Source organism: Cetorhinus maximus, chromosome 9 (genome assembly GCF_964194155.1).
Source record: "Cetorhinus maximus chromosome 9, sCetMax3.hap1.1, whole genome shotgun sequence".
NCBI lineage: Eukaryota > Metazoa > Chordata > Chondrichthyes > Lamniformes > Cetorhinidae > Cetorhinus > Cetorhinus maximus.
The window spans coordinates 115,650,999-116,227,714 of NC_135887.1; the positions used below are offsets into that span (position 1 = coordinate 115,650,999).

Here is a 576,716-nt window from a genome sequence, read left to right on the forward strand (position 1 = left end):
TAGTAAGGGAGAAAGTCATGAAGTCTAAATCAGCGTTAATGTGCATGTGTGTGAATGCACAGAATATAGTAAGTAAGATTGGGGAATTACAGAAGATTGCCATGTGGGGATATGATGTTGTAGAGATAAGAGAGACAGACCTGGCTCAAGGGAGGACAGGACTGGGTGTTAAATATTCCTGGGTACAAAGTGTTCAGAAACGACAGGAAAGGAAGAACAGGAGGAGGGGTGGCTGTATTGGTTAAGGAGAGCTCTGCAGTGCAGGTGAAAGAGAATGTCCCAGAGGGTTCAAAGACAAAATCAATTTGGCTAGAGCTAAGGAACAAACAAGGTGCAATTACATTGCTCGGTGTGGTCCACAGGCCGCCAACTAGTGGGAAGGATGTAAAGGAACAAATCTGCAGGTAAATTACAGAGAAATGCAAACATTATAGAGTAGTTATAATGGGAGACTTTAATTACCTGAATTTAGACTGGGAAGTTGGTAGCGTAAAGGGCGGAGAGGGGCAAGAGTTCCTAGATTGTGTTCAGGAGAATTTTCTACAATAGCATGTCTCCAGTCCAACAAGAAAGGGTGCACTGTTGGACCTGGTTCTTGGAAATGAGTTGGACCAAGTAGATCAAGTGTCAGTGGGGGGACATTTAGGAGACAGTGATCATTGTATCGTAAGGTTTAGGTTAACGGTAGAGAAGGACAATGTGCAATCCAGAGTAAGAATAATTAACTGGGGAAGAGCCGACTTGAATGGGGCAAAAACGGAGCTGGGCTGGATAGATGGGAACCAAAGGTTGGCGGGAAAAACTGTAGTTGAACAATGGGCTACCTTCAAAGAAGAAAGGGGTCGGGCACAGTCGAGATATGTTTCCTCAAAAGGGAAAAGTAGGGCAAACAAATCCAGAGTTCCCTGGATGAAAAAGGAGATAGAAATTAAGATAAAGAAGAAAAAGTGTGCTTATGACAGGTGTCAGATAGAAAATACAACTGAGACCAAGCAGAATAGAGAAGGTTCAGAGGGGGAATGAAAACACAAATAAGAGAAGCAAAGAGGGATTATGAGAAAAGACTGGCAGCCAACATAAAGGGGAATCCCAACGTCTTCTATCGATACATGAATAATAACAGGGTGGTAAAAGGAGGAGTAGGGCCAATTAAGGACCAAAAAGGGGATTTACACATGAAGGCAAAGGGCATGGCTGAGGTATTAAATGAATACTTTGCCAAGGAAGCTGATGCTACCGAGGCTACGGTGACAGAGGAGGAAACTCTGTCACGAGAAGGGTTCAAAATTGGCAAGGAGGAAGTGTTGGATAAACTGTCGGTACTTAAGGCTGACAAGGCACCGGAATTGGATGAGATGCATCCAAGGATATTGAAGGAAGCAAGAGTGGAAATGCAAAGGCATTGGCTATGAGGTTTCTCCAGAGAACTGGAGAACTGGAAACATTATGCCCTTGTACAAAAATGATTATAACGATAAGCCCAGCAATTACATACCAGTCAGTTTAACTTCAGTGGTGGGGAAGCTTCTAATGACAATTATTCAGGGTAGAATTAGTAGTCACATGGAAAACCGTGGGTCGTTAGAAAGAGCCAGGGTTTTTTTTGAAGAGGTAACAGAGAGGGTTGATGAGGGTAATGCTGTCGATGTGGTGTACATGGACTTTCAAAAGGCATTTGATATAATGCCACACAACAGACTTGTGATAAAAGTTATAGCTCATGTAATAAAAGGAACAGTAGCAACTTGGATACAAAATTGGCTCATTAATAGGAAACAGAGGGTAATGGGGTAATGGTCAATGGATATTTTTTGGGCTGGAGGAAAGTTTGTAGTGGAGTTCCCCAGGGGTCAGTAATGGGACCCTTGCTTTTCCTGATATATATTAATGATCTAGATCTTGGGGTGCAGGGGACAATTTCAAAGTTTGTGGATGATACGAAACTTGGATGAATTGTGAACTCTGAGGAGGACAGTATTGGAACTTCAAAAGGACATATGCAAGTTGGTGGGATGGGCAGATAGGTGGCAGATGAAGTTCAGTGCAGAGAAGTATGAGGTGATTTATTTTGGTAGGAAGAACATGGAGAGGCAATATAAAATAAAGGGTACAATTCTTAAGGGTGTGCAGGAGCAGAGGGACCTGGGTGTATTTGTGCACAGGTCATTGAAGGCGGCAAGACAGGTGGAGAGAGCAGTTAATAAAGCATACAGTATCCCAGGCTTTATTAATAGGGGCATAGAGTACTAGATCAAGGACATTATGCTGAGTTTATATAAGATATGAGTTAGACCTCAGCTGTGTACAGTTCTGGGTGCCACACTTTAGGAAGGATGTGATCGCATTGGAGAGAGTGCAGAAAAGATTTAAAGAATGGTTCCAAGGATGGGAAACTTGAGTTATGAAAGTAGATTGGAGAGATTGGGACTGTTCTCCTTGGAGAGGAGAAGGCTAAGAGGAGATTTGATAGAGGAATTCAAAATCATGAGGGGGCTGGATAGAGTTGATAGGGAGAAACTGTTCCCGCTCATAAAAGGATTGAGAACAAGAGGGCACATGACCAAAGTGATTTGCAAAAGAAGCAAATGTGATGTAAGAAAAAACTTTTCCACACAAGGAGTGGTTTGGGTCTGAAATGCACTGCCTGGAAGTGTGATGGAGACCAGTTCAATTGAGGCATCCAAGAGGGCATTAGATGATTATTTGAATAGAAACAGTGTGCAAGGGTATGGGTTAAAAGCAGGAGAATGGCACTAAGTCATGATGCTCATTTGGAGAGCAGGTGCAGACATGATGGGCCGAATGGCCTCCTCCTGTTAAAAGATAATTCCATGTTAAAAGATAAAAATTTGTAGAATCTATGCAACACAAAAATACAGACAATTTATGGGAAGACAGCATCACTGAAAAGCCAGCATTTGTTGCTCATCTATAATTGCCCTCAAGGTGATGGTGAGCCACCTTCTTAACTGCTACCGTCCATCTGGTGTTGGTACACCTATAGTGCTGTTAGGGAGTTCCAGGATTTTGACCCAATGACAGTAAAGAAACGGAGATATAGTTCCAAGTCAGGATGATGTGTAGCTTGGAAGAAAACTTACAGGTGATGGTGTCCCCATATGTCTGCTGTCCTTGTCCTTCTAGGTGGTTGCGGGTTTGGAAGATGCTATTGAAGGAGCCTTGGCGAGTTGCTGCAGTGCATCTTTTATATGGTGCACACTGCTGCCAGTGCGTCAGTGGCAGAGGGAGTGAATGTTTAAGGTTGTGGATGTGGTGTCATCCAAACAGGCTGCTTTGTCCTAGATTGTGTCAAACTTCTTGAGTGCGAATGTTACTTGCCATTATCAGCCCAAGCCCGAATATTGTCCGGGTCTTAACGTATAAATACACGGACCTCTTCAATATCTGAAGAGTGCAAATACTGAACCCTGTGCAATGTTGGGCAGTTCTTCATCTCCCAGAGAGTAGTGGGCGTCAGAAACACATTGCCGGTTGGTGTAGTTGGTGTCAATCATTGGACCTACGTTAATCAAGATTTCCAAATGGGGAGGAAAATTATGCAAAAGTGGGAATAGGATGGACATTGGGCAGTTCATTTCCTAGAAGGTAGTGAATTTCTGAAACACATTTGTGGTTGGTGTAGTGGGTGCTGACACTCTGCCTTCAAAAGGGAGCTGGACCAGTTCCTGACTACAGCAATCACATTAGAGAGAAGATAAATGTCTTTATGAGGAACACTTTGGTCCATGTGATCTCCAGCGCTGGGTTTCGATTGCCTAAGGGGGTTGGAGAGGAATTTTCCAGAGTTTCTTTTTCCCCTCTGATTGCCCAGGAGTTTATTGCCTCTCCTCAGAGGTGGAGGGGAGGGGGGCGGGGGTGCTGGGAAGTATCTATTTGCGATGCTTCAGGTATCGCGAGTGTGGGGCATACGAGATGGACCAACTGGTGTTTTCCTACCTCTTATATGTGTGTCTCTATGTTGCAATGCTCATAATGTGATTGAATTTCACATTCAGTTTGGGGGAGAGAGGAGTGGCAAAAATTTGGCAGATGGAGTATAACGTGGGAAAATGTGAACTTGTCCACTTTGGCAGAAAAAAAATAGAAAAGCAGCATATTATTTAAATGGAGAGACAATGTAAGAACTCTGAGGTACAGAGGGATCTGGGTGTCCTGGTACATGAATCACCAGAAGTTAGCATCTTTAGCACGTTAGCAGGTGATTAGGAAGACAAATGAAATGTTGTTATTTATTGCAAGGGGAATGGAATATAAAAAGTAGGAATATTTTGCTACAGCTACATAGGGCATTGATGAGGCCATATCTGGAGTACTGTGTACAGTTTTGGTCTCCTTATTTAAGAAATGATATGCAAGCATTAGAAGCAGTTCAGAGAGGATTCACTCGTCTGATGAAAGCAAAATACTGCGGATGCTGGAAACCTGAAATAAAAACAGAAAATACTGGAAAAACTCAGCAGGTCTGGCAGCATCTGTGGAGAGGGAAACAGAGTTAATGTTTCGAGTCTGTATAACTCCTCTTCAGAGCTAAAGAGATGTAGAAATGTGATGGATTTTAGACTGTTTAAGAGAGGGTGGAGCAGGTGAAGCAAGCTAGGAGGACAGGGATAGATGGGAGCTAAAGAGAGATTGACAAAGATATCATGGACACAAGACAAAGGGAGTATTGAATATTAGTGGACAAGAAATGTTCCACATATCCCACAAAATGATAGGCCGAACTGGAGCCCATGCGGGTACCCATAGCCAGGATATGTGGAACATTCCTTGTTCCAGTCCTAGTCAGGCCCCAGCCAAAACTCTTTTTTCGGTATGTCGTTGACTGTATTGGTGCTGCTTCATTCTCTCATCTGGGCATGGAAAATTTTATCAACTTTGCTTCCAATTTCCAACCCTCTCTCACCTTCACATGGTACATCTCTGACATTTCCCTTCCCTTCCTTGACCTCTCTGTCTCTATTTCTGGTGAAAGACTGTCCACCAATATTCATTACAAGCCCACCGACTCCCACAGCTACCTCGACTACAACTCCTCACATTAAGGAGACTAAATGCAGACTGGGTGACCACTTTGCGGAACACCTTCGTTCAGTCCACAAGCATGATCTGGACCTTCCTGTCACTTGCCATTTCAACACACCATGCTGCTCTCGTGCTCACAGGTCTGTCCTTGGCCTGCTGCAATGTTCCAGTGAAGCCCAACGCAAACTGGAGGAACAGCACCTCATCTTCTGCTTAGGCACTTTACAGCCTTCTGGACTTAACATTCAGACCATGAACTCTCTCCTCCATAACTAGTCCTTTTCTAATCCAACTTTTAAAAAAAAATTTCAATTCTTATTCATTTTCCTTTATTTATTCATTCAATTTTTAAAATCCTTTTTTCCCCAACCCTCCCCTCGTTCATCCACCCCACAAGGGCCATCTGTCACTTGGTTCTATGTTGTGCTTTCACAGAGCGCTCAGCCCTGTTCTGCTATTAACACATTTTGCCACTATCAGCACTACCATTAATACTCCCTTTGTTTGGTGTCCATGACATTTTTGTCAATCTCTTCTTAGCTCCCAACTATCCCTATCTTCTATGTTGCTTCACCTGCTTCATGCCCTCTTAAACAGTATAAAATCCATCACATTTCTACTTCTCTTTAGCTTTGAAGAGGAATCATATGTATTCAAAACGTTAACTCTGTTTCTCTCTCCACAGATGCTGCCAGACCTGCTGAGTTTTTCCAGTATTTTATGTTTTTATTTCACTTGACTGATACCTGGGATGGTTTTGGGGGGGGGGGGAGGTGGGGGATGCGATTATATTTGAGGAAATGTTGGACAGGTTGGAGCTGCATCCATTGGAGTTTGGAAGAATGAGAGGTGATCTTACTGAAACATACAAGGCCTGAGGGGATTTGACAGGCTGGATGCTGAAAGGATGTTTCCCCTTGTGGGGCAGACTAGAACTAGGGGACTCAGTTTAAAAATAAAGGGCTTCCCAGATAAGATGGAGATGAGGAGAAATTTTTTTCTCTCAGAGGGTTGTGAGTCTTTGGAACACTCTTCTCTGGAAACTAGTGGAGGCAGGATCATTGAATATTTTAAAGGCAGAGATAGATAGATTCTTGGCTAACAAGGAAGCCAGAGGGTAACGGGGCTAGACAGAATGTGAAGCCACAATCAGATCAGCCATGATCTTATTGAATGGCAAAGCAAGCTTGAAGGGCTGAATGGCCCTAATTCATGTGTACACTCTTATTTTTTCTTTATTCTTTCTTGGGATGTGGGCGTCACTGGCAAGAGCAACATTTGTTGCCTGTCCCTAATTACCCATGAACTGAGTGGCTTGTTAGGCCATTTCAGAGGATAGTTAAGAGTCAACCACATTGCTTACATATTTACATATGTGCAAAACAGGAAGGAAGAAAGAAAAATAGTCTGGAAATGACTGCTGGTGAAGTAATTGTTTGAACACTTAGCACAATGATATCCAATCCATTCTGCTATTTTAACACAGATGTTGGCTCATTTAATTTAAATGTGTTATGAACATACGAATTAGGAGCAGGAGTAGGCCCCTTGGCCCCTTGAGCCTGCTCTGCCATTCAATAAGATCATTGCTGATCTGAATGTAACCTCAAACCCACATTCCTGCCTACACTCCCGATAACCTTTCACCATCTTGTTAATCAAGAATTTATCTAGCTCTGTCTTTAAAATATTCAAAGACTCTGCTTCCACAGCCTTTTGAGGAAGAGCGTTCCAAAGGCTCTCAACACACAGGAGAAAAAAATTCTCATCTCTGTATTAAATGAGCGACCCCTTATTCTTAAACAGTAACCCCTAGTTCTAGATTCTCCCACAACAGGAAACATCCTCTTCACATCCATCCTGTCAAGACCCCTCAGGGTCTTAAAGGTTTCAATTAGGTTGCCTCTTACCCTTCTAAATTCCAGTGGATATAAGCTTAACCTGTCCAGCGTTTCCTCATAAAACAATCCACACATTCCTGGTATTAATCTAGTAAACCTTCTCTGAACTGCTTCTAATACATTTACATCATTCTTTAAATAAGGAGACCAGTACTGTACTCAGTATTCCAGATGTGGTCTCACCAGTGCCCTGTACAACTGAAGCATAACCTCCCTACTTTTGTATTCAATTCCCCTCACAATAAATTATAACATTCTATTAGCTTTCCTAATTACCTGCTGTACCTGCATACTAGCCTCTTGTGATTCATGCACTAGGATACCCAGATGCCTCTGAATTTTAGAGCTCTGTAAAATCTCACCATTTAGATAAGCTTCCTTTTTATCCTATCCTGCCAAAATGAACGATCTCATGTTTGCCCACATTATGCTCCATTTGCCAGATCTTTGCCCACTCACTTAACCTATCTATGTCACTTTGTAGCCTCCTTACATCTGCTTCACAATTTACTTTCCTACGTATCTTTGTGTCGTCAGAAAATTTAGCAACCATTCCTTTGGTCCCTTCATCCAAGTCATTTATATAAATTGTAAAAAGTTGAAGCCCCAGCACTGATCCCTGTGGTACACCACTTGCCACATCCTGCCAACCAGAAAAAGACCCATTTATGCCAACTCTTTGCTTCCTGTTAGCTAACCAATCTTCTAGCCATGCCAATATATTAGCCCCTGCACCATGAGCTTTTATTTTCTGCAAAAACCTTTGATGTGGCACTTTATCAAATGCCTTCTGGAAATCTCAGTTCATCCACCGGTTCCCCTTTATCCACAGCACATGTGGCTCCTTCAAAGAACTCCAATAAATTGGTTAAACATGATTTCCCTTTTACAAAGCTATGTTGACTCTGCCTGAATGCCTTGAATTTTTTTAAGTGCCCTGCATTTTTAACAATAGCTTCTAACATTTTCCCTATGACAGATGTTAGGCTAACTGGCCTGTAGTTTCCCGCTTTCGGTCTCCCTCCCTTGTTGAATAATGAAGTTATATTTGCCATTTTCCAAACTAATGGAACCTTCCCTAAATCTAGGGAATTTAGGAAAATTAAAACCACTGCAGCTCATCTAAAGATTGGGGAGAAATGAAGGTGTGAGTTGGAAAATTTCCAGGTAAAGTCACTATATATGGACAGGGTTGCCTTTAGCTCCGTCGACCCTAAGGTTTGGAATTTTCTCCCTAAACCTCTGTGCTTTGCTATTCCCTTCTTTATGATGCTCCTTAAAACCTAGCTCTTAGACCAAGCTTTTGGTCACCTCTCCTAATATCTCCATATGTGGCTCAGTGTCAAATTTTGTCTGGTAATACTCCAGTGAAGCATCTTGGGAATGGTTTGCTATGTTGAAGGTGCTATATAAATGCAAGTTGTTGTCTAGAGATTCAGTGGGATGGTCCATGGACACTAAGCCTCCTGGGTTACTGACCTCAGCTGTGATGCTGTGTGGAGATGCTGAGTGGAGACCAAACAGTTTCCCCACATAGTGAAAAAGGAACAGCAAGGGTTGGGGGGGAAGAGATTAGTGGGGAGGGTAGAGCTTACTTTCAAAAAGGCCAAGCGGCAATTAGCCACCACTGGCTGAAAGAGGGAAAGGGGTACTATGCAATCCAAAACAGATGAAGATTTTCCCCTTCAAATATCAAGTTTATAAACATGTTCTGCCTATTCAGCATCCACTGCACCAACCGGCAATGTGTTTCTGAAGCTCACTACTCTCTGGGAAATGAGGAACTACCCAACATTCAGTCTATTCCTATTTGCATGTAATGTTTCTCCTCATTTGAAAGCCTTGATTAATGTGGGCCCACTGATTGGGACTCACCTGGTACTGTGTACAGATCATCTCAGCCCCAGGACATCGCCGCAGGTGCTTCTCGGGGTAGTGTCCCAACCATCTTCACCTGTTTCATCAATGACCTTCCCTCCATCAAAGGTCAGAAGTCAGGATGTTTGCTGATGATTGCACAATATTCAGTATTCATGGCTCCTCAGCAGGAACTAAACTTTGAATCAGTTCACTGTCTGGAATTTTTCGGCCCCAACACTGGCAGGCATTGTTATTGGCAGGACAGGAAAATTTGGAGCGCCGCTGACTTTCATCAGCTCTCTAAATTTTCCCGGCTCACCTGCGACGATACCCGTCAGTTTCGGGGCCGGGAAATCCCACGCGCTGTCTATAAAGCAGAATATTCAGAGGAATTAGGGTCTTCTAGTACACAAATCACAGAAAGTTAACTTGGAATTACAGCATGCAATTTGGAATGTAAATGGTATGTAAGCCTTTATTACAAGGGTTTGGACTTGTAATTCTTGCTGCAATTATATTGGGCTTTAGTGAGACCACACCTGGAGTGCTGTGTACCTAAGGAAGGATATATTTGCCATGGAGGGGGTGCAATGAAGGTTCACGAGTTTGATTCCTATGGTGAGAGGGCCCTCCTATGAGGAAAGATTGACTAGAATGGGCCCATATTCTCTGGAGTTTATTGAAATAGATAAAGTTCATAGGAGGCTTTACAAGGTAGATGATGAGACTGTTTCTCCTGGCTGGAGAGTCTAGAACTAGTCTCAGGATAAAGGGTTAGTCATTTAGGACTGAGATAGGAGACATTCCTTCACTTAGAGGGTTGTAAATCTTTGGAATTCTCTATCCCAAAGGGCTGTGAATATTTAAGTCAATCAGTATATTCAAAACTGAGACTGACAAGATTTTTAGACGCAACGGCAATCCAGGTATGTGGGATAATTTAAAAAAGGAAAATCTGCAAATAAACAGCAGGTCAGTCAACAATGTAAAGGGGAAAGGTTAGGACATATTGGGTGCACACCCTTCATCTGAAGTTAGTTACTTATTAATTAATTCCACTTTTTTTGCACAAAACAGACCTGCTTGTAAACTGTTATTTAACATGTTTATATAGTGAACGAGGTGGATAATTCAAATTTTTGGAGCAAAAAATTGGAAGAAATTAACATTAGTCTGGATATAAATGCAATGCAACATGCATTTTTTAACAATGAATGCATTTCAAAGCAATTCATTGCACAGAAAACGCTTTGGGATGTCACAAGATGCGATAAAAGGTGCAGCATAAATGCAATATAAGTTTTGTCCTTTTATCCTCATAGGCAGGGGCAGAGCCACAATTACATACCTCAGTCAGCAAATGAAAAACCTTGGACACATACACACAGGGCAGCTTTGATCCATGGCACTAGAGCCTAAAAGAAAACTGAAACATAATAAACTGAGATGGCATCATGTAGAAAGTTAAGTGTCTTGATAAGACTTGGCCCATGTGATCTCCTAGACTGGCTTTCGATCACCCAGGGAGGTCAGAGAGGAATTTCCCATAGTACATTTTCCCTATGATTTTTCTGGGGCTTTTTGCCTCTCCTAGGAGATACATGGCTCTGGGGTGAGGGGGACGGTTATGGGGTGCAGAGAAAGGAAATGTTTAGCCCGATGCATGCATATAATTATATATTTATGTATGCAGATACATATGTTTTTATTTAAAATATCTACATACAGTTATACATCAAATCTTAAGGGGCTTTACAGGATTGACACTGGGAGAATATTTCTTCTGGTTGGGGAATCTACATCACCGTCACAGTTTCAGAATAAGGGGTCAGTTATATAGGACTGAGATAAGTAGAAATTTCTTCAGCTAAGGGCAGAATTTTATGGCCCTGTTTCAGTGGGGACAGGGCTGTAAAATGCGGCGAGACATTCTAAACCTCATTGGCTTCGGCGGGAACGTAAAATCCCGCTGCCGTAAAATTTCGCCCTAAGTGTCGTGAACCTTTGGAATTCTCTACCAGAGAGCTGTGGAGGCTCAATTGTTGAGCAAATTCAACACAGAGATCAACAGATTTTTGGATACAAAGGAAATAAATGGGATTTTGGGATAATACAGGAAGGCGCAGGTGAGGTAAAGATCAACCATCATCGTATTGAATGGCGGAGCAGGCTCAAGGGGCCAAATGGTCTACTCCAGCTCCTATTTCTCATGTTCTTCTGATGCTACAGCCATCATAGTGTGGGGCTGGCTTGGTGGAACAGCTGGTCATTTCCTCCCGTCATTTTTGTATGTGTGTACAAAATACCCACCACACTCATTTGCTGCAGCAATATATATTTTAATTCAAAGTGAATCTCGACAATAATACACCATAAACTCTTATTTTGACACTCACCAAAATAGTCACCTGGAAAACCCGCTTTATGTGACAAGGTACGAAGGCTTGGTCACATTTAAATCACTGAGAACTAGCGAGAAATACTATCGCAAACTGTAAGAGACATACATCCATAAAAATTTTCCCAGTCCTCATATTGTAAATATTGCACAGTGCAATTGCTACATGGCAAACTAGTGTAGCATTAAAATCAAAAGCAAAAAGCCACAAAAAATTCTACAATTTTTTAAACAGTAACAGTTCCAACTTAATAATCAAGTCTACGTTGTTGTGTAATTTAAACAACAGGTTTCTATAACTTGCAGTGTTGATTTAACTTTCACTGAACTACTGTCTACTTAAGGTTAAGGGGAAGTAGATATATAATGGAAAGGATGGGACTATGAAATGAAAAAGACTGATACCTCTCAATCACCCGTTCCCCCAAGTATCCATCTAATTCAGAGCCCCTACCTCCTCTAAAATTATTTGGTACAAAGTGATTAAAACCAAAATCTTTGAGACATTTTCATTTTTGAAATGACAAAAGCACTTTCAATCGTACAAGGACCCTGAATTTGATTTGTAAGCATGGTGAAAACTGAATTAAAACCCTATATGCATGTAAAATAAAACGCCACATTTAAAATAAGGTGGATGTTACATTACTTCCTCCCCCTCCCTCACCCATTCCTGTATTTCACAGTGTCTTATTTAAGAATGACTTTAAGGCATCAACCAGTGGATAGAACTCAAGAAAAAAACTGAATGCTACACTTTGTTGAAGTACTCAGCAGTCATGATTTTATCATTCCACAGTGCTACGGCCTATCCAGCTTGCACTAGCTGTTTCCCTTCAAGTTATCAGTCCCTGTATTTAGAGTTCTTTTGTTTTTTTTTTACAAACATATGGTGTCTGTTGATAAAAATAGAACTATGCTAGAAAGCACCAAATTTCTCAAGAGGTACTATATACTTTATAAATTTGAATTAACTGTACAACTGTTGTGATTTAAAAGCCTCTTGCACTTAGGCACATTGTCCTCCTTGGCTATGACTAAAGGTTAATATTGAATAAAACACTGCTTCATTTATTACAAGGATGTGCCAGCCCCCCACCCCCCAAAACTGGTTATACCCAAAGTTAGCTTATTGAAGTCAAACTGGTGCTGTTTATTAGTGGTGTGTTAGGATCTTTAATGTTTTTTTAAATGCCAGAAAATGTAAATAAAGTATACAGAAGTTTGGTTCTGCACACTGGCTGCTGGTTCCAGTGAATAAGTAAAAGATTCTGTATTGCAGCGGCAAACCGCGTTAGCAAAAAAAAAAAATTAAAACCAAGTTAAGTCAATCCTGCAAGCTACAGCAATTCAGATTCTCTAACACAATGCCAATAAGGAAACATAAAAATTAAGTTACATCAATACATCCATTTATATGCAGTGATGAGCTCGAAGTTACTTAAGGTAAAATACTGATGCAAAAACACACACCCAAAATAAAAACAAAAGCAATTAAAAGTTTCATCATTTACAATACAGTAGTTACAAAGACACTCCAAACAGTAACGCCAAAATTAATCAAAACCCACTTCTAGTTAATGTAATCAGACTTACAGAAATGAGAAGGCTAAGTAAGAACAGTTAATAATCACCTATTTCACAGCTAATTGAAGTGGCAATCATTATATAGCAGCTTATCTATGATACATTCAAGATAAATGTTACAATTTATTACTTGCCCGAAGAACTAAAACATAGCCTCAACCTTTTTTATTGAAATTGTGAAAAAAGTATTTTTTTTTTTTAAATTCACCTTTCCTTGCTACTCTGTTTTTTTGTGTTTTTTTTGAGGTCTATGCAAAGTTGCTAACCTTGCTTAGGAAATGGGATGACAGGAAAAGTCTTTGGTGCTGCGAAAAGCAACTTCATTTTCAAAAAAAAAAGTTTTGTTTTTTCTTTTGACGCACATTTCAGAAAAATGCACACAGCGTGTAATTCATTTTATCTCCCTGACGGAATGTATAAAATAAGCGAGTAGACACTGAACAAGCTAAAGATAAAACAGAAAAAAACAAAATGATAAAGAGGGTAAAATTTGTCACATGCATAAATGATAAAATTGCACACAAAAACTTGCACCTCGTCAAGCCTCAGGACTAAATATTATATTACTACGTATATCAAATACTGCATGGTCTGCTCAAGCTAAGGTGAAACCATATCATGAGTCATTGAGTATTATGAATTGCAATTTTTTTCAATTTTCTAAACAAAGCCATGCCACCACATATCTAATCATTTCACTAAATTCCATAAACAGCAAACTTCTTTTTAAAAAGAAACACACACACGCGCACACTTCTATTTCGATTGTATTGCAGATTATTATTATTTTTGACAGTATAAACACTGCTCATTATAGATGAGTTTAAAGTAGAAACCAGTGATCAAATTATCTCAGTCAATTCCTTAACACTTGCTCTACACCTATGGTATTTCTAGATCATTTTGAAAGGAGGAAAGCAGACTCGGCCCACAACCTGCAAAGTACAAAAAAAAAACAGCTTCTATTCCTTGAAGGATAGTTTAAGCATACCACACGCCAAACCCGAAAAACTAAAGCGCTATTATTCCCCACCCCCCCCACTCTTTCCCCATTCATTTATTTTTTTCAATCACTGGATTACATAAGAATTCAAGTGCTACAGTCCATAACATAGTAGTAACATTAACAACCTCAAAATATTTAAGGCACTATGTGTGTGAAAACCATTGTTACTAATGACACTGAAGAGTAAAAAACCTAATTTTAGGCAATTCTCGCCCATGCAAAACACATGCAGGTGTGGAGAGCAACAGCTCCCAACCCCTTTAGGTTAATGACTCAACACTGAAAAAAACACCAAAGACACAGGGGAAACCACAAGTATATTTGCTTGTACACCATACGGCAGACATAATATGCACCTGTCGCCCTCACAGGGTTAATAGCATGGCTTCACAAGTGTGTGTGTTACATGTGTCTTGCAGTGGATACAACAAGGCAATACAAAAAGTGGAGAGAGCTTTCTCTCTTGCTCTCGCCCCGTGCTCCTTGCGGCTTCAAATCGCCGCACAGATCCTTGGACCTAATGCAACGGTTGTAAAAGCTGTATCGTCGAATGTGCAAAGACACATTAAAACTGGGTTTGATTTAAAGCTCAGCTTTTTTTGTTTATGCACCTTTTATGTACCATGATTAACAAAAATGCAATGAAGAAATGGATTTCTTGTGCCACGGCTTGGAATTATTCTTTAATCGGTAACGTGTTCCTTCAATTCCAGATGCTTTACACATGACTGAGCCTTAGGCCAGTTTTTTTTTGTTTTCTTCTGTAATCTTCAAATATAAGGATACTGGCTGAGCTTTGTTGGACTTAATGGGAATCCAGTGTAGACGGGAGATGCTGCAATGTAGGAGTGAGGATGAAATATTGGCTTGTACTGGTTCTGATGAATGGTCGGAGAAGGCAGCAGGCGGGGATTGAGGCCAATGGGGATTTGGTGAAGCAGGCCATTGTGGTGAGAAATGCTATAGGCTGCGGGTTGCATGACAGGCCTTGAAGTGCATGGGGAGGCCAACAGATGGGCCATGGGGGCTGTGTTGCCCAGGGGTCCTGATGGGGGGTAGGATAAGATGGCGGGCTGGCCCCCGAGATGTGTGTTTCCGGTCAGGTGTCCGTGAGCTGTAGTGTGGTTGGGGCTCCCGTGAGCAAGAGAGAAAGGGTGGCTGGCGATTGTGGGCGTGATGAAGGCCTGCTTTCTCCAGTGTCCATAATTGCCGTTCCATTCCTGAGGCATCGATCCGTAGTGCTGAACCTGCAGAAACATATATCATCGTAATCAGTAGTTGTCCAAATGACTCAATATAAGACACCGAGAATAAATCACGAGTCTACAGGAAATTTGCAGGCCACACGAGCAATTGATCAGTTTATTTCGTGACAGGTGTAATATGTATAAGCAAAGGGATCAATTAACCATGGTAGAGTGGATGTTTAGATAAATAAGCTCTCAATAAAAATGTTCTTGAAAGGACCCGAGCACAAATAAACCATGAGGACTTACCTATGAAATGTTCCTTTGAAGAATGTGAAAGGGGTATGTAAAGGGGATGATTTCCCAGAGCTCGAGCAGACAGGGCATTGGTAAGGCCACACCTAGAGTACTATGTGGAGTTTTGGTCTCCTTACCTGAGGAAGGACATACTTGCCCTATAGGGAATGCAACGAAGACTCACTAGACTGGTTCCTTGGATGAGAGATTGTCTTATGAGGAACGATTTAGTTAACTAGGCCTATATACCCTGGAGTTTACAGGGATGAGAGGTAATCTAATTAAAACATATAAAATTTTTAAGGAGCCTGACAGGATAGATGCTGAGAAAATGTTTCTCCTGGATGGGGAAGCTATAACATAGGGTCACAGTCTCAGAATAAGGGGTGGGTCATTTAGGACTAAGGTGAGAAATTTTTTCACTCAAAGGGTTATGAATCTTTGAAATTATCTACCTCCAAGAGCTGTGGATTCTCAGTCACTGAGTATATTTAAGACAGGGACTGTTAAATTTTTGGATCCTAGGGGAATTAAGGGATATGGGGATAGTGTGGGAAAGTGGAGTTGAAGTAGAAGGTCAGTCATGAACTTGTTGAATCAGACTCAAAGGGCCAAATGGCCTACACCTGCTCCTATTTCTTGTGTTCTTATGAAAGAGAGGGCAACACAGCTACATCGTTGCACTGTTCAGAGTGATCGCCTATGTTGTATATGAATGAAGTTTGTTTCATAAACCCCAACATCAGCTGTTCTGTGCTTACTTGAAGGGAGCTGTTCTGAACCAGAGAAGGAGATCTGAAGAAGCTGACTTGGCACATACCTGACCAAAATTCATGTGTTGCTGTTGGAATGCTGATACAGACTTCTGCTGGCGAATACCTACAGCTGAAGGCTGGTTTATTCTTCCGGGAGCAGATCGGCCCTTCGTTAACGACTGACATGTCGTATCTGCAAGATGTAAATCAGATCAACACTTGAAAAGGTGTAATCTCTGGACTGCACTATCAGATTGTGTTTAGATATGGCGAGTTTCAAAATCTGCAACCTGTGCCAACAAAATGCTGTCCCCAAATGTAGGAAATTTCCATAGAAAACAACCATTGCTTCTCGCTATCTCACTTTTCCCTTCCATTAAGGAAGAGACATTTATACAGTCCCTTATAACATCTCTAAGGAATGTCATTAAGTGTACTGCACATGTCATTTACGCAAACCCAACTGCCAATTTGTACACAGCAAGGTCCAAAAGACAATAATGAGATGAGCGGCCAATTAATCATTTTTTAATGTAGTGGTCAGAATTCTGAAGGGTTTTGATTGAATAAATAAAGAGAAAGTTTTCCCTGGAAGAAGGGTCGCTAACCAGAGGACATAGATTTAGAATAATTGGCAAAAGAACCAGAGGGAGAAATGAGGACACGTTTTTTTAATACAACAATCTGGAATACACTGCCAGAAAGGGTGGTGGAAGCAAATTCAATAGCATCCTTTCAAAAAGATTACTAGATAAATACTTAGAAACTTACAGCACAGAAGGAAGCCATTCAGCCCAACGTGCTTATGCCCACTCTCTGTAAGAGCTACCAATCAGTCACAATCTCCTTCTCTTTTCCCATAGCCCTGTAAATTTTTCCTTTTTAAGTAGAGATCTAATTCCTTTCTGGAAGTTACTTTGAATCTGCTTCCACTATCCTTTCAGGTAGCACATTCCAGATCATAACAACTTGCCGAGTAAATAAATTACATCTCATAAAAAGGAAAAATTTGTAGGGCCTTGGGGAAAAGAGGAGGGGGAGTTTGAGTGGGGTCAGTACTAGAACCTTTGTTTTTCTTGATACATATTAATGACCTAAACTTGGATGTACTGGGACAATTTCAAAATTTGCAAATGACACAAAACTTGGAAGTGTTGTGACCTGTGAGGAGGATGGAGATTGGCTGGCTGGTGACAGTGGCTGAGAACAGAGTTGTCCCAGGTAAATTGGAATTAAAGATTGGCAAGCAAAATCGTAACGGAATAATTGGCTGTCTTTAAAGGGGAATTGGTTCAGATACAATCAAGGTACATTCCCACAAACAACCAAAGCCAGAGTTCCCTGGATAACAGAGAGATAGAAAATAACATGCAGTAGAAAAAGGGAAAATATGACAGATGTCAGGTTGATAATACAAGTGAGCAGCAAGCTAAATACAGAAAGTTCAGAGAAGAAGTGAAAAAGGAAATCAGAGAGGCAGAGAGAGGTTATGAGAGAGACTGACATAAATGAGAGAGCTAACATAAAAGGGAATCAAAAAGTCCTCAATAAACATATAAGCAGAAAGAGTTTAATAGGATGGGTGGAGCAGATTAGGAACCAAAAAGGGGATCCTACACATGGACGCAAGGGCCATGGCTTAGGTACTAAAAGGTACTTTGCATCTGTCTTTACCAAGAAAGAAGATGCTACCAAAGTCATAGTGGAAGAGGAAGTACTTGAGACACTAGATGGCCTAAAAACCTATGGTTAAAAAGAAAGTACTAAAAGCTGATAAGTCATCAGGACTGGATGGGTTGCATCTGAAGATGTTGAGGGAATTAAGGGTGGAAAATGCAGAAGTACTGGCGATAATCCTCCAATTCTCTGAGATATAGGACATAGATTTGGAATAATTGGCAAAAGATCCAGACGGAGAAATGAGAATTGTGAATGTTACACCAGAGGATGGAGAATTAAGAATGTTACACCCTTTTTCAAAAACGGCTGCAGGATAAAGCCAGCAACTACAGGACAGTCATTTTAACCTCGGTGGTGGGAAAGCTCTTAGACATGGTAATCTGGGACAAAATTAACAGTCGTTTGGGCAACTGAAGATTAATTAGGGAAAGCCAACATGGTTTTGTTAAGGGCAAATCATGCTTAACTAACTTGATTATTTTGATGAGATAACAGAGAGGGTTGCTGAGGGTAATGTGGATCATGTGATGTACATGGACTTCCAAACGTGCCAAATAATAAGCTTGTCAGCAAAGTTGAAGTCTGTGGAATGAAAGGGAAAGTAGCAGCATGGATACAGTTAGCTGAGTGACAGGAAACAGAGAGTAGTGGTAAATGACAGTTTTACGGACTGGAGAAAATCTGTACAGTGGGGTTCTTCAGAGATTGGTACTAGGACCATTCCTTTTCCTGATATATATTAATGACTTAGGCTTGGGTGCACAGTGCATAATTTCAAAATTTGAAGATGCCACCAGTATTGTGAACTGTGAAGAGAATATTGGTAACTTCAACAGAATATAGAAAAGCTGGTGGAATGGGTGGACAGGTGGCAAATGAAATTTAATGCAGAGAAGCATGAAGTGGTACATAGGAAGGAGGAGAAGGGTGCAATTCTAAAGGAGCAGAGACCAGGAATTGGGGGGGGGGAGAGAGAGAGAGAGAGAGAGAGTGTGTGAGTGGTATATGTGCACAGACCACTGAAGGTGGCAGGGCAGGTTGAGAAAGTGTTTTAAATAAAGGCATATGGGAACCTCAGCTTTAAAAATCGAGGAATAGGGTACAAAAGCAAAGAAAGTGATAATGAGATTTTCTAAACTTTGATTCAGCCTCAACTGTGGTATTGTGTCCAACTCTGGACACCGCACTTCAGGGAGAATGTGAAAGGTTTAGAGAAGGTGCAGAAAAGGTTTACAAGAATCGTTCCAGGGATCAGGAACTTCAGTTACATGAATTGAAAAAGCTGGGGTTGTTCTCCTTAGAAGAGAAGGTTGAGGGGAGATTTTGTAGAAATATTCAAAACCATGAGGGGTCTAGATAGAGTAGATAGAGAGAAACAGTTCCCATCAGAAGGGTCAAGAACGAGAGGACAATGATTTCAGATGATTGGCAAAAGAAGCAATGGTGACATGAGGACAGATCTTTTTATTCAGTGAGTGATTAGGATCTGGAATGCACTGCCCGAGAGAGTGGTGGAGGCAGATACTTTCATTCAGAGCTTTCAAAGGAGAGCTGGATAAGCACCTGAAGAGAAAAAGCTCGCAGGGCTATGGGAAAAGAGTAGGGAAGAGTGGAACTAGCTGAATTGCTCTTGCAGAAAGCCAGCACAGACATGACAGACCAAATTTCCTCTTTCTGTGCTGTCACTATTTTATGATTCTATAATTGCTTAGCTCTTTGAAAGGGCATAAGCACAATGGACAGGATGGCATGTGCAGTATGATTCTTTGGTGCAAGTTGAGAAAAAAAGTGCTAGCTGGGATATTGAGAGAAATCCCTCCTGGCTTTTGAATATTATCAAGGGGTTTGTAACATCCATCCAGACAGTTAACTTGTCATCAGGAGGATGGAGCTGGTAAAAGTTCTCCCATAGCCTTTTCTGGCTCTAGCTTCTTGTGTTCCTGTATCACATTTAACAATCTGATTATTGTTAATGAGTCAACCTCTCTGGTCCAGAAAGTAAACAGTTTCAAGTGTAGACTCTCATTTCATCAGATAGTAAATTTTTGTTGGAAATTTTAAACATGTCAAATTTCAAATGTTTACATTTTATTTCCATCTTTTCCTTTGTGTCTTTTTTTCTCTGTCAATTCAACCTTTCTTTCCCTCTTTTTTTTCTCTTCCTGAATCTGATTTGAGTCTAATTCAACATCCTTCACTGTCATTCCTCTGTTTCTTTCTTGTTGAGATTCTAGGTATCCTGTCGCCCTCACTGCACTGTTATGAGCTCACATTCCAGCATTTAGGACACAAGACATCTTTGAGCTGAACGATGCAGGGGAAAAATCTAATAAACAGGGAACACTGCAAGATGCCCCAGTCCAGCAAGTTCTGCGCTAATATCTCCCGGACTAGTCTTACTTGGTGATGTAACCTGGTAACAGGATAGTTTACTTATCTACCAGATTGGACTATGCAATCTTAGGAATGTGTTAGCTCAGTTCTGAAGCTCTGTGGTGACCGTGACAACTTATTTACAAGTTACACATTAGGTTCACATGCCATCTTGACGCAGGGAAACAGTACAAGTTTTGCTGGAGCTCCAAAGGAGATAGAAAGAAATATTTACTCAATTTACTTGTAGTGGGCTACTGTGGGAGTTTATTCTGTTAGTTGTTGAAGGATACAGATAGATACCATTAGCAGTATTGAATTTATCATGCAGTCGGAGAGGTTTTTTCTGCTTGCATTATATTAGATCAAAACAGTTACTGAAAATGGCACCACTGAGATGTTTTAAAAGGCAGCTGTGGGAAGTTACACCAGTAGAAAATTCAGTTGGATTATGAGAACATTTCTGTTATGTTCTCCAGCCTTCTGAGGTCTCTGTGCTCCTCTAATTCCTGGTCTCTTGCCATACCATGCCACCCAATGCAATGCCTTCAGCTACCCAGGCCCTGAAGCTCTGGAATTCCCTTTTACATCTCTCTCTTTCTCTCTCCTCCTTTCAGGTGCTCTATGAAACATGTCTCTTTGTGTCTTAATATCTCTTATGGCTCAGCATCAAATTTTGTTCGATAAGGCTCCTGTGAAGTGCCCAACGATACTTTTTTTACTACATTAAAGGGGCTATAAAAATGCAAGTTTTATACGCTCAATGCATTGAAGTGTGAAGTTGGATGTATAACGAGCTCAAAATCTTTTATAATTAGGTAGATACATATAAAGAAAGTTATAACAAGAAACCTATTGACCACCTGTAGCATCACTATCAACCCTGTTGCACAAAAGGTATTGAGCACTTAGTCAATTGTCCATCTGTAGTACAATCTATTCCCCCTGCTCAATAAAGAGATATGGCAGGAATCCTCATTAACCTAGCACAGGAATCCTCATTAAACTCGCACAAATAATGGGGAGTAGAGAAGGTGATGGTAGCTTCAGGTTTACCTCGTTTTTTTACATAAGGATGATTCTGGGTCAAATAAGAGTGTTTTAAAAGTAAGATGACATACACTTTAACCTCTCCAGTCCGGAAATCTATTGTTCGGAAACACTAGTTGTTGGGACATTTTTTCAGCAGACTTTGGGAGTGGAAACATGGAAGATACAGTGTTTGGATAAGTAAAACAATTTTTGTTACTGATTTATGTTTTATCACTGTTTTATGCTTCAGGTAAATAATTATACCTATGATGTTTTCCAGTTTACACGCTTGTGGTTAGACATACTAACATCATTCTATGATTCAGAAAATTCCAAAATCCAGAAATGACTTGGTCCCAAGCCTTCCGGACTTGAGGAGTTACAGTGTACATGTGAAAAAGTTCAACTGCTGTCAGAAGGGAAACAGATATGTATTTGGGAAACAAAACAACTGAAGGATATGGAGAAGGGTCAGTGAATCGGGACTGAGGAGCGAGCTGCCAGAAGAACTCAGTTCCCTTCAAATGTCCGTTTGATTAAATTGGTTGCACTCTAATTCTTCTTTTTTCTTCTCACCTCAACCTTCAATCCCAAGCATAGTAGCCCCTGTTGCTCTAGTCTGACTGTTTTCTGATAGCAGCCACCCTTTTGTCACTAGTCTTGAGCTCGGGTGTATTGGGTTGTAGGCCATTTTTGCACAGTGCTTCCTGTTCAGTTAAAGCTAGGCAGATGCCGTTTAAACTGTAGGAGCCTTATGGGATCATGGAATTGTACAGCACAGAAGGGGACCATTTGGCCCTCAGTGCCTGTGCCAGCTCTTTGAAAGAGCTATCTAATTTGGTCCCCCACCCCAGGTTATTCCTCATAACCCTGGAAATTCGTTCTTCAAGTCCAATTGCCTTTTGAAGTTCCTATGGAATTTGATTCCACCGCCCTCTCAAGAAGTGTGTTCCAAATCTTAACATCCCTGTGTGAAAACTTCCCTTCTAGTTCTGTTGCCAATTATTTTAATTCTTTTGTTGTCTGGTTACCAATCCAGTTGCCACAGGAAACAGTTTCTCCTAACTTACTCAAACAAATATTATATTTTTGAATAGCCGGTTGAGGTTAACTTTCTTAATCTTAACCTTCTCTGCCCCAAAGAGAACAATACCAGCGTGTCCAACCCCTCCTCTTAACTGAACTTCCTCATCCCTTGTATCATCCTGGTTTGAAACCTACTCCTAACATCCTTCCTAAAGTGTGGTGCCTAGAATTGTACACAATGCTACAGGAATGGTTTCACATCACTTTCCTGTTTTGTGTTCAATTGTCCCTATTTCCAAAGCCAAGTATCCCATAAACACTTTGGACTGCCTTATCAACTTGCCCTGCTACCTACAAGGATCTTTGACAAGCACCTCCAGGTCCCTCTGCTCTTGCACCTCCCCACCCCCCACCGGCCCCCTCAAAATACTATCATTCAGATTGTCTCTCCTTACAACAGGCAGGCAGAGAAGAACATACTGTCAGTTTTGAGGACTGGATTCTAATGCCCCTTAATTTCCATCCAACCCTGTTCACCCTAACACTCCTTGCACAATATGATCTTAAAACAATTCTCACACCACGTCTATGCAACTGATTGTTCACTGCAATTACAAATCCAACTCTCTGTGACCATGCAGAAAAAAGCAGATCCTTACCTGCATTTGAGACCTGCTCGCTCAAGTCTGTTACGGAGATTGAATTGCTGTTCTGCACCCTCATCGGTGGCACCACCATGGTGCGCACAGCGGGCTTAGTGCTGTCTGTTCCCTTGGAGTTCATGCTGCCTGAATTCTGGTTAGCCGCATCCTGAAGGAAGCGTTCTTCCAGGAAGGGACTTTCATTCTGCCCTGAAGACTCACTGGTTGGGGATCCATCTACAGTGTCGCAGCCGCTCTCCGGCTCATCCTCCGACATGCTGGAATGTCAATGATTATAACATGCTGGTTCAGATTCTGGTCAACATCAGTTATTCACACATTTAAGATCACACCGCCGTTGCATGACAAGTGCTTGCATTTATACAGCACCTTTCATGACCTTGAGATGCCCCCAGTGTGCTTCACAGCCAATGAAATATCTTTTCTTTGAAGTTTAGTCACTGCCACAATGTAAGGAAAAGCTGCAGCTAATCTTTGCACAGCAAGGACCCATAAACAGCAACCAGATAATTGTTTTTTAGTGATGTTGATTGAAGGATAAATATTGGTCTCAGGATACCAGGGAGAACTCACCTGTTCTTCTTCAAAAAAGTGTCTTGGGATCATTTAGATGCACCAGAAAGGGCAAACAGGGCCTCAGTTTTAAAACTTCACCCTAGGGCTGATGCAGCACTCCTTCATTATTGAACTAGGACTGGATCAGCCTGGATTGTGTTCTCAAGTCCTTGAAGCAGGACTTCAACCTACAACCTCCCAACTCAGAGGATGTAGCATTAACACAAGCGAAGTGGGAGCTACTTGGAGATGTGTCATTCGTCTCTCTTAACTCTTCCACCATCCATTGCCCACTTCCCAACTACAACACTCCTGGCAATGTTTTCCTATTTTAAAGGTGCAAAAAAGAACCATGTTGCCACATCAGTTCCGAGGAGGATTCTGCCCCGTTCCCCAATCCATAAATCTTTCCAGAGAGTTGTCAAACCAACAGCAGGACTTTGTGACTTCTGGCAGGGATCGTGTGCCTCAGCTCCCTATCAACTCCTTCCCCCACCCTGCAGTCCTGCATACAAGTTAACAATAGGTGTGAACTTGTTCATTAGCAGTGTTTCTAGCAGCATTTTAATACCAGGTCTAGTTGATTTGCTATCACCCAGTAATAGTACTGATAGGCTTTGTATTTCTGAAATAAGGCCATGTCTGGAGAGGAACACTGTATAACACATGGCTGAAGTAATGGTGCTTTGTAAGCCCATCACTGCTTGTAGCAATGTCAGGACCAAACAAGAGGCACATCATATTTTGCCATAGTGCAATTATTACTGCAGCTCATCAATATATGAAATAAATCTAGGATTCAAGCACATGACCCAAGGTTGACACTAGTTAAGTAAAGAGGTGGAGGGATATTTTGGGTGCGACATTAAACATATCCAATCTGTCTGTTTCACGATTCAGGTTAATGATCCCATTATTCGACAAAGGGCAGAAATTCACCCAGCTACAATTTAATCTTTGAAACTTGAATTATCACTCTCCAAATCTCATTTGTGTCAAACATCCACACAATATTAAATTTCACCCTCTGGTGGGTTCCATTTCCTACTGCGCTATGAATAGTATCTCTTTACGTTGGATATACAGCACAGAAACACGCCATTTGGCCTACCCAGTCCATGCCGGTGTTCATGCCCCACTAAAGCCTCCTCCCATCTTTTCTCATCTAAATCTACCATTGCAACCCTCTATTCCCTTCTCCCTCATATTCTTATCTAGTTTCCCCTTAAATGCATCTATACTATTTGCTTCAACCACTCTCAGTGGTAGTGAGTTACACATTCTTACCACTCCTTGGGTAAAGAAGTTTCTTCTGACTTCTGTATTAGATTTCTTGGTGACTATTTTATATTGATGGACTCTAGTTAAGCTCTTTACCACAACAGGAGATATTCTCTCTGTATCCACACTATCAAAACCTTTCATAATTTTTTCAAAGACTTCTATTAGGTCACCCCTCACCTTTCTTTTATCAAGGAAGAGACCCAACGTGTCAAATCTTTCCTGATATGGATACCCGTGCATTTCCTTTTAGACCAACTAGAATCTTACCAGGGATGAAGTACTTCAGTTATGTGAAGAGACTGGACAAGCTGGGATTATTCTCCTTAGAGCAAAAAAGGTTAAGGAGAGATTTAGTAGAGACTTAACCAGAGTTTCGATAGAGCAAATTAAGAGAAACTGTTTCTAGTGGCAGGAAGATTGGTAACCAGGGGACACAGATTTCAGGTAATTGTCAAAAGAACCAGAAAGGAGATGAGGAGAAATGTTTTTATGCAGTGAGTTGCTGAGATCTGGGATGTATTACCTGAAAAGATGAGAGAGGCAGTTTCAATAGCAAAGCAGAACTGCATATATACTGAAAGGAAAAAAGTTATATTGATAGGGTCAGAGGGTGGGGGAGTGGAACTAAACGGATAACTCTTTCAAAGAGTTGGCACAGGCACAATGGCCCTGCAGCATTATTTCCAGCTATGATTTCCAGTCCCCACTGTTTTGGTAAGTTATGAACCCATCCAATTTAAATGGCTTGTTGGCCATGTCAGAAGAGCTCAGACAGGGAATTTACTTGAAAATGTGAACTATGCATGAAACATGGTCTAAAGGAACTTAACCACTGCTCCCCCCAACCCCGCCTTCCTCCTCCCATCCAGCTCTGCCACTGTATTCAGAGAGCTAACACACTGAACTCAGCACAACATCATCTGTACCTGTTAGGCCTCTTGCAGGGAGATGGGCTGGACTGTGCCGAATTGGATGAACTGGTGCTCAGGGTGCTGTCAGGACTACTTAACGAACACACCCGGTCGATGTTGAGGGTGCTCTGGCATGCCTCGCAGCCCGGACTGCCTTTACATCTGATGGTGGGTGAGGTGGATAAAAAACAAACAATATAACCTCAGATAAAACAATCAGTCTGTGACGAAATTACTCTTTGCCTCCTTTTTTATGATTCCATCCCCATCTGCTATTCTGTTGGAACCATTTGCACACCTCTGGACCAGTCTTTACTTGTTCCATTACTGCACCCTTTGTCTTGCAATATCCTCCCTTTTATGAATGAATCACTCCTGCCATCCACCCTATCCATTTTGTTTTTCACTCCCCCCACTGCACCTCCTCCCTCTTTCCCTGGTTTTGAACTTGCTTAATAACTTTTAACATCTAAGATGCAACTTAAAAAGTACGATTTCAGCCAAGCTTATCGTCAGTTGGCCTAATGTGGCTCGGTGTAAAACTTTGCTTGATAATTTTACTGTGAGTGCCTTGGGATGTTTTACTACGTTAACATAAGAACTTAAAAAATAGGAGCAGGAGTGGACCACACAGCTCATGGAGCCTGCTCTTCCATTTAATATGATCATGGCTGATCTTGGGATTCAACTCCATTTTCCCGCCAGCTCCCCATATCTCTTAATTCCCTAAGACACCAAAAATCGATCCCAGCCCTAAGTGTATTCAATGATGGAATATCCACAACCCTCTGGTAGAGAATTCCAAAGATTCATAGCCTCTTGGGTGAAATAATTTCTCCTCATCTCAGTCCTAAATGATCGGCCCCTTTTCCTGAGAGTGTGCCCCTGCCTTTTAGATTCTCGATCAGTGGAAACAATCTCTCAGCGTCCACTCTATTAAGCCCCTTCAGAATCTTGTACGTTTCAATGAGATCACCTCTCATTCTTCTAAACTCCACAGAATATAAGCCCAATTTATTCAGCGTCTCATCATAGGACAACCCCCTCATCCCAGGTACCAATTTAGTGAACCTTTGCTGTACCTCCTCCAATGCAAATATATCCTTTCTTAAATGTGGAGACCAAAACTGCACAGTGCCCCAGATACGGTCTCACCAAAACTCTGTAAAGCTGAAGCAAGACTTCTTTATTCTTGTACTCTAATACCCTTGCAATAAAGGCCAACATGCCATTTGCCTTCCTAATTGCTTGCTTCACCTGCATGCTAATTTTCTACATTACTTGTATAAGCACACCCAAGTCTCTTTGAACATCAACATTTACAAGTTTCTCACCTTTTAAAAAATATTGGGCTTTTTCATTCTTATGACCAAAATGAATTACTTTATACTTCCCTATATTATACTCCATCTGCCATCTTGTAGCCCACTCCCCTAATCTGTCCATATCTCTTTGCAGCCTCCCGGTATCATCCCTGGGAGTTTCATCAGCAAACTTAGACACATTACTGTCTGTCTCTTCATCTAAGTCATTAATATAGATTGTAAATAGCTGAAATCCCAGCACTGATCATCGCGGCACTCCACTATTCACTGTCTGCCAACTTAAAAAGCCCAGTTTATGTACACTGTTTTGAACCGTTAACCAATCCTCTTTGCATGCTAATATATCATCCCCAACTCCATGAGCCCTTATTTTACCTATTAACCTTTTGTGCGGCACCTTATCAAATTAAGGGTGCTATATAAATGCAATGTGCTGTTGTTGAAACACTAACTCTGTTGCTCTCCCACAGGCGCTGCCTGACCTGAAGGTTTCCCAACATTTTCTGCTTTTAGGTCAGATTTCCAGCATCAGTAGTATTTTGCTTTGTATTTTCCTTGTCACCATGTCAGGGACAGGCTCCATCTCCCTGTGCTGTTCCATGTTTTCTGGTGCAGCACACAAACAGACCCTAACAGAAAATTGGTCGCGAGATATTCCAAGATGTTACTACATTGCATTTCATCTGTTAAAATTACCAAAGAAAGCTAAATCTTTAATTAATTTTCTAACTTCTCGTTTCAAGGTGAAGTGTTGTCAATGTTAGGGAAGTTTTATTTCTTTCCACATTCAACGCCCTGTTTCAGCATTAAGCACGCCCAAGCCAGGCATATTGCAAGCTCGATTTGAGTTTATGGACGGGAACTCCCAAGCCTCTTTAAGGCATCTGTTGTTACGGTTACGTTAAAAAAGAATTTGCCTTTATTTAGCGCCTTTTACCTCATGATGGTCGAATGAATTTTACACCCAACATAACATGGTAGATTCCTACAAACAGCAATGAGATAAATAAGCACATCATATCTTTTCTTGGTGATATTGGTTAAGGAATAAATAATGTACCCAAAATGCTAGGGAGGACTCACTGGAGCAGGAGGCTCTACATATATCCCCATCCTCAATGATGGAGGAGCCCAGCACATCAGTGCAAAAGATAAGGCTGAAACATTTGCAACAATCTTCAGCCAGAAGTGCCGAGTGGATGATCCATCTTGGCTTCCTCCAGAGGTCCCCAGCTTCACAGATGTCACTCTTCAGCCAATTCGATTCAGTCCACGTGATGTCAAGAAATGGCTGAAGGCACTGGATACTGCTAAGGCTATGGGCCCTGACAATATTCTGGCAATAGTACTGAAGATTGTGTCCCAGAACTAACTGCGCACCTAGCCAAGCTGTTCCAGTACAGCTACAATACTGGCATCTACCTGGCAATGTGGAAAACTGCCCAGCTATGTCCTGTACACAAAAGTCAAGACAAATCCAACATGTCCAATTACTGCTCCATCAGTCTACTCTCCATCATCAATCCACTCACCATCCTGACTTGGAAATATATCGCCGTTCCTTCACTGTCGCTGGGTCAAAATCCTATCACGCAGCACTTGCTTAGCAATAACCTGCTCACTGATGCTCACTTTGGGTTCCACCATGGGCAACAGCTTCTGACCTTATTACAGCCTTGATTCAAACATGGACAAAGGAGCTGAACTCCAGAGGTGAGGTGAGAGTGACTGCCCTTGACATCAAGGGCTGCATTTGACCAAGTGTGGCATCAAGGAGCTCTAGCAAAACTGGAGTCAATGGGAATCAGGGGGAAAAGTCTTTGGTGGTTGGAATCATACCTAGCACTAAGGAAGATGGTTGTGGTTGTGGAGGTCAATCATCTCAGCTCCAAGACATCATTGCAAGAGTTCTTTAGGGTAGTATCCTAGGCCCAACCATCTTCAGCTGCTTCATCAATGCCCTTCCTTCCATCATAAGGTCACAAGTGGGGATGTTCGCTGATGATTGCACAATGTTCAGCACCATTCACGGCTCCTCAGATACTGAAGCAGTCCATGTCCAAAGCAGCAGGGGCTGGACAATATCCAGGCTTAGGCTGACAAGTGGCAAGTAACATTTGCACCACACAAGTGCCAGTCAATGACCATCTCCAACAAGAGAGAATCTAACCATCGCCCCTTGACATTCAATGGCATTACCAGCGCTGAATCTCCCATTATCAACATCCTGGAGGTTACCATTGACTAGAAACTGAACTCAACTAGCCATATAAATACTGTGTACACCATCAACAAGGTGCACTGCAGAAGCTCACCAAGGCTCCTTAGGCAGCACCTTCAAAACCCACGACCACTATCATCTAGGAGGACAAGGGCAGCAGATACATGGGAACACCACCACCTGGAAGTTCCCCTCCAAGCCACTCACCATCCTGATATGAAAATATATTGCCATTCTTTCACTGTTGCAGGAACAAAATCCTGGAACTCCCTTCCCCTGTGGAATAGTTGAGTCTTGGGATGACACAAGATGAGAGTTTCAGCAGCAGATGAGCTGAGGCAGGGGCAGTGATAGGTAATGTTGGAGATGGAAGTAGGGGTAGGTAGTCTTAGTGATAGAGCTGCTATGGAGTTGGAAGTTTATGGCAGGGTCAAATAGCAAGAAAAACAACTTGTTCCTTCCTCCTCTATCACAAAATTTAAATAAGAGTGAGAAACATAAACGATAAAAGTGAGTTGGCTGGTGGGCAGGGCTGCAGGAACCCTTGAGCCGCAGGTTGCGGCTTTGAATTCTCCAAACCACAATCAGTAAAACAAAGGGCCATTCAGCAATAAAGACTTGGCAAATCTCTGTCCCTGATTTGCGATCTGGTCTCTGTTTAGCCTTTCATTGTTTGCAGAGGCTTTCTGTGTGCCTGTATATACTTGGGAAAGGAGATGGGTTAATTGTTGTAGCATTATATTTTTAAACCACAGGGTGGCATACAGTCTCACCATCTTCACAGCTGCTGAACAAATTTAACTCTCGAGGTCTGATAGAGTCTGCATTTTGACAGCCTTAGACAATTGTAGTTTCCGAATGAGTGAACAATTCGCAAATGACAACCATTTGTGAAAATCCGCCAACTTAAAATATTATTCATAATGGGTTTGAATATTATCCAAAATTTGAATAAAACTGAAACGTGGAATCTTACAAATGCGTAGGGCTATGGGGGAAAGAGCAAGGAGAGTGTTACTAATTGGATAGTTCTTTCAAATTGCCGGCACAGGAACAATGGGCCAAATGGCCTCCTTCTGTGCTCAATGATTGATTCTACAATCTAATCAAGGTGTATAAAATGTTAATGGAATTTGGTTCAGTAGATATGGAGAAACTAGTTACTTTGGTGGGGGAATCTAGAACAAGGGGAGATAACTTTAAAACCAGAACTTGGCCATTCAGGAGTAAAATCAGGAAGCATTTTCCCACACATAGGTTAGTGGAAATCTGGAAAACTCTTTCCCAAAAGGTTGTAGATTAATTGGAGCTTTCAAAACTGAGATTGTTAGATTTTTCTTAGGTAAGGGGGATCGAGGGATATACAGCAAAGGCGGGTAAATGGAGTTTAGATCTGTAATCTAACTGAATGGCATAAACATATTTGAGGAGCTGAATGGCCTCCATCTCCTGTTTCTAATGTTCCGACCACACAGTGAATCACTGGCACAGATTGTTTTTAAAAGACTCACTCTTCTGGTGAGTGGCTCTGGGAAGCCTCCTCATCGTCCGTGTCGCTGCTGATGGTGATGACACTGACGGCAGGGCTTGGGGAATCAGCAATGATGATGGTCTGGCGTTGCTTGTTGGCGATCAGGTTGCCGTCCAGGTGCTGCCCAACTGAGCCCTGGAGGCAACAGCCTCCACCATCCTTTCCGCTGTGATTGTCCTGTGCTGCTGGGCAGCCTTCTGGCTCGCCGGTCTTTGGACTGTTGGTGATCTTTGGAGACAGTGGCGCAGAGTCCTGCAGGTTGTTGTAGTGTGATGTATTGCTCCTGTTAAGAAACAATAAAAAAAAGCATAGGTGAGTACATGTTGAAGTGGCTGTATCCATGTGAGCACATTAACACACATCTATGCTCTTCACAAACACTGGGGGGCTTGCAGTGTCCTTTCATCTTTCATAACTTCCTAAAGGAGGAACTATTCCTAAAGGAGGTCCTGGACTTTATAAACAGACTACAAAAGCAAGGGAGTTATGTTTAACCTTTATGAATCATTGTTAGGCCCCAGCCGGGTTATTACATCCAATTCTGGGCACCACATTTCAGGAAGGACGCCAGGACCTTGGAGATGGTGCAAAGAAGATGGATCAGAATGGTACCAGGGATGAGGGACTTCAGTAATGTGGAGACATTAGAGACGCTGGGATTGTTCTACTTAGAGCAAAGAGGTTAAGGGGGGATGTTAAAATGATGAACCGTTTTGATAGGGTAACTAGGGAAAAGCTATTCCCACTGGCAGGAGGGTTAATAACCAGAGGACCTGGATTTAAGGTAACTGGCAAAATCACCAGTGTGGAGGTGAGTAGAATGTTTTTACACAGCGAGTTGTGTGGTATGCATTTCTCGAATAGTAAATTTCTAAAGGTGTTTGGACAAATATTTGGAAAGGAAACATTTGCAGGGCTATGGGGAAAAAAGCAAAGAAAGTGAGACTAATTAGATAGCTCATTCAAAGAGCCAGCACAGGCACAATGGGCTGAATAGTCTCCTCCTGTGCTGTATGATTCTGTGATTGAGTTCCAATAGATTTTAAGTGGGTACCAACACTCCAGTTTGAGCTGATCAGGCAAATTTGGTGTTCAGTATTCCAGACCATGCGGCACACTCCCCCGGGCTCAGCACTGTTCCTACTGAGGGATGTCAACGAAGGCATGTTGATTTACCGAACTGCTGTGAACTGTCCTTTAGAGAAAAGTACATACTGTCGATAAAGTCAGAAAAAATTACAGCACGGGAGGAGGCCATTTGGTCCATCACATCTGTGCCAGCTGAAAAATGTTCTTGGTCCATAGCTATATAGGTCACAGGACTTCAGGTACATATCTACATGCTTTTTAAATGCAATGAGAGTTTCTGCCTCTACCACCCTTTCAGGCAGTGAGTTCCAGGTCTCCACCACACTCTGGGTGAAAAAATATCTCAACTCCCCTCCTAATCCTTCTGCCAATTACTTTAAATCTATGACCCTTGGTTACAGTCCTCTCTGCTAAGGGAAATAGGTAAGTTCTTCCGCTCTATCTAGGTCCCTCATAATTTTATACACCTCAATTAAATTTTCCCTTGGCCTCCCCATCTGTTCCAAAGAAACCAACCCAAGCCAATCAAATCGTTCCTCATAGTTAAAATTCTCCGTTCCTGGCAACATCCTCATAAATCTCCTCTGTACCGTCTTCTATTGCGATCACATGCTTCCTGTAATGTAGTGGCCAGTACTATATGCATTACTTGAACTGTGGCCTAACTAATATGTTATCAGTGCTAGCATAATGTCCCTGCTCTCATAATCTATGCCTCAGCTAATAAAGGGAAGCAGCTTGTATGCCCTCATAACCACCTCAGTTATCTACCCTGCTGTCTAAGGGGAGGTGGTGGCGTAGTGGTCTTGTCACTGGACTGGTAATCCAGAGACCCAGGGTAATGCTCTGGGGGCCTGGGTTCGAATCGCACCACCCACTTGAATTCACACAGGGACTGCAGCGATTCAAGAAGGCAGCTCACCACCACTTTCTCATGGGCAATTAGGGATGGGCAATAAATGCTGGCCTAGCCAGCAATGCCCACTCCAGTGAATGGATAAAAAAAAATCTTCAGAAATCTGTTGGCATGCTCTCCAAGGTCCCTCTGGGTGTCTACACTTCTCAGTATCCTACCATTTACTGTGTATTCCTTTGCCTTGTTTGCCCTTCCCAAATGTATTACCTCAGACTTCTCCAGGTTGAATTCCATTTGCCACTTTCCCGTCCACCTTACTAGACCATTGATGTCATCCTGCAGTCTACAGCTTTCTCCCTATCAACCACCCAACCAACTTTTGTATCATCTGCTAACTTCTTAATCATGCCACCTACATTTAAGTCTAAATTCTTGATACATACCATGAAAAGTAAGGCACCTGGTATCGAGCCTTGTGGAACCCTATGGAATCAGTCTTCCAGTCACAAAAGCATTTGTCAATCATAACTCTTACTTCCTGCCACAGGGTCAGCTTTAGATCCATGGGCTTATACTTTTCTGACCAGTCTGCCATATTGGACCTTGTCAAAAGCCTTCCTAAAAATCCATATAAATTATATCAAATATGCTACTCTCATCGACTCTCTTTGTTACTCCTCCAAAAATTCAGTCAAATTAGTCAGAAACTAACAAATCCGTGCTGACTGTCCTTAATTAATCTTTGCCTTTCAGATGGTGATTAATACTGTCCCTCAGAATTTTTTCCAACAGGTTTAGGCTGACTGGCTTGTAATTACTCGGTCTATCCCTTCTTCCATTTTTAATCAATTGGGCAATGGTCGTGTCCTCCAGTACCATGCCTGCAGCCTGAGGGGATTGGAAAGTAATAGTCAGTGAATAGCTTTTGGACAAAATGGGTCATATTGTTTTGTGAGAATTAATTAAAGAGCAATGATTTAAAAAAAGGGCTAGAGCCATTTGTTTCTTCAGATCTTAAGACAGAAACAGGGGCCAACCAACGCATGGTATCTGCAAACTTTTGCAGGAACAGAAAATCCCCTCCAATCAGGGCCCTGTTAGCCTCAGGACCTGCTGGTGTGGCGATTAGATATTGGCCTGAATTTCATAGTCAGCGATAAAACATCAGTGCCCACCCATGAGCTCGAGGAAAGCTACCTGCAAAGTTCTAGTGATCTCTGTGCATGTATTTCCCCTTTCCCCATGTCAGTTTGACCTGGTGCCAAGTCAAGGGGATTGCCAAGTGTCCATCAACTGTGATGTCAACAAACAAGATAAGCAGCCAATAAATTGAAGTATCCTCATCGGCGGCAAACCAGGAAGTAAAATGCATGGGTTACCTTTACTTTTAATTAAAAGTTTTCAGATAGTGAAATAAATGATTGGGACATACATGTGGGATGAAGATAGAAGCTGAAATCGCGAACAAGCTTTGAAAAAAATATTTTAAACATATATTGAGTTTCCTTTTATAATGGAGAAATCTGGCATTCTACCAATATTAGTTTTTCCGATCAGTAAGGCCATTCAGCATTAATTATGAAGTTAGTGTGCTGTTTAAAAATTCAGTTCCACTTCAATCAATAAGGTGTGGCTTTTTCAAGGGTTTTAACAGCGAGACTAAAAGGGCAAGTTTTCATCAGCTAATTGATTGCAGACTGGGGACCACTTTAACTGTACACCTTATGGAGAAATCTAGAATTACTGACATCAACTCAGATCTCTGAGTTTAACTGCGCATGTGCAGACTCTAGGAGTTGCTGCCAGTTTCAGGGGAGTAATGACAGCCAATGATACCAGTTTTGCTATAATTACTACTGCAAAGTCCAAGCCCTTGAGCCCTGAAAGGGCAGCTTCATCAAAACAGTAGAATCAAACATCGTGCATTACACAGTGCAATCCTCATTCAACGAGTCTTTGTTCATATCATGAGCAAGGCTATGGAACCTCCACCTGTTTATATGTGTAACATTTCTAGCTGCCCTTAAACCAATACAAGACATTGACAGACTGCTTTCCAATAAATTCCACTATACTGCGCTCATCAGGACAGGTGCAAGAATACTACATTTTAAAGGGACTAAATTGTTGCTCCCATTGAAATTTGGCATGGTATCTGTCCTGATGACTGCAAGATGAAAAGCTTTGACATCATGTCTCTTTTATTAGCAATAAACAGATGGATATACTGATACAGTCTTTTAAAAAAAAACTGGCTTGCATTTGACAAAGCAGAACAGAAGGGAGAATTTTCAGCACAACACAGGCACATGCCAGAGTTTATGCTTCACACCAGCCACCTCCCACTTTAATTTATTTAACCCTATCACTATATCCTTCTACTCCTTTATGTACTTATCCAGCTTCTCTTTAAACGCCCTAATCACTCCTTGTGTTAGCAATTCCAACATTCTAACCATTGCCTGGGTAAAAGTTTCCACTGAATTCCCTGTTGGATTTATTGGCAACAGTCTTACATTGATGGCCTTTTGCTAAAGCCAGGAAACCTTGTTACCAACTGCTCTGAGGTGCTTCTCTGCCATTTGAAAGTCTGCCCATTACTGACCTCTTCTGACAGTGCTTATTTCTCTTCCGGTTAGCTGCAGAGGGCTGAGCCCAGACCACCTGGGCTATTCCCACACTGATGGGATTCGCGACTGATAGTGCCATTTGGTTGGTTAAAAGATGCTGCGGCAACATGGAACTGTAATGGCTGCTAGGGGCATGCACCTTCCTGTGGGGAAAGAAGGAAATGTATTGATCAAGCATAAGCAAAAGGAATAACACGCATTGGCTTAGCAAACCTAGATATTGAATGCTCAACACATTGGGCCGACAGTTCTCTATCTAAGAATGTGAATGGATTCAAATCTATGTTTAAACAGGGAAAGCAGTAATGTCAGTCATGCCAATGTTTAAATGCTCATCGAGTTATATTGGCAATGATTAAAGGACAATAACCAGAATATGAATGAATAGATAATATTCTATTTCTAGCCCTTCAACCTAAATTAGAAGCGCACAGCACAAAAAGGGAGAACAAGAGAGAGTAAAAGAGTCTTACACAGAAAGAGTTATTGAGAGAAAGAAAGCAAGAGTGAGAGAAAGTGGGAAGAGCAAATGAGGTAGAAAGTGAGGGAGAAATTGGAGAGTTTAAATGGGGAGAAAGGAATGTCACAAAAGTGTATAAAATGCTTACTTATATTGCTCAAGGTAAATGTTAGGCTATGTTAATTTAAGCAGACTGCTTTTATGAATTATGATAAAACTGCATTAAACAGGCAAGTTAATGCAAAAGGAAGAGAGCGGCTGGAATATTTGTACATTCCAAGAAGGAACCTCAAAGTCTGTCCAGGGGATGATCTGTAAATCAGTCTCGGGATGCTACCTTTTAACGATGTTAAGAATTTCAGGGCAATTAATGCCATGAGTTACTTTAATCCCATCAACCATATCAACGCCTAATTTTACACAATGGCCCCTTGGACAGTGAAGTGCAGCATGGTGCAACACAGTTATTCACTGCTACTAAACACTGTTTAGATTCCACGTGCTGCTGAGAGATGGGGTACCAAGTACTGATAACCCATTTCCACCAGACACTGCAGAGGGTGATAGGCCCTGTGCTGTTTGCGATTGTCGAGATCCGGAGGCAATGCCTGGTATTCTGTAATGCCCCCACCATAGCCAAGGGTGGAGCTGAATGCGCACTCACTAGCACTTTTTAGTTATTTACCAGTTGATCATCAATCGAGATCTCTGTCCTGGTGAGGCAATCAGCACCAAAACGCTGACCTTTTGCGTCCCTTGATTCACAGCCATTCCCTGGAATTTAGAAGATTAAGGGGTGATCTAATTGAGGCCTTTAGAAATTCAATAGGATATATGGAGAAAAACTATTCCCTCTGGTTGCTGACAGTCCAGAACAAGGGGACATCAACTGAAAACTAGAGCTAGGCCATTCAGGGAAAAGGAAACACTTGTTTACACAAAGGGCAGTGGAAATCTTGAACTCTCTCCCCCACAAAAGCTGCTGAGGCTGGGGTTGTCAATTGAAAATTTCAAAACTGGTAGTGATACATTTTCGTTGGGAAATGGTATTAAGGGTTACAGAACCAAGTTGGGTAGATGGAGTTAAGGTACATATCAGCCCTGATCGAACTGAATGGTGGAATAGGCTCAAAAGGCTCAATGACTTACTCCTGCTCCTACGTTCCTGTATTTTCAGAGCATAATGAGAATGTAAGACAAACCCCTTTGCTTCCCCACACTCCTCCTCCCTCGTTTCTTGCACTTGGCATCTTACGTACCCCCAGTCGCCCAGTCTCTGTGGACCAGCCACAGTATCGGATGGCAGTGATGTAGTGGAGGGCGCCATAGCTGTCACTTGCTGCCAGGTAGGGACCAGTAACTGCTGGCTTCGACTAGACCATGCCTACAACAACAAAAACAGGTTTTTACAGGTTCAAAACAACAGCAACTATAAATGGCATATGTAAATATAAATACACCTTAAACTAGCAAAACAGCCCAAGGCACTTCACAACAGCATTATTATTCAAAATTTGACACCAAACCATGTAAAGACATAATAGGGCAGGTGACTAAAATATTTGGTCAAGGAGGTAGATTATAAGGACCATCTTAAAACAGGAGAGAACGCTTTTTGAAAATTCTTTCACAGGATGTGGGCATCGCTAGTGAGGCCAGCAGTTATTGCCAATCCCTAATTGCCCTTGAGAAAGTGGTGGTGAGCTACCTTCTTGAACTGCTGCAGTCCATGTGGTGAAGGTACACCCACAGTGCTGCTTGGAAGGGAGTTTCAAGATTAAAGTGAAGGTCCAGTTCCAGGTCAGGATGGTGTGTGGCTTGGGGAGGAACTTGAATCTGGTGGTGTTCCCATGCATCTGCTACCCTTATCCTTCTAGGTGCTAAATGTCACAGGTTTGAAAGGTGCTGTCGAAGGAGCCTTGGTGAATTGCTGCGGTGCATCTTGTAGATGGTACATACTGCTACCACTGTGCATAGGGCTGCTTTGTTCAGGACGGTGTCGAGCTTCTTGAGTGTTGTCAGAGCTGCATTCATCCAGGCAAATGGAGAGTATTCCATCATACTCCTGACTTGTGCCTTGTAGATGGTGGACAGGTTTGGGGGAGTCAGGAGGTGAGTTGCTCTCCGCAGAATTGCCAGCCTCTGATCTGCTCTCATTGCCACAGTATTTATATGGCTAGTCCAGTTCAGTTTCTGATCAATGGTAACTCCTAACTCCCAGGATGCTGATAGTGGCAGCGGGGGGGGGTGGGGGGGGGGGGTGGAATTCAACGATGGTGATGCCATTGAATATCAAGGGGAGAAGGTTGGATTCTCTTTTGTTGGAGATGGTCATTGCCTGGCATTTGTGTAGCACGAATGCTACTTGTCACTTAACAGCCCAAGACTGAATGTTGTCCAGGTCGTGCTGCATATGGGCATGGACTGCTTCAGTATCTGAGGAGTCATGAATGGTGCTGAATACTGTGCAATCATCAGTGAACATTCCCAATTCTGACCTTATGATGGAGGGAAGGTCGTTGATGAAGCAGCTGAAGATGATTGGACCTAGGACACTACACTGAAGAGCTCTTACAGCGATGTCCTGGAACTGAGATGATTGACCTCCAACAACCACAACCATCTTCCTTTGTGCTAGATGTCTCGAAACAGCAGAGAGTTTTCTCCCTGGTTCCCATTGACTCCAGTTTTGTTAGGGCTCCTTGATGCCACACTCAGTCAAATGCTGCTTTGATGTCAAGGGCAGTCACTCTCACCTCACCTCTTGAGTTCAGCTCTTTTGTCCATGTTTGGAAAAAGGCTGTAATGTGGTCAGGAGCAGAATAGCTCTGGTGGAACCCAAACTGAGCATCAGTGAGCAGCTTATTGCTCAGTAAGTGCCACTTGAAAGCACAGTCGACCACCCCTTCCATCTGATAATTGAGAGTAGATTGACGGGACAGTAATTTGCCGAGTTGGATTTGTCCTGCTTTTTGTGTACAGGACATACCTCGAGAATTTTCCAAATTGCCAGGTAGATGCCAGTGTTGTAGCTGTACTGGAACAGCTTGGCTAAGGGCGTAGCTAGTTCTGGAGCACAAACCTTCAGTACTATTACCGGAATGTTGTCAGGGCCCATAGTCTTTGCAGTATCCTGTGCCTTCAGCCGTTTCTTGTTATCACAGAGGGTGAAGTGAATTGGCTGAAGACTGGTAGCTGTGATGCTGGGGAGCTCCGGAAGAGGTTGAGATGGATCATCCACTCGCTGGTGATATTTATGGACCCTCATTCTCCAATTAGTTGTTTAATTGTCCACCAGTATTTACTACCGGATATGGCAGGACTGCAGAGCCTATTTCTGATCCGTTGGTTGTGGGATCGCTTAGCTCTATCTATTGCATGCTGCTTTCACTGTTTGGCATTCCCGTGTTGTAGCTGCACAAGGTTGGCACTTAATTTTTAGGTATGCCTGGTGCTCCTCCTGGCATGCCATCCTGCAGCCTTCCTTGAGCAGGGTTAATCTCCCAGCTTTATAGTAATGGCAGAATGGAGGATATGCTGGGGCATGAGGTTAAAGATTGTAGTTGTATACAATTTTGCTGCAGCTGATAGCCCACAGCACCTCATGGATGCCCAATTTTGAACTGCAGTATTTGTTATTGGGCCAGTGATCCAGGAGTCTGGACTAATGATCCAGACACAAGGGCCAGAATTTTACAGAGCTTCAGTGGGAGCGCGCCCGACCCGAACTTGTGTGAAATCGCGTGAGAAGACATCATGACGTCCTTGTGTGATATTATGGTTGCCGGTTGGGGGGGTTGGAAGTGCACCCGACAATTAAAAGGGCAATTAAGCTCATTAAACATGTAATTCTCCCAAATTTTAAGTGGCACGTGCGCTTTTACGCTTGGGCATGGGCTAATCGACCAGGCAGCGTTCACATTTTTTCACCATTCTCAATCCAGGGCAGGATAAAAGGCCCAAATGTGTTTGAGGTTTTGATGATTCATGAATATTGCTGTCAGTTGTTTGTTGTGTCGTTATAGTTGGCTCAGGGCACTTTTTGTATGCTGATATCCCTCCAACAATTCTACAGCTCCCTGAGGCATCTTCACAGCAGTTGTCCGCCTTCAGGGAGCTCATGTGATATTGCCTGCCCGCACGCTCGCTTAAATCAGCGCCCGCCTTTCCCCCACACCCTCCACCTGAGCACTTTTCACGCTGGCCGGCAGTAAATTGGCCAGCCAAGAGTGAATTCACTGCCGGGAGTGGATGGAGAGCGGGAGTGGGTACCACCGATTGCCTGATTTCAAATCCCATCTAGACAATTAATCAAAAACTAATATCAGTAATGATGACCATGTAATAGCTGGATTATCATAATGTTCTTAAATCTGCTTTCCTTACTGAGCCTGGTCTATACGTGACTCCAAACCCACAGCAATGTGATTAACTCTTAAACTGCCCTTTGAAACACCCAGTTGATCACTCGTAAACAAAGCGATTCACTGCCACCTTTCAAGGGCAATTAGGGACCAGCCTCATCAGTGATGCCCACATCCCATGAATGTATTTAAAAAATGGTGGTGAGGAGGAGAGATTTAGGGAGGGAAACATAGATGTCAGTGATGAAAATCGGGTATGTGCATGATGCCAGGATTGAGAGCACAAAGACCTCCAAGGGTTGTAGGGGCGGGGAGATTACAGAGATAGGGAGGCCAAGGAGAAATTTGAAAATGAAGGCGAGAATTTTAAAACCACAAGCAAGACAAAAGCTTTAATGGTACTTGTTTAAAAAAAAAAATATTCTTGACATGTGGAAGTTGTTGGCAAGGCCAGTATTTATTGCCTATCTTCTGGTTGCCCTTGCAATAAGCCACCTTTGATTTTATACAAATGAGTGGGCTACTAAACCCACCACATTTGTGTGAGACTGGAGTTGCCTATAGGCTTAGACTGGGTAAGACCGTCCGATTTCCTTCCTTAAAGGACATTAGTAGACCAGTTAATTATAAACCTAAAATATGTACCTACGTTGTGGTGTGTGGCTTGAACCGAGATTTTTTGCTCAGAGATGGGAACGCTACCCACCTTGCCAAACCTACCACTTATGAAATGTGGATCTATTTTGAAAGGCAGGTGTGATTTTAGCACCAGAGGAAATTTGCTTCCAAATGACCTGAACAGAAAGCACGAACCTGCGTCAAAACTCCAGGCCTCAGCTGAAGCGGCTGCATGGTAGGTGCCTGTGTAACGAGAGGCACTGTGTTGTCCATTCGAACGGAGAATCCTGTGTGTTTACCTGGGTTAGTTGGGATGCCTGCAGGTAGAAGAACAGAGGAGTAAGGCTATCCCATCTAAAGACACAACAGCCTGACATTTCACTTGCTAAACCACTGTCCCTAGACCTGGACCGATCCCAGGCATGCATGTGCTAACATGGCAGGATCTTAAAGGACAGTGCTTAAAGGAGCAACCAGATAGGGTACACTGCTCTCTTTCAACTATGTGTATATAGTTGGCTTTATTTCTAAACACTTAGAATTAATGAATCATACAGTACAGAAGGAAGCTATTCGGCCCATTCAGCTCCCATTTCAAAAGAGCCATCTACTTAGTCCCACTCGCTTGCTCTTTCCACATAAACCTGCAAATCTTTTCTCTTCAACTATTTATTTAATTCCCTTTTGAAATCTACTATTGAATCTGCTTCTGCTGCTCTTTCAGCCAGAGCATTCCAACTCATAACAACTTGCTGTGTAAAAAAATTCTCATGACACCTTTGGTTCCTTTGCCAATTATCTTAAATATATGTCCTCTGGTTACTGGCCCTTCTGCTACTGGAAACAGTTTCTTCCTAGTTACTCTATCAAAACCCTTCAAGATTTTGAACACTTCTATCAAATCACTTCTTAACCTTCTGTGCTCTAAGAACAATCCCAAACTTCTCCAGTCTCTCCACATAACTGAAGTTCCTCATCTCTGGTACCATTCCAGTGAACCTCCTCTACACCCACTTCGAAGGCCTTGACATCCTTCTTAAAGCGTGGTGCCCAGAACTGGACATAATAATCCAGCTGAGACCTAACCAATGATTTATAAAGGTTCAACATGCTTTCTTGCTTTTGTACTCTATTCCTCTGTTTATAAAGTAACGGATTTGTATGCGTTTTTTTTAACAGACTTCTCAGCTTGTCTTGCCACCTCCAAAAGATTTTTGCATGTGAAGCCCAAGATCTGATTGTTCATGCACACTATTTAAAATTGTACTATTTATTTTATATTGCCTCGCCTCATTCTTTCTTTTAAAATAACTTCACATTTTTCTGCATTAAACTTCAACTGCTTGAGCTGAAGTGCTTTGTGAGTGGGAATGGCATATAACCCTCCAACCCTCTCTGTATTCCAATCTGGCATCTTGTGCATCCCTGATTTTCATACAGTTCCACATGTCAGCAACCACGCATTCCAATCCTAAGCCTCCCCTCCTTGCTACCATTTTTTTAATGCTTTCATGGCATGTGAGCATTGTTGACAAGGCCAGCAATTATTGCCCATTCCTAACTGCCTTTGAAAGGTGGTTTTGATAATAGTGATATCATTCTCCCAGGTAGCAGGCTGTGCAAGATGACTGCAAGGGCTTGGTGAAGCGCTGAGGAGATTGCAGGCTAAAGGCTTGCTTATCATTCCCAGGCAGTTATCCACCATCTGATATCCATCCTGCTTGACAAGCTGCTGTTTTGATAATGCTGTTTACATTCGACTCATGTGCCATTTGCACTCACGTAGTGCTCCTATTTGTCTAACATTCACACATCCTCCCCACTTGCCTATCCTTCCAACTCATAGCATTCCCAACCCATCATCATAGAATCATTAGGCACAGAGGAAGGCCAATTAGTCCATCATGTCTGTGCTGGCTCTTTCAAAGAGTTGGTCCCACACTCCCTGCACTTTCTCCAATAGCCCTGCACATTTGAAGTCTACGTCCAATTCACATTTGAAAGTTAATATTCAATCTGCTTCCACCGTGTATGACAGGATTACTGCTACTTTCTGAATAACCTTCAGTTGAGATTACTTGAGAGTTTTGATCTGGCACATAGTAACTGTTTCTCCCTCATACCTTGAAGTGTGGGTGGGCACAGGATGAGGGTCTGCTGGAAAGACTCGTTGCACCCAAACTGAGTAGTCCCCGGCTGCAGAGGTATCCCATGGTGCATCAGGGAAGGTCCAGTTGGTGGTATATGCTAAATGAACATAGTACAGCGTCAAGTGTCACAGTCTCAAAACTCTGCCGAAAAGTACACAGTACCTATGTTTTCATAAATGCTTTGTGGACGAGAGCTCAAAGTTTCATACGCAACAGGCAACTGTAGCAGAGATGCTCCTAACTGCAACTTAACACAAGTGTATCCTTAAACCTTTCAGCATGTACTAAACCTCTGTGGTGGGCTGTTCACAATGGCTGAGTGACTTGCAGCAGCCTCACACAGACAAACAGGTGGTGTATCTGTTCATACTTGCCCACTGCTTCGTAATAACCTTGTTACTCCTCCAGTACCCAAAACCACTCATCACTGGTAGAAAGCAAACTTGGTTCTCTGTCACTGTTTGAACCAGGCATTAAAATACAGCAACTTCATTGGTTATTTCATCAACAAACTGCCCAACCAGGTAGGACCAAGGGCCTGTCCGACTGGAGCCTTGAAAGGTTTTGTCACTGCTCCGTGAAGGTACAGGGGCTGTATTAACTGCCAGCTACCACAAGGTAGTGCTGTTGAGTAACGTACTGAACTCTGACCATTCTCATATTTAGTTTGTTTTATAGGAACCTCTTAAGTGATAGCCATCCCTTCTGCCACACATGACACTAAAGCTGTTTTTGTTTTTATTTTCAGTTGTAGGTTTCACTGTATCTGAAATAAGTGTCCTACAGCTAGTTTTAAAACCAAGCAACAATAAACTGCACCAATACAGCGTCTTTAATACAATAAAATGCCCCAAGGTGCTTCACACAAGAATGTTACCAAAGATTTGACCAAACCATGTTAGGAGATATTCGGACAGGTGAACAAAAGCTGTGTTTTAAGGCGAGTCTTAAAGGAGAAAAGAGAGAGAGGGAGAGGTTTAGGAAGAGAATTCCAGAGCTTAGGGCCAGGCAGCTGAAGGCATGGCTGCCAATGGTGGAGCATGTAAAATCGGGACTGCACTAGGGGTCCAAAGGGGAGGAGTGCAGAGATTGGTTGCAGGGCTGAGGGAGGTCACAGGGTTAGGGAGTAAACAAATTATTTACTGGATTTTCCTGGTTTGTTGGCCTGAGTGAATCCAGAAAATTGAGAAGTTGTTTCCCTGCTTCTGCCAGAATAGAAAAGTATGAAGCATCAGCAGTGATTCAATTCGGGCTTCATGGAGCTGTGGCTTCAGCCAGTTGCATTAAGCACTGTGAGAATTGAAACAGGCCTCCGGTTTCTGGTAAGGTGGAGAGTTCCCCTCCGTTCAACCCCAAGGACCTGCTGAGGAGAGTCATGCAAGCGAGGTTGATTGGTGGGGGGGGGTGGTGATCGATGTCTACCTTCAATTACAGCAAAAGAATACACCTGTTGAACTGGTGCAGCATTCCTCAGAGGGGATAAATGGTAATACAAAGCCACAAATATGAGAGAGAAAAAAGTAGGGCCATGCCTATCCGTATTCTGGAACCACCACAGCGCAGCAAGTGGCCACTTGGTCCAAAACTCAGCTGCAAGCTCTGAATCTGATTCTGTTTCAAACGATTTGCCAATTTTTCCTTAAAACTTCTCTCTGCCTCAACCATTCAACGGCACCATTGCGTAAAAATATTTCCACAGAAATGTTTCCCCCACTCTCTCGTAGTAGTCATTTTAAATCACTGTCCTCACCACCTCCTCGCAACCCATCCCCACCAACGCCCCACACCCCCAATACCTCTAAGTGGGAGGAGACAGACGTTCCCCTTACCTGGCTATGTACAGAGCCCATTTTATTGAAAGCCATGCTCAGATTTGTGGCATTGTTTGAGGCTACGGGTCTCATAAATGGCATCTTATTGCGGTTTATTACATCGTACATGTTCGGCCTCCATCTGCAAACATCCATTATGTGGAAACAAGATTTGACGCTGTGGGGAAGAAAATGAACAAACCAGGTATTATTTGCATGAACCACAAATGTCTGGACCCCCATTTCATCTTTTACATTGTAATTACAATCACAAGGATGTTTACTACGAAGAAGGGGAGGAGTGGGTTATGGAGGGGAGGAATAGGATATGGAGAGGAGGAATGGGTTACAGTAGGGAGGAGTGGGATAGGGAGGGGATGAGTGGGGTAGGAAGAGGAGAGGGAGAAAAGGGATATGGAGGAGAGGAGAGGCATAGGATGGATGGGAAGAGTGCAGGGCAGGGAGGGGAAGGGAGAAAAGAAGGGAGCAGAGAGAATTTGCTTAAATTTATCAAACATGGTATCTTATCTCAGAAACATCTCAAGGTGCTTTTCATACAATGAAATAATCTGAAGCGCAGTATTATATGAGTGAACACAACACCCATTTTGCAGTAAAAACAGAAAATGCTGGAATAACTCAGCAGGTCTGGTAGCATTTATGGAGAGAGAAACAGAGTTAACGTTTCCTGTCCAATAAAGAAAAGTCATACTGAACTCAAGACGTTAACTCTGTTTCTCTCTCCACAGATACTGCCAGACCTACTGAGTTTTTGCAGCATTTTGTTTTTATTTCAGATTTCCAGCATCTGCGTATTTTCCCTTACCCATTTTGCAGTGTAAGATTTACAAAAGGCAATAAAATGAACAATCAGTCAATCTGTTGCTAATGTTGAGTGAGGGAGCACTGAAATATCAGCCTCAACATTTGACAAAGTTGGGGGGGGTTGTACTCGGGGGCTAGAACAGTGTGGGGGAGGCTGGTAGTAGGTAGTTGGGGGGGCACAAATGGACAAGTCAAGCCTGTCCGATCTTAATGCCAAAGCTTAATTTAAATCAACTTCCTGCACAACATCTGACTAAATCTAGTTCCAAGTTGGCGGGCATGAGAATGTTTGGAGGGGTCTGAGATGAGGACATGTGAACAATTCCCAGCAATCAGTGGGAGGAGGGCATTTTGTGATCAGGGGTGTTTGAGTGGTTGGTGGGGGCAAGTAGAGAGGGGAAGGTTGGAACTTCAGAGGTCTAATGACTCTCTTGTGGGGCCACTTGACCCACAAGCCAGATACTCCAAAGACTTACTATGATCTCTTTTGGCCTGTCCATGCTAAGCAGCAAGGTTCAAACATTAAAATGATGGCCCTGGTCCTGGCAGACCATCCAGGATGAAACAGAATGTTACAGCCCACGCAAATGTGAGGTGAGAAAAAACTTTTTCACATGGTGAGTAGTTAGGGTTTAGAATGCATGCCTGGAACTATGGTAGAGGCAGGTTCAATTGAGGCATTCAAGAGGGCATTGGGTGATTATTTAAATAGAAACAATCTGCAGGGTTACAGGGAAATGGCAGGAGATTGGCACTAAGTTAAAATGCTCAAAGAGTCGGTGCAGACACGATGGGCTGCATGGCCTCCTTCTACACTGTAATGATTCTGCGATTCTATGTGTTGCGTGTTTAACATCCAGGAAAAAGCAGCCCACTTGATTCAGGATGTGGGGCACAAGATACACCAGGAGATAGAAAAGGTGTGTAAGAAAGGCAAGATTACAGTGATCATGGGGGATTTCAATATGCAGGTAGACTTGGAAAATCAGGTTGGTAGTGGATCCCAAGAAAAGGAATTTGTGGAATGTCTACGAGATGGCTTTTTGGAGCAGCTTGTGGTGGAGCCCACTAGGGAACAGGAAATTCTAGATTTAGTGGTGTTTAATGAGGCCGATTTGATAAGGGAGCTTAAGGTGAAGGAACCCTTAGGAGGAAGTGACTATAATATGATAGAATTTACCCTGCAATTTGAGAGGAAAAAGCTGGAATGAGATGTAACGGTTTTACAGTTGAATAAAGGCAACTACAGAGGCATGAGGGAGGAGCTGGCCAGAATTGACTGGGAGATGAGCCTAGCAGGAAAGACAGTGGAACAGCAATGGCAGGAGTTTCTGGGGGTAATTTGGGAGACACAGCAAAAATTCATCCCTAAGAAGAAGAAGCATACTAAAGGGAGCACGAGGCAACCATGGCTGACAAGGGAAGTCAGGGACAGCATAAAAGCTAAAGAGAAAGCATACAATGCGGCGAAGAGCAGTGGAAACCAGGGGATTGGGAAGCCTACAAAGACCAACAGAGGACAACTAAAAAAGTAATAAGGAGGGAGAAGATTAAATATGAGGGTAAACTAACCAGTAATATAAAAGAAGATTGCAAGAGTTTTTTTACATATATAAAGGGTAAGAGAGAGGCAAAAGTGGACATTGGGCCGCTGGAAAATGACGCTGGAGAAGTAGTAGTGGGGAACAAAGAAATGGCGGAGGAACTGAATAGGTACTTTGCGTCAGTCTTCACAGTGAAAGACATGAGTGACATCCCCAAAGTTCAAGAGAGTCGGGGGGCAGAGGTGAGTATGGTGGACATTACCAAGGGGAAGGTGCTAGGAAAACTGAAAGGTCTGAAGGTGGATAAATCACCTGGACCAGATGGATTACACCCCAGAGTTCTGAAGGAGATAGCTGAAGAGATAGTGGAGGCGTTAGTGGTGATCTTTCAGGAATCACTGGAGTCAGGGAGGGTCCCAGAGGACTGGAAAATAGCTAATGTAACCCCCTGTTTAAGAAGGGAGTGAGGCAAAAGACGGGAAATTACAGGCCGAATAGCCTGACGTCGGTCATTGGTAAGATTTTAGAGTCCATTATTAAGGATGAGATTTCAGAATACTTGGAAGTGCATGGTAAAATCGGGCAAAGTCAGCACGGTTTCATTAAGGGGAGGTCATGCCTGACAAATCTGTTAGAATTCTTTGAGGAGGTAACGAGTAGGTTAGACAAAGGAGAGCCAATGGATATTATCTACTTGGACTTCCAGAAGGCCTTTGACAAGGTGCCGCACAGGAGGCTGCTCAGTAAGATAAGAGCCCATGCTGTTAGAGGCAAGGTACTAGCATGGATAGAAGATTGGCTGTCTGGCAGGAGGCAGAGAGTGGGGATAAGGGGGTCCTTCTCAGGATGGTGGCCAGTGACTAGTGGAGTTCCGCAGGGGTCAGTGTTGGGACCACAACTTTTCACTTTATACATTAATGATCTAGATGAAGGAACTGAGGACATTCTGGCTAAGTTTGCAGATGATACAAAGATAGGTGGAGAGACAGGTGGTATTGAGGAGGCGGGGAGGCTGCAGAAGGATTTGGACAGGTTAGGAGAATGGGCAAAGAAGTGGCAGATAGAATACAACGTGGGGAAGTGTGAGGTCATGCACTTTGGTAGGAAGAATAGAGGCATAGACTATTTTCTAAATGGGGAGAGAATTCAGAAATCTGGAGTGCAAAGGGACTTGGGAGTCCTAGTCCAGGATTCTCTTAAGGTTAACTTGCAGGTTGACGCGGTAGTTAGGAAGGCAAATGCAATGTTGGCATTTATTTCGAGAGGACTAGAATATAAAAGCAGGGATGTACTGCTGAGGCCTTAAAAGGCTCTGGTCAGACCACATTTAGAATATTGTGAGCAATTTTGGGCCCTGTATCTCAGGAAGGATGTGCTGGCCCTGGAGAGGGTCCAGAGGAGGTTCACGAGAATGATCCCAGGAATTAAAGGCTTAACATATGAGGAACGGTTGAGGACTCTGGGTCTATACTCGATGGAGTTTAGAAGGGTGAGGGGGGATCTGATTGAAACTTACAGAATACTGAAAGGCCTGGATAGAGTGGACGTGGGGAAGATGTTTCCATTAGTAGGAGAGACTAGGACCCGAGGGCACAGCCTCAGAGTAAAGGGAAGACCTTTTAGAACAGAGATTAGGAGAAACTTCTTTAGTCAGAGAGTGGTGAATCTATGGAATTCATTGCCACAGAAGGCTGTGGAGGCGAGGTCATTGAGTGTATTTAAGACCGAGATAAATAGGTTCTTGATTGGTAAGGGGATCAAAGGTTACGGGGAGAAGGCGGGAGAATGGGGTTGAGAAACTTATCAGCCATGATTGAATGGCGGAGCAGACTCGATGGGCCGAATGGCCTAATTTCTGCTCCTATGTCTTATGGTCACCCCATCCATCACCTTAAATGTTCACTCCCTCCACCACCAATGCACAGTGGAAGCAGTGTGTACAATCTACAAGATGCACTGCAGCAACTCGTCAAGGCTCCTTCGGCAGCAAAACCCGTGACCTTTACCACCTCGAAGGACAAGAACAACAGACACATGAGGATACCATCACCTACAAGCCACACACAACTCTGATTTGGGGAAATACATCTTCGTTCCTTCACAGTCAATGGGACAAAATCCTCGAACTCTCTACCCTATTTACACCACATGGATTGCAGCAGTTCAAAGTGGCGGCGCACCACCACCTTCTAAAGGGCAATTAGGGGTAGGCAACAGCTGGTGATACCCCATCCTCAGAAAAAGTAATAAAAGCTTGCACTGACATAGATTTACAAGCTAAATAGCTCGCCTGCATAACAACAGTCATAGTTCTTCAAAAGCATTTCTTCAGACATGTTGACATGCTCTGACAACAGTAAGGTGCTATTTTAACGTAAATCATTAGCCTAACATCTGAATGCAGAGGGAATGCTTCAAGGGCTGAATGGCTAAGATGTTCCTGCAGGGCTCATTTCACCCGTGTAAAAGGAGGATGGGCGGTGTATGACTTGGATTCTGTTAACTCTTATTTACAGCGAGGACGTACTGGTTGCTGTGCGGAAAGTCCAGCAAGTGCTGCATGGTTACAAAGGGGTGGTTCATCGTCTCGACCGGAGTGATCCTCTTCTCTGCGTCAATCAGCAACATCTTCTTCAACAGACTGACAAATTCCATGCGATCAGCCTTCTCTGCCAGTAGATCATTTCCCTCCAAATCCATCACCATGTTCACCTGAGGCAAGAGCACATTGCAATTTAGCAGCAGGGTAGGACAGGAAACCTTACTGTTGTCACCTCACGCCCAACGAGGAGTCCCAAATTCACTTAAAATTAATTCCCAACCCCCTATTTCTTTTAACATTCGGAAGGACTTCTTTCTTCTTCATTTTTCAGCAATATCCCAGTTCTTGGCAGAGAGCTGACAGCTCCCAGCTCTTCAGCTGCGCCACTGTGGAGCTATACCAGGAGCTGCATGATTGCTGTACTATAAAGTACTCAGAGCACAGAAGCAGGTCTCTCGGCCTAACTAGTCCATGCCAGTGTTTATGGGCCCCCTCCCACTCTATTTCATCCAACCCGATTTACATATCTTTTTTTTCTCCCCTTGTATACTTATTGAGCTTCACCTTAAATGTATCCACGCTGTTCGTCTTCACTACACGCACATGAAAGATTTATGAGAATGGTTCCAGGGATGAGGGTCTTCAGTTAGGTGGATAGATTGGAGAATCTGGGATTGTGTTCAAAATCATGTGGGGTCTAGACATAGTAGTTAAAGAGAAATTGTTCCCATTGGTGGAAGGGTTGAGAACCAGAGGACAACAATTTAAGGTGATTGTAAAATAAATAAAACAAGTTGACATAAGGAAAAACCTTTTTATGCAGCGAGTGGTTAGGATCTGGAATGTACTGCCTGAAAGGGTGGTAGAGGCAGATTCAATCATGGGTTTTCAGAGAGAATTGGATAAACAACTGCGGGGCTACAGGAAAAGGGTGGGCAAGTGGAACTAGCTAAATTGCTGTTGCAGAGAGTCAGCACGGACTCAACAAGTTGAATAGCCTCCTTCTGTGCTGCAACCATTCTATGATTCTATGCAAGGTCCTGTTATCGGGAGTTTCAGTGTACTCCTGTCTCAAGCAACGCACAACCAAAATCTGCAGTGTAATCAAACAATATATTTACATGCACATATGTACATGGAATAGGAGAAAGACTTAAAGGGGAAAAATTTTCAGAGCTATGGGGAAAAGAGCAGGGAGAAGGGGACTAATTGGATGGCTCTTTCAAAATACTGTCACAGGCACGATGGGCCAAACAGCCTCCACTGCTGTATCATTGTATGAATCATTTCACGCTCATGAAATATACGTGTGAAGGTCCACTAAATGGTTACAACAAATTCAAAACACAAATATATGGAAAATTTTCACAAAATATACATATGAATGTACACCTAATTGTACAATTAACTTGCAATTATATAGTGTCTTTAATGTAGTAAAAACGTTCCAAGACGCTTCAAAGGAGCATATGGGGCCAAATATGATACTGAGCCACATAAAGAGATACCTCAAGGGATATGGGGATAGCGCGGGAAAGCTGAGGTAGAAAATCAACCAAGAAATTATTGGATGGCTGTGTGGCCTATTCCTGCTCCTTTTTCTGATGTTCTTATGTGACAATTTCAAGCTGTGTCTTCAAAGAGGAGAGAGGTAGAGGGGCAGAGAGTTTGAGGGAGTGAACTCCACAGCATAGTGTCTAGGCAGCTAAAGGCTTGGCCACCAGTGGAAAGATGATGGAAATCAGGGGTGCACACGTTCTTCAGAAAATAAATGTAAATGTACACTCATATGTACAATGATTTTATAAAATACGTTAATGTACCTTCTGGAGAATTAAAAACAAAAGTCTTTCAAATTGAATCACTGAAGTTGTGAGTGCAGTCTTTCCCCTAGCATCTATTCTGAAATGGGCAGTAGAGGAGGAATGTCCTCAATAATCCGGCTCTCTGTTCCTATTGCAGGAGGTTTCCAGCTGGAGGCTGCACTGTCAGCATGGTTACGAATTCTTGGCTGCTGATACTTACATGCGCTATATCATCCAAACAACCAAAGATATACTTTCTGGCTTCTTTTGACTTCATCCCTGTTTCTGCCTCATGCTCTTCCGGAGTCTAAAGCAAAAATAGAGGATTGAAAACAAAAATTAACAAAAAATACACGAGGGAAAGAAAATCCATCAAATTCACAGCTGACTTCCATTTGGCAGCCCTGGTTAGTTTATTCATGTTCTTATGCCAGCAGTTGATTTGTTTCAAAATGCACATCTCTCCTTAATAATGTTGGCTTAATCCAGCCTTTTCGCCCTTCCATTGATAACCACAGACCTCCTAACATCAGCTCTCTGAAGGCGCATGCTGCATCTTTAGTGCCAAGGAGCGGGAGTTGCATTAGAAAGAAACACCACGCTTAACAATACCTCAGGAGCAGTAATTCTACGATAGTAAACCAGAAACAGACATGCTGAGGGTATCTATGCTACTCAATCATGATTCAATCCTGGGTTGCATCTACATTGTGTGAGGCCCCCCCTTAACGCTTTACGTCATGGCAAAGTGCATTGAACAGGCATCAATGCAAAGTGCATTCAGCGGATATTAATGCAACGTATACTGGGTGAGTAAAACTGATGCTTTAGTTTGAATACACAAAGGTTTCAACCTCCAAGACACAAATTTCACCTCGCGATGAAAAGAAGTATTTGTATTTGGAAAGGTTGGATTTGTATTTGGAAAGATTGGATTTGTATTTGGAAAGGTTGGATTTGTATTTGGAAAGATTGGATTTGTATTTGGAAAGGTTAGCCAGGTTGGAGCTGAACCATTGGAGTTTAGAAGAATGAGAGGCAATCTTATTGGGACATACAAGGCCCTGAGGGGGTTTGACAGATGGATACTTAAAGGATGTTTCTGCTTGTGGGAGAGACCGAGATAGATAGATTCTTGACTAACAAGGGGGTCAAAGGGTATCAGGGTAGGCAGGAAAATGGAGTTGAGGCCATGAGGGCCACAATCAGATCAACCATGTTCTTGTCAATGATAGAGCAGGCTCAAGGGGCCGAATGGCCTAATCCTGCTCCTAATTTGAATGTATCAAATTTTGATCCCAGTTTGCAGCAAGTTCTGAAATTACCTTCATTTTCCACCCTGAATATAATGTGTTGGTCTCTGTCGAGAAGAACCGTGTTGTTTTTGTCCCCACATTTAATAGATGATCTCCTGGCAACCCTTGTGTTTGTGAAATATAACGTATCTGTGGAATAAAAGAAGAAATTAATTCTTCCTTGTATATCTAGTGAAGTGTGTGCAAAGCGTAAATATTGGACACAGTGCTTCATTGGAACAGTTAGTGGTTCACCATTTGCAACACTCATGCAAAACAGTACAAGACTTCCCTTTTGCTAAAAAAAACTTCTCTTAATGTTGGTTCACATACTAAACACCATTCAATGATGCTGCTCAAACTGCTAAACTCCACACCCTGAAAGTCTAGGAGGAAGACAGCTACAGCAGCCCAAGGTAACTTGTCCCCATTTACCCTATCCTCTCCCCAAGATATTATCTCACTGCTTATTACATTAAGGATATTCACAAATTGCCTGGATGAGTGCAGCTCCAACAGCACTCAAAAAGCGTGACACCAGGACAAAGCAGTCTGCTTGATCATCACTTCATCCACTGCCTTAAACATTCAGCACCTCCACCACCAACACACAGTGGCAGCAGTGAGCACCATCTACAAGATGTATTGCAGCAACTCACCAAAGCTTCTTTGGCAGCACCTTCCAAACCTGCGACCTCTACCATCCAGGAGGACAAGGGCAGTAGGTGCAAGGGAACACCACCATCTGCAAGTTCCCCTCCAAGTTACTCACCATCCAGGCTTGGTTGTTGCACCTTCACAGTTGCTAGGTCAAAATCCTCAAACTCCTCCCTAACAGCACTGTAGGTGCACCAACATCACATAAACTGCAACAGTTCAAGAAGGTGACTCACCACACCCTTCTCAAGGGTAGTTAGGGATGGGCAATAAATGCTGACCTTGCCAGTGACGCTCACATGCCATGAATGAATTAAAAAAATATATTCCTTCTACATATCCTTCTATTTGTCACCAACGCATACACTACCTTGAAGTTAAGTAATTCACTGTTTGAGATACCACCAGCTCAAATCAGGGTGAAACTGCAGACCACCTGCATACTACTGTATCTAACAAAATCTAACAATTCTCATGTTACACATGAAGAACCATTTCATTTACAAGGTTTCTTGCTATTAAGTAAACGTAGGTCCATCGGACGGTGGCTTGTGGGAAGTGGTAACGTCCCTACCTCTGAGCCAGAAGCTCCGGGTTCGGGTCCCAGTTCGTGACTTGATGGACATAGAAGGTGTGTTCATAACATGGCTGAACAGGTTGATTATCAACCAGAAAATCCTTCCAATGCTCCTATGGCAGGCGGTAAGAGCAGGAGAGTTTCCTGGTCAGCCATAACCTGCAGAAGTCATCGGCAAACTACTACAATATCTTGCCAAGCATAACCATGGACCAACAAATGGAAGCCCATGGTCGGCAATGCCCTCTTAGGGCATGGTACCTAGAGAGAGAGAGAGAAAGAGTTTGAGCTCTGTTGGGGGCCTCAAAGGCACCAAGACTGCCCTTGACATAGGTTTAACCCAGTGCCTCCAAACAAGCAGTGATTAGTGAAACGTCAGTCATTTTCAGTCTGACTGACAAAAGGCCCTATCTACCAAATGCCCTGATTTAGTCAAGACTTACTTTGAGGATCGATTTTCAACTGCAGAATACCATTTCTAAATTTTAAGATGCTACTCATGGTTCATTCCATAAAAACTCCTTGCTCCTGATTGAAATCACATTATCCTTTCACTGCAACGCTTTCTACTCTCCTGGGCTTCTCTGTCCCTGGTCTGCATGCAGCTTACCAGAAATGCTCTGAGGTTGAAAGATTAGAGATTGAAAGTAAAAAGAGCATTTGGAACTCTATTTGCCTACCGGGCACTTCTTTAAAAAAATAGAAGTTAGTATTTTTTAAAAATAGGCTTAAACTACTTTTCCATGTATTATGCATCGATGCCATGGGGAAATTTAGCAGTGCTGACGAGGCAGGCCCAGGAAGAGAGAATTTGAACACGTGATACACAGGTAATAAGATGGAATCTGTCTAACTGGAGCATTTTGAACTTGTGTTGCTAATTTCTGAGTTTGCAGGCTAGCAGGTATGGTCCCAATAAATAGTGACTTTGCACCAACTTTGCACTGACGGTGCAGACATGATAGGCATCTATGCAGAGTTGCTTTAAAATATGGTTCACTGTGGGGAAGAAAAGTAGCAGCACTAGAATCACACATTACTATCAGCGCAACAGCTCCATGACTGCATTGTAATCTTCTGCAATGATGTGGCATTGATACATGTTGCGCTAGGTGTACTATCATCCAAATTCAGATCAGATTCCTTTGGTTCACATGTAGTTAAGACCCTAGGCTGATATCAGGTGCAATGCTACTTATAATTAAGGCAATACAGGTCCTAATCAATGACCACATCCCCATATAGGACCTTTCAACAGTTATCTAAGTATCTGACCTAATGGAGACTATCAGCGCGCTTTTCCCTCAAACCACATCTTGCTTTGAAAAAAGCTTGTGGCACTTCTGGGCTGAAACGTTAAGCAGTAGCTTTGTATGTAGAGCCTGTGAACATTTTATGAACAGTAATGCCAGTGAACGTCTTGCTGCATTTTGAACTTGAATTGTATACACGAATGAACAAACAGCGCTCTACACAGGCAGGATTAAGGCGGCTTGACTTCAGAGGATCGAGAAATGAGGTAAGGCTTCCAAATTTGGCAACACTGCCATCTAACCAAGGGAGTGGACTTTCATTAATGACTTTCCACTGAACTAATCAGAATACGCTGAGTTAAATGAGTTGGCATTCATTTGCTGTGCCAAGGAGATTGTGTCATCCCACTTAACACTCCAGTTATGTGCAGAGTCATCGTGTTTATACATAGAAATCATAAATTTAGAAATACATCAAGATCCACTGGTCAGTGTTGAAGTGCTTTGCGACATAAATAGTGCAATTTGCCCAGATATATTTCTTCTTCTTACATATAATTTTACAGCACAAAAACAAGCCATTTGGCCCAACTGATCCATGCCAGTGTTTATGCTCCACACAAGCCTCTTCCCACACCCATTCATCTACGCTCCATCACTATATCCTTTCATCCTTTTCTCCCTCATGTATTTATCCAGTTTCCCCTTAAATAAATCTGAATTATTCACCTCAACCATTCTTTCTGCTAACGAGTTCCACATTCTCACCACTCTCTGGGTAAAGAAATTTCTCCTGAAATCCTTATTGGATTTATTAGTGACTATCTTAAATTTATGGCCCCTAGTTTTGAACTCGCCTGCAAGTGGGAGCATCCTATGTCTATCCTAACAAACCGTTTTGTAATCTTGAAGACCTCTATCAGTTAGTCTTACAAAAGCAAAATGTTGGAAAACTGAAAATGCTATTAACACAAAGCAGGTCTTGCAGCATCTGTGGAGAGAGAAACAGAGTTTAACGTTTCAGGTCGATGAGTTTTCTGTTTCTAATTTACCCCTCTGTTTCACTTTACTAGAAGAAAGAGCCTTAGTCTGTTTGAATTTTCCTGATTGTTATAACCTCCTCGTTCTGCTATCATCCAAATAAATCTGCTAAATTCAGCAGTCAGCAGCAAAGCAAGGGCCTTGTCACTGACCTCTAAGAAAGCTGTCCACAAAGATCTAGCTTTGTGTGCTAGACCTGGTTTGGTTTTCCTCTTTTCTAATGGCATTTTAAATCTCATGCCATGTCACGGGGATCTCTTGCTCTGTAGCAACAGTGATGCCAGAAAGCAGGTAACATTGAAATATTTACACATTGAAGTATTCACAAACAGCAAACCAAGAAGTTAAAAGCAATTAATATCACTTATGCTTAATTTAAGTTTTCAGAGATAGTGAAATAAATGTTTGTGACTGTATTTAGATAGAAGCTAAAATAACAATATTATCAAACATTACATTTATTTTTTTAAGACAGTGTGTGCTTTTTTAAATCATAATGGAAAAACATGGCATTCCACAAGGATAAAGTTAGGTTTACAGGGTCAGTGAGGGTGTTTAACAGTAACTCAGAAGTTAGTACATCTTTAAAAACCCAGTTATTTCTCATTCAAGAAAGCATAACTTTTTCAAGGGTTATTATAGCAAGGCTAACTGCACGAGGGTGGAGGTTCTCATCAATCCTATTGATTTCCATTGATTGCAGTGGGGGAGTACGAGTGATCTCAACAGCGCCAGTCTGGAGAAGTGTAGATTCATTGACAGCAACTTCTGGATTCTGCGTTATTCTGCACCAGGATTGCTCTCAGTTTCAGTGGAGCAATGATAGTGAATGCTGACAACTTCACCGTCAATACTCCTGCAAAATCCGGAAGTGTGCATATTACGCCAAGTATGATCTAACCAAGGTTCAATATAAGTTAAAAATAACTTTGGCTTTTCAATTCTGAACCTCCAGAAATGAACCCCAGTGCTGTTTGCTTTCCCTATGGCCTTATTAACCTCACCTTTAGCAATTGGTGTATCTGTACTCCCTCTGTCTCTCTACCCCAGTTAGACACTTCTTCCACCAGTTTATATTTGCAAAATAGCAGTGTCCTTATTACAATAAATATGGCAGAAAGATGCAGCAACTTGCCTCTTCCACGTCAAGTGAGTTGTGCTTTATGTGCAAGGTTTAGGGTGAAAACCTTCATTGGTGAACACAAGACTGGGAAAGGAGTCCATGGCTGGTGAGGCGGACTAAGGTATCCCTGACAAGTCAAGCTGATTATGGTCGTTCCTCTGTCAGCCATGATAAGGTAGAATAGTGGGTTGGCTCAGCTTCTGTAATGGCTGCACAGTATTTCGAAGTCTTTCAACATACCTTAATAAGAACATGCCAAACTTGTCAGCGCATAGAATACTGTGGATTTATGGTACAGTATCTTTAATAAACATTAATTCAATTGTATATAGTTTCTGAACAAAAAGTGCACTGGGCTTTTCCCAAGTCTTTTGGTCCTCTCAAGAACCATGCAAGTCTGGCCAATGAAGCAGGAATAGAATCCCAGAGACTGAAGCCCGTTTGTATCCAAAAATGATCTATTAGAAAACCTTCTTCAAACCATCAAGCATATCAAAATGTGAATTTGGATTCAGATGATAGCTCTCTTGCCTTTGACTCAGGTATTTATGGATTCAAGCCCTACTCCAGTGGCGAAGCACATAATCTAAGATGGCACTCCAGTTTAGCATTTATGAACTGGTGCATTGTCAGAAGTCATAAAATGGTTACAGCACAGAAGGAGGCTGTTTGGTCTGCCTTGTTTGTGCAAGCGCTCTGGAAGGCAATTCACCAAGTCCCACTCCCCTGCCTTTTCCCTCATAGTCTTAACAATTTTTTTCTCTTCAGATAATTATCTAATTTTCTTTTGAAAGCATGATTGAATCTGCCTCCACCACAGCCTCAAACAGTGTATCCCAGATTATTCCCTGTGTAAAAAAATGTTCCCTCATTCGCTGTTACTTCTTTTGCCAATCACCTTAAATCTGTGTCCTCTATTTCTCAATCCTTTCGCCAACGGGAGCAGTTTCTTCTTATCTACTCTGTCCAGACCTTTCATGATTTTGAACACCTCTATCAAAATTCCTCTTAATCTTCTCTTCTCCAAGGAGAAGAGCCTCAGCTTCTTCAATCTACCTACGTAACTGAAGTTCTTCATCCCTGTAACTATTCTCGTGAATCTTTTCTGCACACTATAATGCCTTCATGTCCTTCCTAAAGTACAGTGCCCAGAACTGGACATATTATTCCAATTCAGGCTGAACCAGCGTTCTATGGAGGTTTATCACAACATCCTTGCTTTTGTACTCTATGCCCCTATTTATAAAGCCCTGGGTCCTGTATGTTTTATTAACCACGTTCTCAAGCTGCCCAACATCCTTCAATGATTTGTGCACATATACCACCTCCCCCCACCCAGGTCCATTTGCTCCTGCACACCTTTAGAATATTATCCTTTAATTTTTATTGACACTTCTCCTTCTTCCTACCAAAATGAATCACTTCACACTTCTTGTGCATTAAATTTCATCTGCCACTTGTCCATCCTTTCTACCAGCCTATGTCTTCTTGAAACTTATAACTAAACATCTCATAGTTCATTATACTTCCAAAGTTTTGCGTCACCTGCAAATTTTGAAATTGTGCTCTGCGCACCCTAGTATAAGTCATTAATATAGATCAAGAAAAGCAGTGGTTCTATTGCCGACCCCTGGGGAAGTCCACCAAACACCTTCCTGCAGTCAGAAAAACCATCATTCACTCTACTCTCTGTTTCCTGTCACTTGGCTAAATTTGGACCATGCTGCCACTGTCCCTTTTATCTGTCGGGCTCTAAATTTGCTGATAAACCTTTTATCAAATTCCTTTTGGACATCCATGTACACAACCTACACCATGGACTGAATTTTCCACTCGGTGTGTGGGCACACCCCGACACGTTCGAGCGTTAAATAGCGCATGAGAACATCAGGCGAGCTTCCCAGCGTCATCAAGCACTCGCGCGAAATTTCAGTCGGTGGGCGCGCGCGAGAGTTGGCAGTGTGCTCACCGGCTATTAAGAGGCCTATTAAGGGCATTAAAGTATCAATAAACAGGGATTTTTCGCTGTCTATCCAACCTTACGGTTGGTGGGCGGGCGAATTGGCCAGACAGCCTTTGCATTTTTCAGGAAACCTCATTCAAGGGCGGGATGAGGTTTCCGTAATTAAATTAAAAAACAATAAAAATCTATGCACAGAATTTTTATAACGTCCACGCACAGGTGACTCATTCTGATGCATAGACAATTTTTAGGATTTTAATTTCTATCTTTATTGATTTTAAATTCGTCAGCTCCCTGAGGCAGCTCTCTGCCTTCAGGGAGCTTTCCTTTCGCGCTCCCCTACATGTGTGCTGCCTTCAGCACTCGCCCTCTTCCCGCCCCCACGCCGGCAGCGCTGAGCCTTTCAGCGCGCCTTTCACGCAGGTTGGCCGTCAATTGGACAGCCAGCATGAAATCATAGTCGGGGGCCAATTGCCTGCCGACCTGAAAATTCTGCCCCATGTTATCCTAATCAACCCTCTCTGTTATCTCATCAAAACACTCAAGCAAATCAGTTAAATTGTCCTTAACTAATCTGCGCTGGTTTTCCTTAATTAATCCACATTTGTCCAAGTGACTGTTAATTTTGTCCTGAATTATTATTTTTAAAAGCTTTCCCATCACCGTGGTTAAACTGACTAGCCCGTGGTTGCTCGGATTATCCTGACACACATTTTAGAATAGATAACACATTAAACTAAGCCCATATCTCCCTGTTCCAGTGGTTTATGGGCCACTACAGGCCCCAGGGCACTTTCTAAGAAAAGCAGGAAATTTTTCCAATGTCTTGGCCAACTTTCATTCCTGAACCAGCACAACACATTCCACTGCTGTTTGTGGGAGCTTGCTGTGTGCAAAATAACTGCTCTGCTTGTCTAAATAACAACAGTGGCTACATTTCAATGTATTCCTTTTATTGCATGTAAGTTGCTTTGGGACGTTTCTCAAAAATTGATGCACTATATAGACTCAGGGAATATTGACGCTGGGTGCACAAGATGGGGTAGGAGTTGATCTCATCTCCAACCCTTTGCCATATAAAATCACTGGATAATGGAGCAAAGCCCAAATCTCTCTGCTTCAAAAGCTTGGCTTATCAATTATTGAAAATGGCTTTTACACCCAAAGTTTCCATCCTCTCCACTGCCACCATCAAATAAAAATGTGAATAAAGAAACGATCCCATTAAAAAATAAAAAAAGACTTCCAGGTTCTGGAAATAAATCCAATTTGAATTATACCTGTCAACTCTAAATCACTTTAAACTAATCAGGCAGTAATTTCAGTCTCGGCAAGATAATTAGGGACAGAATTAGATTACTTCTGGGGAAGAAACAAACACTATTTTCAGAAACAGTACTTATAAAAATGGAAATAGGTAGAGGATTCAGAAGAAGTAAAGCTCAAATGGTTTGATTCAATTATTTTGATTTTCAACCTTTTTTCGCCAATCTCACTCAGTTTCTTGGACACTAATGTCAATTTGTCTGACTCCAACTTCATTTCCCTGTTCTGCTCCACTTCCATTCTTCACATGAGACGATGAATCAGGGTCCTGCCAGCCTGCCTGCTGTTCAGTGAACTGTCCAAAAGAATTCACCACCCCCATCCCCGTTAATCTGAGCCATTTTTCCTAACTTAACCTTGAAAGGTATTTGAGGGAGTGGGTGACTGAGATGTATTAAGCTTTTGAGGCCAACCAGAAATGGACTGCATAGTCTTTCCCATCCTGCACTTCCCTATATGACCAAGCACAGATTAGCCAGTTATTGATCCGATTGCTGTTTGTGGGATCTTCCTATGTGCACACATTGGCTGCTACATTTGGCAAAGTAACACATGCTGCGCTTCCAAAGTATTTTCACTAGATGTGAAGGATTTTGCAACATTTCTGAATGATGCAATAAGGCCCATGAAAAAAATGATGCAAACCTTTCTTTCCCCCATGACCAAGTTGCACCCCTCCAACTTCAAATGCAGCCATTTACCAGGATGTCCAGAGCTTCAAAGCTTTTACTGCAAAATAAGTACAATGTGTTCCAGTTGTACTTGCTTGGGATGGAGACAGTCATGCATACATGCATACCGTATTATATAATATGTGATAGTATGAATAGAAAGTTAAATGAAGGGCAGGAAACACAGTGTCTAATGAATTTTATTTAACTGGACTGCAGAGAGTAAAAATAAGTAGCTGGTGAACTATAAACAGGACCACATACAACTTCAGGGAGGCATAGACAGCAGATCAGACAATTAGACATCACCTGCACAAATTGTTGATTAGCCCATTGTTAGAACAAAATGCCAAGTTCTGGGTGTACTCCTTTAGGGAGGCTATAAAAGCCATGAATAGGATACAGAAAAGATTTACTGAAATTATGTCACGTTTGAGAAGCCCTGGTTTTGAAGGCAGACTAGGAACTCATTTTATAAGAAGAAATAAGGATAAAGTTAAGAGAAGATCTGATGAAGATGTTTAAAATTATGAAGGGCAGTGATCAGGTGAACAAGAAACACCTGGAAAATACTGCTGATGGGGCACAGGAAACAAATTCATCAGTAACTTTCAAAAGGGAGTTGGAAAAGTACGGAGAAAGAGCACAGGGGCTGGATAGCTCTTTTAAAGAGCCATCACAGTACAATGGGCTGAATGGTCTCCTTCTGTGCTGTATAATTCTATAAACTATTTCAATGAGTTGCTCACATCAGTCCTAAACTTGCTTTTTACTTCGCTCAAACCATGTGGCCTCTTGTCCCAGTGTCATGGGGAAGAATTGTCCCACCATCGGGGGGGAAGTTCAGGAGTGGGTGCACTGCCATTTTACGTGGGTGGGCCAATTAAGGCCCGCCCAGCGTGACGTCTGCCAGGAAGTGCTATGCGCTCCCTGTGCGGGCAGGTGGGGGGATTCATTAAGCCGAGAGTGCGCTCTTCACGCATGCGCACGAAAGAGCGCACTCATCTCCCTGAGGCTAAGTGCTGCCTCAGGGAGATCAACGCCAAATTCAAAAATGTGAAGTATAGAAAAATAAAATTTCCCTGACATGTCCCCTCATGTGACACTGTCACATGAGTTGGGACATGTCCATCACTTTTAATTAAACTTTTATTACATGTTTAAAAACCTACATGAAACCTCATCCCGCCCGTGGATGAGGTTTCATGCTTTTTCTGAAGCCCGCCAGGGCTCTCGGCCTGCCCGCCAACCTTTAAAAAAAAAAATTCTTTCGAGTTATCAACAGTCACAGATTGCAACTCTTTCAAGTACAATCACAGTTCTTGGTTTCCGGGAGTGGGACATGAACCCACAACCCTCTGATTCAAAGGCGAGGGTGCTATGAACTGAGCCACAGCTGACACCTCCCGCCAACCTTAAGGCGGGCAGGTCTTTTAACTATTTCAATTAATTTTTAAATGGCCTCAATTGGCTGTTGACAGGTCGGCGGGCACACAGCTGATTCGGCTGCACCCCCGCCGACCTGAAAATTGAAATGACGCAGAGTGATGTCGGGAGTTCCGCCTGACGTCATCCTGCGTCATTTTACTCGTTGGTGAGCCCCCCGCACTCAATATCCTGCCCGTGGTTTAGCTCTGAAATAGAGCTCTAGGTCTCTACTATCTTATACACCTCTCAGTTGCTCGTGGTGCGCTCGTAGATTCTCCAGTCTTGCTTCATAATGCAAGTCATCACTTGCAGCAAATCAATTTCTGTATCAAATTCAGTTTTAACAAGTGTGTCACATATTAGACACTTGGCATTTACAAGCTCACTTTTCTGTACAGTGTTGTGCAATGCATAGCATCAAAACACGATAAGTGAACTGTGAGAGCATGATCGAAATTCCCCACCTATATAGGACAAAGTCAAACGTCATCTCTTTTTGTTAAGATGCTTTTCTTTTACTCCATCCTAGTGAAAGTGGAGAGTGTCAGATGAGAACTTAGGCTCATTTAAAAATATCTTCTGCTGCTCTGAGGTAATGAGAGCTGGTATTGCCATGGGAAAGCGCGAGGTTAGTGGATGATAGCGGAGTGTAATTCAAGCACATTATACCAATGGGGAAGCTCCGTAATCAGACAGATATCACATGTCTTGTGATCGGATGCTTGGCTTTCAAGTACAGACCAGGTGATGTAGAATCATGGAATGTGTTTGGTCCATTTTTACATGAAAAGACATCCAAAACTTTATTCTTTTGCCATGTTTAAAAAATGGACTTTCTGCTGGGCCAAAGAAGATGGCTGCTACAAGTCACATGGCCACAGGACTGGCCCTTTGTTCTGGGAGCTACCACCAGAAGTTACAAGAACAAAATAATTCCTGTCACAGCCTGTGGAATCTCACACCTCATTACTCAGATCCCTTGTAATCAACAAAGGCAGAGCAAGTGCAGATGAACTGGCTCCCCAACCTGAACTATCACAAAAGAGAGAGATCAAAACTTATAATGCCTGCAGAGCTGTTAATAGACTCATCTCAAGCCTGAGACTGAAGAGGTCCATTTCAAAAGGGACCATTGAGGGAACAATGGAATTCTGACCAGAAGCACAGAAATTGATTGTTAAGCTGCAGTTAACCATTAATGATCCCAAACCTCTGGCCTTTTAGACAATTTTAACATTACATCTTTGGCCTCACAGGCAGACTGCTGTTTTAACATTAATTGGAAAGGACTCCAGTGCCCAGCTGAGCAAGCAGTCGGCTACCATATCTCAACTCCTTGAAACCTGCTTGACTTTTTAAAAGCCTCTGATCAACACCTGCCAAGCGGTCTAAGCACAGAAAGCCCATTGTGTTGCAGCGCAATTCGTTTCAAAGATTTTCATGTGGTCATCTCCAACCAGAAACCATCAGGACTGAACTCAGCCATGGAGGAAACACTCTCTGGACTTTGACTTCTTGGACTCTTTTGGAAATCACGTGGACTAATATTCATTTCTGTGGTTCTTGTAAAGTTACTATCCATAGTTGTAAAAACTCCTTCTTCCATCTCCAATTTACTGTTTGCGTGTGCAGTGGAATGGGAAGTTGCAAATACTCCTCCTCCAGGTTTTGAATGTGGAATAAACTAACCTTCTGAGCTAATCATAACAGGGGTTTGCTGCGAGTTATTAGTAAATTGGATCACACAAACCGAGGGCCACAGCATACTTTAAAAATAATTCAAAACACCTTCTGCTTACGGACAGTTGATGAGAGGAAATAAGTGCAGTTTGCCTCTCTCTCTCCTGTCTTAACAAATGGTACAGCACAAGAGGCAGCCATTTGGCCCATAGAATTTGCACTGGCTCTTTTGAAGAGCAATCTAGTCAATCCGCTCTTTTCTCACATCTCTGCAATTTAGTCTCCTTGAGGCATTTTTCCAATTCCCTTTTGAAGGTTATTATTAAATCCATACTCATCACTTGAATGGGAAGTGCATTCCAAATCAGGACATTGGAGCAGGAGTTCCTTAAGGTAGTGTTCTAGGCCCGACCATCTTCAGCTGCTTCAATGACTTTCCCTCCACCATAAGGTCAGAAATGGGGATGTTCACTGCTGATTGCACTATGTTCAGTACCATTTGTGACTCCTCAGACACTGAAGCAGTCTGTGCCCACATGCAGCAAGATCTGGGCTACATTCAGACATGGGCTGAATGTGGTACGAATGTTACTTGCCATTTAAATGCCAGACAATCACAATCTCCAACAAGAGAGAATCTAACCGTCTCCCCTCGACATTCAACAGCATTACCATCGCTGAATCACCCACCATCAAAATCTGTGATCACAATTGACCAGAGACTTAACTGGACCAGCCACAAGAGCAGATCAGAGGCTGGGAATTCTGTGGTGAATAACTCCACTCCTGACTCCCGAAAGCCTGTCCACCATCTACAAGGCCCAAGTCAGGAGTATGATTCAATACTTATCACTGGCCTGGATGAGTGCAGCTCCAACAGTCAAGAAGCTCAACACCATCCAGAACGATGCAGCCCACTTGATTGGCACCCCATTCAGCACCTTAAACATTCACCCATTCCACCATCAACTTGAGGTGGAAGTGGTGTATACCGTCTTTGAGGTGAACTACAGCAATTCGCCAAGGCTTCTCAGACAGCAACTTCCAAACCCTCAACCTCTACCATCAAGAAGAACAAGGGCAGCAGACGCAATGGAATACCACCACCTCCAAGTTCTATTCCAAGCCACAAACCATTTTGGAAATATATCAGCACTCTTTCACTGTCGCTGAGTCAAAACCCTGGAACTTTCTCCCTAACACCCTGTGGGTGTACCTACCTCACACAGACTGCAGTGGTTTGAGAAGGCAGCTCACCACCACATTCTCAAGGGCAATTAGGGAAGGGAAATTAATGCTGGCCTTATCAATGCCGTCTGCATTTAATGAGTAAAAAAAAATCCTAACCACTCGTTGCGTAAAGAAGCTTTTCCTCATGTCACCACTGCTTCTTTTGCCAATCACCTTAAATGTGTTTCTTGGTTACTGACCTTTCAGCCATTGGCAACAGTTCATCTTCATTTACTATACCTAAACGCTGCATGATTCTGAATACCCATCAAATCTCCTCTTAGCCTTCTGTGCTCTAAGGAGAACCCAGTTTCTCCAGGCTCTTCACACAGAAGCAGCGCAATGGTCATGAATGGACTCTTCTCAAAAATCAATAATGAAACAATGCATACAGCACCACCGAACTTCACAGTTAATAGTGAGCAGGCTTCATAATCCAACCACACCATTTCCAAGACTGGGCAGACTTATAAGGAGATATAAGGAGATCAACATCTGCTTCTGAGCAGCCTGCTGTGAAGCAAGCAGTCGTTCCACAGCTCTTGCACAATTCTCTCCAACAGGACTTTGAACACAGAATTTTGAGTGGTGGGGAAACGTTACTCAGAATCACCCAGGTCTTCCAAGAACTGGCTAGGCCATTTGACCTGGATCCATAGAGCAGAGGCTGCTATAGGTCACAAGTGAGAAATGACTACAGTGTCTTCTGAGCCTTCTGAGCACAGAATCAATACAGGAACAAATGCAATCAAAGGTGTGTGTCTGTGACTTGTGGGTGGGTGTGAGATATGTCTGTATGTACATGCGTCAGTGGGTGCCTGCACATGGGTGGTGTGTGGAGAGGGTGTGTGCATGCAGATGTGTGTGGGTTTGTGTGGGAATGTGTGTGTGGGGCTGCATGTGGGTGTGTGCTTGGGCTGTGTGGTGTGTGTGTCGAATGTGTGGGGTCTGTGTAGGGGGTGTGTGTGTGTCTGTGTGGGTGGGTGTGCTTTGGCTATTGTAGCTATATATTTGTGTGAGTGTTGGGATGCATGTGTGTGTGTGTGTGAGTGGGGTGGGGTGTGTGTGTATGTGGAAAGTATGGGGTGCATGTGTGTGTGGGGTGAGTGGGGGTTGTGTGTATGTGGAATGCGTGGGGTTGTGAATGGGGTGGGTGGGGCTGGGCGCATGTGTCAGGTGGAAATGTGGGGGGGGGGGCGTTGTGTGTGCCTTTTTTATTAAAACAAACAAACTTTTGGCTCCAACTGTGCCAAAAATCCAACATCTGGTTTAACAAGCAGTAGGCTTCAAACTTTCTGCTTCTGATCAGAAGAATGATTTAGCAGTCAGATTGGTTAGTCAATTGCTGCCTGTGTGAGCATTTTTGTTTCTTTTCCAGAGAAACAGGAGAGCAGACTGGCTGCAAATGAAAGGGATTCTAGGCAAAGGAAAACAGTATTTACAACATTAACATTAATAGCTAAGTCAAACAGGTACTTAGTTTTGGGGTTGTAATATTTGCAGACTGGTGCTATTACTCTAGAAGTTGAAAGCTGAATGAATTAACGGCCCAGTAGCCTTCAGCAGCAGTGATCCACAGAAAGCAAAAAGAATTTCATTTATATGCTATATTATGCCTTTAATGATCTTAGGATGCCCCAAAATGCTTTTCAGCCAACTAAACACTTTTGAAGTGAAAGTCACTGTTAGAATTTAGCAAACATGGCAGCAAATTTGTGCACAGCAAGCTTCCAGAAGCAGCAATGTGATAACAAGCAGATTTATTTTTAAGTGACGTTGTTTGAGGGATAAATGTTGGCTAGGACACCAGGGAGAGCTCCTCTGCTCTTCTTCAAAATAGTGCCAGGGGATCATTTACGTCTACCTGAGAGGGCCGACGGGACCTTGGTTTAATGTGTCACTGAAAGACAGCACTTCTGACAGTGCGGCACTCCCTCAGCACCGTACTGGAGTGTCAGCTTAGATTTTTGTACTCAAGTCTCTGGGGCATGACAACTAAATATAGAACAATCCAGCAATAAGGTAGTGTAATGCTCATGCTGTTGGACTAATAATCCAGAGGTTTAGAGTAATAATGTTGCAACGTGGGACATCAAGGATTTAGTATCAGTTTAAAAAGCTAGAAATTTTTTTAAAAAATTGGTCCCTGTAGAAGAACCACAAAGTTGTAGGATTGTCGTAAAAACCCAACAGATTCAATAACATCCCTTAGAGAAGGAAACTTGTAGACCTTACCCAGTCTGGGCCTAGATGTGACACTTAACTTCTTGAAATACAGATTTTTGATTAAATAATGAGCCAGCAAGTCACTCAGTCGTCAATCAGCATCAATTAGTGATGACAAATCAGAAAAAGCTAGTTTTGAGGAGATAACTAGATGATGTAAGGAAGCTGTGCACAGATGAAATGACACAGTATTGCTCAGATATCCCAGGTAAGGTCGATCGAGGTACTGCCTTTCGGATGAGATGTTAAACTGGGATAAAAAGAGAAGTGTTGCAAATACTCTGCAGTTCTGGCAGCATCTGAGGAGAAAGAAACGGAGTTAATGTTTTGAGTCAAAAATGACTCTTCTTCAGAACCTTCTGAACACCTAAGAGGAAGAGAAAAAGTTTTTTATTAAAACGTAGGATGAGATGAAGGATGAAGTGAAACTGTGGGCCAGGACAGTTTTGAGGTAAGTCGGTGCTGTTGGAGAGAGGTCGAAATTGTACATGTTGCGGCGCGTGGCACCTGAATGTGGATCTCAGGATATGTTAAGAACAGCAGTCCAAGGAATACTGTGTGTCTCGAAGATAGCTGTAATCCTGGAAGAGTAGTGGCAGTGAATTAAACAGTAAAATAAAAGCAAAATACTGTGGATGTTAGAAATCTGAAATAAAAACAAAGTGCTGCAAATACTCAGCATGTCTGGCGGAATCTGTGGAGAGAGAAATGGTGTTAATGTTTTGAGTCAAAAATGACAAGGAAGTATTCAATGAACGGCATGACATTAGGAAGTTCTGAGGAACAAAGGGACCTTGGCGTGTGTCCATAGATCTCTGAAGGCGGAAGGGCATGTTAGTGGGGAGGTGAAAAAGGCATATGGGACACATGCCTTTATCAATCGAGGCATAGATTACAAAAGTAGGGAGGTCATGTTGGAGTTGTATAGAACCTTGGTGAGGCCACAGCTGGAGTAGTGTGTGCAGTTCTGGTTGCCACATTATAGGAAGGATGTGATTGCACTGGAGGAGGTGCAGAGGAGATTCACCAGGATGTTGCCTGGGATGAAACATTTAAGTTATGAAGAGAGGTTGGATAGACTTGGGTTGTTTTCGTTGGAGCAGAGAAGACTGAGGGACGACCTGATCGAGGTGCAGAAGATTATGAGGGGCATGGACAGGGTGGATAGGGAGCAGCTGTTCCCCTTAGTTGAAGGGTCAGTCACAAGGGGACATAAGTTCAAGGTGAGGGGCAGGAGGTTTAGGGGGGATGTGAGGAAAAACTTTTTTACCCAGAGGGTGGTGACGGTCTGGAATGCACTGCCTGGGAGGGTGGTGGAGGCAGGTTGCCTCACATCCTTTAAAAAGTACCTGGATGAGCACTTGGCACATCATAACATTCAAGGCTATGGGCCAAGTGCTGGTAAATGGGATTAAGTAGGTACGTCAGGTGTTTCTCATGTATCGGTGTAGACTCGATGGGCCGAAGGGCCTCTTCTGCACTGTGTGATTCTGTGACTCTTCTTCATAAGAGTTTTTATTTCAGATTTCCAGCATCCTCCGTATTTTGCTTTTATTTTATTATTAAACCGAGGACCTGTTTGTCCCCTCAGGCAGACAATGGCACTATTTCGAAGAAGAGCAAGCGAATTAGCCATGATGCCCCGGCCAACATTGATCCCTCAATTAACGTCACTAAAAAAGATAATCTGGTCATTAGCACATGGCTGTTTGTGAGTTTGTTGTGTACAAATTGGCTGGCATGTTCACTACATTACAAGAGTCACTGCATTTCAAAAGGGCTTCATTGGTTGTGAAGCACGTTAGGAAATCCTGAAAGATGCTGCATAAATGCAAATTCTCACTTTATTTCTGCAATGATGTCCATCTCTCAGCAGGGATAGAACTTTCTGTGCAATAAAAACACATCAAGCTAGAAAACGCCTTAAAGGAATGCTTTTGCTTTTTTTTTGAACAATATGCTGAATTCTTCAAGGAACACAATGTGAAAAAACATCAAAGTCGCAAAATGAAAGAGACTGACCATTGCGCATTGGCATTTTCATCTGAAAGGAGCGAGTCTTTCAGAATTCACACTACTACCCTAAGCAGAGAGTTCGGTCTTTGTTGAAAATGTCAAGAAAAAGGAAATAAAGGTAAAAAAGATTGTAAATTTTCATTGGTTATCCACTTCCCTTCCCCACTCTCGACTCCAGCGTTAGTAAAACCAACTGCAGCAATCTACTCCAACTGAAATCAGCTAACTTGGTACAGTCAATGTGTCCATGGTGGCTCAATGGGTAACACTCTTGCTACTGAGTCAGAAGGTCATGAATTCATGTCCTACTCCTGAGGCTTGACCGCAAAAATCTAAGCCGACACTCCCAGTGTCCTCAAAATTACCTCTGAAATATCCTCTTGGTTTCTTTCTCTCCCTCCCTTAAAGAAATATCAAGGTTATCAAAGGCACCGACGAAGTTGCATAAAAGGTTTATGAGAATTATACCAGAACTTAGAGGCTATAGCTATTAATAAAGAATGAATAGATTGGGACTCTTTTTGGAAAAACGCTGTGGGGTGACCAAATAGAGTTCTTTAAAATTTTCAAGGGGTTTGATAGGGTAGATGTGAAAGTCGCCATAGTCCCAGAGGACCATAGGCTGCTCTCTCATCAGAGAGAGACGACTGATGGTGAGTTTAACCTGAGGGTCACCACACCTCAGGCGAGGGGGCAAGGTTGAGAAGGTGGGTCCTTCATGGATGACCTCAGCTGGTACAAGAATTGAACTCGCGCTGTTGGCCTCGCTCTGCATCACAAACCAGCCGTCCAGCCAACAGAGCTAAATATCTCAACACTGGTGTCACATTTTATCCTGATAGGTCAGCTTCTGACCTCATATTTGTGCCATCACTAAGATTATCTATTTCCTCCTTGGTAACATACCCGACTTTGCCCCTAACTCAGCACATCTGTTGCTGAGGCCTTCATCCGTGCCTTCATTACCTCTAGGCTCGACTATTCCAACACACTCCTAGCTGGTGTCCCACATTGTACCCTCCATAAACTTGAGGTTATCCAAAACTCTGTTGCCCATGCCTTAACTCGCAGCAAGTCTCATTTCCCTTTCACCCCTGTGCTCACTGACCTACATTGGCTCCTAGTCAAGCAAATGTCATGATTTTAAAATTCTCATCCTTGTTTGAAAATCCCTCCAAGCCCTCGCCTGCCCTCTCAGGTGGATGTAAAAGATTATATGGCACTATCCAAACAAGAACAGAAGAGTTCTCCCTGGTGTCCTGGCCAATATTTATCTTTCAACCAACATTACAAAAACAGATTACCTGGTAATTATCATATTACTGTTGTGGGATCTTGCTGTGCACAAGTTGGCTGCTGCATTTCCTACATTACAGCAGTGACTACACTTCAAAAACACTCATTAAGGGAAAATCGTGGTGTAGTGGTAATGTCACTGTACATGTCACTGGACTCATGATCCAGAGGCCCAGGCTAATGCTCTGGGGTCGTGGGTTCAAATTCCTACCACAGCAGTTGGTGGAATTTAAATTAAATTTATAAATCTGGAATATAAAGCTAGTCTCGGTAATGGGGACCAGAACAACTATCATTAATTGTTGTAAAAACCCATCTGGTTCACTAATGATCTTTAGGAAAGAAAATCTGCCATCATTATCCGACCTGGCCTACATGCGACTCCAGGCCCATAACATGTGGTTGACTCTTAACTGCCCTCTGAAAGGGCCCAGCAAGCCACTCAGTTCAGGAGTAATTAAGGGTGGGCAACAAATACTGGCCTTGCCAGCAATGCCCACATCTCATGAAAGAATATAAAAAAAATTAACTGAAAAGCTTTGGGATGTCCCGAGGTCCTGAAAGGTGCTTTCTAAATGGAAGTTCTTAATTTTTGAATCTGAGATTCTGTTCATCTTGGTGGCCTCGTGGAGACATTTTGTCAGACTGCTGCACAATAACCCCTTGGAAACTACATTTTTAGCATGGAAAATGCCCAGAAAGCAACATGAACTCAGCAAGAGCCTTTATTATTTAATGAGCGACGTTGTTTAATTCAGGGGATTTTTCTCAGTACTTCCCATATGTTGGCAATCACACTGATAGCTGTAACCTCATTTGACAATGTTAGGAACTTACCTTATGATCCGTGTGCCGTGAACATATTTGATTAATGATAACAAATGCTCCATTGTATGAATCAAATTGTAAAGCAAAAAGAAAAAAAAACAAGATCTAGCATTTCACATGATTATTACTGATTTTAAAAATAACCCTTCTGATTTGTCTCAAATCCAAACATGCCCCAAGCACAGGAATTCCTCGACTAAGCCTCTTCACCTCTCTACCTCCTTCTCCATTATTCGTAGAGGAGCAGGTTAGTTCTCCCCATCATCCTGGCTAATATTCATCCCCCAACCAACATCAAGAGAAAAGCAGATTATCTGGTCATTTTTTTCATTGCTTTTGGTGGGATCCACCTGTGCACAACCTGATTGCCACATTTTCTACATTACAGTGACTATTCTTTCAAATGAATTTCAGGAAATTGGATGGATACTAGAGGGAAATAAACTTACAGGAATATAGGGACAGGGCTGGGAAACGGGACTGACTATATTGCACCACAAAGAACTACATGGACTCGATGGGCCAAAATGGCCTCCTTGTGTGACGTAATGACTATGAAAGGAAAATAGAATCTTGCATTTATACAGCACTTTCACAACCACTGTATGGTGGTTTACAGATAATGAAGTATTTTTGAATGTAGTCATTGTTGTAATGGAGGAAATGCGGAAACCATTTTGCGCATAACAAGTTCCCGTGGCCACAAACAGCAATGTGATAAATAACCAGATAATCTATTTATCATGTTGGTTGTGGATAAATATTGGTCAGGTCACCAGAGAGAACTCCCCTGCTCTATTTTTAAATAGTGCCATAGCAACATACATCCACCTGAAATGGCAGAGGGGACCTCATTTTTGCGTCGCATCTGAAAGATGCCATCTCTGACAAAGTAGCACTCCCATCAGTACTACACTAGAAGGTCAGCCTAGATTGTTATTGGCACAGCCAATGGTAAATGCTGAGTTGTTCAAATCACAGAGGGAAACTTGAGACAACTGCCATAACTATTTTTGTAATTTGTATGTTTAGAGATGTGGGCTTTGAATTGAATAGTAATAACACCACCGAGCCTTATAGGTTTTTGCAAAACTAGATCAAACGTTTATTAATAAGAGAAATGATTTTAAGCACATACATATGTCTACAAATTACTACTATAATAATTTCTAAATCCCCTAATTAATCTGACTCCCAGTTACACCTCCATTAAGGCAACAGTAAGACACACAGATTTTAAAAGACTCAGGCAAAGAAACATGATACCCTGAACAAACCAATTCAACGTGAGTTTTCTTAACTTCAGTTCATTGTAGGCAGCAGCTTGAGGCGTAGATGCTGAAGGCCTTTCACACTTGTTAGATCTTAAAATGCCTTTTATACACAGCCTTCTCTCCTTTATACATATTTTCCAATTTGAATGCAAATTACCATTGTTTCACTATGTCTTTGGACTTTACCTCCCTGATCATAAAAATTATAGTACTAATTTCACCAGTAATCTTTGGGAGAAATAAACACACTGTTTCTGAACTTTACCTGGCTAGGTGACACATTTCACTCCTCTTTTGAAAACAATCTAGTCTGGTTTATATAAAAATGCAAATGTCCTTTTACACCTTACATTCTAAACCTCCCCCACATTTACCTACTTAACATTTCAAACCTAGCTTATCTTTTGTTACATAAGAGGCTCCAGACCAGCTGCCTTTAAATCCAAATAAGTCTCACATACACACACACACACATATAGACAGATACCACTATTTTCCAATAAATTCCAATAACTTTATTATATCTTCCCAACATCCCCCTCCTTATTGAAAAATGAACCGTCATAATTTAAAAAGACGGCTTCATTTTTACTAATCCATTTTGTACCATCTCCTATACCTATCTATATACTTATACTATTCACATTACCAGATGCATGCATTAACATAATATATATATACAAATCCTTTGTATCAACAGAAATCATTTCAGTTCAGTGTCCACGTTTTCAATGTCCAAATTTCCCTTTAAGCTTCAACTCTTGATAATGCATCTGCAATCAGATTTTCTCATCCCACTACATGTATAATCTGTAGATTAAATGGTTGCAGTAATAAACTCCATCTGAACAACCTTGCAATTCTGTCTGGAAATTTGTCCAAAAACTTTCAAGGATTGTGGTCTGTATGAACAATTGTTTCTGACTGTTTGCAACATAAATCTCAAAATGCTGTAACGCTAACACCAAACCCAAAGTCTCCTTTTCGATCGGTAAATATATTCTATATTGTTGTACATTCAACTTCCGTGAAAAATACCCCATCGGTTTTTCCATTCCAGTGTCATCTTCTTGTATCAGTATGGCTCCAATGTCTATTTGTTTGCGTCAACGGCCAACTTAAATTGCTTGGCATAACTGAGCACTGCCAAAACTGGTGTCGTTGTTAATACAGTTCTCAAACTGTCAAACGCCTTCTGTGTCCATTGAAACTTCTTGTTCTTTTTTATTTGTTCAGTCAGTGGAGCAACCACACTGCTAAAATTTGGTACAAATGTCCGATAAAACCCACTCATGCCCAGAAATCTCAAAACTTCTCATTTTCTTGTTGGCATGGGGAAATCCACAATAGCCTTGACTTTCACATCACTCGGAGCCACCTTACCACGTCCAATGGTATTGCCTAGATATGTAACTTGCGCTTTGGCAAATTCACTTTTTGCCAAGTTCACCAGCAAATTACCTTCTTGTAATCAAGTAAATAATTCTTCCAGATGTTGTAAATGCTCCTCCCAGGTCTGACTGAAAACTATCAAGTCATCTATATAAACAGCACAGTTGCTCAGACCTGCAATTACTTTGTTTATCAGTATTTGAAATGTTGCAGGTGCATTCTTCATACCAAACGGCATGACTTTAAACTGATATAGTCCATCTGGCATCACAAAAACCGATATCTCCTTTAATCTCTCCGATAATGGTACATGCAAATATTCTTTTAGCAAGTCAATTTTGTGATAAGTTTTGATTGTCCCACTTTCTCAATACAGTCTTCCAACCATGGTATAGGATATGAATCCGCTTTTGTCACTGCATTCACCTTTCGCTAGTCCACACACAGTCCTTGTGTTCCATCTGGTTTCAGTACCAGCACTATAGGCAAACTCCAGTTACTTCAACTAGACTCAATAATATCATTTTGAAGCATGAATTCGATTTCTTTCTGTACTTCTGATAACTTTGCCAGATTTAATCTATAAGGATGTTGCCTTGGCGAAGATGAAATTTGTAGCAGACACATCATGTCACATCATTTGTCCTCCCAAACTTATTTCCACAAATAGATTTGTGTGACCGCAATAACTTACTCAAATCACTTTGACACTTGTCAGGAAGGAAACTCAATATTACATTTAAATTTTCAAGTACCCCCTCATTATTCAATTTGATTAAAGGTAAATAAGTTTCAGAATCCTGCATTTTTACTTCTTTCTCATTATCTACCACCACTAACACCTCCTTTTGGTCCTCTTCCCTGTCAAAGTACTTTTTAAGCACATTTACATGACACACCCTCTGCTTCTTTCTTCTATCTGGAGTATTTTCTAAATAATCTACTTCACTCAGCTTCTTTACAACCCTATAAGGCCCAATAAACCTTGCCTTTAATGAGTCACCCAGTTCTGATAACAGAACTAATACATTCTCCCCAGCAACAAAACAACGAGCTGTAGCTTTGCTGTCTGCTTTCATTTTCATCACTTGCTGTGATATCTTTAAATGTTCCCTAGCCAAACTCACATGCTTTGTCCAATCTCTCTCTGACGTTTGATACATAATCCAAGAGAGTAGTTCTGAATTTTGACCCACTAATTTCTCATAAATCAATTTCAGTGGTCCTCCCACCTCATGACCATAAACTAGTTCAAAAGGACTAAAACTAGTCGATGCATTAGAAGCATCCCTGATAGCACATAATAAGAATCAAATTGCCCTATCCCAATCCTGACTATATGCTTTCATCATAGTTTTTAGAGTTTGATGCCATCTTTCCAAAGCCCCTTGTGACTCAGGATGGTAAGCTGTTGGCTTCAACTGTTTTATTCCTAAACTGTTCATTACTTCCTTAAACAGCTGTGAAATGAAATTTGAACCCTGATCTGATTGTATTTCTTTAGGTAAGCCATATCTTGTAAAAAATTTAGTTAAATCTTCCCCAATTTTCTTTGTTGTAATATTGCTCAAAGGTATTGCTTCAGGAAACCTGGTAGACACATCCATTATTGTCAGTAAGTACTGATTTCCACTTTTAGTCTTAGGGAAGGGCCCTACACAATCTATCATGACCCTAGTAAAAGGTTCTTCAAATGCTGGAATTGGAATTAAAGGCGGTGGCTTAATCACTGCTTGTAGATTCCCTATCACCTGACATGTGTGACATGTTCTACAGAACTATGCAATCCAGGCCAAAAAAAATGTTTTTATATCTTCACCAGTGTCTTTCTAATTCTTAAATGTCCCCCCATTGGACTTTAATGAGCAATTCCCAGAATCTCATTTCTATATCAAACTAGTAGTACAATCTGATGCACCTCCCTCCAGCTTTCATTTGCTGAGGCATGATAAGGCCTCTATTTTCTCATTAAAACATTACTCTTAAGGTAATAACATTCTGGAATACATTTTGCCTTTGTTTCTGAGTAAGCTGTCTGATAAAAATGTTTTATCTGCAAATCCTTTTTCTGTAACTGCACTAACCTCCTTGAGTTAAACACTTCAGCTGAATTGTCTTCCAGTCTTTCTTGCTGAACAACCTTATCAAACACGGTGTTAGCTAATTGGATTTCCACACCTTCTCCCTGCCTTTGAACTTCCTGTTCTTCTTGTTTCAACCTATGAGCCTGTGATCTCATTATCATACAATCTGGAAACAATCCAGGATGCTCTCTCTGCAACATTCTGTTGAAAACACTTTTACAGGCTCCTCAACTACCACAGGCAACACCCACATCTGTGATCCAGCTATATCATTACCCAGAATAAATTGAACCCCTGCAAGGGGCATTATTCCCACTACTCCAACAATCACCTCACCTGTTTTCCACTTACTCTTTAAATTTACCTTCCACAATGGGATAAACTTAGCATCTCCATGAACCCCACTTATTATCACCGGTTCCTGCAATACTCCCTCTGGACAACAAATGTCACTATCCCACAACATTAAGGATTGACTAGCCCCTGTGCTTCTTAAAATTTTAACTATCTTTACCTTCTCCACTCTGTACACATGGAAAGACTATACCTTCACACACAAAATCTTTGAACATTTCTGCAACCTACTCCTCCGAATTCTCTTGGGTAAATTGTGAACACATTCCCACTTCTTGACCTATCATTGATTCTCCCTGTTTTACCTGTACACAAACCACTGGTTTTTCCTGTGGCTGAACTTCAGGACCCACAGTACTTTTATTTCTAGAACTTTTCTGCGCCCCTATAATTCCAACGGATTTTCCCTACAATTTCCAGCACACAGGTTTTGTATGTCCAACTTCATTACAATGAAAACACCTCAATTTTTGAATGTCACTTCTACCCTCAGCATCTTCCTTTTTTATTCTGAGGAAAAACTTCCTACGAATTTCCACCTACTCCTCTTCCCTGACTACCCACCTTCCTTTCACCTTCCCACTTTCTATCCTTTTCTGATTTAAAAGGGTGATGAAAAAAATGTTTAGCTCTATGAACTAACTTATAATCATCAGCTATCCCTGCTGCTTGTCTTACCGTTTGAACCCTCTGTTCCTCCACATTGGTTCTCACTACCAAAGGAATTAAGTCTTTAAATTCTTCCAAAAGAGTTGCCTCTCTAAGAGCTGCATATGCTGTTGCTTTCTTTGATGCCCATATCCCACCGGTCAAAATTACTTCGTTTTACTCTTTCAAACTCAATATAAGTTTGCCCAGGCTGTTGCCTCATATTCCTAAATTTCTGCCTGTATGCCCCAAGAACCAACTCATATGCACTCAAAATAGTCTTTTTTTTTACCACATCATAGTTCACCGACATTTCTTCTGACAATGAAGCATAAACCTCGTGTGGTCTACCCACCAACCTGGATTGTAACAATAATGTCCAGTTTTCCTGTGGTCATTTCATTTGTTTCGCTATCTTCTCAAATGAAATAAAGAATGCTTCCACATCTCTTTTCTCAAGCACTGGAAGAGCTCGTACAAATTTAAACATCTCTCCACTGGGTTTTAGGTTAAAGGTTTTTCATCATCAGAACTTTCCTCAGCATCTGATGTCTCCTTTTTAAAATCCAGTTTTTTAAGCTGATACTCTCTTTCCCTTTCCTTCATTCTCTCTTCCATTGCTAACTTTTCCCTCTGGAGATCAAGTTTTCGCAATTCCATTTCTTTTTGAAATAATCTCTCTTTTTCCCTTTCTTTTTCGGCGGTCTCTTGTTCCAGTTTTTTCATTTCCAATTCTTTTTCCTTTTCGTTTGCCTCCAATTCAAGTTTTCTCAATTACTTTGTTTGTTCAAATTCAAGCCTCTTCATTTCTAACTGAAGTCTCACTACCTCAAGCTGTGACTCACTAGTGTTAGGCTGTGCTATACTTTCAATTATGTTTGCTTTCTTTGCCCCTGCAGGTAACCCCAATTGTAATTTATCCGCCAATTCCAATAACTTAACTTTAGTTACCTTTTGTAAACCAGCCAAAGTTATAACTTCAACTCCCAAGTCTGAACAACTGCCAAAGTCACATTGCAGTCTCACCGCTTCAAAAAAACCTCACATCAACTCCTGAATTCAAAGTGCTTCTCGTACTCGTAACCTTAAGATTCACCATCTCCACCCCAATCAAGAAATTTCAAATATATCCTGCAAAGAGTCCCCAACTATATTATGGCATGTGGTGGTAAATGCTGAGTTGTTCAAAGTGCAGAGGGGAACTTGAGACAACTACCACTATTTTTGCAATTTGTATGTTTCGAGATGTGGGCTTGGAATTGAGTAGTAATAAGACCACTGAGACTTATAGGTTTTTACAAAACTAGATGAAAAATTTATTAATAAGAGAAATGATTTTAAGCACATACATATGTCTACAAATTACTAGTATAATAACTTCTGAATCCCCTAATTAATCTGACTCCCAGTTACACCTCTGTTAAGGCAGCAGTAAGACATACAAATTTTAAAAGACCCAGGCAAAGAAACATGAACAAACCAATGCAACGTCAGTTCGTTGTCGGCAGCAGCTTGAGGGGTAGGTGCTGAAGGCCAGTCACACTTGTTAGAATACACACACGTGCACACACACCACTATTTTCCAATAAATTCCAATAACATTATTGTATCTTCCTGACAGTGTTCAAGTCCTAGGATGGGCCAACATTCACACAACCTTCTCGCTCAGGGGCAAAAGTGTTTAGTCACAGCTGCCACTTGACTAGCTGTAAAGTCCTCTGGGCCATCCTGAGATTGTGAAAGGTGCTATGTAAATGCAAGTTCTTTCTTTCTTACAGCAAGTTTCTTATTCACTAGTGCAGCTCATCCTGAACACCTACTGCTTTGATCTTAATAAATAAAAACAGCACTGTCAGCTCTGGATCAACTTTACTTCTGAATTAAGCTTGGCCTTAACTAACCCTCAATCAAGACATATTTCTCTTTCCTTTTAGAAAGGTGACATTTTAAAACAGATTAAAAAAGTAACAACATTCTCCCCATTTGAGGATAAACTTTAGAATAGAAAAACATTGCTTACTCCTTTAACCGTGAAACACGTAAAACATGATCATCCAACACCCAGCTAGCCTTGGTGAGCTGTTGGTTTCCCTTATGAGGCAACTGTGTGTGACAGTTAAAAATAGCTCCTTACCTGGTCGTATTCCAGTGCTCCTGGGTACAAAGGCCATCCAAGAAATAGCTCGGCAATCACACACCCCAATGACCACATGTCTATGGCTTCACAAAACGGCAAACCCAAAATAATCTCTGGCGCTCTGGGAGAAAACAGGAAAACATAGCGTTGTATTATAAGGGACTTGTCAGGAGAGCATAGAAATGTCATGCTAAATCACAGCTCAGAACATTTATGCATGGTTAGAGTGCACAGGAATCAAGAGAACAGCTCCTGTGAGATAGAAGGAGATTGGCCATCTTGCACTGCCCATTTATGCTGACAATTACTTTTGATGAATTGTTTTAGACACGTTGGTTAAACATAGAGTGGCTGTACAGTTACTGCTTCCCACAGGGCAGGATGCAGGTTCCTGTTTGCAATTCTCCTTGCATTTCAAGTTTACAGTCACAGTTGAGTTGATGAGGGTGGGGGTAAGTTGATGCCAGGTGATGCCTAGAAATGGTAGCTGGCAGGTGCTTAGAAGTCTGGCTGCAAAGGCCTGGCAGAAGGCCATTTGTTGATCTAGCCTTACAGAATAGCACTCAGAAGGAAGGAATAATTATTGATATAACTCATTCATTCCTGCCCCCAACACATTTTTGTCAGTCACCTCCCTTTGCCCAACCATGGATGGCCATGGCTTCTATCTCCAAGGCCCCACATTTGACAATTCTCACCATAAACCCCTCTCCAACTCACTTTCCTTGTTTAAAATCCTCCTCATATGAACACAAAAATTAGGTGCAAGAGTAGGCCATTCGGCCCCTCGAGCCTGCTCCACCTTTCAATAAGATAATGGCTGATTTGATCGTGGTCTCAAGTCTTCCCTCCATAACCCTCGACTCCCTTGTCGATCAAAAATCCAAGTGACAGGTACTAGAAAATGCAAGGTTTTATTGTGGTTGTCTTACGGTATTCTAATCTCATAAGGCACAGGGAATAAACAAAAGGAAATATTGCAATGGTCTGGATGAGGTTTGACATCAACTGAATTTTTTCTAATGGTTTTCTAAGTTAATTGCACTCTTCCCCTGGATTTGCCTGTAAAATACACCAACCCAGGTTGAGCTGGTGAATTTGCTAGACTGAGCATTCAAACATGATGTAAGTGGGGCTGCATTGTGCAGATGCAAAAGAGGCTACTCAGGCAAACGCATAGAGATCCATTTTGCATTTCTCTCTGGCAGGGTGGCCTCTTTTGTGTCAGTGGGATCAGTCTGTCCCAGGTTTGGTAACTGAATTATTGTAAATGACAGGTGGGCATCCTCAAAGCAAATGCTTACACTGTAGAGCTGGAATGGTTGTCAGCTTCCAGCCAGCCACTCACTCGCTACCTGAGCTGAAACTAGCCTTGCCTTTTGTTGGCTGCCTGACCACGGAACTCAAGTGTGTGGACGAGATTTGCATTCATGAACTTGTAATCCGCCTCTTCGTGTTTGACTTCCACTGCAAATGTGTCATTTCATGGGGACATATTATACATTTTTTGCTTTAATGCTGATGTTTCAATCATCTCAGCATTAGTGGTCGTGCCTTCAGCTGCCTGGCCCTTAAGCTCCAGAATTTTCTCCTTAAGCCTCCCCACCTTTAAGACACTCCTTAAAATCTTCCCCTTTGACTAAATTATCATTGTCAACCATCTGTCCTAATGTCTTCTTATGTGGCACATTGCTAAATTTTGTCTGATAAAGTGTTCCAATGTGCTTCACAGAACTTATGTGTGAAAGGTGCTATGTAAATACAAGTTGTTTTTGTCATTATTAATGCTCCACAGAAATGATGAGGGAAATCAGTCAGATATTTAAAATATGAGGCAGGGAGGCCCTCTCCTGCTGCAGATGGAGCCCAGGACAATGCTCCTAAACAGGCCCGCATCCTCCAGGCCATAAACAAAGAATCAGAAACATGTTGCATTGTAAACAAGAGAACCAAATGAATCAAATGTTGCTATTAATTTAGGCCTTGTGTTAGAAGGATTGAAACTTTTATATAATTTTTGTTAACCCACCTTGATTCTGTTGACCTTGCCGAACACACCACAAGCAATCCCACCAAATTCAATACCCTCAGCCTCTCCATACAGCATACCAACGAGACATCACACCGGATCCCATCCTTTTAACTCTACAACATAATCAGTATCCTCTCTCCACTCACCCCCACCCACCATTGGACAGCTCATTTCTCATAAAACATGGTCTCTTATCCTTATTTTAGCTTAACCAATACACTAAAGTCCTGGACAATTCTCCAGTGTCCATCCAGTGAGCGTATTATTATGTTTACGACCAAACATCAGGCTACCCTTGGTTTTCAGTTTGTGGCAAGTGCTGGGGTCTAAAAAATATACTTTAATCTAAAAGCTGAGAGGAGCCAAAATCAAGGTAAATAATGATGGCAGATAAGGACATATGAATTAGGAGCAGGACTAGGCCTTTCAACCCCTTGAGCTTGCTCTGCCATTCAATAAGATCATGGCTGATCTGATTGTGGCCTCCGCCTACCCACAATAACCTTTGACTCCCTTGTTAGTCAAGAATCTATCGACCTCCGCCTTAAAAACATTCAATGACCTTGCCTCCACCGCTCTCTGGGGAAGAGAGTTCCAAAGATTCTGCACCCTCCGAGAGGAAAAAAAATTCTTCTCATCGCCGTCTTAAATAGGAGGCTCCTTATTTTAAAATTGTGTCCCCTAGTTCTAGTCTCTCTCACAAAGGGAAACGTCCTTTTGGCATCCACCACATCAAGTCCCCTCAGGATCTTACATGTTTCAATATGTCACTTTTCAACCTTCTAAATTCCAGCCTGTCCAACCTTTCCTCATAAGATAAGGCCCCTCCCATCCCAGGTATCAGTCAAGTGAACCTTCCCTGAACTGCTTCTTACACATTTACATCCTTTCTTAAGGAGACCAAAACTGTACACAGTACTCTAGATGTGGTCTTACCAACACCCTGTGCAACTGTAGAAAAACATCCCTACTCTTATATTCCATTCCCCTTGCAATACACAATAACATTCCATTTGCCTTCCTAATCATTTGCTGCACCTACATACTAACTTTTCTTGATTCATGTACCAGGACACTCAAGCCCCCTCTGTATCTCAAGAGTTCTGCAATCTCTCTCCTTTTAAACGATATGCTGCTTTTCTATTCTTGCCAAATGGACAAGGTCACATTTTCCCACGTTATACTCCATCTGCCAAATTTTTGCCCATCACTTAACCTATCTATGTCCTTTTGCCGACTCCTGATGTACTCTTAACAACTTACTTTCCTACCTATCTTTGCGTCATCATCAAATTTAGCAACCATACATTCAGTCTCTTCATCAAGTCATTGATATAAATTGAAAATAGTTGAGGCCCCAGCACTGATACCTGTGGCACTCCACTCATCACTTGCCAACCCAAAAATGATCCATTTATGCCTACTCTCTGTCTGTTAGCTAAACAATTCTCTATCCATGCTAATATGTTACCCCTTACACCATGAGCTCTTATTTTGTGTAGTAACCTTTGATGTGGCACCTTGTCAAATGTCTTCTGAAAATCTAAGTGCAGCACATTCGCAGGGTCCCCTTTATCCACGTTGCTCGTTGCTTCCTCAAAGAGCTCCAATAAATTAGTCAAACATGATTTCCCTTGCACAAAACCATGTTGACTCTGCCTGATTGCACTGAGATTTTCTAAGTGCCCCGCTATAACCTCCTTAATAATAGATTCCAGCAATTTCCCTACGACAGATGTCAAGCTAAATGGACCTGTAGTTTCCTGCTTCCTTTCTTGAATAGAGGAGTCACATTTGCGATTTTCCATTGCGATGGGACCTTTCCAGAGTCTAGGGAACTTTGGAAAATTAAAACGAATACGTCTAATATCTCAGCAGCCACTTCTTTTAAAATCCTAGAATGAAGTCCATTTGGAGCTGGGGACTTGTCAGCTTTCAGTTCTAATAATTTTCTCAGTACCCTTTGCCTGGTGACTGCAATTGTTTTAAGCTCCTCCCTCCCTTTCACCTCCTGATTCACAATTATTTCTTGGGTGTTAATTGTATCCTCTACAGTAAAGACAGACACAAAACATCTGTTCAATTCATCCATCATTTCCTTGTTTTTCCGTTATTAATTCCCAATTCTTACTCTGGAAGACCAACGCTCACTTTACTTACTCTTTTCTTTTTTAGATATCTGTAGGAACTCCTATCTGTTTTTATATTTCTAGCGAGCTTTCCCTTGTACTCTAATTTCTCCCTCTTTATTAATCTTTTAGTCATTCTTTGTTGTTCTTTGTATCCTGTCCAATCTTCTGACCTGCCACTTAATGTGCAATTATATGCATTTTCTTTCAATTGGTACTACCTTTAACTTCTTCAGCTAGCCACAGATGGTGTGTCCTTCCCCTAGAGTCTTTCTTTCTCACTGAAATGTATCTTTTCGGAGTATTCTGAAATATCTCCTTAAATGTCTGCCACTGCATCTCTACTGACCTATCCCTTAACCTAATTCCCCTGTTCCCTTTAGCCAATTCTGTCTTTATGCCCTCGCAGCTGCCCTTATTTAAGTTTAAAACACTCATCTTAGATCCCCTCCTCTCTCCCTCAAACTGAATGTGAAATTCAACCATGAGTGATGCAGTAATGGAATGTCTAGCTCCCACATACGGAGGAGTTTCCCTTACAAGCTGTCACAATGCAGACATATTTCTGTTTTGCGCCAGTTCCCTCCCTCCACCTGAGTCCCAAGCAAGCAGCCCAGATCAACAAGAGAGTACAATCACTTAGGTAGATCAATCACTCAACAATCCATAATACCAAGCCAGCAATGGAATGAACTGATAGACGACGGCACTGGGAATCAGAGAGAAACAGGAAGTTTGAAACTTTCACTGGCTTTTTCCCACAGTCACAGGTCCAACTTTAACAGGACTGTTTAGTTACAGGCAGCACACAGAGGTCAGGTACTCAAACATTTCAATGGCAATAAACTCCACCTCCAGCTTCCCCACCACATGATCTCAATAGTGTCATCAAGTGATCTCCCCACTGGCTGCTACTAGCAAATGTAAGAAAACATACCAGTGAGTTCCACCAGCTCACACGAACTTTCCCTTCATTTCCCTCCCTCCCTTTGAGGAAGTCCTTTGCTATGACCAGTCCACTCAATCGCATAGAAAAGCACATGTGAATCTCAACATTCTGTAGTAGGTCAGATATAGAGTCAATTCTTTCAATTACTATTTACACCTTATGCAAGATTATTTTTACAAGATAAAATATGGATGAGGAAAGTTGTTAGTTTGTTCATCCAGGAAAATCCGATACTTCCTCCTCTCCCATTGCAGCACCAATCCTTCTTCATTGATTCCATGGGTCTTGCCTCTGCCTGGTAATCAATTCAAAATATTGATCATGAAAGATGAAGAATACCCTTTTGATATCTGTCCAAGGTTCCAATCTGTGTCCCCGCTTCCTACTCGTGCAGTTTTGTTTGGGAGTAATATTCCTGACTAATTTTTCCCATACTGTTTACTCACTTATATGCCTCTCAGTATTAAAACAAAAAGCTAAAAGCTACTGCGGATGCTGGAAATCCAAAACAAAAACAGAATTACCTGGAAAAAGTTGTAAAGTTGTTGAATTCAATATTCAGCCCGAAAGGCTGTAAAGTGCCTAGGCACTTTACAGCCTTCCGGGCTGAATATTGAATTCAACAACTTTAGATCTTAAACTCCCCCTCCCCCCATCCCCACCCCGTTTCTCCCCCCACCCCCCCTTTTTTTTTCAATAATTTATATAGATTCTTCTTTCCCCACCTATTTCCATTACTTTTAAATCTAAAACTAAAACCTTGTTAGTCTTTTCCGCCCCACCCCCACTAGAGCTGTACTTTGAGTATCCTGTCTTCCATTCTTAATTAGCACTTTTCTTAGACAAATATCACCACCTTCAACACCTCTTTGATCCTTTTGTCTGTGACATCTTTTGATTATCTGCTCCTATCACTGCTTATCTCCACAATCACCACACCCTCAACGTCTCTCTCCACCCCCCCCCCGCCATCTTAAACCAGCTTATATTTCACCCCTCTCCTAACTATGCTTCAGTTCTGCCGAAGGGCCGTGAAGGCTCGAAACGTTAACTGATTTCTTCTCCACCGATGCTGCCAGACCTGCTGAGTTTTTCCAGGTAATTCTGTTTTTGTTTTGCCTCTCAGTATTTTTCATTCACGGCTGCAGTTTTCCAAGTTTCTCAAGCATTTCCTCATAATTCAGGTGTTCTACACTGGGAATCAGCTTGTGAAACAGTCGCCAATACCTGAATGTCTCATTTGTGCCTTGGTGACCAGAACTGAAAGAGTGCTGCGTTTGCACCAAGACAAAAAGGAATATCTTCTCCTTAGCTCATTCGCCTCCAAGTCAAAAGTTGTGGGTTTCATTCCCACTCTAGGACTTGAACACAAAAGCTAAGCTGGCACTTCTAGTGCAGCACTGAGGGAGTCCTATATTGTTGAAGATACTATCTTTCAGATGAGACATTAAACCGATGCACTCTCTGCTCTTGAAGGTGAATGTAAAAGATTCCTAGCCAATATTTGAAGAAGAGCGGTAGAGTTCTGCCCAGTGTCCTGGCCAATATTTATCTCTCAACTAACAGTACTAAATAGACAGATTATTTGGTCATAATTGCAATTCTGTTTGTGGGACCTTGCAGTGCACAAATTAGCTGCCAGATTTTCTTCATTACAACTGTTACTACACTTGAAAAAGGTGCTTCACAGTCAAACGTTTAAGGACATTCTGAAGTAGTGAAATGCGCTTTATAAATACCTTTCTTTTCTTTCTCATTCATATGACCAAAATTATTGTTGCTAAAGGGCTCTCAGTTTGTGGGAATGTTGGTGGAATAGCAGATGATCAGGATTATGTCACTCAACTAAAACTGGTGCACTGAAAGCTTGAGTGTGAGGAGTTTTAAACAGAGAAAGCTAAGTTAGTAGTTTCAATTCTAAGGCAAAGTTTGAGGTTGAACTGTATATTTCAATTTAAATGATTTAGCCAAATAGATTTCACAATCACCATTAGTCAGATAGCCCGGAGCAATGTTAACTGTGGTGCTGTGGCATATTTAAGGCCCAACATTGTTCACCTAACAGGGGAAAGAGTATTGAGGAGGTTTCAAGTTACCAAAAGACTTTGGAGAATTACAAAGAAGGTATAGCGTTACAAAACCAATATGTGCAGGTGTTAATGAAAGAAGAGGATTACCACTGAACCTGTCAGAAAGATGACTACATATAACCAGTCCAGGAATACCCTAAAGGCTGGAAACACGGCTGAAGAGGACTGAAGGTTTTACAACATAGAAACATAGTAGGGAGAGGCGGTGGTGTGGTGGTAATGTTACTGGACGAGCATTCTAGAGACCCAGGGTAATGCTCTGGGGACTGGGTTCAAATCCCACCACAGGAGGTGGTGAAATTTGGATTAAAAATCTAATGATGACCACAAAATGGTTGCCGATTGTCAGAAAAACCCATCTGGTTTACTAAAGTCCTTTAGGGAAGGTAATCTGCCGTCCTTACCTGGTCTGGCCTACATGTGATTCCAGACCCATAGCAATGTGGCTGACTCTTAAATGCCCTCTGAACAAGGGCATTTAGGGATGGGTAATAAATGCTGGCCTAGCCATCCCATAAACGAATTTTTAAAAATTTGGCCCAAAAGGTCCATGTTGTTGTTCATGCTCCAATAAGCCTCCTTCTAAATTACTTCATCTAATCTTATCAGCCTATCCTTCTATTTGTTTCTCTCATGTTCTTATCTATTTTCCCTTCAATATACATCTATGTTATTCACCTCAACTACTACACGTGGTAACGGTAATGAATTACACATTCTCGCCACTTGGAACAAAGACATTTTTGCTGAATTCCTTATTGGAATTATCAGTAACCACCTTATATTCATGGCTTCTCGTTTTGGACTGGCCCAAAAGTGGAAACATTTTCTCTGTGTCTATCCTATTGAATCCCTTCATAATTTTAAAGATCTCCCTCAAGTCACTTCTCAGTTGGTGAGATGAGAGTGACTGCCCTTGACATCAAGACAGCATTTGACCGAGTGTGGCATCAAGGAGCGCCAGCAAAACCGGACTTAATGGGAATCAGGGGAAAACTCTCTTTTAGCACCAAAGAAGATGGTTGTAGTTGTTGGAGACCAATCATCTCAGCTCCAGGACAATGCTGCAGGAGTTCCTCAGGGTAGTGTCCCAGGCCCAACCATCTTCAGTTGCTTCAACAATGACCTTCCCTCCACCATAAGGTCAAAAATGGCGATGATCACTGCTGATTGCGCAGTGTTCGGGACCATTTGCAAATCCTCAGATACTGAAATAGTCTGTCCATCTGCAGCAACACCTGGACAACATTCAGGCTTGGGCTGATAAGTAGCAAGTAACATTTACCCCTCAGCCTTTTCTTTTTTGAAGGAAAGAGCTCCAGCATATTTGGTCTATCCTGATAATTACAATATATTAGAATATGCCTTCATTCGAAAAACCTCAAATATCCACAATTAGCTCTTCTATGCTAATGGCCATTCCATGCTCTATCTCTGGTTGCTAATGTAAATTATTATTTTGCTAGGTAGAAGTAGGGGAAATTTTAAGATCAGAAAAGATCATTTGGTTCAACAACCCGGTCACCACTTGGTTGGTCTAAACCCTACCTTCATGCCTCAGATTCGACAATAACTTTCAAAAGGAAATTGGATAAACACTTGAAAAGAAAAATTTGCAGGGCTATATTGAAAGAGAAAGGGGAGTTTGACTATTTGGAGCTGGCACAGGCATGATGGGTTGAATGGCATCCTCCTGTGCTTTAAGAATCTATGGGTTGTATTTTCAAAGCAGAGTTGAGAACCTGACACCTGAATGAATTTTGGACCAGACCCCATGCGTGAACTGTGTCGTTCTAGCAACACGATGTTCAAATGCTAATGCCCTAATTGGACAGGAGGCAAGTTTGGCGCACAATTAGAGGCAGTGAGCACCCTGAGGAGGCGGGAGATATCTGTCTGGTGCCAGCAGCAAAGGTAGGCGGCAGCCATTTTGGGGGCTGCTGCTGCCTCACTAAGGAGAGCAGGCAGCTTAGGAAAGGGCATAAAGTGGCTGTGGCCCCCAAGTCAAGGTACAGCACTCAGTCCGATGCTAGCTGATGCCTCAAATTTCATTTCAACACAAATGGAAACAAACTTTCTTTAGCTCCATGGCGATCTTGACAGCTATGTGCTAACGTGCACCAGACTGTTCGGGATCACCAAAATTAGATTTCAAAATTGTTTTCCAGACTGTGCAGATCCCTTAACAAGCTCTTTAAGGAGTTTAAGGAGCCATTAATTGGTGGCATGTGGGTATCCCATTCCCTAACCCCTACCAGCACTTTGAAAATTCGAAACTGATCCTGCAATTACTTCCGGGACAGCGGTTTTCAAAATGCACCTGCAGAGGGTCCAGACACCGTGGCTCTTTGAAAATCTGACTCTCATAGAGTCATAGAGGTCTACAGCACGGAAAAAGGTCCTTCGGTCCATCGAGTCTGCGCCGGTCAAACAAGTACCTAACTATTCTAATCCCATTTTCCACCACTAGGCCCATAGCCTTGTATGCCATGGCATTGCAAGTGCACATTCAAATATTTCTTAAATGATACGAGGGTTTCTGCCTCTAGTACCTTTTCAGGCAGTGAGTTCCAGATTCCCACAACCCCCTGGGTGAAAAAATTCTTCCTCACATCCCCTCACCTTAAATCTATGCCCCCCTGGTTATTGATCCCTCCACCAAGGGGAAAAGTTCCTTCCTGTCTACCCTATCTATTCCCCTCATAATTTTATACACCTCAATCATGTCCACCCTCAATCTCCTCTGCTCCAGGTAAAATAACCCCAGCCTATCCAATCTCTCCTCATAACTAAAACTCTCCAGCCCAGGCAACATCCTGGTAAATCTCCTCTGCATTCTCTCTAGTGCAATCACATCCTTCCTATAATGTGGATTCCAGAACTGTAAGCAATAGTCTAGCTGTGGCCTAACCAGCATTTTATACAGTTCCAGCATAACCTCCCTGCTCTTATATTCGATGCCTCGGCTAATAAAGGCGAGTAACCCATATGCCTTCTTAACCACCTTATCTACCTGTCCCGCAAGGGACTGGTGGACATGCATACCAAGGTCCTTCTGATCTTCGCTACTTCCCAGGGTCCTACTATTCATCATGTATTCCCGTGCCTTGTTTGTCCTGCCCAAGTGCATCACCTCACACTTATCTGGATTAAATTCCATTTGCCACTGATCAGCCCATCTGACCAGCCCGTCTATATCCTCCTGTAATCTAAGGCTATCTTCCTCACTAGTTACCACCCCACCAATTTTCGTGTCATCCACAAACTTGCCGATCAACCCTCCTACATATAGCCTGATTTACGGAAATAATTCCACCATTTTTGGAGTTTTCTGTTAAAAAATTCTCTCTCCCAAAAAGCTTGTCAAGGCTGGTTTTCGGGATGGGAGAGGGCGATTGCCAATTGAAAATTTCAAAACTGAGATTGATAAATTTTTATTAGGCAAGGACATTAAGGGTCACGGAATCAAGGCAGGTAGATGGGGGTAAGATTGAGATCAGTCATGATTAAATTGAATGGTGGCATCAGCATGATAAGCTGAAAAGGCCAGTGTGCTATAAGATTTTCTGATTTGTGTTGCATGTCAGTAAACATGAAGATGGAGGAAATGACACTGTTATGTTGCATTCATAAGAACATGAGAAATAGGAATAGGAGTAGACCATTCGGCCTCTACAGCCTGCTCCGCCATGCAATAAGATCGTGGCTGATCGTCTTGTTTCGATTTCCACATTCCCATCTACCCCACAATAACCTTTGATTCTTTTGCCTAACAAGAATCTATCTACCTCTGCTTTAAAAATATTCAATGACCCCGCCTCCACCGCCTTCTGAGGCAGAATGTTCCAAAGCCACACAACCCTCTGAGAGAAAAAATTCTCCTCATCTCTGTCCTAAAAGGGTGACCCCTAATTTTAAAACCATGCCATGAATTTTAAAATTCATGCTACAGTGTGGCTGGCTCTCCTGACTGGAATTGATTTAATGGAGGATACCTCAGAACCAATATGGGCATCACACATAAGCCTTAAACACGAATAAATTCTCCATCTGTTCTATTCATTCTCTGAGGACAGTATTTAAAAAAAAATAATCAGGGGAGTTCGGACACTATATACAGGTGAAAGGAGAGCAAGGGGTTAACAATCTGTAGCTTGTATGTGTGCACACAAGTGATATGTGTGTAATGTACACAATGGGTGCACACATGCATGCAGTGTGCAGGGCGTGTATCCATATGTGTACATATGCATGTGTATGTGAGTGTTTTTTAAAATATGCTTGAACCAGAAATCTCTCATGAATGTGTGTGGAGCACACAATGCCTAAGACGTTGCACCAGACCCAAAAATGATCTAAAATCATTTCTCCAATTCCTCTGCCAACTATGCAGTTTTTAAAAACTGTAAAGGGTGTACACAGGCTAGCAGTCAGGGGCAGAAACCTGACAACAAACGGGTCCTTTATCGCCCTCCTCTCCTACAGAAAGGAAGAGAGAAGTTATTAAAAAGTCTTGGCTCTACCGTCTTGGCTCTACCATATTGCCATTTTTAATAAGATCACATGCACACATATGAATACACACCCTGCATACTGCATGCAAGTGAGCACCCATTGTGTACATTACACACATATCACACATGCGTGCATACATACAAGTTAAAGATTGTTAGCCCCTTGCTCTCCTTTCATCTGCATAGAATCGTGTCCTAACTCCCCGATTAATTTTTTAAACATTGTCATTTTTAATATCACAATTATCAAATGACAAGTGCATGTCATCAAACCAACCAGGCACTGACACAGTGACCCAGCACAACAGCACAATGTAACACAATGTAAGTTGGTGCTTTGATCTTCAGTTGTGTTTCCATCTCTTTCCAGCACTGGTCATCATGGAAAGGCAAGGGGTAAATATGAGAGTCACAGTGCTTAGGCAATGAATCAATACTTTTCGAAATACCCTCAATAAAGTCAATCCCCAGCTGTGTATTTGTCTCTGACAAAAACAAGTAAACATTTGTCACGCTTCCTGCGCTTTGTCTGAAATCTGGTTGAATTTGGCCAGCAGTATGGCCCATACAGGTCCCACCCCATCCCCACACCACTTTCAAAACCTTGGCAACCTATGCAAACCAATCAGGCACTGACACGGTGACCCAGCATAACAGCACAATGTAACACTATCGTAAGTCCCGAGAACCATCCACTCTGCAAAGATCACGCATTACCACAAACTACAGGTGCATCAAGTGAATAGAATCAAGGAGGAAGAATGATAAACTTTACTTTTTAAAATGCATTTAAAAAAAAACCCTGAATTAAACCAGGCCATCACAACTTCTTTTCTTACTCAGTGATTCGCAAAGTTTTGAAAGGTTGCCATAAATAGATGGCATTTTGGTGTGGAGACGGTTAGTAAAGAAAGGTCACTTGCTCAGTCAAAGAGAAGGGAAAGTGCAAAACGGGAGCACAACGCACAGGATGTATTAGGAAATGCCAATGGGACGGGTATTAGCATGTTCCAAGGGATGCAGACATTTCTGAACTGTTTCATATCAACACACACAATATGTGCAGATACGCACAGCATACACACACAACACGTGTGTGCACGGCACATACAATGCTGAGAAACACAAATAAACAGCATACGTACAATTACACATGCACTTCAGTATTTTTGTATTGCTAGTCCCCGCCGAGTCAGCGATAACATCAAAGCAAGTACACCAGATTTATTGTTAGGAAGACCCAGCAAAACAGTCATCCTTGCCACTGGTAATACCAAATGAATTAAGAGTTCCCATTGTACACCGACTGTAGAAGATATATTGCACTACCAAATCAATGTTCACCTCTTTCAAACAAAGCACAACAAAAGCTATTTACACCATTAAAGTGGGATGCTTACAAAATGCACTCAATAACATGTATTCTACACCACTGCTGAACATACAGCAGACTTTAAATACTATATGTCCAACTGTTGTGGATTGAAGGAGAATTGCCAGGAATTTAGCACTTACCATTGGTGCCAAGGCCCAAAAGGTCTGGAATTCGCGCTCCCTTCTATTTAAGACACTCTTTGAAACCTACCTTCTTTACCAAGCTTTTCATCGCCTGTCCTAATATCTCTTTGCGTGACACGGTATCCAATTTTGCCTGATAACGCTCCTGTGAAGAGCCTTGGGACATTTTACTGAATTAAAGGTGCTATACAAATTCAAGTTGTTGTGGTACATCCAAATTAATTCTTGGCCTCATGCCCTTTTAAGAGCACAGGCATTTTGGGGGACAGCCAACACAATTCCATCCTTTCATAATTAGGCCCCTGGCTTACAGTGACTTAACTGGTCAAACTCTCTTCTTTCTGCGTTACAAGATTTTCAACGCTTCTTTTGCATCAGATTTACAGCACAGAAACAGGTCATTCACCCCACTGGCCCATGATGGCGTTATTGTTCCACACGAGCCTCACTTCACCCTACTTCTCATCTCACTCCATTTGCATAGCTTTCTAGATAAAAGCAAAAAACTGCAGATGCTGGAAATCCAAAATAAAAATACCTGGAAAAACTCAGCAAGTCTAGCAGCATCTGCGGAGAGGAACACAGTCAACGTTTCGAGTCCTTATGACTCTTCAAGTAAAGTAAAAATAGAAGAGTAAGTAAGACTAAGTGTAAGACTAAGTAAAAATAGAAGAGAGGTGAAATATAAGCTGGTTTAGTTGGGGGGGTGGGACAAGTAGAGCTGGATAGAGGGCCAGTGATAGGTGGAGATTGCCAAAAGATGTCATAAACAAAAAGTCAAAGAGGTGTTGCAGGTGGTGATATTATCTAAGGAATGTGCTAATTAAGGGTAGAAAGCAGGACAAGCAAGGTACAGATAGCCTTAGTGGGGGTGGGGTGGGGTGAAGGAATCGAAAAAGGCTAAAAGGTAGAGATAAAACAATGGATGGAAATACATTTAAAAATAATGGAAATAGGTGGGAAAAGAAAAATCTATATAAATTATTGGAAAAAAAGGGGGGGGGGGATCGGAAAGGGGGTGGGGATGGAGGAGAGAGTTCATGATCTAAAATTGTTGAACTCAATATTCAGTCCGGAAGGCTGTAAAGTGCCTAGTCGGAAGATGAGGTGCTGTTCCTCCAGTTTGTGTTGAGCTTCACTGGAGCAATGCAGCAGGCCAAGGACAGACATGTGGGCAAGAGAGCAGGGTGGAGTGTTGAAATGGCAAGCAACAGGGAGGTCTGGGTCATGCTTGCGGACAGACCGAAGGTGTTCTGCAAAGCGGTCATCCGGTCTGCGTTTGGTCTCTCCAATGTAGAGGAAACCGCATTGGGAGCAACGAATGGTGTAGATTAAATTGAGGGGAGTGCAAATGAAATGCTGCTTCACTTGAAAGGAGTGTTTGGGCCCTTGGACGGTGAGGAGAGGGGAAGTAAAGGGGCAGGTGTTGCACCTTCTGCGGTTGCATGGGAAGGTGCCGTGGGAGGGGGTTGAGGTGTATGGGGTGATGGAGGAGTGGACCAGGGTGTTCCAGAGGAATGTCGCCGGTTGGGGGGGGGGGGGTGAAGGGAAGATGTGTTTGGTGGTGGCATCATGCTGGAGTTGGCAGAAATGGCGGAGGATGATCCTTTGAATGCGGAGGCTGGTGGGGTGATAAGTGAGGACAAGGGGGACCCTTTCATGTTTCTGGGAGAGGAAGGTGTGAGGGCGGATGCGCGGGAGATGGGCCGGACATGGTTGAGGGCCTTGTCAACCACCATGGGTGGAAAACCAGCTTATATTTCACCTCTCTTCTATTTTTACTATAGTTCTGTTGAAGAGTCATATGGACTTGAAACGTTGACTGTGTTCCTCTCCGCAGATGCTGCCAGACATGCTGAGTTTTTCCAGGTATTTTTATTTTTGTTTTGCATATCTTTCTACTTCTGTCTCCATCATGTATTCACCTAGCTTCCACTTAAATACACCTATGCTATTTGCATCAACCACTCCATACGATAGTGAATTTCCACATTCTAACCACTCTCTGGGTAAAGAAATTCCTCCTGAATTTCCCAATGGATGTATTAGTGACTATCTTATATTTATGTGCCCTAGTTTTGCACTCTCCCCCCAAGTGGAAATATCTCTATGTTGACCCTGCAGAAGCCCCTCATTATTTTAAAAGATCTCTTATTTGGTCACCCCCTCAACCTTCATTTTTCTACAGAAAAGAGCCCAACCAGCTTAATCTTTTTTGACAAGTAGATCTGGTATCATCCTTGCAAATCTTTTTCACATCTTCTCCATATATTACAATGTTATGATCAGAACTATATACATTACTCAAAGTTGCGGTCAAACCAATGTTCAATACTATGTTTAACATAACTTTTCAAGGAAGGCTGTATTTGGTAAATATGTCTGTTTGTCAGTGGCTTTATTTACAGCCAATCACTGCTAAAGGCATAGTGTGGATGATCAACATGTAGGATCAAATTAAGATAAAAGCAAAATACTGCAGATGCTGGAAATCTGAAACAAAAACAAAAATAGCTGGAAAAACTTAGCAGGTCTGACAGCATCTGCGGAGAAGAATACAGTTAACGTTTCGAGTCTGTATGATTCTTCATCAGAACTGATGCAGGGTGTAGGTTGATGTAGGATCAAATGTTTGTTTGTTCATAGGATGAGCTAAGGTCAGCATAATGAGCCTGCAACTTGCAATGTTCTAGTGATGGTGAGGAAACCTTATTCTTCTGTAAGAAAGAATTGTAAAGTATGAGCTGTTTCTTGTGCGGTATAAGCCCCAACTGGGGAAGAGTGTCCTGCAGTCAGCATCGCTGTGAAGCAGTCTGGGAAGAGTGTCCTGCAGTCAGCACCACAGTGAAGCAGTCTGGGAAGAGTGTCCTGCAGTGACTTCTTGTTGAAAATAACAGGAGTGACATCACAAGACAGCACGAGAGAGCGGTGGAGAGATCAGAACCAGCGCGAGTACGGGGAAGCTTCAAAAAGTGATGGCAGCACAAAGGTGAGAGCTGATTGGTGAGTAGTGGGTAAGTGTTTTTCTCCAGTTTTTTTTCTCCTGTTTAAAATAGATTAAGCTAAGGAATGGTAAGGGTTCTAGCTTTTATTCAAGGTGCATAAATAATTTAACCTTTTTTTACTGCATTTAACTTACAGTAAGGGTTTTTTTCTTTTCAACTAGAGGCATGGCAGGGCAGCTCAGTCGCGTGTTATGTACCGCCTGCAACATGCGGGAAGTCCTAGATGCTCCTTGCGCTCTAACCAACCACATGTGCAGGAAGTGCCACCAGCTGCAGCTACTTGAGCTCCGGGTTTTGGAGCTTGAGCGGCAGATGGAGGCACTGAGGTGCATCCGCGAGGCTGAGAGTTTCGTGGATAGCACATTTTTAGACGTGGTCACCCCACAACTTACAGAAGTATAGACAAAGAGGGAATGGGTGACCATCAGTCAGAAGAAAGGTGTCAGGCAGGTATTCAGGAAATCCCCAGGGTGCATCTCGCTTGAGAACCATTTTTCTGTGTTGGAAAATGGTGAGAGTGACGGTTCCTCTGGGGAGTGCAGCTATGCTCATGGCACTGTGAGTAGCTCAGCAGCACAGGGTGGGGGGGCAGAAAAAGAGGGGAAAAGCAATAGTGGTAGGAGACTCGATAGTAAGGGGAACAGACAGGTGTTTCTGCGGCCGTAGACGTGACTCTAGGATGGTATGTTGCCTCCCTGGTGCCAGGGTCAAGGGTGTCACTGAACGGCTAAAAGGGGAGGGTAAACAGACAGAGATTGTGGTACATATTGGTACCAACGACACAGGTAGAAAGAGGGATGAGGTTCTGCAAGCAGAATTTAGGGAGTTGGAAACGGAATGAAAAACAGAACCTCAAAGGTAGTAATCCCGGGAGTACTTTCGGTACCACACGCTAGTGAGTGCAGAAATTGGAGGTTAGTCCAGATGAATGCATAGCTGGAGAGATGGTGCAGGAGGGAGGGCTTTAGATTTCTGGGACATTGGGACTGTTTCTGGGGACAGAGGGACCTGTACAAGGCGGACGGGTTGCACCTGAACCAGAATGGGACCAACATCTTTGCGGGGAGGTTTGCCAGTGCTGTTGGAGAGGGTTTAAACTAACCTGGCAGGGGAATGGGATCCTGAGAGACAGTTCAGTAGTGGGAGATGCACAGCCAAAATTAGAAGAGAGAGCAAGTAGAACGTAGAAATTATAGGCTAGTTAAGGCACAAAGGAGTTTGGTAAGGTTGGATGGTATTTATTTTAATGCAAGGAATCTGACAAATAAGGCAGATGAGTTGAGGGCATAAATTAACACATGGAGGTATGATACCATTGCTGTCACAGAGACATGGTTGAGAGAGGGGCAGGGTTGGCAGCTCAATATTCCAGGATATAGGGTCTTCAGGCGAGGCAGGGAAGGAGGTAAAAGAGGAGGGGGTATCGCAATATTGATCAAAGAATTAATTACAGCAGTAAGGAGGGATGACATCTTAGAAGGCTCCTCAAATGAAGCCATATGGGTAGAACTGAAAAACAAAAAAGGAGCAATCGCATTGCTGGGAGTGTACTATAGGTTACCAAACAGTCAATGAGAAATAGAAGAGCAGATATGTAGGCAAATTTCAGAGAAGTGTAAAAATAATAGGGTGGCAATAGTTGGGGATTTCAACTTCCCCCACATTAACTGCCTTAGTCATTGTGTGATAGGTTTAGAGGGAGCGGAATTCTTAAAATGCATCCAGAATAGCTTTTTAAGCCTGTACATAGAAGGTCCTACAAGAGAGGGGGTGGTCTTGGACTTAATTTTAGGGAATGAAGCCAGGCAAGTGGTAGATGTATCAATGAGGGAGCATTGTGCAGATAGTATTCATAACTCCGTTAGATTCAAGGTTATTATGATAAAAGGACAAGGATGGGCCAGAAATCAGAGTTCTAAATTGGGGGAAGGACGATTTTAATAAGATCAGATATGATTTGGCCAGAGTGGGCTGGGAGCAGCTACTTTTAGGTAAGTCTGCGTCAGAGCAGTGGGACTCATTCAAGAAGGAAATAGAGAGAGTACAGGGTCAACATATTCCAGTAAAGGGACCAACAAATCCAGGGACCCTGGATGTCGAGGGATATACAGAATTGGATAAAGAGAAAAAGGGAGGCTTATGTCAGATATCGAGGGCTCAAAACAGCGGAAGCCTTAGAGGAATATGGAATGTGTAGGGAGGAACTTAAAAAGGAAATTAGGAGAGCAAAAAGGGGGCATGAAAAAACATTGGCCCAGTGACAAGGAAGGAGTGGTGGGCGATATAATTCCAAGTTTTGGTGTTGTGTGAATTGAAGGCGAACTTGCAGGCCTTGGTGTTCCCATGCACCTGCTGCCTTTGTTCTTCTAGATGACAGGGATTGCAGGTTTGGAACGCACTGATGAAGGAGCTTTGGCAAGCTGCTGCTTTGCATCTTGTAGATGGTACATACTGGTGCCACTGTGCGTCAGTAGTGGAGGGAGTGAACATTTAAGGTGGTGGATGGGGTGCTGATCAAGTGGGCTGCTTTGTCCTCCATGGTGTCGAGCTTCATCGACCCGCTGTGATTTTGTAGCCGATAGCTCAGAAAAATTTATCAATCTCATTTTTGAAATTTTCAACTGACCCCTTTCTCTAGCTTCAACAGCTTTTTGAGGAAACGATTTCCAAATTCAATAGCTAAACAGCAAGCTGGATCATCACTATCCGTGTGTGCAAAACACCGAACAGTTATACATCTAAAGTTTCAAACCACAGTGAAGTAACTAGAGGGATGTTATTAGTCATTAGTGGAGCAAGCTCGAGGGACTGAATGGCCTACTCCTGGTCCTATGTTATTCAACTCTCTTGTCAGCCAGCTACCTTGTACTACAGCAGTATTAACTATGGTGTTCAGCACAGGACTGGTTTCAATACATTAAATGAAGACGGAGTTTTGAGGGCAACCCTAGAGCTCAGTGGGCAATATTTTTAGTCAATCAGTGGGTTGTGGGTTAAAACCCCACTCTGGAGACTTGAACAAATAATCCTGCTGATACTCCCAGTGCAATACTGGGAGACTGCTGCACTGTCTGAGGCGTCATCTTTCAAATGAGGCCTTAAATAGAGACCTTGTCTGCCCTCTCAGGTGGATGTGAAAAACCATTGTAATATTTTAAATAAGAGCAAGGAGTTCTCCCTGGTATCCTAGCCAATATTTATCTCTCAACCAACATCATAAAAACAGATCATCTGTTCATTATCACATTGATGTTTGTGGGACTTTGCTATGTGCAATTAGCTGCCACGTTTCCTACATTTGGACCATGACTACACTTCAAAGGAACTTCATTGGCTGTTAAGCACTTTGGGACATCCTGAGTTTGTGAAAAGCGCTACAGGGACGCATGTTCTTTTTTTCTTCAAATACCGAACACAGGGCTTTCAAATGGATGGTGACTGAGAGGGACAGAAATACTGACTGACAGGACATTCGATTCAGAGTCTGCAGAACAGAGGGTTCACAAAATGAACAGTCAAGTGAATAGAGCTTCCATATCAGGAATAAGGTCAAAGGGAGAGAACCATGTGCCTGTTATTTTTATGAAGCTCCAAATAATGCAGTGTCAGTGCTGTGGGTGCGGATGTAGGTTATTTGAACTAACTATTGTAATAGTTGGGTCAGCTGTTCCTGCCTCTCTCCAGGTGAACTTGAATTGCCTGGCTAGCCGTCTACTTAGTATTTCCATGACTTAGCACCACATCTTAGGAAGGATATACTGACATATGTGGGAAAGCAAAGTTGATTTACCAGAATGAAACCTGGATCCAAAAGGTTAAATTATGAGGAAAGATTACACAAACTAGGATTGTATTCCATGGAATTTAGAAGGAAAAAGGGTGATTTGATTGAAGATTTTAGGATATTAAGGGAAACTAATTGGGTAGATAGAGAGAAATTATTTCCGCTGATTGGAAGTCTAAGAGCAGAGGACATAGCGTAAGAATTAGAGCCAGGTGTTTCAGGAGTGAAGTTAGGAAATAAATCTACCCGAAAAGTGAACTCTCTGTCACAAATAGTAGTTGATACTAGGTCAACTATTAATTTAAATCTGAGATTAATTGATTTTTGTTAGCCCTGGTGGCTTGGCCAATATTTATCTCTTAACCAACATTACAAAAACAGATTGTCTGTTCATTATCACATTGCTGTTAGTGGAATTTTGCTGTGTGCAAATTGGCTGTCGCGTTTCCCTACATTACAACAATGACTACACTTCAGAATATTGTATTAGCTGTGTGTCACATGGACGACACACCCTTCCACCTTGCTGAATTTGCTTGAGTGAAGGCTACAAATGATGGCTATCATTCATTTGTTTTCACCATAGCCTTCGTGAAGCTGTTTGTATCGTCTTGCTTCTTCTCTGGCTTTTTTCAAGCCTCCCACAGTCCACGTCTCAACGTTATGCACACATCCAATTTTTTTCCTTTTTCTGTTTTTTCCCTCAATTTCTCCTTCAATTGTTGCTAGGACTAGGCTGTCGGGTCTTTGTTTCCAATGACCATATTTGGCTAGCTTTCCCTTTCTGACTGCATATAGCAACCCTTTTGATTCCTGAATTTCTACTCTTGATCCAACCCACTCATGATGGTTATAAACAGTGCTCAAAAAAAATCTGAACAACTGGGTTTCTGACACTTCACGGTTCATGAAAGGTAGCTTTGGGAAAAGAGTGACTTGGGTGCTCGTTTTGTTTTTGCTGCTTGCCCAAACCTACTTGTTGATCATTTAACTAATAGAATGTGTGATCAATAACAACAGTTAAGTAAGATTATTTCAGCCAATCGTATGTTTCCACTGTTATTGCTGGTCTCTTTGAGAATAAAATGCTCTGGAGCAGGCTACAGTTAAGAGATGTGACACCTTCTACATACAATGTACAGCACAACTACAGTACATTTGGCTCAATTGGTCAATGCTTCTTACAAATCTCTTCCCATCTTTGAAAGTTGAAAGTTCTAGAATAAAAACTTCTATTTCTTTAGTCTTAACCCTTATTCTATGTCATTTATGACTGGGATGAGGAGAAACTTCTTCATTCATAGGGTTATAAAACTTGGAATTTGCTGCCAAGAAAGTTGTGGATGCTTCATCCTTAAACATACTTAAGGCCAAGATAGACAGATTTTTGGTCTCTTAGAGAATTAAGGGATATGGGGAGAGGGTGGTAAAGTGGACTTGAGGCACGAGATCAGCCATGGTCGTACTGAATGGCGGAGCAGGCTCAAGAGGCCATATGATTTACTCCAGCTCCTATATCTTATGGCTGAAATGCACTTTGAGAGATCCCAAATTCATGATTTGCAGGAATGCATATATTTCATTCTTTAATTAAAGAGGTTTTATTTTGAAATTTATGTCATGTCATTTCCTTCAACTTGTGGGCATGGTTTTGCCTCATGTTGCTGTCATGATCAACATGCTTGTGACGCATGTCCAAGATGAGGTTCTTTAAGGTCAATTCCATATCAGTCCTTCTTTAACAGCTCCTGCAATAAGTATAGGATGATGTGTCCAATGAGTGCTCGATGCAGCATCAAAAGCCTTGAGCAAGATGGAGGTGGCAATATGCATAGAATCACCATGTTTCTGTTTACTTGGAAGGTGCTATCATGTGAAAAAATTCCTTTTGCCTTGTGTATCATTTCTTGCTGAAATCATTGCATATCGCAGCTGGTTTTGTTTTAGGCGTTTGAAAGCAGTGTTTTGAAAGACTGTGGTTCCCCAGATCAATACAGTCTGGAATCCTTCCAAGAAAATCACAATTTGGGTGGAATCTAGGAAGATTGCCAGTGATGCATATGATAAAAGGAAGCAGGCATTCCCCTATTGCTCCCCCATGTCCATTATTAATGTGTGGATGTTTTTTAAGCTGAAACACTAGGTGCAAGGAATAGTCACTTAGCCTGGCTAACAGACTCCTATTGGACAAAGACACAGGAACCCAATGACTCTGCTACATAAATTCCTGGAACATTTTCACAAAAGAATCACATGTATGATCAACATTGCGCAACAGGTGGAACGGCAAACTACTCAAGAAATGAACAAACAGACGAAAGAGAAAGGAAGAACAAATGAAAGAGAAAGACTTATATAGTACCTTTAATGGAATAAAACACCCCAAATGGCTTCACAGGAACATTATGAAGCAAAACTGGGCACCAAGAAATGAAAATGAATGAACAATCAAAAGAGAACAAAAAGGGAAAAAAATGTCTTGCTTATATGACACCTTTACCATCTTCAGAATGTCCCAAAGTGCTTTACAGTCAATGAAGTGTAGTCACAGTTATGATGCAGGAAATGCGGCAGCCGATTTGCACACATTGAACTCCCACAAGCAGTAATGAAACAATGACCAGATAATTTGTTTTTAGTGATGGTCGTTGAGGGATCGATATTGGCCTGGACACCAGGAATAACTCTCTCCGCTTTTCTTCGAAATGTTATCGGGGGATCTTTTACAGCTATGGGCTCCCAGTTTAACGTCTCATCTGAAAGAGAACAGACCAGCCTTTTCTATCTCTTAATTCAATTATTCAACTTTTTGCTGTTAACTAATTCAAGTGATTGGAAAGTTCGATTTTTTTTAGCACCAAGGCTAACTGAATTGTCAGGAGTAGACTATGTAGTTAATGTCATTAATTAAACACATGACTGTGGGCAGCTGTTAATGTACTGTTGTTGTTACATTAGATACATCCCGACCCTTTATGCTGCCAGCAATGAAGTATTGTTCAGAGAGGTTACAACTGCAGTTCTGAATGGCAATCTAATCCTGGCAAACTAACTTGAGGCTTGTTTGTTCTCGTGCCCCTGTCCCTATGTAACAGTTTATCTACAAAGTGTCAAATCATCACAATCCAGAGGTATGGCGATAGACGGAAAACCTAGTTATAACTCCTACTACTTACAGCACAAAGTCAGCATCAATATTGAGTATTCCAGGCTCAGCCTTGTCTCAGTGGGTATAGCACTCTCGCCTCTGAATCAGAAGAATGTGGATTCAACTCCTGCTTCAGAGGCATTAGCACAAAATCCAGGGTGGCACTCTCAATGCAATACTGAGTCCAGCGCTGCACTGTTGGAGATGCTGTAATTCTGATGATCCCTTCTGTCCAATACCCCTTCTGTCATCTCAGGACCCATGGCAATATTGGAAGAAGAGCGGGGGTAGTTTTCCTCATTGGCCTGGACATTACTAAATCTACATTACTAAAAACAGATGACCTGGTCATTATCACAGTGCCTTTTGTGGGACCTTGCCTTGTGCAAAAAAGCTGCTACATTACAACAGTGACTACACTTCATTGACTGCAAAGCGCTTTGGGACATCCTGGGGTTGTGAAGGGTGCTATATAAATGCAAGTCTTCCTCTCATACCGCAGAGGCCAGGATCAGAAGTATCAGCATGCACTACCTGTCCACTCATCAGCAGCACAGGATCACTGTCAAAGTTCAATTTAGCACACAATTAATCTCTCTGGGGTTGTTTCAATTCTTTGCCACAGAAACCCTGTGTCACATTTTTCCTTTTTTAAAAATATAAAACAGCCGTCGATTACCAGATTCAAAATGTTATGTTCCTTAATTCGCAATTCTGATTGCTACTGCTCATGCACCACCTGTTAGGCTTTTGGGAAATCTACATTGCATCAAAAGAGAGACATATGGATAGACCTCTCAAATACCCTTGCAAAACAGAACAGTGTTGGCACCCACACACAACCTCAGCAAATTAAGTCAATAAATAATTAGTTGGAAGGACTGTGCCCATGGAGACGCTCAAACCAAGCAAATTATTTCTTTATTCATTCACAACTGGGAGGTGTTTACATGACAACTGTCTTACAAGCGGAGGGGATTGTTGTGTTGGACTGGGTTTACACTGCATTCTTCAGTACACAACAATCTCTTTCACACTGCAAATGGGTTGTTCATTTTCATTTATCTCAGCTAAATACTCAAAACTAGAAGATCCCACCTTCCCCACCCCCTCCCACCACAGCCTGGTCTTGCAAAGTGTGTCGCTGGTGGAAGCGAAGGACTAAGGTAATGATGACACTCTAATTCAAACACTGCTGCAGTCAAACAACAATTAAACTGGTTGCCATATCCAGCAACTGGGGCTTTAGTGTATCAGTCATAACTCTGTGCATAAAAATTGGGGTTTTATATTAGTTAGGCAGACAGTGTTGTCTCTATGATCCTTTGTCAAGAGGTGCTTCCCAATGTCTGACCTCTCCCACTAGAAAACCTCTTTGCTGCCCTGCAGCCCTGGGTTCTTCAGAATTAGCAGATCCTCACATCCAATCCTAGGTTACACAGTTCAGTTGACTGCTGGACACTTGTTGAATGCTATCGTGGTCGCGCCTTCTTAATCAGACCCAAACTATGTTCATAACGTGTCATTTGGGTAATGAATAACTTTGTTTAAATTTTTTAAATCCTTTTCTTCTGAAGTCAAATGCACTATTCAGGCAAAAAAAAAATCCAAGATTCAGCTTGTAAGCTAGTCCCTGAGGAGGCTCAGGGTGCTGGCAGAGAGTAAAATTTGATTCAGGCACTTGGTATGTTTCTTAGTCCTTTAGCCAACCTTTCCATTTAGATGTGAGCAGCTCTCTTCTATATACTGATGCCTGTTTAGCCCACAAACTAACATGTTATCCCAGGAAATCTGCACAAAAATGATGCTTCCCCCTACCCTCCACAGGGTCAACTTCACTATAAAGTACTGTCTCTCCACTTTTAACGATAGGATCCGCTCTTGGAGACAGAAATGCCAAAAAAGCTATGACACACGGAGCTGTACTTCACTGTACCTGAGGATTTGTTTATCTGTTTGAACAAGCATCTCGCTAAGCATATGGGCCCTTTCGTTTAATCATTTCAGCTGTAAGGTAAAGTGGGGCCTCTCAAACTACAAAATGAAGGAACTGAAATATGCCTCTGCCAAAATACACACAATGCATCAGGACCTAAACTTCGAGCTGTCACTTTTATGCTACTCTTCCCAAAACCATGCTGCCTGTATGTATCATCCTGTTAGCATGACGCAAAGATCAAGGCTCCTGATGGATGAGTCACTTGAATGCCACAAAGACATGCATAGGATTTCTGGGGCTAAAGAACAAGCACGACCTTAAAAAAGTCATCCAACTGCTCAGGAGAAGGAACTGAGAAAGATTTACAAGCTTCCCTGAAGCGTGGCTGTCTTTCAGTTCCAGGGTAACTTGAATCTCGCAGTGACCTTCATATTTGTACTAATAATTCAAACTAGCACAGACAACTGAGTCAATGGAAGAGTAAAGTTACCAACAGATTGGCCAAAGAGGTAGGTTTTAGGGTGCATCTTAAAGGATGAGGCGGAGGAGTTTCAAAAGGAAGTTCCAGCTCTGAGGGCCGATAGGGCTGAAGGCACAGTCACCGAAAACTTAAATGCGTGTTTCTACATTAAAGGCTCTATATAAATGCAATTTGTTGAAGAGTTGGACTTCAGATAGGATCATGAATTAATGGATAATATGACAAACCAATGGGATAATCAATCAAATTGTCATATTTTCACCTGTCCGTCAAGGGTCTTAATGAACTTAATGGGCTAGTAGATCAGGTCAGCCACAGTGTCACTGGGGTCTTAAGTGGCTACATTTCAAAAGAATACCATTGGTTGTATTGAAGTGTCCAGATGTTGTGAAAAATGTTAATGGTATCTGGGAGGTGCTGAGGCAGAAATCCATGCTTTTCCATTGAAGTATGATTTTTGTTAAAGCTTTAGGTCTCAGCTGTGTTTCAGTGATTAACACTCTTGTCTCTTGAGGCAGAAGATCCTAGGCTCAAGTCCCATTCAAGAGGCTTGAGCTCAAAATCCAGGCTAACGCTGCCAATGCAGTACTGAGGGAGCACAACGTTCTCAGAGGTACAGTCTTTCGATAAGATATTAACCCGAGGCTCCATCTGACCTCAGTTGCACATAAAAGATCCTGCGGCGGTATTTTGAAGAAGAGAAGGGGAGGTTTTCTAACGTCTTTCTTGCACAGGATTTAGGATGCAGCACAATCCAGTCATTGGCCAAATTGACCAGTCAGCAAACGATTCAACCACACTGGGGAGGGAAGGGGGAAGACTTGAAATCAATCACAGTCAAGGCTGATCCCAACTGCTCTCAATATGCACAGACACTGGACTATCCAAGCTTTCTATCTTCCTGGTCATTTAGAGGACCTGCACAGTTCCACTCCTGACAATTAAGTCATTATTTTCCCCAGGAAAAGAATGATATTATCCAATAATTACCATTTGGCAACTGTGAACCAAGAAAAGCAGGATATATAATCAACAATAAAAACATCAAATTGCATTGATATAATATCCTTAACATAGTAAAATGCCCCAAGTCACTTCACAAGAACTTTATTTCTGAAAACCTGATTAAGGAGGAGATATTAGGACAGGTGATCAAAAGTTTGGTTAAAGAAATACATTTTAAGACGGGCCTTAAAGGAGGAGGAGGTAGAGAGATGGAGAAGTTTAGGGAGGGAATTCCAGAACTTGAGTCAGTCTGTGAAATAAATCCTCAACATCAAATTAAAACACACAGGCTCAGCCATCAAAATTTTAAATACATGGAGCTATTAATTTGCATATACATCTCAAGCTATGAGTAACAGATCTTTGTGCTCCAAGTTAGGGTTCATCCACCAAAGAGACAATTTAAGAACGACTTTTTCTGAATTTCCAAGTCCACATATTCTACAGAACCAGCCAATTAGTAAGAAATATAAACATGACCAGAATTGGTTGTGCATCATAGACCGGATTGCCAGGGTTCACAGGTGAGGTTAGGCTTTTGGGTCCCAGTTTGGACACCCATGGTTAACAGCAAGGTCAGGGATAGTGGCCACAATCAGCAACTCTGGCAAAACTTTGTTCCCAAGCCCATTTAAAAATGGGAGCATTGGTGTGCCCCTTACATACAGCCAGGGAAAATTATCCACCAATTCAGTACAGGTAAAGGATCAAATCAGTTACTTTCCTGGTTTTCATGGGTCAGTGCTGGCGGGATGAGGACTAGAGAATGTAGGCCTTGATTAGTCTTGTGTTGGCAGACTACCATTGATTGAGATATCAAGATACCAAAATATTGCTAAATACAGTCCACATTAACAGCAGCAACAAAAGCAGAGGCTGACGTCAGTCTGTGAAATAAATCCTCAACATCAAATTAAAACACACAGGGTTACAACATTCCTTAAGAAAATGATTCCACTTCTTATAAGCTGTTACAATAACCCTCCCACAAGATCCTAAGAGTACTTTTCAATCTCACATCTGCCTTTGTCTGTTTAGGGTGGTGTGGGGAAAGGGGAAGAGTTGAGAGAAAGAAAAAGTGCTAGGCAGAAAAGAGAAACTGTTCCACAGGAAAGCACTGCAGAATCAGTCTGCTATCCCAAGCCACTAAAGCACACCTAATGATTGTCAGCAGTGGAACAGGAAGCAAAGGGCTGGAATGGCATGACGAAAGCAACAACTCTGTCGCATTGCAAACTATAAAATTCCATTGTTATACTTTGTTTTCAGCACATTATTTTGTGGTTCAATGAATGGACTGCTAATTTTAAACAGAGATCAGCCAGTGGTAACTTTAGGGAGGAGGTGGTGGTGCCTATTGTTTGTGTAGGTTTGTCTGCGCCAAGTCAGGTTTATTTGAATTCCCATTAGCCATTCAATTCTAGCTAACCAAATTATGGACTTACTGAAGAACAATGGTTATTTGTAAATTCCAGTCCAGTATGAATGAATACAAGCTAACAAACAAAGTCATCATCGCTAGCGAATGAGCCATAAGATAGTCTTGTACTGCAGTGCACAGTTCAGGTCCTTTTAATTGCACATCGGTCAGGAAGGAGAGGGCTGATTCCATTATGCCTCCGAAAACTCAATAACTCGATGTACAAGGGCAGCATGAGGTATGAAATGTTGCTTGTCAAGCGTTCCCATATTCAACATGGCCCACCGTGGCTCTGAATGTGTTACCTTCAGAGGTCAGAGCTCAGAGGCCTTGTTGGATATATTCTGCACGTTGTTCTTCTCTATTAGTTATTCTTAAGTCAACATGGTGAGCTGGATCATACATTGTTCTAGGAACCAACTAACTTTGGAAATCTTGAAGTTTTGTTTTGCTTCTGGATAAATGTAGTTTTAACCTGAGAAATAGGAGCAGGAGTAGGTCATTCAGCCTCTTCAGCCTCCGCAATTCAACTAGATCATGGTTGATCTTCTACCTCAGCTACACCTTCCCACACTATCTATCCATTCCCTTAGTATCAAAAAATCTATCTGGCTTGAATATACACAATCTGAGTATCCACAGCTCTCCGGGATAGAGAATTCCAAAGGTTCACAGCCCTTTGAGTGAAGAAATTTCTCAGTTCTAAATGGCCATAAACACCTATTCTGAGACTGAGGCTCTGACAAATGGATCAGACTTGCCGTAATAACCTAAGCAATACTATCCAGAAATGTGGTATTGTTAACTGCCCACCGGAGAGGACAGGAATGCACTATAGAAAATACAAGTTAAACGGGTGTTTGAATCCTGAGGCACACTAGTCCCATTCATGGTCAGTCCAATATTTCCTCTTATGGAAATTCTGAGTACTGTGATCAAGAATGGAGAGAGTTGGATAAAAGATAAAGTTAAAATACTGCAGGTGCTGGAAATCTGAAGCGGAAACGAAAAATGCTGGAAACACTCTGCAGTTCAGGCTGTATCTGTGGAGAGAGGAAGGTAAGATTAACAGTTCAGATCAATTTTGGACTGTAACATTATAAATCCAAACGTCCCTTCTCCACAGAACTGAGAGCCTGAATCATAACACATGATATAGATTTAGGGGAGGCTATAAAGTAAATTACAAATCAACAGCTCACTGCAATTCAAAGAAGTTCTTTGTGGTGTTGATATTCTTCACAGAATCCAGACTGGACTATGAGCCTGTGTTGCTCTCAATTCCCATCTTGCGTCTTCAGTGCACCAACACAATAAATCTCAGCTAGGCTCTACAGTACCTTGTCATTTGGTGTCTTGGCTCACTGGCTAAAATTATGTTGTGACATTCACGTTTGGTTCTTGTGATACTGTGGAATAATACAGCTGAATTTTACTTCCACAAACTGCTTGGGTGTAACAATGTCAGTGAAGAAGCTAAATTCACTGGAAAACAAACAGACCCGGTGCTGGTCTATTGTAGGGTCGAGTATAAACATCCACTCTGCACGCACAATGCCATTGATATGCAAAACAAACTGTAACATAATCTAAAACTGCAGCAATTACATTAAAAATCTTTCAGTACAATCACTTAACAGTTGTGATTTGGGATGTGCTGCCTGAAAGGGCAGTGGGAGCAGACTCAACAGTAACATTAAAAAAAGAATTGGATAAATACTTGAAGGGAAAATAATCACAGAGGTACAGGGAAAGGGTAAAAGACTGGAATTAACTTGGCAGCTTTACTTAAAAGCTGGCACAGGGCTAATGCGCCAAATGGCCTCCTTTTGTGCAGTAAGGTTCTATGATAATCAGTGAAGTCCTGTTCCGAAACATAAAGCATTAAAGCTGATCAAATTCTGTCCAAATTCTTCATATTCTTTATTATCCACCATATCTTTTGCCAGCTGTAATTTGTGCTTTGACTATATTTGCTTTATGGACAGATCAGTAGTTCAGTGCAATTTGCCCACATGAGATTTGGGAAGGTAATTGATATGCATAAGCTCTCTCTCCTCCTTTTGACCTTTCCACGGGTCCGGTATTATTCCACTCACTTGTCCTGCTCTTGACCTCTTCTGCAATCCTGCACTTAGTCGACAAATATCACATGGAATGGCTATTGTGATTTAACACTTCCAACACCATGACAGAGCGAACAGGAATTCAGCAGCACAGTAAGCAACCAGAAAACCAAGAGCTGAGCCTCTCAGCTTTACGGTGCTCAATCATTGCCAAAGCGTATACTAGCCTTACGCAGATTTAAACAGAAACAGGCCATTTGGCCCATCTGATCTATGCAGGTGTTTATGCTCCATGTGAGCCTCCTCTCACCTCTTTGCATCTAGCCCTATCAACATTTCCTTCTATTCCTTTCTTTTTCATGGGGAGAATTTTCTCCCCGTTGGGCAGGCTGGGCGGGAGCGGGTGCACAGCCGATTGCCGCCCACGATCGGTTGCGTGCCGCCATTTTATGTGGGCAGGCCAATTAAGGCCTGCCCAGCGTGACACGCACCCGGAGGCGTGACGTGCATGTGCGCAAAAGAACGCAGAAATTTCCCTGAGGTACAGAGCTGCCTCAGGGAGATTAATTTGATGACAAAAACTTGAAATAAAGAATTTTAAAAATTCAGACGGTGTCACATGAGCTCTCAATGAATTTTAATAAGAATTTTTATTAACGTTATAAACCCTTCATGAAACCTCATCCCGCCAGTGGATGAGGTTCCATGAAAAATGAAGGCCGCCTGGGCTCTTCACCTGCCCACCAACCTTAAGGTTGGATGGGCAGCCCTGACAACTACTTCAATTAGGTGATTAATGGCCTTAATAGGCCTTTGACAGTTCGGCGGGCACACAGTCGACTTCGGTGTGCGCCCGCCAAACTGAAGATCAGAATGACATGGGGTGATGTCGAGACAATGCCTGACGTCACCACGTGTCATTTTACGCATCAGCGTGCAGGGCCTGCCCCTGCACGCCAACCAGAGAATTCTGCCCCATGACTTCATGTAGCATTCCTTAAAGACATCTAAACTATTCCTCTCAACTACTCATAGCAAGTTCCACATTCTAACCACCCTCTAGTTAACAAGATTTCTCCTGAATTCAATGTTGAATTTATTAGTGATTATTTTATACTCACGACCCCTAGTTTTGATTTTCATTGACAAGTGGAAACACCTTCTCAAAGTCAAGCAACCTCTTCGTGATTTTAAAGACTTCTATTAGGTCACTCCTCAGCTTTCTTTGTTCTAGAGAAGAGAGCCCCAGCCTGTTCAATCTTTTCTGACGGTTATTGCCTCTTGGTTCTGGTAGAAGACAAACGACCAGAAAGTTTTGTTTTCTGTGGTGCTAGCCGAGGGATAAATATTGGACAAGGCAAAGGAGCTCTTCTTCAAATCATGCCATGGAATCTTCTATATAAAAGACAGGAGCACTGAAAGTGCAGCACTCCCTCAGCGCTGTACTAAAGTGTCAGCCTAGATTATGTGCTTAAGTCTCTGGTTTGCACTCATGATCTTCTGAGAGGCGGCAGAAGGATCAGTGGGCTGACAACCTTTATTAGCTTTTCACACTGTGATTTATATTCCCTGTAAATTTAATCTCATTTTCCATTTTAGCAAATGACCTCCATAACCTTGTCTTCTAATTCAACTGTAGATTTATATTTGGGGAAACTTCTTGCACTTCAGTTGTAGTGAAAATGAGTTTATTTCTTCTCTGCTTCATTTAGTTACGTTAGATTCTCAGCAATATTTGCTTCAAACGTTTTCTGTACTGCTCCTTTCTAAGAAGGCGTTCTAGGCTAATTCGCAAGTACTTCCCACATCTCCTCAAAATTCGTCATCCAAAATTTAAGTTTCTGTTGTTTTGTTCTGACAATGCCTCAACTTTAAAATTCTCATCCTCGATTTCAAACCCCTCCATGGCCTCGCTTGCCCCTTCCTATCTCTGTCACCTCCTTCAGCCCTCTAACTCTCTGAGACCTCTGTGCTCCTCCAATTCTGGCCTCTTGCACATCAATAATTTACATTGCTCCACCACTGACGTCCATGCCTTCAGCTGCCTGGAACCCAAGCTCGGGAATTCCTTCCCTTAACCCGCCTCTCTTCTTCTCATTTAAGATGCTATCTAAAACCTACCTCTCTGACCTAGTTTTTGGCCTTTTAATATATCCTTATGTGATTTTGTGTTAAATATTGCTTGATGATGCTTCACTGTGTTATGGGTGCTATGTAAAGGCAAAATTATTGATGTTGTTGTTTTCTAACTATGGTGGTCACAACTTTGCTTTCAGCTGCATTCAGTTCACCGCCTGGGAGGAGGAAGGACATGACTCACAAATTGGAAGCTCTTTTGTTTAGATTAAAATTCCATCGCCAAGCGTCTGCATCAGCTTCAGTGCTAACATGAGCAAATGCACTATTATACACATAATTTTCTTGTGGAGATAGAGGCCAAGGTCCACACAATAGTGCTGACAATAATACTTGGGAAGAGCTGCACATCACTGATCTGTTCTGAGTGCATACAGCACAAAAAAATGTCAGATCAACTCCATATCAGGCAGGTACAGAATTATCCAAATTCAGTGTGACTATGTTTTTTCCAATTGCACACACCTGATGATACGTTTTATACAAATCTGAGAAAGAATCACTTCTTGTGATGAAATGTTGTTTGAGCTATTGTTTATTAATAAGCTAGTTCACATTCTCCAGGTCTGCTGAGGTCAATCTTGCTGGTCCCGCGGTTCAAATGTCTCTACATGTGCTGCTTCTTTCACAAAACAGAAATCCAACTTTCCCTAGGATGCTCAGGTGACAAGGCCGACTATAGTTACAGTTAGCAAAAAGATGACAATGGCCAGGAAAAGGGACCGGAAGTGAAGTTGCACAGGGCTTCACTGGTCCAAGTACAGAAAAATGTACAGCATCAATATGTAGCCAAATCCACTTTGCAGCAAAGTCAAGTGTATGTGGGATAAATCCATCATTAAGGTTCAAACCCACCGAGTCAAATGTTGAGGTTCCCTTTTCATTCTGTAGTCAGGTTGTCAGGTCTTGTGGCACAGTTGTAGCATCCCTACTTCTGGGCCAGAAGCTCTAGGTTCAAGTCCCACTTGAGGACTTGATGACCACGGAAGGTGTGCTCACAACATGGCCAAATAGGTTGATCATCAGCCTGCACATTCTTCCAATATGGCTGATGACAGGCAGTAAGAGTGGGAGTTTGCCTTCTGCAGTATGGCTGATCAGGAATGGCAAACCACTGTAGTACTTTGACAAACATAATCATGGATCAATCCAATGAAAGTCCATGATTGCCAAAGCCATCTTAGGGTGCGGTATCTGAAGGAGGAGGAGTCTGGTTGGGTTCTGATCCTGGATTTAGATCCTACCTCGTAGTGCAAAAGCACCCTAAATGCTCAAGAGCAAACCTTTTCTATCCCTTATAAATTCCGCATGAATTACTCATGCGTATGTTTATGTAATTTTTAAAATCAAAAAATAACTTCATATGTAAAAAGCTATTTGCAGTTAAAAAATGTCGGTCATGCCTAAGGGACTGCCCATGTCCTAATTCACATCATCACCGCTGTTCACTGATCTACACTAGCTGCCAGTTAAGTAGCGCCTTGATTTTAAAGTGCTTTAAAGTCCTATTTTCAAATCCCTCCTTGGCCTTGTGCCTCCCTACCTCTATAATCTCCTCCAGCCCCACAATTTTCCAAGATATCTGTGCTCCTTTAATTCTGGCCTCTTGAGCATTTCCAATTTTAATTACTCCTCCATCAGTGGCCGTGCCTTCAGCTGCCTGGGTCCTAAGCTTTGGAATTCCCTCCCTAAAGCTCTCCACAACTTTACCTCACTTTCCTCCTTTAAGATGCTCCTTAAAATCTATCACTTTGATCAAGCTTTTGGTCACCTGTCCTAATGTTAAAGGCACTACACAAATACAAGCTGCTGTTGCTTATCACCTCTCATGTCAATGAATTCATATTGTGCAATGAATTCATGTTGTGGAATTCATATTCCACAACAAGATATGTACTATAACAAAAACAAAAACTAGGAAATATAGAATGAGATTAAATAAAAATTATTTAATCTCATTTCTATATTTCTTAGTTCTGACGAAGGGTCATACGGTCTCGAAACGTCAATTGTATCCCTTTCCGCAGATGCTGTTAGATCTGCTGAGTTTTTCCAGGTATTTTTGCATTTGTTCTAGAATTCCAGCATCCACAGTATTTTAAGATATGTACTATCCTTGGTTGCAATCCTTGGGTTGGTTGACATATTTGCATTGCTGTCTATGCTCCCTTACATGAAATTCAAAAAACAGTTTACACTATGTTTATCCTTGATCCCAGGCATTAACATCACTTCTGGGAATGTGAGAATATCTCATCTGCTCTTAAGAGACAATACCCATGCCCTTAGCAATGCAGCTCAATGGACAGAGTGAAGGCAGGTGTGAGCCTGAAACCTGATAACAAAAAACTCAGAACAACAATACTGTAATGAAGTTGGGACCAGGGAGACGGGGAAGAGCATACAATGCTTCTGTCCAATATCTCATTCGAAATACACCATCTAGGACAGTGCAGTTGTACTGGAGAGTAGCCTAAACTATGTGTTCACATGTCCGAAATGGAGCTTGAACTCACAATCTTTTGACTCCAAGGTGACAGTGCTACCCACTGAACCAAAATTGACGAGAGATGGTCTCCATTTGCCGACAGATGTTTGCCCCTGGTAAACTGACAGGAAACATAAATAACATTAGAAATAGGAGCAGGAGTACAGCACATGACCCCTTGAGCCTGCTTCACATAGACTCAAGTCTTCAATTTGACAGTGGAAGGAAATGGCAATTGATACTCATTTAAAAACTATATGACAGACCCTCTTTAAGCCTTCCTAGTTATATGACCCTCCCTAAGCATTCAGGCAGAGATTAATAGATATTTGAATACTAAGGGAACTAAAGAATATGAGGATAGTGTGGGAAGGTGGGGTTGAGATAGAAGATCACCCTTGATCGTACTGAATGGCAGAGCAGGCTTGATGGGCCGAATGGCCTACTCCTGCATTTTATCATCTTATGTTAACATCTAGTCAACAGCAAATCTGAGGAGCCCCTCTCCACCCCCGTTACTAGATCACTGTACAGAACATTGGTGTCTTATTTGTAGAGCTACCCAAGATTGGGTGCTCAACTCGTAGTGTCCTCGGATTCTCTTCCTCAGAGCAGCAGTACGGCATATTCTGTACTTCACCTGAATAATAGATTGGTGGGAGGTGATTGCCGAGCAGAATCAACATTAAGCTGTTTATATGACATTCATACTGACCCTGCAACGTTACCTGAACCACAGGGTTTGATCCAGGTTATGGTATCGCAGACTTTCTAACTCCTTTCAACTTTTGAGGTGCCTTGCATCGTGGCTCTTGATCCTGCCGCTAGATTTCTCAATAGAAAGCATACACAGATCAGTAAGGGGCGAGCGAGAAGACAGGCAACTATGCCGGAATGCGATGGAGACTGAGTGAGTAGTGAATTAGGTTCACGTGGTAAGTTCTGTTAAGTCCTTTTCAGGTTTTAGCTATAGATTAAGAATCAAGATCTGACTTAGTACTAACCTTCAAATAAGTTGGGTTAGCTTGTTAAGTAGAGAACTGCCTGGAGTGGCAGTTATCAGTTACCTGAAAGCAGTTGGTTCAAGTGGTGTTAATTACTGCAGCAGGAAGCTAAACTAGCTAGTGACTCATCAGAGGCTCTATAAAAGAGACAGGCTTTTCAAACCGCACGATCAGTAAGGGTGCGTGAGAAACAGGCGACTACGCCACAGTTGAGACGGAGACGGAGAGAGTAGCGAAGTAATTTCACGTGGGAATTCGATGCACGGAAGAAAGAGGTGTGTTATTCTAAGTTAATCAAGTGAGTAACTAAGTTAACTAAATAACATAAGTAACAATGGCAAGGCAGGTGTTATGTTGCACCTGTGGAATGTGGGATCCAGGCAATCCAAGGCAATCCAGGACAAACACATCTGCAGAAAGCATAAGAAGCTAGAGGAATTCCGCATCAGGATTATTGATCTGGAAGCTGGACTGCAGGCACTATGCATCATAAGGAAGGGGGAGAAATACCTGGGCACTTTGTTCCAGAAGAGAGTTACACCTCTTAGAATAAGGTTGTCTGTTTTGGTCAGCAGTGAGCCAGAAGGGAGGATGTGACCATGAGTGAGGCAGGTTATGGGATGGAGCAGACGGTCGTGGGGAAACCTCAGGCTTTGCAATTGTCAAACAGGTTCGAGTTGCTCACATGTGTGAATAAAAGTGAGGTCTGCAAGGTGGATAAGCAGGTTGGCCATGGCACCATGGTACAGGAAACTATTCAAATGGGGGAGCAAACAGGAATGTAGTGGTAGTAGAGGACAGTATACTGAGGGGGATTGACACCGTTCTCTGCAGCAAAGACCAATAGTCCAGAAGGCTGTGTTGCCTGCCCAGTGCCAGGGTTTGGGACATATGCTCAGGAGCTTGCAGTGGGAGGGGGAGGATCCAGTTGTCATGGTCCATGTAGGTACCAATGACATAAGCAGGCCAAGGAAGGAGGTTCTTCATAGTCAGTATGAGAAGCTAGGTACCAAATTAAGAGGCAGAACCTCAAAGGTAATAATCTCTGGATAGTAAACACAGTTTAGGACAAAATATACAAGAAGAAATATTGGGTGCTTGGGATAAAGGGACAGCAATAATCATGGATGGTTTTAATCTACATATAAACTGGAAAAATCAGACTGGCAGTAGTAGCATAGATGAGGAGTTCACAGAAAGCTTTGGGATAGTTTCTTAGAGCAGCACGATCTGCAGCCAACCAGAGAGCAGGTTATATTAGACTTGGTATTGTGTAATGTGACATGATTAATTAATGACCTAAGAGTGAAGGCACTCCTAGGTAGCAGTGACCATGATGTGACTGAATTTTACATCCAGTTTGAAAGGGAGAAGAGTGGGCCTAAGAATAGCATTTTAAGCTTAAATAAGCGCAACTATGTGAGCTAACTGAGCTAGCTGAAGTGAACCGGGATACTAGGCTAGGGGATAGATCAATAGAAGAGCAGTGGGAAACATTATGGGGATATTTCAGAATACTCAGAAAAAGTATATTCCCTACTATAAAGAAAAACTCCAAAGGGAGGACCCACCATCCGTGGTTAACTAAAGAATTTAAGAAAAGCTTCAAACTTAAGGAAAAACCATATAACTGTGCAAAATTGAGTGGCAGGTCAGATGATTGGTCAGAATATAATGAATGGCAGAGAATGATTAAAAGGTTAATCCAGAGAAGGAAATTAAGAGTATGAGAGAAAGCTAGCTAGAAATGTAAAACAGATAGCAAGAGTTTCCACAGGTCTTTAAAAAGGAAAAGAGTAAGTAAGCTGAGTATTAGTCCTCTAGAGAGTGACAACGGGGAGTTAATAGTAGATAATAAGGAAGTAGCGGATAAAATGAATAAATATTTTGCTTCTGTCTTCACTATAGACGATACGAAAAACATTCCAGTAATAGCCGTAAATCAGGAGGCGGAAGGGAGAGGGGAACTTGGTGAAATTACAATCACTAGGGAAGCAGTACTGAGCAAACTGAAGATAAGCTGCACCATGATGAATTAGTTGAATCTGCAGATCAATTTTGGGAAAAAAGGGCTAAAATATTCTTTCACAGGAAGGAACTGGAGTATGTGACTATTAGTGTTTCTGTTTCAAACACCAATTTTTTCACTGTTCCATTGTTCTTGTGATATCCAAGAACAAATTCATGTGGCACATCTTATCATCTAATAAATTAAGCCTATATGTTCATTACTATATAAAATATGCACAATACGCACACAGATATATCACAATATATTCAACAATAGTGCCAGTTTGATAGCACTCTCATCTTTGAGTCAGAAGACTGCAGATTCACTATAAAAGCTGAATTTATAATCCAGGCAAACACTTCAGTTCAATACTGCTGGAATGCTGCACTGTCTTTTGGATGAGACTCTAAACCGAGTCCCTACCTGCCTGATCACATGGATGTAAAAGTAGTACCCATTTTTAAAAAGGGAAACAGAGATAATCCAAGTAATTATAGGTCAGAGATTTAGAACAGCGGGCAGGAGGGACTTCGCCACGCAGAATTGTGAGACTGTGGAATTCGCTTCCAGGGTTTGTGGTTGAGATGGAAATTTTGCCAACATACAAGATTATAGTGGAGACGTGGATGAAGTAAAAGACAATAAAGAGTTACGGAAACAGGGTGGTAAATGCGATTCAGATTATTTGCTGATTTATAGGATACACAGTAGCACGGCTGGTTGGCCCAAATGGCCTGTTTCCATGTTATGGTTTCTAAATAATTTGACATACAAAGTTCCCAGGGTACAGTTCAAGAAGAGTCTTTTCCCACATCCTGGGAAACATTACATCCTTAAATAACACTGGGGACACATCTACACAAAAAGGCTGCTGCCATAATAAGTGACTAAATTGTGGAAAAGCGATCAACCACTTGCAAAATATTTTGGGACATCCGGATGATATGATGAAGTGCTACATAAATGGAAAGTCTTTACTTTCTTCCTTTTTAATGTTACCAATACTGCTGGCCAATTTGACTTAACCAGATATAAACCTAACACTTATAAAGCCAATTGTGCAGGCTATTTTAGATCATGAAAACGCTTTAAGGCCTATCCTCCTGTTGCCCCAAATGCCAGCTAGCTCGATGACAGAATGTTGCACTAACACCTATACATACAGTTGCATAGAGTATAATTTACCAGAGCAACAGAAACATTAGACGACATTGGCTCATTCCCAAATCCAGATACCATAAAATGATTTAACCGTGACAACTTTTAAATGCAAAAATTGTTAGTGCAAAGTTTTTATGGCTTTTGTGAATTTCTAGGTCTTTGTGTTGCTCTGGTGAATGTTCAAAATGGTGCTAATCTATCTGGGTGCAGCTTATTGTGAATCCTGTTGGGTTGAGTAATTGGAAAAAAAAGTATTAATTAAATTAACATTTTTTATTTATATTACATGTTGCATCATTCTTCAGCCCTGTGGTGTTCATATGTGATGTTCTATTCATGTTTAATGCTGCAGTTACAACATCACAGTGAGCGTAATGTTCAGCTGAAAAACCCGAGTTATACTGTCAACTGTGCACCACAGTTGAATTTAAAGATGCTGAGTTTGACATGTGAATGCTTGAATTCATTCACTGCCAGCTAAATGCAGAATAATTGTTGCTCCCCAATCTCTTATCATTATGGGTATTTTTTGAAACACCCTTCCAGTGAAGCACTTAACAGCAATATTCTGCTAGCCAGCAATATCCTGTAAACCTATAAAAATACAATCTCTTCAGTTACAAGCCTATGAAGATACCAGGACATCAGGAAAATAAAGAAAAAACAACAAGACTGAACAAGGTAGTAATTTAATCTCAGGTTTCAGGTGTCTATCTGCCAGCAGTTCTCACAGTCCTTCATTGTTCATGGCCCTGTATGCCTCAATTAAATTACCATCTTGTTAGTTGATTCTAACCGCATATTATTCTAATATCAGGAAGTGAGAGGCAATACATTTTAGTGAAAAGAAAGACAACAGCACTAATTATACATGGACTGGAAGCAGGCTCGATGCTGTGGAAGAAGAGGGAATTTGGGGTTACAGGTTTACAGGAGGTTGAAGGCAATACTGCAGATTGATATAGTCATTTTAAAAAGTAATGGGATTCTCAGATCTTTCACAGGAGTTATAGAATAAAAAATTCGAGAGGTTATGATGAACCTATACAAGATCTTAATAGATAGTGAGAGGCTGTTTTCCTCTGGCAGAAGAGTCTAGAACTAAGGGATGTAGTCTCAGGATAATTTAGGACTGAGATGAGGAGAGATTTCTTTACTCAAAGGGTTATGAGCCTTTGGAATTCTCTACCCAAGGGAGCTCTGCATCTTCAGTCAATGAGCATATTCAAGGCTGAGATCAATGGATATTTAGGCAGTAAGGGAATCAAGGAATACGGAAATAGTGCGGGAAAGTGGAATCGACGTGGCCTCCTCCTCTTGTTCCTATTTCTTACTTTCATATGACCTCAGAGCAGTGTACATACTATTGGGCTCCACACTATAGGAAGGACATTGAAGCTTTTAGAGAGGGTACAACACAAATTCACAACAATATTGCATAGTATGAGGAAAAGGCAAATACAAAGGAAGACTTGAAAAATTGTGACTTTATTTATTAGACCAGTGCAGATAATGATAGAAGTGTATAAAAATAAGAAAATGATACAGGATAAATAAAAACAGATTGTTTATCTAGAAGCGGAAGGAGGTCTAGAACAACATGCCAGCCATAAGCACGAGATTAAATGGAGCAAGAGAAACTTCTTTACCCAGAGAGTTGAGTTATTCTAAAAATAATTATTCTCACAACCGAAACTAAAACCATGACCCATGCAATGAAATGGTATTGCTGAAAATGAACCCCACACCAAAGGTACTGTATTCTGTTAAGAAATATAATGGGAGCTGGAGATCAATGAACATCAGGATAGTGCACAAGCAGTCTCAATAAAAGAAAACAGCTGTTAAACATTCCAAACCATTCTCAATGAATTTCTCTTAAGACTGCTGCTTCTCAAACTGGATTTTTTTTAAAAAGTGGCTCAGAGCCTCCAAGGTTGCACACATTTGCATAGGTCATACAGCACAGAAACAGGCCATTCAGTCTAACTAGTCCAAGCTGGCATTTATGCTCCACATGAGCCTCCTCCCACAACTTCTTCATCTCATCCTATCAGCATTTCCTTCTTTTCCTTTTTACCCTCATGTGTTTATCTAGCTTCTCTTAAAATGCACCTGTGCTGTTTGCCTCCACCATGCCCTATGGTAGTGAATTCCACATTCCTACCACTCTTTGGATAAAGAAGTTTCTCCTGAGTTCATATTGAATTTATTAGTGAGTATCCTATTGTATTTTTAGACTCTAATTTTGTACTCGCCACAAGCGGAAACATCTTCTCCACATCTACACTATCAAACTCCTTCATAATGGCCCGAATAGCTCCCTTCTGTGGTGTAAATTTTCTATGTTTTTATCATTTTAAAGCCTGTCTGGACTTTCCTGCTAGTTAAAACCTCAGTTCTTGGATTATTCTTGTATATCTTTCTTTCACCTCCTTTCACTTTTGTAATATGAAGACCAGGACCACAAACAACAGTGAAAGTTAGAAGTCACTCTGATCTTTGGCATGAATAAAGATCATGTTCTCCTGAAAACTGCAGGCATCCTGGTTTGAAAGCTAACTTGAGTAAACCTCTGTTACATGGCAGCTTTCCATCTCGAGGTACAATTGTATTCAGCATCGCCTGGTGAGGCTCAGGAGCCCCACTCTGGCATGGCAGTCTCTGCCACATTTGTTGCAGAGAAAGACAGTGTGCTGAGAAGGTGCACAATTTACTGGCCTCTCTGTGTCTTCTTCTCAGCCAGCTGAACTTTTCATTTCTGCTTGCCTCTTCCAATGTCCCTCCAAACAGTCAGCCTCCAGAGGTCACAGTCATCTGTCTCACAGTTGCCAGTGTTAATGTCCACCATTTTCATATCTCACTTGCAGGTGCTATAGTGGAGGTATGGATACCCAAGAGGTTGTGACCCAGTGGCCAGTTCACTGTACAGAAGGTCTTGGGGTATAGAGTGTCATCCAACCAATGAACGTGGCCGAGCCAGCACAGATGTCACTGGCTCAGCAATGAGTGTATGCTGATGGAATTAGCATGCTCCAGGGCCTTTGAGTTGGTGTTCAGGCTACGTCTGAGACAGCAAAGGTGAAAACTGTTCAGCCTTTGCTCCTCCTAGCACATGCTGTCCAGATCTCACAGGCAGGCTTTCTATGGTGTCTTCAGCTTCCTCAGTGACAGTCTTCTCCCTAGAGTATAACTCAAGATAGTATTCCACCCATCTTTCCAACTGTTTACTGCAGTCAGTGATGTCCTCCCCTGCCCTTGTTTTCAATTGAGTTGTTTTCTTTGCTGATGGACCTGTTGCCTTTTTGATCCCTTCATACGAGGCCCTAATATTCCATGTGTTGAAGGATACCTGGTTAATCTAGCGAAGTTGTAACCAGTAGTCATTGGCACACTACCTAGCAATCTGTTGGACTTTACTTTGAGTGGTTCTTAGTATATTCAGAGTCTTCTTGCTCAATGGTTTGGTAATTAATGAAAATGGACAGCTTGGCTTCCATGACAGGTTTGATCACAGTGATGCAAGCCTCTGTAGGAATGCAAGAGGGTGCCTGCCCTATCAAGTTGAGGAATTGTTGGTTTTTATCTGGATATGCAGCATGACCGATGCTGATACGAGAAAAGCATTTCAGCTTTGAATGAAAAGAACTTCAAGGATTGCATCCTAATCCTGATGCACACCAGGGAGTGATCTGTATCACAGTCAGCACTGGAGCAGCTGTGTGTGTTGAGAATGCAGTTTAGTCATATATCTTATGGTGCCAATGCCCTGATCTTGAATGTCTCCAGCTCACCTTGTGGCATGGTTTGTTCTGAAAGGAGGTACCAGCTACACAAAGCTCATGGTAGCAGCAAAGCTCAAATAGTCTCTGTCCATTCTCATTTAGCTTCTCCAGGTCACGAGGTCCGAGGGAGGAGGGCCATGTCTCATGGTCTGCACCCACTCTTGTGTTGAAATTCCCCAGTGGGTGGAGATATTCTGACTTAAGCATTCTGCTGATAGCAGTGTCAAGCTCCTCATAGAACTGGTCTTTCGCCTTTGTAGTTGAGCACAGCGTTGGAGCATAGATAAGCATGAGGTTAACTATCCCTGTTTGAGCTGAGAGGCAGATAGAGAGAACATGTTCTGAGCCATCTGTGGGAAGTTCTATCATCGATAGTAGTGAGTTCCTTACAATGCGGTCTACACCTTGCTCACGTGTTTCCTCTGAACTCCTCCCCTGCTAGATAAACATATAATGTTTTTCTTTCAATGATCCGCTCTGGGCGAACCTGGCCTCTCGCAGGGAAGCTATGTCAATGTTCAGCCTATCAAGTTCCATGTTGATCGCAGCTGTCTTGTGCGCATTATCGACCAGCTGCAAGTCATCTGTCAATCCCGTGCACTTGGTCCTGACAGTCCAGCTTGCCAAACGAAAGTGTGGCATCTTCAATCTTTTCATTTGTTTTGTTTGTTTGCTTGGTGCGGTGGATTCTGTTCATTTGAGCAAAGACTCTAAGCTCCAAGCATCCAATGAAGCTGATGTCAGGTCAGCACCTTCTTGTAGGGGACTTTTTGTCGGATAAAGTTTTTAAAAATTAGTATTTCAAACTGAGTTTTGCTGAGAAGTGTTTATGCTATCGGGACCATTGTCGCAGTATATAACATCTGTGGAAAAATGCCCAACAGAGAGGCAGCTGATTTGTAAAATATCACAATAGAAAGGTAACAGCACACAAGGCAATTTCAGTGGAATTCTCTTTGCCCAGGATTGAAAATATGGAATTTGCATAATGCACAGCAGGGACACAAGGAAAACAATTGATGACTAGTGATCTGTTGCTTGTCTTATTCAGTACATTGTTACCAATACTCGGGCAAATCACATTTAATGCCATTGTGCCTCAGGTGTGATATTCCTAATTTATTGCATTAAATTGTTCCCTGCAACCTCCTGTGCAGAGCTGTTACCATCTCCGTTGTTGGCTCGCTCAATAAGCTCACTCCGCGCACAGCCCAAGTTTGAAAGGACCAAACTTATTGATTAGCATTGAGGGCATCTATCAGATCACAGGTGTCACACTTAAATATGTCAAAAGGATGAAGAAAGCAGAAAGTCAGTTACCATATTTGATTTTGCTCTGACTGGGAGCCAGAAATTTGTAAGTACCATCAGACTTTGCTCACCAAACCTCAATTAAACAGACTGATTTAGCCTCTTCCCCACAGCAAATGCACTAAAGCAGTATAGCCTCAAAGGGATAAACCAAGTTAGCAGTGAAGTATGGCAACTTTACTGCAGACCCCAGCCTACCTTTGAGTGACACCACAGCTGATCAGCTTGTAATTTAAAACAGACCGTTCCACTGAGATTTTTTTGGCTGTTCAATTAAATGCAACACAAAAATTTTAAGTACCTAACATTATGCTTCACTGAAATTCTGGTTCAGAAAATCATAGCTCCGTGTGGCAAAAATTAGACTGAAAACACTGGGTTTTGGTCACTAATTAGGCTGTAATTTAATCACAGGGTGCAGAGCTGTAAAACCACAATAGTAAACCTTTGACACCTTTTGGTCTAGGCAAGCTTAAATGGCAGCCTTTTTCCACACTATTTCTCATCTGGTTTAAATCCAAGACCATAAAGCAGATTACACAGTGACATTTCTTTTACTGACAGATACCAGTGATGCTCAAAAGACAATGAGTGTAGACTGGAATGCTGTCATTACAGAATCATACTGTCATCAGGGATTCACAGGAGGGTGGAATGACAGTCTCCAGGAGGATTATAAAAGTAGGCGTATCTACTTGTGCTGTGTCTGTGTGAAGATAATATTGCAATGAGTCTGAAGTATTGTTGAACAGTACATACAGCCATTGTGAGATCAAAGGCTTTATCAGATCTCCCTATTCATCCAAGCTAACGTTGTGACACCAACATCCAGTCAGGTAAAAATAAAAATTCAGTGGTTATGCTAGTTCACCACCCTATCACTGCCACTAATCCTCCACATCCAGACATATTTCTTCCCCGCCAAGCCCACAATGAAGGCTCCTGCATTGTTCCACTTCATCCTCCCCAAGCCTGTACATACTAGGTGCTTGCGCTCTGCATCACCTCCTCCCTCATTCCAGCAAGACTCATCCAGATGCTCTAGCTCCACTTTACACCCTTCCTGTTTCTCCCAGCACATTGTAGCTCCACTGCATTCGCTTTCTCCCTCTGCCAGTTCCAGCTCCAACTTTATTTCCTTCCCCTTAACAAGAACAGCCCGCAAGAACTTTGCTCCAACCTTTGCAGGAATTTAAGAAGCCACCCTCCTCCCCATCTCTTTCTGGGGCTCCATGCATCAATCCTGCTGCATTGCTCTACACCAGATGTCCCTCATGTCCGAGCCACCATTGTTCCTATCATTTTCCTCATGCTGCCATCTTCACCCTTCCCTCAAGCCTGTGAATTTTTTTGACTGAAACTGTGTCATCTTGCTCTCACACAGGGGTGTTTCAGTGGTTCCCAGAAATGTCAGTTGGGGTTATATGTCTCTTGACTCCACCAGCGAAATATGAAGATGACCCATCTGACACGGATACAAGGCTATGCTGGGAGATGGAGAAAGGGAACAGAGTGGATCTACTGTATTGTCCCAGCCCAAGCCCTGCCCAGATCAGACCCCAAATGTGCTCTATTTTGTGTCCCTTTCTAAATAGCAGGCACTATTTTAAACATGACCCAAAGTGGGCATTGGAGAGAAGCATGCTGGAAAACACAGTGACAAAAATTGACACCACAAGTCCAGGCCAGAATAGAGATGGCTGGATAATTTCCCCATCAATCACATCTGGAGACCACTGCTGTAAGTCACTGGAATTGATTTTACACACATCATTTATGTAACCATATTCACTGACATTCTGTTGCAATCGGGAAACTTGATTGTAGTTTTGGAAAGTCTGTAAATTAAAATCACAAGTCCCACCACCTCCAATACATTGGCTGACAAAGTGGACCTATATTTATTCTGGAAAAAATAAGTAAACCTGGGAGAGGACAACATGGTTTTGTCTGAGGGAAATCATGTTTGACCAATTTATTGGCGTTCTTTGAAGTGTTATGGCATGGCAGATGATGTGTGCCAGACGGGTCGAATCCACGAGGGAAACTTGATCCCGCTATCACAACGGTTTTGCAATTTATACTTTATTTTGAGATGTGTGCCCTGAACTCAGCAGTAAAAAGCCCACCAAGACTTAAGGGATTTTTAGAAAACTAAATTAAACATTTATTAACAAAAGAAAAGAGTTCAAGCACATACATAGGTCTACAAATTACTACTATAATAACTCCGAAAACCCCTAATTAATCTGGCTTCCATTTACACCCCTGTTAAGGCAACAGTAAAAACAAATAGATTTAAACAGATCCAGGCAAGTCAATACAATACCCTGGACAGTAGAATTCAAAGTGGCTTTTTCCAGCTTTGGTTTCTGTAGACAGCAGGCTTGATGCACAAATACTGGAGGCTTTTCATACTTCTGGTAATTCTTACAAACCTTTCCTGACATATAGCTTCAATCTCCTTTATACATATTTCTCCCTTCTAATGTAAATCTTATTGTTCCCATATGTCTTTGGAACTTTATCTTTTTCATAATATAAATAATTTTATGGTGCTAATATTATCAGTAACCTTTGGGAAAAATAAACACACTGCTTGGCTTAGCTTCTCTGGCTAGGTGTAACATCCTATCATCTCTTTGAAATTCAAACTACCCTGATTTATCTAAAAATGCAAATTCTCCTCACCTCACATTCTAAGACTTCAGCAATGTTTATGTACTTAGCATTTCAAACCTAGCTTCTTTTGATGAGTCAAAGCCTCCATACCAGCTGTCTCCAATTCAATTATATCCCCCCACCCATCACACACACACACACAGAGAAACGATCCATGCCCCACTATTCACCTACTTTCACAATAAATCACAATAACATTATGAGAATTATTACACTTTTGTGACAGAAGTAACATATGCTGTGGATAAAAGGGAACTTGTGGATGTATATAATTAGATATCAGAAGGCATTTGATAAAGTGCCACATCAAAGGTTGTTGCGGAAAATAAAAGCTCATGGTGTAGGGGGTAACATATTGGCATGGATAGAAGATTGGCTAGCTAACAGGAAACAGAGAGTAGGCATAAATGGGTCATTTTCTGGTTGGCAAGATGTAATGAGTGGTGTGCCACAGGGTTCAGTGCTGGGGCCTCAACTTTTTACAATTTATACAAATGACTTGGATGAAGGGACCAAAGGTATGTTTGCTAAATCTGCTGAAAGAAAGTTGTGAAGAGAACATAAGGAGGCTACAAAGGGTATAGATAGGTTAAGTGAGTGGGCAAAGATCTGGCAAATGGAGTACAATGTAGGAAAATGTGAAATTGTACATTTTGGTAGGAAGAATAAAAAAGAAGCATATTATCTAAATGGTGAGAGATTGCAGAGCTCTGAGATGCAGAGAGATCTGGTTGTCTTAGTGCATGAATTGAAAGGGTTAGTATGCAAGTACAGCAAGTAATTAGGAAAACAAATAGAATGTTATCGTTTATTGCAAGGGGAATTGAATAAAAAAGTAGAGAAGTTATGCTTCAGTTTTACAGGGCATTGGAGAGACCACATCTGGAGTACTGTGTACAGCATAGGTTTTCTTATTTAAGGAAGGATGTAAATGTGGTGGAATCAGTTCAGGGGAGGTTTATTAGGCTAATTCCTGGAATGGGAGAGTTGTCTTACGAAGGAAGGTTGGATAGGCTAGGCTTGTATATGCTGGAACAAAAACAGAAAATGCTGGAAAAACTCAGCAGGTCTAACAGCATCTGTGGAGAGAAAAAAACCCACAGTTGACCTTTCGAGTCCGTATGACTCTTCTTCTGGAACTAGGTAAGTTGCTCATTCAGAGAGCCAGTGCAGACACAATGGGCCAAATGGTCTCTTTCTGCACCATAACTATTCTGTGATTCTTTGACAGTAGTAGTTTAACATCCCTTTTTGTTGAAACCCATTCCAGTCAGATGGTGCAAGCATGGATGATCAAGAGGGGAAAGGCTCTAAGAGAGGAGTTCAGCGGGCAGCTGAATGCTTATCTGGGCGAACCAAAATGTCGGACACAAATGGACTCAGCAGGCTGTCTTCCTGTGAGATCATCCATTTTGGTGGTGGGTGGGTAGGGGTCAATGGTATGGCAAAAATTCAAACCTCAGGGAGCAGCAGCCTGGAATTAACTACAGGCACATCAGTAGTCGTTTCTAGAAACCATTCCATTTTCTTTTAAAGTTAGATCACACCACCCTCGCCATCCCAGGATCTTAACTCTAATGGTGTTCAGCTGTTGAGAGCTGCTGCGTCCCACTGATACAGAATGCGAAGCAACTGATTCACACAGCTGAAAATTCTGAAATCGAGCTCTAGGAGTCCAGCAAAATCACTGCAGCCAGGAATGAAGGGGAGATGGATTTTTTTGTACATGGGAGTCTGAGGGAAGATAAGGTTAATCCAATGTCAACTCTCTACCACTGAGTTTTCCTGCATACTGCCAGTATTGCACTGTTGTTCTGGCTCGTGAAGTCAAGTGACTGGGAACAGTACTACATATATGAATGGAATAAATGATGCTTGTGGAAACACATATTGCATTCAGATCCCACCCCCACTGGCCAAGAGTTAAACTGCCAGTTAATTATCATAAAGGAAGTCACTATTCTCTCGACAGTGTTAAAGCCCTTGGGCTGTCTACATTAATTTAAAACCTGTCAACCTGGACAGCCCAAAAAAAATAAGTTACTGGTTCCATCATGACTATCTGCTCAAGGCACCCAGCACAGGAGGATTAACACTACGGTCCATTCACAAATGTCACAAGACTTATTTAAGACACTGGTGGAAAAAATAGGAATTATGTGCCAATTTCTTCTGCTCCACCACAGGCAGCTGTGCCTTCAGCTGCACAGGCCCTAAGCTTTAGAATTTCCTCCATAAACCACTCCCTCTCTCCTTTAACACATAACTCTTCGCCCAAGTTACCGGTCCTAATATCTTATGTAGTTGAGTGCAAAATTTTGTCTGATGGCACTCCTGTGAAATGGCCTGGGACGTTTTACAACATTAAAGACATTATATAAATGCAAGTCGTTGTTGCACTGCACTTCAAATTACTCCCACTGTCAGTGCCAGATCTGTAACCATCAGTACTTTACCCGAGTGTCTCACAGTTCACTACTACTCACTCCAGTCTGAACCTGAGCCAGGGAGTGGAAGTCTAGCTGTGCTACTATAACAGGTTTCACTGGCCAAGGGAACTGAGCAGGAAAGTGTCATCCACCCACCATTGTGCTTCACGAGAAGCTTAGCAAACAATGCATCATTCTCCCTGTCCTGCCAAAAAAATAATTTAATAATATAATATTTTTCAATGCTAAAGAAATCTCTCAAAAAAATAAATTCAGGACCAATACTGTGGAGTCAAAAGCTAACCACCCTTTGAAAAACTGAGCCTGCTATAACTGTATCACAAAGCAAAATGAGGGGATAAAAAATTAGATCAAAAATAAATAGTGAAATAAATAAATGACTTTTTAATCACATTTTGGGTTGGAATTCCCAATAACGCAGACTTTTTTTCCTCTCAGCTCCAGAGTTTTCTCAGTGTTGCATCAAAACTGGCCACTCCAGCAAGCCAGAAATTATACAGAATACTTGCACTGTGAGCTAAAAATACAGAGATTCTAAATACACTGCGCATGCAACCCAGCAAGGGCATGCGAATGGTTTTGAGCATGCCTGGGAGAGCAGGACTAGTGTAAGCAGAGTCTGCAAAGAAAGCTGTCTGCTGAGCACAGCAGATTGAAGGAGGTCATGTGGAAAATGTGCACAGCACTGTGAATAAGCGTTCGCCACATTTTCCAACCACAGAATTTTCCTGAAAATCCAGCATATCATAGAATCATACAGCACAGAAGGATGCTTTTTTGAGAGATTTCTTTGGTAATGAAAAGTATTACATTGAATTTTGTGATGTATTCAAGGTTTTTTTTAGTGAGGTAGGGAAACAATGCATTGTTTGCTAGAATTCTAGTGAAGCATAATGATGGGTGAGTGACACTTTCCTGCTTTATTCCCTCTCTAAAAGAGCTGGCCCCACTTCCCTGCCTTTTCCCCCAAAGCCTTGCAAATGCTTCTTTTATAAGTAGAGATCCAATTCCCTTTTGAAAAATATTACTGAATCTGCTCCCATCCCCTTTCAGGTCGTGTAATGCAGATCGTAACAACTCGCTGAGTTTAAAAAAAAAATCTCATCTCTCCTCTGGTTTTTGGCCAATTATTTTAATCCTGTGACCTCTAGTTACTGCCCCTCCTGCTAACGGAGATTGAAATGTAGGTTGAAATGGAGTAATAGAGTTTTGGTACTGTGTACTGTGTGCAGTTTTGGTCTCCTTACCTATACTTCTCTAAGATGTGGTGCAACGAAAGTTCACCAGATTGATTCCTGGGATGAAAGGGCTGCCTTACAAACAGAATGGGCCCATATTCTCTGGAGTTTAGGAGAACACGAGGTGATCTCACTGAAACATATTGAATTCTGAGGGGGTTTGACAAGGTAGATGCTGAGAGGCTGTTATCCCTGACTGGAGAGCAGTGAATTAGGGGGCATGGATTGGTCATTTAGGACTGAAATGAGGAGAAATTTCAGACGATTGTGAACTTTTGGAATTTTCTACCCCAGAGGGTTGTGGATGCTCAGTCATTGAGCATATTCAAAAATTGGATTAATAGGTTTTTGGACACTAAGAGAATCAAGAGTCAAGGGGATCAGGCGAAAAAGTGAAGTTTATGTAGAAGATCAACCATCACGATCTTACTGAATGGCAGTGCAAGCTCTAGGAGCCATATTGCCTATTCCTGCTCCTATTTCTTATATTCGTATGTTCTTTCTTATGTCAAGGCTTACATACCACAGTGGTCTTAAAATTAATAGCAGAATATTTTTCTGAACATTGAATTTCTTTCTGAATGTATTTTTTTTTAAAAGCACTACCTAAGTGTGGCCGTTGGCCATCTGGTTGTCCACAAGGACCCCCCTGGTGATCTGCGGGCTGGTCCAAATTGCAAGTCACTAACACAAAATGCCACAGCCAAGGCCATACAAGAGAACAGGCCCTTATCCCCACCACATGCATGACGTCACCCAACCAGACTGGCGCAAATCATCATAAGCACAAGCAACACCAATGTAGTTTTATAAGCAGGATTTATGTTACTTCAAGATTAGATTGTTAACATTTATGGGGATGAAAACAAAGAACAGGAACTGGCTGAACAAGACACTAATATGAGACTGAAGTGCTCCAGCTTGGAAACAGACATTACTTCTTTGATGTCTTATCAAAAGCAGTATCATTCTCCCATTAATTCTGATGAGTTTTTTGTGGTGGCAAGTGAAGCGGGTGGGGTAGGACCAGATGGTGGTCCATGGGGTCTTTTGCCCCATCTAAGTGGTCCATGGCCAAATAAGTCTGAGAACCACAGACCAACACCAGTAGTCCCTGCGTCCTTGTCATTTTATTGGGTGGCAGTAGGTTGTAGAAACCTAGGATGAATAATTCCCCTTACTTGACCTGGGGATTCCGATGCCATCAGCCGCACTTTTCCACTTTAAATGAGATCCCAACACACAAAATGCACAAGCCAGTGGTTGAATCTGGGATCAGCCAGGTGAATACTACCCATAGCTGGTTTAAATCAATAAAAGAGAAGCTGGGATTCTTCACCTTAGAGCAGAGACAGTTAGTGGGAGATTTAAGAGATGTATTGAAAATTATCAAAGGTTTTGATAGGGTTTTGATAGGGACCTTCGGCCTGTCCGCAAGCATGACCCAGACCTCCCTGTCGCTTACCATTTCAACACTCCACCCTGCTCTCATGCCCGTCCTTAACCTGCTGCATTGTTCCAGTGAAGCTCAATGCAAACTGGAGGAACAGCACCTCATCTTCCGACTAGGCACTTTACAGCCTTCCAGACTGAATATTGAGTTCAACAATTTTAGATCATGAACTCTCTCCTCCATCCCCACCCCCTTTCTGATTCCCCCCCAACTTTTTTTCCCCAATAATTTATATAGATTTTTCTTTTCCCACCTATTTCCATTATTTTTAAATGTATTTCCATCCATTGTTTTATCTCTACTTTTTAGCCTTTTTCGATCCCTTCCCTTCACCCCACCCCGCCCCCACTAGGGCTATCTGTACCTTGCTTGTCCTGCTTTCTACCCTTAATTAGCACATTCCTTAGATAATATCACCATCTTCAACACCTTTTTGTCCTTTTGTCTATGACATCTTTTGGCTATCTCCACCTATCACTGGCCCCCAATACAGCTCTACCCCCCACCCCCGGTTAAACCAGCTTATATTTCACCTCTCTTCTATTTTTACTTAGTTCTGTTGAAGAGCCATACGGACTCGAAATGTTAACTGCGTTCCTCTCCGCAGATGCTGCCAGACCTGCTGAGTTTTTCCAGGTATTTTTATTTTTGTTTTGGATTTCCAGCATCCTCAGTTTTTTGCTTTTATTTCGATAGAGTTAATTGGGTGAAACTGTTTCCAATAACAGGAGGATCGGTAACCAAAGGTCACAAGTTTAAGGTAATTGGCAAATAGCTAGAGGTAGCCTGGGGAGTATTTTGTTATACAGTGAATAATTGCAATCTGGAATGCCCTGCCCGAAAGGGCAGTGGAAGCAGATTCAATAATAACTTCTGAAAGGAAACTGGATTAGTATAACTTGAGTTAAAAAAATTTATAGAACCATGGGGAAAGAAAAAGTGGGGTAGTGGGACTAATTTGGTTGCTCTTTCAAACTGGGATAGGCACAATGGATTGGACACTTTTTGTGCTGTGAGATTCTCATATAGGACTGCCAAATTCACAGAGAACTGAACGAACAAACATTCTGTTTCTGCTCAACTCCCAGCTGCCTCTGGCATTGGTTGGGGGGGTGCTTGGGGGGGGGGGGACGGAACCAAAACTATGGCACAGAGATTGGTGTCTCCCACATAGCCTTGAGTTGGCAGACATATTAGGAGGCCAAATTCACTCAGGTCCTGTCAAAAGCTTGCAATTTCTGAAAAAAACACAGATACAAGGACTTTTTAACCCATAAACACAAAAAATAGTCACTGGAGCTACTTTTTGTCTTGTATTTATTTTCAGAGGATGTTTATCTTAGGTCCCCGCACTGCTTGTTGCATTTGTTCAAGTGGATGTAAAATGCATTGGCACTGTTCAATGAGAAGGGAGTTTTTTCAATGATCAAGCCAATATTTCTCCTAACACCGCCAAAAAAAAATGGATCAACTAACTCACCATGCATCTAATTATGGGGTCTTGCCATATACAGTCACAGCACCTCAAAGTAGTTCATTGCCTGTGATGTTTCTCAGAGGTGTGATAATGTGTATTACATTCTTTTTGCGAGCATTGCACTAGTCTAGCCCTATTGTATTCATCAATAACTGGAATAAGTTGGAAAGGATTCCTCACCAGATTGAAATATCCTTGATCCTTTCTTCCTACTGTTAAACAGATGGTGATGGTAGTCTCATGTCATTGCCACCTGAGGGAAACCTATGAGTGGTGTTCTCTCAAATTAACTAAAAGTGTGCCACTGGACATTTTTGTGAAGCAGTGGCAAAGGGGCGATGCAGGGGCTAAGGGGCTGTGATAAACTGATCATTGTGCCCGCACAGCGCAATATCAAGAGTTTATCAAGGGGACATTAGGTGTCAGCCATGGCCCAGAGGTAGCACTCGCCTCTGAGTCAGAAGGTTGTGGGTTCAAGCTGCACTCCAAAGATTTGAGCAATAAGTCTCAGGACACAACTTGAAGCAGCATAGGGAGCTCTCTCCAGCTGAGTGCAAATTGTCTACAACAGTGATTACACTTCAAAAAAGTATTTCATTGGCTGTAAAGTACTTTGCAATGTCCTGAAGTTGTTAAAAGGTGCTGAAGAAATGAAAGTTCGTTTTTTATTTCTTGATGCCTAGATTGCACTACCCAGGGCCAATACGTTGACTAAGCACAGCTAGATAAGTGGTAGCAGTAAGAGAGGAAAAATGGGGCTTTTTGCCCTTCAACTGAATAAAATGTCATGCAGCTTTCTATTCAGCAAGCTGTTGATTGAGAGAGGCCTGGGCTAGGGAAGCCAACAGGCAAGAGCAAAGTAAAAATGTCAGCACTGCATAAACAAAACTGTTACATGGCTGTCACTTATTTTGTTTAGATGAAACAGGCACAATGTGTGTACCTGTTCTGTGTATTAATATATGTAGCTTTCAGTACATGTAAATGCGCGACACTGCGAGCCCAACTGATAATCTTAAATTGGTTGTCAGCGTAATTCTTAGCACAGAGGATTATTTAGCCAATGTTGTCAAATCGCGGAATTACATCTAATTATGGACACTGTGTTTTGAGTTTTGCAAGCCGTCTTTAGGACGTACGGCCTACATATCTAGTATCACACAGGCACTAAAATTAATTTACCACATCACTTATTTGTGTGATAGGCAGAATGTCTTTTTGGCTTGACGGCAGTATCCTGTTCTTGGCAAATACCACTCGTTGTGCTATGTCCCAAAGAGCATGTCCTAGCCACTGTTCGCAGCAGGCAAGGTACAGACTGTGCCCAATCAGCCAAAGCTAGCAAAACTCAAAACACAGTGTCCAACATTAGATGTAATTCTGTGATTGGACAGCATTGGCTAAGTAATCCTCAATGTGCTAAGAATTACGCTGACAACCAATTTAAGATTGTTAGTCGGGTTTGCAGTGTGACAGAAAGAACATGTACAAACATTGCACCTGTTTCAGCCAAACAAAATAAATGACAGCCATTCGCTGACTCATTCCCCAGGGCAATGTCTTGATTAATCAGAGTAAAGCTGCCTCATTTAAATTTCAAACAATGCGTGGCAGTTAACTGTCAGTCACCATCTATTGGTGCATTTTCCATGGCAAAACCTCTATCAATCCAAGTCCACCTGTCAACCTATCAGCACTCTCTTCTCATACAGCATATATTGTTAAATTCCCCTTATATTGGTATTCTTGTGAAGTGTCCTGATGAGTGCAAGACAAAAAGTTTCGGCATGTCTCTTTTTTCAGCAATAAACAAGACTCTTCTGGTCCCTTCTGGTCATCACTTCAGCCCGGGCAACAAGAATACAGATTTGTGACTCTGAGTATAACTGGGCTTGCGATCTTTCAAGTCAGGGAAAAATACTGTAGATCTTTAACCTAAATGCAAGCCTGACAAATACGTGTAAACAAACATGAAGCATACAGGTGGATAGTCTACTGCTCTTAATTCAGAATACAGGACAATTAACATACTTTTTAAACAAGTGATGAATAATTTTAAATTATCAGGACTGGACCATACCAAAGATGGTTCGCAAAACAGCCCGCACTAAGGAATCTTTTCATGGGACAACACAAGGTATTTTTAAGCACATATGAGCAAATGTTCCGCTCTACCAAAAATTAAAGTTTTAAAATAATCTTAAAGTTAGCTCCTTCCTCTGTGGTTAAATATTTCAGATGATTTTATTTTGTGTGGTCTGAAAATATTTAAAATAGACTGCAGCAAAACTCAACAATGCCAAATATGTCCATCGACCCTGTGGAATCCAATTGGGAGACAGATCCTTCGCCTTTAATTTTATTTTAATGTCATTCCTCGCCAGTGTGCAGATGGGCAGTTTTATTTATAGGACTTGACGTGCGCTAATTCAACTAGGCCGCTAACAGTCAGGTTTCATTAAGAAATGTATGAGGCTGGGAGAATGGAATGGAACTTGTATATGGCCAAGTGTTTGATAGGGGAAAGAAGAACATCTCAACAAACAAACCAGCCAGCTACGCAATAAATACAAAAAACTGAAGAGCAGCTCAGGCTTCGCATCTGTATACAGGTCTGCTCAAGGCTTTAACAAGGGGCCTCTCTTTCGCAAATTGGTCTTCTGATGGGGCAGACATTTTAAAGCAAGTAATTGCTCTAAACAACACAGCAAAGTAGTCCTGAGGAGGGAGCCTATTTTTCTTGGGTCCACATCTCAGCAGAATCACTAGTTTATTCACCTTTGCTCTGGTCTGTTAAATCAAACTCCAGAAGACAGGATCTGGATCCAGCATGTACAATGTTAAATCTAGCTTCTGTAGACAGGCACATGCAATACAAGGCCTTTCCATACTACCAGCTCGACTTTAGTGAGCTGAGCGGTCTCCCAAATGAAGGAGCATTTTTTGCTGCTGCTGCTGGGGCAGCCACTTTTAGTGCAGCTTAGCTTTTCAGCTGCCTGCCAGTGTGGCTCTGGGAGTCAAAGATCCATATAAAAGGGCTCATTGCAACAATCTGCAAATATATATAGCACCTTTAATGCAGCCTTAAGGCACTTAAAAGGGGCTACAGCATCTGTAAGTTAGTCACAGAGAGCTGGTTCATTGCCACTCACTGTCCTGAAGAATTAAGTGGATAGCGATGTAACAGGCCTTCTTTCCACTGAATTGGTATTGCAGAGTACTTGCTGTGAACAGCCCATTCTAGTTTTTAGATGGATATGTCAGTCACTTTAGAGACAAACTGATGTATTATATGTGTCCATATATCTGTCCAAATTAATAAAATTGCACCCTGTACCCTGGTGGAGGTAGTCTATACAGACGGCATGAATACATAACTCAGATGTAAAATTAAGGATAGAATTGGGGACTGAATTACAACTGTGTGACTTGATCTGGTTATCTAATTAGACGTTATGTGCTTTATCTCAAGATGTCACTAGGGGGAGGAGTGAAATTGATCTTCGTCCATTGCACAAAGTTTCTCAACGCAAAACGACAGCTCTTCTTACATACGCCCAGCTTCCATTTAATTCAATGAGAAAGAGAATCAGACATGGTGTAAATGGGCTTTTGATTGGCTACAGCCTACAGTCTACTGTAAAGGACAAATTTCAACTTCCTGAGTGCAACACCACAGGAAACTGATGGGTAGAAAGCCCAAACATTGAGGCAACATTGAAATTTATTTTTCACAAAGCCTCAGAAATTCCATTCATGTATCAAAGCTAAAAAGGAGGACTCATGTCAATAGAGTTTGGTGGGATAACTGGTACACTGCAAAAAATCTCAGTGGAAAGGGAGGAGAGTTAAGATGGAACTACCGTCCTTGCTGATTGCCAATTGTTGCCTGGGATGGGCTTCATTTAAACACCAGTAAGAACAGTATCAGTACTGCCAATGCCACTGTAAGGTGTGCTGTTTTCTAAAAAAACGTACGTGGGTCTCAAGGGACAAAAAGGGCCACAGGCAATCTACAGCTTTGAATCTTTCCAAACCAATGCAGTCTACACACACACCATTGGGTAAAAAAAAAGTGAAAACTGACCTTACCTGACCAAATAACTGCTGCAACACAATTCGGCACATGCAGTCTGCTTATGGTAATGTTACCACTACAGGGACCAGAGCACAAATATCTAGGCTAACACTTCAATGCAGTACTCAGAGAGTGCTGCACTGCTGGAGGTACCATCTTTCACATGAGATGTTAAACTGAGGGCCCCGTCTGGTGAACATTAAAGATCCCGTGACATTATCTTGAAACAAAGCAGGAGACTTCTTCCTGATGTACTGGGCCAATGTATTTATCCCACAAACCTTATCACCATAAGAGATTATCCAGTCATTAGGATATTGCTGTTTGTGGGAGCTTGTTGTGTACAAACTGGCTTCCACATTACCTACATTACAACAGTGACTGCTATTCAAAAGTACTAAACTGGTTGCAAAGCATTTTGGAACATCATGAATTCATGAGAAGCGCTGTAGAAATACAAGTCTTTATTTACAAGGCACTTGCTGTTCCAATAACACTGCCAAACTACTATATGAAATTTCCAAACTTTCTCCTTCTGAAGGAAAATTCTTCCATCAAGCCCCAAGCACAGAATCATTTAATTCCCTGAATATCTAAACTAGTGGGTTTCATATAGTTTTTAGGTGGGGATCTCCTTGCACGTATCAACATAGACTCCCTGAAAATAGCATCAAACTCCTGGGGTCCCTATAAAAATATTGACACAATCATAAGGACCAGCTGAAATTTTTGACTTGCTTCAGGAGGCCCTCAGCAAGCAATAAAGCACAGAAATAGACCATTCAGTCCAACTTGCTTTCAGATTTCCAACATCCACAGTAATTTGCTTTTATATTGCTTGTGCCGATGGTTATACTCCACATGAGCCTCCTCAGACCCTACTTCATCTAACTTCATCAACGTAATCTTCTAATCCTTTATCCCTCATATGTTCATCCATATTCCCTTAAATCCATCTATGCTAATTGTCTCAATTAATCCTTGGAAATCCACTTTCAAACCACTCTATGGGTAAAGAAGTTTCTCCTGAATACTTTACTGGAATTATTAGTGACTATCTTATATTTATGGCCCCAGTTATAGATCTTGAATGTTCTTCCAGGGGTCCCTCACCCTAAATATACTGAAAAACTCTAAAGCATCCCCTGCAGACATTAAAGGCTCCCTGGAACCTCTTGCAAATATCAACATGCTCCAACCGACAAATACTGACTTGCTCCTAAGCAGTGCCTGTCTTGACTTTCATAAAACAGTGCCTAATACCAAAGAAAAACTTGGTTATTGATAAAGAGCAACAGAGATGACAATTGTAATCAGATAAATTCAGAAATACACTTGGTTCAATAGAAATTTGAGGGCATCAGGGGTTCACATCAGGAATTCTCTACCCAGAGAGCTGCGGATACTCAGTCGTTGAGTATATTCAAGACAGACATCAATAAATTTTCAGATACTAAGGGAATTAGGAGATACAGAGATAATGTGGGAAAGTTGAGTTGGGGTGGAGTTGAGGTAGAAGATCAGCCATGATCTTGCTGAATGGCAGCACAGGTGCAATGGGCCAAATGGCCTTCTCCAGTTCTTATTTCTTATGTTCTTGGGTCTCCAGTTTGATAGGGTGCAGAGGAGATTTACTAATTGTACCAGGAATGATGAACTTCTGTTACGTGGAGATGTGAGAGAAGCGTGGACTGTTGGTTCTTCTTAGGGCAGAGAAAGTTAAGATGAGATTTAATGGAGGTGTTCAAAATTCATGAAGCGTAAATAAGGAGAAATGTTTCCAGTGGCAGCAGGGTCAGTAACCTGAGGACACAGATTTAATGTAATTGGCAAAAGAACTAGAGGGGAGAGGAGGACATTTTTTATGCAGAAAGTTATTTTGATCTGGAATGCATTGTCTGAAAGGGTGGTGGAAACAGATTTGTTGTGTCAATATGATATGAAAAGAAATCCAAAACTCTATGTATCAAAACTTTATTTGTTTTTCTATTTTTAGAATAGACTGCCTGGGCAATGGCTAGACATGAGCCTCAATATGGATGGTAACTCTTTCAAAAGCTAATGACTGGGACATTATCAATCCAGGAATCAAAGCTTGTTCCAGACACGAAATAAATACCCCATTTGAAATCATAGAGCAGAAGGATGATCACATGACTCGAGTGACCATTTTGAAATCTCTATATTCCTTTGCAAACTGAGAAATTTGCAGTCTGCTATTTGACATCCAACTGGTGAACATCAGGAAGTAGAATTCCAGGCTGAACAACAGCCTGTCCCTCAAAGCCCGTCTCTGCTGGAAAATTTTCTACCATCGCCTGCAGAACTGACCCAGTCTCTGTGTACCAACTTCATCTTGCGGTATCAGCATAAAGAGAACTGTACAATGAGGTGATTTACAAGAAAGCTCAGGGCTTGAAAATTGCAGTTATGAGAAAAGACTGGATAGGCCTAAAAGACTGGATAGAGGAATATAGAGATTTTAAAATGGTCACTCGAGTCATATGACCTTCTTTCTGCTCAATGATTTCAAAGGGGATGTTTAACTAGTGTCTGGAGCTGGCTTTGATTTCTGGACTGATAACATCCCTGCTATTAACTTTTGAAAGAATTACCATCTATATTGAGGCTCTTGTCTAGCCATTGTCTAGGCAGTCTATTTTAACAAATAGCAAAAAGAATAAACATAAGAATATAAGAAAGAGGAACAGGAGTACACTGTTCAGCCCCTCGAGCCTGCGCTGCCATTCAATAAGATCATGGCTGATCTTCTCGTGATTCGATTTCCACACTGCCATCTAACTCCGATAACCTTTGATTCCCTTACCTAACAAGAATCTATCTACCTCTGCCTTAAAAATATTCAATGACCTCGCTATGCTACATACAGTTTGGATTCCTTTTCATGTCATATTGACACAACAAATTTGTTTCCACCACCCTTTCAGTCAGTCTATTCCAGATCAAAACAATTTTCTGCATTAAAAAATTTGCATGTAGTGGAGTGGGACATTGCAAACATTACTCCCCAGGTTTGAACGTGAATAAACTAACCTTCTGAGTTAATTATTATGTGAATTTGCTGCAAGTTATTAGTAAATTAGATCACACAAACTGAGGGTTTGGGAAAACACACCACAGCCGACTTTAAAAATAATTCAAAACACCTTCTGCTTATGGACAGCTGGAGAGAGAACAGAAGTTCAATTTGCCTTTCTCTTCTGTCTGCAACAGATTCAATAGTAACCTTTGAAATGGAATTATATAAATAATAGAAAGGGGCAAAAAAATTGCAAGGCTACAGGGAAAGGAATGGAGAATGTTACTAAATAGATAGCTCTTTCAAAGAGCCTCCTCCTGTGCTGTAACATTCTATGGTCCTATAATCTTGGCCACTACTTCACATCAAATATTTTACCAGATTTCCTGCACTCCAATCTGCAAGGCTATTACATGAATAGAAACAGAAGACAGAAGCCTTTACCATTTCTGGCAATCACCTCAGTTGTCCTTGCAGCCCATGCATCTGCTCTTACCTCCACTAGGCCTGTCCTAACATCACAGAGCAGCATCCCGTGATACAGCAAAGTAGATTGTAGACTGGCAATCCACCTGGCCAAGTTTCATGCTCTCATCATGCCTTTTTCAAGGTTGAAGAATAACAGAAATTATGCAATGTATTTTCATTGTTTAAAAAGAAATACAAAGCTCTAGAATTGTAGGTCATCCCTGAGCTCTTTGTACCAAATCTGGTTAATATCCCAATAATACCTACTGAAAGAGTAGCAGAATGATAATAAATACATAATTTTTAGGACATTGTATGCAGCCTCGACAAGACGATACAGACAGTGTCTGCATTTCAAAAATCAAAATTCAAAAAATAACTCTTTGGCTGGGGAGTGTTTTGGAACACCTTGAAGGTACTCCAAGGAACTTCATAAAGGCAAGTTCTTGCATCAGCTGCATGACCCGTGTGCAGCGAAAGAAGGCCCCTTCCACTGTGCTGGCTTTGTACACCTGAGATGGGTATCCCTTTACCTGAAACTTTATACTGCTGAAATACAGGTTCTTGATTGGTATGGGGATCAAAGGTTACAGGGAGAAGGCGGGAGAATGGGGTTGAGAAACTTATCAGCCATGATTGAATGGCGGAGCAGACTCGATAGGCCGAATGGCCTAATTTCTGCTCCTATGTCTTATGGTCTTACATACACAGGAGGTAATCAGAAAAGAACTAGGATGGACATGAGGAAATACAATTTTATGCAGCAAATTGTTATGATCTGAAATACACTGCCTGAAAGGGTGGTGGAAGCAGATTCAATAGTAACTTTCAAAGGGAGTTGGAAAAATACTTGAAGCTAAATAATTTGCAGGGCTATGGGGAAAGAATGGTGGAGTGGGACTGAATGAAAAGCTCTTTCAAACAGCTGACACAGACATGACAGGCCAAATGGCTTTTTTTAGTGCTATGTTATTCTATAATTTCAGGGGTATCCCACTGTAGTACTTTTAATGTCATTTTACACACAACTGAGCCTCATCTAATTTTGCACCAGGGAGTGTGCGGCCATTCTTGTCCATGAACAGTTGCATCCAATTGCTTTGCTGTTGCGTGCATATAGGAAATAGGTGCTCTCTACAACATCGTTTGTGCATGAAGCTGCTTTTATTCCACCACTTCAGAGGCTTCCTCCGCTCTCCTGCCTCTTCACACAAGTGAGAGAGCACATCTGCTCTGTCACTTATAACAATTAAATAGTTTCATTGGAAAATTATAAAACTGAACTTGATAAAAATCAAACTAGAGTGGCAAAAGGCTGTACATCGAAATCCACTTTATTTAAAAAGGAATATAATTACATATTTTGTTTTGTTCATTCCCTTATCACACAGTATTTTACTGCAGAGAACATACAGGAAAAGGTATGCATCCTTTGCAGGTCGAGCAGTCTGACTGACCTGTTACCCTATCTGCTGGAAACCAGAAGCGGGAGAGGTCAATGCAGTAAGCACTGCAGAATCTGAATGAAATGGCCAATAACAAAGCCACATTTTCAAGCTGACAGAATGCTGCAGTCCCCAGCCATTTCTCCTCTACTCCATTCAAGATCAGCTTCCCCACTGTTCCCAAACAAGCTGACTCTTGGCATCACCTAGAAGGTGAGTACAGATTGCCTTTCCTCAGCCACTGCAGAATTCTGTCCAAAGGATGTTAAAGGGAGTGTTTCATCAAATGCAGGGCTTTTAAAAAAATCTTTCGCCATAAATCTTTCAATATTTACCCATTTTAAACAACAGGAAGCTGGTTTACATAATTTCAGTCCCTTTGAAAGAAGGTCTTGCATTTATATAGCACCTTTCATGATATCCAAAAGCACTTTATAGCCAAATTAGCACTTCTGAAATGTAATTGCTGCTGTAATGCAGCCAATTTGCACACACAACTCTCCCACAACAGCAGTGTGATAGTAACCAGATAATCCATTTTCAGTGATGCTCGCTGAAGAATAAATATTGGTCAAGACATCAAGGACAGTTAGTTCCCTGTTCTTCTTTGAAATAGTGCCTGAGAATTTTTTGCGTCCCGTAAAAGAGCAGATGTGGCCTCGGTTTAATGCGTCTTTCATAAAGCACGAAATTGGTGTTAATATTTATTTTAATTATTCACCCATGGGATAATGGCGTCCCAAGTAAGGCCACCATTTATTACCCATCCCTGGTCGCTCCTTGAGGTGGTGGTGGTGAACTGCCTTCTTGAGCCACTGCAGTCACCTGTGCTCACTAGCACTAATCCACTATGTTGTGGGCTTAAACTTGGAAGTATAAAACTGAAAACAGAGTGTCACAGTCCCCAGTACACTCTCACCTTCTAATTAGGCCTGTGCTGCTCCTGCTTATGTCTGACTGTGTGTGCATGGTAGCACTGATCAGTTGAGGAGTTTCTCTACACCCTAAGTCGCTTTTCTTTTTATTTCTGAATATGAACAGCATGGAGTAAAATTGATCAGCGAGTCAGCTCGTCCTGCTTCATCGTGATTAAAGCAGTGTCGAGTGATGCTGCTGTGTACAGTTAGTGCCAGAAAGAATTGTATAGAAAAGCAGCTGATTAACTTAATCCCGATGGAAATTCTTCAGAACCACAGTTTTGCAGCTATTGATAACTCCCACAGTGCTGTTAGGGATTCCAGGATTTTGGAATGACAAGAAGAAAGGTGACATGTTTCCAAGTCAGAATAGTGTGTGACTTGGAGGGGATCCACGTGGTCTTCCTATGCACCTACTCCCCTTGACCTGTTAGGGAGTAAAGGGCATGGGTTTGGAAGGTGCTGTCAAAGGAACCTTGGCTGCAACGCATCTTGGTGATGGTACACTCTGCTACAATTCTGACTTAAAATACCATTGTGTGCAGCACAAGTCACTTACCTGGGTGAGTGCGGCTCCAACAACACTCAAGAAGCTGGACACCATCCAGGACAAAGCTGCCCGCTTTATTGACACCCCATCCACCATCTTAAACATTCACTCCTTCCACCACCGGCACATAGTGGCTGCAGTGTGTACCATCTACAAGATGCACTGCAGCAGCTCACCAAGGTGTCTTCAACAGCGCCTTCCAAACCTGTGACTTCTACCACCTAGAAAGATGGAGAGCAGGAGGCAATGTGAACACTGCCATCTGCAAGTTCCCTTCCAAGCCACACATACCCTGAACTGGAACTATATCATGTTCCTTCACTGTTGCTGGGTCAAAATCCTGGAACTCCCTTCCTAACAGCACTGTGGGTGTACCTACACCACATGGACTGCAGTGGTTCAAGAAGGCAGCTCACCACCACCTTCTCAAGGGCAATTAGGGATGGGCACAAATGCTGGCCTTGCCAACAACATTCACATCCCAAGAATGAATTTTTAAAAAGAGATTGGTTTCATAAAATTTGCCATGTGAACTGCCCAGGGTTCAGTGGGTAATGGCTCTGCCTGGTGCAGTACAGGGCCATTCAGAGCAGGGAGGCTCCAAGTTTGATGACCTGGTCACAGCTCTGATAGCAAGAAAAGTCATGGAAAACTGGCTCCAGTGCCTCTGTGATAAATATTGGGGGAAGCAAACAGCCTGGGTTCCTGCTTCTGATCGTTACCGAGTGGACCTCTGCTGGAAAACGCAGAGTAGCATCACTTGACTGCTTTAGTCACAATGAAGAGGACAAGCTGACAGGCCGACTGATTTTGTTCTATTCTGTCCATATTCATAAATAAAAGAGAAAAGTGACTTGGGATGAAGAGCAAGCACTCAACTGATCAATGCTACCTTGTACACATAGTCAGACATAGGAAGGAACAGTGCAGGCCTAATCAGAATGCCAGGGTGTACTGGGGACTGTGACTTTTTAATGCTTTTTAATTCTGTGTATTAATCTAGGCTGATGGGATCTGAATCCAAATAGAAACTCGCGTTCCACTATTAAGCCAGTGGATCAGAAGTCCTATTATGCAGAAGATCTTACTAATCTGGTCACCACGATTCTCAAAGAACACGCTTCCAACCATTCTGTACACTGTTGGTTCCAATGGTCGTTTACTCTATAGTCGGGGATCTCTGGCTGGTTGCCCATCTCTTTCCCAGCAATTTTGCACTTCCAAGTTTAAATCCACAAGTGGATTAGTGCTAGTGAACAGAGAGACTGGTTTCTGAAGCTCTTGTTAGTGCTCTAGCTTGCATGTCTCTTCCTGTGTCACTCGTGGTCTCTGGATCAGTCTGTATGGTGGAAGTGATTCCCTCGCACACTTGCATTGCCTTAAGTGCCCTGTGTGCTCATTTCCCTCTAAAGATTCTTATATTTTTGTATTTAGGTATGAGGTAGTCCTTCAAAATCTGCAGTTTATTTACTCAGGTTACATGCCACCCTGATGAATACTGTGACAAGCAACCAGACAGCTTTTTAGTGCTTCAACCCTCAGTAGGTACGATTAGGTGGATTTTCCGCTTTACTGTGACTGAGAAATTGGAGATCTGCAGGTGCAACTGCATCAATCTCCAACCCCTTTTGCACCCTGGGATGTCCTGTGTGTAGTATAAGGTCCTGGCACATATAGGGTTAATGTGGGACTGAGTAGAGTACCGCTCACACTGTGATGTAAGAATGCACATGACCTGCACCCAGAGTCAGTCGAGTGTTAGACAGAGCCGTATGTACCAAAAAGCATGGAGACAACTCCTAGCTTGTACCCTTTACTGTATATTTGTAAATAGTTCTAAGAATCAATAAAGACTTGCAGTTAACCTACATATCCTATGAAGATTTCTTCAGGCCTACTGAACAGGTCTACAACACTGTCTCCCCCAAGGTTTGAGAACAGGCTTCCCACTTTTAGTAGGACTTTAATGGTAGGTTTGCGGTTATCCAGGTACCTGCCTCGCCTGCAGGCACTGGGTATCCCCCACAAGATCATGCCTGGAGAAACTTTGTGCAAGTGCCTGCGCCAGAACTTTTACAAACCAGAGAATCTGTCAGGATTTGGCAGGGGAGGGACCAAAGGCTGTGTGAAAGAATGACAGAATCTTATAGGAGCAGAAAGAGGCATTTCAGTCCGTTGTGCCAATACCAGCGCTTTGAAAGAGCAATCCAATTTAGTCCCAACACCCACACTGTTCCCTCATAACCGTGCAACTCAGTCTTCTCCAAGTACATTCCAATTGCCTTTTGAATGTCCCTATGGAATCTGATTCCACTATTCTTTCAGGTAGTAGTGTTCCAGGAATTAACAACCCTCTATGCGAAAAACATATCTCCTCATTTCATCTCTAGTTTTTATGATGATTGTTTCAAACATATGAGCGCTGGCTCACTGCCCACTTGCCAAAGGAAACAATTTCTCCCAGCTTTTTCCAGCAAAGCCCCTCGAATTTGAAAACCTCCTTTTGATAGTTAAGCAATCTCCTCTTGACTCTCAGCCTTGGAACATGCCAATGGCATCAGGCAGCGGTGCAGCTGCAGGCCTCCCAGGCCGACGGGTGTACTCTCGTTTCCTGCCCTGGTGCACTAGGGCAATGCAGCGTGCACCGAACATGCAAAACTGCAGGGTGTTACTTCCTGACAGGTCCAGCACACCTGGGGTAAACTGACCCCAATGTGTGCTTCTGCCACATGCATCTCTTGATCAGGCAGGCCCCAGTTAATTTATTTTTCTCTGTACAAAGGAAGCCTCATCAGAGATCAAGTGAAGCTGGGGAGAAGAATTCACAAGAACAAATTCTGACTCCTGAAAAGGCTGCCCAAAGTACATGAATTACAAACGTATTTTGGAGAATTCCTCCCCAAACCCTTCAGATCAAAATCAGTCCAGGAGATCACATGGATCGCATTATAGTATTTACAGAACAGAAACAGGCCCTACTGGTCTGCGATGGTGTTTAATGCTGTACACAAATGTCCTCGCATCCTACTTCATCTCACCCTATCAATACATCCTTTTTTTTCTCCCTCATGCATTTATCTAACTTCCTCTCATATGTATCTATGCTATTCGTCACAACTGCTCCTTGTAGTGGCAAGTTTCACATTCTCACCACTCTCTGGGAAAAAAAGCTTCTTCTGAATTCCCTATCGGTTTTTATTAGCAACTATCTTTATATTATGGCCCCTACTTTTGAACTTGCTCCACAAGTGGAAACAGCTTCTCTGCAAATCCCTTCATAATTCTCATGTACTTTATCAGGACACCTCTCAGCTTTCACTTTTCTAGGTAAAAGAGCGCCAGCTTATTCAAACTTTCCTCATAGTTGTAGCCTCTCAGTTCTTGTGTAATCCTTGTCAATGTTTTTTGCACCTTCTCCACTACCTCTGCATTAAGGAGACGAGAACTAAGCACAATACTCTCCGATAGCGGTCTAAGTAAGGTTATGCCAAATAAAATTTAAAAAGGCTATTCTAGACTATAAAACTGCAAGTGCAAGATTTTAAATAGCACCATAACTCAAAAAGAGAGTGCTTGTGCGCACACAAATGAATCATTTACAACTTTTTAAAAATCAAATTATTATATGGTAATTTTGCTATAAACTCTTCATCACGCAGACTTCATTCTGTCACATTTCCCTGGCAGAACATGCACTGTTTGCAAAGTCACAGTCTGGTGCAATTAGCTTTTTATACTGATAATCAATAGCATTCTGTTGACAAACACACCCTGTCATGCGAGTGTACCCGCTGAATAACACTATGGTTCTAAATTAATGTTTGTGCTGGGAAAGAGATAGGCAACCGGCCAGAGATTCCTGACTGCAGCGTAAACAACCATTGGAACCAACAGTGTACAGAATGGTTGGAAACATGTTCTTTGAGAGCTGTGGTGACCAGCTTAGTAAGATCTTTTGCATAATAGGACTTCTGATCCGCTGGCTTAATAGTGGGAGCGCGAGTTTTTATTTGGACTCGGATACCATCAGTCTAGGCTAGTACACAGAACTGAAAACTATCAGAAAGGAGGTGGTGAAATTTCCTTGGTGAGAAAATGTTCAAGTTGCTCAATCAATAAAAGCCTGCTCCTCTTGAGCTAATCTGAAGCATTCCAGGAAAATGGAGTTCAATCATGCGCTGTAATGCCGTTCTCATCAAGTCTTGGGGACACAGATGTGTAGTACAATATTAAGTGGCCACATGATTTGAGGAGCATTTCCAACAATAGCTTCCTTTGTAAAGTGGATGTTCTTTCAACAGTAGTGAAGCAGGGATGTTTGGTGGGGCGGAAGTATCTCAGAGTGCATCAATATTTGCACTGGACACCCAACACACAAAGTTGGAGAAACCTAAATTATTCACAGCTGCAGTTTTCAACAGCTCCGCCACTGGCACCATGTGAACTCCCGTAGACATCAGCCACACCAAGAGCCATCCTGAAGTAAATAGGGAACAAATTCATTCATACACACACACGCACATCGCACAGTCAGAAATAAATGGGAACCTCAAGTCCATTAGCATGTACTGAACAGGGGCCCTGGTTGTCTGTTTTCCTCTCCTCTTGCAGAAGGATGCCAGTTTTTAAAATAAAAAGAACCAGCTGCGTTGTGCGCAATCTGCAAGCGCTTCCAAGTTCACTACATTTTAAAGAGAAAAACCTCAACTGTTCAGCCCATAACAGAAACTGGTAGTGGTGCTTCTGACAGTGTTATGAGTTTTCAGATGGCTGGTTTTAAAAGTTGTAGGCCACAAACTTTTTTTGCTGATGTTAACCCATTCCCTTCCGTCTCCTCTCACCAACATTCTCCCCCCTGCCCCGCCCCCACAAAGGCACAACCTTATTGCTGAGTACTATTCCACAGGCCCAATTCACCAAGGTACAGAGACGCCACCAAGCCACACACCATATTCCTCTTCTCCTTTAGTTCTCTCCCCAAAGGCAGACTTTCCCCAGAGCACCACAGTCTCCACCACGGGTAGGGCAAGGAGGCAGATCCCAAATCCACCCTAGCCGGAATCACAGAATCTCTCACAGCAGAAGAGGCCCATCGAGTCTGCACCGACACGTGAGAAACACCCGATCTACCTACCTAATCCCAATTACCAGCACTTGGCCCATAGCCTTGAATTTTATGATGTGCCAAGTGCTCATCCAGGTACTTTTTAAAGGATGTGAGGCAACCCGCCTCCACCACCCTCCCAGGCAGCGCATTCCAGACCATCACCACCCTTTGGGTAAAAAAGGTTTTTCCTCACATCCCCCCCCTAAACCTCCTGCCCCTCACCTTGAACTTACGTCCCCGTGACTGACCCTTCAACTAAGGGGAACAGCTGCTCCCTATCCACCCTGTCCATGCCCCTCATAATCTTATACACCTCAATCAGGTCGTCCCTCAGTCTTTTCTGCTCCAATGAAAACAACCCAAGTCTATCCAACCTCTCTTCATAACTTAAATGTTTCATCCCAGGCAACATCCTAGTGAATCTCCTCTGCACCCCCTCCAGTGCAATCACATCCTTCCTATAATGTGGCAACCAGAACTGCACACAGTACTCCAGCTGTGGCCTCACCAAGGTTCTATACAACCCCAACATGATCTCCCTACTTTTGTAATCTATGCCTCGATTGATAAAAGCAAGTGTCCCATATGTCTTTTTCACCATCCCACTAACATGCCCCTCCGCCTTTAGAGATCTATGGACACACACGCCAAGGTCCCATTGTTCCTCAGAACTTCCTAGTGTCATGCTGTCCATTGAATACTTCCTTGTAAAATTACTCCTTCCAAAGTGTATCACCTCATACTTTTCAGGGTTAAATTCCATCTGCCTCTTATCTGCCCATTTGACCATCCCATCTATATCTTCCTGTAGCCCAAGACACTCAACCTCACTGTTAACCACCCGGCCAATCTTTATGTCATCCGCAAACTTACTATCCTAGCCCCCACATAGTCATCTATGTCGTTTATATAAATGACGAATAATAGGGGACCGAACACAGATCCCTGTGATACGCCACTGGACACTGGCTTCCAGTCACTAAAGCAGCCTTCTGTCATCACCCTCTGTCTCCTACAACTAAGCCAATTTTGAATCCACCTTATCAAATTACCCCATATCCCATGTGCATTTGCCTTCTTTATAAGTCTCCCATGTGGGACCTTGTCAAAGGCTTTGCTGAAATCCAGATAAACTACATTAACTACACTACCCTCATCTACACACCTGGTCACCTCCTCAAAAAATTCAATCAAATTTGTTAGGCATGACCTCCCTCTGACAAAGCCATGCTGACTATCCCTGATCAAACCTTGCTTCTCCAAGTGGAGATAGATTCTCTCCTTCTGAATTTTCTCCAATAGTTTCCCTACCACTGACGTGAGATTCACTGGCCTGTAGTTCCCCAGCTTATCTCTACAACCCTTCTTAAATAGCGGAACCACATTAGCTGTTCTCCAGTCCTCTGGCACCTCCCTCGTGGCCAGACAGGAATTAAAAATTTGGGTCAGAGCCCCTGCGATCTCATCCCTTGCCTCCCTCAGCAGTCTGGGACACAAATCATCCGGACCTGGAGATTTGTCCACTTTTAAGCCTGCCAACACCTCCAATACCTTGTCACTCCCTATATCAATTTGCTCAAGAACCTCATAGTCTCTCTTCCCGACTTCCATACCTTTATCCTCATTCTCTTGGGTGAAGACGGATGTGAAGTATTTGTTCAACACTCTAGCGATGTCCCCTGGCTCCACCCATAGATTACCCCCTTGGTCCCTAATGGGCCCTACTCTTTCCCTGGTTATCCTCTTCCCACTGATATACTTATAGAATATCTGGGGATTATCCCTACTTTTACCAGCCAGAGCTTTCTCATATCCCATCTTTGCTCTCCTAATTGCTTTCTTAAGCTTTCTTAAGGAGGAATGGGGATCGAACCCATGCTGTTGGCACCAATCTGATCCACACCGGCCATCCAGTCAACTGAGCCAACCGGCCCGAGGGAGTCCAAACTGCCCTGGCAACATGCACTTTTATATGCATGTTGTAGTCCAGAGCTATAAATAGTGATAGTAAAGACTCCAATTTTCTTTCCATCACATGGCTGACCAGGAATCTCTCCCACTCTTATTGGCAGTATGTTGGAAGGATTTACAAGTTGGTATTCAACCTGCTTGGCCACTTTATGAATGCACTTTTCTTGGCCAAGGACTTGAGCTCGGAGCTTCTGACTCAGAGGCAAGGACGCTACCGACTGAGCCACAAAACCTTCTCCCCACCATATACAAACATATAATTGAGGCAGGAGAGGGTAAACTGGGCTGCATGGTAAGTTTTAATTTATGACGGGTTCCTCAAAAAATGCTCCTAGTGTTCACCTTCAAGTTACTGCAAATGATGTGATGGAGAATATTTCAAATCTTTTCTTTCACTGCTCTCCTTTTGAATTGTCTACTACAAGCTGCCAGTACTTCACTGAACAGTCTTTAATTGCGCGAGTCTGGCTGGTGAGCATTAACAGGCTATCCATCATTGGACGAGGTGAGAAGCATCAATTAAATCTCTTTTCAGTCAAAACTATCAAATATGTACCACCCCTACAGGGTGAAATCGCACAACATCAGTGTTCAAGTGATCTCTTGGACTAGTTTTGATCGAACTTCCCAGATGTTTTCTCCATTAATTGGCCTGGGCTTTTAATCGGGGTCTTTAATTTTCAAAGATTACATGGCTGGGGTGGGAAGTGTATGTATTTGTGAGGCACAAGGCTTCACAACTGTGTGGAGCTGGCTGGCTGGACCATTCGATTTATTGTTTTTTGTCATATTTTCCATCGCCATCCCCGCACCCACTCTCTCCAGCAGTAAATGTTCGCAAAGAGGTGTGCTGACCCCTCCATTGTTAACACATCACGGATCAGAGTCTTATGCTGTTTTTGCATAACAGAAAAAAGAACACATTTCTTCATCTCTTGTGCTCACAGCAATAACAGCAGGAAATAATTAGATGAGCAGATTGATGATGTGGCTGAAAGTCTCAGATTTTTTAAACTTCAAAAACAAAATCAGGAATACCAACCACAAACTGTTATTAAAGCCTCCATGTTACGCTAAGTGACAGCTTCACCTACTCAACTCTGAACAGCGCCTGTCTATGGTTGCACGCATCACCCTCATTTCTTCAGAGTATGTAATTTAAATATTGGGAAGACCAAAATCTTCAGTCTCCAGCCATAGACTCCACCCCTCTCTCCCTGGTCACCCTCTTAGGCTGAACCAGACTTTTTTTTAAAACTTTGGCATCCTATCTAACCCTAAGCCCAGGTTCCAACCCTGTATCCTATCATCATCAAGACTGCCTATTTGCAACGTTGTACTTTTTGTCACTAAAACCCTCATCCATGTTTCTGCTACCTCTAGATAACAATTCCAATGCCCTACCAGATGGGCTTGTAACGTGGCTCATTTATACTTGCCAGAAGCAACATACATTCACATGCAGGGGCCCATTCTCTGCAAACAAAAGGAATATCTTCAAGCCTTTTGTCTATTTTGATTTACCCAGGAGGGGGAGTCTATAATTCCCCATTTCTTTCTTCATGGCAACACTTCGGTCAATCAGGTTCAACTTGCTAACCAATCAGCACTCTTTTCTCCTGCAGTATAAATTATTGTAATTGTTTGAAATTTGGCATTCTTGCGTTTGTCCTGATGAGAGCAAAATGAAAAGCTTCGGCAACATGTCTCTCTTTTCAGTAATATTAAAGACAAAGTTTGCCACAGAGTGAGCAGAATCATTTTTCCAATCTGAAAGCAATAGCATGAACAGATCTACAAGAGGCCAGTGACCTTGGTACAGTCTTTCTCTACAGGCTCATCATCTCATGCAGACATTAGAGGTTATCACCCAGTACTTGGAATGAGCAACCCATATCACAGCAACTTTGCACAGTTAGTGAACTATTTTAATCTTTAAGCCTACCTGAACCATGTTAATGCATATAAAATCCCACAATATTATTTGAAGGGGTTTCTCCCCAGTATCCTGGACCATTATTATTCCCCAACCTATACCAATAAAAAGTGACTATCTGGTCATTACGCACAGTTGCTGTGCGTAAACTAGCTGTTGTTTGTTTCCCTCCAACAGTCACTATGTTTCAAAAGTATTTCATTGGCTGTAAAACACTTTGGGATGTCCTAAGGTCATGAAAGGCTTCTTTTTTTCCCAAAGACATCTTCTCCAAGAAGTACTGCTTAACTCTAATCTGCTTAGGTATCGTCCGATTCAATTTGATTATTTTGTCACCAAGTGGCTGACAAATGATTGTGGTTGTCGGAGACCAATCACCTCAGGACAGGAGTTCCTCAGGCCAATGTCTTGGCCCAACCATCTTCAGCTGCTTCATCAGTGATCTTATCTCCATCATAAGGTCAGTGGGATGTTTGCTGATGATTTCCCTGTTCAGTTCTATTTGGAACTCTTCAGATAATGAAGCAGTCATTCCTGCATGTAGCAAGACCTGAACAACATTCAGGCTGGGGCTGATAAGTGGCAAGTAGTATTTACGCCACACAGGCGTCAGGCAGTTATCACCTCCAACCAAAGAGATCTATCCATCTCCCCTTGTCATTTATCTGCATTATCTGCCGAATCCCCCACCAACAACATCCTGGGATCACCGCTACCCAAAAACATAACTAGATCAGCCACATAAATACTGTGGTTACAAGAACAGGTCATAAGAACATAAGAAATAGGAGCAGGAATAGGCAAGTTGACCCCTCAAGCCTGCTCTGCTACTCAATAAAATTGTAGCTGATCTGATTGCTGCCTGAACTCAGCTTTCCTGCCTGCCCCCATAACCTTCACTCCTTTGCCAATCAAAAATATGTCTAACTCAGTCCTGAATATATTCAATGACCCAGCTTTCACTGCTCACTGGGGAAGAGAATTCCAAACACCAATGACCCTCTGAGAAAATAAATTTCTCCTCATCTCCGTCTTGAATGGGAGACCCCTTATTTTGAAATTGTGCCCCCTAGTTATAGATTCCCCCATGAGAGATAACATCCTCTCAGCATCTACCCAGTCAAACCCCCTCAAAGCCCTTTATATTTCAACAAAATTGCCTCTTATGCTCCTAAAAGTCAATGAGTATAGGTCCAACCTGCTCAAACTTTCCTCATAAGACAAACTCCTCATCCTAGGAATCAGCCTAGTGAACCTTCTCTGAACTGCTTCCAATGAAAGTATGTCCCTCCTTAAATAAGGTGACCAAAACTGTACACAGTACTCTAGGTGTGGTCTCCCCAATGTCCTGTACAGTTGTACTAAGACTTTCCTACTTTTATATTCCATCCCTTTTGCACTAAAGGCCAACATTCCGTTTACCTTCCTAATTACTTGATGTACTTACATGCTGACTTTTTGTGATTCATGTACAAGGAAACCCAGATCAATCTGCATGCAGCATTCTATAGTCTCTCTCCATTTAAATAACATTCTGATTTTCTGCTTTTCCTGCCAAATTGCACAACCTCATATTTTCCCACATTATATTTCATTTGCCAATTTTTTGACTACTCAGTTAACGTATCGATATCCCTTTGCAGAATTCTTGTATCTCCTCACAACTTATTTTTATATATTTTTTGTATTGCCAGCAAATTTGGCTATAATAGTCGGTCCCTTCATCCAATTCATTAATATAGATCATAAATAGTTGCGGCCCCAGCACTGATCCCTGTGGCATTCCACTAGTTAGTTTACCATCCTGGAAATGACCCATTTATCCCAACTCTTTGTTTCCCGTTAATTAACCAGTCCTCTATTCATATTAATATATCACCCCCAAGACTGTAAACTCTTATCTTCTGTAGTAACCTTTTATGTTGCACCTTATTGAATGCCTTTTGGAAATCCAAATAGACATTTACCAGTTCCCCTTTATCCACCTTGCTATTTACATCCTCAAAGAGCTCTAATAAATTTGTCAAACATGATTTCTCTTTCACAAAACTATGCCGACTCTGCCTGATATTATAACTTTTTATATGTCCTGCTACTACTCTTTAATAATGGATTCTATAATTTTCCCAATGACAGACATTAGGTGAACTGGCTGAGAGTTTCCTGCTTTCTGTCAAAAGCTGGTTATTTTATGGCAATTGACTCACATCCTGAGTCCTGAATGCCTTTCTACTGTCCACAAGTTAGGAGTGTAATGGAATACAATTCTAATTTGCTGCAACAACACTCAAGAAGCTCAACATCATCCAGGGCAAAGCAGCCCACTTGATGTGTTGCCAATTAATCATCTCAAGCATACATTCCCTCCACCACCAACGCACAGTGTACCATCTACAAGATGCACTGCAGCAACGCCTCAAGGCTTCTTCGATAGCATCTTCCAAACCCCTGACCTCTTCTACCTAGAAGAACAAAGGCAGCAGACACATGGAGACACCACCTTGAAGGTTCCCACCAAGCCGGACACATCTGACTTGGAAATATATCAGCCGATTATTCATTGTAGCATTTCCTAACCTAACAGCACTATGGATGTAGCTGCAGCACAACATTGCTGGGGTTCAAGAAGAATACCCACCACCATCCTCTCAAGGGGCAACAAATGCTTGCCAACGATGCCCAAATCCCACAAATGAATAAATAAAATTTTAAAAGTTTACAATGTGGAGGCATACTCTGTTTTCCATCTTGTGAATTACTCCTTACCTAATGTAGTTACGACAGCTACATTTCCTGTCCTTTTTTTCAGTGCATCTTCAAAGGAATTCAAACTGCACAGACAGTATTGTTGCAGTCTTATGTATGTTGACAGTGTTGGGGCAGGTCAGAGATACCATGATAGGAAACAGTCACAGTCGGAATAAGGAACTATACCCAAGGGTCAGCCCAGTACTTGGTATGGGAGAAAGTGCCTTTATTATTTTTGATATTCTGAGAATAATTTGAGATCAACCAGTTGCTGATTGATATTGTTCACTTAGCTGTTTACTGTTTAATAAATCTGACTAGTCGCTTATAGCCTAAATAAGAGGCAATTATGTGATATATCAGTCAACTAGAAGTCACAAGTTCGACTACAAGATATTGGGCAAGTGTGGAAGAAGTGTACTTCTTACCCTGTATTTAACTGCTCATTTGGATCTTTTATTACGTGCAACAGTGTGTACAGAAGTCTGAGGAAAGGTCATTGACCCAAATGTTAACTCTGTTTCTCTCTTCACAGATGCTTCTTAGCCTGCTGGGTTTTCCAGCTCTTTTTATTTCAGATTTCAAACATCTGAGTATTTTACTTTTGTATTACCAAGTTCATTATTGTGTCTGTTGCTTCAAGGTACAGAAATACTTTTTGTTTTGGCAGTAAGAAGCTGATTAATATACATCTCGAGTTTTGGTATCTGACAAACAATGGGTGATAAATATGCTAATATTGATTGAATGCGGAATCATCCATACCAATATGCTGACAACTGGCTTGTTAATAGCAAACATTCAACCTATATGCCAGCAACCCGTGCATCTTTTTAAAGCACTGAACGTTTACAAGAAATCGTGTGCTTGGATCTTTTATTCAGCTGCGTTTTCACACATCTTTAGAATCATACATGACAGGAAGAAGCCATTCGGCCCACTGCACCTGGGCTGGCTCTTCAAAAGAACTACCCAATTAGTTCCACTCCCCTTTCCCTGCAAACATTTGCCCTTCAAATATTTATGCAATTCCCTTCTGAAAGTCACTATTGAATTTGCTTCCACTTCCCTTTCAGGCAGTGCATTCCAGATCAGCACAACACTCCAGTTAAAAAATTAAAAGCCTTATTTTGTCTATGGTCTTTTTCCCAATTACCTTAAATCTGTCCCCTCTGATTACCGACCAGCCTGACAGTGGAACTAGTTTCTCACTATTTAGGCTATCAAAACCCCTCCTAATTTTGAATATCTCTATTAAATCTCCCCTTGACTTTCTCTGCCCCAAGAGAACAAATAAGAGCAGCTGGAGTTTCTTCAGGTAACAGAAGTATTGACACAATTGAATCCAAATATCTACTGCAAGAATCAAAAAACATCAGCAACAAGTAAAGGTGGACTCCATGTTGTGCAGAACAAGGGCTTGTTTACTGGAATGGTCTGTGATCTTGAATGTGAAGAAATTATTGCATAAATGTCTAACAACAACAACTTGTATTTAAAGGATGAGAATTTCAAAATCAAGGCACTGCTTAATCAGAAGCCAATGTGGGCCAGTGAGTACAAGCGTGATGGGTGAACAGGATAAGGTACGAGTTAAGACATGGGCAGCAAAGTTTTGAATGACTTCAAGTTTACCAAGGGTAGAATGTGGAAGGCCAGCCAGGAGTTTGCTGTACTAGTTAAGTCTGGAGGTTAACAATGGCATGAACGAGGGCTTCAGCAGCTGATCAGCTGGGCAGAGTTCAGGTGACGTTACGTAGATAGAAATAGGCTAAAACCTAACAGCATCACCAAGGATACAACACGTTTGTACTGAAAACTGAAATCCTCCAATGGTTTTTCTGACTGAAATCCCTCAAAAAAGTAAAAATTGTTTGTACAAATTTACTCCTGAACTCCACCCTATCCTTTCACTTTGTGACAGCTTCAGTCATTTTCAAACATTTCCACTCATCTTTAACTTTTTTTCAATATTTAGCAAATCAATGGTATCGTCCACACATGACTGAGGGAAGAAAACATCGACGAGTGGAAACACACACACACCCGCCCTGCAAGAAATCCAGGCAGAATGTGGTGTCTGATGACAGGGTACCAACTGGTAGGCAGTACGTCAGCTCCAAGACTCAGTGTGTGTATATTATTAATGGGCTAAGGCATCACATAAGAATCTCATTTTAGCACAAAGCTAGATTAATACAGTTCACACTTCACTACAGCTGATCTAGGAACAGATCCTTAAGGAAGAACATGACCGGAGTAATATTCTAAGCCTCCAGTCAGCTTGGAGTACTGAACAGAATAGTTATTAAGCCAGTTCCAGCGACTCGACGAGCTAGCATATCACAAATTGTCGATTGGAGAGCTTATCTGTGACTCCTCGTGTAGTGACAACAATAACGGAGCATTTTCTATCATGTTATTCTTTTTGTCATGCTATGTGCAGATTAAGAACCCGGTTTGTTCACAGGAAATAGCCTCAGAGCAAGTGTCAGGTCCAAACTGAGCATCAGAGAAAGGGGGAACAAGTCACAGAATTCAAATACCAGAATTCTGTGGAGTTTTCTTATCATATCTTCTTGATTGGTAGCTCTGTTTGAGGTCAGCGATATTTTTAAATTTCCTTTGTCCCAGTCCGATTCTGAAAAGGTATCTCAAGCTGCTTCGGAGTATTCTGTCCGAAGTCAGTGACAATGAAAATGCAGCAATGAAACACCATAGCAGCTGTTCCAGGGACTGTGTGTCAGGATAACTCACTCTCACTGTGTTATTTTCCACTGTTTCATGATAGAATGAAAATGCAGCAATGAAACACCATAGCAGGTGTTCCAGGGACTGTGTGTCAGGATAACTCACTCTCACTGTGTTATTTTCCACTGTTTCATGATAAAATAGTTGATTACTGTAAAGTTACGGTGGGTCATTGCTGCTATTTATTTGTCCGTTCATTTTATTTGGTAGTTTACAACTAAGCCAATTGTTTTGCAGATTGTTATTTTGTACTGGTCTTTAAAGTTAAAGGTGATCACATAGAGCATTAATTATCTTCCGATTAATGCTCTGTCATTAAAAATGTAAAAAAAAAAATTGGGGGAGGTTATTTTTTGCTTTTGAGTAAAAAGCAGCCTCTGTGGAAGTCAGTTCGGCAATTTGGTTAATGAGCAACCAGCAATTCATTTGCATTTTCAGTAAGCTGATTATCACACTGCAGGCGAAAAACATAGGACAGAAAATTTACAGTGCGGAAGGAGGTCATTCAGCCCATTATGTCCGTGCTGGCTGATAAAGAGCAATCCAGCCTTCGTCTATAGATCTTAAGGTTACGTGCATACCAAAATATTTTTTAAATGCAATGAGGGCTTCTGGCCCAGCCACTCTTTCAGGCAGTGAGTTCCAGACCCCCACCGCCCTCTGGGTGAAAGAAATTCTCCACAGCTCCGCTCTAATTCTTCTGTCGAATATTTTAATTCTATGCCTTTTCAACCACATTTCTCTCCTTCCCCAACTCACACCCAACTTAGAATGTACCAGCATCGTTGGCTTAAAAGGCAATCACTTTAAACATGCTTTAATAACCAACTAGAATACGCTATGCTTGAACTGCATAAGCTGTTGTTCTTTAAAAGTGTTGTTTACAGACCCTCCATATGTACTGCCAGAGCCTATCCTGTGAATATTTACAAAGCCTGTGTTTTAAGTCAGTGACTAATAAGGGGATTGAGACGATGAACAAAAGTCACTGATTTAGCAGCATCACCTCATTCCCTGAGCTATATGACTGACTTGGAACATGTCCCACAGTTTGCCAATGCATATGCTACATTCACACTTTGCAATGTTAAACAATTTTCACTTGGATGGCCAACTCCCACATACAGGTCACACAACTGGAATGGAATTGGCAGCGTGATGTATGATTCCAAGAACAGTAAAATTCCCCGCAATCTGCTTCCCCTCTGCACCAATGGCAATAACCAACCTTAGGCCAAGTAGCACCAGCAACATCAGCCCAATTGAGTTGTCACGCATCAGTTGGAGAGTAATAGACAGAGCACACAGTATGTCAGAGAGTTAAGCTCAGCAGATATCTCCGAAGTGTGAAACAGCGGATCAGTCATGGGCAATACAGTCTGCCAGCTTCGTTTAGCACTCTGATGGATGGTTTTCTCTTACCTACAAGTAAAAAAGGATGTTGTTGGGGAGGAAATGCCAAAATAAACATGTTTAAATTATAATTTTATTGGCATCAACAAATTATCCACAGTCTATTGCCTCACGCTGGAGAATATCCAGCATTTAAAAAAATACTTCATTTGTAGAGCATTTCATCAAATTGTTCACAAATATTTTAAGGCACTTTATATACAGTAAGTTACAATGCAATGAGGTTGTTATATAGATAAACAGCAAGGTAGCTTAGACAGCAGAGACATCAATGTTTGATTAGTTGAGGCAGACAGCAGGAGAATTTGCTGCTCTTGCTGAAATAGTATTTTTTTTTTATTTATTCACAGGATGTGGGCTTCACTGGCTAGGCCAGCATTTATTGCCCATCCCTAGTTGCCCTTGAGAAGGTGGTGGTGAGCTGCCTTCTTGAACCACTGCAGTCCATGTGGTTTAGGTACACCCACAGTGCTGTGAGGGAGGGAGTTCCAGGATTTTGACCCAGCGTCAGTAAAGGAATGGCGATATTTCCAAGGCAGGATGGTGAGTAATTTGGAGAGGAACTTCCAGGTGGTGATGTCCCCATCTATCTGCTGCCCTTGTCTTTCTAGGTGGTAGTGGTTGTGGGTTTGGAAGGTGCTGTCAAAGGAGCCTTGGTGAGTTCCTACAGTGCATCTTGTAGATGGTACACACTATTGTGCGTCGTTGAGGGAGGGAGTGAATGTTTGTGGATGTGGTGCCAATCAAGCGGGCTGCATTGTCCTGGATGGTGTCAAGCTACTTGAGTGTTGTTGGAGCTGCACTTATCCAGGCAAGTGGAGAGTATTCCATCACACTCCTGACTTGTGCCTTGTAGATGGTGGACAGGCTTTGGGGAGTCAGGAGATGAGTTATTTGCTGCAGGATTCCTAGCCTCTGATGGGCTCTTGGAGCCACAGTATTTATATGGCTAGTCCAGTTCAGTTTCTGGTCAATGTGTTGATAGTGGGTGATTCAGTGTTGGTAATGCCATTGAACACCAAGAGGCGATGGTTGGATTCTCTCTTGTTGGAGATGGTCATTGCCTGACACTTGTGTGGCGCAAATGTTACTCGCCACTTTTCAGCCCAAGCCTGGATATTGTCCAGGTCTTGCTGCATTTGGACATGGGCTACTTCAGTGTCTGAGGAGTCGTGAATGGTGAACATTGTGCAGTCATCAGCAAACATCCACACTTCTGACCTTATGATGGAAGGAAGGTCATTGATGAAGCAGCTGAAGATGGTTGGGCAGAGGACACTACCCTGAGGAACTCCTGCAGTGATGTCCTGGAGCTGAGATGACTGACCTCCAACAACCACAACCATCTTCCTTTGTGCTAGGTATGACTCCAACCAGTGGTGAGTTTTCCCCGATTCCCATTGACTCCAGTTTTGCTAGGGCTCCTTGATGCCACACTCGGTCAAATGCGGCCTTGATGTCAAGGGCAGTCACTCTCACCTCACCTCGGAAGTTTAGTTCTTTAGTCCATGTTTGAACCAAGGCGGTAATGAGGTCAGAAGCTGAGTGGCCCTGGCGGAACCCAAACTGGGTGTCCGCGAGCAGGCTATTGCTAAGCAAGTGCTGCTTGATAGCACAGTTGATGACCCCTTCCATTACTTTACTGGTGATCGAGAGTCAACTAATGGGACAGTAATTGGCTGGGTTGGATTTGTCCTGCTTTGTGTGTACAGGACTTACCTGGGTAATTTTCCACATAGCCGGGTAGGATATTTAACACCTACCTGAAGTGGCAGATGTTGCCTTTGCTCAACGTTTCATCCAAAGGATAACACCTTTGAAAATGAAATATTCTCTCATAGCTATGGCATCAATCTACATTATGTGCTCAGGCCCTAGAGCAAACCCATAAGTGAGAATATCATCAATGTAGCCAAACTGACACTCATTCTGCACTGGTATCCCTTACAGAAAGAGGAAGAGATGTATTTACATAACATTTTTCACAAACTCAGGGATGCCCCAATACATTTTACAGTTAAGGGAGTACTTTTAAATGTAGTCAATGTTGTGATGTAGGAAAGGTGGCAGCCTGTATGCACACAAGCTCACACAATCAGTAATGACATCAGATAATTTGTTTGTCATGTTGGTTAAGAGATAAATATTGTCCAGAACACTTGAGAACTCCCCTGCCTCTTCTTCGAAATACTGTAGTGCAGGCTTGTCCAACTTACGACCCCCGGGCCTCATCCCCTCAATGTGGGCCTGGGACCAGTTATCAAAATTCCAATCAAACAGGTGAATTTCAATGGAAAATTCTGCATGGAGATGCTCCTCCAATCACAGGCCATTTCTCTCCTGCGTTTGGCAAGAGAAACAGTCTCTGATTGGAGGAGCAGCAAACACTGGCCAAGGGAAGCGGAGATATGATGGGGTTGAAACCCGGGGAACCAAGCAAAGGCAGGGCTGGAGCCCGGAGAGACGAGCAACGGCGGGGCTGGAGCCCGGAGAGATGAGCAACGGCGGGGCTGGAGCCCGGAGAGACGAGCAACGGCGGGGCTGGAGCCCCAAGAGACGAGCAACGGCGGGGCTGGAGCCCCAAGAGACGAGCAACGGCGGGGCTGGAGCTCGGAGAGACGAGCGACAGCGGGGCTGGAGCCAGGAGAGACGAGCAACGGCGGGGCTGGAGCCCGGGGAGACGAGCAACGGCGGGGCTGGAGGCCGGAGAGATGAGCAACGGCGGGGCTGGAGCCCGGAGAGACGAGCAACGGCGGGGCTGGAGCCCGGAGAGACGAGCAACGGCGGGCATGGAGCCCAGGAAGTCGAGCAATGGTAGGGCTAGATCCCAGGAAGACAAGGAAAGGAGGGGCAGGAACCCAGGGAGCCAGGTACATCAGGCCTAGGGAGGGTGATATTTAGGCAGCCTGTTGGGGAGAGAAACCGCATCAGGCCTGTGGAGGCCAATGTTTTGATGGAGTGAGGGACTGAGCATGTGTGTGGGAGTGAGAGAGTGTGTCTTTGAGTTTGTGTGGGAGTGTGTGTGTGTCTGTGAAAGCGTGCATGCGTGTATGTGTGAGTGACTGAGTGTGTGTGTGGGAGTGAGTGTGTGAGTGAATGTGGGAGTGAGAGTGAGTGACTGTGTGTTCAATAGATTAATAAATGGCATAGGAGGCAAGCTGAACCTTAATTTCCGAAGCAAATAACTGATAAAGAAAGAAATAGCAATATGAAACAATGGAACAGTAACAATGGTGTGAATGCCTTCAAATGTTGAAGCTTCTGTGGTGACGGCTTCCCAGGGAGCTCCTTTGCTATCTATCCTTGTCCATTCTCTGTTTACTACCTGGACATTTCCATCCTAATTTTGCTATGTAACCAGGTCTATGTAACTTGAGTTTCCGTATCCATTCACGGGCGTGTTTTGGCTGGATCCCTCGCTTAAAACCCACCACTCTGAGCAAGCTTTTGGTCACCTGTCCTAATGTCTCCTTATGAAGACACAATGTCAAATTTTGTTTGATGATGTTCCTGTGAAATTCCTCGAGACATTTTACTACATTCAAGGCGCTATATCAAAAGGTGTTGCTATTTTAAAAAAAACACAAAAAAGGCAAGAGTGTTAATGCTGAGCCATGGCTGACACACACTGTCTTATGAACATATTGCTGAACGCAGATTGGAATGGAAGTTCCTGCATGGCCTGCCAACAGCTCCAAGCTAAGGTCCAGCTGATAAGATGCTTTCTTGCAATCCAACCATCATTATCAACTGCCCAATACATCTCTGCGGTGCTCTTGGAGATCTCCAGAAATTAATTAAAGTTTCTCAAGTTCTCTATAGAATACCTAACGGTCTTTATCACTCCTGTTTGCTTTTGCTGTGTCACATAGTTACTAGGAAATGGATTGAATTCTCCCTTAGTCCTTCTCAGAGAACACCAACCTAATGTTCTAGCTGGATCTATCTTGTGTATTGTTACCAGAATGCTAGGGGATTGAAAAGCATGATACACTTGAACATCGTGCCAAGACTTGTATTTTGGCACTCATCATTCCAAAGTGCTCCCAGTGCCTGTGATAGACCTGTGCCACTAGAATTTCACCCTCATGTCAAATAAGTCAACATGCTCGTTCCAGGGACACCTAATTGCACTGCTAGGCGTTTCGCATAACTTAGTGCACACAAGACCATTTCGCACACTAACCATTACATTTCACTTAAATCCTCATCAGCGCATCGTATCAGCCACGGCTCACCTCTAAATCACAACGTTCCAGATTCAAGTCCCACTCCAGAGATTGAGCACAAAAATCAAAGCTGAGACTCCATTGCACTACCGAGGCAGCAGTGCATTGTCAGAGGTGCCGGCTTTCAGATTAGACATTAAACTGAGGCAGCACTTGCCTGCTCAGATGGATGTAAAAGATCCCGTGCCACTATTTCAAAGAAGAGCGGATATCCCCGGTGTCCTGGTCAATAGTTATCCCCCAATCAACATCGCAAAAGAAAATGATTATCCAGTCGTTATCAAATTGATGTTTATGGGAGTTTGCCAAATTCAAATAGGTTACCGAGTTTCCTACATTACAACAATGACCTTACTTCAAAAAGTACTTAGTTGCCTACAAAGTACTTTGCAATGTCTGGTGGTTGGGAAAAGTGCTATTGAAATGCAAGTCTTTCTTTTTATTGCTCCGACACAGTATCATAAACTGAGGGCAGAATTTTGCCGTTGGCAAGCAGGGGGCGGGGCCTGCTCCCTGACATGTAAAATGACGCAGGATGACGTCGGGCAGAACCCCCGACGTCATCCCACCCCGTTTAGATTTTCAGGAAGGCGGGGGCGCAGCAAAATCAGCTGTGGGCCCGCCGACCTGTCAATAGCCAATTGAGGCCATTGACAGGATCATTTAACCAATTGAAGGACCTGCCCATCCAACCTTAAGGTTGGCAGGCAGGCCAGGAGCCCCGGCGGCAAATAAAGAAAACATGAAGCCTCATCCAGCGGTGGGATGATGTTTCATGCAGGGTTTTAAAAATTTTAATAAAGTTATTCTGTAAATTATGAACATGTCCTAACTCATGTGACATTGTCATACGAGGGGGACATGTAAGGGTTTTTTTTTCTATTTTTAATATTTTTCAAACTCCAGGCGATCTCCCTGAGGCTGCACTTAGCCTCAGGAAGATGTGCGTCCTTTCGTGCGCATGCGCGAAAGAGCGCACTCTCGCTTTTAGGGAATCCCCCGCCCGCACAGGGAGCGCATAGCGCTTCCCGCTGGACGTCACGCTGGGCGGGCCTTAATTGGCCCACCCACGTAAAATGGCGGTGAGGCCCGCTTCGCTGGCGGGGATTGACTCCCTGCCCGCCAGAGATTGGGTCGGGCCCGCCCGCCCAACAGGCAGAAAATTCTGCCCCGAATAAATCTGAATGATGGTAGTGGTCACTTTAAATCTATCATAAGGACCATGGTGCTTTATAAGTTACAACGCTGCACAAAGGCAAACACATCATTATAATGCTCTACACACAGTTCCTTAGGTCTGTCTACAAACAGCAGGGCAAAAGACGAAGTTTGTAACTGACAATAGCCAATATAAGCAGACAAGCACGTAACGGTTGGGGCACAAGTAGACAGAATCTTACATCAGGAAGCACATATTCACACAAAGGGCAGTAGAAATTTGGAACTTCAACCTCAAAAAGCTGTGGATGCCAGTGGTTAATTGGAGCTTTCAAGACTGCGATGGATAGGCTTTTGTTAGGTAATTGTTAAAGCAATTTCAATCAATTAAGGATTCTGGAGCTTTGGCAGGTAAAGGGAGTTGAGGTGCAGGTCAGCCGCGATCTAAATTAATTATGGGGCATATCTGAGGGGCTGAACAGCCTTCCCCAATTCCTAAGAAAGCCCGCAGCCTACTATTTTCATGAACGCATTAATCCATTTATTTTTTTGTTAACTTGACAGTGGAATGTCAGGGGAGCACACGAACACTCATCTGCTAATATTACACTATACAAAAGCAGTAAATTACTTGAGAAGGGGGACTTGGGTTTCACTTCAATGAGCTGGTAATCTGCGCTTTGGAGCTGGGAAGTGATGTTGAGGAAGCTCCAATGAGGGGAGGAAACTGCTTATTCAAAGAAATGCAAAGCTGCAACTTTGGGTTTATGGGAGCTGAAACAGAAACTCGGAACACCCTGAGGCACTTTACGTTCTTCCGCTCTGCTTGCAGGGAACACAACTCTCCTGACATTCTGCTGCGAGGTCAAACTAAGTCCAAAACAAATCAGTTTACAAACTGTTCTGGCCACGACTATGCTTTGGACTCATCTCTCTCTCTTTCACATAGGTACACTTGCTGACATGCTGACCTTGAGCATGTCAAAGATCCGATGCAGTATTTACTTCTGGCTTCTTTCACCTTTCCAACCAGCCAGTTTCACCATCTACAGCAGTCAAACAGCAATGCCCCCAACAACTCCCTGCCCTTTCTATTTTAAGCCAGCCTGTCATGTTTCACCAATTCAAACTTGAGCTCAAAGAGCTATTCCTGCAAGCATTAAAAATGAAATAGTTTGGAGCACTGGGAAAGCTGGCCAGAGGATGGAAATAGAACTCCTCTTCCTGTTTACATCCCTGAAAATCTAATGGACTTGGGCAGCAAGAAAAGGATAGTTCATTTTTCACCAGGAAAATAATGGAAAATTACAGCGTTGCACAAGAGGCCACAGAGAAGCGCTGCTAAAGAATCTGTTTCCTAAATTCTTCACATAGTTCAAAAATATCTGTACTTATTTGGTAAAACAAGAGGCATGGATTTGAGAGGAGGTGTTTTTGCCCTTGCAACAGTTTTAGTGAAAGAAAGAGAAGGCCACGTTTGCACTTGTACAAAGTGTACTTTCTCATTTTACTGTGCCTAATCCAGGGCGCTGGGAATTCATGCTGCATGACCCACAGAATGCAGATTTGTGTTAAATGCACAATTTCTACTCCAGAAACAAGACTGGTTGAATGAGCTGGTTTTAAATATTAGTTGCTGAAAGTTTTTTTTAAGAGGCTCAATTATTCATTGAGGCTAAATACCAATTGCTGCCCTCAGACTTTGCACTATCCCAGTTCCTAACTTCACACAAAAAACATTGGAGAGGTCAAACACCAAAAAAGCAAGGTTGCATGCTACCCTATCAGCAAACAATGCCTACCCTCCAAGTCAGTTTATTAACAGTCAGTCTTCTTTATTTCTTCACTCAGAGGGTTGCAAATTTTCAGAATTCTCCATCGCAGAAGGTTGTAGTTGCTGAGCTGTTGAGTATATTCAAGACTTAAATGGAAAGATTCTTGGACACTAAGGGAATTAAGGGATATGGGGATAACACACAAAAGTGGAGCTGAGGTAGAAGATCACCTGTGTTTTTACCCATGATGGATAGTGAAGCAGGCTTGATGGGCCAAATGTCTGACTTCTGCTTTGATTTCTTATGTTCCTATACTTGAAGGAGTGACCAAAATGTTGGTGAAGTTCATGGGTTTTAAGATAAGTCTTAAAAGAGTAGAACAAATTGGAGAGGCAGGCATTATCCAATTAAAAAGCACAGTCTAAATACAAATCAATCATGTATTATTTTGCAAGTTAAAATTTATTTCCCTTTTAGCTTCAGGCATTTTAATATCTGATAGGCATTACACAGGATTGGAAATAATAAGTAATAACTGTATACTCAAGCAGACAGAGGTGGTAAGAGGGACATAGGAATAATGGGAACAGGAGTAGGCCATTTAGCCCCTCAGGCCTGCTGTAGCATTCAATTAGATCCTGGCTGATCTGCTAATATAAATAAGGTTAAGTGTAGCTTGGCATGTTGTTAGAATTACAATCACTCAGCTAACTAATTCAAACCATAGTTTAAACGTTTTAATATGTAATTGAGAAACCAAGGTTAAGAGGCAAGGCCCAAAGTGCTGGATGAGGTTAAAAAGCAATGGAAAGCACCAGCAGTCAGGAAGTGATGATTAGACTAAACTTTCGATTTTAGCATAAATAGGAAGAGTGGAAGGGGAGGGTAAGGTGTACCACAGACAGAATTTTAGGAAAAAAAAGTCATAATAGGAGGCAATTTAATAATTTCAACAGAACACAGAATCATGGCAATTAGAGAACAGGAGGGGGCCACTGAACTATTTTCAACCCAGTTTCTCATTTTGTTTAATATACTTCCTTTTCAAATACATATCCAATTCGTTTTAAATGATAAAAATAATCTCAGCCTGAAGTAATGCTCATGACACAGCATTCCATGTTGCAATAATCCTTTGTGTGTATGGAACAGAATCTTCTAACCTCCTGAGTTACCTATCTGGTAATAACCCTAAGCTTGTGCCTCTGTGTTACCAATTTGCAAACTGATAGAGTCAGCCCATCACCATTTACCAGCCCAAACCTTTCATAATTCTATAAGCCTCCACCGCAACTCCCTTAATCCTCTCTTTTCCAATTTTTTAAGCCTTTCTTGGTTCAGTTACAGGGAACCTGCACTTCAGCCATTCTATGAAAATACAAGTTGTTGTTAGAAAGGAGCACGTGGTGAGACATACTTGCAGAAATACGAGAAACGTTGGGGTGGAGAAAGGTTGGAGGAACCGGCTAGCAGGCAACAAAAGTTCTTGCATGGTGCCCAGGTGTATGAGGGAAAAGACCTTTCTCAGATACGGAAGCAGAATAGAGTATTAAAGTCAATGTCACTTGAACGGGAAGAGGCCATTTGGCCCATCGAGTCCATACCGGTTCCAAGCAGAGCAAACCAGTCAGTCCTATTCCCACAGCCATGCAAGTTTATTTCCCTTATGTGCGGACCCAATTTCTTTTTGAAATCATTAATAGTTTCCACTTTCACCACCCTCATAAGCAGCAAGTTTCAGATCATTACATATGGCTGCATGAAAAGTTCTTCTTCACACCTCTCCCGCATCTCTTGCTCAAGCCCTAAATCTGTGTCCCCTAGTCCTTCTACCATCAGCTGATGGGAACAGATTTTCTTTGTCTACTTTATCCAAACCTGTCATAATCTTTTACACCTCCATCTAATCGCCCCTCAATTTTTTTTGTTCCAAGGAGAACAAACTTTGCTTCTCCAACCTAACCTTATAGCAGAAATCCCCCATCCCTGGTACCACTCTAGTAAATCTCCTCTGCGCCCTCTCAAGGACCCTTCATCCTTCCTAAATTGCGGTGACCGGAACTGGGCAATATATTTCAGTTTTGGCCTAACCCTAAGAGATCTGGGGTGTATGGGCAACAACTCAATGCTGAGCTAAAGGTTTTCATCAATAGATGAGGGAAGGGAAAAAGATATGCATTTATATAATACCTTTCACACCCTCAGGACCAAAGCACTTTACAGGCAAAGAAGTATCTTTTGAAGTGTGCTAACTGTTGTAATATAGCAACCATAATGCACACAGAAAGATCCCACAAACAGCAAAGAAATAAATGATGAGATAATCTGTGTTTAATCATGTTGGTTCAGGGTTAAATATTGGTCGAGACACCGAAAGAACTCTTTTGCCTTACTTTGAAAAACAAGCTGGGTGGATGGGGCCTCAGTGTAACGTTTTATCTGAAAAACAGTGCAGCACTTCTTCAAGAGGAAAGGAAGTGAGGAAAGAGGAAAGGGGGAAGAAGAGTAAGATGGGCAGAAAGAAGGAAAGGGGAAGGGAGAAAGGGGAGGAAGAAAGTAGGTGGAGAGGAGCAAAGAATGAAGAGAGAAGAATAAAACAAGGGAGGAATGATAATGCAGGGAGGTCAAAGAATGCAGAGAGGCAAAGAGGCAGAAAGGGGAGCGGGAGGGGTGCAGAAGAAGAAGTGGGGGGAGGGTTAAAGTGAAAAGAAAGAAGCAAGAGGAAAAGGAAAGGAGAATGTCAGGAGTAAAGGGGGAAGAGAGAGACAGGGGGAGAAAATGAGGAGAGAGACAAATAAGATTTGTGTACAATTTAATACTGTTATACTATTAGTGGATATTTTACTTATTACATTAATGGCTCTAAAGGTTGATGGACATTTTCAAATTGAACTGCTCTGCAGTTCTGTGCACAAGCTGTTAGTTTGGATTTTATTGCAGTGACATGATTGCTCACAGACTTGGAATGAGAGCCTCTGCAGTGGCTTATATTTCAGGGAAGGTTGCAGCAAAATATTCTGTAACCGAGTGTTGTTTACGAGGTAACATTAAAATCCTGTAAGCAAACTTTTGCTTAGACATCAAGTAGAAATGCTCTCGTGAGATTCACAAGAAAGCCAGGGAAGTTTCTCAATTAGCATATAAAGCTAAATTCTGTTATTCCTGGAAATTATTTTCCATGATGTGAGGTTCTTCCATGAGTAAAAACATGGTGTTCTTCTGCACAGGTATAGTTGCTTAACGTATTTCTACACAGTCCACTACATGACACAAGTCAGATGCACAATCACATATGAGTTGAGGTTGGGATAGTGGGGAGACCTGGGAACAATTCTAGGCTTTAAAGTAGAGAGAAGAAGGGGGACCTAAATCAGCCCATAAAATTTGGACCATAGGATTTCAAGAAGGCAGCTCACCATCATTTTCTCAAGAGCATTTAGGGATGGGAAATAAATGCTAGCCTAGCCAGCAATGCCTACATCCCATGAATGAATTTTTTAAAAATTAGGGTGGATGGTGAAAAGAAATGCTCCTTGCAGCCCTGCCCCCGCCAGAAGTTGTAACTAAGTGCACGTGATGCTGGAAAAATATCACGATATACTTATTGTACAAGCCTAATTTGGTACCAAATTGTTACTGGAAGGTTTGAGGCTCCAATGACCCCGAGACCCAACACTACGAACTGTGGCTTTTTTTAATTAAAACTCTTAGAATCTTGTACATCAGCTTGGAATGCACTTTGGAATTCTTAAGAAAGTCAGGAAAGTTTCTCAATTAAAAGAAAGCTGGTTACAGGCCTCAATTCTTTTAATGGTGGAAATGATTTTCCCTGATGTGAGGTTATTCCATGCCTGTCTGACTGGTTTTCTATTACAATTTTTGATCAAATCCACAACTTAAAGCAGCATGCAGCTAATATTGTATCCTTAAAAACAGGTCAATTCCCAAAAATTAGTTTTAACAAATACACAATAATTTTAGGCAGAAGCTTCAAAATACCTACTTGAAAGCAATTATGGACTAAAAGAGGAGCTGTGGATAAGGACCTCTCAATACAGAGGTATCAGAGTGCTGCCCCCAGTTGCTAAATCTGCTTTCAACTGATTAGCTAGCTGCTGGGCTGATGCAAACTCTCTGCAAACATGTCTTACACAACACTTAATGTGATTGCATTGAATCATGAGAAGCCAAAAGACTCTCCATTAGTAAAATTCAACTTTAGTTTTGACGTAGTTGCCTGTCATTCACAGCCTTTAATGCTACAAGCTGAGTTCAGCAACACCCATCAGTTATAGTCACGACAGCAAACCCTGATAGAGTACCACAATGGATTGACCTAACAAGCCAAACCCCACCAAAGGAAGATATTGGGTTCAATGTATCTCTCAGGGAGGCAGTGGGGCAGGGGGTGCAATCACAAATGCTCTTAATGTCCCAGGATTTGAGAGAAAAAAAACAGACAAAGGTCTCTGTTCCTAATGACTGATGAATCCAACTTTCCATTCTGGAAATGTGCACTTGTGAACACGAAATGAGAACAGGATCATTTGCAGCTTTGTTGGCAGTCAGAAGTGGTTCAAGGGGAAGACTGGAACTAGAATGTGTTGCGTCTCCACCTGTGGCGATCCATGATCCAGAACATTGCACTTATTAAGGCAGAAACTAGTGGTGGGCATTTGCATAAGACTACAGAAGCTTTTGAAAATCTGGGGGTTGGATAAAGAAACTTTGCAGCATACTGCAGAAAGATCTGAAAATCGAGTGCCAGCAGTGACCTAAATTAAAATCTTCCCCCAATAGAAACTTGAACTTAACGGCATCACTTGACCCTCTCCCTCTGCTTAATCAGTCTGTTTGGTACACATTATATAGTTGCACTGCAGCAACTCACCAAATCTTTTGTTCCAGCACCTCCCAAACCCACAACCACTACTATCTAGGTGGGCAAGGGCAGCAGACACAAGGGAACACCGCCAACTGGAAGTTCCCCTCTAAGCTACTCACCATCCTGACTTGGAAATATATCGCCGTTCCTTCACTGTCACTGGGTCAAAATCCTGGAGCTCCCTCCCTAACAGCACTGTGGGTGAGCCTACACCACATGGGCTGCAGTGGTTCAAGAAGGCAGCTCACCACCATCTTCTCAAGGGCAATTAGGAATGGGCAATAAATGCTGGCCTGGCTAGCGATGCCCACATCCCATGAACAAATAAAAAAAGAATACACAGCATTGGTTCAATCTGAAACTACTGCACAATTAAACTTCAAGGGCTAGTTTTCATATGTGGAAAAGATTAGGTAAATATGGATTCTATTTCCTGCAAAATTCGCTATGGATACCCTCAGGATACTTTTATAAACTGGAAAATATTGATGAAGGCTGATACACAAATTAGCAAATACCTGCAGTTATTCAAAATAGCCACAAAGCTGATCCTGCTCCCTCATCCGAAGTACAGCGCAGGGTGCTAACAATTCTCATTTCCCTTTTCAGTGTTGTCAATGCTGTGGTTGGTGCTCATCTCCACCTGGCTGACCACATAATGAAAGCTGGGTTAACACTCACCCCCACAAAACAACAGCCTTCGTTCACCTGCTTGAGTGGTTAACCTTCTGCCAATACTGATCTTAGACAAACAACCTGACAATTAGGGTGATACAAGCAGGTTCCACAGCCCTGAGTTTTGAAGGATGCAAGGGTGGCAGAGAGTAAGTGGGGGTGGGGCAAAAATTAAGGAGGTGCAGGGGAGTTCCCACTTTTGCTATTTGCTTTTTGGCTAGCCATGCAGGAAGTGAACGCAGCTTCAGATTCAATGGTGATGGTCCCGCTGAAGACCCAATAAGTTGCGGATGTTATCAAACTTCACCTATGAATAATGGCCACTGAGAGCAGTTACTAGAGGACTAGTAATGCCAGTGTGATGTAACCAGCAAGAAGTCGATGTTTTCAAGAAAGGAGGGATGAAAATGCACAGAAAACAAAAAGTACATTGTTTTTGAATTTGTGCCTTGAGTTGGATATTGCCTGCAGGATGAAACACGGGACTAAGTTTTTGAAGAAACATAACTGGCCTGTCTCAAATCTTCTGTTTGCAGTTTTGTAGCGGCTCAGTGAATTGTGGCACATCCCTTTACAATTTGGACTGTGCAACCAGCTTAAAGTGGATCCCTTGTTGGGGCCTTTATCTTTTGTGCTTTTATTTCTCTTACTTAAGCTTCTCAAAGTAACAAGTCATGCTCATCTTTACAGGTGTTTTTAATGGAAGGGAAGGGAAGCAACATGTTTTTTTACGACTTCTGGAGTAAGGTGTCAATTAAGGGTCGGCCCACAACCGTGTACCTACATCAAGTACAAGGAGCTTGCACGCTCCTGTGAATTTTTTGCCTGCAACAAGAGGATGGGTTTTTGATTGCTACATAAAAGAGCGCGCGCGCACACACAAACACACACAAACTAGAGGCTATCTGAGCAATCTTTTGAATAGCTTTGAGCCGCCTTTATTAACAAACTGTTCACGTTCAGTCAACATGGCTCTTGGTTTACGAGCAGCTTTAGCCGGTGTCCTGAAGCCCTGATGAAGGACAGCTTGTGATGGGACTTCATCATAATAGGACAGAATGTGCAGCACTGAAGGGCAAAAGCATCCACCTCATTAGATTCTTTCAACAGTCCTGTGGCAAATTCTTATGTCACTTGGGTTTCCCTGAACTCTGCCCATGAAGCAGAAACAACTCAGTTGTTTTTGAGTTTATGTTTCTGAGGACACCGGTTTGAATTTTGTGAGCATTGAGGTTTGAAGAGGTCTGCTTCAATTGTTGGTGAATAAATCCTAACAACCCGATCTGTCAGTTCCAGTAATTCGATTATACACAAATTGAAGGCAATGTTGAATTAAACTTTTAAGTATGATATCCCAATCTAGACTCCATGATGCCCTAAGTGGCCTACAAAGGCAACAACTTGGACACTCTTGGTTTGATAGCTATGAGATGAGACAATGTGACAAGCCTCCAAAAGAACATTCGCTTTCATAAAATGGAAATACAAGCTGGCATCATTCAGCTTCCACCTCCTCCTCGGGCTATGGGCTGCAATGCCAATTGCAAACCACTTGATTGTGCGGGAGCAAATACTGTTCATTTGTCAACGCAGGGTGGATAAACTGGCTTCAATGGATAAAGAGACATGTTGTATTATTGTTAGGTGATGTAAAAACACAACAAATTCACTGCTTGAGTCACTTAACACCTACATAATCTCTTCGCTCATCTTCAAAAGGCAGGCAGCAAACAATAGAGTGCAGCTTGCATATTGGGGACCAGGTCCTGTACAATATTTAAATTCTCCGATCCATCTAGCGCAGATTCAAATTCACATGGAACAACCTGAACCTGTTCGCTCCCCAGCTAAGGGTGACATTGCATGTCATGCACTTGAACACATTGATAGAAAAAGTGCAGTTTAACTGATAGCACACCAGGAGATCCCCAACTCTTCCAGCACCATTTGCTTACCGAGCTCTTCAGACGCTGAATGGAAAATAGAACAATTGTGGGTGGCACTATGAACTAAAACCATAGATATCCCTGATAGACATCTGCCTAACAGGAGCACTGCACTGTCTGGGGTCAGTCACATGAGAAATTAAACCAAAGCCCTGCTCCTCTCTCAGGTCATAAAAAAGCAAGACTTGGCAAAGTGCTTTGGGATGTCCTGAGGTTGTGAGAGGCACATATAAATGCAAGTCTTCTTTTATTTTGAGTGCTCCAGTGGATAGTGCAGCAAACATTACCACAGAAACTTTGAGAACTTTCTGTATCCCAGGTAGGGAGGCAAAGCTACTTCAATTCTTGACAAAGTCATTTCAAGGAAACTCCTTTCTACTGATGGAACATCTTCAAAGTGCACTACGTATTGTCAAATCTCCTATTCCATTCTCACCTTTTCCAGTGAGTCGTGAGCAGTGTGTCAAATATTCAGAAGGAAATACATAGATTTGTAAAGCACCTGCTGATGCCTCTTATACACATCTCAGAGTGCTTCATGTGCATTAAATTCTTTGACTGATGTAGATAAATGTGAATCCAGCTGGCACACAGAAAGACCCCACAAACACCAAATGGAGTGGCTGGGCCATTTTTCTTGGCTTCTTTAGGTACCTACAAGGGTCACTAAGGAGAAACAAAATCCAATGTGTTCACAGTCTGTCAGAATCTCCTATTTAAACTCTCCCCCAACCAAAAACTCTTCTCTGTTCCCCATCTCTAAGTACATTTGGTCTCGCATTGTAAAGAACAGACAATCTTAAAGACTCACTTAGAAGCAAAGCATTGGGCCTCCTGCCCCAGCAATGAGTAACCCCAGCTCCCTAAATGCAACTTATGTCAAGAAACAAGCACCAATGTTGTGCGAGAGTACAGGCAGAAAACTACACAAACACTACTAAGAATGTTGCAATCTCTCAAGGCATCGCTCAGTCAGTAAGAATAGAGGCTGTTTAATAGGGTCCACATTATTACACCATGTCACGCACACACGTAGTTTGATTTAATTGAGGTGAACAAAGCAAATCCTGAGGTTAAATAGAGATCCATCAGTTATCAGGAGACTGGCAGTTGCCAGTACATCCATGGCTTCTCCCCAAAGTGGGAAAAACTCAGTGGGAAAGGACTGGATCTTCTCTCCTGTACCTTTTTATGCAGTGTAGAAATGTTCATGTTTGATGCCTAAAATGTGATGGGCGTGTCCCCAAATTGGTTATAGAGATAAACTGGATGGATAGTCAGACTGGATAAAACGCTCAGTTCTTTAAATATAGCTATTTGACATTGAGAGGTTAGCTGGCACAAGGTGACAAGTGTTGTGTAACTGTTTTCCAGGAATTATTTTTTTAAACTTCTACATCAGTGCCAAGAACACCACAGTACTGCAAGGAATCGTCACCTCCTGGGAATCTATCCATAAAGCAGAAGCCTACTGCTTCATCCCACTGACAGCATACTATAAAACACAGGCACACTAAACCATCACCTCCCCGAGCCAGCAGCGCCCCGCCATAATAAAAAAATGCTTTATTCCCTCCTCATCATTTTAACCTCAGTGAAACAGAGGAAAATGAATAACAGTTCCCCTTGTGCTATTATCTTTTCTGCCGCATTTTTGTCCTGGGTAACAGCAGGAAGGAAAAAAAACACAGTTTAAAAGTGCACAAGTGGCACTTGCTCCAAGGCACTGGTGGACGGCTCTGGTTGTTGAACCAGCACTGCCATTCCATTCTAATATTCAAAATAACCAGCTTGATGGTGCCGGAGACAGGCATATAAATCCCCCCCCAACACACACACACACACACACAAAGAGTATGATAGATAACTGGCAACTCGAGTTGGTGGGTTCAATTTTTAACCTCCACCCACATCCCCCACCCTTCCCTAGCCCAAAGCTATGAATGCCAGAATTGTGGCTGGGCTACCTGCTTAAAATCAGCTCATTTAATGCAATCCTGGGCCTTCTGGTCTGTATGATGCCAAAGTGCAGTCTTTCTCAATAGAAATACATCACAGGAACACTGCATTTTCAAATTCACCCACTGTTTAAGGGATAAACAACAATCCAAGAATCAGGAATCCTCCAGCTGCTATTAGGAAATTCAAACTTGGCATGCATAAACATGGGGAAAAAATGTATTGCTTCCAAATCAATTGCTGCAGCAGTGTGCAAGAAAAGATGAGTGCAACCCCAATCAAACTGGAGGACCATTGCAAGCTCAGGACAAATTTCACTCAAAATCCTCACAAAATGCAGTGTGCCATTTAGCCATCCCATTCTTTTTTTCTCTTGGAATCACACAGTGGGTTATAAAACTACATCTGCAAGCTTTCAAACTCTTTTAACGTGTTTCGCTCGTAACATGAAGAAAAATCTTTCTACCCACGGTTCCTGGTTCTGTCAGCTGCGGCTCCACACAGACACATTCACTCACCTGTAGTACCTCGACTGCAAATACGTTGAACACACGGCTTTGGACACATGGCTGGCTGATCCAAAGTCAATTACTTTCACCCTGTAAGGCTGCCGGATGGGATCAACCAGCATGATATTCTCCGGTTTGAGGTCCGCGTGGATTAAACCAAGGCTCTTTAGTTTATTCAGTGCAGTGGCCACTTGCTGTAGGATTGGCCTGATCACCTTTAGGGGCAATGGACTAAACTTGTTCTGCTTTAGAAAGTCATATAAGTTCTGTTCCAACATCTCAAACACCAAACACGTATGATTCCGATGCTGAAAGCACTCATAGGCACGCACAAAGTTAAACTCATCCGCATTTTCATTGCTCAGTCGTGCCAGGATACTGACTTCAATTTGCCCCTGCCGTGCGTAAGAGGGGTGGTTTTTTAAAATCTTTATCGCCACTATCTCATTCGTTCCCCGCTTCCAACATTTCACCACCTGACCGAAAGTCCCACGTCCGAGAAAGTCGAGGACCTCGTAGGTGTTCTTCATCGAACACAGCACTTCGTGCTGCATCAGATGGTAATCGCCATCACCACTTGCACTATTCTGTTTTGAGGCAGTGGTCACCACGGTGACTGGATTCCCCACGCCCGTCTGCAACATGGCCGGCATTATAGAAAGCTCATCCACAATCTGCATGGCGCTACCTCGGTTGTCCAGCTCCTCACTTTTTCTCTTCAGTCCGCATCTCTGGTAGCTCTCCAGCGATGTTAGACTGCTGCCTGGCCTCTCGCCCTGGGGTGCCACTGCCAGAGGCTGCTGCGGCGCCTGCGCTGCTGTGACCCTGGCGGCACAAGATGGGTTCAATGTAATGGCACTCGCTGCCACCAAAATGTTCTGTCCACGAGGTCTCCCAATGGAGTTCTTCAGCTGAAAGGAAGAGTTAACCACGTGAGACGGGTGGGCAATTCCAAGGTTCCGTCCGTTTACGTAAGTCCGCGGACAAGTTCTCTCATGGTATGCGCAACTACTTGGCTCGACTTTCAGTTTCTTCACACTACAAAAGGCACTTGTCTGAGTTTGATAAATGTGTGGTGGGCAGACCAAAACTTGTGAGGCCATACCTGCGTGGACAAAGAAAGAAAGAGGTTAATGAACATGCAGAGGGTGTAAACTGTATCCGTTCACACACACACAAAAATTTCACAGTGGGGCTCTGTTCTGTAGCACGTAGCAATCCCCACTCAAATCCCAGTCAGATAGTGAAGACTTCCAAGTTTCTGTGAGCCCTAATTAGGCAAGCTTCAGTGAGTGATCACTGAATAAAACGCCAAACAAAAGGGCATGGTCCAAATTAGCCCCTTGAGGTAAAATGTGCCACCTACCATCCCAGCAGCAGCTAAACCCTCCTCCTCAGTTGCAGTTGCATCTTGAGTGACGAGTGGTCAGCATGAAGAGGAAGAGGAAAGAACCTGGACATTTCAGCCAGGTACTCCATGTCCAATTAAATTATTCATTGAAACTTTGCAAACCTATATGATTGGCCCAGTACTGCAGAGACCAACTCCAAACAATGAAATATAGTGAAGTACAATTCACAAAAAAAACTACCTGGGGCTGGCCTTCAGGTATTAACACTGGCTCAAACTGCTGTTCCTTTTACAGCTGGGAGTGAGATGAACCAGCTCCCACTTAATTCACGGAACACCTTCACTGCTTGGACAATCAGTGGGCACTGACCTGTCAATATATGGGGTAACTTGCAAAGAAAATTAAAAATGTAAATAAGGTCAGCATTACCATACAGCATACAATGGTTGCAATCTTAAAGTGAAATGCATAATGAACAAGTATGTTACAGCAATTTAAATCATCTGAGTCATCTATTCAGGAGTTTTGAGGTTGTTCAAACCAGCGAGATATAAATTATCCTGCACACAACATATCTGTTTTATCTTTATCTTCTCTAACTAACTTGATCTCCTCTGGATCTCAAAGTACCTGTGGCTAAATAACACCTTTCATGTCCTCGGGATATCCCAAAGCACCTAACTTAACTTCTTTTAAACTGAAAACTACTTGCTTATAGAAAGTGGCCACAAACACCCAGACAATAAATAACCAGTTCAATCTGTTTTAGTAAAGTGGGTTGAGAGACAAGTGTTTATTGAAGACACAGGGAGAACCCACCACCCGACCCGCAGCTCTTCTTGTGTCATGGGATGTTTTACATTCACCATCTGTCATCTCAACAAAAAAACCACCCCAATACAGTACTCGGTCAGCACTGCAATGAACTGCTAGTCTAGATTACATGCTCAAACTCTGAAGCTGAGCTTCAGCCCACGACCTGCAGACTCATGAACACAAGGGTTACAACCGCAGACAAATGTCCCGAACCAATTCCTATTGCCATCAGTGAAAAAAAGTTAAGATTAGGATAGGTTAACTAAAATGAGGTTTCACCAGCAGAATTTTGATGTGATGTTAAACCATTTTGAGTAAGATTAAAAAAGACAAAACGTTCTTTAAACGTGAATGAAAAATGCTTGCCTCTCGAGCACGTTTCTACACCCGCGTCAATACCAAATTTTAATACTGTCAAAACTCTTTTAATTTACGATAATATTCACGTGCAGAAATGTCCTGCAGCCCAGCACATAATACAATATCCTTTAGAACATCCAATACTGATAGAAAATCATTTCTGAAGGCGGTGAGATACAACTGTTGAAAAGTCTTGTTCGGGCAGGTAAATGGAAAGAACTTCTCGCCCTACTAGGCAATTAGATGACAAATCTTAATGTCAAGCCTAGGGCTGCGTTACACAAGTGAATTTCAGTAGCTATTGATAATAGGACTAGGTGCCTGACAGGAAATCGTTCTGTGATGCTCGGCACTCTACATCCCCCAATATAAATGTAGCAACAGTGTCACTGGGTACCAAGAGCTCAGTGCATCACAGTGTGGTGTCACAAAGGAGGAGCTCTGATCATCACATGAAGTTTGCCTGTGTGTTTTTTTTAAAAACAGTAACATTTTATCTATGAAGCCATTATCCCTGTACGTCAATAACACATCGCATTTACACAACTTCTTTAACATAGATAAAGCCACTAGGCACTTCACAGAAATGCTGTCACTCAAAATTTGACAGTGAGCCATATAAGGAGATATTAGGACAGATGACCAAAAGATTGGTTGGTATGTTTTAAGGAGTGTCTCAAAGGAGAGAAAGGCAGAGAGATTTAGAGAGGAAATTCCAGAGCTTAGAGTCCAGGCAATTGAAGGCACAGTTGCCAATGGTGGACCAATTAAAGTCAAAGATGTTCAAGTGGCCAGAATTGAGAGGCTGAAGGAGGTTACAGAGATAGGGAAAGGTAAGGCCATGGAAGGATTTGGGAACAAAGAAAATAATTTAAAATTGTTGCCACATTGGAAGCTAATAGGACATCATTAAGTGCAGGGTTAATGGGTGAATGGGATTGGGTGCGAGTTAGAATAAGGACAATGGAGTTTTGGATGAGTTCAAGTTTATTATGTAGGGTGGAAGATGGGAGGGTGGCCAGGAGAGTGTTAGTATAGTCATGTCGAGAGGTAACATGTTGTAGCGCAACTGATGACCAGATGTGCACAGTTTGTACAAGTGGGTTCAAATGAATTGCAATCAGGAACAGCCTAATGTCTAGGCTGAGCTCAGCTAAATGAGTACAGACTTAAGCATAGAGTTTGGCACCTGCCTGGTGTGCATGGCTAAGCTCCTCAGTGGATACTGTCACTTAGCCATTGGAGAGGCATGCTGAGATAAATCACTTTACTGTATGCATCCCAAAAACTGTCAAAGAGGATTAAATGAAAACTATAAGGTTCTAGAATAGAATAGTACACCTGATCACCACAGAGTTTTTTTTAAAAAAACGGTCAAGTCTTCAGTTGTAGGAACGAAGATGCTTCAACAGGTACAAAAGGCCACTAATGACAACATGAAATGATGAGCTTTTAACTTTCTTCTGAGAAAGTCAATGTCATTGAACAATGATAAATTCAGGAAGACCAGCTAGCAAGCAAAGATAGTCTCTTCCACACTGGCACACAATTCAGTGTGCGTCTGCAGAGTTCAGGGAGTCATGTATTACCAAAAACGCCAAGGCTCTAATGTTTAATCAATTTTAATCTAAAAAAAAGAACAACTATCAACAGTAATTTTGCTAAGAGTATAAAATCAAATTATTTTTAAAAATCAGGTTTAACTTGCAATATCCCTTTATTTCTTAGTGCTGATTATGGGGGAAAGATTACATACATGATGGAGTTTTGCCCTCTCTTCAAACAATAGCAAGGCATTGATCACATACCTTAATCCTATTCCCTCAAACACTTGTTCAGGATGGAATTATTGCTCTGGCCTATCTACCTCTTCTTTAATTATACAAGTTAAAATAAATTTCAGTCATCTTTTATGCACAAGAGCAGGAACACAAAGCCAGAACATCTTCAAGAGACTTCAGTCTGTTTGTGAATTCCCCAATTTGAACAGCAAGATAAGAAGAAAAGAAGTATGTTGATTATTTTCACAATCAAGCCTTCTCTACCATTGAATAGGATCATGGCTAATCTTCTACCTCAATTCCACTTCCCTGTCCAATCCCCATATCCCTTGATTCCCTTAATGTCCAAAAATCTAGCAATCTCTCTTTTGAATATACTCATCAATTGAGCCTCCACAGCCTCTGGGGGAAGAGAATTGCAAAGATTCACAAACCCCTGAGTGAAGAAATTTCTCCCTATCTCAGTCCTAAATGGCTGTCACCTTATTCTGTGACTATGACCCCTAGTCCTAGGCTCTCCACCCAGGGAAACAGCCTCTCAACATCCACCTGGTCAAGTCCTGGAAGAGTTTTATGTGTTTCAATGATATCACATGTCATTCTTCTAAACTCCAGAGAATATAGTCCTGATATTCATTTGGGTTGCAGGTACCTTGATCACTTTTGCAGGGTAAAGTGGCTGGAAACTGATGACGATTTTCAAAAATGAAAGAGGGCTATTACGTTGGGGTGCTTCACAAAGCATACCACGTCAAGCGCATGAGTGTTAAATCAGTTTCCCATAAAGCCAGCTTCAAAACCCAGCTACCCCAACTATCTTGCAGCACATGCAATTTAAACACAAAGATTCAACAAATCTGTCACAGCTGTTTACATTTATAAAAATTTATAAAACAAGGGCACAACATAGTTGATGAGACCATCATAGTACTATTGCAAAACTCACTCTTAACCATTCTCCATGTGCCCAGTGAAAATAATCAACATACTTTCAACTACTTTCCATTATGTTTCTAAAACAACCAGAAGAACAGCACAAACCCATTAATTTAAAAAAAGACTTGGATTATTTAATGAAAATCCAAGTTCCTCCTTCTGGTCACTGCTATTCTTTGTAAAAGCAGAAGTTCTGCTGAAAACTTTCAATTATTTGCCACAGACTTACCTATGGCAGCTCGCCAAGAACGTGTACAACTAAAAATTCCCAATAGTCATAAAAGATTGCACTAAATGACAACATAAAATAGAAAAAGGTACATACAGTAACCTTACCCTGGTTTTTGCTGCTGTGCCTGCCATTTGCTGTTCAGAGTTACCTTGAACCTAAATATGCTGAGCTCTAGGTAACAGGATTGAGAGGAAGCTGCCCAGCCATTGTTACAACACTTCCTGTTCAACTATGACTACCCAGGCTTCATTGCTTGTGATGAGTCTTTTCAAGAGCACAGCAGAGAGCCCTGGAATTCCTCACACGTCTCTACCTCTACAACCTCCTCCAGTCTTATTATCCTCCTATCATGCCCTTCAGTCCTTTTTATCTAGCCCTTTGTACATTCACCCCTCTCTCTTCACCCTACTACAGATTCTAGCAATTTCCCTAAACCCTTTTCTCTGGGAATCCCTGCTGTTGACCCTTCTCAAAATTCAACCAAGCTTGAGGTCACCCCATCTTAATTTAAATTTGCTCACCAAAATACATTTGGAAAGCACCTCTTACATTAGAGGAGCTACAGAAAGGTGATGAGTTTCACTTGGAGTCTGCGTTGAAAGAACAGCTCTGTTGTCAGTAATCAATTTAATTAAAGATTATTTTTAATTCATTGTCAGGATATGGATGTTGCTGGCAAGGCCAGCATTTATTGCCTATCCCTAGTTGCCCATGAGAAGATGGTGCTGAGCTGCTTTCCTGATACGCTCTGTCCATGTGGTGAAGGTACAACCATAGTGCTTTAGGTAAGGAGGTCCAGGAGTTTGACCCAGCAACGATGAAAGAACATTCTATCCCTATAAACAGAACCAATAAAATGATAGCCTAAATTCAATAAATCTTTATTTTTTTTATCACGCGTAGTGGCCATGGTGTGTCTGCTGCAAATGTAAACTAATCATGTAAAGGGCCACAATTCAAAGTACTTGCAAAGAGTGACTAACACTTGGAATGGCCTTTTGAGTACTGCAATAGAAGCAAAATTCTAGAATTGTTCAATAAGCAATTGGTGTCAATGAAAGGCCTTCTGCACTCAGACATCTATGAGAAATCACCAATTGATGACTACGCATGGCAAAATTCAAAGCAGAATGGAACCTATGTGGTTCTAACACATTCCCTACTTGAGACTTGTGGCATTTTGTCTATTAGTTGTGGCAGATCCAAGAGAATTATTTTAATAAATACTCTTTCCAACCCAGGAATAATGAAGTAAACAGCCTAGCAACACCATTTAATTTTCTGCCCACCTCATTATTTCTTTAAGATATTTGGGCGATGTATTTTCAAGAGCATTTCAAAGCTGGCAAGACTCAGCATCATTCAGCTACTCAAAAGAATAACTGATTCATTGAATAATGAAAACAGCATATTATGCCATCGTAACTGAGTGAATGTTAGCCATGGGTTGCAGCATGCAAGGTAAAAACTCGAAGAGAGCTTTGCACCAACTGAAAGGGTGCTGGAAGCAGATTCCATAGGAATTTTCAAAAGACAATTGGACACGTACATGAAGAGGGCTAATTTGCAGGGTTATGAGGATATAGCTGGGGTGTGGGGCTAAATTAGATCGTTCTTTCAAAGAGCCAGCATAGATATGACAGGCCAAATGGCCTCCTCCTATGGTATAAGATTCTAAGATTCATTGGCGTCAAACAATTCAGAGAATGTCAAAACCTAAGGCACTTTAGTTCGACCAACAGAGCTAAAGGCTGATTTATGTATGATATATTTGTCAGTTACACAATAGAGCGTCTTCTAATACAGGCATCAAGCTTCAGCAGCAAAGCAAACTATCCTCTACTTTGCCCCAAAATAATGCAATAAACTCCAAAGAAGACCATTACCTACTTGTGTTTACCATTCACCTAAACACCCTTTGTGGTGTGTCTCCAAGTGTGCCAAAAGGTACAAGGTTAGAAGAGATCTACATAGTATATGACTAACCAAACAATTCACAATATCAGTGGAGAATTCCATTCTACTAACTGAAAGTTTAAAAGGATAGCAGATAAACGTCCGATCACAACAACAATGGCATCTTGCATTTTTATATAGTGCCTTTAATGTAGAAAAGCACCTGAAGGCGGTTCAAAGGAGTGTTATCAGCCAAATAAAAACTTGTCAACAAGCCAATAGGAGGAGACATTAGGACAGCTGACCAAATGCTGGGTCCCTCTACAATGACAGCTTTTAACTCAATTTCTATCGTGCGCAGAAGGTCTGCTAGTGCCCTTGGAAGGATAGTCAAACTTTGAGAGGAGAGAAAAGAGAACACAATAACTCCCAAATAAGGTTTCTGTCCTTCACTCAAAAAAAACTTCGCCCTCACTTGAGACTGCGTCAGTCACAGGTTACTGGGCAATCCTCACTTCTGAGAATATATGATTTCCCTGAATTTATTCATTTCTTTGTTGTGATCTTGAGTCATACATTTTGTTGTTCTGGTCTGTAGTTCTGGGCTTTTTTTTTTCTCCCCCTTGTAATTTCAAATTTCTGCTTTTAAAAAATAAGCAACAGGGGGAAAAAACTGTTTCTCAGAAATCAGGCCCGTCTATCAATCTTTAAATAACTAAATTTATACAAAAATGGTCCTAACCCGTGTAATGTGGCTTGGATTCTCAGTGAAAAGGGATTTTTTTTGAAAATTATATCGACCAAGGCAAATAATCAAAATGAAGAAAGGTAGTCAGAGTGGCAGGGGAAAAGAAGTTAATTCAGTTTTGCTGTCCTATAAGTAAAGGGCTGTAAAGAAATTAATAAATGCAGATCTTGGATTGAAAAAGATGCATCAGACAGCAGGTGCCTCATGCCAAAGGGCGCTGTGTCACCATATTGGTAAGACACAAGTCTCTGTATGCCATTCAGTAATACAGTTGACTCTTAGCTGCCCTCTGAAATGACCTAGCAAGCCACTCAAATCAAGGTCAATTAAGGATGGGCAACAAATGCTGGCCTTGCCAGCGATGTCCACATCCCATGAAAGAATACATTTTTTTAAAAATCTGCCACACAGATATTACCTCATCTGTACCTTTTCACAACTTGTTTCAAAGCATCTGGCAGGATAGCTTGCTTATTTTTCCTATTAAAAAATGTCTGTGATGAAGGTAGGTGATCCTTTCATTAAAAAAAGTTGCACTTCAGCAACATGAAGACAGGCTTCGCTAGCATCCTTCACAACCTCAGGACATCCCAAGGTGCTTTACAGCCAATGAAGTACCTTTTTTTTTATATATGTAGTCATTGTTGAATTGTAAAAAATGAAAATCAAAGTGATAATGATCAGATAGTCTGTTTTGATTATGTTGGTTAGGGCTAAGTATCGACCAGGACACTGGGGAAAACTCCTCAGTTCTTCTTCGAAATAGTGCCATGGGAGGGCAGGCAGTTTAATGCCAAAATCTTACATGGAGGCGATGGCCCTGTTCCCCAGGTTGAAAACTTGAGAGCGAACTGCCTCCACGTGGCTGGGGAATCGCAACTTGCATGTTTTATTATTCTAGGGCTGTTGGGTCATTAATTAGTTCAGGGCAAAGCCGCTCCCCATCTGAGAAAAGTCCAACATCCAAGAGCTGTCGATCAATCAAATGGCCAGCTGCTCTCTAGTCCCAGAAGCAACTCCAGGAGCGATGGCCACAGCTGGAACTGCAGGCGGTCCCAAAGAGGGTTTGTCACTGCAGTCTGATAACAAGGTGAGTGGGGAGTTTTAGCTGGGGCCAGGCTGGCAGGTCCCAGCAAGTGGGGTGGGATCAGGAGGGCATGTAAGAGAGGGTAATAATGTGGGAGAGGCGTCGCCATTGGACACACAGTGCCCAAACAGGGAAGAACCCCATCCCTGAGTGTCCAAGACCATAGGGTCAACCCACTTAAGTACCTCAATCGGTCCAACGACAGGCAGGTTGCCCGACGCCTCCTCCCGCTGTCAGCAAAATACCAATGGAGGTGGGCAGGTGACCAAAACGCCACCAGTGCTGTTTAAGCCCATTCTGGCATGTTCCAGTAGGGGAGCATAAAATTCCATCCAGTGTCTCATCAAGCTGGGAGAATAAGGTCCACTGGAATATCCTCAGTTCCTGATGCTATGAAACCAGTCTCATCCTTTGGCTCTAGCTCCATCACTCCCAGTACCATGGACTTACCCAGTACCTTAGCTTCCTTTGTCTTCGCTTCCTTATGTAACTTCTAGGCTTTTAGACCCAAGATAGGTGGTTTCAAACCACACATTCTGATTTCCCCCTTGGCGATATTAAATACCATGAGCTTTGGCCCTTTACATAGGTTCCTCAACAAGAACCAAAAACAAACAGAGCCACAGCATATAACTTACTCTCAAGGAACAGTAGTTTTTCAATTTTACACAGTTCTTCAGATGCTTCCATGGTCCAGAAAAGCCAACATATGATAGAAAAGCACACCATTGCAGTATATGAGGGGCTACTCATGGTAAGTGGCATAAGAATACCATGTCCGTACAATATATGGGAGCGACCAAAAGGCACACAAGGGAGATAGGGTAAACGCTTACACATGCAAATAAATCCCAACATCACACTGGCCCGCTGGTACCCAAATTTCCAACCACATTTTGGATTTCAGAATCATGAAGGATCATACGAATGTATGAATGTGGTGGCCCTTTGAAAGCGCTATCCAATTAGTCCTACTTCGTCTACACGTTCCCCAAACACCAGAAAACTTTCTCTTTTAAGCATTATCTAATTCCCTTTTAAAAATCATTATTGAAATAGCTTCCACCACCTTTGCAGGCAATGGGTTCAAGGTCATAATTTGCTGCATAATAGCATACTGCGAGATCATTCAGTCCATTGTGCTAGTGCTGTCTCTGAAATTTTTTTTATTTCTTCATTCACGGGATGTGGGCGTCGCTGGCTAGGCCAGCACTTACTGCCCTTTCCTAATTGTCTTTGAAAAAGTGGTGATGAGCTACCTTCTTGAACCACTGCCGTTCCCCTGGTGTTGGTACACGCACAGTGCTTTTAGGAAGGGAGTTCAGGATTTTGACCCAGCGACAGTGAAGGAAGGGTGATATAGCTCCAAGTCAGGGTGGTGAGTGGTTTCAAGGGGAGCTTTCAGGTGGTGGCGTTCCCATGCATTTGTTGCCTTTATCCTTCTAGGAGATAAAAGTCGTGGTTTGGAAAGTGCCGTTGAAGAAGCCTTGGTAAGTTGCTGCAGTGCATCTTGTAGGTAGTACATATTGCTGCCACTGTGCATCGGTGGAGGGAGCGAATGTTTAGGGGGTGGATGGGGTGCCAATCAAGCAGGCTGCTTTGTCCTGGATGATGTCGAGCTTCCCGAGTGTTGATGGAGCTGCACTCACCCAGGCAAGTGGAGGGTATTCCATCACACTCCTGACTTGTACCTTGAAGATGGTGGACAGGCATTGGCACATCAGGAGATGAGTTACTCGCTATGGAATTCCCAGCCTCTGACCTGCTCTTGCAGTTCCAGTATTTATATGACTGATCCAGTTCAGTTTCTGGTCAATGGTAACCCCCCAGGATGTTGATTGTGGCAGATTCAGTGATGGTAATACCATTGAATGTCAAGAGGAGATGGTTAGATTTTTTCTTGTTGGAGATGGTGATTGCCTGGCACTTGTGTGGCAGGAATGTTACTTGTCACTTATCAGCTCAAGGCTGAATGTTGTCCAGACTTGCTGCATATGGGAATGGAATGCTTCAGTATCTGAGGAGTCGCAAATGGTACTGGACATTGTGCAATCATCAACGAATATCCCCACTTCTGACGTTATGATAGACGGAAGGTGATTGAGGAAGCAGCTGAAATGGTTGGGCCCAGGACACTACCCTGAAGAACTCTTGCAGCAATGTTCTGGAAATGAGATAGTTGACATCCAACAACCACAACCATTTTCCTTTGAGCTGGGTATGGCTCCAACCAATGGAGAGTTTTCCCCAATTCCCACTGACTTCAGTTTTGCTAGGCCTCCTTAATGCCACACTCGGTCAAACGCTGCCTTGATGTCAAGGGTTATCACTCTCACCTCACCTCTTGAGTTCAGCTCTTTTGTCCATATTTGGTCCAAGGCTGTAAATGAGGTCAGGAGCTGAGTGGCCCTGGCGGAACTCAAACTGAGCATCAGTGAGCAGGTTACTGCTGATAACTGCAGCTTGACAGCACTGTCGATGACCCCTTCCATCACTTTGCTGATGAGTAGTACTTTTTGCTTTATTCATTTATGGGATACAGGCATCATTGGCTAGGCCAGCAGTTATTGCTCATTTCGAATTGCCCTTGAGAAGATGCTGGTGAGCTGCCTTCTTGAACCACTGCAATCCCTGTTGTACATGTACATCCACAGTGATGTTAGGGAGGGAGTTCCAGGATGTGTTAATCTTCCTGTAGCCCAAGACGCTCAACCTCACTGTTCCCCTGGAGGTTTAGGGGGGATGTGAGGAAAAGCTTTTTTACCCAGAGGGTGGTGACAGTCTGGAATGCACTGCCTGGGAGGGTGGTGGAGGTGGGTTGCCTCACATCCTTTAAAAAGTACCTGGATGAGCACTTGGGACGTCATAGTATTCAAGGCTATGGGCCAAGTGCTGGTAAATGGTAGGTCAGGTGTTTCTCACGTGTCAGTGCAGATTCAATGGGCTGAAGGGCCTCTTCTGCACTGTGTGATTCTGTGATTTTCTGATTTTGACCCAGCGACAGTGAAGGAATGGCGATATATTTCCAAGTCAGAATGGTGAGTGGCTTGGAGGGGATCTTCCAGGATGGTGGTGTTCCCATGTATCTGCTGTCCTTGTCCTTCTTGATGGGAGCAGTCATGGATTTGGAAGCTGCTGCCTGAGGAGCCTTGGTGAGTTTCTGCAATGCGTCCTATAGATAATACATACTGCTGCCACTGTTTGTCGGTGGTGGAGGGAGTGAATGTTTGTGGATGGGGTGCCAATCATGCGGAGTGCTTTGTCCTGGACAGTGTCAAGCTTCTTGAGTGCTGGAGCTGCAGGCATCCAAGCAAATGGATAGTATCCCATCACAGTCCTGACTTGTGCCTTATAGATGGTGGACAGGCCTTGGGGAGTCAGGAGGTGAGTTACTCGCTTCAGGATTCCTAACCTCTGACCTGCTCTTGTAGCCACAGTATTTATATGGCTAGTCCAGTTCAGTTTCTGGTCAGTGGTAATCCCCAGGATCTTGATAGTGGGGGATTCAGTGATGGTAATGCCATTGAATCTCAACAGGGAAATGGTTAATTCTCTCTTGTTGGAGATGGTCATTGCCTGGCACTTGTGTGGCGGGAATGTTGCTTGTCACTTGACAGCCCAAGCCTGGATATTGTCCAAGTCTTGCTGCATTTGGACATGGGCTGCTTCAGTATCTGAGAAGTCACAAATGTGCAATGAACATTGTGCAATCATCAGCGAACATCCCTACTTCTGGTCTTATGATGGAAGGAAGATCACTGTTGAAGCCACACAGCTTTCATTTTTTTTTCAAATATTCTTCACTTCTTTAAAAACCATTGTGAATTCGACTGTTACGATTAGGTCAAATGGCTCCCCTCTTTTCCCACTCCTCGTTTGACTGCAACTTGTGAAAAGGATATACTTGCCAATTCTCTGAGTGTTTAACTGTTTATGCATTGTGATCATAAAAGAACCAGATAAGTTTTCTTGAGTTTAACAAAGAAAGAGCCTAGCTGTATTGTATTTAAACCAATCTAACTGTAAGTAAAAATAACAAAATACATCGACTCTCTATCTCACTCACACACACACACACACACACACACACACACACACACACACACACCACACAGATGACAGAGACTGGAAGGATAAAGGGTCTGTACATGGTCCGTAGGTCAATGACTTGGTTGGCTTTAGGATGAATTCAATGGTCTTCCTGTTTCCCTCATAGATGCGACTTAAAGAAATAGCTGGCTGATTTAGCTGTCCTTCTGTGAACAATAGTGCTGAGTTGATTTTGCTTAAGAAGTCTCTGTCTGCAACAGGGATGTCCCTGGGTAGTCACGGTCAGCAGAGTTCAAAAGTTTGCAATTTAGGTTAGAGAGGGAGGAAGGAGGGACCTGATTCGGTCTTCTCTCCTAGCGCCTCAGCTGTCCTCAGCTTGTCCGAGAGTCATAGAATCATTGAGGTCTACAGCACAGAAAAAAGCCCTTCAGCCCATCGAGTCTGCACCGGTCAAACAAGTATCTAACTATTCTAATCCCATTTTCTGGCACTAGGTCCATAGCCTTGTATGCCATGGCATCGCAAGTGCAGATCCAAATACTTCTTAAATGTTATCAGGCAGTGAGTTCCAGATTCCCACCACCCTCTGGGTGAAAAAATTCTTCCTCACAACCCCTCTAAACCTCCTGCCCCTTACCTTAAATCTACGCCCCTTGGTTATTGATCCCTCCACCAAGGGGAAAAGTTCCTTCCTGTCTACCCTATCTATGCCCCTCATAATTTTATACGCCTCAATCATGTCCCCCCTCAATCTCCTCTGCTGCAAGGAAAATAACCCCAGTCAATCCAATCTCTCTTCAAAACTAAAACTCTTCAGCCCAGGCAACATCCTGGTCAATCTCCTCTGCACTCTCTCTAGTGCAATCACACCCTTTTTACAGTGTGGATTCCAGAACTGCACGCAATATTCTAGCTATGGCCTAACCAGCGTTTTATACAGTTCCAACATAACCTCCCTGCTCTTATATTCGATGCCTCGGCTAATAAAGGTGAGTAACCCATATGCTTTCTTAACCACCTTACCTACCTGTCCCACTACCTTAAGGGACCAGTGGACATGCACACCAAGGTCCCTCTGATCCTCGGTACTTCCCAGGGTCCTACCATTCATCGTGCATTCCCGTGTCTTGTTTGTCCTGCCCAAGGACATCACCTCACACTTATCCGGATTAAATTCCACTTGCCACTGATCAGCCCATCTGACCAGCCCGTCTATACCCTCCTGTAATCTAAGGCTATCCTCCTCACTATTTATCACCCCACCAATTTTTGTGTCATCCGCGAACTTACTGATCAACCCTCCTACAATCAAGTCTAAATCATTTATATATACCACAAACAGCAAGGGACCCAACACCGATCCCTGTGGAAACCCCTTGGACACAGGCATCCAGTCACAAAAACACCCCTCGAGCATCACCCTCTGCTTCCTGCCACTCAGCCAATTCTGGAACCAATGTGCCAAACTGCCTTGGATCTCATGGGCTCTTACCTTTGTCATCAGTCTCCCATGCGGGAACTTATCAAAAGCCTTGCTGAAGTCCAAGTAGGCTACGTCAAATGCATTGGCCTCATCTACACACCTGGTCACCTCTTCGAAAAATTCAATCAAATTGGTCAGACATGACCTCTCCTTAACAAAACTATGCTGACTGTCCTTGATTAATCCCTGCCTCTCCAAGTGTAGGTTAATTCTGTCCCTCAGAATTGCTCCCAATAGTTTCCCCACCACTGAGGTTAGACTGAATGGCCTGTAGTTCCCTGGTTTATCCCTTCCTCCCTTCTTGAATAACAGTACCGCATTGGCTGTCCTCCAGTCCTCTGGCACCTCTCCAGTGGCCAGAGGGGTATTGAAAATTATTGCCAGCACCTCTGCTATCTGCTCCCTTGCCTCACTCAACATCCTGGGATACATTTCACCTGGGCCTGGAGATTTATCTACTTTTAAGCTTGCCAGACCACTTAGAACCTCCTCCCTTTCTATGCTAATTTATTTAATTATATCACAGTTAATTATATCCTTCTGCCTGATTTCCATACCCACGCCTTCCCTCTCACTTGTGAACGCTGACACAAAGTATTCATTTAGAACCCTACCTACGTCTTTGGGCTCCACACACAAATTACCACTATGGTTCTTAATGAGCCCTATTCTTTCCCTAGTTACCCTCTTACTCTTAATGTACTTGTAAAATAACTTTGGATTTTACTTTATTTTACCTGCCAATGTTTTTTCATGCCCCCTCTTTGCTCTCCTAATTTCCTATTTAAGTTCCCCCCCCCTACACATTCTGTACTCCTCTAATGCTTCTGCTGTTTTGAGCCCTCGGTATCTGCTGTAAGCCTCCCTTTTTCTCTTTATCCAATCCTGTATATCCCTCGACATTCAGGGTTCCCTGGATTTGTTGGTCTCACCCTTTATCTTTACTGGAATATGCTGATCCTGTACTCTCCCTCTTTCCTTTTTGAATGAGTCCCAATACTCTGACGCAGGTTTACCTAAAAGTAGCTGCTCCCAGTCTACTCTGGCCAAATCATATCTCTGATTTCTGGCCCATCCTTGTCCTTTTCCATAACAATCTTGAATCTAACGGAGCAATGATCATTATCTGCAAAATAACCCCCACTGATACCTCTACCACTTGCCTGGCTTCATTCCCTAAAATTAAGTCCAGGACCGCCCCCTCTCTTGTAGGAGCTTCTACATACTGGCGTAAAAAGCTCTCCTGGATGCATTTTAAGAATTCCGCTCCCTCTAAACCTATCACACTATGACTAACCCAGTTAATGTTGGGGAAGTTGAAACCCCCCCACTATTACTACCCTATTATTTTTACACTTCACTGAAATTTGCCTACATATCTGCTCTTCTATTTCTCTCTGACTGTTTGTGGGCCTAGAGTACACTCCCAGCAATGTGATTGCTCCATTTTTCCTTTTAAGACCTACCCATATGGCTTTATTTGAGAAGCCTTCTAAGATGTCATCCCTTCTTACTACTGTAATTGATTCCTTGATCAATATTGCAATACCCCCTCCTCTTTTACCTCCTTCCCTGTCTCACCTGAAGACCCTATATCCTGGAATACTGAGCTGCCAATCCTGCCCCTCTCTCAACCATGTTCCTGTGACAGCAATGACATCATGTGTTAATTTATGCCCTCAACTCATCTGCCTTATTTGTCAGGCTCCTTGCGTAAAAATAAATACCATCCAAACTTGCCAAACTTCCTTGTGCCTTAACTGGCCTATAATTTCTATGCCTTCCAGACTCACTTGCTCTCTCTTCTAATTTTGGCTGTACATCTCCCCCCGCTGAACCTCCTCTCAGGATCCCATCCCCCTGCCAAGTTACTTTAAATCCTCCCCAACAGCACTAGCAAACCTCCCCGCAAGGATATTGGTCCCATTCCGGTTCAGGTGCAACCTGTCCCACCTTGTACAGGTCCCACTGCCCCCAGAAACGGTCCCAATGTCCCAGAACTCTAAAGCCCTCCCTCCTGCACCATCTCTCCAGCCACGCATTCATCTGGACTAACCCCCTATTTCTATACTCACTAGCATGTGGCACCGGAAGTAATCCAGAGATCACTACCTTTGAGGTCCTGTTTTTTAATCTGCTTCCTAGCTCCCCAAATTCTGCTTGCAGGGCCTCATCCCTCTTTCTGCCTATGTCATTGATACCAATACGTACTACGATCTCTGTCTGTTTGCCCTCCCCCTCTAGAATGTCCTGCAGCCATTCGGTGACATCCTTGACCCTCTCACTGCAGAGAAAGCTGAAACTTAAACACACAAAGAGTGAGCCTGTCACATGACTGACACTTAGTGATTCAAACATGGTCGCTACTAGTGTATTCCCTCTTGTAACTTAATCTGTTCATGTATGGGAACCCCCATCTTAGCTAAGGTCCCATTGTTCAAGCGATTAGGTTTCATGGTTCGTCTCCACCAGTTGAATACCTCAGGCCTTAGTGGGGACAGGATATGAGGTTCACACATATTCCCCTAGTCATTGTCCTTAATGGGTCTTTGCAGGCATGGTGTCTCCATCTCAATGGGCTGGAATGTGAAAGGCACAGTGCTGCAAACTGGCTAGCAACCTTGGCTTCAAGCTCAAGTTGACTTTAGTCTTTGTTTTTAAGAAGTGTTCAATTGGGTTTCCAGCCAGTGGATTAAATTCATTATTTAACATAAAGCACATTTTCATGACATGCTCACACATTGTGTTTCAATTAGGGCATCCCATGTATAACATGTTCCTGCGCAGAAAAAATCTTCTAATTTCTGTCCTTTTCCTTCTGGTGACAACTTTGAATTTGTGCTCTATGTACCAATGCACCAACCAATAGAAATAGTCTTTTCCTATTTACATGATCAGATAACCTGTTTTCTTTTAATGATGTTGCTTGAGATAATAAATATTGCCTAGGACTCCCCTGGGACAAATCTCCTGTTCTTCTTTAAAATAGAGCCACGGGATCTTTTACAGCAATGTGAGAAAGAGAGAGATGGCCTCTGCTTAATATTTCAATCAAAAGACAGCACCTCCAACAGTGTAGCACCCCTAAATACTGCCCTGGGAGTGCTGTCCAGGATTATGTGCTCAGGTCTCTGGAGTGCGACTTGAACTTACGACCTTCTGACTCAGGCCAGAGTGCTGCACACTGAGCCACATCTGACACCTAAAATTAACTTCAACGTAGACAGAAGCAACAGTGGTCTATTGGGATTTTCTATTTAGAGTTGTCAGCTCTAGCATTCTACAAATTTGTAGCAAAGCAAAAAGAGATGAATTCCATTGCATGGGCAGGCATGCTAAAGGCAACACCTCCTACTTCTCTGCCATCAAAGCTAGAAACCATTCAGAAAAGACTCCCAGTCCCTTGGAGACAGAATGGAACTCAATCACTGACTCCAAGTAAACATGCCACACTTCCAATATCAATAACACTATTTCACTGAATAGACCGACAGACCGGCAATTTTCTGAATCATTGATGATTTCAATTTTCACAACAGTTTCAACGATAAAGAGCTGACAACATTTTAACTGAAACAATACTGTGTGCACCCGATACGTTACTCTGGATATTCCCCCTCAGAAGACTTAATTTGTCCACCTTATGATGTCGGCCCATTTCGCAATAAATGAAACAAAAATCAATGGAGTCTCCAGGAAGGAAGGTACAGCAACATTACATCATACATCAGCAGGAAACTTAGGAAAAAAAACCTATCACTGGCCACAAAAGCCCCTTAAGTTTTAAGAAAGTAAGAAGAATCTGAATGGTCGGCCACCAGTTTAAGATAAGTGGCAAAATAGCTAGGAAGGGAGACAAGGAGAAATATCTTTACTATGCAGTTGGGATTCACTGCCTGAAAGGGTAGGGGAAGCAGATTTGATGATAACTTTCAAAAAGGGAATTGGATAAATAGCTAAAATGGAAAAATCTGCAAAGTTATGGGGAAAAAGCAGGGGCGTGGAAATAATTGGATGGCTCTTTCAGAAAGCCAGCAAAGGCACATGAGGATGAATGGCCTCTGTGTTCTACGATTCGAGGAAAAGGATACTTAACTTATCAAAGCTGCTAGTGACAAGTTTCTACATTCTGCCTGTTGCAGATCAACTTGATTCAAAATGTTGCAGCTTTGTTGGGGTATCAGTTCTGCCTGGTTTAATGCCAGCTGATTTGGTCACTTTTGCCAAGTCTGATGCATAGCAAAGAATTTGGTTGTTGTAAAAAGAGATTCAACCTAGAATAAACTACAACAAGGATTCAGCATCAAAATGTTGGGGGTGGGGGGGAGGGTGGGAATTTTTTTTATATATATATAGATACATACACACACATTATTGGGTCTAATATAGTGGTTTTTGCACTTTGAGCAGTTGCACCCTCTGCACATATTGGCACACTCAACAGGGATGCCCAACAGTAGCTACTGAAAAGCAGTGTCAACTACCCAAAGGAAAAAAATGCTATTTGTTGCAGAAACATTGTTTTTATATAGTCACAGCTATAAAAGACAAGGAATCAAGTACAGAGAACTGGGAGAAATCTGATTATCTTGAGGATCCTCTTTCAATTTGTGTGTCCAGTGGACCCCAGTTTGAAAACATATGAAAATCATCATAAATTTTGAGGGCAAATGGTTTTTTTAAGAAAATCATATTTAGAAACAATTTAATGCCAACGATAACAATTTTTACCAGAGGCAGAAACCAGGGGTTTGCTAATGTGACATTGAACATCACAGACAGACTTTGGCCCATCATAAATTGGTTCTATTGCCAGTAATGGAACATGTTGGTTCAGTTCACAACATGAACAATTCTCCGCAGTAGCCCATGAGTGTACAGCAAGGGTGAACATTGAAGCCAAAGAGATTTTGAGAAAGAGTTCTCCAGTAAGACTGCCATTTCCCTCACAATTTTATACTTCCATCATTTCAATGAGATAATCAGGAGCAGCTTTTAACACACATAGCATTCTATTGCAAGAGAATCAATTCCGTGATAGGAATTTTAACTCCCAAATCAAGTAGGGAAGCAGTTAAAATGGAGCAGGTGAAATACCCACTACTCCATTCCAACTCGGCTGAAATTTTAAAACGGCTGATACGTTCATGCCTCTAAAGTGCCCATTCAGAGTCAGTTGGAGGCCTCACACATTTATATAAATCTGCATCAAGATGGTATCGATACAAGCTCTGCCCAGAGGTAAGCATGACATCCTGACAGTTGAAACCAAAATAGACTTTTGAGGTAAATGTTAAATTTTCTTCTGTTGGACCAGAGGGAGCAGCGGTGCCCCTCCAAGCTGTACTAGGAAAGCAATAGTCATCTTGCATTTACCTTACTCGCAGCGGGCAGTTCAGAGCTGTGTAGCTCAAAGTGTCATTAATGCAGCCTGGCCTTGCGCTGTCACATGCCAATGGACTGGCTGCTCTTTCCCACTTGGGAGTTCAAATTTTCACCCTTGCGTCAAATCCACTGCCATGCAGTGCATCTGCGCTCCAAAGCTTGGCAACTGTGCAGTTGAAATAACTTTGTGGCGTCACTAAACCTGGGATTGTGAGTCTGAAGCCATGGACCTGACTGGCCCCAAAAGCTAAGTAGAGCAAGACTATATCCGAAAGGCAATCTCACTTCTGAAGGCTATCAGACTCGGACTGCATTGACACTTCAACAGGAACAGCAGTGTGCATCCATACTGCTGTTACACTATGTATCCTTACTGTCACTGCAGGTGCACTACAGGTAAAACCCAGCCATTAAGGTAGCAGTCCTTACAAGACCCTGGTCCATTTGCTCTTGTCTTTGCTGCTGTAACAGTGAGTTACCCTATAACAGGCAATACTCTGTGAGATTACAGCTTGTTCCTATGTATACCTTAAAACAGTGCAACAACTCAAAGCCAGCAAAACGTTTCATCTAGTCTAACCATGAGGGTTAAATATCAAGCAAACATTTTTAAAGCTTATTATTTATCAAAATTGATACACTCTCAATAAAGATCATACATTTCTGGACTTTGTAATCTCATCCCATCAGGCTATCTTGTTCTGTGTTTTCTGAGTATAAACCCATATTTAAATTGTTGCTGCGGGATATATCTCAGTGCATCATCAATGTTAATTAAGTATGGTAAATGGTTAAGTTTCACTTACCTGTACTAAGTATCAAAGTATACTGCTGAGATGCAAGCTGTTCACACATGTAAACTGTGCTGTAGCTTGTGGTATTTCCAAAGGGGTCCACTACAGTTGAGACTGAACTTCACTCAAAGGTCAAAGCAAGGATCTGACACAAAGGCTTGGAACACTGAGTGACAAGGGCATGAGGTGGAAAACAAAGCACATCAGAAGATGGATGGCCGGACATATGTCTGGAGTTGTGTAAGATTACAATCTTGGGGCACAGAGTCCATCATAAATGTTGAGGACAATTCATAACATAATCTAAACCCACCACAACTGTGTCATAATGTTGGAATAACCTGCCTTATCCTGAAACTGCACCACAACTAATGTGTTTGTCTCTAATTCCATTTGTTGCTATTTTAGTGAATGAGTTAATCCAGTAGTTATATTAAAATAACAACCAGCATTCCATTGATATTCTACCTGGAGAAGGCATTGAGAGGGTAATGTTATACAGACCATTGAGCAAAGTCGACTCCACTAATCTAACAGTACTGGAGCTAACCCTACTGGCCAGATACAACAAGTAATTACAGCTAGTGGATTTGGAACTAAAATATTACTTAAAATAGTTGCAACATAGCCTTGTGGTTCAAACCCAAAGGGATAGCAGCAGGTCACAATGTTAAACTAGCTGCCTTTTGGTCAGTCATTTGACAGCAGCAGGATCAAGTACGAGCACGTCTCTTCTGGCTTGAAACAAGAACCCCTCAAGATTCAACCATTCCGGCAAGAACATCGATTCAAATTAGTATCGAAACCTCACCAAAATAAAGCTCAATGTTGCCGGGTCTTAAGGAGTTGAGTTACAGGAAAAGATTAAACAGGTTAGGACTTTATTCCTTGGAGCGTAGAAGAATGAGGGGAGATTTGATAGAAGTTTACAAAATTGTGAGGGGTATAGACAGAGTAGATGCGAGTAGGCTCTTTCCACTTAGATTAGGAGAAATAAACACGAGAGGACATGGCTTTAGGGTGAAAGGGGAAAGGTTTAGGGGGAACATTAGGGGGAACTTCTTCACTCAGAGAGTGGTGAGAGTGTGGAACGAGCTACCATCTGACATGGTAAATGCAGGCTCACTCTTAAGTTTTAAGAATAAATTAGGTAGATACATGGATGGGAGAGATCTGGAGGGTTATGGACTAGGTGCAGGTCAATGGGACTAGCGGAATAATATTTCGGCACAGACTAGAAGGGCCGAATGGCCTGTTTTCTGTGCTGTAGTGTTCTATGGTTCTATAAAGCAGGCAGCCACTGAAGTTAATCACCTCAATTGCAACATACACAACTTGCATTTATATAACACCTTTAATGTAGCAAAACATCCCAAGGCACTTAACAGGAGTGTTAGCAAACAAAATTTGACACCAAGACGCCAAGGAGATATTAGGACAGACAATCAAATATTTGGCCAAAGAGGTAGGTTTTAAGGTGCGTCTTTTTAAAGGACGAGAGAGAAGTAGAGAGTCGGAGAGTTTAGGGAGAGATTCCAGAGCTTAGGGCTTTGGCAGCTGAAGGCACAGCTGCCAGTGATGGAGTGATTAAAGACGGAGATGTACAAGAGGCCAGAATTGAAACAGCACAGAGATCCCCAAGGCCTATAGGACTGGAGAAGGTTACAGAGATAGGGAGGGGCAAGGCCATGAACAGATTTGAACACATGGATGAGAATTTAAAATTTGTAATTTTAAAATTACACTGGATGCTGTCTGGTAGCAAATGAAAAAAAAGTCAGGCTATGATACCTCCGTCCAATCAGTCAAGTCAGAAACTGGGTTAGCAAGAACCTCGCTAGCAGCAGGGTTAAAAAAGTGTAGCTACGAGGAGAGATTGGATAGGTTGGGGTTATTTTCCTTAGAACAAAGAAGGCTGAGAGGTGACTTGATTGAGATGTACACAATTATATGGGGAATAGATAGAGTGGACAGGATAAAATTGTTTCCCTTGATGGAGAATTCTAGAACCAGGGGACATAGATTCAAGATGTAGGGTGTAGGGGACATGAGGAAGAACTTTTTTACGCAGAGGGTAGTGGGTGTCTGGAATTCGCTGCTCAAGTTGGTGGTAGAGGCAGAAACTTTAAACTCTTTTAATAAGTACCTGGATCTGCACCTAAAGTGCTGTAAGTTGCAGGGCTATGGGCCGGGTGCAGGAAGATGGGATTAGAAAGGGCACCTGGGTGTCCTCAGGCTGGCATGAACAAGATGGGTCGAATGGCTGCCTTCTGTGCTGTAACATTTCGATGGTTCTATGGTTCTAAAGGGTGTACCTACATCACATGAACTGCAGCGGTTCAAGTGGACAGCTCACCAACTCATGGGCAGTGAGGGATTGGCGATGCCAGCCACGTTCTGATCTCATGAACGAATTTTTAAAAAAAATCCAGGTCAATAGCATATTGCAATGCTGCTTTTCTGAAGACAAAAAAAATTCTGTGGTTTATATTTGACATATTAATTCATGGGATGCGAGCATCACTGGCAAGGTCAGTATTTATTGCCCATCGCTAATCACCCTTGAGCAAATGGTGGTGAGTCGTCTTCTTGAACTACTGCAGTCCATGTGGTGTAGGCACATTCACATTGCTTTTAAAGAGGGTGTTCCTGGATTTTGACCCAATGAAGGGACTGCAATATATTTCAAAGTCAGGGTGTGTGTGACTTTTGAAGGAGGGGTTTGCAGGTGGTGATGGTCTTCCCATGTACCTGGTGCCCCTGTTCTTCTAGATGGTAGAGACCACGGGTTTAGAAGGCGCCGTCAGTGAAGCCTTGTTAAATTTTGTAACAACCGAACAACTGTTATGTAAAATTAGCTTCACAGAAACATATGCATTGGACCCTCAGATTTTAGCCTTCATGGGGCTGAAATCCCTCCGCTAATCCTATCCAAAAACAAAATAGCTGTGGCTGTCTCGTGGTGTTCTACTAAAATTAGCAAGCACGGGAATTTTAGCCTCTTATTTTATTTACTAAGCTGAAACCTATATTCAACTTCATGCACTCACTGGTGGATAATCTGTAATATTTGGTCACATACAGCAAACCTTCCATCTTCAGAGGACACTAAGTATGGGCTGTGAGCCTTGAGGCTGTATAAAAGGTTAAAATCCACGTTCTCATTAATTTATCTAAACTTCAAATTGTTGATACTAACAGATCTCGATGTTTAGATCTAGGATTGATGTACCATGGGGCAACACCGCTGAGAACATCCCATTCCAAACCCCACTGATCCACAAGATTCGGATTGAGTTGCCTGGGGTTAGAGGGCTGGATTGAGTTGAATGGGTTCTGAAAGCTGGGTTTCTGAGTTGGAGTCCACATCAGTTTATACTGCCCCCATGTAAGGAATATTAGAGACATGAGAAATGAAATGACACACAGGCATTAGTGTTACTGGGATTGCAGCTTCTGGGTTTTAAACGTCCTGCTTTCTCTTTCAATTCTTTTAACAGTTCCTTAACATGTCAGCCATGGCTCAGTGGGTTGCACACACACCTCTGAGTCAGAAGGCCCTGGGTTCAAACTGCACTTGCAAGACTTGAGCACAAAATGTAGGCTGACAATTCCATTGTAATACTAAAGGAGTGCTGCACTGGTAGAGGTGCTGTCTTTCAGATCAGACATGAAACTGAGGCCTCTTCTGCTCTCTCAAGTGGATGCAAAAGATTTCATTTTGAAGAAGGATGAGATGAGAAATTTCTTCACCCAGAGAGTGGTGAACCTGTGGAATTCATTACCACAGAAAGTAGTTGAGGCCAAAACATAGTATTTTTTCAAGAAGGAGTTCGATATAGCTTTTGGGGCGAAAGGGATTAAAGGGTATTGGGAGAAAACAGGAGCAGGCTATTGAGTTGGATGATCAGCCTTGATCATAATGAATGGTGGAGCAGGCTCAAAGGGCTGAATGGCCTACTCCTGCTCCTAGTTTCTATGTTTCTAAGAGCAGTGGACTTCTCAAGTGTTCTGGCCCATATATACCTCCCAAGCAATATCACTAAAAGAACTGATCATCTGGTCATTATCACATTGTTGTTTGTGAGAGCTTGCTGTGTGCAAACTGGCTGCCAGGTTTCCCTACATTACAACAGCGACAACACTTCAAAAATGTACTTCAGTGGTAATAAAGCGCTTTGAGACATCATGGGGTCATGAAAGGATAAATAGAAATGCATGTTTTTTTTTTCAAAAATAACCCGTATGACCTGGAAGATATACTTTAATCAATAATGTGCCCTACAGAGTTACATTGCCCATAGAGATAACAATTACTCTACTTTGCACTGAATTAACCTTTGTGTTGAACTGTGCCAGCACATACTTCATATTGGTGGAATATTAAACATATGAACGTTTTACTTTATTAATTTAATAAGTTGAATAGCTTAATTAGAAATTATTTAATACTTGAAGCTTAAACAAATCAGCAAATTAGAACAGTAAAATAATCAAGAATTATGTCAACTTGGCTCAAGAATGGCTGTGGGTTCAAGCCCTGCTGTAGCACTGAGTACATAGTCCAGCCTGATACTTTGGTGCAGTACTGAGTGAATACTGCATTCTCAGAGGGGCAATTTTTCAGGTGAGACGTTAAACTAAGGGCCCAGCTGCATATTCAAATCGCACCACTCAAAGGAGAGCAATGGAATAGTGCCATGGCTAATTGTTATTCCTCAGCCAACACCAATGAAAGCAAATTAACTGATCTTATTTGCCTGTCTAGCAGTGACTGTATTACTAAAGTAATTCAGGGGCTTAAAGAGCACTATGGGATGACCTGAGGATGAGAAAGATACTGCATAAATGCAGGTTGTTTCTCTTCTTAAATGTCATGACTACACTCTATAAGGGGATATCACACCTTTTCAATAACTTTTGCAATTCTAAATTACTTCAGAAACAGGAGCACCTGGTTGGATATATTCTACTTAGCTTTGCCTTCTTGTATCCTTTGTGAACAATGGAATTTGAAACAAGATGCGGATAATATATGCTTCTATATTATAGTTTCCCTTCTCTCACTTCGACTTTTCAGCTCAACTGAAAAATTGCAATAAAACGCGTGTGTATCTATCCTTTAAAATATATCACATTTCAGAATTTACAGGTCCATTTAAAGGTACATTTCAAATTGCAGAATCCTGCAGCACAGGAGTTCATTCAGCCCGCCGTTTCTGGTTCTTCGAAAGAGCTGTCCAATTTAATTCCACACCGCAGCTTTTTCCCATGATCTTGCAAATTTGACTTCCTCAAGTGCCAATTTATCCAATTTCTTTTTAAAAGTTCCTATGGAAATGCTTCTACCAGCTGCTCAGGCATTATATTCCAGACCTTAATTGTGTAAAATTTTCTCTTCATCTCCCTTCTACCTCTTTTGCCAATTCTTTTAAATCCATGACTTCTGGTTACTGACCGGCTTGCCAGAAGAAACAGTTCCTCCCTACTTGCTCCATCAAAACTCCTCATAATTCTGAATACCTTTACTCAGTCTCCACTTAAACTTCTCTGCTATAAGGAGAACAATACCAACTATTCTAATCTTGCCACATAACTGAACTCTCTTATTCCTGGCATCATCCTGGTAAACCTCCTCCAAGGCCTTGACATCCTTCTTAAAGTATGATGCCCAGGATTGTACTCGACACTCCAGCTGAGGCCTACCCAATGATTTGAAAGGTTTAGCATAACTTCTTTGTTTTCCAATTTAATGCCTCTATTTGCAAAGCCAAGTATCCTACAGGTTTTCTTAACTGCCTTACCAAATTGCTCTGCCACCTTCAAGGATTTGTGAATATGAACCCGCAGGTTCCTCTGCTGTTGCACTTCCCCTCAAAATATTATAATTTAGTTTATGCCACCCCTCCATTTTGTTCCTCCCAAATGGAGCAAAGATACAATAAAAAACAGAAAACCATGACAATACAATAATTATCCGTTCAAATCTTAACTTGACTGTAAACATATATGTAAATTGATAATTATCTACAATCCAACATTAAAGTACCATACTGTCTGTGTAGTTCAAAATTCTGTTGCTTATTTCCAAGCAAATTAGTTTATTAGCTACACATCACAAGCAATTCCCCATCGCACAATTATTGAAATGACTTACTTAGAATTTATGATTAAACGTTGTTTATAGAATCTTAGGATGGTTACAGCACAGAAGGAGGTCATTCGGCCCAACAATAGGAAAAATGAAAGGTCTGAAGGTGGATAAATCACCTGGACCAGATGGATTACACCCCAAAGTTCTGAATGAGATAGCTGTAAAGATAGTGGAGGCGTTAGTGGTGATCTTTCAGGAATCACTGGAGTCAGGGAGGGTCCCAGAGGACTGGAAAATCGCTAATGTAACCCCCCTATTTAAGAGGGGAGTGAGGCAAAAGACAGGAAATTACAGGCCGATTAGCCTAACCTCGGTCGTTAGTAAGATTTTAGAGTCCATTATTAAGGATGAGATTTCAGAATACTTGGAAGTGCATGGTAAAATCGGGCAAAGTCAGCATGGTTTCATCAAGGGGAGGTCATGCCTGACAAATCTGTTAGAATTCTTTGAGGAGGTAACAAGTAGGTTAGACAAAGGAGAGCCAATGGATGTTATCTACTTGGACTTCCAGAAAGCCTTTGACAAGGTGCCGCACAGGAGGCTGCTCAGTGAGATAAGAGCCCATGGTACTAGCATGGATAGAAGATTGGCTGTCTGGCAGGAGAGTCAGGATAAGGGGGTCCTTCTCAGGATGGTGGCCAGTGACTAGTGGAGTTCCGCAGGGGTCAGTGTTGGGACCACAACTTTTCACTTTATACATTAATGATCTAGATGAAGGAACTGAGGACATTCTGGCTAAGTTTGCAGATGATACAAAGATAGATGGAGAGACAGGTAGTATTGAGGAGGCGGGGAGGCTGCAGAAGGATTTGGACAGGTTAGGAGAATGGGCAAAGAAGTGGCAGATGGAATACAACGTGGGGAAGTGTGAGGTCATGCACTTTGGTAGGAAGAATAGAGGCATAGACTATTTTCTAAATGGGGAGAGAATTCAGAAATCTGGAGTGCAAAGGGACTTGGGAGTCCTAGTCCAGGATTCTCTTAAAGTTAACTTGCAGGTTGACGCGGTAGTTAGGAAGACAAATGCAATGTTGGCATTTATTTCGAGAGGACTAGAATATAAAAGCAGGGATGTGCTGCTGAGGCTTTATAAGGCTCTGGTCAGACCGCATTTAGAATATTGTGAGCAATTTTGGGCCCCGTATCTCAGGAAGGATGTGCTGGCCCTGGAGAGGGTCCAGAGGAGGTTCACGAGAACGATCCCAAGAATGAAAGGCTTAACATATGAGGAATGTTTGAGGACCCTGGGTCTATACTCGATGGAGTTTAGAAGGATGAGGGGGGATCTGATTGAAACTTACAGAATACTGAAAGGCCTGGATAGAGTGGACGTGGGGAAGATGTTTCCATTAGTAGGAGAGACTAGGTCCCGAGGGCACAGTTTCAGAGTAAAGGGAAGACCTTTTAGAACAGAGATGAGGAGAAACTTCTTTAGCCGGAGAGTGGTGAATCTATGGAATTCATTGCCACAGAAGGCTGTGGAGGCCAGGTCATTGAGTGTATTTAAGATGGAGATAGATAGATTCTTGATTGGTAAGGGGATCAAAGGTTACGGGGAGAAGGCGGGAGAATGGGGTTGAGAAACTTATCAGCCATGATTGAATGGCAGAGCAGACTCGATGGGCCGAATGGCCTAATTTCTGTTCCTATGTCTTATGGTCTAACATGTCCATGCCGGCTCTATGAGAGCAACTCAGCTCATCCCACTCCCCTGCCTTTACCCGTAGCCCTGCAAATCTTTGCTCTTTAGATAATTATCCAATTCACTTTTGAAAACCTCCACCGCATTCTCAGACAGTGCATTCCAGATCCTGAACACTCGCTGCATAAAAATGTTTTTCCTCATGTCACCTCTGGTTCTTTTGCCAATCACTTTGAATTGGTGTCCTCTGGTTCTCTACCCTTCCACTAAAGGGAACAGTTTCTCCCTATCCACTCTGTCAGGCCACTCATGATTTTGAATACCTCTATCATATCTCTTTTAACCTTCTCTTTTCTGAGGTGAACAACCCCAACTTCTCCAATCTATCCTCATAACTGAAGTCCCTCAGCTCTGGAGCCATTCTTGTAGATTTTTTCTGCACCCTCTCTAATGCTTTCACATCATTCCTGAAATGTGGTGGCTAGAATTGGGCACAATAGTCCAGTTGAGGATGAACAGGTGTTTACGCCTCTCAGAATCAAAGCCACTGTCTAAGCCCTGAATTGAAAGTAAGAGGAGCAAACTCACATACTTTGATGGGGATACATTTCATCTTAATGTGTTTGACTGGGCATTTAAAATATTAAAGCAGACTATACTGATGACCAAATAAAACTCAATGAGGTCAGGCTAGTGTGGTCATCAGTACAGTAAAAAAAAGTACAGATGCTAAGTTTTGGGGCTATAATCTAATGCCTCTTGGTGCAGCAATATGAGTGTGAAGTTATTTGTTCAAACACTGCAGCATCGGCCTAGCTGTCCCACAGCTCAAAGAAAGCAGAGGAGCCACAATTCCTGGGATCACCTCCCAATGGGGTCGCTAATGCAAAACACAGGTGAAGATTGAAAGGGGTACCAATCTGAACAACAGAGAAAATGCAATAGGGAGAATCAAAGCAGAGTCAGACATTCTTAGAGATTATGCACTCGTCCAAGTTAAAATAATAAACCATTCATCCTGACAGCCCCAGGGAGAGGCCGCCTATCTGTTTTGTGAGGGGTGGGATGGGGGTGGGGAGAAAGAGAAGGAAACAGTTTCATCATGTAAGAGACATTAAGACATTATTACAACAAACTGCATTTATATAGCACCTTTAATGTATTAAAAGCCAAAGGCACTTCATAGGAGCATTTTCAAAGTTTGACACTGAGCAACACAAGCAGGTATTAAGACAGATGACCGAAAGTTGGGTCAAAGGGTTTTAAGGAGCGTCTTAAAGGAGGAAAAAAAGGTAGCGAGGTGGAGAGGATTAGGGAGAGAATTCCAGAACTCAGGGCCCAGGCAGCTGAAGGCACGGTCACCAATGGTGAAACAATGAAAATCAGGGGTGTGCAAGAGGTGAAAATTGGAGGAGCGCAGAGTTCTCAGAGGGTTGTATGACTAGAGAAAGTTACATAATTAGGGATGGGTGAAGAGATCCATGGAGGGATTTGAAACAACGGATGGGAATTTAAAATTAAGGCATTGGTGGACTAGGAGGAAATGACATTTTGTGAGCACAGGGGTGATGGGTAAACAGGATTTGGTGCGAGTTAATATACAGGCAGCAGTTTTAGATTAACTTAAGTTCATGCAAGGTCAAAAATGGGAGGCTAACCAGGAGATCATTGGAATAGACCCTCCAGGTCATTACTGTAAAGCCCCCCTATAGCTTGAATGTGAAAAAACAGCAACTGGAAAGCACTGGCCCTGCTTTGGCACGAGATTGAAAGCTACACCTCCTCTGCACTGCACTAGCTTCTGTTTTTTTAGCAAATCCAATTAAAATAATCTAGTTCCTAGTCACTTTATTTTCATTAGCTATAATGTGACAATCAAACAGAGGCTAGGAGAGGTGGCACTTCTGGATAAGCTCATGTTTAATATTCCAGGAATATAAACAAAAGCAGTATCAATTTTCACAAGGGAATTTTACAGGAAGAGTTGTAAGCAGAGGAAGGGGCGGGGAAACAGCATGAGATAGGAATTTCTTCTCAATAGTTGTTCGGATCTCTGTAAATCACAATTGAAGGTACAAGAACCAGGGGACACAGATTGAAGATTTTGGGTAAGAGCTGCAGGGGGCATGTGAGGAAGAACTTTTTTTACACAGTGATGGTAATGACCTGGAACTGGCTGCCTATAAGGATGCTCGAAGTGCAGGAGAGGAAATAAACTTGCAGGGCTATGGAGATAAGAGCAGGAAAATGGGGTTGATTGCACTGCTCTATAGAATGCCGGCACGGACTTGATGGGCCAAATATGGCCTTCTTCTGCAACATATTCCAACCCTAAAAGCTCCTCATTTCAAGAATTGCAAGGTTAAAGTAATGTTATGGAATTCAAATTCCATACTGGCTGTGAACCCTAGGCTACAAAATCCAGGAATACAACAGTGGCACAAAATCTGCCTTTCATGTTGCTTTCAAGATATGTTAGTTCTAGAAGTGTCCACTATGGCCCAGTGATAACACTGACCCTCTGAGTCAGAATATTGTGGGTTCAAGCTCCAGGACAGAAATTGGGCATGTAATATTTTGTTTTAATCACAATCAGTCATTGTAATGTTTCTGCAACTGGTCAAGAGGTCTGGAGAGGCAGGTGATGGTGTGTTACAGTTCATTTAGGGCGTCTAAGTTGCTGACTTTCATATGCATGTTGTAATCTGAAGCTATGGATAGGGTGGCTGACCAGGAACCCTCCCGCTCTCCCCCCGCATCTGTTGGAAGGATTTACGGGTTGATACTAAACCTGTTTGGCACTTACCTAGGCCATCAAGTCCTGGGGTGGGACTTGAACCCAGCACTTCTGGCTCAGAGGCAGGGATGCTACCCACTACAGCACAAGTTCTTCTGGAAAGGCAGGACCTCCAACTAATCTCATATTCAATGTCTAGTGACAACACTTCAAAAGTACTTCATTGGCTGCAAAGTGTTTTGAGAGGTCCAGTGATGGTGAAGGGCGCTTTACAATCAATGTCTTTCTTTATTTTCTTTTCCAGGAAAATAAAAAAGAAGCTTACACTCCAGTGCAGTAGTGAGGAAACTCTGATTTGGGGGTGTGGAATGAGATGTTCAATGTCTACCCTCTCAAATGGGCATAAAATATCCCAGGGTACGTGTGTCAGGGAACATTTAGACCTCAGTCAACATGGCCAAAATAGGTATTAGAGTGTCCTGATGTTTGAAAACCACACAGTAAACAACAGCCCCTAAAAAAGCATGCCTGATTTGCTCAGGATAGTCACTGGGAATATCCAGACAAAATGTTTTTTAAATCTGGCGAGGAGCTGGGCTTAGTGAGTGCAACTTTGGGACTTATTGCACAGGGCTGCACACACACACACAAATCAGTAAAGTGATGGGAAGTGTCATAAACAGTGCTATCAAGCAGCACTTACTAAGCAAAATTGAAGTCAATGGGAATCAGGGGGAAAACCCTCCATTGTTGGAGTCATACCAAGACAAAGGAAGATGGTTGTGGTTGTTGGATTTCAATTATCTCAGCTCTAGGACATCACAACAGGAGTAACTCACTTCCTGAAACCCCAAAGCCTGTCCACCATCTACAAGGCACAAATCAGGAGTGTGATGGAATACTCTCCACCAGCCCGGATGAGTATAGCTCCCACAACACTCAAGAAGCTTGACGCCATCCAGGGCAAAGCAGCCCGCTTAATTGGCACCCCATCCACTAACATTCACTCCCTCCACCACTGACGAACAGTGGCAGCAATGTGTACCATCTACAAGATGCACTGGAGAAACTCACCAAAGCTCCTTGGGAGCACCTTACAAACCCATGACCGCCATCATCTAGAAGGACAAGGGCAGCGGATGCACGGGAACACCACCACCTGGAAGTTCCCCTCCAAGCCACTCACCAACCTGACTTGGAACTATCTTGCCGTTACTACGAGCAAATATGCGAACATATGAACCAGGAGCAGGAGTAAGCCACTCAAGGCTGTTCCGCCATTCAATAAGATCACGGTTGATCTAAATGTAACCTCAACTCCACATTCCTGCCTATCTCTAATAACCTTTCACCTCCTTGCTAATCACGAATCTATCTAGCTCTGCCTTAAAAATATTCAAAGATTCGGCTTCCACTGCCTTTTGAGGAAGATAGTTCCAAAGGCTCAATCCTCTGAGGAAAAAATTCTCATGTGTCTTAAATGAGCGACTCCTTATTTTTAAACAGTGACCCCTAGTTCGAGATTCTCCCACAAGAGGAAACATCCTCTCCACATCCACCCTGTCAAGACCCCTCAGGATCTTAAAAGGTTTCAATTAAATCGTCTCTTACTCTTCTAAATTCCAGTGGATACAAGCTTAACCTGCCCAGCCTTTCCTCATAAGACAACCCCCCGCTGATCCCTGGTATTAGTCTACTAAACCTTCTCTGAACTGCTTCTAATGCATTTACATCTTTTTTCAAATAAGGAGACCAGTACTGTACACAATACTCCAGATGTGGTCTCACCAATACCCTGTACAAACGAAGCATAACCTCCATACTTTTGTAATCAATTCCCCTCACAATAAATGATAACATTCTATTAGCTTTCCTAATTATTTGCCATACCTGCAAACTAACCTCTTGTAATTCATGCAGCAGGACACCCAGATCCCTCTGAGTCTCAGAGTTCTACAATCTCTCACCATTTAGATAATAAGTTTCCTTTTTATTTTTCCTGCCAAAATGAACGATTTCACATTTGCCCACATTATACGCCATTTGCTAGATCTTTGCCCACTCACTTAACCAATCTATGTCACTTTATAGCCTCCTTACGTCCTCTTCACAATTTACTTTCTTACCTATCTTTGTGTCGTCAGCAAATTTAACAACCATTCCTTCGGTCCCTTCATCCAAGTCATTTCCATAAATTTAAAAAAGTTGATGCCCCAGCACTGATCCCTGTGGCACACCACTCGTCACATCCTGCCAACCAGAAAAACACCCATTTATGCATACTCTCTGCTCCCTGTTAGTTAGCCAATCTTCTATCCGTTCCAATATATTACCCCCTACACCATGGAGCTTTTATTTTATGCAATAGCCTTTGATGTGACACTTTATCAAATGCCTTCTGGAAATCTAAGTACAGTACATCCATTAGTTCCCCTTTATCCAAAGCACATGTGACTCCTCAAAGAACTCCAATAAATTGGTTAAACATGATTTCCCTTTTACAAAACCATGTTGAGTCTGCCTGATTGCCCTGGATTCTTCTAAGTGCCTTGCTATAACATCTTTAATAATAGCTTCTAACATTTTCCCTATGAAAGATGTTAGGCTAACTGTCCTGTAACTTCCTGCTTTCCATTTCCCTCCCATCTTGATTAAAGGAGTTATATTTACTATTTTCCAATCTAATGGAACCTTCCCTGAATCTAGGGAATTTTGGAAAATTAAAATTAGTGTATCCACTATCTCACTAGCCATTTCTTTCAAGACCTTAGGGTGATGTCCATCCAGACCTGGGGATTTGCCAGCCTGCAGCCCCAACAATTTGCTCAATACCACTTCCCTGGTCATTGTAATTTTCCCAAGTTCCTCCCTCCCTTCCATTTCCGGGATGTTACTTGTGTCCTCTATAGTGAAGACCAAAGCAAAATACCTGTTTAATTCATCCAGCATCTCCTTACTTTCCATTATCAATTCCCCAGACAAACTTTCTATAGGACCAATGCTCACTTTGTTAGCTCTTTTCTTATTTAATTATCATAGAAACGCATACTATCCATCTTTATATTATTAGCTAGCTTTCTCTCACACTGTAAATTTTCCCTCCTTATTAATCTTTTTGTCATTCTTTGCTGTTCTTTATATTCTTTCCAATCTTCTGACCCGCCACCCATCTTTGCATAATTATATGCTTTCTCTTTAAGCATGATACCGTCTTTAACTTTTTAGTTACCCACAGATGGTGGGCCTCCCTTTGGAATTTCTCTTTCTCATTGGAATGTATATATTGTGTATTCTGAATTATCTCTTTAAATGTCTGCCAATGAACTTCTATTGACATATCCCTTAACCTCATTTGCCAGTTCACTTTAGCTAGCTTCGCTTTCATGCCCTCATAATTGTCCTTATTTAAGTTTAAAATACTAGTCTTGGACGCACTCATTTCTCCCTCAAAATTGAATCACATTATGATTGCTGCCACCTAGGGGTGTCTTCACTAGGAGGTTATCAATTAATACTATCTCGTTGGTCAATATCAGGTCTAATATAGCCTGCTCTCTGGTTAGCTCCAGAAAGTGCTGTTCTAAGAAATGCTGGGTCAAAATCCTGGAACTCCCTCTCTAACAACACTGTGGGTGTACCTACACCACAGGGACTGCAGCGGTTCAAGAAGACAGCTCACCACCATCTTCTCAAGGGCAATTAGGGATGGCAATAACTGTTGGCCTAGCCAGCGGCACCCACATCATGCAAATAAAAAAAAAATCATCTCAGTCCTACAGCATCACTACAGCAGTACCTCAGGATAGTGTCCTAGGCCCAATCACCTTCAGCTGGTTCATCAATGACCTTCCCTCCATCATAACGACAGAAGTGGGGATGTTCACTGATCCGACTGCCCCATGTTCAGCACCATTCGCTACTTCTCAGATACTGAAGTAGTCCTTGTTCATATGCAGCAAGGCCTGGACAACATTCAGACTTGGGCTGATAAATGGCAAGTAACACAAGCGCCACGCAATGACCATCTCCAACAAGAGAGAATCTAACCATCTCCTCTTGACTTTCAATGGCATTACCAGCTCTGAATCCCCCACTATCGACATCCTGAGAGTTACCATTGACCAGAAACTGAACTGGGCCAGCCATATAAATAATGTGGCTACAAGGGCAAGTCAGAAGCTAAGAATTCTGCAAAATGTAACTCGCCTCCTGATTCCCCAAAGCCTGTCCACCATCTACAAAGCACAAGTCAGAAGTGTAATGGAATACTCTCCGCTTGCCTGACTGAGTGCAGTTCCAACAGCACTCGAGAAGCTTGACACATTCCAGGACAAAGCAGCCCGCTTGGCTGGCGCCCCACCCTCCACCTCAAACATTCACTCCCTCTAACACCAATGCACAGTGGCAGCAGTGTGTGCCATTTGCAAGATGCACTGCAGCAACTCAACAAGGATCCTTCGAGCACCTTCCAAACCCGCAAACTCCATTACCTACAAGGACAAGGGCAGCAGACACATGGGAACACCACCATCTGCAAGTTTCCCTCCAAGCCACACGCAATCCTGTCTTGGAACTATATCGCCATTCCTTCACTGTCGCTGGATCAAAATCCTGGAACTGCTTTCCTAACAGCACTGAGGGTGTACCCCTACACCACATGGACTGCAGCTGTTCTAGAAGGCTGCTCACCATCACCTTCTCAAAGGCAATTAGGGATGGGCAATAAATACTGATCTAGCCAGTGACCACTCACTTCCCGTGAAAGAATAAATTTGAAAAAAGTATTTGAGTAGTTTCTTTAAAATGATTGACTGCCACTTTTAACCACAAATTAACAGTGACCGCACTTCAAAAATTATCGATCAGTAATGAAAGGTTCAAGGTTGTCTTGAGACTGCAATAAGAAGCTTTAAAAATGCAAAATTTCAACCAGCAAACAGGTGCTGTCTTTTATCTTTGACTTACCGACCATCATTCTTCCCTCCCTTCCAAGGAGCAGTTCAACTCCACTGAGTGCCTTCCTAGGCGGCCCAACTGTGAGTTGTATTTAGCTACAAATGTTTTACTGGGAAGTGAAGGAAACGTTTTCCATGATATCCATGAGTCAATTTTAGTAGAGGTGGGGTGAGCAGAAATATTTTTGCACAAATACACATGGTTCATAAATAAACAACACTGAATGATGGGGACCCTCAACTTGTAGGGTTGGTCTAAAAATAGAGTTGAACAAAACTGAGACTTCAATGGTTGGCATTGCTATCTCAACTAAGAACTACTGCTTAATAATAAAGGGTTACAGGACGTCCCTAGTCAGATTAGCAACCACAGGGGTTGGACTCAAAAACGACAAATTGGCGTATAACCTAAGGTAGAAAGGCTGAGGGACACTCATCAAACATTCCTAACAATAAGTTACTGCACATTTGTCCTTGTGCAGCCCTGTCTTTGTAACCAGGTTAAGGCTTTTGCCCTTTCTGTCAAGAATCTCCAGTCAACGGGCCTCTGGATTTTTCAGGCAAACTTGTCCCTGCTCTTCCGGAGAATGAAAAAAAAGACTTGCATTCATATAGCATATTTTACAACATGAGCACGTCCCAAAGTGCTTTACATCCAATGAAATACATCTGAAGTGCAGTCACAGCTGTAATGTCGAAGTAAATATGGTCTTCTGATTTTCACTAATCAATTTGATGAACTGCATTCGAAAACTGGAGTTTTGAAGAAAAATAACAGGTTTTGATGCAACACTGAATATTAATTTATCTGAGACTCATTTGCATCCAGGGGATGATTTCCCAATTGTTAATGTAATAATACAAACGCTTAATGTGAGGATAGCATTTATGGGATCATGATAATCACAGTTATCACTAATCTGAGCTCACAAGAATGGGCCATACTACATTATTGAATGGAAACACTGGTAAAACAGCACACACACACAATGCAGACAGTACTGGGAATAGCTTTGCAAAAAAAAACCAATTGACTGGGGCTTTACCATTTGACTGCTTCAACTTTTCCACCCTCTTCTTTCCTCCAACCCAAAACTTTACAATCCCTTTACTGAAGGCATCAGAGTAGGAAATACTACACATTCTACTTTTAGCAAAAGATTTCCAGTTTAAAAACTGCCATCAAATTACAAGTGTCGGCAAAATAAGATCATTACATTTGCAGAACAAACAACCCTATGATTCTTTAACTGCTCACTGCTATCACGAGGAATGTGAAGTTGGCATTTCCTTAAGTTATTTCAAGTCAAAACAGTCCTTGGTTGCTGACTTCAATGGAACATTATTTTTCTTCTCCCTTCAACTTCTTTCAGCCACAATTCTAAGTCTTAAATTTGTTCTATAATTATAATTTTAAAAAGCACAGTAAGCTTTGCATTAATCTTTCCTACAGTTATGATTCATTTTTGGTGACTTCAACACTTCAAAGCATTAAGCTACAGCCCATGGGCCAAAATCCATCAATCCAATCTATAAAATGCAGACTATTCAGCTCTAAGACATCAGCTTTGGTCCAGTTGAATAGCACTCTCCCACCTCTGAATCAGAAGAATCAGAGTTCAAGTCCTACTCCAGAGACATGAGCACTAAACAAATCTAGGCAACACTACCAGAAACCCAGTGCAGTACTGGAGGAGTGTTCCACTGTCAGAGGTGCCATTATTCAGATGAGACATTGAACAAGGCCTCAACTTGCCCTCTGGGGCGGTTGTTAAAAATGTCATGGCATTATTTCAAAGAAGAGCAGGGGAGTTCTCTCCGATGTCCTGGCCAGTATTCATCCCCCAACCAACATCACTAAAACTGGCTATCCCGTTTCCTACATGAAAACAGTGGCTGTGGTTTAATAGCACTTCAGTGGCCAGAAAGTGCTCTGCGATGTCCTGATGTTGTGAAATACAAAATATAAAAGCAAGTCTTTCGTTTCTTATTTCTATTTCCGCTTATTTGCTAAATAATCGTGCTTGAATTCCATGGGTCTGGAGATTTGGTAAAGGGGCTGGCCTAATGCTGTTGCCTCATTGATAGATAAATCCCAAATTTCAACACCAATATCTGTGAGTATCCAGTTTTCAATAGGTGTAAGTTAATGTGAGTATAGGTTTATACTTTTCACACAGTCCCCATGGCCTCCACTTTGACAATCCACAAATGCGAGGAAATATACCAGACCTCAAAAAAGGTCAGTGTTGCCCATCTGAGCATTCCTTATGACTAGGAATTAACCAATCCCACCACACCACTCATTTCCCTATCAAATTTTTTGCCAAGAATATATCCGATTGCCTTTTGAATTTCTTGATGCAATAGGGCTCCACTGCCTCTCTTGGCAGCCCAGTCCATACATTAGCAACCCTCTCTTTCTTTTCACCCATCCTCTTTGTAATTTGAGGGTATGCCCTTTTGATGTAGGATCTTTGCCTTGTTAAACATAGGCAAGAAGCTTAGGGTTGCTGCTGTTGCTTTCAAAGTTCAGACATAACCTATCAGAGATTGTGATATACAGCTACTGACAAGGGCTGGAAAGCACTTGCTAACTAGGGACAAGGCGAGGTTATTTCCATCTTGAGCAATATGGAAAAAAACACCTCACCAGCTTGCAACGTAGTGTCAGTCTCGCTTACCCATCCACTTCCAATCCTTCACACTCTTTCCATATTCCTGCTGAATCCAAAGCTCAGCCTGATCCCTTCTATTTCTTTCCTACCTCTTTGTCAAGCTCCTTCTGTCTCCTGAAAGTAGTGTGATGGTCTTTTCTAGGATTCATTTCTTCAGCTTCATGTCTCTGCTGTGTGAAAAGTTAGCTGCAAATTCAGGAACATAAATGCCTGCTCAGCAAATAGTCAGGGCCGAGTTATTGGACTGTTCTGGTGAACTGAAAAGGCATGGCAACTTGCCAGGTTGTAAGTATCAGCCATGTGCCTGCGTGTGTTTATCCCTTCAAAGCCCAATACTCTATTGTTTGAAAGTCTGCAACTTCCCAGTACTGCCAGATGTACAGTCATATGCGAATCAGGCTCACCCGTGCTTACAGAGAGAGGGGGAAAAAACTGGAAATCAGAGCAAAGAAGCATGCTGCAACAACAAACTTTGAAAATGAGCCATTGCGGAAAGTTCTACTCCGTGATAATTATATTTGGCTTCTCAATATCTTCGAACAGGACAAGCTTCTACCCGTATGAAGGGTGTGTCTTGCTTACGGGGAGTTAGGAACCATGATTACATGCTACTCAGAGGTCCAAATAGGCTCGATTTACTAAACAATAGCCTGTCGCAGTTTTGAGTGCTACCTTTTGTAGGATGAAGGTTTGTCAAAACAACATCATAAATGCATTCCAGGTCTGTTGAGCAGAAGTTCTAGCGAACAGGGATCCAAAGTGCATTTGCTGAGCCTTACAGAACTCTCGAGTAGGTTCGACGTGATTCGTCATTTGCTTTTCTGCTATCAGTTACACTGTGCATATTGTTATCTGGTTGGTATGCAGCGCGATATATTAGCAGGAAAGCCTGCATCAACAACGCTCCTAAACTAAAAGATCACTATGTTACATAACGAGTTTAAAATATTTTTCCATAGCTATCCAGGTTCACTGTGCCATACTGTGCAGCAATTTGGCAAGTGCATAAGCTTTGATAGCACGTGGTATCTGCAGCGAAAGAGAAATAAAATGTAAGTATTTTTGACATCAAGTCAGGGGAGAAGTTAGGCGTTCAGTAGGGTGGAAAATGCTGATTAAAGTGCATTTACAATACTAGCTTAGTCTCACCGTGAAAGTTGGCTTCTGCTTCGAACTGACATTAATCTTTCATAATGTAAATACGGTGTCAGGGCCCAACCTGATTACATGAAATTTACAGCACAGAGACAGGCCATTCAGCCCAACAGCTGTGTTGGTATTTTTGCTTCGTATGAGCCTCCTCCCACCACTGCTTCATTTCCTAGAGAAAAGAGATACACGAATGATGAGGAGGAAGACAGCCTTTTCCAAGGAGGTCAAGCTGAGAAGGATTTGTGCTACAACAGTAGAGTCAATGCATAGCAGAAATCGCTACTATAGTTGTAGTGTCAATCCACCCTCATACCAATGAGGAGAGGGACCGGATTAGCAAATATTGCCTGCACACAAGGGCTGGATGAGAGGGAATGAAAACAAAACTACTTGAATGATTTCACCTACTATCTCCAGTGTAAGAGAAGAGAACGTTGTCAGCCTGTGAAGAGGGAACACATCCCCAATTGTAAGTCTATTTTAGGATTCTCTCCAAGAGTACCATCTCTTTTGTTGCTAACGCGCACATGTTTGGCAGATATTTAGTCCTGATTCCCCCAGAGTGGCATATGTCTACAGCAAGCAGGATGCTCTCAGCAAGGAAACACTACCAGCTGTGGCCCCTGCTCACTTCCACCATCTGCTAATATGTTCTGCGTCCTCTGAGGCTTCACCACACAGCCCAGGGATAGTTAAATTAATAATGAAGAAAAAGGCTTGGGTGTATGGGTGAAGGGATTGATATCAGTGTCGATTTAAGCTTGAAGTAAAGTTGTAATCCTATGAACACTCAATGACTGGTTCCTAATTTTATCTCTCCTCCCCCACTATCATAAATAAATAGTTACAGCTATACAGCAAAACAGAATTTAATCTTCCAATGCCAGTAGCATTAGTACCGTGTAAAACCTTTACAACGTTCTGAGTATATCTGGGCTTTGAATAGTCTCTGAGCACTGTGGATTGATTCGGTGATAATCTAATACAAAGTAATGGATATCTGGGAGTGAACTGCAAGGCAGTAATCCAAACCCAAGGGTTCACGTGACATCAAAGCACAAGTGGCTTTGAACAGTCACTTAAATACTGGTTTCTTTAATAAACCGCTTCCCCTAATAACAATAATGGCTAACCATCTATTTTTGTCTGATTATGCCTTAATGAAGCAACCTGAGATTTTTTTCTATGTTGAAGGTGCTATATAAATGCAGTTACTTTATCTAGTCATTGGGAATTTTGCTTCCCAAATGTAGATCCATTTCAGGATTCTCTCCAAAAGTATCACCTCTTTCTTTCTTAATACGCACATATTTGGCAGATATTTAGTCCTGTTTCCCCCAGAGTGGCATATGTCTGCAGCAAGCAGGATGCTTTTAGCAAGGTAACATTACCTGCTGTGGCCCCTGCTCATTTGCACCATCTGCTAATATGTTCTCTGTCCTCTAAGACAGATATGTTGCAGTCCATTGCTGCTCCATTCTGCATTCAATGCTGCAGTCCACTACTTCTCCATCCTGCAGTATATCCTGCATGTAATGTACTCCGACCAGGCCCTTCATGATATTGAACACCTCTAATAAATCTCCTCTCAACCTTCTCTTCTCCTATGAGAACAACCGCAGCTTCTCCAATCTATCCACGTAACTGAAGTCCCTCATCCCTGGAATCATTCTGCTAAATTTTTTTCTGCACCCTCTCTAATGTCTGCACATCCTTCCAGTGTGGTGTCCAGAATTGGACACAATAAGTTTCTGGATTATTTCATATAGAGGCCTCTATCCAGAAATTAGAGAGAGAAAAACGCTGTTGTGCCTGGTCCCTCACCTCACGTGGTGATGAACTGCGCTGAAAACAACTACAATTGAATCCAACCATTTTCAGCTTACCCTCCGAGCAATGATCACTTTAGTCATTGGCGAACAGCACATTCATACCTGCCTCATCTTCATATTAAAGCCAGCACATGAACACATAATGAGCTGGCCATGCTAAACATTGAAAGGGCAGGCAGACTCATTCATACAGTGCCTTTCATGACCTCAGGACGTCCCAATACACTTTACAGCCAATGAAGTACTTAAGAAGTCACTGTTGTAATGTAAGAAACTCAGCAGTCAATTTAAGCACAGCAAGTTCCCAAAAACAACAATTTGATGATAAGTAGAAAATGTGTTTTCAAGATGTTGATTGAAGGACAAATATTGGCCAGGACAATAGTGCAAATAGTATACTGGGATCTTTTACGTCCACCTGAATGGGCAGGCGAGGCCTCAGTTTAACTTCTCACCCAAAAATCAAACAGGAAAACAAGGGCCAGACTGGCAAATAAGATGTGGAGAGAATCAAACCACTGTAATACATGTTTAGAAACAGAATACCAAAAGAAATGGGATGCCCTCTCTCCCGTTAGTCTATTGCAAACTCAGCTGCCTTCAAATTCACCTGGCCCATGTACTTGAAATTTGGTTGCGTCCATGTCTGAACCTCATCCCATGGCCAGCACTTTGAATCCAGCTGTGTGTGTAGAGTGAAGACTGAGTCAATTCTTACTGAGTGACAGAGCGACATGGAGATCCAAGGATGTTCTGGTGCAATCAACAGTGTCATAAGATACAGGTCAGATAGGCCAAACACATTGGCTCTCTTTTGTCAAGGACTTTCAGTGAGATCATAAATTCCTTTTATTTCTTAAACCCAAAGTGAATATTGCCCTTCAAATGATGCTTTAAGCATAGCTAGAAGATCAGTCAATCCTATAACAAGAACCAGACTCAGAAACGCACACTAAGGGCTGCAGCCACCTTCACCATTTCAGTCGGCAGCGAAACACTGCTTCAGATATGAAATCACTATGTATAGAAAACATGCTGGAACCAATAAATCAGGCACATTCCAATGCCTCAGTCAAAGTTCCAACATCCTGGGCAGTGATAGTAGAATGAAACTGAATCATTTTACATTTCATATTAACGAAGGCTAAAGACACAGAATTGCTCCAACATTGTTGGCTGGGCCTTCAGCTGCTGAGGCCCCAAAGCTCTGGAATTCCCTCTCTAAACCTCTACACCTCTCCACCTCCTTAGAAATGTTACTTAAAATCCACCTCTTTGACCAAGCTTTTGGCCATCTGCCCTAATATCTCCTTATGTGATTCAGTGTCAAATTTTGCTTTATAATGCTCCTGTGTAGTGCCTTGGGCATTTTATTATCCTAAAGGTACTATATAAGCCCAAGTTGTTGTTGTTTACAGATTGGCATAACATGTCAAATCCCATGCATTGTGCAGAATGTTCCTAAGAAACAGCATTCTATACCTTGTACGGAATATTTCAAAGACACAGCATTCCATACGTCATATAAAATTTCCCCAAAGGTACAGCATTCTATTCATCATACAGAATGCCCCAAAAACAACAGAATTCTTTACGTTGTATAAAATTGTCCCCAAAAAACAGAATTCTATATGATGTACAGATTAGTCTTGAAAGAAAAGGAGAACTCAAAATTGCTTCCAAACAGATTTGAACAGAACAGAAACGACTTGACAGAAGTTACCATAATTAGGGGTTTTCACTGTATGTTTAAAAGTTGTCTTGCTCCAATTGAAAATATTCTCTCAGAACTACTCGAAGGTTTTGTGCACTGGGAGGACATGTTTTTCTAAAAGCTGTTCATTAACTTCCTACCTGCACTTCAGCAGCATTTAAGCAGACTTAACTGAGAGGTCTGGCAGGTCAATGCCACTAAGACAAAATTAGATTTGCAGACTTCGCTACACAACAGCAGCCCTGGTGGTTTACTGAACTGACAAAAGCATTTCAAATTGAGGTTCTGAGAGAAAAGCAGCAGGCACAGCTTTCAGGACAAATCAGGAGCAGGCAGGAGGGGCATGGTGCAGATTTCAGACGTCAGCCACGATTGAACCGTAGCCTGCTGCAGAGCAACTGGCTAAAATGGAACAGTGTTTGTTCCCCTCTCCCACTTCAACAGGACTGTGCCTACACCTTCACCTGTAAAAATATTTTAGGAAATTATGTTCAGGATTTTAGTTTTGAGGGCTGGAGAGATTTGGTGTCAGTGAAATTCATCTTTTTCATAAGTCAGGAATATACATCAAAGGTGCTTTTAAAATCTTTGGGACTTTTTCCTGGGATTCATCCTTCCTCTGTTGAATAATCAAGCATTCTGCAACAAGAGCATCAAGAAGCACTTCAACAATTAAAACCTATCCCCTGCACTGGGTCAAATTCAACAGGTAAGTTTTGCATAGACATCCAGGTTCGATATTTCAGTCTGCACAAACCTGTCAAACGAAGCTAGGTACCGAGACAATAGCCTCGCAAAACCGGCCCTCAACTGCCTCGGAGTTAGAAGATCAGGGTTCAAGTTCCACTCCAGAATCTCAGCTGGCACTTCAGGAATAAAGTGCTGCACTGTCAGACGTGTCATTTTTCTGATGAAACATTAAGCTGAGATCCTCTTCTGCCCTCTCAGATCGATGAAAAAGATCTCATGGCACTATTTTGAAGAGGAGAATGAGAGTTCTTCCTGGTGTCCTGGCTATTATTTATCCAACATCACAAAAAAAAGTGATCTTCTCATGACCACATTGCTGTTTGAGGGAGTTTGTTGTACGCAAATTGGCTTCTGCATTTCCTACATTACAATGGTGTCTACACTTCAAAAATACGTCACTGGCCGTGTAGCACTTTGCGGCATCATCAGGCTGTGAAAGACACTGTAGAAATGCAAGTTTTTTTATTCCTTTAACTGCTGCATTTACTCACCAACATTCAGAAACTCAACAGTGTTTTTGTTGCTAGCGTGAACATTTCGTACTTATATCGTAGGCAAGTGACAGTGCAATACTGTTAGAGGGAGCAAAATATACCTAGAAACAGTGTCATCAAGAACATCCCCAGCGATGGACTCTAACCCAGAGTGGCACAGCCATAGGAGAGTGGATAGAACGTTGAACTTATTTTCTGCTCCTCCGAATCTGGGTTACGACACTGCAGCATTTATTGTCCACTTGCTCTGAGGCCATTAAACTCCAAGCACATTGTTATGTGCAGGCTAGATGGAGCAAAAGCAGCAGTTTCTCAACAACTCGCATGGTCAGTTTCTGGTGCCAGCTCACATGTGGTCAGAATTGTTTTTTTTAAATTCTGTTTCACAATTCTTTACAGAGGGATTCGAACTAAGTTCCTAATCAAGTGCCACAACCGCCAGACTACTATATGAGCCCATGCGTTCTCAGTGTCGAATCAAGACTCATTAGGTCAATTATAGCATTAATTCCTTTGTTCCTTTTCCTCTACAATCCTTTAAAATCCAAACCTTTTATCCTACTCATTTCAAACAGGGTGAAATCCTGCAGGATGGTTTTGGCCCTTCATTCTAAATACACAAAAAAAAAGACACTGCAAACACATTTAATAATATTCTGGTGAAATATAAGCTCTGTAATGCATCTCCATCCCAAATATAATATGATTTTTAATGCTCTTTATTTTCTCTTGATTAATCCATTGGGCAATCTCATTACTGCCCTGGAGGTGACTGGTTAGTTCAGTGCAGATAAAGGGTCAAATCTAATGACCTTTTGGTATGTCGGTCTTTGAGATAGAGGCTATACCTCTCAGACACCAGGGGAAAAAAAATGAAATTTTATATGCCCTCTCGCAGCCCCTCGGCTGAAAATAAATATCAAGCAGGTAAATAAATGTCAAAATACTTCAACTTTGCTTTTCGGCGCACCTACAGGTCGCAAGCAGCTTGCTACAGAGTAATTCTCTCGTAACAAGTCCCACAGTCAGCACTAAAATGCACTTTACTAAAATGCAGTCAAGTCTGGTGAGAACCTGAGAAGGTGGCAACAGTTCAGATGGGTAAGATAGAATTGTAATCAACTGCATCTGCAATAAAGCTCAAATGATTTTCTTCCCTGAAACAAACGTTTCGACTTGTGTTTTTTCAACCACCTCCAGCCTAGTTCTCTGCTACTGCCACAGTATCAAGTCTATGAACAGGTGTGTAACAGTAGCTTGGAGTGATACACGCTACTATTTTAACACTCTTTCTCTAAGGAAGCAGCTGGCGCCAATTCATCAACCTTGCTTGCCTCCATATCTCCACAACAGTACAAGCAATGGAGGGCACAGACCCTTATCCACTATTGAATAAGGCACTGAAACCGTTAACCACAGCTTTATGTGGCTAATTAGCCAGCAGGAGTTAGGATCATCACACTGTGTTCGACTGCTGCCAGAGTCCAGTTGCGGCCTGATAACAATAGTTGCTATACACATATCTGCTAATTCAATGGATGAAGACATTGACCCCCATTGAAACCCTCTAACTAATCTTCCAACAAAAGAGCTGTAAATCAGCTGGCATTTCAAATAGTTCTAAGATCATAAGAAATAAGAGCAGGAGCAGACCATAAGGTGCCTCGAGTCTGTTTCGCCATTCAATGATGACGGCTGATGCTCTACCTCAACTTGACTTTCCCACCTAATCCTCATATCCTTTAATTACCTGGTGTCTAAAAATCTATCAATCTCTGTCTTGAATATACTCACCGACTGAGCATCCACAGCTCTCTGGGATAGAGAATTTCAAAGATTCAAACTGTCTCAGCGAAGAAATTTCTCCTCTTCTCAGTCCAAAATGGCATTCTGACATAAGTTGAAACATTTAGACACTTATACACCCTGGAAATACAGCAAGTAAAACAGCTGCCTTCAGCAATCTACATGCTCATAAGCTTTTCACAAGCTCCAGAGGGAAACCTAAACCAAATAATATTGTCTATCGGATTTGTTATCCATTGGCTTCAGTTCGTTGGTGCAGACAAATGCACACAACTGTTTCAATAAATATTCCAATCACTTCTAAAAACGTCTTAACACGGGTTTCATTTACACTACAACTGCAGCATCAGTGTGCCATGGTTTCACTTTGTACTGGCATTTAGTTGCAGTATAAATGTGGAGTCAGGAGCCGAGCTTACTCCAGAGCCAAGTGCAGGCAAACAGCTCGAGTTTGGGCCCCAGACTCTCAACGCAATGTCTTAGCATCAGGAGTGAAGCCACTTTACATGCTACAATAAGCTTACAGCTCCTCACTTTACATGATAACTTCTGTTACAGTGCTCATGAAGAGGATAAAATAAATAAAAATGGATTTTTTTTAAAAATCAAGAAACATAGGATCTTTCGAAAACTTCCCAACCTTGCTTATTAGGTTAAAGCCATAAACAGACAAACATGCATCAGGAAGGAGATCCTAGCACCTGAAAATCTGCAAAATACTCTGTTAGGGGAAAAAATGACACTTCCATTTACACAGAATTTACAAAAAAAATCATTCAGCCCAACTCGTCTCTGCTGGTGATTTAACAAGTTCCACATTCTAACCACCCTCTGGGTGAAGAACTTTCTATTGAATTCCTTATCGGTAGCAACTTGCTACCATACAGACTCATTGAGACAAATATGAACATACAAAATAAGATCAGAAGTGGGCCATTCAGCCCCTTGAGCCTGCTCCACCAATCAATAAAATCACGGCTGATCTGTTTGTGATTTGAATTTCACATTCCCATATGCCCCCAAAAACCTTTGATTCCCTTGCCTAACAAGAATCTATCTACCTCTGCCTTAAAAATATTCAATGGCCCTGCCTTCTGAGGCAGAGAGTTCAAAAGTCACACAACCCTGAGAAAAAAATTCTCTTCATTGCTGCCCTGCAAGGGGTGACCCATAATTTTAAAACAGTGCCCCCTAGTTTTGGACTCACCCACGAGGAAATATCCTTTCCACATTCACCTTGTCGAGACCATTCAGGATCTTATATACTTCAATCAAGTCACCCCTCATAAATTCCAGCAGAAACAAGCTCAGTGTGTCCAACCTTTCCTCATCAGACAACCCACTCATTCCAGGTATCAGTCTAGTAAACCTCCTTTGAGCCACCTCCAAAGCATTTACATCCTTCCTTAAATAAGGAGACCAAAATTGCACACAGTATTCGAGGTGCGGTCTCACCAATGCCCTGTATAACTGAAGCATAACATCCTTACTTTTATGTTTAATTCCTCTCATAATAAAGGATAGCATTCCATTAGCCTTTTTAATTACTTGCTGTACCTGCATACTAACTTTTTGTGACTCATGCACCAGGACACCTAGATCCCTCTGCACTTTGGAATTCTGCAGTGGGTCACCGTTTAAGTAATACTCTTCTTTTCATTCTTCCTGCCAAAGTGAACAACTTCACATTTTCCCACATTATACTCCATCTGCCAGATTTTTGCCCACTCACTCAATCTATCTATATTCTTATGCCCTATTCACAACATACTTTGCTACCTATCTTTATGTCATCTGAAAATTTAGCGAATATGCGTTCGCTCTCCTCATCTGCCTTTAATATGAATTGTAAAAAGTTGAGGTCACAGCATAGACCTCTGCGGGAATCCACTCGTCACATCCTACCAATAAGAAAAAGACCCATTTATGCATATTCTGTTTTCTGCCAGCCAGTCAATCTTCTATCCATGTAATATGTTACCCTCTATGCAATTAACTTTTACTTTCCGCAATAACCTTTGATGTGACACCTTATCAAATACCTTCTGGAAATCCATCTACAGTATGTCTAGAGGCTCCCCTTTATCCATAGTGCATGTTACTCCTTCAAAGAAATCCAATAAATTGGTTAGACATTGGTTAAATCTTTCCCTAAACCACACTGACTCTTCCTGATTACCTTGAATTTTCAAAGTGCCCAACTATAATCTCCTCAATGATCGATTCTAACACCTTCCCCACGAAGCTAAGTTAACTGGTCTGTAGTTTCATGTTTTCTGCCTCCCTCCCTTCTTGAATAGAGGGGTTATATTTGCTTCTTTCCTGTCTGATGGGACCTTTCCAGAATCTAGTATCTACTACCTCATTAGCCACTTCTTTTAGGACCCTAGGGTAAAGTCCATCAGGACCTGGAGACTTGTCAGCCTGCAGCCCCATCAGTTTGCTCAGTTCTGCTTCTCTAGTGATTGTAATTTCACCAAGTTCCTCTCTCCCCCTTCCACCTCCTGATTTACAGCTATCACTGAAAAGTTTTTTGGATCTTCTATAGTGAACACAGAAGCAAAATATTTATTCATTTCATCCGCCATTTCCTTATTATCTACTATTAATGCCTCATTGTCATTCGCTAGAGGGCCACTCACTTTACTTACTTTTTTCCTTTTTAAATGCCTGTAGAAACTCTTTCTATCCATTTTTATATTTCTTGCTAGCTTCCTCTCACACTCTAATTTCTTTCTCCTGATTAACTTTATAATTATTCTCTGCCGTTCTTTATATTCTGACCAATCATCTGACCAATACCATAGATGCATTTAAGGGGAAGCCAGAACAGCACAAGGGAGAAAGGAATTAGAAAAGTATCCTGATAGGATAAGATGAAAAAAAGTGGGAGAATATTTATGTAGAGCATAAATGCCAGCAGGACCCATTTGGATCAAATGGCCTGTCTCTGTACTACGTATTTTATGTAATTAACTCTGCAAAATACTATGTGGGGAAAGAAATTAAAAAGCAGGACCCCAAAAGCAGTAAGCTCAGGATTAGTCCCAGTGCCACATGCTAGTAAGCATAGGAAGAGCAGGATTGAGCAAATAAACACCTGGCAGGAGAAATGGTGTAGGAGGGAGGGCATTAAATTTCTGAAGCATTAGTTCTGGGCAGGTAGGACCTATAAAAGATGGACGAGTTGCACCTTAGCAGGACCAGGAATAACATCCTCATGGGGAGATTCGCTAGTGCTTTTGGGGAGGATTTAAACTAGCTTGGCAGGTGGAGGGTAACCTGAGAGGGAGCTCAGATTGGAGAGAAGCAAAATGGGTAATAGGAACTAAAAAAGTGTAAGTGAAATTAGAAGGCAGACAAAGCAAAGGCAAGCATCAAATAGGATCAAAAAATGGAATAATGTTAAAAAGACAAAGTTAAGGGGATTCTATCTGAATACACAAAGCATTCAAAACAAGGTAGATGGTTTGAAGGCACAAATAGAAGTAAATGGGTATGAATTAATTGCCATTACAGAGACATGTCTACAGAGTGACTAAGGCTGGGAACTGAATATTCAAGGATATTCGACATTTAAAAAGGATAGACAAAAAAGAAAAGGAAGTGGGTAGCGCTGTTAATAAGGGACAAAACCAGTACATTAGTGAGACGGGATTTTAGATCAAAAAATCAAGATGTAGAATCAGTTTGGATGAGAGCTAAGAAACAACATGGAGCAGCAAACATTGATGGGAGTTAGTCACAGGCTACCCAACAGTAGTGGCAATGTTAGGCAGGGTATAAGTCAGGAATTAGAGCTGTATGTAATATGGATAATACAGTAATCATGGGTGATTTCTGTCTACATATAGACTGGGTAAACTTAATAAGCACTAATACTGTGGACAATGAATTCCTGGAGCGTGCATGACATGGGCTTCTGGAGCAGCATGTTGAAGAACCAACTAGGATCAGGCTATTTTATATTTAGTATTGTGTAATGAGAGGGGGCTAAATATTAGCCATTGAAAAGTTACAGTGCAGAAAGAGTCCATTCAGCCTATTGTGTCTGCGCCAGCCATTAAAAGAGAAAAAAGAAGCTAGCTGCTCATTTTTAATCCTACTTTCCAGCACCTAGTCAGTAGCCCTTCAGCACTTACAGGTTACAGCGCTTCAAGTGCATATCCAGGTACCTTTTAAATGAGCTGAGCAGTTCAGCCTCAACCACAAATTTAGACAGTGAATTCCAGACACCCACCATCCTCTGTGTGATAAAGTTTTTCCCCATCTTCCCTCTAATCCTTCTACCAATCACCTTAAATCTATGCCCCCTGGTAATTGACCCCTCAGCTAGGGGAAACAGATCTTTCCTGTCTCCCTTATCTAGGCCCTTCATAATTTTGTACACCTCAACCTCCTCTGCTCTAAGGAGAAACAACCCTGTTGTAAAGGAGCCTTTAAGAAATAGTGACCATAACATGGTAGAATTTTGCATTAAGTTTGAAAGTGATATAATTCATTCTGAAACTGGGTCTGAAATCTGAACAAAGGAAACTAAGAAGGTATGAGGGATAAGCTGGATATGGTGGATTGGGAAAATGCATTAAAAGGTTTGACAGTAGACGGACAATGGCTAGTATTTAAAGAAGTGTTACAGGGTCTACAACAACTATCTATTCCTCTAGGGCACAAAAACCCAACAGGAAAGGTGAATCAACTGTGGCTTACAAAATAAGTTAAAGATTGTATTAGATCAAAGGAAGGGGCTTATAAGGTTACCAGAAAAAGTGGTAAGCCTGAGGGTTTAGAGCACTTTAGAATCCATCAAAGGAGGGACAAGAAACTGATAAAGAATGGGAAAAGAGAATGTGAAGTAAACTAGTGAGAAATATAAAAGCAGACTGGTAAAACCTCCTTAGATATGTAAAAAGGAAAAGATTAACAAAGACAAATGTGGGTCCATTACAGGGGAGACAGTGGAATTTATAATGGAGAATAGGGAAATGACGGAGAAACTAAACAATTATTTTGTGCCTGTCTTCACAGTAGAAGATAGAAAAAATTTCCCAGAAATACTGAGGAACCAAGGGACTCGTGAAAATGAGGAGCTGAAAGAAATTAGGATTAATAAAAAGGTAGCACTCAAAAAATTAACATATTGAAAGTTGATAAATCCCCTGAACCAGATCAGCTACATCCCAGAGTGTTAAAGGAGGTGGCTATAGAGATAATGGATGCATTGATGGTTATCTTTCAAAAATCTATAGATTCCTGCAGACTGGAAAGTAGCAAACGTAACCCAACTGTTTAAGAATGAAGGGAGAGGGAGAGTGGAGAGCTACAGACCTGTTAGTTTGGCATCAGTAGTAGGGAAAATGTTAGAATCTATTATAAAGTATTATTATAGTGGACATTCAGAAAATATCTGAATGAGGGGAGTAAATATGGATTTACGAAAGGGGAATCATGTTTGACAAACCTGCTGGAGTTTTTTTGAGAATGTTACTTGTAGCATAGATAAAGGAGAACCAGTGGATGTGGTGTATTTGGATTTTCAGAAGGCTCTTGTTAAGGTCCCACAAAGGAGTTTAGTAAACAAAATAAGAGTACATGTGATTGGGTTTAATATATTGGCATGGATTGAGAACTGGTTAAGAGACAAAAAACAAAGAATAGGAATAAATGGGTCATTCTCAGGATGGCAGGCTGTGACTAGTGGGCTACGGCAAGGATCAGTGCTTAGACCACAGCTCTTCACAATCTATATAAATTACTTGGATATGGGGACCAAATACAACATTTTCAAATTTGCTGATGACGCAAAACTATGTGTGAACCTAAGTTGTGAGGAGGACACAAGGAGGCTTCAAGGGAATTTGGACAAACTAAGTGAGTGAGCAAGAACATGGCAGATGGAATATAATATGAATAAGTGTGAAGTCATCCACTTTAGTAGAAAAAACAGAAAGGCAGAGTATTTCTTAAATGGTGAGAGGTTGGCAAGTGTTGATGTCCAAAGGGACTTGGGTGTCCTTGTTCATAAGTCACTAAAAGCTAGCAGGCAGGTGCAGCAAGCAATTAGAAAGGCAAATTGTATATTAGTCTTCATCGCAAAGGGATCTGAGTACAGGAGTGAGGATGTCTTGTTGAAATTGTATTGAGCCTTGATGAAACTGCATCTGGAGTATTGCATACATTTTGGTCTCCTTACCTAAGGAAGGGTATACTTGCCATAGAGGGAATACAATGGAGGTTCACCAGGCTAATCCCTGGGATGGTGGGATTGTTTTATGAGGGGAGACTGAGGAGACTGTGCCTGTGTTCTCTAGGGTTTTGAAGAACGAGAGCTGATCTCATTGTAACTTACAAAATTCTTACAAAACGTGACAGGATAAACATAGATGGGATGTTTCCCCATCTGGTGAGTCTAGAACCAGGGGACACAGTTTCAGAATAAGGGACAGGTCACTTAAAACTGAGATGAGGAGGAATTTCTTCACTCAGAAGACGGCGAATCTTTGGAATTCTCTACCCAAGAGAGCTGTGGAAGTTTAATCACTGAGCATGTTCAAGACAGGAATCAATAGATTCCTTGAGACAAATGACATCAAGAGATGTGGGGATAAGGAAAAATGGCATTGAGGTAGATGATCAACCTTGATTTGCTGAATGGTGGGACAGGTTCAATGGGCTGAATGACCTACTCATGCTCCTATTTCCTATGTTCTAGAAGGAGAACTTGCCACGCCTCCACATGACTCCAATCTCACACAACCTGGTCAACTCTAACTGCTCCCAGGGGCAGAAGCAAGAAGGACACCCATCAATACAACATGACCATTAGGATCTGGCACTAAATGTGGTCTTGGCATGTTCTAAGGATTAAACAAAATTGGCCAGTTTGCACATTGAGAATATCATATTTTTACAAGCAGCGTCATCGGTTTGCTCAAGTCCTGCTACCACTGAGCCAAGATACCATTTAATCCCTTGTGGTCACAGAAAGATTTGATTTTATCCAGATTTGTGCTCAATTATTACTAATTAACTTGCAGGTTAAGTACTCGGACCAATAACTAGATTGATTCCTGATTCTGGGATGAGAGGGTTGTCCTATGATGAGGCAAATAAATTGGGCCAATACTGTCTTGAGTTTAGAAGAATGAAAGATAATCCCATTGAAACATACAAGATTCTGAAGGGGCTTAACAGGGTAGACACTGAGAGGTTGTTTCTCCTGGCTAAGGAATCCAGAATGCAGAGGCACAGTTTCAGGGGTAAGAGGCTAATCCCTGGGGGTTGTGGATGTTCCACTGGTGAATATATTTAAAGCTGAGATAAACAGACTTTTGGTCTCTCAGAAAATCAAGGGATATGAGGGCGGGAAAACAGAGTTGAAGCAGAAGATCAGCCATTATTGCATTGAATGGCAGAGCGGGCTTCAGGGGGTGTATGGTCTACTCCTGCTCCTATTTCTTATGTTCTTATGAAAGTTCTAATTTTAGCAAGATGGGACAATGTGCTTTTGGTTGGGGGAAAAAATTCTGGATTTCAATTGTTTCACTGGAACTCAGGATGAGAGAGTTAAGATTTAGTAATAAAGAAAGACTGGCATTTATATAGCACTTATCACAGCCTTAGGATGCCCAAAAGCACTTTAGAGACAATTAAATACTTTTGAAGTATTGTTGTGTACAGCAAGAACACTTTAACATCCACATGAGAAGACAGGTGGGGCTCAGTTTAATGTCACATTCGAAAATGGCACCCGACAGTGCAGCACTCCCTCAGTACTGTGTCGGCCTAGATTTTTATACCCAAGTTCCTGGAGTAGGACCTGAGCATGCAATCTTCCGCCTTAAGAGAATGGAGTGCTACCAACGACCCTGTATACTTTACGTTTTATTTTCTAGAAGGCAATCTTCAAACTGTTGGAGAAAACAAATTATTAATTACTTACTGGTAATTTACAATGGAATTAATGTATTTCTCACAATTTCCAACTATGTTGGCACCTTTAAGCCCACCAGAGTAACAACAATTTGCATTTATGTAGCATCTTTAACATAATGAAATGTCCCATAAGGCTTCAAGCATCACCATATGAAATTTGACACCAAGTCACATTTGGATATCTTAGGATAGGAAGTTTTTAAGGAACAGATTAAAAGAGAGACAGGTAGAGGGGTTTAGGGGCGGAATTCCAGAGTTTAGGGCCTTGGCAGCTGAAATCATGGCTGCAAATGACGGTGCAACAGAAATCAGGGTTGCACAAGATACCAGAATTGGAGGGATCTCAGCGGTTGTGGAGCTGGGGGAGGTTATAGAGATAGGGATGATTGAGGCCACGGAGGGATTTGAAAACAAGGTTGAGGTTTTTAATTTTGTTTCCAAAATGAAAGTCAATGAACATCAACAAGCACTGGGAGTGATGGGAGAAAGGGATTGGTGCAAGTTAGAATACGGACATCAACATTTTGAATTCGCTCAGGTTTACGGATGGTGGAAGATCGAAGGTCGTCCAGGACAGCATTGGAGGGATCGATCTCGTTTTGGCTTTAGAACATAAAGCCAGGACACTGCACCATCTCAGAAATTTCAACTTCATCATAACTGACTGCAGCGAAACATGCTAGTGGGGCCTAATGGAGGGAGAAGAAAGTTTGCAGAAAAACTGTTAGAGCACAAACCATATATAGCACATTGCTTCCAGTGGGGAAACCAGCGATTTTGAGATGCAATGACTTCTGGCTTATTCCAATAACCTTCCAAGAAGACGCAATAACCCAATAATGATCATTCTATCCGGTCTGTGCACAGGATGTTGGCAGCAACTCAGGTTGCTATGGTTTGAGTCCTTGGTGACCCATGTTCCATGTCATCACCCCCAAAATTGCCCAACTGTTCACGATAAGTTATCACGATAAGAGGTTTTGCTTTTCCATCAAAAGAGGAACATTAAACTGGGTAAGGAATATATTACTTCTAAAAGGCTGGTGCCTGTAACATAGTGAGTCCATTACAGGTCGCAATATGCACGTAGTGCATTTTGAGTTTAATTAAAAACTAACCGTTCTTAGATGATTTTTAATTTAGTCAGAGGACCAGAGGGGCTTTCTGTTTTTTGTAACACTTTTCATGCATGTGCAACAGGAAAATGTGCAATCGTGACAGTGTTGCATTGTAATGTGCTGTATTCAACTGACAGTGGGAACGTTTCTTTTTATGTTCCTGATAAAACCTATTACAGGCACGTAGTGATCTCTGTATGAGGAACTCTAGAAGCAGAGGGTAATCAGCCAACACTTCAACAGTCTGAACGGTGAGAGCATGCATCCGAATAAGTAAATTGTAGTGAGTGCAACAAAGTGGCCAAATGACTTGTACGTAGCTTGCAGACAATAATCCTGATACTCTTGCCAGCATTTGCATTCTCCAGGCACGTCAGGTCACAAGTATCAGCAAAGCACATCTGTGCATTCTCGCCTGTCTGCAGCCCCATTCTACTTTAACCAGAAACCAAAGGTACAATAAACAAGCACAAAGGTTGTCACTCAACCTAACACATCGTTTTATACAGTGCAGGATGATGAAATAGACTGCAGAAGAAAATCTACGGGCAGATTTTCCAACTGGCACAGGTCCCATACGATTGCTTAATGAACTCCTACTGTACATATTTTTAACACTGCCATTAACCCTTTCAGGGCCTGCATTATAAAAGCATATTGCACTAGAGGGATTTAGTGCAAGTGTGTTCAAACAAAACAGTGCTAGTTGGGAAATATACTCTCCAATGTCCAGTTGTTTCAATATAAACAAAGCCTCTTTTTGAAAATATACAGACAAGCTTGCAGAAATCATTATTGTTAATTCTTCAGTGAGGATTAACCACACATCTTGGCCACATGAAAACCTTGCCCATGTTCTGGTAAACAACACAACGAGCCTGCTATATAAAATCTTCCATCGGCACACATATTCACAAAACTTTAGTTCCTGCTGTCATGCTTGTTTTGCAGTTTTGGATCAATTTTTGCCAATTACAAATCCTTATGATCACATTTATAATGAGAAGGACCCATGTAAATGTATCTACTATAATCATGTCCTCTCACCGAATATGTGTTTTCCAATTCCTTAGCTTGTCATGCAAAGAAACTCATATGCTACAAATGACTCTACTGTTCTTTTCTCCAAATCATATAAAAGTACAACACAAGAGGAGAGCGTTCGGCCCATCATGTCAGCTCCAGTTCTTTCTACAAGCAATCCAGCTAGTCCCACTTCCCTGCTCTTTCCCCAAATTCCTGCAAGTATTCTTCAAGTACTTATCCAATTCTCTTTTGAAAGCTACTATCAAACCCATCAACCTATCAGGCAATGCATTCCAAATCTTAACCAATCGTCGCATAAAATGGCTTTTCCTCATGTCACCTTTTTTCCCCTCATGTTGCCCTCTGGTTGTCAACTTTTCAGTGAATTGAAACAGGTTCTCATTTTCTTTATGTAAACCTTTCATGATTTTCAAAACCTCTATCAAATCTCCTCTGAGCCTTCCATGCTCCAAGGAGAACAAATTGCTGTGAGCTTTGTTATTTAATAAAAAATTGAAATATTGAATTAAAATGGGTAGAAATGCAGGAATTTAAAATGAATTAAATCAGAATGCCTTAGTTTCAGGAGGCACCCACCATGACTCGCCTGAAAATCACATTTGCTCTTGACTATCTACGTGATATGTCACAGGAAATTGGTTTGTGTACTATATTACAGGCTTAAAGCTTTTTATCCCTTTGTGTGAGCAACAGTGCTTTTATTTGACCCAATTAGAATGGTTTGTGCTAGTTGCCATGAGACTTGAGAACTTAGAAGGCTGTGCACATGGTTGAGTTGATATATAAATATATATTGATGCCGTGGCAACGTGCTTCTAAAAGATAAACCGAATGTTAAGTAGATTCATTAAGTTAAGTGATCAAATTAAGAATAGAAGAGTCCAGTGACACCATTTACACGTTGGCAAAGAGAAGAACCGTTCAATAACAATTCAGCTGTTTTTCTTGGATTCTAGAGTATCACATGGAAAATTCCATACAAGGAGACAGTTCCTGTCTGCATAGAGCTCCAATGCTCCTGTGCTCTATGTAGGAAAGCTGTGCAGTCAGGACAGAAACTACCTGTAAAACTGACCTCTGTTCGTGGAACAAATGTCCAGCAAACACAACAACATGAAAAAAATAGCACCCCTTCCAACCTAAATCATGTCTGTTCCAGAAACACTGCTCCTAAAAAAAAACCCCACAATCTCACTTTGTCACCTAAATTCAATCGGTCACTTCCCAGCCCCAAACCACCATGGCACTCGATTCAGCCTTCTATTGCCCACTCACTAATTCGGTCACAACATAGAATATCCAAACCATTTGTTACAAATTTCAGCACTTTGAAGGCATCATGTTAAAGGAACACTGTTACAAGATGAAAGAAACAGGCAAGGAGCACAGCACTGACTGGTTAGTTAAACAGGGAAAATTCCCTTCACATTAGCAAATGATGATGCTTTATCACCTTCACTCCTCTACTGGATTTTAAAATTCAGCAAAGGACGACAACAAAACTGATGAAGAAAGAAAAATAGAAGATGGGAGTAAATAAGCTAGAGACATAAAAATTATATGTAAAAAGGAAGAAATTAATGAGAGCTAATGTGGATCTTAGAGACAGAGACAGGAGAAATTATAATGGTGAATAAGGAATTCAACAAGGCTCCTTCAACGGCACCTTCCAAACCCACGACCACTACCATTTAGAAGGACAAGGGCAGCAGATAGGTGGAAACACCACCACCTGGAAGTTCCCCTCCAAGCCACTCACTATCCTGACTTGGAAATATATCGCCGTTCCTTCACTGTCGCTGAGTCAAAATCCTGGAACTCCCTAACAACACTGTGGCTGTACCTGTATCACATGGACTGCAGCGGTTCAAGAAGGCAGCGGACCACCACCTTCTCAAGGGCAACTATGCTGGCCCAGCCAGCGAAGCCCACATCCCATGGGTGAATTTTTTTTAAATGGCAGAGGCAGTAACTGAATTACTTGTAGCTGTATTCAAAGTGGAAAGCACAAAATTTGTTCCAGAGATAATGGGGAAACCAAGGGTCTAGGGAAAATGGAGCAATTAATGGGACTAAAAGTCCACAAAATCCTTGGATCTGACAGCCTACATCCTAAGGTTTTAAAAGTGGTGGCAACAGAGATAATGGACGCATTGGTCTTGATCTTTCAGAATTTCCTAGATTCTCAAATGGTCCCCATGGCTTGGAAGGCAACAATTGAAGCAAGGTGAGAGAAAGAAAACAGGGAACTATAGGCCACTCAGTCATTGGTAAAATGGTAGGATCTATTTTTAAGACATAACAGGGCATTTGGAAAATCAGAATATGATTAGGCAGGGTCAACATGGATTTATGAAAGGAAAACTATGTTTTGACAAATCTGTTAAGATTTTTGAGGTTGTAACGATGGTAGCAGGGTAGAGAAGGAGAACAAGTGGATGTTGTGTATTTGAATTTTCAATAGGCAATCGATAAGATGTCACATAAGAGGTTATACGCACAATTAAGGCTCATGGAATGGGGGTAATATACTAGCACAGATTGAGGATTGCATAACGAACAGAAAAATCAGTCATTTTCAGGTTGGCAGGCTATAGCTAATGGGATATTGCAAGGATCAGTGCTTGGGCCTCAGTTATTTAGAATCTATAGCTATGGCTTGGTTGAGGGGACTGAGTAAATGTATCCAGGTTTTCTAAGGATACAAAGATAGATGAGAGAGTAAGCTCCCAGGAGGACGCAAAGAGGCTGCGAAAGGATTTAGACAGGTTAAATGAGTGGCAGATGGAATCGGTGGAGAAATGTGAATTTTCCACTTTGGTAGGAAAAATAGAAAGCAGAATATTTTTAAATGGAGAGAGACTGGATATTCATGCCCTTGTATGCAAATCACAGAAAATTAACAAGCAGGTTACGGCCAGCAATTAAGGCAGCAAATGGTGTGGAAGCCTTTATTACAATGGGATTAGAGAACATAAGTGAAGTTTACTGCAATTGTACAGGGCCTTGGTGAGACCACAGCTAGTGAACCATGTTCGGTTTTGGTCTCCTTACCCAAGGAAGGATATAGGGCAGAATTTTGCTCTTGGTGGGCGGGCGGGCCCCACCGGCTCAGCGGCAGAAGAGCAGCCGACCCCCGCTGCCATTTTAAGTGGGCGGGCCACCCGATGGGAAGCGCTATGCGCTTCCTGTGCCCGGGGAGGTCCTCAGCTGTCAAAGTGCGCTCTTTCGTGCATGTGCGCGAAAGAGCGCACATCTCCCTGAGACTAAGTGCTGTCTCAGGGAGATCATTGAAACTTTTTTAAACATCAAGAATACACAAATAAAAAATTTATTAGCATGTCGCCCTCATGTGACGATGTCACACAAGATGGGACATGTTAACAAAAAGGACATAAAGTTTATTAAACATTTTTAAAACAGACAGGAAACCTCATCCCGCCTGTGGATGAGGTTTCATGTTTTTTCTATTCCCCGCTGGTGCTCCTGGCCTGCCCGCCAGCCTTACGGTTGGATGGGCAGGGCATTTAATGAGCTTAATTATCCTGTCAATGGCCTCAATTGGCCATTGACAGGTCGGCGGGCGAACAGCTGATTTCGCTGTCCGCCCGCTTTCCTCAATATTTAAATGGACCGGGATGACGTCGGGGGTTCCTCCTGATGTCATCCCGCGTCATTTTCGCATCGGCGAGCGGGCCCCGCCCCCAATTCGCCAACAGAAAAATTCTGGCCATAATTGCCTGACAGCAAATGCAACGAAGGTTCACCAAACTGATTTCCTGGGACGAGGGGATTGTCCTATGAGGAGAAATTGACTAAGATAGAATTCACTAAAATTTAGAAGAATGAGGAGTAATCTCATTGAAACATAAAATTTTTTAAGAGGCTTCACGTGATATATGCTGGGAGGATGTTTCTCCTGGCTGAGGGGTCTAAACTAGCGGTCGTAGTCTCTGAATAAGGAATCAGCCATTTAGGTTTGAGATGAGCAGCAATTTCTTCACTCAAATTATTGTGAACTTTTGGAATTTTCTACCCTAGAGGGCTGTGAGTTTTCAGTCGTTGAGTATATTCAAAGCAGAGATCGAGAGATTTTGTTCACTAAGGGAATCAAGGGATTTGGTACTGCAGGAAGGAGAGATGGTTTTATTGAATGGTGCAGCAGACTTGAGACACCTACTCTTGAACCTATTCCCTTATGTACTCTATAAAAGACAGACCTGTAACCAAGTATAGACAGGGAAGCTTGGTGTACCAACATTAACAGTATCTCCACTGCCATACGTAACAGAAATAATTTAAGAAGAAACTGGATAAACACAGAAGAGAAAGGAATAGAAGGATATGCTGATTGGGCTTAGATGAAGTAGGGTGTGAGGTGACCCATGTGGAACATAAACCAAAACACAAGATGATCAGCCATGATCTTATTGAATGGCGGTGCAGGCTCAAAGGGCCAAATGGTCTACTTATGTTCTTATAAACACTGGGATGGACCAGTTGGGTCAAATGACCTGTTTATGTGCAGATATGATGAGATTCGATTAAAGTGTGGATCCAGTATGCAGCCATATATTATATTTGTCCCAAATGAAAACAGATGCTAAATGATTTGGCAACCTGACACCCATTTCAGCATTTCTCAAATAGGTTGCATTTTCACATGCAACCATACCAACGGTGCTGCTGAAGGCAAGTTTCAGCAGCAAAGCTATTTTAGAAGTTAAACTAATGCAAAACAAATTTATCAAAAACCTAATTAATGTGAGGGATGCAAATTAATGCCAAAAATGCAATGAACAAGGAGGTTAATCAGCTCCTGGCATGGCAACACGCAATAAGAAAGACAGGTTAAAGGCCAGAGCATCACTTATCCTTCAAAGGAACATAGGACTTGGGAGCAAGAGAAAGCCATTTAGCCCTTTGAACCTGCTCCTCCATTCGATAAGATCATGGCCGATCTGGTTGTGGTCTCAGCTCCATTTTTCTGTCTGCCTCCCCATAACTCTTGATTCCCTTGCCTAACAAAAATCTAACTCAGCCTTGAATAAATTCAATGGCCCAGCCTCTATGACTTTCTGGTGAAGAGAATTCCACAAGACTAACTAACAAATAGCACAACTTCACACTCAATTACAAGTAATGCTAACTCTGTGGGAGGGAGAGGGCACAGTCATAACAATGAAAAGACCTGAGGCTAATATGAGGAAAAACTCTGATAAATTCCTCCCTGGTTCTCTATAGCAATCACAGACATTATGGATACCCATGACCTACTGCTAGAAATACCTAAGCTCCCTCATCCCGCACCGTCCCCCTGCCAACCCCCACCCCAATATTTGTCCCAACAGCTACAGGAACAAAGAGCTATACAAAAACACCCATCAAGCAAATGTGCCAAATGTTACACACTTCATACAGAATCGTAGAATGGTTTCAAGACAGGAGGAGGCCATTTGGCCCGTTGTGTCAGTGCCAGCTCTCTGCAAGAGCAATTCAGCTAGTCGCACCCCCTACCCGCATCTTCTCCGTTGCCCTGCAAATGTTTTCCCTTCGTGTACTTATCCAAATCGCTTTTGAAAGGCAATTATTGAATCTTCCTCCACAATACTCTCACATAGTGCACTCCAGATTGTAGCCACTTACTACATAAGAAAGTTCTTCCTCACGTCGCCTTTGATTCTTTTGCCAATCACCTTAAATCTGTATCCTCTAGTTCTCAACCTTTCTGCCAATGGGAACAGCTTTTCTCTATCTATTCTGTCCAGACCCTTCATGGTTTTGAACACTTCTATCAAATATTCTCACAACCTTCTTAGCTCTAGGAACAGAAAAATAGGAGTAGGAGCAGGAGTAAGCCACTCACCCCATGAGTCTGCTCCGCTATTCAACTAGATTCACTAAGATGTGGGCATCGCTGGATAGGCCAGTATTTATTGCCCTTGTTCAGAGGGCATTTTAAGAGTCAACCACTTTGCTGTGGGTCTGGGGTCACATGTAAAAGGACATTAGTGTACCAGATGGGTTTTTATGACAATCAGCAATGGTTTCGTGGTCATCATCAGGCTTTTAATTCAAGATTTTTACTGAATTCAAATTTCACCATCTGCCATGGTGGGATTCGAACCCGGGTCCCCAGAGCATTACCCTGGGTCTCTGGAATCCTAGTCCAGTGACAATACCATTATGCCACCGCTTCCCCACTGATCATGGCTGATCTTCTATCTCAGTACCATTTTCCCCACGCTATCCCCATAAGATTCACCATAGGAACAGGGGGACCATTACCCTCAACTCAGCCCAGCCTGATTGCCATCCAGCAGCCTGCTGGTTTCAGGAAACACCTAAGGAGAAAAGCCCCAGCTTCTCCAATCTATTCATGTAACTGAAGTCCCTCATCCCTGGAATCACTTGCTTAAATCTTTTCTGCACCCTCTCAAATGCCTTCATATACTTCCTAAAGTGTGGTGCTCAGAATTGAACATAATACTCCAGTTGAGGCCAAAGCAGTGTTTTATAAAGGTTCACCATAAGACCATAAGACATAGGAGCAGAAATTAGGCCATTCGGCCCATCGAGTCTGCTCCGCCATTCAATCATGGCTGATAAGTTTCTTAACCCCATTCTCCTGCCTTCTCCCCGTAACCTTTGATCCCCTTACCAATCAAGAACCTATCTATCTCGGTCTTAAATACACTCAATGACCTGGCCTCCACAGCCTTCTGTGGCAATGAATTCCATAGATTCACCACTCTCTGGCTAAAGAAGTTTCTCCTCATCTCTGTTCTAAAAGGTCTTCCCTTTACTCTGAGGCTGTGCCCTCGGGTCTTAGTCTCTCCTACTAATGGAAACATCTTCCCCACGTCCACTCTATCCAGGCCTTTCAGTATTCTGTAAGTTTCAATCAGATCCCCCCTCATCCTTCTAAACGCCATTGAGTATAGACCCAGAGTCCTCAAACGTTCCTCATATATTAAGCCTTTCATTCCTGGGATCATTCTCGTGAACCTCCTCTGGACCCTCTCCAGGGCCAGCATATCCTTCCTGAGATACAGGGCCCAAAATTGCTCACAATATTCTAAATGTGGTCTGACCAGAGCCTTATAAAGCCTCAGCAGCACATCCCTGCTTCCCATATGCCTTATTAACCACTTTCTCAACCTTACCTGCCACATTTAGTGACCTGAGTACATATACACACAGGTCTCTATGTTCCTACACCTCTTTTAGAATTGTACATTTCGGCTTATATCGCCTCTCCCTGTTCCTCCCAGCAAAATGTATCACTTCACACATTGTTACATTAAATTGTATCTGCCCATTTCACCAGCTTGTCTTGTCCAAGTTTTGTGTCACCTTCCAATTTTGAAATTGTACCCCGTATAGCCAAGTTGACATCATTAATATTGATCAGGAAAGGTAATGGGCCTAGTATGGGCTGCTGAGGAACACTTTCCTCTAGTCCAAAAACAACCTTTCACCAGTCCTCTCTGCCCCTTCAACTTTGCAGAGAAGTCTATTATGTGGCACTTTTACTTCATTTCATCCCACTCTCCAAAAGCACCTTCTGCTGAAAGTGGATCCATCGCCTTCCTGAAATTTATGACGTCCTTTACTTACATGCATTTTAAAGGGTTAGATGGCGATTAAAAAGAGTAATGGAAAAGAAAAACAGTAAAATACTGGAAATACAGATCAAATCAATCAGCACCTATAAAGGGAAAAGACAGATTTACACTTCGAACATGAAGACCTGAATGTAGAGTCCACACCCAAAATGTTAATCTGTCTTTCCTCTTGACTGGCCTGTTGTATATTTCCAGCAATGTCCGTTTCTAATACAGACAGGTGGCATATAGTTTGTTCCCTTAGCAATGATTCCATGTACAGATCAATCCTGCTATTCCAAATAAGCTGAAGGAAGTTCAGATATTGATTTATTGTGAATAAATTCACTCTAAATTACAAAACATATCAGCTTTACACTCAGTTTGTTTTTCTGAAACTACAATTATTTTGTACCATCCTATACAGTTTAATGGTCTTTTCAACAGTTCACCGAGTAAGAACTTTTTAAGTACTTGCTTCCATGTGCCAACTCATCACATTGCTCATAAACATCACAACTCACTTCACTTACACGGTACTCTGAAGTGCTGGTCGCTGTTGTTAAGGCAGGAAACTAGACAGCCATTTTTGCACATAACAATTACATGGAAACAGCAACAAGCTGAACTCCAGATAATGTTTTTTGTGGGATGTTGAATTTGTGCGTTATGCATTATGAGTATTTTCTTTATTCGTTCATGGGATGTGGGCGTCGCTGGCTAGGCATTTATTGCCCATCCATGATTGTTCAGAGGGCAATTGCAGTTCTGGCCAGACCAGGTAAGGGCAGCAGATTTCCTTCCCAGGATGACAATTGACAATGGTTTCATGATCATTTATATTCAATTCAAATTCCACCATCTGCCATGGTGGGATTTGAACCTGGCTCCCCAGAGCATTATCCAGGGTCTCTGAATTATCAGTCCAGTGACAATACTACTATGCCACCACCTCCTCTGCATGTTATGTCTTTCAGTAATTCTTGTTTGGCAGAATTCCCAAGAGAAGCACCCTGGCCTAATAGCATAATCTGGTTGACATCCTGTACCCAATGCAAAACTGGACAGCAAAAGCTTACGGTAGTAAGCAAAAATCTGGTGATTTCAGCAAGAAAAAGACTGAGGACCAGCAAGGGACAAATAGCAAGGAGTTGTTCTGAGGAGTACAATACTCTTGGCTTTTCAAAGTCATTAACAAACTGCTCTGATGTTGCTTGTCCAGCTCTTTGCTTTCCAACCCTGTGACACACTGCAAACTGCCCATCATTCGGCATATAACAGGAAACAAGAAGAGGCATAGCCTGAAGACAGATGAGTTCCTTGGACAGTGCATCACAAAACTGTACTTCTCCCACAGGATTTACACACCACAAAACAGTGAAGGAAGAAAATAGTCAGAAAAAGGAGGAATAACATAGCTGAAAGCATCTCAGCACTGGACAAAACATGCCACACGTGATCATCAGTCAAACTTCACCCGACGTGAAAACAAAAGGCTTTCATGCTCAGAACAGAATCACTTTCACTCTTGACACTCAACGATGCTCATTCACAATTTGCAGTGTCCCCTACCAAAGTGGTCCATTCGGATAAACATGGTTTATCTAGCGCTCCCAGTGTCTCACTAGAAGTCTTTTGGCTACGATTAACAAGTGGTTCCTCAGAGCTCTGAAGAGAAAAAACATATTGAAAAGATTATCTAAAATGGCCTGCAAATTGTCTGGAATTGTCTGTCATGCATTGCTGAATTGGAACAGCAAGTGTCCACGCTCTTATTACAACTTCAAAGTGCAACACAGTGTTAACTTGTGCCAAATGCTTATATTGGTAGTCAAATGCAGCATTATCCACACTCTGAAATTACAGGGTAGCAGTGAAGATTGTTTCAGGTCACATTAGTCCGTTCACTGAATTGAAAAGGTATTTTTTTTAACAATACTCTTCTTTAAAAAGCCTAATTTTGGCAGCTTAGATGCAATTTGAATCGATTGCATTGCTAAGTAAGCTTTCTTGAGCACTCTGTGAATATATCAGCTGGCTTCACAACGCAAAAACAGCAGGCAATACACAAACAGAAGCAGCTCTTAAAGGGTGGCAGCATTTAGCCAAAACATGACAGAGCCATAACAGATTACAGAGAACAAGGGAATGCTTCTGATTTTTAAGCTATTGGGTCAATGTTTCATAGATTTTTAGAATAGGTCCACAAGGGAATAAAAGGGGGGAATCGTTAAGATTTCTGTCCACCTTTACCTATATTTTACTGTATTTGACTTACTACCAAACTATTTCTGCCAATGTCTGTACTAATAAAAATATTTTCTGCAATGATAGCACTGTTTCTGTAATGTCTTCCAAATCACACGAGTGTTTGAGAGGTCTCAGACAGAAAATTGAAAGCAATTGCAATACTTGGATCAATTATTCCACTGATAAGGTCATAGCTTCACAGCTTGATTGCTCCAACACTGGCAGCTGTCTTCAACTGCCTGGTCCTAAACTCTGGAATTTCATCCCTAAATCTCTCCTCCTCTCTACCTCTCTCTCCTTCATCAAGACGCTCTTTAAAACCTATAGCTTTGACCAAGCTATTGTTCACTTTTTGTGGCTCGGTGTCAAATATTGTTTGAGAATCACACCTCTGAAGTGCCCTTGTATTAAAGGTGCTATATAAATGCAAGTTGCTGTTATTGCTTGAAACTTAGTATGGAAACACGAGAGAGAGAGAAAGAGAGAGCACATGACACCCAGCGCCCATTGATTCTGACAGCAAAGCCACTTGCTCAGTTATTCCACATCTCAGTTGAGTCATGGTGCAGCAGAGGAAGAAAGTCCCCTTCCCGCACAAATTAAGGGAGCTTTTGCAGGAAGCTCAGAACTCTCTACTCATAATAATCTTAAGCGAGTTTCCTGGATTCAGGATCTGAAAGATCAAAGCTAAAAAAACACAAAAGCAAAGTCCATTTCAGCATTTCATTAATGTATTTCTCGATATATCCAGCTGCACTGGGACACACACATACAAATTTACACATCCAACATGGAAATATCGCCACACTGGCAGTAATTATCATTTACAGTTTTAGTTGCTTAATGAGCACAGTGATTAGTGAACAATGTATGCTTTTCTTTGAACAAAAACTTTGCAGTATCAATCTAACAGGTCTTTTGTTGAGAAGTCACAAGGGATTCCTGAATTTATCACACTGATTCTATTTACATCTGCAAGACAGTTATTAGATGGGTGTTTTGATACCAGTATAATGTTGTGGGCACCCATTTATAGGCAGAGTTTGCCCTAAAGGAACTTGAAGCTTAAAATGCATCAAAACGTTACAGCTACATGTTAGTTTGCAAAATACTCCCCCAACCCAGCCTACAGATTATGTTATCACTACCACACGTCTACTTCACAAAGCACAACACCTGTTCTCATTTCACCACAAACACGCCATTCAGGGGCCACTTTTCCCACTAACACACCATCCAAGGACAACCCTTTCCTCTTCTCACCAAACACACCATCCAGGAAACAGCCTGAAAGCTGTCTCAGCCTTGGCTCAGTGGTAGCATCCTTGCCCCCGAATCAGACATTTATGGCTTCGAGCCCCAACCAGAAACCTGTAGATGTATTTGACATTTCACTGGAGTACTGAGGGAGTGCTGCAGTGTTGGAGGTGCTACCTTTCAAACAAAATGTTAGAAACGGCCCTCAGCTACTCTCTTGGGTGAATGTAAAATCCCCACAGCACTGTGAAAGAAGAACAGGGGAGGTCTCTGGATGTCCCAGTCAATGCTTGTTCCTTGACCAGCATCACCAGAACACATCAACTGGTCAATGCCTCACTGTTGTTTGTGGGAGCTTGTGCAAAACTCTGTTGTTGTGTGTTTCCCTACAATTCCAATCGTGACTACTTCAAGAATCTTCATTAACTGTAAAGCAGTTCATGATGTTCAGAGGCTGTGAAAAGCGCTATGTAAATCCACGCCTTGTTTTCTTTTTCTCCTTCTTCCTTCTACTAATCTTTATACAGGTCTCCACAAATCACTGTTCTGCCCCGCTGTGAATTATATCACAGGAAGGCTCACAGCACAGGAACGTAGGAAGCAGGAGCAGGAATAGGCCATTTGGCCCCTCGAGCCTGCTCCGCCATTCAATACAATCACGGCTGATCTTCTACCTCAAAGTCATTTTCCCCATATTAACCCCATATCCCTTGATGTCTTTATTGATAATAAAAATAATAATAATAATTAGGAACTTAATGATTCACCAGAGGAACAGGGCTAACATTAGCCCCAACACACTCACCCTGATTGCCATCCAGCAGCCTGCTGGTTTCAGGAAACGCCATCACACTCAGACACGCCAGCAGAGAGAGAAATGGCAAAATTGGCACTGTGTGGACCAGGAAACGTAGAGGTAACACCCCTGCTCCAGGTCCTAATGAGAAACAGCAGCCACAAACCTGAACTTTTGCTGATTAATCGCACATTCTCAAGCCATCCCCACAGATCACGAGCAGAGTTCCTTCAAACCTCCTGCAACTCTAGCATTGCTCATTCAGGCCTGGCTTAGCTGCAGCAATAGAATAATCAATAGACTACTACAGCATGCCACACACATCCTAATTTATGCAACATAAACATAAATCAAGCCTCCCGCTTATCCAAAGCCTGACTCACTCACCCTGTCACACAACTGTCTCCTCGGTCAATTCTTCTGCATCAACACAAGCAGAACCTTCAAAACTATGCAGGAGGTGCTGTGCATCCACTCTTATTATTAATTTGTTTCAGAGGAGGCTGCTGCTCCTCAGAGAGGGGGACAGAGCATGCCTGAATCAGTACGTAACTCAAAATAAAAATCCAAACTGTGATGATCTTAATTCAAACCGGATCAGATTGCATATGTTATCTGTTCTAGTTTCCAACATCACATTAAGGCCAAAAATGAGAACCCACTCAATGTACAAGAAAATCCTCCGTATAAGCAAAGAGTTGCTTACTCCCCAATGAAATCAAGCATTACTCAAGTGTTCAAAGTCCATTATGACAACAAGCAATGGGATTATCGCAGGCAGAAAAGTACGTGCTGTGCTACACATCACTCCCCGTGCACCAACTGCCAGATATCACAGACACAACACACATATACAGGCCCAGGTTACCTGACACTCTCCCCTTTAATCAGATTCGGCAGTGCAGCTAATCGTTCACCGACTACTGCCAGCAGAGACAAAATGAAATACTGAGGACCTGAAGTCAACGCAAAAAATGCCACCAAGGTGGGTTAATGGGGCCCTGACGAAGGGGCCCTTCTCAAGCATTAATCTATCTGTCTAGCTCCTGGCACTGAAACATGCACAAAATAAAATCTTCCCCCATTTCTGTTATGTATCCATGCAATATAAACACAAGCTCTTGTGTTGTTGGTGAGATGATGTGGTTGATTAACTTGCAGGTTCTTCCTTCTTTAAAAGTATCTGTTAACAAATCCCTTCCACCTTGATGACTGAACAAGCCGCCCTCTGTCATCATATAGCAGAGTTCAGCACAAAACTGGCCAACAAACCAATCAACAGCAAAACTGTTGCTGTGCAACTACACTGGGTAAACAAGGTCATTGATCACAACTACTGTGCTTAGAGCTGATAACAAAAGCAAGCAAGCAATCGGATTATCTTTGTACCAGCACACAATGTGCAACACTATATGTTAGTCAACTGCAGAGCACATAGGAGCACTGGCAGCTTGAGGAAAAACAGCCCAACAAACTCACACATACAAGAATAGACACACACACATGCACAGGCACAGAGACACACACACACAGAAACACTCACACAGAGACATAAACATACACACTGTCTTTCAGTTCAGGCCCTTGAGAAACAGTGACAAATTAATCAGTCAGGTCATTTTGCCCGAACCAAAATAAAAATGATCCATAAATAGAAACACTGAGAAATTACAACATGGAAACAGGCCTTTCGGTCCAACCATTCCATGTCAACATTCACCCTCCAACACATAACTACATTCACTTGCCCTGCTTGCATAGCATTTCTGTACACTTTCCTTCATCCACTTCTCTAGTCTAATCTCGTATATTGTCATAGTTCCTGCCTGAGCAACTAACAGCCTCACAACTCTGGAGAAGTTTACAATCTCTTCTATTTAATCTTGTATCTATGCTCCCCTCATTATAATGGCAAAAGACAATGTTTGGCATAGCTCATTAGGAAATCGTAAGTTTCTCAACCGAAAATACAAGCTGGCAAAAGGATGACGTATCTGCCTCAATTCCCACTGTTAGATACTCATCGGTTAAAGGCACATTAGCCCACTCAAGGGCATTGTGTGTACATGCACAAGCTCTAGTTATCTACCCCTTACACACTTATACCACAGAGGAGACCCAGAATTCTGGCTGACTTGCTGTTTCCAGACATAGATGGATAGAACCTGCCAACATCCAGCCAGTTCTAACAAGCTGCCAGCATTAGGACAGCAGAGTAGGATCTGAGACAATCGAGTTTTTAAAAACATTCTTCCCACCATTCGTCATGTTAAGTTATTAAAGTTTTTGGACACAGGTTTGTGTACTAGCTTCAAGAGCTGGTCTCTCAGCTCCTGTCCATTGCACAACAGCAGATCAAAGAATGGTAGGGGCGGGACAAGGAGTCAACATCTTCCTTTAACTGGCTAACCTGCAAAAAATATCAACGTCTTCATAATAAATATTAGAATTTGAGGTCAGCCAGGGTGCATAAGGAACAGCTTCAGGCTACTGTGACATAACCAGGACTGGGACAGGGAGACAAGCCTGCCTGTTGCTTCTGATTCACTGGTGCACGGCTGACCCAGCTCCCTATCTCAGCACTGGAGAGGCGGAAAGAGGCTTTCTTGGAATATTAAAGACTTACAAAAATAAGGCCATCACATCACGTAATGCAAAACATGAAACATGCAGCTGCTGCTTCTAGCTAGATATTAGTCCAAAACAAGAAGTGGTGTTGTGGTTATGTTACTGTACTTGTAATCTAGAGGCTTGAATTAGTTAGCCAGAGAATCTGAGTTCAAATCCCACCCTGGCAACTTGATAATTTGAAGTTAGTTCCAAAAATATGGAAATAAAAAGCTGGGGTCAGTAAAGTAATCATGAAGTTGTCAGATTGTCATAAAAACCCAACTCATTTATTAATGTCCTTTAGGGAAGGAATCTGCCATCCTTACCTTGTCTGAGACTGTATGTGACTCCAGTCCCACACAAACATGGTTGGCACTTAGCTGCCTTCTGATGTGGCCTAGCGAGCCACTCAGCTATCAAGACAATGAGAGACAGGCAATTCAGGCTGACATTGCCAGTGATACCCAAAAATAATGACAACAGGCATGGTTTATATTACTCCTTCCTGCTGAAGGAGAGGTCATCCCCTCATCCTCCTCAACTGCTGCTGCACAATAATTTCCTTTCCCGTGTGTACGTGACGATAATGTTATGTGAAACTAATCATTTTGAATTGAATTCAGCATTTTTGGTCTCTCAAGAAAACAAGGGATATGGAAGGGGGTGACAGGAAAGTGGAGTTGAAGCCAAAGATAAGCCACGATCATACTGAATGACAGCAGACTCAACAGGCAATAAGGTCTCCTCCTGCTCCTATTTCTTACGTTCTTATGTTAGGAGCAAATCAGATGCAGAATTTAGACCTGTCATCCATCTCCAATTGAACAATTCCTATCGTTTAGCCAGACGCTTCCTTGTTCTAAGTCTCAGCTGAACCATTTGAACAGATGCAGCAGGCAATCACTGGTTAACCCTCTGAGACCCTAAGGGGGGTCTGGCATCAAAATAAAATGGATACGGATCAAGGATAGTGACTGTTTTAGTACTTTCAATAAGTGCTCAGTTTATGCATGTAGCATTCGGACTTAAACACATCCACCACCAAGAATTTACGGCTCATCTCTTCTGCACAGGTTACATGACAATCAGCTGTACGAGACACGCATCCAAGAGATTATCTTCCCCAGAATGAGAAGCACGAATCATTTCACACCTACTATATAAAAACCCATCTTGTAATTTTTCTTTAAGAGTATCAGTACCCTTAAGTGGTAAAAATGCAGATATTATCTCCCCATTCCTCCACCAAAAATTGCGATTATACAATTAACCCCTACTATCAGAGATTTTTACAGCACTGAAACAGGTCATTCAGCCCAGCAGGTCTGTCTGCAGCTTATGCTCATGAACCTCCTTGCATTTTACTTCATCTCACATTCTTGGCGTATTCTTTAGTTCTGTTCTCCCTCATGTCCTTATCTAGCTTCCCCTTTGATGTAGCAGGCCAGAATATGATCACATTCCTACATGGGCCCTAAAGAATTAAGATTTCAGAGTGACACACTGTAGAACGGTGAAACATGTGAAATGATTTACAGCTGCAATGCTGCACAGCTAGTAAACTGAAATACCGGGATACTGTAATAGGATAGGCATTCTGGCTGAGGTTTGTTTGTAACTTGCTATCCTAGTGCTAAAGCATCAACCCCAATTGGAAATTGCTCCTTTGTGCTCACATTGTCGCTCACATTTTCAGTGAGTCGTAGTTTATTGAGCAGTGACCGTGACACAGCAACGTTCAGCACAGTTCAAGCGAATCAATGCAACAGTTCCCCGCCATGACCCGAATTGCACTCATTTCCTCCTCCTGTTAAGATCCTATGTTGACACAACCCCTCCATGACTAAGAGAGGACGCTTGATGGAGCTGCCTAGGGGTAAATCAGCTTCCAATTTTCCCACAAAAGCACCTCACCTCCTTTTTCCTAATGTTACAAGTGACATCAGCAATATGCCATGTGGAGACACCACAGGCAACTGTCTCTGTAACGCTATCAGACAGCACTGCTTTACAAACCTCAGACTAACAACACTATCTATATATGCGTGTGGCAAGACACACGATACAGACTGCCATTTTCTGCCGTTACTGCTTAGTCTTTTGGTCTCACAAGAGGTCTCGCAACACATAATACTGCTTACAATTCACCATCAAAAGTTCTTATAACATTCACATGAAACAGAGCATTTAAACAGAGCGATGGCCAATCTTCATTAACTTACAATTTGATATTCTGCTCCCATCACTGTTGCAGACTGGGAAGAGGGGGTGGCTCTGGCCTGTAAGAGCCCCCTCAGCCACACACCCACAATCCAGAGCCTGGTTCAGCCCACAGAAGGCACCCCCCTGGAAGCTGAGTACCGGGCACAACTGTGAGAAGCCACCCTTCAACTAGCATAGTTGTCAGGTCAACACCAGCAGAGGGTAACCAATCCCCTCCCAAAATCCATCCCTCACCCACCCCAAAACAAGCACCAACGCCCCCCCCATCCCCCAACCAAACAAGCACCAGCACCCCCCAGGCTTAGAAGCAGAACTCACAGAAAAAATACGTGGACTTCCTTCTTCCCGGGACCTGAATTTGTTGCCATAGCAAAGTGTACAGTCCGCTGGTGGGGGGAGGGGGTGTGGGGTTAGAAAGAAACTGTCAGAGCTCGAACCAAAGCAGCCCGAAAGAGTTCAAATCGTCACAGCTTGGATTTCAAAGTTGCACTCCATTCCCGCTCAATCCAGGTCTTTCCCGGAATTAGTTCTTGCGCTGGTCACTACTCCACAATCCAGCTTTTACCGACAGCTCCCAGGAGCAAAGGAATCACAGAAGCTAGGTGGGGTCAAAAGCAGAAATTTGCCCCATCAAAAGCTTTGGGGAACACTTATCTCCCTGCCACACTACAGGAGAAGCTTTCTCCACCTGTTCACTGATATCGAAGCTTTGGAAAGATCCAAGGACGTGGTCACCAGTGACTGGCACATCACCAGTTTGTAAACCTACCTATGGCTGATCTAACTTTAGACTTTGTGTTTCTTTCTGGAATGTTCCTACGTGAGTAAAAATGAGAAACTCATTAACACTCACGAAGCTGACAACCCAGCCATTTTTCTGGAACACGCAACACGAACAAAGAAAACAAAAAACAGGTCACTGTCTCCACCAGCATGCCCACCCACCCTGTTCCCCGCCACTGTGAAGTTTGTCCAACCAGCTTTGCAATGCGATTGGAAACCTCATCCATCAGACTGGAATTAGCAGAAACTACACGGTGGGTTAGCTGTGGGCTAACGTGAGATCAGTTTTAAAGCCAGCGAGCGTCACATTCAACATTCGTCGGGTGCAGGCTCCGATCCCAAGCTCTTTTGGGAATTACAAGCTTCCAGTAAAGTGGGCAAGAGGAATCACATTGGCCGGATAAAGAGCCTGCTTATGGTTTGGCACAGGGACACTCGGCACTATTTAAAACTGAGGTATTTTTAGATCTTAAAACTTTCTATATTGAATATGTTTAAAACTATGTTTCGAAGTTCAGGCAGAATGCTTAGCAGCAATGTAATTACCATGGGTTAACAAACAGGGGCTCCTCGACACGAGGTGCTCGGAGAGGCCATGGCATTTCTTGTATCTATCTGCCATTAGTTGTTTCACTAGCAAAGGTCATTTCTGTTGTTGCACGCTAACAAACATTTTCTGCAATGACAGCGCTGGCTCTGGTTCGGAAGTTAGCCTTATTAGGGCAGGCGTTTGGGCAGGGAGGAGGGGATCCCTGGGAGGGTCCTGGAGAGGGCTGTATTTAGAGGACTACTGCTAATATTTACAGTGTGCCTTAGGAACTTTTAATAGTTACAGCTAGTCTTGCAAAGAATATTTACTTGGGAGTAGGGGCTTGGGGTGGGTACTGTTTACAGACTGGACAGGAAGAGTAATGTTTACATGGGATCCTGGTGTGGATAATGTTCATGGGGAAAGTTGGAGGGGAAAGTTTAGAGTGGAGTCAGGTGCAGTTTTAGGGAGATCGGGGGCAGGTAAAGTTTGGGGGGGGGGGGGGTGTCTGGAGACGGGTACAGTTGAAGGGCAGTCAGGGAAGCATAGAGTTTAGTGGGAAGAGGGAGCGTGAACAGTTTAGAGGGGGTTGGGGAGGGTACAGTTTAGACTGGGTTTAGGGGGTTACAGTTTAGACAGAATTGGGGGAAAGGTACCATCTGGAGGATGTCAGGGAGTGGGTACAGTTTAGAGAGGGTTGGGGGAAGGTGCCATCCACAGAAGAATAAGGGAGCCTAGGGAGGGGTCTTGGAGACAAGAGTCCCAGGGAGGGTAATATTTATGGGGTCAGGATTCAAGGACAGTATTTCCTTTGGTGCCCTAGGAAGGATTTACAGAGGGAGGGTATGTTTACACAATTGGCTGTGGAGTTTGGAATGTACTGTTTACAAAGTGGACAGGAAAGGGTAATGTTTACAGGCAATATGGGTGGATAAACTTTAAAGGGGTACTACTTAAAGGAAGCTCAAGGAGGGCATTGTTTACAGTGCATTATGGGGAAGGTACTTAACAGGTATCAGTAGAGTAGTTTAGTGGGGATCATGGAGTAGGTGCAGTTCAGTGGGGGGGCCACGGACAGATACATTTTAGCGGGGATCAGGGGGCAGGTACAGTTTAGCGGTGATCAGGAGGCACATACAGTTTAGTGCAGGTCAGAGGCAGATACAGTTTAGTGCAGGTTAGGGTGGCAGATGCGATTTGGTTGGGATCAGGGGCGCAGATAAAGTTTAGTGGGGACCAGACGAAGACACAGTTAAGTGGGGATCAGAGAAAGACACAGTTAAGTGGGGATCAGAGAAAGACACAGTTAAGTGGGGATTGGGGCCAGATCCAGTTTAGTGCAGGTTGAGGGGCAGATACAGTTTAGTGCAGGTTAGGGGGCAGATACAGTTTAGTGCAGGTTAGGGGGCAGATACAGTTTGGTGGGGATCGGGGACAGATAGAGTTAGGTGCAGATTAAGGGACAGGTTCAGTTTAGTGGGGATCATTGGACAGGTACAGTTTAGTGGGGATCATGGGGCAGGTACAGTTTAGTGGGGATCATGGGGCAGGTACAGCTTAGTGGGGATCATGGGGCAGATACAGTTTACTGAAGGTTAGGAGGCAAGTACAATTTAGCGGGGATCAGGGGGCAGGTACATTTTAGCGGGGATCAGGGGGCAGGTACAGTTTAGTGGTGATCAGGAGGCACATACAGTTTAGTGCAGGTCAGAGGCAGATACAGTTTAGTGAAGGTTAGGGTGGCAGATGCGATTTGGTTGGGATCAGGGGCGCAGATAAAGTTTAGTGGGGATCAGACGAAGACACAGTTAAGTGGGGATCAGAGAAAGACACAGTTAAGTGGGGATCGGGGGCAGATCCAGTTTAGTGCTGGTTGAGGGGCAGATACAGTTTAGTGCAGGTTAGGGGGCAGATACAGTTTAATGCAGGTTGAGAGGCAGATACAGTTTAGTACAGGTTAAGGGCGGATACAGTTTGGTGGGGATCGGGGACAGATAGAGTTAGGTGCAGATTAGGGGACATGTCCAGTTTAGTGGGGATCATGGGACAGGTAAAGTTTAGTGGGGATCATGGGGCAGATACAGTTTAGTGGGGATCAAGGGGCAGATACAGTTTACTGAAGGTTAGGAGGCAAATACTATTTAGTGGGGATAGGGGACAGATGCAGTTTAGCAGGGGTTGGGAACAGATACAGTTTAGGGGGATCAGGTAGAGCAGATACAGTTTAGGGGGATCGGGGGGCAGATACAGTTTAAGGGGATCAGGGGGCAGATACAGTTTAAGGGGATCGGGGGGAGCAGATACAGTTTAGGGGGATCAGGGGGCAGATAGTTTAGGGGGATCGGAGGGGGGCAAATACAGTTTAGGGGGATCGGAGGGGGGCAAATAAAGTTTAGGGGGATCGGAGGGGGGCAAATACAGTTTAGGGGGATCGGGGGGGCAAATACAGTTTAGGGGGATCGGGGGGGGCAGATACAGTTTAGGGGGATCGGGGGGGACAGATACAGTTTAGGGGATCGGGGGCAGATACAGTTTAGGGGGATCGGGGGGGGGGGGACAGATACAGTTTAGGGGATCGGGGGGCAGATACAGTTTAGGGGATTGGGGGGGGGGGGACAGATACAGTTTAGGGGATCGGGGGGCAGATACAGTTTAGGGGATCGGGGGGCAGATACAGTTTAGGGGGATCGGGGGGGGGGGGGGGACAGATACAGTTTAGGGGATCGGGGGGCAGATACAGTTTAGGGGGATCGGGGGGGGGGGGGGACAGATACAGTTTAGGGGATCGGGGGGCAGATACAGTTTAGGGGGATCGGGGGCAGATACAGTGAAGTGTGAAACCCCATGTTGCCGATGAGCCTAGGTAAAGTTTCCTTTGGGAAGGGGGTTGTTGATCGGGTTTGAAGAACCCCCCATTCGAACCACTATCCCAGGACCAGCTCGTACCTTGACGGGAAGGAAGCAGGGGGTGGCGGTGCGGTGATGCCGATCCCGGTGCCGGAGCCGATCCGGATCCCGATTCCGATGCAGTGGCCGCGCGGTGGAGCCGGAGCCGGAGCTGGAGCCGAGCCGTGTCCGCTGCATAGTCGGCTCAGGCCGCTGCCGCCATCCTGTCCGCCTCGGCCAGGGGAAAGAGGGGGAAAGCGCCCGACCTGTCCCCTAACCCTGCCTCAGCTGCACTGCCGGCTCCGTGGCCCCATGGCCGGCCCGTCGGGAGTGCCTCAGAGGGTCACGGTGCCGCTCGCCGCCGCTGCCGATCAGAACCTGAATTCAACAACAACATGTCCGGGCGCAGCTCACCCTGTCTGAGGAAGCAGCAATGCGCTTGCGCTCGGCCGCCCCGGGCGGGTGAAGGAGGTGGCGGGACACGGGGGCAGGGCCAGTGGCAGAGGGGGCGGGGCCAGTGGCAGAGGGGCGGGGCCAGTGGCAGAGGGGCGGGCCAAGTGGAAGAGGGGCGGGTCCAAAGGCAGAGGGGCGGGGCCAATGGTAGAGGGGCGGGGTCAGTGGCAGAGGGGCGAGCCCAAAGGCAGAGGGGCGGGCCCAATGGTAGCGGGGCGGGGTCAGTGGCAGAGGGGCGGGCCCAATGGCAGAGGGGAGGGACCAATGGTAGAGGGGCGGGTCCAATAGTAGAGGGGCGGGGCGAATGGCAGAGGGGCGGGGCCAGTGGGAAAGAGAGAGAGGGGCGGAGCCAAAAGCGGGTGCATGGTGGGGTCAGTGTGAGGGAGCGACACCAGGAGTAGCCCACGAGCGGGGGGGATGCAGTGGAGGATGATTGGAAAGTGGAGAAAGTAAAGGTGAAAGAGGAAACTTGGAGGGACCAAGAGGAGGGGGGAATGGGGAGGGGAAGGAGCAAAGAAAAGGGTGAATGGAGGGATTTGCAGAAAAGAGGAAAAAGGAGAAGAAAAGTGACGAAGGGGAGTATAAAAATTCTCAAAGAGGGTCTGGCCAATGGGGGAGAGAGAGGAGAGGAAGGTGGAGAAAAGTAAATGACTTAGAGAGGGGGAGGAATGATGAGGGGTGATGGAATAGTAATATGGGAAGAAGAGGGTGAAAGAGAAAGAAGTGAGGGGCAGGTACAGTTTAGCAGCCCTCCTCGTGCATGCCAGTATTTATATTCTACACCAGCTTCTTCCCACCCCACTTATCTCACCCCGTCAGCATATCCTCAGAATCACAGAATTATTAGAGCGCAGAAGGAGGCCATTCAGCCCATCATGTCTGCACCAGCTCTCCATAAGAGCAACTCACCTAGTGCCATTCTCCTGCCTTGTCCCGATAACCCTGCACATTCTTCCACTTCAGATGATAGTATAATCCCCTTTTGAACGCCTCGATTTAACCTGACCACCACACTCTGAGGCAGTGCATTCCAGGTCTCAACCACTCACTGGCCGGGATTTCCCTTGCCCCCCGGCGTCAGGCGTTTTCAGTGGCGTCAGCGGACAATGTGGTGAGAAGGCCCAAAAAATCGCTTTCACAATGTCATGAAATCAGTTCGCAATCATCCTCTCCACCCGTTCCCCGCCATCGGACGTCAGGAACCTTATTGTAAATCATCAGCATATCATTATAAGGCCAGTCCGCCGGATTCATCCCCCCGCCCCGCCCACATCCACGGGAAAACACGCCGGTGCAGAACACATCTTGATTCTTGATGACTGTGACTTACAAAAGTTGGAACTTAGCGCCAGGGCCTTGCTCACATCGCGGGCATCCGAGGAGCAGAAGATGCTGGCGCCCGACAGTAATGGGATCCTAGAAGAACGTCCATGGCATGCTGGGTGGATTCTCATAAACATGGCTCTGCTGCGAAGCAGCTCACGGCAACTGGGAAGTCACCATTGATGCTCACAATAGATGATGAAGGTCGAGTGGGTGAGAGGAAGGTCTAGGGTCGATTGGGAGAGGAAGAGGTGTCGGGGGTGGAGAGGTTGGGAGGGGGGGAATGAAGATATCGGGGGTGAGGTTTGGAAGGGTGGAATGAAGCTGTCAGGGAGTGAGGTTGGGAGGGGGCAATGAAGGTGTTGGGGGGGTGAGAGGTTGGGAGGGGGCAATGAATGTTTGTCGTGGGTGAGGTTGGGAAGGGGAATGAAGGAATCGGAGGTTGAGGTTGGGAGAGGGGATGGAGTACGGGGGAGGAGGGGGTAAAGGGGGAGAAGATGGCAACTAGGGAGGTAGGTGTGTAGGGGTAGAAGGTGCAAGCGAAGGAGTCCAGGGGGAGGAAGGAGTGTGGAGAGGCGAAGGAATGCAGGGTAAGGAAAGAGTGCAGAGAAGAGAGGGAGTCCGGGGTGGAGGAAGGAGTGTGGAGAGGCAAAGAAATGCAGGGTAAGGAAAGAGTGCGGAGAGGAGAGGGAGTCCAGGGGGAGGAAGGAGTGTGGAGAGGTGAAGGAATGCAGGGTAAGGAAAGAGTGCGGAGAGGAGAGGGAGTCCGGGGTGGAGGAAGGAGTGTGGAGAGGGAAGGGATTTGAGTGGAGGAGGGGGGGGGGAAGAAGGATTGCAGAGAGGGGAGGGAGTCTAGGGGCAGGAAGAAGTGAAGAGAGGGGAGGGAGTAAGGATGGAGGAAAAAGTGAGGGTGGAGGAAGGAGTCGGGAAGAGGGAAAGAGTAAAGCTGGAGGAAGAAACGAGGGTGTCTGAGGGAGCCAGGAAGGGGGAGAGAGTAAGGTTGGGGGTAGAGGTGTGGCTGGAGGAAGGAGTCAGGAGGGGGGAAGGACTAAGGTGGCAGAAGAAGTAAGGGGGTCTGAGGTAGTCAGAAAGGGAGAGGGACTAAGCGGGATGGGAAGACCGGGGAAGAGGGGGGGCGGTGTGGAAGGACGAAAGGGGGGAAGGGCTTCTGACGGGGAGAAGAGGTTCAGAATGGGGGGTGTTCAGGTGAACATGCGAGGGAGGTGTCTGGGTCCATGACTGCCTCCTGGGGAGCGAACTGAGGTTGGGCATGGTATGAGCGAATGGTGAGAATGACCAAGGGCAGAGTGAGGCGGTACGGTGGTCAAGTGAGGGTTCTACAGTATCGGTAGAAGGTATGGCGAGAGTGGTTGTTGGGGACTCAGAGACGGCCACAGACCCTGGGGGAGGGAGGAGGAGGGCGGGGAAGTGAATGTGGATGGGGGTGGGATTTTTGGGGAGGAAGGGAACGTGCGTGTTCACCTGACATCTCCGAAGGAAAAGGGTTGTGGCTAGTAATCACAGAGGGGAGGTGGAATGTGATGGGGAAAAGAAAATGGGTGACTGGGGGAAAGGAAAAGATGTGGGGGCGCATGAAAAACTATATCCAGACCATGCTGTCCAAATCGAAAATGAAACAACAGTCCTGGGGGGTGAGATCAGGTGCTGCATGGGAGTGTGATCAGTGGGTGGGCGGAGATGCAGGTCAGCTCAGATGGACAACTGAAAGTGAACCCCAGCAGGCAGCATTGAAAATGCTCAGGACATTGAGGTGAGTGTGATAAGGGAAGGATCTGAGTGCATGGGCGAGTGCTTGCATGAGGCTCTGAAAGGCCCTGTCCCACACACACTTCTCCCTCCAGAATCACTCATTGGCCAGCTGTTCCCTCTGCGGTGACAGAGAACAAGGTTGAGGGGTTCACAGGCAAAGAGCACTCGGAGGGAGAGGACAGTCTCTGAGATTCCTGAGTGGATGGCCAAGGGGTGTCCAGCTACTGCTCCTCCTCCCTTCGGGTGCCCAGGGGCCCCGGTCTGACTCCTTGAGGGGAAGGAGCACCTGGAGGGATGTTGAGGTGCCCGGATTCCGTCTCGTGTCGCCACTGCAGGAACTCACCCATGGCTCCCGTGATGGAGTGCAGGTCTGCACACATCTCAGCATTCTGCTGGACCAGGGTCTCCATGGCCTCTGGCAGCCTCCCCATAGAGATCTCCACATACGCATGTGGGCACCCTTCATCAGACAACAGGAGGACGCACTCCTCCGACTCATGTGCCACTCTGCTGAGGGCTTCCAACAGCTCTGCGTGACTCTCCAGGATGAGTTGGAAGGCCAAATCTAGAGTTGGACCTCACAGATGCCTGACCCCCAACATCCCTCCGAGTGCCGGGGAACTTGCACAAACCCGCCTCCTGCTGCTGCGGACACGTGTCCATGCAGCGACCACCAGATGATGAACCCGAGCCTGCTCTAGATCTAGGTTCTGCGCTGGTGGAGGGTGTGGGTAAGCGCTGTGACGTGTCTTCCAGGCTGCTTATTTCCAGCTCTTCAATGAAGGAGGTGTCCTCTTAGCTGGAGGTGAGGATGTGGATGGAACTGAGGGAAGGGCTGGCTGAGGGTGTCGGTTGCTTGGCAGAGCTCCCTGTGAACCAAAGTAGATAAGTAGTGCATGGCAACAGAGTCAAAAGCAGGAGAGATAGCACTCACATTTGCATTGATGATGTGGTGCAGGATCCTTACATGGGTGTTCACCACTGACCTGACGGTCACTGCAGGCACGGTCCATGTCCTCACCAGTCAAGCAGTGAAGAGTGCAGGAGGGCATGCCAGGAGCAGCACCAAGCATACCTAAAAATGAGGTGTCAACCTGGTGAAGCTATAACACAGGACTACTTGCATGCCAGACAGCATGAGCAGCAAGTAATAGACAGAGCTAAGCAATCCTACAACCAACGGATCAGATCCAAGCTCTGCAGCCCTGCCACATCCAGTCGTGAATGGTGGTTGCAAATTAAACAACTCACTGGAGGAGGAGACTCCACAAATATCCCCATCCTCAATGATGGGGGAGCCCAGTGCATTGGTGCAAAAGATAAGGCTGAAGCATTTGCTACAATCTTCAGTCAAAAGTTCCGAGTGGATGACCCATCTCGGTCTCCTCCAGAAGTCCCCAGCAACACAGATGCCAGTCTTCTGCCAATTCGATTCACTCCACATGATATCAAGAAACGGCTGAAGACATTGGATACTGCAAAGGCTTTGGGCCCTGACAATATTCCGGCAATAGTACTGAAGACTTGTCACACAAAATTTACTACGCCCCTAGCCAAGCTGTTCCAGTACAGCTACAACACTGGCATCCACCCACTATGTGGAAAATTCCCCAGGTATGTCCTGTACACAAAAAGCAGGACAAATCGAACCTGGCCAATTACTGCCCCATCAGTCTACTCTCCATGATCAATAAAGTAATGGAAGGTGTCATCAACAGTGCTATCAAGTGGCACTTGCTTAGCAATAACCTGCTCACTGACGCCCAGTTTGGGTTCCGCCAGGGCCACTCAGCTCCTGACTTCATTGCAGCCTTGGTTCAACATGGACAAAAGGGCTGATCTCCCGAGATGAGGTGAGAGTGACTGCCCTTGACATTAAGGCTGCATTTGACTGAGTGTGGCATCAAGGAGCCCTAGAAAAACTGGAGTCAATGGAAATCAGGGGGTAAATTCTCCACTGGTTGGAGTCATACTTAGCACAAAGGAAGATGGTTGTGGTTGTTGGAGGTCAGTCATCTCAGCTCTAGGGCATCCCTGCAGGAGTTCCTCAGGGTAGTGTCCTCAGCCCAACCATCTTCAGCTGCTTCATCAATGACCTTCCCTCCATCATAAGGTCAGAATAGGGGGATGTTCGCTGATGATTGCACAATGTTCAGCACCATTCGTGCCTCCTCAATTACTGAAGCAGCCCATGTCCAAATGCAGCAAGACCTGGACAATATCCAGGCTTGGACTGAAAAGTGGCAAGTAACATTCATGCCAAAGAAGTGCCAGGCAATGACCATCTCCAACAAGAGAGAATATAACCATCACTCCAGACGTTCAATGACATTACCATCACTGAATCCCCCACTATCAGCATCCTGGGGGTCACCATTCACCTGAAACTGAACTGGACTAGCCATATAAATACTGTGGCTACAGGAGCAGGTCAGAGGCAAGGAATCATGTGATGAATAACTCACCTCCTGACTCCCCAAAGCCTGTCCACCATTCGCAAGGCACAAGTCAGGAGTGTGATGGAATAGTATCCACTTGCCTGGATGAATGCAGCTCCCACAACACTAAAGAAGCTTGACACCACCCAGGACAAAGCAGCCCGCTTGGTTGGCACCACACCCACAAACATTCACTCCCTCCACCACTGATGCGCAGTAGCAGCAGGGTGTGCCATCTACAAGATGCACTGCAGGAATTCACTAATGCTCCTTAGACAGCACCTTCCAAACTCACGACCACTACCATCTAGAAGGAAAGGAGCAGCAGATACATGGGAACACTACCACCTGGAAGTTCCACTCCACGTCACTCACCATCCTGACTTGGAAATATATCACTGCTCCTTCACTGTCACTGGGTGAAAATCCTGGAACTCCCTAACAGCACTGTGAGTGTACCTACACCACATCGACTGCAGCGGCTCAAGAAGGCAGCTCACCACCACCTTCTTAAGGGCAACTAGGGATGCCCAGCCAGCGAAGCCCACACCCCATGAATGAATATAAAAAAAACACTCCTCGAAGTGAGTGAGGTGCCTAATGTGGGCCACTCCACCCCCCAGTCTGGGACCGCTCCCTGTTGATGTGAGCAAGCTCCTCCTGCATGGAAACAGTTGGAGAGTATGTGAGCAGGACACATGGCACTGCGTGGAATGTTTGTGTGGTGAGTAGGGCCACGGGCAGGATGAGGACCCGAGCTCCAGAGGGTATGAGCCTGATGGAGATGTGAGGGTTTGTGTGATAGTTAGTGATGTTGTCCTTTGAGGTGTGAGATCCCTGTGGATGTGTGATGGGTTTATGAGTGTGCAAATTGAGAGTGATGAGAAGAGTCAGTTACCTTGGCGGAACGAGTGAGACCACTCACCCTTTTTCGGCACTGGATGGTTGTCTGCTTTTGCAGTGCATTGGTGCTGACCACCACTGCCACCGCCTCCCAAGCTGGATTAGTGACGTTGCTGCCCGTCCTGCGTGCAGAGCAGGGGCACAGGACATCGTGGCGACCCTCCACTGCATCCAAAAGGCGCTGGAAGGACACGTCATTGAACCTGGAGGGCTGCAGTCCTTTTGCCTTTAGGGGCCATCCTGTCTTCTTTGCAGCAGCCGTGAGCTGGAAGCACTGAAAGGTGTGTGCAACTGGACTTTAAATATGGCGCCCGGCGTGATGAAGCGGCAAGGTGGTGGCGTGGCGGGCAAATGAGAGCTCGCCCGCCGTGGAAATAGCCTATTACATAATTAATGCGGTGGGTTTGGGACGATACAGCGTGAAAAGCCGCCATTGCAGCCGGCGGGTAAAACACCCACAACCGCACTGAGTGCAAATCTGGGACAATTCCACCCACTGTATGGAAAAGTTTTGCCTCATGCTGCCTTTGCCTCTTTTGTCAATTACTTTAAACTTGTGCCCTCTCGTTCTCGATCCTTTCACGAGTGGGAACAGTTTTTCTCTATCTACTCTGTCCAGACCCTTCATGGTTTTGAATATCTATTCCTTTCTCCCTCATGGCCAGAACTTTTCCCCTCATCGGGTGGGTTCGGTGGGGGCGGGTGGGAAGCCGACTGCTGCCCGCGACGGGCTCTGCACTGCGATTTTAGTCGGGCCGGCCAATTAAGGCCGGCCCAGCGTAAGAGGCAGTTGCGGAATGGCAGGCCAGCGCTCAATGTCCACCGGGTCCAATGGCGATTCAAACGTGGCCGCGGCAGCCATTCGAAAGCTGCCAGTGAAGGACATGGACCTCATGATGGAAAGCGTCGCGGGTGGACATGACAGGCGGGAGGGCAGGTCATCGGGGCAGTCCGCCTCGCATTTCCCTGATGAGTGTCTCGATGCCCTCCTGGAGGAGGTGGCAGCACGGAGAGAGAGTGGCAAATGTCAATGAGGCAGCATCTGGGCAAGGGGGTGAGCCCTGGCTGCTTGGAATGAGTGTCTTGCGGCTCCAGGGTCACGAATTGGCTGAGCCCTGCGAGGTATTCCTCAGGTGGGGTTGGCCAGGCTGCAATGGCAATGCAGGTACAGAGTGAACTAACCAATTCTCCCCTCCCCTTTCAGGAGAAGACATCCCATAACAACGCCGAGAGGTTGCAGACTGGCAGGGGACCGCCCCACCTGCTCATCCTCACTCAATATGAGCAGGAGTCCCTGGAGCTGGAGGGGTGCCATGCGCCTAGATCAACCGGCCGCGGTGAGGTTGGGGTGTCACAGGGAGGTAAGAGTGCAGTGCACTGAGGTCAGAATGTCTATAATTGCAACCATTCCACTGTAGCCTCTATATTGATGTGAGGCTCGAACATGGTATCCCCATTGATAATGCAGAGACGAGGGCACCCTGATCCGGGTGCAAGGCATGCACAGTAACAGTGTAATGACTTCAACTAATGACATGTCCTTGTTCTTCCTTTCAGGCTCACCAGCACTCTATCGGGGTGAGGGGCCTGAAGGCCCACCACTGCCCCCAGAGGACAGCAACCATCACAACACCCACCTCAAGCAGGCACCACCGCAGATACCCGCACCTAGGTGGGCATTATATCGGTGGCTAGTATCTCAGTGCACATTGGTGAGGGTACTTCACACTCGCTTGAGGAGCAGGCGGAGGCAGAGAGCGCCCAGGGCGGCGGCAGTTAGAGGACTGCTGGGGACCAGGAACATGCTTAGTTGGCAGCTGATGATGAGCCTCTGGAGTCGTCCCTGAGGCAGCAAATGCTGGAAGTCCAGCAGAGTGTACGGGAGGATCTGGCGAAGATACATGAGGGAATGCGTGTCATGGTCTCCGTGATGGAGGAGTCCATGCAGAGCATGAGCAATGCAATGATCCTCATGGCCGAGCGCAATGCCCCCTCCATGGAGAGAGTGGCGACTCTCATGGAGAGGCCCTTCCAGGAGCTGAATCATGGCTTCCTGGGGATGCAGTCAGACCTGCAAGCCCTCACACCGGCAATGACCTCAGGTGGTCACTGTCAGTGTGTGAGATGGATTGGGCACCCAGTATCCCAACTAGGTGTCCGCCCATCAATGGTGAGCAGGGAGGTCCAAAGCGACCTCATGCTGCCACATGATCTGCCTGTCGTCTTAGCGGGCTCCTCTCAGGGCGCTCCGGATGAGGTCAGCAGCTTCTCCGCCCCTCTGCCGGTGACCATGGCATCCGATGAGGCTATGGCGACTGAGGGGATGCCAGCCATGGCACTGGCCGCTCCCTGCCAGGTGGGGCCAGCACAGGCTTCACAAGGCAGGGGACGCCCGCCAAGGTCATCAAGGCCAACAAGACAGCAGAGTGAGCAGACTGTCACCAATGCCAGTGCCAGTGAAGGGGAGCACCTGGACGTACCACCCACAAGCGCAAATGTAAAGCACCTTAATCACAACATGACCTGGTGACGGGTGATATCTGTTTCCCCCACTTTTACGTTAATTGTACATTGATGTGATGGATAACACCTCTCAATTTCATTTGGATGCTGTATGCCAGGTACCATACCATTACTCTGGGTGCTTCATTAGTTCTACAGATGCAGGGTAACCCATGATGTTATGAGTGACTTGTGTCTCATTGAACTTTATTGAAATGGCACATAGTGCATGTTGTTCACCAAGCAAATGTTTCTGTCAGGGATCAAGTATGGAGCATGCAGCCCTGGTATGTGGTGGTGGTTCTTATTTGGTAGGCTAGCTGAAGGAGCGTTGGATCAAAGCAACCCAGGTGTCTCTGCCTCCCTGGAGGTTGCCCAGGTCAGCGTCTATGCCCTCAACATTCTCCTCACCGTGCTCATCCTCAGACTCACTACTGGACTCATTGTCTGTTGCCAGAGCAGCTGCATCAAGATCTTCTTCCTCCACTGCATCCCCCCTTGCCAGTGCCAGATTGTGTCGAGCACAGCATGCAATCACTTTCAGCGACACACGTTCTGGGGGGTATTGGAGTGCGCCCCCTGAATGATCCAGGCATTGGAAGCGCATCTTGAGAAGACCTATGGCTCTGTCTACTACAGCCCTTGTGGAGGCGTGGCTCCTATTGTACTGCTGCTTGGCCTCTGTTCTTGGATGGCAGTGAGGCGTCATGAGCCACCTTTTGAGGGGATAGCCCTCGTCACCCAGCAGCCATCCATCCAGTCGGGCTGGAGCACCGAAGAGCCTCAGCATCTGGGAGTGTGTCAGGGGAGCTGCCTGGGTACCTTGCACAGACTTGCAGAATCTGCATCCTGTGATCACACACTATCTGCACGTTCATGGAGCGGAAGCCCCTCCTGTTGACGAAGGCACCGGGCTCACCTGCTGGCATCTTGATGGCCACGTATGTACAGTCTATTGCACCCTGGATGCGGGGAAAGCCAGCAATGGCCGCAAAGCAAAAACAGAAATACCTGGAAAACTCAGCAGGTCTGGCAGCATCGGCGGAGAAGAGCAAAGTTGACGTTTCGAGTCCTCATGACCCTTCAACAGAATTAAGTAAAAATAGGAAAGGGGTGAAATATAAGCTGGTGAGGGGAGAAGGCGGGGGGGGCGGTTGTTGGGACAAGCAAGCAGTGATAGGAGGAGATAACCAAAAGATGTCGCAGACAAAAGAACAAAGAGGTGTTGAAGGTGGTGATATTATCTAAAAGAATGTGCTAATTAAGAGTGGAGAGCAGGACAAGCAAGGTAGCTCTGGTGGGGGTGGGATGAAATAAACGATGGGTGGAATACATTTAAAAATAATGGAAATAGGTGGGAAAAGAAAAATCTATATAAACTATTGGAAAATACAAAAAGGAGGGGGAAGAAACAGAAAGGGGGTGGGGATGGAGAAGGGCGTTCAAGATCTAAAATTGTTGAACTCAGTATTCAGTCTGGAAGGCTGTAAAGTGCCTAGTCGGAAGATGAGGTGCTGTTCCTCCAGTTTGCGTTGAGCTTCACTGGAACAATGCAGCAAGCCAAGGACAGACATGTGGGCAAGAGAGCAGGGTGGAGTGTTTAAAAAAAAGGTGTGGCTATGGGTACCCGCATGGGCCCCAGCTATGCCTGTCTCTTTATGGGGTATGTGGAACATTCCTTGTTCCAGTCCTACTCCGGCCCCCTCCCACAACTCTTTCTCCAGTACATCGATGATTACTTCGGTGCTGCTTCATGCTCTCGTCGGGAACTGGAAAAAGTTATTAATTTTGCTTCCAATCTCCACCCCTCCATCATTTTCACATGGTCCATCTCTGACACTTCCCTTCCCTTCCTTGACCTCTCTGTCTCAATTTCTGGTGATAGACTGTCCACCAATATCCATTACAAGCCTACCGACTCCCACAGCTACCTCGACTACAGCTCCTCACACCCAGCTTCCTGTAAGGACTCCATCCCATTCTCTCAGTTCCTTCGCCTCCGTCGCATCTGTTCTGATTATGCTACCTTCAAAAACAGTTCCTCTGACATGTCCTCCTTCTTCCTTAACTGAGGTTTTCCACCCACGGTAGTTGACAGGGCCCTCAACCGTGTCCAGCCCATCTCTCGCGCGTCCAGCCCATCTCTCGCGCATCCGCCCTCACACCTTCTCCTCCCTCCCAGAAACATGATAGGGTCCCCCTTGTCCTCACTTATCACCCCACCAGCCTCTGCATTCAAAGGATCATCCTCCGCCATTTCCGCCAACTCCAGCATGATGCCACCACCAAACACATCTTCCCTTCACCCCCCCCGGCGGCATTCCGTAGGGATCGTTCCCTCCATGACACCCTGCTCCACTCCTCCATCACCCCCTACTCCTCAACCCCCTCCTATGGCACCTCCCCATGCAAACGCAGAATATGTAACACCTGCCCCTTCACTTCCTCTCTCCTCACCTTCTAAGGGCCCAAACACTCCTTTCAAGTGAAGCAGTATTTCACTTACATTTCCCTCAACTTAGTCTGCTGCATTCGTTGCTCCCAATGCGGTTTCCTCTACATTGGAGAGACCAAACGCAGACTGGGTGACCGCTTTGCAGAACACCTTCAGTCTGTCCGCAAGCATTACCCAGATCTCCCTGTCGCTTGCCATTTTAACACTCCACCCTGCTCTCTTGCCCACATGTCTGTCCTTGGCTTGCTGCATTGTTCCAGTGAAGCTCAACGCAAACTGGAGGAACAGCACCCCATCTTCCGACTAGGCACTTTACAGCCTTCCGGACTGAATACTGAGTTCAACAATTTTAGATCTTGAACTCCCTCCTCCATCCCCACCCCCTTTCCGTTTCTTCCCCCTCCTTTTTGTTTTTGTCCAATAATTTATATAGATTTTTCTTTTCCCACCTATTTCCATTATTTTTAAATGTATTCCACCCATGGTTTATTTCACCCCACCCCCACTAGAGCTACCTTGCTTGTCCTGCTCTCCATTCTTAATTAGCACATTCTTTTAGATAATATCACCACCTTCAACACCTCTTTGTTCTTTTGTCTGTGACATCTTTTGGTTATCTCCTCCTATCACTGCTTGCTTGTCCCAACAACACCCCCACCCCTTCTCCTCCCCAGCCCCCCCACCCCGACCTTAAACCAGCTTATATTTCACCCCTTTCCTATTTTAACTTAGTTCTGTTGAAGGGTCATGAGGACTCGAAACGTCAACTTTGCTCTTCTCCGCCGATGCTGCCAGACCTGCTGAGTTTTTCCAGGTATTTCTGTTTTTGTTTTGGATTTCCAGCATCCGCAGTTTTTTGTTTTTATTTATTATAATGGCCGCAAAGCCTCTGGTTTGCTCTGCCTGGCTGGTCTCATCCATGTGGCAGTGAATGAAAGTCAATGCATGCCTGAACAGAGCATCTGTCACCTGCTTGACACAACTGTGGACAGCTGTTTGGGACACTGTACACACATCACCCATTGACCCCTGGAAAGAGCCGGAGGCAAAGAAGTTGAGGGCCCCTGTGACCTTCAGTGCCACTGGCATGGGGCGTCCACCCACACAGTCAGAGCTGATCTCAGGCCCAACCCTCTGTCAGATGGAGGTCACTGTCTCCCTTGAGAGGCGGAGCCTCCTTAGGCATTGCACCTCAGACATATTGAGGTAGCTACATCGCTGCCTGTAAACCCTGGCAGCAGGATAGTGGCGTCTTCTGCAGCCCCTTTTGCCTTGGACTTCCTGTTGGCCCTGCACCCCTTGTGCCTGTGCCTCTCCTCCCCCAGGTCGCTCCCCTATAGGCTGAATAGGGACACCTGGCTTCCTCCCCCTTCTCGCCCTCTCTTCCTCCTCAGAGGAGGTGCCTCCAGCAGAGACCATAATCCCCACTCCCAGGGTAAGGGAAGGCTGCCTGATACCTGGAAGAACCCAAGTGGTATGATTCCTCCGGATCCCTGAATTGAAGACTCTTATTTCTGTCAAAGCAGCTCTGAAGCGAAATGAAGATGTTCACACAAGCAAGCAGCAGCAAGTTATAAGCTAAAGTACAAACTCCTCACATTAGTGAGCCCACTCGCCCCTCTTATCCGGCCCGTGGATGAGATTTTTGAAAATGGGGCCTTCTCGCCTGCCTGTTGCACCCGTGCGACGGCCTGAAAATTACACAGGCTACATAAACTCCGAGACAATTGGCGTCTCAAGGGCCTTAACTGGCCACTTAATTAACGGCGGGCACGCCTCCGCCTTCATCGCGCGCCCGCCTAGAGCAATATCGCGAGGGTGCCCGTTAACGTCAGCACACTCGGCCGACGTCAACACGCTTTATTTCTCGCTCGGACGTGCCGGACGCACACCCGCACGTCTACCTAAAAATTCTGGCCCACGTATTTACCTAACTTCCCCTTACAAGCATCAAACTTCTTTCAGCTATCCTTGTCGTTACTTGGGCCTTTAAGACACATTGAGGAATTGAAGTAAAACCTTTTATAAAGTTATTAAATGATACAAATTATGATTCAATGAGTGAATAGAACAATGTCATTCAGTAATTTTTTTTGATGTTTGACTTTCTTGAAAACGTTTTCTTCGATATTAAAAGTTCCAGCTACTGATGAGACAAATTCCACCCAAGACCCTTTTCCAAAACATTTTGAGTGATTCATTATTTTATACCTATATGGTAGGTTGGACTGATTGGAGATTCAAAATGTATTCTTTGCATAATTTCATTCATTGCTTTGCATTGGCAGTTTCCTAACTGTTTTACTCAAAGAATCATTGAATGGTGATGGCACAAAAGGGGGCCATTTAGCCCAGCACATGTGTGCTGGCTCTCTAAAGGAACAATGCACATAGTGCCATTCTCCCAACTTCTTCCCGTAGCCCTGCACATTCTTCCTTTTCAGATAATCCAATTCCCTCTTGAATGCCTCGATTGAACCTGCCTCCATAAAAATGCGCAGGCAGTGCATTCCAGATCCTAGGCACTCGATGCTTAAAAAAGGTTTCCATCATGTCACCATTGCTCCCTTAGCCAATTACCTTAAATCTATGTCATCAGGTTCTCGATCCTTCCACTAATAGGAACAGTTTCTCCCTATCTACTCTGTCCAGACACCCCATATTTTTGAACACTCCTCTCAAACTTCGCTTCTCCATGGAGAACAGTCCCAACTTCTCCAATCTACCTACGTAACTGAGGCTCCTCTTCTCAGGAACCATTCTTGTGAATCTTTTCTGCACCCTATCTAATGCCTTCATATCCTTCCTAAAGTGTGGTGCCCAGAACTGGACTCAATACTTGAGTTGAGGCCCAGGATGTTGTATGCTTTATTAACTACACTCTCAACCTATCCTGCTACCTGATTTATGTACATATACACCCAGGTCCCACTGTTCCTGTATTATCTTTAGGATTGTACCCTTTATTTTATTTTGTCTCTCCATATTCTTCCTGTCAAAATGAAACACTTCACACATCTCTTCATTAAATTTCATCCGTCTCATGTCCATCCATTCCACCAATCTGCCTATATCCTTTTCAAGTTCTATACTATTCTTCTCTCAGTTCACAAAACTTCCAAGTTTTGTATTGTCTGCAAATTTTGAAACTGTTCCCTCTACACCAAAGTCAAGGTCATTAATATATATCATGAGGGGCAGGGGTTCTAACATCAAACCCCGGAGCACTCCAGTACAAACATTCCTCCAGTCCAATAATCACTACTCTCTGTTTCCTGTCACTCAACCAATTTTGTATCCATGTTGCTACTGTCCCTTTTATTCCACGAGCTCTAACTTTACTCACATGTCTGTTGTGCAGCACTTTATCAAATGCCTTTTGGAAGTCCATGTATACCATATCACAGCATTACCCTCATCAACCCTCTCTACTACCTCATCAAAAAACTCCAGCAAGTTAGCTAAACATGATTTTCCCTGAACAAATCCATGCCGTCTTTCCTTAATTAACTCATTAATTAAATGACTATTAATTTTATGCTGAATTATCATTTTTAGAAGCTTCCCTACTAGCAAGGTTAAACTAGCTGGCCTTTAGTTGCTGAGCTTATCTTTACACTCTTTTTTGAACAAGGGTACAACATTTGCAATTCTCCTGTCCTCTGGCATCACTTCTGAGTATAAGAAAAATTGAAAAATTATGGCCAGTGCCTCCTCAATTTCGACTCTCGCTTTCCTTAGTATCCTTGAATGCATCTCATCCAGTCCTGGTGCCTTATTAGCTTTTAAATACAGACAGCCTATCCAATATCTCCTCCTTATCAATTTTAAACCTTTCGCCTGAACTAGCTCCTCTTTCACCATGATTTGTGCAACATCCTCTTCCTTGGTAAAGACAGATGCAAAGTATTCATTTAATACCTCAACCATACCGCTGTTTCCATGCATAAATCCCCTTTTTGGTCCCTAATCAGCCACACCCCTCTTTTTAACCATCTTTTTAATATTTATATGCCTGTGGAAGACATTTGGAATCCCTTTTATGTTAGCTGCTAGTCTCTTCTCATACTTTCTCTTTGCTTATCTTATTGGTTGCCCTCTGAACCCTCTGTATTCAGCCTGATTCTCAGCTGTAGTACCTGACACCTGTGGTAAGCACACGTTTTCTTCTTCGTCTTAACCTCTATCTCTTTTGTCATCTAAGGATCTCTGGATATACTTACCTTACCTTTTCCCCTCACAGGAGTCTGCCTTGACTGTGCCCGAACTACCTCTTATTGTAGATAGCCCATTATTCAGTTACAGTCTTGCCTGCCAAACTTTGATTCCAATTTTTCCAGGTCAGATCCATTCTTGCTTCATTCAAGTTGGCTTTCCCCCAGTTAATTATTCTTACTCTGGATTGTTCCATGTCCTTTTCCTTAGCCACATTATGGTACAATGACGAAAGTCCCCTAAGTGTTCCTTTACTGAAACTTGATCCACTTAGCCCATCTGATTCCCAAGAACCAGGTCTAGCAGTGCCTCCCTTCTCATTGGACTGAAAATACACTGCTGTAGAAAATTTTCCTGAACACACTCTAGGAATTCTTGCCCCTCTCTGCCCTTCACTCTACTACTATCCTAGCCTTTATTTTGATAATTAAAATCCCCCATTATAACTACAAAAATGCTTGCATGTCTCCATTTCCTTGCAGATTTGTTTCTTTACACCTTTCCCACCATTGGTGGTCTGTAGGCTTCACCAAGCAATATAATTACAACTGTCTTGGTCCTTAGCTCTAGCCAAGTAGATTCTGCCTTTGACCCTTCTGCGACATACCCCCTCTCCAGCACTGCAATGTTCTCCTTAATCAATACTGCCACCCCTTTCCCTTTCTTTCCTTTGCTATCTTTCCTGAAAACCTTGTATCCAAGAATATTTAATATCACGCCCTGTCCTTCTTTGAGCCAGGTCTCTGTTATCGTCCCAACATCACATTTCCACATGGCTATCTGTGCCTGCGTCTCACCAATCTGAATTACCACACATCATGCATTCACATACATGCACAGTAACCATAATTTAGACTTAATTACTTTTTTCCCTCCTGCTGAACTCAACTAATACCTTACCATATACAACCCTAGTGCTATCTGACTCTCCCAGTATTCTGGTATTCCTCTCTAGTATTATGTCCTGTTCCCACATCCCTGCCAAGTTATGTTAAAAAACCCTCTCCAATAGTGCTAGCAATGAAATTGGTCCTGGCTCACTTTCAGTTTCTGCCTTCCCAATTCCCATCAAGTTCTGATCAGCGCAAATTTTAAATCTGCAGCAATCTGCCAAGTCTTACAGCAAAAACTTGAGAATAAAAATGAAAAAGTAGAAGTACATGAGAGAAGCAATCCCTCAATATATCACTGACAGATAGATACTGACCTTGAAATTGGATTGTGTGGGTCTGCTGGTTTTCTAGGGCAGGGACCAATCCCTACTGTGGAATGGGTAGATCAAAGGCACACCTGATATTGGGCCCAAATTTGCAAAAGGCCTAGTACCTCCATGTGTAAAGAGAAGAACACCTATTTCGGTCAAGACCCTGGATGCCTGTTATTTTTGTCTACACCAATAAGGTGGGCATCGCACATTTGGAGTGTAATGAGTGTGCAGTGCCCCACCCACCATATTGGATGCTGAGGTGTATATTTTACACTATCAAACCTATAGGCCATGGTACTATTTGATTCTGTTTTCTTGCTGAATGTTGATGCAAAGAAAAACTGACTTCCTTACCCATATCTGAGTTGCACGATGATGCTCATCCATTTGAACCATTTAGCTGGGTCCAGAAAAAGGGGGCATAACCGTGCCAACATTAGAGCTAGGCAGTTCAGGGGTGTCGTCAGGAAGCTTTACAAAAAGGGTAGTGGAAATTTGGAACTCTCCCCAAAAAGATGTTGAAACAGAGAGTTGAAAACTTCAAAGCTGAGACTGGTAGATTTTTGTTGCGCATGGGTATTAGGGGTTACAGGAGAAAAGATAGATAGATGGAGTTAAGATACAGATAGCCATAATCTCATTGAATGGTGGAACAGACTCAAGGGACTGAATGGCCTCCTTATGTTCCTATGTTCCACCAAAAAAAGAGCTATATCAAGAATAAGTCTTCAGATTATTCCTGGGAAAACCTACAATAATGTACATTTTAAAAAGTAAACATATAATTTCAATTAAGAATAATTAAATATAAATATAAATGCTTAGTGTCATCATCACTCTTGTAAGTTAAAGGATGAATCAGTGTAAACATTTATGACTCTTCTGAATTAAATAAAATTCGAAAGTACAAATAAGAAATCAAAATCCTAAAACTGCTATTAGAATACTTGCCCATTTTTGCAGAAATAATTTGCCAATTGTATTTTTAAAATACTTACTCATATGTATATTTTTCTTTCTACCTTTTTCTTTGAAGTGGGTTTAGCATATTTTTTATCATCTTTTATTAAAATGGACTCCAGATTGTTCTGAAAAAGGGTATGTATTAAACATGCTTTGGGAATACTGAATATAATCCCAGCTCTTATGAATTTAGTTTTGCAAAAAATAGTAAAGGGAGACATGAAACACAGTGCCAAAGTTATGATAGGGATTGACAGGGTAAATGTAGATATTTCCAATTAGGCAGGTTCCAAAATTAGGGACCATGAATATAAGATAGCCACAAATAAATGCAGGGATCTGGGGACAGAGTTGGGGAGTGGGACTAACTAGATTGCCCTTCAAAAGAGCTAGTGCAGAGTCAGTTGGCAGAATCATCCCAGATTTGCACTAAAGTGTGGCAGCGGGTGGATAAAACGATGTTCTACCCACCGGCCATGATGGCAGGCGTTCACACCATATTGTCCCAAACCTGCCACATTACTTATGCATTCCCAGGAAACACACCCGTTTCCATGGTGGGCTGGCTTTCATTCGCCCACCACACCATCACCTCACTGCTTCATCGCGCTAGGTGCCATATTTAAAGTCCGGCCACATGCATACATCTCAGTGCTTCCAGCCCACAACTGCTGCAGGGAAGATGTCCACAAAAGGCAAAAATACTGCAACCCCCAGGTTTAATGACACGTCATTGGAATGCCATTTGGATGTCGTGGAGGCCCGCCATGATGTCCTCTACCTCCGCTTTGGCCACAGGACCGGCAGCGGCATTACCAGTTCAGCATGGCAGGTGGTGGCAGTGGTGGCCAGTGCCAATGCTGCACAGAAGATGTTGGCCATCCAATGCAGATAGAGGATGAATGATCTCATCTGTGCAGCTAGGGCATAGCAACCATCTCATCACTCTAAAGTCACACACTCAAGCTCATCACACATTCATTAGCATCTCACTCTCTGCCAGCTCAAGGGACATCACCTTCTATTCTCACACACATACTGTCACGTATCCATCTGGCCTAATCTCCTCTGTAGATTGCCTCCTCAACCCTCGCCATCTTGAAACCACTTGCACAGATCAACATGTGCCCCCACACACACCCTGGGAAACCCTCCTTCCCCAGGACAGCTCTCATCCTGCAGCCTCTTCCCTTGCCTGAGCCAACTTCTCCCTCTTCCCCAAGCAAGACCTAGCCCTGCAGCCATTGAAAAGCCACCCATATATGGCTGCTCTGGTAGGTAGAGCCCCCCCTAAAAGTGATGTGATGCTGTCTGTGAAGCCTGGCGCTGATGACTGTGAGTGCTGACCAAAGCAAGGTAAGGAAACAAACAAACCTTGAAGTCCTGAGCGAAGTGCAGCTCACCAAGTGTACGTCGCTTAGGTGCTGTTGTGAAACACATTGGTGTGTTTGCCTGCTGACACGGGCCGAAGATCCAGCAGAGCGGGATGAGTCTGGTCGGCTGGCCTTACAATGATATGCTGATGTATTACAATGAGGTTCCCGACGTCTGATGGCAGGAAACGCGACCCGCCATCATCGTTAAACCAATTTTTGGCCTTCTCACCATATTGTCCGCTCACGCCACCGAACATGCCCAATGCTGGCAGGCACAGAAATCCCGGCCTCCTCCTGCGCTGTAGGGCAGAATTTTACATCCCACGGGCGGGTGCGTGCCTAACCCAATCGGGCATAAAGTTGCGTGAGAAGATGTCGGGCGAGTGTCCCGAGGTCATCCCGCGCTCGGACGATATTTCGCTTGGCGGGTGTGCGCAAAAGTCAGAAGCGTGCCGGCCGAAAATTAAGAGGGCAATCAAGCCCATTCATGGCGCAATTGTCTCCGAGTTTTCATGGTCTGTCCAACCTTATGGTTGGCAGACAGGTGAATCGGCCAGGCGGGCTTTGTATTTTTCATGAAACCTCATTCAAGGGCGGGATGAGATTTCTGTTATTAAATAAAGCAAAATAAAAATCTATGCACAGCATTTTATCATCTATATGTTCAGGTGCTTGATTGTGATGCTTGGACATCTTTTCCTGATTTGCAAAACTTTATTTCATGGTTTTCGGGTCCGCAGCTCCCTGAGGCAGCTCTCTGCCTTCAGGGAGCTTTCACACAGCGCTCGCCCACACTCGCGGAAATGTCATCACCAGCCTTCCTCCCGCCCCCACCCCAGCAGCGCTGAGCTTCTCAGCGTGTAGTTCACGCTGGCTGGCCGTTAATTGGCCAGCCAATGTGAAATGGCGGTTGGGGGCCGATCACGGTCGGCGGTCCGTCTCCTGACCACTCCCGTACCCGCCAATTGTGCCCACATGCTAAGCTGAAAATTAAGGCCTATGATTCTAGGATTGATACAGCCTTCAATTTCCCAATTTTCATGTTCATTCAAAAGATGGTTAATAAAGTACCACAAAAGAGACGTGATACCAGAATTGAAGTCCATGGGATTAAAGTGGCAGCATGTCTCTAAAGACAGAAAGGGAGGAGTATTTGTGAACAGATATTTTTCAGACTGGAAGCAAGTATACAGTGTTGTTTCCCAAGGGTACATGTTGGGACAACTGCTCTTTTGATATACCTAGATGACCTGGACTTGGACATTTCAAAGTTTGCTAACAGCACAAAACTCAGAAATCTGAATAAGTGGTGAGGAGTATAGTAACGGACATTAGAAGGACAGAGACAGACTGGTGAAATGGGCAGACACATGGCAGATGCAATTTAACGCAGAGAAGTGTGAAGTGACTAATTTTGGTAGGAAAGATGTGAAAAGGCAATTTAAAGTAAATGGTGCAATTCATAGCAGTTACAGGATCAGAGAGAATTAGAAGCATATGCACACAAATCTTCGGAGGTTGCAGAAAAGATTGCAAAGGCTGTTTTAAAAAAAGCATACAGTGTTCTTGGCTTTAAAAGCAGAGGCAAGAGTGACAAGAGCATTGAAGAAATGCTAATCTTTTATAAATCATCGCTTCGATCTCAGCAAAATTATTGGGCGGAATCTCATGCTATCGCTGGTGGCGAGTTTGGAGGCAGGAAGGGCATGTAATTAGGCTGAATAGTGGCATACCAGAACCCCACTGCCTTCCCGCTTCCGCCAGAATTAAGTTCTGGCCTTCCCACCCTGCCTCCAATTGAAGCCCTTAAGTGGACAATTAATGTCCACTTAAGGACCTCATCCCACCACTGGTGGTATTAACTCAGTGGTGGGTGGGCCTGTCAACATGCGGTGTGCATGGCAGGTAAAACTGTGCAGCCAGCTTGTTTCCTCCAAGGGGTGGGAGTGGGGTGGTTGGGGTGGTGGGGGGGTGGGTAGAGGTGGGAAGAGGTTCCTTGATCAAAGGCACTCAGTGCCTGATTGAAGGATTCAACATTAGGAAGCAGGGGCTTGCTGAGAGGCAACCCCTGTCCTTGTTGCCACCCCCCCTACACCCCCTCCCAGCATCCCTCATCCCGCAAAACCCCCTTCCCCCACTCCCCAACATCACATACCTGTAGCCTGGGTGGCCTCACGATCTTGGGACTCTGGTTGGTGTTTTTCCTGTAGCAGCCTGCCCCCACCCTCCATGGCACTGCTGAACACAAGGGGTTGCCAGCCTCCGATTGGCCGGCAGCTCTCAGGGGTAAGTCTTTCGCCCCTAGGGTCCTGATTCCAGGAGAAGGCCCGCTGCTGGCCTTGTCACTGCCCGATTAGCTTGTGGTTCAGCGGCCTTCCCGAAAAGAGGTAGCGCAGGTCTCCCTCTGGCTGCCCAGACAACAGGCAAGACATCCGATACTTCAACAAGATTCCGCCCGTTGTGTCCAACTCTGAGCACCACACTTTGACAAAGTTGTCAAAAACTTAGAAAAGGTGCAAAGAAAATTTACTGGAATGGTACCAGGGATCTAAGACTCCAGTTATGTGAAGAGGCTGGAGAAGCTGGAATTGTTCTCTTTACAGCAGCGGAGGTTAAGTGGAGATCTGGTACAGATGTTCAAAATCAAGAAGGGTATTGATAAAGTTAGTAAAGTGAAACTGTTTTGAGTGGAAGAAGGGTCAGTGACCAGATGATGCAAATTTAAGGTAATTGGCAAAAGAACCAGAGGTAAGTTGAGGAAAATGTTGTTTAGGCAGTGAGTTGTTGTGAGCTGGGATGCACTGCTTGAAACTGTGGCAGATGCAGATTCAGCAGCGATGTTCAGAAAATTAGGTAAGTATTTGAAAAGGAAAAGAAGTGGCAGGCCATGGGGAAAGAGAAGTGGGATTATTTGGAAACCTCCTTCAAAGAGACAGCCGGCCAAGAAGAACCACCTCCTTCTGTGCAGTAACATTTTGTGGCAGGGATTTTCAATGGCCCATGGGGACAAGATCGGAAGCAGACGCAGTTTGAAAATAATACAGCCGGATGGTGTGTCAGTGTCCTGACGCTGCTATTTTCAAAGTGAGGACAGATGATGGAGAAATGGGAGCTGACTAGCCTCCAATTAACTGCCAGTTAAGCTCCTTGAGGAATTTGTTAACAGGCTGGAGAGGAGCAGAAGGCTATTTGCAAAACACCAAATCCAAGCATTCTGGTGTATGTTAGTGTGCAGTTGTCAGATTCAATGTGGGGAGCCATCAAGTAATGTTTTCTCTGAGAAAAATCTTTGGCAGTAAGGATTATTGTCTCAGATTGGGTGCAGTACCTTTTCATTGTCCATTTGGCCACTTCTATGTGCCATGGAGCTGCTGGCCCTCTGATCCTCTATTCTGCAAGGCAGTGGCACGTCCCATCATGGCTGCCGTTTGCCTTTGAGGATTGTGCTCAGCAGTAAGCTCCTGCCTCCTGGCAGAGCTTGACACCACTAATTGACCGCTAAGCGTGCTTCCAGCCCAATTAGGTCATCTACATTTGAAAATAGCATTGCATGAGTGACATGAGTTCAGGACCTGGAAATTATTTGGGCATCAATTTCCCAATGCCATATTAAAAATCAAGCCTGATGGTTCATTCATTCAGAAAGAACTTATATTTACATGGCGCCTTTTACAACCTCACAACCAAAGCGCTTTATAGCCAATGAAGTACTTTCAAAGTGTAGTCCCTGTTCTAATGTAGGAAACATGGCAGCCAATTGGCACACAGCAAGGATCCACAAACAGTGAATAATGCTGACCAGAACATCTGTTTTAGTGATGTTGGTTGATGGATAAATATTGGCCAGAACACTGGGAAAAACTCCTCTGTTCTTTTTGAAATTGTGGCTGTGGGATATTTTGCAACTAAATGAGAGAGAACATACAAACCTACGAATAAGGAGCAGGAGCAGGCCATTCGGCACCTTGAGCCTGCTCCGCCATTTAATAAGATCATGGCTGATCTGATAATAACCTCAAATCTGTATCCCACCTACCCCCCAATAACCTATCATGCCCTTGCTTACCAAGAATTTATCCACCTCTGCCTTAAAAATATTCGAAGACTCTGCTTCCACCGCCTTTTCAGGAAGAAAGTTCCAAAGACTCACAATCCCCAGAAAAAACTTCGCCTCATCTCTGTTTTAAATGGGCGACCCCTTATTTTTAAACAGTGACCCCTAGTTCTAGATTCTCCCACAAGAGGAAACATCCTCTCCAGATCCACCCTGTCAAGTTCCCTCAGGATCTTATGTGTTTCAATCAAGTCACCACTTACTCTTCTAAACTCCAGCGGATACAAGCCTAGCCTGTCCAACCTTGCCTCATAAGACAACCTGCCCATTCCAGGTATTAGTCTGGTAAACCTTCTCTAAACTGCTTTCAATGCATTTACATTCTTCCTTAAATAAGGTGACTGATACTGTACACAGTACTCCAGATGTGGTCTCACTAGTGCTCTATATAACTGAAACATAACCTCCCTGCTTTTGTACTCAATTCCCCTCACAATAAATTATAACATTCTATTAGCTTTCCTAATTACTTGCTGTACCTGCATACTAGCCTTTTGCAATTCATGCACGAAGACACCCAGATCCCACTGCATCTCAGAGCTCTGCAATCTCTCACCATTTAGATAATGTGCCCCTCTTTTATTCTTCCTGCCAAAATGAACAATTTCACATTTTCCCACATTATAGTCCATTTGTCAGATCTTTACCAACTCACTTAATCTATCTACATCTTTTTGTAGCCTCCTTATGTCCTCTTCACAAATTACTTTCCTACCTATCTTTGTGTCATCAGCAAATTTGGCAACCATCCCATCCATCCCTTCACCCAAGTTATTTGTATAAATTGCAAGCAGCTGAGGTCCCAGCACTGATCCCTGTGGAGCATCTTGCCAACCTGAAAAAAGACCCATTTATAGCCTACTCTCTGCTTCTTGTCAGCTAGCCAATCTTCTGTCCATGCCAGTATGTTACCCCTTAAACCATGAGCTTTTATTTTCTGCAATAACTTTTGATGTGGCACTTTATCAATGCTTTCTGGAAATCTAAGTACAGTACATCCACTAGTTCCCCTTTATCCTCAGCATGTTACTTCCTCAAAGAACGCTAATAAGTTGGTTAAACATTATTTCCCTTTTACAAAACCATGTTGACTCTGCCTGATTACCTTGATCTTATACAAGTGCCTGGCTATAGCTTCTTTAATAATAGCTTCTAACATTTCCCCTATGGCAAATGTTAAGCTAACTGGCCTGTAGTTTCCCACTTTCTGTCTCCCTCCCTTTTTGGATAATTTGCTTTCATCCAATCTAATGGAACCTTTCCTGAACCTAGGAAGTATCGGAAAATTAAAACCAATGCATCAACTATCTCACTAGTCACTTCTTTTAAGACCGTAGGATGAAGTCCATCAGGACCCGGGCACTTGTTAGCCCGCAGCTCCAATAATTTACTCTGTACCACTCCTCTGGTGATTGTAATTTTCCTGAGTTCCTCCCTCCCTTCCATTTCCTGATTTATAGCTGCTTCTGGACTGTTACTTGTATCCTCTATAGTGAAGACTGATGCAAAATATCTGTTCAATTCATTTGCCCTTTCCTTGTTTTCCATTATAAATTCCCCAGAGTCACTTTCTATAGGAACATCGCTCACTTTGTTAACTTGTTTCTTTTTAAAATATTTTTAGAAACTCCTACTACCTGTTTTTTATTTTTGGCTAGCCTTCTCTCATACTCTAATTTTTCCCTTCTTATTAATCTTTTAGTCATCCTTTTCTGTTCCTTATATTCTGTCCAATCTTCTGGCCTTCCACCTATCTTTGCACAATTATATATTTTTTCTTTAAGTTTGATACTATCTTTAACCTTTTAGTTAACCACAGATGGTGATTCCATCCCTTGGACTTTTTCTTACTCATTGAAATGTATCTATTCTGTGTATTCTGGAATATCACCTTAAATGTTTGTCACTGCATCTCTATTGACCTATCCTTTAACCTAATTTGCCAATTCACTTTAGCCAGCTCTGCTTTCATGCCCTCATAATTGCCCTTATTTAAGTTTAAAAACATAGTCTTGGATCCACTCCTCTTTCCCTCAAAGTGAATGTAAAATTCAAGCATATTATGGTTGTTACTACCTAGGGGCACCTTTGCTATGAGATCATTAATTAATCCAATCTTGTTGCACAATACCAGGTCTAGTATAGCCTGCTCTCTGGTTAGCCTCCAGAACATGCTGTTCTAAGAAACTATCCCAGAAACATTCTATGAACTCCTTATCTAGGCTACCATTGTCCATCTGGCTTTTCCAGCCTATATGTAGATTAAAATCTTCCATGATTATCGCCGTGCCTTTCTGACAAGCTCCCTTTATTTCTTCCTTTAAGCTCCATCTTACATATGGTTACTATTAGGGGGCCTGTATACAACTCCCACAAGGGACTTCTTGCCTTTACCATTTCTCACCTCTACCCAAACCGTTTCCACATTCTGAGTTCTTGAACTTAGATCATCCCCTCTTTTGTGCTAATACCATCATTAACTAATAGGGCCACCCCTTCACTTTTTCCTCACTTCATGTCCTTCCTAACTGTCCTACATCCTTTAATATTCAGGTTCCAATCCATGACCTCCTGCAGCCATGTCTCTGTAATGGCTATCAAATTGTATTGTATTGTATTGTATTTATTTTCATTTGTTTTGTTTCGAATTCTTCGTGCATTCAGTTACAGAACCTTTAGTTTTATCATTTTATTCTTTTTATAACCTCTAGTCTCATCTGTTGCTTTACTGTTAGATTTGTACTCTCTACCCCTTCCTGTCACGGTCTGTTTTTCATTTCCCGTAATAATACCTTTCTCTTTTGCCTTGTCTCTGCTCTTTCATTTACCACACCTTCTCAAATTTGATCCCTTGCCCCCACTATTTAGTTTAAAACTCTCTCTGCTTCCCTGGTTATGTGACTCGGAAGAACACCGGTCCCTGCACAGTTCATGTTAGACCGCCCCAATGGTAGATCTCACTTTCCCCAGTATTGGTGCCAATGCCCCACGAACTGAAACCCACTTGTCCCACACCATGCTTTGAGCCAGGCGTTCATCCCCCTGATCTGATTTACATGCCAATTTGCACGTGGTTCAGGTAATAATTCAGAGATTATGACCTTTGAAGTTCTGCTTCTTAATTTGGTGCCAAGCTCCTCATACTGACTATGCAGAACCTCCTTCTTTGTCCTGCCTATGTCATTTGGTATCAACATGGACCATGATAACTGGGTCCTCCCCCACTCCTACTGCAAGTTCCTCACCTACTACCGTTATATTCCTTGTAAGTCTCCCTGCTGAATGGCTGTACCACAGTGCCATGGCCAGTTAGCTCATCCCCCCTCAAGCCCCCACTCTCATCCAAACAAGCTGAGAAAACCTCAGGCCTGGGCCGAGGCTCCTGCACTCCTGCCCTCTGGGTCCCCTTACCTGCCTTACTTGCAGTCACACCTTCCTGTCCCTGACCACTGACCAAATCAGAAGACTCCATCCTAAGGAGTGTAACCATCTCCTGGAATAAAGTGCCCAGGCAACATCCCCTTCCCTGATATGCCACAGTGTATGCAGCTCAGCCTCCAGCTCAATAACTTGGAGCTGAAGTTCCTGCAGCTGCAAACACTTACTGCAGATGTGTTTGCCCTGGATCACACCGGTATCCAGAAGCTCCCACATCCTGCAACTGCAGCACATCACTTGCCCTGCCACCTCCAATATGTGTTAATTAATCAATTGCTACTTAATTAATTATAATTAATAAAGCTTACACTTCCCAAGGTTTTGGCACTGCCAATAAACTTTACAATACTGATAAAACAATACAGTACTTACAATACTGATAAAACTAATAATACCAGTTACTGGTTTACCTGCTCCTTCTGCTGCACCAAAGTGGAAATCAAATACTGGAGGCTAAAAGAGATTCGAAGAAAAAGCACCTCCTCCCTGCCCTTCACTGAACTCCCCACTCAGCACACTACTTCTTGCAGTAAACCTTACCAAAAGCACCTCTTTCCCCCTATGCACGGAATTCCAGCTTTGAACCAAATTCCCAAATATACTCCTTCAAAGTAGGCATTCCTGGAAGAGAAGTGGCAGTGAATTAAACACTTAGATAAAAGCAAATGCAGATGCTGGAAATCTGAAACAAAGACAGAAAATGCTGGAAAAACTCAGCAGGCCTGGCAGCATCTGTGGAGAGAGAGACAGAGTTAACGTTTCGAGTCCGTATGACCCTTCAGAAGAAGAAGAAGAAGAAGAAGAGTCATACGGACTCGAAACGTTAACTCTGTCTCTCCCTCCACCGATGCTGCCAGACCTGCTGAGTTTTTCCAGCATTTTCTGTCTTTGTCCCAAATGTACTCATTTGGTCTCTGTCTCACTCAGGCCACAGTCTCCCCCCTGTGACCTTGTGCCTCTTACTCAGAACACAGGGCCTCAGTTTAATGATTCATCCAAAAGTCGACAATTCAGGGAGCGTCAGCCCAGATCATGTGTTTTGGTCTCTGATGGGCCGTCAAACCCACAACCCTCTGACTGAGGTGAGCAAATCGATAAGGTAGCACCAGAGGTCACCTTTGGGAGTGATCCTGGTATATCCCCAGTCCTCTGCCTACAGGAAAATCTTCCCCCCTTACTGCTATAATAAGATTTATTTTAAATTTTAAACAGTCAGCATTTTTTGCATGTCCTAGAAAGTGCATTGCTTGGATTAGACCTTTTGAATCAATATCCTCCACAAATGACCAGCCTTACTGTCAATCATAAGCATTTACTGAAATTACCTCTCTAAAATTAATTTACCTGAGGCAAGATTCTTAAATTATATTGGAGGATTAAAGGAGCTAACAACAAAGATATCAAGCATAGTGGTTAGGTTAATAATCCAAAATATTTCAATAACTCACATCGCTTCTGGGGTTAGTCACTCAACAGAAAATAATTGTTGCTTCCCCCTCAACAGGTCTTGCTGAGAATCAGCCTCTTGTATGAAGCCCTGTTAGTTATTTTTTCCTCGACTGGGAATTTTGAAGGCAAATATGCCAGGATCACTCCCAATGGTGACCTCTGGTGCTACCTTATCCATTTGCTCACTTCAGTCAATGGGTTGTGGGCTGAAGGCCCATTAGAGACCAAAACACATGATCCAGGCTGACACTCCCAGAATTGCTGATTTTTGGAGGAATCATTAAACTGAGGCACTGTCTTCCCTCTCAGTTTGATGCAAAAGATCCCACAGCCACCATTTAAAGAAGAGCAATAGTATGATGTAGATCTGTTGTGTTTTCCAGTAATTCAATCTTGACCAGGCTTGTTAAAGGCATTCACACAAACACAACACCACACACACACACACACGCACACATGCGTGACATAAAACTCACAAGCAGATTTGGATGTTGCCGAGTTCAACATCTCCAAAATAGCTGGACATTATCTTGCCACTCTCTGTGGGATCTTACTGTGTGAAGATTGGTTGCCACATTTGCCTTCAAAATAGTGACTTCTTTTCAAAAGTAATTCATTGGCTGTGAAGCACTTTGGGACTTCCTGATGTCATGAAAGGTGCTATGAAAACAGAAGTTATTTCTTTAACTGGGGTTCAGTTGTAATGGAATATATTACAAATTATTCATCTACCAACACAAACCCTCATCAAACAGACCATTGGCACCCTAAAGATTTGCTTCCATTACTTTGACCAATCGGGTGGTGTCCCCCCGTGTAAGCCAGCCAGGGTATCTCATCTTATAGCCATCTGTTGCGTGCTGCACAATATGACTGTACAAAGAGGCCTGAAGCTGGATGAAGATGAGGGACTGATACACTACTCTTTCTTGGAGGTGAACAGAGAGGTGGAAGACGAGGAAGATGAAGTGTGGGAAGGTGGGTGGGGGTGTGTGTGTGTGTGAAGGGGGGAGTTGCTCCAGAGGAACCTGGTGCCCAGGCTTTAGACGATGACTGCCGAGCTGTCCAAGACCTCACGGAGATCGGCAGGTTGACATGGCCACGAGGACCACACTAATTCAGCAACGCCTCACTGGAGTGCTCCAGGCCCTGTGCCAGGTGACTGCCAATCTCAACAGAGACAAGTTTTCCAGTCAGCGCACACATCACCCCAAATCCCCAATAATGCATCCACACCAAGGCCATACTGTGACCCCAGTCCCCATCCCCCCGAGCCTTCATTTCAGTCCCCACCGCAAGCCATAAACAGACAGAGGCCTGAGTGATTTCATCAAACAGTAACATTATGAATATTATATCAAAAAGGCTGCATTCGGAATGAGATGTCTTCCACATAAAATGTTGACTAGCATAATTTTGGATTCCAGCATACGGATTGGCCACTTTTATCTGACTATCAAATGAAATATGTGAAATATAAACTTGGAGTAATTGCACTAGGAGCAAGCCAGGCACAGGTTGGAATGTTTCTCCATGAATATCAATCTAATATTTTAATATGTGTTATTAGTCAACCATGACTGGGTTACAAATGGTATTCCTTTTATCCTGAGTAGGCTGGTGCAGTCATGCTGCTCAGAGTGTTTGATTGCTGAAGGAAAAATGTTTCATATTTCGCAACCATTGAATTCCTGTCAAATCTGGCAGATTGTGACAATATCAACAAGTGACCTGTGTGTACTTCAGGGCAAGATGTTTCAAAAGGAACAAACCATTCACTTGATTCAGGTAGCAGAAAGTGAATGGGAAGCGTAGTTCAAAAATAGTTTAGGATTTTCAATTCTGATTAACTCGACAACACCGCTCCCTTATTGGAAGCACACTTAAGCGAAATCAACCGCACCTCCCTAATGTGAAAATCATCTGGTAATTGTATTTCACTCAGTGACATGTGGTCAGAGATAAACGACATGAAGAACACTGTGTAAATTATAATCAGGAAAGTAAGCCTGTCTATAATGTTGCTAGGGATTCACAGGCTAAGTGTGAGATAAAGCTACTTTGAACGGATGCTTCTGTTAGTGTAGATACAGCTCAAAAGGATTAGGACGTAAAATATTTTGATCTTCATGTTTGCCTGATCCTCAGTAATGGACTCTGGTCTTTTCCAATGTGATCACCCACTATCTCTGTGCTCGCTGACCTGCATTGGCTCCCAGTCCATCAACACCTCATTTAAAATTCTCATCTTTGTGTTCAAACCAGATCAAATGGTCATTATGTTATTGAACTTCATTCATTCTGGTTTGAGTGTTAACTATGGTTCAGTTGGTAGCCCGCTTGCCTCTCTAAATCACAAGGTTGTAAGTTCAAGGCTCACTCCAGGGTTTGAGCACAAAATAATGGAAAGCTGACACTCCAGTGCAATACTGAGGGAGTGTTGCACTGTCCTTTGGTTGAGATATTAAACCAAGGCCCAGCCTACCCTCTCTGGTGAATGTAAAATACCCCATGGGACTATGCTGAAGAAGATTAGGGAAATTCTCCCTGGTGTCCAGGTCAATACTTATTCTGCGATCAATGTCACAAAACCCAGATTATCTGGTCATTATCAAATTTCTGTATGCAAATTAGCTGCCCTGTTTCCTATATTACAACAGCGACTACACTTCAAGAAATGCTTCATTGGCTCTTAAGTGCTTTGGGATGTCCAGTGGTAGTGAAAGGTGCTATAGAAGTGCAAATGTTTCTTAATGAGTTCAAATCTCACCAGCTGGGGAATTTAAATTCAATTAACTAAATAAACCTGGAATAAAAAGCTAGAATCAGTATTGGCGACAATGAAACTACCAGATTGTTGTAAAAACCCATCTAGTTCACTAATGTCCATTGGGGAAGGAAATCTGTCCTAAGTGGGACTTCAGACCCACAGAAATGTGGTTGATTCTTACCTCCCCCCTGAAATGGCCAGTAAGCCACTCAGTTGCCAAAAAGGTGGCTCACCACCACCTACTCAAGGGCAATCAGGGATGGGTGATCAACACGGGCCTTAATTGCTGGCCTTGCATCCCATGAATGAATAAAAAAAATCCCTCCATGGCCACTCTTGCTGCATAACCTCCTCGAGCCCAACAACCCTCTGAGATCTCTGCCCTCCTCTAATTATGGCCTCTTGCACATCCCAGATTTTCATTGCTTCACCGATGGCAGCCTTCAGCTGTCGAGGAGCTAAGCTCAGGAATTCCTTCCCTAACCTACTCCATGTCTTTACCTCTCTCTCCTCCTTTAAGGTGCTCCTCAAAATCTACCTCTCTGACCAAGTGCCTTGGGATGTTTTACTGCACTAAATGCAAGTTGTTGTTATAAACGAAGCATCATTAAAATAACGCAACCATTGCTGGAGTAGCCTGTGACTCTGTTAGAGAATTCAAAACTCTGTTTTTTTCTTCTTCCATTAAGGATCCTCAGCTCTAGGGCTGGTTTCTATTTTTGTGTTCTGTGTCCTTGAAAAGACTTGTTGCTATGCAATTACAACGGGATAGACCAGTCATAATAATTGAAGTGGGGGTACACTAACTGTGAAGAGAGTTGCGCAGCTAAGCTCTCATCATGCTCTGGTTTTCCAAAAGTTTTAACCCATAAAAAGAAAACCATGTCAACCCTGTTTATTTGCAACCTCTGTTCTTTCACTATTATGTCTTTTTGCTTTTAAAGGTTTTCATTCAGTACACTGACATAAACAGCACCCATGGAAGTTAATATGTGGCTAAAGGCCACAGATGAAAGCGCTCCGTCTATAATCAAAAGTAATTTGAAGCCACTTGGTGCAATGTTGGAATTTTAAAGTTTGTATATATTTATATATATATATACAGCCATTGTTCAAGGATGACATGCCCACTTCCACCCTCTCCTCAAAACATTTAAATCATGTAAAATAGGTGGATGTAATGAGCTTGTATAATACATGGTAGTTGGTGTGAACTGCTGCGGGAAAACAGCACAAACTAAGGCAACAGCTCATTCACTGAACTTCCAAAGCAAGATTGCTGATGCATGACAGCAGCTGAGGGAGGGGTGTTTGCATCAGTATCGGCACAATTCGCAGTGACTGATCCATTGCTGGATTGGCAAATGGAAGGGTGGTTTTTGAAAAGTAGCAAGAGATTGAGATTCAGTCGTACCTCGTGAACTGAGACAGGATTTTCAGGAATGAGGAAGGGGAGTGGGGTTTTCAATGTCAGACAACAATCCAAGAGAAAAAAAATAATTGTCACTTGGACAATGTTGGTCTGATAAATGAAAGGAAGTATTAAAGGCATAATATAGCTGACCAACTTGTGTTCTTTGTTGAAGTATCAAAGAGCGCTGATCAAGGAGGTACGGTTGATGTTGTGCTTGTGGACTTTCAAAGTACCACGTGATAAGCTTGTTAGCAAAATTGAAACCCATAGGATTAAAGGGGCAGTGGCAGCATAGATACAAAATGGTTAAGGGACAAAAAGCAGGGAGTTAGTGGTGAACAGTTGTTACTCAGGACTGGGGAGATGTATACAGTGCTGTTTCCCAGGGGTCAGTGTAGGCACTACTGTTGTTCTTGATATATATTAATGACCTGGACTTGTGTGTGCAGGGCATAATTTCAAAGTTTGGAGATGACACAAAACTCAGAAATATGGTAAACGATGAGGATGATAGTAACAGACTTCAGCAAGATATGGACAGGGTGGTAAAATGGGCTGAATTTTCCTGGCCTCTTGGTGGTGGGCTTGGGGGCAGGGGAGTTGGGAAAATAGGGGTCCTGCATCAGGATGGTTCCATGCCGCATTCTCGCCACTGGGTAACTTTCCAAGGGGTCAGCTGGGAATTGGATTTGCTGCCCCCCTCCACGAAAGCGCCCAACCAATTGCTCTTGTTAAGGCCCCAATTAGGGGCAATTTTACAGCCTTGCCAGTGACAAAGCAGCCCCCTGCCACATGCTCAATGGAGGTGGCTTCCCTGCAGCAGGCTGGGAAGTCATCAGAGTCTTCATGCTTCAGTGAGCATTAAGTGGTGTTCCTCAAGGATCAGTGCTGGGACCATTGTTGTTCACAATTTAGATTAACCATTTAGACTTTGGAATCAAAAACATAATTACTAAATTTGTGGACAAGACCAAATTGAAGCGGGTAGTCAACACTGAGGAAAACTAACGAGTTACAAGAAGGCATGAATGAATTTGCAGACTGGGCATACGATTGGCAAATTAATTTCAATATAGTTAAGTGTGGGGTGTTATATTTCGGGAAGGAAAATAAGGAGGTCGTTTATTGCTTAGAGATAAGAATCTCAATGGGGTAGAGGAGCAACTGTGAGTACATATATACAAATCACTATAAGTTGTGACAAAGATCAATAAGGTCATAACAAAAAGAAACCAAGTTCTGGGATTTATTGATGGGGGATTATAATTGAAAGGTAAAATAGTTATGTCAAACCAGTATCGGACCTTAGTCAGACCATGCTTAGAGTACTGTGTGCAGTTTGGGTCTCCATGTTATTAAATGATATACAGGCATTTGAGATAATGCAAAAAAAATTTACATAAATGATAGCAGAACGACAAGATTATACTTATCAGGAAAGATTGATCAGGCTGAGGGTCTCTTGAAAAGAGAAGGCTCAGCGTGACCTAATAGCGGTCTTTAAAATTAGAGAAGGTGATGATAGGGTGGACACACTGCAAATGTTTCCATTTGTAGGGAAGAGCAAAACTGGAGTCCATCAATTTAAGATAGTCACCAAGAAATCCAATAGGTAATTCAGGAGAAACTTCTTTATCCAGAGAGTGGTGAGAATGTGGAAATGGTTGCCACAGGGAGTGGATGAGCGGTTATTATAGATGCATTTGAAGGGAAGCTGGGTAAATACAGGCAGGAGAAGAGAATGGAAGGTTAGGCTGATAGAGTTAGATGAAGAAAGATGGGAGGAGACTCAAGTGGTCATGGGCTGGTCAGGCTACTGTTCTGTTTCTGTGCTATATACACTATGTAACCCTATGTAATGCCACCTCCAGTCATGGCTGGGTGTTTAGATGGATCAGTTATTGGTTGTTAAATGAAGAACAGAGTAAAAGATGTAGGGCGGAATCATTCCAGATTTGCACAAAGTGCGCTAACAGGCAGCAAAAAAGTCATTTTACCCGCTGGCCGCAATGGCAGGTGTTCACACTGCATCACCCCATTCCCTGCATCCTGCCTCATTAATAATGCTTCATGGGAAACACTCTGGATCGCTGGTGAGCAGGCTCAGTTTGCCCACCCTGCTGTGACCTCAGTGCTTCCTTGCTCCAAGCACCATATTTAAAGCGCACCAGAGCCCATGCCTGCTTCGTGTCTTCAAGACCAGGACTGCTCCAGGCAGCAGATGGCCCCGAAAGCAAAGAAGATGGCAGCCCCATATTTAGTGACGTCTCTCTGGGGTGCCTGCTGGGTGCAGTGAAAGGCCGTTGTGATGTCCTCTACCCATGCTCTGACCGCAGGAGGTCTACCAGAGTCACCAATCCGACCTGAGTGGCACTGGTAGCGGCAGTCAGTGCCACCGGAGCACAGAGGAAGTCAGCCACCCAGTTCAGGAAGAGGATGAATGCTCTCTTCCTTTTCGCCAGGGAAATCAACTACTTCACCACTCTCAACTCAGACATTCATAAACCCATCACACATTCACAGGGATCTCACGCCTAAATCAGGCTCATATCCTCTGGAGCTCATGCCCTTATCCTGTCCATGGCTCCGGCCACCACACAAACATTCCACGCAGTGCCATGTGTCCTTCCCACATTCTCTCCATCTGTTTTCATGCAGGAGAAGCTGGCTCACAACAGCAGGGAGAGGTCCCAGACCAGGGATGGAGTGGTCCACATTAGGCCCTCACTCACTTTGAGGAGTTTGTGGTGAGGATGTGGACTGTGCCTGTGGCAACGGTGAGGTTGGTGGCGAATACCCACATGAGGATCCTGCACCACATCATCCCTCTCTCAGCACAACTGAGTGCTCTCTCTCTTGCTTGTGACTCTGCTGCCATGCACTAATTATCTCTACTTTGGTTCACAGGGAGCTCTGCCAAGCGACTGATGCCCTCAGCCAGCCAGTCCCTCAACTCCATCCAGGTCCTCATTTCCAGCCAAGAGGACACCTCCTCCATTGAAGAGCTTGAAATGAGCAGCCTGGAAGGCCCATCACAGCGCTTACTCACACTCTCCACCAGCACAGAGACGGATACCTCAGTGGGACCAAGATCTACAGCAGGCTCGGGTTCACAATCTGGTGGTTATTGCACAGACATGTGTCTGCAGCAGGAGGAGGCAGGTTCAGCCAAGCTCCTCGGCACACAGAGGACTGCTGGGGAAGAAGCATTGGAGGTCTGAGTCAGATGACGAGCGTCTGGGTTCAGCCTTCCAACTCAATGCGAGGAATCAGTAGAAGGCTGGGGAACAACATGCAGAGCTGTTGGAAGCCCTCAGAGTGGCATGCAAGTTGGAGGAATGCGTACACCTGCTCTCTGATAAAGTGGTGCCCATGTGCGCACATGGAGGTCTCCATGGGAAGGATGTCAGAGGCAATGGAGACCCTGGTCCAGCAGAATGTGGAGATGCATGCAGACATGGAGTCATGCAGCACAGAAACAGGACCTTCGGCCCATCATGTCTGTGCTGGCCATCAAGCACCTATCTATTCTAATCCCATTTTCCAGCACTTGGCCCATAGCCCTGTACGCTATGGCATTTCAAGTGCTCATCTAAACACTTCTTAGATGTTGTGAGATTTCTACCACCCTCTCACACAGTGTGTTCCAGATTCCTGATTCTCATGGTTTCACTCTGGATGAAACAAATGTTCCTCAAAACCCCCTTTACCTTAAATCCATGCCCTCTGGTTATTGACATTTCTTCCTATCTACCCACCTCATAATTTTATTTACCTCCATCAAATTCCCCCCTCAGCCTTCTCTGCTCTAAGGAGAACAACCCAAGCCTAGCCAGTCTCTCTTTATAGCTGAAACACTCCAGCCCAGGTGAATCTCCTCTGCACCCTCTCCAGTGCAATCACATCCTTCCTATAGTGTGGTGCACTTTAGAACTGCACACAATATTCCAGCTGTGGCCTAGCTAGCATTTTTTTTATATTTGCTCATGGGATATGAGCAAGCACTTATTGCCCATCCCTAATTGTCCTTGTTCATAGGGCATTTTTAAGAGTCAATTGCTGTGGCAAGGTCAGACCAGGTAAGGGTGTTTACAACAATGGTTTCATGGTCATCATTAGACTTTTAACTCCAAATATTTATTGAATTCAAATTTCACCATCTGCCTAATTGTCCTTGTTCATAGGGCATTTTTAAGAGTCATTTGCCGTGGGTCTGGAGTGGTAAGGTCAGACCAGGTAAGGGTGTTAACACAATGGTTTCATGGTCATCATTAGACTTCTAACTCCAAATATTTATTGAATTCAAATTTCACCATCTGCCTGGAAGGATTTGAACCCAGGTCCCCAGAGCACTAACCTGGGTCCCTGGGTTACGAGTCCAGTGACAATACCACTACATCACCACCTCCCCTCATACAGCTCAAATATAACCTCTCTGCTCTTATAGTCTATGCCTCAGCTAATAAAGGCAAGTATCCCATATGCCTTCTTAGGGATCTATGGACACGTACACCAAGGTCCCTCTGATCCTCTGTGCTCCCGACCATTCATTGTGTATTCCCTTGGTGTGTTTGACCTCCCAAAATGCATCACTTCACACTTCTCAAGATTAAATTACGTTTGTCACTGCTCTGCCCATCTTACCAGCCCGTCTATATCGTCCCGTAATCTAAGGCTTTCCTCCTCACTATTTATGACAGCACTAGTTTTCATGTCATCTGCAAATTTACTGATCATACCTCCTATATTCACGTCTAAATCATTAATGTACACTACAATCGCCAAGGGTCCCAGCACTGATATATGTGGTACACCACTCATCACAGGCTTCCAATCGCAAAAACAACCTTCGACCATCACCCTCTGCCTGTTTCACCCTCCTGCCACTCAGCCAATTTTGGATCCAATTTGCCAAATTGGCCCTGGATCCCATGGACTCTTACCTCCTTGACCATTCTCCCATGTGGGACCTTGCCAAAAGTCTTACTAAAGTCTATGTAGACTACATCAACTGCACTACCCTCATCTACAAAACTAGTCACCTCCTTGAAAAATTCACTCAAATTTGTTAGACATGGTCTCCCCCTGATTAATCCCTGCCTCTCCAAGTGGAGATTAATCCTGTCCCTCAGAATTTTTTCCAATAGTTTCCTACCACTAATGTTAGACTCACTGGCCTGTAATTACTTGGTTTATCCCTACTACCTTTCTTGAATAATGGTACCACATTCGCTGTCCTCCAATGCTCTGGCACCTCTCCTGTGGCCAGAGAGGATTTGAAAATTAGTGTCAGAGTCCCTGCAATCTCCTCCCTTGCCTCACATAGCAGCCTGGGATACATCTCATCTGGGCCTGGGGATTTATCCACTTTTACGCCCGCTAAAACCTCTAATACTTCCTCCCTTTCAATGCTAATTTGTTCAAGTATATCACAGTCCCCTTGCCTGATTTCTACACCTACATCGTCCTTCTCCATAGTGAACACAGATGAAAAGTAATCATTTAAAACCTCACCTATGTCCTCCGGCTCCATGCACAGATTGCCACATTGGTCCCTAATTGGCCCTACTCTTTCCCTGGTTATCCTCTTGCCCTTAATATATTCATAAAATGCCTTGGGATTTTCCTTTATCTTGCCTGCCAGTGTTTTTTCATGCCCCCTCTTCACTCTCCTAACTACTTTTTTAAGTGCCCCAACACTTTCTATACTCCTCTAGAACTTCTGCTGTTTTTAGCACAATCTGCCATAAGTCTCCGTTTTTTCCCTTATTCAATCCTCCATATCTCTTGACATCCAAGGTTCCCTGGACTTGTTGGTCCTAACCTTCACCTTTACGGGAACTTGTTGGCCCTGAACTCTCACTATTGCCTTTTTGAATGACTCCCACTGGTCTGATGTAGACTTTCCTACAAGCAGCTGCACCCAGTCCACTTTGGCCAGATCCTGCCTTATCATTTTGAAATCAGCCTTCCCCCAATTCAGGACCTTTATTTCCAGTCCATCTTTGTCCTTTTCCAAAGCTACCTTAAATCTTACAGTGTTATGGTCACTATCCCCGAAATGCTCCCTCACTGACACTTCTACCTCTTGCCCGGCCTCATTCCCTAAGATTAGGTCTAGTACCACCCCTTCTCTTGTAGGACTTTCAACGTGCTGGCTCAAAAAGCTCTCCTGGATGCTCTTTAAGAATTCCACCCCTTCTAGGCCTTTCACACTAAGACTATCCCAGTTAATATTGGGGAAGTTGAAATCCCCTACTATTATTACCCTATTATTTTTACACTTCTCTGAGATTTGTCTTTATATCTGGTCCTCTATCTCCAGCTGACTGTTTGGAGGCCTATAGTACACTCCCAGCAAAGTGATTGCCCCCTTTTTGTTTTTAATTTCTACCCATATGGCCTCATTTAAGGAATCTTCTCAGATACCATCCCTCCTTACTGCAGTAATTGATTCCTTGATCAATAATGCAATGTCACTTCCTCTTTCACACCCCCTCCACCCCCTGCCATGCCTGCAGATTCTATACCCTGGAACATTGAGCTGCCAGGCCTGCCCTTCCCTCAACCATGTCTCTGTGATAGCAACAATATCATATTCCCATGTGTTAACCAATGCCCTCAATTCATCTGTATTACTTGCAATATTCCTTGTGTTAAAATAGATGCAACCCAGCCTTGCATTATTCCCTTATGCCTTAAAAGGTCTATACTTGCTCTGCCTTCCAGACTGACTTAGTTTCTCTTCTATATTTGGCTGTGCATTACCCCCTACTGTACCTCCACTCTGTATCCCATCCCCCTGCCAAATGAGTTTGAACACCCCCCAACAGCACTTGCAAACCTCCCCGCAAGGATGTTGGTCCTGTTCTGGTTTAGGTACAACCCGTCCGAGTTGTACAGGCCCCACCTTTGCCAGAAACAGACTCAGTGATCCAGGAAATTAAAGCCCTCCCTCCCGCACCATTTCTTCAGCCACCCATTCATCCTCTCTATTCTCCTATTCCTATACTCACTAGCATGTGGCACAGGGAGTAATCCAGAGATTACAACCTTTGAGGTCCTGCTTTTTAATCTGCTACCTTGCTTCCTAAATTCTTGTTGCAGGACCTCATCCCTCTTTCTACCTATGTCATTGCTACCAATGCGAACCACGACCTCTGACTGTTCACACTCCCCCTTCAGAATGCCCTGCAGCCGTTTTGTGACATCCTTGACATCAGGGAGGCGACACACCATCCTGGAGTCACGTCTACGGCCGCAGAAGCGCCTGTCTGCACCACTCACTATTGAGTCTCCTACCACTATTGCTCTTTCATTCTTACTCCTCCCCACTTGTGCAGCTGAGCCACCCACAGTGCCGTGAACTTGGCTCTGGCTGCACTCTCCAGAGGAACCTTCACTCTGACCGTTTTCCACCACAGAAAAACGGTACTTGAGTGAGATGCACTCTGGGGCTTTCCTGACTACCTGCCTGCCTCCCTTCTTCTGACTGGTGGTCACCCATTCCCTCTCTGACTGCACTTCCATAAGTTGTGGTGAGACAACATCTAAATATGTGCTATCTACGTAACCCTCAGCCTTGCAGATGCACCGCTGTGTCTCCAGCTGACGCTCAAGCTCCGAAATCTGTTGCTCAAGCTGGTCAAGCAGGTGACACTTCCTGCATGTGGTCATCCAGACTGCCAGGAGTGTCTAAAAATTCCCACATTCTGCAGGCTGTACAACACACAGGACTGAGCTCCCTTGCCAATCGTTTTTGTTTGTTTCAATTAAAATACTATTTAATTAAATTTAAGCCGAGTAGAAAACTTTTTATTTTTTCTTAAAAAAAACAAATGCTGAGACTCTTTACTTTAAAGTGACATTACAGAAGGTAAGAAATAAAAACACTTACCCACTACCTGCCAATCAGCTCTCTCCCTTGTCCTGACGCCATTCCCTTTGAATTCCAGCACTGCTGAATGTCTGGGTGAGAACCGGCTCCCTCACAGGTAAACTCCACTCCCACTATTTATACATCCACTCCCCTCCCTCACAGGTAAACTCCTGCTCTTTAGGTCCTCCTCTCGCACTCTCATCTAGGTGCCGTTGACTACCTGTCCCAGGGTCCACCTCTCGCACTCTCCTCAGACCTGCACTCCATCGTGGTAGCCATGAGTGACTTCCTGCAGTGGCAACACGAGAGGGAAATGGAGCACCTTGACATCCCTCCAAGTGTTCCTTTCCCTCAAGGAGTCAGATTGGGGCCCTCGGGCACAGGAAGGGGGGAGGAGTGGCAGCTGGACACCCTTGGGTCATCCACTCAGGAATTTCAGAAGCTGTCCACTCCCTTTGAGTCCCTTTTGCCTGTGACCCCTTCAACCTCGTTCTCTGTCACTGCAGAGGGAGCAGCTGGCCCACAGGAGGACAGCCAAAGCAAGCCGGGGCCCTCAGGGCCTCAACTCTCCAGAGGACGCATGCCAAAGTCATCAGAGGCAGCAGGGATTTGCATAGGCTGTCTCCACCCCTGATGCAGATGTCAGGGCCGCACCTCGAGGAAGTGATAGGCCTAGAAAAGTTAAGAAATTCTGATCACATGGTTGCAGGGGTGAACGCATTTTGTCACTTTATAACCTGAAAATATATTTGCTTTCACTGAATAACGTGTAATGTTATCTTTCAACTTCATTGACAGGCTTTGCAAGTCGCTCTGCTGCATATCCCCCACTAGCAGTTCAGCTGCACGTAGCCAGACCACAAGTGATTCTGGAGGAAGAAGTGAGTGTGTGTGTGAGTGTGTGTGTATGTGTGTGTGTGTATGAGGCAGGGCCTTTCATACCTCATTCAAGCACTCTCCCATGCACGCTGATCCTTCATCCATCACACTCACCTTACTGTCCTGAGCATTTTCAATGCTGCCTGCTGGGGGTCCCTTTCAGTTGTCCATCGGAGCTGACCTGCATCTCCGCCCACCCACTGATCACACTCCCACGCAGCACCTGTGCCCGTCCAATATGAGGCTCCGCTCACTTTCAATTTCGACAACGATGGTCATAGTCAAGTATTTGGTCAGCTCCTCCATCCTTTGCCCTCCCCAGTCACCCAAGTCCTTTTCCCCATCCATGTTGACTCCCCTGGGATCGCCTTCCATCTTCCACCATCACCTACCAACCTAAACCCTGGTCTTTCCAGGATGTCCAGGTGAACATGCAAGTTCCCTACCTTTTTGAGAATCCCACCCCATCCACATTGACCTCCCCAACCTCTTTCTTCCCATCCCCAGGGTCCATGTGTGCCTCCGAGTCCCCATCAACCATCCTCACTATCCTTCCTACCACTACTGATGCACCTTCACCCTCCCACCCTTCCGGCCCCCGCTGCTCCCTCTCATGCTCACCATTCCCCCTGCCACGCATACCTTCAGTTCACTCCCCAGGTGGCAGTCATCAACTCCACATATCTCCTCCTTGTACATTCACCCGGACATCCCCCACCCCTTACTCCCTCCTCCACCCTTACTTCCTCCTCCCCCGACACCTTTCCCCACTCCTAACTCTCTCCTCCCCTCGGACACCTTTCCCCCGCTGAATTCCCTCTCCCCAGACACCTTCCGTTCCCTGGACGTCTTCCCCCCTCCAAACTCCCTCCACCCCCTGGACACCTTCCTCCCCCCAGATACCTTGCCCCCTCTGAACTCATTTCCTCTTCCAAACTCCTTCCCACCTCCAAGTTCATTCCCCCATCTGAAATCCTCCCCCCATCCGAAATCCCTCCCTTACACCTTCCTCCCCTCCTTATACCTAACTCCCCACTTGCTGCATTCTCCCCCATTACACTCTCCTCCTGCTCCCAAACTCACCATCCCCTGACACCTTCATCCCCCTCCCAACCTCACCCCTTGACACTTTTGTCCCCACCCTCCCAACATCATCCCCCCTTACATCTTCATTCTCTCACTTTGTAGGATTGAATTCCCCTCCAACTGGGAAATTTGTGGAACATGATTTCAAATCCATGGACATGTTTTGACCTCATGATTGGAACAATAAGTTTCAAAAAGAGAAGCTGCAGTCAGCAGTACAGTGCTGGGCAGCAAGGGGTTAATTTTGACATTTAGTGAAAACACTGACTCATCAAAAGGGTTTGGACATTGACCAACATGATCAAGAAGTTTGATTACTCATACAATGGTACAAAGGACATATCATCAATATAATACTCAAGAAATTATTCAACCTCCACAGACAATAGTACCGGAAATAGGGTCATTCATACCCTCATTAACTTTGGAGCCAGGTGCTGTTGCTGTGCCAGCTCAAACAGCAGGAGAATTGCTCATACAATGAGAACTGATAATGTTCATCTGGATACAACTCCCATGGAAAACCCTGTAATGTGTCAACCAGCAGCAGCTAATGACATTTGTCTGGACTTTGTGTGGAATCAACTAAATGGACATTGGAACAACAGGAAATATGTTTTGCCATGTCTGAGTTAAGTTATTATAAAAGAAGGGCAGATCTAAGGTTTTGGAAAGAGGGTCGAGTTTGGCCACCTTAACTCAGGCCTACAGTCAACACCGGACAGACCAGCCGTGTGGGGGGTTGTAAGTCTCAGCCAAATCGTAGTGATATTGGTCTGAGGGTTTTGGGAAGGTTTGGGGTGAAAACTTGGTCTTTTTTGCCAGTACCTTGTAATTTATTTCATCCATATCTTGGTGAAATTGGTCTGAGGGTTTTTTCTTTTAAGGTTTCAGGACAGGACATAGTGTTTTGCCTGTGCTTTTGTAAGCTTTAACCAGGTTGTGGTGACTTTGTGTTGGCTACTGGGAATAGGTTGTTTTAAATTTGGGGTTTTGTACTGTGGGGTTGTGGGTGATTCAATAAAGCAATTGTGAATTATCAGAAGAAACTTGGCTCGCTGGTCATTCTGTTCAAGCCATACACTTGCGAATCTGGTGTCACAAACTTGAGAGCGGGTAGGGTCTCTGAGGGAAAAGGGGAACCCCGACACCTTCCAACCTCACTGCCCCCAGTACACTTTCCTCTCCCAGTCAAACCTAGACCTTCCTCTCCCACTCACAGCTGGACTTTCCTCCTCCCACTCTCGCCGATCATCAGTAGCAGCCCATGGCCAAGACCGTGGTGTTCCGAAGCAGGCTCGAGACATCAATGGAGCCCTCCCGCCTTCCGTGAGCTGCTTCATGGCGGAGCCAATTCCATGAGAATCCACCAGCATGTGATGCACATGTTCTTCCAGTGTCCGGTAGCTGTAGGGCTCCAGAATCTTTAGCTCCTCGGATGTCCGCAATCTGAGCAGGGCCCGAATAAGTCCCAACTTCTGCACATCATGCTTGTCCAGATCTGTTCTGGGCCGGCGTGTTTTCCCACCAGCGTAATGGTAAATCTGGCGTGAAGGGGATAATCCTGGTCGGGCCTTATTTTGCACCCCATTAGCAGGATGCAAATTGGGATTCACATTCTGCCATGGCGGACACTATCAGATGATCCAGCTGTGCTTTCACGCTGGCGTGAAACAGATTTTTGGCCTTCTCGCCACATTGTTCCCTCCCCTGCCCGCTACGGCACCCGACACCAACGGGGATGGAAAATTCTGGACATAAAGCTGTCGCCGACAAATGGATGAGACACAGAGAGATGATGCGAGGAGGATTTCAATGTCACTATTGCTCCTTTGTGGTATCTCTGCTGGCATTGATTTGATTTCAGTCAGGATGTCTTCTCTCTCCTGAGTGTGTCCATCGTTCTTTATGGTTTTGTTCCTGACAAGCGTAGTCTGAAGATAGTTTGATAAAACCACCCATTTCCTCTCACCATTTCTGACACCAGCTGTGTACCTGTGACAGAAGAAAAAATTACACAGAAAGCTCACTGGATTGCAATAAGAACAACTACAAACTTTTCATAGCTCTTCTCACATAGGAATGCCTTTAACAGTGAAGATGGGAAAGACTAAGGGTTGGGAAGTACACCAACAACAGAGGCAGAGAGAGAGAGACAGACAGGGGCAGACAGACGGACAGACAGAGAGAGAGAGACAGAGCGAGGGAGAGACAGAGAGAGAGAGAGAGAGACAATGGGAGAGAGACATAGAGCCAGAGCAAGAGAGACAGAGCAAGAGAGACAGAGAGAGAGAGACTCACACAGAAAGAGAGAGAGAGAGAGACAGAGACAAAGAGACAGAGAGAGAAAGAAAGAAAGAGAGAAAAAAGAAAAAAAATATTGGCCCTGACACAGGGGTGATTCTCCTGCTCTTCGTTATACTTGTGCCACAGGATCTTTAACATCCACCCGAGCAGGCAGATGGGCCTCAATTTAACACCTCACCTGAACCACGGCACCTCGAACAGTGAAGTACTCCCTCAGTACCGCACTGGAGTATCAGCCTTGATTTTTGTACTCAAGCCCTAAAGCAGAACTTGAACACAGGATTTTGTGACTTGAGAAAAAGGGTTTTGAAGAGTAGGGTTACAAGGCAAAGTATTGTAGAGTCAATTCCAAGGAGTAGTGCTTAGTAACTTCAAGACTGACCTCTGGCAGCGGAGCTGGAGGGGGTGTATGGGTTTGGGGGTGAGCAGTAAATACAGATTCATGACAGCAGAGATTGTGGGCTAGGGACAAATGACCTGAAATTTCGAATCAGGTTGGGGTGGGGCAAGATTGTGAGACTTTTCAATTCTCAGATCAGGACCTTGGGGGGTAACTTTCTGGATAGGGATGAGGAAACAGACCTCTGATAGTTATTCACCTGACTGAGGTAGTCTTTCTGATGTTGCAATGTGACACAAAGTTTCATTAGTGTTTTCTACACTGCTCAGGGCCGCATTTGTATCAACACTGATAAACCCTCAGTTTCACCTGACAACTCAACAGCACTTTCCCAATAGTCTAATATTTCAAGCATTTCCCAGTTGTTTCCCCTTTGACTTTTCTCCTTATTCATGCCCTTCTTCAGGTGTTATGGGTTACTCCCTAGGCTGAAATTTTAGGCCTCAATGGAAGTGGCCTCGGAGACAGACAAGCACAAAGTTCTGTGGCACCAGCCAGCAAGTCAGTTCCCTGGCTCCATCCAGACCCGGGCCATTTTCCCCAGCGGTGGGATTGGGGGTTGGTGGTGCAAGCAATGGATAGTCAATTCAGGTGTTAATGGCAATTTAAAGCATATTATCAGGGGCCAACTGGAATTTCCAGTCGGCCTCTGGGTTGCCAGATGCGTCAGGGAACACTGTAGCTGCCCGGATACGGCCTCCTGGCTGCAGTCTAGGGAGGGGCCAGCGCTCCAGGCAGGCCTAGAGGCACTCCCTACCTGCCAGGCTTCAGCTACAGCCACAGGCCACCGCTGAGGGCGTCCCTCCACCACACCACTCCACCTCCCTGGCCCCCATCCATAGTGGTGGCCCAGTTGCTGCATCTATTTTTTAACTTGAATCTTAAAAAGTTGGAGCTATAGCATTTCATTTTGGGGTGCCTTCTCCCTCACTTATCTTGAAAGGTCAACCCACTGCTTTTTCCGAACTGGAGCGCCTCCTATGGGCCCTCCAACTTCAAGAACCCACCCAACATCCTGAACCGGAGGGCAAGCTCACCCTCTAGCCATTAATTGGCCAATTTGGGAAAAATCACTTAATCATTGGAGAAGCTGCGTGTCTGCTTCCCAACGATAGATAATTAAGTCGGAGATGGGAAGGGGCCCATGTGGAAATGTTGCCCTCTGGTGACAGGATGTCAATTAGGCTCATACTGAGCCAATTGACACCAATTAATCCCTCAACCCACTGAGGTTTAGTGGTGGCTCAGGGATTAAATGTGAATCACATGGCTTTCCTGTGCCTCCCAAAGGCGGTCCAGCAAGCCCTGCCTGGACTTCCAGTGGCCTCCCAGAGGTGGAGGGAGCATCCTTCATTGTCAGGCACTAATTGCCCGATCAAAGGACCAACATTGGGAAGGGGAAAGCCACTGAAAGCCAACCCCCTGCCCTTGTGCCTTGCCCCACCTCTCCCGCAACTTTCTCCCCAAGACCCTCATCCCCCTCTCATTCACCTGAGTCCAGGGATCAAGCGGAGATCCCTGGTGAAGTCCCTGCTGCATTGCCAGCAGCAGCAACCACCGCTCCCAGTGGAGCTGCCAGCAATGGAGGGCTGCTGGTCTTTGATTGGCTGGAAACTCTCAGCAGGCAGGATTTCCAGCCCCGGGATCCTAAATCCAGGGAAGACCAGTTAAGTGCCCACAAAAGTGATGCAGGTGGGTCGGACCTGTGTTGGGAACATTAAATTCAGCCCAGTGTGAGCTCCTGACCCCTATTTGAGACTGCCAGCATAATACTGAAGCCCACAGGAAGATCCTGCCCTCTATCTCCAGCTCTTTGTCTGTCAACGACTTTTCTTCCTCTAGAAGATTTCTATTCTCTTTCACTCTGCAGGCCCTGTGAACTTTATTTAAATCGCTCAACATTGATTTTCCCAATGAGGAGTGTGAAGGGACTAAGACCTCACACTGTATATTTTTATAAAATACATATAAGATATTCTCATGGCTATTTCTAAAATTTTAAAAACTGGACAAAAACTTTAAAATGGCTGAAGCTATGTCTGTCTGTGACCCTTGAACAAAGGGAGCTGCCATGGCGGTGCTGAAGAAACATGCGCCTTATCTCTGAAGACACACTAACAACACCCCCGTGGACTGCAAAGACCAAATTCAAAGAGAGTGAAACAAAGTCTATCTGCATCTCCGAACCCAGGTTGGCCAACTGGAGTCTATTCATCTGCTCGGACAAAGGGCTCCACAACTTTACTTTCAATTCTTAATCGTTGGGACATTGAACAATCTCGGGGCCCCCGTTAAGGTCCTTGTCATAGACAATGTGATGAGTTGGGAGTCATGTGACATGGGCCTCTAGTTTGTGAAACCAGTAATATTGCCTGGCTGTACTGAAAAATTGCAGTCTGCCATATTACCATCTAACAAGCAGCATCACAGAAGAGGGGCTTTGCCCAGGTTGAATACCTGGTCCTACCTACACTGTTTCTACTGGAAATTCAGTACCATCACCTACAAGACTGATTGATTCATCTCTGCATGCCTATCTCATCATGTGAAGTCAACTCCATTGGAACAGTGAATTATACAGCATCGGATTTCCACCTGTCGACCTCTGTGAAGGAATACCTCATTGGACTTTGATTCTGGACTCTGGACCCATGTGAAATATGTAATAAATTTCAAGATGCGTAACTCAAGAAAAATTAATCGAGGCTGCGGGGAAATCCCATATCGTATCAAAGCACAGAGGAAGGCATTCGGCCCCATCATGTTTATGCCAATTTGGAGCTATCCTATGCCACCCCCATGTTCTTTTACCATAGCCCTGCAATTATTTCTTTTTCAAGCATATACATAGAAACATAGAATATTGGTGCAGGATTAGGTCATTCGGCCCTGCTCTGCCATCCAATATGGTCATGGCTGATTCTCTATCCCAATGCCATACTCCTGTGCTCTCCCCACACCCTTTGATGCCTTTAGAGACCAGAAATCTAACTATTTCCTTCTTAAATATATTCAATGACTTGGCCTCCACAGCCTTCAGTGGTGAGAATGCCATAGGTTCACCACCTTCTGAGTTAAGAAATTTCTCCTCATCTCAGTCCTAAATGGTCTACTCCGTATCCTGAGATTGTGATCCCTGATTCTAGACACCCCTCTCCAGAGGAAATATCCTCCTTGCATCCAGTCTGAAACCGATAAAATTCTGACTGGGTGGACAATGAAATCCTCTCTCATTCCAGTGAATATAGGCCTAGTTGGCCCAATCTTCCCTCATACGACAATCTTGCCTTCCCAGGAATCAGTCTGGTGAACCTTCTCTGCTCTCCGTCTATGGCAAGTATATCCTTTCCTAGGTAAGGAGACCAAAACTGCACACAATACTCCAGGTGTGATCTCACCAAGGCCCTGTATAGCTGCAGTAAGACATCCTTGCTCTTGTACTCAAGTCCTTTCACAATGAAGGCCAACATACCATTTGCCTTCTTAACTGCTTGCTGCACCTGCATGCTTGCTTTCAGTGATTGGTGTACAAAGGCACCCAGGTCCCATCAAAACTTCCCAATCTATCACCACTTAAATAATACTCTGCCATTCTGTTTTTCCTACCAAAGTGGATAACCTCACATTTATCCACGTTATACTGCATCTGCTATGTATTTGCCCACACACTCAACAAGTCTCAATTACCTTGAAACCCCTTAACACCCTCCTCATTGCTTACATTCCCACCAAGTTTTGTGTTGTCAGCAATATTGGAAAAATTACATTTGGTTTCCTCATCCAAATCATTGATGTGTATTGTGACTAGCTGGGACCCAAGCACTGATTCCTGTGATACCTCACTAGTCACCACCTGCCACTCTGAAAAAGATCCATTTGTTTCCTGCCTGCTAACCAATTCTCAATCCATGTCAATATATTACCCTCAATCCCATGTGCTTTAATTTTATACACTAACCTCTTATCTGGGACTTTTATCAAAAGCTTTCTGAAAATCCAAATGCACCACATCCACTGGTTCTCCCTTATCTGTTCTGCTAGTTACATCCTCAAAAGACTCCAGTAGGTTTGTCAAACATGATTTTCCTTTCATAAATCCATGTTGACTATGTCTAATCCTGTTGATATTTTCAAAGTGTCCTGTTATCACATCCTTTATAGCAGACTCTAGCATTTTCCCTACTCCTGAGGTTAAGCTAACCAGTCTATAATTCACTGTTTTCTCCCTTCCTCTTTTTTTAAATAGTGGGGTTACATTTGCCACCCTCTGCCAGGACTGTTCCAGAATCTACAGAATTTTGGAAGGTGACAACCAACACATCCACTATTTCCATGGCCACCTCCTTTAGTATACCTATTTAAAGCCAATGCCTGAGCCAACTGTGAGGGCAGTTGACAAGCTTGGTCATGCATTAGGAACATAGGAGCAGGAGAAGGCCATTCAGCCTGTCGAGCCTGCTCCGCCATTCAATACAATCATGGCTGATCAAGCACTTCAATGCCTTTTACCCACACTATCCCCATAACCCTTTATGTTATTGTTAATCAGAAATCTATCAATCTCTATCTCAAACATACTCAATGACTGAGCTTCCACGGCCCACTAGGGTAGAGAATTCCAAAGATTTACAAATTTCTCCTCATCTTGGTCCTAAGTGGCTTCCCCCTGATTTTGAAATCAGTTCTGGACTCCCCAACCAGGGGAAACATCTTATCTGCATCTACCCTGTCTATCCTTTTAAGTATTTTGTAGGTTTCAATGAGATCACCTCTCATCCTTCAAAACTCTAGAGAATACAGGCCCAGTTTGCCCAATCTCTCTTCATAAGACAATCCTGACATCCCCGGAATTGCTGAACTTTTGTTGTACTCTTTCTATGGCAATAATATTCTTTCTGAGGTAAGGGGACCAAAACTGCACACAGTACTCCAGGTGTGGTATAACCAAGCTTCTATACAATTGAAGCAAGGCTTCACTACTCCTGTACTCAAATCCTCTTGCGATAAAGGCTAATATTCCATTAGCCTTCCTAATAGGTTGCTGCACCTGCATGTTAGCTTTCAGTGACTTACGGACTAGGACACCAAGTACATCTACACTTTCTAATCTCTTACCATTTAGGAAATACTCTGCACATCTATTCCTTCTACCAAAGTGGATAATTGTACATTTTTCCACATTATATTCCATCTGCCATGTTCTTGCCCACTCACTAAGTCTGTCCAAATCCTCCTGTGGCCACTTTACATCTTCCTCACAACATACATTCCTGCCTAGATTTGTATCATCCATGAACTTGGAAATATTACGTTTGGTCCCCACATCCAAATCACTGATACATATTGTGAACAGCTTGGGCCCAAGTACTGACCCCTGCAGTACCTCAGTAGTCACAGCTTACCAACGTGACAATGACCCGTTTATCCCTACTCTGTTTTCTGCCTGTTAGCCAATCCCTAATCCATGCCAGTATATTGCATCCTATCCCATGTGTTTTTATTTTATTAATCAACCTCCTGTAGGGACTTAATCAAAAGCCTTCTGAAAATCCAAGTATGCTACGTCCATCAACTCTCCTTTATCAATTTTGTTAGTAACATCCTCAAAAAATTCCAACAAGTCAAACATGATTTCCCATTCGCAAATCCATACTGACCATACCCAGTCATATCATGATTATCCAAGTATCCATTTATCACATCCTTTAGAATAGATTCTAGCATTTTCCTTACTATTGATGTAAGGCTAACAGGTCTGTAGTTCCCTGTTTTCTCTCTCTTTCTCCCTTCTTAAATAATGGGTTGGCTTTTGCTACCTTCCAATCTTCAGGAACCATTCCAGGATCTATAGAATTTTGGAAAATGTTCACCAATGCATCCACTATATCTATTGCAACCACTTTTAACACTCTAGGATGCAAAATATCAAATCCTGGGTACTTACCAACTTTCAGTCCCATTGTTTTCTCCGATACAACCTTCTCACTTATACTAATTTCCTTTAACTCCGCCTTCTCCCTAGTTCCTTGGATCTCTAAATCTGTGAGATTTCCTGTATCTTCCTCAGTGAAAACAGACACAAAGTAATCATTTAGCTTCTCTGCCATTTTTCGATTCCCCATTATGAACTGTCCTGACTCTGCCTGCAATGGACCCACATTTGTCTTAGCCAAGCACTCCTTTTCATATACCTATAGAAGCTTTTACAGTCCATTTTTATGTTTTTTGCTAGATTGCATTCATATTTTATCCTTCCTTTCTTTACCAGTTTCTTCGTCTTCCTTTGCTGTATTCTAAAAACCTCCCAATCCTCAGGTTTACTACGATGTCTGGCAACTTTATAAACCTTTTCTTTTAATCTGACACAATCCTTAATTTCCTTTGTCAGCGATGGTTGACTGACTTTTTTTGGGTTTTTACACCTTGAAGGAATGTATAGGTGCTGCAAGCTATGTAATAATTCTTTGAAGGCTATCCATTGCTTATGTTCAGTCATACCTTTTAATGTATTTTCCCAATCCACCTCAGCCAAAATTTGTCCTTCATGTCTTCATAATTTCCTTTATTCAACTTTAGCACTCTTGCTTCAGAGTGAACTACCTCACTTTCAAACATAATGTAAAATTCTATCATATTGTGGTCACTCATCCCTAAATGTTCTTTTGCAACAAGATTATCAATTAGCCCTTTTTCATTACATAATACTACTAGGTCTAAAATAGCCTGTCCTCTAGTCAGCTCCTCAACTTACTGCTCTAGAAAACTATCCCTAACACACTCTAGAAACTCATCTTCTACAGCATTAGTGCTCAATTGGTTTACCCAGTCTATATGCAGATTGAAGTCACCCATGATTACTGTATTGCCCATGCTACATTCTTCTCTCATCTCCTGTTTAATACCATGCCCCACATTACCATTACTATTTGGTGGCCTATAAACAACTCCAAACAATGTCTGCTGCCCTTTGCTGTTTCTTAGCTTCACCCAAACAGATTCCACATGTTGTTCTTCTGATCTGAGATCCTCCCTTACTAATGCACTGATCCCATCCCTTATTATCAGCGCAACTCCACCTCCTTTCCCTTCTTGTCTGTTCTTCCTAAAAGTAGAATATCCTTGAATATTCAGTTCGCAGTCTTGGTCACCATGCAGTCATGTTTCCGTAAGGGCAATTATATCATACCTATTTACCTCTATTTGTGCCTTTAGATCATCTACCTTATTGTGAATGCTGCACGCTCTACTCTGTTTGGGTAGAGTGCCCTTAACTTTGGCTTTTTGACATCATTCTGCATTCGAAGCACACTCAATGCTCTGATTTGTTTCTCCTGCCTTCTAGTCTCACTACTACTTCCTGTTACCAACTTTACATCCTTCCAATTTGGGCCACCCCTCAGGTTCCCATCCCCTGACAAGCTATTTTAAACCTACTCCAACAGCACTAGCAAGTCTCCCTGTGAGTATATCAATCCCAGTCCTATTAAGATGTAACCCGTCCATCTTGTACAGGTCCCACCTGCCCCAGAACCAGCCCCAATGCCTCAGAAATCTGACGCCCTCCCTCCTACACCAGTTCTCCAGCCACGTATTTAATCGATCAGTCCTCCTATTCCTATGCTCACTAGCACGTGGCACTGGGAGTAATCCTGAGACTACTGCTCTTGAGGTCCTGCTTTTTAATTTCCTTCCTAACTCCCTGAAATCTGCTTTCAGGACCTCATCCCTCTTTCTACTTATGACATTGGTACCAATGTGGACCATGACTTCTGGCAGATTCCCCTTCTCCAGAAGGATGTTCTACAGCCGCTCCGTGACATCCTTGACCCTGGCACCAGGGAGGCAACACACCCTCCTGGAGTCACATTTACTACTACAGAAATGCCTGTCTGGTCCCCTGACTATGGAATCCCCTATCACTATGACCCTTCCATTCTTCTTCCTACACCCCCCCCACGTACAGCTGAGCCACTCATGGTGCCACTGGCTTGGCTCTGGCCGCACTCCCTGAGGAACCATCGCCCTCACCAGCATCCAAAATGGAAAACCATTTAGCAAGCAGGATGGACTCAGGGGACTCCTGCACTACCTGCCTGGCTCTCTTAGATTGCCTGTCAGTCACTCATTCCCTCTCTGGCTGTACACTTCTGACCTGCGGTGTGAACACCTCCCTAAATGTGCTAACCATGTAGTCCTCTGCCTCGCGGGTGCATAATAGTGACTCCAGCTGCTGCTCAAGTTCTGAAACCCGGAGCTCAAGCTTGTGCAGCTGCTGACACTTCCATTGTCAGGAACACATGGTGCATCCACGACTTCACACATACCGCGAGATGTACGTTCCACTTGGCCGAGCTGACCTGCCATCCCATAACTCTAAAAACTATTTATGACACTAAGGCCTGAATTTTACCTTTGGCAGGCACACCCGATCGGCGGGCCCGGGAGCAGTTGGGAAACGGGCCCCTGACCGCGATTTCACGCTGGCTGGCCAATTAATGGAAAGCTCAGCACTACCGGGGGTGGGGGTGGGAAGACAGCAGGCGATGATGTTTCCGCGGGTGTGGGTGAGCACTCAGAGAAAGCACTCTGAGGCGGACAGCTGCCTCAGGGAGCTGGAGACCTGAAAAAGCTAAAATAAAGGTTTTTAAAAGCTGAAAAAAAAATGTCTATGCATCACAATCAATCACCTGAAAATACAGCTGATAAAAATGCCTGCAGATGTTTAATTTTATTTTATTTCATCATGGAAATTTAATCTCACCCTTGGATGAATTTTGATGAAAAATGCAAAGGCCACCTGGTCGATTCGCTCGTTTGCCAGCTGTAAGATTGTGGGGGGCGGGGAGCAATGAAAAATCGGAGGCAATTGTGCCACTAGTGGGCTTAATTGCCCTCTTAGTTGTCGGCAGGCATGCGCAGAAGACAGAAGCGCGTCCACTGAGCAAAAAATTGCGCAAGTGCACGATGACGTTGGGACTCTTGCCCGACATCTTCTCACACGATTTTACATCCGATTGGGTCAGGCGGGCGACTGCCCATGGGGCATAAAATTCTGCCCTTAGAGTAAGTAGAACGAGTAGAATAAGCTACAAGTAACTTATCTTTACTACACTTACACGAACTTTATCTTACTTTGGTTTACTTTATTACTTTATTTCACTTTGACTTGATTTACCTTTACTTCCCTATTGCTAGTGTTCCTCGCTGAAATTCAAGTAGCTAATTCTTTATATATTACAGCCCAAGAGGAACATCCAAGCTCTGTGTCCCCTTGGGAGCCAGTTGATAACAGTAACCACATTCCAGGTCTTGGTCTACCTGTTAATAACGCCACAGGAGGTTAGGTAATGACAAAAAGTGAAGCTTTCATCCTGCTATGCCCTCAGCGTTACTAGATCTGTTCAGGTGTTCACACAGTAGAATCTGTGTCGATCCTGCCCTCGAACAAGTGATAACTGTATCCTGTTTTCCCATTCAAAACCAGTTCTCCATCTATTGCTGCTCCATTACAGCAGAGAATGGCATCATTTGGATTTTCCACCTGTGCCCAGTGCAAGCTCTTTAATGGATACCACTTAATTCCTGTTTTTCCCATTTTTGCTTACATTCTTCTATAAAAAAAACACAGAAGGCATGTCTTTGAAAGCAACTCACAGGTCTGTTGCACAGAAACACTGAAGAGTTAACAGAGGTCAGTTTTAAATGTCCAAGACTTCAATCTTTAGGGTTTGCTTAGTGAAGCTTAACAGTGAGGGAACAGAGAATAGTCATCAGTAACCAGGCTCCAGGTATTATTATCTGAAAAAATAACGTGCAGGGCTATGGGGAGATGGCAGGGGAATGGGACTAGGTACATTGCTCTTTCAGAGAACTAGCACAGGCACAACAAGCTGAATGGCCTCCTTCTGTGCTGTAGCCATTCTGTGATTCTGAGGTCCCAGACTACCTATGAGCAGTACCATTGGAGATCTATCAATAATAATGAACTATTCCACCCTAATGTGCTTCATCATTACTGTATCCATTAAACTGTTTGTGTTACTGATTATGACTTTCACACATATGATTATGGAAGATAAACAGGTTAGGACAAACCTTTCAAAGTTTACAACCTTGTGTCTAATCTGCTGCTTTATGATGTTCCCAGTCTTCACACTCCTGTCACAAAGCAAAGCTGTCCAGGTCTTCCACTCAAACATTGGCTCCTAGAGAGATCAGCCAGTAGGTCACAGTCAGTGCATCTCGATTCCCTTCACATAAACTGCTTGTGCAGCCTCCTGCCTCAAGTTTACAGACATAACACAAATGCAGAACATACTGGAAATCTGAAATAAAAACTCAAAAAGCTGGAAATATTCAGCAAGTCTCATGGCATCTGTGGAGAGAGAAACAGACTTAACATTTCTGGTCAGAAGTATTAATAGCACTCATGACTCTGACTAGTGGCTAACGCTATTGATATGACCAGGGTGGGATGAGTGTGCAGTTTCTCTAGCCCCACTACCCCACAGGTTGCACCATTCATTTGACAGTTTAATTTGCTCGCCAAATGGCCAATGGTTTACCTTCGCTACCGTTAGACGCAGAATAAAAGAGATTTTAACCAGGTTTCTTTCAATAAATTCATAATGGTTGATTTATGATAAAATGAAAAATCTTTTTTTAAAACAAGTTGCAAGAACTGGTTAATGCATAATTTGTAGGGCAGAAATTTTTGCTCGGTGGGCATGCATGCGCCCGACCCACTCCAGCGTGAAATGACGCGCATTGGCGTCAGCTGAGCATGCCCACATCAATGCGCGTTAGCACGATAGTCCGGGGTTGGTGGGTGCACACTGGAGTTGGCAGCACGCCCGCCGACAATTAAAAGGCCTGTTAAGGCCGTTAAATAATCGGTTAACTTAAACCTTTCGCTGCCCGTCCAGCCTAATGGTTGGCGGGCAGGCGAAAAGGCCAAGCGGCTTTTACATTTTTTTGGAAACCTCATTCGTGGGCGGGATGAGGTTCCCAAAAGCAAATAAAAATAAAATAAAAGTTTTAAAATTGAATTAATAACTTGTCCCTGCTCATATGATAGAGTCACAAGAGGGGACAATTTCTATTACATTCTCTTTATTTTCTTTTTTTAACAACGCTTCAGCTCCCTGAGGCAGCTCTGTGCATCAAGGAGACTATGAAGCGCTCACTTGCGCACATGCATCACGTTCGTGCTCGGCCCGCTTGGCCTCCTCCACCCCCCTCCCCCGCACAGGCAGCACTCAGTGCTACCGCTTGTATTTCATGCTGGGCGGGCCTTATTTGGCCCATCAGCGTGAAATCGCGGTCCGGTCCTGATTGTGGGTGGCGGTCAGCTTCCCGACCACCCCCGCTGAGCCCGCCCACCAAGGGCAAAATTCTGCACCTGGAAATATAACTATCTATCCGTCTTAAAACTCCCCAGCACACACAAACACATACACACACATACACAAATAAAGGATGGATGGATAGGTTCTTTATATAAATGGGCAATTGAGGATAAGACTTCATAAAACAAAAGGATAATGTTCGCATAAATTAAAGACTGTCGATCTGGAGCTCCCTCATGTGAAGACAGATCACTAGTCCCAGTAGATGCCTGGAGGCTCTCACCAACAGAGCTTCAGCGTGGAGGAAAATAGAGCTGGATCAATCCTTCCTGTCTCAGCCTTTTGAGTTTCCAAAGACAGACATGTTCCACTGAGATGAGGATTCCTAGCCGGATACTGATAACCACTTTATTTCAGGCAGGGTAAGGAGAGTGTCAGCTGTACAGCTTCACTTTTTCAGCTCATTCCCAACAGAGTTCAAAACAAGAAGTTCAAAACATAAAGCTCCTCTGTCAGGCCATTTGCAGTAAATCACCAGGCCTTTGCCTTTAAACCATTTTTTCCCCCCATTAATTAAACTGATTGCAGTTCAAATAGGCAAACAGCTCTTCCTCAAGTACCATAAAGGTCAGGTGATTTCTTGGAAAAGGCATCTTGCTCACAGTCCAATGTGAACGTATAACCGTTGTGCCAGATTTCCTTTCGATTGCCCTAGTTTAGTAAGCTAGTTCACCTACAGATCTGTGACAAAGTTCTAACAAAATAGATTAGTCTGTACAAACTATGGGGAACATTGATATTTACAAAAGATATTGGCCTTGAAAATCCATGACCATTTGGCATATTGCCACTGTAATTATATGGTGGGGGTGGGGGGAGGTGCGGGTGGTGAGGGTAGGGGCCCTCTGACCGTCAGGCTCCCCATGACCCAGGCCTTCATTATGACCCAGTATACGGATTGCAGGTTTGTCATTGGAGGTATCCCAACAGACCCATCAGTAGATATAAAAAAACGACCAGATCCCTGCATATTAAAAAACATTTTGAAAAAAGTATTCCCCTACAAAAGGGAACAGCCACATTTTGACTGCAACCCTCAGAACCATAGAAAAGTTAAGGCACAGAAAGAGGCCATTCAACCCATCATGTCTATGCTGGCCAGAAAAAGATGAAAAAGAAATTAGCCGGTCATTTTAATCCCAATTTCCAGCAACCGGTCTGTAGCCTTGCAGGTTACAACGCTTCAGGTGCAGATCCAAGTACCTTTTAAATGAGTTGAGCACTTTAGCCTCAGCCACTGATTTAGGCAGATGCCCACCACCCTCTGGGTGAAAAAGTTTTTCTTCATGTCCCCTCTAATCCTTCTACCAATCACCTTAAACCTATGCTCCCTGGTAATTGACCCCTTAGATAGGGGATACAAGCCTTTGCTGTCTACACTATCTAGGCCCCCCAATTTTGTACACCTCAATTAGGTCACCCCTCAGCCTCCTTTGTTCTAAGGAAAACAACTCTAGCCTATCCAACCTTTCCACACAACTGCAATTTTCAAGCTCCGGCAACATTATTGTAAATCTTCTTTGTATTCTCTCCAAAGCAATTATATCCTTCCTGTAATGTGGTGACCAGGACTGTACACGAAATTCCAGCTGTGGCCTAACCAGTGTTTTATACTGTTCCATCATTACATCCCTGCTTTTGTATTCAATACCTCATCCAATAAAGGAAAGCATTCCATATGCCTTCTTTTCCACCTTATCCATCTGTCCTGCTACCTTCAGGGACCTGTGAACATGCACTCCAAGGTCTCTCACTTCCCCAACCCCTCTCAATATCCTCCCATTTATTGAGTGTTCCCTTGCTTTGTTTGCCCTCCCCAAATGCATTACCTCACTTTTCTGAATTGAATTCCATTTGTCACTTTTCTGCCCGCTCAACCAAACCATTGATATCACTCTGGAGACAACAGAGACAACAGCTATCCTCTTCACTATCAATTACAGGGCCAATTTTTGTGTCATCTGCAAATTTCCCAAACATACCTCCCACATTTATGTCCAAATCACGAATATGTACAACAAACACCAAGGGCCCCAACACTGAGCCCCGTGGAACACCACTGAAAACTGTTTTCCATTCGCAAAAACATACATTGACCATTACCCTTTGTTCCTGCTGCTGGGCCAATTTTAGATCCAACTTGCCACTCTATCCCATGGGATCTCATTTTTCTGACCAGTCTGCCATGTGGGACCTTGTCAAATGCCTTACTGAAATCCATGTAGACAACATCACACTGCACTACCTTCATCAATCCTCCTTATTACATCCTTAAAAAATCAGATAATAAGACACAATCTTCCCCTAACAAAGCCATGCTGTCTGTCCCTGATCAACTCTTGCCTTTTTAAATGACAGCTTATCCTGTCTCTCAGAAGTGTTTCCAATGATGTGCCCACCACTGAAGTCAGATTGACCGGTCTGTAATTTTTCTGGCCTACCCCTTGAACCCTTTTTTAATAATGGTACAACATTTGCGGACCTCCAATCCTCTGGTACCTTGCCTGTATCTAGTAAGGATTGGAAAATGATCCTCAGAGTATCCGCTATTTCCTCCCTGGCTTCCTTCAGCAACCCGGGATACAAACCATCCAGCCCTGGTGACTTATCCACCTTCAAGGATGTCAGTCGCTCCAGTACTTCCTCTCTCACTATGCTTATTGTACCTAATGTTTTACACTCCTCCTCATCAACTAGAATGTCTGCATCATCCCTCTCCTTAGTGAAGAAAGAGAAAAAGAACATCTTCAGCATCAAACACAAGTTACCATGTACATCTCTGATAGGCCCTACCCTTTCCTTAGTTAATCTCTTGCTCTTAATGTATTGGTAAAACATCTTAGGATTTTCTTTGATTTTACCTGCCAATATTTTTTCGAATCCTCTCTTTGCTTTCCTAATTTCCATTTTTACTTCACCCCTGTACTTTCTATACTCCTCTAGGCTTTCTACAGTATTAAGTCTTTTGTGACCGCCCTAAGCTTTACCTTGGCCTGTATGCTTCTAGATAACCAGGAGTCTCAAGATTTGGCAGAAGTACCCTTTCTGTGGGGACCTGTCTACACTGTGCCAGTAGAATCTCGCTTTTGAATGCCTCCCACTGATTTGACACTGTTTTCCCTTCTAATAGCTGTATCCAGTCCACTTTTGCCAGCTCACCTCTGAGCTTTGTAAAATTTGTCTTCCCCCAATTTAGAACTTTCACTCCTGTTCTATCTTTGTCCTTTTCCATAATGATGCTAAATCTAACTCTATTATGGTCACTATCTCCAAAATATTCACCCACTGCTACTTCATCCATTTGCCCAGCTTCAGTTCCTAAGACTAAATCTAGAATTGTGCCCCCTCTCATTGGCCTTGTTAAAAGTTTTCTTAAATGCAGTTCAAGAATTTTGTGCCCTGCCGTTAGTTTAAACCTTCCCCAACAGCACGAACAAGCCTCCCTGCAAGGATATTGGTCCCATTCCGGTTCAGGTGCAACCTGTCCGCCTTGTACAGGTCCCACCACCCCCAGAAATGGTCCCAATGTCCCAGAAATCTAAAGCTCTCCCTCCTGCACCATCTCTCCAGCCACACATTCATCTGGACTAACCTCCTATTTCTATACTCACTAGCGCGTGGCACCGGAAGTAATCCAGAGGTTACTACCTTTGAGGTCCTGTTTTTTAATCTGCTTCCTAGCTCCCTCAATTCTGCTTGCAGGACCTCATCCCTCCTTCTGCCTATGTTGTTGGTACCAATATGTACCTCGATCTCTGTCTGTTTGCCTTCCCCCTTTAGAATGCCCTGCAGACGTTCAGTGACATCCTTGACCCTGGCACCAGGGAGGCAACATACCATCCTGGAGTCACGTCTATGGCCGCAGAAACGCCTGTCTGTTTCCCTTACCATCAAGTCTCCTACCACTATTGCTCTTCCCCTCTTTTTCCTCCCCCCTGTGCAGCTGAGCCACTCAGTGCCATGAGTATGGCTGCACTGCCCAGAGGAACCGTCACTCTCTCACCATTTTCCAACACAGAAAAACGGTTCTCGAGTGAGATGCACCCTGGGGATTTCCTGACTACCTGCCTGACACCTTTCCTCTGACTAATGGTCACCCATTCCCTCTCTGTTTGCACTTCCATAAGCTGTGGGGTGACCGCGTCTAAAAATGTGCTATCCACGAAACTCTCAGCCTCGCGGATGCACCTCAGTGCCTCCAGTTGCTGCTCAAGCTCTGAAACTCGGAGCTCAAGTAGCTGAAGCTGGTGGCACTTGCTGCACACATGGTTGGTCAGAGTGCAAGGAGTGTCTTGGACTTCCCACATGTTGCAGGTGGTACATAACACGAGACTGAGCTGTCCTGCCTTGCTCCTAGTTGAAAAGAAAACCCTTACTTTAAGTTAAATACAGTAAAATAATGTTAAATTATTTATGTACTTTAAATAAAAACTAGAACTCTTACCTTTCCTTAGCTTAATCTATTTTAAACTAGAGAAAAACTGGAGAAAAACACTTGCCTACTACTCACTAATCAGCTCTCACCTTTGTGCTGACGTCACTTTTTGAAGCTTCGTGCTGGTACCGATCTCTCCGCCGCTCTCTCGCGCTGTCTTGTGATGTCACTCTTGTTATTTTCAACAAGAACTGATTGCAGGCCACTCTTCCCAGACTGCTTCACTGTGATGCTGACTGGAGGACGCTCTTCCCAGACTGCTTCACTGCAATGCTGACTGGACCACAGGAGTTCAAGAAGGTAGCTCACCACCACCCTCTCAAGGGCAATTAGGGATGGGCAATGACAGCCACAGACCATGAACAAATTAAAAAAGGCTTTGTGGAACCAGTTGCCTCTCAACAATAAGTTTTTATGTTTGCATTTTTGGTGCCAACCTACAAATAATCAGTTTTATTGAATTAAGTTGACAACATCCTTATCAGGATTTGAACTCACAATCTCTTAGATTGACTAGCCCATACACCATGTTACATGGAGCATTGCTCCCTCTGTTCCATTAAGCCCTACCACTTTCTGCTTCCCTGGGTTTGAATGACTCCATGAATTGAGTAAACTTGAAACTGGTACTTTAGATTCTAATAATCAGTCACCTGTAGCCATTCAAACACAATACCATTTCCTTAGTGCTTTGTCATACAGCCATTCAGACTCTCATTCACTTGCACAACCATTAAGCGGTTTTGATTTTGGATGATCAGTAATTAGAATCTCGATTTGCAAAGCCCACCACTCTTCCACACTTCAGTGATCATAACTGAACATTCATTACCATTTAAATACAGCACTTATTACCATAACAAAATATTCAATACTGAAATACCAGTCAATTAAGCATAAATGAATAACAAGACATGGACTAATGATGAACAAACCTGATTAATTCCTTTTCCTCTCTTGTCACAGACTCTGACCGTATGTCAGCCCTGAAATACGATATTTGTATCGGGAAACCTGGCTTATTTTAAACACCTAGCTCAATTAAAAGGAGGTTTTTTTTAAGTGAGGTGGCCCGGGTGGTGCTTATAATATATGCTGGGTTTAGAAATAACTCATATCAGTTATCACCATTACAAATTGAAGAAAATCTCAACTTTTTCAAGGGTTTTCGATAAGTTTCTTGAAAGCCTCATCACTGATTTTCTTTGAACTATAGTTTATAGCAGTGGCGCAGCCCATCATGCATGTGTTGTGTCTTTGCTGAAGCCATCGAAAGCTACCCTAAATTGATAATCTGATCATTTATTGCATTTCTGTTTGTGGAACCTTGTTTTGCATTTCCTACACTACAACATTTCAAAGATATTTCATTGGTTAAGTGTTTTGGGATGTCCTGAGATCGTGAAAGACATGACAGAAATGTAAATTCCATCTTTTTCCTTAACCCCCTCTCTCCCCACAGTCTTGTAACATCATCTCCCCCAAATATTGATCCAATTTTCCTTGGAAAGATGCAGTGATCCCTGCTCCAGCCATTCACTGTGACAAAGCATTTCACGCAATAACAACGCAATCCCCAACCAGAAGAAAAAGTCTTCAGATTGGCATTCAAAAAATCAAAAATCCTTTAGCGTTTAAACCTGAAAACAGGCTCAATAGGTTTGATATCCAATTGTGTCTGGTTTTAGTCCCTTAATCTCATAAAGGACTTTGTGCGTGACTTTGGAGAAGGACAATCTCGTCCTAAGAGCAGTGAGCTGTGAAAATAGACATGATCCATGGATTTGTACTTGACTGGGTGAAGAGGACTTGGAGCAAATGTGATCCAGAAAATATTAAAGGCAAAGAAATTAAAGTAATTGTCACCTTCATTGCTTGGGCACTGAACGTGGAATCAACAGCATGAAAATTGTACGGGTTCTACAATTGACTGAAAGAAAGAGAGACTGGCATTTGCATAGCACCTTTCATGACCACTGGGGATGTCCCAACACCCTTTACAGTCTATTAAATACTTTTGAAGTGTAGTCACTGTCGTCATGTAGGAAATGCAGATTCGTGATTGAGGAATAAATATTGGCCAGGACACTGGAGATAACTTCCCTGCTCTTCTTCAAAATAGTGCCTTGGGATCTTTTATGTCAGCTTGAGAGGGCAGGTCAGACCTCAGTTTAATGTCTCATTGCAAAGGCAGCATTTGAGACAGAGCAGAACTCCCTCACTACTATCCTGGAGCATCAGCCTAGATTGTTATTCTCAAGTCCTGGAGTGGAACTTGAACCTGCAACCTTCTGAGTCAGAGGCTAAAGAACCATGGCTGATGCACAGAAGATACTGCCTTCCAGGTTGTTGTCCAAGCAATGAAGATGAAATAGCCCTCTGAGAAAGTGGACAGAAGATAGATTTGACATAGAACTACAGACCACCCAAATAACCAGGGGAACAGAGAGTGAAGTTGGAAGTGTGGATGTTTCACAGGGACTGATTGACCAAAAGGATTAGGGAAGACTGATCCTTTACAGCCCTTCAAGAAGTTAATAGATGCACTTCAGGGAAATAGGTGCTCACAGAAAATGGAAAATAATGAATGAATTTGGGACCACTTGATGTTATTGTCTAGAAAGGCAGCTGATGAAGGACAGAACTGGAGCCAATCTTAACACACGTTAATAAGAAAGTATTTACACACTTACCGATTACAAACAAACACTTCCAAATGCAGCAACCACAGGATCAGTCAGTGTCTATTTTTAGGGGGTTTAAGTGAATCTCCAGTTAATGTTTGCCACCTGCCAAGATTAAACACAAATAATATACAATTAATATTTCGGACTAACACATGTGGGGACAGAGGGGAAACTTGGATTAACCCAGGTCTCTGGAAGTTGGAGGAAGGAGATTGAAGCCAGCCAAAGGTTAGGAGTGTTATGTTAGGAGAGTTAGAAGCATATGAACCTGGTAGCCTTTTCTCATCCTGAAAGCACAAATATAAACAAGCTGCTCTTATGTTGACATTCCGCTATCAGCTTTAGTGTGTTAGCTTTAGACAACCAACAACAAAATCAAAATAAAGGTACAGCATCTTTTTTAAAGCCAGTGGCCATGAAGACTGGTGTTTTACTGTGTGCTTCCCAACTGCTGGTCATCCTCTTGGAGTCATTAAATGTATTCTTTTGACTAAGGGACAGTTTTGGCTATGTTGGACTGTTTGGGCTGTGATGGTGTTATGCACAGATGTGTCCCACTCTCCTTGCCATGACTCAGCTTCATGGGGTCACCACTTGACTCGAGCACATTGGCCAAAATGTTGTTGGATAGTGTGGCCTGTCACAGGAAGGGCGGTCACAGTGTCAGATCTCAGTGCAGGAGAGTGACACCTAGCTTGCTCCCTTAACACCAGCCTGTAGTATAAAAGCAGATTAGTGGAACTAATCCTACTACTCCTAATCCCCTACTAATCCCCGACTCCTCAACCCCCACCTATGGCACCTCCCCATGCCCACGCAGAAGATGCAACACCTGCCCTTTCACTTCCTCTCTCCTCACCGTCCAAGGGCCCAAACACTCCTTTCAAGTGAAGCAGCATTTCACTTGCATTTCCCCTAACTTAGTCTACTGCATTCGTTGCTCCCAATGCGGTCTCCTCTACATTGGAGAGACCAAACGCAAACTGGGCGACCGCTTTGCAGAACACCTGTGGTCTGTCCGCAAGAAAGACCCAAACCTCCCTGTCGCTTGCCATTTTAACACTCCACCCTGTTCTCTTGCCCACATGTCTGTCCTTGGCTTGCTGCATTGTTCCAGTGAAGCCCAACGCAAACTGGAGGAACAGCACCTCATCTTCCGACTAGGCACTTTACAGCCTTCCGGGCTGAATATTGAATTCAACAACTTTAGATCTTAAACTCCCTCCCCCATCCCCACCCTCTTTCCATTTCTTCCCCCTCCCTTTTGTTTTTTCCAATAATTTATATAGATTTTTCTTTTCCCACCTATTTCCATTATTTTTAAATCTATAAGTGTAATACCCTGTCAGTCTTTCCACCCCATCCCCACTAGAGCTGTACCTTGTGTGTCCTGCCATCCATTCTTAATTAGCACATTATCTTAGATAATATCACCACCTTCAACACCTCTTTGATCCTTTTGTCTGTGACATCTTTTGATTATCTGCTCCTATCACTGCTTGCTTGTCCCTACAACCACCCCCCCCAACTTCTCTCTCCCCCCGCCCCCCCACCTTAGACCATCTTATATTTCACCTCTCTCCTAACTTTACTCAGTTCTGCTGAAGGGTCATGAGGACTCGAAACGGCAATTCTTTTCTTCTCCGCCGATGCTGCCAGACCTGCTGAGTTTTTCCAGGTAATTCTGTTTTTGTTTTGGATTTCCAGCATCCGCAGTAGTTTTTTGTTTTTATCTCTGTATTGTTAGTGGAACTAAGTCTGACTTAATGGCCCCACATCCTGCAAGAGAAGCTATTGTAATTTTGCTATTTATACCATTTTACATACAATGGCCTGATATCTAGTTACTAGGATTAGGTTTAAATTGAATTGATGCTATTTTTTGACACAAGCCTCTTGGTGTATTGTTGATGAGAATCAGGTATGGCTGGAGCCTGGATGCCTGTCTTGGTCAGACCTTCAGAGGATATTTTCACCTACTTTACAACAATGACTAGACTTCAAAATTACTTCATTATTTGTAAAATGGTTTGGGATACCCTGGGGCCATGAAAGGAGCTACAGAAAGTAAAGTTCTTTTCTTTCTTCCTTTTCTTTCAGATCTTTCAGAACAATGATGTGAAAGAGAGTGAGTGAGAATGACAGAAAGAAAAAACCCAACTTGAGAAACATTGAGGTGAATTTTCAGGTTACTGCTTCCCCCAGGAAGTGGTCCAAGACCTAACTAGTTTTCATGGCCAGGCCTCATTGACGTACCATTGTCAAGGTGCTTGCGTAGTTGAAGCAATTTGCTGATTGGAGTTGTTGGGGGTGGGGAGGGGGGTGGTGGGGGGGGAGGCGGTGTTGGAGGTGGGAGTGCAGGAGGAAATCCAGTGGCACCACCGCGATACCCAGCCCATTCAGGTAAATTTTTTTGTTATGGTGGGAGTGGTCTCGATCCTGGGCAAGTGCCTTGAGAACTGAGCATTTCAGTACGACCCACATTAATGCTTGCTCCACCCATTGATACTTCAAAACTGCAGCAGGTCTGTCATGTAGGATCCTGCTTTGGGCTAATGAGGCCCACAACTTGTTTTCATAGCATACCTGAACAGCCCATTTTAAGGCCCCAACCAAAATGGCGGAGCCCTGGACATGGCAACTTTTTGTCTTTCTCTCTCTCATTTTCTCTCTGTCTGTCTCTATCTTTTGGACTATTCCAGAACTGTGGCTGAGGTTATCCTCTGAAGGACAGAAGATGACGGAGGTGGACACTGGAGGTCAAACACCATCTGAGAGTCAAGGGTTGTGCCGCTACATCTGTTGCTCCATCAAGCCCAGTCAAGGGAATGAAAATTGACCCTATTAACAGAAAAGCTTCACTGAGAGACAGAAAGAATTGCATAGAATTCATAGTCTTGAAACAGGCCATTTGGCCCAACTGATCCCCACTGGTGTTTTTCCCACATAAGCCTCCTCCCACTTTATTTCATCTCACCTTATCAGAATACAAAATGATGGACAGATTCATTTCTCTCTCATGTGTTTATCTAGCTTCCCCTTAAAGGCTAAATGCTTCACCTATTTCATGTGGAGAATGGGGAATAGATTCTGCCCAGTGATGATTGACATCCCATCAAAAGTGTTTTAAACTAAAATGGTCAAATGAAAATGAACTGCTACCTTTGCCAAATTCTTATCTTCCTGAATGATATGTGGGTGTTACTGAACTGTGCCAACGTGTTAATGATCAACCAGTGTGCCACCTATTGCGTTAATCTGACTCACAGAAACTCCATCGTTGATGCTTGGAATTGCATTTTCACCATTTGCCTATCAGTTACGTGACCAGGTCTTCATGCATCTAGCATCAGATTAAACCGCAATAGGGTAAAGTAGTGAGAATGAACACAAACCAAATCCAAGCATTAAGTTCCAGTACTTCATTCAAGCTCACACTATACATGCTGTCCAATATTTACAGAATAATAGGACATACTACTTTTCTTAACCGGTACTGAAAATATTTTCCAATATTAAAATATTTTTGTTTTCAGAATGCCAGGTTAGGTAGCTTTTTTATATTTATATTGGATATTGGAAAGTCTTAACCACTAATTTATTAATCGCTATAGCTCGCAGCTTTCACTTAGTCAGGACTCATTATATGCGGATATGTTACAACAAAATAGGTGTTAACAGCACAGTTGGTGCTTGAGGATAATACATTGGAAAGATTTACTCAGAAATATAAATCAGAGACCAATTGAAATGTGGTGTCATTATGCTTAAAACAGAAATAATGTGGGGTGGCCTGATAACTCTACTGCTATAATGCCCAGCTTCCAACCAGATACTTATAAGTTCAAATCTCATTCTCATCTGCTAATGGCACTCACCTGGTATCAACCAGGGTGAGAGGGAAACATGTTTATCTGATGGTCCAGCTGGTCTTTTTCTGTCCATCATATTGTATGTTTGCATAAAACATTATTGGGTCATTTAATTGATTGTTGTTTGTGGGGGCTTGCTGTGTCCAAATTGAGTGCTGCCTTTCTTACAACAGTGAGTACACTTCAAAAAGTACTTTTTTGGCCAGAAGGCGCTTTGGGACATCCTGTGGTCATGTAAGGGGCTGTGAGCATTATAAGCTTGTAGTTGAACAATGAGACAGAGTTGTGTAATCGAGCAGTGCATTGCCTCATGGGGTTGGAATTTGTGACAATGATAGTCAATGTTACCACTGTGGAGCAGAGAGTGACACTGATACTGGCAATGCGGAATGTGTACCCTGGAACATTCTTTCCTCTTTAACTTGGAAGCAGTGGAGAATCTAAAGAGAAGGGGGGGGTGAAATGATTACTTTTGCATTCATAAAAGTTCCAAACACCACCAATAAGTTGCATTTATATAGCACCTTTAATATCATAAAATATGCCAAGGAGCTTCACAGAAGCATTACCAAACAACATTTGACACCAAGCCACATAAGGACATACAGGTTACTAAAGGCTTGGTCAAAGAGGTAGACTTTAAGGAGTATCTTAAAAGAGTAAGGTGGAAAGATTTAGGGAGCAAAGTCCAGAGCTTAGGGCAGCTGGAGGCACTGCCAACAATGATAGTATGAAGAATACCAGGGATGTACAAGAGGCCATGCAGAACTGGAGGAGTGCAAAGATCTCAGAGGGTTATAAGGTTCATGTTGTGAATGATTTGTAGGGGAATAATAGGGCTGATTTTCCTCTGCTTTGCAATTGAGGGATGCTCAATTCCTGACCACAAACCAGAGGAACGAGAAGCAAAGGCTCATGTCACTGAAATCCACCCATTTTGCTCATTATCTAGCATTTCACTCAGGAAGTGTTTGGACCTCGAGTCGGCAGAAACTTCTCAATCCCATGCAAACAAGACAAGAGTGACGTAACAGGGTTTCCTGTTGGCAGATGCCAATTAGGAAGAGCATCTGTAAGCAGAAGGCATTCAGAAGAAATAAGACAAAAAGAACTTGCCTTTCAATAGTGCCTATCACAACCTCAAGATGTCCTAGGGTGCATTATAGCCAATGGAAATCTCATTGACTTGTAGTCGCTGTTGTAATGTAGGAACTTTAGGTCCTACATCCTTTTCACAGATGGAAAGATCTGGTGGGAAGGGTTGGGGGGGTTAGTGAGCAAGGGGCAGATAACTGGCTCATGGAAGCCAACAAAGGTAAGGACCACTTCCTTCTCCAGGGCCACTTGGAAGAGTCTCAGGGCTGGGGCTAATCTGTCTGTCAGCAGCAAACAGATCTCTCCCCCAATACCAGGTGTTAGGCCCTGTCAGGGGACAATGCTGGCCTGCAGATCATTGGGACCGGTCATTGGCTGAGCCTGTGAATGTTTCTGAATTCAGGTATGAGTTGTCATTGAGATGCGTCGTAGTTCCTGACCAGGTGGGGATGAATGGGGGAGTAGGGGAGTTGGGTGGGAGGGGAAAGAAAATCAATCATCTCTGTGTTTTTAATGATACTTTGTGAAGTTTCTAATGAAACTGGTTCAACCGAACAACAAAGAGGAACAAAGTTTACATTTACACAGCGCTTTTACACATCCTCTGGATGTTCCAAAAATATTTCAGAACCAATGAATTCCTGTCGCTTACAAAGGTAAACGTGGCACGTAATTGGCACACAGCAAGCTCTGTCAAACAATGAGATAATTATCAGATAAAGCATTTTCTCAATGATGTCAGCTGAGGGATAAACCAATTAATAGCCATTGGTCATTGAGCATTACAGCTCAGAAAGAGGCCAATTGGCTGATTAAATCCATGTTGGCTCCCTCAGAGCAATCCTGTCACTCTCATTCCCCTGCTCTATCCTCACAGCCTTCAAGTTTATTTCCCTCCAGCACCCATTCAATTTCCTTTTGAAATCATTGATTGATTCTGCTTCCACCACACTTGTAGGTAGCAAGTTCCAGGTCATACCACTTGCTACCCATATTCCCCTGCATTTCTTGCGCAAAACCTTTCATATGTGTCCCCAAGACCTTGTACCATCAGGTAATGGGGAAAACTTTTCTTTGTCTACCTTATCTAAACCTGTCATAAGCTTGGTTGCACATGTCTGGGATATTAGGTGTCTGCAGGCGAGACCTCAAGTTGACTGGGATCAGAGTCAATCCAACGGAAGTCCTTGCTGCTAATCGGAGTGCCTGGATCCAGGCAGTCGGGAAGGGCATGGGAAAAGCAGAGGACAAAAGAAATATCCAGATGGTGAAAAAGAGAGCTCACCGGAAGGAAAAATCTTCAGTCAACCTCAGGCCAATGCTATTCATCTGTGCCATCTGCAGAAGGGATTGCCACTCATGAATTGGCCTCTACAGCTGTAGAGTAAAGGGTTAGCATTAGAAGCACCTGATCCTGATGTAACTATGATATAATGACACATTGCTAAGTAACAGAGGTCTGGAAGAGAAGTCCAAACTTGTGCAGAGTTCCCAAGATGTACATAGAGCTGTAAATAATTAATAATCATTTTAACAAACTGCAGTCTTGAGTAGCTTACTTAGGGAAAATAGGCAAACCCCAAAGAACCCCATCTAGACCCTGAACATATGATAAAACATGGTGGCAGTGGACAGTGAGTAAAAGACTCCGTGAATGGTGGTGGACAATTAAACAACACACTGGAAATAAGAAATAAGAAATAGGAGCAGGAGTAGGCCATTTGGCCCCATTTGGCCATTCAATAAGATCATGGCTGATCTGCCCCAGGCCTCAACTCCTCTTTCATGCCAGCTCCTCATAGTCCTCAACTCACCGATGCTTCAAAAATCTATCTGCCTCCTCTTTAAATACTTTCAGTAATCTGGCCTCCACAACTCTATGAGCTAGAGATTTCCAGACAATCACTACCCTCTGAGAGAAGAAATTCCTTTGCATCTCAGTTTTAAATGAGTGTTGCCTTAACCTGTAACTATGTCACCTAGTTCGAGATTCCCCCACTAGTGGAAACATCTCCTCAACATCTACCCTATCAAGCTACCTCAGAATCTTGTACATTTCAATAAGATCACCTCTCATTCTTCTAAATGAACAAAGGCCTAAACTGTTTAGCCGTTCTTGATAAGCCAACCCCTTCATCCCAAAAATCAGCCCAGTGAAACTCTTTTGAACTGCCTCCAATGCCAGTATATCCTTTCTTAAATATGGGGATGAAAACTGTACACAGTACTCCAGGGGTGGCCTCACCAATACCCTGTACAGTTGTATCAAGACTTCCCTATTTTTAAACTCCAACCCCCTAGCAATACAGGCCAAAATTCCATTTGCCTTCTTAATTACTTGCTGCACCTACGTGCTAACTTTTTGTGTTTCATACACAAGAACACCCAGATCCCTCTGTGCTGCGCTTTTTTGTAGTCTCCCTCCATTTAACAAATAGTCTGCCTTTTGATTCTTCCTACCAAAGTGCATGGCCTTATACTTTTCCACATTAAACTCCATCTGCCAAGTTTTTGCCCACTCACTCAACCTATCTATATCCCCTTGCAAATTCCTTATGCCGTCATCACAACATACCCTCCCACCTATTTTTGTATCATCGGCAAATTTGATATATTACGCTCTGCACCCCCCTCCAAGTCATTAATATAGATAATAAATAATTGAGGCCCTAGGACTGATCCTGTGGCACTCCACTAGTTACGTCTTTCCAACTTGGAAAAGACCCATTAATCACGGCTCTCCGTCTTCTGTGTATTGACCAATCCTCATCCATGCTAATACATTACCCCCAATACCGTGAACTCCTATCTTGTGCAATAACCTTTTATGTGGTACTTTATTGACTGCCTTCTGGAAATCCAAATATACTACATCTACTGGTTCCCCTTTATCAACCCTGCTTATTATATCCTCAAAGAACTCTAGCAAATTTGTCAAATGTGATTTCCCTTTCACAAAACCATGTTGACTCTGTTTGATTGCATTAAGCTTTTTTAAGTGTCCTGCTATTTCTTCCTTAATAATGGACTCTAGCATTTTCTCAATGACAGGTGTTAGGCTGACTGGCCTATACTTTCCTGCTTTTTGTCTCCCTCCCTTCTTGAACAGGGCATCACATTAGCGGTTTTCCAATCTGCTGGGTCCCTCCCGGATTCCAATGAGTTCTGGAATATTTTGACCAATGCCTCCACTATCTCTGCAACCACTTCCTTTAAAACCCTTGGATGCAGGCCATCAGGTCCTGGTGACTTGTTTGCCTTTAGTCCCATAAGTTTGTCAAATATTTTGTCCCTCATGAAAGAGACTGTTACAAGATCTTTCTTCCCATTAGCTTCTTGCTTATCTGATATCTTTGTGATGTTTATAGGTCCTCCACCGTGAAGACCAATGCAAAACAGTGGTTTAAATTATCTGCCATTTCCCTGTTCCCTGTTTTCAATTCTCCAGTCACATCCTCCAAGGGTCCCACACTCACTTTAGCTACTCTCTTTCTTTTTGGAGGGGAGGCTCCAGAAATATCCCCATCCTCAACAATGGGGGTGCTCAGCACATCTGTGCAAAATATAAGGCTGAAGCATTTGCAACAATCTTCAGCCAGAAGTGCTGAGTGGATGATTCATCAGGCCCTCCTCTGGAGGTCCTCAGCATCACAGATGCCAGTCTTCAGCCAATTCAATTCACTCCACATGATATCAAGAAACGGCTGAAGGCACTGGATACTGCAAAAACCATGGGCCCTGACAACATTCCGCAATAGTGCTGAAGACCTGTGCTCCAGCACTTGCCACGACCCTAGCCAAGCTGTTCCAGTACAGCTACAACACTGGCATCTACCCGGCTATGTGGAAAATTTCCCAAGGATGTCCTGTACACAAAAAGCAGAAAAAATCCAACCTGGCCAATTACTGCCCCATCAGTCTACTCTCAATCATCAGTAAAGTGGCGGATGGATCATCAACAGCGTTATCAAGCGGCACTTGCTTAGTAATAACCTGCTCACTGGTACTCAGTTTGGGTTCCATCAGAGTCACTCAGCTCCTGACATCATTACAGCCTTAGTTCAAACATGGACAGAAGAGCTGAACTCCAGAGGTGAGGTGAGAGTGACTGCCCTTGACATCAAGACAGCATTTGACCAAGTGTGGCTGTCATGAAACTATTAATGTATATAATATTATTGGAAAATATTTTCCTTCTAAAATAGAGGTTTTGTCTGTGGGTGTGTCTTAATTAGATTAAAGCCAGCTAGCCTGGGTCTTTGATGTGCACTAGTTTTGATATATAACAGAGATAGCGTACATTTGCATTTTTTGAATGGAGCATTCAAGAAGTGGGGTGAAAACTGACACTTATCTAGCAGCTACAAAGCCAATATGTTTATGTTACTAATAAAATTGGTACTATGAAAGGGGTTTTATTGTAAGAAAGGCTGGTGATCCAATGAGAATTTACATTAAATGGGTTGTGCTAAGTATAACTTCAACAGTCTTGTGTGTGCACAGCAGAGGCGATGTGAGATCAAAAGGCAGCTGTAAGTCTCCAACTGTCTCCACAGGAACCAAAGTGAAAAGAACCTCATTTTAAATTCGTAAGGTGAAAATGCTTTGCTTGGTATTTAGTTAAGTCTATGGGCTGAATTTTCCCTTTGGCATGTGGGGGCTGGCCCCGCACGTCCACGCATAAAATGACGTGCGGTGATGTCGGGCGAACGTCCCGACGTCACTGCACACCATTGCGATATTTCACTAGGCGTGCGTGCTATGATGTGCGACGCGTGCCCGCCATTAATTAATGGACCAGTTAAGGCCCTTGAGGCGGCAATCAACGCCAATTTTTCAGCGCCTGTGCAATCTTCGGCAGGCGGGTAGGAAACATTTGCATTAACCCCATCCACTGGCAGGATAAGAGGGCTCATAGGGGTCACGAGTGTGCACAGTCAAGCATTTATTTCTGAAAGTTTTTGAAACTTGCCTGTGTGACCTGCGGTACTTCAAAACGCATACCAGCTGCTTTTTCTGGACTCAACCTTCAGGTCAGCACTCTGCAGTGAGTAATCTTTTCTGGGCCTGCAGGTTTCAGGAAGTTTCCCCTTAGCCTGGGAATGGAAGCTGAACTGTCCACTGAAGGCAGCTCCTCTGAGGAGGAAGGGAGGGCTAGAAGGGGGAGGAAGCCAGGAGTGCACATCCAGCCTCCAGGGAGGCCATCTTTGGAAGGACAGGCGCAGGCACAAGGGGCGCAGGGCCAAGAGGTAGTCCAAGGCGGAAGGGGCTGCAGAATATGTCACTATCCTGCTGCCAGGGTATACAGGCGGCGAAGCAGCTACCTCAATATGTCTGAGATGCAGTGCCAAAGGAGAGTCCATCTCTCAAGGGGGACAGTCAACTATATCTGTCAGATAATTGGCCCTGAGATCTCCCCTAACTGTGTGGGTGGACACACCATGCCAGTGACTCTCAAGGTCACAGCTGCCCTCCACTTCCAAGCCTCTGGCTCCTTCCAGGGGTCGGTGGGTTATCTTTGCAGGGTCTCCTAATTAGCTGTCCACACTTGTGTCAAGCAGGTTACAGTCGCTCTGTTCAGACGTGCATTGACCTTCATCCACTACCGTTGGGACCAGACAAGCCAGACACAGCGAGCCAGAGGCTTCCCCCGTGTCCAGGGTGCAATAGGCTGTACACATGTGGCCATCAAGATGCCAGCAGGTGAGCCCGGTGCCTTCGTCAACAGGAAGGGCTTCCACTCCATGAACGTGCAGATAGTGTGTGATCACAGGATGCAGATTCTACAAGGTACCCAGGCAGCTCCCATGACGTCTACATCCTCAGAAACTCCCAGGTGCCGGGGCTCTTCAGTGCTCCAGCCCGGCTGGATGGATGGCTGCTGGGTGACAAGGGCTATCCCCTCAGAAAGTGGCTCATGACGCCTCCCCACCATCCAAGAACAGAAGCTGAGCAGCGGTATAATAGGAGCCACGCCTGCACAAGGGCTGTGGTAGACAGAGCCATAGGTCTTCTCAAGATGCGCTTCCAATGCCTGGACCGCTCAGGGGGTGCACTCCAGTACCACCCAGATCGTGTCTCGGCGATAGTGGTTACATGCTGCACTCTCCACAATCTTGAGCTGGAAAGGGGGTACACAGCGGACGATGAAGACGTCGACGCAGTGGCTGCGGCTGCACATGATGAGTCCAGCAGTGAGAATGAGGATGAGCATGCACAGGGAAATGCTGAGGGAGTAGAAGCTGACCGGGGCATAGTCCAGGGAGGCAAGGACACCCGGGAGGCTTTAATCCAATGACCCTTCAGCTAGCACACCACAGATGGACCACCAGGACAAGCCTGGGCTGTAAGCTCGATACACAACAACTAAGTGCAAAATCTGCCAGGTTAGGAACAGTCACTAAGGGCCTTGTTATTAAAGCTGAATGTCCAACAAAGCACTCATTACAGTTTTGGAGATCATACACATGCAGAAGAAAAGAGGCACCCTCAGCCATGGTGACATATCTGAATTTATTCTGTCAAGCAAACCAACTTATTCCAAAAAAAAAGAGAATAGTGTTACCAAACAAAGCAAATCATAAGGACCTCATCTCGGGTCAAAAGCACCCGTGGTGTGCCTAAGGTGCCTTTTGTTTTCGTTTCTGGGTGCTATGTCTTGGTGCTACCCCATTGCTGGGAGTGGCATCTGAGACAGCCTGCTGACTCTGCTGTCCTGTTGGCCTCCATGACCTTGGCCTGTGGACCTGTGACCTGTGGAGTCAGTGCTGGCCCTGCCTGGGAGGGAGCTGCCAGTTCCACAGTTGGCATCTCCCCAGTCATCGCAGTCTCACTTGATGATACGGTGACTGGGAGAGGGGCGGAGGGGCTGCCGCCCTCGTTCGGAGCGCCCTGAGAGGAGCCCACAGAGACGCCAGGCAGCTGCTGCGCCGACATGAGGTCGCTTCGGACCTCCCTGCTCACCGTGGATGGATGGGCACTGAGCTGGGAAACTTGGTGCCCAGACCATCTCCCACACTGACACTGACCAGCTGAGGTCAATGCCGATGTGAGGGCTTGCTGGTCAGAGCACATCCCCAGGAAGCCCTGATGGGTCTCCTAGAGTAGCCTCTCCATGGGAGTCCCCACTCTCTCCATGGAGGATGCATGGCGCTTGGACATGTGGCTCATTGCTTCGGCGATCATCCGTGTAGACTCCTCCACCATGGAGACCAAGCCAAGCATAGCCTCATGTATCTCCCCCAGATGCTCCCGCACACCCGGCTGCATTTCCTGCACCTGCTGCGTCGCGGACAACTCCAGAGGTACATCACCAGGCACCAACTGAGCATGTGCCTGGTCCTCTGCAGTCCTCCGACTGCTGGCACCACGGGAACTCTCTGCTTCTGCCAGCTCCTCCAGTAACTGTGAAGTGCCCTCACCACTGTGCCCCAGGACACTCGCCGATGTTTGAATTCCCACTGAGATGCTAGTATCTGTGCTGGTGCCTGCCTCGCAGAGATGGTGTGAGGCTGGTGAGACTTCAGGCCCCTCAGGTGTGAGAGTGGGCCTCTGCTGCTCCTCCTCCCAGACCTGCTCCGATGGTGCTGAAAGGAAGAACAAAGACATTGGATCAGTTAACGTGGAGACAATGTCAATGTGCATCCCTGTCCCCCGGATCATTATGCGCTCATCCTTCCATAACCAAAGGTCAAGCCATGTTGCAAAATTAAATCAATTAACATTCAGCACTGCTATGGCTGTTGCTGACCTCACTGTTGGGCATAAATACCTGGAAGTAGCACCCCAGCCTCACTGACACCAGTGGACCTGGGCGCATGGCGCTTCTCCAGATCCAGGGTCCCCTGCTCAAAGCGGCTAAGAATGGTGATCTGCGCCTGCCCCCACCACCAGTCCTTGCACGCTCTGATGTGCTATGAGCATTCTTCTCCTGAGAATGAGAGACGAGCATTGATTAGTGAGAATTGCACATGGACTCTCTTCGCACACGGCTCACCCCAACCAGAGTGGCACATGTCAGGGCTCCAGAGCCCCCTCACCCCGCTGCTGCCAAACACTCACACAAAGATGCTAGGCCTGCACCACACCTCCCCACCCCCACCTTGGCCACATTCTGCCTACATCATATTAGGCACCACACGGTATATTCTTCCATAGCAAGGAGGCGCAAGCACGTGGAGCACAGAGCGCAGCGGATGGTTAATTGCCACGCCACCTTGAAGCTCCCCTCCCAGCATGTCATCACCCTGACTTGGACATGTCCTGGAGTTCAAACACAGCGCCTAGGTGCAGCTCCTCCAGTCACGCCCAAACCAGTCACGTGGGACTCCGTGTAACACATGCTGTGGGGGCAATACACATCTCTTCATCACCCTCTCAGGCTGACCTCAGCATGGGAAATATCTGCTGGCCTACCCAGCAAAGGACAAATGCCTTCAATGATTCAGTGCAGTCAGAACACTCAGACTTGAGGGCGGGGGTGGTGGTGGTGGTGGGGTGGGGTGGGGGGGGGGGGGGGGCGTGGTGAGGAGCAGGGGGGTAAGCCAACTTTCTGGGTTACATGATCAATGCCAACATGGTACTCACCCTGCCAGAGCACAACAAGTCATTGAAGCGCTTGCGACACTGGATCCATGTGCACCACACCACATCGCGGGAGCTCACCACCTCCGCCACCTCCTCCCAGGCACATTTCGTCATGTAGGGGGGCCTTTTCTTCCCATCCTGGGGGACCAACACCTCCCGCCGTGCTGTCATCTCCTCGAGGAGGGCAGCAAGGCAGTCATCCGAGAAACGAGGGGCACACTAGCCCCCCGCCCTACCCTCTGCCCTGACCTGTCCCGCTGCCCTGCCCTCCAGCCTGGCCTGCTCCACTGGCCTACTCTCCGGACTAGCCTGCTCACCAGAAACCCTTTGGTGAGCCCTTCCACTTGCCATTGTGAGCAGCCTTGCAAAGGCTGCCAGTGCTTCTGATAAACAGGCCACCGGGTCGCCATTGGACCTGGCGGACAAAGCACTCCCGGCGCCACCAGCCCACTCCTGCTATCCTCAGGAGTTGGGCATTACGCTGGGCGGGCCCTAATTGACTCACCTGCTTAAAATGGCGGCGTATACTCGATCGCAGGTGGCGATCGGGCCCGCCACCACCCATGCCCACTCTCACTCCACCCCCCCGCCAAACAGAAAATTCAGCCCTATGGGTTACTGTTATCTTAATGGAGATTAGTTTGGGAATTTATTAAATGTTATGATAGTAGTAATTTGTAGCCATGTATATATATATTTTAACCTCTGGAAATTCATAAAATGTTTCATTTAGTTTAATGTAAAACCTCGAGAACGGGTGGTCTGATTCCTGAATTTAGAGTCGCATCACAAACATCATACTTAAAAATATAGGTTATGACAGTTGTTTAAAGTATCCCTCTGGGATTTTTAAATAACTCCGCTTTACCAACAGCATCGGTCATAACAGTGGCATCAAGGAGCCCTAGAAAAGCTGGAGTCAGTGGGAATCAGGAGGGAAACTCTCTGCTGGTTGGAGTCATACCTAGCAAAAAGCAAGATGGTTGTGGTTGTTGAAGGTCAGTCATCTCAGCTCCAGGACATCAATGCAGGTGCTCCTCAAGGTAATGTCTTAGGCCCAACCATCTTCAGCTGCTTCATCAATGACCCTCCTCCCAACATAAAGTCAGAAGTGGGGATGTTCGCTGATGATTGAACAATGTTCAGCTCCATTCACGACTCCTCAGATACTGAAGCTGTCCCTCTATAACAGCACTGTGGCTGTACTTGCACCAAATGGACTGCAGTGGTTTAAGAAGGCGGCTCACCACCACCTCCCCAAGGGCAATTAGGGATGGGCAATAAATGCTGGCCTAGGTAGGGAGTTCCAGGATTTTTGACCCAGTGACAGTGAACAAACAACTTTATATTTCCAAGTCAGGATGGTGAGTGGCTTGGAGGGGAACTTCCAGATGGTGGTGTACTCATGTGTCTGCTGTCCTTGTACTTCTACACAGTAGCAGTCATGGGTTTGGAAGATGCTGTTTAAGGAGCCTTGGTGAGTTCCTGCAGTGCATCTTGTATATGGTACACACTGCTGCCACTGTGCTTTGATGGTGGAGGAAGTGAATGTTTGTAGACGGGGTGCCAATCAAGTAGGTTGCTTTGTCCTGGATGGTGTCAACCTTCTTGAGTGTTGTGGGAGCTGCACTCATCCAGGCAAGTGGAGAGTATTCCATCACACTCCTGACTTGTGCCTTGTAGATGGTGGACAGGTTTTGGAGAGTCAGGAGGTAAATTACGCACCACAGAATTCCTAGCCTCTGACCTGCTCTTGTAGCCACAGTACTTATATGGCTAGTCCAGTTCAGTTTCTGGTCAAGGTAACCCCCAAAATGTTGATAATGGGGGATTCAGGGATGGTAATGCCATTGAATGTTAAGGGGTGATGGTTAGGTTCTCTCTTGTTGGAGATGGTCATTGCCTGGCTCTTGTGTGGCACGAATGTTACTTGCCACTTGTCAACCCAGGCCTGGATATTGTCCAGGTCTTGCTGCATTTGGACATGGACTGCTTTTACCCATGAGAGAGCTAAAAAACATGAGGAGGAACAGAGACACAAACAAGCTCATAACTTCAACTTCAGGCACAGAGCACGAGACTTACCGGTGCTGCAGCCTGGGGAGAGAGTATGGATACGAGACCAACAGAAAGTGGTATAATGATAGAAGGAACGCCACAACCGAGATCTTATGGGATTGAGACGGACCAGGGAAATATAAGGAGAAACCACAACCCTTGACGAAAGCCAATAGAAACCTGGGCTTATTATTCAGATCCGCACGGAGATTTTCAACAAGAAACAAGACAAAGCTCTGCAATCACCCAGGAGAAGGACACTCATATCAAATGAAGGGCGAGTGCAGAATCTCCTCGACATTAGAAATATCTGAACAAGATCATGGACAATGGTCAAGGCACCTCAGGGACTAACCCTGTGAAATCTGAGACTTTGAGGGGAGATGTAGGAGGATGTATAGAGTTGGGATAAAGATTTGCGGGGAGATGTAGAGTACAGAGTTAACATCAAAAGCATCTAATGCTTAATATAATGATATGACGTAATGACACATGACTAAATGACAGAGATCTGAAGGGAGAAGTCCAACCTTTTTCAGAGTTCCTAAGATGTACAGAGAGCTGTAAGTAAATAATAATGGTTTTAGCAAACTACAGATTTGAGTAGCTTACTTAGGGAAAATAGACAACCCTGAAGAGCCCCATAAAGTCCCTGAACACACGATGAAACATCAGTCATAACAGAGGATGTCCAATCCAAAAGTGATATACACCCCGGGTGCAATCCATTGTTTCCTGAGACAGATAAATTCCTAAGATACATAATCTTGTAGACCTCTTTCAAATCATCTCTCAGTCTCCTTTGTTCCAAGTAGACCAACCCCAGCTTCTCCATCCTAACTTTGTCACTAAACTCCCTCATTCCTGGAATCATTCTGATCAATCTCCTCTGCACCATTTCTAGGACCCTCAATTCCTTCTTTGATTGATTGATTGAGACAGGAATATTTGCCAGCAAAGCTCCCTGCTCTTCTTCCAGCATTGACTTGGATATTTCACATCCACCTGTAAAAGCAGACATTCTACCTAAAGGGCACTTTGACAGCTCAGCACACCATCAGCCTGTGAGGAAGTGTCAGTCTAGATTAAGTGCTCATCAGTCTTAGAATCACACTGAAGACAGTGCTACCAACTGAGCCAAGCTGACAGTAAAGGGACAATTCATGAGGGAGATCCCTGTTTCTGTAATAAATTAGGTTTTATCTTTCCAATCTCTCTTACTTTGATGCCTGATGACCCATCAGTCACACTGTACAAAGTCTATCTGTTGAGATAGTTGCCTTATGGTGCAATAGATAAACACTGACATAATATTTTTATTAGTGCTGTACAAAACTGTACAAATAACAAACAAGGTAAAATCAAGTGAATAATTAGTGAAGCTGCACAGGTTACTGGCAGAATATCACACATAAAGTTGGAAGGCATGGCACTACCTTGGAACTTCCCCATGTCATTCAGCAACAGAATCTTGGCTGGCTCAAACCCATTTGCTTGCTTTATATGACCTACTTAATCAACAGCCACAAGGAACCATTTCCCAGCTCATTCTCAGTTTTATTTTTGAATGTACAAAACAAAGCCTTTTCTGTATTCGCCAGATGTGACTTTATAATGTTCTCTTTGAGAGAGAGAGAATAACTCATTCTTATTTCTTACACTCACTTTACTCAGCAAAACCCAATTCTTGGACTACTACCTTGCGTACAAAATAAAGAAAGAAGACTTGCATTTACATAGTGCTTTTCACTACCAATGAAGCAGTTTTGAATTGTTCTATTGATGGAAATGTGGCAGCCAATCTGTGCATGGAAAGCTCCCACAAATGGCAATGAGATTATGACCAGATCATCTGTTTTCTCAATTCTGTCAGCTGAGGGATAAGAATGGAGTGTTCTAATGCTCTTCTTCAAACTAGAGCCATGGAATCTTTTACATCAGCCTGAAAGAGAGCAGAAAGAGCCTCAGCTTAATGTTTCATCTGAAAGATGGCACTTCTGATGGTGCAACAGCTCTCACAATACTCTTGTGCATTAATCTAATTGTGTACTAATTCGTATGTCTGTACAGATTCTTGATAAACAAATGGGTTATAAGGGGTTATAGTTATAAGGGGTAGGTGGGTATGTGTAGTTGAGGTTACCATCACATCAGCCATGATCTTATGAAGTGGTAGAGCTGATTCGAGGGGCCAAGCAGCCCACAGTTCCTAATTTGTATGTTCGTCTCCAGAATGGAACTTGATGACACAACCTTCTAACTCAGAGGTAAGAGTGTAATCACTGAGTCATGGTTGACAACTAAATATTGAAAGCTGATGGTGTGGAACATTTTCAAATTAGTTAACATCTAATAATAGTATTTGGGAAGCACTACAGTAGGAGGTACATGATTATAAGTCATCTAAGAGGAGTTCCTTCAAAATTTTTTTCATGCTCTTTAGAATGCATCTCTTCATTTAGGGGTGTCATGCAACACTGAAGTATTGGAATATAAAATTGTAATTTCCTTGGTGGATCAGATATGTGATTATAAAGTCCCACTCAATGAAACTGAAAGTTCCAGTCAAATGAATCGCATCAGACATGAATATTGGGGATTGTACTGTTTCAGTCTGAACACGGAAGAAGGGCTTAGAGTAGAGAGTTTTAGGAGAGTTGGGGCAGAGAGCTGGCTGGGGAATGATGTATCTGAGAGGTGTAGACTGCAAAGGGAGTTGGAATAGTGAACAGGTCAAGGATAGACTGTTGGGGGAGAGTGAAACACCATGCTTTTGCCTGTGACTTTCCTCTATTGCTTCAGGAAAGATTGATCAGGCTTTGGCTCTTTTTTCGAGAAATGAGCAGTTGAAAGGGATAGCCTAAGGGGGGGACCCACCATCCGTAGTTAACTAAAGAAGTTAAGGGAAGCATCAAACTTAGGGAAAAAGCAGACAACTCCGCAAAGATGAGTGACAGGACAGATGATTGGTCAGAATATAAAGAATGGCAGAGAATGACTAAAAGGTTAACTGGGAGAAAGAAATTAGAGTATGAGAGGAAACTAGCTAGAAATGTAAAAATGGATAGCAAAAGTTTCAACAGGTATTTAAAAAGGAAAAGAGTAAGTAAAGTGAGTGTTGGTCCTCTAGAGAGTGACAGTGGGGAGTTAATAGTAGATAATAAGGAAATGGCGGAAGAAATAAACAAATATTTTGCTTCTGTGTTCACTATAGAGGATACAAAAAACATTCCAGTAATAGCTACAAATCAGGAGGAGAAAGGGAGAGAGGAAATTGAAATCACTAGGGAAATGGCACTGAGCAAATTGATGGAGTTGCGGGCTGGGAGGTCTCCGGGTCCTGGTGGACTACATCCTAGGGTCTTAAAAGAGGTGGCTAATGAGGTAGTGGATGCGCTGGTGTTAATTTTCCAAAATTCGCTAGATTTTGGGAAGGTTCCAGCAGACTGGAAAGTAGCAAATATAACTTTTCTATTCAAGAAGGGAGGGAGGCAGAAAACAGGAAACTATAGGTCAGTTAGTTTGATGCCTGTTATGGGGAGGTTTTTAGAATCAATCATTAAGGAGGTTATAGCTGGGCACTTAGAAGTGCTCAAGGCAATCGGGAAGAGTCAGCATGGTTTTGTGAAAGGAAAATCATGTTTAACCAATTTGTTGGAGTTTTTCGAAGGAGTAACATGCGCGATGGATAAAGGGGAGCCTATAGAAATACTGCATTTGGATGTCCAGAAGGCATCTGATAAGGTGCCACATCAAAGGTTATTAAGGAAATTAAAAGCACATGGTGTAGGGCGTAACATATTAGCCTGGCTAGAAGATTGGCTGGCTGGCAGAAAGCAGAGTATGCATAAATGGATCTTTCTCACATTGGCAGGATGTGATGAGTGGAGTCCCACAGGGCTCTGTGCTGGGGCCTCAACTTTTTACGATTTATATCAATGACTTAGATGAGGGGAATGAAGATATGGTAGCTAAACTTGCAGATAACACAAAGATAGGTAGGAAAATATGTTGTGAAGAGGTCATGAGTTTGCAGATGGATATAGATATGTTGAATGAATGGGCAAAGATCTGGCAAATGGAGTTTAATGTGGAAAAATGTGAAGTTGTTCACTTTGGCAGGAAGAACAAAAAAGCAGAGTATTACTTAAATGGAGGATGGCTACATAATTCTGAGGTGCATGGGCCACAAAAAAATTAGTATGCAGGTACAGCAAGTAATTAAGAAGGCTAATGGAATGCTATCCTTTATTACGAGAGGCATTGAACATAAAAGTAAGGATGTTATGCTTCAGTTATACAGGGCATTGGTGAGATGGCACCTCGAATAATGTGTGCAGTTTTGGTCTCCTTATTTAAGGAAGGATGTAAATGCATTGGAGGCAGTTCAGAGGAGGTTTATTAGATTGATACCTGGAATGAGTGGGTTGTCTTATGAGGAAGGATTGGACAGACTGGGCTTGTTTCCACTGGAGTTTAGAAGAGTGAGGGGTGGTTTGATTGAAGTATGCAAGATCCTGAACGGCCTTGACAAGGTGGACGTGGAAAGGATGTTTCCTCTTGTGGGTGAGTCCAGAACTAGAGGGCACTGCTATAAAATTAGGGGTCGCCCTTTTAGGACAGAGATGGGGAGAAATTTTTTCTCTCAGAGGGCTGTGCGACTTTGGAATTCTCTGCTTCAGATGGTGGTGGAGGCGGGGTCATTGAATATTTTTAAGGCAGAGGTAGATAGATTCCTGTTAGGCAAGGAAATCAAAGACTATCGGGGGTAGATGAGAATGTGGAATTCGAAATACAAGAAGATCAGCCATGATCATATTGAATGGTGGAGCAGGTTCGAGGGGCCAAATGGTCTACTCCTGTTCCTATTTCTTATGTTCTTATGTTCTAGGTAACCTGATAAAAGTTCTCTAAAAGTCTGAAATGGTTTGATAGGTTTGACATAGAGAAGATATATACCACTTGCAGGCGAGGTCAGAACTAGGGGCCATAAGTATAAGATGGTCATTAATAAATCCAATAGGGAAGTCAGGAGAGATTACTTTACCCAGAGAGTGGTAAGAATGTGAAAGTCACTACCACATGGAGTGGTTGAAGTGAATAGGATAGGTACATTTCTGGGGAGGTTAGTTAAACACATGAGGGAGAAAGGAACAGAAGAACATGTTAATAGGGTGAGACGAAGTAAGGGTGGGAGGAGGCTCAGGTGAAGAACATGGACTAGTTGGGCTGAATGGCCTGTTTCTGTGCGGTAAATATTTTGTAATTCTTCCTGGGGAGGAGGGTGACAGGAGAAGAAGCTGGTCTATTGGATGGTCAGGTGGGTGATCAGCCATTGAATGGCGGAGCAGACTTGACAGGGTGAATGGCCCACTCCTGCTCCTATGCTCCTATGTTCCTATTAAAATGTCACATAAGGTAAGAAAGAAAGCAGATTTGCAATATTGGCAAAGGAGGAAATGAATGTTGAGATGCTGGAGAAACAACATGTACACCAAAAAGAGGCTCATAAAGAGTTAATGTAGCAAGAACTCAAATAATAAAAAAGAGATGGTTAAATTAATGGGAGCGAAAGAAAAGCAGATGTCTGTAGACGGACCAACATGATGAGTAGGGATAACACAATTTATGTTGGCTGCTTCTAATTATTTTCTCTGCTTGTTCAGTAATTTCATCTTTAATTAAAGGTTCTCTAACTCAGAATGGAAATTCACCCTATGGAATATAAAAGTCAAAGTACAATGGACTACTATGTGCGGTTACGGATCCATGCTGTAAAAGGATTCTGAGGCAATTGAAGGAGTACAGCACAGATACACTAAGATGCTTCTTGAAGTGAGTAAATGCAAAATAAGTCTTGTAAAACAGGGAATCGCTGCAACTCATTGAGGAGCCTGGTGTTATGACCGACAGGAATTAATATAGGTTGGGGTGCGGGCAGTTAAATTCTTGACAAATTAAACTCTATGGAGGGTGCTGTGGAAGTAAGTGCTGAAAGTATCGATAAATATTTTGGAAGTGACAGGATGAAAGTTAGATTGGAGGCGAGTGACCTTGTGAAGATGGGCTTAATTTGTCATTGGTGATGTGTATGAGGATCTGAAACACAGCTCTGTTTACAGCATGACATGGAGGCTGTGTACAGTCTGGTACAGTCTAGGCTAACAGCTGTTGGTTGGAAAATTTTTGTCAGAAATGGGGAAACAATAGCTTTGATCTTGCAGCATGAGTGTCATTTGTTGTGTGAGGGATGTAGTGAAGAGGTAAAGCATCATGCGCATGGAGGTGGAAGGTGGCCCATTACTTATGGGTGATGATAGGGAAGGAAAACTCTGCTGTTTGTGTCCTTTGCACTGAGTCCCATTCATCCATCACCCCTGTGCTCACTTACCCACATTGGCTCTAGGTCTGGAACAACTCGACTTTAAAATTCTAATTCTTGTTTTCAAATCTCTCCATGACCTCGTCCCCCCTATCTCTGTAACCTCTTCCAGCCCCACACCCCTCCAAAATCTATGTGCTCCTCCAGTTCTGGCCTCATGCACACTCTTGATTTCTTTTGCTCCACCTTTGGTGACCGTGCCTTCAGCTACCTGGGCCCTAAACTCTTAAATTCCCTCCCTAAGCCTCTCCGACTCACTACCTCCCTCTCCTCTTTTAAGATGCTACTTAAAACCTACTTCTTTGACCAAGCTTTTGGTCACTTGCCCTAAAATATTCGAATGAGGCTTGGTGCCAAATTTTGTTAGTTAATGGTCTTGAAAAGTGTTGTGGGAAATTTCACTATATTAAAGGCAACATATAAATGCAAGTAGTTGTAGATGAAGAAGAATTTAAATTCAATTAGTATATCTAGAATATAAAGCTAGTCTCAGTAATGGTGGCCATGAAACAATCATTGTTTGTTGTAAAAACCCATCTGGTTCACTAATGTCTTTTAGGGAAGGAAATCTGTCATCCTTTCCTGGTCTGGCCTACATGTGACTCCAGATCCACAGCAATGTAGTTGACTCTTAACTGCCCTCTGAAATGGCCTAGCAAGCCACTCAGTTCAAGAGAAATTAGGGATGGGCAACACATACTGGCCTTGCAGCAACACTCACATCCCTTGAAAGAAAAAAGAAGAGGGAGAGTAGTGGGCAATGATAGATTATTAGAAAAGTCAGGAGGTGTCCAAGCAACAGTGAGAGAACAGTCATGGCTGTGTAGGAACTGGTAGATGTGGACCCAGGAAAGATAAGCCCCAAGGGGTTGGATCAACATTTATTTTAAATGGGTCAATGCTGATACTAAAATAGCACAGAGAGAATTTAACGTGGATGCATTATACAATAACATTCATTCGTCATTCAAATGACAATCATTTCTATTTTCTCAATGCAAAACCCTAAATATATGGTATGGGGAATTCAGGTTGCCAACCCTCCAGGACTGTCCTGGATCTCTGGGTATTGAAGATTAATTTCCAGGACACCGCTGTGAGCAAAAAACAGGCAAAAATAATCACAGCCAGGGGGGGTGATAGTGTTGTGGTATTGTGACTGGACTAGTAATCCAGGAACCTGGGGTAATGCTCTGGGGGCCTGGGTTCAAATCCTGCTTCTGCAGATGGTGGAATTTGAATTCAACAATTAAAAAAAAAAATCTGGAATTAGAAGCCTACTGATGACAATGAAATGAATGTTGTAAAAAGGACTAATGCCCTTTCGGAAAGGAAATCTGCTGTCTTTACCTGGTTTAGGCCTACAGCAATGTGGTTGGCTTTTCCCCTCTGAGCAAGGGTAATTAGGAGATAGGCAATATATGCTGGCCTGGCCAGTGATGCCCACATCCCATAAATAAAAAAAGGAGCATTAAAAATGGTGAATTTTTGTTTCATATTCATTAAACACTTTTGTTTGTTACTTAAAAAAATATTGGAAGTGAGAGGAAAAAGCTGTTTGGCTGGCAGTCCTGAATCATTCAACAAATAATCTGTTGGTTTCTGATTGATACGGGTAGGTGGGGCTCTGCTGGGATCGACGTGTGGAGTAATGAATGGCTAGGTGGTTGGAGGGCATGTGACATAATCTCCCAGAAATGTCCAACCAGAATTGGCAACTACGTACATGGAACACAGGCCATGAACATTTTAAATAAAGTAAGCATGTTTCTAAGAAAATAATAAGGGGAGAAAGAGGGCTGAATTTTGTGATGGAGGCTGATGTCATGTCACCAGGGGCCAAAAGCTGGGAGGCGATCCTGCTGAGGCATATTCCCAGTGGTAGCTGGGGCTGTCCTATTAAGGATGGCAGCCTGGCCCCAGGAACTGTCAGTCCAATTAGAGGGCCGGCAGCACAGCAGCAGAGAATCTTAATATAAAAGCAATCTGCCTGGAATCTGCAGACCATGCTGAGCTGTGGTGCAGGCTCTAGGTAGGCAGTGATTTTGCACCCTTCCCAGGGTGGGTTACCTTAATGGAGGTGGAAACGTTGACTGTGAACCCACCGACAATATATAAAACAGTTTGACCTCAGAAAATTGATGAGGTTCAGTATTATATCTTCAGTGGGTCTCATAGAGAGGTTCCGTGTCTTGTATGGATGAACATTAAGTGTTTATTGGTGACACATAACCATGTACATATATACAGGGTATAGCCTAAGCTATGAGTTAACTCAATGCTTGCTTCCATGCAGATCTCTGTTCATTTTACAACTGACTCAAGTCACAGGTCATGGGTCGCTTTTCATACTGTGGTGGTATTGTTTCCGCATCCCACATGGGGATGCCAGATAGCCTTTTACTACATTCAAGAGAACTTCATTGAGAAAAAAAATGGGAAGGCTTAAATCCACCTGAATAGGTAGGTGGAGCCCTATTTTAGTATCTCATCAGAAAGGCAGTTCCTCTGACAATGCAGGGGAAGTGATGGCTTAGTGGTATTGTTACTGAACTGGTAATTCAGACAAAAACAAAAATACCTGGAAAAACTCAGCAGGTCTGACAGCATCTGCAGAGCGGGATACAGTTGACGTTTCGAGTCCGTATGACCCTTCATCAGAACTAAGACATATAGAAATGAGCTGAAATATAAGCTAGTAGAGGGGGGTGGGTGGGACAGGTAGAGCTCGATAGGGGGCCAGTGATAGGTGGAGGCCAAGAAGAGACTACGAAAGATGTCATAGACACAAGGACGAAGGGGTGTTGACGGTGGTGATATTATCTAAAGGATGTGCTCATTGGGACATTAAGGGTAGAAAGCAGGACAAGCAAGTGGCAGATGGCCCTAGTGGAGGTGGGGGGAAAGGATCGAAATGGGCTAAAAGGTGAAGATGAAACAATAGATCAAAATAAATTTAAAAAGAGGAGGGGAAAGAAAAATATATTTGTAAACAAATTATAAATTATTGGAAAAAGGGGGATCGGAAAGTGGGTGGGGATGGAGGAGAGAGTTCATGATCTGAAATTGTTGAACTCAATATTCAGTCCGGAAGGCTGTAAAGTGCCTAGTTGGAAGATGAGGTGCTGTTCCTCCAGTTTGCGTTGAGCTTCACTGGAACATTGCAGCAGGCCAAGGATGGACATGTGGGCATGAGAGCAGGGTGGTGTGTTGAAATGGCAAGCGACAGAAGGGCTAGGTCAAGCATAATATTGAGTTCAACAATTTCAGATCACGAACTCTCTCCTCCATCCCCACCCCCTTTCCATTCCCCCTTTTCCCAATAATTTATAATTTTTTTAACAACTATATTTTTTTCTTTTCCCTCCTATTTTTAAATTTATTTCGATCTATTGTTTCATCTTCACCTTTTAGCCCATTTCGATCCCTTCCCCCCACCCCCACTCGGGCCATCTGCCACTTGCTCGTCCTGCTTTCTACCCTTAATGTCCCAATGAGCACATCCTTTAGATAATATCATCACCGTCAACACCCCTTTGTCCTTTTGTCTATGACATCTTTGGCAGTCTTTTCTTGGCCTCCACCTATCACTGGCCCCCTATCGAGCTTTACCTGTCCCATCCACCCCCCTTGACCAGCTTATATTTCATCTCATTTCTATATGTCTTAGTTCTGATGAAGGGTCATACAGACTCTAAACGTCAACTGTATCCCTCTCCGCAGATGCTGTCAGACCTGCTGAGTCTTTCCAGGTATTTTTGTTCTTTGTTTTTGTTCTAGATTTCCAGCATCCGCAACATTTTGCTTTTATGGTAATCCAGACACCCAGGGTAATAGTCCGAGGACCTGGGTTTGAATCCTGCCACAGTGGAATTTGAATTCAATAATTTTTTTAAAATCTGGAATTAAAAGTCTAGTGATGATCTTGAAACCATTGTCGATTTGTTGTAAAAACCCATCCGGTTCACTAATGTCCTTTAGGGAAGGAAATCTGCTGGCTTGCATGTGACTCCAGACCCACAGCAATGTGGTTGACTCTTAAATGCCCTCTGAACTAATAAATGCTGGCCTGGCCAGAGATACCCCCATCCCATGAACAAATAAAAAAAAACCTATCTGCCCTGCACTTGCTGACCTACACTGACTTGTAAATAGGGATGACCTATTTACCTTAGCAGAAGGGTCAAAAACCAGGGGTATAGATTTAACATAATTGGTAGAGGGAGATGAGGAAACATTTTTTCACCCAGAGGGTGGTAGAGGCCTGGAACTCACTGACTGTTGTGATACTTGGATGTCCATTTGAAAACCTGTGACTTCCAGGGCCACAGGCCAAATGCAGGAAGATGGAATTAGGCTGCTCTTCATCTACCGGTATGGACACAAAGGGCCAAATGACCTCCTTCTGTGTCTTAGATTTTCTATGATTTCTTTGACTCCCAGTCAAGCTACACATCAGTTTTAAAATTCTCATTGTGTTTTCAAATCCCTCCATGGCCTCTCCCCTCTTTATCTCTGTAACCTCCTCCAGCCACATAGCCTTCCAAGATATCTGTACTCATCTAATTCTGGCCTCTTAAGCTTCCCTGATTTTAATCACTCCACCATTGGCAGTCGTGTCTTCAGCTGCCAAGGCTCTAAGCTCTGGAATTCCCTCCCTGAACCTTTCCGGTATCAATAATGGTGACTTCGAAACAATCAGATTGTCCTAAAAGTCCACCTGGTTCATTAGTGTACTTTAGGGAAGGAAGTCTGCTGCCCTTACCTGATCTGGTTTACATGTGACTCCTGGTTCACAGCAGTTAACTGCCCTCCGAAATGGCCAAGCAAATTCCTCAGTTTTATCAAAACCACTGCAAAAAGTTATAATAAGAGCAGAAACTTTGATCCCTGTGAATTAAATTGTACTGAACATCCATTATTTATAGAGGCTGCAGGAGCAATCAGAGAACTGGGGGTGCAAACTGCCATGGCAGCCTTCCTATAAATAATGAAGACCTGACAATAGGACGAGGCCACTTGTGGATCAATGCTCTTGCTTTACCAGACACATCAAAAAGTCGACAGATCCAAGAACACATAAAAGAGATCATCCCTCAGGATAAACAATCAGGCCTCCAACTGCCTCCAACCCACAGCCCTGGAAAAGAAGAGTGCAAAACTGAAACAAAACCAGAAGGGGCTGGAAATACCCAGCAAGTCCGTCAGACTCTGAGCTAAAGAAAAGATGGTTTTATGCTTCAGGTTTAAGCCTGAGTCAGAACCATTGAGCTTTTGCGAATTTCCTTTCTAATTTAAAAGCGTGGCACTGGCTATAATCTTGTTATATTATCTTTGTTTCTGTGGGAACTTGTTCATTGGCAGAATTTAAGTGGCGTTCAACAACAATAACATCAGCAACACAAGAAGTAAAACTTTCATTTATATAGCGTCTTTCATGACCTTAGGGTGTTTCAAAGCTCTTCAAAGCCAACAAAATGCTTTTGGAGATTTCTATATAAACGTCATTATATCAAGCAAGTCTTAGCCAAAACAATCATTCCTTTTGCTAAATCTGTACCCTGTTTATCTCCCGAAAATTTATATCTAGAAAAGCTGCTGACATTGACGTGTAGCTGATGGAATTTAATTCTACGCTTTACCCTTTGGGATCGGTGAAACACATTGAAATATTCCAATTTATAATCCCTTTCAGCCTTGGCAATCACTGTGAGGACAAGATGAAGCTTCTGCTCATGCAATGAGGGACTTTTTAAACTTTTCAACCAGTGAGGTGTTGAATCTTCTTTTGTGGTGAATGCTGCCCCTTCCCCCATCCCCTACCTCCATCACAGGCCACTGTATAAATATTCTACTCGAAGAACAACAACTTGCAATTATATAGCACCAGGCAGTCAAGGAGAAACAGGCAGGTAGTACAGGAGTCCCCTGAGCACATCATGCTCTCCAACCAGTATTCAGTTCTGAATGCTGATGAGAGTGATGGTTCATCTGCGGAGTGCAGCCAGAGCCAAGCCCAAGGAACCACGGGTGGGTCAGGGGATACAAGGAAGACTGGAAGAGCAATAGTGATAGTTCATTCAATAGTTAGGGGAATAGTCAGGCGTTTCTGTGTCTGCAGAGGTGAAACCAGATGTGTTGCCTCCCTGGTGGCAGGGTCAAGGATGTCACTAAACGGCTGTAGAGCTTAGGGAGGAGGGGCAACAGTCAGCAGTCATGGCCCACATTGGTACAAACGACATAGGCAGAAAGAGGGATGTGACCCTGCAGCCAGGATTTAGGGAGCTAGGTAAGAAATTAGCAAGCAGGACCTCAAAAGTAGCCATCTCCGGATCACCCCCAGTATCATGCACAAGTGAGTATAAAAATAGGAGGATAAAGCAGATGCATGTGTGTCTGGAAAGGTGGTGCAGGAGGAGAGTTTTAGATTCTTGAGACTCTAGGGGAGATAGGGCTATAAAGGCCAGACAGGTTGCACCTAAATAGAGCTGGGACTGAGTTCCTTGCGGGGCGATTTGCTAGTGCTACTGGGGAGGATTTAAACTAATACAGGGGGTGGGGGATCAGTGCAAGGGAGAAAGTAATAAAGTCTAAATCAGGGTTACTGTGCATGTATGTGAATGCACAGAGTGTGGTTAATCAGATTAGTTAGTTGCGGCGATTGACATGTGGAAATATGTTTGGCGGTAGCTCAAGGAAGGGCAGGACTGGGTGTTAAATATTCCTGGATACAGGGTGTTCAGGAATGGTAGGAAAGGAAGAAAAGGGGGAGGAGTGTCTGTATTGGTTAAGGAGAGCATTGCAATACTGGAGAAAAAGGACCCCAGAAGGTTCAAGGATAGAATCTATTTGACTAGAACTAAGGAACAAAAAAGGTGCAATTACATAGCTTGATGTAGTCTATGGACCACCAACTGATGGAAAGGATGTAAAGGAACAAACTTGCAAGGAAATTGCAGAGGTGCAAGAATTATAGAGTAGTAATAATGGGGGACCCTAATTATCAAAGTATAGACTGGGATAGTAGTAGTGTAAAGGGCAGAGAGGGGCAAGAGTTCCTAGAGTGTGTTCAGGAAAATTTTCTACTGCTGGACATGTTCTTGGGAACGAAGTGGCCCAAGTGGATCAAATATAAGTAGGGAACATTTAGAGAACATTTAGGGGACAGTGATCATTGTGTCATAAAGTTTACGTTGGCTATGGAAAAGGTAAAAGAACAATCTAGAGTAAGAATAATTAACTGGGGGGAAATAAGTTAAGAATGGATTTGGCCAAATGAATTGGAATCAAAGATTGGCAGGAAAAACAATAGCTGAACAATGGGTACCTTCAAATAAGAGAGAATTCAGGCACAGTCAAGTTTATTCCCTTGAAGGAGAAAGATAGGCTAAACAAATCCAGAGCCCCCGGGTGACAAAGTGTCGCTTGGACAAAATCCTGGAACTCCCTTCCTAACAGCACTGTGGGTGTACCTACACCACATGGACTGCAGCGGTTCAAGAAGGCAGCCCACCACCACCTTCTCAAGGGCAATTAGGGATGGGCAATAAATGCTGGTGTAGCCAGCGTCACCCACATCCCATCAATGAATAAAAGAAGAGATTAAGATGAAGAAGAAAAAGTGTGCTGCTAGGTAGATAATACAATGGAGAACCAGGTTGAATACAGAAGGTTCGGGGAGAAGTGGAAAAGCAAATAAGAGAAGCAAAGAGAGAAAGTACCAAGGTAGAAGATGTTACCCAGGCCATGGTGAAAAGGGAGGTACTTAATAGATAAGAATGATTTAAAACAGATAAAGAGGAGGTATTAGATAGGGTGTTTAAACTTAAAAGTTGTTAGGACTGTGTGAGACGAGGGAAGTGAGAATGGAGAATGGAAATTACGGATGCACTGGCTGTAATTTTCCGATCTTCCTTAGACTCGGGGCGGTGCCAGGAGACTGGAGAATCACAAATGTTACACCTTTGTTCAAAAAAGGATATAAAGAAAAGTGCAGCAACTACAGGCCAATCAGTTTAACTTTAGTGGTGAGGAAACTTCTAGAAACAATAATTTGGGACAAAATTAATAGTCACCTGGACAAATGTGGGTTAATTAAGGAAAGCCAGCATGGATTTCTAAGGGAAAAATGTGTTTAACTAACTTGCTGGAGTTTTTAAAGATGTAACAGAGAGTTATGAGGGTAATGTTGTTGATGTGGTGTACATGGACTTCCAAAAGGCATTTGATACAGTTTTGCACAACAGACTTGCGAGCATGGAATAACAGGGACAGTAGCAACATGGATATGAAATTGACTGAGTGACAGGAAAACAGAGAGTAGTGGTTAATGGATGGTTTTTGGGCTGGAGGAAGGTCCATAGTGGAGTTCCTCAGGGGTCAGTATTGGGACCCTTGCTTTTCCTGATATATATTAATGACCTAGACCTTGGCGTACAGGGCACAATTTCAAAATTTGTGGATGATACAAAACTTGGAAGCATTATCAACTGTGAGGGGGATAGTGTAGAACTTCAAAAGGACATAGACAAGTTGGAGGAATTGGCGGACAAGTGGCAGATGAAACTCAATGCCGAGAAATGTGAAGTGATTCATTTTGGTAGGAAGAACATGGAGAGACAATATTAAAAAAAAGGATACAACTCTAAAAGGGATGCAGGAGCAGAGGGACATAGGTGTATCTGTGCATAAATCATTGAAGGTGACAGGACAGGTTAGGAGTGCAGTTAATAAAGCATACAGTATCCTAGGCTATTAATAGCTTCTGAAGAAGGGTCATATGGACTCGAAACATTAACTCTGTTTCTCTCTCCACAGATGCTGCCAGACCTGCTGAGCTTTTCCAGCATTTCCTGGTTTTGTCTCTCAATAGACAATTGAGTGCAAGAGCAAGGAAGTTATTTTGAACTTAGTTTGACCTCACCGGGAGTATTGCGTCCAGTTTGACGCTGCATTTTAGCTGTGAAGGCATTGGGGAGGATATAGATCAGGTTCACATGACTGGTTCCAGGGGTAAGAAACTTCAGTTATGAAAATAGATTGGAGAAATTGGGACTGTTTACCTTGGAGAAAAGAAAGTCGAGAGGAGAATTGATAGAGGCATTCAAAATCATGAGGGGTCTGGGCAGAGTAGATCAGGAAAACTCTTCTCACTCGTGAAATGATTGAAAACGAGAGTGCACAGATTTAAAGTAATTAGCAAAGGAAGCAAAAGTGACACGAGGAAATACTTTTCCATGCAACGGGTGATTAAAGTCTTGAATGCACTGCCTGAGAGTGTGATGGAGACAGATTCAGTTAAGGCATTTAAGAGGGAATTAGGCTGTCATCCGAATAGGAAGAATGTGCAGGGTTGTGAAGAGAAAATGGGGGAATGGCACTAAGTGAATGGCTCACTTAGAGAGCTGATGCAGATGTGATGGGCCGAATGGCCTCCCTTCTGTGCTGTAACAATTCTGTGATTCCTCTAACACAGTAAAATACCCCGAGGGGTTTCACAGGAACATCTCGAAACAAAACTTGACACAAAAACATGTAAGAAGTTATTGGGACAGGTGACCAACAGCTTGGTCAGGGTGTAGGTTAAAAGGAGCATCTTAAAGGAAGTGTGGGTAGGAGAGAGGTGGAGAGGCTTACGGAGGGAATTCCAGAGCTTAGGGCCCAGAGAACGGAAAGCACAGTTGCCAATGGTGGAACGATTAAAATCAGGGATGATCAAGAGGCCAGAATTGGAGGAGGGCAGGATCTTTGAGGGTTCTATTCTAAGGTAACTGGTGAAGCGTTACCAATAGCAGAAGTGCCACATACGTTCTGCCAGACTTGGTATCTGACACTCCTGGCTCACAACCAACAATGTTCTGTTGTTGAATTGGACAGCAGGAGAGGGAAAGGGAGGGAGGGAGAGAGAGAGAGAGAGAGAGAGAGCAAAGTTGCACTCATAGGTTTATATGTCATTTATTTGTTTTAATTTTAACCTGGAGGTTAAGGATAAAGTGGCTTTTTAAAAAAACTGTGGATTTGAAGAAAATTCAGAAATTATCACCAACTTTACTGCCTCATGTGAACAAGGAAAGTTCCCAGCTCGTCGATTGTGCTTATACCAGAGGTCAAGCATGATATGTATTCTACTGTGGAACTTCACCCCTTTAAGTGACATGAGATTTCATTTTGATTTTGACCGATAGTATAAATTGGACAATATCAATTCACTTACAACACTCCCGAGTTTCACTTCTATTGACTTTAAGGGAACTTTAAGATGTTTAAAACCATGAGGGGTATAGATAATGTCAATAAAGAGAAACTGTTCCCAGTGGTTGAATGTCTGATTAAAGGTGATTGGCAAAAGAAACAGAAGTGACATGAGGAACTATTATTTTACACAACAAGTGGTTAAGATTTGGAATACACTGCCAGACAGGCTGGTGGAATTAGATTCAACAGTAGCTTCTAAAAGGGAATTGGATGAATACTTGAAAGAGAAAAAATTCCAGGGATATAGGGAAAGGGTGTGGGACAAACTGGATTGCTCATCAATAGAGCTGGCCCAGACTCGACAGGCCGAATGGCCTCCTTCTGTGCTGAGCTATTCTATGATTTTATGCTTCACCATGAAGCAGAATGATATTGAATTTTTATGCTATGACATCTGACAGGTTTTTTGAATGCTCACCTATAAGATTGAGTGGTTCTAAGTTATTCTGTCAGCCAGACAGGCCTCGCAATGTATTATGACCCTCCATGAGTTTGGCATTAACTCTGAAACCCAGGCTAAAGGCAGTGACAGAAATATCATTGTGTTGCACCTGTTGGTTTTAACGTTGAACTTAAGATTTCCTTTCGTACAACAGTTAGAATTGACAGTTGCTGGGCACATTCAATTACTCAGGTTTGCAGCTGTCTAGGCTGGTCTGGTTACAGCTTATTACCCCATTAATCTCCTTTCCCTTCTCAAAATCGATGGGAATTCAACCTAATCTGTCCACCCCCTGCCTCACAATACAGCCTTATTAAGTGTGCTCACTTATGATTTCCTGTGCTACTACCAAATCATAAAGAAAGTAAGTTAAACTTAGAAAACTGTATGAAATTATTGATTGATTCAGAATGGATCGAGCAGATGGAACTCTGACCCCTGTGTTCACTCTCTAATAACATAAATCCTTAGTCCCATTCAACCAATATGGTCCCTTCACAATTCTATTGCTATAGCTGCTTGTCTATTGTAAGGACAGTGCTGTGTTGGCACTTTCTTGCCTATCTAGCAAGCAATAGCCTGTATTGTGAATATGGATGATGATGGTAAAACAGGGAGACCATGTGACTGGCAGCATAATTGGATAAAATGAACACAGACTCGACAGGCTGGATTCAGTTTTCGCAACATAAGCAAACATTTTCATTGGACTTCACCGAAGATACTTAGCTATTGATGTGTCAAACTTCTCTCAATGGTTAGTACTCTCACGTCAGAGTCTAGCAGGTTCAAGCCCTGCTCCAGAGACCTGAGCACAAAATCTATACTGACACTTCAGTGGGACTGTCAGAGGCACAAGATTCTACATGGTGCTATTTTGAAGAAAAGTAGGAGAGTTCTCCCCAGTGTCCTAGCCAATATTTATCGCTTATCCAGCATTACAAAAGCACTTTTTTTTTGTTTGTTCATGAGATGTGGCAAAGTCAGCATTTATTGCCCATCCTGAATGACTGGTGAGAAGGTGTTGATGAGCCACCATCTTGAAATGCTACAGTCCACCTGATGTAGCTACACCCACAGTGCTATTAGGGAGGGGGTTCCAGGATTTTGACTCAGTGACAATGAAGGAATAGCGATATATTTCCAAGTCAGGATGGTGAGTGACTTGGAGGGAAACATGTAGGTGGTGGTGTTCCAAAAGGTCTGCTGCTCTTCTTCTTCTGGGTAGTAGAGGTCACGGGTTCAGAAGGTGCTGCCAAAGGAATCGTTGAGGACATGCTGAAACCACTGGGACCCAAACAACATTTCCTCACTAACACATAAAAGAATAATGAAAGGTAATATGGGACAGGGAAGGTTATAGGATGAGGCTTTTTTCTCTATGAAAAAGAAGACTGAGGGGTCTTTAATGTATGTATGTATGATGTATGTCTTTAAAATTATGAAACAGTTTGATAGGGTAGATGTAGAGAATGTTTCCACTTGTTGGGGAGACCAGAACTAGACGCTATAAATATAGTCACTGATAAATCCAATAGGGAAATCTGGAGAAATCCCTTTATCTAGAGGTTTGTGAGAATGTGTAAATCAGGGAGTAGTCGAGGCCCATAGCATAAATGCATTTAAGGGGTGGCTGGATAAAAACATGAGGGAGAAAGGAATAAAAGGATATGTTGATGGGGCTAGATGAAGATTGGTGGAAGGGGTCTCATGGGGAGCAAAATCACCAGAATGGGCCATTTGGTGCTGAATGACCTGTACAGTAAATACTTTGTTAAACCAAACTGGCTGGTTACAATGAAGCAGGCTCCCAAAACTCAGCCACAGGCTAATGTAATGCAAACAAACATACAAACAATGACAGATAAGAAATGGCCCTCTGGTCCATCCAACCTGTCCTACACAATAGTGATATCATAATGTATACACTCTCCACCCCAAGCATATGGTCTCCTGGGAGAGATGAAATACCAGGTAAAAACCCAGGCTAACTTGGGGATAAAAAACTGGGAAATTCCTCTCTGACCCCTCAGGCCCTTGAAATGGTTCAGGAGACCACATTGGTGCTTATTTGGAAACAATTATTTAATTTTATTAATAGTTAGAATGTTCCTTTGCTATTTTAACATCTCTGCAATGGAAGGATTCACTGTTCTTTAGTTTCCCTTCATATAGTTTAAAAATGGCAAAATGGCCACCCATTTACTTCCCTTGAAGTGTTCAGAGGAGCTGGCTTAACATGGCAGGGGCCTTGTTTTTAATTCACCGACAGAAACAACTCCCTTGGTGCCACTAGATGGTGCTGTCAAATGGACAAAATAGCACCTCCTATTGACAAAATGGCAGTACTACGGATTTAGGTTATGTCATTGCGTAAAGGCTTGTACTGCGCCCACACAACCTCTATTATGTCAAATGGCGTTATAGTTAAAGGAGTGTTAGTTGCCATGTTAGGAGTGCATAGACAAGCGAAGCTCTTGAAAGAGCCTGCTATTTGAAACTCTCTGAAACGGTCAGTGTATTGACTGAACTAATGAGTTTACGTTGCGCTACAGCCAGTGATTGACCATTGCAATATAAGTACTAATGGATGTCAGAGTTATACTTGGTCAGGTCACTGGTTGTATCAGTGCAACATTCTTTCCCTTCCCCTCCTCCCCCACCCCAACAATGACCATGGGCAGGCCCAAAAAATAAAGAAAAGCTTCTATTTATAGAGCACCTTTCACAACCTTAGACTTCACAGACAGTGAAATATTTTTGAAGAGTAGTCACTGTTTCAACGTAGGAACCATGGCAGACAATTTGTGCATAGCAAGATCCCATGAGCAACAAGGTGATAATGACCAGATGTTCTGCTCTTAGGTGTTGGTTGAAGGATAAATATTCACTCGGCAACCAAAGAACATCGCTGATCATCTTCGAAACAGTGCCACGGGGTCTTTTACAGAGGGGGCAGAGGGCCATTGGTTTCATATCTCTGTTCTCTACACATACCCCACTGAATACTGTACAAACTGTGTGCGTGTTGACTGACATTTCTCTATCCTTGACTATGGTGTGATCGCCATAGATACAGCAGCTGATTCAGCACTAGCCTAATCCTCTCTATCAGAGGCTAGAGGCATGATGCTGATTTTGCAAGGTTTTGAAACTAAGAGCTGAAGCAATATTCTGAACAGGTCAGTTAATGACTAATGTGTGAGGTGCACACCAGGTATAGAAGGAGTCTAGAAGTTACTGTTGCCAATATTAGTGGAAGGATGAGTTTTCCCTTTGTGTCACAGTTGTTTGTCCGCTATTTCAACCGGTCTATTTTAAACAGGTTGATCCCTCTGCTATTTCATGAGAAAAAAAAATCTGCCTATAAAACATTGTGCTGGGCTGTGAAGTCAACAACAAAAACAGCTTGCATTCATATATTGCATTTAACAGAGTAAAAGACACTTCACTGGAGCAATTATCAAACAAAATTTGACAGAAAGACACCTTAGAAGATATTAGCACAGGTGATCAAAAGCTTGATCAAAGAGGTTGGTTTTAAGGAGCACCTATCAGGGTCAGAGAGAGGTAGAGGTGGTGAGGTTTAGGGAGGGAATTCCAGAGCTTAGGACCTTGGCAGCTGAATGCATGGTCACCAATTGTGGACGAAGGAAATTGAGGATGCGCAAGAGGCCAGAATCAGAAGAATGCAGAGATCTCAGAGGGCTGGTAGAGGTTATAGGGATAGGGAGGATGAGGCCATGGAGGGAATTTAAATGCCACCAACAGTAAGTTCTAGGCTTATGCCTCGAGGAACACACGTGATATGTTTCCAAAACTGAAAAGCGCTGACTTTCATACTGACTAAATTGGGACCCGGGGACCCAGCTTCCCAGTAATTTTCCAAAAATTATCTTTCAGAATCTATCACGGTGATTATAAATAGACAGAGAGAGAGAGAGAGAGAGAGAGAGAAGACTGGGTCCATACTAGCATGAGTTGCCGGGGAGGTGAAGAGTTAATCATTTCTAAAATGTGACTCATTCAAGTGATGGAGTACTGCCATGGGTTTCTTTTATGGGCTTGGTCTATAATTAACTTCCATTCTATCCAAGTAACCTCACTATCATTCATGTGATGTGCATCTGCTATGAAGTGCTTGTTGAGACTGTTTCAGTCATGTTAAGTGTTGCTGTTGGGCTCTTGCACTTCCTGAGTTATACATTAGGTTACATTACATTTGAAATGCCAGTATGGTGCAGGGAATAGTAAGGTTGTTTTGTTTTTATGTTACTGGACTAATTATCTGGGTGCTTGGATTGATGATCCAGTATGGAACTGCCACCTCGGTGGTTTGCAAATTTAAATACTGTTTTAACAGTGTGTCAAGAGAAGCTGTTGTAAAAACTCAGTTGGTTCATTCCTGTCCTCTAGGGAGGAGGGAACCTGCCGATCTTACCTGATCTTGGTTGACATGTGACAATAGTCACACACCATTGGGGTTGACTCTTAACTGCCCTGTAAAGTGACCGAATGAACTAATCTATATAGGGCAACAAAGGATGAGAAATAGATGGCAGCCTTACCAATGATGGCCGTATCTCAGGAATGAATGAATTGTAAAGAATGAATTATCAATAATGAACTATGAATTGTAAAGAATAGGGAGGTTTGAAATTATATTTTATGCAGTGACTTGGAATGGGTGGAGGAAGCAGATTCAACAGGAACTTTCAAAAGGGAACATAGACTTTAAAAACAAAAAAAACTTGCAGTGTTACGGGGAAAGACTGGGGTATGCGACCGACTAGTTAGCCTTTTCAAAGATGGGCTGAATTGCCTCCTTCTGTGCTGTACGATTCTATGAAAGAGGGAGGACTTTGAACAATACACTCGCCCCAAAGACTTCCACCTCTAGCAAATGTCACAGCAGACATCAGCTCTTCATCAGGCAGGGATGATTGTCTTTAGCAGGATACTTGAACAATTTAAGCAGACAGGCAGCATTTCAGGGTTGGAATGTACTACGCAAAAAGAATTTCCAGTGAAGGCAGGAATAAACTGGAAAAGCAATTCATCGTATACTTCCCCTGGAGCCAAATTATGTGGAATGTTTTACAGCACAACAATAAGTAAGCTGGAGCCAGATCATCTTTCCCAGCAGACACTGTCAGAAACACAGGCAACAATTTCTCTTTGGTCCTCTGCCTCCACTCGGTTTCCTCAACACAGACAGAAAACTGCATCTTTCTAAATCGATGGGAGAATTATCCGATTTAAATACGTGGTTGGGTTACAGAAATGTTATGGCACGGCAGAGCGTTCCTTGTGAAATGGATACAGGGCTATACAGGGGAGAGAACGCTAAAGCTTTGGGTTGGGCTAGCAAAAGGGCGTGTCCAGAAAATATGGGCCATATGTCCCCTGTCTGCACCAGGAAATTCCCTGCTTCTCAGAGTTGAAATATCCTTTCTTGCTATGAAGCTTGGTGTCTTAAAGGACACATTATCTACACTCGCTGACGGATGGGTGGAGGAAAGTGGGCGTCTAAATTTATTGGGCGGAATTCTCCCAAAAATGAAACTAAGTGCGGTGGCGGGCGATTTTGGCAGCGCCCAGCTCACCGTCTGTAATGGCAGCACCCGCGCCCGATGCTGCGCTTGGAGCCTCATGAATTATGCAGAGCTGTGCTTTGCTCCAAATCACCTGGCGGGTTGGGAGCTGATTCGTCCGCCCGCCATCAGCTGGCGGGTTCGAAGGTCCGGCTGCCAGTCCGACACACAATCTCACTCTCTCCAGCCCACCAGAGATGTCTGCAGCCCACCAGAGAAAGGCTGAGAGCCTCAGGACAAACTCTGCACCCCGCTTCACCCACCAGGCCCTCCAGACTTTGGTCAGAGCAGCACAGGAACAACAGCACGTGCTCTACCCCATGGGTGGCTGAAACAAGCACAGCAGCCTCACCTCTCTGGCCTGGGACACTCCAGCAGAGCAGGTCAGTGTGGCTCGCACCTGTGCCTGAAGTGCCACCCAGGGCAGGAAGAGAAGTTTATAATCTCATCCGCTCCGCCAGGGTAAGTCATCCTTCAACTTCCTCCAATATCAAACTCTTATCGTGACTCTGAAGAAGGGTCATATGGACTCGAAACGTTAACTCTGTTTCTCTCTCTGTAGGTACTGCTAGACTTGCTGAGCTTTTCCAGCATTTTCAGTTTTTGTTTCAGATTTCCAGCAGCCGCGATATTTTGCTTTTATCTTACCATGGCATCATGCACTTAAACGACTACTCTCTACGGGGATCTCACACAGCCATTAGTGGGGGACACATTTCAACACTCGTCCTCTCCCCACCATCCCATCTCTCATGTTGCTCACACTCCATTCTCTGACCCTCCTGGGGAGGGCTCACCACACACAGGGGACATGCATCTTACCCGCCCTCTGCTCCATCCCTTCTCACCATATGCCCTTCTTTCCTCTTCATACAGGCCAAGCTGGCACACAACAGGCACGAGAGATCACAGACTGGGGGGGTGGGGGGGAGCAGCCGGCATCCCCACCCTTGGTAATTCGAGGGAGTTGCATCTGAGCTGGCTGGGGAGGACACAGGGAAGGGGAGATCGGCCTCTCCAACCAACCCAGTACAGATCACAGCTCCATCACCTCATCAAATCCTGACATTCACAGAGAGTCACAAGCAGTCTTATCCAGCTCATGGTCATTAGCTGAAACTCTAGCTTCTATTTTCCAGGTACCAGCAGATCGAGGCCCCCAAGCCAGCCCACTGCCAGTGTGAGCCCACAGGCTTCATCCGAGGAGGAAGATCTGGAAGAACTGTCACGGCACTCACGCACACCCTCCACCAGCTCAGAGACACACACGGCAGTGGGGCATGGATATATGTTAGACTCGTGCTCACTTTCTGGGGAACACCTCACTGACCCGTCCCCGCAGCTGGAGGTGCAACAACAGGTGCCGGAACATCAGGCAGAGATTCGGTTGTCACTCAGCAGACCAGATCGAACGATGGAGGGCTCCATCCGCGTTCTGTCTGATGTCGCGGCTCCGACATGCGAGCGCCGCAAGGTCACCATGGGAAGCCTGGCAACCGCCATGGGGACCTTGGTCCAGCAGGTCTTGCCGGATTTGTGCTCGGTCCTGCACTCCGTGGCCACACACCCTGGTGGGCACCATCAGGAGGTAGGCGACATTGGACGAGGCACCTTGACCTCCCTCCAGCTGCACCATCTCCTGCAGGGGTCGGGGAAGGGCCCTTGGGCACCCACCGGGAAAATGAACGTCAACCGGACACCATGGGGGCCTCCTCTCAGGACACTCCAAGGGTGTGCAGCCGCTCACAGCCCCCTCTGCCTGTGACCCCATCCACTCCAGCTTCTCTGGCTGCCGAGGGCGCTTCTGCCCCTGAGCAGGTGACACTTATCAGGTCGTCCTCTGGCATCTCTTTGCATTACCAGATTGTGAGGGGCGCAACACACTGTGATGAAGTGGGAAACCCTGTCGGGAGTGTATTGGAGTGACCACCTGAGCTGTCCAAGCATCTGAAACACATCTTCAGAAACCTATAAGCTCTATAAGGGAGCATGTGGAGCTGTGAGTAACACTGTACCTCTCCTCAGAGTGACTCTGAGGGCGACAAACTGGAGCCATCAGCCAGCGTTGCGGCGGGTACCCCTTATCCCCAAGCAGCCATCCCTGCAGACCTAATGGCCCCTCGAAAACATCAGGTACCTGAGGGTGACTTAGGATGTAGGAGTCATAGCAACTCCCAGGGTAACGTGCACAAGCATGCAGTATGTGCTTCTGGTGATCACATATCAGTTGTACATTGATGGAATGACAGCCCCTGCGGTTTATAAACATTAGGGTCTGCTGCCATGGAGCCTGTACAGCCACATGGGTGCAGTCTATTGCACCCTGCGCTCTTGGGAAGCCTGAGATGGTGGCGAAGCCGGTGAATCTCGCAGCCTGGCTACCTTCATCCAGAACAAACCTGACATAATGATGGGCCTTCCTGTAATGGGCATCTGTGACCTCCTTTATGCATCAATGTGTTGTGGATTGAGAGATGCCGCACATGTTGCCTGTTGATCCTTGGAAAGAACCAGAGGCCAAGAAATTGAGTGCAGCAGTCACCATCAAAGCCACTGACAGGGGATATCCTCCAACTCCACGTGGCATCAGGTCTTCACGATGAATGTGGCGCATGTGATGTATCAGATCTCAGGATAAGTGCAGACGTGCACGGCATCTCCTCTCATTCATTTGTGAAAAGGAGATTCTTGGATGATAAACCCTAGGTCTGGCGAGTCACCCCTGTTGTCTGGGTCGCTCCTGCTGACTCTCCTGTTCATGCTATGGCTCTGCTTGACCATGTCCCTCCTGCTGGAGCTGTGCCAGAGTCGACTCTCCCTCCTTCGCCTCCTCCATTGCGTTAGGACCCTGACAAAGGCAGCATTGAGCCCTGGATCCATATCTGCTTTTGCCTTCCCTCTGAAGGGAAACATTGTAGACATTAATGATTCAAGGGGCAAGAAAGCAAAGCTCAGGGAATGACATGTTTGGAGACTCTAAGGGTCCATACCCAGAAGGAAAAAATAGTAAAAACTGGGGAATAAGAAAACTGGTCCGAACTGGTCTTGTATACCTGAAAATGGAACACCAGTAAAAACTGGGAAATAAGAGTACAGGTCCGAACTGTTTTTCCCTCCTGGGTAGTATTTCCTGCCCTACTTGCATGTTGCCTGATGCTGCCTTGTCCCTGAGACACTAGCACACACATCGAGGTGAGCAAGGTGACATTGCAGATGTAACATCTTGAGCCCTGTGTGGGTTGCTGAAGTTTCAGTGAGATGAGTGATCCAACCTAGCTCTGTGCTGCAGTCTCTGATGTGAGCATATTAATGATCAATCAGTTGCTCATGGTCGATGAATGGATGCCCTTTGTCCCATTGGCAGTGTCACATTTGGTGAACATGTGACAGGCCTTCACTGATGGAATGCCATATATGATACAGCTGTGTCTCCTTCATTAGTGCCTGCATTCCCAAATTCGACATTCCTATGTGTTACTCTTGATATGCAGCAACTGTGATGTGAAGCCACTGAGTTCTGAGTAGCCCTTTAACAGTGTTAATGAAGCCATTGGCTTTAAGTGAGTTCCATCACAAGGAGGTCTTCCTCCTTTCTTTCTAAGCAGACTCCTGCTCACTCCTGCAGCAAAAAGAGGTTAGGGGGTGACCCCAGAAAGGCTCCCTTGTGTTCACCCTTCCCCCTGACTGCCATCCCAGAGTCTCCCCTCCCCGGGAAGGCTATGGAATGGCAGGGACAAGGGACTGGACTAGTCCAGTGACAATGCCACTTCTGCCACCGCATCTCCCATAGCCACCTTCCCCCGTTGACCCCCTCGTGTTTGTCAGCCCGACCCCTTGCCTCACAGCCCACCCCCGGAGCGCTAGTCTCTGAAAGTGGAGGCCTGCACGAGTACCACAGCACAGCGGTGTTTCCCGGGACAATGAAAGTAAAGAGAAGGAGTGGTCCAATCCTACAGCCCCAACAGAATGGCGTTCATCGCAACAAGACCGGCGCAGCACTATGGGAGATATGTTCCACTCACTTGGACGTTACCAGCGAGCTGACGTATATTCTCTTTATCACCAATGCCACCTGCTTCTACCTCCATAATATCACCTGTCTGCCCGATCTTAATCTATTGACTGTTGAAATTCTTATCCTTGCCTTTATTACCTCCAGACGCACTTATTCCAATGCATTTCAGCTGGCCTCCCACCTTCCACCCTCCTTGACTTCAGTTCATCCAAATCCCTGCTGCCTGTATCCTAATTTGTAATCGTTCCTGTTTACCCATCACCCCTGTACTTATTGACCTACATTGCTCCTGGTCTAGCAAAGCCTCGAATTTAAAATTCTCCGTCTTGTGTTCAAATTCGCTCATGGGCTCGACTCACCCCATCTCTGTAACCACCTGCCCTACAGCCCTCTGAGATCTCTGGACTCCACCAATTTTGGTCTCTTGCACATTCCCAATTTTCTCACATTCCCTGGATTACAAATCCAGTGATGTAATATCTGCACTGTGATACTCCAGGTAGGTAGCAACCGTGCCTGTTACTAAGTGACTTCTGAGAACGTATAATTTAACTGAAACCAAACCTGTATTATGGGTAGGTCCATTAAGATCTGTTAGGAGTGAAACTTATACCCTCCTCCTTCTGGTACCATGCCCAAGGAGGGCATTGAGCAACGATGGACTTCTATTAAAAACAAAAATCTAAAAGCTACTGCGGATGCTGGAAATCCAAAACAAAAACAGAATTGCCTGGAAAAACTCAGCAGGTCTGGCAGCATCGGTGGAGAAGAAAACAGTTGACGTTTCGAGTCCTCATGACCCTTCAACAGAACTGAAGTATAGTTAGGAGAGAGCTGAAATATAAGATGGTCGAAGGTGGGGGGTGGGGGGAGAGAGAAGTTGAGGGTGGGGTGGTTATGGGGACAAGCAAGCAGTGATAGGAGCAGATAATCAAAAGATGTCACAGACAAAAGGATCAAAGAGGTGTTGAAGGTGGTGATATTATCTAAGAAAAGTGCTAATTAAGAATGGATGGCAGGACACTCAAGGTACAGCTCTAGTGGGGATGGGGTGGAAAGACTGACAAGGTATTAGTTGTAGATTTAAAAATAATGGAAATAGGTGGGAAAAGAAAAATTTATATAAATTATTGAAAAAAAACAAAAGGGAGGGGGAAGAAACGGGGTGGGGATGGGGGGAGGGGGAGTTTAAGATCTAAAGTTGTTGAATTCAATATTCAGCCCGGAAGGCTGTAAAGTGCCTAGTCGGAAGATGAGGTGCTGTTCCTCCAGTTTGCGTTGGGCTTCACTGGAACAATGCAGCAAGCCAAGGACAGACTTGTGGGCAAGAGAACAGGGTGGAGTGTTAAAATGGCAAGCGACAGGGAGGTTTGGGTCTTTCTTGCGGACAGACCGCAGGTGTTCCGCAAAACGGTCGCCCAGTTTGCGTTTGGTCTCTCCAATGTAGAGGAGACCGCATTGGGAGCAACGAATGCAGTAGACTAAGTTAGGGGAAATGCAAGTGAAATGCTGCTTCACTTGAAAGGAGTGTTTGTGCCCTTGGACGGTGAGGAGAGAGGAAGTGAAGGGGCAGGTGTTGCATCTTCTGCGTGGGCATGGGGACGTGCCATAGGTGGGGGTTGAGGAGTAGAGGGTGATGGAGGAGTGGACCAGGGTGTCCCGGAGGGAACGATCCCTACGGAATGCCGCCAGGGGGGGTGAAGGGAAGATGTGTTTGGTGGTGGCATCATGCTGGAGTTGGCGGAAATGACGGAGGATGATCCTTTGAATGCGGAGGCTGGTGGGGTGATAAGTGAGGACCAGGGGGACCCTATCATGTTTCTGGGAGGGAGGAGAAGGCGTGAGGGCGGATGCGCGGGATATGGGCCGGACACGGATGGACTTCTATTGCTTGGCAGTGGTTTGCCATTGCCTTCTGCAGCATGGGTTGACCAGGAAACACTTCCACCACCTGCCATCAGGCATATTGGAAGGATATACAGATAATCAACCTATTTGGCCATGTTATGACACACCTAGGGTGGCCATCAAGTCCTGAAGTGGGACTTGAACCCAGAGCTGGGGACACTACTACTGCACCACAAGGCCTCCCCTGAAAATAATATATGATTGTTAAAAGGGCTAGGCACATTAAAAACTGATGGAGTTGGACTGATTTTTAAGGGTGATATTTATCAAATTAAGTTTCATTTTTTGAATGACGCTTTAAAACGAGGCCATAGTTGACAGAAGAGCTGAATTTGAGAGCTGAGGTGGAAGTGACAGCCCTTAGCATCAAGGCAGCATTTGCCGGTCAGCTCAGTTGGCTGATTGGCCGGTGCGGAGCAGGTTGGTGAACAGCACGGGGCTTAATCCCCATTCCAGTTGGGGTGGATTCAGGACCTGCCTCCTTGCCCCGTCTGTGGTGGAGGTCATGGGCACGGTGGGTTGTATCTGCCTCTGGGCAGAGAACTGAAGAAGAAGATTAATTAGCTGAAGAGAAGGACTAGCTTCTCCTTTTGTGCTGTAACCATTCTATGATTCTATAAAATTATTGGAAACAGAGTTCAATGTTCTATAGACAGGCACGAATCATCCAATTGGGGAACAAATTGTCTGCTCATTTTCCAGTTGGGAAAATGGGGTACGGTGATGATGGACGTGTCAGGTGACCAATGATTGGGGGTGGGGGAGGAGGTCAGTTGGCATTGGGAAGTTCAGTGATGAAATCTCTAGGTAAATGTCCAACTAGAGTTGACAACCCTAGCTCCGAGAGCACAGGTTCAATAACCCAAGTTGATATGATTTAAGTCCCCTATCTGAAAAATAAATATTGGTGCTAAGAGATGAAAGAAGAGATTGTATTAAACAAATAGCAATGTAAGTTAATGAGAAGTTTGTTATGTAGAAAAAAGATTGAGCATGAAAACTGAAGAATATATATTCAATAGCTTAAGGCTGCCCTCTGGTGGTGAATAGCACATATAACAAAGACCTTTGATAAGCGGTGGGTAACTATATCCGTACAACTCGTCCTTTTGTGAGCACAGTAAGAAAGAAAGACTTCGCATTTATTTAGCGCCTCAGGAAATTCCAAACTTTTTTACAGCCAATGAGGGAGTGCTGCACTGTTGGAGGTGACGTATTTTGGATGCGATGCTAACCTGCTATCTCAGATGGATGTAAAAGATCCCGTGACACTATTTTGAAGAAGATCAGGTGTGTTCACCTCGGTGCCCTGGCCAATGTTTATCCCTCAACCAACACTACTTATGAAACAGATTTCCTGGTCATCATCACATTGCTCTTTGTAGAATTTTGCTGTGTGTAAATTGGCCACCACGTTTTCTACAATAAAACTTTCCTTATTTCATTGCAGATTTAAATGTAAAGGCCCTGGTAAACAAGGGACGAAACGCACCATTGCTACTGGGCATTGACCTATTAATGGGTTTGATTTTAATTCTGTGCAAGTGGGCGGGTTTTGAATGGGTTAACGTTGGGCCAAATATCATCCGGTGAGAAACAAAAAGCACCAGTGCTAATTGTCACCGACTCGTTAATTGCGGCATAGGAATTGAACCACGAGAATCAGAACGCGATCGGCCAAGTTGGTCATGTATCAGGTTGCCACGGCAACGTGGACAAAGCAAACATCGGCATCGCGACCCACTTTATAAAGGGATGGAAAATGTGCTGAGTTGTAACCAGGTAACAAATAGTAAATGCTTCTTTCCTGACACTGTCATTTATCATTTTAATGAGCACACATACACTGTTTCTCAACACGTCTAAGAAGGGCTGGTTACATTGACTCCGTGTTTGTCTGAGTACCTGTTTAGCGTTGGTAAATGAACCAGAGGCAACATGAGGAAACATTCCTTTTATGCACTGAGTTGGAACCCACTGCCTCAAAAAGGGGGTAGAAGCAGATTCAATCGTAACCTTCAAAAAAGAATTGTAAGAGTATTTGGAGGAGAAAACTTTGCAGGGCTAAGGGGAAAGAGCAGCGAGGAAGGTGAACTAATTGGTTATCTCTTTCATGGAGCCAGTTCAGACATGTTGGGCTGACTGGCCTGGCTCTGTGCTGTATCATTCTGTAATTCTATGAAATGAGACCCACTGCAGGCTCGGGAACAGTCGCACATTAAGGCCAGCTATTTGTCATCATGTGAACTGTGATGACGCCAAGCAACAATATGTGCAAACCGTGACAATTATGGAACGATGTGGTTTAGGAATGTAATCACAATTCAAATCGTAAGAGGACCAATTTGTTTTAAAATAAATATATATATTTATATAGATATTTAATATCTATATAAATATAGATATATAGATGTATATATATATATATATAGATATAGATATAGATATAGATATTTACACACGAGAAATTAATTGTTCTGTTAGCTTACTTTTCCCAGGCTGGAGAAAGTACATGTTATTATCTGGTATCCAGAAGGTCACTTCGATTATTCCACTGCAGCTATATCTCGATTTAAAAAAGGTTCAGTCTAGAAATGGGAGAAATCCCCTGTGCTTCTTCAAAATATAAGATATAAGATTCTGAGAGGTCAGGCAGGGCCTCGACTTAACACCCTATCTGACATAGTAGAGGTCCCTCAGCATCAACCAAGTTTTTGTTGATGGAGTCTGATCTGAAACCATGACCTCTGAGTCAGAGGTGAGTTTTCTGCCCACTGAGCCACAACGAGCACCAACGTTGCACATTTGCTTCAGCGTACTCGTGCACAGCTTCAGATGCCACCTCCACTCACTGGTAAAAGAATGCCCAAACTCTGACCTTCTCTTGTCACTAACTCAGGAAGCCAGGGCATAAAGGCAGCGCTGTGGCATTCAGTCCCCTCGTTTTCTCAGCAGCCTGACTGGAAATGAATAATTCCACACATGCTGGAGCATTTCGGGGGGGCGGGTGGGGGAGCAGGGGGTGGGATTGCGCAATAATGGCATGTGGGAGGAATCTTAGTCGATGACCTTTTCTCTCAGCAGATGTGGGCTGACGAGGCCTAAGTGCCCTCTTGTTTGGAAGGAATGCAAATTGAATCCCCAGTTACTCCCGTACATGTTGTTTACAGCGTGGATGGATGTGTTCTGAGCCCTCTGATTCTCTCTCGGGTGCTGGTGTGGATGAAACAGCTGTCCCCCTCGAAAGCTCTCTTGTACCAATCGTAACCGGCAAGGAATATTATTGGGACTCACTCTCAGGGAAGAAACCTGCCGAGGATCACAGCTAATGTGTTTTAAGGCACAGTCGTACAAGTTAATCTTAGGCTGGTTCACAAATCCTGCCCACTGCCCTCTAGAATCGCAGAGAGTGGAAAGTGCAATGGAAATAGGTTATGGGGTGATCTTTTGCCCTCTCATGCTTCAGATGGAAAGCTAATGCCTCGTGAACATTTCCCCTGCATCCCACAGTCCAATATCACGCTGTTTGGTAGTCTGCCTTCCTTTGACTTAATTCGATGAATCAGAGGGACAGTTAATTTTTTTTGCAGACTCCGTGCACTACAGAGAGGGGTTTTAAAGAGGGAGCCCCACTCGATTTGAAAAGAAATCACTCAAGGCAGTCTTACCCTTGCACAGAAATCTCTGCCCAATTAGTCTTATCTATGAGCCAAAAATCCATTGAATGTTGAATAACATAATTAGACAGGGTTGAGCGCTCTCATCCTACCTGGGATGCACTGCATGAGGAACAGATGGCCTCTCCCTGTGTCCCTTAAAACACAATGTTAGCACCTGCCTACCACTGTAAGAAAGCAACGCATTATGCAAATCATTTCAAAGGTGACAGCTTGTAGGTACAAATTATTTGAATGTCAGACTTAGTAAAAAGCACATTTAGCCTTGAAATTTGAGGTTCCTCCCTGTGAGTTGGACAGTGGAGTTCACCCATTATTTTAAAAGCCCATGTCGCCAACTAAAATGGGAATAAAACTAATTTTGCGCAATTAACCGGATAGCCCTTTCAGAGAGACACAATGGGCCACAGGTCTCCACCTGTGCTGTAGGATTCCACAATTCAAAGCAGCACCTAAGGCATGTATTGACAAAAGGTCCTCAGATGGCGGAGACGCCAAGGAGCCAGCTGTTGTCGTGGTTGGCACCGGCATGATTAGGGCAGCAGGAAAGCTGCCCGGGTGACATCAACAACCCTCCCACCCCAATGTTTTTTGCGGTGTTGTTACACTGACTGTGACCTTTGGAAATAGTAAAATGGCCGTGAAAGCTCTTGCCGTTTTTGAGACGCGACTGCCTTACTTTGACTAAAATAAAATGGTATCGCAAGGCAAAGCAATTGGCCCGATGGTCGATACTTGAAAAATATATACTCGTAAAGAAATGCCTGTGCCCTAAGGAAGGGTGCACTGGCAAATAAAAATGTAGGAATTACTGATGGAACAAAATTAAGGTCCATCTAATTCACATCCTACTCACCCATTCTAATCTGTCTCTCTCTGAACTTACTGCACTCCGTTCTCTCAGGTCCAACCCCAACATTGTCATCAAACCCGCTGACAAGGGTGGTGCTGTTGTTGTCTGGCGCACTGACCTCTACCTCACGGAGGCTGAGCGTCAACTCGCAGACACTTCCTCCTACCTCTCCCTGGACCATGACCCCATCACTGAACATCAAGCCATTGTTTCCAGGACTGTCACTGACCTCATCTCCTCTGGAGATCTTCCTTCCACAGCTGCCAGCCTGATAGTCTCCCAACCTCAGACGGCCCGCTTCTACCTCCTACCCAAAATCCACAAACAGGACTGTCCCGGCAGACCAATCGTGTCAGCCTGTTCCTGCCCCACGGAACTCATTTCTTGCTATCTTGGCTCCATTCTCTCTCCCCTTGTCCAGTCCTTTCCCACCTACATCTGTGATTCCTCTGACACCTTATGTCACATCAACAATTTCCAGTTCCCTGGCCCCAACCGCTTCCTCTTCACCATGGTCGTCCAATCCCTCTACACCTCCATCCCCCACCAGAATGGTCTGAGGGCCCTTAGCTTCTTCCTTGAACAGAGGCCCGAACAATCCCCATCCACCACTACTCTCCTCCGTCTGGCTGAACTTGTTCTCACACTGAACAATTTCTCCTTTAACTCCTCTCACTTCCTCCAAATAAAAGGTGTGGCTATGGGTACCCGCATGGACCCCAGCTATGCCTGTCTCTTTATGGGGTATGTGAAACATTCCTTGTTCCAGACCTACTCCGGCCCCCTCCCACAACTCTTTCTCCGGTACATCGATGATTACTTCGGTGCTGCTTCATGCTCTCGTCGGGACCTGGAAAAATTTATTAATTTTGCTTCCAATCTCCAACCCTCCATCATTTTCACATGGCCCATCTCTGACACTTCCCTTCCCTTCCTTGACCTCTCTGTCTCAATTTCTGGTGATAGACTGTCCACCAATATCCATTACAAGCCTACCGACTTCCACAGCTACCTTGACTACAGCTCCTCACACCCTGCCTCCTGTAAGGACTCCATCCCATTCTCTCAGTTCCTTCACCTCCGTCGCATCTGTTCTGATGATGCTAACTTCAAAAACAGTTCCTCTGACATGTCCTCCTTTTTCCTTAACCGAGGTTTTCCACCCACGGTGGTTGACAGGGCCCTCAACCGTGTCCGGCCCATCTCCCGCGCATCCGCCCTCATGCCTTCTCCTTCCTCCCAGAAACATGATACCCTTGTCCTCACTTATCACCCCACCAGCCTCCGCATTCAAAGGATCATCCTCCGTCATTTCCGCCAACTCCAGCATGATGCCATCACCAAACACATCTTCCCTTCACCCCCCCTGGCGGCATTCCGTAGGTATCGTTCCCTCCGGGACACCCTGGTCCACTCCTCCATCACCCCATACTCCTCAACCCCCACTTATGGCACCTCCCCATGCCCACGCAAAAGATGCAACACCTGCCCCTTCACTTCCTCTCTCCTCACCGTCCAAGGGCACAAACACTCCTTTCAAGTGAAGCAGCATTTCACTTGCATTTCCCCTAACTTAGTCTACTGCATTCGTTGCTCCCAATGCGGTCTCCTCTACATTGGAGAGACCAAACGCAAACTGGGCGACCACTTTGCAGAACACCTGCAGTCTGTCCGCAAGAAAGACCCAAACCTCCCTGTTGCTTGCCATTTTAACACCCCACCCTGCTCTCTTGCCCACATGTCTGTCCTTGGCTTGCTGCATTGTTCCAGTGAAGCCCAACGCAAACTGGAGGAACAGCACCTCATCTTCCAACTAGGCACTTTACAGCCTTCCGGACTGAATATTGAATTCAACAACTTTAGATCTTGAACTCCCTCCTCCATCCCCACCCTCTTTCCATTTCTTCCCCCTCCCTTTTGTTTTTTCCAATAATTTATATAGATTTTTCTTTTCCCACCTATTTCCATTATTTTTAAATCTATACCTTTAATGCCCTGTTAGCCTTTGCACCCCACCCCCACTAGAGCTGTACCTTGTGTGTCCTGCCATCCATTCTTAATTAGCACATTCGTTTAGATAATATCACCACCTTCAACACCTCTTTGTTCTTTTGTCTGTGACATCTTTTGATTATCTGCTCCTATCACTGCTTGCTTGTCCCTACAACCACCCCCCCCCCCCAACATCTCTCTCTCCCTCTCCCCCCCACCCCCCCCCTCCCAACCCCACACCCACCCACCTTAAACCAGCTTATATTTCACCCCTCTCCTAACTTTACTCAGTTCTGCTGAAGGGTCATGAGGACTTGAAACGTCAACTCTTTTCTTTTCCGCTGATGCTGCCAGACCTGCTGAGTTTTTCCAGGTAATTCTGTTTTTGTTTCACCTCCTACTATCTTGATAGCTGCATATGCAGTGATAATGGAGTTGTGGACTAATCATAACAATCAATCTCTATCAATGAGGCTAAAATAGACCCAGACATGAGGTGAGGAAAACTCTCAGTGGTGGAGAACTTTGGAAATCATAGGATTAAAGTGACCTGTTCCTCCCAAGCACGTGACACTCGCCATGTCTTATATTATTTATCGATTGGGTCCCAAAATATTATTTCTGATAGAAAACTAACTAATTTGAATTAGTCAATACTAATTGCCTCCACTGTCTCCCGAGCAAGCCTTCTCCATACATTGACCACACCTGGGAACATTCAGCTGGATTTTACTAGATAGGTCCTGACCCCAATGTTAGCCTCAGTTCTGGGTCGGGAAGTGGCCGCTTGCGAGCCTTGCCCAATTAAGAGCGGAGAGCGAACCAGGGAAGCGGGCAGCCCAATGGGAGGCCCGCAGTGATATTTGGTTGGCAACTCCACCTAATGATGTAGGTGCTGCTGAGGCAGGTAGGATAGCGTGAGGGAGCCTCAACACGGAGGTGTTCTCTGAAGAATGGTAAAAGGTTAAAAGTCCCTCATGGACACAGCTGTCAGACATCATTGTGAAGTTTGGTGGGGGGCCTCTACAGAATGGTCTTTGGCTGAGTCAGTGGTCATTGCATTCGGCGGGTCCATGCTGGGGTGATGGTGAGGAGGCATCAACGGCTATCTGTTCTGCAGCCAAGAGGCTGTCTTTAGTTCAGTTCCAGGCTTGAGTGGGAAGATCCCAGTGGCTGTGGCATCACTTCCCCCAGTGTGCCCAATAATGGGCCAAATTGCATACCTGCCGCTGCCAGACGGATAACCTATCCTGCGCTCACCCCGCCTTCAGCAAGATTGCTCATAGCGGGAGCGCATTGGGGAGCTGACCCCACACACTCCTTTCCGCTTTTACTCCCAGCCTCGTCTCCTAATCCACCACCGTAGACAAGGAAATTTCATTCTGCCCCTCAAGCCTGCTCCACTATTCAGTTATGTTATGGTTGATCTGAATCGCTCACAGAAACATAGTTTCTGCAGATTAATTTTCAATTTACTCCCTTCAAGTCCAGGTGGTGCCCTCTGGTTCTACAGTTCCAGACATGACAACACAGATTGTCACAGTCGACATTACCGAGTCCCTTCAGAATCCTGAAGACAGCAATAATATCACCTCTCGACCTTTCCTCAAAGACTCTCAGTATTTAAGTTTACCTAACAGTAGAGGGAGGAGCTGCAACTGACACGTTTGAGGGTCTTATACATGTAAGGTTGCCAACCCTCCAGGATTGGCCTGGAGTCTCCAGGAATTGAAGATCAATCTCCAGGTCACTGCTGTGTGCAACCCTGGAGAAAAATCATTGGGACATTAAAAAAAAATGTTTTTTTAGTCATTTTCTTGGAACATTTCTCTTTACCAGTTACGAAAATATTGAAAATGCGGAAATAAAAGCTGTTTGGTTGACCGTCAAGTATCTTCTAATTGGGTAATGAATCTTTTCTCTTTCTAGTTGGCATAGGAAGCCAGTGTGTCACAAAGATGGATGTGTTGGCTGACTAATGGGTGGAGCGTGGGGGCAAGTCATGTAATGAAACCTCCAGGGCTGCATTTAATCAAAGTTCAGAACCCTATTCACACAACAGTAACTCTTAAAGAACAGAGCTCTTAAAAACAGTAAAAAAAACGTGCATTATATTACAAGTAATTTATCACGCAGAAACAAAGCCTTCGGCCCAACAGGTCCATGTCAGTGTGTATGTGCTCCACACAAGTCTCCTCCTACCCTACTTCATCTAATCCTATCAGTATATCCTTATTCCTTTTTCCCTCGTGTATTTGTCCAGATTCTCTTTAAATGCAGCAGCTAATCCCTGTGCTAGCAAGTTCCACATTCTAACCACTCTGGCTGAAAATGTTTCCCCTGAATTCCCTATTGAAGTTATTCCCGACCATCTTGTACTTATGGCCCTTGTTTTTGATCCCACCCACAAGTGGGAATATCTTTTTTATGTCTGCCCTATCAAATCTCTTCATTATTTTAAAGACATCTATTAAGTCACCCTTCACCCTTCTCTTTTTCATAACCTCAGCACGTCACCAAGTGCTTTGCAGCCAATGAAGTACTTTTTGAAGTGACTGTGGTAATATAGGAAATGGGGCAGTCAATGTGAAGACCCGATAAACAGAGCAATATGAAACAGCCAGATAATTTTGCTTTTTGTGATGTTGATTGTGGGATGAGCCTTGGCCCCGGTTCACTGAGGAGAACTCCTCTGCTCTTTTTCTAGATAGCACCATGGGATCCTTTACATCTACCTGAGAGGGCAGACGGGGCTTTCGTTTAACACGTCAACGGAAAGGCAACGCCTCTGATAGGGCATCGCCTGGACAGGGAGTGTCAGCCTAGATTTCTTCGGTCTCAAAGTGAGACTTGAATCCACAACCTCCTAACTCACAGGTGAGAGTATTACACACTGGGCCACAGCTGATGCCCAGTTCTAGTCCCCCGTGGTCAATGCCAGCAGTACAAAACGCCCAACTACTTTGCTGATGCTGATTAAAAAAGCTTTGATGGCTGGCTGACACTGTTGAAACTGGCCGCGCTCTGTGGGCGGATGATGCAAATGGCGGGAGTGAGTTTGAGGGAATGAAGTCAAATGAGTGGACTCTGAGCAGACAGACAGACAAGAAAGGAAGCAACTCAAAGCCTGGCCATGGCTCAATTCAGAGCTACTTGTACTCTATGCGGAGCACTTTGGGGATGACAGCGTCACCAGCAGGTAGCAAACGCCAATCAGGGCCTTTCACAAAATGATCGAGTTTCGCATTGTACATTTTGCACACATTTGCCTGTGCTTACTTTGTCACCATAATGTCTCCTGCAGCATTCCCGTAACTTTCTATAGTGCCCTGGTTAGTGTTCCAGAAATATCCCTATCGTTTTTCTGGATAATTTTGAGAGTTGTCCACAACCCAGTGTTGCAGACTGGCACATTCTACGTGCTGTGGGACACATTAAAGCTTGGAGAAGCTGCCACGATGGCTCAATGGGGAAAGGCCACAGACAAAGGCTCTGCCGCCAAAGTACTCTAAGTGGCTGGGGCCTATGTAAAACCCTATGAGCTGTATGCGCCAGAGAATGTTTCACATGAAATGAATATTGCAAATATAACTGCCAATGTAAGTGAAGTGAGGCACCTCAGAGTGCCACAAACCGTATTGAGAGGAATTGAACTGTATTACACTTTATGTAATGCCAAATTTGAACTGTTACATAACATGCTTTTAGAAATTTTATGAATAAAGCATAAATTTTGGAAAAAAAAATCTACATTACTGTTGCTGGTTCAAAATCCTGGAACTCCCTTCCTAACAACACATGGGCTGCAGCGGTTCAAGAAGGCACCTTCTCAAGGGCAATTAGGGATGGGCAATAAATTTTGGCCTACCCAGTGACATTCACATCCCATAATCAAATAAAAAAATAGTCTTCATATAGTATTCCTGGAGTGTGGCTATCGTCTCCATGTGGCATCCTTGCTGTTTTCCTACGTTTTTTTCTATGCAGTGAGTTATGATGATCTGGAATATCCTGCCTGAAATGGCAGTGGAAGAAAATTCTGTGGTAACTTTCAAAAAGGAATCGGATAAAAAACTTGAGAAAGAAACAATTGCAGGGCTCGGGGAAAGAATGGGGTGTTGACTAACTGGATAACCCTTTCATAGAGACAGCACATGAAACGATGGGCCAACTGTTCTCCTGTGTGATAATAGATTAAACATCTGAGCAAAGAAGGTCAAACAATTTCTGCTCAAGCCAGGCCCTTAAAATGCATTAAGCATTTTTAGTAATCGGACAGATAAGAACAGAGATGAGATGAAATGAGGTTCCTTGCAGCCCCACTAGTCATGTCTCTGTTTTCCAATCTTTCCTCACTATACAATTATCATTGAATCATAGAAAAGTACAACACAGAATGAGACCATTTGGCCCATTACTCCTGCTGGCTCTTTGCCAGATTAATCCCACTTCCCCATCCCTGCTCTTTTCCTCATAGCCATGCAATTTTTTTCAATCTCTCCCACTTACATTCTATGGAGCAAATGCCAAATGCACGATTCCATTTTTCTTTTCATACAACAAAAACAATGACTTACATTTATATAGAGCCTTTAACATTCCATTCACAGGAGTGATTATCCAATAATTGCCACATAAGGCAATATTAAGACAGATGACCAAAAACTTGGTCAAAGTGGTAGGTTTTAAAGAAGAGAAGCAAAGTGAGGTTTAGGAAGGGAATTCCATAGCTTTATATTTAACATAATGGTCAGTACACTGGCTGCACCACCACCTTTGCATTTTAAGGGCCTGACTTGAGAAGAAATTGTTTGACCTTCTTTGCTCAGATGTTTAATCTATTATCACACAGGAGAACAGTTGGCCCATCGTTTCATGTGCTGTCTCTATGAAAGGGTTATCCAATGTAGTGGTTGGATCCTAGAGGGGATCTCAGTTCTATCTAGTTTATGTGATAATATATATAGAATAGACATACTTTCCTCCCATAACTCTCACCATAAAGGGCCCGATCAGCTGCCTATTTCTTTATAATTTGAATGCTGTGTCAGTTTAAGATGGTGTCCATGCACTTTGTTGAATCACAGTCCAAGCAAATGACACGGCAATTTAAGGGAATTTTCTTTCTCTCCCTGATCTCCCTTGTGAAGTAACGTCTCTCTCTTCTCGTGTTCTGGTCCCTCAGCATGGAGCAATCCAGTTTGTGCTGAAATGTTGTTTCATTATTCACTACTCTTGGGAAGATATGGAAATTAGAACAGACTGACATATTTCTAATTGTAATTTAAATCCCAGTGAGTATCTGGATAGAATAATCTAGAGCTGAAGACTGAAGAGAAACAAATTAATTTGAAACGTTGAGGGGATGGACTTTTTTTTTTAAATAAAGAAATAGAGTCTTTTGTTGCTTCCAGAAGCTAACAAAAATAATTGATTTGTACATTGGAATCTAAAAGACACAAGGCCTGAATCTTAAACAATTCTTAATTACTTAATTTAATCCCTACTTCTCCCATCCTGGCCTCAGTGTGCTTAAATCTTTTTGAAATAAAAACTGCATCAAGCATCATTTGATGTTTCATATCTAAACACTTATTGGGCATTGTTCTATGGATTACATGCAGGGCTGGGATTATCAGAGTAAAATTAAAAAGAAAGAAACAAGTTTAAATTTACATAATGCCTTTATCACAATCTCGGAGTATCCCAAATTACTTTCTGAATTGCAGTCACTGTTCTAATGCTGTAAAATGCAACAGTCATTGAGATGAATAGACATGTATAGTGTGTATGAATATAAACGCACATTGTTCTTTGTTTCAATTAGCCTGTTTTTACTGACATTGGTTGAGAGCAAGAATGTTAGCTATGTATATTGACATGACAAGTTGTGCCTAGAATGGAGATGGTTGACCACACTGATATCAGGTCAGAAGTGGGGATGTTTGCTGATGATTGCACAATGTTCAGTACCATTCACAACTCCTCAGATACTGAAGTCATCTGTGTCCATATGCAGAAAGACCTGGACAACATTCAGGCTTGGGCTGATAAGTGGCAAGTTACATTTGCGCCACACACAAGTGCCAGGCAATGACCATCACCAACAAGAGAGAATCTAACCATCACCCCTTGACGTTCAATGGCATTACCATCACTGAATCCCCCACTATCAACATCCGGGGGGTTACCGTTGACCAGAAACTTAAATGGACTAACTATATAAATACTGTGGCTACAAGAGCAAGTCAGAGGCTGGGAATTCTGCAACAAGTAATTCACTTCCTGACTCCCCTAAGCCTGTCCGCATCTACAAGGCACAATCGAGGAGTCAGCTATCACCTTAAATATTCATTCCCTCCACCGTTGTTGCACAGTGATTGCAGTGTGTACCATATGCAAAATACATTGCAGCAATTCAGCAAGCCTCCATTCACAGCACCTTCCAAACCTGTGACCCCTATCATCGAGAAAGACAAGGGCAGCAGATGTAATAAAAACAAAAATGCTGGAAAACCTCAGGTCTGGCAGCATCTGTGGAGAGAGAAACAGAGTTTTAATGGGCAGGATTTTCAGTTTGACATGCGGCGGGGGGTGCCCCCCGCACATCAGCGCTTAAAATAACGCGCGGTGACATCGGGTGAGTGTCCTGATGTCACCGCGGGCCTCGCGGTATTTCACTGGGCGGGCGCACGATGAAGTCCGAAGCGCGACCGCCATTAATTAACAGGCCAGTTAAGGCCCTTAATTGTCAATCGATGCCGATTTTCAGGCGTCCGTGTGATCTTTGGCTCGGCGCACGGGCGCAACAGGCAGGTGGGTAAGAGACTTTTTAATGAAACTCATCCACGGGTGGGATAAGAGGGCTCAGTGGGGCTGTCAATCTGGTCTGTGAGTATTTATTAGAGAAGGTTTTTTAAACTTGCCTGTGTGAGCTGCAGTAGTTCAGAACGAACTCCAGTAGCTTTCTGTGTACTTTGAACCTTCAGGTCAGCACTCTGCAATCAGGAATCTTTATCGGGCCTGCAGCATTCTGGAGGCCTCCCCTAAGCCTGGGTATGGGTTCTGACATGTCCACTGGAGGCAGCTCCTCTGAGGAGGAAGGGAGGGCTAGAATAAGGAGGAGGCCAGGAGTGGACAATCAGCCTCCAGGGGAGCCACCTTTGGGAGGACAGGAGCAGGCACAAGGGGCGCAGGTCCAAGAGGTTGTCCAAGGTGGAAGGGGCCGCAGAAGATGCCACTATCCTGCTGCCAGGGTATACAGGCGGCAAAGCAGCTACCTCAATATGACTGAGGTGCAGTGTCGAAGGAGGCTCCGACTGTCAAGGGAGACAGTCAACTATATCTGTCAGATGATTGGCCCTGAGACCTCTTCTAACTGCATGCCAGTGCCCCTGAAGGTCACAGTTGCCCTCAACTTCTATGCCTCTGGCTCCTTCCAGGGCTCGGTGGGTGATCTTTGTGGTGTCTCCCAATCAGCTGTCCACACTTGTGTCAAGCAGGTTACAGACGCTCTGTTCAGGCATGCATTGACCTTCAGCCACTACCATGGGGACCAGGCAAGTCAGGCACAGCCAGCCAGAGGCTTCGCGGCCATTGCTGGCTTCCCCCGCGTCCAGGGTGCAATAGACTGTACACATGTGGCCATCAAGGCGCCAGCAGGTGAGCCCGGTGCCTTCATCAACAGGAAAGGCTCCCACTCCATGAACGTGCAGATAGTGTGTGACCACAGGATGCTGATTCTACAAGTCTGTGCAAGGTACCCAGGCAGCTCCCACGACGCCTACATCCTCAGACACTCCCAGGTGCCGGGCCTCTTCAGTGCTCCAGCCCGGCTGGATGGATGGCTGGTGGGTGACAAGGGCTGTCCCTCAGAAGGTGGCTCATGATGCCCCTCTGCCATCCAAGAACAGAAGCTGAGCAGCGGTACAATAGGAGCCACGGCACCACAAGGGCTGTGGTGGAGAGAACCATCGGTCTTCTCAAGATGCGCTTCCGATGTCATTTAGGGGGTGCACTCCAGTACCCCCCAGTTCATGTCTCAGTGATAGTGGTTGCATGCTGCACTCTCCACAATCTTGCGCTCGAAAGGGGGGGATGCAGTGGACGATGAAGACATCGACACAGTGGATGCGGCTGCACATGGTGAGGATGAGGAAGCACAGGGGAATGCTGAGGGGCTAAACGCTGACCCGGGAGTACGCCAAGGAGGCAGGGACACCCGGGAGGCTTTAGTCTAATGAACCTTCAGCTAGCTCAACACAAATGGATCAGCAGGACCAGCCTTGCCTGGAACTTCCATACTCGGCATCTAAATGCTAAATCTGTCAGGTCATCAGCAGGAACTAAGGACTTTGGACATAAACTTCAATGTCGAAACAAACACTCATGACATTTATCTTAAACATATAAACGCAGAACAAAGGAGCCACCCTCAGCCTTGGTGACATATCTGCTTTTTATTTTAACCATCAGAAGTTCTCACAAGTCCAAAACAAAACGTTAATCAAGTAGAAAAAAATTATAAGTACCTAATCTCGGGCCAACACAAAAGCACCAGTGAGAAACCCATGGTGTGCCTAAGGTGCCTTATGCTTTAATTTACGGGTGCTACGTCTTGGTGCCGCCCCATCACTCGGAGTGGCATCTGAGACAGCCTGCTGACTCTGCTCTCCTGTTGGCCTCGATGACCTTGGCGGTCGTCCTCTGGCCCGTGGAGCCTGTGCTGGACCCGCCTGGGCCCAGCACAGTTCCACAGCTGGCATCTCCCCAGTCATCGCAACCTCACCCGATGAAGTGGTCACTGGGAGGGGGCGGAGCAGCTGGTGCCCTCATCTGGAGCGCCGTGAGAGGAGCCCTCAGATACGACAGGCAGCTGCTGCGCCGACGTGAGGTCGCCTCGGACCTCCCTGCTCACCATGGATGGATGGGCAACGAGCTGGGAAGCTTGAAGCCCACACTAACCCCCACATTGGCACTGACCAGCTGTGGCCACTGGCACTGTGAGGGCTTGCAGGTCTGAGCCTAACCCCAGGAGAAGCTCTTGTTCTCCCGGAGGCGCCTCTCCACAAGAGTCACCACTCTCTCCATGGAGGAAGAATGACGCTCTGCCATGAGGCTCATTGCATCAGTGATGCTCTGCATGGACTCCTCCACCATGGACATCAAGCGAACCACAGCCTCATGTATCACTCCCAGATGCTCCCGCACACCCGGCTGCATTTCCTGCAGCTGCTGCGTCGCGGACGACTCCAGAGACACATCATCGGGCACCGACTGAGCATGTGCCTGGTCCCCTGCAGTCTTCCGACTACTGGCGCCATTGGCACTCTCTGTCTCTGTCAGCTCCTCCAGCGATTGTGAAGTGCCCTCTCCACTGCGCCCTGGGACAATGCCGATGTTACAATGTCCACCGAGGTGCTAGTATCTGCGCTGGTGCCTGCTTTGCAGAAATGGTGTGACGCAGGTGACACTTGAGGGCCCTCAGGTGTGAGAGGGGGCATCTGCAGTTCCTCCTGGTCGACAGGCTCTGATGATGCTGAAATGACCAACAAGGACAGTGGATCAGTTAGTGCGCACACAATGACACACTTCATCCCTTTCCCCCTGGTTCATTATGTGCTCAACCTTCCAGAACCAATGGACACGAATATTGGTGGGGTGGCAAATAGTGAGGAGGATACCCTTACATTACAGGCGGATATAGACGGGCTGGTCAGATGGCCTAAGGAATGCCAAATGGAATGTTATGTGGATAAGTGTGAGGCGATGCACTTGGGCAGGACAAACTAGGCATAGGAATACACGAGGAATGTAGGACTGTGGAAAGTAAGGAGGATCAGAGGGACCTTGCTTGGCATGTCGATAGGCCCCTTAAGGTAGCAGGACAGGTACATAAGGTGTTTAAGAAGGTAAATGCCATACCTGCTTTTATTAGCCGAGGAATAGAATATTAGAACAGGGAGGTCATGTTCCAAGTGCACAAAACGCTGCCTAGGCCACAGCTGTAGTTCTGCGTGCAGTTGTGAAATGTGCTTCACGGGAGGGATGTGATTGGAATGGAGAGAGTACAGAGGTCATTGACCAGGATGCTGGCTGGGCTGGAGAGTTTGACTTATGAGGAGAGATAGCATAGACTGGGGTTATTTCCCCTGGAGCAGAGGAGATTGAGGGGTGACATTATTGAGGTTTATAAAATTATGAGAGGCATAGATAGGGTCGACAGAAAGGAACTTTTCCCCTTGGTAGAGGGATGAGTAACCAGTTGGCATAGATTCAAGGTAAGGGGCATGAGGTTGACAGGTGATGTGATGAGCAACTTTTGCACACAGAGTGTGTTGGGAATGTGGAAATGTGAATGTGAAAGGGTGGTGGACACAGAAACCCTCCGAACATGTAATAAGTATTTGGATGTGCAGTTGCGATGCCATGGCATACAAGGCCATGGGGATAGTGCTGGGAAATGGGATTAGGAGACTGAGGAAGGTGTTTGACGTGCGCATCTTTGAAGGGCCGAAGGACCTTTTTCTATGGCCCACACCTCTGACTCTATCACTCTGTGACCGAGCAATGTTGCAACAATAACAAATCAAACTATCATCAGTGCTATGGATGTTGGGAGGACATTGCGCATCTCACTGTTGGCCTCAAATACCTGGTCGTTCCACCCCAGCCTCACCAACACCAGTTGACCTGGGCGCATGGCGCCTCTCAAGTTCCAGGGCCTCCTGCTCGAAACGGCTTAACATCATCAGGTGAGCCTGGCCACCTCCAGTTCTCGAACGCTCACATGCATTGTGAGCATTCTTCTCCTGAAAAACAGAGAAGACCATTCATTGCGGCTAATCGCACATGGACTCTGCACACGCATGCTGCACTCCAACCGCAGTGGCCCATATCAGGCCTCCAGTGCCTCCTCTCCCCGCTACTGCTGATCATTCACACAAAGATAGTACGCCTGCTCCCAACCCCCCCCAACAGCCACCTTGGACACATTCTGCGTCCATCACTTTAGGAAACACACAGTCTTCGCTCCCACAGCAAGGAGGCACAACTAGGTGCAGCATCGAGGGCAGCAAATGGCTCTTTGCCACAAGATCTTGAGGCTCCCCTTCCACAATCTCATCACCGTGAATAGGACATGTGTTGGAGTCCTGAGTATGCGCCTAGCTGCATCTCCTGCAGGTTGCCCCCAGGCTAGTCATGTGCGACTAAGAGCTACACACGATGCGGGGGAGAACTCATCTCCTCATGAACCACTCAGGTTGCTATAGGCATGGGCACTATCTGCTTGCCCACCCAGCGTATGAGAAATGCCCAACATGATTCAATGCAGTCACAGCAGTAAGACTTGGTGGGGGTGGGGGTAGGGGCCTCAAAGGCTAAGGCTACCTGCTGGGTTAAATGCCCAATACCAACATGGTACTCACCCTTCCAGAGCACAACAAATTGTTAAAGCTCTTGCAACACTGGATCCAGGTGCGCTGCACCACGTCACGGGAGCTCACCACCTCCGCCATCTCCTCCCAGGCACGTTTGGTCATGTGGGGGAGCCTCCTCCTCCCATCCTGGGGGACCAACACCTCCTACCGTGCTGCCACCTCCTCGAGGAGGGCAGCAAGGCAATCATCTGAAAAGCGAGGGGCACATTGGCCCCCCCCCTGGCCTACCCTGCAGCCTGCCCTGCTCCTGTGGCAGACCCTGCAGCCTGCCCGGCTCCTGTGACAGACCCTGCAGCCTGCCCTGCTCCTGTGGCAGACCCTGCAGCCTGCCCGGCTCCTGTGACAGACCCTGCAGTCTGCCCTGCTCCTGTGACAGACCCTGCAGTCTGCCCTGCTCCTGTGACAGACCCTGCAGTCTGCCCTGCTCCTCTGCCCTTCCCTCCAGTGTGCCCTGCTCAGCCGACCCCCTGTGGTGTGACCTGGAAGTGGCCATTGTGAGCAGCCTACAGGAGGCTGCCAGGCCTTCCTTTAAACAAACTGCCGGGTCACCATTGGACCCGGTGGTCTGTGCACGCCTGCCGCAGCCTGCACACTCCCGCTATGCACGGGGGTCGGCAAGTGTGCTGGGCGGGCCTTAACTGGCCCGCCCATGCAAAATGGCGGCGCAGACCCGCTCGCGGGCATCGATCAGGTCCGTGCCCGCCCACGGCCGCTCCAGCTCCACCTGCTCGACAGGCAGAAAATCCTGCCCACTGTTTCGAGTCCATATGACTCTTCTTCAGAGCTGAAGAGAAGTAGAAATGTGATGGATTTTATACTATTTGAGAGGGGTGGAGCAGGTGGGGCAAAATAGAAGGTCAGGGATAGCTGGGAGCTAAGGAGAGGCTGACGAAGATGTCATGGACACAAGACAATAGGAGTGTTAACGGTAGCGGTAAAGACTAAAGAAGGTGCTGATAGTGGCATAAAAGTATGAATGTGTTAATAGCAGAGCAAGGGTCAGCGCTCTGTGAAAGCACAACCTAGAAACCGATGACAGATGGCCCTGTGGTTGCGGGGGAGAGGGTGGGGGTGGTGGGGGGGTTGGTTGAGGAAAAAGGATTTAAAATAATAAAAAATTACAATTAAAATTTAAAAAACAATTGGATTAAAAAAGGGTTGAAGATGGTGAAGAGTTCATGGTCTTGATCTTTTCATCGAGAACTGTCGGCATGACATCGGCCATATTAATTTCTCTGCTCCTCTCACCCACTCCAACCTGTCTCCTTCTGAACTTGCCGCTCTCCATTCCCTCAGGTCCAACCCTGACTTTGTTATCAAACCTGCCGACAAGGGTGGTGCTGTTGTTGTTGCTGTATTGACCTCTACCACGCAGAGGCTGAGCGCCACGTCTCAAACACTTCTTCCTGCCTCCCCCTGGACTGTGACCCCACCACTGAACATCAAGCCATTGTTTCCAGGACTGCCACTGACCTTATCTCCTCTGGAGATCTTCCCTCCACAGCTTCCAACCTCATGGTCTCCCAACCCCACATAGCCCGCTTCTACCTCCTTCCCACAAACAGGACTGTCCCGGTAGACCAAATGTGTCAGCCTGTTCCTGCCCCGTGGAACTCATTTCTTTATATTTTGACTCCATTCTCTCTCCCATTGTCCAGTCCCTTCCCATCTACATCTGCAATTCCTCTGATGCTCTACGTCATATCAACAATTTCCAGTTTCCTGGCCCTAACCACCTCCTCTTCACCTTGGAAGTCCAATCCCTCTGCACCTCCATCTCCCATCGGGATGGTCTGGGAAATTGCCTCTTCTTCCTTGAAAAGAAGCCTGAAAAATACCAATCCACCACCACCTTCCTCTACCTGGCTGAACATGTTCTCTCACTGAACAAGTTCTTCTTTATAGTATTCTTAAATACTGTGGATGCTGGAAATCTGAAATAGTTTGTTTATTTTGTATATCTTGTTTTGATTTCCCCTTTAACTTGGCTCTCTTCCTCCAAATAAAAAAAAACTTCAGTCCGTGAACTCTCGCCCCCATCTTCATCCCTTTATTAATCCACAGTTTTTTGTTTTTTTAATTTTAAATTTTATTACTTATTAATTTCTTTCTTTATATTTATTTATTTTTATCCTCTTTCCCTAACCACCCCACCCCCCCAGGGCCATCTGCCACTGGTTTCTATGTTGTGCTTTCACAGAGCGCTGACCCTTGTTCTGCTATTAACACATTCTGCTCTTACCGTTATGTCACTATCAGCACCTTCTTTAGTCTTTAGCACTACCATTAACACTCCCTTTGTCTTGTGTCCATGACAACTTTGTCAGTCTCTCCTGAGCTCCCATCTATCCCTGACCTTCTATCTTGTTCCACCTGTTCCACGCCCTTTCAAACAGTATAAAATCCATCACATTTCTACTTCTCTTTAGCTCTGAAGAAGCCATATGGACTCAAAACATTAATCTTGTTTCTCACTCCACAGATGCTGCCAGACCTGCTGAGTTTTACCAATGTGTTTTGTTTTTGTTTCAGATTTCCAGCATCCGCAGTATTCTGCTTTTGTCATAAGGACGGCAGATGCATGGGAACACCACCACCTGCAATTTCGCCTCCAAGTTACACACCATCTTGACTTAGAACTACATTCCTTAACTGTCACTGGTTCAAAATCCTGCAACTCCCTTCCTAACAGCACTGTGGATATACTACATGGACTGTAGTGGTTCAAGAAGGTGGCTCACCAGAATCTTCTCAAGGACAATTAGGGATGGGCAACAAATGCTGGCCTCGCTAGTGACATCCACAACCCACAAAAGATTAAAAAAAGGCAAAAATATAGTTCATTAACTTGATTGAGTTCTTTGATAATGGGGAGGGATCAGCACATCAGTGCAAAGACAAAGCTGAAGCATTTGCAATGAACATCAGCCAAAAAGTACCAAATGGAGTCATCTCGGTCTCCTCCTGAGGTCCCCAGCCTCACAGATGCCAGTCTTCAGCCAATTTGATTCACTCCACGTGATATCAAGAAATGCCTGAACGAACTGGATACAGCAAATGCTATGGGCCCTGTCAACACTTTTTTATTCATTTACAAAGTATTTTATAACCAATGAAGTACCTTTGAAGTGTCACTGCTGTTATTTTTAATATTTCTTCATGGGATGTGGGCATCACTGGCTAGGCCAGCATTTAATTGCCCATCCCTACTTGTCCTTGAGAAGTAACTGGTCAGCTGCCTTCTTGAACTGCTGCAGCCCCTGTTGTGTAGGTACATTCACAGTGCTGTTAGGGAGGGAGTTCCAGGATTTTGACCCAGCGACAGTAAAGGAACGGCGATATATTTCCAAGTCAGGATGGTAAGTGACTTGGAGGGGAACTTTCAGGTAGCGGTGTTCCCATGTATCTGCTGCCCTTGTCCTTCTAGATAGTAGTGGTCGTGTGTTTGGAAGGTGCTGTCTAAGGAGCCTTAGTGAGTTTCTGCTGTGCATCTTGTAGATTGTACACACTGCTGCCACTGTGCGTCGGTGGTGGAGCGAGTGAATGTTTGTGGATGGGGTGCCAATCAAGCAGGCTGCTTTGTCCTGGATGGTGTCAAGCTTCTTGAGTGTTGTTGGAGCTGCACTCATCCAGGAAAGAGGAGGGTATTCCATCACACTCCTGACTTGTGCCTTGTAGATGGTGGACAGGCTTTGGGGAGTCAGGAGGTGAGTTACTTGCTGCAGGGTTCCTAGCCTCTGATCTGTTTTTGTAGCCATAGTATTTATATGGTTAGTCTTGTTCAGTTTCTAGTGACCCCCAGGATGTTGATAGTGGGGGATTCAGTGATGATAATAACAAGGTTCGATGGTTAGATTATCTCTTGTTGGGGATGGTCATTGCCTGGCACTTTTGTGACAAATGTTACTTTCCACTTGTCAGCCCAAACCTGGATGTTGTCCAGGTCTTGCTGTATTTGGATGTGGATTGCTGTACTACTGAGGACTTGTGCTCCAGAACTAGCTACTCCCTGAGCCAAACTGTTCCAGTACATCTACAACACTGACATCCACCAGAGAATATAGCAAATTGCCCAGGTATGTCCTGCTCACAAAAAGTGGGACAACTCCAAATTGACCAATTAATACCTCATCAGTCCATTCTTGATCACCAGCAAGTGATGGAAGGTGTCGTCAATATTGCTACCAAGTGCAACTTGTGCAGCAATAACCTGGTCACCATTGCTCAGTTTGGATTCCAGCGGAGCCACTTGGCTCCACATCTTATTACAGCCATGGTTCAAACATGGCCAATAGAGTTGATACAATGCAAGTTGATGCTGTTGTTATTATTATTTCTACAGAAAATAGAATCATACAACACAGAAGGAGTCGATTATGCTTGTGTTGGCTCCTTGAAAAAGCTAGTTGTCTCTCCTGATCTATCTTCATTACCCTGCAAATTTTTCCGTTTCAAGTGCTAACCTGGTTCTCTTTTGAAAGTTGCTATTGAATCTATTTCCCTCTAAGGCAGTGCTTTGCAGATCCCAAGAACTTGCTGTGTAAATTATTTTCTTCATTTCACCTCTGGTTCTTTTGCCAATGACTGCATCCTCTGGTTACTGACCCTCTGACCCTTTTGTCAATGGAAATAGTTTCTCCTTATTTACTGTATCCAACTCATCATGATTGAACCCCTCTAATAAATCTCCCCTTAACTCTGCTCAAAAGAGAACAATTCTTTTTTGTCTTGTCCTTCCATGTAACTGAAGTATTTCATCCTTGGCACCATTCTGGTCTCCTCTGCCATTTCACTAGGCTTTGACATTCATCCTAAAGTCTGTTGCCCGGAATTGGACACAATAGTCCAGCTGAGGCCTAATTAGTGTTTGATAAACATAATTTAACATAATTCCCTTGATCTTATACTCTACAGATAACTTTTTAATTAATTCAAAACCCATCCACTTGCACAGAATTAAAATGGGGCCCTATGCCTTTATTAATAAAGTCAAGGACCCGATGTACCTTTTAAAAATCTCAGCAGCTAGTCCTGCCACCTTCAAAGATTTGTGTACTTTTAACCTCAGGAATCTCCCCTGCATATCTCTTTAAAATCATATCATTTAATTTAAAATGCCTCTCATTCTTTCTCCTAAAAAGAATCACTTCTCACTTCTCTATGTTAAATTATATCTGCCATGTGTTTGCCATTTCACCAGCTTACTTACGTTCTCCTGAAGTCTGTTACTCTCCTCATCATTCAAATTTTCCAAATTTTGTGTCCTCTGTGAATTGCCTCCTTTACTCAAGTCCAGGTCATTAGTACATATCAAGAGAGCAGTGGTCCTCAGTGAGCGATGGCACCTATTAAATCCTCATGTTTAATGAGTTACAGAGCAGGAATACATATATGAAACAAAAACCTCATTAATGATAAAATATTGATTTCTTGTCATTCATTACTGACTTAAAAGACAAATTATAATGCCTGATCTAAAACCTCTAATAAATTTTGAACAATGAAAAACATTAGAGGGAAAATTTTCAGAGCAATATTTGATGTCATTTAAAATGGCTGATTACTGATATCTAAAAGAATAATTGAAGGATGAATAATGTAATATAAACCAACAAAGCAAAATTGTACCGATATCAAGACAAGAATTGGATTGTTCTTAATAAACTGACAAATCTAATGACCCATAATCTGTGTTAGTGAAAGCCCAAATGAACTGAAGGTTTTTCTGAATGATCAAAGTAAAACCTGACTTTCCTGACACCAGAACTTGATGAAAAAGCCAAGGAAATCTCCTAATTAAAAAGTAGAAGACCTTCTGGTGTTTAAAGTCTTTTAAATTATTTGCTCCTACGTACCAGGCATATGAAATTTTTAAATTCAGTGACTTACAGAGTATTAGAAAGGTTACAGCAGGGAATGAGGACATTTGACCCATTGAGCCTGTGCCGGCTCTATGTGAGAACAATTTAGTTAGACCCCCCCTTTCCCCCAAGCCCTGCAATTTCTTTCCCTTCAGGTGCTTATCTAATTCCTTTCTGAAAGCCATGACTGAATCTGCCTCCAGCACACTTTCAGGCAGTGCATTCCGGATTGTAACCACTCACTCCATAAATTATTTTCCTAAGGTTGCCCTTGGTTCTTTTGCTAATCACATTAAACCTGTGTTCTCTAGTTTTCAACCCTAATGCCGATAGATATTATACTCCAAAAAGCCAGGTGGTGAAGGATACAAATGAAGCCAATCTTTACAAACTTTTTTTAAGCATTTATTTACAGAGATGCACAATGCAAACATGCACCTCCTTACCCAACAAGCACAGCCTGTTCCTATTTATAGGAGCACAAGTGAATCCCCAGTTAATGCCCACTACCTGCATACAATTAAATACAATTAACATGTAATTAACAATGGGAAGATGGAGGTCTACTCCATCTTGACACCTCATGATTTTGAATAATTCGATCAAATCTCCTTCAGTTTTTCATCCAAGGAGAATAACCTCAACTTCTCCAATCAATCTGATTAACTGGAATCATTCTCATAAATCTCCTCTGCATCCTCTCTAAGGCCTTCCTAAAAATATGATACCCACAACTGGACACAATACCCCAGTTGTTAAAATTTGGAATGGATTGCCTGAAAGGGTGGTGGAAGCAGATTCAATAGTAACTTTTAATACTTAAAATGGCAAAATATTGACGGCTATGGGGCAAGAATGGGTGAGTGAGATCAATTGGATTGCTTTTCAGATAGCAAGGACAGGCCCAATGGATGAAATGCCTCCTCTTGTGCTGTATTATTTTATGATTCTATGTTGGATAGTTCTTTGTGGATTTTATAAGCATCAATAATATGTTGGATTTTTCTTCAAAGCTTTACTGGTCTGACTCATTCTTTTCTGATGAACATTATAAAGAAAATCCCAAAGTCAAACCTCCTCTCCATTAAGCATGAAGTTAAATGGATTCCGAAAATCCTTTTATTCCTGGCGAATGTGAGGATGTAATTTGAAGCTCATCTCAGGAGATGGATAGATTAATGGTTATAGGCCCCCATGTCTGATCCACTCCTTTTTGAAGTTCACTTAATGAGTTTTGAAGCAACAAAGCATTGTATTGGTATAGTTTCTTTCTTGTATCCAGGTGTTTAGGAGGATGAACTGTGAGAAAGAGAGCATTTTAATTTATATAATGTCTAACGCAACCCTCAGGATGTCCCTAAGCACTTTACCATCAATGAAGCACATTTGAAATGTACTCACTTTTGTAGTGTAAGGCATGCGACAGCCAATTTGCACAGAACAAGCTCCCAAAAACAGCCATGTGATAATGACTAGATAATCTGTTTTAGTGATGTTTGTTGAGAGATAGATAGTACCATGGGATCCTTTATGGCCACACAAAAAGTTGCATGTAAAGGATGCAATACAACCAAAGAGCAAGCTTCAAATGAACCAGACTGGTGTGGAACAGGTGGCAGGTATAGGGTAGACCTGGTAAGGAGAGTAGGTTTCTGTTCCCTAAAGAAAGACAGACTTGCATTTATCCAGCACCTTTTTTGACCTCAGGACACCCAAAGTATTTTATAACCAATTAAGTACCTTTGAAGTGTCACTGCTGTTTTTTTAAATATTTCTTCATGGGATCATGGGCATGACTGGCTAGGCCAGCATTTAATTGCCCATCCCTAATTGCCCTTGAGAAGTAAGTGGTGAGTTGCCTTCTTGAACCGTTGCAGCCCCTGTTGTGTGGTAGGGAGTTCCAGGATTTTGACCCAGCAACAGTGATGGAAAGGTGATATATTTCCAAGTCAGGATGATGAGTAACTTGGAGGGGAACTTCCAGGTGGTAGTGTTCCCATCTATCTGCTGCCCTTGTCCTTCTAGATGGTAGATATATTGTAAGCAATGCAACAGCTAATTTGCACAGAGGATGGAATCTTCCCAGTCCCAGGAGATGGGTTTGGAGACAAGACCAGTTGCAAAATTAGTGAATCTCACACTGGGGAGGCTTTCTGATATGATCCGTCCTCTGAGTAATCTTGCTGAGAGGTCTGAGGCAGAGTCTGATTAGCATCAACTACCTACCTGGTAACAGTGGGTACCCAATTATGATCAGTTAAGTGCCTGCTTGGGTCCTAATTTGAGACTTCGCTGGGATGTTCCCGACACCAGGCAAGCCATATGCTGAGCCTGAAGCTCGGTAGGTGCTTGGAGGCAGCCTCCAAGTGACAGGCTTGGGGACCTGCAACGTCTCTAATTCTCACTCTCCTCAGTGCCATGGATGCCAGAGGGTCACAGCCATGGCTGCAGGCCGTCCTGTGGAAGGCTCCCCACAATAATGATGTTCTCGTATCCTGTGGCTACACTTACTTTTAACAATTTAAGAAATCTTCAGAGGGTGCCTCCATCTGGAGATACGCTCATAGTCTGCCCCCTACATGAGCAGAGCCCACCTTCCCTGAAGGTTGTGCAGACCAGACAAGTGCGCACTTGCTGTTCATTAGTTTTATGTTGGCATTTGGATCTCTCATTGCATGTACGTGGATCGTTTTTCGAGGCTATGTTGTGTCACCAAAGCCAGAAGCTGACTCTGGCATAGCTATCATCGCCCAAAATGCATTTATCTTCTTTGGGACCCTGGTCTTCAGGTTTGGATGTACAAACGATCTATGGCAGGAAGTATCCAGGCATTGCAGCATATTGACTATGTTTTGTATTTTCTCATGCAACATGTATATCTTAATGTATTTGTTTGTAACTTTTGCTGTCCCTAATTGTACGGGGCTCCCAGGGACAGCTATTAGTTGGTAACTTCTACGATGTTACATTTATATGCCTTAAAGCTGGAGACAATAAATTACTTCAGCTTTTCTAAAAGATCGAGATGGCACTGCTTTCTCTGCCTAGTCTGAATTCAGTGCAAGCTGATCATATGAATCTCTTCTGTATGTAAGAGATCTGTGTGAAATCATTTTGGGCAGTCTAAGCCCAATTCTTGGCAGGAGTTGGTTCACAGCATATGGCACAGGTGGGCACCTTGTGCAACAATCCCAATCAGGAGTCACTACCGTGGAAAAGGGTAAAATCAAATAAGTTCAAGTATTCTGGTATTGGATTTGCTCCACCGTTCTTTGCTATCCAAGATTGGCGACAAACAATGATGTTGCAACAAAATCTTGCATTTATAAAGCACCCTTAACAGTACACAACCATGTCAGCTGTGGCTCAGTTGGTAGCACTCTTGCACCTGAGTTCCAGATTCAAGTACCACTCTAGGCCTTCAACATAAAAATCTTTGCTGACACTCCAGTGCAGTACAGAGGAGGGGATTGTTGTATGTACTGTCTTTTGGATGAGACATTAAACTGAGATGCTCTCTGCCTGCTTGGATGGATGTAAAAGATCTCAAATCACTATTTTGAAGAGTAGGGGAGTTATTCCTGGTGTCCTAGCCAATATTTACCCTCAATCAACATCACAAAAAAAAAGATTAGCTGGTCATTCTCACATTGCTGTTTGTGGGAGCTTGCTGTGCGCAAATTGGCTGCAGCATTTCCTTCATCACAACAGTGACTACACTTCAAAAGTATTTCATTTGTTGTAAAGCACTTTGAGATATCTGGTGGTTATGAGAAGTGCTATATAAATGCAAATCTTTCTTTTTTTGTATTTCACATGTGCCTTCGGTGCCAGAGGATGTAGCCCCTGCCCCACTACCTGAGGAGGTATCCTACAACTTCTAGCCACATATTCCCCAATACGTTATAATCGCACCCATCTATGTATTGACACCTTTCCTGTTGCTATGCTATTCACATGGAAGATTTTGTTTAACGTGGTCTAAACTTGGTATGGAATGAAATGGTAGTAATTAGGAATATTGGAAATATTAGAAATATATAAGGAATATTGAATGTGGATAACTTGGGTCTCGCTTCTACTGAGTTTCACAAATCCACACCAAATATCTGTCCAGTTAGCACAGGTTACAAACATAGATGGACAGGAAAAGATCGACTGGTCCGTCCAGCCTGTCCCACTCAGTTGTGACACTTTAAATCCCAAGCCCACCTGAAGTCATGTGAACTCATGAGGCCAAAAACAAAATCAGATGAAAAGCCTTTCCCTCCTCCTCGCCTCACCCCTACCACAAAGAAACAGAGAAAAAAAACCCAGAGAAAAAGTAATCTGGAAAATCCCTTTTTGACCCTCTTGGCTGATCAAAACTTGTTCCAGGAGATCACAATGTACCATATGATATCCATAAAGACATTTACCTTTTTGTTTGGCCCGAAGGAAAGCAAGCTCTTTAAGGTTGTTTAGAAAACAGCGTTGTTGTGTGGGGGTTGGGGAGGGGTGCGGGGGGTTCGTTTTTGGATTTGATGAGTTAGGATGGTCTTAACTGCCTTGATTGTTGGTGAATATCTGGTAAACAAACCAAGAGGTTTCTGCAGCCTTAGTAATTCAGCCATCATCAATTATTGTCCGATTGAAACCTCTGAAAGGATACATCCTCATCCCGCATGCCTCAGGCAGTCAAAACATGCCAAGCCAATGGACAAAAGGAACCCCCGCACCCTACTGTAGATCATCACCATGGGTCTTTGAGAAAGAGCTGGAGCTGTAGGAAACATATATCATCCATGGATTGGTGAACTGCTCATTAGCTCTTGAAACCACAAACCTTTGGACTCAGAGAGCAAGAGCACTGCACACCGAGCCTTGACTTCACATCTCTTCCCATTTGGTCAATTCTGCACCCCATATAATCAAGCTATCTACTCTCTTTTATTGAGGCTGGCAGCCCTGTTGTGTGTTCCTGAGCTGCAGGTTTAACTGATTCAGCTTGGGATACCAAGCATAGCAAACTTGAAATCTATATCTGAACCAGTGCACTAAAATCGACTATAAGGCCAATTGTACTGCTGCGATAGGTTTTTTTTGTGTATGTGTATATCTGGTAGAATTGCCAACTCATGGTTGGGTGAATCCCTGGAGGTTTCATCACATGACCACATGTCAACTACCCCACCCCACACTTCATCATTGGTCCATCTTCCAGGTGCCCTGCTTCTCCACAGCCAATTGGAAGGCAAAGAAGCTCTTTGGGCAGAATTTTAATTGCCAAGTGGGAGGTGGGTTCACAGGCAGGCAGAGGGGCTAAAGCCCCAAGAAAATGTTCTCGGGTCGGGAACCCAACATGTTCCTGTCCACTTGTGGGTTTAACAGGGGTGTGTTTTGTAGGCAAGCCATGAGGAGCTGTCAGGTCAATATTTCAATATTTAAATAGGCATTTGATTGCAAATTTAACCCAGAGTTTTGGCTTTACCAGCCAACACACATATTCCCAAATGGTGTTAAACTCATCAGGGTCAACAAGGCATGAGCGTAGCGAGAAGTCAGTAATCAATGAAACTGACATGCTGGAAAAACGTGTGAAACCGAACAGCAGTGCAATTCCCCGCCTTAGGGAAAAGCTTGTGCTCACAGCACATGTTCAGAGAGCCTGATTTTACTGTTTCAAAGGTGGTTTCCAACTTTTTGGAAGTCAGTTCACCTGTCTTAGACTTCCCTCACGTTGATCTGCAACTCCCGCTGTCAGCCTTCACTGCAGCATGGGAGCAGCCTCTGCAACTCTACTTTGGGCCTCTGACGAGGAACAAGAGCTGCAGCACCACTAACGTCGCCAGGAGCAGCACTTGCTACTTTCTCCTCGGCCACATGCCACTCCCTGGGACAGAGGGAATGGGCAAAGGGATTCCGAACACCAGTGCCTCAGGTTTCCATGGCAAGTCACTTACGACATCTGCAGCTGCATAGAGAAAAACCTCCTTTGCTGTGGACCCAGTGGGCATGCTTTGCCTGTGGACATCATGGTGCCACTCACTGGAGGGCCACCATAGTTTTCTGCCTCTCCCTGGAGTTCTGCACTCTTTTTTCTTGCAAGGAGAGAAAACAGAGGGTCATGAGTGTGAGAAATGGGTTGTGCAGAGAGGATGAAAAGACAACATTTGTGGAGAGTCACCATGAGGGATGGGTATGAGATGGTAAAAAGTTGAGCATGAGTGCATGTTGCCTGCTCAGATGGAAGTGTGAGGAGATGCCTTGAGAGACAGGAACGGGTGGAGCTGGAGGGTGTGTTGATTGGAGCAATTCTGTGCAGGAGAATGCTGGAGATGTCTGAAAGTGGGATGCCACATATCTTTCCTGCCTTTATTAGGTCATTGAATCTCTTCGGCCACTGTCTCTGGGTTTGAGGAACTATGCTCCTGCTGCTGACTTCCTCAGCCACTTCCATCCATGCTTGCTTGGTATGAGAGGCTGTCCTCTTCTTGCCAACTGCAAGAATCAGCACTTCACTGCACTCCCTCAGATCCCACACCAGGACTCCCAGGGATGAGCCCAAGGCCTGGAGGGCAGTCTTCCCAGTTCCATCCTCCATTTCTGCAGTTGCTGAAGCTACAGGAAGTAATGTACAATTCAGCCACACTGCCCCTTGCTGGGGTCCTTTTAACTAGAGATCCTCCCTTTGGCAGAGTGCGAGTTATCATCATCCCCACCCTCTGTGATTGGCCTGGAAACAGCATGCTAATGCAGTGGCTGAGTTAAAGGGAAACAGCAAATCCCACCAAGCTTCCTTTGACAGCATCTTCCAAACCCATAGCCTCTACCACCAGAAGGACAAGGGCAGCAAACACATAGGAACACCACCACCTGGAAGTTCCCCTCCAAGTCACACACCAATTTGACTTGGAACTATAATAGCCATTCATTCAACGTCACTGGGTCAAAATTTTGGAACTGCCTCCCTAACAGCACTGTGGGTATACCTACACCACATCCACTGCAGGCAATGGTTCAAGAAGGCAGCTCACTATCACATTCTCAGGAGCAATTAGGGGTGGGCAATAAATGCTAGCCTAACCAGTGATGCTTACCTCTCAGGAAAGAATAATTTACAAAACAAAAACTACCTGCTATGTGCGGTCTATTTCAGTAAAATTCTGCACTTTGTTACCCAATTGGGTTAATCTTGACACTTTATAAAGCAAACCTTATTTAAAATCACACCTGCAATATTTTTCTAAATAATCAATGAATGGAAATGTTCAAGTTTTTTTTTGTTAAATGCCACCCCTCCTTTTTTTAATTCTCCTGAACAGATTAATCCTTAATTCTTAGAGACTCCAGACAATCCTTGGGGGGTGGGGTTGAGTAACCCCTAGTGCCTGGCTTTAATGGATCCCAGTAGCTGTCATAATGGTTAGGTGGGGTGGAGCTGTTGTGACCCCATCACGTCGTATCACGGTGCAACACATCAGCAGACTTTGTGCCTCCAGCCTTAACAAGCTGGGGGCGAGACGCGACTTGGCAAAGTGTGTACTGGACAAATAAAAAAACTGATGGAGTCCCTGAACCCTCTTATGGTGACAGATGACGAGGTGCAAAGTGTGCTAGGACTGCACGCTTTGTATTGAAAGCTGCCCCTGTCTGACGTCGTGAGAGAGCCCAGCATCTCTGCAGGATATGCATGGAGAATGGCGGACGCAGAGTCCATGAACTCCCCGGCTGCCTCTCCCTTTCTGGGGCTCCACATCGCCTCGCCTCCCAATTTCAGGTAAAGCGGAGACACCACCAGGGAAAGCTGGTAGCCTGGTACGATCTGCTGTCCTTGCTATCCGGCGATATTTGATCGCCAATTTAAAGAGTGACGAGCTATGCAGGGAGGAGGAAAGGGAAATGTTACAAGCATTTTTAATAAGGGAATGAGATGCTGGAACAGCCTGGGGTTCCTTAGACCAGACACAGGTCCTGGCCACCTCGGTTCCTGACTGGCACAGGAATAACACTGGCACTTGGGTTTCGTTTGACTTAATTGCACATTATGTTGTTAATTGTTTTGTGTGTGTGTGTGTGTGTGTGTGGAGGGGCTTTTAATAAAATATTGCAAATCGTTGCTGAAAGTGCGGGAGATTATTTCAGGGCGTGGACAGCTCCCAGTCAGAATGATCCAGGAAGCAAAGCCAGGGGAGCTTTTGTTATAAATGTTGATGTTTTTTTAAAAAAAAGAAACATCTTCGGAAATTGCAACTTTGAAAAAAACGAAATTCAAGCATTATTTTATTCAGTTGTCATTCTCATGGTCGCTTCTTAAGGTGAACTGAAATTGTGACGATCAGGTTGTTTCTTGGGCTGATGAGCCAGCTACATATATATATATTATATTTGTGTGTCTCTATATGTTAAACGTGTGTTAAAACATGTCTAAATATTGGGGAGTGGAATGCTTAACTCTGAAAAGGGCAGCGTGTTATTGTGAATTACAGCCTTGAAATGGTTATTAGGCTGTTTGGTTCTGGGGACTGGGAAAATTATAGATTCAGGTCCCATTCCGAGGGGGAGCTTGAACAAGAAATCTAGGTTAAGGCTGTGCTATCTTCCGGACGAGACGTTAAACTCGGGCTCCATCTGCTCTCTCAAGTGGACATAAACGATCCTGTGGCATATTTGAGGAAAAGGTGAGTTCGAATCGTATCACAGCTGATATTTAGGGCCCAGCCAACATTTAAAAAAAAACCTGGTCGTTAGCACATTGCTGTTTGTGGGATCTTGCTGTGTCTAAATTGGCTGCCGTGTTTCCTAAATTGTAGCAGTGACTGCATCTAATTGACTGTCAAGTGCTTTGAGGCGTCTTGAGGCCATGAAAGGAGTTATATAAAATGCAAATCTATTTTTATTAAATCAGCTGCTGTACAGCGTCTGAATTCTGCTCTCAATATTTGGGATTTTCCAAGTGTTCTTTTGGTGCTATTACATCTCTTCAGGATTCAGGCCCTTTAAGTTCATGGGGGCATAAATCAGTCAAATTTCTTTATTAATTGGGACTAAGGGATTTTTCCAAGATGAAAGGTTACGGGAAGAAGACGGGAGAATGGGATTGAGAAACTTATCAGCCATGATTGAATGGCGGAGCAGACTCGATGGGCCTAATGGCCTAATTTCTGCTCCTATGTCTTATGGTCTTATGATTCATAAATGATTGGGATGGATTCCATTATTCTGTCCATTTGCAATTGGGACCACTAGTTGACTGGTTTAGGACTTTTTCTTTTTCTCCAGAAATGAGAAAACTGAAGGGCGAGGAGGCCTTTAGAACTATGATGGGGTTCAGTAAGGTAGATATGACGAACATATTTCTACTTGTCGTGAAGTCCAAAACTGGAGGCCATGGATATAAGGAAGTTACTTATGATTCCAAAAAGAAATTCGGGGGAATTTCTTTGCCCCAAGTGGTGAGAATGTGAAACTCATGACTAGGTTGAGTAGTTGAAGTGAATAGGGTAGACATATTTAGGAGGAAGCACGTGAGGGAGAAAGGAATAGAGGGATAGATGAATGGGGTTACATGAAGTAGGTTGGAAGACGTTAATGTGAAGCATAAATAACAGAACTGGTGTGCTGAATTGCCTGTTTCTATCCTATAAAGTTCTGTCTAATTCCATGTAAAATTGCATTTTTATTTATTACACGGATTGTGTGATGTTTTTTCTTCCAGCTTTACAAACCTCATCTCTCTGTGCCCCTCCAATTCTGGCCTCTTGTGCATCCCTGGTTTTAATTGCACCCCCCTTGGTGGCCATGCCTTCAACTGCCCAGGTCCTGAGCCCTGGAATTCCCTCTCTAAACCTCTCTACCTCTGTGTCTCTCCTCCTTGTAAGGTGCTTTTAAAACTTGTCTCTTTGATCAAACTTTTGGTCACGTGTCCTGGTATCTCCTCCTGTGGCTTGGTGTCAAGTTTTGTGTGAAGGGATTTCTGTTGATGTTTTGGGAATTTCATTTTGTGACTCCTGTAATTTTCTGTGAAACCGCAAATCAGTGTTTGGGATCATCAATGACAAAAAGGCTGTTGTTCTGAGGGCTAAGAGTCTACCTGGTTGGTGTGGAAAGCTGTCACATGAGGTAATGAGGTAAGGGTGGCAGATTTCCTTCCCTGTGGTCTATATGACTCCAACCCCAAACAAATATGGCTAACTCTTACCTGCCATCTGAAGTGGCCTATTATGTCACTCAGTTGTAACAAAAGCCTTACTTACACCCTCTCAGGGTCAAATAGGGATAAGCAAGCAATTCCTACACTGCCAGAGTTTTTAAAAGTTCAGTAAATTACGAGATGCATTTATATAGTTCCTTTAACAAATTAAAATGTCCCAAGGTACTCCTCAGAAGGATTACAAAACAAAATCTGACGCAGCCACTTAAGGAGATTTTAGGGCAGTTGACCAAAAGCTTGGTCAAAGGTATAGGTTTTAAGGAGCGTCTTAAAGGAGGAAAGAGAGATGGGGAGGTTCGGGGAGGGAATTCCAGAACTTAGGGCCTTGGCAGCTGAAGACGTAGCTGCCAATGGTGGAACGATGGAACTTGGGGATGCACAAGTGGCCAGTAGTCACTTTTTGATAGGATGGTAACACTTGGCCAATTCTAAACACTAATAGCCCCCTCGCTTGCTCACTCCTTCAATTATCTGTCCAGTTCTTCTATAGATCTTTCCACACTTAAAAATTCATTTTGGCCAGTTTCTGAAGCATCAAATGACACTGAGTAACTCCTTCATCCAACGACTAAAGCCTGAGAAGTCAGGCCTCGGGTCTCCAGGTTGTTATCTGGATGAGGCTGCCATTGCCTCTACAGGCAGCGCCTCTGGCTGGAGAAGCAGAAGTTTGACTCCCACCAGACCGCCTTTCTGGCAGCGGCCCTCGGCTAAGTCCCAGGGAGGAGTAGCTGGGAGAGGCTTCTGGGAGTGTTGCGCAGTTGGGAGGAATGCCACACCTCTGTATCAATTTAAAAAAGAATTGCGGAACAAACCCTTTCACTGACTAGGCTACATCCAAACTGTAAAACAGAGTATGCCCCAGGGCAGCTCACCTTGGCACAGGGGTCCTTAAAACAGGGAATAGGGCCCTCATTGGCATATGGAAAGAAGCTAATGCCTGTTTTAGGCGGCCACCCCAGATGCCTAAAAAGTAGGCTGATAAAACTTCTCAGCAGACTCACTTCTGGCATCCTTGGGGTGCAGGACATTGGTCCCAATATTGGGCCCTGTTGCACCCATTTACGCCAGTGAAATGGCAGCAACGAGGGCCAATTTCTACGCCAGTCTCCGTACCCAGGCTGTTCGTGACACAGTTTCACCAGTCTCTGTGCAAAGTAGCTAAATATAAACTGTTTCTCCACCTTCCTTTTCTTATGTTTGGACTAGTGCCCCTAACCCTGTTCTTAGAGTTTATAGCAATTTCCAGGCGTATTTAACAGGATTCAGTTTCTCCCCTCCCTGCAATGATCTTGAATACAGGAATATTATCGGCACCCACCACCCCCACCCATCAAGCCTTCTGTCCAAGGTAAACAGTTTTGACATTTTTACCCTCTCCTCGTAGCTTTGATGCTTTAAGCTGGGGATCACTTTGGGTGCTGTAATCATTGCCCTGGCTGTAACAGGCAACCAGAATTGTAACCAGTATTCCAGGCGTGACTGTGGCAGCACTTTGTATAGATTCATTGTGACTATATGAGATTGATAAACAAGTTAGAATTTATAAGATACCTTTCAGAACTGCGATTACAACTGATGCCAGTTGTTTGTACCTTTTTGTTTGAGTTGGGATTTATACACTTCAAATAAAAATATGCATTTAATTTTCATAAGTGATAGGAGTAGTGACTTTTGCCTGTAGGTGATATCGAAATGGAAGTATTGATGTTTGAAATTGCGGATTTACAAATGTATGGCTAACCATTTGAAGAGCCACTGAACTTAAAAAGCAGAATTAAAACTCTGATGCCTCCACTACACAATGCATGATAGGTCAATCGAGCCAAGTTTTATTTTGATATCTTAGATCAAGTTGTTCTTAGTGGTTCAGTGAAATGAATTCTCTTACTCAGATTTGACAATTTGTAGAAGATTCTCAAATCCACAATGGATTGTGGCAGGTTGTATCCACTAAAATAGCTAGGTGTCAGCAATGGTTCAGTAGGTATCACTCTCCCTTCTGAGTCAGAGGATAATGGGCTCAAGTCCCCCTTTGGAGCCTTGAGCATATAACCCAGGTTAGCAAACCCAGTGCAGTGCCTAGGAAGTGCTGCCCTGTCAGAGGCGAGGTGAGATGTTACACTGAGGCCCTGTGTCTGTTGTTGACCATCAAATACTTTGCCACTGTGTATAATCTTTAGTCCATAGACCTATACTAAACATTTAGAGTGTAATACACCAGCTTTCCAATTACTAAATTTCCAATAACTATTTAGGTGTTTAATTGGATCTCCGTCAGTATTGGCGCAGTGGGTAGCAATCTCGCACAAAATCCAGGCTGACACTCCAGTGCAGTCCAAGCCTTTTGAACTCTCTACAGGTCAGTTTGCAGATATCGTCTGGAGGAAGTCGGGCTGGGCCAGTGCTCCTTCTCCTCTTGGCTCCACATTAAAGTAACTTTAAAAAAAATCTCCCCTGCTTCTTTCTTCAAAGGTCTCCAGCAGTCCTTTTAAGCATCTAAAATATTTGCTAGGTCATACAGGAACATCTACAAGATGAACTGCAGAACCTTGCCAAGCCTCCTTTGACCAGCTCCTTCTAAACCTACAATCTACCACCTAGAAGGACAAGGGCAGCAGAGGCATAGGAACATCACTGCCTGCAAGTTCCACTTCAAGCCACATGCCATCCTGACTTGGAACCATATCACTATTCCTTTACTGTCACTGGGTCAAAATTATGGAGCTCCCTCCCCAATGGTACAGCGGATGTACCTACACCACATGGACTGCAGCAATTCAAGAAGGTGGCTCACCACCACCTTTTCAAGGGAAATTAGGGATAGGCAATAAATGCTGGTCTTGCCAGTGCCACCCTTTACCTAGGAACAAATAATCCTTACAAATCCTTACATAGATATTGATAGATTACTAAATATTAAAGATATCAAGGGATTATGGAGATAGTGCGGGAAAATGGCATTGAGGTCGAAGATAGCCATGATCTAGTTGAATGACAGAGCAGGCTAGAGGGCCGAATGGCTGCCTCCTGCCCCTATTTCCTATGTCCCTATATCTGGGGATTGAGAGAGATCTTAAAAGCCCTAATTTAAAATTGGGGGGCAGAGGGATAGAATGAGGCTTCGGCCAGTTTACCTCGGACCACATTTAAATGTGGCAGTGAATATGTTGACTGCTCCTGTCCCACAAGAGAATGCTAGGAAAAGTAAATTGAATTTTCTCGGGTTTCACCTGGCATTGATCTCTACTCCCATCAGGCTTCATGGCAGCTCTAGTGCGCTGTGCGATTCTTTGTTAAAATTTTGCCAGGGTCTGTATTACCTCGTTGCATACTGACATTTTAATATTAATGATATGCCTGTGTTTCCTTTGACCTGAAATGGTGGTGTTAAAACAGTTGTGTGTGTGCCCCCCTTTGGGAACACACCCATACCATTCCCACCATTGGAACCACATGCCTGCCCCCCTGCCAATTTAACCACATGCCCACATTATTCCCACCATTTTAGCTCCATTCCAGCTTGGGCAAGAGGTTAACATCAGGTTAACAACTTTGCAGAACATTGGAGCTGCTAACTCTGGTGCCAGATCAACATTTGTCACTTCTCTGGGGTGGGACAGGGGGGGTATTTTAACCAATTTAATTAACATTTTCCCAGAGCTGTAGAAATGATCCATCCACAGAGGCAATGAGGGAGAGAAATTATTGTCAGCTGTTAACTCTTAGTATTCGTTCCTGGGATGTGGACATCTCTGGCAAGGCGAGCATTTATTGCCCACCCCTAATTGCCCTTGATTCACCTGTGATAAGCTCCTAGCTCCACTATTTCAACCAAGGCGTTAACTTGTTTTATTTCGTAAATGGTTTAATGCCTCTGTTAAAACATTAGCGTGAGGGGATAAGTGATTAGTTGCTGGCACAACAAAATGACTGACTGGAAATTCTACCCCAAGAAGAGGGTAGAAGCAGCAGAGAATGTGAAGTAGCAGAGCTTGCTGGCAGAGATACTAATTGCATTAAGAAACAAAGACCATTGTTATTGTTTAGATCCTTTGGAGACAGATTGAGCTGGTACTGCCTGTTCAGCACAGAGGCCTAAAGTGAAACTGGTTAAAGGGACAGGCCTTTGAAGAAAGGGAACCCAGAGGGAGGGAAAGCGTCACAGCAACTTACCCCAAGGGGCAGGACTAAATTGTCATGGAAATTTAGATTTCTTTGGGCACCTCCAGTTAAATTACAGGAGGTGCCCAAAGAAATCTAAATTTCCATGAAAACGACAGGTGGAGAGGGGGCAAACACCTGCCTTCAACAAGAAGCTATCTCTATTCATTAAGCGACCAGTCTATTGTTGCGCTGAAAGCAATTCTCTTCAAAGAGACAGCCTTCAACCATGTCTATCTGCTGTCAATTTATATCAGTACTGTGTTTTCAATGGGGTAAATAATTATAGAGCATAGAGGAGACCATTCAGCCCATTGTACCTGTGCCAACTCTTTGAAAGAACCATCCAATTGTTCCCACTCGCTTACTGTCCTTTTTCAACAGCCCTACATATATTTTTCCATTTAGTCTTTGTCTCATTCCCATTTGTGGGCACTTACTGTCAGTCACAGTTATGACTCTTTCCCACTACCTCATCTGCAAATGGCACCCGGTTTGGCCTGCACTTACACTACAATCACTGTGTCAGTGTGCTTCACTTCAAAGCAACGGTTACAAGGGTAATTCTGCAGCTCAACAGCTGCAAAAGAAAGAGCTTGCATTTATATAGCACCTTTCACCATCTCGGAACATCCCAAAGTGCTTTACAGCCAATCAAATAATTTTGTAGTGTAGCCTTTGCTGTAATGCAGGAAACGTGCAGTTAGCTGTGCACAGCAAGCTCCCACAAAGTTATGAGTTAAGGACCCAATGTGGTTTTTTTTTTTGTGGTGTTGGTTGAGGGATAAATTTTGGCCCAGGAGATCACCTTCATAATAGTCCTGTGGGATCTTTTACATCCACCTCAGAGGACTGATGGAGCATCAGTTTCATGACTGATCTAGAAGATAGCACCTCTAATAGTGCATCACTCCCTCCGTACTGTGCTGGAATGTCACTCATAGAAATTGTGCTCAAGTTTCTTGAACCCACAACCTTTGGAGCTAGAGTGTGACCAATTGAGCCAGAGCAACACCCACAGTGCCTAACTACCCCATTTGGTACCAAAACACAAAATGCTGGAAAAACTCAGCAGGTCTGAAAGCATCTATGGCGAGAGAAACAAAGTTAACATTTCGAGTCCATATAACCCTTCTTCAGAGCTCTGGAGAAGGGTCATACGGACTTGGAACGTTGGCCAGGATTTTCTGGTCCATTGGCGGGCAGGACCCACCGTGGGCGAGGCGGTGCCCCAGCCAGAAGTCTGTTGACTTGTGGGGGGACCGGAAGATCCCAGTGGCGGGTGGGTGTGGAAAATCCTGCCCATTGGGTGTGGAAAATCCCGCCCGTTAACTTTGTTTCTCTCCCCACAGATGCTGTCAGATCTGCTGAGTTTTTCCAGCATTTTCTGTTTTTGTTTCAAATTTCCAGCATCCGCAGTATTTTGCTTTTAGCCCATTTGGGAGGCTTGTGAATGAGTGAAACTACAGTTTATCAACTTTTAATTCATGTTACAGTTCCTTTCCTTTTTTTGGAACGCACTAGTGTTAGTGGTGAGTCTTGAATACAAAGTGTTAGCGTTAGCACAGCACTGGGCTAAAAGGGTTAAATAGTGAGTTCAGGCTGAATAGACTCGGCATGCATTCCCTCAAGTTTAGAAGATTAAGGGGTGATGTGATTAAGGTGTTTAAGTTCATTAAAGGATTTGATGGGGTAGATAGAGAGAAACTATTTCCTAAACTGGTGAGTCCAGAACAAGGGGGCATAATCTTAAAGTTAGAATTGAACCTTTCTTAAGTGATGTCAGGAAGCGTTCTTCTTCATACAGGGAATTTTCAACTCTCTCCCACAAAAAAGCTGTTGAGGGTGTGCGGTCAATTGAAAATTTTGAAGCTGAGATTGGTAGATTTTTGTTAGGCACACGGAGATTCAGGGATTTGGAACCAAGGTTGGTAGGTGGAGTGAAGATACAGATCAGCCATGATCTAATTCTAGTTCAGTGGTATATCAGGTTCGAGGAGCTGAATGACCCATTTCAGCTCCTATGTTGTGGTGCAGTGAGTGTTCGTGACTTTTCACTCACGGCCTTCATCCAAATCCCATTCACCCAAGCAGCTCTTTTATTGTGAAATGAGTAAATACAGATTATTTTTGTTTCTTTTTTTGTCAAAATTAGTATGCCGCTGAAATTTTAGGCTATCTTAGAGGGTTTCAAGTATTCCTTATCAGCTCCAAAGGTGCACAGAGGATCACAACAAAATTCCATAGGCTTTTGCATCCAAGTTCCCCCCAGTACTCTTCCAGTGGGTGAATTCTGAATTGGTGAAATTATACCAACAGTGTAAATGTTATTGCTGTTGATACTCTTGCACATTTAACCAGATACCCTTCCCTGCTGCTGCAATTGAAGTGTTTACCTTTATATTTCAAGTAGTGAGGGGCTAGTGGAATGAGACCCCAAAACGGTGTGGAGTTCAGCCACGCTGGGAGTGACTGGAACGTAAGTGCAGTATTGAAATTTTCATTTATATATTTTACTTTACATTGAGCTTAATTTTAATTTGCTTGAATTTAGCTATTGAACACAACGAGTTGTTTAAAATTATTGTTTTGTTAGAGGTGTCAGCCTTGGCTCTGTGAATACAACTCTTGCCTTTGAGTCAGGAGGCTGTGGGTTCAGGTCCCATTCCAGTCACTTGAGCACATAATCTAGACTGACACAGACATTAAAACCCTGGAGAGTATACAGTGTAGATTCATCAGGATGTTGTCAGGGATAAGAATCCATTGTTATGAGTAGAAACGTGACATGATGTAACTACTTCCACCAGAACTGACCAGGCTAAGAGGAGATCTAGTAGAGATTTTTTTTTTTAAAATATGAAGAGTTTTAAAATAATAACTAGGGAAGAATACTTCCTCTGGTTGGGATGGCAGTGACAAGGGGTCTTTAAATTTATATTGTTACAACCAAGAGATTGAGGAGAGAGGACAGGAGAAATTTCTTTATAAAGTAGATTGTTGGAGCGCAGGGTGTTTTGCCACAGGGAATGGTCGATGTTTTAAAGAAAAGAATGGGCAATAATTTGAAGACGAGGAAGATACCAGGCTTTGGGCAGAAAGCAGATTAGGTTTGGGTTACTCCAGCAAAGAACTGTCACAGGCTTGATGGACAGGGTGGCCTCCTATTGTGCTGCAAATTTGTGTTTATTTTGAATGGATTAACAGCTTCAATAAAATAATGGAGAGAAGCAGCACCCACACATGGTGCAAGAGCAATCAGCTTTTGTGCAATAACATTGTCAATTGTCTATCCTTAAGATTTTTCTTGCATTAAATACAAGATGTGATATGCAATGTGTGAATGTTGCTATGAAGTTTGGCAAAGGCACAATGTTAATGTTGTTTTACCAGAGGATGGTTTTAAGCAGCATTGGGATTAAGTTGCTGTGGAATTAACGATAACAGAATGGATTGGCTACAATTCAGCTGGTAATTGAATATTCCTGGTGGGGCCACTATGGGAGGAGAATCAGTTCATGTATGCATCTGCTGTGAGCCTGACCTTCCGCTCTGGGAGGTAGGTTTATATTTTGTGGGGCAATGCAGGCTAAAAGGTCTGACAGATGGGCGCAATCTCAATCTAGTTCTCAGTGGAGATGTTCAACAGTATGGACATATTGCTTATTACGCACTCATTGGCACCGAATAAACAAACGTGTGAATGCAAGGCTCAATAAAATCTTACAACACAGGAGGAGGCCCCTCAGCCCATCCAGGCTGTGCTGGCTCTTTGAGAGAGCGAGTAAATTGCTCCCACTGCCCTTGCTCTTTCCCCATGGCTCCGCAAGTGACTATTTTTCAAATTTATACTCAAAATCAACAACTTCTGTTTATATAATGACTTTAGCATAGTAAAATGGCCCAAGATATTTCCTACAAACAATTTATCAGACATAATTTGAAATTGAACTGTGTAAAGAGATATGAGGACAAGTGACCAAATCTTTGAGCAAATAATTAGTTTTTAAGAGGCACCTTAAAGGAGGAGAGTGAGGTAAAGAGGTTTAGGGATAGAATTCTGGAGTTTAGGGACTAGACAGCTGTAGGCATGGCCACCAATGGTGAGGTGATGGAAATTAGGCTTATGCAAGAGGCCAGAATAAATTGAAAGATTACTTGAAATAAAACAGGATATTGTTATGGAAATCGATTGTACAGTAATCATCTTGAAGTGACGTTGGTGAGGGAGGGGGCATAAGCAGGGATGGGGGGTTGGTTAAGCAGGTGCTGTGGGAGAAGGAACAGACACTATTTCTTACCAGGCTCACTTGGGCACATGTACTGCCTAATTGAGTTCTGCTAGGTTACTTCACCACCGTTCTAGAGCTATAGGGCCAAGCTGGCTGATGGCATGGCTTCCAATTCCCAAATACTGCTATAGTGAGCAACAAGGGGTTAGGTGAGCATGGGTGTAAAACAGTGACAGATTGCCTCCACCTTGGTTATTGCCAGACCAAGTATTGGTTTGCGGTGTCACAGAAAAAAGTGTTCAAATGCTTCATTATCACTTATCCTTCAACTTAGTCAAATGTTTGCATGCAGGCTCCAGTGGGCTAAATGGAAAATGGCTCATAATTTACCTACGCAAAAATTCAAATACAATTCAGTGGTCATGAGGCACTTTGGGATGTCCTGTCAAAGGTATTGTATAGACTCAAATTTCCTGTCTTGTGAATCACCTGACCTTCATTAAGATGGTGTAAAGGTTATACACACATTTATTTTGTGCCTGCTATTCATTAATCCACTGAGGTGATTTGGCTGGAATTCACTGGAGTGGGACATCTCGTGGTGTGCCATTTGTAAACCTTCTTCCCATCGGCACTCAAATATTTTTCGCTGTGTGAACTGGTGCCAGTGTGGTGAGGGCTGTAAGGCATCTGGGGCCTTAGTGGACAATGGAACCAACAGTCTATTTCCTTACTCAAAGAGATTTAAGGATTGAGAGAGAAAGAGAGGAATTTGCGTGAATTGGTGTCAAATCAGACCCAGAAAGAGAAACAGAAAGACGGAAAGAAAAATCGCTTTCAGACCAGGAAAGAGAGCAAACAGATAGAAAGGGAAAGTAAGAAAAAATGTAAAATTTTAAATTTCACATTTTTCTCTAGAACAAATGTCTACCTGAAGGAAAGAAATGTAACTTTAAATTGTTGCCTTTCAGGGACAAGAGGTTATTGCCATTACATTAATAGTTATCACAACATAAAAGGTTACTTATGCTCTTGCTTACCAGTCCTGACTTTAGATGTTTATTAACATGCGGATCTAACCAGTTCTTAAAGTCGGGGAGACTGCATGAGTTCCTCAGGGTATTGCCTGAGGCCCAAACATCTTCAGCTGCTTCATCACTGACCGTTCCTCTGTTTATAAGGTCAGAAGTGGGGATGTTTGCTGATTACTGCACAGTTTTTAGTACCATTCCTAACTCCTGAGCTGCTGAAGCAGTCTGTGTTCTATGCAGCAAGATTTGAAAAACATTCCAGCTTAGGCTGCTAAGTGGTAGATAACATTCATGCCACACAAGTGCCAGGCAATGACCCTCTCCAACAGGAGAGAACCTAACTATCTCACCTTGTCATTCGACAGCATTACCATCGCTGAATCCCACACCATCATCATCCTAGAGTTTACCATTGACCAGAAATGTAACTGCCATATAAATATTGTGGCAATGAGAGCAGGTCAGAGGCTGGGAATTCTGCAGTGAGTAACTCACCTCCTGACTCCCCAAAGCCTGTCCACCATCCAGAAGGCACAAGTCAGGAGTGTGATGGAATAATCTCCACTTGCCTGGATGAGTGCAGCGTCCACAACACTCAAGAAGCTTGACACCATCCAGGACAAAGCAGCCTGCTCAATTGGCACCCCATCCACAAACATTCACTTCCCCCACTGCCGACAAACAGTAGCAGCAGTGTGTACCGTCTAAAAGATGGACTGCAGCAACTCACCAAGGCTCCTTAGACAGCACCTTCCAAACCCACGACCACTACCATCTAGAGGGACAAGGGCAGCAGATGCATGGGAACACCACCTCCAAGTTCCCTTCCAAGCTGCACACTATCCTGACTTGGAACTTTATTGTTGTTCCTTCACTGCCACTGGGTCAAAATCCTGGAACTCCCTTTCTAACAGCACTATAGGTGTAACTAAACCACATCGACTGCAGGGGTTTAAGAAGGTGGCTCACCACCCCCTTCTAAAGAGCAACAAATGCTGACCTGTTAGGGATGCTTACATCCCATGAAAGAATATTTTTTAAAAACCAGCGTGCATTGTTAACATGCCCTTCCTTTACCAACAATAGTCAGGCCGATATTATCAGTAAAGCTTGCTACTGTGTCCCCGTGTAGGGGAATATCATAAAGCATTTAACAATGAGATGTAAAAGGACCTTGCACACAGATAAGAGATGTTAATGGGGAAGAACCAATTGATTAAAAGTGAGCAAAGAACCAAAAAAGTGATCTGAAACTTTTTTTTTACGTAGGAACATAAGAGGTGAGGGAAGTGGGAAGATGGAATGATTTGGGGAGAGAAGAGTTTCAAAGATTAGGCCTCCCACAATCTACCATTCATAAATTTGAGGACATCCCATGTTTTGGATAGTCAAAATACCCATGTCCTAACTCGAATCAAGTCCCATTCACCATCGCTGTTGAGCCACACGGGCTCCTGGTTAAACAATGCTTCAATCTGATAATTCTAGTCCTTGTTTTCACACCCCTCCTTAGTCTTGACTCTCCTCCCTATAATCTCCTACAGCTCTGAGATTTCTGCACTCCTCTAATTCTGGTCCCTTAAGCATTGAGGAGGGAAGGTGTTGGATGGCGTCAGAACAGGTTGGGACTGGGAGTAATAGGGTTGGGGTCCAGCAGATGTGGCAGGGTAGTGGGGGAGGATCTGGAAGATGGGGGAGGGAATTAGAAGTGGTGATTTGAGGGTGTCGTGGCGGGGAGATCAAGAGTGGGTGTGGGAGTCTGCAGACTGGGTCAGTGGCTGGGACTGAGGGGGTGGTGGTGGTGGTGGGGGGTGGGGAGGAGGTGGTTGGGTGTGGGCCCAGTGATCTGGAGGTGGGTGAAGACAGGTCACAGTTTAGCGTAAGGTTTTTTGTTGTTAGTGGCTGATGTGATTTGAATGTTTTGGGGTTGTGGAGGTTGGCGGTGGGTAGATGCTGGTGGGTGGGAAGATGAGGAACTCCAGCTCCACATCTAGTCACATGTATTTGAAATATTGCTTTGTTTATTTGGGAACTGCAGTGGTCCAAGTTTAGGCACATGTGGCCCATCCTGAACCCAAACGCCTTCTACTGCCTCAGTGCTGTGGAAGCCTCAAACAGCTGTCAGCCCATCTTTTGCATATGCTTATTTTAAGTAGGGTGCACATTGTTTTGCCTACACTAAATAATGGGCAGCACACTCCTGGTGTCTGGAAGAAGCAGGGGCCTTAAATATAAGATGGTTACTAATGAAACCAATGGGGAATTCGGGAGGAACTTCATTACCCAGCGAGTGGTTAGAATTTGGAATAAGGGGCAAATAGTGTAGATGCATTTAAGAGGATGCTAAATATCCACACGTGAGAAAGGAAAATAGATGAAATACTGGATAGGTTGAGATGAAGTAAGGTTGGAGGAGGCTCGTGTGGAGCATAAACTCTGGCATGGACCAGATGGGCTGAATGTCCTGTTTCTGTGCTGTAAATTCTATTTAATACTTTATCATGAGTGCCCCTTAAGCCCTCATTTGGTGTCGCAAGAGCGCACATGGACCTGAACTTGGCTGTGGGTGAAACTTGGAACAAAGGTTTCTGAGATTCACTCACAAATTGGGAAGGTCAGATCCTCTGACAATCACATCACACCATCTCTCACTGTGCTAGCTATATCGTGCCCATCTCCATCTCACCATAACACAAACTGACTGTCAACTGTAGAGCTCCCATCAGAGAGAATTAATACAGGTTTATTGGGAGTGAGGTCCATCTCCGAGGGTAGCGTAAGAAGGGTAATAGTCAACCATCAGTCCGTTGCTATTTTGCATTGAAAACTGGGCGCATACCTGATTTTACCCTCTGTTAAAGTCAATGGGATAATAAAATTGGGTGGGGTGTAAAACAGGCAGCACAACACAATGCTGACAGATTCCCACCTGATTGATTCAATAAAATGTCCCTAAAGTATCTCAGTCTTTTAGCTGGACGCTGCTCAGAAAAAATGGAAGAACTTGGATTTATTTTGCGCCTTTCACAACCTCAGGATGGCCCGAGGCACTTTACAGCCAATCAGATTATTTTTTGAAGTCCAATCATTGTTGTAATATGGCATGAGTTAAATAGTATTATAGTTTGAGCACAGCAAGATTCCACAAACGGCAATGTGATGATGATCAGATCATCGTTTCTTTTTGTTGGTGCATGTTAACTGAGTGTTGAGAATTCTGAGTGATTTAGACGCTGTATGATCGAACATCAGACAAAGTTTCTGATCATCTGTTCTGGGGACTGAGCATCTTGTTCAAGGTTAAAGATAAAAGCACTGGGGAGAACTTTTGTTAATCGGTAAAGCAGTTGACATGAAGATGGATTACGCTTGTCACATGTGATGTTTTCACACAAAGAGCTGTAGAAATCTGGCACTATCTTCCCCTCGAAAGGCCATGGATGTTGTTGGACAGTTGGAGTTTTCATGATTGAGGTTTGTTGCGTAAGGGTATCGCAGAACATGGACCTGGACTGGGTGAGTGCAATTGAGATACAGGTCATTCATGACCTGATGGAATGCCATTGCAGGCATGAGGGGCTGAAGGTCGTCCTTTGGTGCCTCTGAATCTGGGATATAGAAAATCTTTGTTCAGGTCTGTGGGTGTCTTTCATTTGTGGACAGATCCTATATTCATAAACTCTCCCACTGAATGTTAGGAGCTTTGCAGTCTTCCTCATAGCTTGAATTTTAATGTTTCCAACCCTGTGGGCGATGACTTGGATTGAAATGTTCAAGATTTAAACTCCCCATTTGAAACTAAGAAAACTTCTTTCAGAAGTTATATGCAAACAGGCATTTTTAATAATTGCCAGCAATTACATTGTGCATCCCATTGATTCTCAATGTCTGCGTATGCAAACATAGTTCTTGTGAGTTAATGCAACGTATACGCTGAGGTCTAGAGTATAAGAGCAGGGATATTATGCTAGAACTGCATAAAACACTAGTCAGGCCCCAGCTAGAGTAACACGTATAGTTCTGGTCACCGCATTCCAGGAAGGATGTGATCAAGGAGACACAGGAGATTTATGAGGATGTTGTCTGGAATGGGGAATGTTAGCTATGAGGAAAGATTGGATAGGCTGGGATTGTTCCCTTTGGGAAAAGGTGAGAGATTTAATTGAGGTGTATAAAATAATGAAGAGTCACTCTGTTTCCCTTAACAAAGAGATCAATAACCTGGGCTCATAGCTTTAAAGTAATCGGTGGAAGGATTGGAGAGGAGTTGAGAGAGTTTTTCACCTAGGGACTGCAATTCGATGCCTGAAAGCACAGTAGAGGCAGAAACCCTCATCACTTTAAAAAAAACACTTGGATATGTACTTCAGGTGCCGTAACCTAAAAGGCTACGGGCTGAAGTGTGGGATTAGGTTGGATAGCTCTTTGGCCTGCATGGCCATGATGGACTGAATGGCCTCCTGTGTGCTGTAGACCTTTCTATGCTTCTATGGGATAGATTCTATGGCTTTGAGCGGGGTAAGGGAGACGGAATGGGATGCGTGTGGTCCACTGGCGCTCTCTCCTGTGCCATTTCAGCATGTTGAATCAAGTGTTGAATGGCCAATTAGCGGCTGGCTGGTGGTAATGCCGGCCAGTTAGCGTTGTGAAGGGGGCACCATGCCCAACCAGGCATCTAGGCAAGAGCGGGAGAGTGATTAGGCCGTGAACCAGAAGCCTATTCCAGCCACCGATTTAAAGGCCAGCTTCTTTATCTCTCTCTCTCTGTGTCTCTCCTTAATTGTAAACTGAACAAATCAAGTCTACTAGCAGCCAGATGCTGCCACCTTCAGCAGCAGACTCTGCTGTTATATGCAGCCATGGGCCTGTTTGCAAACCCTTTCACCCACCCTTGTGCTGCCACCTCGTACCTGGCGTAACTCACTCCCAAAGCTTTCCCCGTGTGAGTTGCAAAAAATGGAGTGGGCAATGAAAAATTGCATTTGATTGGTTCTTTATCAAGGTTGTTAATTGTTTTTTTTTCATGGGGCAGGCGGACTTCACATTTCAGCACCCAGTCGCCTTCTATGTTATTGGAGACTGGCGGGCTGATGTCATGTCACATTTTACGTAGGCACAGAGTGGGTCATGGGATGGGTTGGGATAGTGATGTTTTGCAGACAGTGCTCTTATTAAGCAGGCTGTTTCTCCCAGAGCACAGTTTGCACAATGATTCCTAGGCAAAATCTTGCAGCTGTTCCCTCCCCCTTTGGTCTATCTTGGATAGAGGTTTCCAAAGGAACATGGTTTAAACTAATACATAAGTCAAATACTGCGGATGCTGGAAATCTGAAATAAAAACAGAGAATTCTGGAAATGCTCAGCAGGTCAGACAGCATCTGTGGAGAGTTAAACAGGTAACGTTTCAGATTGATAACTTTTCACAGTTCCGATGAAAGTTTATAGTCGGAATGGGTTTTAAGCAAATGTTGAAGGAGGAGGGTGAGAAATAGAAGCAAAGGAAAAGCCTGTAATAGGGTGGAATTGAGGAGAGATTAAATGACAAAAGAGTTGGTGGCGCAAGGCCAAAGAGAGTGATAATGCGACAAGCGAAGAAACAAATGATGTGTCTAAAGGAGGCGTGAGTGACAGAATCACGATCAGCTGCTGTCTGAAAGCAAAAAGAAGCGAAAAACATGAGTTAAAATCAAAGCTGCAAAGAAAAGCGGAACAAAAAATGGGGGAAGAGGTTATAGACCTGAAATTGTTGAACTCAATTTTGAAAACACACATTGTTCACTTGAGCTGCGGTATCTATGTAGGCAGGAATAGTGGGAATTGCAAGTTAATGTGTGACGATTCACTAGCTTCTTTGTGTAGTTAGTTAAATATTATATATTCCACCTTTCTTGACCTCGGGATGTCCCAAAGTGCTTTACAGCCAATGATGTGCTTTGGAAGTGCAGTCACTGTTGCGATGTAGGAAGTATGATATGCAACAAAGTGATAATGACCAGATAATGTGTTATTGCGATGTTGATTGAGGGATAAATGTTGGCCCAGGACATTCAGGAGATCTCTTCAGCTCTTCTATGTAATAGTACCACAGGATCTGTTATTTCAATCTGAAAAACTGCAGTTTAACGTCCCAACAGAACGACAGCACCTCTGATCATGCAGCACTCTGTTAGTGCTGCACTGGGATGATAGCCTATATTCTATGCTCAACTATCTGGAGTGGGACTTGAACCCACAATCTTCTGACTCGGAGGTGAAAATGCACCCTACTGCTGAATATTTTATCCTTTCATGGGACATGGTTGGCTTGCTGGCTATCCCTAATTGCCCTTGAGAAGGTGGTGGTGAGCTGCCTTCTTGAACTGCTGCAGTCCATGTGGTGTAGCTACACCCACAGTGCTGTTAGGGAGGCAGTTCCAGGATTTTGATCCAGTGACAGTGAAGGGCCAGCAATGTAGTTCCAAGTCAGGATGGTGTGTGGCTTAGAGGGGAACTTGCACATGGTGGTGTTCCCATGCATTTGCTGCCCATGTCATTTTAGGTGATAAAGATCGCGGGTTTGGAAGGTGCTGTCAAAGGAGTCTTGGTGAGATGCTGCAGTGCATCGTGTAGATGGTACACACTGCTGCCACTGTGCATTGATGGTGGAGGGAGTGGATATTGGAGGTGGTGGATGGGGTGCCAGTCAAGTGGGCTGCTTTGTCTTGGATGGTGTCAAGCTTCTTGAGTGTTGTTGGAGCTGCACTCATCCAGGCAAGTGGAGAATATTCTACCACACTCCTGACTTGTGTATTGTAGATGGTGGACAAGCTTTAGGGAGTCAGGTAGTGAGTTACTCACCATAGAATTCCTAGCTTCTGACCTGCTCTTGTAGCCACAGTATTTAGATGGCTGGTCCAGTTCAATCTCTGGTCAATAGTAACCCCCAGGACATTGATAGTGGGGAATTCAGTGATGGTAATGCCATTGAATGTCAAGGGGATAAGGTTGGTTTCTCTCTTGTTGGAAATTGTCATTGCCTGGCACTTGTGTGATATGAATGTTATTTGCCACTTATCAGCTCAAGCCTGAATGTTGTCCAGGTCTTGCTGCATATGGGCACATACTGCTTCTGTATCTGAGGAGTCCTGAATGATGCTGAACATTGTGCAATCATCAGCAAACATTCCCACTTCTGACCTTATGATGGAGGGAAGGTCATTGAGGAAGCAGTTGATGTTTGGGCCTAGGACACTACCCTGAGGAACTCCTGCAGTGATGTCCTGAGACTGAGATGATTGACCTCCAATGATCGCAACCTTTGTGCTTGGCATGACTCCAACCAGTGGAAAGTTTTCCCCCTGATTCCCATTGACTCCAGTTTTGCCCAGCCACCTTGGTGCCACACTCGATCAATTGTGGCCTTGATGTAAAGGCCAATCACTTTCACCTCGCCTCTCAAGTTCAGCTCCTTTGTCCATTTTTGTACTAAGGCTGTAATGGGGTCAGGAGCTGAGTGGTCCTGGCCGAACCCAGATTGAGCGTCAGTGAGCAGGTTGTTTCTGAGTAAATGTTGCTTGATAGCACTGTTGATGACACTTTCCATCACTTTGCTGATGATCGAGAGTAGACTGATGGGGCGGGAATTGTCCAGGTTGGGTTTGTCCCGCTTTTTGTGGACAGGACAATACTGGGCAGTTTTCCACATTGCAAAGTAGATACCCGTGTTACAGCTGTACTGCAACATCTTGGCTTAAGGGCGCAGCTAGTTCTGGAAAACAAGTATTTAGTACTATTGCTGTAATGTTGTCAGGACCCATAGCCTTTGCAGTATCCAGTGCCTTCAGCTGTTTCTTTATCACGTGAAGTGATTTGAATTGGCTGAAGACTGGCATCTGTCATGCTGGGGACCTCAGGAGGAGGCCTTAATTAGGTTAGTGTCTAGTCACAATGCTGCAGACAACATTAGATGTAGGCTAGCAGCTGGTAGTTTCTAGACTGTCATTTTCATATGCCCGTATCTCCCTGAGAAATACCTTGAGGTTCTTCACGTGAAAGGCAATTTGCTTGGCATGGCTTTGGTCAGCTATGTTGATTTTAAAAAGCAAGATTCAAATGCTATTCCCTTGCTGTTTAGAACGTTTGAACTACATTCCTCTTTATTCCTCAGTTCTGATGAAGGGAGTTCATCAACTGGAAATGTTAACTCTGCTTTTCTCTACAGATGTTGCCTGACCTACTGAGTATTTCCAGAGTGTTCTGTTTTTATTTCATCTACAGTATTTTGCCATTGTCCCTCTTTATTCCCCCTGCTTTCCAGACACACCTCTATACATTCTATCCTCCCCATTCCCTTCATTATCACCGGCTGCTTGGTCTCTAATTCTTCCTTATTGCAACACACAATTCAATTTCTTGCTGCTGGTAAGATAAAGAAAGATTTACATTTATTTGTTTGACTTCCACAGCCTAAAGATTTGAAGTGTAGCCATCGTTGTGTTGCAGTAATGGTGGTAGACAATTTCTTTTTTACCCCTGCACAGCAAGCTCTCACAAACGGCAATATGATAATGACCGATGATTTGTTTTCAGTCATGTTGGTTGAGGGATAAATATTGGCCAGGACACCAGAGAGAACTCCCCTGCTTTTCTTCAAAATAGTACGCTGGGATCCCTTACGTCCACCTGAGAGGGCAGATAGGGGCTCAGTTTAATGCTCGATCTGAAAGTTGGTACCTCCAACAATGCAGCACTCCCTCAGTACTGCACTGGAGTGTCAGCCTGGATTTTGTGCTCCAATATAAATGACAGTTGTTGCTATGCAACATTGCCTGCTGATTGACACTTCGAAGCTTTGTGAGCAAAAGAGAAATTATATCTTGACCCGGCAGGAAGCCATTGTCAGGCGGTGAAATTTGTCAGTCCCGATGCTGTGTGACAAAGCTGCTCATCAGCTCTGGAGAGGAAACTATCAAAAATTGCATTGTTTGAGATTACAAAGAGGCTTGTCCTCAGGGATGGCTCTTAACAGTGCTTGATGGCAATCTAATGGTGCTGTAGCTTTTAGCAACATTAATCTCCGACAGTATTTATCACAGACAAAGATAATTAAAAAGGAAAATCTCGCTCTGTCTCTGGCCCAGATTTTCATTCCTTGGTTGGATACACAGAGACTTGAGAATTCCCGGCTCTGCGAATCCGGCCTTAAAAACGGCTGCCTGGCCGGATCTTGAATTTTCAGCCCAGAGAAGATGGGCTAGAATAGGAGTCAGGGTGGGTGACCTTGGTAGAAGTGAGGAGGCTACCAGGTATTGAGGTGGGCTGGGCGGAAGGCCTGCTCCGGAGCTTTGGCACTTTGTTATAATCATGTTTTTTAATAACTTCAACAAAACATTCCTCACTCCTCTCACTTCCCCCGTGCCCCATCATTGCCAATCTATGCCACCTCATGTCCACCCCATCCACCCCTACACCACCCTAAGCCCCTCTACCCATAACCCTTTATACCCCCTATGCCAACACATGACCCCCACTCATCCCCATGACCCTTTGTACCCACTATGCCAACACATGCCCCCCCTCATCCCCATGGCCCTTGAGCCCGTATGCCATCTTAGTGCCAACTCATGCCAACCCATGACCCCACCCACCACCCTTTGCCCTTATGCCCTCCATGCCATGGACAAATCTCAGGGCCCATGCTCACATCAAATAAAGTTATGTGCCTGTTGATTACATCATTATTTTAAAAAAAAACACTTTCATTTATTTTAAAAGCCATTTAGTACACGGAAAATCCTTCAACAAATCTCTTATGAAAATAAACATTTTATTCTATGACCGCTTGGAACTGTCAAAGTGCCCACTTAACTGGCACCTATGTGATAATATTTGGTTGTAAAATCAGTCTTTGCAGCACAAATCCTATAATGATAACCCTCAGGCTTATGCAAATGGATTAATTGAAATATCAAGCACCGATTTTTATTTTATTTTTTTTGTTTTGTTTTTAAACTCCTGTCACAACTCACTGGGGATAGTGCACTGTAATATCAAGTCCCACTGTTTCCTGAGCTGCGGCAAATGTGAAAAGTTTGATCAAACCCACCAGATTGCCCCAATTCTACCTAATTTTTTAATTTAGGTTAACAGAATACGAGCATCAGGTTTATAAACTTAAGTAAGTAACTGTTTATTGAACAAACTGTCATTAACCAGTGGCAAAAGAAAGAAATATGAACTGCTAACTTCTAACACTATAACGTAAACTCCACCCCCTTAAATCCCTACATACATGCACAAAAACATAGATTTTAAGGATGGGATAAAACAATTCAAGAGCACCAGTTCTGGTGTACAGGACTCCATGGGTTGATTTTGATTGATGTCTTCCAAATTCCTTTCAGTTCTTGTTAATGACACGAGGTGGTCTTCCAGCACTTTCAGTACTTTGTTCACTGGTTGAGCACTTGCCTTTCAATGTCTCTAACAGTGATTTTCCCCTTTGCCTCTTGACAGGGGTTTTCAGAGAGAGCAGGTTATAGAGATATGAGAAGAAAAGCCAGCTAGCTATTATTGTGGAATTACTGGAATCTTCCACACACAGGAGAAAGAGGTTTTAGGTCTTGTTCCTTTCAGGCTAGGAGCTATTCTGCTCACTGCTCTCACACAAAACCTGGTCACCTGGTCAGGAGCCAATTAAAATGCTGTTGTCAGGCAGCTCCCTTGGCTCAGGAGTCCTCTCTGGCACCATCCTGTCTTTCATGGTACATTCTGTTCTAGGACTGCAACATTGTATATATCTCTCACCCTGCTCCAGTGGACATGTCTTTCAACTGCAGCCATTGTAATTTTACCACAGTCCAACAGAAAATAAAAGGATATGTTCCTTACACCCCACACTTTCTTTTAAATTTAAAACGTGGTAGAGCCCATTAGTTATTTATAACACTGCAGATGATAACAATGATTTTGGTGACTGTCTCAGCCCTCTTTAACATGCACTTTGCACCTTATGGACATGGTGACAGTAAATTCATATTTGGGGGAAAGATTCAATATTTGCAATCCAGATAAACTGCACAGGATATTTTTCCATTCTGTAGAAGAATCAGAAGTCTTTCTCCTGCCTGGGTGCATAATGTTATTCAATATTATAATTTCATACAAGGGCTGTAATTGGATTCTATTTTATCAGTAATCTCACGGGGTAGATAGACTCCTGAGCAGCAAAGTGGAATGATTGAACAACATAGGTCTTCACTGTTTGTGATAAGTGTTGGAGTCCTCGGGTGTCTCTGTGCAACACAACTTTTAAGGGACCAAAGACTGGTTCACAATTGTAACTGTATTTTCTTGATCAGTAAGTTTGAAAACACTGCTGATTGATTGCTGCTTCTCACTACAATATATTTTCAATATCTAATAGGCAACTTTATCACAATATGTTAATACCTCAGAAAAAAACTCCTATTAGGCAGCACAACTTTATCGCAATATTTTAATACCGCAGAAAAAAACTCCTATTAGGCAGCACAACTTTATCGCAATAGTTTAATACTGCAGAAAAATACTCCTAAAAGCCCTAAGATAAAGTGAGATAATAGGTAAGTAGGCGAAAGGACAAGATGGGCTGAATGGCTGTCTCCTGCACTGTGTCCTTTTATGGTTCTGTAAAGTTCTTGTGCCCATGGATTGATTCTGATTAGAAATGGATTGGGAGGAAATGTTTACTGCTAACCTCGAGGCAATCTCTTCAAGCAATTTTCAGAAGTCACGGTCCCATCACTCAAACCATAACTGCACCTTGTGATGGTTTTATTTTTATCTGTCCTTGACCCAGGGCTTCCTCTTTAGAAAGAGAAACAAATCTGTAACCAAACTCTCTATTAATTTCAGTCATTACTCTGCGCTGCATAGAACCATGAACGAAGCGAGAAGTTTTTGGGAATATAAGAATGTGTGTGAATACCGAGAGACCAGGACCATGTTTTTTTTGGGATGGGAGCGGAGCAAAGGAGGGAAGGAAGAAACGTGATCACTCATGTCCTCCTCCCTAGTGATGTCGATGCTTGATTAGTGCCCAGAGTTGAGGCTAGGCTTCAGAGGTAAGAGTCTCTTTTAGTTAGCTGCATTTAGTCTTGTTAAGTGGAAGTTATCCCAAAATTATTTTGTTTAGGACCCCTAGAGAATCCAAAGAGAAGTATCTTTCATCCTCTCAGTCTGGACTGGAATAAACCCCAGCCTCAATAGTTAAACTGGTGTACATTGGAGTGGTTTGATTATTGGTTTTAAGTTCCACTCAAGTGACTTGAGCACAAAATCTAGGCTGACACTCCAGTCACTGCTGGAGGGAAGTGCCATCTTTCAGAGGAGACATTAAGCTGAGTCACCACCTGCCCTGGATGAAGGTAAAAGATGCTGTGGCAAAGTTTCAAGGAAGAGTAGGGGTGTTCTCCCTGGCATCCTGGCCAATATTTATCCTTCAGCTAACATCACTAGCAACAAAATTACCTACAATATTTTAAACAGCGACTTTAGGAAAGTAAAATGTCCCAAGATGCTCACATCTGGTCATTATCACATTGCTGTTTGTGGGAGCTTGCTGTGCCCAAATTGGCGGCTATGTTTCCTACATTATAACAGTGAATATGCTTCAATAGTATTTCATTGGTTGTGAAGTGCTTTGTGATGTCCTGAAGTCATGATAGTGCCATGGGATCTAATAACGCCTCATCTGAAAGATGGTACCTCCAGCAGTGCAGCAGCCCTTCGGAATGTCAGCCTAGAATTTATGCTCTGTCTCATTAAGAGTTGTTGCTGCTTGCGGGCATTCTGAAGTTGTGAGAAGTGTTCTAGACATGCAGTTCTTCTTCCTTTTGAAAACTCCTGGCCTGATTTTCCAAGTAGCTGCTCATGATGCATACTGGAAAATCACAGTCCCCAGGAAATTATCCCCAAGCAACTGCTAAATGTAGTTTGCAAATTGCAGTTTCTCATGACTTTCCCCCTGAGTTGAATCCCAAAGGTGGTCATTAAAAAGGATTTTGCTGCCTTTTGGAATCGAGCTGTCTATTTTATCTCCTTTTGTCTGAAAGCCCCTTCATGTTTATTTTATTTCCAGCCCGGAAACTGGAAAGTCATTTGCTCAGCTTCCGGCCTTGGACTAAAGGGTGTGAATCATTCTGTTGGAGCTGAGGCTGATGCTACCTCACCCACAGGCCATTGCTAGGGATGAGGACACTAATCCACAACGACTACATGACCATCACCCATGACCAACTGCTACATACCCAGATACCCCAGCCATTGCCTCCCTCCCCGTCCAATGCACAACCATACCAAACAGAAAGCAAAAATGATCTTCATAAACCAGTTGGATTTTCTCCCACAAACACCAGTGCGATAATGATGAGTTAATCTGTTTTAGTGATATTGGTTGAGGGATAAATGTTGTCAAGAACACTGGGAAGAAACTGTGTCATGGATTCCTTTATGTCCATCAGAAAGGGTAAGCGAGGCCTCCATTTTCATCCAAAAGACTGCACCATTTTTTTAATGTTCATTCATGGGGTGTGGGCGTTGCTGGCTAGGTCATCATTTATTGTCCATCCTTAATTGCCCATGAGAAGGTAGTGGTGAGCTGTTTTCTTGAACTGCTGCAGTCCATATCTTGTAGGAAAACCTCAGTACTGTTAGGAAGGGAGTTCCAGGATTTTGACCCAGCGATAGTGAAGGAACGGTGATATAGTTCCAAGTCAGAATGGTCAGTGATTTGTAGGGAAACTTATAAGTGATATTTTTCTCATGCATCTGCTGCCCTTGTCCTTCTGGTGGTAGAGGGTTTTGAAGGTGCTGTCAAAGGACTCTTGTTGAGTGGCTGCAGTGCAGTTTGTAATGGTACATACTGTTGACACTGTGGGTCTGTAGTGGAGGGAGCGAATGTTTAACATGGTGGATGGGGTGCCAGCCAAGCTGGCTGCTTTGTCCTGGATGGTGTCAAGCTTCTTGAGTGTTTGTTGGAGCTGTACTCATCCATCACATTCCTGACGTGTGCCACGTAGATGGTGGACAGGCTTTGGGGCGTCAGCAGATGAGTTACTCGCCACAGGATTCCTAGCCTCTGACCTGCTCTTGTAGCCTCAGTATTTACATGACCAGTCCCAGTTCAGTTTCTGGCCGGTGGCAACCCCCAGGATGTTGATTGGGGGGAGATTTGGCGATAGTAATGCCATTGAATGTCAAGAGGAGATAGCTAGATTTTCTTGTTGGAGATGGTCATCACTTGGCAATTGTGTGACGTGAATGTTACTTGCCACTTATCAGCCCAAGTCTGAAGGTTGTCCAAGTCCTGCTGCATATGGATATGGACTTCTTCAGTGTCTGAGGAGTTACGAGTGGTGCTGAACATTGTGCAGTCATCAGTGAAAATCCCCACTTCTGACTTTATGATGGGTGGAAGGCCATTGATGAAGCAGTTGAAGACAGTTGGGCCTAGGACACTACCCTGAGCAAGTCCTGCAGTGATGCCTGGAGACTGAGATGATTGATCTCCAACAACCTCTAACAGTGTTGATACATAACAACAACAATTTATTTTTATGTTGCGCCTTTAATGGAATAAAACGTCCCAAGGTGCTTCACGGGCATTATATTACAAATTCTGCCACCGAGCCACATAAGGAGATATTAGGGCAGATGACCGAAAGCTTGGTCAAAGATATAAGTTTTAAGGAGTGTCTTAAAGGAGGAGAGAGAGGCAGTTATATGGCGCAGTTTAGGGAGGGAATTCCAGCCCTGAGGACCCAGGCAACTGAGGGCATAATCACTAGTGGTGAAGTGGTTTGACACTGACTGCAAAAGAGATCAAAATTCGAGGTGCAAAAATATCTCCGAGGGTTGTGGGACTGGAGATTACAGAGATATGGAGGGTAAAAGAATTGAGGGATTCTAAAGCAAGGATGAGAATTTTAAAATTCATGACATGTTCAGCAGAGATTTTGATGACTGCAGATTTACAGAGGGTAGACTGTTGGAGGCTGTATGGTAGTGCATTGGAATAGTTAAGCCTAGAGGCAACGACATGGATGAAGGTTTCAGCAGCAGATAAGCTGAGGAAAGGGTGGGGTTGGGTGATGTTACAAAGGTGGAAATACGAGGTCTTATGCCGCTGATACATGTAAGATTAAGGGCCGGATTTTCGTGGAGGATGTGGGAATCAGGAAGTGGATTTATTTCCTGGTCGCGAACCTGGGAAACCAGGAACTGATTGGCATTTTCATCAAAGTGGAAGCTTAATAGGAGAGCAGATGGGTCTACCAGGTGGGAAAGGAGTTATGACACCAGGGAAACACGCCATGTTCTGGTCTGACATGGCAGTCATCTGTGAATGATATTTAAAAAAAAAAGTAAAGAACCTGCATCTTTAAATTGGCCAGGGCAGATGGAGAGCTGGAACCCAGGATAGGATAGGGAAATGTTAATGTTATTAAAGTTTAATTGCAGCGCAATAGATTTTCATCAAAAAGCCCTCTCTTTTTAAAATCACAGACATCCATGCTGCCCCTGTTCCTGAAAGGCTGGAGCTGTTCGGCTTTGCACAGCTCCCAATGGCCGCCCACCACTGCGAAAATCTTGGGGCATTCGAAATCGAGCTTGTAACAAGTTCCTTAATTACATAAATGTGCCTAATTAACGATAGGGCGACTTCACTTTCCTGCCCTCCTGCTAGCCTTGCGAATGTGGGCAGGCTGGGGCATGGAGGTGGCAGACTGGCATGCCGGCCACTTGGTTCACTTGGTTGTCCACCCTTGTGCAGAGCCGATTTGATGCACAAAAATCTGGTCCTAACAGTCTTTATTCTAGACTATGTTCCACCTTCAAAGGTGGGAAGTGGCTCGTGTGGAGCATAAACACCAGCATTAGGCCAGTTGGGTCAAATGTCCTGTTTCTGTGTTGTACACTCTACTTAATTCTTGCCTGTCAGTCTAGCAGTCATTTTTCGCCTATTTCCAATATTTTTATAACTAGTATACGAAGGTATTCAAAGGGAATTAAAAAAAATATATCATTTATTTTAATGCTCCCAAGACTTTTCACCTGGGGTTTGTTCGCAGCTGTGGCCTGGAAATTATACAGTATGGAGGAGTGCAGTGGGGGAAGTGGACAATTGGTGGACCTCCTATCGGATGGGCTGCTCCATCCACAAGTCCAGGTTGGGTGCTGCCTGTGGTTGCTCTTGGCTACCTCTGTCATCTTGATCTCACCTGGGTGGTTCTGAAGAAGGAATGAACAGTGTCTGCCATTACACTTGAGGCCTTCTGTGACTGATGGGCACCGCAAAACTGGGTTGGCATTTAATGGGTCCATTGGGAATGGGTTGGGAGGTGGGGATGGGTCCAGAGAATCGGGAGGGAAGGGGTTGGCGTGTTGTCACCCTCAGGATGTAGTGGAATAATATACAGTTATGTATTGTGGCAGGGAAGATGCAGGATGGCCTTCCTGCCCAGAGACCAATTGAGGCTCTTAAGTGGACAATTAAGGGCCACTTGAGGGGCTCTTCTGCCACTAATGGCATACTATCTGGGGAGGGGGTTGGGGGGTGGGGGGGGAAGAAGAAGATGAGGTGGTGCCCTCCACTATGTTGAGAGAGCCACCCAGTAAATCCTGGGTGTTCCCTTTGGGCTTAGATGGGTGACTACAGAGAGCCCACGCTGGCATAAATGGCCACCCACTGTGGAAATACATTTCTTCACCCTCGCCTACCACCACCCCACTTCACTGGGCCCTGCCTGACTTGACCCAGCAACCATGACACCACTTGCCTTGGTCTGTGGCAGGCGTCCAAGCTGCTTCTCCAGGCCAGGTGCAGTACCAGTGGTGGCCACTCTCCCAGTGGTGCTGTTGGGTCTAAAGAGCTGCCAACCGTCCAAATGGCCGACAGCTATTGGAGGGCGGTTTAGGGACAGAAGCCCAATGCTCAGCAGTTCATTGCCTGATTGCCACAGAATTGGGTGGGGCTCCTGGAAATGCAGATATTGAAGCAGTCCATGACCATGTGCAGCAAGACCTGGACAATATTCAGCCTTGGGCTGATAAATAGCAAGTAACATTTGTGCCCCCAGTGCCAGGCAATAGCTATCCCCCTTTGACATTCAATGGCATTACCATCACTGAATTCCCCACCATCAACATCCTGGGGGGTTACCATTGACCAGAAACTGAACTGGACTAGCCATATAAACACTATGGCTACAAGGACAGGTGAGAGGCTAGGAATCCTGTGGTGAGTAACTCATCTCCTGACTCTCCAAAGCCTGTCCACCATCTACAAGGCACAAGTCAGGGGTGTGATGGAATAGTCTTCGCTTGCCTGGATGAGTGCAGCTCCCACAACACTTAAGAAACTTGACACTATCCAGGACAATGTAGCCTGCTTGATTGGCACCCCATCCACAAACGTTCACTCCTTCCACCACTGACACACAGTAGCAGCAGTGTGTACCATCTACAAGATGCACTGCAGGAACTCACCAAGGCACCTTAGGCAGCACCTTCCAAACCCACGACCGCTATCGTGTAGACAGACAAGGGCAGCAAGTACATGGAGACTGGGAATTCTGCAGAGAGTAACTCCTCCTGACTCCCCAAAAGCCTGTCTACCATCTATAAGGCACCAGTCAGGAGTGTAATGGAATTCTCTCTGCTTGCCTGGATGAGTGCAGCTCCAACAAAACTCAAGAAGCTTGACACCATCCAGCACAAAGCAGCCCACTTGATTGACACCCCATCCACTACTTTCAACATTCATTCCTTCCATCACCGACACACCAATATTTATCATCTACAAGATGCACTGCAGCAACTCACTAAGGCTTCTCGACAGCACCTTCCAAACCCATGACCACTACCATCTAGAAGGACAAATGCAGCCAATAGATGGGAACACCGCCACCTGGAAGTTCCCCTCCAAATCACACGTCATCCTGACTTGGAACTAAATTGTCACTCCTTTGCTGTTGCTGGGTCATAATCTTGGAACTTCCTCCACTGTGGGTATACCTACACACATGGACCTCAGTGGTTCAAGAAGGTGGCTCACCACCACCTTTTCAAGGGCAATTAGGGATGGGCAACAAATGCTGGCCTTGCCAGTGGCACCCACATCCCCAAAAGAATAAATAAAAAGAAAACTGCCGAGCGGGATTACCACTGGCTTTTGGGCCTTCCATCAGAGTCACCGCTGGCTTGTCAAAATTCAGTCTCTGGAGTGTGTAGTGGACACGGTGGCAATATTATCCCTCCTATAAGATTTACTGTTTAGTTTTTGATTAGTTTCCTTCTTCTAAAAAGGCACTTTCTGCTTGTCCTTGCTTGATGAGCCAGATGTTATTAATGCCTTGTAACCCAATTAGGCCAGCTGTTACCTGTAGCAACAAATGCCCGCCTACAAAACATTGCAGTACCCGTGCCATTGAACAGCTGGGAAACAAACTCCCTATTTATTCAAGAATATTGCACTTTGAGCCTGTGTTCACAGCGTGTTGTGTTTGGCTTAAGAGGAGAATGCAGAACAAGCAGTACGGACAGCCAAAGCTCCTGAATATCAGATAGATACCGGGATAACATCCAAATTTAGTTTGAAACTGAATAATAAAATAATACCGCAGGTACTGCAATTCTGAAATGGGTTCAAAACTACCTAGCCAATGGACTGGGAGATAATGAACATTAAGAATTTGGCGTAATCTTATTTCACCAAATGCTTCCTGACGCGATGGTTTTGATGAGATGTCTTCCCCCTGAAAGCCTCCCAGATTATATCTGAGGCTGTGTCATCTGGTAATGGCTAACTAGTAAGTACTGTATTGTGACCTTTTCTGGAGGTTAATGGTGTTTAATGGCAGAGAGGTCAAACCAGTTTCTCTACCAGCTGTCAGTTTCATCTGCTTTTAAAGATGGCATTTAACCTTTGGGAAGCATCATCTTATCCATTTGTGATCTGATACTTCCCCTGGGGCAATGTGTCTAGGATAGGTTTTATTTTGTAACACTTCCTTTTGCCTCTCTCCATTATTGCTATGTCCCACAAAAAGGGCGCAGGATTTTCTGGAACGGAACATCCTTCCTGCCCTGCGAGTTCGGGCTTTTTCTCTCAAACTTTGCTCGACAATTCTTTTTGTGTTGGGGATTGCTGGAAATGAGGGAGATTGGTGCAGGTGGGTCCTTGGTGAACAATGCAGCCAACAGCCTTAAACCCATGAGTTTTAAGGATTGAGAAAGAGACAGGAGTGGGGTAAGTGATGGTGTAGTGATATTGTCTATGGACTAGTAATCCAGAGACCCAGGGTAATGCTGCGTTCGAATCCAGCCAAGGCAGATGGCAGAATCTGAAATTAATAAAAATCTGGAATTAGAAGTCTAATGATGACTATGAAACCATTGTCGATTGCTGTAAAAACCCGTCTGGTTCATTAAAGTCCTTTAGTCATCCTTACCTGGCCTACATGTGACTCCAGATTGGGTTGCCTCTTAAATGCCCTCTGAAATGGCCTAGCAAGCCACTGTAACAAACTGCTACAAAGTGGTGAAAAAGGAAAGAAACCGGCCGGGCCACCCGGCATCAACCTCGGCACCGGATACGACAATGGTAATCGCAGCCTTGTCGACCCTGTAAAGTCGTCCTTACTAACATCAAATTGGGAGAGCTGTCTCTGACTAGTCAAGCAACAGCCCTGACATAGTCATCCTCATGAAATCATACCTTACAGATAGTGTCCCAGACTCCACCACAACCATCCCTGAGTATGTCCTGTCCCAGGTGGGGCACAGTGGTATACAGTCAGGAGGGAGTTGCCCTGGGAGTCCTCAACATCGACTCCGGACCCCATGAAGTTTCATGGCATCAGGTCAAACATGGACAAGGAAACTTCCTGCTGATTACCATGTACCACCTCCCCCCCCCGCCCCTCCCCTCCCCACCCTCAGCTGATGAATCAGTGCTCCTCCATGTTGAACACCACTTGGAGGAAGCACTAAGGGTGGCAAGGGCACAGAATGTAATCTGAGCAGGGGACTTCAATGTCCATCACCCAAGAGTGGCTCGGTAGCACCACTACTGACCAAGCTGGCCGAGTCCTAAATGGCATATCTGCTAGACTGGGCCTGCGGCAGGTGGTGAGGAAACTAACAAGAGGGAAAAACATACTTGACCTCATCCTCACCAACCTGCCTGCCGCAGATGCATCTGTCCATGACGGTATCGGTAGGAGTGACCACCGCACAGTTATTGTGGAGACGAAGTCCCACCTTCGCATTGAGGATACCCTCCATCGTGTTGCGTGGCGCTACCACCGTGCTAAATGGGATAGATTTCAAACAGATCTAGCAACTCAAGACTGGGCATCCATGAGGTGCTGTGGGCCATCAGCAGCAGCAGAATTGTACTCGAACACAATCTGTAACCTCATGGCCAGGCATAGCCTCCACTCTACTGTTACCATCAAGCCAGGGGATCAAACCTGGTTCAATGAAGAGTGCAGGAGGGCATGCCAGGATCAGCACCAGGCATACCCAAAAATGAGGTGTCAACCTGGTGGAGCCAGAAGACAGGACTATTTGCATGCCAAACAGCATTAGCAGCAAGTGTTAGACAAGGCTAAGCGATCCCACAACCAACAGATCAGACCTAAGCTCTGCAGTCCTGCCACATCCAGTCATAAATGGTGGTAGACAATTAAACAATTCACTGGAGGAGGAGGCTCCACAAATATCCCCATCCTCAATGATGGAGGAGCCCAGCACAGCACTGCAAAAGATAAGGCTGAAGCATTTGCTACAATCTTCAGCCAGAAGTGCCAAGTGGATGATCCATCTCTACGTCCTCTGAAGATTTCCAGCATTAGAGATGTCAGTCTTCAGCCACCTTGATTCATTCCACATGATATCAAGAAGCAGCTGAAAGCACTGGATACTGCAAAGGCTATGGGCCCTGACAATATTCCAGCAATAGTACTGAACTTGCCACGCCCCTAGCCAATCAGTTCCAGTACAGTTACAACACTGGCATCTACCCAGCTATGTAGAAAATTGCCCAGGTATGTCCTATGTACACAAAGCAGGACAAATCCAATCCAGCCAATTACCACCCCATTAGTCTACACTCGATCATTGGTAAAATAATGGAAGGGGTAATCTATAGTGCGATCAAGCGGTACTTGCTTAGCAATAACCTGCTCGCTGATGTCCAGTTTGGGTTCCGCCAGGGCCACTCAGCTCCTGACCTCATTACAACCTTGGTTCAAACATGGGCAAAAGAGCTGAACTCCTAAGGTGAAGTGAGAGTGACTGCCCTTGACATCAAGGCAATTTGACCAAGTGTGGCATCAAGGAGCCCAAGCAAAACGAGTCAATGGGAATCAGAGGGAAAACCCTCCGCTCGTTGGAGTCATACTTAGCACAAAGGAAGATGCTTGTGGTTGTTGGAGGTCAGTCATCTCAGCTCCAGGACATCACTGCAGGAGTTCCTCAGGGTAGTGCCCTCAGCCCCAACCATGTTCAGCTGCTTCATCAATAACCTTCCTTCCGTCATAAGGTCAGAAGTGGGGGTGTTCGCTGATGACTGCACAATGTTCAGCACCATTCATGATGACTCCGATACTGAAGCGGTCCGTATCCAAATGCAGCAAGACCTGGACAATATCCAGGCTTAGGCTGACAAGTGGCAAGTAACATTTGTTCCACACAAGTGTCAGGCATCTCCAACCAGAGAGAATCCAACTATCGCCACTTGACATTCAATGGCATTACCATCACTGAATCCCCCACTACCAACATCCTGGGGGTTTACCATTGACCAGAAACTGAACTGGACTGGCCATATAAATGTGGCTACAAGAGCAGATCAGAGGCTAGGAATCTTGCGATGAGTAACTCACCTCCAGACTCCGCAAAGATTGTCCACCATCTACAAGGCACAAATCGGGATTGTGATGGAATACTCCCCACTTGCCTGGAGTGTGCAGCTCCCACAACACTGAAGAAGCTGTACAGGACAAAGCAGTCTACTTGATCGGCACCAGATCCACAAACTTTCACTCCCTCCACCACCGACGCACAGTAGCAGCAGTGTATACCATCTACAATATGCGCTGCAGGAATTCACCAAGGGTCCTTAGACAGCACCTTCTTAAACCCATCTGGAAGGACAAGGGCAGCAGATAGATGGAAACAACACCACCTGGAGGTTCCCCTCCAAGTCACTCACCATCCTGACTTGGAAATATATTGCCGTTCCTTCACTGTCACTGGGTCAAAATTCTGGAACTCTTTTCCTAACAGCACTCTGGGTGTACTTGCACCACATGCACTGCAGCAGTTCAAGAAGGCAGCTCATCATCACTTTGTCAAGGGCAACAGGAATGGGCAATAAATGCTGGCCCAGCCAGAGAACCCCACATCCTGTGAATGAATGAAAAAAAGGAATGACAGAGAAGGGAATAGGATGAGATGGATAGAGTCAAATCAGGTGCAGAAAGAGGAATAAAGGGAGGGAGAGATAAGAGACCAAAAGGAAAAATATGAAAACAAATTTAGACTTAAGTTTTGAAAATCTCTAAGAACAACCTATTGCAGTAGAGTTGAGACTCCACAGTTTAAATTATTCTCTTTCTGTCCTGGGAGGTTGATCGGCATTGAAGGAGCTAAAATCTTCTCATGCGAAGGGTCTTTACACTGTTAAATACTAGCTCTAACTTTTTTGTGGCTAGATCATTTGGTAAGTAATGCAGCAATTTCTTGAAACTCAAAGGAAGCTTGATAGCAAACTGTTGTTTACCTGACGTGATTGGTTCAGCAACTTTTGACAATTTTCAACTCATCTCTTCTTTGGCCACAAGCTGCTGGCTAATTTACCTACTCATAAAGACAAAGCCATTAAACACATTATTGCCCAACCAGTTGAATTGGAGTGATGTTAACAAACCGCTTTTATTTCTATGTCCTCTAAAGCTCTGCCAAAGAATAAAGAAAAGTAGCACAAGTGGAGAGTAATTACCGCAGTGTGCCTCCTCCCAAAGATGCTTTGTTCACAATTTGCAAGGACCATGACTACCGTTTGTACAATCCTTACCACTCTCACTTTCTGTTCTCATCTTGGACAACAGCCTCTATCAGGCAAATTACGCTAACCATTCACCATTGCTATATCTGTCAATTACAAAGGTGTCTCACAGTGCTTTCTGCTTGTTGACTATCTTGGACGGTTCGAGCAGAACAATCTTTCTCCCCATTCAGTCCTTTCATGGTGCTTTCACCATTTATATTATTTTAAGTCTTTATAACCAAAGCATCATTTTCTTGGATTCTTCCATATAAATAACAACAGCATCACTATCTTCAGTCCCTGAAACTACTTTCCCCCTCGTTCCTCAACTCGGGGATTTTGAGAACTGCTCAGATGTTTCTTCCAGTTTGTTGAGCTCCTTGTCGTTTTGAGGGGATGATGTGTGACTCCTCCATCCCCGACACCCCCAGGAACTCGGCCGTCAGGGATTTGGAGCCTGTCCTCTTTCTTGTGCATGAACTTTGAATGGAGCCGAGTACTTTTTTGCATCGAATTTACAGCATAGAAACAGGCAGTTGGCCCAACTAATCTGTGCCGGTGTTTATGTTCCACACGAGCTTCATCTCACCCCATCAATATGCCCTCTATCCCATTTTCCCTGACCTGCCTTTCCAGTTTCCCCTTAAATGCATCTATGCTATTTACTGCAACTACTCCATGTGGTAGTGAGTTTCATATTCTCACCACTCTCTAGGTAATGAAGTTTCTCCTGAAATTCCCTATTGGATTTATTAGTGACTATCTTAAATATATATTACCCCTGGATTCGGACTCCCTCACAAATGGTCACATCTTCTCTATGTCTATGCAAAATACAGGCTATGTTGTAATGCAGAGAACTATCACCTAAATTTGCACACAGCAAGGTCCCATAATCTGTATACTCCTTTTCAATGGTGCTGGCTGAGGACACCAATGCTGCTCTTCTTTAAATAGCACCATTGAATCTGCAAGGGTAGTCTTTCTTATCACGGAAAAATAACTTTGTCTTAAGGTCAAAACCTGGCTGTGTTTTGAGTTAGCAGCCTAATATGAATATGTAAGGTATAGTCGAGTTTCAACAACTTGCCCGCTTAACAGTCACTGCTGCCTTAGTCATGAAAAATGTAACATTATTCTGATGCTGCAATATTAATTTTCTAATGTCTCAACTGGAAGACTAACACCTCCAACAATGCAGCACTCCATCTCTACTGCACTGGGAGTGTCAGCCTTACTTGTGTGCACAAGCCTCTGGAATGGGTCTTGAACCCACAACCTGCTAACTCAGAGGTAAGAGTGCTACCAACTGAGCCACAACTAACACCTGGATGCGGGTGTGTGAAGGAGGAAGTACTACAATTCAGCTTGTTTATTTAGGCTGCTGTTGATTACAAGGCGTTTCAGCTAACTCCTGGAAGATTTTGCACAGCATGATATTGCGGCCATGAGTTGCAAGCAGAGTGCTCAGCGTGTCTTCACCCTGGCCATCCATCCACAGGACAGTTTTACCTTTGCTCTGGCACTGTGCTTTGCTGTGAGCAGTGTCTGGGACAGGGAATGCAGATTTATGCAGCTCTGGATCATTGATTAGATAGAGTAACAGGATCTCCCAGACTGCAGGGGTACAGAGAGAATGAGAGAAATAACAGTGCTTGGAAAATGAAACTTATTGATTTAAGCTCTTAAATAATGAATGAGGATGGCTTTGCCTCCAGGCTGAGAGAGCTGGGACAGCTTGCATTTCCTGTTTTGTGCTGGTTATATATAGAGGCTAATATCATCATTGCTTCTTCTTTTTCCGTGGATGCTTGTGTAATAAAGGACAGGTCCCCCTGCACTGACGATTGGATTATAGATGAAGAGAAGCTAAAGCAAGGGCACTGAAGAACGTGGAATCTCCATGTGAATTTGTTGAGAACAATTCATTTTATGAACATGTAAAAAGAAAAGGATAAAGTGACTGATCAATGTCTCCGCCTCCTCCTTCCAAAATGGACTCTGATGAGGAGGAGAACTGGATTGAGGATCACTGGGAAGAATGGTAGGAAAACACTCAAATCCAGTATGTGATGGTGTGGAAGGTTGCAGGCCAATGGATGTTTGATTTTTCTATTCAGACTGATTTATTTTGAGTCCATCTTCAACTCGTAAATGAGGTGTCAGCTGTGGCTCAGTCCATAGCACCCTCGCCTTTGAATCAGAGGGTTGTGGGTTCATGTCCCACTCCCGGAAACCAAGAACTGTGATTGTACTCGAAAGGGTTGCAATCTGTGACTGTTGATAACTCGAAAGAGTTTCAACTCGTAAATGTGTGTGATTTATTATCAATGCAAGCTGGGCTCTGGCTAATTTTTTTTTTCATCCTGTCTCCTGACCAAAAATTGTTTTATGCATTGCATCAAAACATAGAATTGCCAGAATGCTAAATCAGAGAATTTTATCTAAGGGATTTTTTTTCTCACTACAATTTTCCTGAGATCATACCTGGCTGAAATCCACCTGGCCCCTCTGTTACAATGCAAACTACAATGTCTATGAACCATTGCATTAAATCTCCCCTTCCAGCCTATCTCCTGAAAGTGGGTGTTTTATTTATTTGTTTAAAAAATATTTATTTGGGGACAAAAGGATTTTCTTTATCATGGAAAAATAGCTTTGTCTTACGGTTGAGCTAGGTGCCTAATATGAATATGTGATGTATAGCTGAGTTTAAGCAACTTGCCTGCATAACAGCCACTGCTGTCCTAAAGTAAGTCATGAAACATGTTTTGTTATTCTGATGCTGCGATATTAATTTTTTTTTTAATTTTAATTTTTGTTATTTTAATTACAGGTTTGAAGTACTGTGTAACTAATTCTACAGCATATTGTTGTGACCCCATTGAGCGAATTATTTGGTCCTTAGCCTGTGTAATACTGATTTATTTCACTATCAAGTTATGGATCTATTGAGCTACTTCTGCTGTACACAATGGATGCGCTCCAAGCTTGAACTTTCTCCACCTGTTCATTGGCAAGGCTTAGGCAGTGAGGGAGGTGTGAAATGGGTGCTTTAACCCTTGGCTAGAAAATTAACTGATAACCAGTGTGGGTTTCAGCACTGTCTCCTGCCAACGCACGATGGCTGTGCAAGTTGGCTGCTGATACCTATCTGTGCATGTGCAGAAGCCAATGATGTCATTTGCAGGAGATACCATGCCTGTTGGACGATCTTCGGACCCTGAAGCTGTTCGTCCAGTTTCTGAGACCACTTCCCTTTAGTTAGAGGTGTTGACTTGATGCTGCCAATGCTGTAATATTTGCAATTCCAGGTTGTGATGACCGTGCATGCGCCCTGCTGCACATTGCCCCCTATAAAGATGGCGGCCACACTTACAACTGCGCAAATATGTCGTTGGCAGCAAACGCAGCCTGGGTTTCACTGCCTTTGTACCTTCTGCAGATTTCCTTCTGTTTCAGTGTTTATCCTAGTCTTTCACCTCTTTTTTGATGTTGAAACATAGGACAGGAGGGGGCCATTTAACCCTTCAAGCTTGTTCCACCATTTGATGTGACCACGGCTGACCGGTACTTTTGGTTAACAAAAATCAATCTCTGATTTAAAATTAACAATTGATCTGGCATCAATTTCCGTTTACGGAAGAGTGTTCCAAACTTTTACCAGTTTTTCATGTAGAAGTGTAGCAGAAAAATCAAGACTAACGCTCTGATACTGAGGGAGTGCTGCACTGCCGGAGGTGCTGTCCTTTTTGGATGAGACATTAAACTGGGACCTCATCTCCCCTCTCGGGTGGAAGTAGAAGTTCCCATGACACCTATTTCAAGGAAGAGCCGGGGAGCTCTCCCTGGTGTCCTGGCCAGTTTTATCTCCCAGTCAACATCACAAACTGATTATCTGACGATCACATTGCTGTTCGTGGGAGCTTGCTGTGCACAAATTGGCTGCTGTGTTTCCTACGTTACAATAGTGACTACATTCCGAAAGTTTGTCATTGGCTGTAAAGCACTTTGGGACATTTGGTGGTCATGAAAGGTGCTTTATAAATGCAAGTTTTTGTTTTAGCGTGCTGAAGGGGATCAGACCTGGAGTTGTGCTGACATGTTACCCCAAAAGCTTTCCGCAGCAACATGAAGGTGATCATCTAACTCTGTATCCTTCTAGTGAACCTGTGCCAGAACTCCCATTTGCTACTTATGTAACTCAGTGCAACACAGCAGCCCTAGTAGAATGGAGCTAACACAAGGAAAATGCTGAGCTTAATTATTTGACTTGTGCCAGTGGAAAGTTTTCATAGCTCTTCTCTTTTTTTTTATTCAATCATAGGATGGGGATGTCACTGGCCAGCATTTGTTGCCCATCCCTAATTACCCTTGAGAACTGAGTGGCTTGCTAGGCCATTTCAGAATCAACCACATTCTTGTGGGTCTGGAGTCACATGTAGGCCAGCAGATTTCCTTCCCTAAAAGGCATCAACAATTGTCACCATTAGACTTAATTCCAGATTTATTATTTTTTTAACTGAATTCAAATTTCACCATCTGCCGTGGTGAGATTCGAACCCCGGTTACCTGGGTTTCTGGATTAGTAGGCTAGTGGCAATACCACTGTGCGCCACTGCCTCCTGACTGCCTGCAGCCTTATGATGCTTGGGGTTGGAATTTATTCACAAGTGGAGCAATGCAGACTTACCTCAATTGCCCAGGGTCAAGCAGCACCCCAGGCCAACACCTGTGGGGACCCATGTGGTATTCATCATTGATATTATTGAAGTGGCACTACGCAAATAAATTCCTCCCTCAAGGTCTTTCATTCCAACTTGAATGCAATTCATTTTAGGTAGAAAATTGAATGAGGTGTTTAAATAAACCATGGTTTGTCGCAGTGTTAAAGCATCCTGCACCATACATACCCAGGCTTGTAGACAGGAGCTTGATGACTTTTATGTTGATCTAATTTGGACACACCTAGGCTGGAATTTTCTGCTCCAAACCAGGGCAGGAAGACAGGTGCAGAACCAGGGGTGGGACATAAAATTGGATGCCACACCAGTGATGCCATGCTCATCAGCCCACCTGTGCCCATACAGAGGGTATTTTACCTGTAGCAGGGACGGCATTGGGTGGCTGTTTCACCCATGGGCCAGTGTGTTCTCCTGTTCATGTACCCCTGCCCCCCTTCTGCTCCCAGTGGCACTGCTGGGAGATGAGAGCTGCTGGCCATTTGACTGGCTGGTGGGTCTCTGAGGCAGCACTGGGGCGGAAGGGGGGCTGTTATGTGGCTTTGGAGTGAGCCAACAAGGGCAGGTGGGCTCGCCTCTGACTTTTACATCAAGGGCGGGGACCTCATCCCCAGCATTAAATTCAGCCCCTGGAATCGGGAATCTATGAGCTGGCTCCCAGTGCTTATGTAACCAAGGGATAGTCTCTTAAACCCATAGTAAAAATGGCTCCACACACCTCGGAGTAGAAGAACCAACCAAGAGGTGCCAAAGGAATCTGGATTAAAAGAAGTTCCATCTTGGTAGGAAAGATAAAGCAAAATACTTCTTGAATCATGAGAGACTGGGGAAAAAGCCTTTTGTTTGTATAGCACCTTTCACAATCTCAGGACATCACAATGCACTTTACAGCCAATGAAGTAATTTTGAAGTATAATCACTGTAATGTAAGAAAGACACCAGTCAATATGTGCACAGCCAGCTCCCACGAATAGCAATGTGATAATGACCAGATGATCTGTTTTTAATGATGTTGGTTGAGGAATGAATGTTGACCAGGAAAATGGGGATAACTTCCCTGCTCTTCTTCAACTTAGTGCCATTGAATCTTTTTATGTTCACCTGAGGGGGCAGACAAGGCTTCAGTTTAACATCTCATTCAAAATACCGTACCTCCAACAGTGCAGCACTCCCTCAGTACTGGCACTTTTAAGTGTCAGCCTAAATTTGGTGCTCAAATTTTTCACGTAAAACTTAGACCATGAATTAGGAATACTACCCACTGAGTTATGAACCTGAACCTGAATTAACTGCAAGACACCAAATTTCTGCTGGTTTTGAATATTCCCCTATTGCATTGACTTGAATATTCATGGAGCGTGAACATTTAAAAATAAAGCTGAGCACTTCGCTCCCATGGGGTGCATAGGCTTATTAAACCTCACAGCCTCATGTGTCTTGTAGCAGTTTTTAGTCCTGCATTGCTTAAACAGTGAGAGATAGTTGCTGTCGCAGATATAGCTGAATCAGACAGTCGCTGCTAGCCAGCAAACAATATCCCATTCGTGCATTTTTACTGGAACGTTTTCAGAATTACCTAGACTTCATGATCAATCCTAGGCATTAAATCAAAAACAGGCTTCTTCCTTGTGCTGAATGTTTTTCGGGAGATTATTCCGCATGCGTATTGTTTGGAATTGCATGAGTGGCAAAGACAGAGGTTTGTAGTAAGAAGAACAGATTCAAGAGGGTTTTCATCAGTTTCAAGGAGATTGTCACACTAAAATTCTTCAGCAAAACATTCACTGCCATTCAATAATTTACCAAACGGTAACATTCTTATCTCTGAGCCAGAAGCATGATGGTTCAAACCCGACTAAAGCGACCCAGAGTGTCCATTGGCATCACAGTGTCATTTGATGAATTGGAGGCAGGGCAGGAGTTACAGCAGTATGCACAGCAAACCATATTTTACAGTAAAGTCGATGTACACGGCAAACAGTTTATTTAAACAGCGCTCTACAGCAAACAGTCTACAAAAAAATGCACCACAGCAGATAGTCTACAGAGACTATTTAAACAGTGCACTGCAGTAAACCGTCTACAGACTCGATTTGAAAAGAGTCTGACTGAACTGTAACAAACAATTAATGACCAAAACTATAGCAATATCTCCTTATAAAAGCATGGTAATTTTTCCAGCAAAATGCAGTGAGTGGAGGATAGACAACAAGACAAATAATGTCATAAAGCCAATTCCTGTCACTTAGAACATTGTGAGTTCCAAGATGGGACAATTATGGAATGATCTCCATTCTGGCTGGGAATAATGGTGCCATTAAATGCAGCCTTCAAGGGCTGGAACATATAATCTCGTTTGACACTTTAATACTGTGCTGAGGCAATGCTGCATTCCTTTTGTGCTCCACCAAATAGAATGGATATGATAGTCCAGTAGATAAGCTCTGGGCTAGTAACCATCCATGGCTTCCTTTGTGACAACACTGGGGCCTTGGCTTCAGCTGCCTAGACCCTAAGCTCTGGAATTCTATCCCTAAATCTCACCCCTTCTCTCCTCTAAGATGCTCCCTAAAACCTACTTCCTGACCAAGCACTTTATGCCCAATAAACCTCCATTAGATCAAACCTTGTCCTTGCATCTCCATAGATGCTCCTTGTAATTCAATTCTGACACATAGTTGAGGGGTTGGGCTCTTTGTAGCCAATTCTTCACCAATGCCATGAGAAGGACTACCCTGCCACCCTCAATCCCCCAAACTCCAACTGATGTTTGTAAAGACATGTGCCATATTGGGGAACCTGAGAGAAGGTAGCATAATCTTAAAATCAGAACCAGGCCATTCAGGAGAGAAGTTAGGAAACACTTCTTCAAACAAAGGATGGTAGAAGTGTGGAACTCGCTCCTACGAAAAGTTAGCTTGATTAATCATTTAAAATCTGACATTGATAGATTTTAAAAACAAAAACTACTGCGGCCCAAACACTCCTTTCAAGTGAAGCAGCATTTCACTTGCATTTCCCCTAACTTAGTCTACTGCATTCGTTGCTCCCAATGCGGTCTCCTCTACATTGGAGAGACCAAACGCAAACTGGGCGACCGCTTTGCAGAACATCTGCGGTCTGTCCGCGAGAAAGACCCAAACCTCCCTGTCACTTGCCATTTTAACACTCCACCCTGTTCTCTTGCCCACATGTCTGTCCTTGGCTTGCTGCATTGTTCCAGTGAAGCCCAACGCGAACTGGAGGAACAGCACCTCATCTTCCGACTAGGCACTTTACAGCCTTCCGGGCTGAATATTGAATTCAACAACTTTAGATCTTAAACTCCCCCTCCCCCCATCCCCACCCCGTTTCTTCCCCCTCCCTTTTGTTTTTTTCAATAATTTATATAGATTTTTCTTTTCCCACCTATTTCCATTATTTTTAAATCTACAACTAATACCTTGTCAGTCTTTCCACCCCACCCCCACTAGAGCTGTACCTTGAGTGTCCTGCCATCCATTCTTAATTAGCACTTTTCTTAGATAATATCACCACCTTCAACACCTCTTTGATCCTTTTGTCTGTGACATCTTTTGATTATCTGCTCCTATCACTGCTTGCTTATCCCTACAACCACCCCACCCTCAACTTCTCTCCCCCCGCTCCCCCCCACACCTTAAACCAGCTTATATTTCACCCCTCTCCTAACTATACTCAGTTCTGTAGAAGGGTCATGTGGACTCGAAACGTCGACTCTTTGCTTTTCCGCTGATGCTGCCAGACCTGCTGAGTTTTTTCCAGGTAATTCTGTTATTGATAGATTTTTGTTAGACAAGGTTATAAATGGATATGGAGGCAAGATAGGTGGATGAAGTTTAAGATATGGATAGGTCACAAATGAATAGGTCACTGAATGGTGGAATAGGCTCGAGAGGCTGGCCTCCAGCTCCCACTTTCAAATATTGTTGTCCAAGCAATGGAGTCTAGCAAATGCAGATAGAATACTGGCCACAGGGAACTTTATTTTTAACAAAAAGTGATTTTCTAAACTGTTTGACGATGAGCTTTGTAGTTAAGAAACAACGCCCATGTTTGCACCTTAATCTCTCGGTCAAATTCACATTTAGCCTGTTTCCAACATTTGAAAGTTACAAAGCCTTCAGTGGAATTCAGGGCTGGAAAAACATAGGAAATATTTTGTTCACTTCCAGCTCCTGTACTGGATCTTTGGTATTTCTTCATTTTGGTGCTAGGTTCCTATTCACTTTTCAAAGCACCAGTCAAGCTTTTTATTGTTCTAAAACTATTTTTGAAACCTCCAAGAGAACTGGAGAATCATTACAATAGCAATTTATTGTAAATTAAACAATTGGGTGAAGCATATACTGTTTATATATGCGCACATACACAGATATGTGTATTCTATATCACATCACATAGAAGGTAAATGTTGTTACAGATAACACTTCATCTATGTGATCTCTTGGACTGAATTTTGATCAACAACACTAACAACTTATATAGCACCTTTTAATGTAATAAAACCTCTCGAGTGCTTCACAAGAGCATTATAAAGCAAAGTATGACACTGAACCAGATAATGAGATAATAGGTCAGATGACCAAAAGCTTGATCAGAGGTAGGGTTTAAGGAGCATCATATTGGAGAAGTGAGGTAGAGAGGCAGCGAGGTGTAGGCAGGGTATTGCAGAGCTTAGGGCCAAGGCAGCTGAGGGCAGGGCAGCCATTGGTGGAGCGATTGAAACTGGGGACACAGAAGAGGCCAGAATTAATATGAGGGTTGTGGGCTGGAGGAAATTATGGAGGTAGGGAGGAGCGAACCATGAAGGAATTTGAAAACAATGATGAAAATTTTATAATCGAGACATTGTTTGACCGGGAGCCAATGTTGGTCAGCAAACACGGCATGATGGGTGGACAGGACTTGGAGTGAGTAAGAATGTGGGCAGCGGAGCTTTGGATGACCTCAAATTTATGGAGGGTAGTATTTGGGAGGCCAGCTAAGAGTGCATTGGAATAGTTAAGTCTAGAGGTAACAATGTTATGAAAGGTTTCAGCAGCAGATGAGCTGAAGCATGGGTGATATGGAGGTGGAAATAGGTGGTATGAATCTGTAGTCATCGGTATCAAATATGACATCAAGCTTGTGAACAGTCTGGTTTGGCCTCAGGCAGTTTACTCTCAGATGACGTATGGAGTCAGTAGCTATTGATCAGAGTTTGGAGCAGGGGCTGAAGATAATGGCTTCTGTCTTCCCCAGATGTAAATGAAGGAGATCTCTGCTCATCCAGTACGGAATGTCAGATAAGCAGTCTGATGATTTAGAGATCATGGAAGAGTTGAGAAGATGGTGGTGAGTTGGAGTTGGGCATTGTCAGCGTATATGTGAAAACTAATACAGTGCCTTCGAAAGGTGTCACCAAGGGAGAGTTTGTAGATAAGAAAAAGGAACGGGTCAAGTATAGATTGAAAAGGACACCAGTAGCAGTGTTCGGGAGCAGAAAGAGAAGCTGTTGTAAGTGATACTCTGGCTATGATTAGGTAAGAGTGGAACCAGATCAGAGTAGCCCCACCCAGCTGGACGACAGTGGAGAGGCATTGGGGGAGGATGGTGTGGTGAGCCTTGTCAAAGACTGCAGGCAGGTTGAGAAGGGTGAGGGCGGAAAGTTTACCTTTATCGCAGTTGCATAGGATGTCACTTATGACTTTGATAAGAGTTGTTTTAGTGGTATGGCGGGGGTCAAAATTTGATTGGATTCAAACATGGAGTACTGGGAAAGGTGAACATGAATTTGGGAGGTGACAAGTTGTTCAAGGCTCACGTGAAGAGGTTGGAGAGGAATTTTTCAGTGTATTTTGTCCACTTATTAAACCTGGGCTTTTCCTCTGGTCTTCTCCCATGGCTATGGGTTGTGGTGGGTAGGGTTAGGAAGTATGTAAACGTGATATGGCGAGCTTGGCCAGGCTTGATTACCCAGCTGATCTTTTCCTTCCCATCAATTTTGAATGTTTGTGAGTGAGGCAAAAAAGTATTATTTTGCAGCTGAAGAGTAATTGTGTGAAATTTAATGTACCTCCTTTAAGGCAATAAGCTGTAATTTCTGCACTTCTTCCTGGTTTAACAGGTCGCAACTTGTCCTTGGACAGATCCTCTGGGCAATTAGAGATCAGATAGCGGGAAAAAACTCAGTGTGACTCCTGAGACCAATTAGAAAATATTAGTGGGAGAGTACGTTGGCCATGATGTACTTTCTTCCTCAATGAATTATGTAACAGAAATTTGTGCGCTTGTGGCAGTGTGACATGAATATGATGGACACATCCTGAAAGGTTTACTTATGTGCTAAGAGTTTCCTGTGATGTTAATTGAAGGAACTGGTGAATGTTATTATCAACTTCACTCCTTGGTGGTAACCTGGTGGAGTATCCATCATAGAATTCATAGATTTTCATCCCACATGAAATGGTTGGGTTTTACAACAGGTGGGAGTCTCCCACTTTGCTTCTCAGTTTTTGAAGTCAAGAATTGACTGTCCCCTTGTCCCATGTTTAACAGCTGTGGTCATTGTACCAAACTGCAATGCCACCTAATCGGCATTATTATCTTAGACCTTTAGAATGAGAGATGACACCAAGTTCTACAGTTGTACAGCATCACCTATTGATTCAGACAGATTGAGAGCATTGTAGTGGTGTAGTCAACTCAAGGATTTTAATGGGCTATTATTAACTGTAACAAGGCATTTAATGGTGTCTGCATGAGTTAGATTGACCCTTTTTTAGGTGGCAAGTTGCTGAAAGTGCAAGCTAATAACAATGCAGTGAAGGGGAAACAGGGCACTTGGGATCTGAATATCTCTTTACGCAGTCCGATTTAAGGGTTGGGAAACGAACGGCACATGGACTGAGATGGAATTGTACATTAGAATGGGCGAATTCAATGTCAAATCATGTACAGAAAGAGAAAATGCACAGGGAAAGATAAGAGAAAGAGACATGACAAATTTTTTTAAAATGAAAAAGATGTAAAAATTGCTCAATTTTACATTTTTAAAAAAATTCCAAAACAGTAAACAAAATAGTGTACAAAATTATGAGGGGAATTGATAGAGTGGACAGGATAAAATTGTTTCCCTTGATGGAGAATTCTAGAACCAGGGGACATAGATTCAAGATAAGTGGCAGAAGGTGTAGGGGGGACATGAGGAAGATCTTTTTTACGCAGAGGGTAGTGGGTGTCTGGAATTCGCTACCCAAGTTGGTGGTAGAGGCAGAAACTTTAAACTCTTTTAAAAAGTACCTGGATCTGCACCTAAAGTGCTGTAAGCTGCAGGGCTATGGACCGGGTGCAAGAAGGTGGGATTAGAAAGGGCACCTGGGTGTCCTCAGGCTGGCCTCCTTTTGCGCTGTAACTTTTCTATGGTTCTAATTAAAACTTTAAGGAATGAGACCACCTGCTTCTAATGGTTAGTTTTTAGTGTTGGCATGGTTGATTGACAGTAATTAGCACTCGCACCCCTTTACATCCGGTGTCCCCAAAGGATCCACCCTTGGCGCCTCCCTTTTTCTCATCTACATGTGAACCTCAGCGACTCATCCAAAGGGACAAGGTTAATTTTCACACGTATGCTGAGGACACCCAGCTCGACCTCATCACCACCTTTCTTGACTCCGCTATAGTCTCTAAATTGTCAGGCTACTTATCTGACATTCAGTACTGGATGAGCAGAAATTTCCTCCAATTAAATAGTGGAAAGACTGAAGCCTTTGTCTTCAGCCACACTCCAGACTCCTGTAACCTAGCCACTGACTCTAACTCTTTCCCTGCCAACTGCCTGAGGCTAAACCAGATCGTTCGCAAGCTTGGTGTTATTTTAGACCCCAAGATGACATATCCGAGCACACTTGTAGGGGGAGATGGTGGCATAGGGGTAATGTTATTGGGCTAGTAATCCAGAGGCCCAGGCTAATGCTCTCCCTCCTTGGCAGCTGGTGGAATTTAAATTCAATTAATAAATCTGGAATATAAAGCTAGTCAGTCTCAGTAATGGTGGCCACGGAACTATCATCGATTGCTGTTTTAAAAACCCATCTGGTTCACTAATGCCCTTTAGGGAAGGAAATCTGCTGCCTTACCTGGTCTGGCCTACATGTGACTCCAGGCCCACAGCAATGTGGTTGATTCTTAACTGCCATTGTGTTCAAGGACAATTAGGGATGGGCAACAAATGCTGGCCTTGCCAGCAACACCCACATCCCGTGAAAGAATAAAAGAAATCCTTGACTTTAATCTCTCCGTCATTGGCAGCCATGCCTTCAATTGCCTGGGCCCTAAGATCTCCAATTCCCTTCTTAAACATCTCTGACTTTCTACCTCTCTTTCTTCCTTGAGATTCCTTTAAAATTAACCTCTTTGACCAAGCTTTTGGCCATTGGTCTATTTTTGCTTTATAGCCTCCTGTGAAGCACTTTGGGACACTTTATTACAGTAAAAGTGCTCTAAGTTATTGTTAGCACACCATTAAAAAGGTACTTAGGCTTGAAACCAATTACCTAACTTTCTGTGATGAGTTTAGTTTGTACCTACCGTGCAAATACAGCAAGTCCTCCTAATTCGTATGTATGTTCGTATGTCAAGCCATTTAATGCGTTTCGATGGTGAGCCAGTCAGCAAGATGCCATTTTTGCCACGAATGAAATATGCCCAGTGGCACCTTCTCTGGGTTAAATAAGCTGCCATGCCTGCATCACCCACATGTTGAGAACTGTCAAAATGAAGGCATATACGCCCGATCAAAGCATCTAAAGCGCACAAGTAAAGGAATACGGAGCAGAGAGAAGGGTTTGGTGATGTTGAAGGATTTCAGCTCAGAGTGGTGATATTAGTTACAATTTTCACTGCCCATCATACTGTCCTATATCTTGTCAAGACTCTACACTAAAAACATGTATAATATATGGCTATATACATAATATGGCCCTACGTGGTAAAATTGCTTTTACTATATGTCATGAGACACTCTATTCCTTCTCAATAAATCCCAATTCAAGCAATCTGGACACCCTGAAGTAAGAGTGCAAAAAAAACAATTTAAAACCTAAGTTTATTCTTTAGAGAATGATGGGAGATACTGCTGAGAGAATTTGAAGAACTAATTCAATTGAGGGAGCCTAGTAGACATTAAGAAAGCCCCCAGAGCTTTGCTCACAGGCTTGATGATGTCATCTGAAGCACTCAATGTGATTACCGATCTTGTAATTCCCCTTGAGGTAGCCATTACTTCCTTGTAAAACAGATAGTGTTGGATGTGTTGGAGCTGAGGTTCTGTGTTCCCATTATTAAGCACGTAGATACAATGATGCTGTAATCACCTGCTTGTTAACAGTTGCCACCTTAGATGTAGAGAGTTGTTTGTGTATCTCAGATGTACAAGTCTGCCTAACTGCCACACTCTGGATTAGGTGCAGGCTATGTAGGACTGCTCATGAAGATATCATGGAAAGTGTCTTTGCTCAAAGTGCACAATTTTATAATAATGTGTTATGCACCACGTGACCTACATTTTAAAGTTCTGCTGAGGTAGAATCTATGTGCCTCTGTTAAAGGTGTCAAAACCTAATTGTTGTTAAGTAAACACAAACTTAGGTCTCTGAGTTTTTAATTGCTGTTTGGGCAGGAAACTTTGCAAATTGTTAAACTACTTCACAATTTCAGCTGTTATTCAGATGGACACAGCCATAAGTAGCAAACCTTCATTTTCCAAAACAAAAACAGAATTACCTGGAAAAACTCAGCAGGTCTGGCCAGTTCTGTTGAAGGGTCATGAGGACTCGAAACGTCAACTCTTTTCTTCTCCGCCGATGCTGCCAGACCTGCTGAGTTTTTCCAGGTAATTCTGTTTTTGTTTTGGATTTCCAGTATCCGCAGTAGTTTTTTTTTTAAACCTTCATTTTCATTGTTTTTGTCGCTATAGCAAAGTGTGATGGATAGAATTTGCAGACTCCAGTCTGTCTGCTATTTGTGCTGACATGCCATTTCTAATACATGGTATGAGAAACAGATGTAGCCAGATAATGAGAGGACCATTTGCTCTTTTCAAACAAGTCACCTGATAAGAAAATCTCACCAATGCCTCATTAATTGCACAGTGGATTGAAATTCAGGTTTGTGTTTGTACTGGTGATGCAAATTTTTGTAGAACAAGTCCATTGGTTTGTTTTGGGATTTCTGAAAACTGGTGCTTTGCTGAGCAGTGCAGTTAAATTTTAGGATATCACAATTAACGATGACAACAAAACAAGTTTGAGAGGATTCCTTACATGTTACTGATTTGTTTGAAGGCACAGTGCTGCTGAATCCCTCATCCGTTCTCTTGAAATCTCTAGTCTCAACTGTTCCAATGCTCTTCTGGTGAGCTCTCACCTTGCACCCTCCTTTTAAACTTGAGCTCATCCAAAACACTACTTGCCATTTCATAACACGCACCAAGTCTGGTTTATACATCATTCCTAAGTCCACTGACCATGGTTCACATTCTGTAGAGCTTTGAATTTAAAATTTTCTTCCTCATTTTCCAATCCCTACATGGCCTTGCATCTCCCAATTTCTGTTACCTCCTGAAACACTACAACCCTCCAAGATTTCTGTGCTCCTCCAATTTCGACCTCTTGTTTGTTCCTAATGTCCTTCTTCCCACAATTGGTGGTGGTGCCTTCACCTACCTTGGCCTAAACTCAGGAATTCCCTTCATAAATTTCCCTGCCTCTCTCCCACTTTCTGATCCATTAGGACCCTCCAAAAAATGCAAGTATTTGACCAAGCTTTTGGTCACCTATCCTGATATCTCCTTAGGTGGCTTGCTGCCAAATTATTTTTATTTGCCCCTCTGAAGCACCATGCTGTATTAAAGATGCTATATAAATATAAGCTGTTGTTGTATTGACCTGTTAAGAATATCCCACGTGCCTATTCCATTAATTGTGCGCATTAATTTAAGTTACACTCGATTTGGATGAAAATGATGTGAGAATTGTTTTGCATTGAAGCAAATGGAACAGCAGATCCAACCCCCAAAGCAACACTGGTGGCATCTTTGGTTTAGTTTGATGTTAGTCATGCAGAACATCTGTCTAGATCTCCCTAGAATAAGGTCACGTCCTCTTTGAAGCCAAGGCTCCCTGGGCATGAACAATTTCAGTTTTTCAAAGAATTAGAATTAAATTGAAATCTCCAGGCCCCAGCTGAATTTGGGAAGAACTGTAGACTTTGTGGCTGAATGACTGCTTCTTGAACTTGAGTATAGTGTCTGCCTACTGGTGTACATAATGGGGGTTGGGGGGAAGGCAGGCGGGATAGAGAGAAATGGCTGTAAAAGAACTGTCAAGTTATCCCTCTATATAATGCATACTTCGCACATGCATAGCAGTAAGTCTCCCCATCTCTGTAACCTGCTGCAGCCCTACAATCCGATCAAGGTCTCTGCATTCCTCCAAATTTGGCCAATTGCACATCCTCAGTTTTCATTGCTCTGCCATTAGCAACTATGCCTTCAGCTGTCTAGGCCTTAAACTCTGGCAACCCTCCAGTAAATTATCGCCACCTCTGTATATATCTCTCATCGTCTAAGATGATCCTCAAAACCTATCTCTCTAACCAAGCTTTTGATCACCTGTCCTAATATCTTAATGGGGCTCGGTGTCAAATTTTGTTGACCACTGTTGTGAAGTGAGATGCTTTTCCATCTTAAAGGTGCTTTATAAATGTAAATTGTTGTCTAATCCTGAGTTTACCTTGGCTAACAGCAGACAGGGGGAGGCAGTGGTGTTGTCACTGGACTGGTAATCCAGAGACCCAGGATATGCTCTGGGTACCCAGGTTCAAATCCTGCCATGGTAGGTGGTGGAATTTGAATTCAATAAAAATCTGGTTGGGAGAGCTGTCTCGCAGACTAGTTGTGAAACAGCCTGACATAGTTACACTCATGGAAATCATACCTTCTTGTCTCAGACAAGGCAGACCCAGCAGAGGCGATGGCATAGTGGTATACAGTCGGAAGGGAGTTACCTTGGGAGACCTCAACATCTACTCCGGACCCCATGACGTCTCATGGCATTGGGTCAAAGATGGGCAAGGAAACCTTCTGCTGATTATCACATACTGCACCACCCCCTGACTTAGCTCCTTCATGTTGAACACTATTTGAGGGTGGCAAGGATACAGAATGTACACCTGGGTGGGGGACTACAATGTCCATCACCAAGAGTGGCTCAGCAGCACCACTACTGACTGAGCTGGCTGAATCTTAAAGGACATAGCTGCTAGACTGTGTCTGCGGCAGGTGGTGAGAGAACCAGCAAGAGGAAAAAACATACTTGATCTCATCCTCACCAATATGCCTGCCGCAGATGCATCTGTCCATGACAGTATCGGTAGGAGTGACCACTGCACAGTCCTTGTGGAGATGAAATCCCATCTTCACATTGGGGATACCCTCCATTGTATTGTGTGGCACGACCACAGCGCTAAATGGGATAGACTTTGAACAGATCTAGCAACTCAAGGTTGGGCATCCATGAGGCGCTGTGAGCCATCAGCAGCAGCAGAATTTTACTCAAACACAATCTGTAACCTCATGGCCTGGCATATCCCCCACTCTACCAGCACCATCAAGCCAGGGAATCAACCCTGGTTCAATGAAGAGTGCAGGAGAGCATGCCTGGAGCAGCACCAGGCATACCTAAAAATGAGGTGTAAACCTGGTGATGCTACAACACAGGACTACTTGCCTGCCAAACAGCGTAAGCAGTGAGTGATATACAGAGCTAAGCGATTCCACAACCAGCAGATCAGATCAAAGCTCTACAATCCTGTCACATCCAGTCGTCAATGGTGTTGAGCAATCAAACAACTCGCTGGAGGAGAAGGCTCCACAAATATGCTCATCCTCAATAATGGAGGAGCCCAGCACATCAGTGCAAAAGGTAAGGCTGAAGCACTCGCAACAATCTTCAGCCAGAAGTGCCAAGTGGGTGATCCATCTCTACCATCATCAGAGATGCCAGCCTTCAGCCACTTTGATTCATTCCACATGATATCAAGAAACTGCTGAAGGCACTGGATACTGCAAAGGCTATGGGCCCTGACAATATTCTGGCAATAGTACTGAAAACTTATGCTCCAGACTTATGCCGTGCCCCTAGCTAGCTGTTCCAGTACAGCTACAACTGGTATCTACCTGGCAATGTGGAAAATTGCCCAGGTATGTCCTGTATACACAAAGCAGGACAAATCCAATCTGGCAAATTACTGCCTAATCAATTAACTCTCGATCATCAGTAATGTTAAGGAAGGGGTCATCAACAGTGCTATCAAGCGGCACTTGCTTAGCAATAACCTACTCATTGATGTCCAGTTTGGGTTCCGCCAGGGCCACCCAGCTCCTGACCTCATTACAGCCTTGGTTCAAACATGGACAAAAGAGCTAAACTCCCGAGGTGAGGCGAGAGTGACTGCCCTTGACATCAAGGCAGCATTTGACCGAGCATCAAAGAACCCTAGCAAAACTAGAGTCGATGGGAATCGGGGTAAAGTCTCTCTGCTGGTTGGAGTCATACCTAGCACAAAGGAAGATGGTTATGGTTGTTGGAGGTCAATCACCTCAGTTCCAGGATATCACTGCAGGAGTTCCTCAGGGTAGTGTCTGAGGCCCAACCATCTTCAGCTGCTTCATCAATGACCTTCCATCATAAGGTCAGAAGTGGGGATGTTCGCTGATTGTGCAATCATCAGCGAACTATGTTCAGCATGATTTGTGATGACTCAGATACTGATGCAGTCCATGTCCAAATGCAGCAAGAGGTGGACAATATCCAGGCTTGGGCTGACAAGTGGAAAGTAACACCTGTGCCAGGCAATGACCATCTCCAACAAGAGAGAATCTAACCATTGCCTTTTGACATTCAATGGCATTACCATCACTGAATCCCCTCACTATCAACATCCTGAGGGTTACCATTGTTCAGAAACTGAACTTGGCTAGCCATATAAATACTGTGGCTACAAGAGCAGGTCAAAGGCTAGGAATCCTGTGGCAAGTAACTCACCACCTGACTCCCCAAAGTCTGTCCACCATTTATAAGGCACTAAGGAGTGTGATGGAATACTCTCCACTTGCCTGGATGAGTGCAGCTCTAGCAACACTCAATGACACCATCCAGGACAAATTCCGCTTGATTGCCACCTCATCCACAAATATTCACTTCCCACCATGGACGAAGAGTGGCAGCACTCTGTACCATCTACAAAATGAACTGTAGAATCTCACCAAGGCTGCTTAGGCAGCACCGTCCAAACCCATGACCGCTACCATCTAGAAGGACAAGGACAGCAGATACATGGGAACACCACCACCTGGAAGTTACCTTCCAAGCCTCTCACTAACCTGACTTGGAAATATATCGCCGTTCCTTCACTGCCACGAGGTCAAAATCCTGGAATTCCCTCCCTAACAGTCCTGTGGGTGTGCCGACGCCACATAGACTGCAGCGGTTCAGGAAGGCAGCTCACCATTGCCTTCAGGGCAATTAGGGATGGGCAATAAACGCTGGCCCAGCCAGCGACGCCCACATCCTGTAAATGAATTTTAAAAATACATTGTGGACACAGGAATCAGAATATATGTCTGCCTTAGCAGCCCCACACAAAAAAGCTGTGGGTTTTCAGATGGAAGCGTGAAAGCACTTTCCAATATTTTCACTTTCCGTCGCATCTGTTCTGATGACGCTACCTTCAAAAACAGCTCCTCTGACATGTCCTCCTTCTTCCTTAACCGAGGTTTTCCATCCACGGTCGTTGACAGGGCCCTCAACCGTGTCCGGCCCATATCCCGCGCATCATCCTTTTCTTAGACAAATATCACCACCTTCAACACCTCTTTGACCCTTTTGTCTGTGACATCTTTTGATTATCTGCTCCTATCACTGCTTATCTCCACAATCACCACACCCTCAACGTCTCTCTCCCCCTCCCCACGCGCCCCCCCCCACCCAACCTTAAACCAGTTTATATTTCTCCCTTCTCCTAACTATGCTTCAGTTCTGCCGAAGGGCCATGAAGGCTCGAAACGTTAACTGATTTCTTCTCCGCCGATGCTGCCAGACCTGCTGAGTTTTTCCAGGTAATTCTGTTTTTGTTTCCAATATACAACATTGATTCACCAAGTTGCAACTTAAACTCTGACCCCAGCCTGTGTTTACTTAACAACAATTGGGATTTATGGCCTTAAAGGGAAATTTCACACTAGGTAACTCTTTCTTGCACTAAAAGAAAATGTGAATTATTCAGTAATTTGAATTAAGCAACATCTACATAAGTAGGAATGAAGAAATTTAATGCAAAAACAAAATTGAATTAAGAAACTCTAATTGAAGGAGACTGCATATAATAATTATGTTATGCTGATTTATCAGGCACATTTCCATAGCTATGTCACAGGAGACCTGGAGAATTAACAATTATTGGGAAATGCATTTCATCATGAAAATTGTTCAAGACATGAATAGATTTTAAGTAAGTGCGGTGGAATAAACAAAAAGGTGTCTGACAGGATGGAGGACAGAAGTAGTTAACGACAGAATTGTAGATAGTACTAGGCACAAGGAGTTGATAATGTGACAAATATAGAAACAAACCATGGTTCCCGAGGACATGTAAATGACAACAGGAATGGCTGAGGGGGAGAGGGGCAGCAAAATCTTTGAAAAAAGACCTTCCTGGCCTGTGTCACGGACAGGTTCGGGAGAGAACTTAAACCCTTGTGCCCCTTCCCTAACTGTCCATAATTGGTGTGTTTATCTTGGAAAGGAAGGTGGGTTTGAGTGCGTGGTCAATTTTAAAATAATCAGCAACAAACTTTTGTGGGTTTAAATAAAGAGGATTAGTTATTCACATATTCATCCAAAAGTCTAAACGCTGGCATGCTCGCTCTCTCGCCCATGCTCTCCTCTCCTGTCCTCTCTCTCTCTCTCTCTCAAAGAAACACATGCTCGAAAGATACAGTTCAAGAGGATAGTGCACTTTTGCAAGTTGTAAACAAAAGAATAGTTCATAGTTCATGTGTTTTGGCTCATCCTTAGGTAAAACAGTCATTACAGGCCCGTTGATGAGGGTAGTTTAGTCTGAAAAAATGGCCTAGGTGGTTCCAATAGCTAGGGTCATATATCAGCATTGTTGCAGGATCCCCTTGAAGAGATGACTTATTCAGCAGATATAAAAATTGCTTACTACTGGATTTTTTAACCAGAAGGTTAAGTTTCTGTTCTAATGAACGCTGAAATGGAATGGCTGGGGATGGGATACAACTTGTTAGCGATAAATCTCCAATTGTGAATTATTTAATAAATTATTTGGTTCTCACTAGACTTAACCATCAGGCAAGACTGAACACTACAGGTGGTAAAATCAAAAGATTTATTGACAATAAAAGGTAGAAAGGTAGCAAGTTAAGGAGAGAGAAGGCAAAGTTTCAATTAACGGTAAAAGGTAAAAGCTTAACTTAACAACTGAACAGACTTCTCACAGCTTCCTCGGGTGCTCAAGTTAAAGCCATGGAGTGATACTATCCCTCTGGTCACTCAGTAGGTGGATAAAATGCTAACAAAATGCCTTCCCGAAACCTTCATTTTTATACCCTCAGCTCACATTTTGTTATCTTGTGTTAGCCTAACTGTCAAAATAATTGTTTAACTTAACCGTCTGCTAATTTATAATTGGTTCCTCACACCTGTGAGCATCTTCCCTTACGGCAATACAATGGGGCTACTCAAGATGTTTCATACTTGTGTGATGCCTCATCCTTTACCCATCATAATGTAACTGCACGGTCATGAAGACTTCAGCGTAGTACACCTTTTGTTTCCAGACTGATTCGAGAACCATCATTTTATAACTCTCATAATGGACGATTGACACTTGTTTTATGTTTCATAATTAGTATATTTAAAATCATTACACACTTTCTGTTACAGGTTATATTACCAGCCTTTACCAATACACCTATTGATTAAGTATTTATTCCTCAACTGTCTCACAATTGAGGCTCATTACTTGCTCAATTATTCCTGGCTGGTTTCCAATAATGCAATAACTGGTTAGTTTTTAAAATGTCTCCTGGATTAATTCAAAATGGCTTCTTGACCACGTTAGTTTACTATATTAAATAAGGTATTTAATAATCGGGCTACAAAATGGTCAAGTCACACAAAAATTATTGACTTTATAACTACCAACGAGATGGAACGGTGTCTGGGTTTTACAGGCGAAGATGTTATTGCCTTGTTCTTTGGCTACAGTGTTCCTTGCAAACTGACCAGTTTCTGTCTGATTCTTGGGATAACAGATTTATTATCTGAAGACCGTTTTGGTCATATGACCAACTGCTGTTGTCCACCCAGAATGGTATGGAAGTCCAAAGCCACAGCTACACGATGGGAGATAGGTGATGGCCAGTCGCACTTATTTGTTAACTGGCTCCTGTAACACTCTCTTTTGTTAAACTTTGAACTTGGACACGTAAAGTCTGGACGTCAATTAACTTAGTTTTAGTAAACCACAAACAATGGCAGGTGTCAATATCAGAGCTGGGTTCCTTCTGTGTACGCCCAGTCAAGGGAGAGACCCTCACCATTGGTTATTCAATCAGGAACTTTCTGGAGCCTTGAGGCAGAAATTGCAGAAGTCACCTGACCTTTGGCAGCCATCTTAACAGTCTCCTGAGTGTCTATCTTTAAATAAAAGACTGTTCCAGAAAATTATATACTGAATGCAGTCCATGTATAAAGGTATGAATTCGACATACTGTCACTGGGCATGACACCTGGATTTTGCCTGACATTCCATGTTTTCCCCACCACCCTCTGCTATTCTGCTGTAATAATATATCCCTCTTCTGAACCCATCTTTTGTTTCCAGATTTGTTTCTATTTACTCTCCATAAATGCAGCCTGGTCTGCTGAGAGTTTCTAGCACCTTCTATTTTCATTTCAGATTTGAAACATTCACATTATTTTGTCACAGGAGATCTGCTGGCTTTTAAATGCTTTGTTGAAAGTTTCTCATTCTGTCCCAACAACAAATCAGTGAAGGGATTGCATGTTTTTCAGAACCGAGAGCCAGAGTCTAGTCTGTTGGCTTTGCTGCTTCTTGGTTGGCCCTGTGTGTTGGTTGCTGTTGTGGAGTATTTTAAATCGACACTCAACACAGGGCTTTTCGCTCAAATGTCAAGTAGCCTTTTTTGTTTACACTGGTGGGGAGACCATCTCTACTGGTAAACCAGGAGTCCACTCCAACAATAGAGTTTCAAGCAGTTTATATATTACAGAACTGATACGATTAAAAGGACTGGAATTTGGACATCACAACAATGACACAGGATAACCATCATTTTGTAATCTAATTAAGACATGGAGGAGGCCATTGTCACAACCAAATGGCCCCAGACGACGTCCATTCACCCCTGTCACGTAAGAAGAGAAATCTTTTACATAAAGATCAACTTTGGAGCAAGGGACAACTCACCTTGGTAGGCCTCACAGAGGCTGAGCGTTAACTCGCAGACACTATCTCCTACCTCCCCCTGGAACATGACCCCACCACTGAACATCAAGCCATTGTTTCCAGGACTCTCACTGACCTCATCTCCTCTGGAGATCTTCCCTTCTCGGCTTCCAACATCAGTCTCCCAACCTTGGACAGCCCGCTTCTACCTCCTAACCAAAATCCACAAACAGGACTGTCCCGGCAGACCGATCGTGTCAGCCTGTTCCTGCCCCACGGAACTCATTCCTTGCTATCTTGACTCCATTCTCTCTCCCCTTGTCCAGTCTCTTCCTACCTACATCCGCGATTCCTCTCACGCCCTACATCATATCAACAATTTCCAGTTCCCTGGCCCCAACCGCCTCCTCTTCACCATGGACGTCCAATCCCTCTACACCTCCATCCCCCACCAGGATGGTCTGAGGGCCCTTAGCTTCTTCCTCGAACAGAGGCCCGAACAATCCCCATCCACCACTACTCTCCTCCGTCTGGCTGAACTTGTTCTCTCACTGAACAATTTCTCCTTAAACTTGTCTCACTTCCTCCAAATAAAAGGTGTGGCTATGGGTACCTGCATAGGCCCCAGCTATGCCTGTCTCTTTATGGGGTATGTGAAACATTCCTTGTTCCAGTCCTACTCTGGCCCCCTCCCACAACTCTTTCTCCGGTGCATCGATGATTACTTCGGTGCTGCTTCATGCTCTTGTCGGGATCTGGAAAAATTTATTTATTTTGCTTCCAATTTCCACCCCTCCATCATTTTCACGTGGTCCATCACTGACACTTCCCTTCCCTTCCTTGACCTCTCTGTCTCAATTTCTGGTGATAGACTGTCCACCAATAGTCATTACAAGCCTACCGACTCCCACAGCTACCTCGACTACAGCTCCTCACACCCCGCTTCCTGTAAGGACTCCATCCCATTCTCTCAGTTCCTTTGCCTCCGTTGCATCTGTTCTGATGATGCCACTTTCAAAAACAGTTCCTCTGATATGTCTTCCTTCTTTCCCACCCTCACACCTTCCTCTCCCTTCCAGAACCATGATAGTCCTCACTTGTCCTCACTTATCACCCCACCAGCCTCCGCATTCAAAGGATCATCCTCTGCCATTTCTGCCAACTCTAGCATGATGCTACCACCAAACATATCTTCCCTTCACCACCCCTGGCGGCATTTTGCAGGGATCGTTCCCTCCGTGACACCCTGGTCCACTTCTCCATCACCCCCTACACCTCAACCCCCTCCCACGGCACCTTCCCAGGCAACCGCAGAAGGTGTAACACCTGCCCCTTTACTTACCCCTCTTCTCACTGTCCAAGGGCCCAAACACTCCTTTCAAGTGAAGCAAAATTTCACTTGCACTTCTCTCAATTTAGTCTACTGCATTCACTGCTCCCCATGTAGTTTCCTCTACATTGGAGAGACCAAACGCAGATTGGGTGACTGCTTTGCGGAACACCTTCAGTCTGTCTGCAAGCATGACCCAGGCCTCCCTGTCGCTTGCCATTTCAACACTCCACCCTGCTCTCATGCCCACATGTCCTTCCTTGGCCTGCTGCAATGTTCCAGTGAAGCTCAACGCAAACTGGAGGAACAGCACCTCAGCTTCCGACTAGGCACTTTACAGCCTTCCGGACTGAATATTGAGTTCAACAACTTTAGATCATGAACTCTCTCCTTCCCCAACCCCTTTTTCCAATAACTTATATATATTTTTCTTTTCCCACATATTTCCATTATTTTTAAATGTATTTCCACCCATTGTTTTATCTGTACCTTTTAGCCTATTTCGATCCCCGCCCCCCCACCCCACCCCACCCCCACCCCCTCTAGGGCTATCTGTCCCTTGCTCGTCCTGCTTTCCACCCTTAATATCCCCATTAGCACATTTCTTAGCTAATATCACCACCGTCAACACCTCTTTGTCCTTTTGTCTATGACATCTTTTGGAAATCCCCACCTATCACTGGCCCTCTATCCAGCTCTACCTGTCCCACCCCCCCTTAAACCAGCTTATATTTCACCTCTTTTCTATTTTTCCTTAGTTCTGATGAAGAGTCATTCGGACTCGAAACGTTAACTGTGTTCCTCTCCGCAGATGCTGTCAGACCTGCTGAGTTTTTCCAGGTATTTTTGTTTTTCATCTCGGTAGGATCCATTGTCTGCAGCTGTGGAAATAACATCAGCACCGAGCAGGTCTGTCCAGATCAGACTTGCTGGACTGAGCACCAATCACCCAGCAAGATGTCCTCAGGAAGAAGAGCTCTGATGAAGAGTCATACGGACTCGAGACGTTAACTCTGTCTTTCACTCCACAGATGCTGTCAGACCTGCTGAGCTTTTCCAGCATTTTTTGTTTTTGTTTTTGTTTCAGATTTCCAGCATCTGCAGTACTTTGCCTTTTATGTTAAGAAGTCCTCAGGAGATGTGTTTGTGATATTGTTTACTGAAACAAACCGTGTGACTCTCGCGTCTGCAATAAAGTTGCTTTGTTGCTTTTGCACCTAATAAGCTTAGCGTTCGAGAATCATTTTAACCCCATAATTGCTGTCCGGCTCGAAAGCCCCACTTCAGTTATATTGTTATATTATTCATAAAGAGTTAGGAACTGATTGTTATGTGAATATACATCCTGGGGTGCCACTTTCATTGTTAATCAGCACATGACTGGAGTGTAACAATGTATCAGGCCACCAGCTACATGGAGAGCTGCAAGCCATATGTTCAATGAAGCTCCGGCATTTTGAGTCCAATGTGTGATTATTTCTAACTTATGGGAATCAGAAGACTCTCAACATGGTAGCAGCAGGTCGTCTGTGAGCAAAGTCCTGAATATTTTGAAGAAATTTAATTCTGAATTGGGTTGAAAAATCAACTCAAATTAGTGCCAGAGACAGAGGGGAAAAAAAACCTGAGTGAATTGTGTGAAAATAAAATGTCTGCTGCAGCAATAAACAGCTCCAGCCCCCGATGAATTGGGAGGCTGATGTCTCGGAAGCATTTGAGAAATTTAAGCAAAAATGCGGACCGACATTCAGTAGCTTTCTGAAGGGCACTGGTGAAGAGGAAAGGAGCAGCTATATCCTTATGTGGGCAGGAGAGAAAGGGTTAAATATGTTGAGTAGCTGGGAGCTGAGTGATGAGGACAGCGGAAACCCAGACAAATTTTGAAAAAATCAATACACATCTCCAGCCAAAGTCAATTTATTGGATCTACAGATATGAATTTTAAGACCCGAGGCAGGGATCGGGTGAGCCTGCTGAGTATTTCATCGTAAGATTGAAAAATGCAGCCAAAAATGTAAATTCAAAGACACAAATGAGAGGCTGCTAGATCAGCTCGTTTGGGGCTCTGCACACCCTGACAGACAAAGAGTCATTTGGAAAAGACAAGCTAACAATATCACACGCTGTAGACACTGCTAGAGCACATGAAGCCATGAGTAGACAGGTGAAGACACTGACTGCCCTAATGGCTAGCCTTCAGTTAAATCAAGAGAAAGGCAGCAGGATTGGTGCAGTGAAACGGAGATAAAGGAATGCACACCGGACAAAGAGAAAGATATGCAAGCAGTCCAAACGACCACATGAATTCACAGACAGAAGGAAATGTCCTGCATATGGATCAAACTGCAAAGCTTGTGGGAAGCCTAGTCACTGGAAAAAGATGTACAGAACAAAGAAGGAAGCTGGTAAATGACTTATCAGAGTCAAATTAGAGATGAGACCAACAAGTGATCCAGGGATGGCCTAATAAGATACAGCAAGCACAGCCATATGGCAGTACTGGTCTGTTAGAGATGACATCTCACTAGAAGATGGTGTTCTGCTGGCTGGATCCAGAATAATCGTCCCCAAAACGATGCAGGAAGAACTTCTCCAGAAGATACCTAAAGGCTATGGAGAAGTATAAGCTCAGAGCCACATCATTTGTATACTGGATACATATCTACAAATACATTGAAAAATGGTGTCCACGTGCAATGTGTGTCAGAAGTACAGAAACACACAGCAGAAAGAGGAGATGAGAGCGACTGAAGTCCCACGCAGACCACGACACACTGTGGGAACTGATTTATTCACGCACAATCAAGAATGGCATCTAATACTTAGTTTCCTTTTATCTGAAAGATGAAAGATTTGAGAGCTACAATAATCATCTCAGCAGGAGGGGTTTTGTTCGCTGAGCAACAGATTTCTGAAAGAATAATTCAATTTGCCTCCAGAGAACTTAAGAAATTTGCTGAATGGTATGGGTTCAACATCATCATCTCATCACCACGTTATCCAAAGGGACGCGGGTTTATAGCAGATGGTCAAGCGAATCCTCATGAAATGCCGAGAGACGAAGGAAGACCTGAACCTTGCCTTATTGTCACTCCGATCTATATCTCTTGGCATGACATGACATGACATTGGCTGACATGAAATCCCCTGCAGAGATGTTGAATGGAAGAAAGTATGAGACAACTCTGCCTAACAAGATACTCTCTCCAAGTGACCAGGAGGAAGTAAGATGACAACTCACTGCACAGGTAGAAGGAGGTCAACACTTCAACAAGAATGCTAAATCTCCACCTGAGTTGTTGAAAGGACAAACTGGACATATACAGGATCCAATCATGAAAACCTGAAACCCAGCAAAGGCTGCGCATTATCGAGACTAAAACTGGTAGGCAATTGAGAAGGAATAGAGTCCATATTTAACCAGTACCTGAGCTTGCAAAGCAGAAAAGATCATCAATGCCAGCAACATCACCAACCAGCAGGGCAACACCATAACGTCACCAGTAAGTGATATAACACTAACATCAAGCACGAGTCCTACAACACCAGGGGCAACATGTACAACATTGTCTGTGCAGCGTGCCAATTCACCACTGAGATGAATGCCAAATCCACAAGGTGGAGGCACAACACCCGACCACCCAAGCGATAACCATGAATAATGTTTTTCTGAGAAAAGAAAACTAGACTTTTAAGGGGTTTGGTTTATTTATGAAAGTCTGTTGTTAATCTTTACTTTAATTTTTTTTTCTAATGATTGGAACACATTGATATAGAGGCATATTTTTAAGGAAAGAGGGATGTTATATTATGTTATTTGTAAAGAGCTGGGAACTAATTGTTATGTAAATATATATCCCTGTCACTGCAGTCATGTGCTGAGGAACAATGTATCAGTCCACCAACCACATGGAAGCTGTAGGAAATATACTTGATGAAATGTCAACATTTTGAATCTAAAGCGTGATTATTTCTAACTTAGGGAACCGGAAGACATAACTGTGGTTGAGTGTTGTGGCTCCTGGTTAGCCCATTGCGTTGGCTTTTGGACTCTTGGTTAGTTCAGTATGTTGGGTGTTGGTGGTTAGTCTGGTGTTTTAGTTGCATTCTCAGCCGTAGCTCATGCTACAGATCACCTTCATCGTGAAACATAAGTGAAAAGGTCCAGCCTGACCCTGCTCCTGTTAACAACTGGCTGCTTGTGCAGAGCAATCCATTGCCCAGATCAGATTTCCACATCACATGAGTAGGTTTGAAGGGGGCCGAAGTTGAAACGTAATAATATAAGCATGAAGCACAATAGGCTTGTCTGTTCCTTAAGGAATACTAGTTAGATATGAGCTGAGTGGCAGCTTGGCTCAGCTGGTAGGTCTCCTGACTGTGAGTCAAAAGATTGTTCGAGGCTCAAAACAAAACCTTGGCTGACTTTATTGTCAGTGTTAAACTTGGAGTGCTGCATTGTGCAAACAAAAGCCCTGACAGTCATTACACTAAAGCTCCCATCTGCCTGTTCAGGTGGATGAAGAAGAGTTGGGAGTTCTGGTCAATATTCTTCTCTTAGCAGTTCCATTCATTTGCTGTTTATGGGATCTTGCTATGCACAAGTTAACTGCTGTGTAATGACCGTGACTGCACTCGAAAATGAACCGATTGGGTGTGAAGTATTTTGGACCTCCCAAGAACGCAAAAGGCCCCACACAAATGCCAAGTTCTTACCCTATAATTCCCACATTTCAGAGTCATCAACCATGGACAGTTGAAGTGCCAAACATTAAAAAGTGGGATACAAAAGGGAATGGAAATATAGATGTTACTTTTGTACAGAATTAAAACCGAGACCATGATCAGGAATGTGAACCACTCAGGACAAGATTAACCCATTGCACTTGGGGAATGCTGAAGCAACGTATGTCAAAGCCGGATACAAACATGGAATTCAATTTTTACTGATCATTTCCTATTCCCCCTGCTACAGAAGTATTGTTAAGGAAAAGGAAGATTTGCATTGATATAGTGCCTTTCATAACCTCGGGACATTCCGTAGTGCTTTACAGGTAATTAAATACTTTTTGAAGTGGAGTCACTATTGTAATGCAGGAAATGTGATATGGGATATTTTATGTCCATCTGAGAAGGCAAATGGTTCCTTTGACTGAACAGCACTCCCTAAATGCTATACTGGGAGTGCATTATCCCAGGAAACCCTCTTCAACATTTGTGTCCTTGTTGCTTGGTTTTAGTGAAGATTGTCAGTGCACCTCTCTCTTTCATATAAAGGTTCTTGTTTTAGTCTGGGTACAGTTCTGACAAGAATACCTGGAAGGGCCGACACTTGAATGTTGCAAATTGAAATTCTGAAGATAGAAAAGAGTGGGCTGGATAATTTCTGATCCAAAGGATAATATATTTCTGAACTTCGATCACTGGGCATATCATTCCATGTGTTTACATTAAATTCAAGCCTTCAGAATACTACTGTAGTGACAGAGTTTTGCCACTAGAGGCATTTTATGCCAGCACTACCTCTAGTGGCAGTAGACTCACATTGCAATGTTTCAACCTGCAGGTCCAACAACATTTTTCTTTCCATCCTTGGGTCTTTATTCAAAACAGGCAAATCCTCAGGCACTAGGATCTCCCCGATGGAAATTCTTGGAAAAGTAGTTAGGTACTATACAGGATCATTGAAACAGCATCAGTAGCTGGGCAATAAGCAAGAATACAGCATATCAAATCCTATTACATTAGAGAAGAGAAGGGTGAGAGGAGATTTGATGAAGTAGTTCAAAATCATGAGGAATTTGGACAGAGCAGATAGGGGGAAGCTGTTTTCGATCATCGAAGGTTCGAGAACCAGAGGAAAAACTTTTTTTACTCAGCAGTTGGTAGGGATCTGGAATACACTGCTTGAGAGTGTGATGTAGATTCAATCCTAAAGAGAAAAACATTACAGGATACGGGGAAAAGGCAGGGGAGCAGCACTTGGTGAATTGCTCTTGCAGAGAGCCAACACAGACGCAATGACCCGAATGGCCTCCTCCTGTGCTGTAATTCTTCTATGATTCTAACTTGGAGATACTCAATCCCATGGACTCTACAGGAAGCCACCTGGTGATAAGTCCATGGAGATAAGACATTCCAAAAAAAGTCAAAGTTGTGGCGTTAGAATCATACAGCATGGTAGGAGGCCATTCTGCCGCACCCCAGGCCAAGCTGTTCCAGTACAGCTACAACATTGGCATCTACCGGCCATGTGGAAAATTGCCCAGGTATGTCCTGTGTACACAAAGCAGGACAAATCCAACCTGGCCAATTACCGCCTCATCAGTTTACTCTCAATCATCAATAAAGTAATGGAAGGGATCATCAACAGTGCTTTCAGGTGGCACTTGCTTAGCAATAACGTGCTCACCCATGCCCAGTTTGGATTCGGCCAGGTCACTCAGCCCCTGACCTCATTACAGCCTTGGTTCAAACATGGACAAAAGAGCTGAACTCCTGAGGTGAAGTGAGAATGACTGCCCTTGACATCAAGGCTGCATTTGACTGAGTGTGGCGTCATGGAGCTGTAGCAAAACTGAAGTCAGAGCTCTCCAGTGGTTAGAGTCATACCTAGCACAAAGGAAGGCGATTGTGGTTGTTGGAGGTCAGTCATCTCAGCTCCAGGACATCACTGCAGGAGTTCCTCAGGGTAGTGTTCTCTGCCCAACCATCTTCAGTTGCTTCATCAATGACCTCCCTTCCATCATAAAGTCAGAAGTGGGGATGTTCGCTGATTGCACGATGTGCACCATTCGCAACTCCTCAGATACTGAAGCAGTCCATGTCCAAATGCAGCAAGACCTAGACAATATCCAGGCTTGGGCTGACAAGCGGCAAATATCATTCGCACCACACGAGTGCCAAGCAATGATCATCACTAACAAGAGAGAATCCAACCATCGCCCCTTGACATTCAATGGCATTACCATCACAGAATCCCCCACTATCAACATCCTGGGGTTTAGCATTGACTAGAAACTGAACTGGACTAGCCATATAAATACTGTGGCTAGAAGAGCTGGTCAGAGGCTAGGAATCCTGCATGAGTAACTCAACTCCTGACTCTCCAAAGCCTGTCCACCATCTACAAGGCATAAGTCAGGAGTGTGATGGAATACTCTCCACTTGCCTGGTTGAGTGCAGCTCCCACAACACTTGAGAAGCTTGACACCATCCAGGACAAAGCAGCCTGCTTGATTGGCACATTCACAAACATTCACTCCCTCCACCACCGATGCACAGTAGCAGCAGTGTGTACCATCTACAAGATGCACTGCAGGAATTCACCAAGGATCCTTAGACAGTACCTTCCAAACCCACGACCACTACCATCTTTAAGGACAAGGGCAGCAGATAGATGGGAACACCACCACCTGGAAATTCCCCTCCAAGTCATTCACCATCCTGACTTGGAAGCATATCGTTCCTTTGCTATCGCTAGTCAAAATCCTGGAATCCCTCCCTAACAGCACTGTGGGTGTACTTACGCCACATGGACTGCAGCAGTTCAAGAAAGCAGCTGACCACCAGCTTCTCAAGGGCAACTATGGATGGACAATAAATGCTGGTTCAGCCAGCGAAGCCTGCATTCTGTGAATGAATAAATAAAAATCATACCTGTGCCAGCACTCTGAAACAGCAATCTGATTAGCCCTGCTCCACTGTGTGTTTTTCCCAAAGCCCTGTAAATATTTCCTTTCTAAGTATATATCCAATTCCTTTTATGTTTGTGAAGCAGAAATGGTACATTGGCGTGGAAAGGTAATTTGTTACAAGATTGTAGCTAAAATTCAGAGCGGAAATTGATTGGATTCTTGACTTTCTGTGACCTGAGATTGTTAAAGTTGTCACTGGAATGAAATTTAAAGAAGTATTCTCCCTTGGTACTCTAATTCCTCAATCAGTTAAACATTAAAACGAGGTATGTCTAGAACAGAATATATTTATTAAACATAAACCAATTTGTTCAACTTATTGGACAAAAATAAAAAGAATTTGCATTTATATAGCATCTTTCATAATCCTAATAATTCTGAAGTAATTTTGAAGTGTAGTCATTGTTGCAATGTAGGAAATGCTGCAGCCAATTTGCAAGATCCCACAAACAACAATGCAGCAATGACCAGATCATTTATTTTGATGCTGTTGGTTGAGGGATATATAGCACCACAGGATCTTTTATCTCCATATGAATAAGCAGATAGGGTCTTGGTTTAACGTCTCATTGGAAAGATGGCACCTCGAAGAGTGCAGCAATCCTTCAGTGCTGCACCGTAGTGTGAGCCTAGATCTTGTTGTTGAAGTCCCGAGAGTGGGACTTGAAGCAACAACTTTAGGGCTCAAGAGGTTAGAGTGCTGCCCACTGAGCCAGTGCAACACAAGCATGTGTCTGCATATTAAGGCAGAAGGACTACAGAATGGTGCCACTGTGTGCAGAAGAGCAGTTTCTCAATGTCATCTAGCATTCGGTCTTGTGCTGACTTGGTCTGTTCTCAATTATGTCGCTACAGGTTAACTCATGACATTAGTTTGGAGGAGTTCGAAGATGAAGACTTGTCTGAAATAACAGATGAATGTGGGATAAGTCTGCACTGTAAGGATGGCCTGGCTACAAGGGTAAGAGTTTGTGAGCTGTGAGTACGCTGTGAATGTTAACCCGCGGCTGTACCTCATCCTGATGGTATGGAATGGGGTGGGGAAACATTGGGTGAGCAAAGCCTTAACTGCACCAATAACCTCTCTCTTGAGGATTGTGGGTCCTAACCAAAATGACAGGAAGATGCGAGTGGTTAAGTAGAAAGACAGTTGAATGGATTTTACTTTGCTATTCATGTAGTAACAGCAATGCAAATATAATCTGGAGAAAATTGCTTGCCAATTCTTAGGAAAGTGAAAGACTTCTGGCAATTACCTCTGTCCAGCATTTTGCATGCAATGTTAAGTTGTAATCAGAATCACAGTCATGTCTGGAAAATCTCGGAGATACAATTAATAACCATGAGGGCCATACTGTTAACTCTGTCACAGTGCCACAAGTGGCCAGTCCTGGAGTTGCATATGTGCTCTCAATAAATTCCAGACAACTGGTGTTTCTGGATTTCCGAATTCCAAATTTGAGAGGTTACAGTGTATCAGTAATGGTGTACACGAAGCTACCAGATTGGTTTAAAATCCCATCTTGTTCACTACGTACTTAGGGGAAGGCAACCTGCAGTCCTTGCCCAGCCTGGCCTGTGTGTGACTCCAGACCCACAGTAATATGGTTGACTTGTACCTGCCCTCTGAAATGGCCTAGCAAACCATCAGTTGTATTCAAAAAGGCAGATCACCACCGCCACCTTGAGGACAATTAGGGATAATAAATGCCGGCTTTGCCAGTGACACCCATATCCTGTGAATGAATAAAAAAAATCACTAGAAGAATATAGGGTTATTGGATTATGAGATGGTTTAGGACAACTATTGAGATAGAGATTGTAATGTAATTTAAAATGGAATTGTATAAGTATTTGAAAAAGAGCCATATGAAAGGATATGGGAAATAGGCAAAGAACCTTAAGATAGCGGGATAGGTGGATAAGATGGTTAAGAAGGCATATGGGATACTTGCCTTTATTAGCCGAGGCATAGAATACAAGAGCAGGGAGGTTATGCTGGAACTGTATAAAACGCTGATTAGGTCACAGCTAGAGTGTTGCGTGCAGTTCTGGAATCTGCATTATAGGAAGGATGTGATTGCACTAGAGAGAGTGCAGAGGAGATTTACCAGGATGTTGCCTGGACTGGAGAGTTTTAGTTATGAGGAGAGATTGGTTATTTTCCCTGGAGCAGAGGAGATTGAGGGGGGACATGATTGAGGTGTATAAAATGATGAGGGGCATAGATAGGGTAGACAGGAAGGAACTTTTCCTCTTGGTGGAGGGCTCCGTAACCAGGGGGTATAGATTTTAAGGTAAGGGGCAGAAGGTTTAGAGGGGATGTGAGGAAGAATTTTTTCAGCCAGAGGGTGGTGGGAATCTGGAACTCACTGCCTGAAAGGGTGGTAGAGGCAGAAACCCTCATAACATTTAAGAAGTATTTGGATGTGCACTTGCGATGCCATGGCATACAAGGCTATGGGTCTAGTGCTGGAAAATGGGTTTAGAAGAGTTAGGTACTTGTTTGATCGGTGCAGACTCGATGGGCCGAAGGGCCTTTTTCTGTGCTGTAGACCTCTATGACTCTAAATGGGATGCAGGTAGATGGGGCAAATGAATTCTGTATAACGCCTTTCTCAAGCTCCGGACACTTCCAAGTGCTTTGTAATGAATGAAGTACTTTTGACGTGTAGTCACTGTTACAATGTAAGGATAAGATCGCTCTTAATTAATAACTGGCACAAGACACAGGGACAGTGGATCAAGTGACTTCCTTCTAGGCTGTAATTTTTATGAAGCTGTGATTCAGCTTGCTGCTGCTACACTCAATACCCTTGTAATGTCCATGATTTCAAAAATTTGTATGCTGAGGTGTGCCTCAAAAACTGAGAGGATATGGAAAAAATACTGCAGAGGAGAGTAATCCCTGGACTTGTCGTATCCAAATGCACGTTGCTATGAATATTGGTTCCCGGTTCAGTAACACCTTAAATTTAGAATCCCCTTGCCCTTCCCCATCTCTGTAACCTCCAGTTCTACAATGTAGTAAAATACCATGAGGCCTTTCAAATGAGGATTATCGGACAAAATTGTGCACTGAGCCACATAAGGAGATATCAGGACAGGTCAAACTTGATCAAAGAGCATCTTACAAAAGGAGAGAGAGGTAGAGAGGTGAAGAGATGGAGGGAATTTCAGAGCTTAGGGCCCAGGCAGCTGAAGGCATGGCTGGCAGTGATGGAGTGAAGAAAATTGGGAATGCACAGGACGCTAGATTGGAGGAAGGCAGGATGTTGCCTCATAGATACAGTGACCTCTGTTACCTCATTGAAGGGTGCATTTATATCTGCTACTCCTCCAAAACAATGAGTCTCTTAGAGTTGGTATTTCTACAGGCAAGACATTGATCAGGCTGCATGTGTATTGCTTAAGGGGTTCTAGGCAGCCAAACTTTACCTGATGTTTTGTCCTCCAGGAAAATCGACCAGTTGGAATGACCTCCTGAATGTCTTGATTCACTTTGCAGCTTAGACTGTGACCCATCAGCCATGTCAGCAAAACCAAAGCTCAGAGCTAATTGTCAGGAGGACAATTGTCCAGCCCTGTGTCAGCAAAAGCTGAAATATAGTCCCAATTTAATACTGTACTTGGACCAGTCAAGGGCGGGCAGAGCACTTTGTAAACTAACTATCCTACTGGAAAATCTGCTGAACTTATTTGTTGTGCTGCATTTGCTTTGGTTATATCAACTCAGACAAGAGAATGGAATACTGATGAATAGGATTCTGATACACAGGCAAGCCTGTCCTAGCCATGGACTCCAGCAGTTCAAGAAGGCAGCTCACTGCCACCTTCTCAAGGGCAATTAAAGATGGGCAATAAATGCTTACCTAGCCAGTGACGCCTGCATCCCATGAAAGAATGGAAAAAACGGCAATTAAAGAGCACCGTAATCATTAAAACCCTGACTGCAATATACCCTTTGCATCCCTCTGCTTTGTTGGGTAGCACTCTCATCACTGAGATAGAAACTTGAGTTTACGCTCCACAAAATCCAGGCTGACACTCCCAGTGAAGAACTCCGAGAGTGCTGCACTGTCAGAGATGCTGTCTATCAGATGAGACTTTAAACTGAAGCCCGTTTGGCCTCTCGGAGAGATGTATAAGATCCCATGGCACTATTTTGAAGAAGAGCAGAGGAATTTTAATCGTTGACCTGGGTAATATTTATCCCAGATGGGACAGTGAAATCGAAGATGATGGATGCATAGTTGTGCTCAGATGGCTCGGGTGTTTGTTAACAAGTCAGAGGTTTCTGTTTTGAGACCAAGACTTAAGGTAATTTGCAAAAGCACCAGAGCTAAGATAAGATTTCTTTCAAGTAGTGAGTTGCTTTCTGGAATACCCTGTCTAAAAGGGCAGTGGAAGCAGATTTAATTATAAGTTTAAAAAAGGGAATTGGATAATTAATTGAGGCAAAAATATTCAGAGGGCTATAGGGAAAGAACAGGGGAATGGGACTAATTGGATAGTTCTTTTAAGCAGCTGGCACAGACATGTTGAGCTGTATGGTCTCTTCCGGTGCTATATCATTCTACAATTTCAGCATTAAATGGAGTAGCTACGGTACTCGAGTTGAGAAACAAGACTGAATGTGCGTGATGTTGTGCTCATTCATTTCTATATGTTTTATGTCCATGTGTTGTACATCGATGGTAGTCTCAAAAATATTACTGGCGTCCAAAGCCCATAGGAAGGATGATTGTTTCTTTATGTCATTAAAACATCATCTGATATCTGGACACCTTCTTCCAAACTTTGTAGTATGCCCTGGTATTCCAATTATGCCTCGTCTTCTGTTCTTTATCTCATCTGCAGTTGTGAATAGAGGAGAAATGTTTTCATTGAAAGGGTTGTGAATCTTTGGAATTCTCTACCCCAGATCTACTGTGGATGTTCAATCATTGAGTATATTCAAGACAGAGATTGATAGATTTTTTGGACTCCGAGGCAGTGAAACGATATGGGGTTAGTGGTGAAACGTGCAGCTGAGGTAGATGATCAGGCATGAGCTTCTTGAATGGTGAAGCAGGCTCAAAGGGCTGCATGGCCTACTTTTCCTCCTATTTCTTGTGCACTTCTGTGATTCGGGGTCAAGTTTAGTTCGCTAACCCTCCTGTGAAACAGTTTGAGGTGTTTATTTCATTAAAAGTGCTATATAAATGCAAGCTGTTGTAGAATAATGATGTGTCAGTGTTATAGCTGAGTTATCTATGGCCTCATTTCTGGCTTGCTAAAGTAGTTACGGTAGTTATTGAAAAACGTGCTGATTTAGTGAATTGACTTGTCATCCATGTTAAATGACTACTGTTTGGGCTTATGTTAGAGCATTGCTGATTGACTAGTCTGCCTGGCTCATTACTTTTCTAATATTTGTATTTCTGTTATTTGTATATCGCAATAAATAGGCTGGAACTTCCCAGCATCATCACCCCCCCCCACCCTCCCAAACGTGGTGGGGCCAGTGAGCCATTGAAATCTCCATTCACACCGGTGGGATGGGAAGATCTTGCCTGTGTGAGGGGCTGAAAAATTCTGGCCATACATTCCCCACCCCACCCAAAACCAAGTGATTCCCCCAGAGAGGTGAAAAACTGCAATAAAAAAAAACATCAAAGTCAAGTGTGATGCTGAAATTTATAGTATGACATTTGAAGTGTGACACACAAGTCTTCAAACAGAGGGGTGGATGAGGGAGGCAGTTTAATTCTGTGAACAGGCTTCAGCTTTGGTTAGCAGCTTACCTGCAGGCAGGGTGTACCAGAAAGCCCTGGATCATCAGCCTACGGCCTTACAATCTACATCGGACGTGGGCCCTACCCAGGTGATAACATAACATGAATTGACTCCCAACCACTGTCACCATTAAATGTAAGTGGATGTGAATTACAGACTGGACTTCCTGGCAATGAATGGCTGGAGATTTTATGGATGAAGACTGATCTAAGGCAGGGTAATTGAATTTAGAATGATAAAACACCTGAAAACGTACAGCTCTGAACCAGAAATGCTTGGCTTGGGACTAGGGAAGCAAGTAATTGCTGCAAAGATTACAAATTGGTTGTGGGTCAATATTAGATTCAGTGACTTTCTTTCCTAACGTATAATTGTGTGGACAGTTCCTCACTGACAAAAGGCCTCCTGTTCAGCATTTTAGAGTCTTTTGGCACATTATTTTTTGCTGTAGCTGCTGTGACAGGAAACTGTTATTGGATTATGAAGAGCGGCTGGATCCTGTCTTTTCTCTGGCACTGAAACCTGCAGCTCTGCCAGCTCTTCAGGTTCATCGGGGCAGGAGAAGGACACTTAGCCCCTCAAGCCTGTTCTGCCATTCAATGGCAGATGTGCATCTTAACTCCATCACACCCGCCTTGGCTCCATATCATTGCAACATGGATTAATTTATGGCACATTAGGAGGCCATTCACCCCGTTGAGTCCATGCCAGCTCTCTGTAGAGCAAACTAGTCCATCTCATTCCCCTGCTTTGTCCCCATAGCCCTGCAAGCTTTTTTCCTTCAAGTGCCCATCCAATTTCCTTTTGAAACCATTGATCATCTCTGCTTGCAGCATGCTCGTGGGTAGCAAGTTCCAGGTCATTACCACTTGCTGTGTGTAAAAAAAATAAACAAGTTCTTCCCCACGTTCTCCCCCCATCAACCCCGAATCTCTTGCCCAAAACCTTAAATCTGTGTTCCCTAATCCTTGTACCATCAACTAACAGGAACAGTTTTATCTATCTTATCCAAACCTGTCATAATCTTGTAACCCCACCCCCCCATCAAAACCCCCCCTCAATCTCCTTTGAGAGAGCTTTTCTAATCTGACCTTGTAGCTCAAACAACATCACTAAAAAAGTTTTATCTTGTCATTATCTCACTGGTGCCTAGGGGAATTTGCTGTACACAAATTAGCTGCCACATTTCCAATAATAGAACAGTGACTACACTTCAAAAGTACTTCATTGGCTGCTGATTGCTTTGGGATGATCTAACATCGAGGAAGGCATGTTGTTAATGCAAATCCTCCTTTTTAAAAATTGCTGATATGTGGTTGAAATGTTTAATGCAGCCAGTTGTTCTGATCTGGAATACACTGCCTAAAAGGGTGGTGGAAGCAGATTCAATAGTAACTTTCAAAAGGGAACTGGATAAAAACTTGAAAAGGAAAAATATGTGCAGGGCTTTGGGAAACTGGCTGCATTTAAAGATTTCTTCTCAAGTCTTCCTGGTTCTTTTGCCAATGATTTTATAACTGTGGCCTCTGGTTGGCAACCCTTCTGCCCCTGGACACAATTTCTCCTTCTTTATTTAATGATTTGGAACAGGTCTATTAAATCTCTCCTTGACCTTCTCTACTGCAAGGAGAACAGCCCCAGCTTCTTGAGACTCTCCATGTTAGCAACTGAAAAACCAGTTAAGGTGCCAGAAAGCTGTACCTATCATGAGTGATCTACATCTGGGTCGTGTATTTAGACAGAACTTGGTGGGAACGTTTACCTCATTACATACTAGTTTACAGCTCCCTCTAGTGACTCTGCAGCTCACTGCAGCAGTCAGTTCCAAACACACCACTTGGCTATTTAATGCATTTTCATGTGAATTTTAAGGGATGCGTTAATCCACCAAAAATTTTGTGCTAAGAACAAGAAAAAGTTAGTTGAAGGCTGCTTTAACTTTGATCATTTTTTGGTCAAGTGTTTCTCACATTAGAATTCTCCAATTCTCAACTCAGCCACTTGAAATGGTTCCATTAATACAGGTAGATGAGGCTTATTTTACACAGATAAAATAAATCGAGTCCCATATAATACTTATCCAGGAACTGGTTCTGGCTATCTAGCACTTCAATGGCAAGTCCCACTCCAGCGACTTGTAGGTGATTTTACCTTGGTCTTAGACTCCGAATTTAAGAACTTAATCAAACGCTTTCTTTGAGAATTTTAAATAAAACAGTTTCAGTTAAGTCAAACAGTTACCCTGATCTTCCTGCTTGGTTCACTGGGATTCTTCCTGTTGATTTTTATTGTTATGATCCCCAGCTGAGGCTACCTCTGGACAAGCCTGGCCCCAGGTTGGAACCCAGCAGGATAGATCCTAACTTTTATTTGTTTGTTTAGATAGGTAGAGAGGGGCTACTGAACAGAGTCACTGGCGTTAGTGAATGAACTTTTAACGAAAGCATAAAACGTTTATTCAACAGGAAAAGATGAACTATAATTACAATGCCCCTTCACCCACAACTATACATTTACAGAAATATACAGATTTGTAAGGATAACATATGTTACAAAAGCTATCTTATACTCTAATGTTCACAGTAAGCACAGTCCATGTAAAACAATTAGTGACCCATGGTCAGACACACCACACTCTGAAACCAAGTGACAGATGCCACTCCGGACAGATGCTATAGATCTCTCCTCAACTCTCCCCAGATGCTTGTCACACTGTGAGCCAACCAGTCTCACTGAACTCCGTCTTTCACACAAGGGTTTCCAATCTCCAATTTCCAAGAATTTTCCTTGGAATCTTCTCATAAACCGATACCTTCCGTAATGGTTCGCCTCCAGGGTTTTGAACTCTCCTCCGATGTTCCCCTCCCCTGGGTCACCACTTGCATTCAAGCCATCTTCCACGCACTCTCTCACTCTGACTCAGCTGTCAACAGTACATAGCAAAGAGTTACAGACCTTCAGTTGTCTCTTTGGACCTTCTGGCCTCTTGAAAGCTGTTGTCGCTTTAAATTTGCTTTCTGCAGCTTTTGTCTCTTTAAATCTGAAGCTTGGAGCCTTTCTTTCTGCCCCTCACTCTTAACTTCACTTACCAGATCTTTTCCAGGTTCCTGCCCTTCCTTTGACTAGAAGGTCTGCTTGGAGCTTTCTCCTGTTCCACTTCCCTGGATTTTGGGTTTTTATTTCCTTTAGCTTGGGACTTGCTGTATTTTACTCCAGTCTCTCTCTAGCAACTACTTTCAACCAACTTTAGCTTGGAACTGGCTATCTGTCCCTTCTAGGTTGCTTCTGCTTGGCAGCTGTATTCAAAACCAACTGAACCCAAACAGTTTCCAAATCAAACTGCTGTTTCTCATTTCTTCTGTGTGTGTGTGCATGGGAGGGACCTGCCTCTCTGGACCCCTGTTGCTAGGCAACAGCCCAGTTTTTCAACTGTTGTGTTTGCTTAACTTCTGTTACAGTTGTAAAACTCATTAGAAATGCAGGTACCTTTTTAAAGTGAAACTAAAACTCAACTTGATCTTTTCATAACACAAAAATACAGAAATACAAATCAAACTTAAACTTTAAAGCTAAAGCTCATTCTGAACACCCATAAATACAAATATAACTTATACTATCTCTATTTCCTAACACTATCTTCTGTCTACCTTTACTAGTGTTGCCTGTCGATAAGTATCCCTTGTCTTCCTTTTTGAATGCTGCGCTGAGGGACTTTTTTGGGGGTTTATATATAGAATATCAAATGTGCTCAGCCTGAAGGCAGGTCCTTAATTCATTGTCTACTAATGCTTCATCCTGAGCTGTCGTCTTGGCAGTTTTTTGTCAGTGGTGGTTTGTTTGTGCTTTCCACTCTCAGGGCCAGGATGAGGATGGAAGTCCCAACTCTACCTCAACCAGAACGGGAATCAAACCCGTGCTATGACGTTATACTGAACTACTTGCTAGCCATCTCACCAAATGAGCTAACTGGCCCCTTGCATACAGAATACAGTTTGTGAAAGAGCACAAACCTCTTCTGGATGCAGATTGGTTAGTTTGGTGCATGATTGGCTGTTGATTGGTAGGCATGTTCCCAAGTTGTCCTACATTGGATTAGCTATGTAAGGACTTCTTCCCCCCCTCGCTGTGATTTATTTTTCTGGCTTCAATCAATTTGCTGCAATTAACTGCTCTATTTCAATGTAGAGTGTCCTATTCAGTGTAGATTGTTCTATTCAGTGTAAAATGTTCTCTTCAATTCACTCCATATCACTGTATCCTGTTTTCAAATAAGAAACATTGCTCTGAGCTCTCCTCTTGGCAGTTTTTTGTCAGTGGTGGTTTGCTGGTGCCTTCCATTCTCAGGGCCAGGACGAGGAGGCAGTCTGTTAACCCCTTCCTTACAGACTTGAGCATATAATCTAGGTTGTCTCCAGTGCCATCTTTCAGAAGAGATGTACACCTGAGGCCTCGCCTGTCCTATCGGGTGGACGTAATAGATACCATGACTTTATTTTGAAGAAATGCATGGGAAATATCCAGTGTTCTGGGCCTAATATTTATCCCTCAGCCAACCATCGTTTTAAAAAAAAATAATGGCAGATGATTTGGCCATCATCATATTTCTGTTTTTGGAACTTGCTTTTTGCATTACAACAGTGACTAAACATCAAAAATTACTTCATTGGCTGTACAGTACTTTGGGATGTCCTGGTGTTCTGAAAAGGTAAAACTCTCTTTTTCTTGTATCTGATCAGGTCTTATAGAATGCATAGGCCTCATTGTGTTATGACTGTGGAAAGTAATGCTTTGAGTGTTGATGAGCAGTTTGCACAGACACATGGCTGAGAGATTTGTCCACTGTAGATCGCAAGGCAGGAAGTTGGTGAGAAAACAGTACTGGTGAATAAACAATCCCCCCCTTGCAGATCAGTTTGACCCACCAAGTATGCATGGATCTCATGCCTTTTTGGGATAGCTCTTCACTTTGACCTAGTGATATAGAGTAAACACATGCAACAAGGTTACGGTGGTATGATGGTTACATTACTGGACTAGTAATTCAGTGGCCTGGAGAAGTAATCTGGAGACATGAATTCAAATCCCACCACAGCAGTAGGGGAAATGAATTCGATGAATTAAATAAATCGGGAATTTTTTTTAAAAGCTGGTTTCATTAAGCTGCTGAATTGTAAAAACCTATCTGGTTCATGGGGAAGGGAATCTGTTTTCATACTTGGTCTTTCCTAAATGTGACTCCAACCCCATGGCAATGAGGTTGACTTTTAACTGCTCTCCAAAATAGCCTCGCAAGTACTCAGTTGAATCAAGGAGCTATGACACAGTACAATAAGAATAAAGTCAGACATGGTAAAGGCATACTGTGTTCAGTTGAACCTACAAAGTGCTCCTCACTAACACCTGGAGACTTATGTCAACATTGGGAGAATTTTCCCACAGACTAGTCAACTGACAGCCTTCACATTCACCGAATCGTACCTTAAAGACGATGTGCCAAACACCACCATCTGCCTGGCTATGTCCAGATGCAGCAGAGGTGTTGGCACTGTGGTATACAGCTGGGAGGGAGTGTTCCTCGGTATCCTCAACATTGCCTCCGGACCCAGTGGAGTTTCATGACATCAAGTCAAACATGGTCAAGGAAACGTCCTGCTGATTACCATCTACCGCCCTCCCTCAGCTGAAAAGTTTATACTCCATATTGAACACCTATTGGGTGAAGCACAGAGGGTGACAAATACAAAGCGAGGGCTTCAATGTCCATCAATGGTAGCATCAATGCTGACTGAGCTGGCCGAGTCCTGTTAGACGTATCTGCCAGATTGGAACATAGGAGCAGTAGTAGGCCATTCACCCTGTTCAGCCTGCCCCACCATTCAATACCATCATGGCTGATCATCCACATCATTGCCTTTTTCCACACTATCCCCATGTCCCTTTGTTATTGGTATTTAGAAACCTGTCAATCTCTGCTTCAAACATACTCTAATATTGAGCTTCCACAGCCCTCTGGGGTAGAGAATTCCAAAGATCCACAACCCTCTGAGTAAAAAAATTCTCCTCATCCTGGACCTAAGTGGCTTTCCCCTTTATTTTGAAATTGTGTCCCCTGGTTCTAGACTCCCCAACCAGGGGAAGTGTCTTACTTGCATCTATCCTGTTCATCCCTTTTAAGTATTTTGCAGGTTTCAGTGAGATCACCTCTCATTCTTCAAAACTGTAGAAAATACAGGCACAGTTCCCTCAATCTCTCTTCATAAGACAGTCCCACCATCCCAGGAACAAGCCTGGTGAAGCTTCGTTGCACTCCCTGTATCCTTCCTGAGGTAAGGGAACCAAAACTGCACACAGTACCCCAGGTGCAGTCTAACCAAGGTTCTATATAATTGTAGCAAGACTTTGCTACTTCTGTATTCAAATCCTCTTGCGATAAAGATGCATTGCAGCATCTCATCCCCTTCAACAGCACCTTCTGAACCTGAGACCTCTGCTGCCTAGAAGGACAAGGGCAGCAGCCGTGTGGATGCACCACCAGTTGCAAGCTCCCCTCCAAGTCACTCACCATCCTGACTTGGAAATGTTACATCGTTCTTTCACTGTCGCTGGGTCAAAATCCTGGAACTCCCTCCCTAACAGCCCTGTGGGTGTAGCTACACCACATGGACTGCAGCGGTTCAAGAAGGCAGCTCACCACCACCCCCTGTCAAAGGCCATTAGGGATGGGCAATAAATGCTGGCCATGCCCACATCCCATGTTCGAATAACGGAAGAAACAAATAGGGTTAGACATAGTAGGGTGGGAGGAGGCTCGCTTGAAGTATAAACACCACTATCGACCAGTTGGTCTGACTGGCCTGTTTCTGTGTTGTACATTCTATGTTATTCAATATAAATTAAATTGCTTCAAATCTAATTAGATGGAACATTTCCTGTTGCAGTGACAGCATTTTGCAGTAGGTCAGAAATTACAGAAGAGGGAAATCAGACAGCTGAAGGTCATTGCGTGTTTGAATATGATTGGTTTTCTGTCAAGGGAAGTCTTATTTTGACGTTTCCTTCCTGCTCCTCAATGGCTATTGGAAGGTCAGGCTTTGTCTTCCAACAAGCAGTGTATTCCGAACCTTACCGCTCTCTCTTTTTAACACATACGTTCATTCAGTTTCATGGCTGCATTTCTCAGCATTTTGGGAGTGCCTCTGTATGTTGGAATACAGGTAAATCTGGGAATTCTCATTGATGGCCAGGATCATGTCACATGATTCTTTTAGAAACAGCAAAGCAAATATTTCAAAAAAATTGAGGGAAGAGTCGGAGTGGGAGATATTTTTTAAGCAGGCCTGGGATGCCCTGAATGAAATAACAGCTTCTTTCCATGCTGTTAAATTCTATGATTTATTTCTGAGTCAAGGCACCAGAAGAAATGCAAACTAAGCTGTCGTCACATCGAATTTGCTGCACAGAAGTAGGCCCGACAGGCCTGGTGTTTACATTCCACAAAAGCCTCCTCTCTCCCTGCTTCAGCACAACTTCTAATCACAGCAGGCGCATTAAAGACCACTCCTTCATTTTGCTTCTTCACTTTAACCTGACTGAGCATCAATGGAATGAGGATCAAGTGGGGTTTATCTCCAGTTGCTATCAGTCTGTTGTCATTTAATCAGCCCAGGTTCCTTCCTTCCTTTCCTTCCCTCCCTCGGGCACAGATGACAATGTAAACCATGTCCGTTCATAAATCCACTGTTATATTTCACTGGATTGTTTTGGAGTTGGCTGCAAATTGAACTGGCTGGCAGATGACTAATTTATGTTTTGAAGAGAAACTCTATAGCAGCTGCAAACTTGAGAAAAACCAATTGAATGTTCACACCTTTGCGTGTTCATCTGAATCAGGGAACCAGGAGTTGTCACCTGATTTGAAAACTCTTTCATTGTCAAATGCAACGGCAAGCACAACTTGCTTTTGCACCTCACCTTTCACGTAGTAAAATGACTCATGGAGCTTCACAAGAACATAATGCAACAAAATTAGACATCAAGCCGAATAAGGGGATATTGGGGCAGATGATCAAAAGCATGGACGAAGAGGTAGATTTGTATAAAGAACAAAAAACAAAATGTAACTGTTGTAAGGTGGGAGCTTCTTAAAGGAGGAAAAAATGGTAGCGGTTTTAGGGAGTCAGTTCCCGAGCTTTATACCTTTCACACCTGAAGGCATGGCCGTCGATTGTGAAGCAATGAAAATCAGGGATGTTCAAGAAGCCAGAATTGGAGGAGTGTAGAGATCTGAGGGTTGTAGGGCCGGAGGAGGTTACCGAGATAAAGGGGCGAGGCCATGGAGGGATTTGAAAACCAGGGTGAGAATTTTAAAATGAGGGCACTACTTAACTGAGAACTAGTATATAGATGAGTGAACACCAGGTGATAAGTGATAAAAACAAAAATAAAAACAAAAGACTGCGGATGCTGGGGATCCAAAACAAAAACAGAATTACCTGGAAAAACTCAGCAGGTCTGGCAGCATCGGTGGAGAAGAACAAAGTTGACGTTTCGAGTCCTCATGACCCTTCAACAGAACTAAGTAAAAATAGGAGAGGGGTGAAATATAAGCTGGTTTAAGGTGGGGGGGTGGGGGGAGAAGTGGGGGTGGGGGGTGGTTGTAGGGACAAGCAAGCAGTGATAGGAGCAGATAATCAAAAGATGTCACAGACAAAAGAACAAAGAGGTGTTGAAGGTGGTGATATTATCTAAGAGAATGTGCTAATTAAGAATGGATAGCAGGACATGCAAAGTACAGATAGCTCTAGTGGGGGTGGGGTGAAATAAGACTAAAAGGACATAAAAGGTATAGATTTAAAAATAATGGAAATAGGTGGGAAAAGAAAAATCTATATAAATTATTGGAAAAAAACAAAAGGGAGGGGGAAGAAACGAAAAGGGGGTGGGGATGGAGGAGGGAGTTCAAGATCTAAAGTTGTTGAACTCAATATTCAGTCCGGAAGGCTGTAAAGTGCCTAGTCGAAAGATGAGGTGCTGTTCCTCCAGTTTGCGTTGAGCTTCACTGGAACAATGCAGCAAGCCAAGGACAGACATGTGGGCAAGAGAGCAGGGTGGAGTGTTAAAATGGCAAGTAACAGGGAGGTCTAGGTCATTCTTGCGGACAGACCGAAGGTGTTCTGCAAAGCGGTCGCCCGGTCTGCGTTTGGTCTCTCCAATGTAGAGGAAGCCGCATTGGGAGCAACGAATGCAGTAGACTAAGTTGGGGGAAATGCAAGTGAAATGCTGCTTCACTTGAAAGGAGTGTTTGGGCCCTTGGACGGTGAGGAGAGAGGAAGTGAAGGGGCAGGTGTTGCATATTTTGTGTATGCATGGGGAGGTGTCGTAGGTGGGGGTTGAGGAGTAGGGGATGATGGAGGAGTGGACCAGGGTGTCACGGAGGGAACGATCGCTACGGAATGCTGCCAGGGGTGGTGAAGGGAAGATGAGTTTGGTGATGGCATCATGCTGGAGTTGGCGGAAATGGCGGAGGATGATCCTTTGAATGCGGAGGCTGGTGGGATGATAAGTGAGGACAAGGGGGACCCTATCATGTTTCTGGGAGGGAGGAGAAGGCGTGAGGGCGGAAGCGCGGGAGATGGGCCGGACACAGTTGAGGGCCCTGTCAACGACCGTGGGTGGAAAACCTCGGTTAAGGAAGAAGGAGGACATGTCAGAGGAACTGTTTTTGAAGGTAGCATCATCAGAACAGATGCGACGGAGGCGAAGGAACTGAGAGAATGGGATGGAGTCCTTACAGAAAGCGGGGTGTGAGGGGCTGTAGTCGAGGTAGCTGTGGGAGTCGGTAGGCTTGTAATGGATATTGGTGGACAGTCTATCACCAGAAATTGAGACAGAGAGGTCAAGGAAGGGAAGGGAAGTGTCAGAGATGGACCATGTGAAAATGATGGAGGGGTGGAGATTGGAAGCAAAATTAATAAATTTTTCCAGGTCCCGACGAGAGCATGAAGCAGCACCGAAGTAATCATCGATGTACCGGAGAAAGAGTTGTGGGAGGGGGCCGGAGTAGGACTGGAACAAGGAATGTTCCACATACCCCATAAAGAGACAGGCATAGCTGGGGCCCATGCGGGTACCCATAGCCACACCTTTTATTTGGAGGAAGTGAGAGGAGTTAAAGGAGAAATTGTTCAGTGTGAGAACAAGTTCAGCCAGAAGGAGGAGAGTAGTGGTGGATGGGGGTTGTTCGGTCCTTTGTTCGAGGAAGAAGCTGAGAGCCCTCAGACCATCCTGGTGGGGGATGGAGGTGTAGAGGGATTGGACGTCCATGGTGAAGAAGAGGCGGTTGGGGCCAGGGAACTGGAAATTGTTGATGTGACGTGAGGTGTCAGAGGAATCACGGATGTAGGTGGGAAGGGACTGGACAAGGGGAGAGAGAAGGGAGTCGAGATAGCAAGAATTGAGTTCTGTGGGGCAGGAACAGGCTGACACGATCGGTCTGCCGGGACAGACCTGTTTGTGGATTTTGGGTCGGAGGTAGAAGCGGGCCGTCCGAGGTTGGGAGACTATCAGGTTGGAAACTGTTGGAGGAAGATCTCCAGAGGAGATGAGGTCGTTGACAGTCCTGGAAACAATGGCTTGATGTTCTGTGGTGGGGTCATGGTCCAGGGAGAGGTAGTAGGAAGTGTCTGCGAGTTGACGCTCAGCCTCCGCGAGGTAGAGGTCAATGCGCCAGACAACAACAATACCCCCCTTGTCAGCGGGTTTGATGACAATGTTAGGGTTGGACCTGAGAGAACGGAGTGCAGTAAGTTCAGAGAGATACAGGTTAGAATGGGTGAGAGGAGCAGAGAGATTGAGACGACTAATGTCACGCCGACAGTTCTCAATGAAAAGATCAAGAGAAGGTAAGAATCCAGAGGGAGGGGTCCAGGTAGAGGGAGAATATTGAAGGTGGGTAAAAGGATCCATTGAACAGGGAGAGGACTCCTGCCCAAAGAAGTGAGCACGGAGAAGAAGGCGGTGGAAGAAGAGTTCAGCATCGTGCCGAGCCTGAAATTCATTGAGATGAGGGCGTAAGGGTATGAAACTAAGGCCTTTGCTGAGCACTGAACGTTCAGCATCGGAGAGGGGAAGGTCAGGGGGTATAGTGAATACATGGCCGGGGCTGGGATTGGAAGATTGGGTGGGGACGGAGGGACAGGCAGGGGTGGAGGGTCCTAGATGTGTGTTGGTGTCGATGAGTTGTTGGAGCTTGCGTTCCTTAGCACTTGAGAGAAAGAGAAAAAGTTTCTTGTTGAGTCGTCGGATGAGACGAAGAATAAAATGAAACTGGGGGCACGCGCAGCTTTGAAAAAAGGTGCGGCGGTGCTGCTGGAGGGAGAGGTCGAGTGTGTTCATATGGTGACCCCACCCCCACTAGAGCTATCTGTATCTTGCGTGTCCTGCTATCCATTCTTAATTAGCACATTCTTTTAGATAATATCACCACCTTCAACACCTCTTTTTGTTCTTTTGTCTGTGACATCTTTTGATTATCTGCTCCTATCACTGCTTGCTTGTCCCTACAACCACCCCCCCTCCACCCCCCCACTTCTCCCCCCACCCCCCCACCTTAAACCAGCTTATATTTCACCCATCTCCTATTTTTACTTAGTTCTGTTGAAGGGTCATGAGAACTCAAAATGTCAACTTTGTTCTTCTCCGCCGATGCTACCAGACCTGAGCTTTTCCAGGTGATAAGTGAATGGGACTTGCAGAGTGTTTAGTTTTATGGAGGGTGAAGGATGAGAGGCTGGAATGTCAATTCAATGCAATGAGAATCAAATGGAGTTTATGCCCCAGTCACTGTCAGTTTTGTGGTGTTTGATCAGTCCAGTCTCCATCTTCCTCCCTGTCAAGTCTAGAGATAAGCCATGGATGAGGGTTTCCACATCAGCTGAGGAGAGGCAGGGACAGAGTAGGGTGATGTTGTGAAATGTGTAGGAATGCATTTATATGTTATACACATTCACAAGGCAATGACTTGCCCCTTACTGACTGCAACAAACTGGACTCTAAACTCTGGAATTTCCTCCCTAATCTCTCTTTCTCTCCATCTCTCTCTCCTCCTTTTAAGGAGTGTGTTAAAACTTGGCTCTTTGACTCAAGCTTTTGGTCATCTGTCCTTATGTCTCCTCACGTAGCTGAATGTCTAACCTTAAATGTAAGCAGGAAATGCTGGAAATACTCAGTAGATTGGCCAATATCTGTGAAGAGAGAAACATGTTCAGTCCCTTCGTCAGAACTAGAAAATGTTCCAGATTGAACAGGTTTTAAGAAGTACAGAGGCAGGGAAAGGGGAGGAAAATACAAAAGGGAAAGATCTGTGATAGGGTGGACGGCAAGAGTGATCCAAAGCCACAACCTCTACCATCTTGAAGAACAAAGGCAGCAGATGCACAGAAACACCACCACCTGCAAGTTCCCATCCAAGCCACACACCATCCTGACTTAGGGCCATATCGCCGTTCCTTCACTGTGGCTGGGTCAAAATCCTGCAACTCCCTTCTGAACAGCACTGTGGGTGTACCCGCAGCACATGAGCCTGCAGTGGGTCTAGAAGGCAGCTCACCATGGTGCACCACTTTCCCGAGGCATTTAAGGATGGGCAATAAATGCTGGCCTAGCCAGTGATGCCCATACCCGGTGAAAGAATGAGAGAGAATGACAAAAGTTGGGTGACCCACGACAAAAAGGGGATGGTAACGAAACGGGTAAAGAAACAAAAACTGGGTCCAGAATCAATGTCTGGGATTTCCCAGCCCCGCCGTGGCAGGACCCGCCGCGGGAAATTCTGCGGCCCAGCCAAAAGTCCATTGACTTTTCGGTGGGGCTGGTCAGTCCCACCCATTATCATCAGCTGCTTTTTAAACCAAATGGGAGCCAGCGGTTTTCATCTGAAAGTGTTGAACTCAACATTGATTCCTGAAGTCAAATTTTGTTTGACTATTCCTGTGAAGTACCTTGGGACATTTTACTTCATTGAAGGCACCGTATAAATACAAGTTGTTGTTGTTGTTGTTGTATATGTTGGTCTCTATAGACCTGAACAGACTGCTTGAAACTTGAATATTCAATTGGCGGCCCACAATGCCTGTTGTTCTCTCTGCTATCAACGCACCACCTCCTCAATTTTCACTTAGAGTTACAACTGAGTTCTATCTCATCTTTTAAAATTGATCCGCATGCTCTAGGATTCTTTCCTTCATGGTTCAGGCTCCGCTCAAGTGGACACTCTAGACAAAACTATACGCCGTTGTACCAAAATGTCTCTCGTTATCTGTCATAGTCCCAGTCGACTGACAGGCAACTCCCGATTCCTACACATCTCCAGATACTTCTCAGCCAATCATCTCCTCCGCTTTCAGCTATTTCACAGTATCACCATCACTGGCATCTACCTCACCTTCCGGCACATCTAGCAGCCTTGTACAGCCTGTGCACAGTCCTGGCCTCCATATTATAAAAAGGGGATAGCGGCACTGAAAAGGGTGCAAAAAAACAAAAGATTTACAAGGGTGATACGGGAACTGAGAGGTTATAACTATTAGGAAACACCAAGCAAGCTAGGATTGATTTGAGCTCTGAGACATTCTTTGGTGCAGGTGCCTCTCTTGTGGCACTCACTTTCTCCTCAACCAGGTGGAGGCCCTGTGAATCTACCCGGTGACCCAAATAGATTACCTCCCTCGCTTGGAATGTGCACTTTTTCTTTAAACGCACTCCAGCTTGCAAGAAACGTTTTGAGACTTCTAAGTTTGCCAGATGCTCTTCTTCAGTGAATCCTGTCACCAATACATCGTCTAAATAGACTACAACCCGGGGCAGCCCCTGCAGTAAGCTTTCCATTGTTCTCTGAAAGATGGCGCAAGCTGAAGAGACACCAAAAGCCAATCATATATTGGTACAATATATGTGGGTATTAATTGTGACAAATTCCCAGGAGGCATTATCTAACTCTAATTGTTGATAAGCATGACTCATGTCAAGCTTTGTGTACATTGTCCCTCCTGCCAGCTTGGCATACAGGTCTTTGATTTTTGGAATGGGGTGCCTGTCTAGCTTAGCTACTTTATTAACTGTCAGTTTGTAGTCTCAATAAATTCGGATGCTTTGGTCAGGTTTAAGGACGGGGCCAATGGGTGCTGCCCATTCTGAAAACTGAACAGGTTGTATAACGTCCAGTTTCTCTAGTCTGTTCAGTTCAACGTCAACTTTTTCTCGCAGGGCATATGGTATTGGTCTCGCCTTTAATGAAGTGAGGGGTTGCTATCAGATCCACATGAATCTTGGCCTGCAGGCCCTGGATTTTCCCCAGTTCATCCTTAAAGACAGTGGTGTACCTTGAGTAGCTCTGGTAGCCCGCTGGCTCTCAACTGGAAAATTTCAGCTCGTTCTAACTTAATCTCCTTTAACCAATTTTGCCCCAGGAGGCTTGGCCCTTCACCATCACGGGTAGCTATGCTGATTGGCTCCCATAATGGACAGTTACTTTGCTGATGCCTTTTACTTGAACATGTTTTTAGCTTAGCAGCTGTTTCTTCTAAATTTAATTGATGTTCATCATTATTCAAATGCCTGAAGGTATGTTCCCCAATTACTGTAGTGGAAGCTCCCGTGTCCACTTCCATTCTAACAGGTTCGCCATTTACTTTCACTGTGACGAATGTTGGTTCTGTCTTTCCAACTTTCAGATTAAACGAGTAAATGTATGAATTTGTTGGGTGTTTCAGGCTTTCTATATTGTAAATTTCATTGGGCGGCTTCTTCTGTTTACAAGTCTGCTTGAATCTTTCCTTGCATTGCCTCATCTTATGCCCAGTTCTATGAAAATAGTAGCATTTGATTTTTTTTAAACTGCCAATTGCTAAAAGACTGTTTCCATCTCTACTAAAAGTATTCTTTGATTTCGTTGCTAAGTTATTTTTCTTTATTCTTCGGCTAGCAGGGGCTGTTTCCTGCTTCTCGGCAGAGTCTCGCTTTTTCATGCCTCTTTCGGCTGAGGTTTCCCACCCAATGTGGAGGATGGTGTCATGTTGTGCACCCTGTATTGCTTTTGAATCTCTTACTGCACTTTCCATGGCCTTCTTGGAATCCAGATTCACATGAGAGAATAATCTTTTCTGAATAGAGTTCTCTTTCACACCACACATTAAACGATCTCTGAACATGTAATTCAGAGTCGTACTGAACTCTGTGTTCCGTTAGCTGCTTCAAATTTGCCACATCGCATGCGATTGTCTCACCTGGGGCTCCCTTTCACGAATTAACCCTGAACCTCTGCGTCGTGACTGAGGGCTTTGGTTGAAAATGACCCTTCACGAGGTCTACCAATTCATCAAAATTCTTCAAATCTGGGGCACTGGGTGCCATTAAATTTCAAATCAAGCTGTAGGTTTTGCTCCCTCAAGTACTCAAGAAGATCACTTGCTTCTTCTCTTTCTCCCCCTCCCCACCCCTAATCTCATTCCCTTGCAAAAAGAACATGAAGCATTCTATGTATTGAGACCAATCATCTCAAAATGAGAGATGGTTCAAAATGACTAATTCTCCCAAATTGTGGCATTTTGAGAGGGGATAACTTCAATTCTAATGGAGCTTGCTACTCACAACCAAGCAGGGCAAGGTGCAGTGCTGATTTCTTTCTACCTTGATTTCTTCTGTTCAATCCTGTTTTATCCTCATCACCAGTTTGTTGTAGGGTGGCTGAGTTGTACTGTTAGTGATAGAGTTGATCAGCAGACACTTCTTGGGTGGAAACTTTAAGCTTATTCACAATATACTCAGCAGCAACTGTACGTGTGCTTTCAACTCCACCCCTATCTCTACACTGCTGAGGTAGCCCACGCTACTCTCCTATTGTTACTACAGATCATGTGATCTTGCCTAACAAGTATTATTCTTAAAGATACATTACACACTAAATAAAACCATAATTACTACAAAATTCATGAGGGTAAAAGGAATAGAAGGATATGCAGATAGGGTGAAATGAATTAGGATGTGAGGAGGCTTGTATGGAGAATAAACACTGGCATTGACTAGTTGGGTGAAATGGCCTGTTTCTGTGTTGAAGACTCGGTGTGATTTGATGTAACATTGGCAACCTCTTTCTCTCCTTAACCACTCAGCTAAATCCTGGCATTTGCTTTCTTTCTCTAGTCATGTCACAATGCCAATAAACTTGGCACCCATGTCCTCTAATTGTTTTTCATTACGCTTGTTACTGACCCAGTGCTGACTATTGTCACAGATCGCTGCTCAGTACACAGCATACTCGTGACTCCCCACCCCCACCCCACCATTGGCATTGTTGGTATCAGTTGGCACATAACATCAGTAGATAAACAGAAGTCTTTACATCCACAAGCGGGGAACAGTCAGAGAGCGCGGGGAAAATACTGCAGATGCTGGAAATCTAAAATGCAATCAGAAAATGCTGGAAAACAGTCAGATGGTCAGGTAGCTTCTGTGGTGTGCGAGAGAGAGAGAGAAAAACAGCGTTAACCTTTCAGTTCGTGGCTTTCATCAGAACTGGGAGATTGTGAAGGGATTGAATACAGCAAATACAGAGACAGGGGGAAGGGGAGGAAAGAACAAACAGAAAGGCCTGCGATTGGCTGGACAGCAGGAGTGATTAAAGAACAAAAGGGATGATTGTGCAAGGCCAAAGGGTGTGGTTAAAGATTTAAGTAAAGGAACAGGAGACAGGTACACTGATGGTATATATTAATGGTTACAATTACAGAGTCAACTGTTTCTAATTTTCTCAGTTTTTAATTAATTTATTTTTCCTCTAGAAACACACAAATAACATTAGGGGGTAATTTTGAACGATAGTGAAAAGGGTTTTGATTGTTAGTTGAACTCCGTGTCCCAGTTTGGGGAACAGATGGAAGCAGTAAATTATATATTCCTCATGAATGCACAGCCTGTGGCTGAAAAACCCCAGTGCTTATTCCAGCAATTGATTTCACATTCAGCAGTGAAATGCTGAGGCAGGGGAAATGTCATCTGGGGATAAATGGGTCAGATAACCATCTAAGACTGCGTCTGATTTTGTCTATTGTGCATCTCTCTCATTAGTTATTTTGACAGTCTTACCAGGGTTCATCTTCCCCGACCCTGAGGATTTTCCCAGAAGATGACTGTGTTTCCTAGTTTTTAGCTTTGGGTGGATGTGATTGGCAATAGTGGGGGAATCACAGAGTCATTATGGCAGAGAAAGAGGCCATTTAGCCCATTGAGTTCATGCCAGCTCTGCACTGGATGTAGAGCAACTCACTTAGTCCCATTCACCCGCTGTATCCCTGTAACCATGCAAGTTTATTTCCCTGAAGTGCCCATCCAATTACCTTTTGAAATCATTGATCATTTCTGGTCATTATGTTTGCTGCTTAAAATAGTTATTCCTTACATTCCCCTGCATCCCTTGCCCAAAACCTGTGTCTGCTCGTCTTTATACATCAGCTGATCGGAACAGCTTTTCTTTGTCTACCTTATCTAGACCTGCCATAATCTTGTACACCTCTACCCGATCTCCCCTTACTCTCCTTTGCTCCAAGGAGACCAACCTCAGCTTTTCCAACCTAACCTTGTAGCTAAAAACCCTCATCTCCTTTGCACTCTCTCGAGGATCCTCACATCCTTCCTCAAGTATGGAATCAGCCCAGTCATAGTTTATTAGAATAGAGAGGATTCGGAGTAGATTTACCAGACTGGCACCAGAGATGAGGAACTTCAGTTATGTGGCTGAGACTAGAGAAGTTGTGATTAGCCGACTTACAAGGTTAAGGAAGATTTTTCCTAATCACTTCAAATCGAGTCCGCTGGTTCTCAATCCTTCTATCAGTACTTGATAAGGAAATGTTTGTGGGCCTATGGGCAAAGAACAAAGGGTAGTGGGACTAATTAACCAAATCTTTTAAAGAGCCAGAACAAGCACAACGGTCTAAATGACCTCCTACTATGCTGGAAGATTCCATGGGCTGAACATTACTCCCCCCACGACCTTCAGGAACAGGTGGGGGAGGTGTAAACTTGAGCGTCAGGCCAATGGCGCCATACCCATCACCTGCCTGCCTGACCCTGCAGGTGTTTTACCCACAGCAAGTTGGGTGGCCTGTCCTCCCATGGACCAATTGAGGGCCTTGTGGCCAATTAAGGGCCACTTCCTGCAGCCACAGGGATTTTACCCATTGCAGCAGAGACTGAAACCTGGTCACCAGTCTATCTGGAGAGCCTTATGCCAGGCTGTTGGGGGCTATGGGTTCCTCTTTGGGTAGCCTCTGCCCAACAGATGACACACCCCACTTCCCAACGTGTGAACCCCTCCAAGTTCTCCCCTTACCATTTCGGACTATGCCCTCGACCCCCACCCCTCCAACCCCTTAAAGTGGCATGTCAGCCTGGCCCTGATGAGACCCCAATCTCAGCTTGTATCCCGTTTCTAAAGCTGAATGCCTTCCTATCCACTGCAGTCGCTGCAGTCCTAGCAGTGACCAATGCTCATGGTGGCGCTGCTGGTATGTGAGAGCTGCCGGCCTCTCAATTGAGCAGCAACTCACTGAGGCGGGACTACTTGGTGAGAGGAGGACATCTCATCCCTAGCCAATTAAAGGGCATTTAATAGCTAAAGGGGAGAACTAGCCAAGCGAAGGCAGGATCACGCCGCACCCCCCACCCAGTGTAAAATTCAGCCCTATAATTCTAAGACGTGATTGTGTCACATAACTGAGTGAGCCTTGCCAAAAAAAAGGCCACCAAGCATGTTCGTCCTGCTTTCCATTACAAATAGGAAAGCTTTGTTGATGCTTGGTTTGTGTATTCAGATTCATGTTATTCTAAATATGTGATATAAACAGAACAATGTTCATTATGATCTGTATATACAAGTGCTTCACTGTGGGAACAGGGGATTTCATCTGTCTGGGTTTATAATGAAAACACAGTATTGTGCTATCGATGCCACATCTGTACCAGCTCTAAATACCAATTCAGACAATGATCCTAAGAAATTTCAAATGCTAATTTTTGTTAACAAATGATTGTAGATCCAAAGGTCCATGAATGTTAGGCCCTGTTAAAATACTGCATGCTGTACATAAATAATGTTGCTTCTTACATTAAAATATTTGGTGCATTTCATATACACCATCACCCGTTATATTAATATGCTAGTAAATGCCCATGGTGTATTCTCAGACTGGAAATAGATGTCAGTAGGTTTTTAAAAAAACAGTTGGCTCAGCTTAAAACAGGATCCAGGTCTTTCACCCCAAAATAATCCCCTTTACACCAAATATAGGCCCTCAGTTATGTGTCGCATTGAAGCGAAAGCAATTAGATTCTCCCTTTTGCATGTACCCCTATCCTGACATTATTCATACGTCAAAATAAATTGAAAATACACCCCACTGGATGAGTGCAGCTCCAACGACACTAAAGAAGCTCAACACCATCCAGGACAAAGCAGTCCACTTGCTTGGCACCCCAGCCACTACCTTAAACAATCGCTCCCTCAGCCACTGGCACACAGTGCCACCAGTGTGTACCATCTACAAGACGCACTGCAGCAACTCCTTCATCAAGCCTCCTTGGACAGCACCTCTAAACCTGTGTCCTATAGAACAAAGGCAATAGGCATTTGGAAATGCTGCCACCTGCAAGTTCCCCTCCAAGTCACACACCAGACTTGAAGCTACTTCGCCGTTCCTTCACTGTCGCTGGGTCAAAACCCTGGAACTCCTCCCCAACAGCACTGTGGGTGTATCTACACCACACAGATTGCAGTGGTTCAAGAAGGCAGCTCACCGCCATCTTCCCAAAAGCACGTAGGATTGGGCAATAAATACAGTCATGTGAGCAACGCCCACATCCATGAACATAAGATCATGAGAAATAGAATGAATAAAAAAAGTAAACAAACTCGTATTCCCTCAGACTGAACTGGAAAAAATGATTAAGTGAATACCCCTATTTTTTCATTATACTCTAGAGGATTTCACTGTTGCACCACAACCCACCATTACAAATCATAGAATTGGAAAATAGTTGCAGTACAGAAGGAGGCTATTCTGCCTGTCGTCTGTGTTGGTCACCTAATTAAAAGCTGCAAAATGTTGAAGATAAACATGAACCCAGAGTCTGAATTAAACAACAGTAATTGTAATAATCCTCTAATTTCCCCACCATCCACCACCATCATCAAATGGACTCAACATGGGTTACCAGTGTGCTATGAACATAGGAGCAATGGCTGATGGGAATAGGCCCTCTTGCCCATCCAACTCTCCCCACATACTGGGACATTATACAATATATACTGCCCAGCTATGTAATCTGCTAGGAGAGGTGAAAGTACAGATAAAAATCCAGGCCAACTGGTGAAGGAATCGGAGAATATACATGGAAAATCCTGGAAAAAAACTTAAGTTCGGTAGCATCTGTGTAGAAAGAGAAACAGAGATAACATTTCAGGTCTGTGTGTGGCTTTTAATCAGATCTGGGAAAAGTTAGAGCTGTCATGGTGTAGTAACTGTAGCTTGAAGGAATGTAGTGACTGTAGCTTTAAGACTTATTGTACTGTGCAGTATCACATGACAGTGTGAATGAATCAGCCCGAAGCGTGGCGAACCCTAGGGGTGGAGCTCGTGTCCAGTTGTGGATCTTGATGGAAGCATGTATCTGCTGCTGAAGCCCTGTAAATAAAGTTCACTGTTTCCTATGAGAAACCTGTCTGGAAAATCAAGTCCATAATAACTGGTGACGAGGATAAATTAGTTCCAGTGCTGTCCCTTGCCCAGTGAATGTGAGTATCTTGTCTTAAACAGAAGAAAGGGAAAATATACACACCAGGTTTACCACATTTTGGCAGGACTGACCCCTTTGACTCATCCACAGGGGATTGTAGTCAGAATATAGAACGCTTCGGTTTCTTTTTCCAACAGGCGAAATAACGGCGGAGGTAAAAAGGAAAACAATTCTCCTAAGCCTGTGGGAGTAAAATTTATAATTTAATCTGTAGTTTGACAGCCCTGAATGCTGTTGACCTGAAGACCTTCAGCGAATTGGTAGACCTCATAAAGGATCACTTTCAACCCAAACCATCTGTAATCATGCGATGCTCAACTTTAATTTGAGAGTAAGAGCCCCAGGAGAGACCATAGCTTCATACGTAGCGAAGTTGAAACCACTAACTGAACACTCTGATTCAGGGAGACCCTAAACAATATGTTAAAGATCATTTGGTCTGTAGTGTGCACGATGATTCCATTCAACGACGGGTAATTAGCTGAAGTAAATATCAATTTTAAAAGAGCACCGGAAATGGCGGCTTCTGATGGAAAGCAGTGAGCAGGATTCGCAGGCCTTACAGGGTGTACAAAACAGCGCCATTTTCCAGTTGGGGCGGGAACAGACCACCGGGCATGGGACGGGAACCAGGAAGTCAGCCACGAAGCGAGAGACAGTCCCTGTTACCCGACAAGTTTTAAAATATGCAGGAGACAGCTCAGCGGCAAATCTGAAAATGAATTGTTACGGATGTGGAAGTCACCATATCCCTGAAACTTGCCATTTTAAAGGGGTGGAGTGCCATTATTGTCATAAAAGAGGGCACATACTGAAGCAAGGTAAAGCAAGATTGAGACAGACTCCCAGGCAGCAAACTAAACTGAGTGAAGTACATAATGTGGAAGAACCAGAAACCACTAATTCCGATGTTTGTTCTCTATTTAATGTGAAAGTAGGGAAAACAGAACCAATCACTGTTACTCTGCAGGTCAAAATCTTTGGTTATGAAAGTGGATACCGGGGCATCAGCCACTGTAATTGGGGAGCACACATTCAAATATTTAAACAAGGGTGCTCAACAATTGAATATGTTGCAGACTTTAGCCAAATTGAAAATGTATCCTGGTGAGGTCATACAAGTGAAAGGTGTTACCACTGTACCTGTTTATTACAAGCACCAGACAGCATAGCTCCGTGATTGTAGTGGAAGATAAAGTGCCAAGCCTTCTAGATCATAACTGGTTAAAAGAAATCAAACTTAATTGGTCTGAAATTTTCCAGCTGATAGCTAGAGGACCAGCAGAGCTGCTAAAGAAATATGACAAGGTCTTTCGAGAGGAACTGGAGAAAATCAAGGGCCTGCAGGCTAAGATCTATGTTGACTCTGAAGCAACTCTTTTTTTTTTAAAGCCAAGCCTGTGTATTATGCCCTGAGGGAGAAGGTTGACATTGAATTAAACTGTTTAGAGAAGCTGGGTATTATTCAGCCAGTTCAATTTTCGGAATGGGCAGCACTCATAGCCCATGTCTTGAAACCAGAATAGACCATCATTATCTGTGGGGATTACAAGTTAACAGTAAACAAGGCTGCCAAGTTGGACAAGTGCCATATCCCCAGGACCGAGGATCTGTATGCCAAATTAGCAGGAGGGAGAACTTGCACTAAATTAGATATAAGTCACGCGTATCAGCAGATGGAACTGGTTGACACAGCCAGAGAATTTGTAACCATAAACACACACACAGGGTTGTATCAATACACGCACTTGCCTTTCAGTGTTTTTCCAGCGCGATTTTCCGGAGGACGATGGAGAGCTTGCTGCAAGGACTACCTCAAGTCATGGTCTACCTGGATGATGTGCTAATAACTGGGCTAACAGAAGCGGAACACTTGGCCAACTTAGAAGAAGTCTCAAAGTGATTCTGGGAAGCAGGGGCGTGTTTGGAAAAGGAAAAGTGTACCTTTCAGTGAAGTGAAGTTGTTTACTTGGGCTACCAGATGGATGCCCAAGGGTTACGCCTGGTAGAAGAAAAAGTTAAAGCTATAAAGGAGGCGCCCTCACCTACAAATGTCTCAGAGCTCAAGTCATTCTTGGGTACGGTAAATTATTATGGCCGATTCCTACCCAACTTATCGACGGCCCTAGCCCCTCTACACGCATTGTTAAAGAAAAAACAATGTTGGACTTGGAAGTCACGTCAAGAAGAAGCCTTCACGAAAGTCAAACAGCTCTTGCACCTTGTTAGTAAATTACGACCCAATAAAAGAATTGGTGCTAACTTGTGACGCCTCCCCCTATGTCTTGGCAGCGGTACTATGCACAAGATGGATGATGGCCCAGAAAGACCATTAGGCTATGTATCCAGAACCTTCTCCACGGCCGAGAAGTTTTATTCCCAAATCGAGAAAGAAGGATTATCGATTATTTTTGGAGTTAAAAAATTCCACCAGTATGTATATAGCTGACACTTTACTATAGTATCTGATCACAAACGGCTCTTGGGTCTATTTAGTGAAGAAAAAGCTATCCCTCTCCTAGTTTCTGCAAAAATTCTAAGATGGGCTTTGATTTTATCAGCATTTGAATATACTTTTATGCACAGACCAGTGATGTATATAGTCAATGCAAATGCCCTAAGTCATCTTCCTTCGCAGCATTGAACATGCTCCAACACCCCAAAAGATCATATTAGCAATGAATTTCCTGGATTCTCTGCCAGTCTGCGCAAGACAAATAAGAAACCAGACGAACCGTGATCCAGCCTTGTCTAGAGTACGAGACCAAGTTTTGAAAGGATGGTCCCAGGAACCAGGCCCCAAGGAATTGAAGCCATTCTTCACTCAAAGGAATGAATTGATTAGTCAGGATGGTATCCTATTATGGGGTGCATGAGTCATCATCCCTTCACAAGGAAGGGAACCATTCTTAACTGAGTTGCATAACAAGCATCTTGGAATTTCCAAAACGAAAAGGCTTGCAAAGAGCAATATCTGGTGGCCAGGTATAGATAGTGATGTAGAAAATGTGGCTAAACACTGTCTGCAGGGCCAGCAACTACAGAAGTTGCCTGTTGCAGCCCCACTGCACCTGTGGGAATGACCTGGTCAACCCTAGGTGTGACTGCATATAGATTAAGTAGGTCCATTTCTAAGTACCATGTTTCTACTAATAATTGATGCACATTCCAAATGGTTAGATGTGTACGAAGTTAGATCGCCAACATCATGTGTGACTAAAGGAAGGTTACGCCCAAGAATTTCCATACATGAATTTGCAGAAGTCATTGTCTCAGACAATGGTACTGCGTTTACCAGTACTGAACTTCAAAAATTCGTGAGCCTAAATGGTATCAAACACACAAAGACAGCACCATATCATCCGTCATCTAACGGATTGGCCAAGAGAGCAGTACAAACTTAAAGTTCAGATGAAAAAATTATCAAAAGGATCATTTGGAGATTAAACTTTCACGTTTCCTGTTTCACTATAGAATGACCCCCCCCCCCCCCCCCCCCCCCCCCCCCCCCCCACACTACTACAGGTTCAACACCTTCAGAATTACTTATGAAGCACTATCTTCATACGAGATTAAGCCTGGTATTCCCCAATTTAGAGGGGGAGGTAGAGAACAGTCAAGGGGGTCAAAAAGTGACTCATGATTTGGACAGTCGAGAGTGAGAATTTACTATCAGTGAAACAGTAGTTGTATGAAACTTTGGTGGTGGATCGAGTTGGTTACCTGCTGTAATAGTTTCTGTGACCGGACCGTTGTCGTGCCACGTAGGAGTGGAGAGCTGGATCACCTGAAAACACGTGGATCATTTGAAAAGAAGGGTGATACCCCAACAAACCGATGTTCCACCTGTAGCCATTGTGGAACCTGTGGGTCCCTGTTGTGATTGATCAACCAAGGATAGACATACCAGATGTCTCTGGCAGAGTGGATAACACTGAGCTGCCTGTGCCTAAGAAGGTACCTGATGTTGCTGCAGTTCCAGAAAATGAAGATTCTGTAAGAGATTTGAAAGTCGTGATCCACCCGGAACAGGAAACCACCTGAGGGACTGAACTTATAATTTTAGAGCCCTTGTATATATTTATAATGTCACGGATGTAGTTGTTCTTGTAAATACAAATTGTAAAAAAAAAATTAAATGGGGGGAAACCAGACAGGTTTCCCATAAAAAACAGTGAACTTTATTTACAGGGCTTCAGCAGCAGTTACATGCTTCCATCAAGATCCACAACTAGACACAAACCCCACCCCTAAGGTTCTCCGTGCTTCCGGGCTGAATTGTTCACACTGGCACACGATACTACACAGTACAGTAAGTCTCAAAGCTACAGTCACTACACGTAGGCTTTGAGTAAAGAGTTGGTGGGACAAGGTCAAAAGGAAGGTCTGTGGCTGGGTGGAAGACAGGAGAGATTGAATGACAGAAGAGTTAGCCTTCCAGGGCCAAAGGGAATAGAGATTGATCAAGAAAAGAAACGAAGAAGCAAAATGTATGCCTAGAGCAGGTGTGCTGCTGACTGCAAGCAAAAAATAAGAGGAAAGCTGAAATTTGCAAAGAAGAGGAAACAAAATGGGGGGACGGAGTTTACAGTCTGAAATTGTTGAGCACAATGTCAAGTCCAGAAGGCTGTAAAGTGCCTAATTAAAAGATGAGATGCTGTTCCAGAACCTCACTGGAACAGTAAGAATCAGGCAAATTGCTTTCCGAAGGTGATTGAAAATAGTCAGGGGATCACGCTGATTTGGATAATTCCCTACTTTTTTGCAAGGCGATCTCCGCCTCAGCCAGAAACCTAGTTCAAATCCTGCTCAAAGGAATTCGACAAATCTGCATCCAGTGTATGAGCCAGTAGCTTGTTCCACAGATCCACTTCACTCTGGGAAACAGAACCACCTCCTGATGTCCACTGATCTCCTATAATTACCCAACATCAGAACAGACAGATTATCTGGTCATTAACACATTTCTTTTAGTAGGAGCTTGCTGTGTGCAAACTGGCTGCTGCATTTCCTACATTATAACAGCGACTACATTTCAAAAAGCACCTAATTGGCTGTAAAGTGCTTTGGGACGCCCTGAGGTTGTGAAAGGTGCTATATAAATGCAAGTCTTTTTTTTTCTTTGAGTGCCAGTGAGGTATCATATATTGTATAATGTTAATGGAGAAAATAACAGAGTCTATAATATCTCGTAACCAAAACAGTTACCGGGTGGAAAGGACTGTGGGAGATGTCATTGTATGCTCATATTAAAATGTGGTTAAACCTGCCGTTAAAATGACAGAGTAAAATTTGACACCAGTCTGTTAAATATTTATACAATAGTATCATGACATACGAACATTATGAATTTAGGAGCAGGAGTAGGCCATTCGGCCCCTCGAGCCTGCTCTGTCATTTGCTAAGATCATGGCTGATCTGATTGTGGGCTCTACTTTCCTGTCTACCCCAGATTCCCTTTGACTGCCTTGATAGTCAAGAATCTATCTAACTCAGCCTTAAAAATATTCAGTAACCCAGCCTCCACTGCTCTCTGGGGGAAGAGAATTCCGCAGACTAACGACCCTCTGAGAGAAAGAAATTGCTGCTCATCTTGGTCTTAAATGGGAGACCCCTTGAGCTGGATTTTACATGCTCCTGCTGGCTGTACGTTTGGGGGGTGGGGGGGGGGCAGGTGCCCACCCACCATCTTCCCACCCACCCACCCCTGAGCTCGCCTTCATAAAACGGTAGGTGGACCGAAATCAGCAGCCCATCCGCCATGTTTAAATAAATAATTGAGGATCAATTGAGCTCATTAACAAGTCAGTTGACCCTAATAACATGCTGCCATGCCACAATATGGTTGATATGGGCAGTCAGGCGTTAATGGGCAGGCTGTTTGTTTAAAACTTTTTAAAAGGGTGGGAAGGAAGGGGGGGCTACTACCGTTGGGGGGAGTGGGCCTTGGCACATTAGGGGCAGCCCGGACTTCCTCCACAACGAGGGGTAGAAGTCCCACTGGCAGCCGCTTTAACCTGCCCACAGCACATTATGGCTGTGGGTGGGCTCACACTGACCCCACACTGCGGTGGGGGGAGGAGGGTGCAAGCCATCCGTCCCCCGCTCATAATATGCAGTTCCTTTATTTTTAAACGGTTTCCCCTATTTCTGTCTCTCCCAAAAGGGGAAGCATCCCTTTCTGCATTGAATTGACACAATACGAGGTGTACAAGATTATGAGGGGCAGGGACAGGGTGGATAGGGAGCAGCTGTTCCCCTTAGTTGAAGGGTCAGTCACGAGGGGACATAAATTCAAGGTGAGGGGCAGGAGGTTTAAGGGGGATGTGAGGAAAAACTTTTTTACCCAGAGGGTGGTGACGGTCTGGAATGCGCTGCCTGGGAGGGTGGTGGAGGCAGGTTAGCCTCACATCCTTTAAAAAGTACCTGGATGAGCACTTGACACGTCATAACATTCAAGGCTATGGACCAAGTGCTGGTAAATGGGATTAGGCAGGTAGGTCAGGTGTTTCTCATATGTCAGTGCAGACTTGATGGGCCGAAGGGCCTCTTATGCACTGTGATTCTGTGAATATACAGCAATTTGTATCCTGTATACCTGTGGAACTGACACAAAGCACAAAAAAGAGATGTTTATTTTGATAAGTTATGTGATAGGATCATTTTGAGACCCATAATTATTCACTTTATGCTTTGAGAAAAGGGTTAATGAGATCTCTGGACTCCAGCTGAGTACTTGTGATGTTTAATGACTTCCTTACTGCAGTGGTAACTGTAACTGATCCATAGACTGTTCCAGTCACAAACTGTCACCCAGCTGAGAAGCCGTTCTGAACCTGTGGCTTGGCCAGCGCTGACCCATCAGTACCAGTAAAGGGTGGGTCAGTCCTATTTTGCTGGAGACAGCTTTAGAAAGGGATGATCTAATGCAGTAATGGATGAGGTAATGAATTTCACAGGGGCATTGAGAGCTTAGCTGTGTGTGTGTGCGCGCGTGTGTGTGTGCAAGAGTTAAGCTACATTGTTTCTGGCAGTTCCATTTATGACCCTTTGCCTGCTGTGACAGATCAGGAGATGATCTTTACATTGGGGAAGCAAATGAAGGCTGGGATCTGGATCTTAAACTGAAGGTACGTGGTTATGGGCTTGCACTGTGTTGGAGAATCGGACTGATTAACAGTCTTGTCAGCCACATTAGCCCCAAATAAAGTGTGGGGAAAATCCCGGTAAGGCTGGGGACCCAGTGCCCCTGTCGATCTTAATGACGAGTTAATTGTTTCATTAACATGTTGCCAACTCCCACCTGACAACGAGTTGGGGGGGTTGCTGGAGAGACAGGAACTGGAGCAGGAATTCCGATCAGGAGGCAGGATCCAGAAATCCTCAGGGTCAGACCCTGGCAGTTAGTTTGAAGGGAGGGGGAGGTTCAGAGCCATGATCGGGAAAGGGTGGAGTGGGGAGGGCTTGGGGGATGGTTGTGGTTGTGAATGTGCGATTGCATCCACGATTGGGTTTGTTCTGGAGGTGTCTGTCAGCAATCTGAGTGGAGGGGGGAAGGGGTGGGGTGTCGGTGTCTGGTCATAATTGAGGGATGAGCTGGGTGGCAGGAGGCATATTTGTCAGCTCTTGAAACTGGGAGGGGTAGTGGGGGTGCTGTTCAGCCTGTTACAAGCTCGAGGCTTCCTTATGCAGCCTGGGGCACTCCTGCCTCTTCTGACCCACAGAGAAATCTGAAAAATAAATTTTAAACCTACCATTTGGACATGTTCTGATCTGAGATTTAGCTCCAGGCAGGTTTTGTCAGTTTAAAAAAAAAACTCCCTTGTTTCCTCAGTCCCTACCTCCCTCCACTCTTCCCACTCCCCCTTTCCTCCACTCCTCATTCACTCCCTTCTCTTCCCTGACTGATGCCCCAATTTGGATTTGCAGATTGGTCCCTGATGTTGTCAACGAACCCGATCTCCATATTTGAAACAGGGTCCCAGCCTCTTTCTTCTGTGTTGTTTTGCTTGCCTGTGTTAATTATGTATTAATTGTGTTTAATTATATGGAAATGGAGGGCAATAATCCACTTGAGCACATTTAAGAGTTACTTAAATTATAGTGTGGTTGAGTTAGAAGCTGTGTTTGTGTGAAGATGGATGTTATTCTTAAAATATTTTTGGGAATATGGTGATATTTTATAAAGAAGTGCGTGTCTAACTAAGCTGGGGGAAAGTTAGTAAAGACAGCCTGTTTGTAGGAGCAGAAAGATGAAAGGTAAATGTGCTAGATACATTTGTAACGAGAGAATATGTTGAAGTTGAAGGTACAAATAAATAGGTTGATTTGGAAATTTGCATTATAAGATCAATAGGAACTTGACTTTTCTGCTGTTAATTTTCAAAGGGAGTTTAGAAGTGACAAGGGACCTTTACAACTTACAAAGGCTTCATAGGTGAAAGGGAAGGTTATTAAATTTTATTTGACCCATAAGTGGAGGCAATAGGAAGATATGAAAGATTTTTATATTTTGGAAGAAAATTAGTTCAAAGAGGTGCTTAGAACAATGGAGCTTAAGATCAAAGGGAAAAGGATATTTAAGGGAAGATGTTTAGCTGAGTTGCGTTGGTTATGTGGGGGAGATGCCCTGGGACCAGCTCTGTGCGGAGAAAAGCTGTTAATTTGAAGCAGCCAACCAGTTTCAAGCCAGAGAAGTCTTTGTTTTCAGAGAGCAATCTGTTCCTGAACTTTATTTGATTCCACAGCAGAGTGGAAGAGAGTGAGAAGTTGTATGGTATACGTTTTACTAAAATGACAGCTGTTTTGCTTTGGGTAATATTACTGGATTTTTATGGTTAAAATCTATACGGTTGCTGTTGTCAAGTAGTTTACTTGTATGTTCTAACCAAGTGGGGTGTTTTTGGGGGACTGTTTTATAAAACTGTTTTAACTGTGTAATTTTAATCTTGTGTGCTTAAGTTTTTTTCCTCTTTGTTAATAAATATTTTAATTCTAAAATCCTAAAAGTGTTACTGGGGTTCTATGCTTTTGGGATTAGTGGCTTTCCCCTCATTTTCAGAATACAAAAAAAGCATTATGATCAGTAAGACAAATTTCCCTTTGGGATTTGGCTTGCTGAGTGAATAACTTCGGCTGCAGCCATAACACTTGTAACATTTCACTCTGTAAATAAATGTCAGATGGAGTGAAGATTGGCTCCAGTTTCATCCTTCACCAACTGGCTTTTTGGAATATAACGTGTTGTTCACTGGAGCTGCGGTGTCTCAGTTATGGATTGATCTGTCTTTTAGAGTGGCAGGGCAGTTGGTTTTATTATTCATTGTTGGTCACTTTCCCCTCTTGAAATCCTTTCTTATATTTGTTTTGGAATGTGGGTGATGCTTGTGAGGAACTATTTACTGCCCATCCTTAATTGCGCAAGGAAATTGAATCAACCACGTGATCAGGAAGGGCTGGCAGATACCTTCCCTGAAGGACAACAATGATGCAGTTGGCTTCTTACATACATCCTGCCAACTTTCATTAAACTTATTGGTAAGCTTGATACCATCAACAACAAGGCGTTACATTTATATAGCACCTTTAATGTAGTCAAACGTCTCAACGTGCTTCATAGGACTTAACAGGAATAGGCCATTTGGGCCTGCTGCACTTCATAAGAGTAATTAGCAAACAGAATCTGACACTGAGCCGGAATAGGAGATATTAGGATAGGTGGCCAAAGGTTGGTCAAGGAGTAGTTTTAAGAGCACTGTTGAAGGAGTGAGAGTTAGAGATATGGAAAGAGAATATCAGAACTTACAGCTTACAGGGGATGAGGAAATTTTTTTTTATGCAGCAAATTATTATTTGGAATGTGTTGACTGAAAGTGCAGATTCAATAATAACTTTCAAAAGGAAATTGAATAAACACTCAAAGGAAAAATATTACAAGGTTTTGGAGAAAGGCAAGGGAGTGGGATGAATTGGATAGCCCTTTCACAGAGCTGGCCTAGGCATGATAACCTTCTCTAGTGCTGCGAGATTCAATGATCTGACCCTGGGGTAATCCTGCTGTCTGCTTTTCTTTTTTAAATCCCCACATGAATGGCTCATTAAGTAGTCAAAGTCAATTGTTTCTTGACCTGCTGAGAGGCGTGGCTGGAAGAAATCTCCTCGCTCCCTTCCTCGAGCTATCCTTCACCCGCTAGCCGAGGCCTAATTGGCAATGCCTGACCCTCTGAAATTAGCAGTTGCTTCGATTGAGCCAAATAATCACACCCGACAGCTGGAACGCTGCTGTTTTTGTTGTTTTTTTTTTCTTTGCTCCTCTCCTGGAAGCGGGGATTCAGTGGCTCACAGACGCCATCTGCTCCTCGGCATTTCACCAGGATGTCTAGTCCTCAGGCCCACACTGTGTAGGTCGGCAGGCTACGCAGGAAAGCAGCAGCCCATCCAGTTGAGCCTGATCCTGCATGGTAATTTAGTAAGGGCAGTGCAAGAACAGGACTCGGAGCTGACCTTTTATTTTCACTCCTCAACTCTGAGAGCGTCAAGGTCAGTTGTAATGTGTAGACCACTCTTGACCAAGATCAGCTGAATCTTTTCACATGGTGTTGAGGGATTAGACATTTTAATTTGCTAGTACAAATCTGTCTCTCTGTCTGTCTCTCTCTCTCTCCCTCTCCCCCCCCCTCCCCTCTGTCCTGCCTTCATTACACATGGGAATCAGCCACAAATGATTAAAAACAGCTTATGTTTCTTCACTGAAATTATTCCATTGAAGTGGCTGTACTTAAAAAAAAACAAATACACAGAAAATCAGGATTTGCTAAGCAAGCTGGAAGACACTAAGATAATTAGTCTGCGTTATAATTAATTCTATACTGGTTTATAATTAATTCTTCCTACTGGTTTAAAAATATAATGTTTGGAATAAAAATAATATAACTTTTAACTGGCGCTCGAGTGAGTGAAGTTACTTGGACACATCGAAAAGAAACTCAAACACTGAGCTTGAAGGTGGCTTATAACTATAAGAAATTCAGCAACTCACAGCATAAGAATTGTGATTTTCAGCTCAGTAATACTGTTTTTGTTTTGTGTCATGAGCAATGTTCTGCCTCCAAAATCACATTCCCAGTGTGCATGCACACTTCTGGTACTGGCCATGCCAGACGTTATTTTGGTGGGGGTGCTAGTGGGTGTGCAGGGGGGGGCATCCGCCACAAGCATAGAGAGTAAGCAGATCGTGAACTCAATCATTGAGATTTGCTCCACTATTGATGGCTGTGCCATCAGTTGCCAAGGCCCTAAGCTCCCTTAACCTCTCTGCCAACACCTCCTTTAAATTCTTTCTGTTGTGCCTGATGTGTTCATTTGAATGCACTGCCCTGCACGTGTGGTGCCTTAAAGGAGACAACTTGTGAGCAGCCTAGATTATACCTTCCAGCTTGCTGCGTCCATATGCAGCTTACAGGTAACATTACTCTCTACCTCTCTGCCCTCCTTTAGGATGTCCCTTAGAACCTACTGCTTTTGGTCACTTGTTTGACTATCTCTTCCTGTCATTTCAACCATCACAAGATGGACCCTATGTTGTCCAGGCAATAGAAATCATGGAGACAAAAGGTATTGTATTCCGTAAGGCATGGAATGTTCGTGCCAAGAAATAGAGCTCCTCACGATAGTATCAGCACTGTGCGCTCCCAGGTCAGTGTGTAGCACAGCCAGAGTAGAGCTTCATTGAAAACTAAAAATAAAATACAGAAAATGCTAGTGGTGCTCAGCAGGTGATGGAACACTTATGGTGAAAGGTTAATGATGTGAGCATTTCATTGATTTTCAACATTGGGGCTGATATTAACCCACCAATAATAGGCAGAGAGGGTCAGGGTTAAAAAATTAACATCATGAAATGCTCCCATTACCCATTTTATGCCAGCGGGTTGCTTGGCGTGTGTGTGCTTCGTCTAGGAGAGGCAGAACACTCCATTACAATATTTAACTTAAGCTCTCCCTCTGCATTTGGGTCCAATTGAAGGCAGGCTCCTTGTCTAAGCAACTGCATCATCCAGTTCCCTCCGCATGAGGCTTGTAGCCATAAACAAGCTGCACATCTAACCTGGCCATGGAAAGAAGGTGGGCAACCCTCCAGGATTAGACTGGAGTCTTCAGGAATTGAAGATTAATCTCCAAGACATCGCTACAAGCAAAGCCCAGGAGAAAATTCATAGGGCATTTTTAAAAAGAGCTTTAAAAAAAAAAAATGTATTTCAAAACTTTTTTTAATTAGTTATAGACATGTTGAAGGTGGTGGGAGAAAGCTGACAGTCAAGAATCATTCAATTGTTTTCCAATTATCTGGAGGAAGTTGGGGCCCCATGAGGGTGTTTGTGTCAGATGACCAGTGGCAGGAGTATGAGGATGGGGCCTTTTGGAGGCAAGGAGGTCATGTGATGAAGCCTGTAGTGATACGTGCAACCATCATTAGCAACTCTAATTAGAAATGGCCTGGAACGTCAACTAGATGGAGTGTCAAGTGGAGATTTTATAGTGTGTTTAAACAATAGGCGACAGCCAAAGGCAGCGTTGTGAATCCGTTGAGCCTCAACAACTTGCATTTATATAGCACCTTTACCATACTGGAATAGTAACCCCTGAGGCCTTAGACTAATATTCCACAAGTCATGAGTTCAAATCGCACCATGGCAGTTTGAGCATTTGGCCAGGATTTTTGCAACAACGGAAAACCTCTTCATTATTGCGAAAATAGAGGATGAGCCCAAAAGAAATCAGAAGACCAGCCCCTGCACATGGCACCTACCGTTTTCACAGGGGCACGACTGGGCCCGGGCAAGAACGTGCACATTTTGCAGAGGCAGCTGCCCATTTAAATCAGCAGCTACCTTCACTTGCATGTGATTTTAGTGCCATAGGTGTGTGGAATGTGACAAACACAGATTAGACCTGGTAGGAGCAGGTCTGAAATTAGTGGATTTGTTTGGATAGCCAGGGCGCCCTTTTGGAGTGGTGCAGGGACCCCTTTGGAATGTGCTTTAAATTAGTATTAATTGCCCCATAATTGGCAACATCTCAATTCCAACTGTCTGGCTTTAACCCAAGGGAGTAGGAGGGTGGGGCTTCTGGAGTTACAGGGCAATATTTTTTATCCTTAAAGACTCATGCACCCAGGTGCCAGGAAGGACTTTGAGCTTGAGAAGGGCACATAGCGCTTTGAGCAAAGGAAGATACCAGATGGGCATGGCACCCTTGCACAAACGTGCCGTAGAAGCCAGTCAATGCCAACACACCAGGAAGGAGGAGGTGGTGAGGCAGGAGAACCTGGTACTACCCTGTGGGAGGGTACTGACCTCCGAGCTCATACCTCAATATGACGGAGAAGCAGTGTCAGAGGCGACTGAGGTTAAGCCGTGAAGTGGTCACCAACATATATTTCATGGTCCAGTAACAACTAGAACCACACTCTGTCAACCCCCATGCCTTATCAGTGGCTGTGAAGGTGACCGTCACTCTCAATCTTTATGCCTCAGGCTCTTTCCAGGGCTCAGCAGGAGAGCAGTCAGCGGTACACAGCTACATTAAGGAAGTAACTAATGCCCAGTATGCTCGTGTGTGAGAAATTACATTAATTTCCCTGTAGATTCGGCATGAGGCAGAGAGCTAGAGCCTTTGTCCAATTTTCAGGCTTCCCTCAGGTGCAGGGTGTTATTGATTTCACCCAGGTTGCCATAAAGGCCCCAACTTAGCATTCAGGCTCCTTTGTCAACTGAAAGTCCTTTCACGCAACCAGTGTCTAGGTATTCTGTGACCACACAATGTTTTCCTTCAAGTGTGTGCAAGGTTCTCTGGCAGCTGCCATGATGCTTCCATTCTGAAGAGTTCCCAGCTCTTTTAGCCACCTCCGCAGATCCATGGTTGGCTTCTAGGGGACAAGGGCTACCCCTTAAGAATTTGGCTAATGATCCCCTTTAGGACCCCTCAAACTAAGGCAGAGCACAATTACAATAGCCATGTTGTCACAAGGAGGGCAATCAAGCAGGCAATTGGCCTTCTGAAATTGGTCTTCGTGTGCCTCGATTGTTCAGATGGAGCCCTGCAGGATGCCTCAGAAAAGCTGTCCTCCATCTACAAGGCACAAGTCAGGAGTATGATGGAGTATTCTCCGCTTGCCTGGATGAGTGCAGTCCATGTCCAAATGCAGCAAGACCTGGACAATATCCAGTCTTGGGTTGACAAATGGCAAGTCACATTCATGCCACACAAGTGCCAGGCAATGGTCATCTCCAATAAGCCAAAGTCTAACCATTGCCCCTTGACACTCAATGGCATTACCATCGCTGAATCCCCCACTATCAACATCCTGGGGGTTACCATTGACTCAAAACTGAACTGGACCAGCCAAATAAATACTGTGGCTACAAGAGCAGGTCAGAGGCTAGGAATCCTGCGACGAGTAACTCGCCTCCTGACTCCCCAAAGCCTGTTCACCATCCACAAGGCACAAGTCGGGAGTGTGATGGAATACTCTCCCCTGGATGGGTGCAGCTCCAACAACACTCAAGAAGCTTGACACCATCCAGGACAAAGCAGCCCGCTTGATTGGCACCCCTTCCACAAACATTCACTTCCCACCACGGACAAACAGGGGCAGCAGTGTGTACCAGCTACCTGTAGAAACTCACCAAGGCTGCTTAGGCAGCACCTCCCAAACCCACAATCGCTACCATCTAGACAAACAAGGGCAGCAGATACATGGGGCCAGCACCACCTGGAAGTTACCCATCAAGTCACTCACCATCCTGACTTGGAAATATATCGCTGTTCCTTCACTGTCGATGGGCCAAAACCCTAGAACTCCCTCCCTAACAGAACTCGGGGTGTAGCTACACCACAGGGACTGCAGTGGTTCAAGAAGGCAGTTCACCACCACCACCTCAAGGGCAACTAGGGATGGGCAATAAATGCTGGCCCAGCCAGCAATGCCCACATCCCATAAATTATTTTTTTTAAAATAGTGGTCGTAGTGGTGTGTTGCATACTGCACAGCATTGTGCAGCAGAGGGGCCTACAATTCAAAGACAATGATGCCATGGGTAAAGCTCCAACCCCTGAGGAAGAGGAGGATGGGGAAGATGAGGAGGAGGAAGCCTCTGTCCATTCTGATGATTCCCAAACTGAGGAGGATGAGGAGGTCGCCAATAGCAGAGCAGCTGGGAGACATGGTCATGTAGCCAGAACTGACTCTGTGCGGGGAGGGGGATCAACACCAGGATGTCCTTGTGTGAAAGTGATTCACATAGGGTGCACCTATTTCACACTTGCCATCAGCAAGTCTCTGATGAGCAACTTCCAAGTAAAGAACCTTTTACATTGGCACCACAATTACTCAGGGGAATGCCCATTCCCCACAATGGAGAGAAACAACATCAGTGAGTTTGTCTCAATAACATTAAAATGGCTGAAACCTTCACCATCAAAACCAAGTGCCTCAGCATATTACAAACGCACGTGGTAAGAAGTCCTTCATGAAGTTGCCCACTCACATAAACGCCAGTGCTTGTAAATGAGGCACCCAAGCCGCCAACCTGTGCCCACTCAAACCATGCCCATAATGCTGAGTGTACCATTATGTTTTAAGACTTCACATCCAGTACGTGCTGATATGATTGTATATGCAAACATACATGCAGATAAAGCTTTTTGTGCTGCATGATCCCACAACTGTGCAACAATAGCACTTTGAACGAACTTGCACACCATCTATTCTGTTCAGTGGTCTGGCTTCTGCAGTGGGCTCCATATGCTACCCTCCTGGCTTCCATAAACATCGCCTTACCTCACAAAACGCTTCCTGTGCCACCTGGGAATGCAAATGCTGCCAATGTAGTGGGGATTGCAGAAGAGCATATATGGTATCTCGAGCTGTGATGATTAAGCCTAGGCCAAAGTGTGACACTGCCCTGCGGTGCCTTGCCTTGAATACCTTGTACCCAGCACTCATGCTTGAGGTGCATCTGCTGACCTGCATCAATTTGGGATCATGGAGCCTCCCTTAAAATCAAGCATGGATGGACAATGAAAGAAGCAAGGAAGCGAATGTTTTGCCTCTGAGGAGGTGGGGGCAGGCAGCTCACTCCTTTGTCTGGCAATGAGGAGCATGGTGGCCGGCCTTGTCGTGTAGGCAGTGGTTGGGAACCTCTTTCAGACTGTGGCCTCTGCACCTCTGCTTGGGCAGCCAAGGTCACTGGCACATGTGGAGCCGACGAGGGCTCTGACGGAGGGGCCCGTGAGGTGGATGAATTTGAGGGTACAGTGAAGCTCCTGATACCTTCGCCCTCCTCAGTAGCCCGCACAGCCCTGGATTGGCCTTCAGGTGGGGCTGATGGAGCTGGCTACTGGTGCGCAGCAGCCGCCCATTCCAGCAACCACTGTGTCAACAGTGCAACCATCCTGTTAAGGGTACACAGCACCTCATGGAGTCCATGGATGTCCTTATACTCTGAGTGAACTGATCCAGGCTACTGAGGGAGGCCTGCACCTTTTCTGGCCAAGACGCTGCTCTTGCATCCGCTCCAATTGCTGCTGTATGTGTGTCTCTATGAGATTGGCCAATCTCTCATGGTCAGAGCTCACGCGGTTGAGTCCCTGGGACAACGTGGAGCTGATGACAGTGATGGATTTCTCCATTTTCAGTCCTAGAGCTCCCACTGCCTCAGGGAACTCTGCCAGATGCCCAGACATCTGCTGCTGATTGTCCAAATATTGTGCCCCAAAAGGTGACTCCTAAGGCTGCACATTGCTGCCCATTGGAGCATCATCATGAATTTCCTCTCTCCTCCGAGGGGGAGGTCTCTAGTTCTGGCACCTCCCCCTGCACTCTGGTGCAGTGACTTTTGCCCTGTGCCACTGAGTCTACACAAGTGCTATATCCCTCCGAAGTGCTGAGGTGGCGGATTGTGGTCTAATTAGATGTGATGCTGCCTCCTTGGAGATCGTTTTCTCCCTTTGATGCCCGAGGGACGATCTGGACTGGGGAAAGTGAGGTGGGATGAGTGAGAAGAGCTGGGGCCTGTGTGAGGCCGAAAAGGAATTATTTAGGCATAGCCCTTCACATTGTGAAACACGCTTTGATGCACACCATTACGTTTAAGCATGCTCGCACTGCCAGTATGACGCAACCTCATCCTTGCACACCCTCTCATGCCAGCGTCCCTGTGTACTCAGTGAACTGACATCATAACCTCCACCATTACCGCCATGTTCCAAGGTGCATTTGCCAGTACCTTTATCACCTGCTAAGGTTGATTCACCATCACCAACAGGCACCCTGGCAATTTCTGTCGCCTTTTGTCCAACCGAGCAAATTGCTCTCAGCCAGGCTAACCCACCCCAAGTCCGGGTTTCCTTCATCCTTTTCAACTGTAATGGCAACAAGATCTCGTGTTAGATAAAAAATAAGATGCTGTGGATGCTGGAAATCTGAAATAAATACAAAAAAAAATGCTGGAAAAACCCAGCGGGTCTCGCAATATCTGTGGAGAGGGAAACAGTGTTAACGTTGTGAGTCCTTATAACTCTTCAGAGCTAAAGAGAAGTAGAAATGTGATGGATTATATACTGTTTAAGAGGGGGTGGAGCAGGTGGAGCAAGATAGAAGGTCAGGGATAGATGGGAGCTGAAGAGAGATTGACAAAGATGTCATGGGCACAAGACAAAGGGAATGTTAACGGTAGTGGTAAAGACTAAAGATGGTGCTGGCAGTGGCATAAAGGTAAGAGCAGAATGTGTTAATAGCAGAACAAGGGTCAGCTCTCTGAAAGCACAACATGTTAGTGCAGGTAGGAATATTTCTCTTCATTGTGTCTGTGCATCACACTGCTGATTCACATGTATTCTGTGTGCACCTACATGAGCTGCTTACACATACAAGCCTCAATGTTGTAGCAGAGGTATGTGCCTTGTCTCACATCTTAGCTGGAGCATGAAGATGTGATCCTCCCCTTCGACCTCTCTGTGGATGAGCCAGCTGCTTACCTTGCCAGAACGCAGCAGGTTGTTGAACCTTTTCTGGCACTATATCCACGGTCTCTCGTGGTCTCCTGCTGTGCTCACCACAGCCGAAATTTGAATCCAGACCTTCTTTGTAGTGGCTGGTGGATTACGTCAGCCAGCAGGTTAGCGGACAGCTCTCCTCTTCTGGACCTCTTCCACTAATACTTGCAGGTCCTGATCTGAGAAGTGTGGGCAGCTCAACCCATCCCTTCCCCCCATGCCACCTCTGTGTGACATTCTATCAGTAAGAATGTAAGGTGAAAAGGGTAATGAGCCGTTCAGATTACAATGCTCTCACTCACTTTTATATGCTTGCACACACTAACCATTTTCACCATATCACCAATGATTACTGGTAAGGTGCAGTGGAGGAAATAGCTCTGCACAAATTCTTGATGATGTGGGTGTTGCGGCTGTCACTCCAAGCTAGCATGCTGTGCTCCGCAACCACTGACAGCCCTATTAGTTTACTCCCTCTTCACACTGTTATGCCGTGAGAGTATGCAACTGTGAGATGGACCTGGTCATTGGACTAATAAGCCAGAGACCCGGGGTAATGCTTTGGGGACCTGGGTTCGAATCCAGCCATGGCAGATGGTGAAATTTGAATTTAATAAAAACCTGGAATTAAAAAGCCTAATGGTGGCCGTGAATCCGTTGCCAATTGTCGTAAAAACCCATCTGGTTTATTAATGTCCTTTAGGGAAGGAAATCTGCCATCCTTACCTGGCCTGGCCTACATGTGACTCCAGACTGGCTCTTAAATGCCCTCTGAACAAGGGCAATTAGGGGTGGGCAATAAATGCTGGTCACTAGCCAGTGATGCCCACATCCCATGAATGAATTAAAAAAAAGGCTGAACTGCGTGGGCACATCCTGATAGATGGGTGGCAAGAGAGCAGTTTGGTGGGATAATGACCATGACATTGCTCATCAATTATCCACCGAGGCATGGCAGCTGACTACATGACTGCAGAATATCTTCACCAGGTAGTCGATGCCATCCCTATGGCTGTGTCTTGTGGATCCACGCCGTGCTTTCAGTGCTTCAGTGCAGTACACTGTGATATAGGCAGCAATAATGATATTTTTTTTCCTAGGGCAAGCCCATGATTTGCCATCCGTTCCAGGGTCAGGTGTTAGTTGGATAATATTTACAGAGTTCCCACCCACCTGACAAGTCAATGACATCTCTGAGGCACAGAGACTTCAGCATGGATGACCAACCTCCCAAAGGGGCCTTTCTGAAGGCCCACTTTTTATATGCTCCGTCCACCGACCCCACACTACTTCCGGCTCACCCACCCCAACTCCTATTATAGTCCGCTCCCCCGAACTGAAAACCTGAGGTTCGGGGCCACATTGGTAGAAGGTGGGTTCACGAAGCTGGGAATTCTTCCAACTCTGCGCACCCAATGCGAGGATGAAAATCCAAGCCTTTGCATTCAGGTTAAAAAATCTGGAAATTAAAAGCTGGTCTCGGTAAAAGTGACCATTGGAGCTGTCAGATTGTCAAAAAACAGAACTGGTCCACTTATGTCCCTTTAGGGGAGGAAACCTGCTATCCTTACCTGGTCTGTGACTGTGTGTGGCCCCATAGTCACACCAGCATGGCTGACTCTTAATTGTCGCCTGATATGGCCTAGTGAGCTTCCTGGTTGTATTAAAACTGCTGTTTGTTCAACTAGAAGACCCACCACTATCTTGGGATGGGCAGCTTGTGATGGGTGACCATTGCTGACCTGGTTAGTGATGCCCATATTTTGAGAACTAAAAAGCCAAGCTAAAGAAGGCAATATTTAGCTGTGACTGAAAGCTTGGTCAAAGGGGTAGATTTTAAGAGCATCTTAAGGGAGGCGAGATGAATAATATAACCATGAAAAGGGCATTATGTAATTGGATTTGAAATTGCCAGACAATGAAAGAACATTGTTTTCTCATTGTACGACCATCAGCGTCACGGATTTTAAATATTCATTATGGCTTATCAATTTAAGAGCGAATGTTACAATCAATGCTCTTTTAAATATGATCAGAAATGCTTTGTCCATTGAATTATAATGTGAATTAATTACACCACAAGCCGTTCGATATTAGGCTGGCGGGAAGTAAGGGATGTTTTTGTAAAAGATAGTGAAACAACCACTCTAAGCATTTCCCATCACCTCGCTGAGTAATCATCTGTTTATGTCATAAAATTGCTCTATTGTGTACAAGAGATTCAAAGAATGAGCTGTAAATCCAATTGCAGTGCCTCAGCATCAGATCCCCCCCCATCGTTACTTAGCAACAGAATCGTCATTGGATATTAAAAAGAGACCTCGACAATAAGAGAAAAGGAATGATAAACTGCCCCTCAACGCTTCACGTGATGTAGGAACTTGTTTTTTTCAATCTGCTTCTCGCATAATATAGACAACCATTATTTAACCCATTGAGTGCGAGAGTTGCTTAGTAGATCTTGCAATACTTAGGTTTTTTCTGTCATCAATTGGGACGTGTTGATGTAGCACCCATTAAGATTGAAAGGAGAAGATTGTTCATTCTACTTTTTCCTCCCTATTAGTCTCCAGAAAAGAAGCCTGTAGCCTTTTTCTGGGTTATTTTTAAGCTAATTCCCTGAAGGCCATTGAATCTGACTGCAGCTGAGAACCTAAAGAGCCATTTTCAGAATGGCTCCCAATCACCAATCTTTAGGTTTGCGCTCTCTTTCGTCCAATTGCTAATTGTATCGGCAACTGGGACAGCCGTTTAGATTAGAACCTGGTGAGAGACTGGCTGGAGAGCCATCTTGGGAGAGCTGCTGCCACTGATAGATGGAGTGTCGCAGTCTTTTCCATCATAAACCAATAACTGATACAGGATGCACTGTGTGTCAGAAAGAATGAATCCAGGACTATGCCGCTAATCAGGGGTTATCTCACAGATATTCAATAGCAACTCCCCAGAGAGTTGGATCCTTGAGTTCTTGAGTCTGTAAAGCAGTCCCTGTCAATTACACCATTGAATGGAGCTAACCCATTGAATACAGTTTTATTGGAGTCTGCAGGTCTGCCAGCTGTCTAATTCCTCTGGATTTACATAGAATTTCCATCACAGAAACAGAGGATTCGGTCAAGCTGGAGCTTATGCTCCACGTGAACCTTCATGGTCCCTACCATCTAACCCCTACCAACATATCCTTCTATTAGTTTCTCTCTCGTGTTTATCCAGCTTCCCTTGACTGCGCACCATGCTATTCGCCTCAATCACTCAATATGGTAGTGAGTTCCACTGAGTCCTGAATTCCCTACTTATTGGTAAACTACACAAGTGGAAACATCTTTTCTATGACCACCGTGAATTAACATCATAGGCGGTGGGATCTGCTTCTCAGCTCTTAAATGCCCTCTGAAATGGCCTAGCAAGCCACTCGGTTGTATCAAACTGCTACATAGTCACAAAAAAGGAATGAAACCGGACGGACCACCCGGCATCGACCTAGGCACTGGAAACGACAGCGGCAACCTCAGCCCTGTCAACCATGCAAAGTCTTCCTTACGAACATCTGGGGGCTAGTGCCAAAATTGGGAAGAGTTGTCTCACAGACTAGTCAAGCAACAGCCTGACATAGTCATCCTCACAGAATCATACAATACAGATAATATCCCAGACACCACCATCGCCATCCTTGGGTATGTCCTGTCCAACCAGAAGAGGTGGCGGCACAGTGGTGTGCAGTTGGGAGGGAGTTGCCCTGGGAGTCCTCAACATTGACCCTGGACCCCATGAAGTCTCATGGCATCAGGTCAAACATGGGCAGGGAAACCTCCTGCTGATTCTTAAATATACCCCCCCCCCCCGCCCCCAATTCAGCTGAAGAATCAGTGCTCCTCTATATTGAACACCACTTGGAGGAAATACTGAGTGTGGCAAGGGTGCAGAATGTACTCTGGGTGGGGGACTTCAATGTCCATCACCAAGGGAGTGGCTCGGTGGCACCACTACCGACCGAGCTTGCCGAGTCCTAAAGGAAATAGCTGCTAGACTGGGTCAATGGCAGGTGGTGAGGGAACCAACAAGAAGGAAACACATACTTGAACTCATCCTCACCAACCTGCCTGCCGCAGATGCATCTGTCCATGACAGTATCAGTAGGAGTGACCACTGCACAGTCCTTGTGGAGACGAAGTCCCGCCTTCACGTTGAGGATACCCTCCATCATGTTGTGTACTACCACTGTGCTAAATGGGATAGATTTTGAACAGATCTAGCAGCTCAAAACTGGGCATCCATGAGGCGCTGTGGGACATCAACTCAAACACAATCTGTAACCTCATGGCCCAGCATATCCCCCACTCTACCATTACCATCAAGCCAGGGGATCAACCCTGGCTCAATGAAGAGTATAGGAGGGCATGCCAGGAGCAGCACCAGGCATGCCTAAAAATGAGGTGTCAACCTGGTGAAGCTACATCAAAGGACTAGCATGCCAAACAATAAAAACAGCAAGTGATAGACAGAGCTAAGCGATCCCACAGCCAACGGATCAGATCTAAGCTCTGCAGTCCTGCCACATCCAGTCGTGAATGGTGGTGGATGATTAAACAATTCACTGGAGGAGGAGGCTCCACAAATATCCCCATCCTCAATAATGGAGGAGCGCAACACATCAGTGCAAAAGATGAGGCTGAAGCATTTGCTACTATCTTCAGCCAGGAGTGCCAACTGGAGGTCCCCATCATCACAGATGCCAATCTTCAGCCAATTCGATTCACTCCGTGTGACATCATGAAACAGCTGAAGGCACTGGATACTGCAGAGGCTATGGGCCCTGACAACATTCCGGCAATAGTACTGAAGACGTATGCTCCAGAACTTGTCGCGCCCCTAGCCAAGCTGTACCAGTACAGCTACAACACTTGCATCTACCCAGCTATGTGGAAAATTACCCAGGTATGTCCTGTACACAAAAAGCAGGTCAAATCCAACCCGGCCTATTACCGTCCTATCAGTCTACTCTTGATGAGTAAAGTAATGGAAGGGACCATCAACAGTGTGATCAAGTGGCACTTGCTTAGCAATAGCCTGCTTACTGATGCCCAGTTTGGGTTCCGCCAGGGCCACTCAGCTCCTGACCTCATTACAGCCTTGGTTCAAACATGGATAAAAGAGCTGAACTCCTGAGGTGAGATGAGAGTGACTGTCCTTGACATCAAGGCCACATTTGACTGTGGCATCAAGGAGCCCTAGCAAAACTGAAGTCAATTGTAATCATCTGTGCTTTCACACTCATTATTGCTTTCCTTAGTTAGTTCATTCTAAACACAGACTGGTTGGAGTCATATCTAGCACAAAGGAAGATGGTTGTGATTGTTGGAGGTCAGTCATCTCAGCTCCAGGACATCACTGCAGGGGTTCCTCAAGGTAGTGTCCTCAGCCCAACCATCTTCAGCTGCTTCATCAATGACCTTCCCTCCATCATAAGGTCAGAAGTAGGGATATTCACTGATGATTGCACAATGTTCAGCACCATTTGCAACTTCTCAGATACTGAAGCAGTCCATGTCCGAATGTAACATGATCTGGACAATATCCAGGCTTGGGTTGACAAGTGGCAAGTAATATTCATGCCACACAAGTGTCAGGCAATGACCAACTCCAACAAGAGAGAATCTCACCATCACCTCAGACGTTCAATGGCATTACCATCACTGAATTCCCCACTATCAACATCCTGGGGTTTACCATTGACCAGAAACTAAACTGGATTAGCCGTATATATACTCTGGCTAACAGAGCAAATCAGGGGCTAGGTATCCTGTGACAAATAACTCACCTCCTGACTCCCCAAAGCCTGTCCACCATCTACAAGGCACAAATCAGGAGTGTGATGGAATACTCCCCACTTGCCTGGACGAGTGTAGCTCCCACAACACTCAAGAAGCTTGATGCCGTCCAGGACAAAGCAGCCCACTTGGTTGACACCACACCCACAAACATTCACTTCCTCTGCCACTGACGCACAGTAGTAGCAGTGTGTGCCATCTACAAGATGCACTGCAGGAATTCACCAAGGCTCCTTCGACAGCACCTTCCAAACCCATGACCACTACCATCTAGAAGGACAAGGGCAGCAGATAGATGGGAACGCCACCACCTGGAAATACCCCTCCAAGTCACTCACCACCCTGACTTGGAAATAAATCGCCGTTCCTTTGCTATCGCTGGGTCAAAATCCTGGAACTCCCTTCCTAACAGCACTGTGGGTGTACCAACACCATATGGACTACAGCAGTTCAAGAAGGCAGCTCACCAGCACCTTCTCCAGGGCAACTATGAATGATTAAAAAAAATTAAAAGACCAACAGTGAAGGGGCCGTAATGGTTTGTCAATCAATTCCACATTTTTGTCCAGTCAAACTTCCCACCTGCACCCCTCAAAGTCATGGCAGTAATTTGAAATATGGAATGAGAATGCATTGTGGTTTAAATCCAGGCCTTAGAATCTTCCAGGGCCGAAAGGGACCATTCAGCCCATTGTGACTCTGCCAGTAGACTTCCATAATAAAAAGAAAATCAGCGTATTTTACTAAAGTGTTTTTTTTTTTGCTTCTGCCTTGGATATGCTTCAAAATTAGGTTTGAAATCTGCAGTCCAAGCTACTTCTGAAAATAGCTTACCTAGCTGCTTGAGTCAGGTGAGCTTCAGGATCAATCTAGCACAAAGGCCGAGTGGGACCATGAAGTCTCAAGGTTCCTCACAGGCTCTTTTTTGTAATTGGTGTCATGAATCACATTGTAAGTGAGCTTTTCAGGTCTTGAGACTGCCTTTATCCTGGTCAGTGCTGTTTGCCCAATTCAGGGTCTTTAGCCCTGATCAGGATTCTTTAGTCTAGTCTTGGTCTTTAGTCTGATCGGTGTTTTCAGACTGGTCAATGTCTTTAGCCTGCTCATGGAAGGTAAATGATCAACCTGGCGAAGAAATTAGCTGAACGGAAGGAGTCGGGTTCAATGGCAGGTACTCTCATTGGCAGGATATGACTAGTGGTGTCCCGCAAGGATCAGCGTTGGGACCTCAACTATTAGTTGATGGGATATAAAGTCACGTATTTAGAATTGCTGATGGCAGAAAAATAGACGGTATTCTAAACAGAATAGATGGAAGTGTAGCATTCTGAAGAAAGACAGATTAAGGGAATGGGCAAAATTATGGCCAGTGGATTTTAATGTAGACAAAAGTGAGATCATTCGCTTTAGACGTATTCCATCATGACAAAGAGGACAGAACAGGGTATTTTCTAAATGGGTAAAAGCTAGAAACAGTGCCTATCCAAAGAGACTTTAGAGTCCAGGCACATAGATCATTAAAATGTCATGAACAGATACAGAAAATAATCAAAAAGGCTAATGGAATGCTGGCCTTTTTTTAATCCTTTCACAGGATGTGGACCTCGCTGGCTAGGCCTGCATTTGTTGCCCATTCCCAATTGCCCTTGAGAAGGTGGTGGTGAGAACAGCCTTGAACCGTTGCAGTTCATGTGATATAGGTATAGTGCTGTTAGGCAGCTCCAGGATTTTGACCCAGCAATAATAAAGGTGTGCCAATAACGTCCCAAGTCAGGGTGGTGTGTGGCTTGGAGGGGAACTTGCAGGTAGTGCTTCTTTGAGGAAGTAGCAAGCAATGTGGATAGCTGGGAACCTGTGGATGTGGTGTGCTTAGATTTCCAGAAGGCATTTGACAAACTGCCATATCAAAGGCTACTACACAAAATAATAGCTCATGGTGTAGGGGGTAACATACTAGCATGGATAGAGAATTGGCTAGCTAACAGGAAACAGAGTAGGTATAAATGGGTTATTTTCGGGTTGGCAAGATGTAATGAGTGGAGTGCCACAGGGATCAGTACTGGGGCCTCAACTATTTACAATCTATATAGTTGACTTGGATGAAAGTATCAAATATACAGTTGCTAAATTTGCTGATAGCACAAAGATAGGGAGGAAAGTAGTCTCCAAATACTAGTTTCTGATCAATGCTAACGCCACCCCCTAGCAGTATGTTGATCGGTTAAGTGAGTGGACAACAATTTGCCAGATGGAGCATAATGTAGGAAAATATGAGCTTGTCCATTTAGGCAGGAAGAATAGAAAAGCAACATATTATCTAAATGGAGAGAGATTGCAGAACTCTGAGGTACAGAGGAATCTGGGTGTCTTGGTACATGAATACATGATTCACAAAAAGTTAGTATGCAGATACAGCAAGTGATTAGGAAGGCAAATGGAATGTTGTCATTTATTGCAAGGAGAATTGTGTATAAAAGGGATGTTTTGCTACAGTTGTACAGGACGTTGGTGAGACCACATCAGGGGTACTGTTTACAGTTTTGGCCTCCTTACTTAAGAAAGGACATAATTGCATTGGAAGCAGCTGATTCACTTGACTGATTCCTGGGATGAGGGGGTTATCTTATGAGGCAAGGTTGAACGGCTGGGCCTGTAGCCAGTGGAGTTTAGAAGAATAAGAGGTAATCCCATTGAAACATATAAGATCCTGAGGGGACTTGACAGAGTGAATATTGGGAGGATGATTCCCCCTTTCGCAGAGACCGGAATAGTTTAAAAGCAAAGAGTCTTCAATTTAAGACAGAGATGAGGAGAATTGTTTTCTCTCAAGAGGATCGTGATCATGTGGAACTCTCCCCAGAAAGTGGTGGAGGCAGGGTCATTGAATATTTTTAGGGCAGAGATAGATAGATTCTTGACTAAGAAGTGAATCAAAGGGTATCATGCATAAGCAGGAAAGTGACATTGAGGCTAAATCAGATCAATACTCATCCAGGCAAGTGGAGTTTATTCCATCACACTCCTGTAGCCTTGTAGATGTTGGACAGGCTTTGGGAGTCAGGAGGTGAGTTACTCACTGCAGAATTCCCAGCCTCTGACCTGCTCTTGCAGCCACAGTATTTATATGGCTGGTCCATTTCAGTTTCTGGTCAATGATAACCCTCCAGAATGCTGATATTGGGGGATTCAGCCATGGTAATACCATTGAATGTCAAGGGGAGATGGCTAGATTCTTTCTTTATATCTAAAGGAATAAAATACATGGGGTTAGAAGTCCTGCCTCAGCTATACAAAACCCTGGTTAGACCACACCAGGAGTACTGTGGGCAATTTGGGCCACCACACCTTAGGAAGGACACTTTGGCCTTGGAGGGAGTGCAGCGTAGATTTACTTGGACGTTACCTGGACTTTACCTGGAAGATTAAACTACCAGGAAAGATTACACAAACTAGGGTTGTCTTCTCTGGAATTTAGAAAGTTAAGGGGTGACTCAATCAAAGCTTTCAAAATATAGTCAGTCTAATTTTGGTGGTGGGGAAATTTCCAGAAAAAATAATTCAGGACAAAGTTAATAGTCACATAGACAAATGCAGGTTAATTAAGGAAAGTCAGCATGGATTTCTTAAGGGAAAAGCATGTTTAACTAACTTGCTGGAGTTTTGAGAAGAGGGAGCAGAGATGCTTGATGAGGGCAATATTGTTGATGTGGTGAGAATAAAATTCCCACAGTTCATCCCGCCATTGGGAAACTGATCTTTGGCCTCGTGCCAAATCAAGTTCCCCCGCCTGCCACACTTCCTGCTGCTGGCAGGACTGGAAGATTCCGCCCATAGTCTCTGTTATAATGTAGCCAATCTGCAAAGCAAGGTCACTCTCAGCATATGATAATGACCATATAATTTGTCTTAAGTGATATTGGTTGAGATAAACATTGGCCAGGTCACCAGGGAGAGAACACATCCTAGTCTTCAGATAGTCCCATAGGATCTTTTACAGCCACCTGAGAGGGCAGATGGGGCCTCGGTTTAATGTCTCATCTGAAAGATGGCGCCTCTAACATTGCAACACTTCCTCAGTACTGCAGTAGGTGTGTCAGTCTAGGCAGGCGGCGAATTGGATATTGTCCATTTTAGACTACCGCACAATGTTAAAATGACACACAGCCAGTTCTGTGCAGCTGCTTTCACTGTGTGAAAGAGTCCAATAAGGTGCAGTGCCCTCACTAATTTCCAATATGGGGAGGTTTTTCTGTTGCAGCATTACTCTGACTGAGGAAAAGGGATCCCCAGGAATGATGAAGACTCCCATGCCATGGAAGAGCAGGAAACTAGCCACTTGTGCTAAGGCGATGCATACAGTGCAGCATTATTGGTTTTGTACCAAGCATATTGGGGTAGAAATCGAGGATCCAGAATGCACATCTGTTTAGACCATTTCAGGTTACTCCAGAGGATTCACCCTATGTCAGATTTATACCAGCCTTGTATTTCATGTGAATCAGGGTGTTGGCAACCTCCAGATTTGGAAGGAATTACTTGCTGGCAGTGCCACTGATTTATATTAATGCTGCCTGTGTTCTAATTCACACCCAAGTCCCACTCACCCATCACCCTCCCTGCTCACTGGTCCAGCAATGCCTCTATTTAAAAATTTCGAACTTCCCCAAGGCCTCGCCCCTTTCCACCTCCTCCAGCCCTACAACCCTCTTTTATCTCTGCATTTCCCTAATTCTCCCCTCTCACGCATTTCCAATTGGCTGTCATACCTTCCGCTGCCTGGGCCTTAAATTCTGGAATTCCCTCCCTAAACCTCTTGGCTTCTCGACCACTCTCCCCTCCTTTAAGACGTTCCTTAAATCCTGCATCTTTGACCAACCTGTCCGAAGAGCTTTTCGTCACTCATGTGACTCATTGTCAAAATTTGTTTGATGACATTCCTGTGAAGGGCCTTGTGACATTTACTGCGTAAAGAAGCTCCATAAGTGCTCTTTCAGTTGTTGGAAAAGTCTGATTTTGTTATTATTGCGTGTGGCCTTGGGAGTTGTTTTGGTGTTTTCAGCATTACATTTTTGGATTCGATGCAGATTTTCCTGCAGGATCTGTAAATCAGTGGCTTCTGACAATTGACAGCTGGCTAATGGGATGATAGTCACAGCTAATGTATAGATGAGCAGGGGAAATCTGTGAAGTGTATGTTAAATCCTTTGAGGAGAAATAATTGTGGGGCCAAGGGGAAAGGGCAGGGGAGTGCAACTAATTAGATAGCTCTTTCAAAGAGGTAGCACAGGCATGATGGCCAGAGTGGCCTCCTTTTGCACTATATTGTCACATGATTCAATGATTCTGTTGTTGATGTTTTTGTTTCAGATTGAAAGTAAATGTGCTTTACTGTCTGAAAATTATTGATATTTCTTTGTCAAGGGCTGTGATTTGCACTCGAGTTAACGTGGAGCATTTTTCCACTTGTTCAGACAGCATGTGAGCAGAAAAAATTTTAAGCCATTAAGATTGATTTACAATCTTATTATGTATTATTTATGTGTATTTATAGTTATATAACTTTATATAAATTATTTATATTTATATATAGATTTGTGTAATATATAAATATATATACATTAATATATTTTGTACATATATATATATATTTATATATATCTATAATGTACTTACCTTCATATAAATCATCAACACCTTACTGTCCAATCTCCTTCTCTTCTCAGTCCCGTGTGACCCTGGAGACCAATAATGCTGCGACGACAAGCGGAAATGATGTCTGCACAATCCAGGCAGAGATGCTGCAGCTGGATTTGATTGATGCTGTCGACGATATCGAAGAAGAGGAGGAGGACAACGGTCCTCTGAAGGAAACAAACCCTGTCAGCATGGCATCTTACAAACCCAAGCGGCCCACGACCTTGAATCTCTTCCCACCAGTTCCTCGGACTCAGGTAAGATGGAGGACAGTGGTGGTGTTCCCTTGCTGGTCTGCTGCTGATAGCTCGCAGATTAAAATGACCTCTGCAGCTGATCCCCCCCCCAACAACTCCTATAATCTTGTTTCTTGGATGGTACATAGCAGACAGAAAAGGACTTGTTTTTCTTGTTGCCCTGTTTTGCCCGGCTGAATTGTAATAAAGACGGATCTTAAACTTTGCCTGGTTTACAGTCATTAAAAGCGGAAATCAAACATCCGTGCTTTCACACTCATTATTGCTTTCCCTAGTTAGTTAATACAAAACACAGACTGCCGGAGATTGCAAGGATTGCCTTCAGCAGCGAGTGTCTGATCAGATTACTGTATCAGTGGACAGTTGCATCAATGAAATGCAGACTTGATTATCAGGTCAAGACATATATTACGTCGGCCTTGTAATCTGTACATGGATGGATTCCAGTAACATTTTGGCTATTGAAGCTGCACTCAATGCTGAAAATTGTGAAAGTGAGATTTTGTGACAATACAGGAATCCATTCCTGATCAAATTGAGTAGTCTTTGCATGAAATCATTTATTTATAATATATATATGCTTTGTTAGTGGTAAATTAACTGTCTGAAAGCTGTAAAGTAAAAATGAAAGAGTTGCATTTATATACTGCCTTTCACAACTTCAGGATGTCCCAAGGCACTCGAGAACCTATGAAGTACTTTTTGAAGTGTAGTCATTGTTGCATTGTGGGAAATATAGCTGCCAGTTTGTGTACAGCAAGCTCCCACAAACAGCAATGTAATAATGACCGGACCATCTGTTCCAGTGATGTTGATTGAGGGATAAATACTGGCCAGGATGTCAGGAGAATTCCTCTTTCAAACAGTGGGCAAGGGATCTTTTACATCAACTTGAGAGAGTAGATGGGGACCTCAGTTCATTGTCTCATCCGAAAGACAGCACCTTGACAGTGCGGCACTCCCTCAGTATTACACTCGGAGTGTCAGTCTAGATTTTTGTGCTGAAGTCTCTGGAGTGGGACTGGAACCTACTACCATCTGACTCAGAGGCAAGGTTGCCTCTCAGTCTCCCACATGAATACAGATGTCATGACTTCAGTGATTGATCCATTCCTATTGCTGTCACTGATATTTAATGTCGACCTGGCCGAATGTGCGCAGAATAAGAGCAGACTTTCCATCCATATACAAATTGATGACAGATTTTAAAGGAGGTTTTGGTTTTGTTAACAAACTGATCTACCATGGTGTACTTCATGGTAAAATGAGGATTAAATGATTTTGGTGGGTCAAACATGGAGGGATGAGATGCCGATCTCCTCTGAATGGAATGGAAAGAAGTTTCCATCGAGGGTCAGCAAAGTAAATGTTTTTTGACTGGCCCCTGGAGAAGAGTACTTCTCTTACACGCTGCAGAAAGGGAAATAAATAAACTCGTTGTCCTCATCTACTGCAGTTAACACAAATCAATAAATCACCACCTTTCTTACCAGGGGAATAATGAAAGAATATGAAAGGGGAATAATGTCTCATCATTTGAGTGGGAATTTATATAATGAATTAAAAATATTCAAGAGATTATATTATTTGCATTTTTCCTCCTTACAAAATATCTCTGTGACAATACTTAGTGCTCTGCTTAAATAACAATTTGGATTTTTATTCAGAACCACCTTCTAAACCTGAATAATAATACAATCTTTCTAGAATTGGGTGCAGTTCAAATTATTTATTCGTTTGTTTGCTGGCTATCTGAGTTGAGGTAAAACTGACGAGTGCAAAGTTATAATTATTTTGAGCACATTTCAAAATATATGGATGAAAATTAAAACAGGAGCAAGATTTAGATTTGTTTGTCAAGCTTTATTTAACAAATCAGGAGCCATATGCCTGAAGTAGTAGAAAGGGATATAAATAAACTGGCCTTGCGGTAGCCAATGAGGCCACACCAGTAATGGTGTGCAGGAACCCACATTATTGGCCTTGCTAACTCTAACCAGCTAACACATTACATGAAATTTAACAGCACAGAAACAGGCCATTTAGCCCAACTGCTTCATGCCAGTGTTTATGCTCCCCATGAGTCTTCTATCACCCTATGTCATCTCTCTCTATCAGCATATCCTTCTATTCCTTTCTACCTCATGCTAATCTGGCTTAAATGCATCTGTGCTATTTGCCTCAATCACTCCTTGTGGTTGTGAGTTCCACATTCTCACCACCCTCGGTGTAAAGTTGTTCCTCCTTAGTTTCTTATTGGATTTATTAGTGACAATCTTATATTTATGGCCCTTGGTTTTGGTCCCTTCCCCCCCGCATCCGCAGTATTTTGCTTTTATTCTCTACATCTACTCTGCTGAACCACTTCATAATTTTTAAAGATCTCTATGGGATCACCCCTCCGCTTTCCCATTTCTAGAGAAGAGAGCTTCAGCCAGCTCAACCATTCCTGAGAGTTATAGCCTCTTAGTTCTGGCATGTATCAGAAATTCCCCTTGCTCCTGTGTTTGCAAAAATGTTCACCCACTTGCTTTAATGTAACAGAGGGAGGAACTTCAGGGGTAGAATTTTTCACTCGGCATGTGGGCATGTGCCCGACGCGCTCGAGCGGGGAATAGCCCTGAACGTTGTCGAGCAAGCGTCCTGATGTCATCACGCACCCGCGCGATATTTCGGTTTGTGCGCGTGCGCACAAGAGTTACAGTTACAGCTGACATTTCGGTTGGTGGGCGGGTGAATCGGCCAGCCGGCTTTTGCCCTTTTGAGGAAACTTCATCCAAGGGTGGGATGATGTTTCCGAGATTAATTTTTAAAAAGATTAAAATGTTTGGACAGAATTTGCAGCATTCGTATGTTGAGGTGACTCATTCTGATACGTGGACATTTTTTTCAGGATTTTAAATTCGGCATTTATTGACTTTTAAATTCGTCAGCTCACTGAGGCAGCCCTCTGCCTTCAGGGAGCTTTCCTTCCGCACTCGCCCGCGCTAACTTCAGTGCTCGCCCTCCTCCTGCCCCCCACCCCGGCAGCGCTGAGCCTTTCAGCGTCCCTTTCGTGCTGGCTGCCCGTTAATTGGCCACCCAGGGTGAAATCACGTTTGATGATCCGTTCCCCGGCCGCTTCCAGGTCGAAAATTCTACCCATTCCCCGGCCCGAAAATTCTACCCCAGGTGAACACACCAAGTATTTGTATGTATCATCCCACCCCGTTATTTCAAGGCTGTGATCTGCAACTGAAAAGGCCTCAAGCACATCAAAGTCCAACCACTTTACATCTAGGCTTGATAGCCCTTCAAGTTATTTACTCCTCTCAAGTCTCCTAGGTCCTAACCGCCAGTCAACATAGTGTCAAACCTGCCATCTGTTTAACTCTATCGTGCAAAGTTAAGATATAACCAATGGTGAAAGCAGAGTCATTGTTATTTGAAGCCACAAATTATGGAGCTCCGTGTAATTTTCTGTTATTCCATTGTCACATTTTGGCTGATGAGCAGGGAAATGTTAGCCATTTGAACTCTTAAGATCAATCTTAATGGAAGCTATGTATTTTGATTATAGTTTAACTTTCCTTGTATCCTTTCACTTGGGTATGCAATGCTGTAAACATTGGGACACCATTACTAAAGAAATAAAAATAGCTATATAGCACCTTTCATGACCTCTGGACATAAAGGGATCGAGAATGAGAGGGCACAGTTTGAAAGTAATTAGCAAAAGAAACAAAAGTGACATGAGGCGATACTTTTTTATGAAACGAGTAGTTAGGGTTTGGAATGCTCTGCCTGAGTGTGTTTTGGAGGCAGGCTCAATTGAATCATTCAAAAGGGAATTAGACTGTTATCTGAAAAGGAAGAATGTGCGGGGTTACAGGGAGAAGGCGGGGGAGCGTTACCAGGCGAGTTGCACATTCGGAGAGCTGGTGCAGACATGATGGGCCAAGTGGCCTCCTTCTGTGCCATAACAAGTCTGTGATCCCAAAGCACCTTTACAGCCAATGAAGTACTTTTTGAAGTGCAGTCACTGTGCTATGTAGGGAATTTCTGTCTGAGCTGTTACAAATACCTCACCTCAACAGGTATTTTGAAGTATAAAAATGTACAAAAAATACTATAGCCAGAGAACTAGCATGCAAAAATAAATCAGTTGCAATGGGGCCAGTACACCCAAGAGGAAATCAAACAATTGTTTCCCTTGATGGAGAATTCTGGAATCAGGGGACATAGATTCAAGATAAGTGGCAGAAGGTGTAGGGGGGACATGAGGAAGAACTTTTTTACGCAGAGGGTAGTGGGTGTCTGGAATTCGCTGCCCAAGTTGGTGGTAGAGGCAGAAACTTTAAACTCTTTTAAAAAGTACCTGGATCTGCACCTAAAGTGCTGTAAGCTGCAGGGCTATGGGCCGGGTGCAGGAAGGTGGGATTAGAAAGGGCACCTGGGTGTCCTCGGACTGGCATGGACAAGATGGGCCGATTGGCCTCCTTCTGTGCTGTAACTTTTCTATGGTTCTATTAGAGATGTGCAGCTTTCAAGACTGCAAGGAAATTGGAACCAAAGGACAGACAGAGTACCAAGCCAATGGATGTTAAATGACAAGACCATCCCAGGGTATTGGTGCCTTGGGTGTGAGACTACTACAGATAATGGGCACCAATGCCGGAAAGCCAATAAACTATGCAATGGTTTTAATTTTGAAGCAATGTCTTTCCTTCCAGTCACTTCTCTCCAATCACCAAAGGTCAGAGACTCGCAGATCTTGACAACTGATCTGAAGTGGCAAAGGGCTGCCAGTGCACCCAATCACTGCAGAGATTATTTTCATAAAAGGATGGGCATTGCTGAATTGGGAGCAGGAAAATAATTTTATGGCACCTAATTTGGATTGAGTTGAAAAATGGTTGAAAGAGACATGCCTACAGCTGATTAAACAAACACAATTGCTGCTGCCTATCCATTTGTAATTTCAAGGTTGAAGTTTGTTTCAAACAGAATGGTCATATCTAATATCCTGATCCCAAAGGGGGAAGATTTTAGCAATCCAACCACTTAGCTGATTAGGAGCCCTGTAAAGGCTAACATTTCCTTCTGGCTAAATCAAGCGTCTGCTCTTCGATTGGTGTCACAAGAATGTGATTTTCAGCAGTCATTGTTCAGAGCCATTTCTCCTGGGGCAAGGCAAAGGCTTTGGTAAGGAAGGTCTCACATCATTAATAAGATCTGACTCTGGTAGCAAATACTCTAGTTGATTAAAGTTCAGCAACAGAATAGTGCTTCTTTTCCTTAAAAAAAGAATAAATGTTAAGCCAAAAAGAATTTTGTATTAGGTTTAGGACTGATGTTGTGATGCAGCCATTGCCAAGAAGCCAATTGAATTACAGTCAATAGTCTTTAAGATTATGAAAGGGTTTGATTGGCTGGACAACAACAACTTATGGTGCCTTTAATGTAATAAAATGTTCCAGGGCATTTGATAAGAGTGTTATAATTTAAAATTAGATACCGAACCACATAAGGTGATATTAGGCAAGATGGCCAAATGCTTGGTCAAAGGGGTTACATTTTAAGGAACGTTTTGAAGGGAAAAGAGAGGTGGAGAGATTTAGGGCCAAGACAGCTGAAGACATGGCCGCCAAGGGAATACTCAAAGAGCCCAGAACTTGATGAGCACAGATATTTTGGACGGTTGTGGGGCTGGAGCAGATTACAGAAGTAGGAAGGGGGCAAAGCCATGGAGGGATTTGAAAACAAGAATGAGATTTTTAAACCAAGTCATTGCTTGACCAGGGCCAGTGTAGGTCAACAAACATAGGATGATTGTGGAACGGGACTTGGTGTGAGCTAAGACATGGGTTTTAAATGACCTCAAGTTTATGGCAGGTAGAATGTGGGAGACTAGCAAGAATGCATTAGAATAGTCAACTCTCAAGGTTACAAGCAGATGAGCTGAGACAGCGGAGAGTCTGACAATGCTACAGAGTGGAAACAGGCCATCTTATTCCTTAGAGGAAGTTCTTCCATTTGTGGGGGAATCCAAAACTAGGGGTCATAAATATAAGATAGTAATAAATCCATAGGAGATTCAGGAGGAATTTCTTTACCCAGAGAATGGTTCAAATGTGGAACTCACTACCAGATGGAATGTTTGAGGTGAATAACTAAAGTTAAAGGGAACATAGATAAATACATGAGGGACAAAAGAATAGATGATATGCTGATAGGATGAGATAAAGAAGGGTTGGAGAAAGCTCTTGTGAAGCATAAGCAGTGGCTAAGCAGTTGGACCGAATGGCCTATTTATGTGCTGTAAATACTACGTAATTCTACATAATAAAACTGGGGAGGGATGTAAAATGTGCTGCCAACTCACCATCATCTGCTTTACACACTCACGTAAAGCCAAGGTCTACCCCAGTGTATAAGGGTAAAAGATGACCAGGCCAACTATTTCATGTTATATACGAACATATGAATTAGGAGCAGGAGTGGGCCACTCGGTCCCTTAAGCCTGCTCCACCATTCAATAAGATCATGGTTGATCTGATTGTAACCTCAACCCCACATTCCTGCCTACCCTCTAACCTTTCACCCTCCTTGTTAATCAAGAATCTATCCAGCCCTGCCTTAAAAATATTCAAAGACTCTGCTTCCACTGCCTTTTGAGGAAGAGAGCTCCAAAGACTCACTATCCTCAGAGAAAAAAATTCTCCTCATCTCTGTCTTAAACGAGCAACCCCTTATTTTTAAACAGTGACCCATAGTTCTAGATTCTCCCACAAGAGGAAACATCCTCTCCATATCCATCCTGTCAAGACCCCTCAGGATCTTAAAGGTTTCAATCAACCTCTTATTCTTCTAAATTCCAGTGCATACAAGCCTAACCTGTCCAGCCTTTCTTCATAAGATAACTCACCCATTCCAGGTATTAGGCCAGTAAACCTTCTCTGAGCTGCTTCCAATGCATTTACATCTTTCCTTAAATAAGGAGACCAATACTGTACACAGTATTCCAGATGTGGTCTCACCAGTGCTCTGTAGAACTGGAGCATTCATTACTTCCCTATTTTTGTAATCAATTCCCCTCGCAATAAATTATAACATTTTATTAACTCCTAATAACTTGCTGTGAGCTTCTTCATTTAGCGAGGGTCACTTTTGACTTTTGGCAATAGTGTAGAACTGGGTGATGTAGGCCTTGGCTGTTGGTTAAACTTCTCTTCTGATTGAAGGCAATGGCAACAGAAATTAGGAGAGGTGTTTAACATGCAACTTATTCCATATTGCCCGGTTCTGCACAACTGCCCAACGTCACGGCCCTCGTGAGTTTCAGTCATTCATAAACAGTTTTTATGAAATAATCTCTGTTATTTCATGTTGCTTGGCAACTTGTTGAAAAGATGTTGCTTAGCCCGTTGTGTGTCAGCAGCGTCTGCTGCCCCAGCTCCATGGGACTGTCACCATCTGTACATGACATCCTTTGTTTTCTTCTTGCAGGATACACTGAATAACAACTCATTCGGCAAAAAGTACAGCTGGCAGGAAAAGGTCTCTCGATCATCATCCCCATTGAAAACTGGTACGTGTGTCTGCATTGCGCCTATTCCTGATGACAAGTCCATATTGGAGCTGTATCTTTAAGAGCAAAGTTTATCTACTTGGTTCTTAAATCAACCAAAATTGTTTAGTGAGCTCCAGTGTGTGTGTTTTTTGCAAGGATTTTTTAACCATTTGGAAAAGGGAACAAGAGCTTGCATTTAACATAGTGCCTTTAACAAAGTAAAGTGCCTTAATGTGCTTCACTCGAGCGTTTTCAGACAAACATTTGTCGCCAAATGAAATCAAGGGATATTCGGAGAGGTGACCATAATCTTGGTCAAAGAGCTAGGTTATAAGGAGTGTCTTAAAGGAAAAGAGGGAGGTAGAAGGATGGAGAGGCTTAGGGCAGGAATTCCAGAGCTTAGGATCCAGACAGCTGAAGGCATGGCTGCCAATGATGGGGTGAGGAGAGTGGATATGTGCAAGAGGTCAGAATTGAAGGAGCAGAAAGATCTCAGAGATCTGTAGATCTGGAGGAGGTTACAGAGATAGGGAGGAAATTCGGACATGAAGGGATCTTAATACAAGGATGAGAATTTTAAATTCCAGGTGTAGGTGGACTGCAGGGAGCCAATGCCAGTCAGTGAGCACAGGGATGATGGGTGAACAGGCATTGGTGAGCATAGCGGAGTGGAATTTCCTCTATTATGTTGTCGGGACTTGGGTGCTATAGTGTTGAGTGCAGAAGGCAAATGGAGTAAGGAGATCCACCACTGAATTTCTGCGTTTGGAGAGCTTCTGGAAATGCCTCTCTCTCGTGCGCTCTCTCTCGCACTCTCTCTCTCTCTCTCGCTCTCGCTCTCTCTCGCTCTGTTCATTCCCCTACCCCAGGAGAGAACATGGTTACCTGACCTTTGATCGTCCCATTGTATTGAAATGGGAACATGGGACCAGGGAGACGGAATGTTTTCACTTCATATAGCTACAATTACTGCCTCCTTTAAGACCCTCCTTAAGACCTACCTCTTGCCTGAGCATTTGGTTCCCATCCAAATATCTCGTCCTATGGCTTGGTGTCAATTTAGCCTTTTTACTCTCCTGTGAAGTGTCTTAAATTGTGCTCTATAAATGCAAGTTGTTGCTTCAATGGAATAAAAATTGGGCAGGTTCTCTAATGGGCGGATGATCTGTCTCATCAGTGTACCAGCCAGGCCATGAAGATGATAATCTACCCTCCCCCCACCGCCCCCCCAGGTATTTGTCTTCAGTCGAGGCAGCAGGATTTGGTGGATTGCAGACCTCCTCGCAGTTGTTTGCTTGACAATCAGTCCTCTTCCCTGAAATTGCTCACTGCACATTCCCCCTAGGGGCTGGGATGACAAATGATGAGGCTTTGCTGACCACTCCACTGGGAATCCAAGACTCTTAACAGTAGCGTCCACTCCCTGCTAACACCACAGCAAAATCCTGGGGCACAGCTGAGAACTATCTGCTTGGATTGTGAGCGTATCACAAATAGGTTTACCAGTTTGCAGTTGAAGGAGCTTGTTGTGGTGAGGAGAAAGAACTGTAGCTCCATGCATGTTTCTGCAAAGGTGTGGAGAGATTAATGGTCCAGTTTCAGCATGAAATAACAATGGGCCTACCCACTGTACCAGTTACAAGAGGAAGAAAAGGTTTAGGAGTGATTAACCCTTTGCTGCCCAGACAATTTCTGGTACAGTTTCGCTATTTCTTGTCCGGAGATGTTCTCTCTTGGCTTTTATTGGGTCAGAGCTCAGGTCAATGAAAAACTCTCAGAATTAGTCATTTTAATTACCCAATCCCTGAATCCTTGATTCACTGGTAACAGGAGTGTAATGCACAGTGTATTCTTCTGTTGAAGTGCACCTGTCCTTAAGTTAGCCTCCCTTTTGGTCAATTAGAATGTAATTTGGAGGTCTTGTGGTGCAGTGGTAGCGTCCCTACCTCTGGGCCAGAAGCTCTGGGTTCAATTCCCACTTCTGGACTTGATGGCCATGGAAGATGCATTCGTAACGCGGCCAAACAGGTTGATTATCAGCCTCTAAATCCTTCCAATATGCCTAATGGCAGGCAGTAAGGGTGGGAGAGTTTCCCACTCAACCATACTGCGGAAGGCTACAGCAAACCACGGCAGTACTTTGCTAAGCATAAGCATGGACCAATGGAAGTCCATAGTTTCCCCCTTAGGGCATGACAACTGGAGGAGGAGGGGTGGAAGAGTGCAATTCATAGAACCAGAGAATGGTTCAGCACAGAAGAGACCATTCAGCCTATCGCATCAATGTAATGTCTATCATAGAGCAATTCAGTTCATTCCACTCATCCACTTTTTCACCACGCCCTTGCAATTTTTCTACTTCATGTATTTATCCAATTCCCTTTCCCAAGGCTGATTCTGCCACCCTATCAGGCAGCATTTTCCAAATCCAAATGCATAAAAGTGATTATCCTCATGCCACCTCTGGTGCTTTTGACCATCACCTTAAATCTGTGCCCTTGGGTTATCAACCTTCAGTCATGGAAACACTTTCTCTTTATTTGCTCTATCTAACTTTCCACCATTTTAAACACTTCTATCAAATCTACCCTTAATCTTCTCTGCTCTAAGGAGACAGCCCCAACTTCTCCACCCTCTCTGTTTAACTGCAGTCTCTCATCCCTGACACCACTCTACTAACAATTCTCACTGTTGGAGGTGGGATGCATGTACATTTCCAGTTCCAGGTCCTGGGAAACCAGCATGAAATGACAGCCTTGCTTTCTCTTTTTTATCTTAAATGTACTTTTGAGATTTTTGGAAGCTGATTTTCAGTTTGCTGACTGGGTGTAAAAGTAATGTGGATCGGGCTCCTGTTATCGAAATTACCTGTTTTTTAAATTCCCATTTGAGCCAGCGTTCCATAGGCCAGCTTTATACACTGGGCAGGGCAGGTTGGCGTGTTTGAAATCTGTTCCTTTGTCATGTGTGACAGACTCATATCAATAGATTTATAAAAAAAACTATAAGGAACTGGACAATGATCTTCACTGATTTTTCTCAACAATCCCAGTGTTTCTCTTGATTCTTCTGCACACCAATAGACGTGTCCATGTCTCTACTGACACATTTCAGATGCTGCCTACATGTCTGATTTCTTTCACTTTTTAGAAGTGCAGTCCAGCTTCTAGTTTTACTTTTTAATCTGGAGCTGACCTTAACTCTGCGCAGTGTGAAATCCACAGAGAGACCTGAGAGAAGGCTCCAAACACAGTTCTGTAAAGAGAACTGGGTGCTTTTAAAATAACTGGTAAGAATGATGCAAGTCAGGAAATGCAACAACACTCCAGTTTGTGTCGGTGTACCTGTCCATTTGTTTGACTTTCACGCTCTATATCCTTATGCCTCCATCCCATCCCTTTTCTTCCTTCCCTCCCTCTTTTCCACTTTCTCAGTCCTCTCCCCCATCTTTTCCCTTCCTCCTCCTTTCCCTTTCTCCCTCCTCTGCATTTTCCTTCCCCTCATCCCCCTCCTCTTTCTCCTGCTCCTCTCTGTCCTCCTTGCTGCTTCCCTCATCTTCCTTTCCCCCTCCTTCCCGCTCTCTTCATCCGTCTCCCTCACCCCTCCTCCTTAACCCTGTCGTCTCGCCTCTTTTCTCCTCCTCCCTTCAACCTCCGTCTCTCCTCCCTTCCTTGCCTTTTCCCCTCCTTTTCCACCTCCATCATCCCATTGACTCTCCTGAGTTTCACCCCACTCCCAACAAAAATCCACCTTCCCACAGTCCCAGTCCCTCAGGGCATGTCCAAGTGGTAGTTTGAGGACAGTTGACAGGAAGGTGTAACATTGGTTGAGCAGTGCAGCAAATGACTTTCTCTTAAATGCATCACAGTGGCCTGGAGAATATGATGACTGTTTGTTTTGGGTTGGAGGCTTTTTGGAACAATGAATAACCTGTGTGTATTACAGGAGAGGTGACTCCCACTCACGAGTGCCTGGGAGATGAGGTGAAACCAGCGAGTGGCACCACCGACAAAGGGACATCGACTGCCCAGGTCAACCCCTGCAGGCGGGCACCAGCAGGGCAGAGTGAGACTATAGCTTCCAACCCCACGGGGTGCTCAGCGATGGTGACAGCCTCTAACCAGCGGGCGAAGGACAACGAGGGTCAACATGATGAGCGCATCCGGTACCAAACACAGGTGCCAATCGAGGCCACGGAGGAGATCTACCTAACTCCGGTGCAGAGGAACTCAGACTCCTCGGAAAACGAGAAGCCCTTCCTCTCTCAGTCCAACGAAAACCGCATGTCCATCAGCTCGGATGTCGACTTCACCCACTGCTTGACCCTGCCAGGCAACCCGAAACCTTCGATCAGTGAAGAGGATGAAGAGCTCTCTTGCCTTTCCACATCCCACAGCTGCTCATTGCCACGAACCTCGCTCAACGCAGAGCAGCTCTTCCCGCGGACCTCAGTAAGCTCAGACAGTGCTCTGTCGTATGATTCGGTTAAGTACACACTGGTTGTGGATGACAACATGCAGTTGGAGCTGGTGAGCCTAAAACACTGTTACTCAGGGTACAGCGACGACAGCGATTCGGCAACCGTCTATGACAACTGCATTCCGTCTCCGTACGAGTCTGCTATTGGGGAAGAGTATGAGGAGGGGGTGCTGAAGAGAGACTCAGTCTGTCTGTCAGAAGACTCCACGCCAGAAGCAGATATTCCTTTCTCCAAGAAATTCCTCAATGTTTTTATGAGTGGAAGGTCAAGAACGTCCAGTAAGTAGCAGCTTTCAATTATTTATTTTCTGGCGGGGGGGGATTAGTAAGTGACAGTAACTGAATCTGGAGATTTATGCAGTGCTCCAGAGTTGTGACAGTGGGGGTAGGAGGTGCCAAAGTTGAGACTGGGTTGTGTGGGGCGGAAGGAGGGTTGGGGGTGGGGGTGGGGGAGTGGGGGGGTGTTGCAAGAAAGAGGGTGGTTTTCAGAGCTTTGAGTGGGAGGGCGGGGGGATTGGGTGCCAGGGCTGTGATAGCTGGGCAGGGTGCCAGAGCCGTGGGGGTGGGGGTGTCTGAGATATGAGAGGACACAGAGTGGGTACTGCACACGTGCAAGGTGTAAAGATCTGAATTATGATTCGGTTAAGTACACACTGGTTGTGGGTGACAACACGCAGTTGGAGCTGGTGAGCCTAAAACACTGTTACTCAGGGTACAGCGACGACAGTGATTTGATACCGTCTATGACAACTGCATTCCGTGTCCATACGAGTCTGCTATTGGGGAAGGGTATGAGGTGCATGCAACCTTCGACACTGGGCTCAAGTGCTGGACCAACCCGTAAAATAAGGGACGGTTGATCACCCTGTATTTATCCCACAGCCAACAAAAAGAGATTATTTGGTTGATAATCTCATTGCTTGTTTCAATGCCCTTATTTGGACAATGCTGATTAAACATGCTTCGGAGTGTGGAGCTATAGGGGCTGAATGGACTGTGGCTAACAGGGAACTAAGTTGACACACACCACATGGATTTTAGTTAAAAGCTCAATATAGGATTTTTATGACAAAACTTATATTTATATAGCGCCTTTCACAATTTCAGGACGTCCCAAAATGCTTTACAACCAATAAAGTACTTTTGAAGTATAGTCACTGTTATAATGTAGGAAAGGCAATTTGTGCACAGTAAGCTCCCACAATAAGATAAATGACTGGTGAATCTATTCCTGTTGGCGCTGGTTGAGGAAGGCATGCTACCCAGGAGAGCGAGTGTATTCTTGTCCCTTGAATAATGCCATGGGATTATTAATGCCCGCCTGAATAAGCAGATGGGGCCTCCATACTGAACATAGATGTCAGCCTGGATTATGCATTTAAGCCTCAAAGGATGAAACTCTGTGTGAGCTATGCTTCATAGAGTCTCATGGAGCGTACATCGCAATACATACACCTTTAGGCTGAAATCATTCTTAGGATGTGGGCGTCACTGGCAAGGCTGCAATTTATTACCCATACCTAAAAAAGAAAGAAAGATTTATAGTTATGTTATGCTTTTTCATGATTATCAGACATCTCAGAGTGCTTTGCAGCCAGTGAAGTACGTGAAGTGTCTTAATCTTTGTGTTGCAGGAAATGCAACAGTCAATTTGCATACAGCAAACATCCACAAACAAACGTGACAATGGCCAGATAATCTGTTTCTGTGATGCCAGTTGAGGGATAAATATTTGCCAGCACACCAGGGAGAAATTCCCTGCTGTTTATTAAGAAGCGCCATGGGATGTTTTAAATCCAGAGCGCAGGTTGGGCCTTGGTTTAATGTCCTTTCAAAAAGGCAACACCTCAAGCAGAGCAGTACTCCATCAGTACTGATAAAAACAAAAAGCTAAAAGCTACTGCGGATGCTGGAAATCCAAAACAAAAACAGAATTACCTGGAAAAACTCAGCAGGTCTGGCAGCATCGGTGGAGAAGAAAACAGTTGACGTTTCGAGTCCTCATGACCCTTCGGCAGAACTGGTTCTGCCGAAGGGTCATGAGGACTCGAAACGTCAACCGTTTTCTTCTCCACCGATGCTGCCAGACCTGCTGAGTTTTTCCAGATAATTCTGTTTTTGTTCTCCATCAGTACTGCACTGGAGTGTCAGCTTTGTTTTCTGTGTTCAAGTCCTGGAACAGGAGAGCAGGACTTGAACCTGGAACCTTCTGGATACAGATGCAAATTTGTAATCGCCACAGCTGACACCTGTTCCTGTGATGGTAGTGGGCCTGCTTTAGCAGTTTGATACAATCAAGTGGCTTGCTGGGCAATTTCAGAGGGCAGTTAAGAGTCAGTCATATTTGGGTGGGACCGGTGTCACATTAGACAGGTAAGAATAACAGGCTTCCTTCCCTAAAGGATAGTAATGAATCATTTGGAGCTTTTCCTACAATGTGACATTGCTGTTTGTGGAAATTTGCTGTGTACAAATCGGTTGCCTTGCTTCCTTCATTACAACACTTCAAAAGTACTTCATTGGCTATAAATTGCTTAGAGATGTCCTGAGTTGAAAGGCCTTTCATAAAATGCAAGGTCTTTCTTTCAAGTTTCTTTTCACTTTTCGGGCTAACATTAATAAATGTAATTGTCACTCAGTTCTTGCATTGCTAGCTTTATTCGCAGGTTGTTTGTCAGAATGGATTCTGGGTCCACTTTAGCTTCAAAAACACCCAAAAGCTCCCCAACATGACCTCAAATTGTTTCTTAGCTGATTGTAGAAATTTTATCTCCACTGCACTGCTTTCTCCTGATCTCACTCCCCATAAAATCCAAACCATCCATAATTCTGCTGCCCCTATCCTGTCCGTTACTCAGTTCTGCTGGTCTTTCAACCAACCTTCATTGTCCTGCATTGGTCTACCACTCCATCAATGGACCAAATTCTCATCCTCATCTACTTATCCTTACTGTATCTCAGCACACCCGACCTCTGTAACTTCACCAACTTAATGACCCCTCACATTCCTTCAGGTCCTTGATCTCTGGACCCTGGGTACCCTTCCTTCCTCTTCTCCACCTCTTCCTAGCAAAGCCTTGAGCCGATTACCCTTTGGGACTCGATCTCCAAACTCCTTGTTCTCTTTATATTTTTCTTCCCTTTTGCCAAGATTTAATTCAGTTCTCCGCACTCAGTTGAACAGGCTCAATACTCAATCCATGGCAAACCTTGCAATAGTTCCTTATGTTAAAGGTGCCATACGTAAATTGGGCAATTTTTTAAGTGTAGTCGCTGATGTATAGGAAAATGCAATGATTGGTTTACAGATGGTGAGGTGCCACAGATGACAACTGAGATGAATCCCCTGATGATTTGATTTTCAGTGGTGTTGACTGAGGAATGAATATTGATCAGGAGACAGGGAAAATTCCCTGCTTGTTTTCAAATTGTTCCATGGGATCTTTTGCATCCACCCTAAACAGGTAAATGAGATTTAACATTTTGGCTGGATTTTCGCTGAGCTGGCGTGACTCGGGAGCCCTTTAAAAATGGTGGGTGGGTCCCAATTCCAGGATTCCTGACCCCATTCCAGTTTTTGGGAGTGCCTTTTAAGGATGCTGCTGATTTGGATTGTGAGCCTGCACCTGGCACTCCCGACTTGACCAGCTGTATTGGGGGGATAGGCATGTCCTCATTCTCTGCAATGTTCATGGAGTCAGGCCAGGTTTTCAAAGAGTTGTGGTTCACGACACCCTCGTGAACCATAGTCGACAAGAAGGAACCTTTTGAAAGGTGAGTTCAAAAGGACCTCCTCATGCCCAGGTGCACCTCCATGCCAAGGTATGCCCCTCCTGCCTACCCAATATGGCCCCTCATACTCCCCATGCCAAGGTTTTCCCCTAAACAATCCTTATGGCCCCTCATGCCCCCATGCCAAGGTATGCCCCCCAAACAACCTCCATGGCCTGTCATGTCTCCCATGCCAAGCTGTGGCACCTCCATGCCCACTCACCCACTATACACTGTTTGGAAGCAATGAATGAGGATACAAGGAGGCTTCAAGAGGATTTGGACAGGCTAAGTGAATGAGCTAGAACACGGCAGATGGAATATAACGTGAATAAATGTGAAGTTATTCACTTTGGCAGAGAAAACAGTAAGGCAAAACATTTCTTAAATGGTGAAAGGTTGGGAAGTGCGGGTGCCCAAAGGGACCTGAGTGTCCTTGTCACTAAAAGCTAGCAAGCAATTAGGAAGGTAAGTGGTATATTGGCTATCAACAGGCTTCCTTCCCTAAAGGATAGTAATGAACCATTTGGAGCTTTTCCTACATTGTGACATTGCTGTTTGTGGAAATTTGCTGTGTGCAAACTGGCTGCCTTGCTTCCTCCATTACAACACTTCAAAAGTACTTTATTGGCTATAAAACGCTTTGCGATGTCCTGAGTTGAAAGGTCTTTCATGAAATGCAAGGCCTTTCATTCAATTTCTTTTCACTCTTCAGGTTAAAATTAATAAATGTAATTGTAACTCAGTTCTTGCATTGCTAGCTTTATTCGCAGGTTGTTTGTCAGAATGGATTCTGGGTCCACTTTAGCTTCAGAAACACCCAAAAGCTCCCCAACATGACCTCAAATTGTTTCTTAGCTGATTGTAGAAATTTTACCTCCACTGCACTGCTTTCTCCTGACCTCACGCCCCTATATTGAAGATTTGAATACAGGAGTAAAGATGTCTTACTGCAGTTGTATAGAGCCTTGGTGAGACCTCGCCTGGAGTATTTGTTCTCACTAGAGCAATGGAGACTGAGGGGCGACTTGATAGAAGTTTACAAAATTATGAGTGGCATGGACAGAGTAGATAGTCAGACGCTTTTTCCCAGAGTGGAAGAGTCAATTACTAGGGGACATGGATTTAAGGTGAGAGGAGAAAACTATAGAGGAGATATGCGGGGCAAGTTTTTTACGCAGAGGGTAGTGAGTGTCTGGAATTCGCTGCCAAAGGAGGTGGTGGAAGTAGGTACGATAGTGGTGTTTAAGAGGCAGCTTGACAAATACATGAATAGGATGTGAATAGAGGGATACGGACCCTGGAAGTGCAAAATATTTTAGTTGACGGACAATATGATCGGCGCAGGCTTGGAGGGCCGAAGGGCCTGTTCCTGTGCTGTACTTTTCTCTGTTTCTTTGTTCTTGTTCTATTTTGGTCCCTTTATCTAAGGAGGGATATATTTACCATAGAGGGAGTGCAACGAAGGTTCGCCAGATTAACCCCTGGAGTGGCAGTGTTGTTCTTATGAGGAGAGATTGGGGGGAGTGGGCCTGTATTCCCTAGAGTTTCAAAGAATGAGGGGTGACCTCATTAAGATTACAAAGTTCTTACAGGTCATGACAGGGTGGATACAGATGAGTTGTTTCCCCTGGCTGGTGAGTCTAAAAACCAGGGGTCATAACCTCAGGATAAGAGGTAGGCCATTTAAGACTCAGGTGAGGAAGAATTTCTTCTCTCAGGGGGTGATGAATCTTAGACGGCTGTGGAAGCTCAATCGTTGAACATGTTCAAAACAGAAATCAATAGATTTCTGGAGACTAATGATATCAAGGAACATGGAGATAGGGGGGGAAAGTGGTATTGAGGTAGATGATCAGTCATGATCCAATTGAATGGCAGCGCAGGCTCGATGGGCTGAACGGCCTACTCCTGTTCCTATGTTCCTAAACCTATAGTGACAGTAGGATGTGTTAAAACAAAGCTTTACAAAAACGGTCATTCATTGTTAACTTTCCACTTTTTTAAAAGAACTCCTTTTTATGACAACCCAATAAAAGTATCAATCATTCAGACACATTAAATTATCAATAGCTGAAACCACAACGTCCCACAACACCGTGGTGGGCCCTTTGAACAGCACGCCTCTGCTCCCTGCAGCCTCTGTGGCTGCCTCTGAACCTTCCCCAGGTTGGCTGACCTGACTACAACCTGCACCCAGTCCCCGACAATGAAAATCCTGTCCTCGCGAGCGCTTTCTCCTGAGGTGGGTGGGCTGACCAGGAATTCCCCCGACTCCCCCTACCCACCTTTGAGGATAAAAATCCAGCCCTTCATCCAAGATCCAGCACCTTCAATAATGCATCATTCTTTGCAATAATGCAGCACAATCACTCCCTCCAGTGAAGCAATACTCCTTCGAGTAATTCTGCACTCTCTCTTCAGTGCTTACCAACGTTTGATTTTAACTAACAATCCAGATTATTGAACTCTGACTGGCTGCATTTTACAGCCTTTAATCCAATATTTGAATAGCCGCCCTCTTTCAAAATATAAATGTAAATTAACGTCAATTTTGGAAACATTCAGATCCAAAGCTGCTATCAGTTTTGAGGATGGGGATCAGAGTAATGCATCACTCCTGACTTAGAACATCAGAAAGTGATGAGTCAGGAGTGTGACGGGATATTCTGCACTTGCCCAGAAGGGTGTGGCTCCAACAGCACTCAAAAAGCTCAGAATATCCAGGACAAGGTTGTCTGCTATTTCAGCACCCCAGCCATTGGCTTAAAGATCCACTCCCTCCACCATCAGTGCAATCAATCAGTGTATACCACCCACAGAATTCACTGCAGCAATTTGCCAAAGTTTCTTGAACAGCACCAGTCAAACCGACAACCTCCACCATGTAGAAGGACCAGAGCAGCAGGCACCACCTGCGAGTTCTCCTCCAAGCCACATATTATGCTGACTTGGAGATGTATCAGGATTCCTTCACTACTTCAGTGTCAAAACCCTGGAAACCCTTCTACATCACAAGGACTGCAACGGTTCAAGAAGATGGCTCCCCACCACCTCCTCAATGGCAGTTAGGGATGGTCAATAAATACCAGCCCTGCCAATGTTGTCAACATTTTGAATATATTTTTTAAGAAAGGTACTGATGGCTCAGTGAGTTTATCCAGTGAGTATCTAAGCCCTGAGGAAGATGTCAGTGTTGATCTTCCTGTCTCTGTTGTATTAGTTGTTCCCAGCCAAGGTGCCAAGGGTAGTCTAACAGGTTTCAGTTTCTTCCCGGAATGAAGTGCCCATGTGAGCATCAAGGAAAGGACTGGATCAAGCCCAGTTTTTTTTCTTGTTATTTATTCAGAGGGTTCAGGTATCACTGCCAAGGTCAGCATTTGTTTCCCATCCCTAATTGTCCTTTAGGAGCAACAACTGAGTGGTCTGCTAAGCCATTTCCAAGGGCAGTTAAGTGTTAACCACATTGCTGTAGGTCTGGAGTCACATATAGGGCAGACTGGGTAAGGATGGCAGATTTCCGTCCATAAAGGACATTTTTTTTCCATTCATGGCATGTGGGCATTGCTGACTAGGCCAGCATTTATTGCCTATCCCTAACTGCTCTTGAGAAGGTGGTGGTGAGTTGCTTTCTTGAACTGTTGCAGTCCATGTGGTGTAGGTACACCCACAGTGCTGTTAGGGAGGGAATTCCAGTTTAATGAACCAGATGGGAACTTTACAAAAAATCAAGTAGTTTCATGCTCACTATTACTAAAGGCTACATTTTCTTTCAATTCCAAATTTATTTAATTTATTGAATTTAAATTCCCCAGCTCCACAGGTCTTTGGATCACTAATCCAGTACCATAAGCACTTTTGTTGGCTGTGGTCAAGTACCCTGCTGACACTCTTCAAGGCTTAGCACATAATAAAGGTTTCAGAGGATAGATTCTACGGGGGGTGATTTAGCTGGATTCCAACTCCAGCACAGAGCTTTACCAGAGGGGAGTGCTGATCGCAGGGCCAACCCCTGTCGTTTTGAAGAACCAATCCATAAGCACAGCTCTGGTGCAGAAGGGCCCTGGAATGGAATGCAGAACCTCACTGATGTTTGCTCACTTGTTTGGTGAACTTGTGCATGGGTGTATTTGGAGCAACAAAGAACGGACATGTCATTTCCTATTTGTACCAAGTATTTCCTTATTACAAGCACCCTGCTCTGATGCTCAGTGTAACGTGGGCACATGTTAACTTCGATAACAGGCTTTAAATTACATTAGGGGTGTCCCCTCTAATTACAGAAGTCATACCCCTAGTAGATGAAGGGTCAGGTGTTGCCTGTATTTCTCCTGTCTTCCTACATGAATGAGATGTTCTCCTTGAGCAGGTTGCGAGGAGTTTTGATAAAGGTTATTGGAATCATGAGGAGTTTCGATGGAGTAAATAAAGAGAAACTGTTCCCAATGGCTGAAGGGTCAGTAACCAGAGGGCACAGCTTTGAGGTGATTTGCAAAAGAACCAGAGACAACATGAGGGAAAACTTTTTTATGTAACGAGTGATTAGGATTTGGAAGACACTAACTGATGGAATAGTGAAAACAGATTCAATAGTAGTCTTCAGAAAGAAATTTGATAAATATTGGAAGCAGGAAAAAATTGCAGGCATCTGGGGGAAGAGCATTGGAGTGGGACTAACTAGATTGCTCTTTGAAAGAGCTAGTGTAGACTTGATAGGCTGAATGACCTCCTTCTGCCCTGTGCTATTCTAAAATTGTATGAAATTTGCCAGAACCATTACAGTTACCACCACAACCTATTTTATTCCTTGCACTGGCAATAAGAAGACCATTATTTCAGCCCAATGCAGCCTGATTGTTAATGGTACCTAGTCTGACAGCTGAGGGTGTGGAAAAAGCAGATTAATGAACACAAATAAAAACTGCTCTTCACCTACTCCAAAGGAATCTGGTGGAAACGACAATAATCTGAGAAAATTCAGTATTCAGTAGTGGGGGGATCAATTTTATACCTTCTTTATGAAACATGACTAATAATGCTAAAGCTATTAAGGGATATTGTCAAAGGCGGGTAGATGGGATTAGGTCACATTTGTTGGTTTAACAGGTTCAAAGGGTTAATTGGCCTCCTAATGTTCTGACGTTGCCAAGGCCAAATTGACTGCCCAATGTGGACTTTCTTCTCAAGCTGCTGCAGCTCCTGTGGTATCGGTGCTCCCTCAATGGTTTTAGGTGTTCCTTATATCATGTCTATGCTGGTGCTGGCTCTCCAAATAGAGCTCCCTACACTAATCCCATTGACCTGCCTTCCATACGCGTCCTTTTCAAGTATTTCTCCACATTTGATCTCTGCCTCCATTGTCAATATGGCAAAATCCTCTCGCCCACTTTAAATCACAAAATTGCCCATAATGTTACCCACACTCCTGCATCTCACCCCGGCACACACTCCAACTCTTCATACATGATTGTGTTTCTGCCTGGAATGCACTCGAAGGAAAGGAGAGTGTTGTATTGCAGGTAGAAGTTAGGTGCAGGGCTGCAATAAAGTGAAGGATTACTGAGGAATAAGAAAACATTGGCATGCGATTGCAAGAGTTGAATGAGGTGTGTGCCCAGGCCAGAGCAAACTTTACAAAGAGCAGGAACATCCCACCTTCAATTTATACCTGATATAAAGCTGGTTTTATTTCATCATGAGATTGAAAATCGTTTCAATGTCATAAATTGGATTAATTGATCTTTTTCCTTGGTGTTTTTTGTGGGATCTTGCTTTGTGCAGATTGGTTAATGTGTTTGCATAGTTAGCAACAGCGACTGCATATCAGAAGTACTTAATTGGCTGTAATTTTGGAACATGAGTTACCATGAAAAGTGCTATATAAGTGCAAGTTTACTCATTCTTTTTTAAATGGATGTCAATTAATTTTCATCTCAAAATTTTCTTCCGTTTAATAGATTTAAGCAACAATAACCAAGAAATAACTGTGAATGATATCGGTGTTTATTGTGTTCACGTTAACATTGCTCTGTCTGTTATTTTATTGATAGGCATGGGGCAGAATTTAACCCAGCCAGCCATGGCGAGAAACATGGTGGCTGGACCCACAATCACGCAGGAGGTCGCATAATAGTTTGCCGGTGGCAGGAAAGCCTCCCGCGATTAAGTCGGAGGCAGGAAGGAGCCAAGGTGTGCAACTTGCCTGCTCATGGTGGGATGTCAATTAGGCTCATTAATGAGCCACTTGATACCAATTATCTCCTGAGTCTACTGGAATTCAGGGATTAAATGGGAGTCACATGGTTCCACCCAACATGAGAAGCACTCAGTTCCCAATTGAGGGACCCGGCATTGAGAAGGGAAAGGGAAAGCCACTCTTTTCCTTTGCCTCCGACCCCCCACGCCTCCCTGTGACCTTCATTCGGCCCTGCTCATCTGAGCCCAACGGTGATCCCTGGTGAAGTCCTTGGAGTCCTTGCCAGCACCCACTGCTCCTGGTGACACTGTTGCGAATGTAGAACTGCCAGCCTCTGATCAGCAGCTCTTTGTGGGGGGAGGGAGGTGCGGTAGGATTTCCACCCCAGGATCCTAAATCCTGTGGGAATCCTGTTGCTGACCAGTTAAGTGCTTGATTGGCACTTCCATTGCCCCCCTCCCCACAGAAGCGACGAGGAGGTCCCACCGGTTCTCCAACTCGCACTCATTAAACCCCAATTGTTATGTGTTTAAAGTGGACTAAAGTCTGTATTAAAATGATAAATGCCATGGGAATAGGTCATCTGCTGATGTCGCCGACATTAATTCCTCTACTTAATTTTAACTCCAGCAGACTATATAGACTATCCAGGAATACAGTGATGGAGTAGCCAAATTATGTTTCTATCCCTTCCATGCCTTTTTGCAAAGTCATTCTCAGGATGTGGGCATCATGGCAATTATTGTCCATTCCTGGTTGCCTTGAGAATATGATGTTATGACTGGTCCCCAGGTGAGGTCCCCCAATTTGTTGTGATCCTGGACAAGATACCCCAAATTGTTATGCTCTCAGGTGAGGATTGATGAACTGGCTCCTCTTCTATTTCAACCCCCTCCAGGTTAACTTAGAAAGGATCACTTCCCTCATGGATACCTTTTCCCAGTCCAAATGTATTTATGTTTTAGAAAGAGCTAATTTAACCAGGCTTTCTTGAGCCAAAGAAAGAGTAAGTTTATTAGTTACTGAAAACCTAAGAAAAAATAATAAAAACACAAAACACATACACATAGATTAAAAATGAGAAGTTGAGTCCAAAAATAAAAGTTTTAAAAAATATACAAATCAGTCTTTGGCTCGTCTGTGGGGGGTAGCTGGTGAAACGGTGCGACTTGCAGCTTTTAAGTTAGGTGATTCCAGTAGAATTGACTTTGGCAGTTGAGCAGTTGGTTTGGAGACGCTTGGTTCTGCAGGTTAGCTGAAGGAGTTGTCCTGTTTCCTTTTTGACTGTGGCTTTGCTGACTTGTGACTTGCCTCCAGCAACAGAGAGACTTTTTTTAACCTGCAAGCTGCAAGGATACCTTGTTGATGATCTTCAGCTGTGACCATCACAGCGCTCCATAACTATAACAGCAGAACTAGCACACATAGATCAGGTTTGCAGCTGGATTTGTAACCCCTTTTCTTGTGTATTCCTGGAAGGGAAAAACGTCTTTTGCCCAGAATCTGCTTTCTTTCAACTCAGACCATTTCCACATTCTGAGATATAACTCAACAGGAAATGGTTCCTGCTGAGATGGTAATCAGACTCCATTGTCTCTGCAACCACAGGAGATCAGAGTTCAGTCTTTTGCATTGCAATCCTCCCTTTTAAGTGTCTCTGTCTAAAGTAGGTCTTGTCACCTTTTAGGTGCGATATTCTATGTTCTCTGGGCTAGTTGGTCAAGTGTAATCCACATAGGAATTTTCCAGCAAGTGGTTAACTTTACATTCCCAGCCAGCTTCTGCTTGTATGTCCTTTTTAAAAAAAAACACATGTCTTCCTCAATAAGCTCAATGTGCCCGTAAGTATTTCAGGCTGTGATATGCTGTCATGACAATGGTGATGGGCTGCCTTGAGCTGCAGCAGGCAAAGCCTTGATACAACTGCGGAACCTGCTGTGTCGCTTCAGAAGGCAATGAAGTGTCAACCACATTGCTTTGGGACTGGGGTCACATATCAGCCCAGATTGAGTGAGGACAGAACAAAAACAGAATTACCTGGAAAAACTCAGCAGGTCCGGCAGCATCGGCGGAGAAGAAAAGAGTTGACGTTTCGAGTCCTCATGACCCTTCAACAGAACTGAGTAAAATTAGGAGAGGGGTGAAATATAAGCTGATTTAAGGTGGTGGGGGGTGGGGTGTGTGGTGGTGGGGGGAGAGAAGTTGGTGGGGGGGGGTGGTTGTAGGGACAAGCAAGCAATGATAGGAGCAAATAATCAAAAGATGTCACAGACAAAGGAACAAAGAGGTGTTGAAGGTGGTGATATTATCTAAACGAATGTGCTAATTAAGAATGGATGGCAGGACACTCAAGGTACAGCTCTAGTTGGGGTGGGGTGGAAAGACTGACAGGGCATTACAGGTATAGATTTAAAAATAATGGAAATAGGTGGGAAAAGAAAAATCTATATAAATTATTGGAAAAAACAAAAGGGAGGGGGAGGAAACGGAAAGGGGTGGGGATGGAGGAGGGAGTTCAAGATCTAAAGTTGTTGAATTCAATATTCAGTCCGGAAGGCTGTAAAGTGCCTAGTCGGAAGATGAGGTGCTGTTCCTCCAGTTTGCGTTGGGCTTCACTGGAACAATGCAGCAAGCCAAGGACAGACATGTGGGCATGAGAGCAGGGTGGAGTGTTGAAATGGTAAGCGACAGGGAGGTTTGGGTTATGCTTGCGGACAGGCCGAAGGTCAAAACCCTATTCTATCAAAACCTTTGATAATTTTCAACACGTCTCTTAAATCTCCTATTAACTGTCTCTGCTCTAAGGTGAAGAATCCCAGCTTCTCTTTTATTGATTTAAACCAGCTATGGGTAGTATTCACCTGGCTGATCCCAGATTCAACCACAGGCTTGTGCATTTTCTGTGTTGGGATCTCATTTAAAGTGGAAAAGTGCGGTTGATGGCATCGGGTGGAGTGTTAAAATGGCAAGCGACAGGGAGGTTTGGGTCTTTCTTGCGGACAGACCGCAGGTGTTCTGCAAAGCGGTCGCCCAGTTTACGTTTGGTCCCTCCAATGTAGAGGAGACCGCATTGGGAGCAATGAATGCAGTAGACTAAGTTAGGGGAAATGCAAGTGAAATGCTGCTTCACTTGAAAGGAGTGTTTGGGCCCTTGGACAGTGAGGAGAGAGGAAGTGAAGGGGCAGGTGTTGCATCTTCTGCGTGGGCATGGGGAGGTGCCATAGGTGGGGGTTGAGGAGTAGGGGGTGATGGAGGAGTGGACCAGGGTGTCCCGGAGGGAATGATCCCTACGGAATGCCGCCAGAGGGGGTGAAGGGAAGATGTGTTTGGTGGTGGCATCATGCTGGAGTTGGCGGAAATGGCGGAGGATGATCCTTTGAATGCAGAGGCTGGTGGGGTGATAAGTGAGGACAAGGGGAACCCTATCATGTTTCTGGGAGGGAGGAGAAGGCGTGAGGGCAGATGCGTGGGAGATGGGCCGGACACGGTTGAGGGCCCTGTCAACGACCGTGGGTGGAAAACCTTGGTTAGGGAAGAAGGAGGACATGTCAGAGGAACTGTTTTTGAAGGTAGCATCATCAGAACAGATGCGACGGAGGCGAAGGAACTGAGAGAATGGGATGGAGTCCTTACAGGAAGCGGGGTGTGAGGAGCTGTAGTCGAGGTAGCTGTGGGAGTCGGTAGGCTTGTAATGGATATTGGTGGACAGTCTATCACCAAAAATTGAGACAGAGAAGTCAAGGAAGGGAAGAGAAGTGTCAGAGATGGACCATGTGAAAATGATGGTGGGGTGGAGATTGGAAGCAAAATTAATAAATTTTTCCAGGTCCCGAGGAGAGCATGAAGCAGCACCGAAGTAATCATCGATGTACCAGAGAAAGAGTTGTGGGAAGGGGCCGGAGTAGGACTGGAACAAGGAATGTTCCACATACCCCATAAAGAGACAGGCATAGCTGGGGCCCATGCAGGTACCCAAATAAAGAGACAGGCATAGCTGGGGCCCATGCAGGTACCCATAGCCACACCTTTTATTTGGAGGAAGTGAGAGGAGTTAAAGGAGAAATTGTTCAGTGTGAGAACAAGTTCAGCCAGACGGAAGAGAGTAGTGGTGGATGGGGATTGTAGGCCCAAACACTCCTTTCAAGTGAAGCAGCATTTCACTTGCATTTCCCCTAACTTAGTCTACTGCATTTGTTGCTCCCAATGCGGTCTCCTCTACATTGGAGGGACCAAACGTAAACTGGGCGACCGCTTTGCAGAACACCTGCGGTCTGTCCGCAAGAAAGACCCAAACCTCCCTGTCGCTTGCCATTTTAACACTCCACCCTGCTCTCTTGCCCACATGTCTGTCCTTGGCTTGCTGCATTGTTCCAGTGAAGCCCAACGCAAACTGGAGGAACAGCACCTCATCTTCCGACTAGGCACTTTACAGCCTTCCGGACTGAATATTGAATTCAACAACTTTAGATCTTGAACTCCCTCCTCCATCCTCACCCCCTTTCCGTTTCTTCCCCCTCCCTTTTGGTTTTTCCAATAATTTATATAGATTTTTCTTTTCCCACCTATTTCCATTATTTTTAAATCTATACCTGTAATGCCCTGTCAGTCTTTCCACACCACCCCAACTAGAGCTGTACCTTGAGTGTCCTGCCATCCATTCTTAATTAGCACATTCGTTTAGATAATATCACCACCTTCAACACCTCTTTGTTCCTTTGTCTGTGACATCTTTTGATTATCTGCTCCTATCACTGCTTGCTTGTCCCTACAACCACCACCCCCCCAACTTCTCTCCCCCCACCACACCCCCCCACCTTAAACCAGCTTATATATCACCCCTCTCCTAATTTTACTCAGTTCTGTTGAAGGGTCATGAGGACTCGAAACGTCAACTCTTTTCTTCTCCACCGATGCTGCCAGACCTGCTGAATTTTTCCCGGTAATTCTGTTTTTGTTTTGGATTCTCAGCATCCGCAGTAGTTTTTTGTTTTTATCTTTGAGTAAGGACAGGTTTCCTTCACTAAAGGGACATTAGTGAACAGTGTGAGTTTTTCCAACAATCCAACAGCTTCAAGGTCATTTTTATCAATACAAGCTTTGCATTTCAGATCGTTTGAACTGAATTTAATTCTCAAATTTCCACAGTGGGATTTGAACTCACGTTCTCAGGATTACGAGTCCAGTAAAATAACTATACTACTTCCGCAGTCGTGAAAGCTAATTTACAGGTAGTCATGGAAAAATGGGCACAATTTGCATGTGGCCCCTCCCACCATGAATGTTGTGGGCTCCTGGTTTATTGGCTGAAAACGCACCAGTACAAATGTGTGCTTGTCTCTGACAATTGGGTGGCTGCAGTAGACATGCACAATGGCTTAGGGGCTAAGCAATCCCACAATCAAGAGATTAGATTGAAGTTCTGCCATCCTGTCACATCCAGTGATGAATTGTGGTTGACAATTAAACAACTGATAAGAAGAGGAAGTTCTACAAACACCCCATTGATGAGGGAGCCTATCGCGTCAGTGCAAAGACAAAGCTGAAGCATTTGCAGTCATCTTCAGCCAGAAATGCCGATTGGGTGATTCATCTCAGCTTCCTCCTGAGGTCCCCAGCATCATTAGACTTCAGTCAATTCAGTTTGCACCGTGTGATATCAAGAAATTGCACTGGATGCTGATCCTGGGCCCTGACAACATCCGGGCTGTCATACTGAAGACTTGTGCTCCAGAAGTAGTCGGTCCCCAGCCAAGTACAGCTACCGCACTGCCATCTACCTGACAATGTGGAAAATTGTCTAGGTATGTCCTGTCCACAAAAAAAGGGACAAAATCAATCAGTAAATTACTGACCCATCAGTCTACACTCAAACAATAGCAAACTGATGGAAGGGGTCCTCGGCAGTGCTATCTAGAGGCACTTACTTAGCAATAACCTGTTCACTGACGCTCAGTTTGGGTTCCGCCAGACTGCAAGAGCAGGTCAGAGACTGAGAATTCTATGGCAAATAACTCACCACCTGGTTCCCCAGAGCCTGTCCACTAACTACAAGCCACAAGTTAGGAGTGTGATGGAATACTCTTTACTCACCTGGATGAGTGCAGCTCCAACAACACTTAAGAAGCTTGACACTATCCAAGACAAAGCAGCCTGCTTGATTGGCACCCCTTCCACCGGCTTAAACATTCACTCTCTCCACCACTGATGCACAGTGGCAGCAGTGTGTACCATCTACAACATGCTTGTCTGACCTTTTCAGTTGGGCGGGTGTTTGGGCAGTGGGTGGGGGTGCACTTTTCAATTTTTCTCACATTCGATGGGCCAATGAGCAAATTTCAGAAAAACAAGGTTTGGCACAACATTAAACATGAATTTCAAAAAAAAGCTGACGTATGAAAATAAGCAACTTGTTGAGCAAAAACAAAATCACAACAGTAAATTGATTTATGACTCTTTTAAAAAAATGAATACGACTATTTGGGTGTGAAAGGGTGGGAGTGTGTATGTCCAGTCTCAAGGTGCTCAATTACTCTCACCCGCTCTCTCAGTGGTGAGGGTGAGAGTGCCTGTTGGTGTGTGGGGGTGAGAGCGAATGAGAGCGAACCCTGAGACTGGGGGTGAGCCAGGCACATTCATCCCTCCCACTGACACACACCCCCCCCGCGCTCTCTCTCACACACTCTCACCCCTTCTCTCTCTCTCACACACACCCTTTCTCTCCCTCTCTCTCACATTCACCCTCTCTCTCACACACACACAGACACTCACCCTCTCTCTCCCTCTGACACACAAACGCGCACAGACACCCTCTTACCCCCTTGCTCAGACACATTCACCCTCCCTCTCTTCGACACACACACTCACCCTCTTTCTCTCCGACAGGCACACTCACCTTCTCTCTCTGACACACACACACACGCTCACCCTCTCTCTCTCACACACACTCTCATCCTTTATCTCTCTAACATACACTCTCACCCTTTCTCTCTCTCACACACTCTCTCTCACACAGACACACATACACACACACACACACACACACTTACCATCTCTCTCATTCTCTCTCTTTCTCACTCACACACTTACCCTGTCTCTCACACACAGCCCCCTCTCTTTCTCACTCACATACACACGCACCTCTCTCTCTCTCTCTCTCACTCACACACACACACCATTTCTCTTTCAGACACACACTCATACATACACATTCACCCTCTCTCTGACACGCACACACACACCCTCTCATACTCACCCTTTCTCTGTCTCTCACTCACACACAGACACACTCACACATACACACTCTCGCTCAGACACATTCACCTTCCCTTTCTTCGACACACACATACAAACTCACCCTCTTTCTCTCCGACAGACAACACACTCACCGTCTCTCTCTCTCTGAAACACACACACACACTCACCCTCTCTCTCTGAAACACACACACACTCACCCTCTCCCTCTGTTCGACACACACACAAGCTCACCCTCTTTCTCTCTGATAGACACACACACGCAGCCTCTCTCTCTCTGACACAGACAGACACCTACTAGCATTCTCGCTCTCTCACTCTCTCTCTCACACACACTCTCTCTCTCTCTCTCTCTCTCTTTCTCTTTCTCACCCTCTCTCTGACTCTCACACACACGCACCCTCTCTCTCTCTCTGTCCGACACAGACACACACTCGCCCTCTGTCTCTCTGACACACACACATACACACGCACCCTATTTCTCTCTGACACACTCGCACGCACACACTCTCACCCTCTCTCTCCCACACACACTCACCCGCCCTCTTTCAGACAACTACATAACCACCCTCACTCAGCCACCCTCACTCACTCACTCACTTACCCTCACACACTCACTTACCCTCACTCACCAAATCAGGTGCGATGAGAGTGGAAGAGAGGCCTGGAGTGCGACCTGAAGACTAGTGGCACCCGAACTCGGGTGCCTGCCGAGGGGGGCGCTGACAGCTGGTTGATTGCAGGGCGGGACTGGGGGTACGTGGGAGGGACCGGGGGAATCCGACTGGAGTGAGGGGAACACAGCTGGAGCCGGGCCAAAACACTGAAAGCCGGGCGGTGAAAATGTGGTGAGCTGAGAACCCGCGTGCGTACTCCAGAGTTGCCAGTGTTCACTGTTCCCCCAATCACAGCCTGGTTCTCTTCCATGTTTGCTGCTGATAGATTCAATAGTGAGCCTATCAACAGCAAACGCAGGAGAGAAACAGGCTGTGATTGGAAGAGCCATCCCCTGCAGAAATCTTCAGACTCATTGACCCGTCCTACAGGCATTTACAACAAACGGCCTGGGGGCTACTTGGCAGCGCTTTGCGGGCTGCATTGCCGCGGGCTGGGCAAGCCTGATCTACAAGATGCACTGCAGTTCCTTCAACAGCACCTTCCGAACTCACAACCTCTACCACCTAGAAGGACAAGGGCAGCAGATGCATGGGAACACCACCACCTGCACGTTCCCTTCCAAGCTGCAAACCATCCTGACTTGGAATCATGTCGCCATTGCTTCACTATTGTTGGGTCAAAATCCTGGAACCCCCTTCCCTAAAGCACTGCGACTGTACCTACGCCAGATGGACTGCAGCAGTTCAAGTACGCGGCTTATCACCACCTTCACGAGCGACAATCGGGTTGGGTAACAAATGTAGGCCTTGTCGGCGACACTCTCATCGCATGAAAGAATAAAAAATAACAGGACCACTTGGCTCCAGACCTCATTAGAGCCATGGTCCACACGTGAACAAAAGAGATGAATTCCAGAGGTGAGGTGAGGGTGACTGCTCTTGGCAGCAAGGCAACATTTGATCGAGTTTGGCATTGAGGAGTTCTCGCAAAATTCAAGTCAATGGCAATAAAAGGAAAAACTCTCTACTGGTTGGAGTCATACCTAACACACAGGAAGATGGCTGTGCTTCTTGGAGGCCAATTATCTCAGCCCCAGGACATCACCCAGGAGTTCCACATATTTGTGTCCTAGGCCCAAACATTTTCAACTACTTTATCAATGATCTTCCTCTATCATAAGGTCAGAAATTGGGATGTTTGCTAATGCACAATGTTCAGTACCATTTGTGGCTCCTCAGAAGCAGATCATGTCCCTAAGCAGCAAGATCAGGACCCTGGACTGATAAGTGGCAAGTAACATTCATACCACAAAAGTGCCAGGCAATGACCATCTCCAACAAGAATCGAACCATCTCCCTTTGACATTTCAGCATTACCATTGCTGAATACACCACCATCAAAATCCTGGAGGTTACTGCTGTTCGGAATGTTAACTGAACCAGCCCTTTAAATGCTGTGGCTACAAGAGCAGCTCAGAGGTTGGGAATTCTATGATGAGTTTTTGACTCCCCAAAGCCCATCCACAACTATAAGGCACTGGTCAGAGGTGTGATGGAATACTCCCCACTTGCCTAGATGAATGCAGCTCCAACAATACTTAAGAATCTTGACACCATCTAAGACAAAGCAGCCTGCTTGATTGGCACCTCATCCACCACTTTAAACATTTACTCCCTCCACCACCAATGCACAGTGGCAGCAGTGTGTACCATCTACAAGATGCACTGCAACAACTCGCCAAGGCTCATCTTCCAAACCTGCAACCTCTACCACCGAGAAGAAGACACATGGGAACACCACTATCTGCAAGCTCTCCTCCAAGTCAGTCTCCCATCCTGGGTCAGAAATATATCAGTTGATCTTTCACTGTCGCTGGGTCATGATCCTGGAACTCTCCCCCGCCGCCCGACCCCTAACAGCTGTTACTTACCACTTATCAGTCCAGGTCTGAACCTCGTCCTGATCTTGCTGCTTAGGGACATGAACTGCTTTTGAGGAGCCACAAATGGTACTGAACATTGTGCATCAGCAAACATCCCGATTTCTGACCTTATGATAGAGGAAGATCATTGACTAAGTAGTTGATGATGCCTGGGTGTACCGACATCACATGGACAACAGCGATTGAGGGCTCACCACCACTTTCTCAAGCACAATTAGAGATGGGCAATAAATTCTGGCCTAGCCAGCGATGCCCACATCCCATGAACATGAATAAAATATAAGGACATCTCTTGCATCCCAGGATCTTGTGGTTCTTCCACACAAACCTTATAATAATCTGCTCCAGTAATGAAACACCGTTCACCTTGTGGCAATCGATCTCTGTGACTGAGAGGCGATCTTCATTTGTGGGTCTTGAATGGTGCTATGCAGGTGTACTTTCTGTTGTTCCTAGGCTGGACAGAACTGGTAGAACATCCAGGAGAGCCTAGTGTCCTTTCTGGAGTTATGGATTCTGCAGGAGTTAAAAATTAATCTCCAAGATATTTTCCAAGCAAAACCCAGGAGAAAAATCTTGTAGTCATTTGGTAATACAGAACCTGAGTTAAGTGGACTCTGATTGGTAGAGGTGTTGCCATGGAGAATGCACAAGTGATGGTGACTGACAATTAACTGCCAAGCATTGTTTGAAATTTGACCAATCAGGGTCAAGATGCCTGGTTTAAAGCATTGCCCTGAGGAATGAGTCAGCAAAAGGCTGTCAATTATTTTGTTTAGCTGAAATAGGTGCAATGTGTGTATATGTTCTTTCTGTCTGAAAAGAACTGGACCCTGTGTATTAATATATGTAGCTTCCAGTATATGCAAATGCGCCATATTGCGAGCTCAACTGACAATCTTAAATTGGCTGTCAGTGTAATTCCTAGCACACAGAGGGGTACTTAGCAAATGTTGTCCAATTGCAGAATCACATCTAATGTTGGACACTGTGTTTTGAGTTTTGCAAGCGCAGGCTGGTTGGGTACAGTCTGTACCTTGCCCATTGCGAACAGCAGCTAGATTTGCTGCATGATACGATCCACCAGTCTTCGGGACCTGTGGCCTACGTACCTAGCATCACACTGGCACTGAAATTCATATACCACATTACTCATTCGTGAGATAGGCAGAACGTCTTTTTGGCTTGATGGCAGCACCTGTCAGTGGCCAATACCACTCGTGTTGCTACTGCATAGTAGCAGCGTGAAACAGCTAGCTTCACCTGTTGCTCAAATTTTTGAGATACTGTGCCCTTCCAGGGTAATCTGAGGTAGACAGGGCACTTCTCAGGGCTGAAAGTGACAGCCTTAGACCCGTTCATGAGTTTGCGAGATATACAGTGCGATCAGGGTAGCCATTATCCCGCAGGATGCCTTTGATGCGCCTATTCCAGCATCAAGCTTGCATGGTGAGCAAATGGTTTGGGCCCTATTTACAAGGTTGCCAATAAGATCAATCTTAGTGTGTGGAATTGTAAGACTCCCAACGCGCACACTGACCAGTGAAGGTAGGCTTGCGGTCGACTGTGGTAGAGAATACCTGGCAGATTTCAAAAATTTGAGCAACAGGTGAAGCTAGCTGTTTCACACTGCTACTATGCAGTAGCGGCATGAGTGATATTCGCCACTGACATGATGCTGCCATCAAGCCAAAAAGACGTTCTGCCTATCACATAAACGAGCAATGTAGAATATGATTTTCAGTGCCAGTGTGATGCTAGGTATGTAGGCCGTACATCCCAAAGACTGGTGGATCATATCAAATAGCATGTCCCAGCCACTGTTCACAACAGGCAGGGTACAGACCGTACCCAACCAGCCCGTGCTTGCAAAACTCAAAGCACAGTGTCCAAAATTAGATGTGACTCCACAATTGAACAACATTTGCTAAATAATCCTTGATGTGCTAAGAATTGCGCTGACAACCAATTTAAGATTGTCAGTTGGGCTCGCAATGTGGTATGTTTGCGTGTACTGGAAGCTACATATATTTATACACAGGGCCCTGTTCTTTGCAGACAGAAAGAACATGTATGTACACTACACCTGTTTCAGCTAAACAAAATCAGTGACAGCCATTCACTGGCTTATTCCTCAGGGCATACCTTGACCCATCAGGGTCAAGCTCTCTGGTTTAAATTTCAAACAATGCTTGGCAGTTAACTGTTAGTCACCATCAGTGGCAACATCTCTACCAATCAGAGTTCACTTGCCAACCAATTAGCACTCTCTTCTCATACAGTATAAATTGTTGTTTTCCGCTTATATTGGTATTCTTGAGTATCCTGATGAGTGCAAGACAAAAAGCTTCAACATGTCTCTTTTTTCCAGAGGTAAAAGGTCAAGTGTTGAAACTTCTAGCATTGGCAACTTCACTTCTGTCTGGCCTCCCAATCTTTATGACAGAAAATATTGGGTAGATTAATTCCCCTCCTTTTTCCTCCCCATGCCCATCAGAATTTCTCAGGGTTCTCTGAAAAGGCCAGGTGAGGCATGAAGCCCACTTTAAACAGGGCACACCTTCCCAAATTACATTCATTCCATGTGCAAAGAGTTCAGGATTCATAGGCTAATATACCTTGTTTCTGTTTGCTTCACAATGTGTGAAGTCTGAGGGCGCCCCATGCGAGCGTTTAGTGTGGGAAACCTCTTTTTGGTGTTAAAAGAATTAGAAACGCAGGAAATCTGTTACTTTTCCCACTTTCTCCGGTTTGCTGATGGGCTGAATGGCTACTGAGTCTTTCAGTCAGAGATTGACAATTTTCATCGCTTAGCTATAGTGCAGGAAGGAAACAGCTGGTGGGGAGGATTGTGAATCAAGTACAAAGTATGCCTGATTCTCTTGTCGAACAGTGTTGTTTGCCCACACTTTCAGAAGGTGAGAGAAAACGACTTCAGAATCTGAAAATGAGAAGAAAAAGATCAGGATTCTAGCAGAGAAATGTTTAGTAGAATGGAGTATAAATCAATGGGTAGTATTCATAGTCATAGAGGTCTACAGCACAGAAAAAGGACCTTTGGCCCATCGAGTCCACGCCGGTCAAACAAGTACCTAACTATTCTAATCCCATTTTCCAGCACTAGGCCCATAGCCTTGTATGCCATGGCATCACAAGTACCCATCCAAATACTTCTTAAATGTTATGAGGGTTTCTGCCTCTACCACCCTTTCAGGCAGTGAGTTCCAGATTCCTACCACCCTCTGGGTTAAAAAGTTCTTCCTCACATCCCCTCTAAACCTCCTGCCCCTTACTTTAAATCTATGCCCTCTGGTTATTGATCCCTTAACCAAGGGATTATATATATATATATATATATCCTCCTGTAATCTAAGGCTATCCTCTTCACTATTTACCACCCCACAAATTTTCGTGTCATCTGCAAACTCACTGATCAACCCTCCTACATTCAAGCCTAAATCGTTTATATATACCACAAACAGCAATGGACCCAACACCGATCCCTGAGGAACCCCAGTGGACACAGGCATCCAGTCACAAAAACACCCCTCGACCTTCACCCACTGCTTCCTGCCACTTGGCCAATTCTGGATCCAATTTGCCTTGGATTCCGTGGGCTCTTACCTTCTTTATCAGTCTCCCATGCGGGACCTTATCAAAAGCCTTGCCGAAGCTTCTGTACCTTGCAATTAACAGACCGTTGGTGATATTATCAGACAAAGACTTTGCAGGCAGAATCTTCCATTCTGGAGTTTAAATTTGGTGATGGGCACAGAAGAGGAGTGATTTCCATGGGGAGTGGGGGGGAACGGCTGACCATGCGCAATCTTGCGCTGTCCAGCTCGTCAAATATGCATCTGCGAGGAGCTTGCAGATTCTTGCAGTGGGGGCAGGCAGGAAGTCGCTGCCCCTGCTGTTACCTCATGGGGTTGAAGGTCCAGGCACCATATTAAAGGATGCCCAGACAGCTTGCACTATCCCTTCCAGCTTTGCCCATCCACTGCTCCACCTGTCCCTGCTAACCCTTCCTCCCTTTCTTAGTCATCCTCCACGTAACTTGCACTGCCACACCCGGTCTCAAGCGTAGGCTGGCACTTACAGACACTCCCCATTGAGGACAGTGCAGCAGCAACTCACCATTAAATCGTGGAAGAATACCTTGCCAAGTGCACGCCAATCATGTGCAGTCATAAAATTGAGCATTCAAATTTCTCTCTGGTGGGGAATTTAATTTAGAGAGGGAATTTAATTCTGCTGAGCTGGCCTTTTAATGAGCGCACATAACATGCTAATGCATGCAAAAGGGCTTTCCGACATTGTTTGTCGGGAAACTCAACCCTCCTTTATGGTGCCAAGAACATAATTGCTAAAGCTCATCCCGCCATCAGGAAACTGATTTTTGGCCTCACACCAGATTAAGTTCCCCTGTCCGCCAAGCTTTCCACTGCCCACGTGACCAGAAGATTTTGCCCTGTCTATTCCTCCATTAGCAATCTTCTTTCTGCTATTTTAACTGAGGCATTAAGCCTCTGCTAAAATCAAGGAAAGCATTCCATGCAGAAGACTTAACATTGCATCCCTTGCCCCTACCTAACCCCTACCATCTAAAATACTTCTTAGCAGCGTATAGAATAATAAAATCTTCTAGCCATTTGGCCCATCATTCCTGTGGCGTCTCTTTTAAAGACCTATCCATTTAGCCCCATTCCCCCCTGCTCTTTCTCCATAGCCTTGTAATCATCTTCCCTTCATTTATCCAATTCCCATTTGGAAGTTACTTTTGAATCTGCTTCCACCGCCCTTTCAGGAGTTAGCAGTGCCTGGACAAGTTTAAACTTTTGGAGTGAAGATGTGTACAGAGAATAACCAAGCAGAATATTAGCTTTTAGGGAATTGAGCATGGGGCATGGTTATCTTAAATGCGTTGACATGGAAGCTGTTTTTCACTTCTAAAGTTTGCATGTGTTTGTTTCTATAAGGTGCAGAATCCTTTGGATTGTTTTCATGTACAATAAATGGAGAAGAAAGAGATCAAACACACAGAGCAGTATTCAGGTAAGAACTATTCCACTTAGCAAATACAGAAGGAGGCCATTCGGCCCACCGTCCCTGAACCCGTGCTAGTATTTAGCTAGCACTACAGACTCCAATCCCATTTCCCAGCCTGTAGGTTAAGTTGCTACCGCTTTCATTGCTTTTTTTTTTTGAGGACATCTTCAAATTAAATACACGCCTCACCATAATTTATCTATCTGAAACCCAGGGCCTGACATCGTCCGTGATGTTCCTCATGACATCAAAACATTGCCGGTTGGTTGTGAATTCAAAGAAGAGCAGGAGAAGTCTCCCCTGTGTTGTGGCCAATATTTGTCCCTGAACCAATATCACTAAAACCGATTATCTGGTCATTATCACATTGCTGTTAGTCAACCTGCCATGTTTCCTACATTAGGAAACATTGTAATGTTATTTAATTGGCTGGAAATATCTTTAGGATGTCCTGAGATGGCAAAATCCTCTATAGAAATCGAAGTTCTTTCTTTGTTACTCTGAGGCCTGCCAGAGCATCCAGTATGCAGGGAAGTTCAACCCAGAGAACCATCAGCAAGATTCCTCATTAGTATTAGGGTCACGAGGATACTCATTACCCCGGTTAGAAACCACACAATTGCTCAGCTGAGGAGAATGCCATCTGCCATCTGCCCTACTTCCTTCAGCAAGGATCTCACTCACTAGCTCCTCCAAGATAAGTTGGTGGTTCTTGAAATGTTTCTTCTAAGTGGTCAGTACTATGTCCCTTTATCACCTAGAGCAGCTTTTGGGAACTGGTTACAGATTTCCAGTGTCTACCAGGGGTAACTGCCCCAGTACTACAGAAATGGTTATGACCCATATCTCTGTCTCTGCTTTTATTGTGGCATTCATCTCCCTCCATTGAACTGGTGTCATATATTTAACCGTATGCTTCTAAAGTTATAGAGAGATTGCTTCAATCTGCCTGAGTGGGCTGACAAAATGACTGTATATTTATATCTATCTAAATATATTAAAACATTAAGATACTTCCTTTCTGCACAGCTTGATTTCATGTCATATTTTTGACGCACATTTTGGGGTAGATTTAGACTACTCATGACTGAAAGAGAGCTGGCATCTCTACTTTGAAGTAAAAGTTGGTTTTCAATCACCCATTTTACACATACGCACCAAATCTAAACCTATCTCCTTTATGTCATCTTTATCCATTATAAATTCATGTAACCATTTATAATGATTTTGCCGCTGTAAATTCATTTTCATTGCATTAGCTGATCACTCGTTACCACAACTCACTCAGAATCCTTTCTGGATTTTTATCAACCATTATTTTGCTCACTAACTGAAATTTCTAATATCCCAAATAAGTTTTATTTCAACAATCAAGGAAATTATACCGTGCAGAAAATCTTGAAATCCATTGAATCTTTTAATGCATTAGTTGAGTTTTCACTTGAAAGACCCAGGCTGTTCCAAAAGCCAGACCTGGATTTTATGGGATTTTTTTATTTCCTTGGGGTATTTTTCTGATTGTCTGCTGTAGCTATGCTGGAAAATCAAGAGAAACCCTGGAGAAATGACGTTAATGCCACTTACATTGTCTCGCCAAGGATTCCGCACGTCGTCTGCTGAAGCTACGGAGAATGATCAGGAGAATTCCCCTGGAAACCCAGCCCCGATATTTTGCCTGATGTTTTCCCCCAGATCAGTGACCCTGGACTGAATATGAACTCTGTGGTTGAATATATGCAGCGTACCTGATTTCCAGTGCACCTTAGTTAGCCACACTAATAGAATATTTTCTTTTCCCCAAAACTTACTGCATAAACATTTTTAAACATATTTGAACAAAAGCTAGAGGGGACAATTCTCCAAATCTTTATTCGATGAAATTTGTGCTGAGGTTTTTTAATATTTTTAACAGGGAGGCTCTGTGCATTTTAAAAATAAACTGTGTCTGTGTGAGTGAGAAAAATACATTCTACTGAGGATGTACCTATCTTTTTTATTAAAAAAAAGCAAAAAATGCTGGAAATAGTCAGCAGACCAGGCAGCACCCGTGGAGAGAGAAAAGCAGAGTTGTTGTTTCAAAGTTGATGACGTTCTGACAAAACATTAACTATTTCTCTCTCCACGGATGCTGCTTGACCTGTTGAATATTTCCAGCATTTTGGGTTTTTATTTCAGATTTCCAACGTCTGTCGAATTTTGCTTTTGCACACACGTCTTAACATTTGTTTTGTGTTCTCGTAATTTCAGAAAGCCCGTTAAGCATAAAGATAGAGAGAGAGACAACAGGGATAATTTTCACCTTTGGTGGCAGTTTAAAGTTTGTACTTTAAAACATCTCCGTTTATTAGACTACTACTTAAATGTGCCAGAAATAAATTTAAGATTTATCCTTGATCTGAACTGGATAAAAAGCTCCCGCCAATTACTCACCAGTTAGCTTCTTCCCTTATGCTGACATCGCTTTAAGTGTTTTTCTTCCTGACGCTCAAATTCCTTTATCTATTAAATTTTATTTAAATTTCCTTTATCAGATGCTAAAAACACTAAACACACATATATTTATATTGATATTTAACTTTTATACCTAAATGCCCAGGTTCTGCTGTTCCTCCCTCTCTTTTGATTTAGGTATGACGTCACTTTTTGACTTTTCCCCCACCCCTGGCTTGGTCTCGGCTGTCCTGCACTGTCTTTGCTGTCCACTTCCCACGCTGCTTTTAAATGCACTGCTCTCCCAATGTGCTTTCCTGTACTCCTTGATTACAGTGGTTCAATAAATGTTGGTCTGGCCAGCAACTCCCACATCTCGCAAATGGATAAATAAAAATAAATATAAATAGAGACTATTGTAACCAGCATTGGCACTTCATGGCGCTCTTTTACAAGAACATAATATAACTTGAGCTGCGTGTTGCAGTCTTCCTCACCAGTTAAAGAAGATCTAGCACAGAGATTACTTATTACTTTGGTTACCTTTGAAATGAGCCATGAAATAAACCACATTAAAACTAACTCCTTGTTGAGGATTGACTACAGTCAGAAACAGTAAATTGATGCTCAGTGAATTAATATTATTCATTCATTGGGAAAGCTGTGTAATTATAAATGTGACATGATAACTGTTTCCTGTGTCACATCAGCGTGTTTGCGTGCACTATGTTCTTAACAGTGCAGGGTGGAAATTATAATCGGTATGCTTCTTAAAGCCTGTGATAAAATAACACAAAATTAGAATGACAACTTTGTTATTGTAATGTATTGTAATAATTTTCTCGTTGATCACTTAGAGCCTTTTTACCTCAGTCTACTTTAGTTTAACAGAGGCTTTAAGTGTTTGTACGAGAACAGGGCTGATTGCAATTTCCACCTCTAAGTCCAAAATCACGACATAATAAAGCTATAAGATGATTGAGGCAAAGGTAAGGCAAAGAGCAAAGTAATAGATTGTGGAAAATAGCTAATTATCTGGGATGAGGATGGATCTGGGGAAAGTAGCTGAATGGGAATATTTAAAAAGGCGATCGATCGAGTTCAGGATAAAAATATTCAACTAAATAACAAAAACACGTTACTCAATAACAAAACCCCTTATGTGAGTAAAGAGATAAAGGTAAAACTGAAACTAAAGAAAAAGGCATACACAGAAAAAGGCTTGCATTTATGCAGCACCTTTCCTGACCTCAGGACATTCCAAAGTGCTTTACAACCAATCAAGTAGTTTTTGAAGTGTAGTCGCTTTTGTGATGTAGGAAATGTGCAAGCCACTCTGTGCACAAACAGCAATATAATAACGACTAGAAAATCTGGAGTTTTTTTTTTAGTGATGTTGGTTGAGGGTTAAATATTAGCCAACCTACCAGTGAGAACTCCTCTGCTGTTCTTCAATATAGTGCCAAGGGATATCTCACATTCACTTAAAGGGACAAACAGAGCCTTGTTGTCACATCTCAACCTAAAGACAGCACCTCAGACACTGATTTTTGTGTCCAATTCTCTTCATTGGGACCTGGACCCACAACCTTCTAACTCAGAGGCAACAGCACTAGCCATTGAACCATGATAGACACAGCTTTGTATATAAACATAGATAATGAAAGAGAGGATGTACTTTGATTCCTAAATTTAAATCATGATGTAAATGGTAAAGAACAGTGGTCTGAACACTAATTCCTATAGGTCATCACTTCCCATCTCCCAGTGACTCAGTGTCTGAGGTGCTGTCTTTAGGTTGAGATGTGACAACAAGGCTCTGTTTGTCCCTTCAAGTGAATGTGAGATAACCATCTTTAATCTCTAATCTCTGTTTTCTGTATTGTAGCCAATTTGCTACCTATTCTGCTTCCTGCACCCTGGCTCTGTGTGCTCTGACCTTAGTCACCAATCTACTGGCAGTAAACTGTTGGCCTGTTACTGTGCTGTAAACTCTATTATATTCTACCTAAAAGGGTACATGGTTTCACATTGTTAATGATGTTATGAGCTGTAATTTAGCAGACTACGATAGTACTGTAAGTCACAGACACTTCACCTTGGAGAATGTGCTCTTAACATTACACTGTGATACAAGTGTGTGAACAGTTGATGCTTCCAGCCCACTCCTCTCACACCATCCCCTCTCTCTGCTGTTTTAGTGGAGGAGTTAACTCATTTGAGAATTGGGTTAATTCTGGGTTTAAAATAGGAGAGAGAGAAGTTTGAGATGAACACATTAGCATTTGTGTACTAATATCCCACGGTGTAATTTCAAATTTTTATGTATAATTGGGATCACACGTAACATGTGTAATGATTAATTGGAACTGTCAGTAGATTTGCTTTAAATAATTAAACCAGCAGCTAATTATAGCACCCCATAGTCTGCAGAATTAATACTAATGCCGAGTGGCTAATTTTAATGCCTTGGTTGGCTGTGTCACAAATGTCAGAAAGTTACGGGTTCAAATTTCATTTTAAGATTTGAGCATGTCATGCAGACTGGCTCAAAATCCTATTGGCTGGTTCAGGCAGGTGGAATTAAGCAATACTATGACACTATATGAAGTAGCAGTGGGCTTTCTCCTGCCTAATATTTCTCCTGCCTAATATTTCTCCTTCAAGCAAAAGCGTTAAAATTAGGCTAATTGGTTGGTTGTTCCTTTGATGTTGGTAGGATCTTGCTGTGCACAAATTGGCTGCCATGCTTGCCTATATAACAACTGTAATTATACAGAATTATAGAATGGTAACAGCATGGAAGGAGGCCCATCGTGTCTGTGCTGGCCCTCTGAAAGAGCAGCTCACTAGTCCTGCTCCCCACAGCCCTGCACTTTTTTTTCTCTCTCTCCTGGTGATTATCTACTTCTCCTTTGAAAGTCAAGATTGAATCAGTAATCAGTATCAATTAGTGTCCGATGGTGCTCCTGTTAAGCACCTTGGGATGTTTTACGACATTAAAACTGCTTTACAAATGGGAGTTGCTGTTGACAATGGTCGATGAAAGGGCAGCCCATGCAACAATTCATTCAGCAGAACATATCTATATTTCACTTTAAAAAGGTATGGTTAGTGATACCAAAATATCAACACATGCACATGTAATCTGCCTTGATCAATGAAATAGAAGACATCCTGACTAAAAATAGAATTATATATACATTCCCACAAGGCCCCTTGAGCTGCAGTTTATATAGAATAATGATGGGATTATGGAAAGCAAATGGGAAAAGAATCTTGTAATATGATGTGTTATGATCCTTGATCTGACTCCCAAGTTTTTGATACGATCCGGTTAGGGACCAGTAGCATTTTGTTCACAGCAGATAAAGTTTGATATTCAAGACATTTGCTAAGAGGAATCGCCACAAGATTCCATAGATTTTGAACAAACAAACGTAAACTTTACAAGGTCAAAAAGATAAGACTATTTACAATACCTATCTTATACTCTAACATTCAGGGTTAATTTGAGGTACATGTGAATTAACAAGCAAACTGTGGTCGAACACACCACACTGTACAATAAATAGCATGCAACCAAGACAGATCCCATGGATTTCTTAGCAACCCACCCAGACACCAGTAAACACTGTGTCAACCAATCTTGTTGAAACTCTGTCTCCCTCACGATGGACTCCACATTTTTCATTTTCGAAGATCAAGACTCTGAATTCCCTCAAAGCTGCTCCAACTCGGGTTATCTCAACAACTGCACACCTCCCAGAGTTTTAATCTGGTCTCCTGAGACTCTGTTCCTCTGGATTTCTGATCTGGCCCTCCAGCTGGACTCCAGCTGCATTCCAGCCTCACTGGCTCAATTTCAGCTCTTTAATAGCCAATAGCTGGCACTGCCCCTGGATTTCACCAAGCTCCAATCTCCCCAACTACACCAAGCAATAAGGGACTCCCAGGGCTTCCCCTGAGCCCTAAGTCTTTCCAGCATGGAGCCAGTGACTTTCTGTCACCTTCTCAGCTCTCCAGGACTCCTCCTGAGCCCTAACTGCACAGAGCTATTCAATGGCTCCTGGGACTTCTGAGACCAACTACACAGAGCCAGCTAACAGTAACACTTTTGCTGCCTGGAGCCTGCTAACAGCAGCACCTTTTCAGTGTAGCCTTTCCCCCTGCTGCAGAACACTCACTACACCCCCAGCAAACACATGGATAAATTGAAACCCTAGAACTTTCTTAAGCTCGGCCCATCTTCATGACTACGTAGCCTCCCAGGGCTCACTGAATGCTTTAAAATTAATTGTAGCTCTAACTCCCAAAACAAAACAACTCTCTGGGCTGAATTTCTTTGCAAGCAGTGTGGACACCTCATCTCCAACTCTCCAGCTAAGTAAGCCCACCTACTGTTTTATGATTTTCACCTTTCTGGCTGTTAATCCCTTAAGTCAACGTGGCCCCAACCTTTAAGTGTAATATTTTTCAAGTTGCTTTTGTTGCATGTATTCCATTTTCTGCACTTAAACTTTAATCTTCCCAGAACTAAAAATTACCTCTTAAGATATTACTATGAACCATGAACTAAGTATTTATAACATATGTAATAAAAGGTGGAATGTGACTTAGTCAGAATAAACTATTGGGCCTTTATACAAATGGACTGACTGCAATTTCCCCAAAGGTCAATACTGCAGTGCAGTAGTACTGAGGGAATGCTGCACAGTTGGAGGTGCCGTCTTTTGGATGAGACATTAAAACCGAGGTCCCATCTGCCCTCTCAGGTGGACAGATCCCATGGCACTATTTTGAAGAAGAGCAAGGCAGTTATCCTGGTGTCTTGGCCAATATCTATCTCTCAATCAGCATCACAAAAACAGATTATTTTGTTATTATCACATGGGAGCTTGCTGTGCAGAAATGAACTGCTGCATTTCCAACATTCCAACAGTAACTACGCTTTGAAAGAACTTCATTGATTGTAGAGTGTTTTGGGACCTTCAGTGGTCATGAAAACTCTTTCACCAGCCTACTTGATGAGAAATTTGAATTTGACTTAATGTCCATAATTCAGTAGCCCTGATGGTCTGTAAATTCACTGTTGTTACGATCCACCATGGTTTTGTTTCATTAAATCCTTTTCTTTCCTTTATGGTAGTCTTTCTTGTCACCCTACATAGATTTGTGCCTCGACATGATGATGAACTGGAGCTAGAGGTGGACGACCCTCTCCTAGTAGACTTGCAGGCTGATGATTACTGGTACCATGCCTACAATATGCGAACGGGTGAGAGAGGAATCTTCCCAGCATACTATGCACTTGAAGTCAATGTGGAACAAGGACACTTTACAGGTATTTCGCCCCTCATCAAGGTCAAAGAGTAATAATGCAATTTACTTAAACCAATAAGCACAATGTTAGAAACTTGAAATGAGAAAACTTGGGCAGGTCAGCCAGCCTCTATAGGAGAAAGAGGTTAGCTCAACCTTTCAAGTTGATGAACTTTCTTTTTTGCTGTTGGAATTGTATGTAAACCAATGATTGATTGATTGCGATGGGCCAGGATTTTGCTGGAAAAATAATGACACACGCACTGTTATTAATGCACAAATCAATCAGTAAGTTTGGGGAAGGAGATATTCGCTGTGAATGGTGAATTTCCAGAACTTGCTGGTCGATTTATGTCACTCATTGTTTGCTTTGCACAAAGGACAACTCACCCTTAGTCTTCCCATTATTTATAAGCTGGATATAACCTTAAACATGCTGCAGAAAGGTAAGGCTGATAATGAACATAAGCATCATGTTAGCAAGAAGGAAAATTGGGAATCAATTGATAATAGACAATCAAGCTCTCCGCTCAGAAACGGAACAATTTAAAGCATTCAGTCTCAATCCTGTAGTGAAAAATCATGGTTTTATGAAAAATATATGAAGGCTAAAAATATAACTAGTGGTTTTCTAACACACTCCTGTCAAATTGCTCTTAGTGCTACTTTGATACAACCGAGGCTTAACACCCAGGTTAAGAAAGCATGGATAGATGCTTGATTCCAGTGTGTCAAGTGTTTGCTATCCGTACAACACCAGAAATAATTTCAACCCTTTTGTAATATGTTTCCAGTCACAAAGTCAAGCAATGGTAGAGCTTTTTTTTACAACATACTTTCAAATAAATAAATTGATTTTACAGCTATGTCTTTTTTCTTTCTCTCTCAGCAGCAGTAGCAGAAAAGAACGACTGGATAGACATGTTTCACCTGAAGTTCCTGGGTTCAGTCCAAGTGCCGTACCATAAAGGGAATGATGTACTGTGTGCAGCCATGCAGAAGGTAAAGAGAAAATAAACCGATAAATCCTGTATCCCGAAAATTAAAATGAAACTACTTTCATCCCGGAGGTAACACAGTAGAAATTCACCTCATACAGACAGTGGTGGGAAACCAAGCTCTTGTCTCAAATTGAGATTTAAGTCATGCATCCAAATGTCTGCCTTGAAACAATATTGTATCAAGAAATGTTTCACTCCTTATCTATGTAACCTTCTCCAGCCTTATAACCTTCTGTATTCTTTCAATTCTGGCCTCTTGTGCATCTCCAATATGCTTCACCCTACCATTGGTGGCTGGGCCTTCGGCCAAATATACCCTAATCTCTAGAATTCTCTCCCTTAACCTTTCCACCTCTTTACCTCTCTTATCCTCCTTTAATATGCTCCTAAAAACCTACCTCATTGATCAAGCTTTTGGTCATTTGTCTGGTATCTCTGCTACAGGGAAAAGATATTGGATAAACCCCCAAATCCCCTGGACCTGTTAGCCTATGTTCTACAGTTCTAAAAGAGGTAGCTGCAGAGATAGTGGATGCACTAATGATTTTCCAAAATTCCCCAGATTCCAGAACAGTCCCAGTAGATTGGAAGTTAGCAAATGTAATGCTGCTATTCAAGGAAGGAGGGGGAGAGAAAACAGGGAACTAGAGGCCAGTTAGCCTGATATCAGTCATCAGGAAAATACTGGAATCTGTTATTAAGGAAGTCTTACCACTGCACTTAGAAAATCATAGCATAATCAGATAAAGTCAATGGTTTTATGAAAGACAAATCATTTTTGACATATTTACGAGAGTTTTTGCGGATGTAACTGATAAGGCAGATAAAGGGGAAACAGTAGTTCTAGTATAAAATAAAAACAGAAAAGGCTGGAAAAACTCAGCAGATTTGACAGCATCTGTGGAGCGAGAAACAGAGTTAATGTTTCGAGTCCGTATGACTCTTCTTCAGCTCTGAAGAAGAGTCATGTGGACTCAAAACGTTAACTCTGTTTCTCTCTCCACAGATGCTGTCAAATCTGCTGAGTTTTTCCAGCATTTTCTGTTTTTATTTCATATTTCCAGCATCTGCAGTGTTTTGCTTTTATCTACGCAGTTCTGGTATACTTTGATTTTCAAAATACATTAAATTAAATGCAACATAAAAGGTTACAGGCTTATAGAGTTGGAGATACTATATTAGCATGGATAGAGGATTGGTTAAGAGATGAGAAGCAAAGAGAAAGATAAATGGGGCATTTTCAAGTTAGCAGGCTGTGACTAGTGGAGTAGTGCTAGAGCCTCAGCTATTTACAATGTATAGTAATGGCAGAGAGTTTGCTGATGATACAAAGCTAGGTGGGGACGTAAGCTGTGTGATGGACACAGAGATGCTGCAAAGAGATATAGACAAATTAAGGTAGTGGGCAACAAGGTGGCAGGTGGAGTATAAAGTGGGGTAAGGTGAGGTTATCGACGGTGGTGGTAAGAATGGAAAAGCAGAATATTTTTTAAAACACATGGAACTTGTAAATGTTGGTGTTCAGAGGGGCTTGGGTGCACTCGTACAAGGAATGCAGAAAGTTAGCTTGCAGATATGGCAAGCAATTAGGAAGGCACATGGCATGTTGGCCTTTCTTGCAATGACATTGTAGTGCAAGAATAAGGAAGTCTTGCTACAATTGTACAGGGCTTTGGTGAGACCACACCTGGAGTACCGTGTGCAGTTTGGTTACCATATTTAAGGAAAGGTTAACTTGTAGTGCAGGCGGCACAGCAAAGGTTTACTAGATTGGTTCCTGGGTTAACTATGAAGAGGGGCTGAGTAAATTGGATATATGTTCTCTAGAGGTTAGAAGAATGAGAGGTGATCTCATTGAAACATTCAAGATTCTGAAGGGATTTGACAGTGTGGACACTGAGAGGTTGCTTCCTGGCTGGGGAATCTACAACTCGGGCAGGCTCAGGATAAGGGATCAATCATTTAGTACTGAAATGAGGAGAAATTTTCTCATTAAAATATTTGTTAATCTTTGTAATTCTCTACCAGAGGGTTTTGGATGCTCCATTGTTGAATATATTTAAGGCTGGGATAGACAGATAAACAGGTTTCTCAGGGAATCTAGGGGTATGGGACGCGAGAGGGAAAGCGACTTGAGGCCATGATCACATTGAATGGCACAGCAGGCTTGAGGGGCTCTATGGCCTACCCCTGCTCCTCCTACTTACATTCTTATCTCCTTATGTAGCTTGGTGTCAAATCTTTGTCTCATTGCTTTCCTGTGAAGAACCTTGGGACATTTCACTGCTTTAAAGGTGCTATATAAATGCAAGTTGTTGCTGTAGATGAAGAGTTCAGCCTGACAGAAGAGGACAATAGGAGCAATACATATTACTATAATCTAGGATGCACTGCCTGGAAAGAGGATGGAAGTAGATTCAACAGCACCTTTCAAAAGGAAATTAGATATATACTTGAAAAGGAGAAATTTGCAGGACTATTTGCAGGGGACTGGGAACAATTAAATAACTCTTTCACAGAGCTGCCACAGGCACAATGGCCCGAATGGCCTCCTGTGCTGTAGGATTCCATGATTCTATATACTTCTTGTCAGGAAAGCCAGACAGTTCACATTCAGGATCATGACATGCGAGTTTAATGAAAGATGCTTGGAATTACTTCTTTGAGCCCATAGCTGCAGTGAGATTTTTTTAATATATATTTGTTCATCGAATGTAGGCGTCTCTGACTAGGCCAGCATTTATTGCTCATCTCTAATTGCCCTCAAGAAGGTGGTGGTGAGCTGCCTTCTTGAACTACTGCAGGCCATATGTTGTAGAAACACACACAGTGCTGTTAGGGATGGAATTCCAAGATTTTAAACCAGTGTAAGTGAAGGAACAGTTATATAGTTCCAAGTCAGGATGATGTGTGATTTGGAGAGAAACTTGTAGGTGGTGGTGTTCCCATGCATCTGATGCCCTTGTCCTTCTAGATGGTAGAGGTTGCAGGTCTGGGTGGCTGAAAGGGTGGTTGAATACAGCACATTAAACTCCTTTAAAAAATAGACACTTGAATGGGAACATGGTAGAGTTAATACTCAGCAAGGACAAGATCAAATGTGCTGACAGCAAGAAAGATTGAATTTGCGTTTACACAGTACCTTTCACAATCTCATGACTTTCCGAAGCGCTTTACAGCCAATGAAGCACTTTTGAAATGTAGCCACCATTGGAAACAATTTTCAGCCAATTCATGCACAGCATGCTCCCCAAAATGCAAAAAAAATGATCAGGTCATGTGTTTTAATGATGTTGGTTGGGGTGATAGATATTGGCTAGGCTTCATGTGCATCTAAGTAAGGGGGGAAAATTAAGGGTACAGATATTGGATTAAATTGCTCTTTTAAGATTGACATCTCAACTTCTATCTTTGTGAAGTCTGAACAATTGTTGCTTTCTTCTTAACAGATTGCAACAACGAGAAGATTGACTGTCCAGTTCAACCCTCCTTCTAGCTGTGTACTAGAGATCAGCATGCGAGGAATTAAAATAGCTGTACAACTTGATGGGCGTGGAGTCTATGAGAAGGTAATTTATAATTTGCCTGTAATGATTGCATTAATTTCCCTTGGATCCACGAAAGTTCACAGCACAGAAAATTCTCACATTTACATGCACTCCCCTGTCAACGTTTTCCATTAGAAATTCCTATTTCCACATTTATAATGGAAACGACCTTGTTATGATAAAATTGCACAGTTCTCCCAGTGGAGGCATTGAATTACATCTGCATACCCAGGTTCAATATTTCCCTCCAGTGATGACATGAGGAAAAAGGCTTTACGCAGTAACTAGTTAGAATCTAGAATGTGCTGAGTGTAGTAGATACAGATTCAACAATAGCTTTCAAAGGGAGTTGGATAAGCACCTGAAGAGAGAATTTTTTACAGGGCTACAGGGAAAGGGTGGGGGAATTGATTTGCTATTGCAGAGAGCAGGCAGAGATGAGACAGGCTGAATGGCTTCCTTCCCTGCGGTAACCATTCAATGATTCTCAATCCCAACTTCACCTGAAGGCTAGGCTTGGTCTTGACTCTCCCCGCTTATTGCCACGTAAGATCAACTAATTAGAAAACGTTGTACCCTACAACTTCTATTAGCATATCTCCTATGGTGTTGCTTATAGCATGTCAGAGCTTATGTTGTTACCCAATATGGGGATGTTACCAGCAAAGTGTGACTGAGAAAGCCTTATTACTATGTGCAATATTAATCAGTTCCTTTTTGACAGTCATTCATTCTGTGCTTATTTTATATATTCAATACAAATTCCTATGCCAAGTTTATATTGGAAAGTCTGTGTAAATGGTCATATTGTACTTGCCTCCCATCACTGGTGGCACTGCAGCATCATCAGTGATAGCAAAGTATAATTTGCATGACAACTGTAATGACTCGACGGACCGCCACCACCCCCCTCCCCCGCCCCCACCCCAACCCCCGGATTGCCTGCGCTTAGGGCTCATTGGTCAAGCCTCTAAGGACATCATGGCCAGAATTTTTAGCTTGGCGGGTGGGCACGTGCCCGACCCAACCGAGCGTGAAATATGACGCGCGATGATGTCGGGCAAGCATCCCAACGTCATTGCGCAGAATTCTTTGGTCAGCGGCTGCGCACCAGAGTCGGCAGTCTGCCTGCCAACGATTAAAAAGCCTATTAAGGCCATTAACTTATCAACTGTCTTGAACTTTTCACTGCCCCTCCAATCTAACGGTTGATGGGCAGGCAAAAAGGCCAAGAGGCCTTTGCATTTTTTTGGAAACCACATCCACGGGCGGGGTGAGGTTTCCAAAAGCAAAGACAAATGAAATAAAAACTTTAATTTTTAATCAAAAACATGTCCCTGCTCATGTGACAGAGTCACATGAGGTGACATGTTATATTAATTTTTTCTGCTGCTTAATAATTTTTTCAATATATTCCTCATTTCCCTGAGGCAACTCTGAAGGCGGAAGGGCATGTTAGTGGGATGGTGAAGAAGGCATATGGGATACTTACCTTTATCAATCAAGGCATAGATTACAAAAGTAGGGAGGTCATGTTGGAGCTGTATAGAACCTTGGTGAGGCCACAGCTGGAGTACTGTGCAGTTCTGGTCGCTGCATTATAGGAAGGATGTGATTGCACTGGAGGGGGTGCAGAGGAGATCCACCAGGATATTGCCTGGGATGAAACAGTTAAGTTATGAAGAGAGGTTGGATAGACTTGGGTTGTTTTCGTTGGAGCAGAGAAGATTGAGGGGCAGCCTGATCGAGGTGTACAAGATAATGAGGGGCATAGACAGGGTGGATAGGGAGCAGCTGTTCCCCTTAGTTGACGGGTCAGTCACAAGGGGACATAAGTTCAAGGTGAGGGGCAGGAGGTTTAGGGGGGATGTGCGGAAAAACTTTTTTACCCAGAGGGTGGTGACGGTCTGGAATGTACTGCCTGGGAGGGTGGTGGAGGCGGGTTGCCTCACATCCTTTAAAAAGTACCTGGATGAGCACTTGGCACGTCATAACATTCAAGGCTATGGGGCCAAGTGCTGGTAAATGGCGTTAGGTAGATAGGCCAGGTGTTTCTCATGTGTCGGTGCAGACTCGATGGGCCAAAGGGCCTCTTCTGCACTGTGAGATTCTGTGAACCCCGGGTCTCAGGGAGATTATTCAGCGCTCCTTCTAACGCATGTGTGCAATGCGAGCTAGGCCTGCTCACCCTCCTCCCCCCACCTGCACAGGCAGCGCTCAGCGCTGCCGCATGTGTATCATTCTGGGCCCTTAATTGGCCCGCCGCCGTGAAATTGCAGTGCGCTGTGGATCACTTGCGGTGGCTGTCTTCTGGACCGCCTCCGCCAAGCCTGGAGACCAAGGGCAAAATTCTGCCCCACGTGACTCCTAATAGACAGCAGGAGAGGCTTTACCTTCAGTTACTACAACAACTTTCCCCAGAGAACCTCCATCATAAATGTAGACTTGGGAATTTAAGAGTAGAGGCAGTTGAGAGTACTTGAATTGAAAGGTAACATTTTTAATAATGTTAACATTTGGAGAGTTTGCAGATGAGATTCACTGGAATGGTTCCAGGGATTAGTGATTACAGATACGTAGAAAGGCTGGAGAAACTGGATTACTCTCCTTAGAGCAAAGAAGTTACAAGGAGATTTGATAGAGGCCTTTAAAATCATGAAGGGTTTAGATAGGGTAAATCAAGAGAAACTGTTTCCAGTGGCTGAAGGGTGACTAACTAGAGGACACAGGGTTAAGGTGATTGGCAAAAGAGACGGAGATGACATGAGGGAAATCCTTTTTATTACAAGTTGTTAGGATTTAGAATACATTGGCTGATAGAGTGGTGGATACAGATTCAATAGTAACCTTCAAAAGGGAATTGGATAAATATTTAAAAGAGATAAATTGTAGGGATCTAGGGAACAAGCAAGGAAATGAGAATAACTGGATTGTTCTTTGAAAAAATGAAGGAAAACTTGATGGTCCGAATGGCTTTCTTCTATGCTGTGCTATTCTACGATTCTATAATGTATATATACATTCATTCATTTTATTCAAAAATCTCTACATTGATATAAAGCTACTCAAATAAACAATGTATCTTTATGTTTCATTAATTTTGTTTTGAATTTTTCCTGTCATTCATTTTACAGTAATCCCTATAGTTTTTAACCAACATTCCTTTTATAGCCAACACTGTGTTAAATATATCAGCAGAATCATACTCTTCACTATTCCTTCACTATTTATCAAGCACATATTGTGCAGGAATATATGCACAATCATGGAACTTGAGTTTGAAAATATCACAATGATAGACCACATAGTGTCATTTTATTCATACAAACAGTGTAGATCAGTGGCCCTTGTAATACATCATGTCCAAACAGGGTGAAACAAACTCCTAAATCTCAGGAGAAATGTTTCCAGACTTCAGATGTCACATTTCATAGTGTGTTAATAAACAAAAATCGCCCTGGTTTCTTCTAACCTGGTGCTGGAGATTTATTAACACTCACCAGTCTACATACTTCCCTTACTTGCTGCAGTTAAATTCTGATTGGCCTCATGTTGTGTTTTGAAGAATTGACCGGATTCAATAATGCTGCACTTTAGCAACAGAATAATCCGTTCTACATTACATGAAGTAAACCTTCTGTCACTATAAAGCAGCACATTGTATGACTGATGATGAGCAATGCCATGGAAGAGTTTGTTCTTATTTGATTTAAAAATTATTGTACAAAATCATAAATTTGCAACTGTACAAATGGTGTAAGCATAGCATGTTGCTTTTTTTAAAATGAATTCTCCTCCTGTCTGTTGTTTTATGACAGGCCAGTAAATGCAGTCACTTCTTTCAGCTGAAGAACGTTTCATTCTGCGGGTATCATCCAAAGAACGCCAAGTAAGTCCTATAATGAGGGTTTAATATTCATCAAACACCCAGAGATCACTGATATCAATAAGACTAAGCTAACTACAATGAATGGCTGTCATCAGGGCAAGAAAGGGCATCCCATTTCGTGGAAAACCATGTCATCTTGACCCTATTACCTCCCCTGCCTCAGATGTTTATTGTGTTAAAGGCATTGTATAAATGCAGGTTATTGCTGCACCAGTGGCTATAATTATTTTTTATTCATTCATGGGATCTGGGCTCCGCTGGTTGGACCAGCATTTATTGCCCATCCCTAGTTGCCCTTGAGAAGGTGATGGTGATCTGCCTCCTTGAACCGCTGCAGTCCATGTCATATAGGTACTCCCACAGTGCTGTTAGGAAGGGAGTTCCAGGATTTTGACCCAGCGACAGTGAAGGAATGGCAATATATTTCCAAGTCAGGATGGTGAGTGACTTGGAGGGGAACTTCCAGGCGGTGATGTTCCCATTTATCTGCTGCCCTTGTCCTTCTAGATGGCAGTGCTTGTGGGTTTAGAAGGTGCTGTCTAAGGAGCCTTGGTGAGTTGTGCAGTGCATCTTGTAGATGGTACACACTGGTGCCACTGTGTGTTGGTGGTGGTGGTGGGAGTGAATGTTTGAGGATATGGTGCCAATCAAGCGGGCTTCTTTGTCCATGGATGGTGGCGTGCTTCTTGAGTTATGGGAGCTGCACTCATCCAGGCAGGTGAGGAGTATTCCATCACACTCCTGACTTGTGCCTTGCAGATGGCGAACAGGCTTTGGGGAGTCAGGAGGTAAGTTATTCGCCGCAGGATTCCTAGCCTCTGACCTGTTCTTGTAGCCACAGTATTTATATGGCTAGTGCAGTTCAGTTTCTGGATGGTAACTCCAGGATATTGATAGTGGGGGATTCAATGATGGTAATGCCATTGAACTTCAAGGGGCAATGATTAGATTCTCTCTTGTTGTAGATGATCATTGCCTGGCACTTGTGTAGTGTGAATGTTACTTGCCACTTGTCAGCCCAAGCCTGGATATTGTCCAGGTCTTGCTGCATTTGGACATGGACTGCTTCAGTATCTGAGGAGTTGCGAATGGCGCTGAACATTGTGTGATCATCAGCGAACATCCCCACTTCTGACCTTGTGATGGAAAGAAGATCATTGATGAAGCAGCTGAAGATGGTTGGGCCGAGGACACTACCCTGAGGAACTCCTGCAATGATGTCCTGGAGCTGAGATGACTGACCTCCAACAACCACAACCATCTTCCTTTGTGCTAGGTATGACTCCAACCAGTGGAGAATTTTCTCCTGATTCCCACTGACTCCAGTTTTGCCAGGGCTCTTTGATGCCACACTCGGTCAAATGTAGCCTTGATGTCAAGGGCAGTCACTCTCACCTCACCTCAGGAGTTCAGCTCTTTTGTCCATGTTTGAATCAAGGTTGTAATGAGGTCAGGAGCTGAGTGCCCTTTGCAGACCCCAAACTGGGTGTCAGTGAACAGGCTATTGCTAAGCAAGTGCTGCTTGAGAGCACTGTTGATGACCCTTTCCATTACTTTACTGGTGATCGAGAGTAGACTGATGGGGCTGTAATTGGCTGGGTTGGATTTGTCCTGCTTTTTGTGTACAGGACGTAGCTGGCCAATTTTCCACGTAGCCGGGTAGATGCCAGTGTTGTAGCTGTACTGGAACAGCTTGGCTAGGGGCGCGGCAAGTTCTAGAGCACAAGTCTTCAGTACTATTGCCGGAATATTGTCAGGGCCCATAGCCTTTGCAGTATCCAGTGTCTTTAGCCATTTCTTGATATCACGTGGAGTGATATCTTGATATCACATAATGTTGCAAGAGGATATTGGGATGTGGCTTTACATCTGTGAATTTCTCTACGTTCCTGGCTTCAGTCATCCTGTATGGAAAACGACAGTGACTGTATGCTAAACTGGTTCCCAAAGGCTAGGGGAAGGAAATACTAGAGAGGGTTTCTCTGACTATCTCCTGAAGGCACTGATTCTCAGCAGGTCCATAGGACTTCATGTGCAAGCCTGGGATGGAAACAGCCACCTGGCTATTCAACCATGGAAGGCATCACAGAAAACCCTCTCAGTCTCCATCTGTTGTCCACTCATTGGGTCCGGCAGTAAAGTGGTTATGTGACTGGAATGGTCACCCAGCAGGCTAGAATTAATAATCCAGTAGAACATTAGTTCAGGTTGTAGTGTGGCACTTTGATCACTTACATTCAGTTTTTAAAATGTGGAAGGAAAGGTGATATCAGTGAAAGTGGTTCTGGGGCTATTGGATAGTCATTAAAATCCAACATCCCCACCAGTGTTGGCCAGTGCTGGGAACCTGCCATATTTACTCCCTCTGGCCTATATGTGACGCCAGTCCCACACCAATATATTTACCTCTTAACCACCCTCTGAAGTGCACTAGTGAGCTGAAGCAGGTTAAGAAACAGGTAGCAGGGTCTTGGAATAGCTCAGGATTTTGGAAGCTGGAAGGTTGCCTGGAGGCTGACCAGGGAGCATTCGAATAGTTGAGTCTGGAGGTGACAAAAGAATAGGGGCATGGTGGCTTTAGAGGGATTTCAGAGGAGATTTGCTGGATTGGTTCCAGGGGTCTATACCACCAACAGGTCAGACTCACCAGAGGTGGTGGCACAGTGGTGAATAGATGGGAGAGAGTGTCCCTAGGAATCTTCAAAATTGATTCCGGACACCGCAAAGTCTTGTGGAATCAGGTCAAACATGGGCCAGGAAACCTCCTGTTGATTACCACCTATTGCTCTCCCTGAACTGATGAATCAGTACTCTTCCATCTTGGAAGAGGCCCTGAGGTTAGCAGGGGCACAAAATGTTCTCTTATTGAGGGACTTCAATGTCCATCACCAATAGTCACTTGATAGCACTACCACTGACCGAGTTGGCAGAGTCCTAAAGGACATTTCTGGCAGTTTGGGCCTGCAGCAGGTGAACCAACGTGAGTGAAAATCCCACTTAACCTCACCCTTAACAATCTACCTTTGCAGGTGCAGTTGTCTATCACAGCAGGCGTGACCACTACAGTCATTATGGGGACTAATTCCTGCCCACACTGAGGACACCCTCCATCGTATTGTGTGGCACTAAAATTGTGCTAAATGAGAGATTCAGAACAGATCTAGTGGCCCAGGGATGCTGTGGGCCATCATCAGCAGCAGAGCTGTACTCCACAACAGGCTAAGTAACTTCTTAGCCTAGCAGATCCTTCACTCTACCATCAAACCAGGGGAGCAATCCTGGTGTGGGGAAACATGCTAGCAACAACACCAGGATTACCTAAAAATGAGGTACCAACCTGGTGAAGCTTCATTACAGTACTATAAACATGCTAAACAGCAGAGCAGCATAAGAAAGACAGAACTAAGTGACTAGGTCAAACAATGAATCAGGCCAGAGTTCAGCAGTCCTGCCACATCCAGACATGAATGGTGGTTGACAATTAAGCAATTAATGAGAGAATGAGGCTCCATGCATATCCCAATCCTTTATGATAGGGGAACCCAACACATTAGTGCAGAAGACAAGGTTGTAGTGTTTGCAACCACCTTTAACAAAAGTGCCAAGTGAAGGATCCATTTGGAGTACGCTTAAGGTCCCCACTATCACAGGTGCCAGTCTTTGGACCATTCAATTCACTCCATGCGATGTCAAGAAATGGCTGAGTGCACTGGACACAGCAAAAGTTATGGCCCTGAGAAAACCCTGCTGTAGTGCGCAAGACTTCTGTTCCAGGATTGGCTGTGCCCCTGGTGAAGCTGGTGCAGTACAATTATAATTCTGACATCTACCCTGCAGTTAGCAAAATTATCTAGGTATGTCCTGTCCACTAAAAGCAGGACCAATCCAATCCGGCCAATTACTGCACCATCAGTCTACTCTCAATCACCAGCAAAATGATGGAAGGTGTCTTCGACAACACTACCAAGTGGATCTTACTCACTAAAAACCTGCTCGCTGATGCTCAGATTGAGTCCATTTGGCTCCAGATATTATTGCATCCTTAGTCCAAACAAGGATAAAAGCTGAATTCCAGAGGTGAGGTGAGAGTGACTGCCCTTGACAAGAAGGCAGCATTTGATCGAGTGCAGCATTTAGGAATGTCAGTAAAATTGAAGTCAGTGGGAATTTGGCAAAAACTTTTTGCTAACTGGTTGCGGTTGTTGGAGGCCAACAATCTCGGTCCCAGGTCATCACTGTAGGAGTTCGTCAGTGTAGCGTCCTAGATCATTGAGTGTATTTAAGACCGAGATAGATAGGTTCTTGATTGGTATGGGGATCAAAGGTTACAGGGAGAAGGCAGGAGAATGGGGTTGAGAAACTTATCAGCCATGATTGCATGGCGGGGCAGACTCGATGGGCCGAATGGCCTAATTTCTGCTCCTATGTCTTATGGTCTTATGGATGTGGGATTACAGTTTTGTGGATAGGCTGGAGAAGCTGGGATTGTTCTCCTAAGAGCAGAGAAGGCTAAGAGGAGATTAAATAAAGGTATTTAAAATCATGAAAGGATTAGATCGAGTAAGTAAAGTTTCCAAGGGCTGAGGGTCAGAGGACACAGATTTAAGGTGAACCAGAGGTGACGTGAAAAGTTCTCTTGTTTTTCTGTAATGAGAGGTTAGGACCTGATAAAACGGTGGAAGCAGATTCAGTATTAACCTTCAAAGGGGGATTGGATAAATACTTGAAGGAGAAGAATTGCAGGGATGTGGGGAAGGAGTGGGACTAACTGGATTGCTTATTGAAAGAGACTTGATGAGCTCAATGGCAGTGGTGCACTATTCCATGATTCTGCGGTTTCCTGGAGAGACCAATGAAACTGGGCTTATTCTGCTTGGAGCAGAGAAGGTTAATAGAAGATTTATTAGAGGTGTTTCTAGTCATGAAGGGTTTTTAAACAGTAAATAAGGAGAAAATGTGGCAGGAGCGTCAATTACGAAAGGACGCAGATTGAAAATCATTGGCAAAAAATCCAAGGAGGATTTTTTTTTTTAACATAGCAAGTTGTTACAATCTGGAATGCCCAACCTGAAAGGGAGGTGAAAGCAGATTCAACAGTAAGTTTCCGAAGGGAATTGGATAAATACTTGAAACGGATAGATTTGCAGGACCCTGGGGAAAGAGAGGGGAGTGGGACTAATTGGGTAGCTCTTTGAAAGAGCTGGAACAGTCATGATGGGCCCTGCTGTCTCTTTGTGTACTGTTTGCTTCTGTGATTCTATGAAAAATCCCAGTGTTGCCTTCCTGCTGCATTTTTTCTCTTTCCAGATATTTTGGATTTATTACCAAACATCCTTCAGATCATCGATTTGCTTCCCATGTTTTTGTCTCTGAAGATTCAACCAAGCCAATAGCAGAATCAGTAGGGTATGTGTTTCTCTCTTTCAAAGTCTCCTTTGCAGAAAGAACAACGAAGGATAAATTCACTGATTCCATGCTACCTGTGGGCCACTCTGTGCAAATGGGAGTGCGGTTTGGACAATCAACTCGTGCCATCTTGCCCTTGACCCGCTCTCCCTTTGTCAGAGTGTCAGCCCTGGCTCCAATGGTAGCACTCTCGCCTCTGAGTCAGAGTTGTAGGTTCATTGTCCCACTGTAGAGACTTGAATCGAGGCTGACATTCCCAGTGCAGTCAGTGAGGCCGATATAGGAAAAAGGAACTATTTTCTACAGGTCAGTGCAGGTCATAAATCAAAGGCCTTTAGAAGCAGG

At 43.8% G+C, this 576,716-nt stretch overlaps 2 protein-coding genes across 9 annotated transcripts in view; one reads left to right on the top strand and one right to left on the bottom strand.

Annotated features, from left to right (window-relative positions):
- Positions 1-14,481: 14,481 nt before the first annotated feature.
- On the bottom strand, positions 14,482-254,959 carry hipk3a (homeodomain interacting protein kinase 3a). Of its 5 annotated transcripts, XM_078549402.1 has the most exons (17): positions 254,599-254,959; positions 242,777-242,872; positions 176,673-177,768; positions 79,825-79,948; positions 52,654-52,773; positions 51,549-51,635; positions 49,509-49,693; positions 44,631-44,790; positions 42,775-42,898; positions 40,847-40,968; positions 36,929-37,053; positions 35,185-35,352; positions 30,615-30,917; positions 25,573-25,719; positions 22,805-23,064; positions 16,100-16,227; positions 14,482-15,042 (listed from the first exon to the last, which is right to left on the bottom strand). In XM_078549402.1, the coding sequence occupies exons 2-17, from the start codon at positions 242,799-242,801 to the stop codon at positions 14,566-14,568; spliced, it is 3,651 nt and encodes a 1,216-aa protein (XP_078405528.1). In that variant the 5' UTR covers positions 242,802-242,872; positions 254,599-254,959; the 3' UTR covers positions 14,482-14,565. The 5 variants fall into 5 exon arrangements, with proteins under 5 accessions (XP_078405528.1, XP_078405529.1, XP_078405531.1 ...); XM_078549403.1 differs by lacking the exon at positions 242,777-242,872; XM_078549405.1 differs by lacking the exon at positions 25,573-25,719.
- Positions 254,960-393,910: 138,951 nt separating this feature from the next.
- The window catches only part of mapk8ip1b (mitogen-activated protein kinase 8 interacting protein 1b), a 184,428-nt gene continuing 1,622 nt past the window's right edge, over positions 393,911-576,716 (top strand). Inside the window, exons 1-11 of one of the 4 annotated variants that reach the window (XM_078549407.1) lie at positions 393,911-394,198; positions 462,312-462,417; positions 517,690-517,917; positions 525,406-525,487; positions 529,415-530,227; positions 554,706-554,781; positions 562,377-562,549; positions 563,417-563,529; positions 566,978-567,097; positions 570,895-570,965; positions 576,273-576,371. In XM_078549407.1, the coding sequence (XP_078405533.1) occupies positions 394,119-394,198; positions 462,312-462,417; positions 517,690-517,917; positions 525,406-525,487; positions 529,415-530,227; positions 554,706-554,781; positions 562,377-562,549; positions 563,417-563,529; positions 566,978-567,097; positions 570,895-570,965; positions 576,273-576,371 (1,961 nt within the window). In that variant the 5' untranslated portion in view covers positions 393,911-394,118. Of the gene's footprint in view, positions 394,199-430,956; positions 431,177-462,311; positions 462,418-495,090; positions 495,212-517,689; positions 517,918-525,405; positions 525,488-529,414; positions 530,228-554,705; positions 554,782-562,376; positions 562,550-563,416; positions 563,530-566,977; positions 567,098-570,894; positions 570,966-576,272; positions 576,372-576,716 lie in introns of those variants that run through there. The other 3 variants (XM_078549408.1, XM_078549409.1, XM_078549411.1) reach the window with 3 other exon arrangements.

Bases quoted from the DNA above. Each gene is read 5' to 3' on its own strand.
- hipk3a (XM_078549402.1), bottom strand. From the start codon at position 242,801: ATGTTTATCCGAATGGACCACTTTG. The intron at 49,694-51,548 runs GTAAGTATCAGC...CTCTTGCCTCAG, and splicing joins GTTTGGATGATATAGCGCAT to GTGAACATGGTGATGGATTT. The intron at 25,720-30,614 runs GTGAGTCTTTTA...ACCCACCATCAG, and splicing joins CAGAGCCACTCACCAGAAGA to ATGTAAAGGCAGTCCGGGCT.